Raw genomic sequence first — 564,231 nt, 5'->3', positions numbered from 1 at the left:
TTAAATTTCGTTTCTACTGTTTCCCGTATTTTCTCGAATGTTCTATTAATTTCTGTATCTTTCCAAGTCTGGAAAGTTCCAGCACTTTCTCAAGTTGTATATAAGGAGATGTAACGTTCATTCGTGGTTCTGAATAAAGATCTCGAGTTGAGACTAACGAGTATTCGCTTCATTTGGCTTTCACATTGTCTTCGCGATCTTCATCTACGCGACAATATGAAACTTATTGTTATAAAAGTTTGGTGCCATATAACATTAATAGTAATTGTAATGATAATTTTGAATAAAGGCTTTTCTAAAGCAATACAGTGATATAGAGCCGAACTTCTTACTAGGTAACTTCTTACTTTTACTGAAATATCTACATTTACACTAAAAAGAATGAAATAAAAAAATTTTGAAAAAAAATAGAACCGACTTCAAAATTGCTCTAAAAAGTGAAAAATAATTTTATTCTTTAAACACCATCGATAATGCTTTTAAACATAATTTTTGAAGTTGGCGCAAAAACGATAGATAAAAATCATTCACAGTCATAACTCAACTACAACTATAAATTCAACCAGGCCCAGTTTCTTCACTATCACATAAATTATGCATTGATGACAAACATAGTTGAATAACGATATAAATGTTTCGTTCGTAACTTTGGATGCTTTTCTGAAAAAAATATGAACGAAGCATGGTTACACTGGATTTTACGTTTTGTTTTTGCGCCAACTTCAAAAATTATGTTTAAAAGCATTATCGATGGTGTTTAAAGAATAAAATTATTTTTCACTTTTTAGAGCAATTTTGAAGTCGGTTCTATTTTTTTTCAAAATTTTGTAAATTACGCTTTAATATATTCAAAAATACATCAGCATAGTGCTTTTTGAAGACAGGAGACTTTACCATTTTACTTTCCCATCTACCAAGTCAAAACACAATTTGCCGAATTTTCTTTAAAAAATCTTATTATTAATGTTTTCGAACTTGTATTTTTTCACAGTAACAAAGTTTTTCACTATAAGTTAGAATTTATTAAAATAGTAACCATTCAAGAGTTAGGTTTAATTCATTTTAATTAACTCATACATTTTAATTAACTCATATCATTTTTTTTCACATTCACAATTATTTTATTTAACCTAATCATTTTCTTACCCATTTTATTATTTCCACGCATTTATTAAACTTGTAAACTAATTCACATTAGTACATTCGACATAGTTAGATTTCTTAACGCAAGGGCTTTACAATCTACAAACACAATTTTCCGAATTTTATTTAGAAAATCTTATTTCTAACTTGTATTTTTCACAGTTGCAAAGTTTTCCCCCTCTAATTAGTATTTATTGAAATAGCAACTGTTCAAGAGTTAGGTTTAATTCGATTTAATTCTTATTAATTAATGCATATTATTTCCTTCATATTCACAATTATTTTACTTAGCTTAATCATTTTAATCCATTTTCTTGCCCATTTTAATCATTTTCTTGCCCATTTTATTATTTTCACTCATTTATTAAACTTGTAAACTAATTCACATTAAACATATTCGCCATAGTTATTTTTCTTAGCGCAGGAGACTTTACAATCTACAAACACAATTTACAGAATTTCACTTAGGAAATCTCATAACTAATGTTTTCAAACTTGTATTTTTAATTAATTAATTTATTTATTTATTTATTTTTTCACATCACCAAAGTTTTTTCAATAATGTTAGATTAGGGAAATTGCAGCTTTTCAAGACTTTGATTCAATTCTTTTCAGCCAAATTTACTTTCTCCGTTTTCAATATAATTATTTCATCATTTTCAATGTATCATTTTATTTACACAATTTGACGATTTTAACTTAAAAAATCTTATTATTAGTATTTTCGAACTTGTATTTTTCACAGTAGCAAAGTTTTTTCACTCTAGTTAGGATTTTAACAACTATTCAAAAGTTAGGTTTAATTCGATTTAATTAACTCATATTATTACTTTTTTCATATTCACAATTATTTTATTTAACTTAATCATATACTCACCCATTTTATTATTTTCATACAATTACTGAACTCATAAAATTCATTACGCTTTAATATATTCAAAAATACTTCATCATAGTTCTTTTTTAACACACATATCATTTTCCAGAACACAATTTATCGAATTTCACTTAGAAAATCGTATTATTAATACTTTCAATCTTGTATTTTTTACTTTATTCATTTATTTATTATTCTTTCACAATAGCAAAGATTTTTCCAATCAAGTTTGGCTAGGGAAATTGCAGCTTTTCAAGAGTTTTACTCAATTCGATTTAATTCATTGAATTGACACAGATATTTTTTTCCTTATTCGCAATTATTATTTTTAACTTAATCGTTTTCTTATTCGTTTTACTACTTTCACGCATTTATTGAACTTACAATGTAATTTACACACTGTTATATTCAAAATACTTCATTATTATTATTATTACCAATATTATTTTACCATCTACAGACACCATTAACAGAGTTTTACTACAATATTCAAAAATCTAAGTAAACCTAATGTTTTTCTGAACTCACATTTTTACTTTGTGTATTTTCCACACTACCAAGATTATTCTTTTCAATTATTCGAATCAATTTAACTCATTTAACTAACGCAGATTTTCAAAGCAACTACAGAGATAATTTATGACTTTCAAATCAGAACGAATACTCAGAAACGATATTTTTACGAAACTTAAGTAAGTAATTTCAAATGCTTCCAAAGCGTTTTTAGACTATACTTAAACATAGAAAGTCCTGGCGAAAAGATATTAAAGTTTGTTCAACACAATTTTCAACTTATTACAATTATTATTTCCATAATCACTTTTAAGAATTTTTCAATTGAACATTGAAAATATTTTAATACAACTTTGGCGTGAATCGGTGTCGCATGCGGGAAAAATTATTTCAGTTATGACTGTTGGTTTGATTGAAATAAGGGCTGAATTGAGGTTACAATATTTTGATGTAGTGTATTTGAAACTTACCCCAAGTTTGCTGAAATGATGTTTTTTTTATAAAAGTACTGAAAGAAGTTACAAACTGTGAGTCGTTATCAAATACACTACATCAAAATATTGTAACCTCAATTCAGCCCTTATTTCAATCAAACCAACAGTCATAACTGAAATAATTTTTCCCGCATGCGACACCGATTCAAGCCAAAGTTGTATTAAAATATTTTCAATGTTCAATTGAAAAATTCTTAAAATTGATTATGGAAATAATAATTGTAATAAGTTGAAAATTGTGTTGAACAAACTTTAATATCTTTTCGCCAGGACTTTCTATGTTTAAGTATAGTCTAAAAACGCTTTGGAAGCATTTGAAATTACTTACTTAAGTTTCGTAAAAATATCGTTTCTGAGTATTCGTTCTGATTTGAAAGTCATAAATTATCTCTGTAGTTGCTTTGAAAATCTGCGTTAGTTAAATGAGTTAAATTGATTCGAATAATTGAAAAGAATAATCTTGGTAGTGTGGAAAATACACAAAGTAAAAATGTGAGTTCAGAAAAACATTAGGTTTACTTAGATTTTTGAATATTGTAGTAAAACTCTGTTAATGGTGTCTGTAGATGGTAAAATAATATTGGTAATAATAATAATAATGAAGTATTTTGAATATAACAGTGTGTAAATTACATTGTAAGTTCAATAAATGCGTGAAAGTAGTAAAACGAATAAGAAAACGATTAAGTTAAAAATAATAATTGCGAATAAGGAAAAAAATATCTGTGTCAATTCAATGAATTAAATCGAATTGAGTAAAACTCTTGAAAAGCTGCAATTTCCCTAGCCAAACTTGATTGGAAAAATCTTTGCTATTGTGAAAGAATAATAAATAAATGAATAAAGTAAAAAATACAAGATTGAAAGTATTAATAATACGATTTTCTAAGTGAAATTCGATAAATTGTGTTCTGGAAAATGATATGTGTGTTAAAAAAGAACTATGATGAAGTATTTTTGAATATATTAAAGCGTAATGAATTTTATGAGTTCAGTAATTGTATGAAAATAATAAAATGGGTGAGTATATGATTAAGTTAAATAAAATAATTGTGAATATGAAAAAAGTAATAATATGAGTTAATTAAATCGAATTAAACCTAACTTTTGAATAGTTGTTAAAATCCTAACTAGAGTGAAAAAACTTTGCTACTGTGAAAAATACAAGTTCGAAAATACTAATAATAAGATTTTTTAAGTTAAAATCGTCAAATTGTGTAAATAAAATGATACATTGAAAATGATGAAATAATTATATTGAAAACGGAGAAAGTAAATTTGGCTGAAAAGAATTGAATCAAAGTCTTGAAAAGCTGCAATTTCCCTAATCTAACATTATTGAAAAAACTTTGGTGATGTGAAAAAATAAATAAATAAATTAATTAATTAATTAAAAATACAAGTTTGAAAACATTAGTTATGAGATTTCCTAAGTGAAATTCTGTAAATTGTGTTTGTAGATTGTAAAGTCTCCTGCGCTAAGAAAAATAACTATGGCGAATATGTTTAATGTGAATTAGTTTACAAGTTTAATAAATGAGTGAAAATAATAAAATGGGCAAGAAAATGATTAAAATGGGCAAGAAAATGATTAAAATGATTAAGCTAAGTAAAATAATTGTGAATATGAAGGAAATAATATGCATTAATTAATAAGAATTAAATCGAATTAAACCTAACTCTTGAACAGTTGCTATTTCAATAAATACTAATTAGAGGGGGAAAACTTTGCAACTGTGAAAAATACAAGTTAGAAATAAGATTTTCTAAATAAAATTCGGAAAATTGTGTTTGTAGATTGTAAAGCCCTTGCGTTAAGAAATCTAACTATGTCGAATGTACTAATGTGAATTAGTTTACAAGTTTAATAAATGCGTGGAAATAATAAAATGGGTAAGAAAATGATTAGGTTAAATAAAATAATTGTGAATGTGAAAAAAAATGATATGAGTTAATTAAAATGTATGAGTTAATTAAAATGAATTAAACCTAACTCTTGAATGGTTACTATTTTAATAAATTCTAACTTATAGTGAAAAACTTTGTTACTGTGAAAAAATACAAGTTCGAAAACATTAATAATAAGATTTTTTAAAGAAAATTCGGCAAATTGTGTTTTGACTTGGTAGATGGGAAAGTAAAATGGTAAAGTCTCCTGTCTTCAAAAAGCACTATGCTGATGTATTTTTGAATATATTAAAGCGTAATTTACAAAATTTTGAAAAAAAAATAGAACCGACTTCAAAATTGCTCTAAAAAGTGAAAAATAATTTTATTCTTTAAACACCATCGATAATGCTTTTAAACATAATTTTTGAAGTTGGCGCAAAAACAAAACGTAAAATCCAGTGTAACCATGCTTCGTTCATATTTTTTTCAGAAAAGCATCCAAAGTTACGAACGAAACATTTATATCGTTATTCAACTATGTTTGTCATCAATGCATAATTTATGTGATAGTGAAGAAACTGGGCCTGGTTGAATTTATAGTTGTAGTTGAGTTATGACTGTGAATGATTTTATCTATCGTTTTTGCGCCAACTTCAAAAATTATGTTTAAAAGCATTATCGATGGTGTTTAAAGAATAAAATTATTTTTCACTTTTTAGAGCAATTTTGAAGTCGGTTCTATTTTTTTTTCAAAATTTTTTTATTTCATTCTTTTTAGTGTAAATGTAGATATTTCAGTAAAAGTAAGAAGTTACCTAGTAAGAAGTTCGGCTCTATATCACTGTATTGCTTTAGAAAAGCCTTTATTCAAAATTATCATTACAATTACTATTAATGTTATATGGCACCAAACTTTTATAACAATAAGTTTCATATTGTCGCGTAGATGAAGATCGCGAAGACAATGTGAAAGCCAAATGAAGCGAATACTCGTTAGTCTCAACTCGAGATCTTTATTCAGAACCACGAATGAACGTTACATCTCCTTATATACAACTTGAGAAAGTGCTGGAACTTTCCAGACTTGGAAAGATACAGAAATTAATAGAACATTCGAGAAAATACGGGAAACAGTAGAAACGAAATTTAAGTAAAATTCACTTTGTCCTAATCGGGATTTGAACCCGTGTCGCTTGTGTGGGAGGCGAGAATTCTACCACTGAGCCACCGTTATCCACGGCTGAAAAGTGCGAACTTCGCTACAATATCATTTAATAGGGAATTTGCATAAAATGTACTGTTTTTTGCCCATAACTTTTTTTCTGAAGAACAAATATGGTCAAACAAAGTAATGGGACCTAAGTTGAGCCATCCCCTATCCATTAAACAAAGAATCATCAAAATCGGTACACTAGGTGAGACGCTATGAGTGGACAAACAAAAAAAAAAACATACATACGGTTTGAACTGATAACCGCCTCCTTTTTGAAGTCGGTTAAAAAATGGTTAATTTAGAGAAAACCTGAAAAATGTTTAAAAAAATAAAGAAATAAATAATAATTATTATTAAAAGAAGAACTTTCACGAAAAAAATCTAGTACCCATAGGACAAGGTCGTATAGTCCTGTTGTATCACTCTTTTGTTGCACATTATTTTGTACAACTTATTTTAAATTTTATTGATAATTTTTCTCCTCTTTGGCTCCTGCAAATTTTAGCCGGGTTATGGATGTTGGTGGTTCAAAAACAATTCGCTATACTGTTTTCAAAATTTTCGTGCTTGTAAGTTTTTCTGTTTCGAAGCTTGCAAGTTATTTTTATTCATTTGTATATTTTCTTTAAGTTTACAAAGTTCTAAAAGTTGTACATTTGTAACTGAAAAGTTCAAAATTCATAAGTTTCAAAAATGTTATTAAAAAAAGAATTTTTAGCAAGTGAAGATATGCCAAATTTTTAAGATTTTACGCTAGTAAGCTTACCAGTTAATTTTGTTTCGAAATTTCCAAGTTTTTTTCCACTTGGAAGTTTACAAGTTTATGATTTTTTCTGATTTAATTTTCTACAACTTTAGGTACGTGATGATGTAATAGTGTATGCATGTTTGTATTTTCTAGCGTATTATGGAAGGATAGAAATTATAAAATCTCTACGAATTCATTACTTTATCGTTTGACTAATGTTATTTTTCTCAATTTAGAAAACTTTCGCATGATTTCCCTTGCGTGAAACCGGGAACTAATCAATAAACGTTTCTTTTTAACATTATATGATTCTTTTTTGTTAATTTTCCTAATGTTTTCTGTAAATTTATTGTTCCTAATTTTTGCAAATTAATACTTAAACCTCTTTAGCATTCGTACATTTTAATGACAAAATTAGTGACTGTTTTAATTCAGTGGGTCAGTTTGAAATATTCCCGAATGTTCTCTACATTTCCATAGTGTATGAATAATCAATATAGTAAGCAATTACAATAGCCAGGATATTAAAACAAATAAAAGTTGCACCTATGCGGTAATCTGCGAAAAACTCGTATTTATTGTTCCAATATACAAGTACAAATCTACTGAGATATAAGTAATGAAACAACGTTTAAAAGCACAAATAAAAGATTGGAAAGTTTGAAATGCAAACATATTTCAGAGGCAATAGCCTCCATCCTCAGTGCAAAGCAAGCAAATGGGTAAACAAATGTTTACCAATGTTTGTATTTTTTAACAGATCTATTTGTTGAATATTTTCTATGCATTAAAATTAACGTCCCAATGCGAATTACTATTTATTTTGTTTTAATAATACGTTAAATATCAAAGAGATGGAGATTGCATTCGTTGCAACCCTAAGTTCTTGAAAAGTAAAAAGTTTTTTTAATGATTAAAAGTATCGTTAAAAGTTTTGATGTATCTATAATACTTAAGAACATATGTTTTTTTTTTCTGAATTTAAAAGATTAAGAGTATAAATATGTAGTATAAATATGTATTAGTGAAATGAATAGAAAATACTTACACTTAAAAATGTTAAGTCCGGAAAAAATAAGTGACATAATGTGCTTATTATTATGAAAATAAATTATCTTTAATGTGTACAATCAAGCAATTTATACCTGTTTCTGTGTGTGGGTTTGTGTGTGCGAATGAGTGCCAGTGTGTGTGCTTGCTCCAGTGCGTTTGTATATGCCATTGTGTTTTGTGTGTGCGTGTGTGTAAGTACAAATTATGAGAAATTTATATTTTATGATGGATATATTTTTATTAATGGGTTGAAACTTATTATTGGTTCAAGAATGAGAACACAATTACATTCCCCGATTATGGTGAACGGGCAGAATCAGTTTTAACAACTATGATTATACATGTTGCAAGATACACAGTCTTGAAATACATCGAAGTTTTCTTTGTTGTGTTTTAGTACAACAATATGCCTTCTTGCTAGTAGTATAATATATCATACAGTTATATATAGTATATATATAAAAAAAATTGAAGTAGATCACCTGTTAAAATTTTATACTTTTTTTTTTTTTTGTGAATGTCCAACTCAATTATAGAAAAAGTAGCAGAACAATAAAAACACCTAAAAATATACATGATTTTATTTATTTATTTATTTATTTATTTTTTTTTTTGTTTTGTTACCGTCCATATACTATCAATTTAATATATTCCCCCAAAATAAAACCTAAATTCTAGGGTGTAAATACCTTAAAAGCTATTTTCATCAATAGTATCATTCGGAAGAAAATGTCCCTTAATTTCTTAAAGTTGTATACTCATAGCTAAATTACCGAATCATTTTAATCCAAGTTAAAAAAATATGTTTTCTTTTTACTGAAAAGTCGACTGTTGCTAAAAATTCTAGACATTTGCTTACCTCTTTATACTGATTTATTGTTAAAATGAAATTTTTTTAAGAATACAAAATTTTAATTTCTCTTTAGATAATATAAGTTTAACTTTTTCTTAAAAAAAAAATGATTCCAAAGATCGACTGTAACATGAAACGAGATAAAAGCTTCTTGGTCTAAATTGTATAATTGCTACTAATAATAGCGAATGCTCAAAGATCAGCAGATCAAACCTCGGGATTCGTAAAGTCCTTTTTGATAGAAGTGGGAAAAAGCATATAAATAATGGAATTAAATACATTTGTGTTCCAAAATTAGAGTACCGTACATTCTACTTTATTCCAATTTTTCAAATTAAACTCAAGCATAAAATAATTTGTCAAAACACAATACTTTGTTACATAAAAAATACACGTCTAGTCATGAATATTTTTTTTTTCAACCGCACACTCTACACCCTGACGTCATTAAACTTTGTTTTACAGAAAATACATTCAAGTCTTTCATAAATAACATACATAGCACGAAGTCGCCAGGATTGGTAAAGCGCGCGCCAATCATCTATGGATCCTTTATGTAACCTCAAGGTCCCAGGGTCGAATCGCAACAAAAAAACTCTTTTTTCTTTATTTCAACAAAAATAAATATATATGAATAAATAAAATGAAACATAAGTTACAAAAAAAGTCATAAAAATTCCGATAGATGGCACCACCATCGTTCAACCATCTTTATTTAAAAAAAATTTAATAACTTCAAAATATTTCCACATATTTGTCTTCCTATCATGCAGCGTTCTGCTCATCTCAAAAAATAACATTTCTTTATTGTTCACAGCCTGCAATAGATGGCGCCACTGCTGAAAGTTATCCATTTAAAGCTTTATTATCCTTTCCTACTAACTGCCTAGTCTTGTCTAGTGGTTAGCGCATCCTCGTTCGGAGCGAAAGGTTCCCGGTTCAAATCCCAGGGAGCGCATTTTAGAATAATACCCTCTTAAATATTTCAGGATAATTTTAATAAAATAAATTGGGCGAATTAATTACATAATTAAAAATTAACATTTACATTAATTAATACATTAAAATTAAGACATGAATAAACATGTTAAATGACGTAATACAAGATGGCGGATGATTCAAAAGCGTGACGTCATAGATGACGTCATCATACCTCCTAAAAGATTTCAAGAAATCAGTGACGTCATCCGAAAAATACCCTCGTGAAAGACTACAAGAAATCAGTGACGTCATTCTAAAAATACCCTCGTAAAAGACTACGAGAAATCAGTGACGTCATCCTAAAAATACCCTCGTAGAAGATTACGAGAAAAATCCAAGATGGCGGACGACCACGCCCTCTTCAGGACTGTTGAGTTGTTTTCCTCCTTCTGCCTACTATAGTGGCAGGGCTACTACTAACGTCTTTAAACAGAGCCAAAAATTACTCTTCTAAGACTTCAACTTTTATAAATTTCCGGAGAGTTCCCTTGAGCACCTCCTCCCTAGTATCAGCACAGATAGCTTTAAATTTCATTTTAGAAAATTCCTTGGGAGAATCCCCGAACCTTTTTTCTTCACATGCAACCTAAGAATGACTTCCTGAAAGAGATTTCGGAAGGGAGAGAGGCCAATAGAGTCAAGAGGAGGCAGGGTGTCCTCTTTCCTCTACCTTTCCCAAACTTAAACCTTAAGATACATCTTTAGGACTTCAACTTTGAAAAAATTCCGGAAAAAAGACCTGACATCACTTTCGTGACGTATGGAAATTACATTGACGTAGAAGGCGTACAGTTGAGTTTTTTCGATCTTTAGGGTCAAAAAACTTCTAGAGACAGCCAGTGAGTTTTTTCCATCTCGCAAACGAAACGCTACAATACCAAAGACAGCCTTTTGAAGACTTAGTTGTTAAAATATTTTCATAAAGAGCCTCAAAAATTCCCATTTTCTAAACTTAACCATTCATCGACTAAAATTGCGTCTTTGAGACTTCACTCACAAAACTTTTCCATAGAGGGTCTCTGAACTCTCTTCATTTCCTAAATGTCACTTGTTATAGCCTGAATTGGAGTGTTCAATTTCGAAAGACTTCCGGAAGAGAGCAGCCTAGTAACGTAAATTCACCAGAAGTTGCGTAAAACTCCTTTTTAAAGATTCCAATTTTGAAAAAGTTAATCACCTAAGAATTCCTTTCCTAACGTCCCCAAAAATAGTCTATAATCGTGATTTCCCGAGTCCTACAGGAAAGAACTTTCAGAGAGAGCCCCTGGACCAGGCCCGGATCTACAAGTTTTAGGCCCCCTGCAACAAAATCTCCATGACCCCTCCCCAGAGGCCAGCAGTGCATATTTGCAGTGTTAATAAGTCTTAATGCTAGATTTGTTTTCAATTTTCTTCATCCAATTTCTTAGCTCGTTGGGCCCCTTAAGGACGTCCCCCCCCCCGCATCGCGGGGTCTTGGGTACGTAGATCCGGGTCTGCCCTGAACCATCACAGATAGCATAAAATTACGTTTTTAACCTTTTATTAGTGCAAATTTCTGGAAAGAGCAATCGATTCCCTAATATCGTTGAAGAAAGCTTGAAATTGACTATAGTAAGGGAAAATACTCGGGAAGGAACCTCAACCATATCTCACCTAACTTTACCACTAAAACGTTCCAAAAATTGCGTTTATGACATCAACTTCAAATTTCTACGGGAAGGTCCTAACTCCCTTCACGCATCCACTTTTTTTTATTACTTTTCTCTTAGCAATAGCTGGGGTAATATGTTTATACCCTAGCTTTTATCTTCGTTTTTTCGATAGGGAGCCATATCTTGTTCGCGCACATCTTTATGTCATCCGAATGTATTTTTATCTACCAATAGGATAATCTACTCAACTTTGTAAGAGGTTTTCGCCTGAGCATGGTTTTAGTTACTCCAAACTCATGAGCATAAAGCTAGAGCGAAGCTGCAATCTCTGGATGTTGTAACTGACATTTTCGGTGTTCGCTTGCAATTCGGTCTTAACTCTGGCCATGGGGCGGTAATTTGTAGCTTTATATCCAACTAAGGTGCATATAAGGTTTTCAGATCTTAAAAATTTTCGCGAAATTATTATATTCTTCAGTTAACTATATAAGTTTATTCAAGTAAAAAACAGTATTTAAAGTCCTAAATTTTTCGGGAGCGGGACCCCTCGTAGATAAAATTTCATATTGTTTAAATAAGGGTGTATGTCCCTCTAAGAGCGATGTCCTCCCCCTTCCGAGATTGAGAGTAACCGCAAAAACGACGAAAAAGGCCCTTTAAAACGGTGACTCCCCACTTGGATCGAGGTAACCCCCCCCCCCTCTTGCTCGAGTTCTAGATCCGCCACTGGTTGTAACTACTGTAATTTTTAGAAAAAAAAAATCGGTGATGGTCATTTGACACTTTTCATACCTACCTGTCTGATTTGAAATGGAATGACACAGTTGATAAACAAATTACATGGTGGGACAAATTAAAAGTAGCCCTTGTATAGCAAAGTTTCAGATTGTAAGGAAACAGCAAAGGAAAGGAACTAGTTCGCCAATCCGCTTATAGCATATCGTAGCCTCATAGTAACAGTAAGATATACAGGGTGTTTTAGAACTCTTGGGCAAAACCTTAAAGGGTGATAGTACAGGGTGATTATAATTAAAGTTCCACTTTCAAAACGCTGTAAAAATAAAACCACTGGTCAGAATGACCTCAAATTTCAACGGAATATTATTGAAGAAGGGGAAAAACGTATGACAAAAAGAAAAACAAATAGTTGGAATTTTTAGCAATAGATGGCGCTGCAAGTGTCAGAATATGTAAATCAAAACACCTGTCATGCTCCCGACTCATTGAAGTTGATATAAAAACGCCAAATACACGTTTTTTTCCCTCATTCCGCATCTGAGAAGTTCACCATGACAGTCTCAATGAAAGACCTGGTCGTCCTGATCACCTGATCTTAACCCGTGTGGCTTCTGGATATGGGGCTATCTGAAAGCTGTTGTGCTCAGTGCTCCGATTGCAAACTTTGCTGAGCTGAAGGCATGCATAGCGCAACACATTCTAAACGTGACCCCGGAAAAACTTCAATCAGTTGTGGAACATGCGGTTTCTCGATTTCAACTTGTTACAGAAAACGGGGTACATTATATTGAATATCTTTTACGCCAGTCTCATGAAAATTAAAGACCGATTTCATTTTAACTGATGCTTTTTATGTGGTGTTTGGCATCAGAACAATTAAAAACCGATTTTTCCCATTCGATGTGATATGACCTGTCCGTGTTGGATGGGCTTAACTAACAGTATCACACCAATAGCCTTTTGCACGCTTAGTAGTACGGTGTTTTAACGTATACTTAACACCTTAGGTAATATTTTATGATTTATTTGTCATTTGTAGTTGACCACTATTAAATTATGCTTACAGCGCCATCTATTGCTAAAAACTCCAACTATTTATTTTTCTTCGGTCATCAAGTTCCCCCCCTTCGTCGATAATATTCCGTTGAAGTTTTACGTCATTCTGACCAGTGGTTTTATTTTTACAGCGTTTTGAAAGTGGAACTTTAATTATAATCACCCTGTACATATCAAGACAAACAATATAATGACAAAAATAAGTGTCGCAAACGTCTTCCGAAGGAGATAGGCGTCATTAAAATTTAGGGTCCAAAATTAAAAATGATCATAAAAAGCGGATAAATTGGTCGATTCGTTTGCGGTTTTCGCTTTTTATCTGTATTTTCTTGAAAATAAATTTTGAAGATGTAGTTTAAAAATGCCGATAGAGGGCGTTTTAGACTTTGGAGTAACGAACAACTTTTTTTACCGCTATTTTTGAATCTTATTAGATTTTTTCTAATACTTGGACTTAAACTCAAATTTTCAGCTCAAAATCAGAATCATTGGGCGTGATTAAGTTGCCCAAACTGAACTGTGTTCTGAAGTTAAAATACACTTTGTCACAGAAAAAAAAAACATTAACCCAGAAGGAAACGAGCGATCTTCGCAACGTGAAATGGATGTGGCCTATCACAAGATAAGAAAATTATCGCAAATTCAGAACAAAAGATTGATTTACTAAGCAATTATGACACAATAAAGGTTACGAAACCGTAAGTTGTGTAGCCTCATCTAGCAGCTATAGAAGACAAAACACGGCGTGATATAAAGTGAAATAGGTTTCCTATGACCACTGGGATTAAATCGGGATTCATTGTTGAAGGTAACATTCCTCCTGACTGTCACAACCCAGCTACTTAAGTGCAGCGAAAATCCAATCGACGAAAATACAATCCATCGCAATGGACGCCGGTTCGAGATACCAACGCCTTTCAGTGAACCCAGGATTGTTTTTCTTGATACCATCAGTTTCTTGGGAGGTGTTAAACGGTATGGAACTAGTATTAGCGACCTTGTTGATACGGAAGTGGTCGCTCTTATGATGTGCGATCTTCGCGCTCATTTCTGTTTCTAGAATGCTGAAACCGACAGCAATGGAGTCATTCATTTATTTTTACCTACACTAAGCTACTACTATATCGCTCCGACCGAGGTGGCAGCAGCTATGCGCGTACAACCAATCTGCTTCTCTGAAACCTACTGTACGTCCCTTTAAAAAGTCCAACAATTGTTCGTATACCTCTAAAAGGTCGTCCTAGTCACATAGCGTCTTTACAACTCGACAGTTTCGTTTGAAGTGCCCTTTTGACACAAGCTTTCATACTTTCAATCGTACCTATCTGCGCATCTTGTATGCACATCGCGCTTACTTTTCGTCACTGGCGGCGAAATGTCGCCAAAGTCCTTTGAAGACCGTTCAGTTTTTGTTACTTAATCACGCTTAATAGTTCTGGTTTTGAGCAGGAAATTTAAGTTTAAGTCCAAGCATTATAAAAAATCTAATGAGATTCAAAAATAGGGGTGAAAACAGTTGTTTGGTACTCTAAAGTCTAAAGCGCCCTCTATCAGCATTTTTTAAACTACATCTTCAAAATTTATTTTCATGAAAATACTGATAAAAAGAATAATTTTAGCGAAAATCGCAAACGAATCGACCAATTTTTCCGTTTTTTTATGACCATTTGAAATTTTGAACCCTGAACGTCAATGACGTCTACCTCCTTCGGAAGACGTTTAAGACCCTTATTTTTGCCATTATATTGTTTGTCCTGATATGTACTATCATCTCTTAAAGGTTTCCCCAAGACATCAGAAACATCCTGTATAATCCAAGGAATAAAACTAAGATATCCTACAGTTTCATTGAGAGGACGATATGTTGAAAATGACCACAATTCAGCTCTTGACTGTTTTGGGTCCTGGTAAGCAAGTTTCGGAAGGCGGATCAAAGGAGGGCTGCTGGAATTGCTGCAGTCTCATCGTATATGTTCTGGCTGAAGGTCTTGAAAGAATATGAGGATTGTTGCAATACATCCTAGACTTGAAAGTTAACCACAAAAAGTAATTGCTCACCGACGGATCAGGCGACTTTCGTGGTCAGATAAGGCTGACACTTGACTGACCTGTGCTGACGAACTTTTCCTCAATTCCTGTACTGACCTAGGCAGCCGCCTTGGCTTCTAGTCAATTAATAAATTGGAATGAAAATCTTCGTCATTGGAAACTTCACTCGAATGATATTAACCCCAAACTTCGCATATTTATGCATTGATAAGAGGGTTTCTTTCAATCCTCAAACATGTGCCTGGAAGCTTAAAGCTCTAAGTCCCAGTCTATGAAGTTCAATAGAAGGGGGTCAAACTGTGTTAGAAATATGTTCTTAAAACTTTTCTTTAATATCTCGTAAGTTGTGTCCCACTCTGAGAAAATAAAGTAGCAATCATGCTTTACAACATATTTATTGCTCTTTGTGCTTTCAATTACGCTGCTTTACTCTTTTATCAAGTCAACTATTTTTGTTTGATTGAAGACAACTCAAAGTGTCAAGTGAAATAAATACATTTATTAATCTCTTGCTTCATAAATTAAACTTTATTATTTTTTATTATTTAACTAGAAAATTGCCCGTCAAGGTATGACGGGTGAAATTTGCTTCTACATTTGAACGAAGCAATTGCCTGTTTGGTGATATTTTGATGTTAAAATTTTAATTCTTACTCCAGTGGATTAACCTTAAACTCTAGTAGATAGCGGTCATTGTTGACCATTTTTTCTTTTCTTCACTGTCCTAAAATGACAGTATTACCAGTAAACAGTTAAGTTACCGCATCCAGTTCAGCCTTGTCAAAATAAAGCATTTCCCTGCATGTCAAACATTGCGAGAAAATATTATCAAATCATCACGAAGTGGCGCGAGTGTTATTGTTGATAATGCCAGGAGCGTTACTCGATCAGTGAATTCGCTATTATATTTATGAGGATTAACTTCAGAAAACACAGACATTGTGATCAGGCGTTGGTCTCTTACGTTTAAAGGCTGAGGGTGAAACTTGACTAATGTCATTGGATTTTCAAGAAACAAAATTGACAACGTCCATGGCGTTTGATAAAGTGGCATGCAAAAGATCCCTAGAGCATTCTTTTGGCTTCGAATGCTAATGGCAAAATTAAATTTATAGAGCAGTGAGCAGTTTTGCATTGCAAGAGCTAAGGTTCCCCTTTCTGCTGCAACTGGTAGTCTAACTCTTGCGGTAATAGTTATCCGCCGATAGAGGTAAAAAGCAGATGCCAGCACTAGGTCTGGAGAAACAAACACGCAACATCATTATGCACAACCCCATTATAAACAAACGGAAAAAACATTATTATTATTATCATCATTATTATTATTATTTTAATTTATAAATATTTCTCATTTTTATTAACTTTCCATAGGTTATTTTTCGTGTTTTGTTTGGTATCCGTAGCAGTTAGCGTTACTTTTCTAGTTCAAGATAGCATGAGAAAAGAGACAGTTTACATCAATACAATAAATAAGGATTTCGAGAGCGGAATTTTGGAAGATCCACTGATTCCGCTGTTCCCAAGCGTTACGATATGCAGGAAGCCATCTTACAAGACAGGTAAGCGAGAAATAGTCCAGTTGCATACTTAAGGAAAAAGACACTCCGTGGGAAATTTCGTGAGGAAATTGTGAGACCAATCCTAATACATTCCTTATAGCCTATATAACTATGCCTCACCGGGTGTTTTGCTTGAACTTGTGTTAGATGGCCTGTGTGACGTCATGAATCCAAAATGGCGGCTGCACTAGATATTGATGAAAATTTTCGGTTTTAACTGATTTTTGAGGTATATTATGCCCTTTTTTCAACTTATCTTATATATTTAATGTTTTAATACTATTGTATTTCAAATTTGAAAACTAATTGCCAATTTAAAATAAGTTATTCATTTAAGTTTTTTTTTTTTTTTTTTGTTTAGATGCAGATTTTTAGTAACCAGTAACAGTTCAAAAATATTTTTGAAAGCTTGTACGATAAAATCAAATTTATTATTCCAAAAAACCTGTAAAATAATTTGCATACACGCGTTTTGGGGTTATAAGAGGCATTTTTTTTTAATGCAGAAAAAGATTACAACTTCCGTTACTTAATATTAAATATAATGATAATTTTATTTATGTACTCAAATAATGAATGATTGATTTCATTATCTAAACTCTGATTTTAATTCAAAATATAGATTTAAAGGCAAACAAACAGTTCTTACTTAAATATCTTCATCTGAAGAGTTATCAATTTCGCTTTGCTGTCTATGATTTTCACATAAGTCCTCATCATCTTCACACACAAAGTTCAGTGCATGAAATATTTTGAGATTTGCATTTACATGAAACATACGCAGCTGCATCGAACTAGTTTCAAAATGGACGCAGAAGCACAAAAAATTTTACACATAACTGGAACATAGAAGTTGTCTTTCTCTTGACGGTGATGTTGAATTCGGGTGCTGGTGGTCAGCAAGTCGCCGTTTCAATACCTGACAATGCGCTCTTAAAATGTAACGAAACAAAGATGCTCTTGCAGAGGCAAATTTTCATTTTGAGTCTCCTGCTTGGAAAACATGAACCAAAGAAATTTTCCAATATCAGAAATCTTTGTCAGCGGCACATATACAGAACAAATAAAGCCTTCTTTCAATAACAATTTTATCATTTGTACCGAATTCTTCAGTTGACCCCCAGATGAGTCAGAGCGTCGAGAGTATCTTTGTCAGCCATCTTATAAATTTTCCAAAAAGAAGGTTTTCCCTTCTAAACAAGTGAGCTTGTTATATTACTTCCTGACAGAGCATAGAGTCATAATATCCTTCTTGTTTTATCTAGTCCTAATAATGCGGTCATAATGCAGGTCATTCTTCGGTTGCTACCTACCAGTCAAAAGTGTGCATGGACAGTGACATGATTTTGACCAGAACAATGCTAGCAAAAATACATTGGTGTCAGGCGAATATATATACTGTATAGTACTGGTTGCTCTTTCTCTAGAAGCATGAAAATAGTCCAGTGCTATTTCAACAACCGCCTCTCCATGACAGCTTTGCAGTGCAGTCACATCACCTTTTAATGATGATTTAGCTTCATTTCTCCAGCTAACGATTAGGTTTTCTTCAATGCTGCGTGTGTATATTAACACTTTAGCCGCCATATAAGTTGTTAAGTTATCCTTTGTTTTTACATGAGAAAGTACGGCCTTCATGTGTACGTTTTTAATATTAGTACAATCGGTTATTTTGAACTCAATGTGTGTTAATGTACTTCCTTTTGCCGCATGGCAAATGGGCAGATTTTAGCGAGTTTTCAATATATATGTCAAACACTAAGTGTGTTTCATCATAATTTAAAAGAATTTCCTTGGCAGCAAAATCATTACATGATTTCACTTGCTTTGGTTTCTTCTATGATTGTAGCTGTGCCATTCCATAAAGAACAGCAACACTATGTATTTTCTATTCTACCAATTACTTTTATACTCCTTTTCTCTTGCTCCAAAGCTTCGTCTGACCCTAAAGCACAAAACAGCCCAATTGCCTTCCATGAATTCATTTTGAAGATTTTGTTTCTTTACTTTAAGACGCTTCATATTAGTCAAGTATCATGATATCATACTTGCATAATTTGTTCAAAAATGCAAGTTTGTTAAATTCAAAGCAAAGAAATAGGGAACGAAATCTTCGAATGAAGAAATGTGTAATTCCCAATTTCCTGATTTAACAGACCGTATAAATGTAACATGGTATCCATCATATGCATGATTTAAATGTTAATCTTCCAATTGATTCTGTGTCCTCAAATTTTCATTTTTTCATGTATTTTAGAATCTAGTAATATCTGCATTATATTTGAGGAAAGTTCTTTTGTTTCACCATACTTTTTTTCTTGAATGCAATTAATTTTTGCACTCTATCATCGAATTGAAATTTCATTTCTTCACTTTGTGTATAAAAAGCATCGAGGTAACATTTAAATAGTGCAACCCTTAATGCAGAATGTGCTTCTGTAGCCCGTCTAACATACTTTCCTGCAAGAGTTTTGGACACTACAGATTCACTGTATAACTCAGTCAAATTCTCATCAAGACCTGTACAAATTTTTGTTTGAGAGGGCAAGTTTTAAAACTGGTTTGTATAATCCAATATCCATGATGATTACTGTTGGTAAATTTTCCCCTAAAATATATTTAGTTACATGTACCAGTTTCTGCATGAATGTAAGCTGCGCTGATGAAATGAAACATGCGTTCTAAAAGATGAAGACGTAATTATACAGGTTATAAGAAATTTCTGTTAAACGATTATACAGTCGAACCTCGTTAAAACAAACTCAAATGAACTTTAAAAGTGAATTTGTCTCAACAGTAGCTCGTTTTATTTAAAAAAAAAAAAATAATAAAATAAGTGTTAGTACAGTAGGGCGGAGATCGAAGTAGTTATTTAACAGTAGTAGTATTTAACAGTAATTCGTTATAAGCGTGTCCGAATTACGAGGTTCGACTGTCTTAATGTTTAATGATTTTAGCCTGAAAATTAGTAGTATTTTTAACTGCAAAAACTCACCCGAGGTACTTTTTAAACTAGCTTATTCTGAATACTAAAGTCAAAAATGAAGACTTCAGATTTTTTTTTAAATGAGTTAATAAACAAATAAATTAAGTATTTTACTTTCAACTTATAATAAGAAAAGTAATAGAATATTAATCAAGCAAATTCACCAGAAAATTATCACAAAATAGCCCAAAATTGAGTCATAATTGCAAAAACTTATTACAGCCGCCATCTTGGATTGATGACGTCATACAGGCCGTCTGACACAAATTCAAGCAAAAACACCCGTGTGAGGCATGGTTACACAGGCCACAAGGAACATAATAGAATTGGTCTCACAATTTCCTCACGGGGGGGGGGAAATTTCCCACGGAATGTAGTATGCCCCCCTACTAAAATGCAAGATTTTTTCTTCTTAATTCATATATGAACATATCATGCATAATAGCAGAAAGAAACTGAAAGAACTACGATGCTGCCCTTAATTATGTCACACTTTTTCAAAAAAATTGCCCCCCCCCCCCCCCTTTGTCACAAAGTGTCCCACTTCGCCTTACCCTCCTCTCTTTTCACATGTCATGCAATTTTTCATTAGCATATTGTTATGAAAAATGTGAAGTTGCAATTTTTTGCTACCCGCTCTCTTCCCATTCTCACAAACTAACTTAATTTTACGACCCCCCCCCCTTTCAAACCGTGACATCATTTATGGACGGTCCCTGAACTGTTTTGCCAAAAAACGCTCATTTAATGTCTAGAGTTTTAAAGTAACAACTTAAAATATGAATAAAATTTTACATTTAGGGAGTTAAAAAGTTAGATGATATAAAAACATCAAGTAGATTGAAGTATGAGTGGTCGTAAAAACGAAAAGAGGCGCACTAAAAGAAGAAAGAGAGAGAGACCCCTCCCCCCGGACAATTGGAAGCATATTCAGAGTTCCACAAATGATGACACTTTGAGGGGGGTAAGAGAAATTGTGACAGTTTGTGACAAAAAGGCTGGAGGGGACAACAAAAAGTGTGACAACACATTTTTATAACACTATGCTAATGAAAAATTGTGTGACATGTGACAGTAGAGGGGAGAGATTTAAGGTGAAGTGTGGCACTTTGTTACAAAAGGAAGAGGGGATCAAAAATATTTAAAAAAAAGGCGAGAGATGGTGAATATATGCAAGTAGTGATACAGACAGATGAACGAACAATAAGTATCAAAGTGCAAAGAATGAAGGTGGAAAGATAGCTTATATTAAGAGTAAAAAATTAAATTGCACTTGATCAATTCTCTGAGGTACATTCTCTGGTTTAACCCTGCTAGAATGCTCCTCAGCTTTGCTGGTGCTCAGGGAAAGAATAAAAAAATCTAATGTGAAAGAAATGAGGAGGGAAGTAAATGCGATTGGTAAATCAAGATTCGCTACAATGTGGTTCTTATCGAGGAGTTCGGTGCTAGTTTTCAGGTGAAATTTATTTCTTACTTTAAATGGATAACGGGGTTTAACGAAACAAGTATGTCGCCTTGATTCTCTTGTTTTCAAGTGAACTCGTCCGAGGACGAACACCAACAATGCTGAGGTGGACTATATTTATTTATTTATTTATTACTTCCATATTTATTGCTTGAACTATTCGGCTCAATTAAGAAGAACTCTGACTTTAAAAGGTAGCATTTCTTCCAGGGGAGAAAAATGAGACGGGGAATTGATGCGAGTCGGTAGTTATTTTACGATGTCTTTGCATCAATGTTTTCGACAGGTTAGGCTAATATTATCCATTTTGGCTATTTTTGATCACACTTGGCTAGAAAAATTCAAAAGCATTTGCCCAACCGATCTACATTTCGATTAATATTTACCCTACGTAGCATGATTAATATTAAGAAATATAAAGTTAATGGATCTGAAAAAAAAAGGAAAAGAAATATTAAGTTATTTCAAAATAGAATCAATAAATCTTGCACATAAAAGCACAAGAAATGTTTAATGAGCATTTTAGTAAAGAGCATTTCAAGATAAGTATGGTTGCAATTGAAGATTTCTAATATAATCTAGAAGGGAGAGCGGTTTTTATGCAAGTTGGCTACACTTGCCTAAATTCACGAAGCGGTTGGGTTATTTTCCTAAAGTTTCACCAGACATCCCTGGTTGGTAACGCAACTCAGATCCGCGTCAATAACAATTTTCTCTCTCCCTTCCCAAGAAGAAATGAACTGTCTAAAGGTCAGGCCTCTTCTTACCGAAACCTTACTCATTTCTTTGCATCATCATAGCATCGTTTCCCAACAGATATCAACGAGAGCATGCTGGAGCTCGTAGAATACGCATATCTGGCCCTGGGCTATCCTTTTCCATCTCTGACGCCTCTCGAACGATCTTACCTAGTTCAGATATCGACGGTGCCGAACAGCAAAGCCCTTGCTACCATGTTCCCGAAAGCTGCTGTGTATAAGAAAAGGCTCAAACTTATGAAACAGAAGTATGAAGCATTTAAAAAAGCTCAGGAGCATTTTGAACTGAAAACATTTATTTCATCAAACAGCGTGAAGTAAGGAAGTTTTGCGTACCTAATGCCAAAGGCACCCATATGGGGGAGAAGCTCAAGCCCCCCTTAGGAAATTAGAACTTTCTTGCTTTTAGTACTTTTTCTTTGCAGAAATGTAAAAACATTTCTCCTCCAGCCGTTAATGAATAAGTTATTAAAAACGTCAAATTTTAATTTCTCTAATCTGCACTAATCAGTTTCCATGTGGAAAATATCCTGCTAAACCACGGGGAAAATATCTGATCCACCACTTACAATTTTGCATATGGGCGCCCTTGCCTAAGGCCTAACATTTTATGAGACTATACTGTCTGACCACGGATTGTATGGAAAGGCAAACATCCGGTTTACAGGCGGAAATGAGCGCATCTATTAGTTTTTAGGGTCAGCTAATTGGGTTATGTCAGCTTTTGCAAATGTATGTTAGTCTTAAGCAGAATTTCATTCAAATGAGCGAAACACGCGCATTAAATCCCCCCCCTCATTCAGATAGACTCGTCTTAACTGGACGTTTGCCAATTCCATACAATTCGTGGTTGGACAGTACTTTTTTACTTAATTTTTTTAAACTTTCCTACCAACGACTCAGTTCTATAAACAATGAAATATTCTGATTTTTCAAGATGCAAGGATATCTTCATCGATTGCTTCGTTATGGTGTTTCAACTACCATGTTGTAAAATATTTCACGAAGAACTAACTTCGTCAGGTATTTGCTATGTGATGAAAAGAAACCAACAAGTGGAATACGTGGAACAAAAGCTGAAATCGGGATTTTCTTTCATTTTGGACCTGAAAGCATCACCTTCTGTGAGTAAGTAACATTTTATATTCAAGTATTTTTTTTTTTTGGAAAACTTCATACCTTATTTTGAAAAATTGATTTTCCCTTTTTGCAAGATTTTGCAAAATAAAAGCTATTCATTGCACTTTCTTCCCACGAGTAGTAATTGGTTACTTTTCAAAATCTAATAATCAAATATTTTCATTAAGCATTTTTATGGAAAAAGTTCTATATAGTATATAGTTTTTACGTTCCCTGTGATAAATAAGTTATTCTCAACCACCAATGTCTTGCGCACAGATTAATAACGCACAAGATATACATATTCTCATAATAGATAACATATGATAAGATCCACCATCCACCAACTGACGAATGCCGTCAATTACTGACTGCTGATTCACACGCTGAACTACTAAGTGGTACACTGGCTATTGTCTGCTATTTCGCACTTGAAACTTCCCTGCCAAAGTATTGACATTGGCAATTAACTTTTGGATTTCATAAGAAATTAACTTGTACCACCAGAAATTTGCTGTTTGCCACGGATTACGAAAAAAAAGATGATAATAGCGAACTACGATCTCTTTAATCAATAAAACAAATGGCTCTGTATTAGATCGTAAACATGTAGATTAAATTTGCATTCTCTTATTTATTTATTGAATGTTGTTTAAAATAGAAAAACCACTAGATGTGGGCTATCAGATTTTCCTGTCCGACCCTGAAATTGGATCAGTTCTGGTGACTCCATCAGACGCACTAAATGCTTTATCTGGATTCATTACAGCAGTGAACGTCAAGCTTGTAAAAGTAAGCTGCTTTACCTATTACAATGTGCTTATTTCTATGTTAAAATTCTCTTAAGTTTCAGCCAGTACAGTAACCAGACTTTTTTACTGTGCCATCTTCAAACAATGATGACGCCAACACAATGGTTTCGAAATACTTGGACTGAGGTAAAAATTTCCAACAAACTTCTGTGCATTCAAAACTACAGAAAAACACTTAGTGTATTCAAATCAGCTGAAAATAATTACTGCGTGAAATTGAGTGTTGGGACTTGGTATATAACTAAATTCTCTTCACCCAATCAGCTTATACCGCTATAGCAGAACATCATTGAATTGCTTTATCACAGCCTGGAGGCTCGTCCCGACCTAGTTCGGGTTAGAAAAAAACTATCTGTCTTAAATAAATCTTATAAAGGTACTTTTTAATCTGCAAATTAATAGTAAGCAACATTTTTTTGTTTCGTTTTTATGATATTTGAAACCTCATTTGATTTACCTCATTTCCAGATCGACGACTCTAAATGGTTTGCTGTGTCCACGACGAAAAGAATACCATACATAACACCTTATCCTCTGCAACCTCCCATACATGTTAAAGTTTGACGGTTCTTATGCTGAGCTCGTGAACTTTTTTTCTTTGAGTCGTTTCCATCCCTCAGCGTTCAATTCAAAGAGAACTTTAAACTACTTTGTGAGTGCAAAGGCGGGACAATCGGGGCTTGTGTTTACGTTTATAAGAACAAAACAGTACGAAACATAAACTGGTGGCATTAGTGATGGGCATAATCGAGTTCTCATAATCGAATCACTCGATTATTCAAGATCATTCGAGAACTCGATTACCACGAGTTCTCGATTATCGTATCTCGAGTTCTCGATTATCACTTCTCGAGTTCTCGAGCGATGAACTTCTCGAGTACTCGATTATCACTTTTCGAGTTCTCGAGCGATGAACTTCTCGAGTTCTCGATTATCACTTTCTGAGAACTCGAGCGATCAACTGCTCGAGTTCTCGCTTTGAACTTCTCGAGATGTTGAGTTCTCGAGATGTCAATCACTCGAGCAGTGTTATTCTTCGATCGATTTGATAATCGAATGAACCTCTCAATATAGTTGACTTCTGACAAGGGTGCCCACCTATGGAGGGGGGGGGGGGTGTCATGGCGCAGACTGTGCTATTGACATTTTTAGGGGGGGTGTTTTAAGGGGTATTTTTCTCATTTGTTGGGGGGAGGTCTCTGCGATATTGAGGGGGGGGGGGGCTTGACCTCAGGGCGGGTGAGCACCCTTGCTTCTGAAGTGTTTTAGTTGCAGGGGCGGATCCGTCATTTAGGCGGTCAAAGGGCTGGCTTTGAAAAGTTAATGATTTTACTTATGAATGAGCATTTCTGTCTTCCGAAAAAGTTTGCATTGAAACCTTTTAACCCTTTCCCCAAAAAGACGGGCTGCGCTGAGGAACCCACAGGGGAGGTGGGTCATTGCGCAGACTGAGCCATTGAAATTCCTAATGGACGTTAGACTTTTTTAGGGAGTGTCCTTCTTGAGGGGGAGAGAGGATCACTAATTTTAAAAAGTGTGCCAGCACACTTGAGGAATAGATCCCCTTGCGATCTAAATGGTATTACAATCAAATAATTGCCTTTCGAATGTTTCATTCGAATAGTGTTATAATCGAATGTATACTGTTGAATGCTTGATTATCAAATGATTCTTTGGGGATGCTCGGTAGTCTAATGATATGTTTTGAGCGAAAGGTGTTAATGAATAAACACATGGACGGGTCTGTGGGAGACATGTGTTGTGTCTCCCGGTGGTGGAAGTAAAGGTTGGAGGCGCTTATATAAGGTTCTAATTTGAGAGGCATTAAAATTATAGTTCAGGTAAAAAGGGGGAATACTTAAGTTGAAAACCTGAGGAGACGTCTTCCCCCTTACGTTCACCTTCGACTATACGATTGGGTAATGATACAAGTGTAATAGGCAATAACAAACGTTTTGGAGCCCAAATATACAGATCACTGCAGACACGTGTTTCGGGGTTTCAAGGAACCCTTTTTTCAACGCAAAATAGTGAGATTGTGGATGTAAGGACATTACTGGATGTCTTTACGGACCATTCATTAATTACGTAAGGATCCCGTGGGGGTGGGGGTGGAAAAATGTCTGCATACTTTTGGGGGGGGGGGGGAGAGGGGTTCAAACGCATTCTTAAGCAGTATTTTCCAAGCCGATGTTTCATTTGCATCTGGAAAATAAAAACGTATTAGGATGACTTTTTTATTTGTTTTGCGAAGAATTAATTATGTAAAACATAATAAAAGAATTGCACTGTGTATGGCATGTTTTATTTTAAACTACTATCGCATCATATACAAAAAAATGTCAAAAAAACATTCAGTCTAGATTCCAACTTTTTAGTAAATATTTCTTCACGCAAAAAGGTTTAATTTAATAATAGTGAATTAAATTTCGATTCCAGTAATATTAGATTAGATATTTCATTATTTCTAAAAACGAAATGGAATCTTACGTAAGAATAGGGGGAGGGGTTTGAAAAACCTTATGTACCCTTACATGGGGGGAAAGGGTCAAAAATGACCAAAATCATCCATATGTAACAAAGGAATGGCCCTTTATATGTAAAAGCTTACTATTTTGTTGAAAAAAGGGTACCTTAAAACTCCAAAACACGTTTCTGCAGTACTCTGTATATTTGGGATACAAAACGTTTGTTATTTCATGTTACTTCTCGGCACAAAGGTACTTAGTTATTTCTTAAAATAAAACAAGTGGTTAACTTCTCGTGTAATTCATTCCTATGGGTGCAAATAAGAGGGGAGGGGGGGGGAGTTTTGACGTAAACTGCGGGATTGTAATTTTTAGGGGATTTTGTCTCTTTTGGGGATATTGCTCTTGGGGAAGAGCTTCATAGGTGGTGCTATTTGCTCTTGAAATGGATAGATTTGGAATGATTTTTAAAATCGAATGATTGCTTTTCTCTTGCTTTATTCGAATGGGGTAATAGTTGCATGTTTGGCTTCGAATTTTCGATAATTGAGAGATTCCTTAATAATCGAACGATATTTTTAGAACGAAAATTGTTAATTATCATATGAGCAGATTTATGGAGGGGCATGTGTTGTGCGAGTGGCGGATACAATGGAGGGTCGTGGGGGCCATGACCCCCCCCTGAACTTCGAGAATAGTATCCGTACACATTGTGTTCAAATAATTTATGCATAAAATGCAAACGATGACAGTATCTTATCTTTTCAATACATCAATTATTTTTCAAAGAAAATATTTGAACTACTACTTTGTTTTATTGCTTATGAAATTAATTTTTAACGTTTATCCCCAATTATGTGCCTTATTCCTGACCGATTTGGGACTTTTTATTGACCCCCAAAAAAGTTTCAGAATTTTTTCGTACTTAAAACGGGAATTTCGTTCATGGGGGAGGGCTTTCTTCAGCATGACCCCCACCCCCCTTCAAATGGTTTTCTGTATCCGCCCCTGGTGTGATCCGGTGGTGAAATCTTGAAGCAAAGGATAGAGAAACGCTTTCCATACACTTTTGAACTTGACAGTTATTAAGATTAAATACGTACGTATGTACAATTTTCATTAAAAAGTGAGGGATAATGATAATATGGGCAAGTCGTTGAGCGACACTAGCAGGTTTAAACTTGAGAGTTGTTAAACTTAAAAATATATTAAACCGGCATCAAGGGCTTCTATATAGGGGGGGGGGACAAGTGAGGGCTCAAGCCCCCTCGCCCTTCTTTGAAATTAGGACATCCTTGCTTTTAGTGCTTTTTTTTTTTTTTTTTTTTGCAAAAATGTAAAATCATTTCTTCTCCAGCAATTAATCAATAAGTTATTAAAAATGTCAAATTTTAATAAGTCTAATCTGTACTGAAATCGGTTTCTATGGGGAAAATATCCTATTAAACCATAAGGAAAATATCTGAGCCCCCCCCTTAAAATTTTGCATATGGGCGCCCTTGACCGGTATGGTACAAACCGTGTAATTGAAAATTTAATGTAGTCTTAGCCCTTTTTCGGATTATCGTTTCTTGGGGGGGGGGGGGGGGGGGGGATTGTCATAAAAAGCTCGCACAGGGGACGGACGGACACCCCTGTCATTCTATAAGGTTTTAGAATCAAATAATTGCTTCTCAAATGTGTCACCCCTGTCATTCTATAAAGTTATTGAATCAAATATTTGCTTCTGCTTTTTTTCTAATGGGGTTACTCAGAGAGCACACTTCGTTGAGTAAACGTTTTAAAGCGATTGTTAACGCTGTGACAGCCATGTTAAAACGTTTATGAAATGTTTAAACGCAAGGTTTTTATAATTCAGTGGTGCCCCCCCCCCCATGACGATGACACTCATCCCTCAAATGCGACGTTGAACCCCCTAAAATAAATTAAAGCCCGCTTAAGATACCCTCTCCTCTTCAAAACTACAATGGCGCGGTCTGCGCCATTTACCCCCCTCCCCCGCGCTCTCTCTTGTATAATATATTGTTTGTTGTGGAATGCTCGGTTATCGAGCATCTCGGATGATTTGAAAACCGAATACGTAATTTGTTTTTCAGAGAAACTTGACAATCAATTTTAACCTATTTGAGGACCAGTGCACGGAAAATAAAACGTAGCTACGGAACCTTAAGTTCCGAAATGGACCGTTGCGAGCCTAAGCATTTTCAGCAGTTTTGCCTCAACTTTACAAAAAAAAAAAAAAAAAAAAAACCATAAAATCAGCACATTAATTGACTGAAAATTTTGAAGTTGAGTAAATAATATACTAATCAACATTTACGAAACTATAAGGAATATGACATAAACAGAAGCGAGTAAAACAAGCAAAATACTTAAATTTAACTACCCACGCGAAAATAAATGCTACGCACACAAGAAGTCACAAATATCTTGCGTATGGAATTTCAAAAAAAAAAAAACAATCTGTATAAAATGTAATTTTTATTTAAAAATTGGGCCGAACAGTGGAAGCTAAAATTAATCCCACACGACAAACTTCAATATTTCTTTTTAATGCACTCAGAAACATTTCAACTTCACTCCCAACACTTTTACTGTTATTGCATATCCTAAAGTCGACGAATGAAAAAGAAGATAAAAAAGAGCAGATCAAGAAAGAAAAAAAAATAATCATGAACTTCAATGCACTTCAAGCCACACTTGTACACTTTTCAATGCGTCGAGAATCCCAACCCTCTGGAAAACGCAATCAGAAATATTTTACCCTCCCTCCTCATGTATTAATCAGATAAATATACTCAACTACTCTTAACAAGAACATCAAAAAAAAAAAAAAAAAAAAGCAAAGCTATAAAGGGAAGAATGAGTACTTTTGCGCAGAGCAACTATTCCCCTACTTGTTTACATCAACTTCGTGTTTGAGAGTCCGAAACCATTCGAAATAATCACGTGATAACTGAAAATCATTAGTTTAAATGCATAACCGTTCGAATAAATCACTCAGTCGCCCAAATGCCGAGCTCCTATTTTCTGACAAGCTAACAGGGAATCTAGTCGAACCTGCATCCCCCAAGGATTGCGACCCCCAAAATGAAGACTAAAATCTATCGAATCGACCCCCTAAAACAAGCTTGCATTTCGAACTTTACCGGAGGGTAAGGGGACAAAAGGTGTATCTGCTAATTTTATCGGAAAACAACAAAAAACTAGACCCACTTAAATGTAAAAACTAGAATTTTTCATGGAATTTGGGGGGAGTGGTATTGATTCCCCTTCTAAAAGGGGGGTGTCAATACCCCCCCCCCAACTTAACCTAAAACTTCTAAAAGCCAGGAGGGTTCACCCCTTATTATACCCCTAAATGGTAGGCTAAATGTCATATTCCTATCTCGAGCGCACCCCTGCCAAAACAACTCGGGAATTCAACTGAAGTCAAGGGAGTCCACCTCCCCCCTTTCGCAGAGCGATGGCGCACCCTCTCAAATGTTACGGAGCATCCGTCTAGAAAGAGCTCTCCCCCCCTCCCGAAATGAGGTTTAAAAAAAAAAACTCTAAAAAAACCGCTTTTAAAAATTTCGGTTTCGCAGGCTGCGCCATGGACCCCCTCCCCCTTTCGAAAATGAGATTTAAAAAAAAACCCTCTCAAAAAACCGGCTCTAAAAATTTTAGTTGCACAGGCTGCGCCATGCCCCACCCCCATTTTAGTGGGCACCCCCGTAGCAGTCAACTCAATTTTGGAAAAGCTCAGAAAATGAACTACTCGAGTACTCGATTCAAACGTCTCGAGATCTCGATTTGAAACATCTCGAGATCTCGATTTAAAACATCTCGAGTACTCGATTCGGAAGATCTCGAGAAGTCAATCGCTCGAGTACTCGATTCGGAAGATCTCGAGAAGTCAATCGCTCGAGTTCTCGATTTCAAAAGATCTCGATTATCAATCACTCGAGTGATCGACTTAAAAAGATCTCGATTATCAATCACTCGATTATCAGAAGTACTCGATTCCCGAGACCTCGATTATCAAAAGATCTCGATTATGCCCATCACTAGGTGGCATAGACACACTTTTGGTTTTAAAAAATAGTATAAATACATATATGCATAATTTATAGTTTATGTCACTCAGTAAAAATGCACCTTTCATGTACTGAAAGAATTTTTCAAATAGCTGCAATGGTTCCGGAGATTACTTCGAACGTTTAACGCTTCTGCTAATGACATCACAAACACACAAAAATCCGCTCTCTCTCTTTATAATATTAGTATAGATGTGCAGACCAAATCATCTTGCTATGACTGAGAATGTCAAAAGTATGATAATTGAGATAATTTTTCAAAATAAAAGCAAATAGAAAAAAAAAATTAGTTAGAATATCAAGTTAATTCAGACATACTCTTGGACAGAAACTTTAAGTTGCTAGAGAATTGCAGTAAATTCCATAATTATACATTGTCATGATGCAATACCGCAGCAATCGCTTACAATTATACGTGTTCTGTAGGGCTTAACGATTATTGTTGTATGCGCGCGCCGAATTGAGTCAGAAAAAACCATTGCATGATTTATTGTTCCGTTTAAGCACAGGAGGAGAAAAACGTTATAATTTCCTTTTTTGAGAAAGGAAAGTTTAATAGTTCAAACTGAACTAGTTAATGCTAGTTTTTGAATGAACAAATTGTTCTTTACACGCTAACACGGGTCAGGATATCTTAACGAGAATTGTGTCCAGAACAGGAGTCGGTAACCTTTCTACTGTTTTTTCCCACCGGTGTGTTAAATTATTTAAAAAAGGAGCTAATACTATAACGGGTATCTGCTGCGCGATACATATTTAACGTGAAACCAAAACATTTGATTTTACGCAGTAACATGGCATAACATTCAACCTCTTAAAAAAAAGGGTCAACTATTTTTTCAGTAATTACATAAAGTAAACCTAATTGTAAAAACATAATTTCGGTAGGATATACGAGTATATCTTTGTTCAAAATACAGATTGTGTGAATGTAAAAGGTAATAGAATCTCAAATGTGCAATGGGGTCGTTTCCAAAATTTTTAAAGTATTTTTTTCTGAAAGAGCATGCTTAAAAACATAGAATCTGACCACTTTTTAAATTTCTTTATGTTTAATATTAAAAAAAAAAATACTTAAATCGGTGCTCTTTCATCGTTTAACGCTTCTGCTAATGACATCACAAATGATGAAATGCCATTCACGGTCCAAAATATTTAATTCGCATCTTTACTCACGTATATTGGCAACGATATGGTTGATAGCAAGCGTAGAGGCCGAATTTTTAATTCGCTGATTGATTTTCATAACATGGAAACGCAATGAAGAATGCGCCAAATTGTATCATTTGTGACGTCATAAAAACCACGCCTTGTTTGAAAAATCGGACATTTAAAAAAAATAACTAAAAAATAACTGTTGGGAAAATGAAAGTATTTTCTGGGTCCATGTAATTTTTTGTTACTCATTCAATCAATTTCAGTGACTAAAAGTAGTACTTTTGACTGAAAGAAATAACCCCATTCAGGGCCGGATTTAGCTTTTGAACCACTCCGTGCAAAAGGGAAAAATTGCGCCCCTTGTGAACTACCCATGTATAAAGATCCCCCCCCCCCCCCAACAAATAAAAAACACATGCTCTTTTTTACATTTTTTGGCAAACGCATAAAATGTGTCAAAGTAACTTAGCAATTAATGTAAATTGTAAATATTAATTTTCAAATCGGTTGACATATTTGATTCTGGTGATTTTCAATTCTCCATTCATTGGACAGCGGTCTGAGAGAGAGCGGATCTAACGTCTGGTTTAAGTGGGAGTCCTTACTAGAATATGAGCATACAAATTAGGGGACTTGTGTTATGTATGTGGAATCTGGAATTAGTAGAATTATGCTAATGTGTTACATGCATATCAGTAATACTTTTTCTATGTGTAAATAAATAAATAAAATGATTTCAATTTTGAGATTTTTAAATCAGATTGTATATTTTGCAATCACGAAGTGCGATAGGACCCTACTCGTTGGGTTCTACTAATGACTCTTATCGCAACAAAAATTGGAATTCAAGAATTTAAAGTTCAAATGAATTACAATTACGTATTTTGGACGAAAAATGTATGGGGGATGATACCAGACCCCATCCCGTTCGCGAATTTAGAAACACAACCGCGTACGCAGGTCGCACAGATGGCGCTACGATCGATTGGCGAGGAGAAAAGTTCGGGAAGGGATTCATCGCCAACCTTCGAGTCGCACGCGCAAGTCGCGATTGCCGCAGGAATGTTTGCTGCAGGATAAAAATGGACTTATATTGCCTAATAGTACCAAACTTAATTATATCGATAGGCATGAATCAGCTAAAATTGCTTTAGGTCCCAAATGTCCAGCTCCTATTTTTTTTTCTTGACTTAACTGAAACATCATCTCTGAGATGGAACTTAAAAATGTCATATTAGACAGTGAAGTCAATGAAAGCAGTGACACTCTTGACTATAAAGAAATCAAAAACGAAATACAGGCTCCCTCTATTAGTTCTCAAATTATTAATGCTTCAGCAGAAGATAAGCAGTTATTTGTACACGAATTAAAAAGACTAGTGTCATATGAAAATATTGACAAAACAAAATTAACAAAGTTGGCTATTTGATCAATATCATAACGGGCACATAATTGAATCAAAAATTAAATTTAATAAGTAAAATTTTTTCACCCAGACGGAAAGGTAGAAAAATAAAACTTAAACCGACATCTATTTCAAGAAAGGAATGCCTAAAGGGTCAAACAGAATCCCCGCAGGAGGACCCTTTAAGTGCAAAGCACAATATAAAGCCAAAAGAAATCGTAATCTAACTCAAAAAATAAATTTTAACAGAGGTAATGCAAAAAGCCATAGCTATTTGTATTATTATTATTATTATTTTTAAATAAAAGCATGTAGTAATACAATTATTTGTTTCTCCTTTTTAGTAATTTTGCAAAACTCTAGCTTGTGCACCGAAAAGAACATTTTTCAAACATTTTTTTCCCATTTAGAACTACAGATCATAATAAAAACAAAAATATACATGTGTTATGACTTAAAACGTAAACAAATATATTAGATACAAAAGGCAAGCAATGTAAGAAGAATTTTCTAAATCATAATTAACAATTTCTAAAAGCACTTTTTAATAATCTTGCAAGATATATGCAGCATTTAAATCTTTTATGTGCAATTATTACACGGATTTCAATTAAAAATTCAATGGAATTATAAAATTAGCATAATAAATTAGACAATACATTTCTCCCTCTAATTAAATAATCACTTCATTTTTAATACATTCTAAGACAGTTATTTTTCCTTTCTCTCTTAGAACCTTTTTGTATGAGATAAAAGGAATATTGTTTTAAGTGTAAATTCTACTAGATGTAGGTTTCTAATTGATATCTATTATCTGAGAGTAGATAAGTTAAAAAAAAAAAACTATTTTATGTTAGATGCACAGAAGGAAAGAATGGGATCCTCATATCATAGGATGCAAGAAACAACTTGCTAATTTTGTTCAAGGTTAACTGCTAATGATATTTGTGTGTGTACACCCTCGACTATGATTTCCAAAGACAATGAACACAAAATTAATTTGGTGACCTGTTCTGCTTATGCTAAAATAATAAAATGTTTTGATATTTATGTATTGATGCACCTAAATTAAATTTAGGGTTATAGTACCTGTACCTCTGAGCTAGACTATCGTTAGTCCATTTTCGCTTCTTTTCAAGAGAGAGCGAAAACGTTTGTCTGAGGCATAGAAAGGATGGAACTTGCGCTCTTTAAATGCAGCTAAATATTTGTGAAGGAATATCTTTCATAGAATTAGGATCTCATATGTTGACACAGAATGATATTCTACATTCAATGCAGTAATACAGTGAGGATTCCAAATTTTTGGACTCATGTTAGTCTGGCTCTGAGGTGTAAAGTTACGATACAAGATATACGACATACAAGGTGACCAAAGAATATGGAAAAGCTTTGAAAAGGGTCAGAAGGGCATATATAACAGCATCACAGTCCAGATATGCGATATGAAAGAGGTAGCGGGCGACATTGTGTAGGACAGTTAAAACACGAAGGCTTTTTGTTGGTGGGGATTCATAGAGCATGCTGCACTATAGTATAAACGTCTCATTACTGTTCAATAGAATGCAATATGCATCAGCATAAACAACATGTTCTGCATTTCTTTAGCAGTATTATAGCACTATGTGCTTTATAAAATATCGATGCAGACAGCTTGTCAGTATATTTCTTCGACTACCCAGCAAAGTACCCTCTACAACTTTCAGCCTGACTCAGCACACCACAGAAAAATACAAGGGAGAGGTACATCCCCACTGGTAAATTTTTAATATTCAAAAAAGTTCAAGAAAGTCCTTTTTAGGCTATCTTTGATGCTAACAGGTCAAGATATGTAGTAAAGAATACGTAATGAAATCAATCGCCCCTCCCTTGAAACATTTGTCCTTGCAACATGCTTTTTATTGTGCAGTGTTCTCAGTGCTCGTTTCAAGCGCCCCCTTTTTTCCCTTCACACTTCATTCAAAACTTCGAGATAAAAAAAATATTCGAATCATAAGTTTCGAGTTATCGAGACTATATGATATTCTTACAACCCATTTCTAACTTTGGTGATGATTTTCATTTTATTTACTGTCACTGTGTTTGGTCATTGTCCTATCGAAGTTACTCACAGTAGAGTCTCGATAATTCGCAGAGTTATTACTCGAATACGCCAGGGGTGCCTATCTAGGCGGGGGTGGGGGTAGTCATGGCGCAGAGTGCGACATTAAAATTTTTAGGAGGTGGGGGCTGTTTTGAGGGGTATTTTTAACTTTCTTGGGGGGGGGGGGGGGGGGGGGGGGGGGGGGGGCTCCCCCCTTGCTCTTAGGGGATGGGCACCCCTGAATAAAACCTTCACCTCAAACTTTTCCCTGGGCCCCAAAATCTTGAGAATACTGTAGGAACCTCTTATAACTTGAGCTACCAATAACTCGAAGCTTTCTACCGGTCCCTTGAGACTCTGATTTATCGAGATTTGATTTTACTTAGAAAACGGTAAAAAAAAAAAAAAAAAGCAGTTAAAAATACAACTAAGGGTTTTAATTCAATCATTTGAGGCTGTTGCTGAAATGTATACGATATACATAACCAGTTAAGTACCTTTAAATACTAATGAAGTATGTCTACAAACTAGATTAAGATTTTCTTTCTTTCTTTCTTTTTTTTTTTGTTGACACCTCAATTATACTTCAATTGCTTAAAATTCTACTTTCAGTTGACACTTTAAAAGTTTAAAATCACTACTTTTGATAACCAATCAAGAATTATAAATTAAATTAATGAAATATCTCCAAATAATTATTTATTGCATACATGCAGTTTAAAACGTGGTTTTGAAGAATTAATTTCTAATGTTAAGCAATTTCCAGTTTAAAAACTGAAACATTCCTGATTTTCATCGCAACGGCAATCCAACCCAGAACTTTCCGATGCAAAGAAGAAATTCCCGGAAGAATATTACAATGTCAATAAAGATATGTCCGCAGGTCAAAAAAAAAAAATGTTTGTAGCAAAATAACTCATTTTGACACCACATCCGTTCAAACGTGGTTTTAAAGAATTTTGATTTCTAATGTTTTGTAATTTTCAGTCGAACAAATTGAAACATTCTTAAGTTTCATCTCAACGACAGTCCAACACAGAACTTGCACATGCAAAGAATAAATTCAGAAAAGAATATTTCAGAAATACAATGTCAATAACGTTTTGTTCGTAGGTTAAAAAACAATCAAAGTTTGTAACAAAAAAACCGATTTTGACCACACACCCATTCATATCACATAATCAACGAAATACCAGCAACAAAGGTAAAAAAAACAGACATCACATCATTACGCACGCGCAAGTACCTCAAAAGCGAAATCGCTTTCTTGGCGCATTTACGCGAGGAGTCGAACCGCGCCAAATGAAATGCGCTCGTAGCGCCATCTGTACGACCTGCGTAAGCAGTCGTGTTTCTAAATTCGCATCCCGTTCCCTCACTTCAACAAGTGCTGCCTGCCAACTGAGTGGTGTAATGGTTAGGCGTTGGCATCTTACAGGGGCTGGTTGTGATGTGCTGAATGCTGCGTGCTGGATACTTTTTTTTCGAAAAAAAAAACGATTGTGTACAGTCGAGAAGGTCGTTTATAAATAATTCGATTCTGAGGCATGTGTGGACGTCTGCATTATTGCAGAAAAATAAAATCCAGGAACGGACGTCGTTCAACGGTGAAGTAAAAACAAGGGGTTTGAACCTGTGTCTTCATATGTAAGATGCAAACGCCTAACCATTACAGCACTCAGTTGGCAGGCAACACTTGTTGAAATAAGGGAACGGGATGGGGTCTGGGATCATCCCCCATACATTTTTCGTCCAAAATACGTAATTGTAAGTTATCTTAAGAGAAGGAATTGGATTGGATAATTCTCCATAGTAAATTGTCAGAAGTTTTAATTTCCAAAATCGCAATTTTAGACGATCTTCGGGATGTTAGGATGAGGAGAGTTTAGTGCCTCTCCCCACGGAATTTTCTGAAATTGAAATCGTTTAAACGAAAGTTGATCTTTAACGGTGGAAAGGGAAGGTTCGGAAGAACTTCCGCGAAAAATTTTCAAAATTGATGTTATAACTACGCAAGTTGTAAGCAATCTTTGATGACGTTAGGGGAAGGGGTAAGATTCGAGGAGACTTCCTCGGAAATTTTTCAAAATTAAACTTTTGAAAACTGTAGACAATCAACTGTAGACCAATGATGTTATAGGGATCAGGTTTTAGGGTTCTAGGATTTCCCCTAGCCCTAGGAACTCTTTCGAAATTACAGTCCTAAAAACGCAAACATTAAAATTTTTAATTTTCATCCTTACCTTAACATTTTAACGTGTTTGAATTCAAACGCTTACAGCCCCAGTATAGAATATTTCATTGTTTTGAACGGAGGTGTTTTTATTCATTTATTATTTGATTTTATTTTTGACTTTTGTGTGATAACTATGGTCATTTTTTCTACTATGTTTCATTTGAAATATTGTGCCTCAATCTCCTGCAGAATTCTTGTTTTAACCTTCGTTTTTTCCCGTTTGTCTTCGTCGAACAACTTCCCCAGTAGCACAACAATTTTGGCCAATATCGGTCGAGTATTGGCCAAACCTGGCGTGCGTCGTCGTATGTCGGACGATTTTACCCGATTTTGGCCAATACTGGGCAGTATTGGCATCCCGATACTGAAAAAGTGAAAAGGCTTTATAAAACGTTTCTTAAAAGGAAATTTTGTGTTTAACATAAAAGTAGAACTGTTGTAAGACTTTTTCCAGTAGATTTGGTATTTGAAACTCCTGATTAAAGAAAATGACAGACCTCGCTACTGGCCGATCTAGTCCAATACTGTATAGGCTTGGCCGACTGATACTGGTCAAATTAGAAAAACTTAATCAACGGTTACTTTTCAGAACATTTCGCAATTTCCTCCCAAAAGAATAACATTAATAACAGACATTTTGAGGAAATTTAGCACTGCAAAAATATATTTGGAAATTTACGCTTCCTGTCTAATGTCCAATGCTGTCCGATACTCAGCAACATTGGGCACCTCAATTATTAAACTGCATTCAAAACAGTTTTCTTACAAAGCATTTTGAAATTTAATGCGTGGGTACAATTGGGAGAAGTTATTTTCCAATAACTTCGGAACCTATCATCCACGATAAAGTAATCTACGGTTTTCGCTTCATCCAACATTGGCCGATCTTATCCGATTCTATGCAGTATTGGCATTCTGAATTAAAATATTACTTTTAAAATAGTTTTTTTAGTGAATATTTTGTTCTGTAATGTGTTGATAATACTGGGAAAAATTATACTGAAATAATTTAGGAATCTATTATCTACAAAAACGAAACATATGGAGGTTCGGTTCTGCCGACATTGGCCGATCGCATCCGATGCTGTGCTGTATTGGTATTCTGAATTAGAAAATTACTTTTAAAACAGATTTTTTGCAAGACATTATAAATTTTTATACGTAGGTACAATGAAAAATAGTCATTTTACAATAATTTATCGACCTATAATACACGATATCGAAATGTACAGCGTTTATCTTCTGCCGACATTAGCCGATCGCATCCGATACTGTGCTGTATTGACAGTCTGAATTAGAAAATTACTTTTAAAACATATTTGTTGAAAGGCATTTTGAATTTTAATGTGTAGGTTCAATCAAAAAAAGTCATTTTACAATAATTTATCGACTTATATAATCCACGATACAATGTACGGCGTTCCACTTCTGTCGACATTGGCCGATCGCATCCAATACTATGCTGTATTGACATTCTGAATTAGAAAATTACTTTTAAAACAGGCTTTTTGCAAGACATTTTGAATTTTAATACGTAGGTACGATAAAAAAAAGTCATTTTACAATAATTTATCGATCTATAATACACGATACTGAAATATACGGCGTTTTTATCTTCTGCCGACATTAGCCGATCGCATCCGATACTGTGCTGTATTGGTATTCTGAATTAGAGAATTACATTCAAAATAGTTTTCCTATTGGATGTTTGCTACTTCTAATAAGTGGATAAAATTGAGAAAAATTATTCTGAAATAATTTAGGAATCTATTGTCGCCGATAAAGAAATGTATGGAGTTTCGCTTTTGCCGACATTAGCCGATTCCATTCGATATTGTGCTGTACATCCAGCGCTCTCTGATGACGCATGCGCAGAGCCGGGAGTTACTCGCTCCGCTCCGTCGAAGGACGCCATTGCTGTTATTTGCTTCATTAACTCGCTCTGTGGGTAAGTTTGAAATCGTTTTGTATATTGAATAGAATTACAAATTTCTTTAAACTAGAATTTGAAATGTGTTATACTTTATGCATTCTCTCTTTGTTCAATACACATAGTGTTCTGAATACCCGAAAAACCTTCCACATTTGCTTGTGCTGTGTTTGTGATTGTTTTATGATGTCAATAGCGTGGGGGGAAGCATTTCAATTAAAACTTTTTAGCATGTGCTATCCTTTATTATAAATCGTTCCTTTTCACGGTTTGAGAATCGGGCTATATTAACGTTATCGCTAACACTTAAAAAAAAGAAAACGCCGAACTGTTTAGTTCTATATGTTGCAGCTATTTTGCTTTGTTTTATATTTTCTTATCTTGCAGAGATTTCATATAGCACAGGGAAATTGCATTTTAGCTGTTTTCAGGCATCGAGCAAAATAAAAACATATAAAATATTCTTTTTTCTCCTTTAAATTCTCCCCGCGCTCCTGAAAAAAATAAGTTAGAATATCTTAACAGTAGTTGGCACTTGACATCAGTTTAAGAAAGTAAAGGTATTAAGTTATTAAAGTAAGCATAAATAGTATCTTTATCTCTGCTGTGCTGTGTATTTTCTCTGTATTGCGATTCCAGCGGTTGTATACTAAATTGTTCAAAGTTGTATGTAATATTAAATATTTATTTGCAATTAGATATATATTTGTGATTTGTGCTTATCCAAGTTATTTGAGATAATTGCAATATAATGGCTGGAAGTGAAAAGATACTTAATTCTATAATAATTGCTTAAAATTGTATCTGTAAAAATCTGTAAACCACAAAAGATTACATAATCTAAAAGGTTACTTATTACATCATCCTACTTGCTGGAGTAGTAATTGCTTGTTACTATTTTAAATAAAAAGCATATATACCTTCAAGATTTTGATGCATAGAAAAATGCTCAAATAACTACATAGATTTGAGGAAAAAAAGAAATCTCTTCAACTAACAAAATCCCTATAATAGCATATTATAGTGTATGTTGTTATTATATTTTCTTATTTTCAAGAACAAAATTTGAAATGTTTTAATATTTGCTATTTTATATCTAAATGTGAAAAAGAGTTTAATGTAAACTTGTCATTAATATCTTTCGAAATTTGATTTGTTTGCATCTGTTTAAAAAATTGACTTTTTCGATTACATAATTTTTATTTTTGTCTCAAGAATTATAGTTCAAGGTTAGGAACTTAACTTTAACATAAGTTTAAATAGTTGTACAAGACTTTCAGTTGTATGTTGCCATGGTTTGCTGACATAGATATATCTATATATGATATTTTTCAAATTTATTTTTGGAACTAGGATAGAATGCACTGTAATTTGGTAAAAAATAAAATGCCTACTTGAAACATAATAGTACTGTTTATTATTAAGGTTTGTTTAATTACTGCCTTTTTTTAATATCTATGCCTGCCAGAGGTTCAAGTTGTGCCGCCCGTATGACCTCTTGATCTTTTCAGCAGGGAATCTTCTCTCAGGCTCTAGAGATGAATGATACCTGTTTGTCCACACAACAGAAGATCTTCGACCGTCTGGCTTCGAACCTGCAACCCTTTAGTCCACTTCACTGATCCATGATTTGGTAAGTTTGCTCAATAATAAAGCCAATTATAAAAAGTTTTTGTACCACGATTTTTTTAGTTTTCTGTTGGACCAGTGATAAAAACCTTCCAATTGGGAAAACATAAAATTAGAGCAATGGCTAAAATGTACACATATTGTTAAAAAGTGGACTCTTGTCCAATATTGAGAAAAATGTGTAGTCTTTACTATTTTTTTTTTTTTTTGGTTTTGGATACAATTTCACTTATAGCAGAATCTGTGCTAACATTTTTTTAAAAATTTACTTCTTGGTTGGCAATAATAAATTAAAATAGCTTTCTAGTTTTTTAAAATAGAAAACATGTATCTGTTTTTGGAAATGTTAAAGCATTTCCATGTAACATAGTAAATTTATCTATGTTTAGAAAAATTATTAAGCTGAAACAAATCATCTAAATTGATCATTTCTTTCCTGATACATGATTTGATCGCTGATCAATCATAGATCAAGAATCTTGTATTTGGGTCATTCCAAATTTAATGTAACATTTAATGTCCAAGACTTTTAAGTTGTAGGGTAGTTCTCAAAAGGTGGGAACAAAAACGTTGCTTTTGAGCCATTTTTAAAATTTTGGAATTTGAAATATAGCATGTATACCTAGAACATCATACACAAACATAAAAAGACAGCAGGTATTTATGCAATTTAATAAATAGCAAATTTAAAGATCGGTCTGTAGGTAACAGATTTTGGACATACAGTTGTCCGGTAGGTAACATTTTGGACATCATAATGCAAGTTTCAGTTTTTGAACTTTTCCAATGAAAATTTTATTTATTTTTAAATTCTGCAATGAAAAATAGAAGATTTATGAAGTACATGAGTGACCTTATATACTGGTCTTAAAATAATAAATTTTTGTTATGGCTTTGTAGAATTGGGGAAAAAAAACCCATCCATTTTGCCAGCGCAGGTGATCAAGTCGCCAAAACCGACGCTGTTGGCGAAAACCTGAATTCCTGTCTGGTAACCCTTTGCATATCATACGCTGTGAGTTGTCGCCAATTGGGGTTTGCTTGGCAATTTTTGCCGCCTTTGTTTACTATTCGTTACATTATAACTTGAGTTTCTACTATTATTTATGTAATGTTTAATGCATAACGTATTAATTGTGCAAAATTGCAATGGATTAAAGAAATTAACATTATAATAGCCTTTTTTTTTTATTAAGGTTACAAGACAGGAGTTCATATTATAATATTGAATCAATGGACAGAATTATCGGCATCTAGATCATAACGCAATTTGGACATCTCACATGTATGTTTAAGAAAAGTGATTTTGCTTCAAAGATACTGCATAAAAGCATATGAAAACACTTTAAAATGATTAACAATTGATTTTGAGGATCAAAAAATACCTTTAAAACATATAAATCATATATTTAGTACTCAAATAATAGCATTGTCAAGATTGTAACTTTTGGACATACATGAAACTTCCAACTTCCTTCTTTTTTTAAATTTTTTTTCACAATAAATAATCTGTCTTTAATTTTTTAATTTGTAGAAAATATTATCAAAAAAATATTCTGTTTGAGATTTATACCCTTAATTTTGTTTTGAAACGGTTGGAAATAATTTAAAAAAAAATTTTTTTGATGGTACATTTGCTCAGTTAACATTTGAAAGTCTAAAATTGTGCCTTTTAGCAAAGAAAATATATTTTTAAGGGTATATGAAGAGCATTTTTTCCATAATTTTTAATATATTTAACAATTATTTCCATTCATCATTAATATTCCATAATTTCATTTTTCCATAATTCTTGCCTCTATACAGTATTATAATTTAACTCAAAAATTTTTGAGTCAATTAAAATGAAAGTTATTTTGTGTTGAAGCTTCAAAGTTGAGGTCTGTGTTTGCTCCCACCTTTTGAGAACTGCCATATAACTTTTTCCCAAATTTTACTCCAAAGTTAAATGTAAATATTAAAAATGATAGGTCTGACATATTTTTCATTGATACATTACTAAAATTAAGTATATTTTTTACTTTTTGAATGGAGTTTTTGAAATTGTGTCTCATAAAAAAACCATGTCCCAACAGCACTTTATTTGTAAACCATTTTTTTTTCATGTTATTATTTTTTTAAAAATATGTTTCTTTTTCTTTTCAACTCATTATTAACATATTATACTAACATCATAGGCGGCTCGTGCGGGGGGGCAGGGGGGGCGACCGCCCCTCCACTTTTAAAAGTGGAGGGACCTTGCCCCCTCACTTTTCAAAGATCAAAATTAACGATCGACGGAAAGTGACTTTTTTCATTTTTTTACTTTAGGAAAGCGAAAAACTACATTTGAATAATTTCAGATAAACCAGCTAAACGACCGATATACCATCCTTCTTAGCTTCCTATCCTCTACTTTTGCATTCACAGTCTTAAAATACTTCTATAATTCCAAAAACAATCACGTGAATTAACTTTAACTCGGCGGTTCTCAACTTGTGCAATGCTTTCCTCGAGGGGAGGGGGAAGGGACGTTATTGTGCCGCTTGTTGAAAATCGTCAAATGTGTTCGGATTACAAAGTTTTTTTTTTTCTTTTTGTATGACTTTTCTGTGTAGAAAATGATGCGTACGACAGAGAGAGATTCCAAATGAACAGAGCAAAATAAGATAACGTAATAAAACGAAGTTTTTCATTTTTAGTACAAAGTATTTGACAATTTCTCCAGCCCTTTTAGCTAATGCAATTCAGGTTAGAAAATTTATCAAACTGCACAGATACACGGATTAATCGGAAACCAGCGACATTTTTTTTGATTATTTGTAATCGGCAGATTTTACCCATTAATTGGTTGAAATATCATTTTTTATTTTAAATTAATTAAAGCAAGAAATTATGCTGAATGAGTTTAAAAAACAATTAATACATGTATTTTTCCTTAAATAAGATGATTTGTAGCAATAAATAAATTCATAAAAATAAAAATATACCGAATTTAAAACAAGTTTCTTAGTTTATTTTTTAAAAAATAGTTTACTGAAATATTTTGCATTAAAGAAAATGTGACTGTGATTAGTTCTCCCCCTCTCCGTCCCCCAAGCGATTGATGGAAAACTACAATACAATCTCTCTCCTTTTTTTTTCAGTTATTACATTCAAAGTTTATACATACAATTACAACGTACATTTAACAATTTTCCAATTTAGTACCTTTTTATTCAACCAAAACTTTGTATTATTAAAAAATTTTTGACTTCGTAAAATTTAGTAAATATGCTTTAAGTTTTTTCACAAAAATTAACGGTAAAGACATTTTAATTTATTATATTGATCTGTACATATGTGCATGGAAGGTTGCACACGTCTCTTGTGTTAGTACTTTTCGTCCTATCTAACCTACGGTGTAGATCTTTTTAAGATTGCTTTATAATTTTTACAATAATTAAACGTTTGTTGTTAAATGGCTACTAATAATAAAAGAAATCAATTCTAAATTTAAAATACCTGCCAATCATGGAACACTTCTAAACAAATATGTGAATTTTCTTGTCCAATTAACAGAATGAAATTTTATGAACAATGATAAGAAACATTGCGCACAGTTTGAGTAAAATTTCGAAATATTATTTGCAAAAAAATATGAAAATAATAAAAAATAAACTATCACTCACATGAATGAACTAATAATAACCAATTTTGAAAAGTTGAAATTTCAAAAATAAATAAATGAATATGTGGTGATTGAGTTACTGTACATTTTAATAAATCAACTGTTGTCTATTACCGATAAATCCACAAAAGGTCAGTTTGCATATATCGGTGCCTCCCCACTAAGGAACTTTGTCTAAAATATGACAAATAATACATTTTTTAATAAATTAGTTCCTATTTCCATATTACCTATAATCTAAAATTTTAATTGATTTTTGACATCAATATTACACCTTTATTTCATACTTATTGTGTTTTGTGTCAAGATAGTCCATTGGAAAAAAAACGGGCAGGTCCACCAAGCATCTTTGAAATTCTTATTTGGTCTGAAGTCCCTATCTTCATAAAAACAGGTGAAGCGTTCGGAAATTTTTTTTTAGTCTGGAGTTTGATGTGCCAATGGCGCCACACATTCACTCCTTTCTCATACGGCAATAGCGGTGCTAGCTTTTACGAGGCTCTGTGCATTAGGAGTCAATATAAATGGGAGACCCTTTTCGAATGCGCCGCGTAGTCCCTAGAGGAACTAAGCCCTATGCGATGGACCAGGACCATAGAAAGTAGAAGGGCTGTTTCAATGCTTTGATCTTTTCGCCTGCCGCTGGGTCCCTGCTTCCACTGGTAAAACTAGTTTCTGACGTCACGGTGCTGACAACGCGTCAGCCAGGATGGGGAATGTTGCTTTTTCTTCGTAGGGTCACTACAGTTTTAGTACGTCTAATAACCCGCTCTTGTATTCTCATAAAATTATTGTTTCAAGAATGTCAAGTTGTGCTGTTGCGACCTGTAAGAATCATTACAGGAAAATACCGATAATTTATCATGTTTTTCCAAAAGATCCCGGTATTTTAAGAGAATGGCTGCAGAAATGTAAGAGGAATGATAAAGTTAATGTTCAATGCGCAAGGATCTGCAGTATTCATTTCAAAGAAGATGATTATGAACTGGATCTGAAGAATAAACTCCTGGGATTGCCAGAGAAAAAAATTTTGAAGCTGAACGCAGTGCCAAGTCTTTTGTTACCTTCAAATAAATTTCAAGAGATTAGTACGGATAGAGAAGAACGCAAACGGAAAAGAAATATCCGAAAAAGTGCTGTAGAGCGATGAAACATCACAACTCCCCGCAATTAACGAAGAAGCTGATGAATGCAATTCCTGTTCCAGATTAACAGAAAATAATATAAAGCTTCAGAAAAAGAATGCAATGCTTGAAAATGAATTAAAAGAAATACAGAGACGACATACAAAGAAAAAAAAATAATTTGTCATGTTTTCTTCATTTTTAAGCGAGCTTTTTTACACTTATCTCAACAATGAAGAATTATATATTTATTTTTAAGCGAAGCAAGCTCAATACCTAAATTTTTTTAAGAAGACTGTTCTTCAGAAAGCACTCGTAAGCTTCAATGTTTTTAACAGCTTCACTGCAAAAATTAGTTGCAATTTTTTTTGGAAAGAAACGAAGAAAGTACGCGTTTTCTTTAGAATGCATATGTTTTTAGGTTCATCAGTATAACGCTTACTGATATTTATAAATCGAAAACAAGTAAATAAATTTATAAATTTTATAATACAATGGAAAAAAAAATCAAATTTTTATCACGCTTCAAAAAAAGGAAAAAGAGATGAAGATTTCTCATACCGTTTACTGAGATCAGTAGTTTAACATTGAATGGGGGAAAATGTTTCAGCGTGATGACGTCACGAGCCAATCGGTTGGGTCCCCGCTTTTTCTCCCGCTTGAAACAGCCCTTCTACTTTCTATGGTCCTGGCGATGGACAGTTCTCATTGTGTGTAGCGTTGCCTGAGATATTTGGAGTGTCCGGCCACGACACAAAGAGGAGACATCATGCAAGGTCACCATGTTTATCTTTCAATTTTCTGCGGTGTCACTTGAACGTTTCATTTTCGAATGCGAATTCGAAGCAGGTGCTGCCTTTTTTTTCCCATTTAGAAACTTCATTTGTTTCGTCTCTGTTTTTGCAAAATGTTTCGAAAAGCAAAGCGACTTAAAAACCAACCTACTATTAGTGCATGTTTCCGCAAGATTCCTACTGTGGAAAATGCAGGTGAAAGTCAATCGAAAGACGCGGATTTTTTAAATTTCAATGCAACACTGTCTGATTCCATGCCAACGACGTCAATCAATACAAATACAGAAGACTCGATGGTTAATGAAGAGACGACATCTTGCGACAACCATGATATCAGAAAAAATGAAGTTAATGAAGGCCCGCATCAGCCTTTGGACATTCAATATCCAGTTAATAATGGGAGGAAATTCCAGAAAAACTGGTTCGACCAATTTCCATGGTTGGAATATTATGGAGAACTGAACAAGGCATTTTGTTTTCCATGTCGAATGTGCCAAAATGAACTTCAAGGTTGTGCAGAAAAAACATTCACAGAAATAGGATTTCAAAACTGGAAAAAAGGTGTTGAGAAATTCAAAGCCCACGGAAACAGTGAAGCTCATAAGTCGTCTGCTAAGAGACTCAGAGCATATAAAACTTCATTGAGACAAGGGAGCGTGTGTGTTCAACTAATCTCCCAAAGAGCAACCGAAATTGAGGAAAACAAAAAGTATCTCGAGTCCGTTTGTGAAACTTTGTTGTTTTGTGCCAGATAAGGCATTGCGTTAAGAGGACATGACGAAAAGGAAGAAGCAAGCAACAGAGGAACTTTTTTAGAACTGTTGAATCTCCGTTCAAAGGACAATACTCTAATTAAAAAATTCTTTAAAGGAAAAGAAAAATATTTTTCTTACAGTAGTAAGGAAATTCAAAATGAAATTTTAGAGCTCATGGGCAAGCAGGTCTGTGAATCCATAGCTAGCGAAGCAAATCGGTCGGGTTGTTATGCAATACTTGTTGATTTTATCTGTTATGTTGTTAAAATCTAATGTTACTGCTCAATTATGCGAAGAAGAAAAAAGAAAAGAAGCTTGAAGGGTGTTGTGCCCCGCCCGCGCACTCACATCGCTTTTGCCCCCCCACTTTTTTGAGGCACCAGCCGCCTATGACTAACATGTTTTTAAAATAAAATTTCAAATTTATTTTTATTTTATGGAAGAAAATCTTTTGTCTCCTGATATTTGTCTCCTGTGATACTGCCTCCTTACTTCTTTAATTATTATAATAAGAATGTGTTACTTAAATATTGTCAACGATAGCTATGTACTTCTACACGTTATTAATGTAAAGTAGCCATTTTTTTCACATGTGCTATTTTGAAGAGTTCCAGGTGAAGAAAAAAGAACTTTAGACATAGGTGTCTTTTTTATGTGTCCCCTGTGTTACTATTAAATTATAGAAAGGTTTAATTATTTTATTGTTTATCCCATGTTAAAACTTTCAGGTTGAGTTTAAAGGAAAAAAATCCTATACTTTTGCATTGTTTCCATTAATACAAGGGGAATTTTTAATACCATTTTGTCCCCTGTGTTATCTTGATCTTGGTAACACAGGAGACAACAAAGTAACATAGGGGACTTAATTGTTTCTAAGCTTGCTATGTAGTTAAATTTTAAAAGAAAAAACATATTTAGGTTAAAAGAATATGTAGTATTTTAAATTATATGAAAAATATGTCTGTTTAATATAAATTAAGTTAAGAAATTGCAAATGTTTCTTTGGTTACAACCAAATTTTATCACAGATAGATAAACAAAACAAAGGAGGACTAAAAGGCACATTTTTCTTCTCTTAAATTCTATTTAGATTTCTGTTGTAAGAATTTTTATCTCTTTTGGAGTTATCATTATATAAGTTCAGTTTTGGTACCTGGAAAATATTTTTAATGAAAAAAGAGCACTAGTTTTTTTTTTTTTTTTTTTTTTAATTTCAAGAAGGGTGTAGTGTTTAAAATAAGACACAGGTTTTTACCTTAATGTTACTTTCTTAAAGATCTGCTTAACCTACAAAATGAGATTTTTAGTAAATTTGCCATCTCTTTGTTGAAGAGTGCCAAGTATTTCTTTTTTCAAATCTGCATATTTTATATTATATATATATATATATTTCTAGTTCATATTAATTTTTTTTTCCTGGTTATTATCAATTTTAAATGAGTTTGTAATCGATGCTGATGCATATGGTCACAAGAATTATGAATTAAAAACAATAAATTTTAAATTTAACATATGAATATTTTCCTTTACATTAAAATTACTTTGACAGTCTGAATTTTGTACTGTGTACAAATTATAACTTTCTATGTATTTAAAAAAGTATGTTTATCGATTACTGAACATTTAAATTTGTTTTCTATTTCGAAATTATTTTCTAAATCTGATGACTTTTTCAAAAATGATTTTCCGCATCTATTTATTTCTGCATCTGGCAACTATTTTGAAGGCTTTTATATCATAGATTACTAGAAGTAATTATTTTAATAGCTGAAGTCAGTAGTAGCCCTGAGGAGATTTTGTTTTCATGAAAAATAGTGTTTATAGTAAAACTAGTACCAGATTGTCTTAGTAAATAGTGCACGATTAAGAACTTTTGATTGTGAAGTATCTTTATTTGAATGACAAAGAAAATAGATGACTTGCTTTAATACTCATTGTATTTTGAACTTATTCAAGCCTAGAAATATCTCTTTATATTCAAAGAAAATCATTTATATCCGCAAATCAAGTTATGCGTATTTTTTTATTTTGTAATTTAAAAATACTTGCTACAATAATATGAGGGATAATGTATTTGTATATGAGTTATTTTACAGTGTCTAATAATTGCAAGGGAAAATGAGGGCTACCACTAAAAGCCCACAGTGGTCCACGAGCAATCTTCATGTGATCTGCAAACATTTTAGTTGATGGTAAACAGCATCATTTTTGTAGCTGAAATTAAATTTATCCAAGAAAACTTTTGGAATCATATGATTTCATCACTCATAATTGTTGTAAAAAAAAAATCTCCATTGTATGTGGTGTCATTTATCGGTTTGGGGAAAGGGTACAAGTTCAGAACTTTTCCCTCCCCCCAAGCCAAAAAGAAAGAAAAAAAATGTAGGAATCTGCGAGAAATTTTTTTAAAGTATAAATTTGCCAAAGTAAAGAGTCTTATCAAAGAGATGGTTACATGATTTGGAAAATGTTTCGTTACTGCTATAATCAGCAGTGAAATAATTTTATATTCGTTAATCATCTCCACTGGAGCAGCAAGAATTTTTACCTGAATGGGAGGGAAGGTCTATAGTCTTGATGTGTTTAATTTTATCTAATTGGTAGCAAATTGCTAACTCTACCGTTTCTACAGTAATAGAATTAGCAGTATATGTTGAAGCTAAGAACTCTGGGGAGAGTTTGACCTTCAAACCATTCTTGTTGCACCACTACTTATGTCAGATTAACTACCAATTAATTTGCAATACCCTCATTTTACACGGATTTCATTACACACAGTTTAAGATTTGATCCCGTTATTTCATTATATATGGATGAGTTTTGATTTATGCAAATGCAGCATTAAAATGCATAAAGTTTTTTCAAAATTTTCATATTTAAAACTTCTAAGATTGTAGATAACAAATGAAAACTGCATTTTGGAATGCTTATAAGGGAGCTTGAGCCATTGAAGACATTTTTAGAGCTCTTTTCAGAAGTAATATTATTAAACTCACACAATTCATAGCTCACTTGAACAAAAGCTTTTAGAAGTGACAAATAAGAACAAAACCAACAATACCAACATTGATGATACTCTACCGAAAGCTTCCACATTTAAATTTTGAGCCATATTTTGACAGTGGATCTTTCTGATTTGTGTGTTTGTAAAGGAAGATCGCATCATGAAAATGATGCAAGTGACCATGGATGTGCTCATGCCCCACAAAGAAAAAGCCCTGCATAGAAAAATGACTGCCAAAGGAATATCATAAACAGCTCTTCTTCATATTCCCTAAGTTAATTCATGTTTCCTTCATGCCCATTGTGTATTTGTATTGGAATTAGTACATATTTTTTATCAATGGAACATAACCTAACCTATTTTAACATTACTGTTAAGTCTTCATTTACACAGCATTTCTGTGGAACGTAACCCCTGCAAAAAACGAGAGTCCATTGTATGTAGTTTACAATTTACATGTTGGTTATAAGTAGTAATCCTTACTATGTGTTTGCTTTGCACATTGCAGAGTTTTAAAAAAAAGTGTAATTATATTTTAAGTGACTGCTTTTTTTCTCTTTCTCTTTAGCAAGTGTAAAAATTAAGTGAGATGCTGCGAATACAAATGCTATCAGCCGCAGAATCGGCAGATACTTGCTGGAACTGTAGATTGGGATCATCAGTCTCACAGTATCAAATAAAGGACACTGAATGGTCGAAACGAAGACAAAAAAGCTCATAATATGTAAACACAATATATATGTATGTTTTAATGAAACGTATTTATGTTATAAATAATATGTATGTTTTTTACATATTACCTAGCTGATAATGTAAAAAAATGAATAAAAAAATTTTTCCCAATCAACTTGTAAATATGTAAATTGTTCCAAAATATTAATTTAAGAAAAAAAATAAGGATTTTGATTATATCATTTATATGATCGAATGAACGAACAAAACATTTATGATGGAAATACTGTCAATGGGAAGAACTATCATGCTTAAATCTGATCCTTACTCTTAATAATAATGAATCTTAATGTCCCACAATCTTAACATTTGGCGTAAAAAAAGTAATTTGTGCTCATTAAAAATCATAAAAAATGAAAGATATTACTGTTAGTAATCTAATAAAATAAATGATAAACCGTCAATTTTCCTCTAGTCCAGTTATTGTAGCCGTAAATTATATCGTTTTAAGACAGAAAGGTCGAGGGACCTTTGACCAGTGCGCTAGGAATAAAACACAAACGCACAGTTTTGGGTTTTATACCTCTAGTGCAGTGTCAAAGCTTCATAGCTATGGGTGCCACTTCTTAGTAAAGACGAATTCCGTTTTTTAAAGAAAAAAAATCGTCACACAGATTTCCATCCTTCAATTAAAACGGGTAAAAACCCTGAAACTGAAGGATGGAAGCCTCTATGCCGATTTTTTTTTTAAAGACTGAATTCTGTTTTAGCAGTATTACCCAACACTGGCTAATAGCTACGTATATAATCGGCCAGTGTCACCTGGTCCCATTGGCCAGTACTGGCTCGAGTATCGGCCAATGCGGCAAAAGAGATTGCTACCCGGTATTGGCCAATTTAGTTCTGCCGGTACTGGCCAATGCTGGCATCAAGTATTGCCCAATATTGTTAAAAAGTCAACCATTCGACGCTGGCCAACCCAACTTTAACCGATATTGGCCAAAACTGGCTCCGAGTATCTGCCAATACTGGGGGAAAATTACAGGCCAACATTAGCCAATTTTGATTTGCCAGTATTGGCCAATACTGGCAACGAGTATTGCCCAATATTGTAAAAAAGTTAGCCGTTTTACGCTGGCCGACCCAACTTTACCCGATATTGGCCAATCTACCAAACACCGTGGTTATGACATTGGCCGATACTGCTGTGCTGCTGGGGTTCTGGAGCGACTTTTCATAACAACCGTTTAAATCTCACTTCTCTCTATCACTCTCTACTTTGATTTTTTATCTGTTTGAACCATATTTCAGTGGCACATACATTTTTCAGCATTTAGCTGTGAGATTTTCATAGTAAGAACAAAATTAAAGTAAGAAAAACAGAAACAGAAAAACATCAGCTCTCCAGACGCTATCTTGTTTATTTATAAATTTATACAGTTTTTAGTCTAAAACTTGTCATAAGCTACCAAATTGCACTGAATACTGTAAAAGCACTTTTTTTTTCACGAGGCTTTAATTTTCGCAACCCCGTCATAATCGGAAAATTTTAAACCTCGCAAAAATTCGTTTTACGTCGGATTTTTCAACTTTCGTTTCTGTTTACAAAAAAATCGCGAAATTTTCAGCTCGGGATATCACCGTTATTTTCATTTTCGTGAAAATTACGGCTCGCGAAATTTAGTCCTATTACAGTAGCTTTTTTTTTTTTTTTCTGTTTAAAGATGTTTGAAACGTTCATCTCAGCGGCTCTTAGTTGATTTTTCTTTTTAGTACAGATGTTCGCTGATATATTTCCAAATAAATAAATATATATATATATATATATATATATATATATATATATATATATATATATATATATAATTTGCATTTTGTTCCCACATTTTACAGAAAGAAATTGTCATTTTCATTAATTTTTTCTTTCAAATCTTTAACGCCGCGAATGATTTCATTTATTTGCATAAGTAAAATCAAGTTCGCTGCCCGTTTTCTGAAAAATTGGGGTGTTTACCCCGCTCCCCTCCCCCTCCTGGAGACTATGGACACTCCGATGGAAAGTCATAATTCGGCAAATTTTGCCTGACCCCTACTAGCAAAATTTCTTGCATCAACCTTGACAGATCTTGATATTATACTGACGGCGTCAATATTGACGTGTTTCATACTGCATAAAGCTTGCATAAAGATTAAAAAGCAATATTACTATAACAACACGTATGCAACATTGCATTCATCTTAAAATATCAATATTGATATTACCTTAAAATAACAACATTGCATACATGTTGATGCCGTCAAGATGATATTGATTTCATGCTGTCGCCGTCAAGGTAATTAGTACACAACAGAGCAGGTGGACCTTCGTTGATACTTGCGCATGCGCACAGTTCTTTCTACCCAGCGTCCCTCGCATTGCTGGCACATTGATTCAGTCGGTTCAGAGGAGTTGCACGTGGCTTTGCATTTTTTAGGCTTCGTTAAGTTGGTTGCTTAGTTATTAGTGTGGAATAGTATTGTTTTAGGAATAACTTATGAATAACTGATATTTGCATTTGTTTATTAATATAGTACTAAACAAGTCATATCGCAGACGATGTGCGATCAATGTTAGAAATGGCCGAAAATAACAAAGGACATGAAGTCCAGAATTTCGTATTATCACTTCAATCTCACAAGTAAGATTAATTTTATTCAATGGTTATTATGTTATTCTTTGAGATAAATTCATATGTTTTGTCCGTGGGATATTTTCAATGCTGACATCCATTTGAAAATGTACTTTATTGTATTTATTTATTATTTTGCTACCTTTACTCTTAAATGTGCTATAAAAACTTCCGCAATTATTTCTAAATAGGCATTTTATGTCTTTATAATACAATTAGAAGCAAGAATTTAAAAAATAAGTCAAGTATTACGCAAAACGAAGAAACTTTCATTTTTTTAAATTAAATTGCGAGTACTATTAATATCTTTATATGAATTTCCGATCAGATGTCAACTTTAAGAAAATATTCTCAGACTAGAAAACTATCTTGAAGAATAACAGAAATAATTAAAGAATGAAATTTAATTCTCGAGTTTGAAGTGAAAATAATACAAATAAATAAATGGATAAAACACCTTGCAAACGTGCTGATTTCATACTGTCATGTCAATGTATCCTGATATTTTCCTGTCATACCAATACGTATGCAATATTACAAAAGCAAGATCATCTTGCCTAGACCTTGATTTCATGCTGTCATGACAACATCTTGATATTATCCTGTCATATCAATACGTATGCAAGATTACAAAAGCAAGATCATCTTGCCTAGACATTGATTTCATGCTGTCATGACAACATCTTGATATTATCCTGTCATATCAATACGTATGCAATGTTACAAAAGCAGCCTACCTTGATATTTTCCTGATATTATGCTGCATACACCTTGTCAGTCAATATTGTGGCAGCCTGCTGACAGCATAAAGGGAGTAACATAACAACATTGAGGCAGTATTAATGCAAGATGATTTTTCTTGCATGTCAACCTTTATGCAATACTGAGGCAAGATATTTTGCTTACTGGGACTGTTCTGCAAACGTGGAGACATAACTGAAATGTTTAGATGCCTAAATGTAACTATTTACTAGAGATGTAAGTACATGTGTGCGTATCATAATTTATCATTCTGCAAATTTTCTGTTCGGCAGAGAATTTCTCTCCTCCCAAAAATTTAAATTCGGGGCGCCCCCTGCTGGTGTTGATCCTACCGATGATTCTCCTTCATTTAAAATGATTTTAAAGTCTCTGTAATTAGTAAAAGAACTATCACCTTTTACTTCAAACCTGTGCAGACTATGATGTAAGAATAGATAAAGGGATATCACGATGCGCCCTCTTCATTTGTGAGGCATCACTTCATTTGTGTTGATGGTGCCAGTATTTTTTCCGGACAACTTATTATTTTTTCTTTTTTCGGCTGCTCAGTTGCAAATATTTTTCTCATTTTGATTTGGCATTTTTGCGCCCCACAAAAATTTTTACTCCGTGCCGGGGCACGGACTGACGGAGTATTAGTCCGGCCCTGCCCCATTGAGTCGAGAAGAGAAAAACTTGCCTAATGTGAACCGAAAAGTGACCGAGTTTGCAAATTTCGGGCTATGGGTTTTACAGAGCTGCCAACTTTTGAAAATCTAAATGCGTAGCAGAATTTTGCACGCGGGGGGGGGGGGGTTAAAACGACACTTTTTATAACAAGTGTAACAGACGCAATGAATAAGTTACGTTTAGTAAGATCTAGAGAGTACCCCCCCCCCCCCTATTTTCAAAACCAAACTGATAAATTTAAAGTGGAGGGGGGGGGATAGTTATCGAGATTTTTGGAAAGTTGTTTTTAGTATTAGGTTATTTCTAAGTTTTACGACAATTTTTAAACAACTTGTTTTCTACATGGCGTCAAGCTGGAGTTTGTTCATTTTTAGTGTACGTTCCGAATTTGTTCCTTCCAAATAAGTTCCTTTTGTAGCACATATGAACAAAAAGAAAAGGCGCCCTAGCATGAAAATGGGCCAAGATAAAGTGGAAGAAAAATTAATACCTGGAACTAGTTTTTTTTGTGTGATTTTCAAAAATTTTTAATAATAATTTTATTTGCTTTACTTTTTTTTTAAGAAAAGGTAACCTGCACATGGAGAGGGGAACTAAAATTCTAAAAACGTTCTGACAAGCAGAGCTGAAAATGTTTGGTGTGTATGCATTTGTGTGTGTGTGTGTGTGTGTTTTGAGGGGAGTGGCAAATGAAGAAGATTGGCAAAAATTAAGAGGAATACTGGATTACAGAATGATCTTGCTTTCTGGTAAAAAAAAGGAGGGGGGTATAATCGATAGAATGGTTACTTTAGGGATTTCACGATAAATTTACATTAGGAAAAGTTCCAGTTAATTTTGAAAAAATATTTAATTTTTAATTATTTTATCATTTAATATGATACATTTTTTTTGTTTATTTTAAAGTAAAATTTTGTAACATTAGTTACTACAACAGCATTATTAACTAAATGATTACTAATGTGGACAATGTCTGTATTGATGGAAAAATTTTTTAGGATCATAAAAAAAGAAGAAAATCGTAATTTTTGGACGTGTTTTCGTAGTGTCGTAGTTCAAAGCTGTAGTTCGTAGAAACTACGATTTTTTCGTAGCAGTTGGCAGCTCTGGGTTAAACCAGGAGTCTACAACCTTATTTACTATCAAGGACCACATTGTAAATTTTTGGAATTAAGGCGGGCCAACAATTCAGTAGTATTTCACTTCAAATTTTCTAGAGCTAACCCCTCCCCCTATAACACACTCAGTGGTGATTTTTTGAAAATTTCTGGGCTTAGTTTTCTTTTAAACTGACAAAAAGAAAGATATTATTTAATTGAAAATGATTATTTATTTTTGATAGATTTTTTGACTTATTTCTAAAATTTATAGCTTATTTCCAGCTATTTACAATGAAAAATGATCAAAAACCTTTTTTGATTTTCGAAACTTGTTGCTGGTCCCTAGCACACTTAATTTTTTACCGAAAAATGACAGCTGGAGAAAACATTTCATGTGAAAAAAATTACAGAGCAATTAATCTCTTATTGCTCTAGAAATCTGCAGAAATGTGAGTTTTTGAAAGTGTCCCAATATGCTTTTGGTAATATAATGTACAACGTTCATTAAGCACAAATTAGTAAATACTTGTAAAATTTTTGCAATCAATTGCAAATTTGTGCTTTATGAAAGTTGTATTTCACACTGCGACCTTGTTGCAAAAAGGTATTTATTCAGCTTGCTATATGTTATTATTTAAAACCTGAAAATCGCTTTACATGATTGACATATACTGTCCAACCACGGATTGTGTGGAATTTTCAAACGTCCAGATAAGATGAATCTATCTGAATGAGGGGGAAAAGTAAAAATTTGATGCCGGTATTCCGCTCATTTGAATGAGACTCTGCTTCTGCAAAAGCTAACATCGCTAAAAATAATAAATTCGTCTATTTCCGGCTGTAAAACCGATGTTTGTCTTTCCATACAATCCGTGGTCAGACAGTAGCAAAGAAAAACCATCGCTTCAGTACGTACACTGCAAGTCACAATAACTTGATCAATTAGAGTCAAGTTTCACTAAACTTAATACAGTGGACGCCGGTTAATTGAATCAACCGCTTTAATTAATCAAATTTTCAAAAACAGAATAAAATCCAGCATCATTGAATTAGCTGTTTTATTAAATCCACCGCTTTATGGAATCAAAACTGTTTAGAACAAATGTGATTCATATAAGCGGCAGCCATACTGTAATATAAATGAGCCTTTTTTCACGTCGACACATCCTGTTGAAAAGATATATACATTCTGTTTCAGACTCAAAGGACGAACCTGTACAGATTGTGGCACGGATTGTCGGCAGAATGTCCCACACTTCCAACGGAGTTGAATCCAGATGGGAAGTACAGCGATCGCTTCATAAGAAGAGTCTGTGATAAAAATTTCTATTTGTTAGATCTCCAAAAGCATTGCAATTGCACTTCCGTTTTGGTCACAAGTAAGTCAGCCGTTACTTTTCTTTAGATTGGTTCATATGAATTAGAAAATGCTCAACTGAAGGCCTGTGTATGACACCTACTCAATTTATTCATTAGAAATTTGTACTGATACATTTGAAAAAAGGAAATATACGTTGCACGAGGTATTCCACACCCCGCGCTCCCAAGAGCGATGGCGAACTTCCCAAATACTGCCACCCCCCCCCCAAAAAAGACCCCTCTCCCCCCCACAAAAAAGAAAACCCCCTAAACATTTAGATAGTGCAGTCTGCGCCGTGAAATTTTGCGATTTTAAGCACCACTGTGTTTCCACAGGAACTTTTAGCACAAAACATTGTCCTTTCGATGATGAATCTTGTGCTAAATATGTTGGAGGATTAAATGAAACCTATGACCTGTGCATAGAATTCAGTGTTGAAATATTCAAAATTGAAGACCTTTGAGCAAGAAGGGGTAACCCCACTTAAAAAAAAGTCTAGAATCACAAAAAATTCCTATTGAATTCTATTTTGGTCGAAATTTGAAAAAAAATTAATTAAATTAACAATTACAGAAACATTCTAATTTAATTATTTACTGCATGAGCGTTAATTAAAGACTAACAGTATCGCCGACAAGCTACATGAAAAGTGCGGGAAATGCCGAACTCGTTCCTTTTCAGATAATTGAACATGCAGAAATTAACATCACTTGTTTAAAAAATAATGATCGCAATAGAGCTACAAAAATACAATGTAAAAGTTTATTGATATGAACAGGCCCGAATATATAAAATTCGCACATCGCCCTCCCGCAGAAATATAACAGGGTCCCTAACGAACCCACTGAATTGCTCCCCCCCCGCCCCCCCAAAAAATAACGAGTGATTATTATGGTAATGGGTCAAAACTTCGCCGGACAATACTTCGCGTGGACAAAAATTCGCGTGGTCAAAACTTCACGTGGACAAAACTTCGCATGGACAAAACTTCGCGCGGTCAAGACTTCGTATGGACAAAACTTCGCGCAGTCAAAATTTCGTGCGTACAAAACTTTGCACAAACAAAACTATGTACGTTAGTTATAGAATGTAGTTAGCTATAGAACATTAAATTGTTATTATGAAACCAATTCCTTGTTCTCGAAAAAGTGATAAATAAATATTTATTTAAACTTCAAATCTGTATCAATTTATTTCTTCATTAACTTGCTATATACTTAAATTAATTTAGGATTTACACAATTAACTTGCAATCAAGTAATTCATTATAAAAAATTAAGTTCTTTATATAGAGAGTGTCTAATGTGTTTTTGGAAATCATTAAACAATTCCCCCCCCCCCCCAAAAAAAAGAGATACATTTTTACTTTTTAGCTAAGTTTATATGATACTAGTAGTATTCGCACAGCGATGCCCGTGCTAAAAATTTAATGGAAGTTCGTTGAATAAAAAAAAATTGACGCCCCTTCCCCCTCTGACGTAAAATGATGATTTTTCTTTGTATAAAATGCGTACACATCATTTCAAAAAAAAAAAAAAAACCTATTAAAGTTTCTTTGGAATTTAAAACTTTTCGTCAAATCATTTAATTATATTTACAGTTACTGTAAAACTCTATTTAGCGAGTGAAGCGGTTTTTACTGCAATTTAATATATTTCGCCAAATAAACAAAAAAAAAAAAGGCATCAAATAATATTTTTCAAATGTAAAAATAGTTCCGCAACGCTATTGTTTATCGCCTGCCCATCCAGGTTTTGCGGTTTTTTTTTTTTTGCAAATACTCTTTGCAAGGAAAGAAAATGAAATTTAATAAATTTTATAATCATGTTTACGATTTAGAATGAACAATAATCACATTTATGTACGAAAAAAGTTAGTTTCCGCGATTATTTTAGAAGTGGTCCGTTTTTGCGAATTTCTGTTGTCTGTCGATTTTATTTTGCACTAACATTAATAAAATATGTACAGTGTACAAGTTTTTTATTTTTTGCTTCCTTATGTTCCTTTTTTGCCTTTCTGTTTAAATAGAACTCCATTTCACTTGTAATCATACAAACAATTTGCGAATTAGGAAATTCGGCTTTTCCCGAACTTTTTGAACAGTCGGCCGTTTACTTTAACTAAAGCTTGTAATTGACGGGTAAATAATTGCATCAGAATGCCAGTATTTTTTTTTTTTTTTTTTTTAGTTTCGTTAAAACAGTAGGCTGAAGTCGGGGCGATAAAAAGAAAAGTCGATCGTAAATGCCGCAACGGCAAAAAAGTTACTTACGAAAAATTAACTTTTAAACGAACTTTATTTTTAACGGCTTGTAACTTTTTTCCTTTGGAGATAGAAGATTATTTTTTCGACCATAGGTCGAGATATTTCTGGAGTAAAAAATGTCGCTTTTTTCAACGGTGTCAAAAAGAAAACTGTGGGACGATTCCTTCACTTTTTATTGATAGATTTAATGTAGAAAGTATTGCTAAAATTTCAACTAAGCCTAAAAAAGTTCGAGATATGAACGCAAATTGCTCCCGTCGTAATGACGTTAGAACATTGAAACAAACTGCTTAGAACGAGCAAAATTCTACCCTTTTCAACGATATATAATATTAATATGTGCAAGTAATTTTTCACCCTTTTAATAGCCAATAATAGGCATTTTACGTGAAATTTGGGCCTAAATTTGAATAAAAAAAGAACTAATTATCGGATTTTTTTTCGAATTATAGCCTATGTTACTCAGTAAGAAAGCACCTTTCATATAGTGAATTTTTTTTTCAAATAGGTGCAGTGGTTCCGGAGATTACCTCGAACATATAAACATACAAAAACCCGCCCTCTCTCTTTATGGTTTGGGGTCAAAATGTCGCGGCCAAAATGTCGCCGGTCCAAAATGTCGCTTGTCCAAAATGTCGCCAGGCCAAAATGTCGCCGATCCAAAATGTCGCCGGCCCAAAATGTCGCCGGGCCGAAATGTCGCCGGGCCGAAATGTCGCCGGTCCAAAATGTCGCCGGCCCAAAATGTCGCCGGCCCAAAATGTCGCCGGGCCAAAATGTCGCCGATCCAAAATGTCGCCGGGCCGAAATGTCGCCGGTCCAAAATGTCGCCGGGCCAAAATGTCGCTGGGCCAAAATGTCGCCTGTCCAAAATGTCGCCGGGCCAAAATGTCGCCGGGCCAAAATGTCGCCGGGCCAAAATGTCGCCGGGCCAAAATGTCGTAGAACCAAAATTCGCTCATTCAGTTGGTAAGAAAAATGCAAATGTACAAAAATGCTGTTTAACACCAAATTTGCAGAATAAATGATTACTGCCTTTAATGAATGTCTTCGTTAAAAATGGGACTGAACTAACTGAGTTTCTTGATGAATTCTAAAAAGATTATTCCGTTTTGATTCGGAACTCTCGGCTGTTTTTCAGCAAACAAATAGAATACAAGCGTTACGTTATCTTATTTCTTGTGACTCGCTATCTACCAACTGTAAAACGTTCTGACGGCGTTCAGTTCTGACGTTCGATAAATTTTTTAAAACTTTTCTTCAAGAATAGTGTGCGTTTGTATGTGACCGATTTTTGGGGCCATTCTACGTCAAAACCTGTGGTAAGAATTCGAACGATACCCGCAAGTACCCATATATGATTTAGGGCTGCGTGGTTTTTTTGCGTCAATTCGTTCAAGATAGTGGAGTAACTGAACGTTTTCATCGATATGCGTGACTGTCATTGCTCAAAAAATGATGAACGGAATCAAATAAAATGTTAGGAAGCAGCAGGGGGACAGATTTTGGGGGCAATAACACCTGAGGGTGGAGCAATCGAATGTTTTTTTTTCCTTTCTTTTTTTTTTATCTGTGACTGATATATTTCAAAAAGTAATACAGTAGACCCTCGTTTTCAGCAGGTTTATTTTACGCGGTTTCGATTATACGTGGTTGAAGATTTGACACCTTTATTTTATTTACGCAGATGAGTTTCGGTTTTACGCTGATGCGGCAATGCAAACAGGTAACATTTTCCTCTCTTTCAAAACCCAAGCTCCTATAGATTGCAGATTACTCGTAACTAACTGCATTTTGGCGTGCTAATAATCGAACTTGGGTCCTTGGAGACATTTTATGCGATTGGTTCCAGAGCTTTTTCCATTATAGAAGTAAAGTGATTAAACTCACACAGTTCAGAACTCACTGGAAGAAGAGATTTTAGGAGTGACAAAGGAGGTCAAAATCAACGAGGATACCGACTCCGGTGACACACAACCAAAAACGCTCACATTGAAAATTTTGAACCATTCGTAGACAATAGAAATAATCTTTTTTCTGATTTGTTAGTAAAGGAAGATTTTATCAAAGAAATGACGCAAGTGGTCATGGATGCGTTAATGCTCAGCAAAGAATTAGAGGAAAAATTCTTAATGACTACCAAAAGACTGTCATAGCCAGCTCTTCTTCATAAACAGAACACGAAATTAGTTTGTTTTCTTTATGCATATTATGCATAAAAATCGATATAAGTACACATTAAACTTTTCATACAATTAGTCATCACTAGAATGAAGTATTTTTTTATCTACGGAACCTAATCCCTATTTTGAACCCATTCCCTATTTTTGATATTAGATCTCAATTTACGCGGTTTCGATTTACGCAGCATTTCCGTGGAACATAACACCCGCGTAAAACGAGGGTCTACTGTACAAGGGTTAAGACAAAATTCGGTCTACAGGTATATCTTAAAGGGCGAGTTGCTCATTTATTTTTAGCTTCAGTCATCCCAAAAGGATGGATCACCGAATATTTTTAATCGTTTTATGTGACTGCTATATCTCAAGAAGTAATGCGAGGATTCATACAAAAATGTAGTATGCAAGTGAAATTAAACGAAAACAAGCCTTATTTTCGTTCTAAATTGAGTTTCGTAATCGTTTACGTGAGTCAGTGTAATTAAATAAACAATGAAAAATATACTGAATTTAAATATGAGAGGTTGAGCAAGATATCGATAAAATCTAAATTAGCCGTGTATTCCTCTCATTTTTGTAGCACTTTATCTAGCGTGGGTGTTAAATAAAAACTGAGTTTGCATTTTTATACAATTTGCGTAGTAAAAATTCAATAATTAAAACAGCATTTTTTTCTGAGAGGGGAAAACTTATTTGTTTATTATTATTATTATCAGTACTCTTTTCTTTCTGAATTACCAAGCTATATTGAGCTAGAACTATTACTTTTTGAAACTCATTTTAAAAATAAGTCTAGGTCAAAATTGATCTGAATAATCTCATCGATATCAGTTATTTCACCCTACATTGTGAAATTTTTTCTTTTCTATTTAAAATTGGAAAATGTGATTCAGCTGACAAGCGCTACTTCGCAAGCATGAAAGTATCCTCTTGAAAACCTCTAATAAAATAGCTGTTCTGAAATTGTCCCCCTTGATGTTCTATCGAATATATAAATTTCATGAATGTAGAGAATTGAAAATATTTGTCATCGCGTAGAGTCGTTTTTCAAAAATCTGAGTGAAAGACACCTGTTTTAGCAATTACGGTTTCATTGATTTCAAAAGATTTGACGGTGAAGATTTCGACGTAATTTCAGAATTTTACTCATAAGACAGAGTTTCCACGGCAATAATCTCTCATCTCTGCTAAACATTTGTTTTGCTGTCCCAAAATCCCGGTCGCAAAGGACATACAAATGTCCTCTCAGAGGAAGGTCTCGAGCAGTCTTGTTAAACTTCTTCAGTTTCATTTCCAGAAAAAGTCTCAGAACAGTTTTGATCTTACTTTAACCAACGTATATCTCACTGAAAACGTACAGTTTTTTTTTTTTTTTTTTTTTTTTTTTTTTTACAGTTCTTAGGGTGATGTTAAAAAATCTATGAGAAAATTAAATTTCATTAAGATACCTTTCTACTTGATTTCCACCCTGGCCCGTGATTTCAAATTTTTCTAGTGAAAGGGGAGAGGGAGGATAACGGGCATATAACCAATGCAAATTTCATAGGATTGCTATAAAAAGCACTTCCACTTGTATATATAAAAAAAAAAAAATTCAAAGTCGGGGGCCATTCCGCCTGATCCCCTAAATTACTGACTTGTCGCTAAGGTAATAATATGCTAGAGTGAAGGAGTTATTTGTTTTTACTTCATTACGCCAAAAAATACAAACCGCCTATTCTCTTGCCATATTCACATAGCCCCTCACTATTCTTTCATTCGCCTTTAGAATAGTTTAGTTTTACTTCCATACCAATTTTTTGTCTGAATCCTTGCGTTACATCTTGATCCTTTGCTTTACATCTTGAGTATTATTATTAATCAGATAAAACGAGAAAGAGAAATCCGTTGCAGCAGCCTTTCACATGTTTACGTTCTTAATAGTATACAGAGAAACGTATGTTTTTCTGAAAACTGTTAATTTTCTGGAATTAATCTCATGCTTACGAATTAAGACAGGAGAAAACGTTTGGAATTTTTGAAGGAACTTACTTTGAAAGGCAATTAATATTCTTTCGCAACTTTTATGCTGAAAAGCATCGACATGCATTTAAATTTTTCGTACCAATTGAACTAGCGAATTTTGGACCGGCGACATTTTGAACCGGCGATATTTTGGACTGGCGACATTTTGGGCCGGCGACATTGTGGACTGGCGACATTTTGGACTGGCGACATTTTGGGCCGGCGACATTTTGGGACGGCGACATTTTGGGACGGCGACATTTTGAACCGGCGACATTTTGGACCGGCGACATTTTGGACTGGCGATATTTTGGGACGGCGACATTTTGGGACGGCGACATTTTGGGCCGGCGACATTTTGGAGTGGCGACATTTTGGGACGTCGACATTTTGGCCGCGACATTTTGGCCCGCGACATTTTGGCCGCGACATTTTGGGCGTATACCTCTCTTTATAATATTAGTAAAGATGTTTACTGAAGTTCATTGTTATGAATGCGCGAAGTTCTACCTAGGTGCGAAGTTCTGGATAGCGGATAGGCGAAGTCACGAAGTTATAAATCAGCGAAGTTGACCGCGCGAAGTTTTGTCCACGGGAAATTTTGCCAAAGCGAAGTTTTGTCCACGCGAAGTTTTGGCCGCGAAGTTTTGTCTAGCGAAGTTTTGACCCCAAACCGATTATTATATGTTTCTAATTGCATCAATGTTTATTTAAATTTTGAATTCATTTATTAAAATGTTTTATTTATTATTTTTATTGTTTTAAAGGTTTTTAGCACACTTGTTTAAACGCTTCTGGGTAGGTGTGTTTCTTTATCCTGATTTTTTAAAACTTAATTTATTTATATCAGTAAGGATACAAACTCCTATACTTTTACAATGTCCCCCCCCCCAACCTCTTCAGTAATAGATGTTCTTCAATTTTTCCTCACATTTTTACCAAAGCATTATAAAAATATCTTCAACTGTTAAAACTTGAGAAAAGATTATTAAAAATAATTTTTTTTTAGGTTTCTTAAGCTGTGGGTCCGTTAGAGGCGTGCCCCCCCCCCTACCCCGCAACGTAGGGCCTGCGAGTACGTAGATACGGGCCTAGATTTCAGACTAAAAGTAGTAAACAACAAAAATCGTAATTACAAAAACGTGCCGTTTAGTAAAATTTCGAACGAATGACGATACCCACACAAGAACAGATTTCAGAAGCGGAAAAAAGAAGCATTTTCTTTTGTAATTGTTTATTTCATTTCCTTCTTTTTACAGTGTTTTATTTCCAAGAAAAATTAGGCAAAACATTTCTATTTTTTTTTTGAAATGTATGGGGTAGTCTTCCGCGTACTAATAAAGGTTTCTGCATGAAATATGTAAAATATAATTCAGTTAATATCTGGAATATCTCTACCTCTCACAGCCCTATACTCAAGTTTGAATGACTCTCTGTTAACTAAAGGTTATTCTGCATTACCGAAAATCATTGATGATCAAAACGAAAACCGATTTCGAATGAAAGTAAATGTTCACTGCTCAGTCTCACCCAGTGGCGCAGGCGCACACAGGAATTTTTCAAAGGGGGGGGGGGGGCTATGATCAAACGTCCACCATTGTCATACGTATCACACTCCAACAAGCATCCAAACGTATTCTTTTGACTTTATCAATTGTTGGAAACAAAAACATTTGAAAATAATATATAATTACTTAGTATTCGTTAATAAAATAAATTTATTAATAACAAATACTTAATCAAAATACTAGAAATCACGAGAATGAAAGTATTTAATTTTCTTATACTTAAAAATAAAAACAGCGAAGCAAAATCATCCTTATAGGGCAATTTATGTTCATATAACAGTTCAATTTGTAAGTAAAGAAAGAGAGAAAATAAATTGAATTTTTTAAATTTATTACATAAGTCTGAAATAGTTACCTTTGCTTGGAGTTATTTTACATATGTACTACATAAATAGGATTATAGTCAATTAAAAAAAACTCAAGGAAGGGGTCGGGACCCAAAGCACCCTCCCTTTCTGTGCACCACTGGCTCTCACAAGTATGCTAGGGCCTATATGCACTGGCGAGAATAACATAAATATAGACATTTTGAGGCCGGTTTGTATGGGCTCTAGTTGGTATAGGTTGGGAGGTGCGAGGTGCAAACAAAAAGTCTAGCGTAATTAACTATAACACATTTGAAATTGCATCAAAGATAACATAAATTAACCACGTTATTATCTATGCAAATGGTTTATTTACATTTTATTCTTGCAAATTAATTTCTTCTTGGTATTGATATTTTATTTTCTAACTGTTTCTTGACTTTTCTTAGTAAGAGAAAATTCTGTGTACTTTTGTCCTGATAAAATCATGACAAAAATAGAACTAAACTGTTTTTAAGTACTACGTAGTAATGTTACTAAGCACTAAGGGGTAAGGGGAGTAAGTTAAGTAAAAGTGTTTAGGTACTAAATGCTTTTAAGCACTAAGTAGTAAGTTTTTAAGTAAGTAAGTATGATGTTTCAATATTAATTATGTTTCACTATTTATACATTAAAAAAAGCTGTAAACTGAGTCAAGTCGTGTAAAATTATCTGCCTTTTAGGGCCAACTAACTTAACTACATGTGATCCAGAACAACTTTATGGATGCTCAATTAAGATGGCGCTGCAAGATAACTGTAAGCACCAATAAGCTTTTACTTTAGGATTTTTTGTCGTTACATTTGTGATTATTATTTTCAGTATTTAATCATAACATGATTTTTTGAACATTGAAATGCTCAACTAGCTTATTCTGAAGCCTTGAAAAATTTCCTTTTTCAGCACTAAAGTTCACAGCTAAATTTTATAGTATTATATATGGGTCATTCTCCAGAAAACCTAAGTTTTGAATGCAAATATTTTTCAATTTTGAAACCTTTTGATTTCTTTTTTTTTTTCATTTTTACATGAAAGTGTTACCTACTAGAAGAAACCACAAACAATGGCCCAGCTAAGTTCCAATTATTTTACTGATAAATAAAAAAAAAATTGAAAAATGCTTTGTTCACGGAAATAAAACAAAAGAAAAAAACTTTTAATATTTAAAAATCGAGGCCAATTCAATATCAAAGTTGTAATTTTGCTAATTGTGCAAACAATCAGCTATTTTAATGATTAGTGGGAATATAAGCTCTCTTAATTAAATTACGACTTAGTAGTTTCAAATGTATATTAAAAAATGGTATTTAGTAAATTTGAGGATATACTGGTAATTTATAATTTTGGTAGAATGCCTATTATTGATGTATTTTCCCTCCATCGGTTATACCTACCCTACCTCAGAAATAATGACATTGACAAAGTCTGTCACGGAGGTGAGGATCTTTCCATTAATGTAGGCATAATTAGTGATGTGGATCGGGTAAATACCCAGCGGGTAGGTAAATATTTTTTGGGTATTTTCCCAAGGCATGGGTAAATACCCAAATACTGGGTATTTTACAAAATATGCATAAAGTGAATGGGAATTTTTTTTTTTTAATCTTAATATGAAATAATTGGTAAAACTGATACATACATATATATTACACAGTTCATATTATTTTTTATTGAAAGACTTGATGAAATTATGAAAAAAAAAACATATCATGAACCAAAGAATCTATCCTTTCAATGTCATAATTGGAGAAGCATAAGCAGTTCAATGATGAACTTCAGGATTTTAAAATTACTATCTAGGTTAGTCATATCCAAAATGAAAAAAAAAAAGGAAGCATGAGGGATGTTTGGAAGAATAAACTGAGGAATTATTAAGACTATGGTGTTATTTATTTTATTGCTGTTTAAGTGATAACGTGACAAATATAGAAACAGTTTTCACATCAATAATAAATAAATAAATAAATAAATAAATAAATAAAAATATTGTTTTCTGTTGCCTTGCTCATTTGCATTTGCTCCTCTGTACTTCATGATGAAAATTTATTCAAACTATTTTTATTGACATTTCGTCACATTTTGATGTCATGCAGGGACATATTACTAGGTTATAAAAGACTAGGACCTTAAAAAAATTGATGTTTTTTAAGGTTTTGCTTTTTTTTGTAACCAGTTAAGCTTTTTACTTTTTATAGAATGGCTTTTTATATCTCAAATTTAGCTATCAACATTGAATAGGCATATCCAACACATTTAATGTGAATATCATATTAGATTGCTAAATTGTTTCTAACAATAATTCTTTAATTATGTGATCAAAATACAATTTTTGGGCAAAAATTCATAGGCGGATTTAGGCCGAAATATTTGGGGGTGCAACAGTAACAGGGATATGGGGAGTCTAGGTATTCTTGGAATAACAAGGCAGTCGCGAAATCAGAAAATAATTTTGGGGCGGGACACACTTTTAAGTCTAAAAAACGCTATGTAAACCATATTTAGTAAGATTAGGGGATGAGCAATTCTTAACATTTCAAACTGCAGATAAAGTCTTAAACGAAAAATAATATTAGAAGCAATGGGTGAATCCAGCTACTGGTTTGGAATGGGATTCACGCCCTAGAAAAAATTAGAAGTAGTGGTTTTGAAAACGCAGTTTTACAGCTCTTGGTGGTATTTTAGGGGCAAGAAAGGTACATGTGACTCCAAGGCTATTTTTAAAAATTTTAGTCTTATAAATGTGGTTATAGTCCATATTTATAGTTTGGGTTAGGAATGAGATTCATAGACTGTCTCCAATCGATTTTTTGAAAAGCAGATAGAAATACGTACAATTTTTGATGCTGATGCTCTCCCCTGGAAAATTTTCGAAATTGAAGTCCTAAAAATGAAGTTCTTCTGTAATGCTCTATGGTATTAAATAAAAAGGGATTCTCCCACTTAAGTATTTCGAAACAGTAGTTTTCAAAACCAAAATATTAACACTCTTTGATGATATTAGAGAAAGGGAGTTGGAGGCCCTTGTTCGTGTATTTTCCAAAATTAAAGTCTTAAACACATGAGTGTAAGACCATATTTGGTAACGTTAGGAATACTGCAGTTTTTCAAAACTGAAGCTCCAAAAATGCAATTTTAAACGATTTTCGATGTATTTAGGTGATTAGAAGATCTTCCTTGGAAATTTTGGCAAAGCGAAGCCAAAGAAACGAAATTTGAGGTACTCTGTGATAAATGTGGCTGGAAAAAGGGCTTTGGAGAAGAAAAATTTTGAGGACTAATAGAAAAAATGAAAAAAAAAAAAAAATAGGGAGGGGGAGATATGAAAGAAAGAGGATTGTGCGAGGAAGGGGGGAGAAGGCGCACAATTCGCCGCCAATAATCTGAAGCTGTTGAAAAATTTAAATGTCAATATTTCTTTTTGAAAGAGAAATTAAGATTTTTTCTCAACATTCTTTTTTTTTCCGTAAAATAACTGGGTTTACCAAAATGAAATCTTTTCTTCTCTTCAATAATAAAGAATATTTTTTTTTTAAACATCTACTCAGCATTTTGTGGGGAGGGTCACCAGTCTTGTGCCCCCTCCCCCCTTAATGCACCACTGCAGCAAAATGTCCAGGAATCCTCCTTCAAAAATTTTTGAAAATTTACCTTAAAAACGTTAGTTTTCGGTTGATTTCGGTGTAGGTTTTATTGATAAAGTTTCTTGCGATAGCCATGTTTTTTTTTTTTTTGGACTTTATTAGCCATTGTTGTTTCAAAATAGAAAAATTGGTATTGATATACGAATAAATACCCAATTACAGTACATGCAATTATTTCATACAATAACACAGCACTGAACAATAAATTGTTTGAGAAATTTCTTGATTTGCATGAAATTATTTATTAGGCTTTTTTTTTTTTTTCAAATGGATAAAATTACTTTAATTCTTAATATGAGTAGTTATGTTATTCTTGCACCAGCGACGTGTAGTGATACACTGGATTCAAGTAAATTTACTAGTATAGCAGCTATGAATTTTTTCCCCTACTGCGGTTTCTGAGTGAAGCATACTAAACTATTTTTTTTCAAAATTAGTTTAGTATACTTCCAAGAATACAACCAAGAATTTTGGGGGTGCGGCACACCCCCTGGCACCCCCGTAAATCCGCCTATGCAAAAATTTATTGTTTTGTATATGGTTGGTTGTACAACATAGTGGAATACACACTGAAAAGCATTTTAGTTGAATATAAATTTTTGAAATAAATACCTGGAATAATAAATAAATAAGTATATACTTTTAATTAAACAAGTTATTAAGCAACATAAACAGCCACACAAGGTGTGACATGCCATGGACGGGAGAATTCACATGTTGTGAGTCAAAAATATACTAAAATAAAAATTATTATGAAAAGATTGTTGGCAGGTTTAAACAGATACATTTCTGATAAAATTAAAAATCATTGTTAAATGAATTGTTCCTTAAAGTTTTTACTGCAAAAGGCGTGTGACTGAAAAGTTACACTTTTTGAAGAATGACCCATACATATATATATAAAAGAAAAAGCTTCATAAAGCACTTTATTATTTTCACAATACCCTCATGACTTTAGCTAGTCCTAGAAATTACAGCTTTTAAAAGTTAATTAAAACATATTATCTTTCAGAATATTTAACTAAATTAAAATATTCTTTAATTTTCAGGCATTTTTTAAACAAAAACATAAGTTTGCAGCGGACTTAAATGCTTAAAAAAAAGTTTGTGGAGAAAACTGTGTTTCAAACCTTAATTTAAAAAAATTGGAAAAATAAAATAATTGATCAAATTTAACATTTTTTGTGAAATTTCATACCAAAGTATTTTTTCGACAAATTTCAATTTGATGAAAAGAACAATATTTTTCGACAAGTTTAATTGCTATAAAAATATGTTTTGGAAAAAAAAAAGTATTTGTATTTTGATACAAATACTTATATATAAAATACCTCACAGCCAGAAGGAGCAAGTCCAAAAATTGCGATTTTCTGTTTATCAGTGCATTGTATATAGAAGACGATTCTGCATCAAGCCATGTAAACGTCCTTCTTTAAAAAAAATCCTTCTTAATTTTTTACCAGGGTTAAAAGAGCATGCATCCCATCAATTGCATGGGCCAAAAAAAAAAAAAAAGTTTTTCCTCTGTAGCGTAAAATTAGCATAATGTGACTTACATCCTTCTGGTTCTGAGGTACAGAAATTTTGAAGAAAATGTTGAGGTGATCTAAGAAAGATTGCCCTCTTTCCTAGCATCTCTGAAAATAAAATTTAAAAATTGCCAAACTTGCTTATGTATTGTAACGCTTTTACTCAAAAGATATGTTTGCGTGAAGTTTTGATTTAGTCAAGCGATCTTCGTTTTTTCCAGAGTAGTTACAACGTTGGAATCATAGCATATTATGTGAGTGACAAATTTGACTTTTTCCTATTAGCTACAAGCAAACTACTGCTTAGAGGAACAGACTCCAATAACTCAACTGGTGAAATTTACGATGTGAAAAAAAAAAAAAAAAGAAAAATGAACCAGCATCAGCAGGCTCTAAGCACAGTTAAGCTGGTCCTAATCAATTTTTCACTCTGATCAATCAACCCCCCTGCTTGTTACCAGAAGAAGCTCTAACATGAAAAGCTGTTTAAAGTGCCAACAGTCCAACAGAAGAAATAATTTTCCATCCTTTCCCGGTTAGCTTGAGTTTCGAGCAGCTTAAAACAATTCCTCTAATCCTGTCTTTTGAGCTAATAAATATAAAAGAAATTGCAATATTTGATAGAGATATTAAAAACTCTTCTAATCTTTTTCGCTTAAAACCACTTTGCTTTTTTCATTTACATGATGAAATTTCAAATTTCAACCATCATATTACGAGACTACATATATTTACATGATTTAAATATTCATTTACATATTAAATTGGCAACTTCATTACAGTGACGAGAATGCAAGAAGCATGCTTTGATCCTTGCACTGAGTACACTTACACCACAGAGTCTTCATACATTCATCTTGGAGGATTTAACAATAGGTAAGCAACTATGAATCGTTTTAATTACAAACGGATTTCATTATGGTATGCATATGAATAAGTACGAGTCAAAAGCAGCAACTTGTTTATTGCTTGGTTGAACGGCAGCATATTCTGTAATCTCATTCAAAGAATTAACCAGGTCAGGTGCAGAAGAAGGCAATGTAAATATCAGATGTGAGTTTTACGATTACCTTGCTATAGGCAGTTAATGTCTGTTTAATACAATACGGAACACTAGTTTTGTTGTGTTGTCTTCATATATCATTTGAAATACAAATGTGATGACTAGCAACAGACTCTATGCCCAGTCAGGCTGGTCCTACCTAGTCTATTAATTAGACACCAATGAAGATCAATGGTATTCTTGACAAGGTCACTTCCTACCACATCTACCTCCTCGCTCATTACAGCCTCTTTTGGTGAGCTGTTCCAAGTACCCACAACCTTCAAAAGTAGTAATGTTTTCCTAATTTCCAGTTTAGCAAGAGATTTGAGTAGCATAAAACAATCACACCTTGTCCTGATTCCTGTGCAAAAACTTAACAAATTGACATCTTTAATTTTAATAAATTTAAACAACTAAATCATGTTCCCTCTGACCCTCCTTTACTCCAGGCTAAAAGCCTTTAGTCTAGTATTGTAATCGAAATCTGGAAGTCTCCTTACTAGCCTGAAGCCCTTCTTTAAACCTTTTCCAATCAACCTTCAAATATCCAGGGGCAACGAAAGGTCATGTCAGCCAAGTAGGAAACTAGGGGCATAACATAACACTCCAGGGTACCCCGTTTCAAACACTATGTGGGTTTAAGCGGTTGGATGGGGCCCTGGAAACTGCTTTTTTGAACCGGACCAGGAGTTGAGCAACCCCTGATCCAGGAACCCCAGAGGTATTGATTAGTTTGGAGGACTTTCTGACCATGGACATGTTTAATGTGACCCAGTCACCATTAATGAACACAGAGGGTCTTCGAACGGCTAGCGTCGAACACGGAACCCTCTAGTGACAAGTCTGGCGCTCAACCAATCAAGCCCGGTCCTTGAGGGGGCGTGTCTTAAGGATGGAGGTAGTATAAAGTTTACAAGTTTTATGGTAGAGGGGGGGCCTGCTGACCAAACTGACCAGAGCTAGCCTTTACTTTTGCCGGCCCTGGCAATACCGTTCTTGTAATAAGGAAATCACAATTGAACAGCATACTCTAAATGAAGTCTTACCAAGCTTTTATACAAAGGCAGTAGAACCTTTTTAGATTTGTTTGAAACAGATCTATTGATAAACCCAAGCATCCCATTGGCTTAGTTACTCGCAATGCTGCACTGTTGACTATTCTTGAAGTCCTGATTTATTAAGTTTTTTGATGCACTAGTCACCTATGAGTTTAGTACACAATCCTTTGGAAAACTGATGCAAGTATTCCTTTAACTATCAATCCACTAATAATTTTCAAATTATATAAATAAACCAAGTTTTTCATCCCATAATGAAAAATAAGTTATCCATGTTGCATTGATATTATCGGGAAACAGCTGCTAATTAATACACCAACTTTAGAAACTGCTCTTTATGCCTTTTTGTGGAGTTCATTCTGGGTTCGTCTGGTTGGTAGCAGGTTTGAAATTTATGTCCTTTTCCTTTATGAGCAAAGGACTGCTTTTAAGTACTGTAGTAAAGCTTGCTGTCCATAAAAATCTAACTGGCTGAGGTAAAAAAAAAAACACCATTTTCGAGTTTCATGGACTTTTTGACACAAGTTCAGACTAACAGCTTTTGCATGCAAATATACTAGATTGCTGGGTTGGCGTTTTCAACTTCAATGAGATGGCATCTGCCTCAAGCTCGGTTATTCACTATTACAAACTAAAGAGTCCTAATAAGAACGAAATTGCTATCTCAGGATTTGATAACCGGGCTGTTTGGTATATTGCACGTGGTTCTGCCTTAGCCCTGTCTTGGGCAGTAATTTACTGCTAAATAATAGCTTTTGATTCCATTGCCCGTCTTAATGTTAAAAAATCTATTTAAACAAAATTTCAGTCATGTTTCCGAGAAATACTGCTTGTAGTCAACTCAGCATCAGGACTAGAAAAATCTTAAAAATTTTACATGCTTCACTGCCAGGATGAATGACTAAAAAATAAAATTTGAATTTGTCGCATAGCATTAATCAGACAAAAAATTTAACGGCTTTACATCTGAAACAAGAATTATTTCAATATAAAGCATAAATATAAGTTTAAATAAGTAGTACATAGTAAGTTGCCATTAAAACTACCAATACTCAATTAAAAAATTACAAAAACTGCATGCCCATCCAGACATATACGGGTAAAAGATTCACGCACAATCCAAATTTTTACATGCCCCGGGCATGTCGGGCAGTATAATTTTCGAGCCCTGCTCAGCATGTTAAAAGAAAGAAGTGACATTTATGTTCGTTTATGTAGCAACTTACCCTTATGTTTTTTTTTCCAGTCGAGTGATGATATCTTATGATGCAAAGCAGTTTGTATACAATGAATATCAAAAGACTACATTTTCGAGCTTTCTTAGTAAGTTCCATATAGTTTTTTAACTTTGAATTATTCCAGTAGCAATTACCTATTGTAAATTTGGTTAAAAAAATTACAAGAATAAGATGAATCTTTAGTACAATAAAACAAAATGTGGATACAAAATGTGGTTGTTTAAGAATGCAGTAAAGTTTTTTCAATCACTTCACTTAAAATGATGTTGAAGAAAAATTCTAAGCACAGTTTCAGCAAGTAAGATTTCAGTTCTTATTCATTTTTTATTTGTAATACTCTTTTTTCTAGTTTGACTGTTTAATTAAAGTACTTATTTAGCATCAGTTAATGTGTATAAGTTATTTGCTATTGTATGGTGAAAAAAAAAGGATAATTTGCTTAAAATCAGTTCCCATGAACTTCAGTTTCATCGATGTAAGCACAAAAAAGAAATTTTGGTTTATCGAATATTTTTCATTTCTTGAATGTGTAACAGTTATAATTAACTACTGATTTTCTCTGATGTTGCTCAAGATTCATTCCAAAATTCTATAAATATTTTTAAAAAGAGACACTTAAAATAACAAACAATGTTTCTAAGTGCACTGCAAAATATGTTTTCCTTAATTTTCAAACTAATTTTTTGTGCTCCAAATCATGTCAAAAACATGCAATTTTTAGTTGTTCAAAAACGAAAAAATTCCAATTCACTTTGAATGAATTTGAATATTTCAAGAGATAAATATAATTGCAATGTAAATCATTACTTTCAAAGCAATATTATCACATTTAAATTTTCATCACTTAGATGCACAGATTCATTTAAAAAAGCAAATTAAAAAAAAAACACAGCAGATTTTACATATGGATAGATTTAACAACTCTTCCTTTACATTTGAAGGAACATAATTCAATTATTGAGGCAATTTGTTGCCATGAGAAGACAGAAAATTTTATTTTAGCAGTGAAAAAGAAAGAAAAAATCAAACACAGTAATTATTTGATTTTTATTCCTGCAGTTTTTGTTTAACTATACAGCATATTTTTTAATGAAGAAGAACTTTGGAAAAGTAAAAAAAAATAAAAAAAAAAAATAGTTGTTATAGAGGCTTAATAATCGTAGGATTTTCAAACACATTTATGTCTTCTATTAAGTTAGCAAATCTACATGAAATTTTTACTTAAAATCTTAACAAAAAGGAAAGCAATAGAATTTCAGAAATTCACTATGAGAAACATTTGATTGTACTGTTAACTTGATGTAAACAGTTCTTACATAAAAACTTCATGAAAATCTGCCAATTGGTCTTGGGCAAACCCAAGCTAGAGAGATTAACATGCTTTTGACTCTTATTAGTTAATGTAACAATTAAAGCTAAATAGTCAAACCTTGATATTCATGTTTAACACATAAAAAACATGACAGGTATATTTCTCTAAATGCATTTAATTATCTCTAAATGCATTTTGAGTGAAATTTATTTCAGATTTTAATATTTTCCACAGGCCAGATTGGAGGAGCTTTAGGATTGTATCTTGGAGCAAGCATTATTACAGCAATGGAACTTCTTATTTTTATTGGATCTTGGTGTTGGTATAGATTTATGCCAACTAAAGCAAACAAAGTAGAACAATTGGAGCCAATATTTAATCCTCGCATCAAAAAAAGCATAACTTTCTATGATTAATGTAATGAATTTTATGTCAAGTTAATGAAAGTGATGGCGTGTTAAAATATTAATCAATAATTTAAATTAACTATTTACTGATTTATGATTCACATATCGTCACCTCAGAGCAACAATAAGATATCTTAGTGTTATTTCTGGGAAGGGATTAGATGTCCTACTGTTGCTCTGAGGCGATGATATGCTGAATGGATTTGTTTTAAATTTTATAGAATAATTCAGAATCAAATCTAGCTCAATCCACAAAGTGTAAAAAGTTTTTACTTCCTTTTACAAAAAAGGAAGTATTGTATTCGCGAAAAAAAATTTCACTCAAAAATCAACCTTAATTTTCATTTTACTCACCCCCGAATGAATGTTGAGTTTCCCCCCCCCCCGACTTCATCACATGTGGATAAACACCTAAGAACATATAGACAGGCGAAATATCCATTTTGACAATTCCCAAGCTAATTACAACAAGTTTTCTCGTGACATCTGTATGTAGGTATGTGCGTATGTATGGCGCATAACTCAAGAATGGTATGTCCTAGAAAGTTGAAATTTAGTACGTAGACTCCTAGTGGGGTCTAGTTGTGAACCTCCCCTTTTGGTTGCATTTGGGTGTTTCTAAAGGGATCTTTTGCCCCTTTTTGGGGAAAATTATTGTTAATTTTGATGTAAACTCAAGTGGTGTTATAATTTGACTGACACTTGGCGATATATCGCCAGTATTTTGGTCGCCAAGTTTTTTCGCCAACTTGGCGACAAATTTGGCGATTTTTTTAAAAATCTGTTTTTAATTTGGCCACTGTTGGTATATTTAGAGAGTAAACTATTGAATCACATTTGAAATGCATATAATGGGGAAATGACATTAAAGTGGGGTAAAAGGAAGTCATGCGATGCAAACATCAGCTTGGTTTATTTTATGATTTGATACTTGAAACTTTTTTAAAATTGATTTGTAGCTGGATACTATCATGCTAGAAAGCAACTTAGGGTGTATCCAGCTTAATAATATTAAAAACTGCTGTCAAGAAAAAAAAAAAAAGTTTCTTGGCTTTGAAAAAATTAAAAATATGGATTCAACTGGTTTTGATACTAAAAGCAATGTTTCATTACATTTCATATATAAAGTAACATGTTTTTTAAAAAAAGTAATAATAATTGAATTTTTACAAAATGCATAAATTAATTTACTGAAATGCACACTGATATTAATAAGAAGTCTTAAACTTGAACTAGAATTATTTTTGAAATTTTTAAAATCTAAGTTTTAAGTGTTTACTTTATGAAAAAGTGAGAGCTGAAATAAAGTTATTTGAAGAAAACATATTTGGTACTGTAAATAGAGACATTTAATCCTGTTGTATTGACAACAGTATGCATGATTAAAAAATAGTATTACACACGCATATGTACATGCTTATCTTAGTTCAGAAGGATTTTTTTTTTTTGCCTGTTAATTTTATTTAAATATGGAATAAAAATTTTGTGGGAAAATAAATATGAAAAAAGTCCAGTGTATAAACTTTAATTTGGAGCCACGCCCTATAAAAATTGTAAAGGAAGGTATGTGCCCTGGTATTTCTCCATAGTCTGTATGTATTCATGTTTTTTCTACAGGCAAATACTTTCAAATGCATTTGACAGAATGATGAAAATATTCTTAGTCAAACTAATTGATATGCAGTTCATATAATAAGAGTAGGAATTTTTTGTAAAAATGTTTATTTTGGGTATATTTACAATTTTATTACCAGTCATTATCATCTGAATAAGCAGAACTTCTTAACGAGGACAGAAGAACATCCTGAATTTGTTTCCTTGGATTGCATTCTAGGTCGGTTTTTAAAGCTCCCACTTCAGATAACATCCATTCTAACTCTAGAAAGAGGGAAAATTATACATATCATTGGAGAGATAATTATTTGATTAAAAAGAAATGTCTTAAACGGATATAAGTAAGAATACTGAATTGTGATCAACCGTAATACATGTTTTGAAGGATTTTATTTGCATTTCATTAATATGTAATTATGTATTTTTTCAATATAAATAAAAATAATAAACATATTTCTTTTGAAATACATTGTTGTTTCAACTGAAATTGTATTGAACATTCCCTTTTTTTGCTGTAGAAAAATTTTCTTTATGTTAGCAGATTTGATATTTGTGAAGTTATCCTGGAATGTAATCCTGGAGCACGTTAAAAGATTAATGATCACACATGAAATATCTTTAAAAAATGGAATTTCTTCCTATCAAATTAACATTTTCATAATTAATCGGTATGAACTTGCAAACCCCACTATGAGAAACTTGGACAGATGCAACATAAAAAAACATGAAACTCCCTATTAATAGAAACCATGCAATAATTAATGTTCTCATATGATTCTCCTTGGAGAATTAGTTTCTTTTAAACTGAGGAGTTCCACAGGTAGATACCAGGGGCGGCATTTCACCATTTCATTTGGGGGGTCGAGTTTCTTAAATTATGTATAACCCCAAAGCGAAACCAAACACACATTAGCTAACAAGAAGTTGTCATAAAATCGGTTTAGTATGAATAAAATTAGTGTTTAGAAACAATTAAAATTTTGATTCATTGACTAAAAAGTTATCATACAAAACATCTCGCTACTAAAGTTTTTATACCTTCTGGAAAAGTTATAATGCATGATTTTTGGAATTCGGAATAGCAGGGAATCGTGTTATTAATCTATCAGTGCCCAATGTCGGGCTGTTTTGTCAGTTCAGCTAAATGGAAAAGGTATCCCCCCCCCTTCATACTTCGAAAATATTTAACTAACCTCCTGAGACATAAAAAAATCTTTCTCTACTAGCTAAGCTGATTGTAATAATTAAAAAATAATTGAAGTAACACAAAGTTATGTATGAAAACAGTTTTTATATCTTGCTTTTCAAAATCACCCAGGCAACTTCAAAAACTGTGAGGGGCTTAAACTTTTCATCATTGAATAATCTAGTCATGTTGGCGCTCTCAGCTTCAATGAGATATTATCTGCCTCCAGCTCTGTTATTCACTATTCCAGACTGATGAGTTCGTAACAAGGACGAAACTGCAGTCTCTGGATGTAAAAACCATTCTGTCGGTATATTGCTTGTAATTTTTCTTGCCTCATGCTAAAAATTTTACTCACAGTTGAAACATTTTATTTTTCATTTTCAAAATCCAATCCAAATAACCAAAATCCCAGCCAACCATTCAGAAAAATAATTATCATCAAATCTTGTGTTAATTTCATTTGAAACTGAATCTATTACTTCACACAAAATATTCAAAAATCAATGTTTGACTTCACATCATCATGTGGATTTTTGTCACCTTTTTTTTTTTTTGGGCTTCTTTAAAACTGGCTGGGAGGAAGAATTTTTTTGAAAAAGTTCACGATTGATTGAAATATACATCTTTAAAAAATCTATTTTCAGTTTCAATTGCAGATTGAACTGAGGTAGTATGGTGCACAGATCAATTGTAGACTGAACTGTGGTTTGAAAAGTCTAGTAGCGGATTGAAGATATAGATTTTGATAGAGTAAAGCATTTTTCAAAAACCTTTTCACGATGCAAACAAATTGGATAAAAATTCAAACGAAGTCATACATACTAAAGGGCATGCCCCTTAGCTTTTTCACCATTGAAAGAATCATTTTGCAATAAATCTTCCAGTCGTCAAATCACTGCTTTGAAATTATAGAGAAATGTTTTGATTGTTTTAACTCTTGAAGATTATCTTGTGTCACTTCGCAATTGGATAATTATAGAGCCCCATAAAAGGTATTTGGTTGATATGTCTTTTTTTTATTCAATAATCACATGCATTTTTAAGAAGTTTCTATGAAAGCATTATAATGTATTGAGCAGCTGAAATGTGTTTCTAGCAGAAGAAAGCGATGAATACTCATTAAATAGACACTTAAAAAATGAGTGTAAAAGTGAATGTAAAATATCAAGGAATTTTCTTGTGAAAACCATGCTGCCACACCACTTTACACGAGCCTCTCATTAGGACTCGACCGATGCATCGGCGCCGATGGTTCAACAATTTAGCCATCGGCATCGGCGGCCGATGCCAACTTGCAGGAAACATCGGCCCATCGGCCTTAAAAACATCGAAAAGCCGATGGAATTGGCCGATGTTTTCGCAAAAAAAAGACCTTTGCTGTTTTACTTTTTAATGCAAAGTAAAGGGAGTTATTGTTTTCATATAAAATTGTTTACTTAAACTTCAGTATGAATTTCTATTTTAGTCACCCCTGACTAAATGATTTTTTTCTATTGTAAGTAACTATTTTCATGTAGTTTTATAAAATCAATGAACGAGTTATTTTCATTTTCATCATATTTTTAATAATATGTTATAGAAAAGTTTCAAGGATTTTCTATTAAACAATTTTTTAAATTTCAGCAAATTAAATGAACAATCAAATTGTATGTGTGCAAACATCAGATCAAGTAGTATATGTATTCAGTTATTATTAACTTGGAGTAAATATCGAGTTTGTTTATTGTATCTGCGTTTTAAGAACCCCCACTTTTTATGGCTATTTCTTTTTTCAGAAAAATTTATGTCACTGTTGTAGTTTTTATGAAAAATGCAAATTTTTCTATTCATAAATTTTAAATAAGTATAAAAATATTCCTATTATGATTTAATGTTGTAATTTATCTGTTACCTTTTTTGTTTAATTTCACGACTGAAAAATGTCTACGTGCAATCTTTCCACTTTAATTGCGTAATTTGTTGACGGTTTGATATTTTTATTCTTAAATTTTTTTTGAGTGATTAAACAACATAATTTAAAGTTTTTAAACTATGTATAGTGTACATAATCCATACATTATTACAATATTGCTGAAATCTTAGTTATATGTTCAGTTAAAAAAACAAATCAGTTGGTTATTAAACAGTGCCTTTGTTTTTCTTCATTTTTTTCTTTTTCTTTTTTTGGCTGTTGTTCTTTCTCTATCATCATAGATCAGTCAAAAAAGAGAAGCATAACTACATTCTATATAGATTGTACGTAGTACGATCCAAAATTTCGGGGACAAGCTGTATAAAACTTTACCCACAATAGTTCACATTACTGAAGCACATCCACCTTCAAAGGGTCACCTTGGGGACTATGAAATTCTGTCAGTGTTCATATAACTTTTGGGAATACTCCTGGAAGCCTTTTTCGCAACCTACTATGATGCAGCTTTATCTTCTCCTGATGGAAGAAAGCGGCGTCCATGCCAATGTTTTTTGCTGGGAACAGGTAAGAGTCACACGGAGCTAAGTCCGACGAAACGTTATGTTATTTGTTTGTCATATCAGAGCATTGATCAATCAAATGTGCATCCTCAACATGAAAATCGTCTTCACTTCCCCACGATGAAGTCAAAGCAGCAGCGCAAGAGGCCTTACAGGAGTTTGCGAAAAATGGCTGCCAGGAGTTTTTCTAAAAGTTATACGAACGTTGGCAGAAGTGTATAGTCGTTTAAGGTGATTATTTTGTAGATAGATGTGCTTCGGTAATGTGAACTATTCAGTGCAAGGTTTTATACTGCTTGTCCTTGAACTTTTAGATCATACTACGTACGTATGAATTTTGAACTTACTATTTCATAACGTTTTTGAGTGACGCAAGTTTACGCGTATGAAGACATCACAAGAGAACTTGCAATAATTAACTGAGCAGGTGTTCAAAGTGGATATATTGATCATCTATATGTTCTTTGATATATATGTGTGTACAGATGTGCCGAAAAAACTTGTGAAGTTTAAATTGTGTGATCGTAAAATAGAAATTAGGTCGAAATTTGATTTTTTTTTTTTGATCACAAGTCCTTATTCGTAGAAAGGAAGTAAAGTGAAATGAATAAATGATCTTTTGAATCTCTGACAATCTTATCAATTTATTTCCGTTAGATTTTTTTTCCATCTGCCAACGACATCGGCCATCGGCCATTTGGAGGAAAACAATCGGCAATCGGCCATCGGTCATCTTTGAACAATCGGCATCGGCCCATCGGCCAAAAAATGCCATCGGTCGAGCCCTACCTCTCATATAGGACATACCATCGTTACATTGGGCACACAAGTGTGAAATATTTAGCCTATATGAGGCAATGTCTTCTTTAGTTAAAATTAACCATGGTTCTCGATCAGTTTTCTATGTTCTGAAAAAGTCGAAAATACTTCATGAATTTCTAAGTCATCATCCAAATAATGAAAAACACTTTTTCCAGTCTGAGGATGTGTCGAGTTTCATCAAATAGTTGCTGAGAACCAGCGAGATTTCCTTTAATGAACATTGATTTCTGACTTACATAATTTGAATTCACCCTGACATTCTGCTCAAAAAAATTTGGGGTGCGACCGCTCTTCTTGACCTCCCTATTTGCCGCCCCTGGTAGATACCAAACTATTATATTGGTTATCACACTCAGATGCAAGCAGGGATAAATTATGCAGTTTTATAATGAAAGTTAAAAGATTTAATTATTTTATCTCTCTACACTAAGTTCCAATTTTAAAATTGTATCACTAAGTAGTGTAGTTAACTAGAAATTTCCACTCAGGATAAAGTACTTAACTTCCACCTCAATAGTTTATTGACATTTTTGAGAATCAAAAACTTTAAATATCTCCAAGACTAATTTTTTTTTTTTTTTAGTAGATACTGCCACTGACCTACCCACGGCAGCACCAAACCTCTTGACTTTCTTTAAGAAATCTTTAAAAAATACCACATTACTTCCAACATTTTAAGCTATTATGTAAACTGAAAAACATTACACACAAATTAGAAGACATTTTTTTACCATCACATTTGAAGTTAAGATTTCCAAATGCTTCAGCTCCGATAAATTTCTCCTTAAGTTCACCTTCATAATAAATAAATATGGTTGGTAGATTCTTGTCTGGATAGTTTTGGATACAAGTATCAGAGAGGCTTCTGAGAAACTTTACAGCAGGGAATTTTTTTGATAGTGTGCATAAATAATTGTTGATCATACAACACAAAGGTACCCTAAAAGAAAATAAATTGTTGGTTAAAATTCAGGATATTAAAAAAGTTGACAGCACAGACAGAACAAAGGCATGAAAAATACTATGCTAAAATTCAACACCAATTAATGACAACGTTGCTTAAATTACCTTTTTTCTTTACAAATTTCAACTGTAAAAGTTGATTTAAAAAGTTACACAAACACTAGAACACAAAAATAACGATGAAACATTTCAATTTTTCTTGAAACATTTTATTATATTTAAGAGTACCCATAGGCAAATTTAGGACTGATTTCGTGGGGGGGGGGGCATTTTTTTTAACAACATTTTAAAACAACATTTTTAAATGGCCCCCCCACACACTATGCTTTTGTCTTTTTCCTGTGATGCATTAGGCCATGCTTTACTTTTATTTGTTGTGTTTTATTAATATGTTTTGCATGCTGTACGTTTTGAATTAACCTTAAGAAGGGGACTGGTATCAACAGAGTGATGCAGCGCTCCCTTTTAAGTGAGATTTAGAAAATCTCTCATTTTAAAAGGTCTGAGGAGTGGGGGAAGTTTTGTGAAATGAATATAAAATTTTGCATTTTGAAGCCTTATAAAGGGTAGTTGGATCTAAAAAAATCTTGGGGGAAAATTGGCCAAAAAAAAAAATAAATAAATAAAACTTTTATGCTTTAAATGTGCTTTGTAATGTAAGTTAATGCTTTAAAAGAAATGGTGTACACATTTAGAAAATAGGTAACAAGAGAGTAACATACTGCCCTTTTGAACAATTCATAATTTATACACTTGATAAGAAATAAAATTGAAGCACACTTGAAAAGGAATAGAGGTAGTGTAAACAGGGTTCGTACCTAATTTCAGAAATAAAATGAAGGAGTTTTGAAGGAGTAAAATGAGATTTTGAAAGAGTACTTTTGGGGTTTTCTTTTATATAAATGTTGTCACACTTTTTTACAACAAATTTGACCCCCTTTACCCTTTGTCACACTTCACCTTACTCCTTCCCTTGTCACATGTCATTTTCCATAAACATATTATTATAATAATTGTGTGATGTCACTATTTGTCTCCCTGTTGTGTCAAGGTATGATACGTAGTTGTGGATGACTCTTTTTAGAATGTCAAAACTGGGATTTACTAAACAATGGTATTATATTAAATGATTGCGTTAAAAAGGCATCTACTTATGTACTTTTAAATACTTAAATAATAATTAGAAAAACTGACATTTGTTGCTGAGAGTGTGGTGGAGGGAAAAGCAATAATCATAAAACTTGAAAGAAAAAAAAAAGGCAAGCACCATTTAAGAATGTTTTATTTCACTAATGAAATGTCTTAGTCATCCGATACTAATAATATTTTCACACCTAATAATATAATCACATCTTTATTAAAAAAATATAAACCAAATCACTACATTAAAATTTGTCTTATATGTTTAACCTTGGGAAGAAGTTAAGTTGCCGATCGAAGTATTTTAAATTACTGACATAGAGGATAATTAGGTAGTCTTGATCTAAAAAAGGAGTTAAAACCAAAATGAAGGAGTTAGAAGAGCCCTTTAAAAAAATTTCCTAAATGAAGGAGTACTGGAAGAGTTTTGAAGGAGCGTACAAACCCAATGTAAAAAAAACAAAAAATTCTGAGCTAAACAGATTAACAATATGCAGTAGAACTAAGATAAAAGCAAGCAATACAAAAGAATGTCCAAAATACTGCATTTGGGATTAAATAAATAGCAAAATTTGAAACATGTGAGTGACAAAATTTATTTCAAATAAAATGTTATGGAAACATGAGAACCATGTTTTTGACATTTTTGATGCAGGGTGTAGCAAGAAGCTGAATTTGATATTTTGATATTCCTCTCCCTCCCCCTCTCATTTGTTAGAAATTTTAAAATTTAAGGTTTGTGGCCACACTTTTCCAAATTTTCAAGCACTTGAAAAGGCATATAGTTTTTTCAAACACTTTCTATTTTTTAGGAACAAATCATGCTATTTTTCAAGAGTTGGGGGGCCCACTTCAAAGCAGCGGCCCTAGCTACGGCTTGTACTCATAGGCAAATTCGACCATGTTTGTAATTTTTGTTTCATTTTTTTGTAATTATTACAGAAATTCATTATTTTTCACGGCTTTATAAAGGATTTTTAGGATTCTACCAATCTGTGTTAGGTTTTTGTCAATTTTTATCAAATTTCAGCAAATTTTTCCAAAACTTTTGATGACTGAACTATTTAGATTTCAATAATGACAACAACTGGCTTATTTAGATTAGATGATTATGACTTACCTTACTTTTTCAATAGTATTTAGAAAGTAAGTTAAATGGTAATTTCCCTCTAAGTAAAAAACATTGATTAATCAGAACGCTCAGGTAACTGAAATTTATTCAGTTTGCGAAGTACTTACTCTCTCTCTCTCTCTCAAAAAAAAAAAAAAAAAAACCTAGCCAAAAATTTTCTGAATGCATGAAGTACAGCTCTAACTATTAGTTTCGTTTACATATTTGTGCCCTTTAAAAAACTAGTATGTTGTGGCCATCACGAAACTTTCTTCTATATCTTACTTGTGAATTCTGATCAATCACTATGCTTGAAAAGAATGCAATATTCCCAGCAAAAAAAAAAAAAAAACTTGACGACCGTCCGAATTCCTGAATTCCCGCAAAAGCAAAGCAAAGAACGACTTGAACGTTATTTTAAAAGCCTTGCTTGAATTAATTAGATGTTTTATTTGTTAACAAACATAAAATGGCAACAGTTATTAATTTTAAATCATTGCGATAACATTTCCGATTATCTCCCGAAAATTAAAATCACGTGAAATAAGCAGACGAGAATATTGTAATTTATCTTTCTTATTGTTGCATTTATAAAGCTATTTTTATTAACACAAAAAAAAAAAAAATCAGACCCCCATGGAGCGATTGGCGCCAAAATTGAAACAACGCCTATTTACAAATAGATTCACATTTATTCCAAATTTCATCCAGAACGTAGCATTACTTCTTGAGAAATGGCACTCACAATGAAAAAAAAGAACATTCGATTGCGCCACCCCCTTTTCAGCTTTTGACACCAAAATAAAATCAGCTCTTATACCCACTAAGGTCTACTTGCCGATAAATTTTTCTTTCATTCCGTTCATTATTTCTTGAGATACAGCAGTCACAATTGACGACAAAAAACGTTCTATAGCTCAACCCCCGTTTGAGTTATTGCCACCAAAATTGAATCAGCACCTGTTCCTGTTAATGGCAACATATGGTCTAAATTTTGTTTGATTCCGCCAGTTACTTCCTGAGGAATAGCAAGCACGCGTAACTCAAAAAACGTCCCATTGCTCCACCCCCCTTGGAGGAATTCGCGCCAAAAACCAATGGGCACAAGTTCACATAGGGGCATATATGTGTACCAAATTTCGTTCGATTTCGTGCAGTAGTTTTTGCTGTAGAGCGGCCACAAAAAACTGGTCACACACAGACGTGACACACACACATACACACACACACACATACATACACACACACAGACAGACAGACATTTTCCAAAAATAGTCGAAATGGACTCAGCACACCTCAAAACGTTCGAATCCGTCAAAATTCGAAATTCGAAAATTTGCACGAATCCAATACTTTCTTCTATATATTAGATATAGAAGAAAGTAATAAAGAGAACACAGTTATAAAAACATTTCATCAGGTAATAAAGCGATTTTACAAGAAATGTGCAAAATTTTCATGCCGGAAATACATTTCCTTCACCTTTTCTTTTATTCAGACTTTATCTTAAAAGTATGATTCTGGAAAATCTGTAATTTAGTTTTGAACTGTCAGAGGTTGAGATTCCTATTTTTCCCCCTGAAAAATCAGCGTTGTCAATAGTGCTTCTGGTTTCTGTTTGTGCAATGGTTGGACAATTTTTCCACTTTTTTGTTTCATTGTTACATAAATTCGTTGAGCATGGTGTTAACTGTTAACATTTAATAGTATTTTGCCGTACAAAAACTTTTTAGCACTGCACTTCTTTTGCAATAGCATTCGCTTCAAATTAGCCAATTTCATATGAACATATGTGAAACCAGAAGGTTCTTTAAAATCTTTCTTCTATAACAAGCCAAAATATCTAGCTTTTGGAATCATGCAAATTGAAAATAAACAAAAACATTCTGAAAAGAAAGAAAACAAATCATGCTCTATTGTCGGGGGGGGGGGGGGGAGTATTCCCCCCTTGGTTTTAGGTTTTAATTTGTTAAGATAATTGTCAATTATTTTAAGTATTGCATCTGAATGTATAGCTCATTTAGCCCATATTTTCATTTATGTACTTGCCCAAATGGTTTTCAGGTCAAAATTGTCCATTTAAACACATTTTCAGCAGCCCAGTGACAGCTGTACTATTTGTGTTCAATGTTCGTTTTTTTCCCTCCTATCAGAAGAGCACATTTGCTATTCTCTTAATTTCTCCTTTCAACTATTCAAAAAGGAAAAAATCATTTTTCGGTTTTAAGATTTTGGAAGATGTGTTGTTACTACATAAAGTCCTCCCAAAACAGGGGGGGGGGAGCGGGCATTTCCTTCCTCTGCCCTCTGCCTATGCGAGTACCATTTACTAAATTTACAAGTTATTAACACAGAAGCTTAAGATTGTCGCTTAAAATGCTTGCTTAAACTTTTTCAACTGTAAAAGTTAATTTAAAAATTACACAAATAGTACAACAGCAAAATAACAATAAAACATTTAATTTTTTCTTGAAACATTTCTTTCTATTTAAAAGTACCATTTACTAAATTTACAAATTATTAACCTTGTTAGCTTTAGATGAACAAGGGAACATTATGAAAATGTCTATAGCTGGAATAAAAACAGGTAGAAATTAAAAGGAGTACTAAACAATAATTTAAAATAACTCATTGAATCACCATTTGAAATGAATCACCCACTAGCTATGAAGCAATATAAATACTTTATTAGTAAAAAGATTATTAAGTAAAGTAATCAAGAAACAAAAAAGAGGATCCTCCTATATTTATAATGAACATCACAACTATAAATAGACAAAATTTTGGATTCATACACTGGTTTGTATAGATGCAAAACAACCCATATGCCTGGACCAGCTTTATTAACTTGTTGCACATAATCTGAAGCTGATATGTCTCTTACATCCCCAAAAATCTCTTTGGAGGCAAGTTCTTTCATTTCAGCGAGACGTTTCTTCCTATTTATGAAAAATAGTAAACAAATGAAAACCAAAAGCAGACTGAAATATGTAGTTAAAATTACTAACTGACAAAATTTTCATTATAAGTGCGTGTATCACCTGTACTCCAGTAACACTCTTTCGTCTTCTTCATCTTCAACCAAATCCAAATCATCTAACGATAAATCTTCCAGATTTTTTTGGCTGCTATCTAAATAGAAAATAAATTAAGGGACAGTGAAAAAGTGCATTAAAAACTGAACCAGAACATTTATCTAAATAGTTACTTATTTGTTATCTGAAACCAGTAATAATAACAAAACATAAATGCATTTCTTGAGTGTATTCTAATATATGATACCAGGTCGTCCAGCGGGAGGTGGGTCAAATAGATTTTGAAAACATAATGTAATTATGTATTTCAGAATGCATTTTGATGTTTTGTTCTTTCTAAATATATTGAGTATGTACTCTTTGCCTCCTGCCACCCTCTGCTCTTAAAACTTTGAAATTGAATTTGAACTTTGGGCCGGCTTGTTACCCAACTGCAAGTGCATATGCTACTTCATGCCTCCTTCTCACTTCACCGCCCAATCAACATAAATTAATAAATAAATAAAAAAATTTTGCCAAATGAAAAAGTCATTTTTAATTTTCTCATCTGTACTGGCTGTTAAACTCCAAAAAAAAAAAAGTTAAAATATCACTATAGATTTTCAATCCTATGAAATTGATATCTAAGCATTCTTTTACTTCAAGCATGATAAAAGTAAAAAAGCCACAATTCGTTAAAATACATTTTAAGAACAGCACTGAAAGAAACAAAGCCCCACTGGAAATTTCAAACATGAAATATAAAGTTCAAATTTATACATAATGCTAGTAAAATAAACAATATATTCAGTGAAGCACCATTTATACGTTTTTGAAGGACTGCATGAAAGAAGCGTACAAATAAAAAAACGTATAAGAGGTACACGTTAATACGTATTGGACTCTGCAGTGATCAATTTAAAAAGCGCATAAATGATAAAAATGTATAAAAGAGAAACGTATAAACGGTACTTCACTGTATTTGGAAAAAAATTTCGTCTTAGATTTACACTTTTGTACTTGGTACTAATACTGCTCTCTTTTTCACTTGCTAGAAAACTAGAAGGAATACTAAAGTTACCTAAGATATTGCAGCCAAAACTGTTAATAATGTAACAAATTTTTTCAGTTAATTTAAGTTCTCTTGGAAGATTAATGTTTTTCAAGCTCCAAATTTGCAGCTATTTTCAATGATGATTTTAAGCTTCTGGCAGATCTCTATTGGGCAAAGTGGCTAAGTAATCAATGCAAAACCAAACTGTATGCACTCTGTTCAAAAACTTAAAACGTTTATATTCATATATAGAAGTACATCACATTTATACACTAACTACCAATAAGTATTTGGACACCTATGCAAATGTCGATATCTGCGGTCCTAAGGTACGTCACGGCCTCCACCGACATATATCGTGTAGGAAACAGCATCGGCTTTAGTCGCATGCAAGATGCCTCGCAGTTCGGAGCTCTCTGATTTCGAGAAAGGTATAACTATTGGGTATCACAAATGTGGCCGATCCTTAAGGGACATTACTTGCGATCTGAAATACCCTAAATCAACAGTGGCCTATGTGATTAAGAAGTAGAGGGTGAGCTGTCATTGTCAGAATGTGCCCCGAGTCGGCAGATCAACGAAACTGGGAGATAGAGACCGACGAGTGCTGTCCTGAGAAATTTGGAAGAAACGAAACCCAAACGATGGCCCTCATCTGCGAGAAGTTTCAACAGGCATCCGGGAGTATTGTTTCATATAATACCATCCGTAAGGAAGTAAATCTGCTTGATTTTCATGGTCGTGCTGCTGCCCATAAGCCTTTAATCACAAAGTTTAACCGTGCTGCTCGGTTAATGTGGTGCAAAGCACATCGAAATTGGACCGTAGATCAGTGGAAACAGGTTCTTTGGAGTAACGAATCAAGGTTTACCCTTTACTGTTCGGATGGCTGGGTCTGGCGTCTACCTGGAGAACGTCTCCTGTCAGAATGCATTGTGCCAACAGTCAAGTTCGGCGGAAGTGGAATTATGGTCTGGGGGTGTTTCTCTTGGTATTGGTTGGGCCCCTTGGTCCCCATTCATGGTAAGCTCAACTCCGATGTCTACTGCACTATTTTGGATGACATTGTGCTTCCTACGTTGTGGCAGTTTTACGGGTTGGACCGCTGTTACTTTCAGGACGACAATGCCAGTTGTCATGTTTCGACGTGAACCAAAGCTTGGTATGGTGCCAATGGAGTTGAATGGACTGGCCTGCCCAAAGCCCAGACCTGAACCCTATCGAGAACCTCTGAGACCAGTTGCATCGCCCAATTCAGGGGTGCACTCCCCGTGCAAAATCGGTGAAGGAACTTCTATGTCTTCTCCAAGCTGAGTGGAAGAAAACACCACTAGCTGTCATACAAAGACTTGTGGAAAGTATTCCCCAGAGGGTTCACTCTGTAATTGCCTCTCGTGGAAGCTCTACCAACTATTGATTTTGAATAAAGTTAGTTTTTCTTTTCTATCACAGGTGTCCAAATACTTATTCGTAGTCAGTGTATATATGTATATAAATACAGTAAACTTCCGATTATCAGCTGATTAGGGTGGCACGGTAAGCGAAAATAAGCGAATTTGCAGATGATTAGTAAATTAGATAAAAACAATGCTTGTGTTTGCACATTGTGCTGAAAAAGATCAATAACATTCACATGTATTTAAACTACAGTTTAAACGATAACAATGTACGTAAAAGCTAGAAAAGAATCGTTCATTATCGCACACGGATTATAGACATCCATGATCAAATCATGCAAATAGATTAACTGCAACAGATCAATCTAGGTTACACCAAACACGAAAAGGAGGAAGGGAGAGGAATTTTTTCAAGACTGGTCTGGTCATTCGTTTACGCACCCATAAAGTGCAGATATAAAAATTAGTTTGATGGGTAGGTCAAAAAATATGTAAGTAGTGAAGATGTTCAAGCAGTAAGCAGTCAACAGTGTCGATTTAAAAATCAGGTTTCAACTAGCCAGGTTTCGGTGACCATAAGATTTAATGTCATTGGAAGGGAGGGGGAAGAAAGAAATAGGAATGCCTAAAAATGAATTATCTACTTCTTAACTTAAAATGTGTGCATTTATCTAGATTCAATAAATCATCACCAAATTTTATTTTATTTGAAAAGTGTGAAAGGCTGCAGATAATCCGCCCCACAGAAAATTGGGAGTTTACTGTGTATGCATAAATAGATGAATGTGCGTATGTTTGTGCTCCCTTATACAAATCTAGTTTACGATGGATCTTTGCCAAATTTGGAACAGAGGTCTTTTGATGCTCAGGAAATCCCATAAAGGGGGGGGGGGGGATTTCAAAAAAATCCAAATAGGTTTAAATTTAAATTTTGAGACATAAAGTTGATCTCTTCTACATGTTTACAGGACATTTTCATTTAAGCTTGATTGTTGAACATTTGTCACAAGACATAACTTTTATTTTCAAAGTAGACATTGCAACATAACTAGTATATAATAAAACTAGCGTCATTGGTTCTTGTGGCATGATGCCTGTTTTCATAACTCATTCAGTCAGTGATGGACACATCTCCTTAGTTTTTCTCTCTTTTTTTTCAATTCTATTGGATGCAGAACTTTCATAGCATCAATCTTTAGTACTGTAAGGTTTAACATTTCTACGAATTCATGCATATGAAGTCCCATTCAGTTTTTAATAAAAACCAATATATACATTTAATCTGACAAAAGAAATAGATGACTTTACATCCAAAAGCTCATACATTTCTGCATTAAAAGAGGGATTTGTAGAAAACTTGAAACACATGTCTGCAATTTATGTAAGTGTGAATTTAGAAAGTTGTTTTTTAATTAAGTAAACGTATAAGTTTTTTAATTAAAATGTAGTATTTTCCCAAAAATCAGCTATTGCCAATAATTTAATAATAATTAAAACTGAATTGAAAATGCTTAACATATGTTAAAATGATAAATATAGTGAGTCACTTCAAGGCAGCATATTGTCACCTCAGAGCAACAGTGAGATATCTTAGTATTATTTCTGGGACTAGGCATCTTACTGTTGCTCTGAGGCAATGATATGTTAAAATAACTACTAATTTTTAAAATAGCTAAAACAATTACATGATGCAAAATGATTGAAATCTCACACATGGAATAAAATTTTCAGAAAAATTAGAGTTCAGTGTTTGTATGTTTCCAAAACTTAGGTTTTAACATATGAAAGTCATAAAAAATATAAAGGTGCTCTCAAAATAGGGTATCATTATGAGTTCAGGAAAATTATTCTAATCTTCAAAGTAAATTCAACTTAGAAATAAAAATATTGATAAGTCAATAAGAGAAGTAACTTATTGACATATCGTCACCTCAGAGCAACACTAAAACAACTAATCCCAGGCACCAGACACTAAGACATCCTACTGTTGCTCTGAGGGGACAATATGAATATTCATATGTGAGTAAGATATAAGCGAGTTTGACAGTCATTTACCTTTGAAATTCAATTATCCATTAAAAATTATCCAAAACAGTTTGAGTTAAACTGTGAACCAAACTTAAAAGCTCGATTAAAACCAAATGCTTTCATGCATTTTTCTATCAACACAATACCTTTTACCTCTTAACTTCTCTTGAACAGTATTTTCAACAATATTTACTATTTCATCCTCTGTAAATTCCTTCTCTTTAGGGGGCAAAATACCATGTCGACGCAAGGCATCATTCCATTCAGTATCTGCATTTGGATCCTTGAGGAAGATAAACATTTTATATCTTACTTCCAATTTCAAATTCAAAGAATTGCACTATCTTTTTGCATCTTTATAAAGAGTTATAATTTTCTCTGTCCATTAATTGCTAAAGTGCAGATGAATGTCTTTGAAATTGATTTTCATCAAATTTAATATTTTTAAGTGTTTTTTTATGTAGCACAAATGAAAAAAAATGCTAGAAAACTTATTAAAAAAAATTCTTTTCATTCTATAAAAATGGCATTTTTAATTAATTTGCACGAAAATCCTCTTTAATTATTGAAATATTTAAATTTAAGGGCGGCATTAACATAACTAATTGTTAAGAATCTGGATTAAGTAACAGAGAAATATGAGAATATGCATGAAAGCTTTGTTGTGTCTTTACTTCTTTGTGCCTTTTATCAAATGAAATCAATTTTCAAGCATCTTTCAAACTTCCAAATTTAGGAATTTCCTACATTATTTATGATTACATTAGAACCTTTATCTTCCAAAGTAATTTCAGCTAACCATCACAGTAATGTAAAAGTTGGAGATGATTAAGAATGCTTCAATTTTTAGATTGCTTCTCGGTACATATCGCTGCCTCAGAGTAACAGCAAGACATCGAAACTGAGGAATAACAGTAAGATATACTGTTGCTCTGAGGCGACGATATGCAGACTCATGGTGTGCCAGGTTCACATATAAAAGGGTGAATTTCAAGTTGGGCTTGGGCCCAGTACAGGACCTTTCCCAGTCCAATGTACCAAGCTCACAGAATATTACTGACTATTGGCCCCGAAACCCAGCAATATACAAATACAAAAGTGACGACCAGCAATAGGCTCTGGGCCCAGCTAGATCAATTTACAATCCCCAGTGAAGATCAATGGCCCTCTTAAAACTGTCTACTCCCTTGCTCATTACCACCTCTTCCGGTAAGCTGTTCCAAGGTTCCACTACCCAGCTAAAACAATAATTTTTCCTAATATCCATGTTAGCCTGAGATTTAAATAGCTTAAAACAATGACCCCTTGTTCTGTTTTCAGTGCTAAACTTTAGCCCCGTAACATCTTTCGTTTTAATAAATTTAAACAGCTGAATCATGTCCCCTCGGTCTCTTCTTTCCTCAAGACTGTACATTTTAAGCCTTCTAAGCCTGGAATCATAGTCTAAGTGGGAAAGTCCACTTATCAGCCTTGTAGCCCGCCTTTGAACCCTTTCCAATACACAGCGCCACTAGAGGGCGCCTGTGATGCAGGGAGTGTTATTGCTGCTAATTTGATAAGTGTTTTCTTACTATAATTTTTCATTATTACTGTCTAGTTTTAGGTTTTTTTACTTCACTTTATCATGTAATTTAGTTTTATTGTGTTTTGGGGGCTCATTTTTGCTGTTATTGTATTCTTGAAGTGTTTTTGCATTTTTTGGAGCTAAGCCTAACATGTGGTGATCTCCTGGTTTTTGATCTTGTGTGCTTTATTGGGTGTAGCAACTCTGTTTATTTACTGCTGTTTTTAGTATTTATTCTGTGTTTTTTTGCATTTTTATCTTTCTGTTTTGCCTTTTGGAACATATTCACTGAGTAGAAATGGGTGTTATATGCATTATGAAAGAGGTAAAGAGTGGGAAGGGGGACAGGTGGATCTCTTGTGATTTATGTCATATGTTCTGCCTGTATAAGGGGGAAAATGAGTCTGTTTTTGAGGAGGATTATATTTGCACTAAATGTGCTGAACTCTCAGACTTAAGACTTAAGATGCTAGTTTTGGAAGCCCAGTTAGCATTAGGGTGTAAGCCAGTTGTAGAGGGTATAAATGTTCCAGAGATTCAAGGGGAAGTTTCAAATGAGGAGTTAGATTGGGAAACTAAGGGTGTAATTTTGGGGGACTCTATGGTAAGGGAGGTGGGTAACACAGTTGGGAGAGTAAAGCGTAAGGTGGCTAGGTGTTGTTTACCAGGGGCTCGGGTAAAAGACGTTAATATGGTTGCTGAAAAGAAGGGAGTATTGAATAAGGAGGACATGGTTACTTTGTGGGTGGGAACAAATGATGTAGGCCACAGTAAAAATGAGGAGTTTTCTAGGGAATGGGAATCCCTGTTGGATAAAGCAACCAGCTTTTCGACGAATGTCCAAGTGGTTGGTTTGCTTCCCAGGTATGGAGTGCATAGGAGCTGGCTAAATCAACGTGCGAGGTGTATGAACTTGCTACTGAAGTCAATTTGCGAAAAGCGCAGTATCAGGTTCATTGATGTATGGAGTCATTGTAAACGGGATTGGATTGCTAGGGATGGCCTGCATCTGAGCTCTACAGGGGTCAAAATGGTTAGTGGATTAATTTTAAGGGCTTCGGAGTCAAAAAACTAAGTTGGAATGGGGGGCATGGTTCAAGCATCAGGTATCGAGAGAATGAAATTTTTTTGGGTATTGCTAGAAATGGAAATAAAGTGATGAACAAGAGTAGTAATGTTAACAATTGTAATTTAGGAAATTTCAGGGTGTTAAATAAAAGCAACTTAGGCATGCTTAAAGTTTTCTATACCAATGCTCGCAGTATTAGGAACAAGATGGATGAATTGAAAAGCATAGTTATGGATGAGAAGTTGGATGTTATGGGAATTACTGAGACATGGGCTACCGAATCTGATGCAGAGTTATTACATATTGCTGGGTATAATTTGTTCAGACAGGATAGAGTAGGTAAAAGAGGTGGTGGGGTTTTATTTTATGTTAGAGACAATTTTATTTGCAATGAATTGGTCATAAATGATAAGCCTACTGATATTGATATGGTTTGGCTGGAGTTGATGAGCAGTAAGGGCAAAAAGCTACGGTTTGGAAACATTTATAGGCCACCTAATTCAAACCAGGGACAAGATGAACAGATGTACCGTATTATTAGTGACATGTCCAGTAAGGGATCCGTTATCATAATGGGGGATTTCAATTTTCCGGGTATTGATTGGAATAATTTTTATTCTGGTAATGGCAAAGAAGAGGAATTTTTAAAAGTAATTGGTGACTGTTTCTTAGATCAAGTTGTAACTCAGGGAACTCGAGAGGAGGCAATTTTGGATCTAGTTTTTTGTGACATAGGTAGTGTAGGGGAGCATATTGGAGATAGTGATCATAACAGCATTAGGTTCCGGGTTAAATTTGAAGTGTGCAAAGATGATAATTTTAGGTTTGTGCCCAATTTCAGAAACACTGATTTTGTTGCACTTAGGCAGAGCTTGAAAGAGGTTTTTTCGTCAGGGTTGGAAAATAGTGACGTAGATCAGCAATGGACGGAATTTAAGGATAAACTTGCTAAAACCGTTGGGGACTATGTTCCATTTAGGAGAAAAGGTGTTAGTACCAAAATTTGGCCCATGTGGTTCTCCAGGGAGACTAAAGAAGCTCTTAATTATAAGCAAGCCACTTTTCGTAAGTTTAAAGAAACTGGTCAGAGTGCGGAGAGACTCCAGTATAGTAAGGCAAGGCGAAATTTTAAGTATTTGGTTCGGATTCAGAAAAGGGAATTGGAGCAAAGGCTGGCAGATGACATTGATGGGAATCCTAAGAGGTTTTTTGCTTACGCTAATTCTGGGAAAGCTCGAAACAGTCAAATTGGGCCTTTGGTTGATGAGTATGGAAATTTAATCCAAAACGATAGGGATATTGCAAATGTTCTAAATAACTTTTTTTCCAGTGTGTTTAACGATAACTGTATCTCAACAGTTGACACTAACAAGACACAAGCTATTATACAGCTTGAGGATTTTGTATTTTCCAGGGAGGAGGTTTTATTTCATTTGAAAAAGATTAAAGCAACTAAAGCTCCGGGACCAGATAATATTTATCCTAAAATTTTAGTAGAATGTGCAGAGGAATTAGTGGATGTTATTTTGAATATTTTCAATGCTTCTTACAACTCGGGGACGGTGCCAGAGGACTGGAAGCTGGCTAACATAACGCCACTCTTCAAGAAGGGGTCTAAAGGTATTGCTGGGAATTATAGACCTGTAAGTTTGACTTCGGTGATTTGTAAGATTTTCGAAACTTTGATCAAAATTAAGATCATGATGTTCGTAGAGACTAATAGTCTGTTGACTAGTTTGCAGTATGGTTTCAGGAAAGGTAAATCCTGTACTACTAATTTATTGCATTTCTACGACAAGGTTACCTCAGCTTTAGATAACAAAAAATGTGTGGATGTTGTTTATATTGATTTTCAAAAAGCTTTTGACAAGGTACCGCATGTTGCTCTTCTCAGCAAGTTAGCTGACATTGGAATAGGAGGAAAAACTTTACTTTGGGTAAGAAATTGGCTTACTGGTAGGAAGCAAAGAGTAGTTGTGAGAGGAAATCATTCTAATTGGAGTGATGTTTTAAGTGGGGTTCCTCAGGGATCAGTTTTAGGGCCTCTTTTGTTTATTATATTTATGAATGACATCAATGAAAATATTTCTGGAAGCATGAATTGTTTTGCTGACGATGTAAAAGTTATGGGGATTGTCGAAAATGAAGAACAAGTAAAACAGCTGCAAGAGGATTTAAATCATATTACTAAGTGGGCAGATAAATGGGGTATGGCAGTTAATGTAGGGAAATGTCAAGTGCTACACTTAGGTCATGGAAATAAGCGTATGAGATATCGTTTACAGGGTTCAGTCATAAATCAGGCAGAAAATGTTATGGATCTGGGTGTCTTTATAAATCAGGACTTCAAGTTTAGTCAACAGTGCAGTATTGCTAGTAACAAAGCCAACAAAATGCTTGGGTTCATCAATAGATCTATTTCAAACAAATCTAAGAAAGTTCTTCTGCCTTTATATAGGAGTTTAGTAAGACCTCATTTGGAGTATGCTGTGCAGTTCTGGTCGCCTTATCTGAAGAAAGATATTTTTGTATTGGAAAGGGTTCAAAGAAGGGTAACTAAATTAGTAAGGGGACTCTCAGATTTAGATTATGATACCAGACTTAATAGGCTTAACATGTATAGCCTAGAGTAAAGGAGAGTCAGAGGGGACATGATTCAGTTATTTAAATTTATCAAAATGAAAGATGTAAATGGATTAAATTTTTGCGGGGAAAGCAGGACAAGGGGTCATTGTTTTAAGCTATTTAAATCTCAGGCTAACTTGGAAATCAGGAAAAACTACTACTTTAGCAGGGTCGTGGGCACTTGGAATAGCTTACCGGAAGAGGCGGTAATGAGCAAGGGAGTGGATAGCTTTAAGAGGACCATTGATCTTCATTGGGGACTAATTAATTGACTAGGACCAGCCTAGCTGGGCCCAGAGCCTGTTGCTGGTCGTCACATTTGTATTTGTATTTATTTGTATTAATGTCTTTCTTAAGATAAGGAGACCAAAACTGAACAGCATACTCCAAATGGGGTCTTACCAAACTTCTATATAAGGGCAGAAGAACTTCTTTAGATTTGTTTGAAATAGATCTATTGATAAACCCAAGCATATTAAATTGGCTTTGTTGCTAGCAATGCTGCACTGTTGGCTAAACTTTAAATCCTGACTTATTAAGACCCCCAGAGGGGCCTTAATAAGGATAATCCACGGACCTCTCGTGTGATACATCCTAAACCATATTGATAAAATATGAGTTGAAGTAGAGAAAAGTACAAATGCAATTTCTTTTATGAAAATGTTTTTAAATAAGTTAATCAACGAAAAAAAGGAGAAAATTGAAATACAAAAAGTTTTCATAGTTACTCAAGTTTGAAATGCCTCTTTACATGTAAGAAGTAGTCAAAAGATTTTGCCATTGTGACTGATTTCAGTTTATTAAATTATAAAATTATCAAGGTTTTTTGTACTTGTACTTCGTTTATTTATCTAAGGGCTTTTTTTCTTCTCAGATGAAAATCAAATGGTACAAGCTACAGTCTTGTATAATGTAGATGAGCACAGAAAATTTTTGGCTCTGCAGAATTTTTTTTTTAATCTTCTAATATTAATTTTAAAAAAATAAATAATAATGAAATTTTTAAAAAAATCCCAGATTATTTCTATCAAAGCCTTTTGAAGCACTTGTGAAAAAAAATAATGGTTTTGACAGTTTTCTTCAGTTGGCAAAAAATAAGCACACACTATATGTTATTGTAAAAAAAAAGGATTTAAAGCACTTTTCTTTTTTGTCTCTTCATATATGAATATAAATTTAATTCTTCATTCAAGGGTGAATTAGACAAAATAATTATTTGCAGAAAATTTTCCAGTTAGGATTTGTGTTCGCAGAAAGCTCTTCATTTTATCTAAGTCTGACAAGCTATGGACCAGGAATGTCATTTCAAACTTTTCCAGACATAGGGTGTATACTCAATGCAAATTCCATCAGAGAACAACAAAAACTGCCCCCATTTTTATAAAAAAAACCTTTAACTTTTCAAACCTAGGGGGGGAAGGGGTGCAATCACACCCCTAAATGACGGTCAAGTTCTGGACTTTAGTGAGATCATTGTCACCCAAAGGTATGAATAGGCTTTGAAAGGGAAAATGGATTTTAGTATCATTTTTTTGTAAAAAGAAAAATCAGTTCTACTTTTAACGTGTGAGTTTTCTGCTGTCTACCAAATGGGAAACACAATATTTTGTAGGTAATTTTCTTGGAAATGAAAATAAATCATCTTACCTGCATTGTAATGAAAAGCAAACTTGCTTGACAAGTTGTGGGAGACTAAAAGGTGGAAAAGAAAACTTATTACAAATGTAATGTTTTTCTCTAAACTGAAAATGCAGTGAAAAAAATGTACAAAATATATTGGATCTGTTTATGATTTTTCAAAAAAAATTCTAAATGCTTACGGATTTTTTTTTCTTTTTGCCACGCGAACTAAAATGACAAACAAATGACATTCTATTTTTAATATAGGTAAGCTTTAAATTAGTACTTCTTCTGTTAATAAACATATGAACAAAGAGAAAAGACATTCATTTCAAAATTACGCTGTTTTAAGGAAAAAGAGCCTGCAGAAGTACAACTTTCTGTGTGGTTGTAACTTCCTGTCATGAGTCCATTTCGCACTATTGTAAAATTTAATTTCAATTCAGATAAATACATTGAAAAATAAACAATTAAAAATGAAAATTACAAAGAATCGTGGCTACAGTGATAATATTCAACTTATTTAGAAACTTTATAATTATGGTTGAAAAGTAATTGTATCATGTTTAATCAAAAAGAAAAAAATCACATGTGATGAAACTCAAAACTTTCAAATTATACAAACAAACTTAATACAAGGTGGAAACTTTGAAGAAATGTTTACCACAACTGATAAGAAATTTAATCAAAACTTTGATTTCAAACCGTACTAAGCATATTTGCGTCAATAAAACAAAATTTTTAAATTGTACTCTTTACCTCTATTTTAAGCTTTCAACCAAAACATCAGTAAACCGTAAAAGGAATTTTGTAGTCTGCTCACTTCTCGTGATGGTTATCTTCTTCTAACGATCTATTTTCTAAACACGAGTGACAAAATAAAAGTAATTGAAGCCTTTTGGCACGCTTTCAAATTAAATCACTACACTTTTATTTCATAAAAATTTCAATGAAGAAGCCTAAGATTTTCTCATTAACTTGTTCTGTGTTCTAGGTAAGCTTCTCCGCAAATACATTCCTCCGTGTTGCGAATAAGCACGAACTTGATCACGTGATAATTGGTTTTCATGAAATTTTGCAGTAAAAATCAACATCTATAGTATATTCAGTAAATTACAGCCCATTAGCCAGGGCTAAAGCAAAAATACGTGAAATACACCGCCAGCTCAGTCATTTCCAGCCGAGGACTGCAGTTTCGTGCTTTTGCCTCGCGTTCAATCTTCGAGTTGAACTAGAGTCCCTATATGGGACTCTAAGTTGAACCGAACCACTGCTTCGGTCACTCATCTGGTCCGCTAATTCTATATTAGCTACCAGTTTGTTTCGCACTCTTGGCTTCCTTATTAAGAGGTTTTCCATCTCCAGCTCAGTCACTTTCGTATGCAGGGCTGATAAGTGCTAATAAGCACGAAACTGCAGTCCTCGGCTGGAAATGACTGAGCTGGCGGTGTATTTCACAAACATCTATAGTGGTCTGCTTTCAAAAGAGGTAAAAGGAAACAATCTCTTCCAATTGAAATGTTTCCGCGGATCAGTCATTTCCTTGACACTTGACATCACCTCATCACCAGATATTCTATCTTTCAACGATGCTTCTTTTCTCACGTTCTGTCGTCCCTTCTGGCGAATCGTGTCGTGTCCGAAATCGCATTTTCATGTATAGTGAATGTGCAATGTGCATAGTATAACATCTTTTTTTCCAAACGTCCTCCTGAAATTATTTAATTTGAATATAAAAATGGTATTCATTTGATTCTTTTGCGAAAAAGTTACGTAAAAAGTTCAATGCATGTAAATTGTCAGTTATTCGAACTCCAGAGCTTTGACTCCAGAGCTCGAATTCGCAATTCCAGAGCTCAAATACGCTACCTTGTGGTGATTAACAATGCTAAAGAAAAAGGTAAAACATTCCATTCCATATGTTTTCTTTTGGGTAAATTACAGGTTTCAGACAGTTTGTGGTGTAATGTAATTTCAGAAGAACAGAAAAGAAAGCTTACCACAAACACGATGAATAATTATGTGTTGGGCCGTGGTAGCCCGATTGGTAGAGTGTCGGATTCGGGGCCGGAGAGTCCTGAGTTCGAACCTCGATGGTCGAAGATCCACCGTCGTCATTAAAGGGGACTGGGCGACGTTAAATATGCTCGTGGTTCCAATGTCCTCCAAGTGAAACGATACCTCTGGGGGTGATAGCACCAGGTAGCTATTAGCTCCTGGTCTAGTTCTAAATTCTCATTAACTGTTCGATCCGGTGATGGTGCTGCCATCTATCAGTACAAAAAAATAATGAAGGCAAGGCACTTAGTATGCAGTCCTCGACATAAATACTGTTGTAGTCAGTTGTGACTCGGAATCGAAATCGAAATAATTACTGTTATTCACTAAGTGTCAAAGCAAGGTATAAGTTACGGCATTTGTTTGTTTTACCTTTTTCATCCGTCATTAGACAGTGGCTGCAATACCCCCTATAGTTTATTGGAGTTGCGAATACGCTAATTTGCGGTGATCAACAATACACTGAAAAAGGTAAAACAATCCGTTCCACGTGTTTTCTTTGGGTTAAATTATAGGCTTCAGACAGTTTGTGATGGTTTGCAATTTCAAAGGAATAGAAAAGAAAGCTTCCCATAAACACGACTAAAACTTACTGTCAGTAATTAATCTTCAAAGTAAGTTATAAGTTACGGCATTGGTTTGTTTTACCCCTTTGGTCCGTCATTAGACATAGTCTGCAGTGCCCCCTTTAATTTATTGGAGCTGCGAATATGCAAGGCAAGCTTAATTTGTGCAATATTGGCAGATGTTTCGGATAGCGGGATTAGGTACTGCTGTCGCACAGTATCGGCCAATATAGAATGGGGTAGATTTGGTACATTTTCAAGTAGATGGGGGTTCAGTAGAGATGAGTAATGTCGTTCTTTCCAATGGACACGTTCATCAGAGGATCGTTCATTCTTTTGACCCGTTCACTGAACTTGCTCATTTGAACTTTGTTCATTTAAAAATGTTGCAGGTAAACTCTCGCAACGCAAGGCATGCGTGCTCAAATGAACGCAAGGCATGCGTACATTTGAAATGTGTCATTAGATCAGTAATATTCCTTTAAGGAATAGTATCTTAAATCATCTAAAATAAGGAAAATGTTGCTATAAAACTAATAAAAAAATATTTGATTTAGGCTCAGATGTAGAAAGTTCACATGTATTGCACTTAGCATTTAGAATCAGAGGCGTAGCGTTACCAAACATTTGGGAAGGGGGGGGGGGACACCAGGACTTTCGTCAAGAAAGATGTTCTTCCCCCTCCCCCTGTTTTTCTGAAATCGGGACACGAATTTTGTGATTAAAAAAAAAACTGAAAGGAAACTTTTGCGATCTTTAGAAAATGGAATAGAAATAATAAGTGAACAAATAGAATAAAGGTCTCAAAAAAGGTTTTTTTTTTCTGCGAAATTTTGAAAGCAAATGCAATTTTTGAATATTATTTCGATCCAAGGTTCTGCATCATGATTTACGTAACTGAGGGCCGCTGAAACGATTGTTTCGAACATTCTTTAAATCAAGCTTCAGTCAAATAAGAAAGGAATTGGTGAATAAACATAACTTCATAGGGGCCTCTCACATAATTGAATCGACAGATTTGAAAAGGGTATAAGTCCAAAAATCGAATTTTTGGGAAATTGAAAAAAAAGTGTATAAGTTTTGTAAATTTCATTCAATATCTTCCAGCTTTGTACACGGGTTTGGGAATCTCGGTTAAGTGTAATGTAGTATCGTGAAAAAAATATTGGAACGATTAAAATTTTTTATAGATCTGTTAGAAGTTTTTGGATTTATTTCCTTCTTAAAACTTATGACATTTATCGGGGTAAAAATAACAATCAACTTTTGAAATTAGTAAGAAATTATTACTTTATTTAATTGAAAATTACAAAAGTGAAAAAGTTAAGTTATGAGAAGTAAAAATTAAACTATAAAGAGAAAACATACAATCAATCATACAGGTGATCTTCATCCTGAGTGATGGCTTCATACATCTACGCTGTTGAGATGTAGTAAGCCAAGTCACCATGACGTCGTAAAATGGTTTCTTTTCGTCTGGAATGTAACGAAGAAGTTTTTTAAGATCATACAATTTTTTAGAATTTATTGCAAGTTTAGCGTTGTAAACTGGATCCATGGAGAATTTCATACCAGTTCTTGTTTTTTACAAGAGGAAACTTCTTTTGACAGGGTTATCAGTGAACTCACAAGTATTTACATATCCTGCAGTTGAAGATTCATATATTAAGTGCTTGTATTTCGAAATTGCGAATGTTTCCGTTTTGTCAATATTATGAACACGTCTTTTCCATGGTAGGAATGATTCGCACTTTTGATTCGCACCGTGCGCCCCTATTGAACTTTGCCCCCCCCCCCAAATAAATGGAGATAGTATTTTTACTTTTTTTAACAACCATGCAAAAAATGGCATGCGGTAACTGAATAATTAAATGCAAATATTTATCATAATTTTGACTAAAAATGTTTTGCTTCGAAAAACGATTAAGAGAGGTTTTTAGAGGATTTTACAAAAATTTTTTAAAAATATTTTTTAGACAATATTTTAACTATTCAAACAACAGCTAAAGCGTTACCAAGTTAATATTCATCAGACAGCTAGGTCTGATAAAGCACAAAAATCAGGTGAAGTGCTTAATATATGCAGGAACTCATGAGCAATTATTCTTACGGAAATAGGTTGTTCGAAGATTCTTTCACGGAAAATTTTTTGATTCATTCCATAAACGCAATTTTAGCCGATCTTGGGGTGTGATGTGATTAGGAAACTCCCGAGGAAATGTTTCGAAATTGAAGCATTAAAATGCGATTGTATGCCATATCATTTATGATTGTCAGAGAAATGGATTCAGGTACTTTCACACAGAAATTCTTTGAAATTTGAAGTTTCAAAAATGTAATTTTAGACTTACATTGATGATGTTATTAAAAGGGGGCTCGAAAACTATTCCATGGTACTTTTCGTAGTTGAAGTTCTGAAAGCAAAATTTTAGACGATTCGAAATTTCAATCTGAACAACGAAATTTTTATTGAGAGGACTGTCTCGGAAAAATTCGAAATTGAAGGCCCAAAATGCGTTTGTGGACCACCTTTGACAATGTTAGGTAAAGGAATGAGATTTGGGGATCCATTCTCAGGAAATTTTAGCTCGAAAAACCCAATTTTAGACGATTTTTGCTTATGTCAGTATTATGGGATTGGGGAGCCTCTCTAAGACTTTTTTGGAATAGGAATTACATAAATTTTTTTTTTTTTTTGAGACGTTCTTGATTGACTCCAAGGGCGCATAGAGATAGAAAGGAACCCAGGACCCTCTCAAATTCTTTTTTAAAAATTTAAATAAGGGTAGGTATTGCTATTTGGTTTAAGTTTACTCACAAATAATTTCCATGTTTTTATCTCCAAAAAATAAATAAATCATTATAATAATACGTTAGATGTGGCACCTGGCAGTGGTACGACAACCAGACGGGTAAAGAGAAGAAAAGAACGTATATTTGGAAAACGAAGTTACTTTAATATAAAAAAAAGCAAATAATGTTGTAGGAAAAAGCTTCCATCTTTCAAAAAGAAATCTTTGAACCAAAAACTTTTAACAGGCGCACATTATTGGGTAGCAAATAACAAATAACGCTCCTCTCTCGTTCTTTTATTTCCTCTTTTTTCTGGTTTGTTTCAAAATAAGACTCCAAAACGCTACGCCCTCTAGCTCTCCTCCCCCACAAAAAATTAAAAGGAAAGTTCAATTATTTCTTGTAGTAACAGTGGGAAATTGATATCATAAAAACGTTTAAGGAAATGCGTTTTTAGGAAATTGATTTTGAAAAAATTCCGGGCGAGAGTCCCCGAACCACCCCTATTTTCCTAGTGTTACTACCAAAGATAGTCTGAATTCTGAAATCGCGTCTTTAAGGTTTCAGTTTTGAAAATTTTTGGAAAGAGGTCCTTAACCGCCCCTTACTGCTTAATGCCTCTAAAGATAAATTGAAATTGCGCTTTTGAATTTCGGAAACACTTCAAGCGCGGATCCCCGAACTCTTCCTTCCCATTCCAAAAATAGTCTAAAATTGACTTCAGTTCTGAAAGCACATTTAGGAGGGAACCGCCTCTCTTTCCCCTATCATTAACAAAAATGTCTTGAGTTGCACTTCAGTGTCGAAATATTTCGGGAAAGTCGTCTCCAGTCATCCCAATTCCCTTAACGTCCCTAAAGATAACATAAATAAATTGCTTATTTAGAACAATTTCGGTTAGAGTTCAGTAATGGTTCAGAAGAACCCTGATCCCCTAACGTCATCAAAGGTAGCCTAAAATTAGCTTCAATTTTGAAAAAAGGCTCCGAAGAGAAACCAAACTTCCCCTATTCCCGATATACGGCAAAAGTTAGTATGTTTTACTTAGTGATGTGCCGGATCGTTAAAAAAGTAGATCTGCGGATACGGATACGGATCCGGATCATTAGTGTCAAGATCCGCGGATACGGATACGGATCTCAAATTTTTTTTTTTCCTAATTCAACTATCCAAGTGTAAAATTTGTTACGGAATGTATTCCCGTCAGAGTAATGACAGTTTCTTCAAAAAATGTCAACTGCGGCAAAAATATAATCAAGACTATGATTTACTCTTTAAAGAAATCTTCGTCAAACTTGAGGGAGAGTTGGAAGGAATGGGTTAGCACACATTAATGTTTAGATGGAATGTGAAAAACTATTTCTAGCTTACTCAGTAGATGTAGGATACAGGAACCAGAAAAGTAAAGCTGCTGCTAGACAGGCTAGAAATATTTTTTCCCATTTTATTTCAGCATAAATGCAGCGCTGACCCACTCCACCGAACTTTTCCGACCGACGAAATACAGAGCCGGGAACACCTTTACAAACAGTAAATAGAGAATTACGTCTAACTTTTTTTAAAGGATGCCGAGAAAAACTAAAATGAAGAATAACAGAAACCCCAAATGAATAACAAAAACTAACATTAAATTAAAAATTAAAAAAACAAAAACAAAATATACAGAGAGCCGATCTCATATTAAGATGGTGCGGGTAAATTTTTACTACCATAATTATGAAAAAAGTTAAATCGGTTTTTAATTAATAGGGTCTGGTGGGGTAAAGTGGTCATAAAATCGTAGGTTTTCAACTTAGGTGGATAATAAATGCAACAAATTCTTTAAACACTTCAACTTTTTTTGTTGTTATTTTGCATTGCATTATTAAAGAACACGGTACATTGAATTTAAGGAGAAAAAATATTGATTTTAGTAGTTTTATAGCACTTTCTTTTCTCTATGTTTTTATGACCACTTTACCCCATGGGATGGGGGAAAGAGGTCATAGCATGGGGTAAAGTAGTCATAGTTAAAAATAGATGCAGAACCATCATAAATAACCCGAATACTTGTAGTATATTTTGGTTGTTTTCGTAGTTCCAAGTGTATGCGCGAGTACATGCATGTATACACGAGTATATACGTGTCGTGTTATACATGAGTAAATACGTTCCTATATGAGTAGATACATGTATGGATCAGATATATGCATGCACGTGCCTACTCAAGTATATACTTGTATGCACGAGTATCTAAGCATATAAGCATGTATACGTGATTACCTACAAGCGTTTACAAGTGTCTACACGAGCATATACGTATCACGTGTATATACGTGTCCAGTGCATATACGAGTATATACGCGTATAAACGAACATCATAAGTGTGTATGCACTTGTATCTCGAGTATATACGTGCATATTTCAGTATATACGTGTATAGTAGACGTATATACGCATATATAAGTACATACATATATGACTATACACGAGTTAATTCGCCGATACATCCAGTGCGTGTCTGTACGTTTCTACTCACGTATATATGTATGGAATCACGAGCATTTTCGCATATATACGTGTAAATACTATTATGTATCTGTACAGATGAAAAAACGTACATTTACGTGTATACACCAGTACATTGTATACACTAGTATATACGCTTATGTACAGGTATGCATACAGAGTGGATCCAATCTCTTGGGAAAAAGTCTAAGGGGTGTGAGAGGGCAGGCTAAGAAGCAAAGAATCGTAAGGAACTTATGGTCGCTGACGTACTACATGCGCACAAAGTCAGAAAGTGATGGATGCAAAACAGGTCACAAATTTGTTGCGCAAAAGATGATTTTACCCGACATTTTAAAGAAATATTCAGACCGGTTGTTAAAAGGTACGTCCTGTAGCAGCTGTAATACACGCATCGCAACAAAGGCGCAGCGACTGAAGATAGTTTTTCAAAATTCTCGTTATTGCAACAGAGAGTGCGTTGTAATTGCGACGCATGTGTTACAGCTGCAGGCCGCAAATTTCATCAGTTGCTTTAAAACTTTCTTAAGACCTAAAATGTTATGTAAAATTGTCTGTATGTAATAAAGTTGTGACCTGTTTTGCGTACATCAGTTTCTGGCTTGGCGTGCATGTAGCGCGTCAGCATTGAGTTTGTGACCATATTTTCATTACGTGATTCTTGCTTCTTATCATCCCCAATAACAACTTTTAATAATTTACCCAAGAGTTTAAACTCACCCTGTATACATGTATATCATATGCTTGTATGTAAGTGTCTACTCGAGCACAAATGTGTATATAGGTGTCTACCTGAGTATATAAGTGTTCGTATATACGAATATAAGCGAGTACATACGTGCATAGTCGAATGTAGATCTGTATAGGTAAAAAATGCTTGCAGATACCTATATACGTGTTTATTAATGCATTTAAGTGAATACGTATATATACGTGTCTACACGAGTATATGCGTATGCATACGCATATACTCGTATATTTAACTCCGTTTACTGTAAAAACAATACATATTAAGTGAAATTAATATTTAATTTATATCTGCGTTATACTTAAAGATTAAGTGACTTTAGAAGAACAATGTTCGTTTAAGCCTAATATTATGACCACTTTACCCCATCTTACTTAAATTGCTGTAAAAAATTATCCAAAATAGATTCAGCTAACTGCTAATGAGTAAGCGTTCTTGAGACATGTAAGAAGCTTCCTGTGCAATCAATCTGTTCATAATTCTAACAAACAAAATTTCTCAAGCAAGTTAAAAAAGGTATTCAGATTTTAAAATTTTTCATATTCCACAAAATATTTTTTTTAATCAAATAACATTTTTCTAGTTGCAAAATTTTGTATTCAAAATGTATTTTCTAACCGCCCTACTCTAAAATAAAATTTTCACATTCATTTGAACATTTATTTCCAAGCTATAGCCATTTATTTGACGTGTGACCACTTTATCCCATTGACCACTTTCCCCCACAAGACCCTATCTCTGGTAATTAAAGTTCTACAAAAACGAGGCCAAGCTAAGAACACTTTCGATCAAGTCATCTTTTGAACGAAAAATGAACTATCAAAATCGGTTCATCTGTTTAGGAGCTACGATGCCACAAAAAGACACACTGATACACACTTTTAAAACTTATTTCCCCTGCCTTTTTGCAACGGGGGGTGGGGGATACAAATTGGCTTCTGAAATGATACCTTATAATATAAATAGGGAATAAAACCTAATTTAAACGGAATTTAAGAGTCTTTTATTCAAATATTTCAAAATTTTTAGAATAGAAATGATCCGTTTAAGATCCGTCAAAAAAGTAACGGATACGGATACAGATCTTTATTTTCCTCCAGATATCCGCGGATACGGATACGGATATCCGGAACATCACTAGTTTTACTTCGATTTTGAATATTTCTTCCAGGCAGTCCCGTTCTTCCATACACATATCTTCGTTTTATACCGTGAACGATTGATTAAAAAAGTGTTTTTACAATTTCAATTTCGAAAACTTTCTTGGGGATTTCCGCCGAGACCCTCTATCTCCGTCCTTTCTTCCTCTGACGTAGCCAGAGATAGATTAAAATAGGTGTATCCATTTTACTTCAAATTGATAAGTTGCACTATTACACATGAAGAATTTCTCAGTATTAAACGTATCTTAGTTTTACGAATTCTCCCCTTTTCTACATTTAAAAATAAATAAAGTGAGAGAGAAAACTTAATAAAAAATCATAAATACGACGACAGTATCTAGTTTTGCCCCACCTTAGAAAAACTCAAGATTTGTCACTTGCTTCTACCTCTAAAAAATTCTCATTACGAAAGAAAAGTGGAGAGTGGCGTAAGGCTTTAATCTTGGCCCCTTCTAAAATGAAAACTTAAGATATACGTCACTGTTGAATTGCTCTGGAGAGGTGGGCTCCTCCTCTGGAAAACTGAGGGATTGTGTCCTTATTTGGCAAATTGTGTCTGATGATTTGGCAAAGTCATCATCATTTGGAGAAATCCGGAGTTCCAGTCGGCCAAACATCATTGGGCAAAATTTGGAGTTCCATTCGAAAAAGTTATCACCATTTGGCAAAATTTGAAGTTCTATTCGGCAAATACAAAGATTTTCCACCCTTCCGAAAATTGAAGATCGGGGCGCCCCAGATCATGGGTGCCCATCCCCCCCCCCGCCAATTTTTCCTAACTCTCTTGTTTTCAAATTAGGTTAAACATAACACTCTTTAGAGTCACAAATTTCCAGTTACATCAACATAATTTTCTGAATAAATCAAAATAATATCTGAAAGAAATTTAAGAATTCGAGTTGCGCTTGAGGAAAATAAAGTTACAACAAATGCGAAAACGAACTGCTCACATCTATGACTGCAAATACAAGTATAAGCAATCAATAAATTTAGGGTCTCGCGAAGTTTTGCCATTTGCTTAGAACTTTTTTGAGTGTTGCGGCTACTAGATCCGTTCTATTTTCTGCCTGTCTCAGCGAAATTTTTAAGTTACGTAAAAATCCCAGTAAGATAATGATAATATTAAATTTCTCAGGGTCGTCGTGAGAGCAAAAAAATAAAAGGGAAGGTATGTGTTTAGCAAGTGCTCATCCCACTTTTTCCCCTAAATAGAGTGTCAGAGAGGATTCAGCTTTTGCTTTGGGAGAGAGTCTTTACTCCATCGAGGCGATAAGAACCCTGTCGATAAGTTTTATATAAACTCAGAAACAAATGTTTCTTGGGGTTTTCGCCTCCGGAAAATTTTTGAAATTGTAGTTTCAAACGATCTTCGATAATGTACAGGGTGAGGAGAGGCTTTGTGGCACTCCCGCGGAAATTTTTCGAGATTAAAGCTCTAGAAATTATGTCAAGAAAATTACTTTAAAATAAAAAAAAAACCCGCCTTCAAAAACACCAAGAAACTAAAAAGCAAAAAATAACCGATTACACTTACATACTATTTCCTACCCAAAACTAGAAATGAAATTTATTTTACAATTCCAGTACAAAAATCAACTAAACTAAACACCCAATTACAAAATAAACACTGATTTTAATTACTATACGATGAATTATTTTAAAAACCTAACTAATTATATACGATCTCTTAATTTTTATTAACCTATTGAAGTCGAGGCCTCCTATAACGACTACCTAACGTAACTGACAACCCACCGAATCCTGAATTAAACACTAATTAAACTAAACACGAAATTAGTCTTTAAAACTGAACCTACTCAGTTACGTTGGGTAGTAGGAAAAAAAAAAAAAAAACAAGAAAGAAAAAGAAAAAAGAAAAAAAAAAAACTGTCGCTTTAAAAATGATACAATGCCATGGGAGTAAAATGATATGAAAAATTCTACGCAAGCTCAAACTTGTTTGTAAATAAGATATATTAATCCTGGCCGGCAATGGTTAGAAAATATATTATTTTAAAACTTAATTCTTATTGATTGAATTCTTATTATTATCTGATAATGAATTCTTATTGATTTTTTTTCAGGTTAATGAATAAATGAGAGGCTGGAGCATAACGATCAAGATTCTTATTTAAAAAAAAAAAAATTAAAAAAATATTTTACTTTATTCATTTTTGACCCCCTCTTTTTCGTCGCTGTCACACATGTTCATCGTACAGATCTGTACTAGTTCCAGAAAAATTCATGATAAATTAAAATGAAATTAAACCTTCTGACCATTTTTTGCTACAGATTATTTGACGCCACCATGTCTTCATTGAAAAATCTCTTTTTCAATGGTACGTATTGAATTTTGGAAGGAATGCATCAAAAGAGTACTATTCTTGCATCTTACTATTCCTTATTGAATAAATTTAAATATTTTTGTTTCTTCCAAAATTCGTTAAAAATAAAAAAACACACCCAAAAATTTTGATAGCGCAACTTGCGCCATAATCCCCTCCCCTGTGGGCACCCCTGCCCCTTATCACCTGACGTCTATTGGCGATGACTAGTTCTGGCCTGTAGTAAAATAAAACACCAGACGCTCCAGAAACGTATTTTATTATTTAGTTTTAAACATGCTTATAACATACGAAACAATGTTTCAACAGTCATAGTCTACAGCTTTGTGAAAATGAAGAACCGTTTGCAAGAGATAGAACTACAAGTTTGTCTGGGAAAAAAAGTTCTTCTAAGTACTCGGAAGAAATACGTTTTGATTCTTTTCCCCTCAAAATGTGTGGTAACCGAAGAGGGAGGGAGGGGCGGCCTGCATCACTTTGTGCTTTGTCGACTTCGTTTTTGTTTCGAGTACAAGTCACACTGGCAGAAGCGAGTTTTTTACAGCTTGGTCCCTCTGTGCTGACCAACAAGTATGGCTTCTGTTTCACGTTGAACGAATTTATACACGTTTTGTTTGAAACACAAAGAATAGCAATGTACAGAGGACACATAGATTGGAACATTCAATACAGACATGGAGTATTAATTCCACTTTAAATAAATGAAACAGCGGCTATACATTCAGAAACTTTCCTCTACGCACTGGCAAAAATAGCTGCTTGTTTATACATTTAGTTGTCACTTTAGAAACAATAAACAGACCCTAAAACTAGTTACTTTAAATTATGTATTTTTAACCACTTTTCAGTTTTTACACAGGAATAATTATACACATTTGCAAAGTACCACTATTTCGTATGTCCAGCTTGGTTTAAAAGTTTGTTTTCTTACAATCAAATCTGATTTCACAACATTACATTTTTTAGTTGTATACATTACATTAGGGCACTGCAATAATTTTTTTTTTACCCAATGAAAGCTTTTCCTTTATTTAGTTTACAAATTGAATTCAAACGAAAATTTTAAGAAATGTGTTAAGCATAGGCTTTCATAAAGTTCTTCAAGGAATCAGAGTGTTAGACGAAAGGGGAGGGGGAGGGGGAGAAACCCGCTGAAAAGTGGTTAAATTGCTATATATTTCTAAACACTCATTTAAGTAAGGTTAAATAATACAGTTCAGAGAAATGAAAAGTAACTCAGAGGACTACCAGAAAGTGTGATTGTTAACTGTTGCTAGTAGGTGAATGTATTTTTTAATAAAAGAAGTATAGATATTTTTAGCAATGCAATAATACTTCAGTTTTCGCTAAAAAAATTTAATTAATTACTTCGATAAATCTTAAGTCACATTTCAAAGCACTCACGAGAGTTAATTTTTATTAGGGAAAAAAAGTTAAGTATTTTGACAAAATGTAAAAGTAGATTCAAACGAAAACGTGTTTATAGCCACAAAATATTCAAGTGTAGTAAAAACCTAGTTACATAAGAAATAAAATTAAGATGCCTGCACATGAAATATAAATATTGAATTTTAACAAACAATAATAAACTCTTTGCATAATAAATTTTTTTCTTTTCACCAATTTCAGTCAAATAAAATTTTAATTTTGTCTCATGGAAAAACTCAAAAAAAAAAAAAAAAAAAAAAAAAAAAAAGACCAAATCTAAGATTGGTAAAAAATGCCAACCCACTTCGACATTTGGCACAGGTATCTTCAATGCAGCCGCCATTGGGAGAAACGCACGACAATGTGAATGACAATCGAGTTTGAAGGGAGTGTGACATCTAAACTCACAAGGAAAGAGGAAATGATTTATAAAATTCTCGTTGTTTTCATGTTTCTGGTAAACAGGCACATTAAAGTGTTAACCGTTTTCGTAGACAAAACGACAAGTAACAAACAAACATACACACCTTTAGCTAAAACGCCAAAGACAGAAATGAAGAACATCAAAACGGATTTTCGAACAGAACAATTCGCAAACACCTTTCAGATGCAATTACTTTCATTTCCAAGAGAGCTCACAAACAAGGACATCTGTAGATTCGTGAAACTATCGATTAAATTTATTCTTCCGCCACATTGAGTTTCAGAGCTTGATTTATAAATTTAGAAACCACCATAATGTTTCCCGCAAAGCGTGGTGAGATTCAGAATTTTTTTTTGCAAAGTTTTATTTTTAAACTTGCCAGTTAAATACCCTCCAACACTGGCCAGCCATTCATTCACAGCAACGTCGAATAATAATTTAGTTATCATGCTCTTTACATGGAGCCTTCATTATATAAAAAAAAGAAGAAAAAAGTACTATTTTTTTATTCAACGAATAGGACAAAACTTTCGAATAAGATTGAATACCACAGAATAACATTTTAGTTAAAAGTTAATTTGTGGAAATGCATGTATCTGAGGAAAATGTTTAATTATTTTAACGGACAAGGTCGATGGCAGTGTAAAACGTGATATAATATTAAGATGTTACATATAGATCTCTATGAGTATTAAAATTAATTTATCATACTGTGGTCTTGAATTAAATGTTAAATCATTTGAATCCCACCACCCAAAGTAGGAAACAATTATGACGAAATGTATGCGTATATAATTTTAATGTTATATAGGTCTCGTGTAAAATATAACATGGAAAGAAAAAAAACTATGATTTTGTAAAAAAAGTTTTTACTTGTGTTATAAACAAGGGCGTGCACAGAAATTTTGGGAACCATGACAAATGACTTTTGGCCCACCTTCATATTATTTACCCTTTACGTCCTTACACGTATTATATCCTCATTTTAAAAATGTCAGGCCCCTTCAGGCTTGGGCCCGGGCCAACAGGTGTCCCATCTCCCCCCATGTGCACGCACCTGATATAAGGTTTATCTGAAATCTTCGAGAAATTGCCAATCGTTTACTCAACCTTTAAAAAGAAATCACAGACACCCAACATAAACTTACTCATTGTAAAATCTGCTATAACACAAACTTTTTTTTATAACAGAAATTGCATGACTTGAAAAACATAATAAAAAGCAGAAAATAAGAAAATAGAATGAAAACTCGTTAAAAGTATATTACTGTAGAATTACAATTTTTACACTTTTGCTCATAAATGTACAATACTTCGATAAACTTTATTTACCATTGTTATTTCATTAAAATTACACATTTTGGACTAGTCAGTAAGAAAATCAATCGAACAAACTTTCTTGATAATGAATGTAAAATTATTTGCTGACAAATACTCTTTAGCAAGAGCACTGCAACTTCCACTACATTGAGGTGCACTTGGAACATTACGCTCTATGGTGTTTTGCACTTGTGTGAACATAACTGAACTCGATTTTTGAAAGGCATCCGATATACTGTCTACCTTTGTGTGATTGCTGCTAGAGGGCATATCAGATCACCTTAAAAATGGAAAACAAATACTCTCGTCAGAAAGAACCAAAGAACCGTTGCATCGTATGCACAAGCAGAATGCCGTTTTTAAGTTGTCCATGCGGCTTCGTCTGAATTCTCGTGACTTTTTCGGCCAAATTGTTTCCCGCGATTGCTCTCCGCAATGACCCATTGTATGGATTCTTAAGTTGCGTGCTTGGAAATTGAACATAAGATATTTTTTACAAGCGCAAAAACCATAGAGTTCCATTTACGCGCCATATTTTATAAAATTGCAATTGCGTTCCACATATTTTCATATATACATTTTTAAATATATACTAACAGTAATTTTATGTAATAAAAAATCAACTCTTAAAGATTCAATGGACTCATATTAGCAGATAAAAACAAGCTAGTTTTTTTCTATATATGTAGTAGGCTTTGAAATTCACAGTTTTGCTAAGTATAAAATGCAGTAAATGTATTCTTTACAAAAATGGCAGCTTTGAAACTGAAAGCGTTATCTCGGTAACGACCATTTTCGAAAGTTCACAATGCACTAAATATTGACTTACTTACTTTTCACGGTCTAGAAATCTCACATATAAAAGGATGCTTCTCATCTCTTATCTAATTATTAAAAATATCTAAACGATAGAATACTTCGAAGTGGAAAATTGTGGAGTCAATAATAAAATATTTTCAGAGACAGAAGTACAGTTTTGGTCAATTTTTCATTAGTTAGCATTACAAAACTCCAAATGAAATGATACCATTTTTTTTAGGCTTAAGCACTTTATGTGCGAAATTGTGAATTTCAACAGCGTTTTAACAGAAATGAAAAACATTCTGATACATACGTTTTAAATATGTACAGCTTCTTTTTCCTTTCAACTAAAACTACTTGAGCTTTGAAACGATAGCAATTAAACTTGACACGATGACAAAAACTAAAAACTTTTTTTTTCTTTTTAACCTGGAGCCATCTAAATTCATAGATCCTAACTTTTCAAAAGCTACAATCATAAACTGCCATTTATTCTCATGTACAACACATATAATAATCCATTTATGCCAAAAAAATAAATTTCTTAATAATTGCTCAACACACCACGACAGCTCACTAAATGTTATCAAAAGTGGACTACAATAACCTTTTTCTTTAGTCAGGAGGACAAAGGCAGAAATGTAATAATGTAATCTACAATGCACGTCTGAGAAACACTATAGACCCGACGCACGTTTCCACGACAGGTTGCATTAAATTGCAGTTTATATATCTTATATATGTGAAGAATAACATCTGGAACCCGGTATCTTTATCTTACATGTAAATAGTGCGATATTCATTCAATTTACAAGTTCATACTGACATAAGGAAGCTGGTACAATCACATGTGTAAAAGAGTTACATAGTGTAAGAGATAGAAAACCACTCTTTATTGGCGGTATGTTTTGTCATCTAAGGCGGCGATTTTATGTAGGCACAAGAAAAAAGTACTTTGGATTAACAATGCTTTATAATTTGGATAACGTTTGGATATAACTAGTTACTGGTAACTATTACAACAACGGGCTTGAACTTCTCCGTCCACGGTAGTAAATTTTCAGTGAAATGATTGCAAACCTGCATAGTTTTTTTCTTCTGCTCTCAATGTCCAATTTAAGGATTTGTCCCTTTTAAATTATTAGTTAGTTACCAAGATCCGTTTGATTTTCAAAAAATGGAAACTTTCGGCAAATGTGCCGCATAGCAGGAACTATTTTACACAATGCATTCATACATAAATACAAAAAAAAAAAAAAAAAAAGAGAGAGAGAGAGAGAGAAGAAGGTGATATCCATAGAAATGTCAAACGCATTAGTTACACTTAAAGACGATACGTTACACTTAAAAAAGTGAAAAAGAATTTTGGAAAAATTACGCAAAATATGATGTTTGCCGAAGAAGAATTGCGACTGCATAGATTTTGATGAAAGCTGAGACCAATAAAAAGAATGTCGGTTTAAATCTTAAGTAGTAGTTTCAGCTTTTAACAAATTTAATTTTTTTATGTTCAAAATTTTTTAAATCAAAAATCCAGATGCACTAACATATATTAGATTTCTAAATGCACTAGCATCTTGGATCTATCAAAAGAACTTCGATTTTTCAAATAGATTCATGTTCAATTTACAATTGTGTGTTTATTGACTAAAGCAACAAAAATGAAAAGTTTCAAACTGATGTAGTTTCGTTATTTTAAAATCGCCGCCACAGATTGCTTGGTAGCCTTTTTTTCAGTGAACAACATCATGGCAAGACGATATACACACACATATATAATGTTTTTTTCGCTATCAATTAGCAAAGAAAAATATGAAGTACTCACAGTGAAAAAGAATTTCTTTTCTAATTACACTTAAAAGCAAAAAATTCCAGTGCTCCATAAACTGTTTGACGTTGAGGCATATGAAAAAAAGCACATGAAATTTAAGATAAGTATTGTTGCATTGATAACTCCTCTCTTATTTTCGTATTTTTTTTATTTATCCTCTTTAAAAAACCTATTTAAATCATATGCAGTTACAATTCAAAAGAGACATTTCAATACTAAATGTAAAGGGGGGGGGGGGGAGCAGTTCAAACCGTATACGTTTCTGTTATGCACAAATGCAAAGAATCCACACTCTTTCTCAACTTTTAATCACTTAACTTTTAAAGGAGGGTTTAACTTTGATTTTGAGGATGAAACCCCGATTGTAATATTTTTCGCATTAATTTCATGGCGGTGCGCATATTCCTCAATAATCAACCAATTAAAAATACATTAAAAATTAAAAACAGATGTCTTGAAATTATACATAACTGCAGAGTCAGACTATTAGGTCATAACAAGTTGCTAATACAGTTACTTGACATATTTTACAGGATTTTGCTCCAAAGAAATTCTGGTTGTAATGTCTTTAGCAGCAATTTTAGTGTGGTGTGAAAAATCCCCGAAACAATTAACCTATTAAAAATTGTTTTATTTCATATTAAAAACAAAGCTCTCGAAATCTTACATAACTGTAGAGTCGGACTGTTACATCATGACAAGTAAATGGTAATTGAGTTATTTGAAACATTTTAAAGGATTTTTCTCTAAAGAAATCCCGATTGTAATATTTTTAGCACCAATTTTAGTGTGGTGTGCTTAGTCCTCCAAACATCAAACAATTTAAAAAAAAAGCCTTTTATTACAAATTAGAAACAGAGATCCCAAAATCTTTCACAACTGTATAGAGTCGGACTGTTAGATCATGACAAGTAAATGGTAATAACTTGACAATCAACCAATTGAATAAACATTTTATTGCAAATTAAAAACAGCGATCCCGAAATTATACATAACTGCAGAGTAAGACGGCGCTTTTATGTTTTGTTTCAGCGGCGACGACATGAGGTCAAAATCTATTTATTCTGCTAATTATTTTCAAAAACTCCAAAATTATGTTTCAACCGGCATTTCTAATGTTTGTTTACCTATTTAAATTGTCTACCTTTTCAAACTTCGTCAATAGTTGCATTTCTTAAGCACGTACGAGATAACTCTTGTTCGAAAGGGAAAAATTCTCGCTGTGCCCTTAGTATGACATAAATCTAGCTTGAGCAGAAAAAATGTTTTATTTAACCCATGGTAAAAATATTTGTTTTTTTTTTTAGCAAAATTTACCTTTTTATTTGATGAGTAAGTATTTTAAACTTATGTTAACTTACTGAGATTTGATGTTTTTCATTAAAACATGACCAGAGACAAACTTATTTATTTGAGCTATATAGTAAATTCTCATTTCATTGTATGACTTGCAGGAAAAAAAAAAAGGAATTAAAAATATGTTTAGAGAAAAATATTTTAAATTATTAGAGAACCATTTGTTTTGAGAACCAATGAAATATTTAAACACTTGACATAATCTTTTAAAATAGGTTACGGAAAATAACCAACAAGACTTAAACTTAAATTTCATGTGGTATGAAGGAAGAACTTGCATCTTAAATTACAATTAAAGTGAATATTTATACATTATGTATGTAGTTATATGTAACCACATATATATATGAATATATATACATATTTATGTATATATACATTTATATATATTTATATATTTATGTCCTATATTTGAGTTATTTTATATACATTTATCAAGACAAAGTGAGAAAAGGTATCTGTTTTGGACCATTGGAAACTTTGTTCATTTGGATACCCAAGGAGCAAGGAGTGAAAACATGTAGGAGCAAATGGCGAGGGTTTAAGAAACAGTGAATATTTTACACGTAAATGATGCATCTTATTACACAAAACTTAAAATACAGTTGAAGAAATATATCACTTTTCACATAAAATCAGTTTTTTGAATACAGAAGAAAATAATTTTCGGTATTTGAGTAGCAGGCAATCTACCGCTCCAGTTCGTTAGTTACTTCATAGATGTGCTTCTGAAATCAACTGTTCTTTAAATAGAGTTTAAGAGATGCCATCTATAGTGTAACTAGAGAACTAGAGTAGAGGTGACCAGCTGCACAAACATCGAATTTCCGTTAGCATACAAAATGGTCAAGTATAGCAAATACAGTAGAACAGTTTTTAATGACATGATTGAATGTTTTCCGATGCCAAAAATTTCAATCTTTAATCAGTTTTTGTTTTTATGGTCATTATAGGATAAGGCTATAGTATTAGTTATACTATTAGCATGGAATTTCATAAAGTATTGCAGAATTGACAGTATTAAACTGTAGATTTTGTACATTTTGCTTTACTTTACCACTTAATAAGTTTAAAATGTGCTCATCTTATATCTTTAAACTAGCAATTCTTGTGGGTATGTATATATTTTGTATCTCGGAAATGGCTCTAACGATTTGGATGAAATTTTGGATTTAATTGTAGTTTAGCATTTTAGTTCATCTACATCAGCGTTTTTTCAGTAAAAATGCGATTTTTTACAAAAAAGAGTTTTTTAATATAAAGACTAATTGAGTTGAGCCTTGGAAAAAATGGTGAATTGACGCATAAGGCAGACGATTTGCAACCATAACAATGAAAATTTGTTTCTTCTAGCTGTAAAATTTTAAACTTGCTTAGGGTTGCCAGGCTCGGCTGATATTAGCCACTTTGGCTCATTTCAATCACACTTGGCTAAAAACAAATTCAAACGCACTATGTAAGTGGATGTAAGGCTTTTTTTTTAAATCAAAACTATTGCTTGACCGTCTTATTTTATTTTGGCTTCTTATAGATAAAATGATTATAATGCTGATGAAGTGTTTACATGTATATCTCTCGTTTCTAGGGAGCATCGAGAACCTTAATATTTCGTTAATGTGATGTTTTTCGAGTATATTTGAAAAAGCATCGAACCTCAGAAAAACACGACTTGACAAAGAATAATTCTTTTAAAGCCGAGCAAGGCTCGGTCGTCCAGGTACTTGGTTTAATTTAAGAAAACTGAGTTTGTTTTGATTGCATTAAAAGATTCATTTCAGTGAAGTAAGAAAAAATAATGTGCAAGATAAAATACAAAAAAGAAACACAGCTGCTTGCTTTAAACTTGGCATTTTGCATCCTCTCATATAATTCAAATATTATAAAGTAGCAAATGTTAGCAAGCAACAAGATGATTATACTTTTTATGAGTTATTTCAATTTGTTATAGTTCAGATTGAATATTAGTGACTGAAAAATCTCTAAATGCACAAAAGTTTACTGATTACTATGTTAGTTTAAAATAGTTTTGATACTTAGATTTATAAGTTGGGTATACTTACTTATTCAAAGTAAGTATTTCTTTTCTTTAAAAGTTAATAGACCATATATTCAACAGAGAAAATAAGAAAAAAAAAAGATCAAGATGAAAGTGAATATATATTTTTTAGCATAATTGTATTATTGAAACATAAATACATTTAAGTTTCTTGATATACATGCTCATAGTGCTATAAGATAGGAGATTAATCTGACAGTGTATTATTTCTGTTGTTTGAGTTAGATATGAATGAGTATAAACAATGGTTATTTAAGTACAATAACCTAAAATACATTAATATTATTATGAAACACTCAAAAAAAAAAAAAAAAAAAAAAAAAAACATAAAATTAGAAATTTTAACGACAAAAGTACTTCTCAGAAGAGCAATGAATCTTTGATAAAAATATACGACAGTTTCTTCCATTATATCATTCACTGTTTACAAAGCTCTCGCGAATCTGATGAGTCAAAGTTCAAGAAAGGAGTTCAGTTCGGAATGTTTTCTCTTGTATTTCTACACCTACGTGGGGAAGAAACGCAACGATGTCACAGTTTTATGTATTTTATCACAATTCTCCTAGAGCAATTTAAGCGGGAAAAAGCACCCAGCCAGTCGCTATTTCAGTCTAGAGAGGAAGTTCTACAAACACTCAAATCGAAAACAGAATTGCAGGTCATTGGGAAACATTCATCAAAATGGCGCATGTTCCACTTTACGAGTTTTAAGCCGCATTAATGTTTTATTTGTTTTAAGTTCTTTTTTGTTGGCCTAATACGGTATAATACTTTGAAAATACTGCGATATTTTTTACGTTTTGTAACAGAATGTAGTGTTTTTATTCGTAAAGTTATCTAAGAAGCGAATGCATTTGGATATTAATGCATGTCGTGTTATGTAGATTTGCTAATTTATTTTGTAGATTACTATATTTTAAAAGCCAATCCTTCAAATATAATTTTTACTGCGGATGGCATAACTTAACTGACACGTTACTTACTGTTACCTTTTAAAAATGGCTTTCATTAAATTCCGTTTTAACTAGAGTCATACAGAAACGGATGGCTTTATCTGGTCGAGAATTTTAGGTAGGAAATACCACTCAAAATATGAAGAAAAAAAAGTAATAATGCGAATACAGTTATTAAGATTGCTTAAACTATCAAAAGCTTATAAAATTGCAATTAAGTGCAAAGTCACTAGTTTTTAAAGTAATTTTCTATTCGGGAGTCAGCAATAAAAAGCTTACATCATGACCGAATGATTAGAAAGACTGAGGTATCATTGTAGGACGAAATATGTATCAATGAACTGCTTGGTAATGCAATTTTTTAAAACAATATTTTAAGTTTACCTGCTCGTGGAACTTTCATTTCGAAAGTGAAGATTCCAAAAAATTCCTCTCAAAATGCTATGAACGTGGAGAATTTCCGATGAAATATATTCTTTTACTAAGAAATGAATGCTCTGATTTTACGTAGTGTTTTTCTATTGTAATGAGATGAATTTTTCCCTTTGAATAGCAGTTTCTTTAAAAATTCAATAATAATGAATTAATTTACTTTCGAAAAGTTATAAAAGTTTAATAGAATGGAACAACAGCGGAACAACATCCTGTTCGAGTCTTTATTTTCGACCACAGAAGCAGCAATGGTTTCGTTAGAAGCCTGGACGAAGTAGAAAGACGCACTTCGGTGGGCAGTCATGGTGGTGCACAAGTTGCTAGTATTCCTCGGAATTCTGACCAGCATGGTTAGATGGGCAATTCTGAGAAGATCACACTCGTATGGCTAATACTGGGCTAAAAAGAATCAGGAATAATAATTAAGAATTGGAAGTTATACATCGAATAATTCATTTTCTTTTCACTTTCAAATCTGCAGTTGAACTGAAATTATCGTTTGACAGAGTGATGTAGTGGTTTGACGCTGGTCTCGAACCTAGCGCTAGATCGAATCTGGTTTCAGGCGGCGTCTTTTCAAGACGCAGAAAATCGGCAGCGTCCATGTCATATGATTATGGAGCATATAAAAAATGCCGCAAGTAAAATTGTAATAACTTGTGTTACACAGAGAATTAGTCTTTGCGAAGTTGTCAATTGTAATAAGGCTCTAAAGATGCTTAATGGTTCAAAGAAGTTTTTTCTCTATTTTTCATGTTTTTCTGCATATTTATTAATTAATTACTTGAAACAAAATTACAGCTGTACAGAAAGTTTCAGCAAGTTCCTTCGAAGAAACAAAAGGGACGCAAGTTTAGAACTGAAGAGTATGAAACTTTCATACACATTGAGGAATATTTTTTGAAAGCTCTACTATTCAATTAATATACATAAAAAATGTTTAAAAAAGTCTTTCTGGTTTGATATATCACACTTGAAGCATAGAAGCTTTTTTAAAATGAGCAATGCTTTCATAAAAACATTTGGTTAAATTCTGATTTTCTATTTAATCACTATTATGATTATTACATGCTAATCTCGAGGTAATGGATAAAGTTCGCTCCTGCTCATTTGAATAGGATCAGTTTAATTGTTGAAGAAATTAAGGAAATAAATTTTCAAGTATTTGAAAAATGTTTTATTCATCAAATATTAAATATTTCGCCTCACCAAAATGTTCAGCGTTCAAAAATTACCCGATGTTTAAGTTGAAGGTTTGGGACCATTCCTTAATTACATAAGGATAATTTTGGCAATTTTTGAAGCCCCTCCCTCATGTAAGGGTACGTGAGATTTTTCAAACTTCCGCCCCCTATTCTTGCGTAAGAATCCATTTTGTTTTTCAGAATAATAAACGCCGTTAGAAAAGAATCAGTTACACTAAAACTCCCAGTTTGACGTAAATCGAAGATTTTTATTTTTCAAATATATAATATGATTCGATACTAATTAAAAATAAAACATGCCATAAATAGTTTGATTTTTTAATTATATTTTACACTAATCATTCTTTGTAAAACAAGTAAAAAACGGTTTTTTACCTTCCAGAAGCAAATGAAATATGATCTCTTCCAAACCACTTGCTGCGATTTCTAATACAAAATATCGACCTTAATATTACGTAAGAATGGGTTTGGGTTTGACCTCTCTTCCCCCCAAACCCCTAAAATGAGGGTATGTAGATATTTTTGTAGCCTCCCTCGCCCTTGGGACACTTACGGAATTAATGAATGGTCCCTTTCTTCTACTTTCAAAAACCCTGTTGCTTTCTTTGATATTATAAGCGCTATATAATTGATATTGAGAAATAATTTTATAAGCAAATTAAAATAAAATTCTCATTTTTGGCAATAAGGTATAATGATGGGTTGAGAGAGAGAGTGCTTGTCCATCGAGAGAGATGGCATTTTGGGGATTACCTCAATCCACAAAACATGACTTTAGTTACGCGAATGGGGCACACTTATTTTGATAGAAATCTAATTTAGCAGTCTCGTCGTCGTCGATGTGAGTTCCAAGAAGATTTGCCAACAAATCTAAGTAAGAAAAAACTCAAAGAGCTCAGTATGGCATGTTTTTGAACGTATGAATCGTGTCCCCGTTACCGAAATATCTTAAAATAAGGCAACATTTTAAGAAAACTCGCCAAATTTCACGAGTTTCGGAGAGAAATGGAAGACATCTTTCAGCTACTTCGCAGAAATTGGGCGGGAGCAGGGGAGCGGATGGGGCTTTAAGTCAGCCTTTGAGCAGCGCAGAGCTAAAGCCGACTCTAATTACACAAATGACGAATCTAATTTTAGTATTTAAAGTATGTTAAACTGTTAAAAAGTTAAAAAAAAGGACTAACATTAAACATCAAAATGGTCATGCAGTTAGTGTACACTATGTGGGACGATCTTCCCGTTCGTTTCCCTCCTTCAAACGGTGCTGCAGGAGCCCACTTCTGCTTTCCAAATACATTGCAGTGCTCTCTCTATCCATCATTACACCTCTATGATTTATGTAGTTACTAATCTGCAAACAGTCTAAAAAAATTGAACCTTGTAATCTTCTGCATGAAACCGGACTGAAGTACTGACGCTTTGGCATTTTGCTTTAGGGTTATAGAATGGAGCAAACGGCGCCATGGCAGCCCTGCGGAAGTAATGGATGAGCGGTGATGTTGCCCGTGTAAAGTGCTGGTAGTCTCCAACTCTGACTGCTCACTAGCTGGCACAAAAGATAAAGAGTAAGGGCGTTAAACAAACTAAGAATGCAAAGAACATCAAATTTATATTTTTAAGGACGCTAGGAACATTCTACCACAGTGAAATGCTGATGAGTTTAAGTCAAGGCAAAATTAAATGAACATTTTTGTGGATGTGGGAGGCGATTTAACATCATAGTTAGCTAGTTACTCCATAGATGGAGCCACTTAAACTTTATTTGAAAAACAATCACTTTCGGCGGCACGACCAATTGAGTGACTAGATAACTAGAGCAGTAGATCACTTGAACACTAAAACCAATATTTTTATCAATCAAAATATTTCTTAAAACTTAATCTTAACTTTGAAAGTTAAATTAAAGAAGAATACTATTTTACCTTTCCATTGAAACGAAATAATATGCTTAAAAAAACTGCAGAAATAACATACATTTTACAACATATATTGTTTTCAGTGTAAGTTTATATGTAAGTTTATTGTTATATACTTTGTAACAATAGACATGTACGAACTGAAAGGAAGTTAGCTTACCAACTTCAAATAATCTCTACTATTTGACATACTTTAAAGACACTGTTGAAAAATTAGCAACAAAACCTCAATTAACTAACCCATCCGTTTAGTGTGCAATAATGAACTATAAATTGATGCAAATATGAGGGGCGAGGGAGATATCACATTCCTCCTTAATCTGCGTCAATTTATTCTGCAATTTTGCAAAGTTGTGTTCGAATAAACAGTCTCAATTAAAATTTTAAAGATAAATGAACAGGGGGGGGGATGTTATTTATCTCGTCTTAGACACTGGTTTAATTTTTGAATTCATTCTTTTAAGTTGTGAATTTCAAAGCAATAATTCTGGAGAATATTCTGATCCATACTTAGTAGAGTCAACACGTCAGTGTTTGCTGATTAAAGAATATTCATCTTTGAGGTACAACTGTTGACTTTATTTTATTTTTATTCAAAAACAGAAAGCATATTTCAGCAGAAAAATAATGTTCTGTTAATTTCTCCAATTTTAAAAGATGTATGCTATTTTTTAAGCAATAAACTAAATGTTAGATTTTTCCTTGAACCCCTTTTCCCCCTCCCCCCGCTCAAAAACTAGTAATTAATCTGTGTATAAATTACTATACGGCAGTGTATGCAAAAAGTCACGAAATGCTTTTCTAAACCTTTTTTTTTTCGAGTTAAAATTCCAAGAAGCTCTAGAACTGAATAATAGCATCTAGAAATTTTTTGCACATGATTTAAGATCTGGTTTCTTTGAAAACGATGCAGCTTATTTAAGAACAAAGGTAGGGAGGGTGGCCCAAAACGGGTAGGTTAGCGCAAAACGATCGAAAATTGTAGTTTTTGGCTTTTTATAGAAAAAATGTTGGTTTTATTTACTAACAGGGATCGTGAACTTTAAAAAACAAAAGTGATTCTTGCATTATTTCAAAGCAAATATTTATTTATTATCAAATATTACAAACACTAGAAAAACCCGCTTTGCCCTTCTAGGAGGCTTAAAGTGAGTAAGCCGTTCGGGTAAAGTTGGTATAACGTAATATTTTTGAAAATTAAAAAAAGAAACCTGTCTTTGACTAATCACAAGTTACAAACCTTCATTTTTTTTATAGAAATTTATCATTTTTTTTTAAAGTCGTCTACGCCATACCGCATCACCCGGACGGATTGAAACTCGGGGATTATTCGAGTAAATACGACATACGTATGCATCGCTGTTTGCACTCCATACGGCGGTATACCAGTGCCTACCCGTTTTGAGCCACCCTCCCCTAATCACAAAAGTGATTTTTCATTCTTTTCAGAATTCAAATTAAACTTTACTTTCTACAATTTTCAATAAAATCACTTTAGCTCTAGAATTAATAACTACAATAATACGTTTAAATAAATATTTGTTGTTATGATTAAACTCGCAGTTTGAAACGTTTGTACTATTGTAAACAAGTACCTAAATAATTTTTAAAAAATGCGTTTGTTTTACATAAACATGAAAAACAAAAGAAACGTAGTTTGAACAGATAAATATTTGCCATTAATTTAACTGTTCAAAGCACTCATTCCTAAATTCCTTGCGCAAATGCGAAATAGTAAAAAGCTGTTTTCCTAAATTTCCTCTTCTCGTGCCTTAAAGTGCTTTAGCAGAGAAGCACGATATACAGAAACCGATCTCGTTTAGAAGATATGAAATGATTTAAATGTTTGAAGAACAACCGAACTTCGCAGATGGTTTATTAAACAACAACAACAATAATAACAAAATAATAATAAGAAAATAATAAGATAGCAATATTAATAAAATAATAATTTTAATAATAATTGCATTATTATTATTATTATTATTATTATTATTATTATTATTATTATTATTATTATTATTATTATTATTATTATTATTATTATTATTATTATTATCATCATTACTGTTAAAAAATTCATTGAAAATATTTTAGACACGTAACAAATTATGCTTAAATTCGAAGTTTCAACCATTGAAAGAAATTAATAGTTGGAGTGTTGTAAACTTTATTGAAAAAGAAGCAAGAGTTGAAATAAGGGGTAAGGGGGAGGCGGAAAATCAAGGAATTAAAGTCAAGAGTAAAAGTCAATTTCATTGAGGAAGACGGATAAATTGTGGTAATGATTATTTCCAATAATTACTTCAAACTTAGTGTAGCTTGATTGAAAATATTAAACGAGCATGGGATGATAATGTACATTGTACAGTTATGAAGTCAACCAATGCAACTCGATTGACATCACAAGCTAAGTATTATGCAAGATAAATTTTCGTTTAAATCATTTTACACATGTAATACATTTTTTTTTCTGAAGAGTCACAAATTTCTCGCGTCCGAACCAACAAATTTTTTTTTGGAAAGTTCAATGATAATTACGAATAGGCACTCACGTACCCCTTGTGTAGCTTTCATTTACGTTGGACTTCTTCGTTAGTTGTCTAAAAAACTTCTTCTCCAAGTTGTTGCTCTGAAAATTAAGATAATATGAAATGATTTGAGAGAAAATAAATGGTAGTACCAAGTGTTAAAATTCAAAAAATATGCCTCAGTGTTTCTTAGAACTTCAAGGAATGATTTATTAACCGAAGTATTCACCAGCTGAGATGGACGTCAGATATATATATCAGAACTTCTGATTGAAGGCCTCTCAAAAGTCGAAGAAAGCCTCAATCACAGGGGCGGATCCAGACAGAATTCTCGGAGGGTGCTATTTGAAAAAATACGATGCTTTGGAAAAATTTTGAATTTTACAAAGATCAATATAGTTCACCTTTAACCAGAGCATTTTTTAAGGAATTTTCACTAGGCGACGCAAGTTTAACAAAGAGGCTGTATAACCTTCCCAATAATTTTCCTCTTTTCTCAACAAACGTGTGCATATATCGTGGCCTCAAAGTGGTATTCCTGTAATCACTACTGTGTTCTGAGGTGACTGTATAGGACTTCTAATTTAAGAGGAAGCCGATGTAAACCAACCCTAAATATAATATAAACTCCGAAGTAAAGGGGTACTGGAGGGTTTTGCCCCCAGAAAATTTTCGAATTTGAAGTCTTAAAAACGTATTTTAGACAATCTTTGGTAATGTTATGGGAGAGGGTCTGGTGGCGCTCCCTTGTCTATTTTTCAAAATAATAACTATAAGAATGTAGTTTCAGACGATCTTTGATGATGTTAGAGGGAGGAGAGATTTGAGGGTCGATGTAAGGAAATTTTTCTGGTTTGTAATCTTAGAAATGCATTTCAACTGTCTTTCGTAACATTAAGGGCTCGGGTGCAACCCTCTCCCCCGCCCATTTTTTGAAATTGAAACCTTAAAAACACAAACATTATTTCCAATAGTGTGAAGAAAGGGAGGTTCGGGGTTTCTCTGGCGGATTCCCCCCCCCCCCTTTTTTGCCATTGTAGATCCAAACCCGCAGTTTAATACGATATTTTCGTGATGATACGTGGAGGAGAAATTCGAGGGCTCACACCAAGAAATTTTTCTAATTTGCAGTCTTAAAGTTTCATTCTAATTATCTTTGGTAGTGGTAGGGGAGAAGAGATTTGGAGCGCTCTCCCTGAAATTGCAGCTCTAAAAAGGTTGTTTTAGACGATTTTTGGTGATGTTAATGAGAGGAGAGATTAAGAGGCTCCTCCCAGGAAATTTTGCTAATTTATAGGCTTAAAACGTATTCCAGACTATTTTTGGTAAGTTAGGGGTTGAAGAGATTCTGAGGCTCACTCCAAAATTGTTTTCAAAATTGAACTCTTTAAATTGCAAATGCAGGAATCTATGTTTCATTGGTAACTATAAGAGGACGAGCAATTTTTTGAAAATGAAGCTCCAGAAACGTAACTCCTAAAGACTGTCAATGATGTTAAGGAGGGAAGAGTTCTCACCCGGAAACATTTTGAAACTCAAGTTCTTGAAACAAAATTTAGGCCGATCTTGAACGATATTGGCAAAAATGAGTGGTGGGGGACCCTCCCCTGGAAACTGTTACAAGTTATTTTTTCAAACGTGATTTGTAGACAATCTTTGGTAACATTACCAAGAGGAAGAGGACTACTGGTTTGGAGGGCCCCATATTAAAAAGGGAATGAAGAATAATTACATAGCACTGCCTAAAGCCAGGTCAAAACTTGAATCTAACTTTAATTTAATGCGCAATCATTAAATGTATAACTTTTTATCGGACTCTTACTAATACATATCATTTTTCCTTCCCCCATGGGGGAAGGAAATATTTCAAACAAGACGAACCCATTATACTAAATGAATCCAAATATTTGATATACACTTGATATTTTTGAAATTTTCGTGGGATGGCCATGCCCTCCCTCTGGCATTGTTTCCATTCTTGTTATAGACTTCACATGAATCACAGTAAAGTTTTTTTTTTTTTCAATTTAAGCTAGGAAAGGGGGTTTAAAAAACTATATCTTGAAACTTCTTCAGCGTGGTTTTATGTCTGCCCAGCGTTGTTTTTATATTCTTGTTAGACTTTGAGGAATAATAAGGATTTTTTTTGCATTTAGCTCTAAAAAAGGATTTTGACTATTTTTTAAATTTTTTCAGGGTGGCTATGGCCCTCATCTCATTGCTTTCCTTATTGTTAGACGTCCATGATCGATCAAGTTTTAAATGTTTGGCTAAGGTTCCACTTTGACGGTGAATATGGTTGTGCGTATCACTATTTTGAAATGCTAAAAAGTTATTTATCTGTTTGATTTATTGCATCAAACAGCTAAATAATAGCATTTGGACATGTTTCTTTGCCGTTCTCTTTTGTTTCTGCAGTCTTTGATTCACTCTATTAACGTTAAAATAAATTCATCACTTCCAAAAACGAAAACTAATGATGTAAAATTACTCGTCTAGCGATAATCGATGATGCAGAAAAACAGACCAAAAATACATATATTTCATCCATATGTTGCTTTGGTTAAATTAAGACACACTAAATTGAACACATACATTGGATTTACTTTTAAGCTATAGTCATAAAAAAAACTTTCGATTTTACCGAAAATATTTAAAATTAACTAATGTATGATCATTTCCGAACGAAAAATATTAGGAAGAATTTAAATAAACTGATATTCTGGAAGTTTCATTAAAAACCTTGTTAAAATTGCCATTTTTAAATTCCCTGTCATTTAAACGAAAATCTTCCTTAAGCATTTCGAAATTATAAATTCATAATTTAATCGAATTCAGTTTTTCATTATGCTTAAAAATATGCAGTTATGCATTTATATAATGTTATATTCTTATATAACCTTATATTTTGAATAATATTATGTATTAATAATTGTTATATGTTTAATAAGTTTAAAAGTATGGAGCATTCTCAAAATTTTAGGAGGTCACTACAGTAAAATAGTACGAGAGCTTAAAACAATAGTGTGCTGAAAAATGTTAAAAATATAGCACAAAAGCATGAGTAAAAATTGCATTGCTGAATATGAGTTCAAGTATGTGTATTCATGTCTGTTTGCATAAATATAAGTACATTTTCCAATGCGTGTCCTTTATTCTATGAAAAAATATAATGAGATGGAGAAAATATACTTTTAATGCATTGTTCAACTTCCATTTTTACAACTTCGGTTGAAGCGCTTGTTTTTGATTTATAATTTAGCACAGAACTTTTCTTATCGCTTTACTTTAAACTGGTTTGAAAAGTGAAAAAAACATTTCCTAGCCCACGCAACACGTATTCTAATAGATTAGTTTATCGATTTCTTTCTAAACTTTGAACTTTACTAAACATCATTTTATAAACGTGATGTTTAAAAATAAATATAAAAATACGTATCAATAGAATAGATAGTTTTTCCTCTCATTACTTTGAGTAAAACCTTTTTTGAAAGGCATCACTGAATTTAATACAAAATGGTTTCAAGATGTAATACAATATTCGTTTCAATCAACATAAAAAAAAAATAATAAAACACTTCTGATATTCCCAACATTAAAAAAAATATATATATTATCTATCTAGTATTTAAGATCCCCCTTTAACATTTCCTACTGAAAGTCATCCTAGTTCACATTCAAGTGAAATGTTAATACTTCATGTAGCTTCAGGCTTCAAATCTTCTAATAAATCAAGTCAAAATGTCAAAAAATAATTTTTGTCAGATCCGACAAGCTGCAAATCGGTTATAAAAAACAATGTGTACAAAATATCTTTCAAACCATGATACTATTGATATTAGAAAGATATCGTGTCAATGGAATTAAAATTGACTGTTAGTAAGCTGGGTATTGCATTGAAGGTTACAAACGCGAAAAGTATCAGCAATGATAATTATTTTTATTTGTTGCAAAAAAGCTTTTGTACTTAAAATTACATGTAAATGAATTTAAATAAATGCTTCAATGCGGTAAGTAAAATCCTTTTAGGTTGTTATTTGGTCCAAGAAGATGACGTCAGATAGCACTTCATTTATGTTGCACAGCTTATGGCCAGCGAAAAAAGATATGTGTAATAATATTATCATTTTAACTCTACAAAAAATAAGCTACCTTTTCTGAAATTATAAAGTTGATCATTATTTATTGGATTGACTATTTATAGTGGGAGAATTGTAGGTATGACATATTTATGTTAATTGGAAATTGAGAGAAATAGAGAAGATTTTAGTACCATAACAGCTTCAGATCTGACTGACTATAGATGGAGAACAAAAGAAAAAAAAATCCAAGCTTTATTTTTTAAATAAAAGACAACACATTTCCCACGATATATGACTATCAATTGGTCAGAACCTTAAAATCATTATTTACTCACTTTCTGACGCCTGTCATGATTTCATTATTATCATGATCGTAAAATATAATCTACGAAATGATCTCACCAAGTCTAATAAGATTATCCTGAAAGGTCAGACGTAGTAAAAGGTTGCTCAAACTTGACTTATTGTAGAGCAGATGGTTGAGAAAGAGTTACACAATTTTTTTCAGCAGTTGCTTAAGATGTCACCTATTATGTTGGCTATATTTTTAATATTTTAAATGAAAAATAAATCAAATGCTTTAAAAAAAGCTGCGAACATAGCTTACAATGCATGCAGAGTTTTAGGTTATACTGTTTGCAATAAAACCACAGCCACAGAGTGAATGAGATCTCAGTCCCAAGTCACGCTGTAGCATTTACCAAACATTCTCAAGAAATTTATCTGCCTTCTTGCAACCTTTAGAGTTTTGTATTTCGTGAAACTTAAATAAAATTATTTATCACTATAAAGCAGAATGTTAATGTAAATGCAGTGGAAACTTTACTTTTTTTTCATAGAATACAAAAATAAATAAAATACAAATACATTTTAAAACCCTTGTTTCAGTGAAACATTTATACCGCATACGCTTGTTAATGGGCTGAAACGAAAAGGGAGTGTGACCCTATATTTTGAGACCACAATTCAAAGTCACGTGGTAACATTGAGCTTTGAAGTATTGAAAGAAGCTTATTTCACTATTTTCACACATTCACCATAGTAGACTCACGTGACTCGGGATCTTGGTTTCAACTCTTTCTAACCGAAGTATTGAATTTGCTCTCTAAGAACTAATCCTTGCTCTAAGGGTTAAACACTTCAATGAAATTATTAGAGAATATTCATAACTTGACGTGAACGGCTAGAAATCATTGTTGCAAGTAACATTCGTAGAACACACAACAACAGGGAAGTTAGTTTTTCACTAAAAAATCTTCCATATACGTTTATACAACAGCGATAACAGGGGATGGTTACGAAACAGCAGTGCATGAAGCAGGCAGAAGTACAACATCGAGCATCGGTCAAGCCCAAAAGTACACATTTAAAACATAGAAGAACATTGGTTAACAAAGAGTACAGAAGATAGAAATGCACCACTGCTGCAGCGTGATCAATGTTTCTCAAACATATAAACTATTTTTTCTCAAATGGTTCCTTTAAAAAAAGTTCTCTTGTTTTTTTTCCCAAAAGAGCCTCAGAGGACTGAACTTATTGTGAGCCATTCAACCATTTGAAAAGAGGAAATCTGTTTATAGATCAGCTGAAGCACGTCAGCTGATAGATCAGTCAAATATATGAAAGGGTCAGAACCCTTTATTAGCCATCAATACGTTAGAGAAAAAGAAAATTTGACGTCTCCATAAGTTTGAAAAATCTGATGCGAATATCACTACTTTCTTGTATTCCTGAGACAATCAATAACCGAAGAGAATGAATATGTGTACCCATGTACGTGCATTAGAAATAATTCTTTTAAACTTTTTTTTTTAGACTTTCTTCTATCGATAAAAGTATGGGAACCATATGGAATGGCAGTTTTAAATGTAAAAAAGGCGATGTTTTTATCAGCGTCAGAGATCGGAAATTAAATAAGTAAAAACTATAAGGAACGTGTATAAAGAACAAAACTTTAGAGAGAGAGAGAGCAAAAAAAAAAAGAAAGTTTTCTATTAGCTGCACCCCTTATCTATTGTGAACCGATGAAGAAAGGATTGTTTTACAGGGATTTATTTTAGAAATATCGACAACTGTTGACTATGCAGGAATCTTGCTAACTATCGCCAAACTGACATAGAATTCAGCATCTCCTTTGAGATTCCAACTTGTCAATACATGGAATGTTGGCAGCAAAAGCTTGGCAATGTACCGGCAAGTGTTCGCCTGTATACGACATTATTTCAGTCACACAGTGCCTATACTCAGCGCCACAAAAACGCACTCCTTGAAACACTGGAATGTAACCGAAAGTGAAGGTGCACAACTATACCATACACAGGTTCTATGCTCAAAACTTCAACTTTCTATGGAAAAAGTTTCCTGCGAATACATTACAAGGAAGTAAAAATGTCGAAGGTAACGTCTGGATATATATGGCAACGAATAGATTTGAATTCAAAGTAATTTCAAGAAAAGAAAAAAGACAAAGTTTTGACTTAACTAGTTTTTCTAATATGAAAGATTGTTTAAAAAATAGTTATGAATATATGGTCCCCAACAGATTATTAATTAATACATCAAATAACAGTTATTAGCTCAAAAAAAAAAAAAAAAACATAGTAAATTACAAATCATGAACCCGGAAGAAATAATGATGTCCATTGTCCATTAGATATTTCCAAAAGAAATGAGACCAGAATTTTCCTGGGAGGAGGGATACTGGTCATTAAGTCCTTTCATGTTGCATGTATAAACATAATAGGATTTGCAATACGTCTCAAATCAAGTGTTAACCCCCCAAGCCGCCAACCCCCCCCCTCTCCTATACTGCATTCCTGCTGTCTCTAGATTATCCTGGGGAAATCATAGCCACCAATAGGGTCAGTCTTAGAGAAATCTGAAGAGAGACAGAGGAGTAGGAGACCTTGTTGAGCCACTGAAGACAAGTGCTGAAAAATTTCAGATGGTAGACAACTGTAGCCTTAAAAAAAAAGAAACCTCCTGAAAACAAAGTGGAATATGGAGAAACTGAAGAAGAGAATGTTGCGAAAACACAATCGGCCAGGTGTTCAGTACTAATGTTTAGTCTGAGATTTTCAAAAAAATTTTGCGCATGCACATTTCTGAATGAAAATTATAATTTTCTGCACTTTAAAAGCAGTCCAATGTAATGCGAATACAGTGTTAAGTGTCGCGATAAATCGCAAGGAATCCTGTGTGTAGACTGAAAGCCACGCTGCAGCATTGGTAAGAGAAATTGAGTGAAAGAAAACAAAAGAGAGAAAGAAGAGAGATTATACTTTTATGAGGAAGTTGTCCCGCACTTATGCAGTGTGTTGCTGCTGCATGCACAATGAGAAAGGACAAAACAATTACATCACAATATTCAAGGCAAACACCAATTAATACATATACATTAATGCACAGCAAGCTTTATAATGATATGAATTACCCCGATTTATACTACTTTTCAAATTCATATAATAAAGCATTAAGCATTTGTGTGTACAAAAACACTATCAATTATTTATACAAAAATCGAACTTCAGCTGTCAATTTGTTTCTCAAAAAGCTCATTTACTTGGTAAAACCGACTGTCTGTACTGATTCCGAGGCTTCAGAAGAAAATAGAAAAGTTCATTGTAAGAGTAAATCTGATTTGAATCAAAGTTCATAGGCTTGAAAATTTTCTAAAATACGTTATAAAGGTTTTATTTTAAAAAGCATACACTATATTACATTTAGATGAAATTTTCACATTCAATTTGCTGCGGTGGTATGTCTTTAAAGATATTTCTTTAAACAGGTAGAGACAATCCTTTTGAAGTTCTTTATATTCCGATTTCAAATGACTAACGAAAATGCATTTTAGAAATATTTTCTTATTTTCATTTTAAAAAGGGAGTAAGACTTTTAAATATTATATTCTGGGGTAATTTATATCAACAAGTTTTTTTATAACGTGACACTTTAAATTACATATTTTATGTAAGACATATAATACATTAATACGTACATAAATATAAGAAGCATGCAAAACGATTAAACATTAAATCAACAATCATTTCGTTTGAAATACATAACAGTTTAAATAGTTACACTTAACGATTCTTGCAACATCTAACATAAAAAATATCTCCCCACAAAACTATCATTAGGTAGTGCAGCATGTGAGATTTTATTTCTTTTAATGTAAATATGTAATTAATGATTGTTATACGTAAAGCCGAAGATGTAACTGATCCTACTACACATATCGTCATATTGTGAGTTTAAAAATCTGTTTATCATTATTTATTCGCATTTCATCTGCTAGTATTTTTTCTTTAAAAATATTAAGCAAGACATGCTTGCAAAAAATCATGTTTTTACTGTTATGCAACTGTAACGATATTGTCCAATATCAAAACGCTATTTATTAATGTCATAGCGTTATTCTTGTGGAACTAATATAACTATAGTGGACTCTCTCTACCTAACACCCCCTAATGTGAACACCTTGATATTCTGAACACATTTTAACGGTTTTCTCGGCGAAGTCCCAAGGACTTAACATAGGCTGACCTCTCTGCACTCTGAGCACCTTACAAAATGAACACCCCAGTATTATGAACGCTTTTTTAAAAAAAAAAAACCCTGTGCAATTACTACCTTTTTATATTCTGAACATGTTCACAATCGGTACTCGGAAACTCCTATGAATCAAATTAAAAAGCTTGAAATACATTCACAATTTTATGCGGAATTAAGGGAAAGATGGAGAGAGGAAGAAAAAACGTTATTTTCCTGGATATTACAGCATCACATAAAATCATTTAGAAGAGCAATATGGGCCTGAAGTTCTGCTACTGAACTAATATAGTTCAAGAATACAACCATTGTATTAAGTAGTGTTCAAGACCACTAAAGTACGATTACCTTCAAGCAAAATGCAGCTTTGAATCACCTGGAAGTATTTCCACTTGGATGATTACAAGTTTTTTGCATGAGAATACACAATGAAAAAACACATATTAAAAATTACTCTTTTTTTTCTTTATAGGTATTGTACCAATAGCTGTATTGTAATACTTTATTGTTGAATGTTGTGCAAAACTTAAAATTAAAAAAAAAATGCAAAAGTTCCTACTGAGTTGATTTAGACATAGCAGTTGCACTAGAAATCAATCCAAAAGTCAGCAACTGGTATAGCACACTATGCAAAATACTGAACATAATCTATTAAGGCTGTATAGTACAAATATTGAAGAAAAAAAAACATGTATTTTCCAGAGTCTTCCTCTGTAGTGAACACACTCAAAATCTAAACACTTTCGTTCGATCCCATTAGTTATTATTGTAAAAGAGTCCACTATATAAGCAAATTGAGTGCAATGAAACTTAGGACACAGAACAGTAAAACAACTCTTCTATATTACGGAAAGTATATTTCGATTTTATAAGAATTGAAATGAAAAACAAAATGCTTAAAGTAAGAAGAAAAAAAGTTTTCTTCGTGGTGAAATATTACCAATCAAAAATTTGTTAATGCTGTTTACAGTATCATTAACGTTGATTTTGATTTTTAATAGTTGAAAATGTTTACTTGAAATCCACAATCAGGGCTTTGTTAAAAAAAATACAGAGAGCCCTTCAGAGCCTGTCTTCAGACCCTTTATAGTCTTCAGAGCCTAGTTTCATTAGTAAATCGGCTGAATTTTGCCTACTACATAAAAATTCTCATAAAACTGAAAGGAAAAGGAAAGAAGTTCATGGGTGCTGAGCTCCCATGAATCTCCATGTAAATAAAGCACTGGCCACAATATTTAGAGAAAACAGCGTTATAGGTATAAAATTTTTTTAAAGGCGAACTTGGTCGAAAAGAATATTTTTGTACTGAAAGTTTTAGTGGTTGAATGGGACTCATGTCAAGCAGGATTCTTTCCATTTTAAACGTCAGTGCTTGCATTCTTACAGTTTTCTCTCAATGTACTTATTTCAGTAGAGGTTTAGTAAATAATTCGTTTTATTTTTCTGAAAAGTTTAAAAATCATGTTTTACGCTTTATTTGATATTGGGGAAAAAACATGGTAATTATTAATCGCTAAATATTTCGCAAAGAATAGGGTACAGACCTTCATAGGTACAAATGCTCTCTGACAATTCCTCCATAGGTACATCGACTTTTGAATATTTCTTGTCAAATACATTCTTAACATTCTGGGACCTTGTTTTAACTCGACAGTTAGACAAATGTTTTTATCAATCTGCAAATTTTTATTTTCAGAGTGTTTTGAAACAATAAATAAATAAAGAGCAAACCAATGTTAGTTTTTTTTTTTTTTGCCTTTATAAACTGTAGGTCTACTGTTCGCTGAACAACAAGTTTATTTCCCGGTGGATCTATTAATGGAGCTTTGCTTAATCCTTACTTGCTTGTTTCCTGATGTTTCTTCTAGACTCAAGATTTAGAACCGAAAACAAAAGAAAAAACTTTTCTCCTTTTAGCTTAGGGGAATTAACTTCGGGTATGAAAGGACAGGCTATTCTTTTTTCTCTTTGTAGCGATAGAAATGAAATCCGAAAAGAGTGTTAAATTCCATCTTTTTTCAAACACGGACAGAATTTATACTAAAGTGTTGTATTTTGTTATTTATATTTTCAAGGAAATTTTTACATTTCTTTGTGGCTGTAAGTGTATCCCAAGCTCATGTGAATTATAGAATAAAAAAGAAATAGGGCATTACGTTATTAATATTAATATTTTTAGTTGCACTTTTAGAAAGCAAAAATTTTGCAATGTCTTTACTCGAAGAAACAAGGAAAGGAAATGTAACTTTAAAACAGTGAAAGAGGATAAAAGAAAAACATGAGTGGACCGAAGAGCGATACCTTCCTGATGTCATCTCCATTCTCGAAGTAGAGCGTCTTTTGAGCTGGGTTGTTCAGTCTAGCCATTTTAATGGCTTCTTCGTTGTTGAGGGTGGCGGTGTGACTCGGATACTTTTTGGGGTCGTGGGGATGTAGTTTATACCACCGAGACTGCTCATCGATAACCGAAGTGTCTGAAATAAACGTTTGAGAGAGTGTGACACCAAGCTGCATACAGACAGGGCCCTTATGAAAATGGTCTATAGAATTCTATAAAAAAATCATTAGAAATACCTATGTAGAATCTTATAGAATTATGGCCCAATTTGCTATAGGCCGCTTTCTATAGAATTCTATACTGAAAAACTCTATAGGTTTCTATAAAATTAGTTCTATAGAATTCTATATACTTCTTATAGAATTCTACAGAGTTATTTTTATAGAATCCTATAGAAATGTCCTATAGAAAATTGCACCATAATTCTATAAAACTCTATAGAGGTATTTCTTATAGAGCCTCTATAGATCTTCCTATACAGCCTCTAGATCTTATTAAGAGCCTCATAAAACACAATGACAATTCTTTACATAATCAATATATGCTCGACAAAACCAAATTATGCCTAAAAATATTAGGTGCAGCAATTTATTCCAACGATTACATATTATTGTTAGATAGAGACACTGCATAAAACTGGACAATGGCACCATTTGGGGGTGCTAATTAAATATTAAAACCCCTATCAGTTCAAAAATAAATGTAACCATGTCCAAACTTTTGCTTATTGTTACTCACATATAAATTAATAATGCAATAATCACCAGTAAAGTAATGTCATTACTCAATCATGAGCTTTATTTATTTAAGTAAAATCAAATGCTATTTCCGATGCATAATGAAGTTCATTCTGAACAAAACTCAAGTTTTGTTTTGTAACTACTATTCATACATTTTTTCATTCCCAATTGTTTTAATTTAATCAGCTATAACAAAAACACAAAAATAATACATGCTTTCTAACGAATTCGCCAAATGTTCGGCCATTTTTAGCGCAACGATTTGAGACGATCGCACAGACAAAATTTACGACTCCATTTGGGGCAGAAAAGGGAAATTAGACTGGCGCATGCGCAAAGAGATTGAGAGGAATATTGCCGGCAAGCTTTCGTGACAAAATACGGAGATTGCATCTTGGAATTTCGATTATTTTATTTACTAAACAATGACAAGAAGTTATACGATTTCTCACACACTTAGCATTAATTTTAATTTTTAGAAGTTTTATTATAACTATAAAATAATTTAAGCGCTTTAAATAATAAATAATTTTTACCTTTTATATGATTTTATTTTTTAATTATTTAATTAAGTTTAATTGTTTTCTTCGAACTGTGACAAAATGAAACAGTATTATTATTAACGAACATACTACAATCTTCCCTTGTAATAAAAAATATGACCTTAACAAATAATTAATTGATAAAACAATTATTCTCAAAATTAAATAGATTAATAAGGAATTAAATTATTTCATTTCTGGGATAAAACTTCCTAATTAATTAGGAATTTTTAGTCTTTCCAAACTAGAAAATGAACGAATTCTATTTTTTCCAAAATTCTACAGTAAGGGAAATTTTCTGATCAAATTCTATAGAATTTTATAGAATTTATTATCTATAAAACCTTATGCTCAAATTATATAGCAGTTTCTATAGAACTTTATAGAAGAAATTCTCTACAGAAACTTTCATTTTCAAGTTCTATATGTATATGTATAGAATGATATAGGAATAATTTCTGTAGAAAACTTTCAATAGACTTCTATATAATTTTCTATAGAATTCTATTAAGCTCTATCAACCATTTTTTGTAAGGGGGCGCTCCGAATTTAAATTTTTTTGGTGGATAACAGAGTAGCAAAGCAAGACACATTAAGTTAAAAAACATTTATTGGTTTATGTTACATTCAAAAATAAAATAATGCTCACTGAGCTGATAAATAAATCTAAATTATACATTTGACACGGCCTTGCGTCAATTTGACTAACAAACCATTAAATCAATCGAGCACATTTCCAACTCTAGAGTCCATGCTTATATCCGCCGAAAAACAACTACGCCACCTAGGCACTTTACATATTGTTGCACTTTCAGTTCGAATACTGTCAATTTTTGGGTAAGCGAAAATTCTCAATTTGCAGATTGATAAAATGCGGATATGCACACATAAGTACAGTAAACTCCCGATTATTGGCAGGTCTTTCCACTATTTTTTTTCTTTACGGTCATTAATTGTTTTTTAAACTAATGATTGTTTTACTGTTCGCTTTTAGCTACATTCAATGGCAGTAGATGCAATGTACCAACGTTTTCAGCTATAACTTAAATGTATGTTTGAATGCTATTCATATTTTTATTTCCTTTTACAAAAAAGGAAGTATTGTATTCACAAAAAAAATTTCACTCAAAAATCGACCTTAATTTCCATTTTGCTCACCCCCGAATGAATGTTGAGTTTTTTTTTCGACTCGACCATACGTGGATAAGTGCCTAAAAATGTATAGACACGCGAAATATCCATTTTGACGATTCCCGAGCTTTCTCGTGACGTCTGTATGTACGTATGTGCGTAAGTGCGGATGTGCGTATGTGCATAACTCACAAGAACGGTATGTCCTAGAAAGTTGAAATTTGGTACGTAGACTCCTAGTGGGGTCTAGTTGTGCACCTCCCTTTTTGCTTGCATTCGGCTGTTACTAAAAGGGTCTTTTGCCCCTTTTTTGGGGGAAATCATTGTTAATTTCGACGTAAATTCAAGTGGTGTTACAATTTGGCGGACCCTTGACGATAGATCGCCAATCTTTTGGTCGCCAAGTTTCGTCACCAACTTGGCGACAAGTTTGGCGATTTTTTAAAAAAAAATCTGTTTTCAATTTGGCCACTGGTGGTGATATTTAGAGAGTAAACTATTGAATCACATTAAAATTACCAATAATGGGAAAATGACATTAAAATTGGAGTAAAAGGAAGTCATGTGAGGCACACATCAGCTCGTTTAGTTATTGTATACACTATCATCGTTTTTACCTACTATTTGGATTATCCGCGGTTACCGAGCCAATCTATTCCGCAGATAATCAGGAGTTTACTGTACATCTAATCAAAAGCAACATCTGGGCAGTTAAAAACTGCAGTATTGCAATTATATCCCCGAATTTGCTGAATCGACAGACAAAACTTATGGAACCAGGGAACATTTGGAAGGTCAGAGTGACACCCCAATGAGGCTTTATTGCTTATAGAAGTACAGTCAGGGTTCATACTCTATTTGGATGAAAAAATTCCATGACTTTTCCAAGACTTTTTCATGACTTCAATGAAAATTTTCATGACCTTGTTACACGAAGAGAATAGCACCATTTAATCTCAAACTTGGCAATATTTGGAAATGAGCATTAGCAAAACATCTATATGAATGCCACAGCCTCATTGAAGCACTTACTCGTAATTTAAAAAATATAACACTTAAAAAACTAAACTATTCTTATTTGTCTTCATCATATAAATTTAAGTAAATCAAAAATGCAGCGAAGCGAATATGATGATGCTAAAATGTCTGATATTTTTTTTTAAACAGACAGAATGATATTGAATGGGACAAGGTTGATTGAGTCATCACTAAGTTTCAATAAATTTCCTTCAAAAGTTACCTTTTAGTGTCAACAGTGCCTTTAATCATCCACGTAACTTGACAGTATTTTGGTTCTTTGAAGTAAAGCCACATAGTTTAGTTCTTCATGTTTCTAAACCAGATCTTTTTTGAAAAAACCATTCAGTAATGAATCAATCTTCAGATTCAAAAGTATATTTGTTTTGTTTTCAAATTTGCATACTTTCAAATCCATATAAATTAATAGGTTCAGAAATTCAGGAACACGTTTAATTCCCGACATTGAACATAGCAGTGGGTCGCATGGATTAGTTTTGCGTGCCGTATATTAAGCAATACTGGTTTAGACCATTAGAATTCCTCTTTTTCTGTATTCTATCGCCTGACGTAAGATCTTTATTTTCTAAAACATTTAACAAATTAAGATAAACTCTAATAAATATAATAATAAAGTCCTTACGAGTGATGGAATCGAACTTGCATACAATTGAACTGCTTTTTTTTTGAGTGGTGGCAAAACTAAGAACATAAAATTTTGCTACTACAGAATTTGAAACATAAGAAGTGTTGAAAATAACAGAAAATTCAAAATAAGTGATGTCCAGGCAGGAAAATCACATTGCAAAAAATGGTAAGGGACTGCGACAGAAGTAGATGCAATGAGATTTCAAAATTCAGATTTGATTTTTGGATCGTTCAATTTTCCACTTTTAATAGCTTTTTTGTGCTATACTGTTAAATCACTCAAAATTTCTAATGCTCCTTTAGCTACTGTTCCTTTCTCTTTGTCCAGGAAATTTTTCCATGACTTGAAATAAATTTCCATGACTTTCAATGAAAATTTCAATTTTCCATGACTTTTCCAGGTCTGAAATTTTGCTATTTTTTTCCATGACTTTCCAGGATTTCCATGACCCGTACGAACCCTGTACAGTTGTTTCTGCTCAATGCGATCACTTTGGAGTAAAACGATTTTGATAACAGTGAATCACGAAATTAGATAAATTTACCATTTTTAGCCGCACCATACTGAGTTTCCCACGAAAAACCCGTGATGTGCACCGTCATCCAGCAAATATCATTGTAAATTTCCTGTGAGGATATAAATTAACCTTGCACATTTATTCAGCGTAATATTTCCAATATTTTCTCCTGAGTGAAACTATTTTGTTCTGAAGAAAGGAAAAACATTGTTGTAATATTTTTTGCCAACTTTCCCAGTAAAAGTCAGATAATGAAGAAAAAAGCATGAAAGAGGGGTTAATGTGTTTTAAAACTATCGCGAAAACCAAAAAACTTAAAAATAAATAAAATAATTAAATAAATATTGAAAAATTACAAATTGAAAAGTAGGGTATTCGCAACTCCAGAACTCGAATGCGTTACCTTGCGGTGATTAATAATACTAAAGAAAAAGGTAAAACATTCCATTCCACGTGTTTCCTTTGGGGTAAATTACAGGCTTCAGACAGTTTATGGTGTAATGTAATTTCATAAGAAAGAAAAGAAAGCTTCCCACAAACATGTTGCAAAATTACTTCCATTCACTAAACGTCAAAGCAAGTTATAAGTTACGGCATGCCGTTTGTTTTACCTTTTTCATCCGCCATTAGACAGTGGCTGCAGCACCCCCTGTAATTTATTGGAGTTGCGAATTGAGATGGGGAAAAATGTCTGTATGTCAGTTTTAGTTTTTGTATTCAATGTTTGGCAAAGAAATAAAGAGTTCTTTATGTTTGTACGTAAAAATATGCACAGACGTTTTTTTTTAAACATATTTCTTGAAGTTGACATTTCGTTGTTTTCTTTTTATTTTGAAAGCTCATTCATTCATTTATCAAATTATTTTTCGGCAACAGGGAAAAACAAACGATTTCTTTATTTTTTGATATAATGTATTTATTTTAATGAGTTTTTTTATTTTTCATTTTTTGTTTTTTGAAAGCGATCAAAGATTTTTTTTAATGAAAAAAAAAGTTAGCTGCTCTTTTTGAAAGGTACTACACTTCTTTATTTATTCATTTTTTAAGCATCTATTTCTTCAGATTTGCGAGGCATATTTTATTTCTAGAAGTCAGGTCAAAATGTTAAAAAGTAACGTTTGATATAATTTGCAATTTTAGCTAATATTCAAAGTACTGATTACATACTGGAAAGTCAATATTGGTAAACGGGAAAGTAGACTCGTTTAGCTCTTGACGGAACTTCTTGTTGAATGTTTAAAACTGGACTACGAAGAAACAAACCGGAAGGGAATTTTTTGGAGCGTAGAGCAGAAATCGAAGTATAAATACAATGCATTTTACCTTTCAGATCTAGAATAACTTCTCCTAGGAACTCGGGCGGCCTGTTAACATCATAGTTCCAGACCGAGATTTCGAGGTGTTTTTTCTTCAGTTGGTCTTGTGGCACATCTGGATAGACCATTGTTTGCTTCCACTCCGGATTACTACAGCGGGAAAAGTATCGCGTTCGTCTCTGGTTCTCCACGCTACAAGAAACAAGCAAAAAGCAAAACTTCAGCAGATGAGAAAATAACAAGACTTGAAACATGACATAAATGATACATTGTAAAAAAAAATGTGTAACCTTACTCCCCATTACTCTGGAGTAACTTAACTGATATAAACTGGTGTAAAGTTACACATCGCATGTGGAAGGTTACCCTATAGTAATATAACTATAGCACAACTTTTCGCTCATTTCTGTGTAAGGTTACACCATAACTTTCTGTATGCTTACAGAGAAATTGGGTGAAAGTTTACACATTAACAAAAATTAAGCCTCCATCTGTTTATTTTGAACGATTTATCAAGTTCATGCTTTTTACAACCAATTTTCACCAATTATTTTAATGTACAATATTTATTTATTTTAATATACGAACAAAACATTTTTATTGAACTAAGAGATTTAATGATCTGAGTCAGGTCCGAACTCAGTGCGTTAATTTCAGACTCGCAAAGGAAGAGCTTTTAACGCTCGGCAACCAAGGTCGGTTTACGCTCCGCTAATAAGAGTTTACCTGCTCTGCGTCGATCCTGATCTTTAAGCATGAGCTTTGAATTCTATTGAAACCAAAGAGCAAGGTTCCTCCAACAATTTGAGTTTTCAAAACAATGATGCTACACGCTTCAGAATTGGTGTAACGTTACACCCAATAATACTGGTAACCTTACGCATTTTTTTAGTGTAAATGATAGGAGTAGTTTTATCAATATGCTAAATTTTTCAATATTATGAATTCCAAACATTCTCTGCAGTTCTATCATCATTGCACTCAATATAAAGAAAGACATTTGTAATAAAATATATTAAAAGGTGGTTTTATGATCATAGCACACATTCTATATAAATTATAAGATGTTTAAAGATTCATTAAGATTAAAAAATGCGTATTTTCCATATGCTTTTTAAAAAGTATCTTCAAAGAAGATTATTTAGAAACCCGACATTAAATATGTCGATTTATTTGGGAATCGGCAAAACAACGAAATCGTCTTTAGAAAATAATTGAAAGGTTCAGTTCTCGAAAAACTCTAAAACCAGGGAAAACTATAAAATTACTTCATCGTCTTTGGTACAATTTCAGTCTCTAATATCTTACATTTCTACAACACAAAAAAAGAAAAAAGAAAGAAAGAAACGATGTGATCACTGCACTATTTTTTTAATATTTTTGACTAAGTCTGTGCTACACGTATTTAAAGTATGATCAATTACTGATTATAGATAGAGGCACTTTCAAATTTCATGAAATTTATACTTTTTTTCCAGCGTTTTAGATTTGAAATTTCAACTACACAATCTAAATGGAACTTATAATAGGGCTTTAGAAAGAGCAGATTTTTTTTTTTTTTTTTTAAGTTCTTCCAACCGTAGTAGTCAACTGTTGTTGAAAAGACCGTTTTACAGAGATTTATCTCATACAGATGTCAACAATTTTAACTTAGAGGAATCTCATCAATCCGGCATTTTATTTGGAGTATCACTTTTCTCAACAACTTGGCGAGATATTGCCAGGGTGCGAAAATTTGCCAGAAAAAGCTAAGATCCTTTTTAGAACATCATAATTCAACTTAAAGAAAAAATGGATGACTAGCTTTCATTATGACCTCGCATACGAAATTTCAACATTTTGAGGCGTACCATTCTTTAGTTATGCGAGATAAAAGCATACGTACATACAAACGCAAACAAAAATCGTAATAATTAACTCGGAAATGACCAAAATGAATTTTTTTTTCGGCCTGTACGTCAGCTGGTACCAACATTGCTAAAAAACTCTTGAAATTTTATGGTAAAAGTTATTGACATTCATATTGCCAGTAACTTTTACGCAAAGTTCTATTTTGCTGTAAAATTTTACGATAGAATAAACGAGAGCTAAAAATACAAAATGCGAGCAGCAGATTTCGATCTTGGAAGCTACGAATTGGCAGGCTGCTTTGCTGCTCACCATACTTCGGGACGCATCGAGGGGAGGGGGAACACAGTGTTATGTGCTTTGCACTGTAATTCACGTGTTGTATCAATTGGCGCTGCATGCTTTATTTTTTTTTTTGGGACAATATCCTGTAATTTTTTTAGTACTGTAAACATTCCATTTTACTGTAAAATTTACCACTAGAGAACATACCTAGCGCTGCCTGGGTCAATAATAATACTGAGAAACAATTAATACTTTGCTTTTTTATTTTTAGCCTTGCTCCGCAGTTTTTACCAGCGTTAATACGACAACAGTGCATTAAAGTTCATCACATTATATCTATATATATAAAAATCTTGTGTCACGATGTTTGTTCGGGGTAAACTCCGAAACTACTGAACCAATTTTCATCAAAATTCATACGTATCTGTAATTTGGTCCAACTTAAAAGTTAGGATAGTTTTTATAATTTTTTATTGCAAATAGAATGTTTATTATACATTAATAATATGTATTGAATGTTTGGTTCTGTAAATTCTTACTAGATGTCGCTGTAAGTTCATTCATCCTCAAAAATTTTATTCTTAAGTTAATTAAAATTTACAAATGATACTCTGTTACGGATAAGATATTTATCAAAAATATCGCCGTAGAAAGGAGGAGTATAGAGGCTACATTTTTCAATCTATATGTCAAATTCCACAAATCAAGTTGGAATTGATAAGCAGAGGGTAGTTCCATACTCACCACTGCTTTGAAAAACGTATGAATCTCATATAAATGTCGACTTTTGCAGTTCCATGAAATCCATTTAATACTTAGTCAAATATGTTATTAAAGGTCCTTGTTATATTGCAATTGAAGTAAGAGGTATAGACAAAATTGCCGAAAAAATACAATGAGCGATGAGTGGACATAAAAACAGCAACGAAGCTATCTGGCTACTCTATGTACGAAAGAGATCCTTATGTACAGCATCTTGCAGTACATCTTGAAAACGGTCAACGAGTATATTTTACCGAAGGTATTTTATACGAAGAGCACTTGAACCTCCAAAAACGACCCTGTTTTTTTTCTTTTTTTACATTGTTAAAAACTTTATGTGTACGGCTCGATTCTCAGAAAGAAAATTATTTACCAATGTTCCACGCTATTTTACATGCACTGTAAACAAATCCGAAATGTCACTTTATTTCCATGGAACATGTTGGGATTTCACAGGTCCTCAACAATTTTATTTGGAAATCAAGTATCTGCTTCAAAACGTTTCCTGAATTGCTACAAACGTCATGAATGCAGACTTCTCACTGTTGCGAAAAATATTTTTTATTTCCAGTTTAAAGATTAACTGAGCGTATTTATTAAGTGTATCGGCTTCAGTTCTATTACGTTCAGTCTACATTGACTAAGATCCCCATAAGAGTAAATGAGCTTCTGGATTCCGTAGCTTTGCGGAAGTCGCACGCGAGTTAGAATCACGGTACTTGCTTGAAAATCTGTCTGACCTTTCGCCATGCTTGCAGTAATACTTTTGGAGCTTTCTTGAAAAAGTAGAAAGGTGTTAAGCTTTGTATTCAACTTACCTAAGTTTTCTCTGAAGGGTCCAGTGAAACGACTGGTTTTTAGCCAGAGAGATTACAAAATTCTTCAAAAAGATTCCAGGATAAATTCAGGAAGGTTAATGAATTTTAGTGATGAATTGACTTCACTACTGTTGTCAGTAGCCCATCTATATTGAAGAAACTCCCAATGGGAGCAAGTGAGTCTCTGGATTCAGTAAAATTCCAAGAGTAACAAGCAAGTCGAATTCTTTGTGCATGCTTGAAAGTTTTTCTTAGCATTGGCTATGGTTGCGAAAATGCTTTTGGTATTTTCTTGGTATGTCGAAAAATGTGCCAAGCTATTTCTTTTAAACGAACTTAGGTTCTCTCTGAAAGCTTCAGAGAAGTGGTTGTCTCAAATCGGAGAGGTTTCTGAATTCTTCAGAAAGACTTCAGAATAATTTTAGGAAGGTTATTGATTTTTAGTAGAAAACGTTCCTATTTTTTACAAGATATCTTGATGGCAGAAATTGGGCGTATTAGCAACCCATTATTTTTCAAGAGGATTTTTAATTGTTTTTACAGTGGTGAATAAAATCAGAAAATAATGAAAGCCACGTAAACAGAGAACAAAACATTCGTCAATCTCGGGCATGATTAAAAATTAAAGCCAAGACATTGGGACCAAAACTCCATCCAAAACGAAACTGTGCATCCAAAACAAAGTGAATATTGTTTTTGCATTTGTTTTCAGTAAACATTCCCGGACAGACAGGAATATTTACTGACCGTTAATTGTCGAGTGTTTGATACATATCACGATGCATGTAAAGAATTGTAATTATTGGTCACACACAATCATTCGGAGTTGAAATTTTTTAATGCAGGTTTTATATAACGAGAAACAGTATTCGTCAACTGTTTAAGATAATTTTGATGACATAATATCTAACACAATCATCATTTCTGTGAGGAAATTATATAAATTTTATGCTTGAAAATGTCCATAAAGTTAAGCAAGTGCACCGATATCCAAATCTGGATTTTAAACCAGAGATGTATAATGAAGCATTAGTGTTAATTGAAGATTTATGCATTTCAGTTTCAAATTTGTTGTTTAGTCATTATAATGTGCTGTTACCCGATTGATTGGTCACCGATTTAGTTAACACGGATTTGCAACGAGAAAAAACAGTGGAATGAAGTTGTCTTAGCTACAATTACTGTGCATAATGAGCCATTATTGACAGCTAAAAAAATCATTATCAGATTGTGCTGACTATTGATGCTGAACAAGGCTATACAGTTGTCAATGAAAACAAAGCCTTAAACATTCCAACTGAATTTTTAAATTCTCTGGATATACTAGGAATGCCACAAGACGATTTCCGATTAAAAATTGGTTCAACTATTATTTGTTTTTACAGTTTAAACCCACCTTGATTATGCAACGGTACACGTTTCGTCATTAAAAGTCAACAAGTTTGACGGAAAAGTTTAAAGGAGAAACTTTTATGTCTGCCACGTAATCCATTTATTGCGTCATAATTTTCAAACTCATTTAGAAGGCTTCAATTTCCAATTTATTTAGCTTTTGAAAAGACCATGAAAAAATCTCAAAACAAAACAATGTCTCTTTTCGGTCTGGACTTGAAACATACATGTTTCTCTCATGGGCAACTATCTATCGCCTACTCACAAGTGGGAAAGTTATCATACCTATTCGTGTTAGCATAAGATAGGTTAAGAAAGAATATTGTGCACGTCTTAGTGCTTAGATAATTATCAGTCTTCAAATAATAGAAACAATATATCGAAGTCAATGTTATTTAACGCATTTATCAAATTTAATTTTTATACTAGCTACGTGCCCGGCGTTGCACGGGCTACTTAAAAAATGAAAGAGATGTCCAATTGATGTTTTTGTATTACTCTGACATCAGTTTCTAAAGCGCTAAGGAGTAAATAAATACACGTAATGCAAGGTTTGCAAAACACCAATAGAGCCTATTTTTAGCAAAAATTTCTTTAACGTTAATCATAGTTATCAATGATACAAGTTATCAGCATTTTCAATTAGTACAAAAGATGAAAGTACATGCATTATCAACTTTAATCTGTGCTCACGTTAAAATAAATTACATCTGATAGACTATATCTGAAATATTTATGTACAATTACAATCACCATTTTTAACATAAAATGAGACACACTTTTTGGTTGATTACGTGAAACTAAAGCACCAAGACTAAATAAATACCAATAAGCATTAATTTAATACCAAGTCATCAGATTCCAATTTAGCTTTAGTTAAAATCCTTAAAAACAATCTTTTTTGTTCAACTCTGTTTCACTTAAAGAAATCCAAACAATCTTAATTTAATATGTTCTTTTAACGACACAAACTGTATTTCAAAAATAGAAACAGGAAGGAAAAAGAAAGTTATTACAATTCGAAAACTCACCATGTGACGGGAAAAAGTCCAACAAAGTAAACATAGTTAGTCGCACATCCTAAATGTGCCAAAATATGAGGTCGGTGAATGATAAACTTACACTACAATCAATAAACATAGCTAAAGAAAAAAACTTTCATATGCTGAAAAGAGTTAAGAACGTTGAATGTAAAAAATAAAAAAAGAACAGACGATAAAATAAAAGCTATGTTCGAATAGAGCAACCAATTTTAAACTAATTTAAAATGAAATTCTAGATGGAAACGTTGTTTTAAGATTTGGACAGCAGCCAAAAAACTCTTTTAAAACAATTATTAGAATTTTACTTGCTCACCCATGTGCAAAATGGCAACAGGAAAGAAATAAAAATTCCTGAATAACGTTATGTTAATTAACGTTTTAATTAATATCTCCACTAATTAAAGTCGCACAATTACGAGATTGGTCCTATTGTTTTCTTTGCAAAATTTCGAATTGATCGGTATCTCGTTTGACTCTCGATTCGCAGTGGTTCTCGAGAAGATCGATCTTCAGACAGACAGACGGACGTGAACAGATTTTAATATTATAGTGGATATTTTTTATTTAGTTAATGTATTTTGTAAAGAAGCTCTTGATTGCAAACTATAGATAAATCTGAGATGAATAAAATATAGTGTACATTCTAAAAGCGTATGTTGGTTTATGTTTAATTCGCAACTCCAACGAACTATAGGGGGCACTGCAGTCACTGTCTAATGGCCGACTTAAAAACTAAAACAAACGCATGTGGTAACGAAGAAAATGCTAAAAGTGTTGTGATTTTTGTTCGTATGTATGATATTTTTCGCTTTATTCTTTTTAAATTAATTTTCAAAGTCTTGTGGATATTCTGGCCCACGTAGAAAGAAATGAGAATTCAAGAAGCATTACTAAACGTCAAAGATTAATGCAAACTACGTAGTTCGTAGTTCTAAGCAGCCATTTCCACGATGTTGAATTCGATATTTATCAATTCTTGATAAAACTAAATAATAATTGTGGCCTGACAAGAACAACAATTAATGCTGGAAAATTCAATATGACATTACAAATTGTTATCGAAAGAAGATAATACTTCTTTGCCTTGCTTGGCTAGCGCTTATTGTTTTGCATTTGTTGCTGAGTTATTTCTCTCGAATTCCCGAATCGGTTAATTTAAAAATTTTCTGTTTCGATTTTTCTAATTTCTGAGTTATGATTTAATTGTGTCAAGTTATGCAAATCATCTACAGAATTCTTACGGATATATGGTGGTAGTTTTCTTTTCAGTTGATTGACCATTATTTCTTTTTACTTATCGAATTCTGTAATCTTACTACCATTTTATTCCACTCATGATAAAAATTAAAAATGGTTTAACTAAAAACGCGAAATCTCGCCAAGGCTACTTTGCTCGCACAATACTAAAACTATAACCCTAAACAAATTTGGCGAAACCTTTCAGCTGAGAATAAAAGGAATAAAGTAAATTCTTTCTCGGTGAAACATTTTTCATTTTGTTCTACGATAATATATTCACGAAAATATTTTGCATACCGTCCATTCCAACTAAATGCTGCTGTAAAAGATGGTTAGTTAAATTAATTTAAGATTAAAAAAAACTCATATTCTTACAAATTCATACAAAACAATAAAAATTTTTACCTTGTATAACGTTATCCAAGTTTGTTAATCCAGTTTTCGCTTTCACTATTTTCAATCAACTCATATTTTAGAAGGAAATAAGGAAAACTAACATTATTTTGAGAAGCTCGAGAATACTACTAAGGGACGAATTAATTTCTGTAGCTGAAATCAAACTAAGACTCATCGATTGCGTTAATAAATACTCAGAGCAAACTGCCTGTGTTTACGTCAACAGACACACGTGGAACGCAACGTGGCAATGTTTTAGTTTCATCGGCAGTTTTGCAAATCACCGCAAGGTAGCGTATTCGAGCGCTTGAGTTCCGAATTTCTACGTTCTGATATTTTACAATCAGTTTCGATATTTACTGTCACTTTCAAGATACTTTGCTTTTATTTTTGGCCGAAGTCATACTTGCAAAATTTACTAAGCGTAAGTATAGTGCTTTAACCGTTGAAAATTATTACTAAATTCAATAAGTACGTAATTCAGCCTAACACGCCCATTATCAATCTTATTTGTTTTAAAATTGGCTAGACTATTTTAAGCTTAACTAAAAATATTGATTAGATTTTATCAAAATATTGAGTAAAAGAATATTTTATTCCAACTACTTCGCCACAGCAACGCGTGGCTGGGTCAGCTAGTATATATATATATATATATATATATATATATATATATATATATATATATATATATATATATATATATATATATATATATATATATATATATATATATATATATATATATATATATATATATATATATAGTAAAAAATTACACACCCTTATCCACATCAAGGTTTTTTGTTAAAAAAAATCGAAAAAAAAAATTGAAGACCCTTAATATATGAATCAATTAATTTTTAAATGAGCCGCGTAATGAATGCTGAAAATCTTGCCGCCCGCATCGAAATTCGAACCCGAAGTCGAGTGCTTTACCGACTGATCTGTTCGAGCAATAAAAGTTCGAGCTATTGATGCATAATGATTATTATTGATTTAATTTCAATTTATTGCTGATCCACTCCTATTAGTCATTGTTATATAGCCTATAGCTTTCCTCAATAAATGGACTATTCAACACAAAAGGAATTTTTCAATTCGAACCTGTAGTTCCTGAAATTAGCGTGTTTATACAAACAAATTCTTCAGCTTCATATTATTAGTATAGATAAAAGTTTCCTGAATTTTTAACAGTCTATATGTCACCGATAGCATTCTAAGGTACCTATATACGCACGAATATACCCAAGAAACTAGCCAACATTCATGCGGGATAAGTATGACGGAAATTTAGGCCTAAGTGAAACTTTTTTCGTGATCTTGAAAAAAATGAATTCAATGAATTAAATGAATGAATTTAAACAGAGTATTGTTTCAATTAATAGTTTCCAATTTACCTAAAAAAGTTTTTTTCTTTTCAAAAATCCGTTTTAAATGTTAGTAATGCATACCCCCCCCCCCCCCCCATGAAATAACTTTTTGCCCAAATCATTTTAGAGGGAGAGTTAGGCGATGCTAGAGAATCGAAATTAATGAACAATAAAAAAAAGTTGGTTTGGTTTATACTCAAAATATATGTTTCAGATTTTTTTTTCAACCAGCTTCTTGTTAAATCCTAATCAATATTTAAATAATGTGCATCGTTTGAAAAAATACTAAAAATGTTTCTTTATTTATTTTTCTTTTCTATGCTCAGTTGGTTAATATATATATATATATATATATATATATATATATATATATATATATATATATATATATATATATATATATATATATATATATATATATATACGCACTGTAAGGCTAAAAAATTGTGGTATGAGTCTTTCCGTATTAGACTGTCGTTTGCAGTGCTACATTGTCCGGTTGGCAGTGCTCTTTCGAATCTACATTGTCAGTGTAAAGTAAATGAATTATCAGAAAGTTTGCGATATTAAAAATGATGAAAAGCTTAACTTGCAATGAACTTATGCTTTATTTTTAGGATCAATTTTAAACTTCCGAACAAGTATTTAATGAAATGCGTAAAGTTTTGGCAATCTGACACAGTACCTCTGAATTTCAATATGTTTTTAAAGCTGAAAATAAGTAAGAAATTCACCATCGTTCAGGCAGAAGATAACACTTCACGTACGGGTCTGGCAACCCACTGTTATCCCTAGATGTCACTAAATTCCTTGCTCTCACAATGGTGACGTATAATATGGATGCCTTTGAGTCATAGCATACTTGAAGCTGTAATGAAAACGAAAACGTGTTTATTCTAAATATATAAATTACCCTTTAGAAGCACGAAATTTGATGCAGTTTCAAAGGGGAAAATAATAATAAGTCTCATGCGAAGTAGGTATGATAAACGTTATCATGGGCATCTCGGGGACCATTGATTGTTTTATCTCTTTCATGAGAACTGCGTACTATTCTAGCAATTAAACAGATTAGATGCACCCTTGCGTCTTCTGGTGGCCTCACTCTCTGAAGTACTGCCAATATTCTTTGCAGCAGAATAACCATTGATTGTTGTGTGTCCCCCATTAGAGCTGCGTACTTTTCTAGCAATTAAACAGATTAGATGCACCCTTGCATGTCCTGGTGGCCTGATTCCTGAAATACTGCCAATACTCTTTGAAGTATAATAACTATTAATTTTTCTATAGCCCCAATGAGAGCTGCGTACTATTCTAGCAATTAAACAGATTAGATGCACTCTTGCGTGTTCTGGTGGCTTGACTCTCTGAAGTACTGCCAATATTCTTTGCAGAAGGATAACGTACGACTAGAAGGAAAAGGTTTTAGCTTTCAAGTCTATCACCAGGAGAAGCAAGGCATAAGGAGCAAATTTTAAAACAGTCTTGATCAGTTGCAATCTCCCGTGATACGGTTGTCTAAGTCCTTGAAAGAGGGCCGAAGTAACGTTGCATTATAAGTTCTACAAATGTTCTTCGTTTACATTTTGAAATGGTGGTTTATCAGCTCTGAGCTACAGTTTAATGATACCCGTAATTATTCCATTTTATTTTCATCCAGCGAGCCGGACACTCAGAACATCAACTTGAATTTATCGGCACGTTCTAAGAACCACTGCAGCATAATCCCAGGATTGTAACACGGGTTGATGTACGTAGGTGAAAAGATTTATTTGTAATAGGGAAAACAGAAGTCCAGTAAGAGAGCAAATGATTTGCATAGCTGTTGAAATAGTAGAAACTCTCATGGAGAGTTATAGAACGAACAATAGTTCCTGAGATGCCCATTATAACGTCTCATAAATTGTTGTAACATCTATTCCTGTAATGTGCAACAAGTTTACCAAGAGGACGGTACAGCAGGACACTACTATCAACAAAGTAATGAACCAAGAAATCACATTCGATTCGTTATGGTAACACTGCTCAGTAATCACACGTCGGAATCAGTTGCGTGACCCACTTACAATTTTCCTCTCTCTCTCTTTCTTGGGAGTCGCGTCCTATAAAATGGAAACCACTGATTTTGGCTTTCTTCCCCAAAAGAAACCAATTTTTGACAGTAGTTTTAATACGATTGAGCTGGGTAAGCTTCAAATCACTTTGTAAAATGATAGGATTCCCTTATCAAATTGCGGAAAAAACCTTGTGAAAATTCATAGATTGAGCTGGTTTTAATACTAAACAGCTAAACTAATAGCCATATTCACCAACCAGTCTGAACCTTAGTTCGACACATGACCCCGTTTGAAACCTTATTCAGCCAATCAAAAGGCTTCTATCAGCTGTTCAGGATGCTTGCTGGATGTTGAATCGGTTAGCGAATGCGACAATGTCACATCAAGCGAGCAGACTTGACAGCAGAGAAAATATAGAAAAGTGGATCCAACCTGCCGCAATCTATGTGCCATTTCGAAACGAAAAATAGCTCGACAGAGTTTTACGGACCAATAGTGCAACTTGTTATGAAAATACAATAGAGTTCTTAAAGCGTATCATTCAATACCCGGATCAAATCCAGAACACTCGGTCAATTTCTGGTAGGAGGAAAAAACATCGCTCAAAAAACCTGTTGAACGTGCATTTCCAATAACCTGGAATGTTCACAAACTTGGATACATTTCGGTCCACATTAAGCCTAGTTTTCAGGATTCAACTGTAGCAGGATACATGAAATACACCGCCAGCTCAGTCAATACAACCGAGGACTGAATTTCGTGCTTATTAGCACTCATCAGCCCGGCAAAGGAATTGACTGAGCTGGAGCTGGAAAACCTCTTAAGGAAGCCAAGAGGGCCAAACAAACTGGTAGCTAATATAAAATTAGCACTGACCAGACGAGTGACCGAAGCAATGGTTCGGTACACCCCATTATATAAAAAGCATTTAGACTCTGGTGCATGGTTTTATCATACAATCTTTTGGTGGCAGTAAGTTATTTATTATAAAATGTACAAGAGCTTAGCTTTAACGTCAGTTCTTGTTAATGTCAATTGTACATTTTAGCGCATCTACTGTAAAAAACTTGGATCCGGAACAAATACAGTAGGCACCGCTTAATGTGATCACTTTGGGACAAATACAATTTGATAACAATAACCGACTGACAACAATAACCGAAAAGAATCCAGGAGACACAAAAAAATGATTTTTTTCAATTAAGGTGCATTTATTTTGGCGACCTCAAATTAAAATCACAATGACTCGACTGAACGCAGTTTTAAATTATAAATTAAATTAACAGAATGGAAGCATCTGAATTATAAAATGTTAAATCTAAATTATGCAATTTTTAACCACAAAGTAATAGGTGAAGTAAAATATGACCGCTTTCCCTGACATTCGTAAACCAGTTTCAAATCACATTCAGCTTTTCTGTCTTTTCTAGTATGGGTTTTCTTGTTGTTTAAAGTTTAATTTAACTTCGCTTTGTTTTCAATCTCGACACAATTCTTTAATAGTGTACAAAGTAATGGCAACAATGGAGGTCCAACATCAATGCCGGCAATATGTCCAGTGACTGATTTTTTTTAGGTGGAAAAGAAAGTTTTCTTAGGGGGAGTCTAAGGTCACTGGAGTGAGGGGGGCGAACTTTATGTAGCTTCATTCCTAGAAAAATTTTGAACTGCTATTGAAAATCACCAACTGCTACACAGAAAGTTAGTCTCGTCAGGGTTTGCCTATGTATTTCTGTTAATTAAGGAACAAAAACGGGGAAAAAATTGAAAGTTTATGAAAAAGTGATAACAATAAACGAAGACGCTGATTACAATATCCGACTTTTTTAACGTGTGTTAACATACAAGTGTTCCGGGTCTTCGTGATTCTGATAACATTAAGCGAATGATAACATTAATAGTGATCACATTAAGCGGCGCCTGCAAGCATAATGTTAAATGCAGGATGATCAACATCTAAGCATTTTACATTAGATCAGTTGAAGTTAATGAAGTCAAAGGAAAATTAAATAGAAAATGTTTTTATAAAAGGCATTATTATCCCCAGTAATTTTCCTTTATCCACTGGAAACCTGCCTTTAAAAGAGATATTTCCATTGGAAAAAAGAGAAGTGTCATACTATATGAATATCATTTGTTCAAACATGATATTTTTACGTTTAGTTACGTACCTGTATTTCACCTGATATATCTTCTGCCCTGTACTTTTCCTGGAAGTGAAAAAAGGCATTGAATTATAAAGAATACTTTACATTGATAGTACTGATAAACAAGAAAATTTCCTCCGGAAAGTTCCACAAATTTAAGTAAACCTGATAGCAGGAGTTAGATACACTTCATAAAAAAGTTCAGCTGGGCTTCATTTCTGTGATATCCTCAGTTAAATAACACAAATTACTAGTTTTATTTATTTCTTTCTCTCTTTTAAAGTGTTTTGTTTTTGCAGACAAATGGTTTGAAAGTAAGTGGTAAAATATAGGTAAATGCAGTTAAGATTGTTTTGTCTGGCACTACGCCACTAAGCTAATTGTACCGCCCACTTGAAATAAATGCAAAATTTGTGCAGCATTCGAAAAACTGAAAAAAAAAAAAAAAAAAAAAATCTCTTAAAATGTGTGTTTGAAGCGAATTCGTGGGCACAACTTGCAGAAAAAGTTTACTAAAACTGTTTACACCGAAGTTTTACATCGAATTTCTTTATTTATTTTTTTGCTCTGAAAGGGAGTTGAAAAATGAGTGGTGTTTAACAAAATCAATGCTTGAAAATTTTTTTTTTAAAATTCTAAATAAGATAAAGGGTCATTCTATAGTGACTAACATAACATTCGTAGCTGATTTTCTAACTCTTGTTATTTAAAACCTGAAGTAAAAAGAAATTTTTTGGTTTAATGTGCAGATTTAAAATGCACAAGGTGACTATTTTTCATTTTTACCAAGAATGTAAATCAAAATAACCGTTGACAGGTATTTTTTCAGCAAAAAAGGCATTATGACGGACGTAACATTTTTGCAATCTGAGAAACAATGCTTATGTAACGAGGCAAATTTTCCTGGAAGTAACGCAGGCCTTTAGAATTGACTGATATATTTGTAAAAGGTAAACAGTCTATTTTTTAAAATGAACAACATATTTATTACAGCTGTTTCTTATTTATTTATTTATTTATTTATTTTTTGACCCTTAGTGGTACTTTCACAAAAGAATGTGTTTGACTAACGTAACCATCGAATAATGCGTATCAAAAACTTTTCGCAATTAATCTCTTGACACTTACATTACTTTTACACTTTTTAGGAACTTTTTTTATGTTGCAATGTGGTTCTTACTTTACTTATTTCCATATTAGAGTAATAAATTGAATTTAAGGATTCAATTCAATTAACCCAATTTGAATATGCCAAAAAGAAAAAAAAAACCTGCTTTTACCCACTGAATAACATTTCTTTTGGGCTAATTCAATCCTAAATATCTCTCTTTTAAAAAGTTAACACCATGCAAGTTGATAGTGTCACCAAATTCTAGTATTTTGCCAATACACTAGTTATTTTCATACGAAACTAAGTAGTACTTTTCAAGGGAATACGTTTTATTCTTCTAGGTTTACTGATTAGTCGAACGAATAGATCTTGATTTAAAATGTAATATTGAAAAAACAAATGTTCAAAAATTTTTTCAAAATGCATTTTAATTCCAGATGTCACCGCAAATGTTTTAATTTCTAAATCATCATTTACCTATGCATTTTCTGTAATATGCTACAGCAGGTATGATATAACATCTTCAAATGTTTTCCAACGAGCTGCAATTTCTTCATTTTAATAATTAGCGGAGATATTTTCTAAAAAATGTAAATGTTCTCCATTTTTAAGTAAGATTGTCTTTTTATTTTCTTAATTCTTTAGCTTGGATTCTTGTGTTGAATGCATATTCAGCAGAGTACTCACTTTGCTTTACCCACACTTCTTTTTAAAAAACAATAATTCATCTTTAAATTGGAAGTTTTTCGTTTTGAAGAAGACCTTTAACAAAGCCTTTTTTCAGTAGACAGAAGGTCTATATTGTAATATTTCTGGAGGTATTTTCACCCTAAATATTTTTAAACTATGTAGAATGTCTACTTAATTAAAATGGTTAATGAAAATGTACATTAAATTAAATATGTTTTAAATAATAACAGTCATTTTAAAAATGTTACGTTAGTCACACAAAATATTTTATATCTTCTGTATCTAAAAAAAAATATTTTGCATTTTTTAAGTAGATATGATACAGGTGTAAGAAAATAAAACGTGTTGACTGGTACAATTACCTGGCTTAGTTTTTAAACAGAAAATAGTACATTTTCGTGACTATCGTAACGCAAATATTTTCGATGAAATAACCAAACTAATTGAAATACTTATGATATATCTAAAAAGAACAGTCTATTTTATTGGGCCAACATCTAATCTTTTAGAATAAACATAGTTGTTTTAAAAATTTGAAAAAAAGTTTTATGCTACGCAAAAGAAAACTTTGAGGTATGTTTTTCGCGTATGCTATATACTGTTTGTCTTTCACGAGAAAAGCTCCCGCCGTCAAGTATGAGCCCGTCAACTGCCATAGAAACGGACTTCGTTCATTTTCTGGAAGGGTTAGCAGGAAGGCTTTTTGGCGTCATTTCGCCACTCATCTGCTCGCTTTTGTGCCATCATACGGGTTTTTCCTACACTAAGCTTCCCTTGGAAAAATGAGACGCGCCTCGTTACTATAGCAGTAGACAGGCGCAGACATTTCGGCGGTGGCTTTTCTCGTGATGGTCGGACAGCACAATACTGTAAAATGATGCTTAATTTATAAATTAAAACAAATATACAGTTTTTATTAAGTAAAACTAATGATAGTCAACAGTGTTGGGCATCAACTAAAAAAATCAACTAAATTTGTAATTGATTGATTAGTTGACTAAAGTAATCTGACTCCCATTTAGTTCAGACTAATATTTTAAAAATTTAATTCAATTGCAGACGAAGATTAACGTTAGTTTAAACTAACTCGTTAGTTGCTCAAAAAAACTAATTTAGTTCAGATTGATTTAGTTCAGATTAAATTAATCAGATTGAATTTAGTCAGACTAAAAGTAATCAGATTAAAAGTAATCAAATTGATTTGATTACTTTTTTAATTCAGATTAAATTCGTAAAATATAAATATCACATGAACAGAGGCACATTTGTATTTCTACGTGTATATATATATTTATGCAAGCATACACGAGTTAATGCGTGTACATACGACTACGTGCGGGTATATACGTATATAAACGTGTTATCCCGCGTATGTTCGTGTACGGAGGTATATTTGAAATTTTAAGTAAATATACATATTTATGTGTGCATACACCAGTAAATACGTGTATATACGAGTATGTACGTGTATATAAGAGTATGTACGTGTACACATGAGAATATGCGTCTAGATACGTGTTACCCCGAGTATACTCGTGTAAAAAGGTACATTTGTATTTCTACGTCATATTCCAGCGTGCGTATACGAGAAAGTACGTGTATATACAAGTATGTTCGTGCACACACGAGAATATGCTTATAGATATGTGTTACCCCGAATATACTCGTGTAAAGAGGTACATTTCTATTTAAACGTGTATATACATATTTATGCAGGCATATACGAGAAAATACGTGTATATACGAGTAAGTACGTGCACACACGACAATAGGCTTATAGATACGTGTTTAACCGAGTATACTCGTGTAAGATGGCACATTTGTATTTCTACGTGTATGTGCATATTTATGCGTTTACGAGCGAGTAAATACGTGTATATACGAGTATGTACGTGTACACACGATTATGCGTATAGATACGTGTTACCCCGAGTATACTCGTGTACAGAGGTAAATTTGCTTTTAATTGTGTATATACATATTTATGCGTACACACAAGCTAAGATACGTGTATATACGTGTACACATGAGAATATGCGTATAGATACGTGTTACTCCGAGTATACTCGTGTAAAGAGGTACATTTGTATTTCTACGTTTATATACATATTTAAGCGTGCATATACGAGAAGGTACGTGTATATACAAGTATGTTCATGTACACACGAGAATATACTTATACATACGTGTTACCCCGAGTATACTCGTGTACAGAGGTAAATTTCTATTTAAACGTGTATTTACATATCGATGCATGCATATACGAGAAAATACGTGTAAATACGAGTAAGTACGTGCACACACGACAATAGGCTTATAGATACGTGTTTAACCGAGTATACTCGTGTAAGATGGCACATTTGTATTTCTACGTGTATGTGCATATTTATGCGTTTATGAGCGAGTAAATGCGTGTATATACGAGTATGTACGTGTACACACGATTATGCGTATAGATACGTGTTACCCCGAGTATACTCGTGTACAGAGGTAAATTTGCTTTTAATTGTGTATATACATATTTATGCGTCACACAAGCTAAGATACGTGTATATACGTGTACACATGAGAATATGCGTATAGATACGTGTTACTCCGAGTATACTCGTGTAAAGAGGTACATTTGTATTTCTACGTTTATATACATATTTAAGCGTGCATATACGAGAAAGTACGTGTATATACAAGTATGTTCGAGTACACACGAGAATATGCATATTGATACGTGTTAACCCGAGTATACTCGTGCTCAGAGGTGAATTCGTATTTAATCTAGTACATGCACTTTTATGCGTGCATATAGGAGAAAAGACAAGTATATACGAGTATGTTCATGTACGCACGAGAATATGCGTATAGATACGTGTTTAACCCGAGTATACTCGTGTACAGAGTTACATTTGTACTTGTACGTTAAAATATATGTGTGCACACACGAGTTATACGTGTATATAGAGTAAGTACGTGTATATACGAGTATTTTTGTGCATATACGTGTATATACGTGTTGACTCGACGATATTCGTGTATACAGGAATTTTGTATTTCTACGTGTATATACCTACAAGTACGTGTGAACACAAGTAAATATGTGTATATACGATACATATTTGTAAACACGAGTTTATACGTATAAATACGTGCTATCCCGAGAATATTCGTGCACGGAGATATGTTTAATTTCTAAGTGTATGTACAAATTTATTTGTGCATACACGAGTAAATACATGTATACACGAGTATATACGTGTACACAAAGGAATATACGTATGGATACGTGTTAATCCGAGTATACTCGTGAACAGAGGTAAATTTGTATTTAAACGTATATATACATATTTATGCATGCATATACGAGAAAATACGTGTATATTCGAGTAAGTTCGTGTACAAGTGAGAATAGATTTCTAGGTTCTTTTTTTAGCCCGAGTATACTCGTGTACAATGGTACATTTGTATTTCTAGGTGTATAAGCATATTTGTGCGTTTATACATAAATAAATGCGTGTATAAACGAGTATGTACGTGAACACACGAGAGAATATGTGTATAGATACTTGTTACCCCGAATATACTCGTGTACAGAGAAATTTGCTTTGTATATACATATTTATGCGTACATATAAGAGAATACGAGTATGTACGTATTCACACGAGTATATGCGTATAGATAAATGTTACACCGAGTATACTCGTGTGTAGAGGTACATTTGTATTTAAGATTGCATATACATTTTTATGCGTGCATACATGAGAAAATACAAGTATATACGAGTATGTACGTGCACACACAAGAATATGCGTATAGATACGTGTTTAACCCGAGTATACTCGAGTAGAGAGGTACATTTGTATTTTTGGTTAAAATACATATTTATGCGTGCATACACGAGTTAGTACGTGTATATACGAGTAAGTACGTGTATATACGAGTGTGTACGTGTATATACGGAGCTGTACGTGTTAACCTGAGTATATTCGTGTCTACAGGAATTTTGTATCTCTACGCGCAAACAGAAGTAAATACGTGTATATACGAGTTCGTAAGTGTAAACACGAAATTTTACGTATAAATACGTATTTCCCGAGTCTATTAGTGCACGGATTAATATTCAAACTTCTAAGTGTACACAATGTTTATCAGTACAGCGTTTACAGACTTTCAGGGCAGATAGAGTACACATAGACGGGGGGAAACACATAGCAATGTATGGTCGGAAACACTTTCCTGGCGCGATAGTGACAACACCAATCACCAAAAAGACAAAACACGAATAGGAAAAGAGAACATGTTCAGAATCTTTAGTACAGCTAAAAACTAAGGAAAAAGAAAATTAAGGGGCCAACGATCATCATCAAAGAAGGTGTTCGAAATTACGACCCCGTCTGTAATATCGAAATTTAGCAAAAATACCGGGCGGGTCCCGGACTTCCTGGTGGAACATAAACCACGTGTGCGCATGCACCGTCACCTGATTCTTCGGTTTACGTAGCAACATCTGTTGTATGCACCAGACAAATCTTACCAGAATTTTTGCTGCATTAAAAATAATAAACATGTTTTCTCCTCTTAATCGTTCCCTGTCTTACGCTTTGTGTCGTCACTATCGCGTCTAGGTGGACTGTATCTGCCCTGAAAGTATGTAAACGCTGTACTGATACATCCTGTATACTTATTTATGTGTGAAAGCACGAGTAAATACTTGTATATACGAGTATGTTCGTGTACATACTAGAATTTGTGTATGGATACGTGTTAACCCGACTAAACTCGCGTACAAAGGTAAATTTGTATTTAAACGTTTCTATACATATTTATGCATGCATATACGAGAAAATACGTGTACAAACGAGTAAGTGCGATTCCACACGAGAAAAGACGTAAAGATACGTGTTTAATCTGAGTATACTTGTGTACAATGGTAAATTTGTATTTCTACGCGTTTATGCATATTTATGCATTTTTACACGAATAAATACGTGTATATACGAGTGTGTACTTGTACACACGAGAATATGCGTATAGATACGTGTTACCCCAAGTGTACTCGTGTACAGAGGTAAATTAGCTTTTAAACGTGTATATATATATTCATGCGTGCATATAAAAAAAAAACTTGTATTTTCGAGTATGTACGTGTACAGACGAGAATATGCGTGTAGATACTTGTTTAACCCGAGTATACTCGTGTACAGACGTACATTTGTATTTGTAAGTTAAAATACATATTTATGATGCATACACGAGTTAATGCGTGTATATACGAGTAAGTGCGTGTATATACGAGTATGTGCGTGTATACACGTATGTAAACGTGTTAATCCGAGTATATACGTTTACACACTAATTTTGTATTTGCCACGTGTATGTACATCAAAGTACGTGCAAACACAAGTAAATACGTGTATATACGAGTATATAAGTGTAACTTGTTATCCCGAGTATATTGGTGTACAGATGCATATTTTTATGTCGAAGGGTATGTCAATTGGGGGGGGGGGGGGCATTACTGTAGAACCTCGATAATTTGAATTAATTGGAATCCGACCCAATCCGGAATATCGAAAATCCGGAGAATGAAAAAAACAAAACAAAATAAAACATACTCACTGAAAATCACCTTAAAAGGAAACACATAGAATTACAAATAAACAGTAAACATGTCTACTTTGTTATTACAAGGTCTGTAATCTTCTCCTGTGACAGTTCAATTTTTTCCCTATCGAGTAAAACAAATTGATTCAAAAGTTGCATTGCGAAGAAAAGGGAACTCAATCAACGACATAACACGGTTAAATAAATAATTATTATGGAATTTTGACGATCGCTCTTTAAATGTAAAGGGAAATCCGTCAAATCGATCGAGCCGGATTATCCGGTGATTCAGACTAACGGGGTCCGTGGCGCCGACTTCAAATTTGTAAGGTTTGTTTTTGAAAAATTTTCGTGTTTTAATAGGTTTTTTGAAGGTGGGGGAGCCCCCCAGAATATGAGGGACTTTCTTATTTAAGGAGGGGTATTCCCTTACGTAAGTTACTTTGAAACAGAACAAGCATCGGCCATCTGGATAAAAAAATTCAAGCATTTTATCCGAATAAGATCAGAAGTGGTGTGGCCTACAGGGGGGGGGGGGAATTAGTGGGACGGGTGGAGCAGACTTCAAAATTTTAAGGTTTGTTTTTGGAAAAGTTTCGCGTTTTTAACCACCCCCCATAATTTGAGTGGAGTGAATTTTTTTTTGAGAGGGGGGCATCCCCTCATATAAGTAACTGCAATAGGGAATAGGCATCGGCTATCTGGATATGCCAAAAATCAAGCCTTTATTCCAGTACTAGTGGTACCCGCACGGCTTTGCCCGTAATAGAAAATTAAAAGGTCTTTTGGTCCGCCTGTATATTTACAAATAATGTATGATGAATTTTATCGCCAATTGGCTTATGCCCATGTTATGGTTCCACGTTATGGTAATCTCGTTCATCTTATGATAATTTTGTTCCTAAAATCGGAATAGAAAAATAACCACATCGAATTTTCGAAAAATCGCTTCGAGGTGCACACCCCCATGATAAACTAACTTTGCCAAATTTCATGAAAATCGGCCGAACAGTCTAAGCGCTATGCGCGTCACAGAGATTCAGACATCCAGACATCCTCCAGACAGAGAGACTTTCAGCTTTATTATTAGTAAAGATTATGTGAAAAAGAGCTTAAAATTTTAATAAAAAATTAATAAAATCGAATTTTCGAAAAATCGCTTCGAGGTGCACACATCCATGCTTCAAACTAATTGTGTGTCAAATTTCATGAAAATCGGCTGAACGGTCTAGGCGCTATGCGCTTCACAGAGATCCAAACATCCATACAGAGAGACTTTCAGGTTTGTTATTTAAAAAAAAAAAGAAAAGGAGAAAGATAAAGAAGTAAAGAAAAGAAAGATAATTTTCAGAACAAATTCTTTCCCATTTTATTTAATTTCTGTGAAAAATGGGCTTAAAATCTGAATAGAAAAATAACAAAATCGAATTTTCGAAAAATCGCTTCGAGGTGCACACCACTATGCAACAAACTAACTTTGTGCCAAATTTCATGAAAATCGGCTGAACGGTCTAGGTGCTATGCGCGTCACAGAGATCCAGACATCCAGACACATCCTACAGACGTCCAGACATCCTCCGGACAGAGAGAATTTCAGCTTTATTATTAGTAAAGATTATGTGAAAAAGGCCTTAAAATTTTAATAGAAAATTCATAAAATTGAATTTTTGAAAAATCGCTTCGAGGTGCACACCCCCATGCTACAAACTAACTTTGTGCCAAATTTCATGAAAATCGGCCGAACGGTCTAGGCGCTATGCACGTCACAGAGATCCAGACATCCTACAGACATCCTCCCGACAGAGAGACTTTCAGCTTTATTATTAGTAAAGATAAAGAAGATAAAGATAAGGAAGACCAAAAGCAGTACTGTGTACCAAATGGGGGGGGGGGGGGGTAGTGTGGGTCATGTCGCAAACTGCGTCACTTCAAAGGGGTGTTTTTAAATATTATTGATTTTTTAAGGTCTTAAATCGGTAAGGGGGACAGCCCCCCAACCCCCAATGTCCCCCCCGTAACACATTAGGAGCTACTTAATATTCATTGGGGGGGAGAAGAGAAAGGAACCCCTTAATGAATCCAAACGCAATCTGTAGTTTTAACAGTGTAGATATTTTTCAATCTGATTAGATTTAGTATAAATTTTAATCTGACGAAATTTAATCTGATTACTTTAGTTGACTAAATCAATCTGATTAAATTAGTTTGACTAAATTCAATCTGATTAATTTAATCTGAACTAAATCAATCTGAACTAAATTAGTTTTTTTAGTCAACTAACGAGTTAGTTTCAACTAACGTTAATCTTCGTCTGCAATTGAATTAAATTTTTAAAATATTAGTCTGAACTAAATGGGAGTCAGATTACTTTAGTCGATAGAGGATTTAGTTGATTAATGCCCAACACTGATAGTCAAGAAATAATATTTACGATTTAATGAGACGGGTGAGATTTGGTGTTGAGGTGTCAACAAATACATATTTGGTTCCAATTATAGTTAAAATCAGTTTATACGTCACTTCGTCAAAAATCAATTGTTGTAGCGACGCGACGTCGCATTTAAGTCAAGTGAAACTTGTCACAAATGTGTCACGGCGTGACTTCTCTAAGACGTTACGTTTCCCTCTCTTTGTGATTGTGACTATTATGGCTCGTATGGGCGTGCCTGTAATGTGCTATCAGTTAATCTTCGTTCAATGTTCATTCACTTACATTTATCATCAAAGTTTAGCATTAGAACTTACGTTATCACAGTTAAGTACTACAAGAGAATTATTGCATAAACTGCAGAGGAATCTGAACGTCACGTAACACGTTACAAAGTAGTTTATTAAAAAAAAAATAATTTTAAATGCAAATCATTTAGTTGGATATCAATACTATGCGTTTTGGTATGACACACGATTTTTATTTTTATATTTTATGCCCACTGACGTGTTCAGTAGTTTTTAGCTTGTCGTGTTGTCGAATTTTCTTTCCCTTCAGGATCAAAGAACTTTTATAGTGAGCAACATTTTCTAACTCATTCGTTTGAAGACGTTGCTGAGGATTTCAATAATTAATATAGAAGAATTTCTGCACCAAAAAAAAGCAAAAAACCTTTCGATAAATATCTAATTTTTGGAAAACTGGTAATGCTGGTGACCGGAGAGGTTGATTTCCATCTTTACTGGGCAGGCAGGAAATAACGAGGTGAAAAGCTAAAGGTTGAACTCCAAACTCAAAAGGTCTCAGAAAACTCTCAGAAAAGGTCTCAGACGCATTTATCACATGAATTTTCTCACAGAGCGTTGAAAATATTAGAGTTTCACGTCTTATAGTGATGCATCTCATTCAAAAATTGAAAGCTTCTGATTAAATTAAACGATTAAGCTACTGTCAGTGGCTAAGGACATTCATTGACGGAAATGGAAAAGTTGGTTTTGTTTTCTTTTCTTTTTAGATGAATACTGGTTAGTTTATTTCAAAGGCTACGTTAGAATAAAAGATTTTGATCTACATCCACATGTTAATCTTAAAAAAATTTTGAATTCTTGAAAAAAAAAAAAAAAAAAAACCATTTGTAGAAATAATTCACCTTGACCAAGCTATGAGCAAAAAACTACTGAAAACGTTAGTATGCATGGAAAATGGAAATAAAATTGGCGTGACAGTCCGAAAATAGTGGTATTGCCAACAGGCTAAACACTTGTACTTAAAATTTATAACATTGTTAAATAAAATATTTTACAATAGGCTTTTGGATCACCTTGTGCTTAGCCATGCAAACGTTTTAAGTTTACCTTGTGATGTAATCAGAAGCATATGACATGTTGTCATAAGTAATTTTACCTTGTTGTCCGAGCAATCTCCTTTTCCGACAGGTGATCCTATCTTCTGTTGCCTTGGAGATGAAGACCGATATCCCCTAGGTGGCGTTACAGAACCACATCGCTCCGAACTGTGATAAGAGTCCATGTAATTAGAGTTGTGAACCCCTATTTAAAAAGAAATGTGAGTTCAGGAAATATTAGAGATGGATAATTTAGTAAGTACCCAGTATAATCTCAATTTCGTTTATGTAAAAAAAAATAATAATTTAGTTTCTATTTGAATCATTTTATATGCGATTTGTCTTTTAATCCTGGCTCATGTAGGTGCGGATTTAAGTAAAGTAACATAGAAATGGAGCTATGAAACATATTGATACAAATTTTGTACATAAATGCTTTTTTTTTCTTTCATGTGACCAATTAATTGTACCCTTGCTAAATTTGGCATTTATTCCACTAATTTCCATTCAGAATTACAATATTTTAAAAGTTTTACTTGTATACGAGGGGGGACTCAAAAATAACCGGAATTTTGTTCTAAAACATTTATACATTAGTTTATTCACAAAACTTCTTTTGTCTCCTTCAAAGTGTTCACCCTTAGATGCAATACACTTGTTAATTCTTTTTTTCCACAGTTAGAAGCTCCCCTAGAACTCTTTAACTTTGACCATGTCCATTGCCAGTTGCGAAGCAGTTTTTACAGTCTCAACATCATCAAAACGCTTCGCTTTCAGAATTTTTTTCAACCTCGGGAACAGAAAAAAATCACAGGGGGCTTGGTCTGGCGAATAGGGGGGTCGAGAAACGACTGGCCACCCTTGACAGGTCAAGTAGCGGTTAATAGTGAAGGCTGTGTGTACAGGAGCGTTATCATGGTGAGGGAACCATTCTTCTGATTGCCGGCGCGAGCTCCAAATTATTCTTGTTTCTTCTAAAGTTTCGTCAATCGTAAAACGACGACTCTCGTTGATTTTTTGGCGGATTTTTTCAACGTTTTCATCATTTCGAGATGTTGAAGGGCGTTTAGAGCGAGCATATTCTTCAACATTCATGCTACCATGTTTAAAGCGCCCAAACCCCTCGAAAACTTGTGTACGGCTTTTAGCATCGTTCTTGAAAGCTTGTTGAAGCATTTGGTAAGCTATTCCGTTACCGACTTTTCAAGCAGAAAGCATAATTTCAAGCTTACAGTTCGTTCTTTTAAATCTGCCATGATAATTTCGCCGGCGGAAAGCAACAACACCTGAGAAAACTAACCACTTGCACAGCTGGTTTGTGAAGGTCTCTACTTGAGCAATCTAGTTGGAGAACACTCTACTACTTCTAGAATTGGCATCGCACCATTTGTCCGGTGGCATCGCACCATTAGTCCGGTTTCTTTTCGGTCCTCCTTCGTATAGCTTTCCCTGCCATGCACCAGTTTTAATATGGGCTTGGTGAGGAATTTGGGAAGCATTTAAAAGTTTAGCAATACTTTGAATCAAGCAGATAACTTTAGTAATTTGTTGAAATACCGCGATATTTTCCTTCGAGAATATAAATATGCCCCGATCCTTTAAGTCAGCAGTTAGTTGTCAGTTAGCTTTGATTGAGTTGTTTAGCTCTGATGCCCGTATGCTGGTTGATCAGTGGATTTCTCTCAGTGTTTTATTGCATGGAATTAAAGGCGTGTATTACCGATGTGCTTACGGTACTTGAGGAGATTTTACATTAGCTGCTAGATATAACAGCAGCTGTTGACGACTAACTTGCAAATACGGTAAATCAATCTGCTGTGTTTCTGAAAGAACTGAGTCAATACTTCAAGAATGCCTGAAGTGTAGAAGGTCTCGTAACAATACTTTTTCCCCATAGCTCCATCATCACATAATGAAGGCGAATGTCAGTAGTTTCATTTGAAAGTTAGTCGGAACAAAGTTCGTCACCATTTAGGAATGGTTTACGCATTTAAAAACTATTAACACATAATTTTTCATTTTAGTTTTTAAGACTAGTAATTAGATGTAATAATTCAAACGCATTCTTTACTTATTATTTTTTTACTAGTTGTTATCCATGATTACTTGGCGTAATGCAGTAAATACAATAAACTTATATTTTTAGTCTAAAAAATCTATTGGGTGATTTTCTTTACAGGCAAACCGGATATACTGCCTCCAGAGAAAAGCATTTCATAGTTGAAACTTTTTAAATCAAGTTCGTTAAGATATTGGGCTGTATGTTCATAAGTAGATTTTGTTTGGAAATACTTTCATGATTTCACTCCAATGAGGAGAGCTATGGGTACTACAACAATAGGAAAGAATTGAAAAGAGCCCCGGGAGGGAAACAAAGTGATTAAAACATATTTTTGTTTGCCTATTGGCAAAAATGAGAAAGACCTATGGCACGAATCAACAAGAGGCCCCATAATAATAATGGGCCCCATGGCTTTTGTGCATTTTTTTCTACTTTTATATTGCTAATCAATAGAACAAAGGGTTACATGCAACGATTGTGGTATGTTGTTCTTGTTGATACTAATCCTAGATGGAATAACTTAACTACACCATCTCCATAAAACCAAAAATCTCCAAAAAGTACAGAAAAAAATTGGGTTTCTTAAAATCTCACTAACTGTGAAATTTAAGCACTTAAATATATGACTGGGAAAGGCCTGATAGGCCCTGCACCAATGACACCTCGGAAACTGTTTCTCCCCCTGTTGGAAAGCAAGGGATGTGATACGAGTGTGGTGTACGTTCAGCATATAATCGAACGTTTCTCCCAAGGCGCATGAGGTTTTTTTAGCTTAGTTGTAGCGTAATGGATAACTATACCAAAGTTCCTCAGATCAAAACCCACTGCGACCACAAAGCCGACGCATCCAACACAGCCGTCCACATTCACACGTTGCAAACTTTTTCAGACGGATCTAATGCATAAACTTTCAATATTTCGCAAGAGCCCTGGGGCATTTTAGTAGTTTTCTATCTCGTTTATGGTATTGGACTTCCATTAAATAAAGAGACTTAGATATATAAGCACGTTTGGTTTCTGTGTGTATCTTGAAAAAATGAATACATTCAATTTAAATAAAAATTCAATTTTTTCCTTAAATATTGAAAAAACATCTTTTAAATTCGTTAAACTGACTGTAGAAAGCAAAGTGCGCAACAAAATAGACTAATATCTTTACCTCAAAGCCAGAACAAAGTAAGTCACTTTATGATAAATTTACAGAAGGGACGAAAATCTTTTTTCTGACGCAAGCAAAGGATGAGAAGCGCGCTCTTTTACAACTGTTAAAAAATTGAGAAAGACCTGTTTAAACAATTACGTTCCCATGGTTCGATGCGGAATAGACTGCTACATACAATGCACTAATAAACGGAAAATCGCATAAAAAGTTGATCTTACTGCATGGTGCATGATGTAAGCAAACTGACTCGTCAAGCCGCAAAACGTCTGAATAGGGTTTCCAATCTCGCGCCAAATTCAGTCCCGCGGGATTTCGGGATCGTAAAATGCCAATCCCGCGGGATTGACTTCATTCTTTAAAAAATTAAATTTTTATGACAGAGAAAAAGTTGTGCTTTTTAGGATGGAGTGCTTTTATTATTTGAATTAGTAGTTTTCTTGAATTCCGTACAACAATTGTAAAGCACTATAAAGTCTGATCCTAATTAGCAACTATGGTTTGGTAAGCAAAAGTGTGCCGCTCGTATGGGATGGTAAAGAATTTTTACTCCATAAATAATGCGCTTGATGAAAACACGTGCTGTGGCTCCACTGCAATTGGATTGGCTAAAGTTAAGAAATTGTGGACAGTTAGAAAAAGATCCGCATTAACTTCATCACCTTCTGAAATAAATTTTTCTTTCCTGGGTTTTTGCTCAAGAACTGCAAATTTCGGACAAAAACAATCTCTGTTGGATATGTGTATTTCTGTATCCAATTTAACTTGCATTGACAATACCTTTGTTGCTTCATTAACGTTGTTCACCGTATCAGTAAATTTGATTCATTACAGCAAGGGGTGAATACTGCTTGATTTCACCATTTCACCAAGTTGCAGTCTCAGTAAAAGTGTTTGGCTAACTTCGCCAATTTTACCTCTCACTTTTAAGAGGAATTCAAAAACATGAGCAGATTCAGGGGTGTGCACGGGGGGGGGGGGACACCTGTTGGCCTGGAACCAAGGGCCCGAAGGGGTCTCAATATTTTTAAAATGATGGGTGAACTATTGGAATAAACAATATGAAGGGGGTCCCGTAAAAATTTTTTGTGACGGGCTCCAAAATTTCTGTGCACGCCCCTGAGCAGCTTAACTTACTGCACTGTCATGAGAGTAATCTTGTGTTTCATGCAAGTTTCTGTCACTCCTTTTGAAAACGTGTCGAATACATAAATAATGTCAGATTTTTCATTGATTTCTTCTTTGGAGTGCACTTTTTGTAACTTTTAGGTTTTGAGTGCATTACTGATGCTTACAGAAGTGCTCTAACATTGCATTCAGGCTACTTAGCGGGTTTTAGAATATGGAATACACTTTCTCTATGTCTTAAGCGTAAATTACTGGATTTTAAATTTTAGTGATTTTTTTTTTAATGTTTATAAGTTTTACGCATTTTGTCAATTGATGATGTATGAAAACTGAAACTTCGAATGCGAATACCAATTCATTCTCAGCAAAATATATTCTATTTTTATTTTGTTCTGAAATGGTAAATACATTGTTGGTCGTATGACACACACAGTTCTAGTAGCTCTTCTTACAGATATACGAGGAAGAAGATTCAAACTTCAGATGATGCTTGTGAAAAAAATCGTTTTTTGAGCGGCAAAAGCAGGAAAACACTTGATTAAATTTTTTTTTTTTTGCGGGCTTGGGAATCCCACGGGATTGTGAACGAATTCTATGGGACCAATACCACTAAAAACCCTGCGGTATCCCTCGGGATCGGGATTTTGGGATTGGAAACTCTACGTCTGACGTACTCAACAAACGTAAGACTTGCCACCAACGTTCTTAAAAAAGCTGAACTACACCCTCCTTCAAAACTATGTGTCCCAATACTTGTCACAATATACAGTACAATAGTGGCATGCTCAGGATTGCTATTATTCAACAAGAAGTTCTGTCTAGAACTAGGCGAGCCTACTTTCCCGTATACCCATACTACACTGGTGTCCAAAAGTTAAGCATAATTCATAAAATGCGAGAAAAGTCTGTAAATTTTCATAAAATTACATAAAGTTACTTATGGAGATTCATTGGTTGAAGAAGAAACAATATGTTTATGCAAAATAGTACAGTCGATGGTGTCATGCGTGAATTAGGTGCACGTTTCGGAATGTGGATAAAACAGCTCGCACGCTTTAGAGAGTTCACGCGCGTTTCATGCAATTGCTGTACCAAGAAACATTGCATCTGGTGAAACAGAACTAATAACGGAACCAAGACGCCAATTGGACATGTTTGCGAAAGGAAGAATCGTTGGAATGCTAGAATCTGGACGATCACAAACTGAAGTGTCTCGTATTCTTAATGTGCCTCAGTTTGTAATCTTGAGACTGTGGCAGAGGTTTTCAAATACGGGAGATGTTACCCGCCGACCAGCACCAGATCGACCAAGAGTCACAACCGCAAGCCAAGATAGTTTTCTGGCAATTTCTGCACGACGTCATAGGGACAGCTGTGCCAGAGAACTGGGTTCGGCGCTCAGTGCTGTCACAGGAATAAAAATTTCGAGGCAAACTGTTTACAGGAGACTCAATCATGTCGGTCTGTATGCCAGAAGACCAGCAGTTTGCATTCCTCTCACATCAGCGCATAAACGCGCTCGTTTAAACTGGAGCTTGCAACATCGGCATTGGAGTCTGGAACAGTGGGCTAATGTGATGCTCAGTGATGAGTCCCACTTTACTCTACAGAGTGATTCTCATCAGGTAACAATCTGGAGAGAAAAGGGGACTTGTTTCCAACCGCAAAACATAAGAGAAAGACATCACTTTGCGTCAGCAGGAGTAATGGTGTGGGCGGGCATTATGTTGGATGGCTGCACCGACCTCCATATTTTTGAAACAGGCTCAGTCACTGGTCAAAGATACAGAGACGAGGTTCTTGAGCCTTATGTTCGCTTGTTTTGAGTTGCTGTTGGTCCTCAGTTCATATTCATGGACGATAACGCGCCATGTCGCCGAACAGCTGTGGTCGATGACTTCCTCGAATCAGAAAATATCCAGCGAATGACGTGGCCTGCGAGGTCCTCTGATCTGAACCCTATCGAGCATGTCTGGGATATGCTTGAGAGACAACTTGCAGCCCGTTCGCCCCCGCCGAGCTCCGCTCCGGAGCTAAAAAGAGCTCTCCAGTATGCTTGGAACTGTTCTGTCACCACCTCATAGAAAGTATGAGTAATCGTTGTGCAGCGTGCCTGGCAGTCAGAGGTGGCCATACACACTATTGAACTTCAGCATCATCTTTCAAAGAAAAATTTTTTGTGCAAAGAGTAAACTCCTCATATGCCTAATTTTCATTTTAACTTTTTTTTTGGGATGATAAAAGTAAATATTACCGTTTTTTTTTTTTTTTTTTTGAGTAGTTTCCTTATTTTGTAACCGTGTTGCACTCGCATATCACGTTTCCCCTTATTTCGATGTATATTTCTCACATTACTCACATAAATAACAATTATGCTTAACTTTTGGACACCAGTGTACTTTCTAGTACCTGATCAATAATTTTTTAAATGAATCAATGCACTTACCAAAATAAATAAAAACAATAAAATGTCAACTTAAAGAAATAATTTTCATTATCAAAAAAAAAAAAAAAAAAAAAAATCGTCTGCGCATATCTTTATGTAGAAACATAAATGACTTCGAGTTTATTCGCCGAAAACTGAATACCTAAATTAAAACTTTAGCGTAAAAATAAAAACAAGTCAAATCAACAATAATTATTTCACAGTCAAAACCATAGCTGCAGAGTCGGAGTTGGAGTCAATCTCATTTTGGAGTAAAGGAGTCGGAGTCGAATATCTAAGAATCGGAGTCAGTCATTTGTCCTCCGTGTATAAATTTTTGCCAAAGCTACGAAGTCCGAGTCGAAGTCGGGGAGTCGGAGTCCGATTAATTGTCGGCATAGGAGTCAGAGTCGGAGTCAAGTGCCCCTAAATTCTCGGAGTCGAAGTCTGTAGTTTGGCGTCAAGAGCTATTCCAACAAAATTTGTTTGAAAAAAATCCGCCTTCAAGTACGGAATCTACATTGACTTTTAGTTTCCCCGTAGGCGCTAATGTTAAGGGATTTGAACTGTTTAAAATTGAACGGAAAATTGTTCAAATCAAAAAGATATAAGTTTTTCATCAAAAGCTTTTTCCTACAAAGTTTGTTTGAAGCAAATTCGCCTCACAGTTCGGAATTGCCTTGAATTTCCCCGTAGGCGCTAATGTTAAGTTTTTTTGAACTGTTCAAAATTGAACAAAAAATAGTTCAAATCAAAAAGTGAAATATATGAATGAGGTGTCCTCGCCGAGATCTTTCGAACAAAAAAAGTTTGTTCGAATCGGACTATTCATTCAAAAGTTATTAGGGGGGGGGGGGACAGACAGACCGACAGACATTTTTCCCCATCTCAATACCCTACTTTCCAATTTTTAATTTTTCAGTATTTATTTAATTATTTTATTTATTTTTGACTTTTTTTTTTTTTTTTTTTGCGATATTTTTAAGATGCATTAAGCCTTTTTTCATGCTTTTTTCTTCTTTTGCTGACTTTTGCAGGGAAAGTAGGCTAAAAAGCCAACTTCCAGACAACATTCGTCAGTTAAAGAAACTCAACTTTCACCTTCGTCTGTTGGTGATCTGAGGAAATCTGAGGTGTCGTAGTTCCTGTTGTATCCGTCAACGTCGCCCCTCGACGTTCTGTAGCTCCCGGACTGATGGTAGGAGGTCGAGTTGTTGGATCGCGAGTGCTGTTGCTGATGATCGTGGTGAGCATTGTTCCGCGACAGCCGAGACTGGTGCTGATTCTGCTGCTGATGATGGTCACGATGATGATGCTGATGCGAGGATGATCGAGAACTCAACATGTTGAAGTCGCTGAAAATGAGAAACAGATAAGCTAATATGTAATTGCACATTTCTAAACAAATTATTAAGGAATTAAAAAAAAAAAAAAAAAAACTGCTACAAATAATTTTTTTAAGTAGACACAAAGAAGTTTTTTTTTTTTGAAATAGCCTTTTAAATCTGAACATAGTTTCTCTGACAGATCAATATTGCTTAAGGCAACAAAAGACTACGTCTTTCAATGTTGTGTAAAATCCTTAACTATCTGTGTATAACCTTTTCGAAACGCATCTTCCTTTTTGAATAAAATCATCGCAACTTTGATTTTTTGATTAATATCAAGAATGTTTTAGCAGTTTTATGAATTTAATTATAGTGCATGAGGTATTTATAAGACAAAAACTGTTTGTAATAAATGAATTTAATGTAAACGATTGTTTATTTGACGTCAAAAATTTTGAAAAAATATTTGAATTTTAAGACTTTGAATTCAAATTAAGTTTTCGCAATCACGAATTGCGATTGGATCCTAATCGTTGGGTTTCTTGTTTCTACTAAGGGTTTTTATCGCAATGATAATTTGATTTCAAGACGTTAAAATTCAAATGGATGCAAAGGACTGGATTTTATGTGCTAGATGCTGAGTGTTGTGTGCTGGATACCGTTTTTCGCGTAAATAGGGTTGTGTAAAGTCGAGTTATATGTGATCCGATTTCGAAGGGCATGGACGTCTGCATTATAAGCATAGAAAAATAAAATCAAAGGAAATGACATTATTCAATATTCAAGTGAAAACAATAAGCAATTCGTGATTGCTAAAAAAGGGAAGGAAAGAAAAAAAAAATGCGGAAGAAAATTTTGTTAATGCTTTCACTCATATTTTTTAAAAATAATTTTCAGAAAAAGCTAAGAATGTATAAACGGGAAAAGTATGCTATTCATAGATAATTTTTAAAATGGTTCAAAAAGTGTAAGCGGTAAAAGAAAAAATAGAGAAGAGATAGTGATTAAATCAATTCATAGTAAGTGGCTCAATGAAATTTCTTTACCTGCGAATTACTATTTCGACTTCATCGCTCGAAGATGCGATAATCCGCTGTACATCTTCGTAAGTCTTCCCCGTCAAAGGAACGCCGTTCCATTCCAATACTTGATCTCCTAAATGATTTGAGAGGCAAAGATTCGATTATGCACATACCTACATAATACACAGACACACACACAAAAGGATTTCGAAGCAATATAGTAAAAAAAAAAAAAAAAAACCCATAGACGATTGCAACAAAAACGAACACTTCAAGGAATTCAGAAACAATTCAAGTTTTACATTCAATGCATTGACATCCCGGTTATGACATTCAGTCTGGAGTAGCCAATAACCGAGTTGGAGACAGATGTTCTTTTATTGGAAGCCCTGATTACCAAAGAACTGGTAGTTGAAAGTGATTTAGCACACCAGCAAATGTCCCCAATGCAATGATGAAGTTAAGCTCGTAAAATGAAGGTAAAGGCTTAGGTAATCAGAATTAAGTTACAGCCCGTAAACCAGGGCTAGAGCAAAACTACCTGCAAGATACCATTGGCCGTGGTGACTTGATCGGTAAGGCCGCGGACTCGTAACCAAAATGTCCCAGTTCAATGTCAGCCGGTCGAAGATCCTCTGTGTTCGTTAATGGTGACTGGGGCACGCTAAATGTGCCATGACCCAAAGTTCTCCAAGTCAATCTATACCTCTACGGGCGCTGGACCAGGGAGTGCTCTGCTTCTCGTCTAGACCAACAAAATAGAGCTGGCTTCAGAGCCCCATCCAAACGGTAAAACAACAAACAGTAGTAGGTGCGGGGACTCTCGAGTGTGGTGATGATTCAATGATCAACAGCCCGGTTATGACATCCAGATGCAGTTTCATCCTAGTTATGAACTAATCAGTCTGGAATGGTCAATAACTTAGCTGGAGGTAGATCCTCTTTCATTGAAGCCTTAGATTACCAAGAAATTGGTAGATGAAATTAATTTGTGTGCAACTGTGCAACTCAAGTTTTATTTCCATGTGTTACAAGCTCTATAAATTGCACTTGCCATAATTTTTGTCATAGACTGGAAGGTTAGACTTCTCTGCCTGCAGACTTTAGCTGAGCTAATGCCTGATGGATCCAGAATCTTCCAAGATTGCCTACATTGCCTAGGGAAACAACTTGACCCGGGGCACATTTTCAGTTGTCCGTCCATCGTAGCGGCCCTCTTCAAAATTGATCTGAACTGCACAAAGCGAACGCTCTACGCAGACAAGGCCGTAAAAGTTGCCAAAGTCGTTCTTGAAGCTTTCGGCTCAATTTGACTTTTCTTTTTTTTTGTTTTATTGTATTTAATTTTGTACTTGCCATACGACAACAACAACAACAACAAGTGCTCTATGTGCGAAACCTTGGTCATAGGGCAAATTTGAATTCGATAGTCCATTTCTTGCGACATTCTACCCAATGTGGTACTATCAACGTTCTTGACAACACGTGTTGTAATTGTGTACTATTTCCTGCAGCGGAGTGTAAAAGACAAAAGTTTTCGTGCTCCTTTTCCGCGTATTTTAGCAGAACTGCATGAACGGGTAACGCGTGCGAACAATAACGTTGATAACAAGATGTTGAGTAGGGTGTGGCAGGAGCTGTACTTGTCGCATTGATGTATGCCGTGTTACCAAGGGAGACAACATGTTCTACAGTTGACCGCAGTATATTTTGGGAAATGATACGAACATTCCGTGATATGCTGTATGTAATATCAGGTAAAGTTCTGCAATCACCACGATTTTCAAGATGTTTTAAATGTTTTCAAAGCTAAAAGTCACATGGATCAAGGTTTGATGTTCGGGAAATAATGTATTTCATTAAAAACGTTCCCTGGCGGTGGTCTTTTGAAATTCGTTAAAAAAAAATAATATCCGTTCAAAATGCTGTACAGAGTAAATGCTGTAAAAGACGAAGTTTTCGTGCTTCTTTTCCGCGTAGTTTAGCAGAAGTGCATGAATGGATAACGCCTGCCAACAAAAACGTTGGTAATACCGTGTGACCAAGGGTTCGCAAATAGAACATGTTATGTAAAATATTTAAATATAACTTGATTGTTTTTGTATTCTTCTAAATGTTCTTTTTTTTTTCGGGTGCACGTAATTACCCGGCCCAATTTAAAGTTGTCCAGCAGCGAAACCATTACTCAGAAATAAACGAAATTTCGTGGGCAACATAATGAAGGGATGATAATTAGTTTAAGCATAAAAAGAACCAAAAACAAAAAAAGAGTAGTCCAAAATTTCATCACCAGAGGGCGTATTTTTATGAGTTACACACTAATCATTCCTTTACGACGGTTTTAAATCAATTCATGTTCACTATGACAGCTATCATTTTCGTCTACCTTCTGGAATCGTGAGACAGCATGTTTTACAGTTGACCGCAGTATAGTCTAAGAAATGATTCGAACATTTCGTGATGTGCGGTATGTAAGATCTGGTAAATTTCTACAATTACCATGATTTACGAGATGTTTCAAATATCTCCAAAGCTAAAAGTCACATGGATCAAGGTTTGATGTTCGGGAAGTAATGTAGGGGAAACCCGGCTAAAGTGGATACCCCGGGCAAAGCGAATTTTGCCTGTAACTTCCAAATAATTAGTTGGCTGGCGGTCGCGTTGTCATAGCAACGGTCGTCTGTTGCTGCTCCGTGTGCGGCAAACATGTCGGGACGATTTCGCCTCACACGTTGCCAGTGAGCGAACAAAGTATGTTTTGAGGAAAACAAAATTAGTTTACAGAGGTTAGTGTTTCATTTATAACTTTAATACTATTTGTAACACGTTCTTTGTTATGAGTAAGATTTGATGTACGATTATGTAGCTTTCAACTATCCGTAGACAACGAGTTTAGATGCTCTGTTTTTTTAGCAAATTTTAGTAATCTTAAAAATGTACCTGAAGGGCAAAGCGGATTGGGCAAAGTGAATACCATATTCACTTTGCCCGGTCATGACAAGTCACTTCATCCGCACCTGGAAATCCTTCAATATTAAGATCTCAAGACAATACTACCATTGAAGACCGCCCTTATACTCCCATGGGATCTGAAACAACAGAATAAGTCCAAGGCAATGATGTTCCCGCCGCTTCACCCAATCCTGGATGTTCTACGAACTACTACAGTCCTTTAGTTTTACTACCTATTCCTTAGCCTATTAAACCAATAACAACACCTAAGCAAAACTACAGTGATCTACCCTCCAGACAAGTACTCCAGTAAAGGACAATCATAGACAAAATTTGAAAAATTCAAAAAAGACTGTCATGAGAAACTAGATGATGTTTCGACTAAAGCTTCTCAGAAGACTATTAAAAAGACCAAGTACCAAAAAGACTAATCAAAAATCTATGCTACAAAACATAGGACTGCATAAGAGAATGATAAGAAGAAGGAAGTAAAGAAATTTGATGATGTAAGGTGCATTTTCTGTTATGAAATGTTCATTAAAGAAGATGATCAGCCAATGGAACACAGGATACAATATCGTATTTGTACTCAGTGGTGTCATAAAGAGTGTTCAGCATTCAAAAATGGTAATGATTTTGTTTGTGATAACTGCAATGATTAGTATTGTAGCAGAAAAATGTTTTTTTTTTTTTAATATGCTCCTAAATTTTGGATGTTTACCTTTTTTTTTTAAATTTCTTTGCTTGTTACAATAATTACTACAATAATTAGTATTGTAGAAAAATACTTTTTTATATGAGCCTTTAATTTTCAATGATTATTTTATTCTTAAGTTCATTTTCTTTGTTTGTAATAACAACAATATTTAGCACTGCAGCAAAAAAATGTTTTTAAATATGTTCCTTTTATTTTCGACGTTTATTTTATTTTTAAGTTTAATTTCTTTGTTTGCAATAACTACAATAATTAGCATTATAGCAAAAAATGTTTTTTGCATATGTTCCTTTAATTTTCGATGGTTATTTTATTTTTAATGTTTAGTTTCATGACAAATAATGTTACTGTTCGCTTTGCCCTTGTAACGAGTCCACTTTACCCGGGGTGTTGGGCAAAGTGGATATTCATGCCATTGTTGAAAACTGGTCTTATATCTAATAGTGTAATTAATATTAAGGACAACTGTTATTGCATTACGAAAGTTCATTAAATGATGACTAATTATAAATTTTTGTTTCAATTTCTTAAGTTATAACTAAACGACAATAATCAAGAAAACCTTAAGCTATTCACGTTGCCCGGGTTTCCCCTATTTCATTAAAAACGTCCTCTGGTGGCAACATTTTTAATTATTTTTTTTATTCATTAAAAAAAAATATCCTATTCTTTCAAAATGTTAAACACAAAATTTTTTAAACTTCTGAGCAATTGTTTCGCCCCTAGACAGCTTTAAAACAGGGTCATTTAATTATGGACGCTACATATGGTGTCTGAGAAAGATTTTGACCGCTCTAAACTTGAATAACATAAAGTACTAAGAGTTGAAATGTAGTTTGCAGCAAGGAAAACTATAAAAGTTTTTCTATCATTGATTTTCTGAAAAAGAGAGCGCTAATTGCTAACCAATTGATTTAAGAAAATAAAATTGTGACTGCACATGAGAAAACGCAATGTTGGTCGAGATTAGCGGAAATAAAATCGACCAATAACCGAGCATAGAAATTGCCAACATAGATGAAGAAAGTGTGACAAAATAGCTGGATCTCACTGGCATATTCGGTGGAAATTTCTTTACAAGGTTACATGTGATTTTTTTTTTTTTTTTTTTTTGCTTACCATAGTTAAAACTAGACGCTTTCACCAGTGAAGTGGCCATTTTCTTTTCTGAGCTGCATTGACTAGCAACTAGTGCCTTTTTCTTCAGGCAATTAATACCAGAAAATAATTTTAGAGTTTTTTTATTCTTTTTCAGCGCAATGTATTTGATTTTACTTGTCCGTGTTTTGTTACCGATGTTGTACAGATTTTTCTCGGACAACCTTATAAAAAAAACAAAAAATACAAACATAGCTGTTCGTACGGGTATTAGTGCAGAAAAAGAATAAAAAAAATTTACAAAATAATGTTTACCTTCCCTGACTTCTCCGAGCGTCTCGACGACTCCGCCCGGATAGATCCGGGCGACATACGCTCCGATCATTCCGTTGCTCCCTGGGATTTCCTTGCCTCCGACTACTTTCATTCCCAGACCATTTCCTGTGGGGCAAGAAAAAGAAAAAGTGAATAATGCGTCGAAAAAGTGAAATGGTTCGTGCGGCGATGGACTTTGAAACCTTTTTAATGATATCCGGCATATGGATGTCGTTAATGCAGCCTTTGATCGAACAGAAAACCTGTTTCGACATTTGTCTTAGTTTTGATATGTGTCCTTGTGCCATAAATGGCAGTGCCAAAAGACGTGATGTGTTGCGAATATAACTAAGATGGCCAGTTACAAAATGTTTTGTTAGTTTTAATTATACTTGCTGTGTTGTTAATTGATGGACAAGCTTCTTAACAGTTGACAAAAACAAAAATGTTTAATAGTAATGATGAAGTTAATTGTTAATAAAGTTAATGAATTAATTTCGAGGTGAACCTAGGCAAGCACAGATTAGTGGTTTTTGGGCTTTTCAAACTTTATAAGTGATCTATGTTTTCGAAATTTTCTTCAGTTTAAGTCATTAGTTTAAATGATTTTTTCACCATGTACTTGTTCTGTTTTACCCAGAGTAGAATAGTTACAGTTTGATCACGAATTGTATGGAATTGGCAAACGTTCAGTTAAGACGAGTCTATCTGAATGAGGGGATAAAGTAAAAATTGGGTGCCAGCGTTCCGCTCATTAGAATAAATATGCTTAATTTAGAGGCTAACATACATCTGTAAACCGCTGACATTTCTATAAACTAATAGATTCTACCATTTCCGCCTGTATACTGGATGTTTGCCTTTCCATAGAATCCATGGTCGGACATTTATGTGTTTTCACTTTGCTAATTGAATAAATATTAGTTTCGTGCATAACCAAGATACTTCTGTTGTAGAATGATGGGACATCGAGGGTTTCTAGTAATCAAATGAAAAATTACTGTCCGCCTCTGGCAAGTTGAGTTCCACTGGCCGACCGATGAAAAGATTCCATTTGTTGAAATTGGGGTGAAGAAAATCGGCTGAAGGTCGAATGGCTTAAAGGTAGCCCAACCCTGCGCCTAACAATTCCTCGTCTTACTGATTGCTCTCCCTTGAAAGAAATGAACTTTCTCAAGGCCGTAGCTCAACTTTTCAGAGGCGGATAGTATAGAATAATGATTTAAAATAATTTTATTATCAAATAATGGGTTTCCGAGGCATTTTTTCGGATGTTTTTTTAATTCGACGATCGTATTTTCAGTTAATATTTTTATTGAATAACAGTGGTATGATTAGTTTTAGACAGCGTATGATCAGAATAGAGCGTGATCTTTCATCAGTTTGGAAATTCTATTTATCATCGTGATTCATAACCCATTCAACATTATTTGGGTCAAGAAATTTTCGCTAAAATCTAAAAACCATTAGGGACGAGTTTCCTTCGATAACCAACCGTTCGAGTGGGAAATCATTCGAAAAAGTCAATCCACAAATGATCATTTGATCGAGTTATTCGAGATAAAGCTCTATCAAAATATGAAATCGTTCGGAGGAATCATTCGATTACCAAGGAGTAGATTATAGATTTATTGAAAGACTAAGTATAACGTGATATGCAATAACATTGTAAAAACGATTCAGAAACGTTCCTGGAAAATAATGGGCAGTTGATGTGCCCAATTTCTGCCAGTAACATTTCTTGAGAAAACCAGGAATGTTGTCCACTAAAATTCAGTAACCTTCCTGAAATTATCATAGAAGCCTCCTTAAAAATTCAGAAAGCTTGCGTTTACAGCGTCTCTGTTTTTTTAAAGTAAACTTAGGTAGTTATAATTAAGTAGCTTGGCACCTTCTCGATTTATCAAGAAAGTTCCAAAATCAGCGTTGGCGACATGGCGAAAACTGAGACAGAATTTTGCTCTCCTGCAATTTTTGCATAGCTATGTGATCCATTGACTTATTTTCACCCTTAGGCAGCTTAATCAGCGTGGAGGGACCGTAATCAGCCCGAAGCCGATGCGCTTTATAAATACGCTCCGTTAATCTTTAAACTCGGAGTTAAAACTATTTTTCACAACAATGAAAAGTCTGCATTTGTGCGACTTGTAGCAATTCAGGAAACTTTTTGACAATGATAATTGATTTTTCCAGGAAATGGATAAAAGACATTAAAATCCCGAAACGTTACACGGAAATACTCAGTAACGTTTCAGAATTTTTTTACAGTGAAGTAAGTTCTTGAATGATACTGGATAATCGAATGATTCTACATTGTCACCCGATCATTCACATTGCTAACATAAAATCTCGTTATAACGAACTACAACCGCAAAGTTTTTTCGTTGTAACGGGAATCTTGTTATTCTGAAATTCAAACAGTGTAATAGGAATAAAGTTAAGGTACAATAGATGAAAAAAATGTAAAAAAAAGAAAAAAAAAGAAAGGAAATAAAATTTTTGCAGTTTCTGCCCACGGCAGTACATACTTAATGCTATTTTATCAGGTGACAACTTCGCCAGACATCAACAATGGGGTTGTTTCCGAAATTTTGAAAGTATGTTTTTCTAAAAGAGCATGCTTAAAAACATAGGAGCTGACCATTTTTTTAAATATTTTGACTAAGTTTAATATTTTTAAAAATTATTTTAATCGGTGTTTTTTTTTTAATTGTTTACGCTTCTGCCGATGATATCCCAAATGATGAAATGCCATTCACAGAGCGCAATACTTAATTCGCTTCTTTACTCACATGTATTGCCAACGATATGGTTGGCAGCAAGCGTAGAGCGCAATATTTAATTCGCTTCTTGATTATCATAATGTAGAAACGCGGTAGACAGATGCGCCAAAGTACATCATTTATGACGTCATAAAGACCACGTCTTATTTTCAAAATCGGACATCCTAAAAAATTAACTAAAAATTAAACGTTAGGAAAATGCAAGTTTTTTTTTTTTCTCGCTTCACTTGCTTAGTCTATCGATTTCAGTGCTAAAAGCAGTACTTTTGACTAAAGGAAACAACCCCATTATAAAGTATTTTTGAAAATTCGTTTTCATTCTTATTTGTTTACTAGCGTCACGCGCCACGTTTAATTTAACACACGTAATTTTAGCATACTACAAGCTCTTTAGATGCAGCGCAGAATTATTGGCAAATTAAAATAAAAGGTAAGTTCTAAAGCATTAGGTATAATGTTAAAGCATGACACATAATCTTACCAAATTGCACTATACATTGTACTGGAAATAAAAGAGAATTATTTTCTAACAAATTGAATTTGTGCGATCAAGATCTGGAACTAAATGAAGGTATTTTAGGAAGGCTTACTTCGAAATGGTCTATAAACCTTTCCAACTCCAATAAAAGCAAATTGAAAGAAAAGCAAAACCGGTCCGATAGTTTCCAAGTTCTCCCCCTCCCCCCACATTTGGAGTATCATTTATAATTACAGTAAAACCTGTAAAATTGACCACCCTTGTAAGTTGACCACATGTCTAAGTTGACCGCTATTTTCAGGCATAGAATTAGATCTATGTCATATATTTCAACCTCTATAAGTTGGCCACCTGTTTAAGTTGACCACTAAAGTAGTGCACCGCAAGTGGTTAACTTACACAGGTTGCACTGTATATAAAGATTTCTAGAGCAAATTTAAAAGCTGCCATTTCCTGAAATAAACCAAAAATATATAAGTACTCGACACGACAATGAACTAACTCGACATATCTCCTCGAAAAATATAAGAACTCTACAAATCCGGTGACTCCAAATAACGTCGTAGTAGACAAGAACGCTCAACTATGAAGGGATACAAAGGAAAGAAAAATATAAAGCGAGGTCGTATATCGAAAAAGAAATAAAATAATAGCAAATTATACAGATGACACGAGAAAAAGTAAGCACAGCGATAAAGGAAACGACTCGTCATCTTAGGAAATACGATATTCCATTCAGTACTGTCATAAGACATTACTTACCACTAACTGAACGGTCCTTTGGGTCTCTAGTGAGCAAAATTCTTTTTACAGGAAAGTCGTACTTCTGACTGGTTTTTGAGTTCTGCGGAGAGAAAGATAGTTTTTATTCTATTCAATTTAGCGACAAAACAAGTTCACAAAGTATATACGGAGAAGACGGTAAGTGGTAAAGTATTTTACCTTCGGATCAACTTTTTCAGAAAAAACTTCTGTAATCTTTTGTCAAGTTCTCAAGAAAATACAGGTCAATTTATTTTAAACATATTCTTTCGAAATTTATTACGTATGTTACGTAAGAGCTCAAGGTACGATATTTATACCAAGATAATGTGCCTTCTTTTACATGATCCTCAATTTGTATAAGGGTCATTCCATGAAAAATCAACCTCTTGTCCCGTACGTGACATTCTATATATTTCATTAAAAATTAATGATGTTAAATCGTAATGAAGAATTATTCTGCTTAAGATATCACATAAGTTTGTAATTTGTTAAGCAGAAAAAATTTGTTCATTAATATTTTGAAAGTTATTTTTAATGACATATATGAGGCATCACGTTCGGGACAAAATGACCGTTTTCCGTGGAATGACCTATTACAGGAAATCTTGAAGTTTAGAAAAAAGCATAATCACTTTGTTCCCCTTAATCATACAATTTGACTGCACGAAAAGAGAATTCCAAAAAGTTTTCATACATGAAAATGTAATATTTCCGCAAGCTATAGTTGGAGAAAACTTAACCTGTCAGCATTGGGAAAGCTATCCCCATGAGTCTCCCAACTTGCTACCAATGTTCAGTTTTTTAAACTTTTCATTACTCCTGCCCCTCAGAAGGATGTTAACAGTTAGTATAATACTTCCGTCCCCCCCCCCCAAATAATGGCTATTAAACTCTAAAACTGAAAAAAAAAACAATCTGATTAGCTATCACCAGAAGCTGGTGAGGGGTGAGGGACAACGGCGGCCATAGTAGAATTCAGGAGTCATTTTACATTTTACATAAGAATGAGCAAGTGTCTTTTTCATTTGCCGCGCAGTGTAATTTGAGCACCCTCTTCAAATCAGATGAGGCTATTTCAATTCAACACAAAGGTCCATTATTATAAAAAAAAAATCCTTGCCGGACTTGAAATTCTCAAAATCCAGGATATTTTTGCCACCTCTGACAAAATCAAGGACAACAATAAAAACCCATGACTGTTCGGGCTAATCCCGGACTTATAGTAAGCATAAACTCGTTAGGAGCTCATTTTACAAATCTTTGCTTTTCTTTGCAATACAAATATTCTTATTCGCAACTCCAACAAACTATAGGGGGCACTGCAACCACGTGTAATGGCGAATGAAAAAGGTAAAACAAACGCATATCGTAGCTTATAACTTTCTTTGACGCTAAGTGAATGACAGTAATTTTTCATCGTGTTTGTGGGAAGCTTTCTTTTCTATTCTTCTGAAATTGCATTACACCATAAACTGTCTGAAGCCTGCAGTTTACCCCAATGAAAACACGTGGAATGGAATGTTTTACCTTTTTTAACCGACTTCAAAAAGGAGGCGGTTATCAATTCATACCGTATGTATGTTTTTTTTTTTTTTTTGTTTGTCCACTCATAGCGTCTCACCTAGTGAACCGATTTTGATGATTCTTTTTTTAATGGATAGGGGATGGCTCAACTTAGGTCCCATTACTTTGTTTGATCATATTTGTTCTTTAGAAAAAAAGTTATGGGCAAAAAACAGTAAATTTTATGCAATTTCCCTATTAAATGATTTTGTAGCGAAGTTCGCACTTTTCATCCGTGGACAGCGGTGGCTCAGTGGTAGAATTCTCGCCTCCCACATGAGCAACCCCGGTTCAAATCACAACTAGGACAAAGTGTATTTTACTAAAATTTCGTTTCTATTGTTTCCCGTATTTTTAACCGACTTCAAAAAGGAGGCGGTTATCAATTCATACCGTATGTATGTTTTTTTTGTTTGTCCACTCATAGCGTCTCACCTAGTGAACCGATTTTGATGATTCTTTTTTTAATGGATAGGGGATGGCTCAACTTAGGTCCCATTACTTTGTTTGACCATATTTGTTCTTTAGAAAAAAAGTTATGGGCAAAAAACAGTAAATTTTATGCAATTTCCCTATTAAATGATTTTGTAGCGAAGTTCGCACTTTTCATCCGTGGACAATGGTGGCTCAGTGGTAGAATTCTCGCCTCCCACATGAGCAACCCGGGTTCAAATCCCGACTAGGACAAAGTGTATTTTACTAAAATTTCGTTTCTACTGTTTCCCGTATTTTCTCGAATCTTCTATTAATTTCTGTATCTTTCCAAGTCTGGAAAGTTCCAGCACTTTCTCAAGTTGTATATAAGGAGATGTAAAGGCCATGTCACACGTAGCGAAATTCGTTCAACCTGACGATCAACTTCGGTTCGACTCAACCGCGAGAGCGAATTCCGACCGGAAAATCCCCGTGTGCTATGCTTTCCGAGGTTGAACGTATTCCATTCAACTTTTTATCTTCTCGACAAAAAAGTTGGATCAACCTCAACTTTCAGCCAATCAGGAGGAAGCAATCCTCTGACCTGTGACGTCAAAATACAACATGGCCGCCTGTAACAACATCAACAACGCGTGCAAGGAATGGAATAAACTGCTAGAATAACTTCAGGTGAGTTATTATTACTATATTTTTGTTAAAAACAAATATAAAACGTAATGTATCATAAACCTCCACCTTATTATTGTGTTAAAAGGTCGATTTCTAGTTTAAAGTCGTCGTAAGAATTTCCTTGCCGAATTCGCCAATCTCGTAGTGTGTAATCTTGCCAAATCAATGAATGTTTGTAAATAATCTGAAGTAAGAGCAACGGTAATGGTCAATCCAGTAGAAATCACCCAGGCCATGTTGCTCGGCATTTTTGATTTTCCTAATTTTTTTATTAGTTAATTCTCACTACTAGGTGAATTCAAAAGTGTTGAAAGAAAACTTTTTAGGCTCGTACTTTTTTTTTAACCCGCCATTTTAAGTTCGTTTAGTTGCCGTTTTTTGGACCAAAAACAAGTTTTACGTAAATGCATCTAACTCGGTTAATTTTACAGCTATCGGGACAAAACAAAACCCTACATCACCAGAAGGACACCGTAGATACCATTTGCTTGCAAAATATTATTTAAATGGTGAGAAAGGTGAAGAAAAAAATTAACAATTAGAAACTGAAAATTATCATTAAATACGAGTTTTAGTGCTACAAAATTAGTAAAAGGAGGAGAGTCTCAGCTCTAATTTTTTTCATCGTTTAGATAAAATATAGGACTACTTGTTGTAGAAATTTTAATCTTGAGAACTTCTTCCTTTTTTTTTGCAAACTTTTTCAAAAAAATGGAAAAAATCGAATTTTGGCATAAGTTTAAAGTCAAATATCTCAAAAGGGACTGAGTGAAAAATTATGAAACTGATACAGGTAACACCTTTGACATGAAAATATGATTACAATTTGATGTCTAAGACTGAACTGGTACTAGAGTTATAGGGCATTAAAGTTGGTCAAATATTGCATTTTCGCAAAGTTTAAAGCGAAATATTTCAAGAGGGACCGAGTGGAAAAAAATGAAATTAATACAAGTAGCACCTTTTTATGATATGAACCTGTGATTACAATTTGGTGACTGAGATTCAACTGAGTTACAGTGTTACAGTCAGAGTTACAGTGCATCAAAGTTGATATATTGCATTGCACATACACAAAGTTAAAAATTAATTCATAGATAAGCTTCACTTTCCAAACATTTAACAGCAACAAAAGTTCTCTTTAATAAATCAAATTCATGCAATAGAAATATGCACAAAAAATAAACAAATGAATAAATGAAATAAATGTTTAGCTCCTGTATCCGAAACATTTAAGTATATACACATCATAGATCAATTGTTATTAATAATAACACAATTTTTGTGCTACAATTCATCATCTTTTGCTTAAGTTTGCTTCTGCATGTAAAATACCAAACACCCGGTCATCACATCCAGAGACTGGAGGCAGATGTTATTGTTGAGATGACATCTGCCTCCAGCTCGGTTATTCGCTCTTCCGGACTGATGAGTTCTCATAAGAAAGAAACTGCAGTCTCTGGATATGATAACCGGGCTGTCTGGTAGATTACATGTGGTTCTGACTTAGCTCTGGGTTAGGGGAGGTAACTTACTGCTGATAAATTTTCTTCTGACTTGAAATGTTTACTTAATTTTACTTGATGTTCCTAAGAACAGTAATCAGAGAAGAGACTTTTAGTTGAAATTGGTTGAATAGCTACTTATGCTTGAAACAAAACCTTTAAAAAAGCTTTTCAACTAATGTAATACATCTGCATTAATGCTTGTTCTTTAAAATGTAGCTTTTTTTAAAACTTGAAGTTATTTCTTTATATCGCAGACAGTGTGCTGTTATTGCAGATCTTCTTTAGAATATTACTTTTAATATTAATTTAGTACATACATTTGCCTCCCCTGCCCCTAGAAGAGGTAAACGCATACTGTATGCATATTTCATCAAAATGAATAAATAAAATGAAAAATTGCATTTTGACATATTGAATTCAAATTATGCTTTTCGCAAAGACGAGCTGTGTTAGGACCCTACTCGTTGGGTTTCTTGCTCCTACTACTGGTTCTTGTTCCCGAAATCAACTTTATTTATATCCGACCCTCTCTATTTTACACAATCAACCTCTGCGAGAATGTTCGTCCTCCTGGGCGGTGGCGTAAACTCACATGATCCTGGGTCGGAAAATCAAAATATCCATCAACTACGTTCAAGTGAAGCAATTGGTTGATTGTTTAAAAACAGCACACCTACCATGCCTATACTTTTCGGTAATACATTAATTTCATAAAAGCTAGGGGTACTTTGCTTGTCCTCCTCCCTGTATAATATTCATGTTATATATACTTGTCTAATTTGTTTTCATAATTTTAGATTATGGGAGAAAGAATTTCATGTTATTGTGTACAGATGCAGTTATAGAGGTTGCAGTCAAAAACTTTGTACCAGGCCGAAGTTAATTATTGTTGAACTTTGAAATGTAATTGAAATTATATATTAATACATATGAGTGTATGTAACTTATTGTAAATAAAGTTAATGTATAAATTTTATGTGTCAGTTTCTCTAAAGAATTAAATACTAAGAAAAATGAACTATTTTTTTTTTCCTTTCTTGGTATAGATTATAAAAGATAATGTTTTTTCAGTATGCTCTGTAAACACATCTATGAAGCATTGTTCTTCTCAGAGAACAAAAATAAAACAACTCACAATTTCTTATTTAATTGAATGTACCTGCATTCAATTTAATCAATAGAACCATTTTAAGTCCAATGTTTCAAACTATGAAAAGTAGTACCAACCTGCCTAAATCAGTAGAAAAGTTAGTATTCTTACGTTCTATGTAACTTATAAACTATGCAATAAGTACTTTATACTCTTCACTATTTAAAAATTTAAGTTTTGATTTTTTTTAAGTAATAAATTTCATGTGCATGTGTTGAAAAGATAAAATAGAACGGGTCATGTACAGAGGTTTCATATAAAAACAGTAGCATGTATATATAAAAGTAGAAAATTTTGTCGTTTCACTTTTTGTGCATTGCTAAAAAGATTTCTGTTTTAACAACTACACTTGGTCTACATTCAATAGCAAAATAATAATACTTAGACGAGGTTGAGTTTTTGACATGACATTTGTTACACTGTAAAAGTAGTTATAGATATTAAAACTGTTACATCTTGTTTTCAACGTAGTTTTGTTTTAAACTTTTTAATACCTTAATTTATTTGTATCAATTAGATACAATTAATTTTATCAATCAAAAAGTCTTTCTGGGAAAGGATTTATGAAATGTCTCTTTTCTTTTGAGTAAAAGTGAAACTAAGTTGATCAGCACTCAATAGTTAAGTATATTAATATCTAAGTATTTTGAATGGTGCTATTTACTTCTTTTTATGTTCTTAATTTTTCCTCTAATATAAATATTCTCTGTTTATAGAGGAACTAATAGTTGCTTGATACAACCAAAGACATAAGTGTTAAAAACTTAAATACCAACTTTAATAGCTTTTGTAGCGGTTATCTCTAAATTCAGGATGTCTCAGAAAAAGTATGATGGGAAAGTTTTAGACAAAACAATATACCCCTGTTCAGCATCAATAGAGAGGATATTCTCCAGTTTTTAATTGATTCATTCCAAACTTAGAAATGGACAAGGTGTGCAAAAGGGTTTGAAATTAGTATTTTCACACTGTATGCATTGAGGAGAAAAGATTTAGAGTGGAAATAAATGTAAATGTTGAATAAAGATGCAAATTTTATTAAAGTTTGCAAATTAAACTAGAAAAATGTATGCATTGCCTTGCACTTTCAGTTTTAAGAACTTTAAGGAATAAATAATCATTATTATTGTTACTATTCAATATACTGCTATTTCCAAAACTTTTTATCCTATACTAATAGTAGCTCTTTTATTCATCTCTCTCATTCTACAGATACGCAGCTTGTTGAATCAACATTCAGTTTGTTATTTTTTACTAAACATATATTTTTTTTATCTAAAACAGTCGAAAAGTTTTCTTTGGTGTATGAAATCAAAGTATTTTAAACTGAGAATCATTTGTTGTAGTAATTTTATAGTAAATACAATTTCTTTAGTCAGGTTTTTGGGCAGATAGGTGTTTAAAAGTAATAACTTGGAAATGTCCATTTACTTGATCTATAATTGCTGTTATTAAATTTTTGTCGCATATTTTAAAGTGGTAGACAAGTTTAATGGTTTAAAAATCACAGCTTTTACATTAATAGACAAGTTATTTATAAATATCGACTCTTACTCAGGTCCAGATCTGCATGCCCGCAGGTGGGGGGGGGGGGCAACGACCCAAGAAATTGGAAAACTTTTTAAATAAACGAATAAACTTAACCCTTCAACGTTGCAAACACATTTGGGACATTTCTGTAAATTATCAGGATAATTAAAAAAAGATTTATTTTGGAAAATCAGCAAATGTGAAATAATACGTAGAATTACCTTAACATGAGCCACGAAAATGTCCCTTTCAAATAAAATTATTCAAAAACACCTTTGAATACATTATGAAAAGCAGCAAGACTAATCAAAGTGAAAAAAACGTAATAATCACATAAGAGTTACCTACATTTGCAAAAAAAAAAAAAAAAACCTTGCTATTGGATCCAGAAAGATGAATAAAACATACTCATCTTTCTGCATCTTCACATTTTTTCACATCTTTACATTTTTTAATGTAAATTTTTTTTTTTATAACCTATTGATTTTGTAATGAACTTATACGTAAAATGAGAAAAAGAAAAATCAGGAGTGAAGAATTTCAAACTCCCTCAAAAGCAAAATACGTCAAAAAAAGAAAAAACCTTTGTATGAAAATTAAAATAGCGAGGTAAAACATAAATAAATAATAATATTGAATTTTAAAAAAAGTGAAGAAAAGCTTCCATGTTTTTATTCAATTCTTATCGAAGGAGGGGGGATCAAAATTTATAGATCCAGGCCTGCCTTTACTCATAGTTATTAGGTAAAAGGGCTGCTATCGCTGCATTGAGCTAGTAAAATCAAGATGTTTATAAATCCCTTTTTTATAATTTTGAGAGATTGCAACTTTCAAAACTGTAATTTATTTACAGCTTTGAAATAAATTGAGAAAAAAAACCCCATTAAATCCAAAAAACATTCCTCAGAGTACATTGTGCTAACTCGCCTAAAATGGTAGACAGAAGCCACGTTTAGGATCAACCCTTCGTTTGAGAGCCTGGCAACCCTGTTCAACTTCTCCATGAGAAAGTTGAATGAAAGCTTGAAGTTGAACGGGTATGTTGAGCGAATTTCGTTACGTGTGACATGGCCTTAACGTTCATTCGTGGTTCTGAATAAAGATCTCGAGTTGAGACTAACGAGTATTCGCTTCATTTGGCTTTCACATTGTCTTCGCTTTCTTCATCTACGCGACAATAGGAAACTCATTGTTATAAAACTTTGGTGCCCTATAACATTAATAGTAATTGTAATGATAATTTTGAATGAAGGCTTCTCTGAAGCAAGCATCAAATTTCTTCAAGGGATATTTCGATAATGGGGAATCTGACGCTGTCGTCTCATTTTTGGCGTAAATAATTTTATTTTAGTAACCCTGCTGATTTATAGTAACCCTATGTGAATTATCAAAATCTTCCTTTCTTCAGTGCTATTGCTTCATAGTTGGGGGAAACCTAACCTGGAAGCGAGGTGATGCAGTGATTAGGATCTGCTTAGCCTTCACAATGCAAGCATTAGGTTTGACTCAACTACTCTGTAGTATTTTTATCGTTATCATCTAGGCCGATAACAGATGATCGGGGCTAAGTAAGAAAATACAGAATTGCATCATGAGCAACTTAGATGCTGTGGAATGTAGATTAGTTAGGAAAAACGTAATACTTAAATGGTTATAATTAAATTAACTACGCATGATTTCCAGAGAGGAACAAAGATAAGATTTTAGTGCCAATCGCTTAAAGTTTAACGCGTATCAATAGTTTTTTTTTTTTTTTAGTATGGAGCATTTTTAAGAAAAAATGTGAATTATCGTGATGGTAACTTCTTATTATTTCTGAAATATCTACATTTACACTAAAAAGAATGAAATAAAAAAATTTTGAAAAGAAAATAGAACCGACTTCAAAATTGCTCTAAAAAGTGAAAAATAATTTTATTCTTTAAACACCATCGATAATGCTTTTAAACATAATTTTTGAAGTTGGCGCAAAAACGATAGATAAAATCATTCACAGCCATAACTCAAATACAACTATAAATTTAACCAGGACCAGTTTCTTCACTATCACATACATTATGCATTGATGACAGCATATTTGAATAGCGATATAAATGTTTCGTTCGTCACTTTGGATGCTTTTCTGAAAAAAAATATGAACGAAGCATGGTTACACTGGATTTTACGTTTTGTTTTTGCGCCAACTTCAAAAATTATGTTTAAAAGCATTATCGATGGTGTTTAAAGAATAAAATTATTTTTCACTTTTTAGAGCAATTTTGAAGTCGGTTCTATTTTCTTTTCAAAATTTTTCTTTAGTATTATTAATCACCACAAGGTAGCGTATTCGAGCGCTGGAGTTGCGAATTGAAAATAAATGCTGTGTCAGTTATAATATTTATAAATTTTACTTCACCCATACTTTTCATTTGATTCCATTTCTGAAAGTTACTTGAAGAATTAAAAAGCTTTAACGAACTTTGCTTTACTATACTGGAAAAATCGTAAAACCGGATATGAACGAATTCATCAATTTTAATGTAGTTAAAAGGTTGCCATTTTTTCAATAGAGTGTGTAGAGAAATTGGTCTAAATATGTGCCATGGTCTGAATGCGGGCCACCCGCTGAAAATGAGGAAAGCGGTTGTGTGCAGTCGCAAAATTTGTACCAAAGGAATCAACAGGAAGAGGCAAAAGCGTACTGAGCAAATGAACTCGATAGCTGAAGCACGTGCTTTTTCAGGAACTGTTTTATAAGAAACCCGCACGGCTTTGCCCGTAGTAGAAAATTAAAAGGTCATTTGGTTCGCCTGTATATTTACAAATGATGGATGATGAATTTTTCGCCAATTTGCTATGTTAAATGGCTTGCCCATGTTACGGTTCCACGTTATGATAATTTGGTACTTTATTCGTCCACGTTATGATAACTTGCTCGGTAAAATGTTCTTAAAATTGGAATTGAAAAAGAACAAAATCAAATATCTGAAAAATTGCTTCTAGGGGCACACTCTCATGCTATAAACTAATTCTGTGCCAAATTTCATGAAAATCGGCCGAACGGTCTAGACGCTATGCGCGTCATAGAGATCTCGATACCCAGACAGACTTTCAGCTTTATTATTAGTAAAGATACTCGCTTTTGAAGAACTCAAAACATTTCGAAGCGTGTGAAAGTTAATTTATATCTTTCTAATTTACACAGTGAAGTAAGTGGTTTTTATCTTAAAGTAGATTATATGGGCTTTCTTTCTTGAAATATTTGTTTGTTTAGTAATGTGGTTTGGTACATCATAAACTTAAAGTACTGCGTAGTCAAAAAAGGGCTTAGCCTGTTTTTAGACCACCATTGGTAGACTGTTTTCGATACTTGAAAGTTTTAACTTAATATAATGACTTAAATCAGTCCATATGCTCCGGGTATCACCCGTCCGGGGAGAGGGGGGTGGGTGACACTCAAAGTGGAATTGCAAGTTTTTGGCAAATATAAAGCTAAAATACATTTTTAAGACTACAAATTTGAAAATTTTCCGGACAGCGGCCCCCGGAATCCCATTTTTATTTTTTATACATTAGCCCATTTAAAAATTCGTTCTTTCACAAATGTTGTTGTTTCCTGAAAATTGCACTAATTTCATGTTTTTAAATAAAATTATATATTTTTTTCTTTTGGGTTTGTGGGAGGGGGGGGGGGGTGATACCAAAAAGTATCGCCCCAGGTGTCACCCTTGCTAGGTATGCCACTGCTACATTTGTAACTACTGCATCTAAAAAATGAAATAAATTATTTTTATTTTTCATTAAAATATCTAATATATTGAAGAAAACTTTTGAATTAAAATGTCATGCTTTTTATTTATTTTTTGAGAAATTAAAAGAACATGTTTAAGCAAAGAAAAAAAAGAAAGACTTAAAATTTAAAATTATTTAAGTTTCGACGATGTCTTGACTTTATTGTCTGGTTTACATTCAGCCAAAATATTTAGAAACATAGGTATTAACGAGCATACTTGAACATAGCCAATAACTGCCAGCTAAAAATTGCAGAGAATTAGGTTCTCCGGAACATTACATTTTCTTCTGTCCACTAACATCGCGTTTGTATATCAGACGTAATCATAGCCTCTCACTTAATAAAAACATATTAATCGCCCTTTCACAATATCAAACCCGCATCAGACTTAACTCAATTTTTTGTCGATTAGCTAAAGAAGGTCTCATGTTTCATGCGTTGACTTATACATATATATTATCTATTTTCAATTCTTAATATCGTTTAAGTGTAATTTTTTTTCTTCACTTCAACAAGTTATCGTCTGTAAAGTAACAACTCTCTTGTGTCGTATTATGGTTTATTGTAAAGCTTTAATGCATTGTTTTTGCCTACTTTATTAAATATATTGATGTTAAATTGCCAGAATTTTTGTCAATAGCAAATCAAAATTGTAACTGATAACAATGTCATTTTTTATATATTTAAATAAAGTTCCTCAGAGACCCACTTCGTCAGATTTATCTGAGCATTTAAAACAGCTAAAAATTACACAACACACTGATCACTTATTTTATCTAAGAAAACTATTTGAAAGTTAAACTATAAAATCGCAAAATATCAGAAAGTCAACTAGGTAGATTTCTATTTTATAATAAAAGTTATTGCTGATGCTAGTATTAAAAGAGTATTACTCTGTGAAAATATGTAGAAACACGCATATGCAATTTCATGTACATATGGGTGATTCTCCAAAATTCCAACAATATTATGTCCCAGTAGCCTAACACAAAAATAATTTAACTCAGAAAGCGTTTTCATTTTTTAAATAGTTATAAATAACTTATTTGATGTTATTCTACTCTTATTAAAACAATAACTCATTTAGATTTTTCTACAAAACTTTTTAAATAACCAGAAAGTCACACTTTTGGCGTGTCCCCAGCCTTTTTTCAAATGAACTTCAATTATTTGAAAATTTTATATCAACATTTCACAAATTCAATTTGTAGTACAAAACTAAGTATATTAAAAGGTATAAAATAGTATTATTTAAATAAATTAAATTATTTTAATCATCAACATACAACGTTTTAAACTTTTCCCCCAAGTTTAATGTCATTCTCCTGTCCTAGGAATGAGTTCAATTATTATAGATTTAAAAAGGGAATTTTTGTTTTGCTGTGCTACAACACTGTTTATTATCACCATTTTGTTAGATTCCTTGAGTATTAAGTCCATATGGTTTGTCTACTGTTGTTACTAAAACTTTGAAGTTCAAAAACGGGTAAGAAACATTTTTGCTGTCATTCTCCTGGACAACATTTCTGTGCTAAATAAAAGTAAAATAATAATTCTACTCATATAGTGTGTAGTTGAGTTAAGAGGTTAGAATCGAAAAATATAATTAGTTACCTTAATTATAATCTGGAGCTTACGCAACAGGCAAATTAGAGGAAAATTTCATACTTTTGTCCTAAAAAAAGTGTCATACTCTTGTCCTAAAAAAATCTCTCTCCTAGCATTATTTATCAAGTACTGGTAATGCATCCCGTAGAATTTAAGGATTTATTTAAAATACCATAGTTGGAAAATAAGATTAATTGAAAAAAGGAAGTTAAATTTGGCAAACGATAAATAAAAAATGTATCAGTGGAATAATTCTTATTTATTTAATATTTTTTTTTTTGTTGTTGTTCAGACGAATCGTTCCAAAAGAGATTTATTAAATAGACATTTTTTTTCTAAATGTTATTTGAATAGGTTAGTGAAGTTGCTATAAATTTCGTTGTTGCTTTTAAAATAAAAGTAAAATATGTGTTATTAATATTGCTGATTCCCTTTTTGTTTTATGTTTATATTTCCGGAACTATAAAACAATTTGCAGGTAATGAGAAGTTAAATTTTCTTTTAGTAAATTTTATCATACTGTGTATAGAGCCGCTATATAGATAGGCCGGTGCATCAGTTTTTTAGCCATTTTGGATCGGATTTTTCATTGTTACGGAGCTACGGTTACCAAAGAAAAGTTTCGTGTTTCGCCAAATTTGCCAAAAATAATATTCTATTTTATAAATAATTCATGTGCTGCTAATAATTGTTCCCAGTGAAAACTCAACAAACGCGATAACTTGCCAGAAAAGGCAACCACTCAAACACGCGCTCCAATCCAAAAAGGCTGATCTTAAGCTGATGCGTCGACTCGTATATATATAGGGACCTTAACTGTGTATGGCTAACTTAAAGAAAGTTTTAAATTAACAATCGATTTTTTTTTGTTGAAATGAATGTCCGCTATTCGAAGTGTAAGCTATTTAAAGTCAATAATGTTTAAAAATGTATGTGGGGTTTGTACTCGAAGAAATTGGGGGTGTTCGTTGAGGGAGGTTTTACATAAATTTTGTTTTGTCATTTAATAACCACAATTCTCTGATTTAGGCTTCAGTTATTTCTTTATTACTATAATTACATTTTAGATAACCCATGAGGAAATTTATTTTGTAACTCTCCTGGTGCTCCTAGTCAGACTCTTGCTGTATGAAAGTTTGACCCCTCTTTTGAGGGTGTAACATAGTGAGAGTGATTTCCCTCAATTTTTCTCTTGATAAGTTCCTAGCAAATAGTAAGCATAATTTTTTTCAGCATTGTTATTTTAAAAAAAAAACGTGATCGGAAAGTTTCAGGTTTTTGGAGAATCACCCATATGTGTCCGCTTTAGGTTGTCTTGACCATTTTCATTAAAACACTAATAGCAATCAAAATTTCACTCATATAAATATATCATTCCTAGTTGAGTGATTTCAGGAAATATTTCATATTCTCATTATCATGAAAGATTAACAAAAGTTATGAGTTATGATTACTTGAAATTGCTAGATTAGACAAATAAAGCCATGCTCAATGACACTTTGACAGAGGCGCAAATTTATTAAAAGGCAAATAATGAATAACTGTTTTTAAAAAGGTCAGAATTCATTTATGATGAAACTCAAGTACTGTGATCCATCAATAGTTGAAGTATTTTTTGGCTAACACTGAGTACGCATTTTTATGCGTAATAATAAAAAAAAATTCTAAATTATACTTGTTACCCAACGGAAGTAATGTGAAATTTAAATGCTTCGTTTCCTAAGTAAAAACTTTCCTTCGCTCGTATAGTAATGCACCCGAATCGGGAATTAAAAAATTCCGATCTAAAATCCCGCCTTTCCGATAGTTGCTTTGAGATACATAGGTTATTGAAGCATCAAACCTGTATTGTGTACTGTTTTTCTTTAAATCAAAAAATGGTCCCTCTTCACTGGTTATGGTAAATACACAGTGTGATCTAAAATGTGCAGAACTTTTTAGTGATAGAACAAAATAAGCATGTCAAAAATCTGATATTTATTCAAAATATGATTCATTTAACTCAATATTACGTTTCGACTGATCAACCAATTTATCCATACACTTTCAAAGTAAGTTTGGGAATGAGAAGTGAGCAAAATAAAGTCAGATAGAACAATTGAGTTTTTATGGTGAAATGTTAGTGTTGTTTCTCTTGCCCTTTGTTGGCGGAGAACATAATTTAAAATTTTCACGAATTATGTAATTAAAGTCATCTTTAATAAAAAGTGAAGAGTTTAATTTGTTCCTTGATGTACATAAGTGCATTTATTTGTAAAATTTTCTAATTGAAATGGAAGAAACATAGGCTGACAGCCTAACAATCAGTTAAAATATGGCAAATTCGTGCTTTGTGCTTAAAGCATGCTTTAAGGTGCAGGGAATTCCATTGTGCAAGATTAGTTACATATGATTCCAGTTCAGGCATACAATCCACACTCAACAGTTAGTGAGCCAAGCAAAGCACACAGAATAGAAGCTAAGCAATCTATGAGCATACTAAATCATGTCTACAAGTCCACAGAGAAGTAAAAAAAATATTTGCGTACGTTCTTACTTGAGCTTTTCGTAGATGGCTGGACTGCTGCCTGTCCCCTGATGACTGGGAAGAGGGGGGCTGGCGCCTCATATCCTCCACGGCCCCCCGACCTTCGTAATCATCGTAAGGCTGAGGAGCACCACCTGAAGGATAACCGATGACATAATTATGAATGATTTGAGAACGTCTTTTTTAATTGCTAAGTGTGTATGTCTTCATAGTAACTCGTAATAAATTTCAAACCAATATATATATATATATATATATATATATATATATATATATATATATATATATATATATATATATATATATATATATATATATATATATATATATATATATATATATATATATATATATATATATATATTTGAGTACAAAAACACCAGGAAGCATAGAGCTGTAAGCGTTGAATTAGAGAATTTGGGATAACCAGTACGAATGGTAAAGGAAACTTTCATCTGTTATGGAGCAAATGATGATGCTACTAGCCTTGTTTGGCGTTGCTTTTAGGTATGATTTCAAACGTAATTTCAATGAAAAGCCACCTTGAATTTTCGCGCGTTTATTGACAAATTTTAAAAAAGTCTATTTACATCTTTTAGTTTCTTACTGTCATAGCCATTGTCATTGTTTGGCTGTTGAACAAAAGCGTAAATTACAGACTGTAGCTCAAAGACATGTTATGTGAAAAACTCAAAGGTTTTAGTATCTATTTTAACATAAGGTAGACCGGAGCATGTTTACGAGGATATTTTTCAATGAATTTTCCAATTTTTATGTTTAAGTCAAAATTTGTACTTTCAGTTGTTGCTCAGTTTGTGTTTTTAACCACTAAAAAAATTATTTTTGAGTCCAAATTGGTTGCGTAAACTTTGCCCGGACACAGGGCACGTTTACGCATATTTATTTTGCTACCTAACGTGGTTCTGTTAGTGTTTTAAACATAATGTCTTACCATCGTTAAAATGAAGCAAATTTATTACAGACTGTATATTGTATAAAGTAAAAGCTTAATGAGCGTGAAGACAGCACTACATGGTTGTAACCTATAAGATACGAATTTGTAACTCAATTTAAAACTAAATGATGATTTTTAAAATTAAATTGCCTGAAAATACTAAAAAGTTTTGAGACAGTTCGGAGCGAAAAAAGGTCAGGGCACGTTTAGGCGTAAGACACCGTAAGAACATGCGTAAAAGTGCTCCGACGTCAACGCGTAAACTTGCCCCGTCGCCAAGTTTGGATTTATTTTTAACGTGAAAAAAATTAATAACATTTCAGTTCATACAAGTATAATTCTCAAAAAAGGATACAATTCTACCAAATTTCATATATTTGTTCTTTCTTAACTAAGTATTATTTGTTCCCAATAAGCTTCAAAACGTTCAACACGAAATGTACTCAATTTGGTAAAAAACAGATTTTTATTTCTGCATGCTAGAAAGAAGCTCGACTGATGCTCAAAAACTTATGCGAACATGTGCTAGAGAGCAGCACCAATCTGTTATGACTCTTGTCTCTCCAGTTAAAATTCTTTTTGAAAAAAAGGGCACTGCGTAAACGTGCCCCGTTCTACAATAATCTTTTTTTCCTTTTGAGAAATAATAGCTAAACAGTTTTGATGGTTTTTTTTCTTAATAAGTGATAAAAGAATTTGTTTTGAATTTCAGTTATTATGGTAATTTTGAGCGATATCGTCCACTTTGCGTCATTTTCCATTTTTTAAGTACATTTTATCAAAAAAAAAAAAAAAAAAAAAATAGAATGCCTTGTGCTGTACTCTTCTGGAAAAGTAATGAAATACGTTTTATGCGTTTCATTTTACATATACAAGTTAGAAATGATACATACAGTAAACTGCGTCTCCCTCATTTAATAATTTTATTCTTCCTACTGCAATATTCAACGTAATACTATAAATGATAGAACGTTTCATGATATCTTAATTTTAGACAACTGTACAACATTTCGGGAATTTTTCCCGTTTTATAAAAAAAAATACGATACCAGTACATTAAGAGATTTTATTCCATGTCATAACAAAAAATACAATAACACTATTAAAATATGCGTACTGCAGTTTAAAATAGAGAAATTTTGGCTTAACGTTACCATGAGTGACTGTAATCACACTTTTCACTCCAGGGTTCCCCGTGTCCACCACTGTTTGTGGTTTAACTAGTTAGATACTCTAAAGGCCAAAGACAGATACAAGGAAGGGGCGATGGGTGCGATCGCCCCCTCCTTGAGCCGAGATGCAAGAACTCTCCTTCGGCATATTTTCGGTACTGAAGTTCCAAAAACGTAATTTTAGACGATTTTCAACAATGGTACGAAAAGAAGGCAATCTCCCTCGGAACTTTCCCCGAAATGTATAGTCTTAAAGACGTAATTGGGGCACATCTCTTAACACTTTAGTGATAGGAATCGGAACTTTGTACAGGAAATTTTTCGAAATTCTAAAGCCTCAAATTTTAGACGATCTTAGATGATACTAGATGGGATTCGGGAGACTCTCTTCTAGATAGTTTTTTAAAATTGAAGTCCAAAAAAAAAAAAAAGCAAGTATAGGACACTGTTGACGTTATTCACTCCTTTTGTAAATTTGTAGAAAGAGAAGTCCTCCCCCCCCCCAAAAAAACTTAGTTTAAGACGATTTTTCATGATGTTCGTAGGTAGAGGTTTGCAAATTTGAAAAGGGTAAGTATCTGAAATCAATCGCCCCCTCCTTGAATACTTTCTGCATCCGTCCAGGTTAATGACAGCTCTGATATTTTGATCCAGATCAGAAACCGAGCAATCCCTGGTCCAGCACTCCCAGAGGTATCGTTTCACTCGAAGGACTTTGTGACCACGAATATCTTCAACGTCCTCCAGTAACCGTAAATGAAAGCGGTGGATCTTTGTCTGGCTAGGATCGAACCCGGGATCCCCGGTCACAAGTTCGATGCCTTACTGATAAGGTCACCGTTTCTTGCCTGTAATCACAGTAAGAATTTTGCAAACACTTTCCTTTATGGATTCTTAACTGCTTTTTTTTTTTAAAAGAACTTTTACTCAAGTGAAAAGTAATGAGATGTGCTTAAAATATTTTTATTAAACTCATTGTAATGGGGTTTGTTTCAGACTTTTTTTAAAATTCAGATTATTTGTCACAACAAACTGCCCCTGAAACAATTTACTTATGTTTGCTTAAATTTGATGCTTTAGAAGAAATACTTTCAAGATTATTTCGATGAAATGTTTTGGACATTGAAACAGCTAGAAGCAAAAGTGTGTAAGGTTCAAGATTAAACTATTGTAGATCTAAGTGCGTCATAACTAAGTGCAGTACTGCAAAATTAAATAATTGAAGTCCCAAGGTTGCTTATTAACGGATTTCGTTCTGGCCACATATTTTATACAACAAGGGAAAGAAAACTCGATATCGGTAAACATCCAAAGGAATGAGAGAATAAAAACATCAATGGCAGCAAAGTCAAGCAAAAATATGGAGAAAAAATGAGGCAGACAGGAATCTCCGGAAGAAGGGAAAGGTAAATTTCTCGTACCGGATCTGGAGTGGTGGTATTGCCTGGAGTGCGGGCCTAGGGGCGAGCTGCCCAGATCTTGCAGGAGCTTCCGCGACCGGGTGGGCATGTCCGGCAGCAGGGGCATGGGCGCCAGGTCCGTCTCGGAATCGGTCGCGAGGGGGGAGTAGTCATACACGGGGTCGTACAGGGGGTCCTCCTCCTCAGGGTAGCCATACTCGTACTGCCAGGATGGGTGGGAACGATCATACCTGTAGAGGAAACAATCGTTACTGGAATGAAATAGTGCGGCATGGTTATGGAAATACATACTTTATACATTAGAGAGCAGCAATTTGGTTTTATTACTCGTATGTCCTATTCTTGACTTACATAATGGCCTCTGAGTAAAAAAATAATCTCTGTTTTACTCTATCATGTCAAGATTTTAGGTTAAACAGGGATCAAAGTGACCAATTCACAAATATAGGACATAAAAAAAAATTCGGGCAAAAAATGTGGTTTTTAGGTTAGTAATAATTACATACATTGCATTACACATTACTACTACAACTACATTTTTTTAAACTACTGATGATTAAGGAAGCATTATGCATTTGTTACTGAAAATTCAATATTTTTGCCATCGCAATAAAGTGAATCAATTTATGTCACAAATAACAATAATATTTTGAAATAAAAAAAAATAATTTCAAAAAAGATCTATGTCAGCCAATAGAAAAGTGGTGATAGTAGAAGAAAACTAACTATACAGTCTTGAAAACGGCATGCGTATTTTATTCCAAAACGAATCAAAGATTTCATTCAACAGACATTGGGTAATATACTTTTCCCCAGTGTTATTCAACATTGGCAGTTTCAAATTGTGTGTGTTTCCGACACTATTTTCAATCATTATCATGCACCTGGGAATTTTAAATCAGAACTTTTTGGTGTTTATTCCCTCACAGAGTCCATAGTTTTAAACGTTATTACCAATCTTAGTATGATAATGTATATTTATTTAAGTACTGTTAAAATCAACCACCCCCAGGAGAAAATTCTTACTTCGTATGACTCCCACTCATTCCCGAAGAAAATTCTGACTGAACTAGTGAGTTATCCTTAGTAGTGGCTAGATGTAAATAATTCTCCTTCATAAATCGTGAGACAGCCTATTTGGTGGATTGGGGGCTTTCCGAGTTAAGTCCTTGGTCCATCTCTTGAGCACTTTTGTACAGAAGTGTTTTTGCAATGAATAAGCGAAATATTCAGAGCACTATCAACTCCCATTGAAGTGTGTACTTTTGTTTTTGAGGTAACTGTCTTTGAGTTTAAGCACCTCATAAATGATAAAAGCATCAAGTAATATTGCAACCGATTTCTTTAAAGAAAAAAGGGCAGAACTACTCAAAATTGATTTCGGAGTTTTCTACTTTGTCAATGCCTACTAATTTGTGGAGTAAAAAAAGTTTTATGAATCGCAGCTCGATTATTCGACCATGAAACAACAAAAATATTGAATGCATATTTGTCTCAATCTTTTTTTCTTTATCTTTCTGTATGTTTTTAGTATCTCTTTCTTAGCATATGATTCTAAAACTATTTAAAAATAAGTAAGCAGATCAAGAAAAAACTTCTTTATTTTGGAGAAAAGGAAAATGATTTTCTCTTGGGTTTAGTTCTTCCCCGTGTAAGAAAAGACATTAGAAACTTAAAAATAAATAAATAAATAAATTGTTAATTTCAAAACTCTTACATATAATGGAGTTCGCATGAAAACTTTTCCTTAATGTGTCAGAAATAAACTAAACGATATAAGCTTCCGGAAGCTTACTTATCACTTGTTCAAGATTAAAAGGTTAGTTGCATGAAAATAAATTTGCACTGCACTGAAATTGATTTATGATGAACGATTAATTCTCCATGCGGGATAGCCAATCCCCGAGCGGTAAATCTTTTAGATCCCAACGAATTAAATTTTATGCCTCTACTTTAAGGATTTTGTAATTATATGGAATTGTTAATTTGTTCCTGAGAAATGGCAACATGGCGGTCATTATTTAGACTTACTGGGAGCATTAGTGCGGATGAACTGTCTTGTTATGAATATTTCGCTGAAACTATGCTACTCATAACTAATCCTATACAATAATGAATTAATTTGTTATTTATAAAATAAAAATATCACGAAGTTATTTCAGTTGAAAATATGTTCCACTAATTCAATATCTAGTAACAAGATTAACACACATTTTTTAAAATTAATTTTCCTGATATTTCTTGATTTTGCGTGACTTTTTGAAACTAATTCCGCTGATATTTTAGTACTGCGAGATAGAAACTTAAGCAAAGAAAATGGAAACAATAGGTTCTTTTTAAATTCTATATTTTTGTTTTATTCATAGTATATCTGTTACTTGATTTAAAATCCAAAACGAGGGTATAAAAAGTTCATTGTTTTCTCAGAGTGAAAACTGCTGGAGTAAGGACCAAAAGTTGCTATATTTTTTCCTGAAGGATATGAAATACTTTATTTCATTGATTTTAGTATACATCGTAGTCTTAATAATTAGCACTATTATCTCTTTAACACCTTACAAACAAATATGGAACTTTAACAAATAGTTGAACTTCCAACTCTTTCCTTCACGCATAGGAATTTCTAAACTGAAAATGTTTTTTAGCACATAATCGCTAAAGATTCACATCATCTAAAAAAATCTGATGAGGTTCTGCTCTTATGATAATGATTATAATCATATTCTATTTAACAGAGTTTTAGGAGAAAGTGATTGAAGAGTTGTATACGCCTAATTAATAAAAATTGGTAATGATCTGAAGTTAAGTGTAAAAGTCCGCTGGATGTGTTTTGCAACCCTTTTGACCTTTTGCTACTGTTGATTTTCCGGTATTTTTGAATTTTTGACTCTTCTATGACTTCTTGGATTTTATTTTTTGCTGATTGTTCCTTGTTTTCCATGAGCTTTTACAAAACTTAACTAAAGAATATTCAGTTAGAAAAAAGAAAGGTGGCGATGAATTTGCATCGCTTACAGTTTATATTTATTAAAAAAATTATTTAGAAAAAACATATGTAAGGCTTAAAGCTTCATATAAGTGTTAAATAATAGTCTGAAAACTTATGAATATTTGCTTTTTCTTGTTATCTTGAGATTTTATTTACTAATGTAGAATTGCTTTTTCACTGCTAGAAGGGGTCTTTGGGACTCTGAGACAAAAGTGTCTCATTCACTTTATGAAATTTTAATATACTGTATTTATTCTAATGAGCTTATTATTTTTAATTCTTTTTTTTCTTTTCGAAAGCGAATAAAGATTTTTCTAAATGGAACAAAATATGTTACCTACTTTGTTTAAAAGGTACTACTTTATTTGTTCGTTTATTTATTTTTCAGGCATTTATTTCTTTTGATAAGCGAGGCATATTTTATTTCTAGAAATCAGCTTAAAATGCTACAAATATCAAAATAATTATATGTTTGAAATAATTTGCAGTGTCAGCTAATTTTGAAAATATGACCAGTTAATAGAAAGTTGATATTGATGTGCAGGAAAGTTGACTCTTTTAATTCGGGACGGAACTCCTTGTTTTGTATACTACAGCCGAACTAAGAAAATCTTTTAAAATTAGATCAACTGCTATGTATCCAATGCCAAGTTCTTCATGAATCAATAATTTGGAAAAAAACATTTTTGTTGAAATTGTCCCATCATTTCGCACTTCTCCCTACTTTTAACCAACTTCAAAAAAGGAGGTTCGGACTTCGTCGGAATCTTTTTATATATGTTCCCTGATTACTCTAAGACGCCAGGACCGATTTGAATTTTTTTTTTTAATTAAAAGGCCATATTTTCCAGGTAGTCACATGGTCATCAGGTCCGGATCTGATGAGCGGTCCAGGAGAAATTGAGGGAAAAATTTTACACGTTGTAGCTATATTCACGGCTCCAGGTTAATATTATACTCACGGTAGTGGACGGAGCGTAACGATGCGTCACAGGTCACGTGGTTTATCAGTGGGCGGTAGTTTCACTTCGTATATTTTGTCTTTGTTTTGACGATATTTAATTTTTGCTGGGATAATTAATTTTCACGGCACCGATTGTTAATTTTAACTAAAATAATTGCTAAATATGAATAGCAAAGAATCCTAAAAAATCCCGAATTAAACATTAATTCGGCTAAACACGAAGATAGTCTTTAAAACGAAACCTAGTCCGTAAGTTTGGGTAGAAGATTGTAATAAGCACCCACTTCGGAAGGTGATTAAAAATTAAGAAATCGGATGTAATTATGTACTAAAATAATTTATCATATACGTAGTAATTAAAATCTGACTTTATGTTATTACTGGGTGCTTAGTTTTGTTAGTTTTTGCGCTAGAATTGCAAAATAAGTTTGATTTATAATTTTGGGTAGGAAAACACATGTAAATGTAACGATTTATTTTTTGCTTTTTTATTCTTGGTGGTTTTTTGAAGGCAGTTTTTTTTTAATTTAGAAATAAATTAATTTCAAGTGCTTACTTATTTAGGCCAGATTTTTTTTTTTTTTTTTGGAAAATATTTGTGTAACTATGTTAAATTCCCTGGTATCAACCCTAAAAAAATAAATCTTTTTGACTGCGTTAGGCCAAAACATTAACACTTTCTCCTCAGATAAATTTAACGCATATGCCAATAAACAATCTTTGAGCCATTTTCAAAAATCAATTCATAAAAAACTTTGAAAAAAAAAATTTTTTTTTTTTCTTATTGATAATGGTACCATTTACTTTGATCTAAGAATTTTCATCCTCCAACAAAAGTTTCATATCCTCCAGTGTCGCTATGATATAATGTATCCCGAACACAATTACATTTTCTGATGATGCTCGTAGAAGCTTCCCTGATGTGGAAACTGAGTAAAGGGATTAATAAAAGATGTACCACCATGTAAGCGAGTCACATTTATTCCTGGAACAATGGCAAAAGTCGTGTTCCTTTCTCCTCGCTGCGGTGGCCTCTTGCGAATAAATGATATTCTACCATTGCTGAATCCTTAAGTTGGACGCAGTCAATGATTCGAAATGAAATAAAAGCCGGAGGCGGACTCAGGTTCATTGTTTCTGATCGATGTTAACTTTTGTCAGTACATAGAGCAAGGCTTAAGGCAATCAACTTTTATTTTTCTAAGGCAATTTTATGAGTGTTTTGAGTTTTGAGTTTGTTTCTACAAATATATTTTAAAAATATAATAAAATGCTTTTCCTGAACAAACATTTAAGTTTGAAAAGAAATATTTTTATGGCAGAAGATGAAGTTCTCTTTTTTACAACAAATAAAAAAAAATATGTTCGTTTATGGTGTAACATGCTTTAAGAAAATTATTTAAGCCAACACTAGTATTTCAAATAGGTAAAAGTTGAATGTTAAAAACTATGTAACTTCTTAACTAAAAAAAATGTTTTTTCATAAATCAAATACGCAAGACGAAATTCATTTTCACTCTGAATCTATTAGTCCATCAGTAAATAAAACTTTTTACTCAACTAGTAGAAAATAATTGTGCACACAAATAGCATTTACTGAGCTTAGCTAAAACAAAACATGAGCGATTTCATACTTGAAACAGTTTGTTTCTTAAACGCTGTCATATCATAATATAGAGTTCTAAATTAAGTTTCCGAAAGTAAAATTAATTTAATGCGATAACGCATCACCCTTTCATCACAGATAAACAATAAATTCTGTAGTAAATAAGATAAACAAGTTCATCAGTTCTGTATGTTATTTTCTATATAGTAAAGAAAAAATAGAGTTGATTCAAAAACATCAGAAGCATTCATATTTAGAACACTGCTAAATTATTCTCTACAGAACTGGGGATTCTCAAGATAAGACAAATTTAAGTAAGCAAAATGTCTGGAGTCTACGGAATAAGCTACCACTACTACACACTAGTTGCATATAGGCATCTAGTTGGAGTGACACTAGTTGCATATCGGGCACGAGTTGTGGACAATGGCGGTTTTATTGGTTTGCGGATCCACCGCAATGCATTTTTGGGGCCTGTTACTGTTGAAAGGTTGTGTAAAGCAGAGATTCAGACAGCTGAACACAAACAATAATTAATAACGTTTCATACGAAACATGGGGACACACATACAGCTAGGCGTAGATAAAAGTAGTGAAGTCTGATAAACAAGACTGCGGCTCTATAAATAGAGTAGGGGGTGGATTTTCAGTATCCAATGAAATATTACAAGCAGCAATAAGCTTTCTCCTGAGTCCGATGGTGGATTAAAGAAGAGATTTCGAAGCTACTAAAGTCTCTTCCAATACGGAATATAGGCATAGTTCTTCCTTTTAAACCATTAGAGAAAGCGATTACTTCCAACAGTTAAAAATAAAGAGAACAACGAAACAATTTTTCGCATGCCTTTTTGGATCCTTTTCGGGGTCCCTAGGTCATTTGGGGTCCCTCGCAATTGCGACATGGTAACTGGTTCTGGATCCATGCATCTGTACTTTTAGCCTCCGAAGTGGGCGAAAATTGAAGGTTCTAGTATGATTATTATGCATCTATTCTTGAAATTTCATTATTGGTGATAGAAAAATCAATTATTAGTCTCTAGCTTCTGTTACGAGAGTAGTTACTATCTGTAAAGATGTATAAATCCAAACCATCTTTTACACCGAATGGTTGTACAGTAAGCATGGATTAACACATTGCTAAAAACTTCTAGTACGAGTTATGCGCCGATCCTCCATCAGTATTGGATGAATCTGGTTTCATAAGGAAAGAAATGCTGTATTGTCAAAGTGTTATTACCTGAAGCAAAAGATCCATCCACCGTCGCAAAACAAACAGCTAGTGTCATATATGTTATAGATGGAATATACTTCTCCATCTATTACATACAAGCTATTACCACAAGCTATTATGCAGCTTGAGGATTTTGTGTTTTCCAGGGAGGAAGTTCTATTTCATTTGAAAAAATTAAAGCAACTAAAGCTCGGGGACCAAACAATATTTATCCAAAAATGTTGGTGGAATGTGCAGAGGAATTGGTGGATGTTATTTTTGAAATATTTGCAATGCTTCTCATAACTCAGGGACAGTACCAGAGGACTGGAAACTGGCTAACATAACGCCGCTCTTCAAGAAAGGGTCTAAAGGTAATGCTTGGAATTATAGACCTGTAAGTCTGACTTCAGTGGTTTGTAAGATTTTCGAAACTTTGATCAAAATTAATATTATGAATTTCTTAGAGACTAATTGTCTGTTGACTAGTTTGCAGTATGGGTTCAAGAAAGGTAAATCGTGTGCTACTACTTTATCGCATTTCTACGACAAGGTAACCGCGGCTTTAGATAACAAAAAGTGTGCAGATGTTGTTTATATTGATTTTCAAAAAGCTTTTAATAAGGTACCGCATATTGCTCTTCTTAGCAAATTAGCTGATATAGGAATAGGAGAAATTTTTTTACTTTCGGTTAGAAATTGGCTGACTGGAAGGAAACAAATAGTAGTTGTGAGGGGAAATCATTCTAAATGGAGCGATGTTTTAAGCGGGGTTCAGTTTTAGAGCTTATGGGGATTATAGAAAATGAAGAACAGATAAAACAGCTTCAAGAGGATTTAGATGATATTACTAAGTGGGCGAGTAGGTGGGGTATGGCAGTTAATGTAGGGAAATGTCAAGTGCTGCACTTAGGTCAGCGAGTTATCGTTTACGCGGTTCAATCATTAGTCAGGCAGAAAATGGTATTGATCTGGGTATCTTAATAAATCAGGACTTCAAATTTAGTCAACAGTGCAGCATTGCAAGTAACAAAGCCAACAGAATGCTTGGATTTATCAATAGATCTATTTCAAATAAATCTAAGAAGATTCTTCTGGCTTTATATAGGAGTTTAGTAAGACCCCATTTGGAGTATGTTGTGCTGTTTTGATCGCCTTATCTGAGGAAAGATATTTGTGTATTGGAAAGGGTTCAAAGAAGGAAAACTAGACTAGTAAGGGACTTTCAGATTTAGATTATGATACCAGACTTAACAGGCTTAATATGTATAGCCTGGAGCAAAGGAGGATCAGAGGGGACATCAAAATGAATGATGTTAATGGATTACATTTTTGCACCGAAAGTAGGACAAGGGGTCATTGTTTTAAGCTATTCAAATCTCAGGCTAACCTGGAAATAAGGAAAAACTACTACTTTAGTAGGGTTGTAGGCACTTGGAACAGCTTTCCGGAAGAGGTGGTAACGAGCAAGGGGAAGGATAACTTTAAGAGGGTCAGTAATCTCCATTGGGGACTAATAAACTGACTAGGATCCGCCTAGCTGGGCCAAGACCCTGTTGCTGGTCGTCACATTTGTATTTGTATCTTTTTTTTTCGATAATAATCTGCAAGCTTCAAGGAAATATGTCAGCAATGCAGTGTATATGTCACTTGTAAATATGAGAAAACTAGTGTCATTTTTTATGAGTACAAAGGAGGAAAAAGCACCACAGAAATATCATCTGCGTCCTATTGCAAAAGCCAAGCCTTCTGCTTCAGGAGACTTTTTGTGCCTCATATATTGTGCTTACTCTGAAGGGTTCATTGAATAAAGTGAATGTTGAAAAGTCTGAACGTGGACTGAAGTGCTCAACTACGCGCAAAAAATATGCTAGACATAGCTGCAACTATAACGATTTTAGCGAAGATCTAGGTACCAAAACAGATCTTGATAATGAAGACTTTTTCTTACAAGATTAGAAGAAATCATTTGAAAACTCCAGTTCTGATGGAGAGTTAATCTCAATCTGTTGACGTATTTGAAGCCTGCGTGTATATATATTACGTAAACTAAAAATTTTGATTTTAAATACGGCAAAAGAGCAATGTATAGTATAAGGGTATAAACAGTTCAGCATAATTTTTCTGACCATTTAATCAAATGTGCCACCAGTGACGGGGAGGGGGGGGGAATCTTTAAGTATATTATTTTGTTTTGGGAGTTGAACCATTGTTCTTTTGAGATGAGACCTGATTTAATGCATTTTAAATTTGACTGAAATAATACTTCTATTTGAAATAGAAAGGGGGGGGGGCACTAGGCTATTTTATTTGGGGCGGGAGGTGCTTTAGCTTTGGGAGGAGGTGCGCCATCGCTCTTTGAGAATAGACACACTTGATTTCCAGGTTTAACTTTGCTTGAAATAATTTTTTCACTTGAAATGTTTGGAGGGGGGTTCGAGGATACTGCTTCGTTTTATGGCGAGAGGGGGGATCTGAAGCATTGGTGAGTTGTGTCATCCCTTTTGGGGAGTAAAAACCTTTAACTTAATGCTTTTAAATTGTGTATGACATAATACTCCCGCTCGAAATGCACTCTAAAAAATCCGGAAAAATACCTAAATTAGCAATTTTTAGATGCCCCCCATTCCGAAACCCGACGCACAATACGGTGGGACTTTTTACCTGTTCTTATTGGGAGGATAATAAACAATTTGCAACTGGTTTAAACTTTTTTTTTCTTTTTTTGAATGTTTGAGTCCGACCCCTATTTTCACTGTACTACATGCACGTCGGAAGAACATTTTAAATTATGCTAAAAGTTTGAGAAGGAACTTAATATACATAATTATTTCCTTCTACAAAACGAGAGCTGTCAAATTCTCTGAAAAGAAAGCCAAAAACAGTTTGTATTAAAAATACATCACTTTATTTTATGCATTAACTCTTGCCCATTTAGGCGAATTTTTACAACCCATTGCAAAACTTTCGTTGTAGGTAACGTTCCGCGTTAAGATTTAATGCATAGTTTAGTCGAAAATAAGCTGTTTTAAGTGAACCAACATTTTTGGTATTTCTTACATGTATTAGAGACTCATTCAACTCTAACGGAATTCGATTGAATCGAACACGAGCTGTTATATCTACCAATCACGCAGCAAGAAAATTCCTTTGTCCCACAAAGAAGGAAATTTCCCACTTACTGGTACATAGGGAACCGGGAATAATTGACGCTTCTGAATGTTGACCAAGAAACAGGTGACCCGTTTCGCACACTTAACACCTTCACTCTTCACACCTGCAGATAATTCATCACAATCTCTTGAACAATACTTTTCGGAATGTTTAATGTCTGTGACATTGAAGGAACATTTAACAAGCACCGAAAGCTCATGTTTCTGAGACACTTTCGTCTGTGGTGATTGTTGATGGGGAAGACGTCAGACCAGCGACACCTTACAAAATCGCTTGACATTCGTAAACTGATGAAACCATGACTTTACAGTTACGTTTTGTGATCGTCATATAACGATGACCCTCATATGACAGTCACGCAACTTTCACACAAGGGTCCCATTTTAGTCTCTCTGCCATTAGGGTAGTCGCTATCGATTTCGCAAGACGAAAAAATACTGAAACCATTTGGAAAAAGTGTAAACTGAAATTGGCATTTGCCTTACCTGGAAGCCCTGGTGTGCTGTGGCGATCCGTAGGCGGAGGTATAAGAGGGGTGGTGATTCCGGTAGAGGTCCCTGCTGCGCATGAGATCATCCATGGCCTGCAGGACGGACGAGTCCTGGGGGTCTCGGCTTGACTCCTGGGAAGACCCGCCGCTCTCCAGAGAGATGGGGCTCGTGTACAGGCGCTCTCCATATGCGGGGCTCACATAACCTGCCGAAAAACAGGGTACGATGAAGGAGAACACACTACGAAAAAATCATAACACACAACATACAGGGTGTCCCAAAACGACCTCATGAACTTTTCACTGCTAGATTCCTCGTTGGGGGTACATAAAAACTGTGCAGAGAAGCGTTTCTGTAAGATCCATAGTTTAAGAGAAAAATACGAAAACCAAAGTAGGACGTCACTGCTTATGCAAGGAAAAAACACTTTATTGAACATATAAACAGCAGTATACGTACATCCTGTTATATATAATAGCCGATGATCCAGTAACGCGTGTGTTTCAACAATGAAACTCGCCCCACGACAGGATAATTTGATAATATGTTTTGGCAATGTTTAACATGCTTTATTGTGACAAGGCTGAACTCGATCTGGTAGCTTAACTGTTTAACTGGTGAGACTGTCAATTCAAGGGAAAGAAGAAACGAAAAAATGCTCAACAATGAACGCTACCTAATGGAGTTAGGGTTAATCTACTGGAGTTATAGGGTTACAATTTCAACTATGAAAACAGCACCAAACAGGCAATGGCTTCGTTCAAATGTAGAAGCAATTTTCCCCGCCATACCTTGGCGGGCGATTTTCTAATTACGTATAACAACTAATACGTGTAATGATGTTTTAAACATTATTGTCTGGAAAGATATGCAAATTCTGTTGTTGATATGTCCACAACAAAGGATGTTTCCCTTGCACTGACAGTGACTTCATACTTTGTTTTTCGTATTTTCCTCGTAAAGTATGGATAGTACAGGAACCCTTCTTTTCGGCATTTTTTATGTACTCCCAACGAGGAATCTAGCTGTGCAGAGTTCATAAGGTCGTTTTGGGACACCCTGCATACTCAAGTGTATTTATTGACATTTCATACACGAGACTTGTACCTCGGCAGTAAGAAAACCGTCTGCTTTATTTTCTTTAAACCTATTTACAACAATACATAATAACAAAACTGGTTCGGAAGCTGTCCGATGAAAAAGTGGTAAAAATCATGGAACATTAAAAAACTTTTTTCTTATTAATTTGTCGAAATTCGGGCTTCGAAGTGCACATTGTTGGCTAAAACTACATTTGTATTCCAAAATTCAATTTTTTAGGCCTCATCGTTTTCTCAAAACGCGTGGGGCAAATTAACACCCAACCCTATTCTTTTAATATGCAGTCTACGGGACTCTGCCCTTTGCTCGCTTTGCTAACCAACCTCCGCTATCCAACTGAGGAGGACCAATACCGCCTGCGGCGGGCGACATTTAATAATTTTAATGTTTTTACCCCTGGATGTCCCTCGAACATCCAGGATATCTGGCCCTTTAAGGTTTAAAGGGGTGAAACAGGGCGGTATGACTTGCCCTGGATGCCCTGTATCCAACGATACCAGTATTGACGTGGTAAAAGCTGACAGTCTGGAGGAGAAAGGGTTACAGACGCACACACAGAAGTGCACAGGTTTTAATTTCGATAGAATATTAGGCATATAGTACCACTATCGTTCTAACCCATCTGTATATACTTACGTCATGCTTAAAAAGATTGAATTTTCAAGATTAATAAAAGTCAAAATTCAAAGTGACTTCCTCAAAAAAGGCTAAACAAAAAAAAATAAAAAATAAATAAAAAATAAATAAATAAATAAATAAGTAAATAAATAAATAAATAAAACAATCCAAATGATAACAATAAGTGGAAGGGAGTTCTACCTGTGGCATCCCTGAGTCTTGCCACCTTGTAGAGTTCGTCGTGTAGGCGTGCGTTCTCCTCAATGTGTTGCCTCCGTCGCGCGATCTCGGCCTTAATCTTCGCCTTCTTCTCCTCACGCTCGTCCTCGTCTTCGGACACGTAGGGCGATGGGTGCCAGGAACGGGGCTTCCGGAGGGACCGCCCCTGCGAATAACCGAAAGAGGGCGGTGTCCTGCCGTACGGGTCCAGTCCCAGGCCAAGGGATGACAGACCTGTGTCTGTGTGGCGGCGCAGTCTACGGATTAAAGAAAAGTGATCAACTCCCAATCATTCGAAACTTCCTTACACGAACATTGTTAAAAAAATCTGTAAGGTTTCCAGAGAGAGTAATAGTGGGTGTAACGGTACACGAATTTGGAAGTGTGTAGCATCATTGTTTTAAAAACTCAAATTGTTGGAGGAACCTTGCACTATGGTTCAGTAGAACTCAAAGCGCATGCGTAAAGATCAGAATCGGTTCAGAGCAGGTAAATTCTTATTAGTGAAATGAAAACCGACCTTGGTAGCCGAAAGGTAAAAGCTCTTGCTTTGTGAGTCTGTGAGATTCGCGTTATGAGTTCGGACCCCACACTGATCTTTTTCTCTCTTAGTGAAAGAAAAATGTCTTGTTTTACATTAAAATAAATAAATATTGTATACTAAAATAACTGCAGTATATTGGTTGTTAAAAAGCATGAACTTGATAAATCGTTCAAGAAAGTCAAATGAAAGCTTAATTTAGGTACATACAGAAAGCTCTGGTGTAACCTTACGCAGAAATGACTGAGACGTTACTCTATAGTTTGGTGTAACCTTCCACAAGTGATGTGTAACTTTACACCAGTTATATCAGTTAAGTTACTACAGGAGGCAGCTAAGCTGCCACCGATACTGTAGAGTAAGGGTACAGAATTTTTTTTACAGTGAAGGACAGGAAAATTTCCCAAACTTCTACCTAAATTTACCAGACAACTAGAATTAATTGTAATTAGTTTTTTCGCCAAGACCGTACAGACAATGCTCAATCCGTTTACACAAATGAGAAGTTTCTATGCACATATTTTTATTTCATTTCCGGAACTTTAAGCTTTGGCCTTTGCTTGGGATACATTCGAATAATCCATAATATATTTTTAAGTATAATTTCTAGAGTGTTTATATGAGTACACAAATCCATTAACCATTGTTATTGTTAAAGTTATCATTACATAATTCAAAATGCTTCGGCATTTTCAACGTCCTTTGTTTTTATTGATAAATGCTGACTTAATTTCTGATAACTTTTTTTTTTTTTAAGCGTCCTTTCTTAATAGTAACGAATTTTTAACGAGGTTAATTTTTTTTGCAAAGCTTCATCTCTACTGTTGATGTAAACCCTAAAACAATGCTGTATTTGATTTCATTTAGTTATTTAATTTCATTTTCTTTGGAGAGTTTTCTATCAGATTTTTAGAGAAATTTCAAACAGTTAAAACCATTGTTAGTGTAACTCTCGAATTGCAATGCACGAAAAATAAATTTTCAGTGTGTTAAACATATTAGAACTTTTATACTTTATGCTGAAAAACGTGATTAGAAAAACCTGATAACATATATCTAATTTTTCTATTACTTTCTTTTAATTGATTAAACTAATTACTACAATTAAAGTAAATAAAAAAGCAAACGAATGAAAGTTATGTAAAATTTTTCTTTTAATTGTTATTTTTATCAGTTTTTTCTGAATAAGTCATTAATTAACAAAATCTTTGATTTTGTACTGGAACTGCTAGAAAATTGTCTGAATAGTAAGGAAATTTTGTAAAGTTTAGTTTTGGAAACTAGTTTTCTCATTAGCTGCAATTAGTCTTTATTTTCAAGAAGAGGATCTCGCAAAACTCTAAAGACAGAAAGAAGAGAGGAAAATTTATCTTTGCGTAAGTCTTTCGACTTTGAACAACACCGTAGAAAATCTCCTAACGTTACAGAATAAAAAAGCTAATTGGGACCAGTGTACCGATTCAGCCTCTCTTAAAACGTCAACGCAATTTTTCCTTTTTAAAGACAAACTTTGTTACAGAAGAGAAAATAATGCTATTGTATGCGATTTGTTTAACGGTTGATCACAGGGGTAGTAGATCCATTGCTATCTAGCTTCGGAATCGATTGGAGCAGTCGGAAATAGAATTCTACAACGGGTTAAGCACAAATTGTAGCCAAATGCTTCTTTGATTTTTTTTCCTGGACGAAATCGGATTTTATTGCTTGGTTTGGAAGACGCTTAAAAATTACTGTTTGTATGTTGTAGTTCAGTGTAGACATATTTTCAGCATTTAAATAATACAGAAAACGCTTTAAGGTATCCGACTGCGTTCGAAGATATTTTTTTGAAATATAACTTGGACATTTTTTAAAATATTATTTTTTTTAACTACATTTGTTTCAAAACTATGAACAGTTTTGAAGCTAGTTTCAAAACTAGCTTTGTTTCAAAACTATGGAAAAAATGTAAAAACAAGCTTTCAAAACATTATTTTTTAAAAAAATTGGAGAAATTTGAAGAAAAATAGCGAAAAAACGTATCTTACGCTAACAGTAATGGACAAAATTTGACTCTAATCACGCATAGATCCTTGTAGTAATGCATTTTTATGACACTTATGTGTGTTTTTCTCTAAAAGATTTCTTATTTTTCAAAATAGTTCTGAAGTATAGCTGAGCAAAGTTACTACACAGGTATTTTTTTTATAAACAAATGCTTTTGTTTAAACTTAACTGCATAAAAATATTACTTAATTCTGAAATTCAGCTTAGCTTTTAGAGGAAAACATCAAGCATATTACGGAGAACTATCTCAGAAAATTTCACACCAATTCTGGAATAACTTTTTGAGATATCATTGTTACAGTAGACAGCTTTCTTCAAAAATATCATTCTTCAGAAAACGCATTTAAATGCAGCTTCTGGTCTGGAGCTTCATGTACGACTCTGTAATAATGCAGCTATAACTGCAGTTGTAATTTACATAGAATAAAAATTAAGACAGTTTTGGAAAGCTAATAAATCAGATTACAAAACGGAATCATAAAAAAAATGGTATATTTAATCGAAAATGTCGATTTTACCTTAAACATTTTACTGTAACGAGGAACTATAATAAAATGTTTTTGCCCACTCTTATGAAACTGTTATGAATCACATGATAACGATCTCTAGTTTTCTGAAGAAAGTTTAATGTCTAGTTAAAACTTAATGAGTGATTTTCCATATTATGTTTAAATCGGTGGGACACTTTGCAATTTAAAATGTACCTTGAAACAAAATTTCTATTAAATTAAGTTCACTGCTTCATTTCAAACTAATAAAGAAACATTTACAATGACGTACAAATCGGGTGACTGTTATTTTCTGCACAATGTTTTGGCAACAGTCTCTTGATATTTTTACACACACACACACACACACCAAAAAAAAAAAAAAAATCATTGAAAACTTATGATACATTTTTAGACATTTACATATCTAAAAATATAGACATAAGAGGTTTAACCGTATTTTTGCTCTAAAAAGTCATCTATAATTTGCAGCCGTAGTTCAAATACAGGCGTCCCTCGTATAACACGACACTTGTACAACACGGTTTCGTTATTACATGGTACCAGATTTGTGATTAGTACATTATAACACGGTTTCGATATTACACGGTACGAAACTTGAATTTAATACTTCATGGTTTTGATATAACACGAATGTTATCTTTTAAAAAGATGGAATTTCATTTTTGCTTAATAATTTCTGTTAATGGTTGCTAACTCTAATAAGTTTTTACTTGGTTCTTATGAAACTTGGTATCGATACAACAGGGTACACATCCCTTGATTTACATTATTTCTAAGTCTCGTACAACACGGTTTCAATATAACACGGAACACAGTTTCGATATAACACGATACAGATCGTGTTACACAAAATCTTAGCCAGATTTTTCTCATGCGCATACATAATTAGTATTAAAAATTAGTAAAAATATTATTTTTTAAAAATGTTTCGTATAACACGATTTTGATACTATACGGAACGAATTATCCGTGTTATACGAGAGACAACCTTTATACGTTTTATCTAAATTTATTCAATTACTTCTCGTTCAAACCGTTTTCAAAGTAAAAACTATATAAACTATAATGAGGTTGTTTTATTAAGTCAAAAGTACTACTTTTAGTCACTAAAGTTGATAGAATGATCAAAAAAAAAAAAAAAAAAAAAACATGGACCCAGAAAATACCTCTATTTTTAAAACGTTTAATTTTTAATTAATGTTCTAAAATGTCCGATTTTTTTAAACAAAGCGTGGTCTATATGACGTCACAAATGATGTAATTTGACCTATTTTACTTGCGCGCTGAATGTTTACGCATACTGTCTACCGCATTTGCAGATTATGATAGTTCAGAAGCGAGTTAAATATTGCACTCTACGCTTGCTATCAATCATATCTTTGCCACTACACATGAGTAAAGAAGTGAATTAAATATCACGCTTAGCGCTAATGACACCAGTGAATGGCAGGTAATCATTTGTGATGTCACGCGCAAAAGCGTAAAAAATGAAATTGAGTCTGCGCAACGATTAAAACAATTTTTTAAATATCGTAAACTTTGTCAAATTATTTAAAAAATGGCCAAATCCTATGTTTTTTATCATGCTCATTCATAAAAAAATACTTTTAAAATATTGGAAACGATCCCATTGTACTTTTCTCCAATTTTGTTTTGCTTTTGTACTACACTACTTTTGCAGGGAAAATCCGGGAGCTATGCCGCACTTTTTTTTCAGCTGTATAAAACTCGCATAATGCACTTAAAATAATGTAAATCATGCTGTGCTGTTTAATGATTATTATGCAATTATATTTAATTTTGACTTCCAAATCATGCATGGTTACGTTGTTTTGAAGACTAAAACTATTTTAGCATAAGGAGATAAAAAGCTTTTGCAGGGAAATTACTCACCTTACTCAAAGTAAGGATTGTACAGCTGATGAAAGCAATCATCTAATTGTGGTTAACGCTGTATAGCGGTTAAATATATCTCATTTTGCACCTATACAGAGTGCCTGACTGCTATCTATCAATAATAATTACAAAATATTCGAGAGGTGCGGCATCTATACCGAGTGCGGCGATAAAATTTGATTTGCTCCACTTACATTCAAATTTATTTACCGTTAAATATTTCTTACAAAAGTATTTTTTCGCTTATTTTCTTTTTAATTGTACTACAGGGATCAGAATAATTTAAATCGGTATGATGTTGAATCATTTGATATTAAATATCAAGAAAATACAGTAAACTGGATCAGTGATTCTCAACCGGTGGTCCGGCAGACCGTCGCCGGTCCGCGGAAAAAAAGTGACCGGTCCTTGGAGATTTTTACCTGATCTTGTTAAACTATTCTCGTTCAATTGAAGATGAGCAAGTAAATAAAATAAAAATTAAGTTAATGACATTTGTTTTTTCATATTTTATGGTAATTTTGTGCTTATTTTATACGTATTTTTCGCAACTTTTTTCGAAAACTATAGTAATTATTACGATAATTACTTATATTTGTGTTTAAATGTAATTGTAAGTAAATCATATTAAAAATCTAACAGTTAAGTTTTTTCTTTACTCCCTCTCTCGTTTGTTTGTAAAAAAATAAATAAAAATTACATACCGGTCGCGAAACATTTCATATATTTTTACCGGTCTGCGCGTCCAAAAGGTTGAGAAACGCTGATCTATGTATACATATAGTACACATTTATTCAATTACAATAGGATCCTAAACGTACTAATACGATATGATAATCCATGGCAGTTTTTGTTTTATCTGCAGGTTTAAAAAATAGTAATCACTGAAGAAATAGAAGGTGCCTTCTTGTTGAAAGAGAACATAACATCTGTAGAATATTGTTCCGCAGGGCCTTGCGTGCTGAAAGAGTTTTGCGAAACGAAAGAACACGTCGCGTGTTCTGTTTAACATTCTTCATTTGCATAAATTATATGAGAAAGAATTAGAAAAAATTTGCCTCTAATTTGCCGCTGCCTTTGAATGAGAAAAAATTTTAAGGCTTCGTGTTAAAAATACAGTATAGTTTTATTAGAACAAAACAATTTGTTCTTTTATTATTTTTATGACTTCTGCACACATCGTATTTTTCCATACACATTTTTTGTTACTTAAATAGGAGTTTCTTGATTAAATCCTTTTGTTAATTTGCGTTAATTTCCTTTACGCTAAAAGTATGCGATATTACATACCATACAGTTCTTGTTTTCATTCAAAACATCGTTTTATTTATTTATTTATTTTTGATTACTCGAAGAAGTTTCTCCATAAAATTTGTGATTTTGTTTTTGTAATAAATTTTCTGACAGCACAGCACTGAGATAGCAAAATAGACCTTAAGATTTTTTTTTTTTGAGGTAACCTTGTAGTTGTTATATTTTGCTCTTTTAATTATGTTTCTTACAGTTTATTTTCAAAAATTAACTTCGTTATTTGTGTAAATTTAACATTTTTTTGTTACTTTCGATCTTTTAACCATTAACGCATTTTTGTCGTAGTATCATTGCTTTTATTTTCATGTAAAAAATATCACGGTTAAAGTCAAACTACTATTTTTTTTTTACTTTTCCGACCTAAGAAAATATTTTATCAGTATATAATCATTTAGTAATTACTTTAGACTACAGTTTTCAATTTGTTACTCTTTTCGTGCAGGGATTTTTTTCCAAAATGCATATCAAATGTCAAAACTTGGAGACTATTACAGCGAAAAGAAAATTTGTAGCTCTTTATGATAAATGAGAATTATTTATTTTGTTTCATTTTTTTAATTTCATTCTATTTTATTTTGCTTACTTTATTTTATTTTATTTTAATTTTTATTTTACTTTATTTTACTTATTTACATTTTTATTCATTTTCGATATTTGCTGATCGCGTTGGGAAAACTTTTCGAACTTTCATGAATTTCAATCCACTATAATATTAAAATCTGTTCGCGTCCGTCTGTCTGGCTGTCTGTCTGTCTGAAGATCGATCTTCTCGAGAACCACTGCGAATCGGGAGTCAAACGAGATACCGATCAATTTGAAATTTTCCAAAGAAAACAATAGGACCAATCTCATAATTGTACGACTTTAATTAGCGGAGATATTAATTAAAACGTTAATTAACATAACGCTATTCAGGAATTTTTATTTCTTTCCTGTTGCCATTTTGCATATGGGTGAGCAAATAAAATTCTAATAATTGTGTCAAAAGAGATTTTTTTGGCTGCTGTCCAAATCTTAAAACAACGTTTCCATCTAGAATTTCATTTTTAATTAGTTTAAAATTGGTTGCTCTATTCGGACATTTATCGTCTGTCCTTTCTTATTTTTTCACATTCAACGTTCTTAACTCTTTTCAGCATATGAAAAATGTTTCTTTAGTAATGTTTACTGATTGAAGTGTAAGTTTATCATTCACCGGCCTCATATTTGGGTACATTTAGGATGTGCGACTAATTATGTTTATTTTGTTGAACTTTTTTCCGTCACATGGGTGAGTTTTCGAATTGTAATAAATCTCTTTTTCCTTCCTGTTTCGATTTTTGCAATACAATTTGTATCGTTAAAAGAACACGTTAAATTAAGATTGTTTGGATTTCTTTAAGTGAAACAGAGTTGAACAAAAAAGATTGTTTTTAAGGATTTTAACTAAAGCTTAATTGGAATCTGATGGCTTGATATTAAATTAATGCTTATTGGTATTTAATAAGTCTTGGTGCTTTAGTTTCCGTAATCAACAAAAAAGTGTGTGTCATTTTATGTAAAAAGCTGATTGTAATTGTACATAAATATTTCAGATATATTCTATCAGATTTAATTCAGTTTAAAGTGAGCACATATTATAGTTGAGAATGCATATATTTTCATCTTTTGTGCTAACTGAAATTACTCATAACTTGTATTATTGATAAATATGATTAACGTTAAAGAGGTTTTTGCCAAAAATATGCTCTACTGGTGTTTTGCAAACCTTGCATTACGCGTAATTATTTACTCTTTAGCGCTTTAGAAACTGATGTCAGAACAATACAAAAACATCAATTGAACAGCTCTTTCATTTTTTAAGTAGCCCGTGCAACGCCGGGCACGCAGGCTAGTAAATATAAGAAATCTCGTTACGGAACATTGACTTGTAAACAGAAAAAAACACTCTTTCGTATTTGAGCTTTTATTTAATGTATGTAAAATAATTTGGTCTCGTATTTTCTTGACAGTTTTATATAATAATAAGAATAAAACGTCTGTTGCAATGCGGATATTGTTTTGCGTTCATTCCGCGTTTCGTTTATGCTTCCTGCTGCGAGCTTACATTCTTAAAAATGTTTCTTTTTCTTATAACACACGCTGCTCTCTCACACCCTACGCACGGAAACTTATTACGTTATCCGTAAGATGGCGTTTTAATCCTGGCAAGTTGCCAAACGGAAAGAATGAAATAAACGTCCTTTTCTCAGGGAGGACATAAACTGAGACCTAGAATAAGCGTGAACGCAAGGCTCACGTAGTATAAATGATTTTATAGCTTTTACGTCGGCATTTAGAATAAATAGTTTAAACGTGCAATGAAGCTTGATTTCAACAGAAAATCTTGTCTTGTGTTAAGCCGAAGACAACAATAAATTTTCGTCTTTTTTTTGTTTTTTGAAAATTAAACGAGAATACTTCATCACATTTACCAATATTTTTTGAAACATTTCATTTTGAAAAAAGGTTTTTGAATAAAAATTTATCCCTTAAAATCGGTTATTATTTTCCGTTAGAGATTTCTGCTTCTCTTCCTGCCTTGTGAAAAGAGGAAAATAAATATTTGTTATGAAAATAGACACGTTAATTTTACTTACGGTTGAAATGTAGTTTAGAAGCAGGAGAGATCAAAAACAAGTTGAAGCGAATGTAGTATCTTAGTTCATCATGAACATTCTTAACAGCCGCTGTGAACGACTGAACAACTTCAAACTCCTTTTTCTGAATTAATCTCACATGTCCCGCTTCACTTTTTGAAGAGAAGCATCCTATGCGAGGGCTTTGAAATTTTTATCCACAAACGTTTTATGAGACGGAGTTGTTTTTTAGTTGTTGGAAACAACAATGAAAAATAATTTAAATTACAATGTTATTTTGTTGATGATTTTAACAAATTAAATTCAAGACTTAAATTAAGCAAGCATATAATTCTAGTCAAGTCATCAGTTTAAAGCGAAATCCACATTCTGCCTGAAAGTTAGTTTTTTAACTTTTATTAACAAAAGTAGTCACCTACGGCGACCAACTGGTTCGCCTTTTACGCAATTACCCTTTCTATGCAAGCAGTCGCCTACGCCGGCTGTTTGGCTTACTTGTCATTCATCTTTTTACGCCGATTGCCGCCTTTGGCGGATGTTTAAATAAAGTTGACTGCGGTATTAATCAATCTGTATCTATATTTATCAATATGAATATGAATAAAATACTTTCTATATCTATCTCCAGTTCTGTTTTGGGCCGTTGACCTTTTTACGCTAAGAAAGAAGCCTGCGGCGGCTTCTATCTACTTATACGACTTTTCTCAAAATTTTCTAATCCATCTCTATTTATTTTAACCGAACCGCTGATTCCTTAACAAAAATAAAGATTTAAAAAAAAAAAAAAATCACCCTATGTTCCCCGTAGAGTGCAAAAAGTAGAGTTTGCAAAAGAAAAAAGAATAATCTCTATTTTTATTGAATTAAATGCCCCGTCAGCGCAGGGTACCCGGCTAGTAGTGAACAAATTTCATGCTTGCTCCAGAGAAGCCTTGATTCAAAATTTTCACTATAATAACTATTAATATTGCTGTTGTAAGGCAACGAATTTTTGCAACAATGGGTTTTATATTTAATCAGTTAATGGGGAAATTGCATGGAATTTACTGTTTTGTATCGTAACCTGTTTAAACTAAGTTTCTTAGAAATAAATTCTAGCCTATGTTGCTTCCTGAAAATGTAGCTATCTATGGTGAAAAAATGGTTAAAATCGGTCTTGCAGTTTTGAAGATCACACCGGACATACTTACATACATTACATACAGAACTAGCCGTTTATCTCTACGTAGTATAAAATGAAGTTTCCAAAAAGCGTCTGCGTGTTTAAACTCGCAAAACTCGAGAACTACTCGTCAGATTTTGCTTAAAACTTTCACGATTTAGGCCCAATTTTCACATAAATTCCGGAATATGGGGATAAAAAATTACTTGCACATATGAATATTATATATCGTTGGAAGGGATAGAAATTTCCACCTTCTACGCAATTTGTTTCAATGCTCTAACTTAATTACGGCGAGGGTTATTTACGTTTTTAGCTTGAACTGTTTTAGGCTTAGCTGAAATGTAGGCACTACTTTCTTCATTAAATCAATCAGTAAAAAGTGAAGAATTGTCCCACAGTTTTCCTTTGGACACCATTGGAAAAAGCGACATCTTTTACTCAAGATCTATCCCGACCTATGGTCGAAAAACTAAGCTTCTATCTCCAAAGGGAAAAAAGTTACAAGCGTTTTAAAATCAAGTTCGAAAAATGTCATCTTCATTCAAGTTGATAATCATTTTATTTTCGCGTTTCCACGATTACGCTTTTTGAATCCATTGTTTCTTTCCTTATTTCGCATTTAATTTCTTAATCTTATTTTATTTCGTGTTTCCATGATTACGCTTTTAAAATCCATCTTTCTCCTTCTAATTTCTTTTAAAGTATTTTAATAACTGTCGTCATTGTTTGAAAGATAAATTTTCATGTTTTTTCTTTTCTTTTATTTAAGCCTGATTGTTGAATATACGTCATTTGACACAATATTTATTTTTAAGGTAAACCGGGCTAACCCGGGCAATGCAGCTAGTGTATATAAATTACTTTACCACTGGTACAAGCACTATTTATTTCAAATTGTATAGAAAACGCGGGATGGGGGGAAAAAACATGTCTTAATCGTTGCTTTTTGAGTATAAAAACTTTTAAGCTAAAAGAAAAAAAAACCTTGAATTCATTTCTGTCAAATAAAATTTTTGCAATCAAGAAATTTAGCTAGTTGTTTACTCTCTGTTTTTGAAAATGGTGCATAAATTTCAGTTTACTTTTTTAAACGGTTTATTAATCCAAATATCATTATCTTAATATATAAAAATCTTCTGTGCGGACGTTTGTCACAATAAGGCTTTTGAACGGGTGGACCGATTTTGATCAAATTTTTTGTGTGTAATTAAATTGTGGCAAGCATGGTTTCGAAGCGCGATGGATCGAATCAGAAACGTTTCTGTTAATTAATTAATTTAAATATTGGATGGTTATAGCTCCCAAATGATTAATATTTATTTTAACCTATTGTTGAGCGAAAACTGAAATAAATATTTAACTTGTTGCCAAAGGACAATAAGAAAGCAAGCTCTGCTTTTTGTAATGAAATTTCCTACTGTGATATGTCAATTGAGAATAGACAAAACGTAGAGAGAGAGAGAGTGTGAAAACTTCATTTCTTGAAAGCAACGATTTTAGGTCCCGAGATATACTTTAAAGTAAAGTACTGGAAGGTTCACGCAAAACGTGTGTTTACACCATGTGACCGGATCGGTGCTTTAGGTTTTCCTAACCAAATGATCAGAAAGTACCATACCTAGCAACATTTGTTTCTCGGCTCAAATCCATCTGAGTTTTGGCACCTATGTCAAGAATACTTTAAGGATTATCAAACTAACCAGTACATTATTGAAGGAAAAGATGATGGAATTTAAAGACGAAACAAATTTTATATAAATTACAACAGCGTAGTTCTGTACACAAAAGATCAGTGCAGTGGAAGAGCTTTATCTTTGGTGGAAAGAACAAATTAGGCAATATATGAAGTTTTAAAAGTTTTCGTTCAAAAGATCGGACCGCTAATCGATCAGAGTTCGCTTCGCTCACTGATCGGCTGGATTACAGTAACGTGGTGGCTTGGCGACTTTGGCTATAAACAATAGAGTTGCATGATAATTTGTTTACATTTTAAAGCTACTGTTAATGTAATTTATTGTATTTTTTGTTTATGTGGCAAAATATTTCAAATTGCAAAAAGTTGTTTTTTGTTTTTAAAGAGTGTTTAGACATTTTAGTTGAAGAATGTTTATTTTACATCGGGAGGGGGGGGGGGTATGAGTGATTTTCGCTTATTCAGAGAACTGTTTTTACCTTTATCATTTTTTTAAAACGATATCCTTTCGATTGTTTTATTCTTTTTCATATGGGGGATATTGCAGCGGGATTTCCCGTTTGTTCTAGATGGGTGAATAGTTTTTTACACTTAATATCTGAGGACGCTTTTTATCCTTTGAGTATGCTGAAGGAACAAACCATCAAGTACGGGAGAAAAAATAGTTAATAAAACAACTGCTGATTAGATAAATCAAGTTGTAATAAACATACGCATTCTGACACCAATCAGCTTAAAACACTTTCTTTTTACTTATTTTTTTCAACAAAACGGTTCAAACACTTGATAGTTTATTGAAATTTTTGTATCTTTTCGAGTTTTGAGATCTTGAATTCAAATTATGTTTCTCGCAATCACAAGTGTGTGTCTATGTAGGCGTGTGCGCTTGTGTCTGTGTGTAGGCATGAGTGTGTGGATATATATATATATTTTATTCACTTCACATCAACGTATAAATCGTGACTGCTGTATTGAGCAGTGAAAAAAAAAGTGGAATTTAACTCATACTGAATAATGCAAAATAACAATATAAATAGTTTACAAGCAGTGGGGGAAGTTGATTTAGGTTTAAAAGGATTTAGAAATTTTTCAATAATGAGTGCCCGTGATATGTTTACAGTCCAACGACGGATTGTATGGAATTGTCAAACATCCAATTAAAGCGCTTATCACACGATGCAACTTTTCACCCTATTCCATCCAATACCGGACTAGTCCAATATACCTCAGATGCTTCGGCCAAGTGAGACGTCATCATTTCTATTGTCCGCCTTTAGTCCAAGATTATAGCTTCCGAGCAATAAAGTTGGGTAGAGTTGGTCTTTCGACCAATAGGAAAGCATCTGAGTGCACGGGCAAATCCAACATGGCTGACTGCTTGAATCCGAAGTAGATGACTAAGAAATTTATTAAATAATGGACTTTATTAGCGAGAAAAAATGTCTATGGGATGTTAAAAGTCCCTTGTACTGCATGAATATAGGATATGGTTAATGAGGGAGTATTTTCAAGGAATTGATTAATCAGCGATTGCAGAAAGCATGCATACTCCTTACATACGGTAAAGATATCCTTTTCGATGTTTATTTATTTGCTTGATATAGTGCGTGAAAGAAAAATCTTAAATGCTGTGATACCTTTAGTTTTATTGTTGTTCGTGCTGAAATTTCGCCTGTAAATTTGGCTAATTCTTACATTAATTCGTAGTTTTGGTTAAAGGTACATTGGCGACAGTACCGGTACATATCGACGCCAAATGATTGTTTACATTTTACTGAATCCTTGTCAAATTACTGGAGAAAATAACAATAATCTTAATTTGATTATTTGCCGTATTATTTCTCATAGTGCGTATGTGCGAAATGTAAAACTGTTTACATAAAACAGTATCATATAAAAAGTAGGCTGATGCTTGATACATAATTTTTATATTAAATGTTTGTAAAATAGTTTTTTAGGTGTTCTAGAATAGTGAGAAATTCTTAATTTCATAAGATTCAAAAACAACTTTTCATTTTGCAGTGCTAATAAATCAGTATTAATCCTGCTTGCAAATAATTATCATTTTGTCTTGCTTTTAGTGTTAAAAAAAATTAAAATTAATCTATGTTATTGCTTTATCATGATTTAAAAGTGAGTTTCTGAATCATTTTGTAAGAGAGCTGTACATAATTTTTGCTTCTCAGTTACAAGGATCCCTTTCAGCCATTCATCTGTGCAAATGAATGAAGAAGGATATGAGAAAGACCTTTTAGTGAAATCTTACCATTAAACGCTAGCTGGTTTGTCGATATTGACAGGTTAAATAAATTAAATTATCTGTCATATTGGTTAACTTGCTGGTTAATCTTTTCATCCTTTGAGTTCCGGTGCCAAAGTAATTGAAGAAAACCACAAGTCACTGAGGCATTTACAATTGTAATAGTTCAGTTGGTGATGGCTATGTTTTAATTCAAGAAAAAAAAACCAAGTTTTTCCCATTTGAAGAGAATTCATTGCATTTAACCAAGAAGAAATGAAGATTTGAACCCAAGCATCATTACTTTGAAATACTTCCCTCTACCAATTTTTATTACGATTTCATAGTATTTTTTTATTCTGTTCTTTTATTATAGTTTATGCTATTTTTTTAACGAATAGTTCTTTACCTGAGTAAAGCATGATTGGAACATTTGCTATAGTTTTTATATTTAAAATAAACATTGTTATTCAATTTGGTGTACTTGCTGTTCATATCATTACTTTGCGAATATGTTAACAATGTTGCACCAATTATTTGGGAACTATTCGGTTTCCGGTTATTTTTTTTAACAATCCGGTATCTGATCCAGCCAGCCCACACCGTACGGGATATCTGATAGATTTTTGCAGGATATCCAGTAGTTAATCTGATATTGATATGGGGGTTATCCGGTATATATGTGGGGATTATCCGGTATGAAGTAGGGTTTGATGGAAAAATTTTCAATTAAATGGGATGATGTAATAACTTTTCATGTTTCCTTCATCAAGTTTTGCCTTTAGTAGTTAAGATAATAATTTGCATTTTTTAAGACTCTACCTGAATTTTTTGAACACAGTAAGATTTCTTAAAGTTGATTTTTTAATTATGAGTTTATTAATTTCTTTTTTAAAAAATAAACATTTTTAGCACAACTCTTAATGATGTATTTTAGATGTTAATTTGCATTTTTTATGACTATGTAGGGGAAAAAGGGGCACATTTGAACATGGGTCACATGTGTACATGGCATGTTTTAGTAAGATAACCTCAAGCAAAAAATATTTAAAATTCTCAAAATATGACAGTACCAGTCCTACCTCTTGGTGACATAATCTTTGTTTTAGCGGGTGTTGTATATAATTTTACCAATATGTCCTTTCCTTGTAAAAACATATTTTAAACTAATTATGGAGCTAAACTTAGCTGTTGCAAACCATTATATGAACATGCAAGTGAATTTATGACATAATTTTTTAAATTGAATCAACTTCTTTTGAAAGTCAGCTGTAAGGTAGATAAAATGGATTTACTTGTGAATATAACATCTTCCTGCTTATGTGAACACTTTCCATACCTCTTCCATAATATCTATACCTCAGAGCCAGACTGATGTAAGTCCAAAAATTGTGATTTTCAATTCGTTCATTATTATATTGTACGTAGAATCCTATTCATTCCGCATCGAGCCATGTGAATGCAAGTCTAAAAAAAAATTATATTAATTTGAATTTTTGGCATCTTGAATTCAAATTATGTTTTTCGCAATCACGAGCGTGTGTGTGTATGAATGCGCGTGTGTTTGTGTAGGCGCATGTATGTGGGTGCGTGTATATATGTATGTATGCATGTGTGTGCGTGTTGTGTATGCAGTGCTGTGTGTGTAGGAGTTCGTGTGTGTGTATGTAGGCATTTGTGTCTGTGTTGAGCGCATGTTCAATATTTTGCATGCGGCAGACAAAAGTTTTTCCTCTCGCCTCTAAAGTTACAATTATATGACTTACGTTGTTCTGACCTGAGGTACAGATATTAATATTAGGGTAGTATTAGGGTTGAAAACACTACGTACTGGTGTCAGAGTACAATTAGTTTTGGGATACAGGTGTCAGAGGACCAAAAATGTTTTCAAAAAATTCTGTGTACAAGCATGGAGCAAGAAAATCATTGAATTAGTAATTTAAACTTTTTCATTTTGTAAAATTTTTGACCTGAATAGGGAAAAAATAATCTTTTACTAATAATAAAGATGAAAGTCTGTGTCTGTCTCTGGATCTCTGTACGTCTGTTACGCGCATAGCGCCTAGACCGCTCGGCTGATTTTTATGAAATTTGGCGCAGAATTAGTTTGTAGCATAGGGGTGAGCACCTCGAAGAAATTTTTCAAAAATTCCATTTTGTTCTTTTACTATTCCAATGTTAAGAATATTTTACCAAGGAAATTATCATAACCTGGACAAATAAATTTCCAATTTATCATAACATGGAACCGTAACATTTGAGAGCAAATGAACACAGCAAATTGGCAAGAAATTCATCATCCATTATTTGTAAATATACAGGCAAACCAAACCACCTTTTATTTTTTTACTACTGGCAAAGCCGTGCCAGTACCGGTACTCAATAAAGTAAGACAAAAGGGATGAAAATAAGGAATTTCTGCCACAGCTGGGGAGTCGGATTACGACTAATTGTATGGTACGGGAGTCAGAATTGGTAGCTAGGCATTTCCCTTCAATTCCGCAGCATTAGTAAAACCATTTGCATTTCATATTCCTTTCATTTTGGTTCAGTCATGTTTATCTCTTGTGTCAATATTCAGGTCTACGAGATATGGCATTTCAATTTTAGTGATAGCTTTTTTATCTATTCCTTGATACCAAAAATTGAGAATGTATTCAAAATCTGCACAAATCCCCCCCCCCCTTAATTTTTTTTAGGTGATAAAAAATAATGTTTTCTGTCATTCTGAATGTTAAAAAATTTTCAGTTGTTCAAAAAATACTTTTAAAATAGTTAAATTGACAAATACCTTTTCTATATACATGTTCATCACCAAGAACATTTTCCTACTGTTTGTTTGAAGCAAATTCACCTTTAAGTTAGGGATTTATCTTTGCCTTAAATTTTCCCTTAGAGGCTAATGTTACATTCCTTTAATGCGTAAAAAATGGAACAAAATATATTTCAAATCAAAAAGTAAAATCTGGAAATGAGGTGTGCTCGCTGAAATTTTTCAAACAGAAAGTTTGTTCAAATCTGACTATTCACTTAAAAGTTATGTGTGTGTGGGGGGGAGGGGGGCAGCAGATTTCTAAATGTATTCTGTGGGAAAAAAAGCCTTTTTGTTATTATAAAATTGATATAAAATTAATTTACTTCAGCTGTTAGTCTTTAGTTAATTAAACCTACATTAATAGCACTTTTTTAGGAAAATTTTAAATTCAATAAATTTCTTCTGCATTTCTGCGCACAAACGAGGTGAAAAAAAAATCATGGAACTAAATTATAAAAGCCATTTTTCATAAGGCATTATTTTGAATCTGCATAGGGAAAAATTAATAACCAAACAAATGAAGACAAAAAAGACAATTTTTATGCAGTTAAAATTTAGCACCTTTTTTTACTTGAAAGTGAACAATGACAAGATTTTTATTGAAAAAAGGAAGTAAAAAAATAGCATACGGAACAAAAAAAAAATGTATCAAAATAAAGTCCTTTTTTTCAAACATTATTTACTAAAACTATCGGCGATGAAACAAGTAAAAAAAAGCCCGCATGAAGAGATAAAAACTTATTTTAGCAAACCAAGTATTTGTTTTGAGAGCAGACGATCCGAACTTTTACGGCAACCCACAATAGTAACGATGACGTCATGGTTTAGAAACAAGTCTGAGCTCTGCCAGTGTTGGCTGGTATAGAGGATAGCTCGAACTTCAGCGTTGCTTGGACTTGTCTCATGTTGGATCGTGTGATAAGCGCTTAAGACAAGTCTATCTGAATGAGGGGGAAAAGTCAAAATTCGGCGCTCGTGTTCCGCTCATTTAAATGAGACTCTGCTTAATTTAGAGGCTGTCAGTAATCTAAAAAAGTTGGCATCCCTGAAAACTAATAGGTGCATCCATTTCCGGCTGTAAACAGGATGTTTGCCTTTCCATACAATCCGTGGTCAGATAGTGTAAAAGCTTGAAAATTTATGAGGTATTGGATCGAACAATTGGAAACCATGTACGCACGCGATATGTTTATGAAATAAAAACTTAGTATCTGGCATCTTTACTTGCTCTGAAAATAAAATGGAAGGTTGTTTTTTTTTTCAAAAAGACGTACTGTGAGGTTTGAGAAGTTGAGCTCCAACTCTGACAATATTTGCCTTTGTTTCGGAAAAAAGAAAGGGTAATTGGCGCTAAGTTGAGTTGAGAAACTTTCTTTGTAGTTTTTCAAAAATATTCCAGCTAAAATCCAAGCCAATAACACGTCTTTTTTTTACTAAACTTCCTTAAAACAGGTAAACAGAGTCAAGGTCACAGCTCAACTAACCAGAGCTGCACTATAATTATTTAAGTTCATGCTATTATTCTGAGACTGGCGCTCATAAATTGATCAGGTATACGTTTAGCTATAAACTGTAACATAACTGTTTAATGTTCGACTCGAATTTTATAAGTAGAAGTTTCAGACTTCTCTAACATTAATAGCGCATTTTCTTGTTCCGAAGTTTGGAAGATGGTATTTTCTCCAAAACCTTGAAGCTCTTTACAGAATGTGAAAGTATTTGCGACGAAAAATAGCGCTGAATTTCAGATGAATTTCGACATAAAAACCGAGGTTTTATGATTATTTCGATAGTTTTTAATAAAACTAAAAAGAGTGTTCAATGAAATTAAAAAATCACGTGTCTTTTTTACAGCCGGTTGCAAAGTGATACACCTTCGTAAAAATGAGATCAATAAGCAGTCTCTTGACTGCTTCAGGAAAAAAAACTTGAAATACATAGTACAAAAATATTTCATTTTGTAACTGCTTTTTACGAAGGAAAAAAAAAATCCATATCCGGAAAATTTGATTTCCAATCGAGTAGTTTTATATCAACAAGTTTTATGTTAAAATGATAACGTATTTTGAGAGGAATAAGCATTAAAAAGTGTTTCAAGACAACAGAGTAAAAAACCGAACTGAAAGACCGAATAATGAAACATTTTGCCCCAATTTAGCTATAAATGCTCAATTAGTCACGGCAATTCTATTTACCACAAAAAAAAATCATATAACTTGCTGCAATGGAATTTTGAGACACTTATTGGAAATAATATCGTTTAGCACCAGTGTACGTTCTAACTATTTTCTTTCATTGCTTTTATAGAATTCAACCTATGCCTTCCCTCTTTGAAATGCTTAGCTTGAGAAAGACTTATTTTAAACTATCCTTTGCACCGGTAGGACACTAATTGTGAAAACTTAAGGATAAAAGAAACTTAATTAGTGATATGAAAAACTATGGTAAGTCCCCAATCGCGAATGGAAAAAAATCAGTATAAAATATTACTAATTTACGTCAAAAGTTATGAAAAAGGTTTTTACAAAAACATATTTCCCTAAATCTTTTTAATGTCTGTTTTAACGCTACATGCTTCATTAAAGAACAGCCAATTAAAACTTTTAGGTTTCGACTTATTAATATAGAGCTTTGTAAACTTACAGGTTCTGGGAAAAAATAATCTTTCTTGGTTTATACGCATAAAAAGTGAAATATATTTTTTTTTACAATGAAAAAAAAAACCTGAATTATACAGCATTCAATATCTCTGATATAGAGCATCTCCTTTTAAGGAATATAATAAACTAGAAAATCTCCCGTCAAGGTATGACGGGTGAAATTTGCTTCTTTGAACGAAGCAATTTCCTGTTTGGTGATATTTTGATCGTTGAAATTTTTACCCTAATTCCAGTGGATGTTCCCTCAACTCCAGTAGATAGCCGTCATTGTTTACTACTTTTTCGTTTTTTCCCTTCTCCTAAAAGAACAGTCTTACCAGTAAAAGAGTTCAGTTACCGGATACAGTTCAGCCTTGTCAAAGTAAATGCAGCCAAATCAAAATCTGCATGTCAAACATTACCAAAAAAATATTTTAAAATTATCATGCCGTGGGGCTAATTTCATTCATTGTTGATTACTTCAGAAGTGCTACTCAATCAGTGAATTCGATATTATATGCATGAGGATGATGCTAAGAAATCAATTAAAGAATTTTAAAATAAAATTCTTTTTCCAATTTTAGTGACGAGTACATCAATTCGATTATAGCGTAACATATGAAAAGTATAAACAAGAAAGTTAGTTTCGAAGTAAGTCTAAATATTGCCGTCTGTGGAAAATTAAATTTAATCAAAAATCCCATTTTAGAAGTTTGAGAAATGTTTTTCCACAGTCTGAAATCAAATTTTAACGTGCTGTTCTGAAGCCTGAGTTCTCTCGCAAAGTTGATTACAACATGTCAAGATAAAATTTAAGATGAACTTTGATAGAGACATTTACATTTTCTTTAATTTAATTATGCTATTATAGTTCTCGAAAGGTTTTTTTTTTTTTTTAATCTTTCAAAACAAAAGTAACTTAAATAATTTTAGATTAAAGATAAAACTCTCAACTTGTTTTTTTTTTTCAGTAGCAAAAATTAAATTTTTATCGTTTTAGAAATTATGTTAAAATTCTAGTAAAGTCGTAAATTTCATCACGTAATCGCTTTGTAAGCCAAATGTTGACATTTTCTTAGGGACTATAATCAGAAGTCCTTTTTGATATCGAAAATAACTAGGTAAAAATAACGAAAAAAATCCTCTGTGATTTTAAAAATCGAAATGTCGTAATATTATTATAATAATAGAAAGTTAACTGCGCATGAAAAATCCATTTAAAAACAATCTGACACAAACATAAGACCCAAATGTATATAAAGGACTGTCCCAACCTTCAGGGTTTACTGAAACAAGGAAAAAAAACAGCATTGATTTTGACTGAAAATACGAAAAAAAAAAAAAAAACCACAAGGGAAAAAAAAACAATAAAATATGTTGACGCACTCTTTTTTCATGAGTAGCCCATTAAAAATGATGAATAATAAGAAGATTAAAATAATATAGTATATTTATTGCATGGTTTCGTAAAAACTAATAAATAAATAAGATAAATAACCACAATTTTCTCGAATTAAAATATGCATACTTCCAGTATGTTCATTTTTTTTCCATTTCACAAACATTTTCTGATTAATTCTTTTTACTTCCTTTTACAAAAAAGGAAGTATTGTATTCGCGAAAAAATTTTCACTCAAAAATCGCCCTTAATTTCCATTTTGCTCACCCCCAAATGAATGTTGAGTTTTTTTTTCGATTCGACCACATGCGGAAAAGTGCCTAAGAATGTATAGACACGCGAAATATCCATTTTGACCATCACCGAGGTAATTACAACGACTTTTCTCGTGACGTCTGTATGTATGTGCGTATGTGTGTATGTGCGTATGTGCGTATGTGCGTATGTATCTCGCATAACTCAAAAATGGTATGTCCTAGAAAGTTGAAATTTGGTACATAGACTCGTAGTGGGGTCTAGTTGTGCACCTCCCCTTTTGGTTGCTTTCGGATGTTCCTAAGGGGGTCTTTTGCACCTTTTTTGGGGGAAATCATTGTTAATTTCGATGTAAACTCAAGTGGCGTTATAATTTGTCGGACACTTGGCAATATATCGCCAGTCTTTTGGTCGCCAAGTTTTGTCGCCAACTTGGCGACAAATTTGGCGGAGTTTTTTTTTTTTTTTTGGTTTCAATTTGGCCATTGTTGGTGATATTTAGAGAATAAATATTGAATCACATTAAAATAGCGAATAATGGGGAAATGACATTAAATTGGAGTAAAAGGAAGTCATGTGATGCACACATCAGCTCGTTTAGTTACCAGATAATGCAATGATTGCTCTAATATCCTCATTTGGAAACATAAAAACATGAATCTCTTACGCACTCTTTCAAACAAACAGCCATGACTTAAATTTCGGTTTATCGGTTGAGCGGTAAGGTGACTAGTGCTTTGCATATACAATAAGTTATTTTCATTTGGAAACATAAAATCATGAATCTCCCGTGCATTTCTTCAAACAAACAGCCATGACTAAAATTTTGGCTTATTGGTTGAGCGGTGAGGTGACTAGGGCTTTATATATAGGCAAAGTTTTTTTAGACCGCAGAATATATTTTTGTATATCTATCGTGTGATTTCATCAGAAAAAAAAATCTCGCATTAATTTATATTTTCGTAAGTATACTGGCACTACAAAAAATACCTTAAAAGCTCCTGAACATTTAATATTTTATAAAATAAGCGTCCCCACTTAAGCAGCAATGTATTCAAACACAAAAGTAAATGTTCTCTTTTTATCAGTTATGGAACAAAATGACTGTCGCGACTTGAAGTTCTCATTTAGCGTTTACAAATGGAGGATAAAGGACTTCTAAAAGCTTTCTGAAAGGCTTCGAAAATTAAATATCCTTTCATAATTGACGGCGAGAAAGCTTCTGAGAAAAGTTGATAAAGCATTTTCGATGTCACCATAAATATTTTATTTTTTGAAGAGCGCAGTCTTCTTAATTATCAGTTTGAAAGAACTAGTTTAATATTTTTCTTTTTTGGGGATTTCATTTTAAACGAAGAAGTTCATGCACGTTACGAAGTTTCTTACGCGTTTTATACTTAACTGGTTTAAACGGCTCTAATTGGAAACATTTTATTCATATATCTATGCTAAGATTGTCATTGAATCTTTGTTTTGGTGATGATTTACCGTATATTTTATCTTCGAAACGGAAGTAATCCAATAGCACTTCGTAAGTTTTAGCTGAACTGAAACATTTTTCAAACGTTTGTATAAAACTATATACTCTACACTTATTTTATGATATAACGCAATAAAGCAACATTGGTACATTTAATCAGTTTAATATTTCTTCTCTACAAAGAATATAAAAGGTGTTTTATTTAGAGGTAGAGAACTTTAGGTTCAAATAAAACACAGTTAAATGGTTTCGATTGCCATGAATGTTGCTTTATTCGAAAGATGACTCTTTGCCATTTTTATTTAAATATGATTTCTGGCATATGGTCACCTCGGCTATCGGAGAAAGTCTAATTGGAATGTCCAATTTTCTCATTTTTTGCAGCAATAGAGGCCGTATGTCAGTGATAAGGTGGCGAATGTTCTCTTCAGAGACGTCAATTGTTTGTGGCTTATCGGTGTAGACGAGAGACTTCCCATAGCCCCACAAAAAGTAGTCCAGCGGTGTTAAATCGCATGATCTTGCAGGCCAATAGGCCAACTCATGGGTCCATTACACGAAATTATTCACCGAAAGTTTCTTTCAATAAATCAATTGTGACACAAGGCTGTGTGGCATGTTGCACCGTCTTGTTGTCTATTCATGATGAAATGGCAAATCAAACTGAACAGAAAACAAGTGACAGCTATCAAAATGACACATATATCAAACTGTTTTACAACTTAAAGTTCTATACCTCTAAAAAAAACACCCTTTAGAATAAAAGGAAAAAAAGCATTCAAAAAAGATTTTGGACATTTCCTTTAACGCACTTATTCGTAAGCTCTGGTATATGAATAAGCCATCTGGTCTATGCATAGTCAGAAATCAGATTAATTGTTATTGTTCATACAGAAATAGTTTAAATCTACTCTCATAACACATCGTTTAAGGCACTATACGGCCGTGGGCAGGTAAAGAGAAGTAATTGCAAATTTTGTATTCTTATTTATTTATTTATTTAATTTTTGAATTTTTGACATCTATTGTACGTTCGCTGTGCTGAAAAAGCTTGCCTATTTGATTTCCGTTAAAGAAAAAGGGTGAAAAAACGTCTAATTCCGAAATTTCTCTACTGTTAGTATTGAGTCCAAAGCATGTTTCATCAAATATAAAACAAAATCTCGTTTCTACAGATACATACTACCGTTTACCTGTTCACGGTGGTATAATTTACTCAACCTCTTTTCTTTGTATTTTTTCTTTGAAGATCAGTAAAAAAAAAATTAAAAAAAAAAAAAAAAAACAGATATCGATCCTATTGACGTAGTTTTAAATTAGTTTACATTATTTTGAACTTGAAAAACCCGTAGTAATATAAAGTAGAATGTAACTTTATTTGGTCACGTTGTGGACATTTCACAGGACGAAAAATGTACTGTTACTTATTCAGAGATGTCTATGAGAAGAACTTGGTTCTTGAGGGGTGTGCAAAATAACTTATTACGCCTAAAGGACGTCAGTTTACACTGAGTAAAATTCTTGCATGCAAATCGGACGTTTAATTAACGTATGAGGTCCCAAAACTAATTCATTTTAAACAAAACTTACAGTCTTTTTTTTTTTTTTTTTTACAAACTAAGCCAAGTAAGAATAATGTGGTATTAACCAAAGCAACCCGGTAAAATGATGAATATAAGCAGAATATCGCCGAACAATATTTTCATAGGAAACTATGAACTAAAAATAACGAAATGTATTACAAAAATATAACGAATCATTATTCAAAAATACGCCAAACTAAATACTGTTTGACCACGGATTGCATGTAATTTGGCAATCTGCCAAGTTAAGACGATTTCATCTGATTGAATCTAGCAGGGGAGAAGGGAAAATAGCGATGGGATTTTGATGAACGTGTTTTATAATGTCACTAGTGCGTAATTAATTTATTGCATTTTCCAAGTTGATAAAGAGTGGAATCAGAGTTTCTATGTAAACAACAAAAAGAAAATTTTTTTCATTTCGTCAGAAAATGTAAAAACAAAATCGTAAGTTCAAAATTATGTAATAATTTTTGTAGACTATAGATCGAATATAATTTAAATTCAAAAGAATCGTTGCCGTGAACGAATTGTCATTTGTGCAAAAGTGCGTCTAAATAATTAAGAGGCAAAAGCGACTGTAACGAACAAACTACCACCCCTGTAAACTAATAGATACGTCCATTTCCGCCTATAAACCGGATATTAGCCTTTCTATATAATCGATGTTTAGACAGTAGACTACTTTTTTAAATGGTAAACAAGAATTTTGTAATATTTCTTTATTAAATTAAATTTGTAGAAGCAGTCAATATAACACTCTGAATAATTTCAGTTTTAAAAGACTTTAGTTCTATTAGAAAACCAAACATGGCGAGACGTAGAGGTATTAGAATTTATACATGATATAAATTCAAATATGTAAATCAATATTTTCTATAATAAATAAGTATGCAACGGTGTAGATGTAATATTTTTTTGTACATTTTAACTCTTAGAATGAATTTATATATCTAAATCTTAAAATTCTTGGACACAGTGGCTGTTTTGGTACGGTTAGAAAAGTTAGTCGAAGCTTTTTTTTTTGCAACGAAAAATTCAAAGATGTAATTTAAACCCCTCTGTTTTAATAAAGACAAATAGTAAAACATAATATATTAAAAATAACTAACTACGCTGAAGTATATTTTGAGGTGCTGTATATCGTGTTAAACACAGAGCAGTTCAATGGTTTAGAGAAGTTTGATAATTAATTAATATTATTTGAACTTATTAAAACAGTTTTAGTGAACGATCCTTATTAAAAGTGTCTATTTTTAGATGATTGTTTCAAATAATTTTAAATAAAATACGCTGAGGATTATGGTAATTTAATTCACAGAAATAGTCAAAAACAAAAAAAGAAGAATATGCGTTTATTATGAGTGACATCTTAAATCTAAAGCTAATAAATAGCGTAAAAGAAAATTAAATTGTACTTTTATCACAACTAAGAATAATAATTGTTAACTCTTGCGGAACTTGATTATTTTTCAATCATTCATATTACTTCTCACCTTAATCATAGCTGTAAATCAGGCTTTTTTGTTGAAGCACGCTAAACACAGGGAAAGTAAGATAAAGGGAAGCAGCTTCTCAATTTCGCGTTCGCGCTAGTTTTAGAATACTTGGAATTAGTTCAATTTTATGTTGAAGCCTCGAATTCCTCGATTTGTCTTTTTATGTTTGTGTGTGTGTGTGTGTGAATCTTGTGAAATTTATACTTGTAACTAAGTTATTTATTTCATGTTGCTTAAAAACACATAAAACATTACATAGGTATATTTATATGTATGAAATACGAGCAGTGACAAATGAATAAAGAAAAATTAAATTTCACACTTATCATTAAAAGATTATTAAGTAGTTAGTAAAGAGTTTTAAGAAGAAAATTTGGTTTTATAAGTGAAACAACAAGGTTCATATAAATTTTTCTATAATAAAAAAAAAAAAAAAAGAAAAGAAAAGAAATGCATGTAAAATGTTTTTCAGTATGCATAATAATTTTTCTCCTAACTGCGAATTTATTGACGGAAAATTTTTTCTTTGTCGCAACTATTTACTCTAGCTACCTTCAAACTTCTTTAGTATTCTATTTTAATTATTACTTTATTTGTAACATAAATTGTAACTGCTTTTTTTACTATACATTTTTATAAAATCACACTGAATCGTCGTTCACATGACTGACATTGTAATTCTGGATAAAATACGATGAATAATTCATCGAATGATGCGTTACGTTTTATGATACTACGTCATAATGTCATATAACATACGTAGTGGAAATATCAAAGCGCATTTCCTAAGCACATTGCTTGAAATCCCTAAAATACTATATACAAAAGATAATTTCCTTTGAGTATACAATACAAACACATACCTAATGTAACATATATATAAATTTTTTAACTTCCACAAAGTACAACAAATTTATAGTTTGTACGATTACGTCTTGCTTACGATAAATGAAGCATGAATTTAAGAATAAAATAAATGCATCACAATGGGAAAATTTTATGGTTGATACAAAATAGAAATAGTTGCATTAACCGAAATTTCATCTGCTTTAATAGTATGCAAATAAGCATCAGTACTAAGTTATTGTTCACACATTTAATGCGTATCTTTTTTCAAATAAATAATTAGCATTTCTTATGAAATGATATCATCTTTTGATTCCTTCAGTTTTTTTTTTTTTTTTTGAAGACACACTTTTTTTTTAAAAAACAAAAAAGTAAGAATAATAATAATAAAAGTCAATGCTTACTTACATAAAAAAAGTTACTTTTTATTAAGTTATTACAATTGATATAAATATACATTTCCACATAACAGAACCACAATATTATATCCCATATAAAACTAAAATTAATTTATTGAATTTAATTAATAAATTTATGTTTGAAAAAAGCTTTACTAACATTAAATGTCATCCACTATAAATTAAAAAAAATGTATTTGAACTTGAACGGATACTTAAAAAGTATTTCACTAAAGATTGAAAATTTGAACAAGCTATATAAATATACAAAGGGTAAGTGTCAATTAATAGTAGAAATGGAAAAAAAGTTTGCAGTGACTTTCTGATGCATAAGATTTTGAAAGTAGTACTTCGATAAGTGAAATGTGTTCCCACAGCAAATTCGTTTTCAGAATTGATTTATGCTAAATATGTCTTTTCAGGGAAGAAAAAGAAGAAAACTACACACCTGTGATATTTTTCCTTATTTGCTCTTTACCGCATCTTCCTTAGTGGTATCGAGATGTCGATTGATCGTCTGTTCAACATTCGAGACGAGTACTAAACTGACATTCGACCCAGCACGAGGGAAACTAGCTATTGGCATGTAGCCAAAACTAAGCACAACCGGTCGTTTCAGCACACTGTATCACATTTCAAGGGAAGATGTAAAAATTATATCCTCTCCTTAGATGGTAAGGTTCAATTGGGATTCAATGTCCAGTTATCTGGAACATTTCTCAATATTATTTTGTAAAAAAATGTTTTAGTTTCAAATAAAAAAAAATGTTTTAGTTTTAAATTTATATCTTCTTTCTGATTTTTTTTTTATTTTTAATATCACTTGTTTCAAGTAAAAATTGAAAGTTTCATTAAAAGCGTTTTTTTAAGAAGTCATTTAAAAGGAATAATTTGTTGAAAAACTTAAAAAGGAAATATTGATTGGATTTATAAATTCAGAAAAATTTGTTCTTTTGCATAGAAACCAAAAAAAAGTGGTTTGTAATACATTAATTAATATATATTATGAATTTCCACAATACTTCAAAATACGTTTAGCACATTGATTTCTGGAATTTCTGGGAAAATCAGTTTTGAGGGAGAATTAAGACTTTGCATTACGGTAGGCTAAAGTTTTAAAAGTAATATAAATTCAAAATATTAATAATTTAAGAGTACGAGGATAAAAAAATTTACATGGTGAAAAGAAAAAAAATATCCCACAACCTATTTTTACCCCACATTCTCGTACAAGTTGAAAAAAAAGCAAAGAAAAAGCAGGAAAGGGGGCCTAAAATATCATAAAACGTTGTTTAAAAAAAGTGAAAACTAAATAAAATATTTAAATGGATATTCAATAATTAAATACTTTAAAACGTTAAAAAAAAAAAGAAGTGTGGAGGCAATGAATGAAATGTGTGCCTGTCGACCGGTCAGTCTGTTAAAGTGTTTGGACCATGGTTGATTTCATAGACGTTTTATGCAAGCCTCGTGCATGTAGCTGGAGAGTATTTTATAGTTGAACTATTCAACATTCATAAAAGCATTTTTCTGTCGCAATAAAATTTCTGAAGTTCAATCATTCCAATATTAATTCAAGGATTGACTGATCAGTGAATGGGCATCAAAGTGCAATTTTATTTTCAAAAACTCTTAGCATTATTAACATCTAGCACTGGTTCATGACAGTAAATGCACTTTACTGATATGTGTATTTTTTTTTTCATTGGGAGAATTTTTTCGGTTCTGTCTCAGGATTTTTAGGGTTCTGAAATGGATAAAAACGCATTAACCCAGTGAATGAACTCCCCGATCCAGTTGACTAACACAACATGTTCTAGCAGTTTTCTTTTTGAAAGTGTATGGAAGAACGTTACAGCTGCAAATTCTTCCAAGAAAACTTTTGAAAGCTTAAAAAAAAAAAAAAAAAAAAAAAAAAAACTCATATATCTATCGCGAGTTTAGTTAGAAACACATCAACAAAAGAGAATATAGTCTTTTATTTTTGAGATGTATAACTTGTGAAATATATTTTTACCTATAAAATCTCATTACAAATGTTGATAAGTTTTCAATTTCGTATTCAAAAACGAAAGTTACAAGTGAAGTTATCTTACTTGCACCAATCAAATTATCCCTTTTGTGTACACTTCTTTTAATGCGTTACACCAGTTATTGAACTAACTTACTTTAAAGATGAATCAGTGCCTTTTTGAAAAATAAATAATATTGTTAAATTCCACAAATTGCAGATCACTGCAGACACGTGTTTCGGAGTTACAAGAAACCCCTTTTCAATGCAAAATAAGTATTCTTATGGATGAAAAGACATCTAACTATAAGCTCACTTATTTTGCATTGAAAAAGGGTTTCCTTCTAATCCCGAAATACGTGTCTGCATTAATCTCCACATTGTGCTTTTTAACATTGCTATTTATTTTTTACTTTTTAACTTACTTTGATTTTTCAAACAACTACTTATTTTTGTTAAAGTATTGGAATCCAGAATTATTTTGGACTAAGCTGTCTAAAGATTAATCATATTCTCAAAAGAATCGGGAGAAAAGAAAAAAAAAACATTTAAATTTTGTACCTGGCTAATTCCCTGCTGTATCTTCGCAGGGCTGGATCTTGTGATTTGCCAGCACCACCCAGGCTGTTCACAGATGTCTCTCTGAGCTGCAGACGATCCATGTCGTCTGCACGCAACCTCATATCAGTGAGGGAGGACCTTCTAGGGTAAGTGGAACCACGCCCCATTTGCAGAGAGCTTCGATAAGGAGACGAACCGTAAAGTCCGTCCGCTCGCAGGTGATCATCGATGGACTCGAATTCGAAAGACTTGAATGGCATATTGCTGCTTGGCTGGTACAGCTTGTACCGGAACAGCGGATCGTCCTGGAAAATTATCAATAGCTATCAGATAAGCGTAGAGAAAATGCTTGCAAATGCGAAGTGCAATAATTCTTCGAGAGGAATGAAAAAGTTCAAAGAAAAATCTAATTCTTTTATTTCTAAATTTTGGGGCTCATTTAACTTGATTTCGTTTGATTCGATCAAATTCTATTTACTAGTAGCGTAGCGAGAAATCTTCTTATGGGTGGGGCAAAGGAAATTTCTGTCTATGTATTGTTAGATACAATTGAAGGTATTCGATTCCATTGAATTCTCTTAGAGTTGAATGTGCCCCATTAACTTATTTTTAATTGTTTATAAAGTTCTGAACCATATTTTCTGAAAAAAGAACATGGGGGGGGGGTCTATAAATGATGTCACTTTTTTTTAACACATTTGGCCCCTCCCATATTTTGTCGAAAAGTGTTACACTTTATCCTACACCCCTCCTCGTGTTGCATGTCATAAGTATGACATGCAACATGACATGTAAGTACATAAACGTATTTTTGCAAAAAATGCATTTTTTTCAGCCAGAGTTTGTGATGTCACAAATCTTACTCCTTGAACCCACTCCCATGTCCGAAAATCTCACAAATTCGAGGAGCCCTCTGCCCCCCTTAAAGCGTGACCTCATTTGTCAATTATCCCACTTATAATTTTAACTTTTTTGAGTTTGTAGAGCATTGAATAGAATATGTTCAAGACATCATTTACCCACATTCACTAAAAGTTCACTTAGAGCAACCTGCTCTCAAAGCAGTTTTGTATCATTAAATGAGTAGCTTATACATGGATCAATAAAATAGAATCTCAAAACGTGTGAATTATTCTCAAAGTTTTTTTTTTTTTTGATCAAAATACCTTCTAAAGGGGATTTTTTAATCAAAAATACCTCTCAAGGTTTTTTTTTTTTTTTTTGATCGAAACAGCCCTTTCATATGCATAAAATACTGTATTAGAATTTGCATTTATGTTTAAACCAATGCTTCTGGGGGGGGGGGGTAACCCCCCTGCCTTCGCTGCGTCACTGTCTGTACTATATGTACTTTCATCCAAATTACACTGTAAGGAAAGCAAATAAAGCTTTCCTGCATCTTGTTCCAACCAGAATGAAGAATTGATTTTCAAATATTGAGTGCATCCATGTAGTTATATACAATTTTCATAAGTTTGATGAGCATACCATACAGTAGGAAGGCGAGTTACTAAAAGGACAATTAATAGGCTAAGATGCAATTTGGTGACTCATTCGACTTTTGGATTAAATTCAGAAACAATCATTAAAAATTAAGCACATGAAATGCTTCTCGTTAAAGACGGAGAGTATTACGTTATGAACTTCAAAGTTTTCCCCACATCCTAAGCGAAAATTGGAACATCAATTTTAAATGTTTAAATACGATCAAAAACAAATCTTTTTTTTTTTTGCTAAAATACTCTGCTGAATAATTACAGATAATCTGTGCTAAGATATATTTAAAAAAATAGTTATGAAACTAAATTTTCCAATTAACTAAATAGAATATCAAGGACTTGAAAAGTAAGAAAAAAAGGCGAAAATGTAAATAATTTTTACTGACGTCAGAATTATGAAAAGTTTGGAGAAAAATAAGGCATTTATTTATTTACATCTATAATTTTGATACCTTAACTGTCTCAAAAACAAAAATAAATTCCCATTCATAATCCTTTTACCAAATTTTAAACATTATAAAGGTTGAATTATACAGTCGTAATAAATAGACATTAAAGTTCTCTGATACGCAGATATTATATATGTCAATTTATTACGAGTATAACCCAATTTTGCTGATTTGCTCTAGGATTCTGTAGAGTATTTAAGAGTTTTAAAATAATGCATTCATTGTTTTTGTGCATGCATCACCGCGTTATAGGCATGTCATATCACGCCATTTTGATACAATCAAAAGCAGCTATAATATGCTGTTAAAGATCCAAACAGATTTATCTTTTTCAAACAATGTTACATTCTTTATAGCACAAGCAAGAACAAAGTATGTGGAAATATATTTGGAGGAGAAAGATAAGATGGTTTTTTTTTTTTTCAAAAATAATACATTATTGTGATACAGTAATTTTTTATTAGCAAATAACAGTTTTGAAATTCCACCAAATACATTTTTATTAATACATTCAGACAGGTCGATCTTTTAGAATTACAGTACGGCACCTACACAAAAGAAAGATTCATAAAGAATTGGAAGTGAAGTGAAGAGAAAAAGTGGAAATCTTATTCATCAAAGCGCCCATTCGTCACGATTGATTACTTCCGATTCAGCCCTTAAATTAAAGCATTTCACTGCAGCTAACCCGGTCTTGGAAGGATTTTTCTTTTTTTTCTCCCATCCGAGTGACAGATTGGAATTGCGCTCTCCGGCTATTCTTTAGTTAATGAGACGAGACCGATCTTCGTTCATGGTGTCAAGGGCGATCAGCGGTGGCAGTCATTTACAAGAGCAACAAGCAAGAAGCGAGAAAGTCAAAGTGCATTTGAAGTAAGTGAAAAAAAGAAAAATCGTGCAGGTTTTAAAAAAGAAAAGGAAGGAGCTAATTGCAGAATAAATAGGTTTTCCAGTTTAGGAAATTGTTTCTGTTTAGCATAATGTAATTAACTATTTACTCAGAACTTAGCATTTTAGTAGGTATGTAAGAAAGCAAGTGTGAGTAAAAAAATCTTCCACGACGAAACGACTTAAATGAAAACTAAATATTTTTTCTCTCGGTCTCTTTCATCGCCCAATTTCATAACAAAAATTGTAGTGTTCATTACAGGGTATTAATAAAGTTTTGCACTGCTAAAGAAAATTTAAAAAAAAAAAAATGCAGTTAACATTTATACTATTTTTTTTACTTACAGTCTTATTTCATCATTATTTATAAATCTTATTATCTTTACTAAAATGACTTGGAGGCTTAAAAATTATAAAAAAAGAAAAAAAATCAGGTTTAATACAAGGAACAAATGTTTTTTGTAAAAATAATAAACTGATTCACAATCCCTCTTTTAATTATTTCAGTTTCGTTTTGCATTCTATTTATTTTGTTACAATTTATTTCTTAAGAGCTTTGTAAAAAATAGCGTTGTACTTTGAACAACTTTTTTTCTTTCTTATATAAAGCTTTTTTTTTAAACCCCCCAAAAAATTTTACACACAGCAAAAGAAAGCACTTATAATCAGCAAACCGAATAATTCGTGCCCGAATAATCGGGAGTATACTGCAAATACTTTACTTTGGAAATAACAGGAAAATTAAAAATGAGTTTATGAAGTCTAACAGTCAAATTGTGTATGACAGGCTAAATCATATGTTGAGATTCAAAAATGTTTCTTCCTTCCTACAAAGGCACACATTTTCATTTTTTCCCTTTCTCAAGGAATACGAAAACGAAATAGATGCATCCTCTTTGCAAAAAGAAAGCTATACATAAAATTTCAACGTAACCACGTTTACAAGGTCTTTCGACGCCAGAAAGGTTTATAGGGAAAGAAACTTGAATCCTTTTTTTCGAATGGATGCAAAAGAAGAAGAACTGAAATGTGATTTCTAAATGCATTCAGTTCTTGGTAAGAAAATGGAAAGAAACAAGTTGCGACGCAGGAATATCAGAATGTGACTTGTTTCGTTTAGTAATAGCTATTCATGATATTTTTAAAATACCGAAAAGGGGTTTTTTGGGAATATTTTTACTTTATTTTAATCTTTATACTATGAAAAAAAAAAAAAAACTTTTATCTCAGCATGCATATGAAAATATATTTTGCGCGTTATAGTACATGCAGTTTGAAGAATACAATCATTTTTATAAATTAATTAGGTATTACGATTGAGTTTGGATTGTTAATAGTCAATGATTTTTAATGATGTTCTCTATTTACTCCTGCAAAAACATGAACCAGCTTTTTTTGTTTGTTCTTTATTTGTTACATCATTTGTATTACATTAGAGCATTAAAAGACTAAAATGGTTAAACAAGTGCATCAAAACTAATCGATACATATTAAAAAGCGTTATAGTCTTTTATTGCTATTTTGACATTTTGATAAAGTATTTACAGTTCAGGTTACAGGTGTGATATTATTATTTCGCATTGAACAATCAGAAAAATTTTCAGCTTTTTGTTGCCAGCAGTTTGAAAAAATCTAGATTTTACACAAAACCTAAGCTTTTTAACATTTCATTTTGGCTAATGTTAATAAGTTTAGATTTTTGTGTGGCTAATGTTAATAAGCTTAGTTTTTTTTTTGTGTGGATAGTGTTCTGTGAATTCAGAGACTCACAAAACTGATAAAATAGCTAAGCTTATACTTTTTGACATTCCTGAATAAAGCTTATCTTTTTCAAGTTAGAAAATTTACGTAAAATGAAATTTCGCGCAAATCTAGTTATAAAACTTTGTACTGATCAAAAATAATAAACCCCACTATGTTATTACGCATAAAACTGAGTAATAAAATATCGATAATATGAGCATTGAGTAGGGTAGCTTACGCGACAAAAATGATTTTGTTTAGCTATAATGTGGTTAAATTGTAAAATAAAGTTTAAAGGTTGTACAAGAAATTAATAAAAGTTGAACTCAAATCTTTAGCAGCAGTTAATAAAATAGAAATTGGAGAATAAGTAACGTAAATAGAGTTGGATCATTGAAAAAGGGGTTGACTTAAAAGAAAAATAATTTAAGAAATATATAAAATAAATAATAGTTGAAAAAAGCGTTTTGTCGAAAGAGATGGGAGAAATTTGCTTTCTCTTCAATTTTTTGTTGCCAAAGAAACTTGCTCAAAAAAAAAGTCATTTATTTTCTTTACATTAAACGTTAGCAGAAAAAAAACAATCATCATTGACTATTTTTTGAGAAACATTTTGCCCTGACATAATTTGAGTAAAAGTAAATCATTGCCCTTCCATATCAAAGTGTATCCCATGATAGAAATAATCTCATGCCAGACGATTTTTCAAATATAAAATATCGTCAACTTAACATCGATACTTGGATTTTTTGCAAATTGAGTACGCTTGGGTCTCTAAATTCGACACAGGTCACAAGAATTTTGAATAAAACCCTTAAAACATAACGTTTACAGTAAATACTTGAAAATTATTTTCAGAAAAGTGTGATCATAGGATATTGAGGAGAGCCTTCACGGTGTTTTAAGTAAGTTACCTTAGCCTTTCAGTAAGACTTAGCCCTGGCTATAGGGCGGTAAGATACTGAAAATACCATGCCTTGCCTTCAATTTTAGAGTTGAACTAAACCATTGTTTCGGTCACTCGTCTGGTCAGTGCTAATTCTACATTAGCTACCAGTTTGTTTGGCACTCTTGGCTTCTTTAAGAGGTTTTTCGCCTCCATCACAGTCACTTCCTATCCAGGCTGATGCGTGCTAATAAGCACGAAAACTCAGTCTTCGGATCAAATGACTGAGCTGGCGGTGTATTTCATGTACTTCATGGTATATTTGGATTGAAAAAAACTGATTTCAAACTCTTAATGAAGTTTTAGACTTCGAAGTGAACTTTGTTACTCACCAAGAATTCATCCCTGCCTAGAGACGTGAAAGTGGAAAGCTTAGTGTCAGAGGCGTGTCTCCTGTGGCGGCCACGACGGGCCTGCGGGCCGCCCATCCGACCACCCCCGGACGTCAGGGGCAGAGTGGATGAACCCAGCTTGCGAAGCGGATCGTACGTCGAATCCGCCCACGTTGAATGCGAGAGCAGCCCAGAGAGATCAGGATCGGTGATACGGCGTCTGTTTTTAAGAAAAAGAAAACATTTTCATAATTACTACATCTATGAACTAAAATTCAATTTCTCTATTTATATGTGAGGCAGTGAAAAGCAAAGGGATGTGAGTGAACATTTTCAATTTTTGAGTAAAACGCGTTTAAAGATAACATCCTGGGTAGGCTTTCATTGATTTGTTTTCTAAATCATGCTGTACAGCAGCATTTACCAGGGCTACAAGTACTATATCTTGCCTCAAGACAGAGGAGAGATTGTCTTGTACACCTACCATTTGTACTGGTTATCTCCAAATTTTATCAGTTACATTACTTTGCTTCTCACTGCCTCATATACGTATGTTAAAAAGAGGGAGGTTTTATAACGGAACACACCAAATACCATTCCGGTGCTGCTTTTCTCAAAAAATAAGTTCCCCTTTCACATAAGACTCTTCATAGGTGGCTGGTGTACCGAAAAAGTGGGAGATCAAAAGAGATGTGTAGGATTAGGAGCCCTAAAGCTGATTTTCTTCTTCTTTTTTTGTTAATTTGAGCTGTATTGATTTTTGATCGATTTTTTCGATTTGAAACCTATACGTATACAAATGAAACATACGTAATCTATATTTGTAAGACATCATCAATCTATGCTGTTCAATTTTCCCTTTCCAATGTTATATTAATCTACTGAAATCGTTGCCTTTCTCCTTCTACAGTTCAGATTTCGCTACAACTTCAGAATTATTCCAGTGTTTCAATTCTAGTCTAAAAGCTTGCAAACGATATGCATCGAGAAAATAAAAAAAATTTAAACAGAAGCTCGTGAATTCACGAACGCCGCTCCAAAGAAGTGTTTCAAGAAAATCTTTGTGATTCCGCACGTTCGATTTAAATCTTCCTTTCGTGAGCTTTTAACAAGGATATGAAGCAACACCCAACTGCAGGTTTAGGAATAGTTTTTGGATCCTTTCATGCAAACTTACAACGAATTTAACTCTATAAAGCTTATGAATTTGAGGAATGTATACAGGTTTGGCCATAAAAGTGATCGGATTTAAAACTTCGATGCTTTCAAAAGCATTGCTCACATTAAAATTAAAAAAAAAAAATGATGCACGAAAATTAAAAATATGTATACAAAAGTTTTTTTGTGTATCTTTTTTTTTTTAAAGTCTCAAATGTTCAGTGTGAACATTTTGTATAACCGCAAACATTTAATCTTTAATCCAGTTTTTTCACACTTCGGGAATGTCCATAAAACGTTTTTTGCATCTTCAAGTTGTTAAAGTTCGAGTTAAAACATATCCTTTGCGTGACCCTTTACACCTCTTTTACAGATTTCTGAAAGTGACTGTTTACATTTGGCTGAACAGCATTTAAACGTTTCTGTGAGAGTACTGTCCAGCTCTAAGAATTTGACCTACGGCCTTGAACAAGTCCATTTTTTTTCAAGGGAGAACAATCAGTAAGAAAGAGAAATTGTTAGGCGCAGAAGTTAGGCTACCATTGCAACCCTTTTATTGGCGTGAAAATCCTGTACCTCTTGCTACTTTTTACTCGAATTATATTGTTCGCCAAATGGGCAATAACACTTCAATTTAAATCCGCAAGTACTTAAGACGTTTTTCCTCACCCCTATTTCAACAAATGGAATCGTTTAACCGGTTGGGCAGGGGAGTTCAACTTGCCAGAGGTGAACAGTACGTACATATTACAAGTTTAAAAAAGAACCCTCTATTTTTAAAGCAAAACAAATTTTCTTTTAATAGACTTTACAAACCAGACGCAAAGCCTTGTCAGTTGGAATGATTTTGCATTGTGTAATGTGACGCAAGTAATGTTCTAGACTAGGAATTCTGAATAGTAGCCACTGGCAACCAGAGTCACTAAAAATGGTAGCCACTTTTGACTTTTGCTAGATATCCTTTTTTTCACTATATTCAGCCCAAAAAAATAAATAACCTTAAACGAGTTCACTCCGCATTACGTTACCAAGATAATGTCGCATGTCGCGCTTAACTTCTCAGGATTGGAAGCGTGTTGTGGTAGCACGATACAGTGAAACCTGTGTATAACGATACTGTCTATAACGATAACCTGTCTATAACAATATTTTTTTTTGGCCCCAGCAAAATGTCAGTATGGATAATCAAACTTATAACGATAACTTGTCTATTACGATATTTTTTTTTTAGGTCGCAACAGTATCGTTGTAGACAGGTTTTACTGTATGCAGTATGATTTTTAACAACTAAAAAAACACATCGTCGCCTTTTTTGCCCAATGGAACTTTAATCTTTGGTTGCCATTTCCAATAAAATGATCGCCCGTTGGCAAATGGCGACCGCTAACCTAGAGCTTTAGATGCAAGTATGCTTTCATGGTAGCCTTGACCAGCGCTTCCAATTGGTCAGCGCCATCCAATTTTTAGCGGCATAATCTGTACGCGAAATGCCTTTGCTAAGTAGTCGAATCTTTGAGCATTCAAAATGAAACTGTACCATATTTGACTGCTTATAAGACTCTTGCTATTTCGCTTTTTGCTTCCACTTACAAAAATAAGTGTTTCTGGAATTGTTCGTGCAAAGCCCAGACGATTCTCTTTTATTTGAAGCCATGGAATAAAGTGTTCGTTTAGTCTTAAACAGGGCTCAGTATGTCTCGAAGCTAGTTACGTTTACCTTAGAAATTATATTAGTTAATTATAATAATAATAGTTTCATATTTGCTCTTTTTTCATGGCGTAATGTTTTACACTTTGTAATACCCCCCCCCCCCAAAAAAAAACACCCCTCTGCTTCTCCTTTATATGAAGTGATCAATACTTTTGATGAAATTTATTTCGAACGACCCACGTGTTTATTTTGCAAAGTCAATTTTCTGGAGAACCCCCCCCCCCAAAAAAAAAAGAAACTAAAATTGCTGCACCCTGAATTTGAACGTAGTTACATTTTTGAGAATATTCGAAGTGATAACAATAATCGTTTTAATAACTTTTTTTTTCTAATTTAGTGACTAGTTCTAAAATTTATTAGCATCTCAAGAAAATCCAATTTTTTTTTACTCTCACTTGTTGTTTCAGACGCATTTCATGATGAAAAGTAACTTCTGCTTCGGTTTTTGTTTTTTTATAGCTTAACATGATGACTTAATGCCAGCTCGAACAAATCCAACGTTAATTTTGGTAACAATCATGGATGAACAGCAAATTTTTAAAAGACGTAATAATCAGGGGGTGCCCAACTAGAGGGGATCATGGTGCAAACTGCGCCATTGAAACTTTTAGGGAGGGGGTGTTATGAGGAGTAATTTTCACTTTTGTGGGGCTGGGCTCTTGCTTTTAGGGGGGTCTTCGTGATATTTAGAAGGTGCTCCCTTGCTCTTAGATGGCACCTTTGTAATAATAATAATAATAATAATAATAATAATAATAATAATAATAATAATAATAATAATAATAATAATAATAAAAGACGCTGTGTTTTGTGAAGCTTCTTTTACAATGGCTGATAAATCGGATTTTTGGAGATAGAGCAGTATATCTGTGACTTATTTTCATGTGGGGCTATGTTCACCAGCCGATTGGAATTGTAGTCAGACATCTGCACCGTCGATCGAAGCCTTCCTCACTCGGACCATTGAGTGTTTTTTCTCTTTCTAATAGGGTTGTGTTAGAGGCTTCACCTTTTATAGATCTAGTGAAAGTCTCCAATAGAGCATCATCCTTTGATGTGACCCCAATATCGGCGAATGCCAATACCACGAAAATTTTAACGCACATAAGACGAGAATTTGTACAAAAATCCTGATCCGGACTCATACGGAGTTCATTTCAGTACAATTTCTTTTTAACGGAACACATTATAGGGCGCATTCGGGCAACTGGATCCCCTTTTCTAAATTAAAATGATACGAACAGGTTTTCATTGTTTACTGGGAACTTTTGCCGTATAAGTTCTGGTTATTTTGACATTATCCATTTTTTGTTACAAGCTCTGTTTATTGTTCAATGTTCAAAGTATTTTTTGCCGTCTTATGGTACTCGTTTACAGAAGCATATTTTTATCTCTATTGTGTAGCCATCAGTGAGCTAAAAATATTACACAAGCTTTACAAGAAATTGAATTCACGAAAGAGAATTTATCAATATTTAACCAAATTTATTATATGCATAGCTATTTTAACTAGATAGTAATTGGAAGCCTGACATTGATTAATTTACTCCAAACCGTGAAATTCTAATCCATATATTAAATAAAGCTGCCAGAATGTCAAGAGTCTAATGTTTGTTCACGTTAATAATGTTCACTGTGAGCATTTTGAGTATAATTGGATTCGATTTAGTAGTAATTTGGGATTAAAATTTATCTTCACTCTAGAATAGCAGACAACGTCTTTCGGAAACTAAAAGGTCGTTCAGCACAAGTTTCGAGTGGAATTGTAAACAACAAGAATTGTAAAGCAATTTTCTAATACTGTTTTGCACTTAACCTTCTATCTGATTCAGTTTTCTGCCATATTGTTACCAAAAATTAGCGCATTTGTGTTTTATAATAGGTATAACTATCAGAAACTGCGAAGAAAAAATCGGACAAATCAGGAGATTGTCGTACGAAATTATTATATTGTCAAATAAAAAATTTACCCTTTCTCCTTACTACCCACAAGATGTACCAGCAAAAATTTTCAGTCATTTATAATATCAGAACATGACATAATCAGTATACTTTAGTAACTGTAATTTGTTTTCTGTAACTTTGGCAGGGACTATGTAGACATAAGTCTGTACATGAACCGACACTTGACTAACTAATACACTGTTAAAACTGCAGGTTGCTTTTGCACTTTTTGGGTGAAACATTGCAGCACTAGTGGCACGTCCTTATTTGTGCCATTCGGCTCCCTATGGGACCCCAATGGCACCTTTAAAGGAGCCAATTGGTTCAATAAGTCACTTTGTGACACCTTTATACTAAAAACGATTTAGAAATGTTCCTGGAAAATTATGGGCAGCTAATGTGCCCAATTTCTGCCAGTAACATATATTGAAAAAAAAAAAAAAAAAAAAAAAAAAAAAAACAGGAACGTTATCCGCTAAAATTCAGTAAACTTGCTAAAGTTGTTCTTGAATCTTTCTGAAGAATTTGGATATCTCCCCGGTTAAATCGAGTCCGGAACCTTTAAGGGAAATTAAGTACATTTAATATAATTAATTGATTAGAACCTTCATGATTTATTGAGAAAGCTCCAGGGGCACCGTTGCAACCTCGGCCAAAGTTAAGGCAGAATTTCAAGGAAGAACCAAGCCTTTCCACACCATACGACATTGCTATCTTTAAAAACATCACAGATTAAAAATAAGGTAAGGTCATTTTGGGTAAAATGGTCCTAAAATCCAGACTTTCCATTTTAAGGGGATGATGAATACAAGAATTTCTTTGACAACTTCAAAATTTTGTTGAAATTAGAAGCTACTTTTTAAAATAGCAAATTGCACTGAGTTTTAGGAAGATTAAATTTTGTTTAAGTAGTCTTATGACTTTATGACCTGGGGTGGGGTAAAGTGCTCGTAGTTAAAAAATAGATATGAAGCCGTCATAATTAGTCATAATATTGAAAAAAAAAAGATAGTACTCAATGCAACTGATTCTTTTAAAGAATTTGACTTTATTTAAATGGATTAGAAATTTGTGATGGTCAATTATGGTCAAAGTTGTCATGCCAAGAACTTTAACCATAGTTTTCTTTTCGATTTCATAAATGTCAGCAGGGAAGGCTATATAATTTCCAGTGCTTGCTAGTTACAATTTCGCATTTTCCCCCAGGAATATATTAAAGATAGCATCTGCATAATGTCTAAATTACTTAAATTATATATTTTAAAAATGTTATTTTTAAAGAGAGTTTCTGAAAAAATTAGGAGTTAAGTTATTAAAAGACATGAAAAAACATTTTTGACCAAACTTTAATTAATTCTTCAATGTTTGCAAAATACTTCTGTATTTAAGGTGCTATTTTTATTAAAAATTAGGAGGAATTTTCGAGACATAAAGTATTGTACTCGAATAAATTTAATCTAGATGCAGAAAAATTGCTTAAAATTTAACTAACTTTATGGGAAAACAAATTTGAACGATTTTCAATGTATACTTTGCATTTAAACTGAGCTGCATTTACTGCTGTTTACCTCAAAAACAATGCCTGTGTAGTATATTTATATTTAAATAATTTCTGTTTTATAATATCTGCACTGTACAAACGATTCAGAAACGTACCTGGAAAATAATGGGCAGCTGATGTGCCCAATATCTGCCAGTAACATATCTTGCAAAGTCCAGGAACGTTTTCCACTAAAAGTCAGTCACCTTCCTAATATTATGTTGGAATCTTTCCGAAAAATTCAGAAATCGTCCCGTTAATAGCCAGTCACGTGTTAAGAAAATTTGAGCAAACTTAGGAAAGTATAATATAATAACTTGGCATCTTCCCGATTTATCAAGGAAGTTCCAAGAGCATTACTGTAAACATGGCCAAAGCTAAGCCAGAATTGCAAATAAGTAACGGTAATTTTATTCACCAGCAATTCTTGCAAAACTACGTAGCCCATACCTTTTTGCTCCCTTCGGGAACTTCTTTAGCATGGACGAGCCGTAATTGACCTGAAGACTACTCACTTTATAAATACGCTCAGTTAATATTTAAACTGGGAGCGAAAAATATTTTTCACAACAGTGAAAAGTCTGCAATCGTGCAACTTGTAGCAATTCAGGAAACTTTTTCAATGATGCTTGATTTTTCCAGGAAGTGGAGGAAAACCATTAAATTCCAGAAACGTGACACGGAAATACCCAGCAACGTTTCGGAATTTTTTTACAGTGTGCTTTAAACCTAAGCTACAGCCATTTTATCTCATCTGAATTAAATTTCTCTAAAATGTGAAATAAAGTAACCTCAACTCAACTGTTTATGAGGAAGTGTTCTTTAGACATGTGGAAAGCTTCCTAAGCAGCCAATATGATGAAAATTCTGATAAACGAACTTTCACCGAGAAATTTAAAGATGTGTTCAAAATTTAAAATGTTTCATAAGCAAACAAAAGGACTAGTCACGGAATAAAGTATTAGCTTTAAAACTGTAAATTCAAACTTATTTCCTAGTTGTCAAAATCTATAGAAAATTTTTTTGCACTCATTCTTCCAATCATTTCAAAGACATAGCCTTTTATTTGATGTAAGACCACTTCACATTACGAGATCCTATTTGTTTATTAAAAATATTTTAACGAAAAGGACCGTTTACTGCAGTAGCTTTGCTCAACTTTGTAGGGAAATTTCATCAGATTAACCCTTTCTTTTCATGAATGAATCTTTTGTTAGGAAATTCCAAATTATATGTATATATATATATATATATATATATATATATATATATATATATATATATATATATATATATATAAAATTTTCCCACAGTTTACCGCACAAAAGGAGGAAAAAGAAGTGTTTAAAACAATTTAACTGGTTAAAAATTGAATCTGAATAATTTTTTTAAAAAATGAATACAGTCGAGTCCCGACTTAAGCGAGGGATGCGTTCCAAAAACTCTCGCGTAAGTCGAAATTTCGCGTTGTAGAGAAGAGTATGTATGCGAATTTTTTTTATTAACATAGCCAATTATTTTAGACATTTTTAAACAATCCTCAAGCTGTTTTAGACCACTTCTGAATTATACATTACCGTTTCTTACATAAAAAGCTGTATTTTTACTGTATTTAAAAAAAAAGCATTATTCAACATAAAATATTATTACAATGCACAAAATCAATGACACTTAGACTCTACACTGCGAGCTTTATATTAAAACTAAGGTCTGGACTTATACGGAGTGCCTTTTCTTGACTTTCAATTGTACATATGGAAGATTCACTCATACCTAATTGACGTGCTACCTTTGATTCACTTTTTTTCAAGCGTATCAAAGATCTTTACCTTTTCTTAAATTGCCTAAAGCTTTTGCTTTTTCTATCCATCTTAACAAACTTTAGGCGAAGCATCGTGCCTAGGCGCTACAATATTTCATCACCTTTCATATTTAGAATTAAAAAAAAAAAATAAATGAAAAATATGGAGTTGTTATTATAAATATTTATGGCGCAATAACAATGCAATGTTTAGACTAGTGTGGTATGGGAACTTGCGCAGTCAATGATGCTAAAAGGGTGAAAGTACATTCACGAAACCAATATTTAGCAGTCAATATTGAAGCCGACACTTAAGACCACGATTCCTTTCCAAATATTTTCGTGTTACGAGCCAGGAATTCGTATCAGCTCTAAAATTCGTTGCTATTGAAAAACTCGCGTTATAGCCATTTCGCGTTAGTCGAATCGCGTTGTAGCGGAAGTTGGACTGTAGCCCAATAAACCACTTTTGCATTTAATCATTACTTTGTTTCAACTCTTCCTTTTAAGTCAAACATACAGCGCTCATAATTAACTAAATGAATCAATCAATCCCTTAGCCTATTCTATGTCTCGTTCTAACAGGAAATGTATTTCGATTTTTATCAAAATTATTTTCAATTTAACTTGAAACAAAATTGCATTCAAAACATCTGTAACTCTCCTAATATTTTGTAGGTAAAACGTTTTAATTAGTTTGAATCTTTTTTAGATAAAATGGATCAAATCTGTCCCGTTCAAATCTTTTAAAAAAATGAATGAGCAAAAAATATTCTCTGAGAAACTTTCTCTGGTCGGATCGAATACTCATTACATTACGTTAAAAGCGCTTATCCGGTAAAGTTTATTTGAAGCATATCCTCTTTTTACATTATTATTTCTTTAGGACCTAAATTTACTTATAGAGCTAAAAGTTAAAATTTTAAAAATCTGTTAAAAACTGAACTAAAATTCATTCAAATAAAAAATAAAGCATACGAATTTGAGTTCAGACAAATTTCTTTTTGATAAAGAAAAAAAAAAAGCTCTATTTCGAATTGAAGTTCCCTAAAAAGTAAATGGAGAAGAGGAAGAGGTAACTGAGATGGGGTAGTAAATTTCCAATCTTACAATAGTATTCTCAATGTAAAAAAAAAATTGAATTTTGACCTCTAGAATTCAAATTATGTTTTTCGTAATCACGAGTGTGTGTGTGTGTGTATGTAGGCATGTGTGTTTATGTATATGTGGGGAGTATGTGTGTTTGTGTCTAGGGGGTATGTGTATGTGTGTGTAGGCATGTGTATTTGTGTCTGTGTGCAGGCATTAGTGTGTGGGTAGTTGTGTGTAGGCATGAGTGTGATGAGTGTGCGGGTAGTTGTGTGTAGGTGTGTGTGTAGGTGTAAGTGTCTGTATGTATGCGTGTGTGTATGTATGTGTTTTTGTGTGTGTACATGTTTGTGTATGTGTGTGTGTAGGTATATGTATTTGTGTGTGGGCGTGTGTGTGTAGTTGTGTATGTACGCGCGTGTGTGTAGTTGTGTATGCAAGCGCGTGTGTGTAGCATATGGATGCAACCTGGAGACGTTTTTCGCTATAGGAGCAGCATCGTGAGGAGCCGGTCGACGGTGGTGCTGCAACGGGTGCTGGCGGGAAAATAAAATGATAGCACATCAAAATAGTCAAGTGAGAACAATAAGCAATCGTGATTGCTCAAAAAAAACCCTGAAATTAACCAATTTTACTTTGGAAATTGTTTTCTTAAGAGACAGACATGCGAAAAATTGGACGATTTTTAACCGACTTCAAAAAGGAGGCGGTTGTCAGTTCATTTATATATATATATATATATTTTTTTTTTGTCCACGCACAGCGTCTCACCTAGTGAACCGATTTTAATGATTCTTCTTTTAATGGATAGGGGATGGCTCAACTTAGGTCCCATTACTTTGTTTGACCATATTTGTTCTTTAGAAAAAAAGTTATGGTCAAAAACAGTAAATTTCATGCAATTTCCCTATTAACCCATTCCATGACCAGCCCGAAAACCCTTAACGCGCATGCCGCAGATAACGAAACGGAGTTGCTTTTTGCTACGTTGTAATAACACTTTTCTCCCCATTTTGCTATCGGTATTTTAATGTTGTTTTTGCTGTTCAGCTTGCATTCGAAAATCGCTTCGCTTTATTTGTTTTTAAGCACTGAATTAAATAGTGCAATAAAATACAAGGTTGCTAATATGTGCTGAAATATTCATACATTTACGCAGTACATAACAGGAAAATAAGAAACAATAGAGGATTGGACGAAAAGAAATTATTTTCATAACACTAATTATTTTATTGATTTATTTTTCCTTTTTGCTTTTATCTCAGTATATCTTTTTTTTCCCTTTTACTGTTAAATGTAAGATGATCTATCTTTCAAAAGGCCTCAACAAAACATTCTTCAAACAATTGACTGATCGATCCAACCTGTGACCAAGGAAGTTCAATGGACAAAAACGCTTTAACTGTGGGGATGATTTTCTAAGAGGATAAAAAGTATTCTTCGGTGCCTTTTGATATATGATACACTTCAAAACGACCAATAAACACAGAGACATCCCTTTGATGGCAGGACTATGGTCGACTTTTATCGTAATTCAGGTGACTTTTAAATCCCTTCTGAATGCCCAGATATCAGTTGCTCAGGCGTGGGAAGTATTTTAAAGATAAATGATTACAAAAGATCAAAACTTGCGGCTAATCCCCTATTTCCCTAAAGGATACTTTTGTGCATGCAACTAAAAGCCCCCAGCTGAGAGAGGAATAACTAGACCAACTGGGAGGTCTTTATTCTCCAAGGACCCTCTTTGCAAACATCCGAGCAAGTTAGTTCCATTCAAAGAATGGTCAGAAGGTTTTAGTGTTTTGTGGTCAACCCTTCCACATTATTTTCTTACAACAAAACAGTTTAGCTCAGAAAGGAATTTCAAAGCAAGCTTTTATGCTTATATGACGAAACATGTCTTCAGAAGGAAAAAAAAGGAGATCTTGCTTGAAATCGAGTCGGATTTTAAAACTTTTTTTTAAACATACTTGGATAAATTTTAGTTAGTTTCATATGATTATTTACTAATTATGGCAATTTGATTATTGAAAAGAAACCAAATATTTAATTTATATTTTTAAAATCTCATAAAAGAAGGTACAATTAAAGCATTGGAGCTATTTTAAGACAATAAATAAAATCTGAAAAAGAATGGGAGATAAGGAATGTTTCGTTTCTGATGAGTAAAGCGTACAACAAAAGAACTCAAGATATTATCATTTTATTCGTACTGTCGTATCTATTTTATGTTTTACAAAGTCAACTTTTACGTATAGTTAATGCAGCCGTCATTTTTTTTTTCGTGAAATAAAAAATATTCAAAACCGTATCACTAAAAATCCATCAAATGTTGCCGCGTATATAAAAAGATATAATTTGCGTTTCAAAATATCATGATTTAAAAATAAATAAGTAATAAATAATAATGATAGTATGCAAAAAAATAAAAAGCGTAGTAAACACATTATAATAAAAAAAACATACTCGTACAAAATTAAGATATATGATAATTTTAAAAAAATATATTGCGTAAAATAAATTATAAAATTTGAGGATTATGAACAATTTAGGGAAGGATACTTGCGTAAGAAGGTGGATTTTTGATAACAAGAAAAGCATATTTCTGTTTATTTGCTTTATTCAGGCATAGAAATATTGATAAATATGTAAGGAAATATTTTTACACTTGTTCATCAGGAGTTCAAATGCCAGAATGCAAAGAAACAAAGCTTCCACGAAAAGATAAAAATATAATGCCTGATTATTTGAAGCATTATACGTGTCCCATCAAAGAGTACTTGAAAAGTTAATATCTTAGTAAAATGAAATAAATTACAACAAGTTCCGTGAAATACTATAAGTTACATCCCTTTTGTCTCAGAAAAGAGCTTGATTACCGCCCCCTAAAAGCTCCAGAACCCAACAGAGAAGCGCAATAACAGGGTTCTGCCCCTGGAAGGATCGCCGACACATATTCGGCCGAAGCAAAAACTGCTAGAAACGCCGTGACGACACAGGATCGTCGAGGGCAGTTAGGAACCATTTTCTTGCGACGAGCCTGAATCGGCCTGAGCAGTATTAACACAAACTGCGCGGCCGATCCTGTATCGGCCGGGGCAAGGAATGGGTTAAATGATTAAATATAAAGTCCATTGTTTCCAAAATTTGGTGCCATACAACAATTATAGTAATAGTAATTGTGGTGATGATTTTGAAGGAAGGCTTCTCTGAAGCAAGCATCAAATTTCTTCAGGTGGATATTTCGATAATGGGGAATCTGGCGCTGTCGTCTCATTTTTGGCATAAATAATTTGATTTTGGTAATCCTACTGATTTATAGTAAGCCTATGTGAATTTTCGAAATCTTCCCTTTTTCAGGGCTATTGCGCCATAGTGGGGGTAAACCTAACCTGGAAGCGAGGTGATGCAGTGATTAGGATCTGCTTAGCCTTCACAATGCTACCATTTGGTTTGCCTCAACTACTCAGTAGTATTTTTATCGTTATCATCTACGCCAATAACAGATGATCAGGGGTAAGTAAGAAAATACAGGATTGCATAACAAGCAACTTGTATGCTGTGAAATGGAAACTAGTTAGGGAAAACGTAATACTTAAATGGTTATAATTAAATTAACTATACATGAATTCCAGAGAGGAACAAAGATAAGTTTTTAGTGCCAATCGCCTAAAGTTCAATGTGTGTTTATAGTTTTTTTTTTTTTTTTTTTTTTTTAGTATGGAGCATTTTTATGAAAAAAATAAGGCGAAGTTTCATGATGATAACTTCTTACTATTTCTGAAATACCTACATTTACACTAAAAAGAATGAAATAAAAAAATTTTGAAAAGAAAAATAGAACCGACTTCAAAATTGCTCTAAAAAGTGAAAAATAATTTTATTCTTTGAACACCATCGATAATGCTTTTAAACATAATTTTTGAAGTTGGCGCAAAAACGATAGACAAAATCATTCACAGCCGTAACTCAACTATAATTATAAATTTAACCACGCTCAGTTTCTTCACTATGACATACATTATGCATTGATGACAGCATATTTGAATAACGATATAAATCTTTCATTCGTAACTTTGGATGCTTTTCTGAAACAAATATCAACGAAGCATGGTTACACTGGATTTTACGTTTTGTTTTTGCGCAAACTTCAAAAATTATGTTTAAAAGCATTATCGATGGTGTTCAAAGAATAAAATTATTTTTCACTTTTTAGAGCAATTTTGAAGTCGGTTCTATTTTTTTTTTTTTTTTTTTCAAAATTTTTTTATATCTCTTTTTTTCCCATTAAATCATTTTTTTTAGCTCTTACGGGGAAAGTAAGTTAAAATACATGAAAGCACTTCATATTAATTCAGATTGGGAGTATAATTAGGATTTTAATATTATATATTAGCTGAAGTTCATTTATTTATTCCAATAGATAATGGTTCACAAATGTTCAATAATTAAAATTTCTACCATTAGTTTCACATCCTAGTTAAAGCATTTTTTTGTCACCTAATGTCAAATAATTTATGGTGTCATTCAAACCCAATAACAAACTTCATGTTCGGGTAATTTTTTCAGTGACGTTGAGTTAGTGTTACATAGGAGTTATGGAAATTACCTGATGATTTATTACTGTGATCAGGAAAGATAAGATAATTTGGCAAATGATAAATTACAAGAGATGTCATCAAATCCAGAGCTGAAATGACAAGTACAACTTTTGACAGCGATTTATAATGAAAAGGAATGTTTTGGCTTTTTGCTTCATGAAAATTTCACGTAGTGCAGTTATTTTGCCTCCGCGATATTTTTTTTCTACAATATTCAAAGTTCAAAAGTAAATATAAAGCTCAATTTGAAATTCGTGATGAAATTTTTATACTATAGATGTAGTTTTCAAATTTGTTTATCATTCAAAATAATTGAATATAAGTCCTCACTCAAAAGGTTACGTATTCATCTATAGCAACCTGTTTAAGTGTAGTTTCTTCTTTTTCTGTTCTTTTTCTGTTGGCTTTATTAGGAATTTAAGTTAGTAAAATATGATTGCGTATTTTTATTACTATTTTTAAAGATTTCTCTAAATACTACGTTTCCAAACCTTAAAATTTACTTTTTATATAGTTTTAACTGGGTTATAACGGAGACCTACCTCTACGTGGTTCAGCCTGAGCAACGTCCCTGATGGGAAAGTGGTCCACAATTTTTGTCATGCTGTCGACTAGTCCTAGTATTTCCACTTCTGATGAACCTATTTCTGACACCACTGCAACTTCTTTCGATTTATTGCAATGTCGAACTTATCTTAAACAGCTCAAGAGGAAATAAATATTTGTTACCCTTCATTCCAGCTCACTGTGGTCCCACGAATTGCAATGAACCAGGTGACCTGTTAGCTAAATGAGGATCCCTAATTCTAGTTTCACAGATGATTACAAGCGAGATTTTGTATGAACTGCTAGACGTGCCATTAAACACAATACAATCTACAATTGCTACCAAGATCTTACGTCTTGAAGCTCCCCAAAAAAAGTTGGTTCATTTCAATATTTGTATTGGTCTCGTATGGTATTTAGAACCATTTTATTTTCCCCTACAACAGAAGAATATTGTCTGAGTGATATTAAACACATCACAGTCTACCAGTGCTACCAAGATCTTATGCCTAGAAGCTCCCAAAAATGTTGGTTCGAATCAATGTCTTTATTGGTCTCGTATAGTATTTAGAAACATTTAATTTCCCTCTACAATAAAGGAATATTATCTGATTTATTAACAAGTTATCTTGTGCTTAAAATGTATTGTTCAGAAGAAATGCACTCGGTAGCTTATTTCATGAGTAAGTAATGAACCATGTAGTAAAAACGATCTCCTTTCTAAGGACCCTTAATTTTTCAAATTAATGTGCGTTAATTAATTAAGTCTTTTTGAGGTGTGCGGAAGCCCCAGAATTAATGAGTTAAAGTGATTTTTTAGCGTATTCCAGGGTTGCCAACTTAGGGGTTTTCCCCCTAAATTAAGGGGGAAAATTTTAGAATGAGATTTTTTTAGGGGGATACAATTTTTAGAGGTAAATTTAGGGGTTTAAATTTTAGTGTTTTATTAGGTAAAAATTTTCTTCTTTTAACTATGAAAATGCTATTTTTCGATTATTTCATGCATTTTTTTTTACTAACATAGATTTTTTAAGCCTTTGTAACCATTGGTTTTGATCAGAAATGACATAAAAATGATTTTATTTCACTCAGCAACGAAAAATAGCAATGGTCACGTGATCTTTTAATCCCATGTGTGACGTCACAGTTAAAGGATCACGTGACTTTCTGACGTCATTTAGGGGTTTTTAGGGGTTTTTTGAGTTGAGTTTAGGGGGAAACATTTTTAGGAGTTGGCAACTCCTGAAACTCTAACAAACAACTGCACTGTCGAGCGAAGTCATCTTCAGTCAGTTAGGAGCCTTCATTGGGAGATTGTATTGTCTGGCTGAGGTTTAACACCCCTGGTGGATATGGCTCAGCCATATTCACTAGCCAAAAACAATACCTTCTTCTCGCGTTTTCTTCAACCGATGAAAGATTTCAATCGGAGATTAAGACTGAGGTTCAACTCGGCTGGTGAATATGACTGCTTCTCTAGAAGTTAAGGTGTCTGGTCGAAGTTCAACTCGACTGGTAAATATGACTGTTATGAGTTGCCTTATTCACTAGCCGAATTGAACCTCGGTCCCACGCCTTCATCGACCAAAAAACGTTCAATACAGCTGGTAAATTAGACGGTTGACCGGAAATAGGTCCATAAAAACTGAGATGGGTGCTTATTCAATGGTAATTGACTTCAAGATCCACGTAAAACTTCAGGACCAGAGTTCCTCTTTGCCTATATTTCTGTTCTGAAGATCCCCAAAACATGGTTATACTGGTCATTTACAATACTGATAATAAAAAGACACTACAAGTGTAGTATGGCTCTGATAACAAGACACTCGGCTTAGAGCGAGTTCATTTATTATTGAGCTGAAAGAGGAGCAATTCTTATACTGGCACAGCGTTACTAAAAAAGCAAACGGGTTTTCCTCATTTATATTGTAACAAATGGAATCGTTTAATCCTTCGCGTATTCTTATCAGAGCCAGACTGTATTCTTATTTGCAGCAAACACCATAGGAAATGAAGAGCTACCTTTGATCAGTGACCGATCTAAGTTCCTCCCGCAGTTGCTGCTTTAGGGTCGACATGTAGGTGGGAAGCTTTGATCCAAGGTCCGAAGTGGCGGAAGGGTGGTCCAGGAGGTAGGAGGCGGAAGTGGATGGCACAACGCCCATCCCGCTGCTGCGCAGGTACGACGAGAGGCTGTGGGGGGCGCTCAAGTCGCGACGGCCCAGCATGCTCGGGCCCAGGAGGCTGCTTGACTGGAAAACAACAGCTAATATAAGAAATCACTAGCGATTGTGATAGTGGATCAAAAATACATTTCTGGTGTTTGACCTTGCATAAAACCGTAAACCGTTGTTACTGTAATACCATTATTAGAAGCTTCCTCATTACTATTAAAATAAATAAATAATATATATTCTTCTCAATGCCATCTTTCGAAATTTCGTACAAAACTATGAAATGTAAAAACTATGAAATAAATATACACATAAAACTATAAAATAAAGAAGTAATTTGTCATCAAATATTAATAACAAGACCAATGTAATAATAATAACTTGTAATATCAAGAACAAAAAATAAAGGTAGAAACAAACTTTAAAATAACAAATTTAAAATAAATAATTTTAAAACATTAAAAATTTTTTTAACGAATCAGAGATTCCGGAAGAGGTTCCAGCATAGCTGAAGGGAGTAAACAGATATTACCTTCACAAAGGTAGCCAAATTAAACATTAGCGCGCCAATGTGTTAACCAAAAATGTTGCCGTTCCACCTCGTGAAGTTAAGCTAAATGTTTGGGTAAAATGCAGTAAGTAAGGACCAAATAATTCGCTGCGGTATCCAGATTGCTGTGTGAAGATAATCTTTTCTTATAAGAGAAGTATACTATCTTCAGCAACGCCACGGCTACTCCAGACTGATTTACTAGAGTAAAAAAATATTGTCTACAACTTTTTAAACGTAACAGCAAAGTGGCGAAAAGTAAAAAAATCAAACATAAATACTTATTATATGGTAATTAGAAATCCATATTTTATTTAATACCTTTTATTAAAATTGCTAGATTTTAAATATTACTGGTAATTATTTCTCATTTTTATGATTAGAACTCCCAGTAATACCTTATACTCTACTATTACCCTATAAACCTTTGTAATTTAGGTTGAATTTATAAAATATGCAATCTTAACAGGTCATTGGACATTACAAATATAGATATTTATTGCATGCAATATACCGACAGCCCGGTTATGTCATCCAGAGACTGCAGTTTCTTCCTTGTTTTGGACTCATCAGTCTGAAACAGATTACCACTGAAATTACCAGCAAACTGGTAGCTAGAATTAATTTACTACACTAGCGAGAGTCAACAAGCAATGGCGCGATTCAACCACTAAATAAAAGGTAATAAATGCTTAGGTCATGAGCAGTAAGATACTGCCCTTAAGACAGGGCTAAGGCAGAACTACACGCATTTACCAACACCCCGGTTGTGACATCCAGAGTTTTTAAATGAGAAGGATAGGATGCTTATTTTCCCAAAATTATGGTTTGTGCTCTTCAATATTTAATGTATTTTTCTAGAGGAATTTAAAGATTTTTTAAATAAACAGTTCTAAATTAATAAATAAACCGCTAATTTTCACTGTTGCAATGCATATTTTTGTGATTTATTTAATAACATTAATTGTGAAGTTCCTAAGCAGAGAAAGTCATTGATTACTGAATTGTATTTATAAACTTGGCTACTTTTGACAGGGTATGCAATGTTTTAAAATTGTGATTTAAAAAAAACCATTGTATCTTTTATTCAATTTCAAAGATTAACTAAAAATTTTAGAACAAGACCAATTAAGTTTCTTTAAACAAGAAATCTTTGCATGTATAATGCTGTAAAATTATATTTTGAAGATCATCTTGTTTCATTTAAGCATGAAATAAGAAGGAAAAACTGTAAAAGAAATTTACATAATCTTTAAGCTTTTGATAAATTCGGCATATGAAATTTAATCGCATAATAAATTTTGAAAGCTTAGTGAAATCCGCTTAATAATTTGCAATTTCTACAACGATTAATTTCTTCAATCGATTGTTCGTTCTTTTAAAGAACTCTGAAGTCTTCTTTCGATTTTTAGGCAAATCTTAACATTGCCGTAAATTTTAAAACTGATGGAAAATATATTTAAAATGAATTTATTGTTCATTAAGTATTGATCCATTCTTCGGCTGTTCTCACAGCATAAAAATGACTTTTTTTCAAAATAAAATGATGCGCTTTTTTCCCGTTTTGTACATTAATACATTTGAATGACAGAAACTTATGCTTTAAGTGCTTTCAATCAAGCTGTAAAACGCTTTTTTAAGCATATTTACAAAGTATTAGATGTATAAAAAATTAAAATTTTATTATTGCATAATGTATAAGAAATAGCATACAACCAATGAATTTACAAATTGATTTAACAAGGATTTTCTGACATTTCAATGCGAATAATTTTAACTCATAATGAAGATTTATAATAGTTTATATGACCTGAGCCAAACTTAGCTAAACGCATTAAAAATATAGCAAATTAGACTTTTAACACAATAAATATTTATTATTGATTCATCTCTTGTCTTTTATATGATGAGAGCCGACTTAGATGCCCAAAGACCAACTTAAAGGTTCCCGTACCCCCATTTCCCCTGAAAAAAAATATATATACTGTGAAAGACGAACTAAGGTTTCTAAAAGCAGTGCTTTAAAAAAAAAAAAGACTTATATAGAAATATTAACTTTTAGTATTATTTCAATTACTGATGACGGGGAAAAACACTGATCTATGTCAAATTAACTTATTGCTCTGCTATTTGAAATAAATATTAATGCAAATAAGTAGATAATAAAATGCTGTTGAGTTTTTTTTTTTTTCATAGAAAGCAAAATTGCCACCCTTTTGGTAGTTCTCTACTCTTCCTTATTGAAAAATCGGATCTGTGTATGGCATGTTGCGCGTAAAAAATATATTATAATTCAAATAAAAAATGATCCCCTAGAGCAGGGCTGCCCAACTGCAAGGAGCACACGGGCCAGAATTCCGGTCACTGATCACCTGGCGGGCCGCAGTTTGAAAAATTTGAACAATAACTTCTTACCTCTTATACAACAACAATTAATAGTTGAATTCCTGGTTATAAAACAATGAAACAGAAGGTTTATCAAACAAGTTGCAAGCTTATCCGAGAACCTAACATTCTTGCAACCAGTCAGATCAATATCATCAACGGAAAAGAGCGGAGAGTTGATGAGATCAGGCTCTCAATTTCTTTTTCGACCGCAACAAAGGCCGTAGAGTCAGTTAGGGGCGGGTCTTTATTTTTAAATAATTGCAGACAGGTTTTGCTTATCTGAAATGTTTTTCTCTTCCCTCCCTGTCTCCCACCGTCAACGGGAAGCAATACTATTTCTAGGAGTTCGTTTGAACACCAGCGTGCAGGGTAGGACTGCTTGACCTTGACCTTCAGATGTCCTGTACCTTTTTCTCCCAATACAATAGAAGGAGTTAAAGAGCGATCAAGAGGAACTTTCGGGGACACCGGCTTGACCAAGAATGGTAGTCTCGGATGCTTCTTGGTACCATAAAATGTCGGAAAAAGAAATATGCTGAATAAGAGGTTGGCGGGCCGCGAAATATGTGTTGGCGGGCCGCCAGTTGGACAGCCCTGCCCTAGAGATAGTTCTTCCATTAGACGAAGTTATAAACAACTTTTTCTTAAGGAAGGAGTGGGGGCTCTAGACAATTTTTTCCCCAGGAGCTGTTAAGTCTTAGGACTGTCTCGGTAAAAAAGATGTCCCTAAAATCAGAAATTGAAGTTTGTCATAAAGGCAGATAGATGGGAAACAATCCTCATACATAAAAAAGCCAAAATCGGTGATCAAGTAACCTGACGTCACCAACAATGAAACTCGTGCTATAGCATGCGTGAAGGCATTATTTCATTGTTGAAGCACCAAAAATTCAGTAAGTTATTTATAACTTAATAATATTTTTGGCAATATTTGACATGCAGGGAAATGCTTTCTCTTGACAAGACTGAATCAATCTGACTGACCACTGCATGATAATTTGATAATATGTTTTGCTAATGTTTAACGTCCGGGGAAAGGCTTTACATGGTCCGGTAACTTAATTGTTTTACTGGTAAGACTAATTTTTGGAGAATGAAGAAACGAAAAAGTGGTCAACAATTTAATGTTATCCACTGGAGTTTAGGGTTAATCCATTGCAGTTAGGGTTAAAATTTCAACTATCAAAATATCACGAAACAGGCAATTGCTTTGTTCAAATGTAGAAGAAATTTTCCCCCGTTATACCTTGACGGGAGATTTTCTAGTCCAATAATAATTGTCATGGATTATCAGCATTTTTCCTCTGAGGTGGAAGATTACAGAGCCCATAAATGCGAAAATCTTACCACAATAGGATTAAAAATATGGCTTAAAATCAAGGATTTGGGGTGGTTACACTCCCTCCCTCCCCCCTTCCAAGATCCCTCTAGCTGCATCTCTGTGTCATTGTAGTGCTGTTTTTTCCCTCCAACAAATTCCTGCATTAACTTTCGATTTCTTAACTCTTTGATATTGGTATGATTTATAACGGAGGAGAAAATGAAATATGCATTATTAATTGAATACATGAAGTATAACGATAGAGGCTCACTTTAGGGTGACCTGTTATGTAATCACTCAGATCGGTAATATGTATCATAAATCAGGATTCTTTCATTTTTCCAACAGTCATAGTTTTTGAAATTACTGGAATAGTAAATCGTAACTATGCTAGACATCATTGATCAACTCACCGACAAACCTAGAGTGGACGTAATCCCAGCCAATACAGAAGAGGTGGTGGTGGTAGTGGTAGTTGGTGTGGGACCCAAGAGCCCCCCAAAATCTTTGGAGGTTAACAGCTGGAGGTAGGTGTCTGTATTTGACGTTAAGCCGATGTAGTCCAAGATGGAACTGCTTGTTGTCACGGCCGTTGTCAAAGACATACCATCGTCCAAAGAAGTTGTCCTGAAATTCAAGCAGGGAAGCAATGTCTTTATTAATGTACAAAACATCAATTGCAGATGACATTACCAAAGATTAAAATAATTGGCCTTGCGAATTTAAAATTATAGTTTTTAAAGCCAAGTTGCTTTCTACCTATTGCGTCTTAGCTTATACATCACACTCTATGAAACGTGTTTCGTATTTTAGGCAAGTTTTTCACCAAAACTAGCAGAACCTGAGCAGCAGAGCGGCGTTCCTATTCTTTGAAATTAAAGAAATATATGCATCATGTAACACACATTAATTTCATGCCGTAGGATAGCTCAAAGAATTATTTTCAGAAAAACCCAAATCCAAGGCTTACCTTAATCCAAGCCATTCTAATCGAATGAACTCGAGAATAAATTCAAAAAAGAAAATGCATGGAGTTCATTTTCGCAGCTTCAATTAACATTTTGTTTCGTTGTCGTAGTTTTTCCTACGTTTTTTAGTGCCTCTTTGCTGGTTTCTTTCTCTTTTTTTATTCAATTTAAAAAAATTTCGAAAAGTTTTTTTTTTCTTTTTTTTAAGAGAGATCACCAACTTTTTTATGTGTAATTTCCTTTAGTTCCATGGCATTTCATAAAAATGACAACATTTATGAAAATATTTGATTTTGCTAATTTTATTGGAAAATTTTTAAAAATTATATCACTCATTATATTTTATTCAGTATTTTTACATAAGTCAGTTTTTTTCTTTTTTCTTTTTCTCTCCCTTTTTTTTTTTTTTGCAGTTAAAGTATACACACTTTTATCGCAATGTGAATGAACTCTTGTCATTCCATCCCGCAACACATAAACTTTAGTTATTTTAATTCAGTTCGTAAAGAATTACTCAAACGTACAGTTTTGTATCATTAGTTCCGTCTCTTAAAGGTGTTCATTAAATATAAGAAAAAATTTACATAATTCACAGAAAATATGTCTTGTACCAAGAAGTCGAAATGCTTGGTTGGTGAAAACGTCAATCCGTCACGAAACAAAAAAAATAGCGTAATAACTGAAAAATAAAACGATAAAAGATATTTTTGTTTTTCTCTCATTTTAACTGCTAACGATGAAAATGCAAAGAAAATAATGTCAGTTTTAATGAAAATAATATCACTGTAATCTCTAAACATTTTTGCATCTAAAATGTCACTCCGTCACACATAGAATCGTCATCCAAAGAAATTGAAGGCACAGGCCGTTGCCATTCAGCAAAAAAAAAAAATTATCTATTTATTTATTTATTTATTTATTTTTTGCTCCACAATTAAGCGTTTGTACATATATTTTCTTTTTTGTGATTGCACATTTATCCCAAAAACTTTGCTTTCGTACACCCAGGGTTGCGCACAGAAGGGGGAGAAGAGATACCTGTTGGCCCGGGCCCGACCCTGAAGGGGGCCCATTATTTTTAAAACTAGGGGTGAAATATGGGAGTAAACGATATGGAGGGTGGCCGGAAAAGTCATTTGTGACGGGCACCAAAATTTCTGTGCACACCCCTGCGCACACCACCGTAGAAAGGATGAACAATTTTTACTCCAAATGAGTTTATAAACAGTTTTGTTACTCTGTTTTTTGCAAAAGTATCATAAAACACCTTCATTTAACCTCACCATGTAAATAAAATAAAATGAAACTATCGATCGACAATTAACTTACCTGAGCGGCATTTTCCTATCCCATGTCCTGTCTGAGGCCGACAACGGCATGGCTCCCATGGACAGGGTCCTAGCTCTGTCTTTCGTTCTACGCAGGGGTACTGAGGTCGGTTCCTGATCTAAGGGCACAGGGGGAAGGCGGCGACGAATCTTCCGGCCACCAGAAGTATCCGTATCCGCCAGGAGGTCTGAATCCTATAAAAAGACAGTGTCACAATTTTTACTTGGTTTAAGAGTTTTTAAATCAAAATGAATAACTTGTTGAAATAGTTAAACCAATATCATAGAAAATAATTAGGATATCTTCATATAATAATAGCCAGTGATCGAGTAACGCTCCTGATTTCATGAACAATGAAACTCGCATCACGACATGATAATTTGATAATATGATTTGTTAATGTTTAACATGCAGGGGCTGAACTGGATCCGGTAACTTGACTTGTCTTAGTGGTAAGACTGTGTCATTCCAGGGGAATGAATATACGAAAAAGTGGTTAACAATGAACGCTATCTACTGGAGTTTAGGGTTAATTCATTGGAGTTAGGGTTAAAATTTCAACTATCAAAATATCACGAAACAGGCAATGGCTTCGTTCAAATGTAAAAGCAATTTTCACCCGTCATATCTTGACTGGCGATTTTCTAGAAAGTAGGTACATAAGATCTTTAAAACAGGGGCGAAATTTAGAGATACTTTTCACGCTTTTTTTTAATGAAAATTTTTCTCTTTGCGAATCAGAAACTAAGCATATAAATCTTTGAGCTAATTTTATTATATTTTTTCATTTCAAAACCAATTATAACAGGAAAGTTGTGTAGAGCAAAAGAATCCTACTTTCCCACACTGTCAAAACTACAGGTTGCATTTGGAACCTTTCAAGGGTGAAAAGCTTGTTCACCACCAGCACCTTATACGGTGCTGAAATTGCACCCTAACCACGGGTGAAAAACTGGTACCCTTAACCCAGCCTGCACCGCGGTGAAAAATGGAACCCGATGGCAGAACATTAGCACCCTTTCTGTTTCCTTTTGCTGACCCCCACCCCCCCCGTGTTGTGTGCATTTTTGGATACAATTGTGTACATTATTATTTATTGTTTTGAGTTATAAAAAACTAAGTCTTGGTACATTTTCCACATTGAATAGTTCTAAAAATAATTAAAACTTGTTTTTAAGGCATTTGATCACTTTTCAACTGAATTAAATGTTGCTTATCCAGAGCTGATAACTATTTTTAGGTAAAATTTATGCATGATGGAAATAGCAAATGTACATAATGGCAAACTGAAGAATCGAAGTTCCTTGAAACACTTTTAAATATGTTCGGAAGCCTTCCAAGCTACACTATAATCAAATGCATGTACTTGAGCAAAATTTTGAAGAGTAAATTGCAGAAACCTTTAGTTTTAATCCAATTTCGTAGTTTATTCGACGTGGAAGTGCATCTATGTTGTTACTTCTTTCGTCCGCCATTGATCGTGGTCAGAGCGCATGCGCTAACGTGTCCCCCTTGTGTTTAGGAGGTCCGTCTTCACATTTATTTAGTGTCATTCACCTTGGTCACAATTCCTAGTCTACATTGCACCCGGAGGCACCGTGTTTTCATCCCTAAGGAGATAAATAGCTTTCCAGAGGCAACCGTCGTTCTGAGAGTGCATATATCTACAGATTTTCTAACAGCCAGAAATTTATCTCACCCTCTCTTTCTCTTTTTCTCAACTGTCTTATTTTCCAAATTAGTGCGAATACATATTTTTATGAGATTAAAAATTGAAAGAGTATAGCCTTAGGTCAAAAGAAAATAATCGAGTTAATAAAAAACGATATCAAACTCATTCTCATAAACTGTTAGTTATCATCATTCAGATTACAACTAACCCTTGTTTTAAAATTTTAAATGTGTAACAAGGAGAAATGAAAGTGCTAAAGTAATATATTAATAATTTCGCTTTTGCAAATGTGCTACAAAAAGCTTATAATAAATTATGATACTGTTTTATTTGGTTAGTATCACCCATACGACAATAATACTATTGAATCGCTTCTGATTATGTTAGATACAGGGACCGATTTACACACCTGGGTGCCCCGGGCACTGACAAATATGGTGCCCCCCCCCCTCCATACAAAAAATATGCTGGTAAGTTTTGGATATTATTTTGATAGAAAGAAAACTTTAAAATGTCGGTTTCATACGAAAAAAGTTAATAATTAAGATGGTTTGCAAAGAAATCATTTAATATAAATATAACATAAATTTATGGTTTTCATGTTAGAAATTTTTTTACAGTCGCAGATGGAAAAGCTATGATACAAATGGTAAAGGTAAATCATAATGTGCTTTCTGCGCATCAATGATTCTTTATATATTTTACCCTTTGTTTTCTTGTAGTAAATTCATCTATAATGTCCTCCCAATCAACTTTTAGGTCAAACTTTCTTCTATTGATAATAGAGCTAATGAAGATAATTTACCATCAGAAATGAGAGTAAAAGGACACTTAGCGAACTTCTTCAATAGTGAAAATGATCGTTCTCCACAACAATTGGCTAATATGCTTTCATTTAATAAAAAAATTGTCAAATGACAAAAAGGTTTTGTTTCCTTTAGTTAGAGGCCCTGAACACTGGTCCTTAAAAAGGAAATTTGATGACAGAAATTTGGTGCCCCGTTTCCTTTGGTGCCCCGGGCCCTCGCCCCGAATGCCCTGCCATAAATCAGTCCCTGGTTAGATAGACGTTTTGTATAGATCTGTTATGAAAAAAAAATATTTTAATTTACATTTATGCATGTGTCACAATGAAAAGCAACAGCGTAGGCATTGAATGTAACATGTACCAGCCCTATACGTTTTTAATTTTCTTCGACCCCCAATTTTACTAAACTCATCAAGTGCCAGAAGGCACCAAGAATTCAAAGGTTTAATCAAATTCTTTAAACACAATAAACATTAAAAAGTTTGGAAGCGTATTTATCTATGCTGCATAGGTTACTTACGAGCATTTTATAAAAACAATAAAAATTATTTGCTCCTAACACATTATTTATATCGCTAGGCACTCATATCTTTTAAAGGGTTTGCTTCTACTGAAATATTCCTTATGTTTATAACAGTCCAAAACCGCATCTGAATTTTTCTCTTAGTTCTGTTTGACGAAAGAGTGAATAAACGAAATAAACAAAATCAGAGAAAGAACTGCTACTTCCACTTTCAACTCAGAAAAGCAATAGCAATTTGGATAATGGTCGGCCATTCTCTTTTGTTTCGAGTTCACTTTCTCTTTTTTCAGCGTAGCATCGGTTCGCGGTAAGTGTAGTTGAAAAGGCGTTGCTTTGGGTAAGTACTGAATAAATCAAGGATGAAGTAGTGATTTTTAGCTGTTTAAGGAAAAGAGGAATTGGGGCGTGTGACAGCAGTAACCAGTAAAAGTTCGGATTTCTATGGCTCTAGTCTGAAAAAAAAAAAACTTTCTCTTAAGTTGTGCTTGCGAGTATCGGAAGTTTTAGATACTTAAATTCCGTAAGCGAAAATTAAATATTGGTTTTGAGTCCTGTGTTTGGCAAGAAATCGATAAAATGTAAATTTCTCTTAAAGAGATTTCAATATGCGTTCTTTCAACTTTAAGTAGTCAAATTGTGGTTTTCGTTACTAAATTTTCGGTATTACTATCTACTTCAATAGAATATTTCCTGCGAAGTGGTTTTTCGTGATTAGAATGATAATATTGGTATTTTTTAATGCAAATGTTATGCTTTATTCTTTAATTTCATTTATTTACTTTTTGCTTTGTTTCTTTCAATGCCAGGCTTGTAAAACATTTCTATTTTTCTTACCCTGAGGCGAAGGTAATAGGTTTTTTGAAATGAGTAAATAAATCATAATAAAAGGTTTATCACAGTATAATCTGACCACCTACCGTGGAAAGGCAAACATCAGGTTTACAGGCGGAAATGGACGCATCTTTTACTTTACAGGGATAGTAGTTTGCCCGTTACAGATGTACGCTTTTGCATCTTAATTATTCAGAGGCAAAATTGTAAAAATGACAGTTTATTCACTCCAATATTCATTTAAATGTAAACTGTATTCAATCTATATTCTCACTACAAAATTGATTTTATTTTTAACATAATTTTGAACTCACCATTTCGCTGTTATATTTTCTGACAAAATGAGAGCGTTTTATAAATATTATTATTATTTTGTTTCCTTAGAACTCTTTGTTTCTTCTTACTTTAAACTTAGGAAATGCAATAATGGCATTATAAAATGCGTGCATCAAAATCCCATCATTATTTTCTGTTCTCCCCTGCTAGATTCATTCAGACAGAATCGTCTTAAGTTGACCGCTTTGGCAAGTTCTACGTCTTTCGTGGTTATACTGGACTCGAGTTCTGCAAATATTTAGCCAGAAAATTACATCATAAGTAATTCACACCATGAGTGTGTGCTTCAACTTTTATTCTTATGTTATACATAATTATATGCTTTGATCGGTCTTGTGAAAATTTTGTTGACAGGCACTGTAAAAAAATTGTGTAACTTTACGGTGGCAGCATTCTGCACTTTGTGTAACCTTATTCCGGAGGATAGCTTCCTCCATAGCATTGGAGTAACTTAACTGATAAAACTGATGTAACGTTATGAGCGATGTGTAACGTTGCACCAGTTTTATCAGTTAACTTATGTCATTGCTATGGATGAAGCTAAATGCCACCGCCTTTACGGAGCAAAGTTACACAAATTTTTTATAGTGTGTAACCTGTTTTTGATCAACGTACGTTCCAAGAAATCATTATTTTATATTGCATATGGGGAAAGTCGGATTATATTAAGAAATCAAACTTCTTAATTATTCCTAAATGGTTTCAGTGGATCTCAGCATCTTCCTAGTGGCGAAAAAAATCATCCGAACCTCAAAATCGCGCGACCAGTCAGTTGGTAGTTTATTTTCGTGAACAGGTTTGATTTCTTTTTGCACTCTTTTTATCCAGCAAAGTGTTAAGTTTAGTTCAGAATTACAGATAATTTTCATTTTTATTTTAAGTTTACGAATAGAAACGGTTTTTCATAGTCTTCTACACGGTTTTTTATTTCTTTTTTTCTTTTTCTTTTCAAGATTGCTATATTTTCATTGCTTTTGCTTAATCTAATACCTTTCTGTCTCCACGCTCCACATTTCAAACATATTCAATAATGTTACAGATGTTTATGTCATACTCTATTCTAGTGTCATTTTTTAAGGAATATTTTCAAATCAAACGTTAAAGTTAAATATTAATTGCATTTTCTGAAACAGAAAAAAAAAGTTAGAGTATAAAGCTCTTAGTGCATGAACGCTATCGCCCGACTTTCCCACCGATTCTAGAGGAAAACTAACGCCATAGAAATTTAAAACATTGCCGACATAACAAACACACTATTTTTTTTTTTTGAAATTTAAATATATAAACCAGACTTCAAATATTTGTAGCATGAAGAATATAATAAATTTGCTCAAATTTCCTGAGGGGTACCGAAAACATCTCTGGAATAAAAACTGGAGAATTTCTTACTTTTCTAAAGAAATATGGGAAAAGTAAAACTTTTTTTCAGTCTTGCTCCTTTGGGATCAAACTTTTTAAACTGATCCTTTGTGATCGTGGCAGACAATTTCTTTCGGCAAGCGAATTTGTCTTCGACGGTTTTTATTGTTGTCCTAGTTTTTTAGGTTTTTTATTTTAAAACTTTTTGGGAGAGCTAAAAAATCTCACGAAAAAGCGAGATAGTACATGGATGATCTTCAAACTGCTCAAGATCTGAGATTGTGTAAATCAGAATGTAGTTTATGGACATATTTTCAAAATAACCCTTAGAAATGCGTTCCAGAAAAATTCTTCTCCAATGCGTTAAGGAGAATGTTTATAAAAATAGCCATCACGAGATTTGACTAGGAGTCATAAATTACTAAACGTATGGGCAAGAAAAATCGACGGAAAATATTTTATCTAAGAACATAACGTATTTAAATATAATGCACTAAAAGATTTTCCATGGTGACTGACATTACAATATGACTATATTTTTAACTTTCAAATTCAGTAGGGGAGAGTGTTGTACCTTGGGACACTGCTAAGTTTTAAGAATCTATTTTTAGCAGCCATGTTTTTGTAATCTCTAATAGTAAACTACACTACTAAATGGAGCCATAGTAAAAATCAGTATCAAATGAGTAAAAATTGACGATTTTGTGAGAGAAAGAAAATTTCAAGGCTTCAAAGTAAATAATTTCTTCATTTTTATTTCATTTTCTGTCTTTGTATTTGTAAATTTAATCAACCGAATTTCATTTTGTCGTAAAAGAGAAGCACTTTAAATACTTGCTCATGAGAAAATAATGATTGTGCATCTAGGTTGACCAACATTTTAGTTTTTCTTAAACCACATGGTGATTGTACCTAGTCTGTAATTAATTCTTATAAAATTCATGTAAAATATCATGATGTGGTACATTAATGTCCACATACTTGTTTTCAGACTTGAGGAATTTTTTTTATATGAAACTGATAATAATAAAGCTGAAAGTCTGTATTTCTGGATATCTGTATCTCAGGATCTCTGTATGCCTGTTACGCGCATAGAAAATAGACCGTGCGGCCGATTTACATGAAATTTGGCACAGAATTAGTTCGTAGCATAGGTTTGAGCACCTCGAAGCAATATTTCAAAAATTCGGTTTTGCATTTTTCTGTCCAATTTTAAGAACATATTCCCGAGCAAAATTATCATAAGATGGACGAGTAAATTACCAAGTTATCATAACGTGGAACCGTAACATATGCGAGCAAATGAACATAGCATATTGGCAAGAAATTCATCATCCATTATTTGTAAAGCTACAGGCAAACCAAATGACCTTTTAATTTGTTACTACGGGCAAAGCCGTGCGGGTACCGCTAGTGTGAAATAAAAGGGAAAAAGAAAAAGTGACTGATGTTACACTCGTGTAACATCAGTGTTTACTCCCCTTTATTTCAAACAAAAAAAAAAAAAAAAAAATCATTAAATCTGAAAACAAGTGTGTGGGACATGTACCATATCATGCCGTACCATGTTATGTACTTTGACCAAAAAATACTCAACAGTTACAGGACATTTCATAGAATAAACAGAGATAATAAAGAACACGCAAATTTTAAAAGTTTTTACAAATTTAAAAAAAAAACAGAGATAACAACTTTTGAATTACTTACGAGGACGGGTCCCATTTTACTACCTTTACGTGATTAATGTCTTTAATTTTTACGTAATTTCACTACGTTTTAAGACTAAAAAAATTTTGTAAACGTCATTTAAAATTTAAGAGAAAGAAAACTGAAAGAAAAGAAGGATAAAATTTCAGTCGATGCTTTGAAGACACAGGAATCCAATTCACCAGCTGAGACAAATGTGGTTAAAAGTTTCAATTTAGGGATATTTTTCAAATCATTTATCTAAATATTTTTTCCAGCAATAAACATTTCCTTATAATTCATAGTTTATTAAAGATTTTGTTTAAAAATTTTGGTAAAATAGCAAAGTTTTTTATTTTTTAAACGAAGATTAATAGCTAGTTTTTTTTAAAAAACCAATCATTGAGAGTAAAACAAACTTGATATTGTCACGAATGTAGGGAATTTCAAAAGTCCTAGGTACACTTTGTGATTCATTTTAGTTCATTTTCACAGAACAAGAACAGGAAAACATTTTTTTTTTTGTTCCGAAACTGCAAAACTTTAAATTATCTTCTGCTTTTCAACTAGTATCTCATCCCTGCCAACTTTGGAAACATTCTCTACTCAACTGCAAACACAGAGACAGATTTTCCTTTTTAATTCCTCAAAACTTGACCAACCGTTCGATTGGCTCCTCCGTTTTGGTAAATATTGCGGCTAAGATAAATTCACCCTTATTTATAACTTGAATTGTAATCCTCTTTGTTGAACTGTTGATTTTCGTGTTTTTTTTTTTTTTTTTTTTTGTACGTAACTTTCTTCAATGTTACTCCGCTTTTTTTATTTTTCTGTGTCTAGTTCTTATTTTTCTTAATATCCTTCTTTGTGTACTCTTCTTTCTGTTCATCCGTGGATAGGATGAGGAATGGTGATGAATGGCCGATGAAATCTTCTATGGATTAAATTACTTCCTGTTGCAAGTTCTCCTTTTTCAATCTCTTCTACCGCGGTTAAAACCATTGGTAGAAACCGGTTAAAACCGGCATGGCAAAAACTCACAAAATGACAAAAATTAATTGTTTACACACAGTAGAAAATACTTGGAAAAAAATTAATTATTGACTAAAGCAGTGCTTCTCAACCTTTTTTACTTTGCGGCACACTTAAGAAATTTCTAGATCAACGGGGCACACTGAACTTAATTTCGCAATGGTAATTATAGAAGTATTTTTATCATTCACTGGTAAAAAAAGGGGGGGGAGGACTTTTTTCATTAAAACAGTTATAACTAACGTAGTGCATTAAAATTTTAGAAAGTAGAAATATTTTGAATGTATTGAGGTTGATAATGAACAACAAAACTACTTATATCAGACTTAATAGAAAATTATACTTGATATGTTTCAAAGTATTTCAGTCAAACATGTCATTAAAGTGCACACTGCAGTTAAACGATTTATCAAAAAATGTTTCAAGAAAGCAAGTAAGAAAATAAAACCAAGCACCTAACTTCCGTTTGACACTAATGAAATACTTGAGCCTACCTTGAGGAGCAAAGACTTTTGATGTTCGATTCTATGCTGGATAGAGCTACACGAAGTTCTTGTTCCAGGCTCTTTAGAGATAATCTCTTGCTGTTTTTTATAAGTGTGTGGGCTGAGAAGCTGAGTTCGCAAAGATATGTAGTTGAAAATAGTATTATAAACACATCAATAGCAAGACAAGAGATGGTGGGATACTCATTTTCAACCAGCAACCAAAATTCATCCAGAGGCACTTCGCTCAACTTAAATTTAAGAGTACGGTCACTCTTGAGGTCCATAAATTCTTCTCGCGCCTTCAAAGAAAGGTCTTTAACTGATGCATACGCAGATGAAGAAAATGGATCGCGAATCCAGTCATACTGTTCTGTGTTAGTATTCTTGAAATAGTGCTTAAACTTGTCCTAAAGTATGACTAAATGTTCTGCACCACATTCAGCAGCTTTTCTTCCATTCTATTTCCTTCACATACCATGTTGACGGTCCATTTGACCATGTCCAATGAGCCACGCTGTACTTCTTCTTTCCACAGCTGAATTTTTGACTTGAATCCGTTCAGCTTGTCCATACATGTAACAAAATTCTCTCCTTGTCCTTGCATTTTCCGATTCAATTCGTTAAGGTGTTTGAAAATGTCAACCATGTACGTTACTTTTACCAGCCAATATTTGTCTTGCAACAAACTGGCGTACTGCATTTCGTTTTATAAAATCAAACTCTCGTACTTCGTCCCTGAATTCAAAAATTCTGGATATTAACTTATCACGTGAAAGCCGACGAATCTCCGTATTAAGAAGTAAGGAGTGGTGATCTGCGCCCATTTCTTCACAAAGTACGGAGAAAAGGCAAGAATTAAGCGGCCTCGATTTTATCTAATTCACGATTTTCACGACTTCAGCCAAAGCTGACTTCAGCTCATCTGGTAAGTTCTTTGCAATGAGAGTTTCACGATGGAGGAAACAGTGTATGGTTTGAACACTTGGGTTACGATTTTTCATATTCGACAGGAACCCTATGATAGGTCCAGTCATTGCAGCAGCTCCGTCGGTGCAAACACTTGTGCAATTTTGCCACTGGATCCCGTTACTTTTCAGACATTCATCTGTAACACGGAATATCTCATCACCGGTTGCACGTTGAGGAAGTTCTTTGCAGAAAAGATAATGGTCTTTAATGCGTCCGTCATCAACAAAGGGCACAATGGCTATGAGCTGTGCACAGCTTGCGATGTCGGTAGATTCATCAACTTGAAATGCAAATTTTCCAGCTACTCGTAATTTCTTTACCAATGTTGCTTCTATGTCACCCGACATGTCATCAATTCGTCTCTTGATAGTGTCGTCAGAAAGTGGCACTCGGACCACCTCCTTCTCTGCTACGAGTCCTAGCATTCAACGTACAATTTCTCTGCACCCTGGTAAAATAAGCGTTTCACCGATAGTGTGTGGATTTTTCGTTTTGGCAATTAACCGTGCAACATTATAGCTAACCTCTTGAGCCCTTTCAGAAACTTTTGCGCTGGCTTTCATGAAGGAACTTTGCTTCGAGTTCTCTTTCTGCAATCGCTTGAAGTAACTGATGCCTTTGCCTAGGTAGAAAGGATGTTTAGTAGACAGGTAAAGTTTTAATTTGCTAGGGACCATCGCTTCATTTGAAAGTTTCTCCCCGCAAATGAAACGCTCAGGTCTTGGTGATTTTACATCTCCGATCCACGAAAAACCGAAAGCCAGGTATCCTTCCTTGTACTGCTTACTCAGCGACTTAGCCTTTTTACTTGGAGGTTCATCTGTATCAGTACATGCAATCGCAGACTTACCAGCCGATGAGCCTTCTCTAACCAAGAATTTTTCCTTATCACATTCGTAATTAAAGCGGATGTTTTGCTCCAATCCGAATAACACACTGAGCTTATGAAGACAAGTCACTGCTGGTGAATTGAGCGTGAATAATTAGTGTCTAAAATAAGCCGGATAAATAATAATAATAATAAAGCCAATAGCGAACATGAGTTTGAAAAAAATATAATTTTTTTCTTTTTTGCTGATTTGCTTTTTATAGATCAACAAAAAAATCTTCAAAAGCATTGTATGTCCGATCGTTGGCGCCAACGTATGCAACAGATAAAACAATATTCATTCGTCCTAGATTTTATTTTTTCAGTTCAATTTTTTTTTCTTTTATTTTTTATTTTGCTAAAAGTCTCAGAACCGATCTTAGAGAAAATACGATAAAATGAAGTTAGTATCGGAACTGGAAAATAGGAAAACAAAAGATAAAGCTGGGGATGAATTTCTGGGCGGGAGGGCACGATCTCTGCCTGGGAGAGTGGGCGATACTCCCGTTTGCGCATAATTCAGAAAAATTCTGATTAATTAGGTGACTTCGTGGAAATTAGAATCTGTTTTCAAAAAGTGAAAGTAATAGGATTACAAGAAGTTTAAAAGAGGTGGGGCAGCAAATCCCGCCTCTCCCCTTGTTAGGTATGTCTTATTGCACATGATTGACAGGGTGAACTGAGAAGTTACAGAACGATACAAACGCTATTCGGTCTCGTTTTATCTTTATCTTTATTCTTTACTAATAATAAAGCTGAAAGTCTCTCGGGCCGGGGGATATCTGGATCTCTGTGACGCGCATAGCGCCTAGACCGTTCTGCCGATTTTCATGAAATTTGGCACAAAGTTAGTTTGTAGCATGGGGGCGTGCACCTCGAAACCATTTTTTGAAAATTCAATGTGGTTCTTTTTCTATTCCAATTTTAAGAACAAAATTATCATAAGATGGACAAGTAAATTGCGAAATTATTAAAACGTGGAACCGTAACATGGGCACAAGCCAATTGGCGAGATACGAAATTATCAAAAGGTGGAACGGTAACATGGGTACAAGCCAATTGGCGAGAAAAATCATCATACATTATTTGTAAATATACAGGTGAACCAAAAGACCTTTTAATTTTTCTATTACGGGCAAAGCCGTGCGGGTACCACTAGTATAAAATAAAATACATCAAGGCTCTTTCTTTTTATATAATTACGAAAATACCGCGGCACACCGGATTACTTGTCGTGGCGCACCAGTGTGCCGCGGCACACCGGTTGCGGAGCCCCTGCGGACTAAAGCAATCAATTGTTACATTGCAACAAATGTTACATTGTTTGGACCCAGCAGTTGCCTCTTCTAAAAGGTCGTTTCAAAAATATAAACAGTTTCTCAATTGAATGTGCACAAATGAGGAACTTAAGAATATTCTTGCAACAGAAGAGCTAGCAGGCAATGCATCAAGGAACGAGCAATATTCGTAAAACTTTCATCTATTGTATGTTTTTTCGAACTGGTCCACCATGTAGTAACTGGGAAAGTGGTAAAAATTTGACTAGAAAAATTAGTTTCGGGAAATGGGGCCAATTTGTTTTGCATAGTTGGGACATTAGGTACATACAAAATCTAGGTTAATATTGGCAAGTAAAATTCTGGCACTTTCTTCTTGAAGCACGTGATAATTTCAATCACAAGCAATTTAGATGAAGCATATAAGCAAGCAAATTACAATCAATAATGCCTGTTTAATTCTGTATGTCACTCCGCTTTCCTAAGAATCCATATGATTTTTGTCCTTTGTTAGATTATTACAAATATTACGAGCTTCTGCAATGGGGTGGTTTCCTTCAGTCAAAAGTACTACCGTGAAACCTGTGTAAGTTGACCACCTGCGGTGCACTACATTAATGGTCAACTTAAACAGGTGGTCAACTTACAGAGGTTGATTTATATGATAAGGGCTAATTCCATTCGTGAAAAAAGCGGTCAACTTAGACAGGTGGCAAACTTACAAGAGTGGTCAACTTCACAGGTTTTACTGTACTTTTAGTCATTGAAATGAATAGAATGAGTAAAAAAAATAGCATGGACCCAGAAAATACTTAATTTTCCCAACAGTTTTTTTTAATTAATTTTTTTAAATGTCCGATTTTTCAAACAAGGCGTGGTCTTTATGACGTCACAAATGATGCAATTTGGCGCATCTTTCTGTTACGTTTCCACGTTATGATAATCAAGAAGCGAAATAAAATTGCGCTTGCTATCAACCATATCGTTGCCAATACACGTGAGTAAAGATGTGAATTAAATATTTTATTCTGTGAATGGCAAGATTGAATGGCATTTCATCATTTGTGATGTCACACGACAGAAGTGTAAACAATGAAAGCGCACCGATTTAAGTAATTTTTTAAAAATATTAAACTTAAATAAATTATTTAAAAAATGATCAGATCCTATGTTTTTAAGCATGCTCTTTCAGAAAAAAATACTTTTAAAATTTTGGAAACGACCCCATTGAAAAGTTCCTTTTCTAAACTAAATCAATATAACTAATATAGAATTTCATTTTTTACAATGATGAAATGAAGTTTGATAACTCAGTTTATTTAACCGAATATCATTTAGTAATTACTTTAAAAGTTAAGTTAAAGTTATTAAAGACGCTTTTAAGTTTTTGCCAGTTTCTGCCGGTTGTTACCGGTTATAACCAGTTTCTGCCACTGGCACGGCAAAAACTAGTTTCTGCCGGCAGAAAGTCAACCCTGCTTCTACCGCAATGAAAGTTCAGTCTTTAGTTTGTTCCTCGAAACCACAATACACGTGTATGCTTTCAAATATTGTGTACTTATAACTTTTTGTTTTTGAAATCGTCTTGTTAAAAACAGTTATGGTTCTACATTTTAATTTGAAATCTCAGTTTATCCGATGCGAATGCTTTTGGATTGCGTGAATAAAAGTCAATAATAATAATAATAATAATAATAATAAATAAATAAATAAATAAATAAATGAAAGAAAAAAAGGCAGTCATGGGGCTGTGGACAGAAGTGAAAACTTAAAACTACAAAATAAATTTGGTGTGTGTGTGTGCGAGCACGCGCGCGTGTGTGTGGTGTGTATTTAATTCTCATTTAAAATTATACTTTCAAAAATTAAAATTTCATAATTTGTAAAATCAAAATATCAGCTACAGTGTAGTTTATACGTTTATCAGCAATCCAAGCATCCACTATATACATTTTGGTATGGTATATTTCACTTTGTTTATTAAGTAAATAATTATACAAATGGAGGAAATATTTGAAAATAAATTCCTAGTTTATGTTATTCAGTTTTCCATGCAGAAAAATAATAAAAAGTACGCATATTGAGCTTTCCACGTAATAAATTTACTGTTTTACCCCTCTTCAATCGACATGCCGTATAGATTCACCAGCATGCCAGAAAAGTCAAATTTTCAGGTATGCCAGATAATTTGGTGTTCATTTGGGGAAAAATTTTTAAAAATCCAATTTTTTTTTCAAAAATATCATGATTTTTTACGCTCTGATCATCACTATTATTATCATCACATTCCAAAACTGATACAATAGGTATATAGTAAAAAACACTTTGATTAGAATTTATTTAAATATCTTGTAAAGACTACATCAATAAAAGTTTTAAATCTAGTTTTGCAAAAATTGCAGTCATTTGACATTGTTAAGTTAAATTCTCTATTTAAGAATTCAGTTAATGGTAGATTTTTATCATCTGCAAAGTTGATGTTGAAATCCCCACTCAAAATCATTGGCAAATCCTAAAAGCTCTTCCCAATTTTGTTTTGAAGTAATGCAGAAGTGTCTTTAGAAGAAAAAAAAAATTCATTCTAATATTCTTGTGTTCTTGTTGTTCTTCTGCAGCCATTTCAACTATCTGTCCATTTGCAAAATGGCAACGACAAACATGTATCACCGATATCAGAAACATTATTGGTTTTCCCATTTCAAAAAATGCACAAAGCGTCAAAAGAAGTTTTCACTTCAAAAATATTATACACTGTCAAAAATGAAACGCTCAATTTTAACGATTCGGCAATCCTCGAGCACTATTTCGTTATTTTCGACGATCCTTTCGTCACCGAATCACGTGATATTTGACGAAACCAGAAATCTCAAATTTTTCACGAAATTATTTCGTCTCGATTTCGTCACATTGCAGTGCATTCTGGGAGTTTTCGTTTCAATCTTGTACTTGCTCGTTAAGTCATATTTATTCTCAAGGATTCATAAAAAAGGTTAGTATTTATTGAAATTTGTATGTGCAATGTGCCTTCTTTTATGTATTGTTACGTTTTTGTTTAGTGTTCTGTTTATAGTTGAATTTAAAACACATTAAAATTGAAAACGAACGGTTCGATTAGGTTTAGAATTCTGTGTGTGTTAACTCTGAGTCACCTCCACGTTAGGCTTAGCTAGCGTTGTTTTTTTTATTTGTAAAAGAAAATGTTCCTTTTGACTATGTTTCCACGCGCTTTGACGTTGACTTGCTAAAAGCGTTTTGACGCTTTTATAAAAGGCATAGAACTTTGAAGCTTTTAATTTCAACATGGAATATATTACATGGTTATGTGTTTTCATTCTTTTCCATGAATTTTACAAAAATAATTCTGTTAAACGAAGTGTATTTTTTAGTTCAATAGTTCAAATTTGTTTCATTCTGCATTTTTATTTTCTTAAACAAATACTATATACCAATCCCCCAATATGCTTACCAGCTTACCCCACGTTGTTTATATAATCTCTTTCCCTGCGGCAGATGTTTCTAGCAATAAGTGCTTTTGTTCATTATTTGTGCAGCCTTTTTTTTACTTGCATAAAACATGAAGTAAAGTAAATATAAATTTGATAAAATCATTTTAAGATAGAGAAAATATTAATTTCCATAAAGAACTCTGTCTTTGTGCTTGATATTTCAGCAGAATATTTTCAATGATTTTTCAATTTTTCCGCAAATTAAAATAAATTATTGAAGTGAAGTTTTAATGTTTAACCTCGATTTAAAAAGAAAAAAAGAAAAGATAGTATAGCATGTTTGAAAGTTGTAATAACAATAATAAGCATTTTTAACCGACTTCAAAAAGAAGGCGGTTATCAGTTCATACCGTATGTATGTTTTTTTTTTTTTTTTTTTTGTCCACTCACAGCGTCTCACCTAGTGAACCGATTTTGATGATTATTTTTTTAATGGATAGGGGATGGCTCAACTTAGGTCCCATCACTTTGTTTGACCATATTTGTCCTTTAGAAAAAAAGTTATGGGCAAAAAACAATAAATTTCATGCAATTTCTCTATTAGATTAAATATGAAACCCATTGTTATGAAAGTTTGGTGCCATACAACAGTAACATTAATAGTAATTGTAATGATAATTTTGAATGAAGGCTTCTCTGAAGCAAGCATCAAATTTCTTCAAGGGATATTTCGATAATGGAAAATCTGGCGCTGTCGTCTCATTTTTGGCATAAATAATTTTATTTTAGTAACCCTGCTGATTTATAGTAACCCTATGGGAATTATCAAAATCTTCCTTTCTTCAGTGCTATTGCTCCATAGTAGGGGTAAACCTAACCTGGAAGCGAGGTGATACAGTGATTAGGATCTGCTTAGCCTTCACAATGCTATCATTAGGTTTGCCTCAACTACTCTGTAGTATTTTTATCGTTATCATCTATGCCGATAAGAGATGATCGGGGCTAAGTAAGAAAATACAGGATTGCATCATGAGCAACTTAGATGCTGTGAAATGTAAATTAGTTAGGAAAAACGCAATACTTAAATGGTTATAATTAAATTAACTACACATGATTTCCAGAGAGGAACAAAGATAAGTTTTTAGTGCCAATCGCTTAAAGTTTAACGCGTGTCAATAGTTTTTTTTTTTTTTTTTTAGTATGGAGCATTTTTAAGAAAAAAATGTGAAGTTTCGTGATGGTAACTTCTTACTATTTCTGAAATACCTACATTTACACTAAAAAGAATGAAATAAAAAAATTTTGGAAAAAAAAAAAAAAAAAAAACAGAACCGACTTCAAAATTGCTCTAAAAAGTGAAAAATAATTTTATTCTTTAAACACCATCGATAATGCTTTTAAACATAATTTTTGAAGTTGGCGCAAAAACGAAGGATAAAATCATTCACAGCCATAACTCAAATACAACTATAAATTTAACCAGGCCCAGTTTCCTCACTATCACATACATTATGCATTGATGACAGCATATTTGAATAACGATATAAATGTTTCGTTCGTAACTTTGGATGCTTTTCTGAAAAAAAATATGAACTAAGTATGGATACACTGGATTTTACGTTTTGTTTTTGCGCCAACTTCAAAAATTATGTTTAAAAGCATTATCGATGGTGTTTAAAGAATAAAATTATTTTTCACTTTTTAGAGCAATTTTGAAGTCGGTTCTATTTTTTTTTAAATTTTTTTGTTGTTTATTTTCCCACTTCATGCACTAAATTTATAAGTTTTTCTATGTCAATTTGTGTTACATGATTTGTCATAATTATGAATTTTTCCATTATACATAGTTTCTACAGCTAAAATAAATGCAGCATTAATTTTATTGCCATATTTGCCGCCTCAAGATATTGTCAACAAAAAGTGAGAAATCCAGGTCTACATTAAATTAGACTAAGAAGCATTTTATAGATGAACTTCCAATAAGTCCAAATCTTTTAGTTGGAGTTGTGATTTTGCTGGATATAAAGTAAAATGTCTGAAAATTTAACCGATCTTCAATTGAAAAATTGAAAGGATAATGAAAATATATGAAAAATTAAAAGGATAATGAAAATATATGATGAGCTTTATATATGTAACAAGCTTTGCTCACCACACTAGTCCCTATTTTCATTATATACCTTTGAAAAAAAAATCCATTGATATCAGTCAATTAGTTCTCAAGACACAAACAAGAAAATGCACTTTGTTATTGGGTTTCCCCTATCTTTGGCAGCTCTTCTCCCTTGGCGTTTTTTATTTACTGCGTGAAAATTGCATATTTTAAAAATCAAATATGCTTAGTTAAAAGGTGATACTCCTTTCGTCTCCGTCGCAAGCTAGTAAGTAGAGCTACGTTTGAATATTTTTGTACTAGTGATTGATTCTGATTATTTTATGATTTTGTTCTAATATTTTTTAAAGATTTCAAGATACTATACTATCAATTAACAACTTTACTGGGCAAGCATTCCCTCTTAAAATCATTACCAGCTGAGTTAAAAAAATCCGAAGTACACACGCCCTTAAGCTACGCCCCATTTTGTAAGTACTCTACCCCCAGTATAGCAGAAAAATCAATTTTTTTTTCTACTAAATCCCTATCCATCAACTAGAAGGTAGCTTTATATAATTACTAGTTAACTTATGAAATGGAGCGTGGCTTCGAGTGTTGGAGCCCTGAGTTTTTGACTCTAATTTGATAGTGGTTTAAGGAGGTAAAGCTCGGTAAGTAAATGTTGTTTATTGATAACATAGCACAATAAAATCTCTGAAAAATGTGCAAATAAAATCATAATCACCAGTTTCAGTACTGCTTAATTCATAAGTACTTTATTGGAGCTAATTTGGGTAGGGGGGAGAGTACTTCAGAAAACATTCGTGAAGAAAACGGAACACGAAAATCTGAAAAAAAAAAAAAAAAAAAAACTGTGTATTTTGGCTATCGGTTAAAATAAAAAATAAATTTAAAAAAAAATCAGAGATCAACAGTTTTCGCACTTTTGATTTTTTTATAGCTCAAAAAAATGAAAATTCACGACTTGATGTGCAAAAGAATTAACTCGTTTAATGGTTAAATAATGCTGATTCTCGATAAATTGAAGAAACTCTAATTCTAGAATATTATTCAGAAATTAATTTCAGAAACTGAGAGTCTAGCTGCCTAAATAAAAATTTTGTTCATCCGCTGTAAAAATAACTCATTCTTGCAATCTGCTTGAAAAAAAAGCTGTCAGCATTGAAATAATCGTATTTTGAAAAATACGAAAACTAAATCAGATGCTTTTCAAAGTCACAAGCGAATCGTAGCTTTGTAACTTAAGAAAAAAAAAAACTCAGATTTTGAAAGAAATCGTGAAAACATGTTTTATTTCAGAAATAAACTGCTGAATTTAATCGTAAAACTTTCCTCGAAATAGAAAAAAAAATCCATGTGTATGATGGCATACACCCATGGACTTAAACCTTTACTTATTATGTATATATTCTCTTTTTAAAACTTTTTTAGGATGGATCCAACATCACGGAGATAATCGGAACAAGGACAGACGAAGACCTTTTCATAATTATAACAATATTCTAAATGTTCGTATATTATACATTGATTTCATGTTACACATGTTTGGAGATAAAAATAAAAACTTAAGGGTAAAAAGCAAAGGTATATTTTTATAATTATTTAACAAACATTACACTAAATTAATTTTACCAAAAGATTTATTTCACATCTGCATTTGTTTAAGATTTATATTTGCAAATACCTTGTACAATTTCGGCAGAGAATTGTTTTCAAAGTATGAAGTATGAAATGCATGCAATAATAAAGTTCCTGTATTAAACATAAATTTGGCCAAATAAACATTCTACATACAAGCAAAATTAATAAAACAAATAATTAATTGGAAAAAGAAAAAGGTAAGCTTTTTCTTAAGATTATCTAATTTTATTTTCTGTATCTAATTTTAGAACAAATATGTATTAACTTAAAGTTGTCCATTTTATTGTACTTTTTCTTTGAAATTTTTGGTATAAGTTGGATAAAAATTGGATTGGTATAAGTTGGATTTTTTTTTTCTGGAATTTTTTCATGCGATGCAATGAAGAAGAAACTTCTCAGCAATATTCTCCCAAGCATATGTCGATCTAACTGTGCATAAAAGTGGCACATGATTTATTTTTCCAGAACCCAATGTCTGCTGAGGAAGTAGCACTTTTATATTTCCAGTAGGGGCAGGGCGATGTAGGAATTTCTACATCGTGATGCATCGCCATCCTTACATAGCGATGTAGGTCAAACAGTTTGAAATATTCTTTCCGCTTTAGGGGCACCCCCCTCCCCAATTAGGGGAGTTTTCCTTACAAAAATCCAGGGTTTTGTCAGATCTTTTTCTAATTTGGCACATAGGTTCTTTAATCACATGGGGTAGTACCCCATATGAATACTACCCCATGGGAAACTATCCTATGTAGATTTCTAGCATCAAAGGATATCTGTGCCGAATCTGGAAAAGATCCGACGAAAACTGGATTTTTATAAGGAAAACTCCTATGGGGTTTGCCACACATAGCGGGACGAAAACTACACGATGAGAATTCCGAAACATCAAAAGACAAATGTACCAAATTTGGAACAGATCAGACAAAAACTGGGTTCTTTTAAGACCCCCCCTCCCACACATACGTGGTTTCCCACTCCATAGCGGGACGAAAACGGGAATTTCCGAGCGTCAAATGACATCTGTGACAATTTTGGAAAAGACATGATAAAACTGTTTTTTTTTTTTTTTGTAAGAAAACCCCTCATTTGGTGGTTGTCCCCCATAGCGGGGCAAAAACTACCCTATGAGAATTCCTGCGCATCAATGAACGAACCTCTATGCCAAATTTTGAAAAGATCCGACAAAAAATGAATTTTTTTCAAGGAAAACCCCCATCGGGCCCCCCCCCCCATACCCATACATTGACAAAAGCTAACCTCCTTGAATTCCTGAGAATCAAAGAACCTCTATGGCAAATTTAGTAAAGATCGGACAAAAACTTTTTTTATATAAGGAGAACCCCCAATGCGGGGTTGCTCCCCCCCCCCGCCCATCATGGAGGGTTGAAAACTACCATGTGTGAATTCCTGAGCATCAGAGGACCTCTGTTCCAAATTTGGAAAAGATATGATAAAAACTGTTTTTTTCATAAGAACCCCTCCCGTATGGGGGTTGCCCCCCATAGCGGAAAGAAAACCACCCTATGAGAATTCCTGAGCATCAAATAACGAAACTCTGCCAAATTCTTAAAGACCCAACAAAAACTGGATTTTTTGTAGGAAAACTACCATAGGGGTTGCCCTCCCCCCCCCCATAAAAGGCCGAAAAATACCCTGCGTGAATCCCCGTGCATCAAAGAGCCTATGTGTAAAATTTTGGAAAGATCCGACAAAAATTGGATTTTTTCAAGGAACCCCCCCCCCCCCCTCTCCCTTTATAAAGTGATGAAAACTACCCTGCGTGATTCTTGAGCATCTAAGAACATCTGTGGCAAATTTAAAAAAGATCGGACAAAAAATTTTTTTAATACGGAGAACCCTCAATGCGGGGTTGTCTGTCCCCCCCCCCCCCACACAGAGGGACATAAACGACCTTGTGTGAATTCCCGAGCCTCCAATAAAGAACCTCTGTGCCAAATTTGGAAAATATCCGACAAAAATTAGATTTTTTGAAGGAAAATCCCCATTATGGGGGATTTAATTAGATACCGTGGGGAGTTTATTCTGCAATGATTTGTTTTACCTTTTTTAAGAAGTTGTTTGTTTGTATTTTTACATAAATAAAAATTTGCTTGACATATTTTATGTGCCTCTTTTTTTAACAAGTACTTGTCTTTTTTTGATGGGGGGAGGGGGGCTGCAGGCCCGTTGTTTCATTTTTTTCCCAAATATGACAAAGAGTCTGTACTCAATAAAAATGTTACAGAAAACGAACTAAAACAACGGCCAGTCATGTGTAAAAACATGAATGTTCAAAAATCAAGACGGGAGGGGGGGGTCAATTGACCCCCTGACCCCGCAAATGACGGGCCTGTTAAAGTGACTATACGCAATAAAGTGGGAAACTACGGTGGTAAGATTCTGAAGTTAGAATATGATCACACGCACACAAATCTTATACAATACAGTCGAACCTCGTTATAACGAACTTAAAGGGACCATTAAAATTGATTATTATAAAACGTGGTTCGCTTTTTCCAAAAACCAATAAACAATAAGACAATCATTGCAAAAAAGTTCATTTCAGCAGTTATTTGTTTTAAGCGTGTTCGAACTAACGAGGTTCGACTGTATTCTCAAAAATAAAAAAAAAACTAATGTGCTCAAAGAAAAAAAAAATAAATAAATTTTCTTAAAAATTTACGAAATTAAAGTCCTCATATATGACGAAATTAATTTGACGAAACTAATGCTCTCAAAACTACGAAAAGAAATATTTCGTTACATTTGATGAAATTCGCATCCTCAAACCACTAACAAATGCAGTTTCTTCAATTTGACGAAATGTTCGCTCGGAGCATATCCCTGGAAGTGGTTTCGTCAAAAACGAAGAAAATTTCGTCAAATTTGAAAGTCCATTTCTGAGAGTGTATGAGCTTAAAAATGTTTTTTTTTTTTTTTTTTTTTTTTTCTGGAGAAAAACGCACTGACCCGGGTGAGAATCGAACTCACGCTCACTCAGGAATCGGATTATGAGACACATGCGTGGCATAACACCGCTATTGAAGTGCACAGTTCCAACGGAAAGCAACATAGTAAAGGAACTACGAGAAACCGCGCACACGATGTATTCCAACTCTCAGTGAGGTGAGGTGACTGTGCGCGAAATGCGATGGTTTTTCCTCACCTAATGCTCAACGCGCCTAAAGAAGTTTTCGCTTCAAAAAGTATTAATTCACAATGTTGAAAAACTTGGACATGAACTAGAAACACTATGTGAGAACTTCAAACACCCCAGAGAAACATGGAAAAATGAATGTTAGGGTTAACCCGAAGAGAGAAAATGAAACATATGGGTTAGAAAGCAAGCCCAAGTTACGGAAGACTTCTATACAGGGTATTCATTATGTTTTACATTGATAAAGAAAATTCATGAAAAAAAAAAAACCTACTTTAGATTTATAGAAAATGAGAAATGTTTGAAGTGGATAGTTTCTATTTTAAATCTGTTACTTAGAAAAAAGATAGTTTCAAATGATGAGTTATAAAGTAATTAAAACTGTGTCTTTAATTAGTTTGAATAGGTAATTTTAGGTATTAAACTACTAAAAGAAGAGAGAAAAGACTGAAGCAAGAAATATCATTCGTATTATTTCAATCTTATTTTTTAAATATCCGTTTTGGAGATCATGTTTATAAATTACTAGTGGTACCTGCACGGCTTTGCCCGTAGTTGAAAATTAAAAGGTCATTCGGTTCGCCTGTATATTTACAAATGATGGATGACGAATTTCTCGCTAATTGGCTATGTTCATTCGCTCTCTCATTCCACGTCATGATAATTTCGTAATTTGCTCGTCCATCTTATGATAATTTTGCTCCGGAAAATGTTCTTAAAATTGAAATAGAAAAAGAATAAAATCGAATTTTCGAAAAATCGCTTTAAGGTGCACACACCCATGCTACAAACTAACTTTTTGCCAAATTTCATGAAAATTGGCCGAACGGTCTAGGCGCTATGCGCGTCACAGACATCCTGCAGACATCCAGACAGAGAGACTTTCTGCTTTATTATTAGTAAAGATTATCTAAGTTGATAACGAAAGTCAGTTGATTAAATTTTTGTTTGTAGAAAATGTATTTTGAAGAACAATACACATTATTTAAGTTTTTTTTTTTTTCATTAAAACGATATCTATTTCTTTATTATGATTTTTCTGACATTTTCTTGCCTTTTTGGAACAATTGCATAAAGAAAAACCCTTTTCTTCTTAAGTCTATTATTTTATTCCGACTCCTTATGAATATTTCTATATAATTATAACAAAAATGACGCAATAAAGTATAGCATTCAAGATGAGAAAAAGAGTAAATAAATTCACCTTTTTTATCAATTTGTTTTTATTCAGTAGTATTTTTAATGAAATAAAAAACTTTATTTCTCATAGTTCATTCATTCAACTCAAATGAAGAGAAACTTTAAAAGAAGTCATTAAATTTTTAATTTCAAGGTACGTTTTCGTAGGAAAAATTATCTCTGTTAATGTTTCTTAAACTCATCAATCGTGAAGGTTTGTTTACAAAACTTGCTACGATCACTTTTTCGACTTAATGTATTTTTTTAATGAATGCAATAATAAAATACTCTAGACAGCAATAGTCTAGGACGTTCAATTTTCCTAATTACTCCTGAAAACAATACATGACGCAAACACCGTACGAAAATGATAATGGGGTCGTTTCCAAAATTTTAAAAGTATTTTTTTCTGAAAGAGCTAAAAAAATAGGATTTGACCATTTTTTTTAATAATTTGATTAAGTTTAATATTTAAAAAAAAAATACTTAAATCGGTGCACTTTTATTGTTTAACGCTTCTGCGATGACATCACAAATGGTGAAATGCCATTCACTGTTGCCATTCAGAAGAGCACAATATTTAATTCGCATCTTTACTCACGTGTACTGGCAACGATATGGTTGATAGCAAGCGTGGAGGAAATTTTTAATTCGCTGCTTGATTATCATAACGTGGAATGAAAAATGCACCATAGGACATCATTTGTGACGTCATAAAAGACCACGCCTTGTTTGAAAAAATTGGACATCTTAAAAAATTAATTAAAAAATAACTGTTTTGACTGTATTTTCTGGGTCCATGTTTTTTTTTTTTGCTTATTCTATTAATTTTTTGTGACTAAAAGTGGTACTTTTGACTGGAGGAAACAACCCCTTGATAAAATAAAAGAGAAAGGCCACGAACGAATGCATTAAATGGTCATTCCACAGTCACGTACAGAACAAAAGACGCATGAATTTCATTCACATTTTGTCATATCTCTTAATATTTTAATTAAACAGGAGTGAGTATTTTTTTTTAAAAATCTTTACATTTAATACAAAACGAGCTGATGTGTGCATCACATGACTTCCTTTTACACCAATTTAATGCTATTTCCCTATTATTGCAATTTTAATGGGATTCTCTCTCTAACTCTTTAAATATCACTAGCAATGGCCACATTGAAAGCAGATTTAAAAAAAAAATAAAAAAAAAGGCCAAATTTTTCGCAAAGTTGGCGACAAAACTTGGCAACCAAAAAACTGGCGATATATCGCCAAGTGACCGCCAAATTATAACACCACTTGAGTTTGCATCGAAATTAACAATGATTTCCCCCCAAAAAGGTGCAAAAGACCCCTTTAGAAACACCCGAATGCAACCAAAATAGGAGGTGCACAACTAGACCCCACTACGAGTCTATGTACCAAATTTCAACTTTCTAGGACATACCATTTTTGAGTTATGCGAGATACATACGCACATACGCACATACGCACATACACACATACATACAGACGTCACGAGAAAAGTCGTTGTAATTACCTCGGTGATGGTCAAAATGGATATTTCGCGTGTCTATACATTCTTAGGCACTTTTCCGCATGTGGTCGAATCGAAAAAAAAACTCAACATTCATTTGGGGGTGAGCAAAATGGAAATTAAGGGCGATTTTTGAGTCAAAATTTTTTCGCGAATACAATACTTCCTTTTTTGTAAAAGGAAGTAAAAATACTCCTGACACACTTATATTTTGGTTAAACAACTTTGTTACTTAAATTTTAATTTATTTGCTTGCGTGTCGTGCAGGACATCCAAAGTCAGCTTCTTGAAACTTGCTTATGAATTAGTTGATATTTTTGCTCTATTAATATAATAATGTAAAAATAAATTGCAGATTTTGAGAGCAAAGGTTCCAATGTAAAGGAAACATAAACCATTTGTTGAAAAACAATTGTTTAAACCATTAAAAAAAATATGTATTGAACATTCCACGAAAAAGTGGTCACTTTTTCCCGCATATGACGACTCATATATTTCATTAAAAATTTAAAAATTAAAGACGAAATCTTTTGTTTTCGGAATCACACATTTGTTTGTAATTTGTTAAACAATACGATTCGAATAATAACCCTTTTAAGTTATTATTTTTATTGAAATATATGATGCGTCACGTACGGAACAAAATTATCGTTTTCCATGGAATGTCCCTGAAATAGAATTCAAGTACTCGTATTAACGACTGTGAATATTGTCACGGCACGGCGGCGGCGGCGTTTTGAATATTTACTTTAACAAAGTATAATGCTCCACGTATGTTTTACGGTTTTTTTTTTTTTTTGAACTTAATTTCAAACTTTTTAAAGTAAGCTAAACCTACTTTCTATAGCTAGATTACTTTATCAGTACTGTTCTAAAAATCATTGCTTCTCTAAACTTAATTAATTGACTCATTGCAACAATTGTGTAATATTTATTTTTGACCTCTGTTTGTTCTAAGCGATATTTTTACTTCCTTTTACAAAAAAGGAAGTATTGTATTCGCGAAAAAAATTTCACTCAAAAATCGACCTTAATTTCCATTTTGCTCACTCCCGAATAAATGTTGAGTTTTTTTTTTTTTTTCGACTCGACCACACAGAGATAAGTGCCTAAGAACGTTTAGACTTGCGAAGTATCAATTTTGACGATTCCCGAGTTAGTTACAACGAGTTTTCTCGTGACGTCTGTATAAACGTATGTATGTATGTGCGAATGTGCGTATGTGTGTATGTGCATATGTATGTCACATAACTCAAGAACGGTATGTCCTAGAAAGATGAAATTCGGTACGTAGACTCCTAGTGAGGTCTCGTTGTGCACCTCCCCCTTTATTTGAATTCAGGGGTTTCTAAGGGGGTCTTTTAGCCCTTTTTGGGGAAAAAATCATGTTTAATTTCGATGTAAACTCAAGTAGGTGTTATAATTTGGCGGACACTTGGCGACATATTAAAAATCTTTTGGTCGCCAACTTATCGACAAATTTGGCGATTTTTTTTTTTTAAATTCTGGTTTCAATTTGGCCACTGTTGGTGATATTTAGAACGTAAATTCATGAATCACATTAAAATTACCCAGTGGTTGGAAGTAGCGCGCTACATGTAGCGACGCTACTGTAGTAGCTACATTTTTTAGTACTTTGGAGTGTAGTGCACTACTTTTTAAAAAAAGTGGTGTAGTGAGTAGTTAACTACAAAAAAAATAGTAGTTTGTAGCGATTTCTGGAAACTACTTTTAAATAAACTGAAAAAAAAAAAAAAATCAAGGTTCAAACGAATTTCATTGGCGCAAATTTTACACAAGTACATCAGCGGATGCAATGAGAAATGAGACTCATAAAACTACGAGCTGACCTCAGGCATTTCATTTTGACACCATACGTTCTATCTGTTTGACGCCATTAGTTTGTTTACCATCGTAATTTTCATATTTCACCAATATTTATATTGAAAAAAGCACTTATTTTCGCGAAAATGAAGATATCGATGATTTCGCAAGTTGAAAATTTTGTGAATTTTATATGAACAGGCCGAAGATTGAAAAACAAAAATATTTTAGCGCGGCTTAATTTTTCGACAGTATTCACCAAATAAAAAGAAGCTACTGAAAATGTTATAGAAAAGGAAAAAAATTGAACTGTTCTGGATGACTTATAAATACGAGCATTACAGTGTATGAGAGTATAATAACGGACATTTTCCTTAGTGTCTTCTGATGAGCTAATTTAACAATCTTTTTTTGTTCAATCCTCTTAGGGTGTGTGTGTGTATTAGGATGTCCCCCCCCCCCCCGAAAAAAAATCGAATGTTGATTTTTCAAGTCGCACACTCTTTATATTTTTTCTTTTACGTCAAAAAAAAAAAAAAAAAAAAAAAAAATCATATAGTTTGAACAACGGCAACAAGTGCCGATTACGTCTGAAAGTGTGAACCAGCACTTGTAATGCTAGACCAAATTAAAATATAATGTTTTTTTTTTAGAAACTGAAAATTTATGTTGATAAAATGTTGCTCTTATACCCCACATATGCATCACAAAAACATTTATTAAAATTAAAAGCCATTTAGATATCCCGCACGTGGTCTAACATTTATAATTTTCATCCGAAAATTAAGTTTTTGATGTATGTTTTCAGAAATATAAGATTTTACGAAATTATCAAGCTGAAAAAATAAACAGTAAAATAGAAAAGTAGATAATTAGCGTTAAATAGAAATTTTTGTTTTCCCGCAATTTTTAAGTCCCACAAAGAACACAAACATATGGATTTTTTCCAGGTTGCGTTAATTTTTTCATTTAAAATATATTATTTTTTTTGTTATTCGTTTGTAATTGTTGATCTGTAAATATGTTCGCAAATAATTTTTGAACTTGGTATTCTATTTAAATTTATATGTAATTTTTTAAAAGATAACTCAAAAAAAATCAAGTTTTTAAATAAAATTTTAATTTTAGGTCAAGTTTGGCATATCTAAATGTTTTTTAATTTAAATAAATGTTCTTGTGGTACGAGGGGTTGGGTACAGGAGAAACGTTTTATCAACAGAAATTTCGAGTTTCTTGAAAAAGTTTTTTTTTTTCGATTTGACCTAGCATACAAGGTTACTGTTTTACACTTTCAGGTGCAAGTCGGCACGAGTTGCCGTTGTGCAAATTATATGAAATTTTTTTTTCACCGTTGTTTTGGCAGAAGAGGGAAAATACAAGAGGGTATGCGACTTGAAAAATTGATTTTCATTTTTTGAGGGATAACCTACTGTGTATGCTTTTTATTTACTTATATTTTGGAAAGTAGCGAAGTAGCGACTACATTTCAATAGTAGTTTGTAGTTGCTACATTTTGAAAATGTAGTAGTAGTTGTAGTTAACTACATTTGTAACAAAGTAGTTGTAGTTGTAGTTCGCGGCAAAAAAAATGTAGTTTTTCCCCAACCACTGAAATTACCAATAATGGGAAAATGACATTAAGTTGGAGTAAAAGGAAGTCATGTGAGGCACACATCAGCTTGTTTTCGATACATCATGCACTCTATCATATTTTGACTTTTCTTTTTTTTTTACTTTCACGGGTAAGTATGCTAAAATTTACAATTTCCAAAAGCTTTACAGATGCTATTATTTTAATCATAAAATTGGTGGAAAAAATGTGCATTTTCAGTTTTCCTATTGCAATAGTTATCAGAAATAATGTTATAAAATACTATAAAAGTTTAAGCAGTGGCGAAGAAAAGTTCACATCTGCATCATAAAAGGAAACGAAAAATAAGACTTTAAAAATAGAATATTTGATATTTCAAATATTGTGAAAGTTACAGAATGGAATAAAACGGAGATAAACGAAATCGTCGTTTCCATGCCAACAAAGACTTTGAGGTTTAATCTCGTTCGTTTTAAATACTCTTACAAACGAGTTATTGCTATATTTTAAGGTAGTATTTTCAAATAGCGCATTTATTTTATAAATATGTTGTGAATTTCGGAGTGAAGATTTTTTTTTCTTTAAAAAATACCAGTACTAATGCATATAACGCATAGAAGTCGCATACGCAGAAAGTCATTATAAGCATCAAAAACCATTCAACGTTACGATCGGGAAATAATATTACATAATACCAATAGGGTTGTTTCCTTCAGTTAAAAGTACTACTTTTAGTCACTGAAATTGATTGAATAAGCAAAAAGAATAACATGGACCCAGAAAATACTTTTATTTTCTCAACATTTAATTAAAATTTTTTTTAAATGTCTGATTTTAAAACCAAAATATTCCAACGTGTGACGTCACAAGTGATGAAAGCCATCCCTAATCGGAGCGCGTGGTTGTCTTTTCCGGTAAGATATCGCCTTTTAATGATTTTTTTTCACCGCAATTTATTAGCGGAACAAGAATTGTTAGTGAAATAAAATAGTATACTAATTTAGTTAAGTTTGGTAGTGTCCTGAAACTTTATTCTGGTTTACTTACTTGTAACGTCAGCTGCAAAAATGAAAGCAAAGAGTGAATGTCACATAAGATTATATTTTAAGAGAGAAACAAGTCAAAACTTTGAAGAACCCCAATGTTTTTGACCATGCACTTCAAGAAAAAAATATTTTTAAAAATAGGACACAATCCAATTGTAGTTTTGAAAAATCAGCATGATGAGTCTACAGTGCAAGTCAGGAAATTTAGTTCGATAATTCATTTTAAAGTTGAGTGCAATAGTAATTTTTATCGCGATTTATTTTGTAAAACTCAATTATTCATTCTCGTTACATAACTAGTTCAGTAATACCTAGATTATCATTAAAGAAAAATGGAAGTTAAACTTTCCATCGAAATTGATTGGACAGTTTTTCTTTTCAAAACAACTTCACACATAAATAAACTTATAACGTAGTGATAAAAAAAATAAAAAAACTTTGCGTCCGTCACGGCAGAACTACGCAAAAAAGTTAACTGATGACAGAACATGAACACAGAAAATATTAAGCAAAAATTCCAATCGACAATTTGAACAAAAAATGCTGTAAATAACGAAACAACCTTAACATAAGTATTATGTCACTTTTTTTTTAACACGACCAACGAATTTAATCGCTCTAAACGGTTGCCAAACTCGCTTTATAGAAAATCAATACTCTCTGAATGCATAGGGCCAATTGAGACAAATTTTAAAATACTTCCAAGGGGTTGAGGATACGGTGAGAAAAATACCCTTTGAAAATAAAAGGATATAACCAGAATGGATTGAACTTCGATTATAGCTATTTTTCTTTTATTTGTCGCAATTGTGTGAGAAACTTGAATCTGTTCTTATATGTAAATACTGCTATATATTTGGTATAAATTTTTATTAAATTTAAATTCTTACTGAACGTTTTCCAAAGTTAACAAATTTCAACAGCAGTCCTTCTCATTTAAAAAAAAAACTTCAAATATTTATACTGAAATGAGCGCTTGTTATTACATTTTTTGTATTTGAATTGTAATCAACGTTGGTACATCCAAAAAAGTTTCAAATGCTAAATAAAAGACGTGTGCTTAACAAAAAAGCATCCAAGAAACGTAGTAATTTTTCTTTTTTCTTCTTTTTTGTGCTTTACAATTTGAACAGAGAAATAACTATGTGCTAAGAAATTTAATTCAAAACTGAAGGAAGTTTTATGCATTTTTGCAACATTCAGAAAAGATAAAATGGAGGGAGTAAAGACTTTCATTCGTGAATCAAAGACCCCAAGTCAAGTGATAGGTTTTAAAACAAAGCATTGGAAGGAATCAGGTTTCTTTTCCCAGTTTTACGCAAAACGAGTCAACGGTTTGTCGTTATTCAGTCACGTGACTTGAAGTCTTGGCCTCAGTTTTTGCTAAGCCAATGATTGAACTTGGTCCCTTATTTTCTAATTCCTGCTCTAATGTTTATAATAAAGCTTTTAAGAGTTATCATAATGTAACTAAATGTTTTGCTCAACAAAGGTGTTTTTAAAAAAAACACAGAAAAATTAAGTATATACTTAACTACTTGAAAAGGCTCTCAAAAACAATGTGATTTTAAAGTAATAAATGCAATAAAAATTTCAGTTAACAGGGTCCAACAAAATTGGAAAAAACCCAACACATCCATTTTGCAGGAAAAAAGTTATTATTTACTGCCTGAAATTGCAATCGGTTTCTTGTGAAAGACACAAAATTGTAAGAACAAAAAGTTTGCGAGAATGTTTGTTTATAACATTCATATTACCCCAAAGATAACTTCAATTTGCTCTAAAACTATTAGGAACGTTATCTGAAATGAAAAAAGGATTCTGAAATAAGTACATTAATGCTGAAAATAAACTCGAGGAGTTGGAGTTAATGTAATCATAAGTCCCCTCTGCGATTTCTGCCCAAATTTTATCTGACTAAAAATAGGCTTTGTAACAATAGCTTTGGGCAAAATCCTACTCCATAAGAGCAGGTAAAACTATTCTGATCCGCGACCAGAAAGCGACGTCTGTAACCATGACGACAAGTTATCAGAAAGTGTTGCCGTTTTTGCTGATATTTATGACTTTTCTTTCATCTATTTCTTTGGGTGGAAATATCACATGGAATGTGTTTATTTATTTAAGTGCAGTGACAGGAAGAGAAAAGCAGCAAGAGACGTTTTGAAAGGTTTTTGTTCTGGAAGTGATTTTGTTTGTGACAGAATGAAAGGAATGGATCGCGTGATATTGAAGTCCAAAGTTGCATGACGTTTAACACAGTATTTGACGTAAATCTGCGGGCTAGAAAATGTGCGTGAAAAGTGTGAAGGTGACATTAATGAATATGAAGGCATACACGACGGTGATAATCGGTCCTATTTGCAATAAATATGTAATTAAAAATCTGTTCTTGTGTCCGAACTACATGATATTTGCGTTTAACTTTACGCTACTACTAGCAAAAGTAAATTCAATTCTGCTTAATATTTAGTCAAGAAATCCGCTTCCAAAAAGCGACTACTATACGATATATTGACATTTGAAAGAAAAACAATGATATGTAATTGAAAATTGTATATTCTGATCTTGACTGCTTGCTAGAAAGTCCTTTTAAGATCATGCTATTTTTTCTGGATGCCTTTCTTTTCTTAAGTCATTTTATTTTCTTTGAAGTAAACTTCTGGGGATGTGCGAAAGATTTTTAAAGCATTGATTGCATTAAGCTGCAAATATACCATCTTTAAATATCGCTCATAACGCAAATGATAAAATTACTTTTATTGTCTCAAATGAGTAATGAAATATTTTCGCAAAACGCAGCTATCTTTCAGACATGAATGTGTTTAAAGATCTTTCTTTGCTTTTAGTAAGGTACTTTTTGGGGAAATATGAAGGTTTACTTTAAAACACACTTTTTAAACTTGAGCATTTTAAAACATGTATTTCCCTTTCACCTTCGTCCATTTTTTAAAACTCGATACAGTCATAAATGCACTAGACATAACTATATGAGTTCAAATAACAGAAGCATCAGATGGAAGGATTTAAAATGCGTTATCACTAAACGTGTTGTAACTAAACATTTAATAACTTTCTTACTGTCAAACATTTATGTTTTGAGACGCATTTCCTTGTGTTGGAAATTGGGATGGTAAATGCCGATGAATAACCTTCCACTAAAAATGACCCTTTCCGCCTAAAATAGAACAATTATTTCAAAAATTGAGTGCTATGCTATAGATTAATCACAATTCGCTATTTTTTCGGGGAAATTTAACATCCCACAAAATATCACATACGCTAGAACTTTGAATTACTCTTTAATTGGTCTTTTCCAAGTATCGATTACTTCCGGCGAAAAGACAGTTTTTAGAAGAGATAATTGGACGTTATTTTTCCCAATTATTAACTTGTCTTTTTTAAAAGGTTTTAGAATGAATTCACTAATCATATCAAATCCGCAATATTGAATTCATTAAAAAAAATTATTACCTGCACTTTTCTTTTATTTATTATATTTCATTTTAGACTTTTAGCTGTTACTTTAGTCATTTAACTTTTCACATTTTGTTCTAATTCATAGAAAACCGTTTTTTATAATGCATTCATGTTATGAATTGTTATCAAATTTTAGTTGAGGAACATACGAAATGTTCGAAAAGTTCTTGATACATTTTAAATATTCATAGAAAAGCAGGAAATTGTCGTATGAATATGCGGTTTGCGCCATCATACTTCACAGGTTCAATCATTTTTTTTAATGTCGATTTTTAAAAATTTGTAAAAGAAAAATCAAAAGGTATAAAAGAAAAAGAGAAAAAAATTTTTTAATCATAAGTAATCGCTGTATCGTCCCCCAGTAAGAAAAACCATGTGATGCGCTTGATCATTTTATTAAACAGCAAGCAATACCTTTTATTACCAGACTCAGTGTGTGTACCATTTATGGGTATGGGATGAACTTAGGTACCGTTTAAATGAGGTTAGATCAACACGCGTTGCACACATTGAACTCTAACAATAAAAGGTATTGCTTTCTGTTTAATAAATTCATCAAACACCCTAGATAACCTTTTTTTTACTTACTGTGATGATACAGCGATTTACTCTTTTCTTTTTCTTTTCCTTTTTCATTTTCTTTACGTTGTCATAAAAAATTCATGAACCTATGAAGTATTATGGTGCAAACCGCATATTCATACGACAATTTTTTGCGTTTCTATGAATTTTCAAAATGTATTCAAGATTTTTCGGGCATTCTGTATATTTATAAAAAAATTTAAGGCTGAACTCAAAAATACTTTAATTAAAAAAATAAAAATAATTATTAGCTTTAGCTAGAAAGCTATTCTTTTTTAGTATTATAAAAATAAAAATTTAACTGGCTCAACGAAAATGGGAAAGAGTACATTTTTCTCCATGGAGGGTGCTTAACCCTTCATATTAAGGTGAAATTCGGGACCTAAAACACATATAAGATTTAAATATATTTAAATTTTTTCTTAGAAAACACGATAAAATACGGAAAAGGAATGATAATCACAGCTACTTGTTTTGCTAGTCATAAAAAAAGAATTAAGAAAGAAAATTGAAAAAAGCTTTTAAGAGCCCTGCTTATGTGCTAAATCGAAAATAGAAACAAATTAAAATTTGAAATTTTATTTAGAACTTTCTCCGATCGTTTGCCGACAGTGATCAATTACCAATTGCGTGAAAAGCTTTAGATTTTTATTCGAAATTTCATGCTAAAAAAAGGTTGAAATTCCAGTTCTGCAGGACTTAGAAGTTTGAAACAAATTTCATTATACGCAGAAGAATTCGTTTTTTCGATTGGTACCGATATTTTGGATGTGCGAGTAAGTATTAACTATCAAAATGGCGGAAAAATGCTAATCCGGTTTTTAATTAATGTTCCCAGTAACTAAAGTCAAACACAGATGAGCCCTAAGAACATTCTCAATGAAGCCTCCCTTCAAAAAAAAAAAAAAAAATAGCATCAAAATTGATTTAGCTGTTTAAGAGCTACGATGCTACAGACAGAGAAATAGACACGTCAAACCTAAACTCCACTTTTTACATTGGAGATTATAAATGAACAAAGAACCTGCTGGAAATTCAAATCATTCGTTAAATGAGACATAAAACATGGATGGCAGTCAAAACAGCTATTCTAAACACAAATTCCTCATAAAAGAAGTGTCAGCCACTAATTCTTTCACCGTAAGCTACGGAAAAAAGAAGTAACTGATAAAATTTTCTTGACTATTTAAGACTCTTTCATTTAAATGATAATATCTTTCGGGCTCCATTTCGCTCCTTAATAGCATTAAGAAACAAGGGAAAGTGAGATAATATGCTTCTTTCAAACTTTATCCCTTATTTAATCATTTTCCCAGACATTCATTGCATCTCAACTCTTGGTAATTAGTGATTAAAATCTCAGCAAAACAGCACGTTTATGTACATTATGCAAATGGTTATGCGAATCTTAATTCTTAACGTTGCGATATTGCTAGTTTAGTTTAAGAAGGAGTTATTGTACGAAAAAAAGTCAAAGGTTTCTCTTTTTGTTTCTTGGAGTATGAGCTGTGAGTTGCGGTATTTGTTTGTTTTACCTTTTTCATCCGCCATTAGACAGTGGCTGCAGCGTCCCCTATAGTTTATTGGAGTAGCGAATAGCCCGTATTATGCAATATTTTAGTAATTTACTAAACATCCGCTATAATATTAAAATCTGTTCGCGTCCGTCTGTCTGTTTGTCTGTCTGTCTGAAGATCGATCTTCTCGTGAACCGCCGCGAATCGAGAGCCAAATGAGATACCGATCGATTCGAAATTTTCCAAAGAAAACAATAGGTCCAATCTCATAATTGTGCGACTTCAATTAGTTGAGATATTAATTAAAACGTTAATTAACATAACGTTATTCAGGAATTTTTATTTCTTTCCTGTTGCCATTTTGCATATGGGTGAGCAAGTAAAATTCTAATAATTGTTTTAAAAGAGATTTTTTGGCTGCTGTCTAAATCTTAAAACAACGTTTCCATCTAGAATTTCATTTTAAATTAGTTTAAAAATTGGTTGCTCTATTCGAAAATAGCCTTTATTTTATCGTCTGTCCTTTTTTTATTTTTTACATTCAACGTTCTTAACTCTTTTCAGCATATGAAAGTTGTTTCTTTAGCTATGTTTATTGATTGTAGTGTAAGTTTATCATTCACCGGCCTCATATTTTGGTAGATTTACACTGTAAAAACTATTCAGAAACGTTCCTGGGAAATAATAGGCAGCTGATGTGCCTAATTTCTTCCAGTAACAAACCTTGGAAAAACCAGGAACGTTTTCTGCTAAAAGTCAGTAACCTTTCTGAAATTAACCTTGAAACTTTCTGAAGAAGTGCGAAATCTTCCCTTTTAAAGCCAGTCATGTCTCTAGAACCTTCTAGAAAAATTAAGTAGGTTTAGTGTAATTGATTAGAACCATAAAAATCGGAACGACCACGGCCAAAGCTATACAAGAGTATAGATTACATGGTTACCAATAAGTCATGGAACTATGTGTAAAAGTAGTTTTCATTAAAGGAGAAAAATGCCAATGAGTAAACGATTTACGGCACTACGATGTTGGGATTAAACTGCGCAGAACCAATTGCTTGTGATGGAAAATTTGTGACAATTTTTTTATTCTCTAAGCATGCACAAATTTTATGAATATTAGATGTGGGAAAACGAAACAATAAAGTTTTAAGCCATTGTTGTCAAACATTCCTTCACTTGATTGCGGCAAAAAGCACAAAAAAATATCACAATGGGGTCGTTTCCAAAATTTTAAAAGTATTTTTTTCTGAAAGAGCATGATTAAAAACATTGAATCTGACCATTTTTTAAATAATATCTTTAAGTTTAATATTTTTGAAAAGTTACTTAAATCGGTTCTCTTTCATTGTTTAATGCTTCTGCCGATGACATCACAAATAATGAAACGCCATTCAGTATTGCCTTTCACGGTCCAAAATATTTAATTCGTATCTTTACTCACGTGTATTGGCAACGATATGGTTGATAGCAAGCGTAGAGCGCAATTGTAATTCGCTTCTGGGTTATCATAACGTGGAAATGCAGTAGAAAGATGCGCCATAGTGCATCATTTGTGACGTCATAAAGACCACGCCTTGTTTGAAGAATCGGACATTTTAAAAAAAAATAATTAAAAAATAACTGTTGGGAAAATGTAAGTATTTTCTGAGTCCATGTTATATATATATATATATATATATATATATATATATATATATATATATATATATATATATATATATATATATATATATATATATATATATATATATATATATATATATATATATATATATATATATATATATATATATATATATATATATATATATATATATATATATATATATATTGCTTATTCTATCAATTTTAGTGACAAAAAGTACTTATTTTAACTGTAAAAAGTACTACTTTTGACTGAAGGAAACAACCCCATTATAATTTAATTTTATAAATAGTTGTTGATAGTAAAATATAGTTAGCAGAGTTTATTAACTCATATTTAAAAGCAACGTTTTATATTCTTTTTCAAAAGCCATTTTAAAGTATTTTAGGATCATGGAAACGATTTTGCATTTCATTACAACGTAATAGTGGCTTTTATTTTCGCAAGTGCTTTTAATTTATGTTGTTAACGGAACATGATGGAATAAAAAAACTGACTTAAGTAAGGAAGTGAAGCCACAGAATATTATTTTAAAAGATAATATCCATTTCGGATAGCAATGCGATTTCACTTTAAAGCAGGTCAAAGCTTCTTTTTTCAGCATTTAAATTCTGCATTTGAGTCACTATTTAAGCAAATGCTGTTACCAAATATTGTTATTATGGCTGAAAAATATCGATATATCGACAAAGGAATTACTCTACAGATGGCAGTTTATCTTTTTTTTTACTTCCATTAAGCTCACGTGCTTTTACGATGGATTAGAAGCATGGTTGCCTTGATTTTAATAATTTTGATGATATTTAAAAAATAAATTTAAACACCACGGTTTGATATACAAACGTCTTCAGAAACCGGTTGGTTTGCCCAGAACATAAATTGCCCTCAACATAGTCTTTGTTACTTTTTGTGGCAAAAATATACATATTTTAAAGAAAAAATGTTAAAATAGAGTCAAGTACTCTATTGAGTATCTTTTTAACAAATTATCCAAAGCTTTATTGGACAAAAACTAAACCAAATATGTTAACAATACATGGATGCCTCAATTGCAAAATCGATTAACTCCACTTTTTAAAAGTTAACTCCACTTTTTAAAAAAAACCTCATTTCCGCTTTAATAATGCTTTATCAGTGCTTAACATGTGAATTTGCAATAAAGTTTTGGTTCAGTACATTTCTGGCCATGTGATGGCAGAAAACGTAACACGAGAGTCTATTCACTCATATGGATAACACTACCTATATTCTTCATAACTTTTCTCGACTTTTTGTTTTATGGAGTCAACTGGTTTGGCAAGTGAAGCATCCATATAATAAACTAATGACTGAATTATTAATCAACTTCATCAAATAACTGCAATTAATTTTAAAAAGTTGTCTACAAAACGAAATAAAAGAGTATGTTAAAATAAAAAACATTTTTTCATCGTTTTATAAATTTAAATGCCAGAAAATCAAGCAAGAGTTACGTGAAAATTTTGAGAAGAAGAAACAGTTTGCAGAAATGCGTGGATAAAAACAATATCAAACACATTTTCTACTTTTCAAAAATAAATGTTACATTTTTTTTAAATGTTTCGAAAACGTTTGGCTCAGAGATAAAAGAAAAAATAAACCTCGCCTTAATGCTGCCTTACAAAGAAGGAAAAAAAATCGGGGCCGTGAAATCAAGTGTAAAATATTATACGTTAAAATTAAGCTATGAAATCAAAAAGGTAGCAAAGTGAAAATGAACTTAATTCATAAAGGGTATTACCATTACTTCTAAAACAGTTTCATGTTAATGCATTATTAACTCTTAATAACACAAAAGAAAATAACTCTTAACATCACTTTAAAGTCTAAAGTAAGAACAAAAAAAGGAAATACAAAGAAAGCTAAGAAAATAATCACCACAGAAATTCGTTTAAAGAAAAGGAACACATACAAGTGAGTCAGCGAGCGACGAAAGAGAGGTCGGTTCTCTTAGTTTTAGAGGGCTGACGAAAATATTAAGATTAACATCAAAAAGTTTTTGACCGTCTTTGCTTAAACAAGAGAGTTTTTTCCACAATATGGAGAAATGTTTAAATTATTACGTTAAATATTTCATAAACTTACAAAAAAAGTTTTTTTTTTAGCTTCTTCAGTTTTTCAAAAAAGTAACGATTTTGCAAAATTCTCAAAATGTTGTAACTGAATTAAAAAGCTTGCAGCAGTCACATTGACTGCTGCTTAAATACCAAGTAGCTCAAAACATTTCCAGGCTGAAAAAATTATCTTCCGAAACCCTGAAACACGTAAACGAAGTATTTTTTTAATTATTAATGTATGCTTCGAAAACGTTAAGTCACTCATTAGATGCTTAGTCCCAAAGGTTTTCTTTTATGGAGTTCAACGTTGTCCTGTTGTTGTCGTTGTATTCAAATTCTATCATTTAAAGGGCAATTCTCGAAAAAATGTCCCGTGCGTAACGTTAAGTTTTTTATTTTTTCCAACTAACCAAAGACTTCAGAAAATAATGCTGTTGGAGAATAATTCACGTTTTAATATACTACCAAACCATAACAGTTAATCCCATATTTAATTAATAAAATAAAAAACTTTTTTCGTTTAAACATTTTTTCGAGAATTGCCCTAAAGCAAGATTTTTATTATTCAAGTAGCCCTACGATGATAGGATGGATATTATGAGTGGAATCCACCTCAAATCGCACAAATCTGCCGTGGATACGGCAATAGCAGTATCTACAAAAGTGTGTTTTGGAGCTAATTGAAGAAACATGTTTTTTGATTTCCTACAACATCAATTACCTATTGAAATTTGAAAGTTAAAAAAATGCCTTTTTCTGCGTAAATCAACTTTGCATAGTTGTAAAAAAAAACTTATGATGACAAAAGTACATAAAGAAAGAAGAAAAAGAAACATGGAAAAAAAAACTTTACATACTGACATTTACGAGCCAAGGGTAGAAATCCTCTTTCTTTATTTTTAGTCCTCGCTCTGACAGAGACTTTTGGAACAAAACCATCTTTTGTTATGCAAATCTTTTGTTCTACTCATTCACTTTGGTGTCATTCGTGCAAACTGCAATTTTTTATGACTACTTGTTAGTTTTCTTTCTTGTAAAAAGAAAGGAAGTTTCGTGTTTCTCAAAAAGTGTTCCACGCATTTTCCAACGCAAATATTTTCATTTCGATTACTTCTGGAAACAGTTGACTCGTTTTTCATTGACTATACTGGGGGCAACAAAATTTGTTTCAACCATCCTTGAATCATTTTCGTTGCTGACAGTTGTTGATGAATATTCTGTACAAAAATATCTTATGTAGTTAAAACGTCACTTAGCAATAAAATGCTGAAATTTTGGGTTTTGTGCCTTATTCATGGTCTACTTCTGTTCGTCCAAACTTCTGTATGTTTTGTACTCATTTATGTATGCATCTCTCGTTCCAGCATATCTCAAGAATGGTTAGACGTTAGTTGGTTAATGGTAAAGCTTGACCACGAAGAGAAGGCTCCTGAACTCGAAGTGGAAACGGTATACTTGAAATGATAACTAGACTCGAAGTGAAAATGGTAACTTCATTTTGTAATAGGTAGGATGATGGAAAACGCGAGACTTTACTGCCTGCACATTCTCGCTGATTCTTCCTATTACAAAATGAAGTGGTCCGTTTTCGCTTCCAATTCGTTCGTGGCCATCTCTTCGTGTTCAAGCTTTAAATGATGGTAAGCATGGTTCAGTTTAGCAATGTAATCGCCTTGGCTTGATGTAGGGATAAGGAAGAAAAATAATTTTGAATAGTGGTAGAACGTTGAATTTCTGATTTTAAGCCTTGCATAACAATAGTTCTACATTGCCTTTCTTGACTGCAATTAGCTGTTAAAAAGAAAAGCGCTTTAATTGTTTTCGGTAAACTGTATCTCGTATCGCGTTATTTTTTTCACAAGGCAATATTCAATCCATTTGGATCGAAATGAATAATCGTGTTTCGAACAATTTTAGGGGTTTTTTTCGGCATAACCCGACTATTAACTTTTTATTACTTTATTTTATGCATTTAGAGTTATGTGTTCGCAATAGATATCGGTTTTTAAATGTTAACAGAAATTTTCCTTTAGTTGGAGTTTATCCATAAATGATGCCCTGCTGTGAGGGAGGGGGGTCATAAAACCGTGGAAGTTTGACAAAAGAGAAAAAGGGTGTTAGAAAAAGTGACATATTCATTTTAATGAGAATTTGCTTAAGAAAAAAAAGCATGACGTGTGACAAATACAGGAGGGATAACGTGAAGTGGGACATTTTGAGACAGGGCAAGGGGGGGGGGGGGGCAAAATGTTGAAAAAGTTTGACATCATTTACGAACTGCCCCTTCTTGGGAAATACATATTTCTTTGTAATAGGCAGACAAAAAAGTCGAGTGACGCTCGTATTCGTTTTTAGTGAAATTTTGTAGCTTATAAAAAAACTTTCCGCAACCTTTTCCCAACATTTTCTAAAATTCACATTCTTCAAAAAATGCAAATGAAATCAGTCAGGGAGCTTCACCAAAGGAAGAAAGGATAAATGCACTGCGAAAGTGCTTTAATGGATACCGAGATAGACTAGGGAAGAGACCACAGTGTTGTTTGAGAAGCTTTAGGAGACAAATGGAGAAGAATTGGCAAAAAATAGAGCAGTATAGTAACATTTGGGAGAGGTCTTTATCCAGTTGTTGGATGATAAAGACGGACAATTATAATAATCTTAATGATTATTATGTTTATTCGGAACTTTTTGAAGAAATCTTTCGACGCAAGCCTTAAGATTTTTCAAAAATCAAAAATAAGTTTAGTTGTAAAACATTCCGCATAATATCTGAAAGTACCAAGTTCATTTACTTACGTCTGCTATAACTCCAAACGTAATTTTTCCCCTTCAAAGTTGAGGCTCTTTTATTACATTACAGCTTATTAGTAAACGGATACAAACCAAATAAAGGAGCAAGCGATAAAAATCTCGTCAATTGCTTTCTATTTAATTATAACGATGGTTTCTTACTCTCTTTACGCAGTCCCTAAAATAAACACTTATCACAAGAAAGGGCAAAACCTTTACAACGCTCTCTTCAGTTTATGAAAACTTGGAGAAAAAAAGAGAAGAGAAAGAGGAGGAAGTTACTAGTTCTGAATAATAATGAAGTCGAAGTTGCAGATCTAGTCCGATTTGTTTGTTCAACATGCAAATTTCGCTCTCGAAGAATTTCCTGACGGTAGTTTCTCGCAGTCGAGATTATTGCGAAAAAGTACGAAGCAATGTTCAGATTGTTTGTGCAGCGTCGCTGTTTTAAAAGTCTTCGCCAGCTGAATAATAATTTACAACGTCTTCAAAACTTGAAGGAAAGAAACAAAACCGTTGCATATAAGTTGGAAATAAGTACTGTATACATGCATATTTGCGATGTTTTAAACATTTTTAAAAGCTTTATCTTTAAACATTAAAAAACGGGGCTTCTTTCTCTCTAAAAATCAATGTTTTAAGCTCGTCTAGTTCTAGACAGAACTTCTTGTCTTGTTTGATGTTAATGTGTTTTTTAGCCTACTTTCCCAGTAAAAGTCAGAAAAAGAAGAAAAAAGCATGAAAGAAGGTTTAATGCATCTTAAAAATATCGCGAAAAACAAAAAAAGTCAAAAATAAATAAAATAATTAAATAAATATTGAAAAATTAAAAATTGGAAAGTAGGGTATTGAGATGGGGAAAAATGTCTGTCGGTCCGTCGGTCTGTCGGTCTGCCCCCCCCCCCCTAATAACTTTTGAATGAATAGTCCGATTCGAACAAACTTTTTTTGTTCGAAAGATCTCGGCGAGGACACCTCATTCATATATTTCACTTTTTGATTTGAACTATTTTTTGTTCAATTTTGAACAGTTCAAAAAAACTTAACATTAGTGCCTACGGGGAAATTCAAGGCAATTCCGAACTGTGAGGCGAATTTGCTTCAAACAAACTTTGTAGGAAAAAGCTTTTGATGAAAAACTTGTATATAAAATATATTTTTGATATGAACAATTTTCTGTTCAATTTTGAACAGTTCAAATCCCTTAACATTAGCGCCTACGGGGAAACTGAAAGTCAATGTAGATTCCGTACTTGAAGGCGGATTTACTTCAAACGAATTTTGTTGGAAATAGCTCTTGACGCCAAACTCCAGACTCCGACTCCGAGAATTTAGGGACACCTGACTCCGAATCCGATTTCTGTGACCGACAATTAATCGGACTCCGACTCCTCGACTTCGACTATGACTTCGTAGCTTTGGCAAAAATTTATACACGGAGGACAAATGACTGACTCAGATTCTTAGATATTCGTCTGCGACTCCTTTATCAAAAAATGAGATTGACTCCGACTCGGACGCTATGGTTTTAATTGTGAAATAACTATTGTGATGTGATTTGTTTTCATTTTAACGCTAAAGTTTTTATTTAGGTATTCAGTTTTCGGTGAATAAACTCGAAGTCATTTATGTTTCTACATAAAGATATGCGCAGACGATTTTTTTTTTTTTTTTTGACAATGAAAAGTATTTCTTTACGTTGACATTTTTTTGTTTTTATTTATCTTGATAAGTGCATTAATTCATTTAAAAAATTATTTTTGGCAACAGGGGAAAAAGAAACGATTTTTTTTTTAAATATGATGTAGTTTTTTAATGAGCTTATTAATTTTAATTTTTTTTTTCGTTTTGAAAGCTGTTGAAGAATTTTTTTTAAATGGAAAAAATTGTATTAGCTGCTTTGTTTAAAAGGTGCTGCTATTTTATTTGTTCGTTTTTTTCTTTTTTTTTTTCTTTTTTTACGCATCTATTTTTTTTTTTTTGTTTTTTTTTTTTTTTTTTTGATGAGTGAGGAATATTTTATTCCTAGAAAATAGCTTAAAATGTTGGAAAAATATGTTTGAAACAATTTGCGATTTTAGCTATTTTTGAGAACATTGATCAGGTACTAGAAAAAAGTATGGGTATACGGGAAAGTAGGCTCGTCTAGTTCTAGACAGAACTTTTTGTTAAAACTGACAAGTTACTAAAATTAAAAATGTAAAAAAAAAAAAAAAACCGACTGGGTCACAAATGAAAAGTTACAATGAAGGGAAAATTGAAAACGCTTTTAAAAGCCTCGTACCGTTAAACATCAATTGTAAGTGTTTTATTTGTTGACAAATAGAAACTAGCAGCAGATAAAAATGTTCAATCATTGCGTTTAATTTCATTGTCGGCCAAATGAATCGGCAATGAATTCGGTTACCAATCGCGAGAATAAAAGCTTAGCCTCATTTAAAATCTGCTTTAAAAAATTGTTATAATTTGAATTCTATATAACATGGAAGTTCTAAACTCATTCTATCAGAAGCAGAAAAAAAAAACTCTTGATTTTGGTTCTAAATTTTTAAATTTTAAACATGTTTCAACTGCAAAAATCGTGAAAAACCTTTTAGCGGTTTTTAATTAATATCTTCATCAATTAATGTTTTTCAAAGATGCAACCTAGCTAAGAACACTCTGGAACAACCCTCCTTTCGAACAAAAAAAAAAGTTTTTTTCAAAATCTTTCCATTCATTTTGGCACTAAAGTGACACAGACAGATACACAGATATACAGATACATAGATATACAGACACGACAAACTTATAATCCCCTTCCTTTATGTGTGTCGGGGGTTGAAACAAACTTTTACTTATTTTAGCAACGCGATACCCCTTTTACTCTCTCTCTCCATTGAAAATGTTTATAAACCACTCATATATTTTTTTTAATTTCAAAACTGTACTTGAATCATTTTTACACGCTGAATTCAGAAGGGGTCCAAGTAAGCATCCTATCAGAGATTATTGCAGTCAGGATTTCAATGAAACATGTAGCGAAACGAAGAAAATGGTTATGGCCCTGTTTTCTCGGTTATTCCGTATTTGGACCCACTTTGTCCCTGCATTCCAAAAATCACAGTTCAGACAACAAATTTGTTGTTTCAAGAAATGCGGATATTAACAAAGTTCTTACCTTTCGGGGTGTTGGGCTAATAGAACTGGTAGAGGTGAGGGTCTGGGAAGATAATCCGATTGTGGGCTGCTGTTGCACACTGAGAAAGCTGGATGAGGAATCAAAGAGGGAAGTCGAGGAAGTGAGCTGGCCAGTGGAGGAGGTAACCATTTGCTGCCTGGTGCCGCCACCGGGGGCCATCATGGGCGAGACGGGTCTTTGGAAAGGGGAAGGGGCTGCGACTCCGATGCTCGGGGTCCTGGGGGGTTGTTGGGACTTGCTCCTGGGCGTCTGTGCAGCTATGGCGACCGCCGCTTGCATCTGGTCCATAGTAGGCTGAGGCAGACGCCTGTGAACCTAAAGAAAGATGGAAACGAAGATTGTTAAGCTGCCATGCATACTACAGACCGTACATTTCAAAAGCATATTGAAGATGTGGCTTCTAAACTACGTGTATCACCTTAGAGCATCAGTTAAGGGTCGTATGATTAAATTTATTCTAAACATATTTTATGAATTCGCAAGTAAATAGAATTAGGTTAGTCTATAACTGATTTCATCCCTTTATTCACCAAATTCGACCCCTTTCCCCTTCGCCACACTTCATCTTACCGCTCCTACTCTTGTCATTATGTCACCCTGTTTTTCATAGCATTTTCTCGCATTTCTTGCTTCTCCCTCCCTCTTCCTTGTCACAAACAGTCCGAGTTTTATCAGACCAACACCCTCAATTGCTGACATCTTTTGCAGACGAAACCTTAACAAGCTGACCGTTGTTTGAATATAAGACACTTGTATTACATTTGCTGAATGCGCCATGTAAAACGAGCGTTCTTGTTTTAGGCTTTGTACCGTAATAGTACGTACAAAGACACAGCGAATCCACAAGCATTTATTTTTTGTGTAAAAAATACCAAACAAAGAGTTTTTTTACTATAAACTTTCCAAGAATTACTAAAAAAAGACGACTATCTTCACAAATCTCTCTTAAAATTAGAACAAGAGTTCCCTACCTTTAGTCCTGCAAACTAAAGGCAGGGCTCAAATAATGACAACACTCTTTAAAATCATTAGTAAACTAATAAGTCTAATAATGTTAAACAGTCCCTTTCAAAATTCCTATTAGAATAAGGAAAAAGTTCCGGAATAAGAATGATCGTCTCTTATTGCGGGGTAGTATTATGATTCCCCTCCGCCGAGTATACCTTATTTTATGTCAAAATTATTTTATCCCTGTTTTCATTATTTCAGAGGTATAAAGCAGAATTGTTTTTAATGCAAAATAAAAGGAATCTTTGAGTAATGTAAAATTTTAACAGGTGGCAGAAGACTTCCCCGGCCATATTTACGACACTTGCTGTGGAGTGAGCGGAGCAAAAAGCTAACCAGCACATGTTGATATTAAATTCAATGCCAATTTTTACTGGAATTCTTAAAATACTTATCGCGATATAGCGGCAATGACGGAAGAAAACGATACATGTGTGCGCATTTGTAATACAATGTGTGTCTATAAACTTTAAAGAAACGAGCATATATAGTACAACTTGCTTTGCGAAGTAGCAACTGATTTTGGGACTCATACTAACCTTCCGCTGGGATTGGGTCTGCTGTTGCATCGGAGTTCCGCCCATGACTACCCCTGGTTGCTGCTGCGATAGGGGTGTCGCAATTACTTGTTGCTGCTGCAGATCTTGAATCATAACTTGTTGTTGCTGACTCTGCAACTGCTGCTGCTGTTGTATTTGCTGCTGAAGGTGCACTTGTTGCTGAAGCTGTTGTTGCTGTTGCTGTATTACTTGCTGTTGCTGCTGTATCATAAGCTGCTGCTGCTGAAGCTGGAACTGCTGTTGCACGAGATTCTGGTTCTGGTCCATCTCCGTGCCACCTTTCCAAGAAGAGAAAATGTTATAAAAAAATGTGCTCTCACTTTCTTTCAGATTGTTTAGCCTAAATGTCATTTTGTGTATCTAATCAATTTTACAAATTTTAACACTATAAGAAATTTTATAACTACCTTTGTGATTAATTATTTACATGAGCTGAAAAATAGTCGGATATGTATATCTAGGAGGAAGTGAGGCAGATTAATGCACGAAAACGCATTTGATTATTTTTATAGTAAAAACTACTAATTTTTCAGATTTTTGGCTTAGTTATGGTATAACTTTCTAAAAATATGATAATGTCACAAATTCTGTAAATAGTAATTATTTTTGTGATTAGTTTGCTGTAATCTGGCTAAATTTGGCATTTATTCCATTTTTTTTCATCTAAAATTATTAGTAACTTAACCTGTAAATATTTTCTTGTAACGAATATTCAACCCCCTTACATTCGAATGAAATATATGGTCTCTCCATTTCTGAATGATAAGATTTGTGAATGGCATAAAAAGAAATATGAGAAATTGGTAGAACGTTTTAGAATTTTCTGGATATTTCTCTGCTAGGTATAAAACGCCGGGAGTCTTGTGAATGCGAGGAGAAGCAGTTTTGCTTTCTAACTGTTTTCTCGTTTTTAACTGCTGTCTGTGAATGTATTAGCGCTTGCGATGTGATTTTCGAGCTTGTTGTTTTCACGTATTTTGGATTTAAATGCGTGGTGCACTGTGTAATGTACATGTTTAACGATATTCGATCAATTGCTGGATGTTTGCAATTATTACCTGCTCCATTGTTAATATTTGTAAATAAATTCATTGTGTTTTTATCAAGATTGGAATCGTCATTTCGAAGAAAGTTTGAAGTTGCATCGAATTCGTAACAATACTAATGAAAAAAACCAAAATAAGTTGACCATTAAAAAAATTCGTGATTTCATTAAAAAAGACGATTTGTATAAATCTGTCCCACCTACGGGGAACATTGCTGCTGCTTGTAGATGGGGAGGGGAAGTTTTGACAGTGATAGAATACCATTTGATATAAAAGAATATATTCCATTTCAGAACTATTTATTAATGCTTAAATCTTAAACGATCAAAGAATTTGTCTCTTAGTTGGTTGCTATCATAAATTTCACTTTTTTCAGAACTTTGGATATTTTCATTTCGATATAAATAGTAGAAAACTGGTATGTTAAGATTAAAACTTGGTGAAATGTCAATCCAAAGTGCATTTTACTTTATTTTAATAAATAATCTGTGAAAAAGGCGTCTTGGTTGTAAAAATTTATAAAGTTGTTTATTAGGAGCTGTGTATGATGAAAATGATAAAGTATCATATTCTTCTTTAGTTTTTCATGACTTCTCAACGTGGTGCTCTAATGCCGAAAAATAATTGCTAAACTGAAATGCTGTCTTTCTAATGGTGTCTTTTTTCGATACAACTTATAAAATTTAAGAACGAAATAGTTATCAATGTAGACATTCCATCCGGATAACATACTCTGGAGCCTATTGCAGAATACATCGGTAATATTCCACTTTGAATTAACGTCTAACTCCTTCCTCGAACCATCTTCATTAGCGGAATTTCTATGCACAGGCGGTTGGTTTGAGGGAAACAGAAGTTACGACGTCAATCAGAAACGAAATGATTTCATGCAGGAGCCTGAATTTCAATCTAGGTTCTACTACCTTAACCCCTTTTCTTATTTCTGGTTTTCCAATGAAAGACGTAAACTCCCTCAAGGTTAGGTCTCGTCTTATCAGAATCAGATCTTAAGGCACATACAGTTTCGTGCATTTGCATGTTTTACCTGTTGTAACCGTGGTCGTGACGGTTCCGCCGCTGCCAACCGCGCCACTAGCCAACTGCTGCTGCTGCTGCTGGGGCGGAACCGTGGCCAGGCTCCGCCCCTCCTCCATGGTGGGCGTGGCGGCCAAGCCCAGCGCCTTGTTGAAGTCGGCCAACATGCCCGATATGGTGCCTGAGGTGGCCCTGGGGATCCCGAGCCTGAGCGAGTCCCCCGCCTCCTGGCACTTCTCCATCAGTTCTTGCTCCGCAGCCTCCAGCGACGGGGACACGTCCATGATCGGGGACAGATCGGTCACGGGGCTCCACTCCCCCTGCTGGGGCTGCTCACCCATCTTCTGACCCTTCTGGCCCTTCTGCTGCTGTTGCAGCTTCTGCTGTTGCTGTTGAAGCTGCTGCTGCTGGGTCATCATCCCGGGCACCAAATCCATCGGTTTCGACTTGAGCTGTTGCTGCTTCTGCTGAGCGGACATTTGTAAGGACATTTGCGGTTGACCACTCTGGAGGTTCGTTTGCTGCTGCATTTGCTGAAAGAGGAAACAAGCTTTCAGTTTTCCGATATTGGCCACTTTAAATTTCCGGCACTACGACTAACTAGACATTTAATGATCAGCAGTACTTGGCACAATGAGTCATTCTCATACATTATTAATGCTTTCATCTACAGTTTCATCAAGAAAAATTACTGTATCCATCCAACAGAACTAAAACCACCTAGTGTACTACAACCTGTCCTTTCAAATCAAGAAACATTCTTGTATTAACAGACTTCAAAAGTAAGATAATTTAAGGTACTATTTTAATAACATATTCGGTAATTTATCAGGGGTAACTATTTGGAATGCTTCTTGGATGACACATAGGTATCAGACCGAGAACGTCTTCAAATACCTGTCTGCCTCCTTATTTTGTTTCAGAAAATTTCCTTTTCGATTTGAGCATAGTTCTAAAAGTGAAAATAGAGTTTTTTACTGAATACTTTAAGTTCAGTCATAGTTACAGTTCTCAAAAACAGATAAAACAATTCTTAGTTCGCAATGGTCGAATGAAATGCAGCGAAAAAAAAAACATTTAACCCATAGTTGAATTTTTTTTTTTGCTAATCAAAAATTTAAGTACGACAAATTTGTGATTCAGCTTTAAAAGTACACTTTGATTAATTACTATGAACTGTTCCAAAATTTTTACTTTCAGTTACTCGTACGGACTCCGATGATCGATGAATTTTTTATTCCATAGTAGAAATATGAATATCAAGAATACTAATCAACAATATCACGCATGACATTATTTATTAGATTGGACTACAGTTGCCTGACAGTCTATTGAAGTGAAGATGAATGATATTCTTAGCGTAAACGTATATTTCTGGGGGGGGGGGGGTTCTAAGTGGATTTCATAACTCTCAAAAATATGATCATTTGATTATTCATGTTTCAAAACATTCTTAAATGTCAAAATTTAAAAAAATGAAATTCTTCACACAACAATATTTTTTAATTGCGTAAAAGAAGTCTTACCCTTTTTTTCGTTTAGAAATTTCTTGAACAGTACCTACCATTTCAGTTAATAACCAGTAGTAACGATAATTGAAAAAAAAAAACAAAAAACATAGTAAATAAAAGTACTATCGTCCCAACTTTCTCTGATTAAATCACAGAACCGCAATGTATCTCGGCCGATTAGTAAATTTTTGGAAACGACTAACTAGCCAAAAACAATATAGAGATAAAACAAGCATCTATTACCGAAATATCAAGAATTATAAAGAGAAAGCTGAAAACTCAATATGAAAAGAAAACAATTTAGTAAATTCGTGAAAGAGCTGCATTACATATTCTTCCAGCACCAAGAAGAAAACATGTTCGGGTCACAAGTAGCCATTGTTTAACTCTCTAAGCGTCTTTACAGATTTATTTTCCTTGATGGCCTGATGCATTATTTCTATTGAGCTAGTTGGCTTAGATCAGCAGCACCTACTACCGTACTTTCTGGAAACTGTTACTAGCAGGTACTGAGAAGCCAGACATCTGGTGAGAACAAATGGACATCAGCCAACCTAGTTCTTACTTTGTAGTTAACTTTTATTGCACTCCTATGTTCCTATATAAAATGTGTCTTAATATTGTTCGCGCACGGTGGAAGAGTCAAAGACATCGAACTCGTAGAAAATTTGAAAGGCATTAAACGTAATCGACAAATAAAATCCTCCACAATGGGCTCCTTATTAAGGTGTTATTCACCAGTCTTCAATCGCAGTTATTTTCTTTTAACTTATTGTTATTATTATTATTAATTTTTTTTTGAACAAATAACGACGTTTCACCTAAAAGAAAACGTGTTTCACTAATGCTTGATTTAAGCAACCCATACATATCTTGTCCACCGGTTATGAGGTGAACTCGTCCAAAGTCAAGAGCCGTCAGTTCTGAACTGAACTACACCATTCGTTTTTGTTCATTTTCTCTTGTTGTGTTTTGACGATAAAAATTGCCCACGGAGAGATGGTGGATGACTTTGATGCAAAAACATCATTTGAAATAGGTTGTTTGTTATTATTTTACAATAAATAGGATCAGCAAGAACGTGCCTCTTACTACTCGGCGCTTTCGTGCTGATTCAACCTTTCGCTTCAAGGTAATCCACCTTCTTTCCGTAGTTAAGCTTTACATAACAAACTACTGCTTTAACTTAAGAAACTTTTACAATAGCTCAAACGTGAGTGATACAGAATATCTCATCATCGCTTACCGCTTGCTGTAAATTCCATTGCGGCTGCTGTTGTTGCTGGGGCTGCGAATTGGGCCACTGCTGCTGCTGTTGCAGCGTCTGGGACAATGTCGCCAGGGGCACTGTCCTAGGAATGGTGGCTCCCGCGCCCCGGCCCATAGGCGCGCTCGGTATTAGCGAACCCGACACGAATCCGCCTCCGCCGCCGCCCGCCGAAACCGATGTGCCAATCAGGGACACGGATTGCTGGGTGGACTGGATGGGCTGATGGGCAAGCATCGGCTGCTGGACTTGCTGCTGCTGCTGTTGTTGCTGATGGTTCTGGAATGGCTGGCCCATGCCTGCGATGGACGAATAGATAGAATTTGTCTTAGCTTTGCATTGACTTGGTTATGATATTAAACACAACGTCATATACAATGATACAGATAAATTATGAACAGTTACATAGAAACTTGCACGTGAAAATATGCATGTAACTAACAACATGAAAGCATGGGGGAAAATAGAAAGAAATGTAACGGAAAACCTAACGAAATAAGTAATTGCATTGCTATCTGCATCAGTGTGGTATCAACTTTTTTTTCACATTTTACTGCACTTAATTATTTTGTACGCATGAAATTTTGGGTCTTATTTATTTACTTGAAAATCGTCTAACAAGATAAGACGAGTGAAAATTGCCTTTTACATTTGAACGAATCAATTGCCTGATTGGTGATATTTTGACAGTTGAAATTTTAACCCTAACTCCAGTGGATGAACCTTAAACTCCAGTAGATAGCGTTCATTTTTTACCCCTTTTTGGTTTCTTCATTCCCCTGAAATGACTGTCTTACCAGTAAAACAGTTAAGTTGCCGGATCATTTAAAACCTTTCCCCACATGTTAAACATTATCAAAACATGTTATCAAATTAATCATACAGTGGCGCGAGTTTCATTGTTGATGACGTTAGGAGCGTTACTCGATCATTGGCTATTATATATATGAGGATTTATTCTTTTAGTTTAGCGGTAAGTAGCCAATAATAAGTTTAATGAGGTTGCATAGCCTTATCAAAAACACTGCTCAGTAAATTCACTAACCATGAATATTTTAATTTCACATTTGCATTGCGGCTGGTATGGCAGCATTGAACTAGTTGATACATAAATATTATGTTAGAAAACGTTTTTTAATTGTCCAAAAGAAAATGTAAATTTGCGTTTTTATTGGCATGTTAATTTTTTTCTTTCTAAGTTGTAATCAATTTTTACGGAAATTTTATATTAAAGATTCAAGTTGAAATTTTCTGACGTAAATTAAAAATATATGTATAAACATGGAAAACACGTTAAATTTCTCACATTAAACGTTAAATAAAATACTTGAAGTAGAAATCAAATAATTTATTTAAACTCCTTCTCAAAAATACATTAAGCAATAAATGCAAGCTTTCGAACCAAATGTTGTTCGCAATTACTTTGCAAACGCAAGAACTTTCGAGGTAACTACAAATGTAAAAATAAATCTTTGGGTATTTATTTAAAGTGAGAATAAAACCAAGCGAATGGTCCCGTTTGCAAGAAACAATTCGAGAGAGAAAAGTAGATTATAGTTCTTTGACCTTAGCGTTCCTGTTCAATAAACTTGAGAAGATCATAAAACTTTTTCGGAGTCTTCTTTTAAAGTCCAGAAAGAATAAATGCTGGCAAAGTTCGAAAATCTACATTCCCTTTATTTCATGTTTCAGGCTTCCTCATAATGCAAACTATGATGATTAATTCATATGGAATATCCTTTTAATATTTATATAAAAAGAAATTTCTGTTAATGTATCATAATACAAATGTAGCGTAATGCTTGGAAAAAATATATAATATTTCACCATTCATGTCATATAATGAAGTACAGTCGATCCTCGATAAATCGATGCCTTATAACTCTAATATTCCTTTATCTCAAAGTTTTCGTTAGGCCCTGAAATAATTTAGTGCCTTCAATGCAAAGTTGTATTTATATCTCAAATGAACTCCTTTTAAGTTGAAGTTTCTGCGAAAGTTTCGATTTCATTTCATGCATAAAAATGCAGCTAAAATCAGCTTGCGTGAGGGGGAAACTTTATTTACGACAGTGCTCCTTAAGGCACACAGTGTTGATAGATTACGTGAGAAGTATCCGATTGGTTTACTTTTCTTTTTTTGTCGTGGCTGACGACCTAAAATTTCATTGTTGGCTAATTTTTGAGAATTTTAAAATTTTGGAAAAATGAAAAAAAATTTTTTATTTAATTTGAATTCTGAAAGTTTAAATTCAAATTATGTTTTTCGCAATCACGAGTTGAGACAGGACCCTACTCATTGGAGTTATTGTTTCTAGAAACGGCTCCTGTCCCCCCAAGCCTGCCCCTCCTGCTGCGCGGTTACGTGTGTACAGTTGTATGTGTGTGTGTGTAGGCGCACGTTGGTGTAGGCGCGCGTGCGTGTTGTGTAGGCTCGTATGTGTGCGTAGACCTGTGTGTATGCACGTAGGCGAGTGAGTATGTGTGTAAAACCGTGCTTGTATGAGTGTGTAAGTGCGTAAAGGCGTGCTTGTGTGAGTGTGTATGTGTGTAAGCGTGCGTGTGTGTAGGACATAGACGTCACCTCTCAGAAGAAGCAGATTCCGGGGACATTGCGCTTGCAGAGGCCGATGGGTGGTGGTGCTGCTGCAGAGGCCCCTTGTCCATGTTGAAAAAAGAACCAAACATCAAAGACGGTCAAGTGAGAACAATAAGCAATCGTGATTGCTCAAAAAAAAATCTTGCAAACATTTTGGAAAAATGAAAAAAAAAAAGTAGCCTTTATTCTCTGGAAAACTTATGTAATCTGCTTTTCGGACAAAAAGATGTTTAAACGCAATATAAACTGAAATCAATAAAAAATAAATTGGGTTGCGACGTACAAACTTAATGACGTTTTAGGATACAATAAAAAATGAAAGCAGTCAAAAATAACTTCTTTCCGAAGTATCTTCATAAAATTTACTCTATGCAAATATATTTTTGCATAGTACTAATAATTAATTTTACTTAAAATTTTGCCTAGTCTATGCACTATGCACTATTTCTCAAAAAGAAGCAAAAAATTATTCTTCAGGAGGCTGGCAAGGAACTTCCAATAACTCGAATTACAGATTACTTACAGAAGGTTTTAGCCGGTCCCTTTGGACTTCGAGTTATCAAAAGTTGACTGTATTAAAAAATATTCTTAAGTTGTTCTCTATTTGAACGAGGGGGGCGGGGAGGGTGATTGCGAACGTAATAGGTGAAGCAATGAAATTCTACAACATTTTAAATAACCACCAATTTGGATCAAGAAGCTTAGTTCACTTCACAGTTTGTTGAAAACTCGAACCCTCAGGATTACAATGGTTTTCATGGAGACCCCTCCCACCGTTTGAAAAATAAATAGTTTAATATTTCAAATTCAACCAAATAGTTATACAGCCACTCTATTTTGCATTAATTAGGCAATTAAACATAGTATCGTATTTTTTATTGAACAATTTAACTTAAAATTGAAATCAAACAACATTACTTCAAATGTCATCCACCATTTTTTTACGTTTAATGATTGGAAATTGATGATCTTTTTCGCAAACTGTTGAAACGTTAAAAAGCACTCGAGAGTTGTGCATTATAAGTTTATCTAGTAAAAAATTTTGCTTTCACTTCTTTTTATAAGCATTAGTTCGACAATAGTCACCTAGATGATTGCTTTAAAATTTCTCTTCCCCCTTTTTTTTGCCACGTAACTCTTAGAACTGCACCACGGATTCTAATGTTTCACATGATGTAAAGAGAACAATTAAAAGTCGTAAAAATAAGTGAACTGAAGCAAATTATCATAATACTGATATACATAGTTCTTTTCTGTTTAAAATATTGTTATGGATGTATTGAATTTCTTTCTATGTTATAATTTGTAAGGTTGGCTTTAGATGCAACTATCTTTATTGCTATATTTTCAGAACTCCATCTTTAGCAGATTATAGCAGTATATTTTTCAAAAGTAGTATACATAACGTTTAAGTACAACTACTGAACTAGTACTAACAATTTAGCAATCTAAATTTAACTGAAACATTTTGCAGTTAAAGTTGCAGCTCTAAATGTAAGAAGGAGATGTTAACCACGTTTTTTCTCACTTTAAGTATGAAGCTAATTAGGATTGCAAAAAAAATATCATTATGGTCGCTTTCAACAAATTGCCCGTGAAATAGTCTAAAACGTTATTAATACAAAAAAAAAGCAGAAATTCCTCCAATTAAACGTAAAAGCTATAAACTTTGAAACAACTTTCTTGTGTTAAAATTCTCAGAGAAATTTCAAATGGTTTAGAACCGAAAAGTTTTTAATACGAATGGCACAAAATTTATTGATTTGAAGCATTATAAAACCCAATAAAACAGAAATCCGATCTTAATTAGAGGAAAATATTAACCAGAAACAATGAAAAAAGTTTAGATTTGAAACCAGAAAAAATACACATGAAAATAAAGCACTAAGCTGCAAAACCAAAACTAATTAGAGCAGCAGAAAGAAAACGAAACGTGAAGAAATAATTGCAGACACTTGTTTCTGAGTAAAAAAGAAAATTGCAGAAAAAATGTAGAAAAGTGCAGTTCTGAGTTGCAAAAATATGCAAGGTTTTCTCACTACGGCTACACTGAGCTATTCTTGCTTCATGCCTTTGAGAAAGCGTACTTTCTTAACATGGGCTGTTTCGATTGTTTTCTAGTTTTCTCATTAATTGTTTGGTTAATTCCCCGTTGTTAGTACCAGTGCACTGTTTCTTGCTATTGATCATCGCTTTTATCAGATTACTTAACATTCATAAGTTCAAATCTTTTAGCATTGAAAATCGGGTTCTTAGCAATCCAGAAATAATTTGTGCTTTTCTAGCATCTAAAATCCGTTGGGGTAATTTGGGTAGTCGGGGAAATTTGGGTATAAGTTATATTTTATTGAATAAAATGAAAACTATTCATTTGATACACCTACAAATATTCAGTTATAAACATCAAGCTTACCTATAAATATATGCTGAAAAAAAATGTTGCCGAAATGCTTTTTGAAATTGATAAAAATGAATTCAACTTTTTGGAGATGTCAATGCAATGCAAATCAACTACTTCCAAATAGTACTACTATTTAAAAGTTTGAAAAAATTGAGTAAGATTGTTATTAAAACCATGCTTTGCTTTTTAACTATTACTATACCCAACTTTCTCCCATCCACGGGATAATTTGGGTATAGTGAAACTTATGTTTGCCATTTATATCCAAAAGAGTCTATTGACATGTAATTTTTAGAAAACTATTCTAGAAAGTCATAATGCTAGTTGAAATAAGAAAAAGAAAAAATATGCATTATATAAATTTATTAGAAGACAGAAAAGTTCAAAGTAGGTAATTTTTATACACAAATTACCCTAACAGACCTATTTTATATTTACTACAACAATATAATTTTCAATTAAGTCTAATTCCTTTTGCGGAAGTTGAACCTTTTTTAATCAATGCTTGGATTGTCAGAAAGCTATAAAACTCAAAAAGACTAGAAATAAAAAAAAATATATAACCTAAAATTTATGCGAACGTTAAACAATTTCTTTTCTGTTTCCTAAACGTAGATTGAAAGAAAACAAAACATTTAAATTAAAGGAACTAGTTACGAGAAAAGAAAAAATTCCATTACAATCAACCCACGTTTCATGCTACGTAAATCTGCGTAATGTTTCTCCACCTACATCTGTAGGGGATCCAAATAGGTTAGTCAATTTTATTTCCACTGGAGATAAGGTAACGAAGCATAATCTTTTGGTTTCTATGGTAACTCTGAGGAAAGGGGAAAAAAAAATGGCACGAAGAATTGTGAGAAAGTGAACATCTTTTCCGTCTCTGAGGTGTTCATTCCCAATATTTTCCAACTGTCAGCGAAACGAGATTACCGAGTGAAAAAAAAAGAGCATTTAAGCCTTAACGGGTGATGTAGGTCTTTCGATCAAAAAGTAGGATCTTTCTGTAATATGTTGGCTGAACGTGTGTTGTGTTAACTCTGAAGAGCTGAAGAATTGTTTTTACTGTAGAGATGTGATAAAAATAAGAGATACGATGAGTTGTTTTTATTTTTATACTACTAGCAAACATATGACCGTGATAAATAAAGTATGACGTGCTTGAGATTTTATGATACACTTACCAAAAACATGTTCAATCAGTGTGTCTCGGATGATAAAATGATCAAGTTTTATTATAAAGAGTGTTACCTCTTATTTATTGCTAACGATATTTTTCTCTCTCCATAATTAGTGTTTTTTTTTATTAAATATCGCAAATGATCTACTCTAGACAAAATTTAGTTAAAAAAATCTAAAAATAAAAAATGAAGATTTTTACAAATATTCAGTGTTGACATAAAAAATAAATTAAATACATTTTTTTGTTGAAAAATTATTCTTTTTTTTTTTTTTTTTTTTTTTGAATTTGCAAGTTATAGATATAAAAACTAAAGAATGATGAAATCTCTAAACGTAATATTATAAGTAGTGTATTAGTAAGAAATAAGTAAGTTGTTGTCAATTATTCAGTTTTAAATCCCAACTGTAACCATCTTAAACAAATGAATTTTTGATAGACCATTTATTAGGAAGCGAGCATAAAATTTGTCTGAACTTAAATCTGCATTCTAATTCGAGGTGGATATCAAGAAAATGTATTCAAGGAGCAATTACAGTAGCTAGTATGAATTATATAAGTTCAACAAAAAAAAAAAAGGAAAAGTGGATAATTTTTAGTTAGATTTTTACAAAGAAAATTTAATTGAAAGTGGTTTGACTTGGTTACTTTCTGCTCTCAAACAAATCTGGTGGTAGCATTTTAAACGACATCAACTACAATAATGATAATAATCACAAACAATAATATTGGTGATGATTATAAAACTTTAATGATTGTGTTAACAAAAATAATAACATAAATAATCAATAGTTCGAGCGATTGAAAAACGTATTAAAGAATCTATACATAGAATGCTATTGACACAACTTCTACACAGATTGAAGTACAAAGCTTTTCCGAAGTACTAAGAAATCAATCACATTCCTACTGCACTTGGTAACTTTTCATAGTTTAAATCATGCCATTTAACATTGAAAAACAACAAATTTAACCATATGCATTTAATAGCAGTTCGTTTTGTTAAGAGCTTATAATGCCTTACTTAACTGTATCGAGTACTTGAAATCGCTTATTAAATATTTTAGGAAGTAATATAAGATCTCATGTAAAATAAACATCAGTATTAGGGTGGGTCGATTTTGACTTTTTTTTGAAATCGAAAACGCCTGTGGTGGGAAAAGTTGTGTATTGGTATCAAATGCTCGTATAAAAATTTTTTTGGAAATCAAAATATATTTAGATTCCCCGCCAGCTCCTTAAAGTTTGGCCAAATATGTAAAAATTGACATTTTTTAAATTTTTTAAAAAAAATCTTATGTATAATATTTTTAATCGCCTGTGGTGGGAAAAGTTTTGTATTGACATCTAATGCTCATATACATTTTTTTTTTTGGTAACCAAAATATATTTAGATCCCTCACTAGTTTCTTGAAATTTCACCAAATATGGAAAAATTGACATTTATTTGTTATTTTTTTAATTTCTCATGTTTGATTTTTTTAATCACCCGTAGTGAAAATGATTGCCAGTAAGATTCTCCACTCATAAGTAATAATAATAATAATAATAATCAAGCTCCACTCAACCGGTGAAATTTGGAATATTTTCAAAGTTTTTAAAATCTTGCCGTTTTAAAGCAAATATTTTATCTAACACCTTTTTTTTTTAAAATTTAAGCATTTTTTATACTTTATTTTTCTATAATAACACTATAGAATTCTTTAGGATTAAAACATAGGTATAAAAGATTAAAGTACCTGAAGTCCGTCGTCGCAGCTCTACAGCAGCTCTTCACTCATTTTCCCGAAATATTAGGGGAAAATGATTAAGAATTCACCTCGAAGTTTTTTGTAATAAAGAAGTTTTACACCTTATACATTGCTTTGTTCTCAAATTTTGGCATTAATTTTCGGGAAGCCAATGTTGTACGTATAAAGCCATCATGGCGTGTTGCTCCACAAACAGATAAAGATGCTTCTGTCACCAACCTATTTGCTCTTTCTACCGCTTGTGTATGACATGTTAAGTTCCACAACTCACTTTCAATAACGTCACCCGTTTCAGCTACTTTCTCAAGTTCCACATTGGGTATTTGTTTGGTGAGTGGGGGGTCTGTAAGGACACAATTTTGCCAATTTATCAATTGTGTATAGTCTTTTGCTTCAAAAATTAGAGTTGGAATGACAAAATCACGAACAGTTTCATTAGTAAGAGTTCGGGCCTTCAGAATTTTTCGGTAGCCTAATTTCCTTACTGAGGATCGTGTGTCGTTGATCATGGCTATCAGCAGGTTTTCTGGATAACCAAAAAAACCATTTCTTTATATAACAGGGTCAACTACTGGTTTCAAATCATCGTTAAGATATCTTGAGGTGTGGATAAGTTCCCATAGATGCTGTGCACCGGCTGTGCATGAAGGCTCAGTTTTAATCGAAAACCAAACTTTTGCATACACTTTTATAATGTATTCTACAAGAGTCCCTATTTCCAGCGATGGCTCTTTTGTACCAACATACAAACGAAGTACTCTATTCGCTGTTGTAAGCCACCTAGCATGAGATAGCTTTCCTGGTGATTTGGTGGACAGTGATGATGAACAATTTCCTGAACATATTGCTTGACATATGTGATACAAATATTTTTGGTCAGTGCTAAGTCCGTCTGTATCAACTGTTGGCAAATCAAAAGCGATTTTTTTAAAGTTGACAATTGGAAGCTGCTCACATGTGCCAAGAAGCTTCCCTACAGGACCATTATATGTAAAAGGACCTGTAGTGCTTCCATCAAGATGCCGTAACAGATAGCGTAAAGGTAGCTCATTGGCGTGCAATTGACATATGAGCCGCTGCAATGGCCTTTTTAAGTGCAGCTCAAAAAGTCTTATTACACCACCTTTCACACCAGTATTGACTGCTGTTCCATCTGATCCTACTGCAATTAAATCCACAGTAGATACTTGGGTTGTTTTTAAATAGTCTAATATGCTTGATAACACTTCATTTGCTGTTCCAATTCTTCTGCCCTGAGTTTTTCGTTACGATTTCTATTTGGTTCATATATGCTTGGCTAAGTGCCAAGAACAGGCCGATTTGTCAGCTTGGGGTGGGTGATTTAAATAGTTTCATTATATCACAGAGAAGAAGAAAAATAAACATTCGGAGGAATCACACCATCTGTCTCTTAACAGTTAAAACTAAGCAGAAGGAGCAAAGAAAAAAGGCAAAACGCGCAATTTCAGATTCCCGGCAGGGGTGATGTATGTAATATGATATGATAATTATTTTGTTCACAAACAAATGGACTTACTATTTACTATTTACATCGCAAGTAATTAAAAAATATACATAAGAAATGAACAAAAAGTTTTGAAAAAATCAATTTTTACATATTTAGCGAAACTTCAGGGACCTAGCAGAAGATATAAATATATTTTAACTACCAAAAATTTTTTTAAATGAACATTAGATGTCAATACACAACTTTTCCCATCACAGGCGATTAAAAATATTATGCATAAGTTTTTTTTTTTTAATTTAAAAAATGTCAATTTTTACAGATTTGGCCAAACTTTAAGGGGCTGGCAGGGGATCTAAATATATTTTGATTTCCGAAATTTTTTTTACGCGAGTATTTGATGCCAATGCACAACTTTGCCCACCACAGGCGTTTTCGATTTCAAAAAAAAGTCAAAATCGACCCACCCGATTAAAGATACAATGAAATCCACCTTCAGTTATTCTTAAGTTATTGAATGTAGACGAAAAAAATGAAAATCAAAGAAATCCCTAATTTCTGAAGTTACAAAAACGCTAATTTGAATACTGGAAATGCATTCAATTTACACAAATTTCAGAAGAGATTTATTGCGACAACAGATACAAAGGCTTAATATACTAGTAAAGCATTAGAAAAGTACTGTTAAAATTAAGTATTTGTACGTTTTTAATTTTTCGATAAACATTTATTTTAAGTTAGCAGTCGAAAAGAAGTTTAGCTCTAAACATCAAAAGGAAAACACTTAAAGACCTTAGATCTTACTGATAAAGTGATTTTCTTATATTGTAGGTAACAAATAAAAATCAAGTTTTTTAATTTCAAGTTTTCTAGATGAGTGGCTTCAACTTGAGCGATATTTAACTAATTTACCAATAAAAGTCTCTTAAGTTTGTAAATTACAAAAAAATAAACAAAGCCAATCAACTGAGATGGCTTGATCATCAATGCAGAAAAATCTGGTAAAGGAAATAACCATTTAAAATTTAGAGGAAAAGAGAAGAAGAAATAGGCCGTTTTATGACATGGATGGATGGGTGGTTGAGGAGCATAGGTGTCGATAAATAAAGGACGTCAACATTGAAAGCTTTCCATTTCTTCTTTGGTACTAAAATTTAAAGGAGATTCAGTGCCGTGCCTCAGATGTGCACCAAAAAAAGGGGGGGGGGAGCATACAATTGACTTTATTCTTTTTACTCCAATTTTCAAATAAGTTTTCTGTTTGGGGTCTAAAACTCTCTGCACACTCTTCAGTTTTCTACCAATCGAACGGTTCGATTTCTTTTACGTAGTAGGATCTGCATTCGATTATTCGAACATAAGTCAACAAGAACGTCTGCAATTAGTATTTTAAGAAAGTGGTACTCTTTTGTTTCTTGATTCAATAATTAAACCGTTTGTTTTCCCCAACCTTGAATGAAACAGGCTGTTTTTGTTCAATTGTACAGTTTTTTTTTTTGGGGGGGGGGGAGAGGAAAATGGTTTCTTTGACTGTTTCCATCATTAGAGTGAAGAAATTTGACACAACATGCATTAGGGCCATTCGGTTGAGCCCTTCATAGTGACTTTTTTTAATTTTTTAATTCGATTTTGTTTTACTTGTATATTTCATTTTTAAGCGAAATTTTCACTGAAATTCCTTCTTTTGTAAAAAAAAACAACTCTCATGTCTTTAATTTTTACATTGATCAAAGTACAGTTTTAAAAGTAAAAATATTTATTTTTGGCTAAAACTAAATAAAATATGTTTTTGCTACGCCTCCAAGAAAAATGCGATCTGGTTGAATTATAATGTAGAACATTAACAAAAAGAATGAAACATAACTCGACGAATATCGAACGTCAATACCACGGACTTCAGGCTTAATTTTGGTTAAAAAAGAAATAAATACAAAGCATTAAATATTTAATAAACCTGAAAATTACCACCCTAAATACAAACTATTTAGTATTTTAGAAAAAAAAAATTTTTTTTCGCTTTAAATGGCTTATTTTTAGAAATCGTTCCAAAGTAGCACTAAAAATACATACTGCTTTCAAAACAGTATTTCTTAATCGTTTTTTCAAGTCAAAATCAGTACTAAAGAAGTTAAAAGGAAATAATTTCTAATGAAAATAAAGGAATTAAAAATTTCGGGAAATTTTTTATTCAAAAGTATTTTACGCTAGTTTTTAATTTTTTTAATTGTTTGGGACGAAATGCTTTCAAAGTAAATTAATGAAGCTTAACTATCTCAAAAATTAACTCAAACGGTGGTTGAGAAAAAACCTTCTTAACTAAAACAGCTAGTGAAAGTCTGCGTAAACTATTTTTCAAAACAAAAAAGAACTTATAAAATATTTCTAGTAGAAAAAACTGTTTAGTTTGAAAGTTAGAAAACGAAAAGTACCTATCACATTTTTTCCGTCGTTGCGGAGATAATTGTTATTATCCTTTTACTTTAAAGCGATTCATTATCTATCAAATATTTGGAATCATTCTTAAACAAAGAAAAGAAATATTTGAATGTGTCCAATTATCATTAGAATAAATAAACATTTTTTCTCAATAGCATTAGCAAAGAAACCTTTTTTTTTTTTTTTTTTTTCTTTTTTTTTTGCAGCAGTGTAAGATCATTGCGATCTAAAAATAGAATAAACTTAGCAATTATTTACTTAAACTTTTGTGTGAGACATAATGTTTTTTCTATTTGAGTAGAGAAGAGTATTTTATTCAGCATGCATATTAAGAGCATAACTTTGCCTTAAATAAACTTAGACATTTTAGATATCTATTCCGGAAATACACATATTGTATTGCAAATGGCTTGAGACTAATAACCATTACTTTTACCATTCCTTCTTTAACCCATATTATCAAATAAAGAAATAACTATTTTGTGCTTTCACAACACGCATGTTTTACAGAAAAAATTGATATCCAGAAGCTTTTCAGAATTTTGAAATTAATCAAATTAGACGAGATCGCATCGCTTTCAAGTTTATAATTTCTTTCAAAACTCTTTAAATGTACTGTGCTACAAGTCGCAGAGTTACACAATGGTTTTAATATAATAATACACATATCAGAAAATAATATGAATCATTTTGTGCAAGAATTTGAATTCTCAAAACTGGTTAGTTAAATAAAAAAAACCGTAAAGAATAATGTATTAAGAAAATCTAACTTGGAAAAAAAATACATAAATTTCTCAGTATTAAAAAAAGAAACAAATTTCATATCGCTGCTCCAAAGTGTCTAAAAAACTCATTTCAGAAAAATGCACACAACTTTTCTCTTGCTTTCTAAAAAAACGCATGCACACATAATTTTCATTTCATCACAATAACTCAGTTGCAGTGGTGCTGCATCAGATGTTGAAAGCAAAAAGATAGCATGTGATTTCGCATTTTTTCATTTCTTTTTGTTACGTCTATTTTCTTCAATCCGTGTATGTAAAGATATGTATTCAATCGTTGGAAACGACAAAAGAAAAAAAAACTTATATGGACATAACACATAAGTACAATATCTTATCAAGCATTTTCATTGATATATTTTTGCCAATAGTCTGCCAAAGTCATGATTACAGGACAAAATAATTAGGTGTGTCTGGAATGCAAATCAGTCATCAACTGCTCGGTAGATCTCTTTGGGGGAGGGGGGGGGGGGGGGTAGCATCAAAATATTCATTTTTTTTTACGATTTTTTTTAATGGTTTGATCAAATTTATTTAAAACTTTTGTGCACTATCATGCATGGTTTTAAGAACATTCCAAATATTTTTGAGCAAAAAAATATCCACAGACAAGCCGGTGACAGAGCTTTTTTCAGAGCTCGTTTGGAAAAAGATGATTTGCCGTGTTCACTGTATCTCAGCTGATATTTATCTGAAATCCATTTGAATTTAGTCAAAGTATTAATACTCCTCTCCCCCCCCCCCCCCCAACCTTTTCAGATCTTTTTTTTTCTTATTTTTAAAATTTTTGTTGGCCATTTGAAGTAAAAAGTGTTATTTTTCACGAAAAATTGCGTTATTTTGTTAGTGAAAAATCCATTAAAAAAATTAAAAAAAAAACACATACTCAACGTAGAAGGAGGGATTTCATATGCTGAAAGTGTGAACGAAATTTAAAAGGAGCTACAGTTTGAAGGAGCGGAGACTGAATACTTTATAACTTTGAGAATTTAGCTCAAACTGACTCGAAATTTTGGGAATGTATTATTTTTGAAATGTTTAACTACAAGACGAAACAAAAAAGAAAAATATCAATTTTTTGAAACTACCTCCCTTCCCCCTTAAAAAAAGGTGTTCCCCTGACGACATAGACACTTATCTATAAATGCTAGAGCAAAAATTGTGGATGAAGCAATTGCTATAAAGTATTCTCATATCGTCAGCAGCATTCGTTGTGAGACAAAAGAAATAAATCTATGAAATTTAACGTTTTTTAGCCAACTTTCCCAGTAAAAGTCAGAAAAAGAAGAAAAAAAGCATGAAAGAAGGTTTAATGCATCTTAAAAATATCGCGAAAAACAAAAAAAAACAAAAAAGACAAGAATAGATAAAATTAAATAACAATCGAAAAATTAAAAATTGGAAAGTAGGGTATTGAGATTTGAAAAAATGTCTGTCGGTCTGTCTGTCTGTCCCCCCCCCTAATAACTTTTGAGTGAATAGTCCGATTAGAAAATTTTTTTTTTAATTCGAAAGATCTCGGCGCGCATACCTCATTCCTATATTTCATTTTTTGATTTGAACTATTTTTTGTTTAATTTTGAACAGTTAAAAAACCTAACATTAGCGCCTACGGAGAAATTCAAGGCAATTCCGAACTGTGAGGCGAATTTGCTTCGAACAAACATTGCAGGGAAAAGCTTTTAATGAAAAACTTGTATATAAAATGTGTTTTTGATTTGAACAAATTTCCTTTCGATTTTGAACAGTTCAATTCCTTTAACATTAGCGCCTACGGGGAAACTGAAAGTCAATGTAGATTCCGTACTTAAAGGCGGATTTACTTCAAACAAATTTTGTTAGAAATGGCTCTTGACGACAAACTCCAGACTCCGACTCCTAAAATTTAGGGGCACCTGAACCTAAACTGGCTTTTTTTTGACTTCGACTCCTGTGCCCGACAATTAATCGGACTCCGATTCCCCGACTTCGACTCTGACTTCGTAGCTTTGGCAAAAATTTATACACGGAGGACAAATGACTGACTCCGATTCTTTGATATTCAACTCCGACTCCTTTATCTGAAAATGAGATTGACTCCAACTCCGACTCCGCAGCTATGGTTTTAACTGTGAAATAGTGAAATAATTATTGTTGATATGACTTGTTTTTATTTTCACGCTAAAGTTTTAATTTATGTATTCTGTTTTCAACGGATAAACTCGAAGTCATTTATGTTTCTACATAAAGATATGCGCAGACGATTTTTTTTTTTTTTTTTTTTTTGACAATGAAAATTATTTCTTTAATTTGACATTTTATTGTTTTTATTTGTTTTGGCAAGTGCATTAATTCATTTAACAAAATATTTTTGGCAGCAGGGGAAAAAGAAACGATTTTTTTTTTTTGATATAATGTATTTATTTTAATGAGCTTATTAATTTTGACTATTATTCTTTCGTACTGAAAGCTTTTAAAAAAAATTTAATGGAAAAAAATAGCTGCTTTGTTTGAAAGGTGCTGCTATTTTTTTTACGCATCTAATTTTTTAGACGACTGAGGAATATTGTATTCCTAGAAATCAGCTTAAAATATTTAAAAAATATGTTTGAAACAATTTGCGATTTTAGCTATTTTTGAGGATATTGATCAGGTACTAGAAAGTAGTATGGGTATACGGGAAAGTAGGCTCGTTTAGTTCTAGACAGAACTTCTTATTTAACAACTAAGAAGGTTGCTCCTGATATCACTTCTAGCTAGCGTGACGTTAAAATTTTGTGCGATTGCTATTGCCTTTGCGATTGGTCAGACCAGTTACACGACCCTTCTTAGTTTCGTTGAATAACTAATGCTCGCAACCAAATTCTGTCAAGAACTTCAAAAAAATTAAGTACACCATACGCCATTATAGTAAAGGTATAATTTCGACTGTAATATATTTTTACCCTAAAACCATCAACGAATACATAATAATTTTAATACAGAGTATTTAAGACATATAAAAAATCTGAAGAAATAAACTGAAGTTTACGCAAACTTACAACTTTAACACAAAGTAAAAACCTAGCTGAAATTCGTGATTGCAAAAGGTTTAATTTCACAAACGAAATCGAGGTTTTTTCGGTTTTTTGTTTTTTCCCTCTTTTTTCTGCTGATTTTTTTCTTCGTTGTCATAATTAAAAATTTTCTGGTGAGATATAATCAAAATTTATATATTTAGTGTTTTTTTTTTTTCGTACAACGTAATGGGACAAAAGCTAAGACGATGCTTCTCTGAAATCCAGCAAACAATGAAATTGGGCAATATTGTACTCTAAACGTTGTTCAGACCCTGTGAGCAATAATTTCCACTTTTTACCGAATTAACTATTTATACTGCTTAGTTACATTCATCCTTTTGAGTTCATTGATACACTTTATTAACTAGAACATCTTATATACGTATATAGAGAGTAATAAAACGGGTTTGTATATTTGTGTAACTTTTATTTTGATGGCGATGACAATTTGCTTTATCTGAATTTTTTTTCATGTGGCATTGTTTTAGGCATAAAATAAGCCTGTTGAATGTATATTTCGAAATAACTTCAGTTTCAATTTTAGAGATGATTTGTTTAATAATTTAAATGTTTGATTTCTGTTTTTTTTTTCTTTCTTAAATTTTTCTTTTTTGCATTTACATTACATTTATAAAACTTCCAGATTGCGTTAATTCACTTTGAAGAGAAGAAGCAGGTTAATAATTGATATATTTGAAAAAGCTGATTTTTTTACATTGCAAACAGCTTTGATTCATGGTATTTTTTAATCAAAATGATTACAAGTTTTCAGTGAATCTCATTTGGGACGCCGCTTTCTGGATTTGATGTAGACCTTCCTGCATCAAACAGACTATTAACATCACAAGCTTTCATATAAGTGGTAATTTATAATGCAGCTAGTAACTTTCATAAACGTTTTAATTAAAAACTACTGGACATGGTGCCAAATATTTTTATTTTTATCTTTTTCTGTCTTATCTGACTTTGCCTGAAGTAATAGCTGAAATAAAATACAGTAAACTTCCGATTATCGGCGGTCGGATCATCTGCGGTTCACATTATCCACGGGTATTTTTCCTTTTTAGCCTACTTTCCCAGTAAAAATCAGAGAAAGAAGAAAAAAGCATGAAAGAAGGCTTAGTACATCTTAAAAATATCCCGAAAAACAAAAAAAAGTCAAAAATAAATAAAATAGTTAGATAAATATTGAAAAATTAAAAATTGGAAAGTAGGGTATTGAGATGGGGGAAAATGTCTGTCGGTCTGTCTGTCTGTCGGTCTGTCTGTCTGTCCCCCCCCCCCTAATAACTTTTGAATGAATAGTCCGATTCGAACAAATTTTTTTTTCGTTAGAAAGATCTCGGCGAGGACATCTCATTCCCATAATTCATTTTTTGATTTGAACAATTTTTCGTTCAATTTTGAACAGTTCAAAAAAACTTAACATTAGCGCCTACGGGGAAATTCAAATCAAAAATAAATCTTGAACTTAGAAGCGAAGTGACTTCAAACAAACTTTGTAGGGAAAAACTTTAAATAAAAAACATGTATCGAAAATATCTTTTTGATTTGAACAAGTTTTCATTCAATTTTGAACAGTTCATATCTCTTAACATTAGCGCCTAAGGGGAAACTGAAAGTCAATATAGATTCCGAACTTAAAGGCGGATTTACTTCAAACAAACTTTGTTGGAAATAGCTCTTGACGACCTACTCCAGACTCCGACTCCGAGAATTTAGGGGCACCTGACACCGACTCTGACTCCTGTTCCCGACAATTAATCGGACTCCGACTCCCCGACTTCGACTCTGACTTCGTAGCTTTGGCAAAAATTTATACACGGAGGACAAATGACTGACTCCGATTCTTGGATATTCGACTCCGACTCTTTTATCCCAAAATGAGATTGACTCCGACTCCGCTGCTGTGGTTTTAACTGTGAAATAATTATTGTTGATATGATTTTTTTTATTTTCACGCTAAAGTTTCAATTTAGGTATTTAGTTTTCGGTGAATAAACTCGAAAAATATGCGCAGACGAATATTATTTTTTTTTTGACAATGAAAATTATTTCTTTAAGTTGACATTTTATTGTTTTTTTTTTATTTTGGTAAGTGCATTAATTCGTTTAAAAAATTATTTTTGGCAACAGGGGAAAAAGAAACGATTTTTTTTATATGATGTATTTATTTTAATGAACTTATTATTATTATTTTTTCGTTTTGGAAGCTGTTAAAAATTTTTTTTAATGGAAAGAAGTGTATTAGCTGCTTTGTTTAAAAGGTGCTGCTATTTCATTTGTTCGTTTTTTTTTTGAAGAAAAGTAAGGAATATTTTATTCCTAGAAATCAGCTTAAAATATTTAAAAAAATATGTTTGAAAAAATTTGCGATTTTAGCTATTTTTGAGAATATTGATCAGGTACTAGAAAGTAGTATGGGTATACGGGAAAGTAGGCTCGTCTAGTTCTAGACGGAACTTCTTGTTTTTTTTAGCAGTGATGACTCACGACAAGTGACGGCGATTCGGGGGGGGGGCAAGGGGGGCTGCCCTCATTCCAATTTTTTCATCATCAAAGATTACCTCATCGTTAAGATTTCAATTTCAGAACATTTTGGGTGAAATTATCCAAACATTAACATCAACAAATATTGTTTAAAATTTCAATTTTAAAACCTCAATTTTGAAAAATTTCTGGGAGAAAATCCCCGAGCGGACTCCATGTTTCTTTTATATTCAAAGATGACCTAAATTTACTTTATAAAGACTCCTGTTTGAATTAAAAAATGCAGGAAGAAAATTCCCCTAGATTGTGCAAAACTGCGTTTTCAAGACTCCTATTTGCAAAAAAAAAAAAAAAAATAAATAAATAAATAAATAAAAACAAAAGCCGGAGATATTTTTCTGAAATCCCCAAAGGAAGTTCAAGATTGAGTTCTTAGGATTTCATAAGTTCAAAAGAAAATACTGGGAGAATCTCCGAACCCTTTCGTTCCTCCTTAAGTTAATAAAAGAGAAGTCTGAAATAACGTTTTAAAAGACGTTTAAAAATGTTTTAAACTTCGCAAATTTCTGTGAGAGAACTCATAACCCCTTGCTCTAAGTTTGCTGAAGAGCTCTTTAATTTGCGTCTTTACGACATCATTTTAAGAATTTTTCCTTCAAGATCCTTCCTCACCCTTACATTACCAAAACAGTTCAAACTTCTTCGTTTTTATTATTATTCTTAATAAGACTTTATTTAAAAAAAAAATACGGGGTCATCCTTGGAAACTAATCTCTATTAACCAAGCGTTGACAAAACTCTACTAAAACGGCGTTTTTAAAACTTTAATTCCAAAACATTTAAGCGAGAAAACATCAGGGGCCCTCCCCCCTCCCCCCGCCAGTCACTCAAGATAGGCTTAAATAGTCTTCAACTTCCTAACAAAAATTTGCCCCTTCACTTATAAGTCCCACTCGCCGCCTCTGATCACGACTAACTGATATATTAAAAAAAAATTAAGATATGTACTAATATTACAGTCAATACATGTTTTTTAAACTTAAGATTGTGTCATTGTTCGTTTTATACATTTGCACATATTTTTTTCATTCAATGGTATCGTTTTTAGCTATAATTTAAATGTATGTGCGAGTATTATTCATATTTTTTAACTTTTATTTCCATTAGTATCGTTTCTTATTTATTATTCGGATTATCCACGTTTTTCCTTATACGCGGCTATTGCAAAGATATTTCATACGATCTATATTCTTTGGCCATTGTACCACCCTAATCCGTGGATAATAGGAAGTTTACTGTATGAACCAATGCATAAACACAACATTAATGATAAATAAATAAACTACAAATGTCTATTTCAAATGAAAGAAATTTTGCCCATGTTTCTCAAAATATTATTTATTTTTATTTAATTATTTATTTACTTTTTTCTTTAATCTTTCCTATAACAGTTTGGGTGTTTTTTATTTTACTTAGCGAACAGAAAAATCATTTTTGAATTTAAAAAAAAAACTTACACTCTTCTAAAGGTTGCCGTACGTACTTACGACGCAGCGGGATAGTTCCTTCGAGAACTCTTAACATACGAATGAGTTTTATTGAAAAATGTGTTTTCAGCCGTTGAATAAGAATGCGCTGTAGAATGTTTCCCCCGTGTGAAATTAAATATGCGATTCAGTTACGACTCACAGCTTCTTCAGTCTTGAATGAATTTTTTCTACGTTTAATTTTTACTACTAATTTTTAGAAATTTGGCACCGAAAAAACAGTAATCGATAAGATTAAAAATTCCCTCGCTCTTTCAATAAACATTGAACTTGGATATTTTTTTAAAAATTACTTGATATGATTTTTTTTTTCAAATGCTCCCCTTATATCTGAACATAACCAGGAGGGGGAACAAATAATAAAGGAAATCATTTTTTTTTTGCAAAAGTATATTGTACGTAATGTTTTATGAAATGACCAAAGAAGAAACGCATAAAATATGTTATTTATTTGAATTCAAAATTGATTTTTGCTCTATTGTTGACTATATTTTATATTTACTAATCTATAACTTAATATTCAAACACATAAATAAATAAATAAAAATAAAAAACTTGATTTTTTAATGTGCAAACAAAGTAAACCGTGATGAACTATTTTGTTATTTAGTGGTAGAAAACAATCACAGCAAGATATTACTGCTTAACAATGTTTTATAACAAACTTAAAGATTAAAACAAATAGAGAAGTGTTAAACGCTCCACTCTTGTTAATATATTAGGGATTGAAGTTCTTTTCTCTTACAAAGAAGAAGTATAGTATAATGTAATAATATCTTATTTAAAAAGGGTGGGGGAGACGACTTCTAACACCTACTGCGTTCATCAGCTTGTTTGAGACAAAACCATTCGTTTGACAAAAAAAAAAAAATATCATTAATATACAGGAGCCCGATAAAGTCGGTTGTTATCCCACCGTTATCCCAGCCATTTTAAGGAGCAATTCAGATGTTTCCGTTGTCCTATACACGCTGTAATCTCAGTTAAATGAAAAGATTCATTCTTTCTTTATTTATTTATTTTTTTGGTAGATAAAAGTTTGATATTAGGTACACTTTTGTGAATATTTTTCTTAAACTGAGCTCAGAATTTATTTATTGTGTATGAGTTTTCTTTTTTAAAACGAATTCAGGCGATAATTGGAGGATTCAACGGGGGACATGCAACCCACGGGGCACAGATTAAATATTGTTGAGACTTCGAGTTATAGTGAGTTAATTGTATGTATGTTTCCCTATACAGATTAAAAGTTTGCGTCGGATCTCGATCAAATTTCGCAGGGAGATGCTTCAGCTCCCGAGAAGTAACATAGAGATTAGGGGTTTGAAACGTCAAAAAAGTGATGAACCGTTCGTATTCCAAGACTAAAAATGCCATTAAATGGCTCTTTCTATCCGAAATAATTATACGATTATCTTAATTTCGGTCTCAATCGAAAGCCCGCAAAAAAATACTCTTGAAGTAGATTTACTTCCATTGGATTTCAAAACCACCAAGTTGGAATTTACAAGGAAATCTGCAGCGAACTCAGTTTGAATCATCGTGAAGAAAATCATTGAGAAGAAAGATCTGTTGCCATTTTTTTGTCAGCTGTGTCTAGCTTTTGTTTTGAGGCTATTCTTGTAATCGAAAGATTTAAAAAAATTCCGTTAGGTTACTTTTCCGCGATCTGTCGAGAAATTTCACAGATTTTTTGAGCAATCACGATTGCTAATTATTTTTATTTGAACGTCCTTGATGTCCGGTTCCTTTTTCAACCCCACCGTCCTCTGCAGGCGTGACTCCTCCCGGTAGCCGCTGCTCCTGGTCGCTGGCGTCCATGTACTACATACGCACACGCTCATACATACTCACACACATACACACACGCCAACGTGCATACACTCAGGTCTACGCACACACACAAACCTACACATACACAACTATTCACACGTAACCACCCAAGAGCAGGGACAGGAACCGTTTCTAGAAACAAGTGAATGGGGTAGTAACCAATGAGTAGGGTCCTGTCGCAACTCGTGATTGCGAAAAATATAATTTGAATTAAAAAATTATGAGTTAAAATTAATTTTTCTTTTCTTTTTTTTTTGTTCAAGCCTGATTGTTCAACACGCGTCACTCGACATGACATTTATTTTTGAGGAAGACCGTGCAAAACCGGGTGACGCAGCTAGTTCAGAAATAAATAGGAAATATCCATTTGCTGAGGCAAAAAAACTGACTCTGAGGCAAAAAAAAAAAAAAAAAGCTCACTGCGAGTAAAAGAAAACATTACTTCATTCGCTAACAAACAGCCATTAGGTTAAATTTTCATATACAATTCCTCTCAGAGAGTTTAGTCTTAGACACAAAGCGCAAAATTGTATGTTTCAGTTCATAAAAGAAATTGAAGCGTCTAAAGCTGAAACATTGAAATTTTATTTCACTCCACCCCAAAAAAAGTTATTGAACAGAGCACTCATTCGAAAAGTATGTTTTGATTCAAAAAAATATACTACTCAGTAAAAAATTGTTACTACAAAAGAATCTTTAAAAACTATACAAGTTTGATCGAAAACAAATTACCCAGGTTTCGATGAAGATTAACCTTTTTTTTTATATAGAAAAACAAGAGATGGTTGGGGTGGAGATAATTTGAAGGAGTTAGACCTTAAGTAAAAAGCATTTATTAACGCGATTAAGATCAAATTCACGTTCAACAAGAAAACAATGAAAAGACTAACAGAGAATGACTACCAAAGATTTCACTTATATTTCACTAAAACGATTATTTGATATACAGGTCAAAATCTAAGGAAAGCAACCGCATGAAAAAATTAAATAGAAACGAAAATGGATATAATAAAATTCTCTGCAGTTTGGTTTGCTCTATTTTGTGCAAAACGGATTTCCTTTAATCTATGTATAAACTGAAACAATTGGTCGCGTATAGCACCAAAGAAATGGTGATTTGGCGACTGCAAAGGAATGGTGCTGAATTTTTCTATAACTTAGAGCCACTTTCTAGCAAATGCACAGCATTTTTTAACGCAACATATTACCAAAAGTTTTAATGCAGTTCAAACAAACATTACGTTGGATGCGTCTTAAAACAAATTAAGGTTTTAGAGCATTCTATTTCCCACTCAAAAGTTATGAAAGATATTTTGTTCTTCCTAGTCTCAAACTTTTATTTCGGAGTGGAGTATTTCCACCATTTTAGTGCAGGAAAATTTTACTACTACCGAAATCTTCTCCGCTGCGTTCTTACGCTAGACCCAGTTGTAGTGACGTCACGTAGTCATGGCAACGAAACGTAATCAATTAGCCGAGAGGTCGTTCGTTTTATGAAAAAAAAAAATGATGAATAAAATTTCTCAAAATCAGTCTTCAACAGTGAATGAGGTCAGAGGTGGCCAGTTGGGATAGAATTAGATTTTTGTGGACAACGAAATTGTTATCATTCAAAATTTCTTTAATATGCAATTTTCCCTCTTATAAAGATGGTTGTTTTTAAAGAATATACATATATTATAGCAGAAATTTTAATTGAGAAATTTATTCACTTTTATATATTGCTATTACGTAAAAAATCATTGTTTTAAAAATGTGCATCTGTGTTTATGTTTCCAAGAACTTCAATCACAGTAATATTTTTGCATTGAAATAAGAAAAGAAAACATTTTTTTTGCATGGTATTATTATTATTATGAACAATCGCAAATTGCTTATTATCCACACTTGACCAAGGCTGATGTTGCTCTGATTTTTTAGACCGATATGACGACGAGAATAAGATAACTCGTTCTTTAAAGAGAACAAATATTAAGAGGACAAATTTTCGTTGCCATGATTACAAACCGCTTGAGTTCATTCAAGGCTTAACTTAAGCAGATTTTACTCTTAAAAAAGAGGGGGTATGGTGTACAGGAAACACATCAACATAGTTGAACTAAAAAAAACAGAACTTCATCTAAATGCAAAATTTCGAGAGTACTAATTCCCATCATTTGGTATTGATAAGAAATAAAAATACATAACGTTGTAAGCTGTAAATGATCTTTATAAGGGTACTTGTGGATATCAGCCATAAAATCTTTATCTTTATATTACCGCATCCTAATCACCATTTCTATTTTTATGGATATGCTTCGTATTACCTATTCGAGAAAATCGCCAGTCATAATATTACGGATGCAAATTTCTTTGCCATTTCCATTCTACTCTATTAGTAGAAACAAGAAACTCAACGAGTAGTGCTCTATCGCTGTTCGTGATTACGAAAGAGATTTTTCAATTCAAGACGTCAAAATCCAAATGAATACTGGGTGCTGGATACTTTTTTTTAATCCATTTTTTTTAAATCTGTATTCTCACTACAAAGTTGATTTTTTTTTTTTTTTTTTTTACAGCATAATTTTGAGTTTACCATTTTGCTTGTACATTTTCGGACGAAATGAAAACATTTTAATTTCTTATTGATTATTGTATAAAGACTCTTTCATTTTCAACTTAGAGAATGCAATAAATTTATAAAGCCCTAGGACATTATAAAACGCGTACATGAAAATCCCATCGTTATTTTCTCTTTTCTCCTGCTAGATTAATTCAGGTGGAATCGTCCTAACTTGTCTGCTTGCCAGATTCCACGTCTTCCATGGCTAGACTGTACTTGAGTTTTGCAAATGCTTAGCCATAAAATTACATCATATCGTCGGCGTCGTCTTAAAGCAACAGTGGGATATCTTAGTGTTATTCCTGGGTTTATCTGTTCATGGCCCCTATTAAATACGTTTACGGGCCTTGACAATTTTTGACTTTTCTGTGTTAAATCGATGCAGCTCAGGCATCCACCAATGAATAACAACGTTTCAATGCGGCTCATGTATCCACCAATCATAATCAATGTTTCCAAGTTTGTTTATATTTTTGATTGGACGTCTTCCATTTTGACCGCAAGAGGCGCCACTGGGAACCACTGCATCCACCAATCAATGACAAAGTAATGGAAACATTAAGGCCCTGTTTATGCACACTCCGGCTTCACACCGGGTTGAAGCGGAAGGTGGATAAAAGGGGGATTGCAGCCGGATTGATGAGAAGACCCGTTTTTGTCACATCGTGGATTCTCCTTTACATTCCCATCAGTCCATGTGCGAATATCCTTTTTTTTTTGTGTGTGTGTCTTTTTTATAGTTAAATTGAGCAATGATAAGTAATTAACTGATTATGCCCCAAAATAATTTGGGGCATAATCAGTTAATTACTTATCACAACTACACTGTGTGTCAATATATATATATATTATATTTCAATATGAATCCTATTATTTCATTCTTTTAATTACTTGAATTTCATAAATTTAACCAAAAATAGCTTGTGACAAATGCAACCGCTTTTACTAATTTCGACTGAGGATCAGCATTGTGAGAACTAGCATTAATCAGTCAATCGTGTAAAAATATGTCTGGATCTTCTAAATCCATTTCTAAATTAAAATTTTTGCCTTTTTGTGATTGTCAATATCATGGCCGTACTTAAGGGGTGAGTTTTTAGGGTTCCAACATCCTCCAAAATTTTCACAACTGTTCCGAAATATGCTTTTAATATACTTTTTTTCTGAAAAAATTGTTTCAAATTGATTTATTTTTTATTAATTTATTTTATTTTGGTTTTCAATTTCATTTAAAAATATAATTTTTATTGACGAAACACATGTACAGAACTTTATTACCTGGAATTACTTTTAATTGTACTTCTTGTGGGAAAAATCCGCCAATAATCCTTCAATGTAGGTAGAGGGAATTCGCTCCTGCATTGAACGCGGCTTGAAGCCGGGTTGGATGCATAAAACAGCCTTATTTCGCGAAGCCGGGTTGACGCCGGGATGAATCTAGCTGCATAAACAAGGCCTAACTGTCGTGCCCTCTTTGTTGCCATGGGTTTCAGCGATTGCCAAAGCCCGTAAGTATTCAGTGGGGCCATGATCTGTCTTACTATTGCTCTTATGCGAAGATATAGTAATTTGGGGGAGTTGGCTTCGGGTGGGGGAGGCTGTCTTAAAACTCTATAAAACTACAGGAGTAAGGCTTAATTTTAGTTTTCACTGCCATATGCCATTGCGAAAAATAAAGAAACAGTTTACATTGTGGCTGTTTTTTGAAACATTACTGTTGGATTACCGCGGTCAAGCGTTAATGCTTCGCACGGGTGAACTAATCTTTCTTAACTTCAAGAAATAACTTCGACAAAAACAATCATACAGCTTTGATTTATATATGAGGCAGTGAATGGCAATGGGATGTAAGTAGCAAAATTAAAAATTGGGAATAACCAGTACACATGGTAGTTGAACCTCTCCTCTGTCTTGGGGCAAGAGATGGTACTAGTAGCCCTGGTAGTTGCTGCTATACAGCATGATTTAGAAAAGAATTTCAATGAAAGCCTACCGAGGAGCTAATCTTTAAACGCGTTTTACTCGAAACTTAAAAATGTCCCCTTGCATCCTTTTGCTTCTCACTGCCTCATATTACATCGGAAATCCATCCCTTTTTCCGACACAAAAAGTTAAAAATTTTGTCAATAGCTTTAGGGCTTTCGAAAAGGTAACCGTTTTCAAATTGAAATTACGCCTGAATCTCGCACGGCATTCAGGCGTACTTTTCCACCAATAATATCTTTTCACCACTTTAACATCAAAAAATGCATAAGAGCTCTTCAAATCTCCAAAATGTTCATCTATCAATCCATTCACGTTTTAAGGAAATAATTAAATTTGCTCTGTAAGTATTTTTATGTTTTGGATTTTTTTACAAATACGCCATTTTTTTTCTGCCGCAGCCAAAAATATTGCATTTCTTCATGAATTGGAAGGGAAATTGACGAACAAGTGAAATGCAACTCTCTGCTTTAGTTCTTTCATGAAGCCAAACGTTGAAAGATGTAGAAATACTTTTTTGGAGAAAGTACAAAGAAAGTATCTTCCTTTATTTTGGACTTCTGCATCTTTTACTGAGCACAAATAATGAGCAAAGTTGCAGATATCACACAAGTGATTGTGTATGCAGGGAAATACCGAGAGTTTATGCGGATAAAAATGAGGTCTAAAATGCATTTTCAAAGAATATATATAAGTAAAACAAAGAATTCATATGTATATATCGTCGCCTCAGAGCAACATTTAGACATCTAATCCCAGGAATTATCACTAAGATATTCTACTGTTGCTCTGAGGCGACGATATGTATGTATGCTTGTTCCCTGTAGAAATTTCCGTTGGATCTCGACCAAAAAAGTACCAAATCGTTCGAATTTTAATTTTTGGACCCGCAGATGGACTTAAATTTCTCTTTTTACCCAAAATAGTTATCCGATTGTCTTAATTTCAGTCTCATTCGAAAGCTCATGAAAAAACACCTCTGGGGTGTATTTTTTCCCCTCCAAAGTTGTAAAATCACCAACAGAAAAGTTATAGGTATTTAAGTAAAAGGACATCAATGTTAAATCGGAATTGTTGTATGTTGTATCGTTTGCCACGAGATCAGTTCTAATTAGCGTGAATAAAATGATTGATAAGAAATAAAATTCTTGCGTTTATTTTTGAGGATTTTCCTGTAGTCGGGGGCGGGGTGTAATTTTTTTCCTTTTTTGTAATTCCTCCACGATTTGTTGGGAAATTTTAAATTTATTTTCATTTGTTTAAGTCTGATTTTTGATTTTCCGTCACTTGACAAGTTGACATAACTTTTATTTTTGAGGTAGACCATGTAAAGACGGGTGACACAATTAGTACTTAATAAACTGTAATGGTGTATATTTACAATGCAAGTCTGATAAAAATTCTCTTCTAGTTTATCAAATTTCAACAAACACACAGACGACAAGATTAAAAGAAATCAGTCAATTTGAAGGCAACGTATATTTAGAGAAAAACGAAAATACTTATAGATAAACATGAGAAAAGAATTCAGACTATTTCTTCGAGTTATGTACCACTTTGACTGATGAGGAATTTCTAGAATGTCACGCTGTGTAATTGATGCAAATCATCAGTAACCCTGACATCAAATAACTCAAATCGATAAATGTCAGAAGAAACCTTTTCTTCAACCTTGTTCGTTTAAACGTACTTAGATGGTTCAATTAACGATGCATTTATTCGCAGTAGAACAATCGATTTGACAATTGTTCTCTTTTAATATGTTTTATTAGAAGAAATCAATAGTTCGTTAAATAAATATTCCACGGTTTCGCTCAAATGTTACTTTTCCGTTTGTTCTTTGTTCACTTAACAAGTTAATTGCTCTGAAATTCATTTGCAGAATTACGAAACAATCTGCGATTTTTTATTATTAGTTTTTTTTTTTTTTTTTTTGTTTATTTAGTTACGAGTTCTAAAAATTTTTAATAAACTACCGGTCTGAACACAGAACTTGGAATTTAAAACCGTTTACTTTTGACACAAAAAAGGAAAAAAATAATCATTTTGAGCTTAAATAGGTTCGAAGTGGCAACACATGTAATCCCTAGTACAAATCCCTGCATTACAGACGATGCTGTGAGAAATATGGGAACTGCTACTGCATTACGTGTATGTAGTTAAAAAAACTAGCTAAGGTTCTTTAAAAAGACAAAAACTATATATACATGAAAAATTGTCTAATGGGTATTGCACTGCACAATTAAAGTAAAAATGGGCTTGATATTCTACAAATAAATACTACACAGAATATCACTAGATCTTCACTATTATCTGAAATAGTAATAACTATGAATTACTCATGTTACAAAACAAAAATAATTTTTGATGTACGCATCCCACAGTATCATATTATCAGTACTAAATTTTGAAAATGGCTTATTTATTATAAATTTTGATCTTCAGAAGTAACTTTGACTTGAATCAACAACATGTTTAATAACATAATCAAAATATTGCCAGATAGGTGGCGCTCAATCGGGGTAAAATATTTTACCATTTCACTCCCCCCCTCCTCCTTCACTTCTTCCACGTTTCTAAACTTTAATGAAAACTCTAAAATATATTTTTTCATCACTTCAAACTTTATGCCTTGCATCTGCACTTTTTCGGGAATTACACATGAAAATGCAGCTATTCCCTAAAGCTTTGCCTAGATGCAAAGTTTCACCAACTTTAAACAGTTTTCATTGAAAAACTCATGAGTTTTTTTTTTTTTTTTTTTTTTTACCGAGATTAAAAATTGAATCGATAGCACTTTTCTAAAAAAAATAATCATGTATTATTTTCGTTGTTTCTTTGAAAGAGAAAATAAAATTTTTACTTCAGTCGCAGAAAAAAAAAAAAATTACGAACATGTTCAATCAGAAAAAACAGTTGCGTTTACAAAGATAAGAGAAAGAAATAGCAAGATGATAAATAGATCGGTCGGAACAATTAATCCATAAATACATTTAGCCATGCAATGCTACGGTTACTTATGTGCTACTGTTGCGGGGAAAAAAAAGTCTCTTATAGCAGTCAACAAGCAGCAACTAAATTGATCATTCTTTTGAATAAATATTGCTGCATATCACAATTATTTTAATCGCGTTTGAAACAAACACTTATTGCAACATATTTTGAATAATACCGCAAAGACAGCTCTTGCAAATTTGTTCTAATTGGTTAAAATGAATAAATTGGTCATTAATTAACATTCTCTGACACGAAAATCGTAGTGTATATTTATATCCACCCCATGCATAAACCTTTTGTGAATTATTGTCGTTTATAATCCCACCAAGTTTTAAATGCGATCAGTTTAGATAAGCATACTAAACATCTGCCTCCATTGGCCAATTAATTGGATTAAACGTTCAATTATGCATTTACGATAAATGGAATCTTTAGTTACTCAGTGTAACAATAAAGTTAGAAGAATTCTTGATGAGGAATAAAATCACTAAAAAGGTTAAAAAAAACAAAGACAGGGAAATTCCTCAAGCTTTCATTAACAGCGGAAATGATGATGGAAAAGATTCAGATTTTAACTGACAGCTTTTTTTCCTTTTCTTAATCAGACATGGGCACAGTGTTTCTATGATTAATGTTATGGTTCCTTTAATGGAACCTACGCCTGGGACATGTAAATGATAATTGATCATTCAGACATTATAATATTAGACTTTACTATTCTAATTACTACATTAACTATATACATAATAATATACACAAGACAGAGTGTGTCGCCAATGTGCACATCTCCGGAGTCCGTTTCGATCTGCTCTGTTCTGAGAGAATGTTTTCCCCAGTGACGTCAGTGGTTCTGACGTCATTACAATTACGATAGCGGAGTTCGATAGGTTCGATACACCACAATTAGAACACAATTCTGTGTGAAAAAGAGGCATGTTTCCTTCTCGGTTATACATTTTACTTGCTGAGATATCGGACGTTCCCTCACTTTTATGTTTAGTTAACAAACTTTACTTACAAGCCTTTTTATTAAGTATTCAGGTTAACGCCTTTTTATTTGTTGAAGAATGCTTTAAACAGCGGATGAGCTGATGGAGGTTCGAATAGGCTGCTGAATACGACGATCGAACAGTGGCTATTTCATTGCGTAAATTAAAAGCAATGTACCGATATATATTTCCGGTTCAATTATCTCATGATGTATTTTTTTTTAACTTCAAACTTTTATATTATAATATTTTTTTGGTTTTTTTCGTCTACTTAAGCCTTATACTAGCTGGAGTAGTTTAAGCTTTGTGCAAAATGCTTTACTTAAATGCCTGTACGTGTTTTGTCAGACGCTAAAAATAAGTTTTGATGCATTTCTCTCTCACACACGAGCACTTAGCATGAAGTCTTAGTGATTAGTATACTTTTCCTCATGGCGTAAGTAGACGGGCTAAAGTAGTTATGGTGGTCTCTGTCCAGTTTCTTCCCTTTTAGAATGAAAGACTCAGGACTATAGATTACATTTTAGCATGTAACGGAAAATGCGTGAAATACTTCCCATTCCAGGAATGAATATAAATTCGTCTGCGCGAAAGGCAACAGTCTAAAAACCGCTACGGCTCCGAGTTCAGGTCCAGGGACTCAAATTGCAAAAACTAAAGGGAAAGAATATTTTACATTCACCTTTAGAATCGAAAATAAAAAAGTTGTTTGATGTGTTGACACTAGAGCAGGATTAAGAAAAACATGGCGCTTCTAAACAAATTGTTCATCTTGTTGCTCTGATGGGGAATGTACGCCGTGCAAAACGCAAGTCGGCATGGTATTGAAAGACATATTTGTCTCAATGCGTTTAAATGAACGCAAAGAATTTACACTTTCTAAATTGTTGCATTTCTCAAACTACATGAGCACCAATTTCCGCGCCGCTTTTGACAGATTCGTGAGAAACTGAAAAACTGTGTCTTTAAACTCAGTTTCAGACTATGGAATAAATGAGTTAAGGTTTTTTCTGTTTTTGAAATATCATGTACAAAGTAACTTTCGCTTTCTTCTAAATTCAATTGTGTAACTTTTACTGAAAATCGGATTATAACTCATTATTTATACAGGATGTCCCCCAATGCTGGGTAAAAAATTGTAGTGGAAGTAGAGAACACGATGATCATCAATAATTATACCGGAACAAATGGCCGTAAGCGCAATGCTTACGCGCTACATACACACGAAGCCGGAAACAGACGGATGCGAAACAGGTTACAAATTTATCACACAAAGACGATTTCACACAACATTTTCTTTTTTCTTAATAAAGGTATTGAGCCGTTGTTATAAAATTTTCGGCCAGCAACTATATTGCATACACAAGTGCATTTTAGCTACAGGCCGCAAATTTTAACAACGGCTTTAAACATTTCCTAACGAAAACGTTGAGTAAAATCGTTTTTGTATAGTAAATTTGTAACCTGTTTCGCATCCATCAGTTTTTGGCTTTACATGTAGCGTGTAATCATTGCTTTTGCGGCCATATGTTCCTGTATAATGCTTGCTTGTTCGCTGCCTCCCCAATGGGGCCATTGAGGACACCCAGTATAGAAATGTAGTTTTATCAATACAGGTTTTCAAACTCAAAGGATGTAGTAATACACGACATTTGCCTTTAATCTGTAACCATTAGAAATTAAAATGAACTGATAGCATATTTAGAATAACTGTTGAAACTATCTTTCCCAAAGTAAATCACTCATTTTTTATTGCTTTTCTCAACTACCTAAATTATGTATTTTAATTCTAAAACACTATAAGTGTTTGGAATTATTCGTAACACTTATAGTACTTTTGTTTAAAAATTTCGTCACATTAACTATTGAAACTATCTTTCCAAAATTAAATCACGCACTTTTGATTGCTTTTCTCAACTACCTAAATTATGTATTTTCAATTTAAAACGCTATAAGTGTTGCGAATTATTAGTAAGATTGCTTTTGTTTAAAAATTTCGTCATATTGACTAAATAACACCCGTCCTCACTAATTAAATTCATGCATATCTAAAGAAAATGGTGGAAAATTTGAGAATGTTTACTTGGCATTTCAGTGTTAATTATTTAAGTGTGAACCGCCCAGAGTGCATTCCTTTATTCAATTGTACTGCTTTGCAGCCTTTGACGTTCAGTAGGTTGTAAAGGAAGTGCTATAAAACGGGCTGATTTTAACTTGCTCACACAAAGCTTGGATTCCGTAACACTATGTTATTATTGCGTATTTAGTTCTGCTATCGCTCTAAGAAGCTGGTAAGACTTTTCTGATGATTGAGCAATTAGTTTTAATATTTATAAAGAAAATAGCATTAGAGCATTTAAAACTTTCCAAATAACAAGATAAAATACGATACGTAACGAAAGAATGAAACGATAGATATGCGTCGGATTAAATGCTGCACTATTTTAATGAGTTAAAAAAATAGAAACTTTACTTTGCACAGAAAGCTATGTAAGAAAGTTTATGAATTGGATTGGCTTCAAGTTGAGCTAAATATTTATTGTCAACCTAAAGAAAGAAAATTTGGAAGAATTCCTGATAAGACTATGCGAATTAATGTGAAACAAGGATTATTAACCTGCTTGGAAAGGTTACTCTACCAGTTGTGCACAAAGTAGTAAACAAAATAATAAAAGCATTACACTTTCAGAGACCTAATGAGTAAATTTACGTTTGAAAATACGTGCGTACGCTCACCTTCAAATAAAATGTTCTAGAGTTTAATAATAAAACAATTGCAAGCTAATAACGTGAAGACACTTAAAATTTCCTTCCAACGATGACTATATCCTTTCTAGTGCTTACATCGATGTTTGCTATATGTTGCTACCAATCGCAAGTTTTTAATTCTATTCTGCTTACTTGTGTGTGAGATATTGCTCGGCATGCGTCGTTACCCTACTTTCGTCTTAAAGTTAAATCTACATAAATAAAATAGAAAATATATATGTATGTATGTTCCTTATATGAATCCACAGTTTACGTCGGATCTCAACCAAATTTGGCAAGACTTGGACACCCCACCCATGAAGGACCGTGGGGGAGTATTCGACTGCCAAAAAAGTACAGAACAGTTCTAATTTTAATTTTAGGATCCGAAAATGACATTAAATGTCTTATCCTACCCGAAATAATTATCCGATTGTCTAGATTCATTCGAAAACCAATGAAAAATATTGGGGGGGGGGGGGGGGGCGAGATATCTGTCAGGAAATGTTACTTTTCTTTTTTTGTTTTTTTTCCAAGCCTGATTGTTGAACGCGCGTCACTTGACACATCTTTTTATTTTCGAGGTTGATTGTGGGCGACGCAGTTAATATGCTATGAAAGATGTAATTTAAACTCCAAATTCGTTGGGAAACATACTGAAATAATGTCATGCGTCCCACATTGTATTTTCGTATAAATTGGGAACAGATTGAAACAAAAATCATTGCCATTAGGAGAAGACGGAATCAGTCGTGACTACATAAAAGGAATTCGGTTCGTCGCCACAAGCCACTTCTCTAATCCACCACAAAGAATCTTCAGAATGGCACGTTGCAATTTGATTAGCGTCTAAACATATTGACTAAATACTGGAAACTCCTATGGTCTTCAGGCTCCTAATCAAACTACTGTTTACATTTCTGTACATTGAATTTATATAACAATTTAGCATCTTTTTAAAAGATGGGGTATCTCTACTTTTAATATAGTGTAACGAATACTACACAATAACTAAATTATTATTATGTAACGTACTGCTGTAGTATGTTGTACCGTTTTGGTCCCTCTCGCCCTATCAAACATTGCATAATATAAATAACAGTGCGTATAAATATTTAATAATGGTTTTTAAAAACAAACAAAGCGTTACATTGATATTGACAAGTGAAACGTTAATCAAACTTCATTTTAAGCCGTAGAAAACATAAAAGTTACTCAATAAAGTTTCAGTAATGATCGGGGTTCGCTTAATTTCATTACAAGTTCTTCGAAGTTTAACGTTAAAATGCACTAGATCTTTAAGTTGCAAACTTTAATTTTTTTCTTTCTTCTTTTTTTTTTTGTAATTGTGCATTTATACTCACTCTGAAAAGTTATCGATAATTCATCAATAACGCTTGAAAACTCCTCATATCAAATAAGAGCGTTTTTACCGCTAAAAAGAAAAACTTTGCTCTGCGCTTGCAGTTTCATCTTGTGCATGTGCATATAGGGGAGGGTGGCCCAAAGCGAGTAGGCCTTCGTATGACCCCCCATGGTGTGTAAGCGGCGATGCATACGTATGTCGTGTTTACATGAACACCCCCGAGTTTTTATCAGTCCTTACAAAGCAACAGTGAAGCGGCACGGCTAGACCATGCTTAAAATAAAAAAATGATACATTTCTGAAAAATAAATGAAGTTTTGTAACTTGTGATTAGTCGAAGACCAGCTTATTTTTTTGATTGTCAATAATAATACGTTATTCTGACACCATCCAACTACAAACTACGATAGTCATTTCGTTTGTTTCTTTTTTTAAATTTAAGGTTCTAAGTATTGAAATAAAAAACGTGCCTTTGGGCAAAGCGGGTATAGGATTTAATCATATATTTATTTATAATTTCTTGACTCGTGTGCTGACTTAGATTTTCTATTTCAATAGGATAAGTATAACTTTAAAAAGTTATTTTTTAGAATGCCAATTAACTAGACTATTAATTTAATCAGTTGTTTCCTTATGTTTTATAAACAAATGTGCTGATTTTAAATTGGATAGGTACAACTGTTTTATATTTTTTATACACTGCTCAAAAACATTAAAGGATATAGAGGTTTTGGATTGATTTTGAACCTGGAGAACTTTTTGGATGATGAATACATTATCGACATGCGTTAGTAAACTATTTGAGACAAAAATTACATTCGTATGACAGGAAAAAATACTTTTTTTCAACTTTTGGGCACAAAAGGGGAAAAAACGCACTTTGTATGTATGAAAAGCGATAAAAAATTGGGGTTTTCTTAAAAGAAAATCGCTTTTAGTAGGGGATATGGTAATCCCGGACGGCCAGCAATGTAAAACTCTGAGGCATGGAATTAATGAGGCTATTAATGAGGGGCTGGGGTATTCTGACCCATTCCTCCTGAAGCGCTCTTTATGGTTCTTGGAGAGTTCGAAGAGGTGGTAGGCGTCCAAAAACTCGTTGACTAGAATGTCCCAAACATGTTCTATTGGATTCATATCTCGAGAACATGCTGGCCATTCCATTCGTATGATTCCGCCAAAAGAAAATCATTTATCATGAAAGAACGATGTGGTCTGCAATTTTCGTCCATTAACATGAAGTCACCTCCAATTGCTGCAGGGTAAGGGACTACAATAGGTGTGAGGATTTCATCCCTACTTTGACGGCCAGTCAGAGTTCCATTCGGAATGACATGCAGCTCGGTGATCCCATCAATGGAGGTGCCAGCATGCACCATCACACCACCACCACCAAATCTGACACTTTCGGACGCGAACGCTGGATTGTTTCTAATGCCAAGCTCCCTCCAGATGAAAATACGCCATTAAATGGATAAAGACAAGAACGAGACTCGTCAGAGAAAAAAATATTGCTCCATTCATTTCTTCTCCAATTCACATGCTCTGTTACCCACTCCCTGTATCGCGACGGTTTCTCGCAGCTAATGTGACACAGATCATTGGTCGACGAGCATACAGACTTAGAGCGTGAAGGCGATTTCGGACAGTTTGTGTCAAAATTGAGGAGTCAGTACCCGTGCGAAGGTGTCTGTGTAGTGGGGTGGCATTCATACTTCGGTGCTTCAGAGCCCTAAATAACGGTCTTCGTTGAGCGTCGTTGACCGTCTGCGACCTTGCCCTGATCTTCGGTCAGCATTTCCAGTCTCTAAAAACCGTTTCGATCTCGTAGAAATCATGCTTTGCAAAACTCCAATAGCTTTTGCTCCCTTGGCTTGTGTTTGGCTTCCGTCTAGCCTGCCAACCACTTTAGAAGCTTCTGATTCCGTTAAATGAGTTCGTTGAGACATCGCGTTCATCGAAACAACTCGCTTACCGAATGTCGATCATCATTTTCTGCTTTGTCTTACAACAAGTTAAGAGTGAAATCTCATTCCCCGCCACTGAGACGTCGTCTTCGACGTCAAACTCAAAATTTGCATACTGCGACTCTTGAAATTAAGAAGAATTTGCATTTGTAACTCTTTTCTTCTATTCTATGCAAAAAAAAAATTTGCTAATACCTTTTTTTCACAAAAATTTACAATATTCTTTAATTGTTTTGAGCAGTGTATAATGGCAGGTAGCTAGTCAACTATTTTAATCATTTATAACTTCACATTTCATTGGCAAATGTACCAAACCTCAATTAGTTAAGCTTACCCGCTTTGGGCTCCCAGGTAAGGCAAAGCGGGTTTTTCAAATGTTTGTAAAAATTGATAATAAATAAATGTTGGGTTTAAAATAATTCAAAAATCATTTTTTATTTTGTTGCTGTAAAAAATACTGTTGCTGTTTAATTGTTGCTATAAAAATCCAAAAACTACAATTTTCAAGCGTTCTTCGAAAACCTACCCACTTTGGGCCACCCTCCCCTACATTCAGAGCCAAAATTATTTTGTTTTAACTCTAAAGGTAACAACTTGTTAACTCATTCTTAGTTTACGTTATACAAATAATTTACACATATACAACATAAATTGGACGAAAATGTATATTGTTTTAATATACATTTTTGCATTTGAGTTCAATTCAAGTGAAAAATATTTTTCTTTGTTTGATAACATTTGTTCGAAGTGTATAATTGTTGAAGACATACGTTTAGGTAAAAAAGGGGTTTTAGGAGATACAATTTTAACAGAAACTAACTAGTATATGTAAAAGGAAATAACTAAAAATGCCTTAGGGAGAAGATAAAACATTTTCAATACTTACTGTCTTAGTTTGTTGTGAGATGATGGGGGATCGAGTTTCACAGGGACTGACGATACAAGTGTTGACAATGCTTAACATAGACTTCTGTGGGAATCTTGCCAAACTGTCTCTGAACTTGAAATTTTTGGCGCATAAACTATCCCCAAATCACTACTAACCTATGCTATCATAAGACTTCAGTTTGGATTTACTTTCATTATTTTCGTTTTATGCTAAACTTTTACTTTCCTCCCGCCTTAATAAATGGTATATTTTCAAAAATTACTCTCTTTAAAGTATGGAAACTGAAATTGTTCGTGATTATAAATTTTCTTTAACTGAGTACAATTAAGTTGTAAACTAATATTAGAAAACTAGAAAGTATGTCTCCCGTTAGCGTGAGACACTAACTACAAGGGTATGGATTGAGGTATGGATTAATCACCTTGGAAGCTATCTTGATAAGGAAAAGAACAAGAAATCAATGTGCCACGAAAGACGAGTAGAGGCTCTTTTGAAATATACGACTATCACCAAAGAGTGAGCGTGGCACAACTAAACACTGTACAAGTTCTACGTGCGAAAATTCAACTTTCTACGACAAACTGGTTTTGGTCATGCGATACACGTACATACGCACACACGAATGTACAAAAGTAAAAACTCACCAAAATGAACTCGAGTACGGTCTAAATGGATTTTTTAGCTCTCATGTAATTTCACGTACATTAAGACGTACAAACGTCACAAAAAAAAAATCATTTAAGGTTGATTAAAATAGAAATTCAGGTTGAAGTTGGAGTTGAATTTTATTTTTTACGAAAAAAAAAAAAAAGAGGAATAAGATCAGATTGCATGTTACTATTTAAACGTCTGATAATTTGGCATTTATATTTTTCGATTTATATATTATGCGAATTATTGAATAATTATGTATTTTGAACAAGTCACAATGCTCTTAATAATCATAGAGCATCTTTTTTTTTTCTTTTGTGATACCACACTCCTGATGCTGATGCAATAACAACACCAATACACCGAAGAAACAAGTAGGAAATTTGAAAAGTAAACAGAATGCAGAGAGGAAAGGTGAAGAACGAGAAATGTTTGGTTCTAAATGACGTTCTGAAGTTGCTTAAAATCGATGTTTTGTTGCATATTTTATAGCTTTAAGAGCTAGTTTATATTACTTATAACGTATTGATACTGTATTTGCCTGCTCAAAAAAGATCTAACTAGACATGTCAATTGGGAAAAACCAAAAAACTAATAAAATCTTCGTTAAAATGTGTTTTCTAGGTGCTTTTATCACAAATTATTCCATTTTATAGAGTATTAATAGAACCTCTTAAAAAAGAAATTTTATTCTAAGCAAAATCATTATTTAATTGATTGGAACTTTTTTTCTTTTTTTTTGACCGGGAACCTACATAGAGACACCCAGCTGTCAATCGTCATCATCATTGTCTTTATAATTATAATAATTATTATTATTATTGTTAGTAGTAGTATTGTTATTCCTATTATTATTATTATTATAATTATTATTGTTGTTGTTATCTTTGTCATCATTGTTGTTGCTGTTGATATTATTATTATTATTTTCATTATTACTATTGCTAGTATCACTGCTATCATTGATGTTATTATCAAAATTGTCATTGTTGTTTTTATAGTTGTGGTCATTGTTGATGTAGTTTTTGCTATTAATATTGTTATTAGTATTATTGTTGTTATCGTTGTCGTCATTGTTGATGCTGTTGTTGTTATTATTTTCCTTATTATTATTGTTATTGTGGCCATTGCTGTTGTTATTAGTATTATTATTATTACTTTTATCGTTGTCGCCATTGTTGTTGTAGTTATTATCATTATTATTATTACTATTATTATTGTTACTGTTCCTGTAGTTTAGATTACTATTACTTTCCTTTTTAGATTTTTTTTTTGTTAAATTACACAAGGAAGTAGTTAGTTTTAATAGTGGCAAACTGGAATCTATCTATGAGAATTGAAAAAAAAGGGTGTAGTAACAGCATTCTTTGCTTCCGGCTTTTGATAACGTCTTGTAGCAACAAAAACGATCTAAAACCAAACTCTCGCTCATGAAAGAAATAAGGAGAAAAAAGTGAGAGGCGTTAACTGAAGAAGGAACACCAAATAGAGGAACATAGAACGTAGAATCAGGCAAAGTAACGGTTAAAAATGCAATCACAACATCAACCCCTACGAGGGTACACATCGAACATCAGCCGAGCAGATTCATTCCGAAGAACAGTTTGGTAGAGTAAACAGAAGAAATGTAATACAGAAAAAGAGAGAGATGCATTCAATGAATTGCTGGTGCACAGGCGTTGCCCCCACAACTCAACATCGACCAACCATACACATTCGGGGGGATGATTCTTGGGGGGGAGGGTATTGCGGGTGTCCACCTATATGTTTGGTTGGAGGGTTGTGCTATACCTCTCCAGCGAAGCAGTGAAGACGCAGTGTCCGGGTTGAATTCTCCGTCCCACCCGGATATGGGCGAGGCAATGTCCTCCTCCTCCTCAGGGATGGTGTACACCTCCCCGGGACTCCTGTCGTAAAAGGGGAGGGCGGAGGAGGACGAGCCTCCCCCTCCCTCGTCCTCGCTGTCCTCCTCTTCCTCTTCTTCGTCCTCCTCCTCCGCCTCCTCGAGCATGCGCCGGATGCTGGAGGTGCGATCGCTGAAGCCGTCACCTAAATCCCCCCGCCTCGGGGAGGACGCGATGTCCTCCTCCCCCCAGTCGTCCTCGTCGTTCTCTATGATGATGTAGTAATTGTTCTGTCCTGCAGAGACTGAAACTACGTCATCTACGGAGGCTGGGTGGAGGTACTCACGTGACATGGTCTCGTCCTTCCGGCTTGGGTCTCCCACGATCTGCAACAGAGAAAACAGAACGCAAAAAAGAAGGGTTACCAGTAGAGTGAGAGTTGCTAAACACGCTGAAAAAAGCGTTTTACATTAATCAGTACAAGTCATTTCTCCACCATACACAATAAAACTGTAAGAAATTACCCATAGTCTTTTTCCCACCATACACAATAAAATGTCACCATTTATTAGTCATGATCCACCATACACAATAAATTACACGGTGAGCACCGACGATGGAACCAATTTCAAAAATAATGCTTCCGAAACCACTGCACAGATAAAAATAAATGATTATCTCTTTCCAAATTAAGGGGTCTCACGAAAAATCTTAACTCCACACGAAAAATATCTATTATTTAAAAGCTTATAACTGAATTTCAATGCAAGCTGTGATGAAAATTTTAGTTTTAAATGAAAGCTGAAAATTTGTGAAAAAAAATACATGATGTAACATATATTTGAACAACTTAATTCTACAACTGGAAAAAAATGTGACAAAGTTTACTTTTTTCAAGTTCGAAAAATAGCATCAGCGTGCACTCTCTCTTACTGTAAATTGCATGCATAACTCAGGAATTATTTTTAAAGAATGGCCATATATTTTCCTCAAGACCTAAACCTCAGTTAATTTTACTTTTTCTTTTTGAAATTTTAAAATTAAGCATCACAATCTACCAAACTTTTAGAGAAAATGTTTTTTTCTTTTAAAAATTAACTATGGTTTTTAACTAAAGTTGAGGTCCAGGACATAAAAATAGGACAGACAAACATGCATGTAAAGTTTTATGAAACTATGTGAAAGCTTTTGAGATATCATGCGCGCAAAACGAGAAATAGACTTCAGAGAAAAAGTATTTTAAACAGCTGCTGCCGACAGAATTTCAATGAGAAGAGTTTACGTTAGCTTAGATAACTCGAAAAGTTTTTTGCGCATAATAATAAATAAGGAAAAAAAAAATTGTGCAGAATTAAATTTTGAACTATTACATACAAACGTACCGTTTCACAAATACATATTTTTATTACATTACAAAAATGTATTTTTTTTTCTTCAGAATTTCGAAGGGTCTTGAGATTCCATAGAGGGAATAATGGCACTCAATGAATTAGTAGTTGAGTAGTGATTCCACGTTATCCTGAAAAGAATACCCTCTACGCTTCGACGATTAACAACCACATGCTTCACTGCATAATTTAAAACCAAGCTATGCATTTTTGAGAAAACATTTAAAACTAGAGTTTAAAAGTTAACATTGATTAAGATATACACTACTGGCCATTAAAATTGCTACACCAGGAAGAAAAGCAGATAACAGAGTGATATTTATTGGACACATATATTATGTTGGAAATAACAAATGATTAAATTTTCAAGAAATTTGGGTGAATAGATTCTGACTACTTAGTACCTAGAACTACCACCTCTGGCAGCAATAACAGCGCTTATACGAAAGGGCATTGAGTCATAAAGAGATTGGAGGACATGTACGGGGACAGACATCCATGCAGCTTCAACACGATGCCACAGTTCATCGACCGTAAAGGCTGGGGTTTGCTTACGAGCCAGTTATTCAGCAACCATTGACCAGACGCTTTCTATTGGTAAGAGATCTGGGGAACGTGCTGGCCAGGGCATCAGTTGAACATTTTCTGTGTCAAGGAAAGTCTGCACAATACCAGCCACATGCGGTCGTGCATTATCCTGCTGAAACGCAGAGTTTCACAGGGCTCGAATAAAGGGTAGTTCCACGGGTAGTAACACATCAGAAATGTAACGCCAACTGTCCATAGTGCCGTCTATGCAAACAAGAGGTGACTGAGATGTGTATCCAATGGCACCCCATACTATCACGCCAGGCGATGGGCCAGTATGACGATGGTGAATGCACGCTGCCAGTGTGCGTTCTCCACGATGCCGCCAAACACGAATGCGACAATCATGATGTTGTAAGCAGAACCTGAATTCATCAGAAAAACGACGTCTCACCATTGGTACACCCAGGTTCGTCGCTGATCACACCATTGAAGGCGCTCCTGTCTGTGATACAGCGTCAATGGTAGCCGCAGCCATGGTCTCCGAGCTGAGAGTCTATGCTGCTGTAAACGTCACCGAACTGTTCGTGCAGATACTTGTTGTCTTACAAATGACCCCATTTCTTGACTCAGAGTTCACGATGTGGTTGTACGATCCATTAAAGCCATGCGGATAACATGCCTATCCTCTCGGCTGCTAGTGATTACTGGCCGTTGAGCACCAGCACAGCGATCTGTATTACCATCCTGAATCCCTCGAATCCATGTCTTGCTAACTGTCATTGGATTTCGATCGACGCGAGCAGCAATACTGCGATAGGATAAACAGCAATCCCGTTGGGCTACAATGCGACCTCTATCAAAGGCAGAAACGTGCTGGTACGCATTTGTACTTCTTACACGAGGCATCAAAATAATTTTCCACCACGCAGCAGCGTTAAAATTGAATTTGCACGTGATAAATTGGCCGTATAATATCTTCATTTAAACACATTGTAGGTGTCGCTGAGGGCGCCTGCGTTGTCTGAATGCGCTGAAAAACTAATCATTTGCATATCACATCATCTTCTTCCTGTCGTTTAAATTTCATGTTCTTATCATGTCGCTTTCTTGGTGTAGCATTTTTAATGGCCAGTAGTGTATTAGATCCAATTCCATTTTGTAAAAAGAAGTATTGCCAATGAATTAATAATTTCTTGATTGTAATGTGCATTTGATGCATTGAAAGTGAGAAGTACGAGTCAAAATTTTAGCCAAGCATATTTTCACGTCTTGTATTTCAAATAAAAAAATTGACATCACAGAAAAAAAAAGCAGTTGGGATTGCATGCTTTATTTTTACAATTTATTTAATCTTTATTTCTCATTTTCATTTATTCATTTATTTTGAGAAACAAAAGGTCAAACATACTACTTGTTAAGAAAATATGACACATATTTAATTTAGTTAATGCACATCTCTTCTTTTCCTGACATCTTCCATTTCAATTTTAAAAAGTTTTATGTGGAATTAACCACTATCATAATACACTTTCTCATTCACTTTTTTTTTTTTTTTTTTTTTTTTTTTGGAAATGTGGTTTCTAAAAAATGAACTCACTCCTTAAAAAATGTTCAAGGAGTATTTTCACGCCATGAAAATCTCCTTTAGATAACTTCTGTTTACAGCAAAGTCAATTTTTTAACATTGTTACCAAATAAGAAATATTCCAAAGAAATAAATGTGATACAATGTGTTCAAAATACAATGAATGCAGAATAATATGAAAACAACTAATACATAAATAAATAAATAAATTTTAAAAAACCAGGTAAGAAAAACATTGAATCAATAACATTGCAGCACTGATTATCACATGATGTCTCAAGTTAATAGTAGAAAAGAGAAAAAAAAAACCGTTTAACAATTTATTTTGGAATTTTCAGAACATCTTTTGAAACATTATGAATTGTTTTTAAGAATTTCTAAATTATTTCTGATAATTTTTAAAACTTTTAATTAAAAACATCAATGAAAGTGAAAGTGTTTAACAATACCAATCAACTTTTTACGCCTTTAAAACTTTTTACCGTTATCTTTTTTTAAGGGAAAAATTTCGAAACAATAATCTTCGAGAAATTTCTAAATTAGTAACACTAATATTAGCTCTATTTTAACAGGACTTGCCTGAACACACATTTCTACTAAATAAGAACAAGAAGGAAAAAAGGACAAACAATCAATTCAATTAGTCACTTAGTTTAAACTTTTCTAATCAGTTAGTTGTAACTTCTTATCAAAATATTAAAACAATGCCACTAAATAAACAATAAGACATCATCCAATAAGCCTAAAATCGTTTTCAAAATATTTGCATACGAATCAATTTTAATACGTATTTAGATTGAAGCATGTACAGACATAATAGAAAAGGTTTTGGTATTGATTAAAGATTAATTAAGTCGTTTCACGGAATGTTGTTATTTAACTAATTCCAGATGACTTGTTTGAATATGCGCATGATTTAAGCCGTACATTCAACGTCTTGGTTCACATCATGCATTGAAATATAAATAATTCAATTTGTAAACTACTAGAAAATCTACCAAATGGATTTATTCAGAAAGTGCACGCTCATCTGTATAAGAATGGATAAACAAGATTATGTTGAATAATACAGATTTGATTTAAATATACAAAGTTAGAACCAAAAGATAAGGTAGGGAGAACAGTAAGGTCGGTATTAAACTTTACATTGAATTCTGCCTTTGTGCAGCGTTATTAATACTATCTTTAAGTTTTGCCCAGTGATCCAGAGACAATGGTATTTTCAATATCATTTTTTGTAGTTGAAGCGATAACGAATCTCTATTTATTACACTTGTCTAAAGAGGATAAAACAGTTTTTTTTTTTCTCATTTGCTCTGCAAAGTTTTTGTTAGACATTCCTTAAGCCTGCTGTTATGAATCAAAGAAGAAGATTGTTCATCATTTTTGTATCGTGAAACTTTTTCATTTGAAAATTTTCGAGGATGCATTTTCTGAAGTTTTTGAGTAAAAATACGTTACTAGTTCATTTCGTTAAAAACGAGTAGTAGATGCATTATTATCTATTAAATACAATTTCTAGTACATGTTGAATATGAGATTATTTCTATGAATAATTAAGTTATTAGTTATAGATTAAATTCTAAACATCATTCGCAAAAAATCGAGTACAAGTTAGTTTCTCTTCAAGTGAGAGTCATTTTATTTTATATACGAAAGAAAGCATATTCAAAACTACTTTGAGTCTGCATTTTTCCGAATGCATCGAGGAATGAAAAAGAAATCACATTTAATTATCTTTTCTTAAATGGAATACGTAATTGATCGTCAAATTACGATTTACTGCTCAAGTTTAACGATTGACTACTTTAGGTATGTCGACAGCTTAGTGTAACAGCTTAGGAATGTCAGGTACATACATTCTTCAAATGCATCGAAAGAGTCTATTGTTCCACAAGCTGTTACAGCTTCCCTTGAAATACGTAGTTTAAGATGTTGAGCTGTTGCTAAACCTTGGAATCTTTCGAAATAAGCAATTAAAATGTGGAGGATTTTGAGCAGAAATAAATTGAATAAGACTGAAATGAGAGTACTAGAGAAAATAAAATTGGAAACTATAACGTTAGGCATTTTTCCTAAACACTTTACAAAATGAAATCAGTTTCCTGATTTCTTGGGAACCTGCCTTGGATTCAGGTTTTTCTAACTTACAGTATTCGACAAAATTGAGCATGCATCCGTACTGTAAAAAGCACCATAACGAAATGTATGTACGCTATTTACAGACATTTTGGTACTTCATTTGGCTGTTTTTATATTACCGTCGAGCTATCATTAAATCTGTTTATAATCGATCAATCAGACAGACACTTGGTAATAAGTTAACTACAGCTTGAATTTGTAAACTGTATTGTGTAAAAACGAATTTTTAAAAATTCTGCTTTCGTTACAGATTAGTCCCAACATTTTACTCTAGAAAGACAGAAGAGACCTGTGTGGCGACTTGCATAAATTGTGTTTCAATTAATCAAATAATAAATAACAGAAAAGAGTGGAACTTTTTAACTTTTCATAAAATAACCTACTGATTGCTTACTTAATCATTTATTCATTTGTTTCGCAGAAGTTAAGATATTGAACCTTATACCTAGAATGACGGAAGGGGTCACGGTTTCCCCTGAGGTACTTTGCAATACAAAGAGAGAAAATTGTCGTTTCTCTTACTCACAGTGGCATGAAAAAGTGTAATTCACACTTTATCTTTCCGTTTTTGCGGTTGGATTGAATTTCAAATGCGAAATTTATCCGACTGTCCACCAGCCATACTGCAGGAATTGCTCTTCAGAGGAGAAACTAGCATTTTATATTTTGCTGTGTGGAGACAACATCACAGAAATTAATATGTATTCAGTACTTATTTAGTTACTAGACGCCTGCGGCGACCAGCCGGTTCGCTTTCTTACGCCATTCGCCTTTCTATGCAAGCAGCCACCTACGGCGGCTGTTTGGCTAACTTGTCATTTAAATTTTTACTTCAAGTTTACCGCCTTCGGCGGCTGTTTAAATAAATTTGGCAGCAGTATTAATCAATATATCTCTATCTTTTGTTGTGCCATCCACATTTTTACGCCAGTATTGCCGCCTTCGGCGGCTATCTACCTTTACGATCTATCTCTAGATTTTCTTATCCATTTCTATTTATTTTAACCTCCCCGCCCATTGCCTAATAAGGAAAAAGATCACCCAAAAAAAAATCAAATTTTTTTTAATTTAAGTAAAGAAAAAAAAAGTTACCTTCAAAATTCCCCATAGTGTGCAAAAAGTAGCGTTTGACAAAGAAAAAAAAATCCTTGTTTTTATTGAATTAAATGAGCACAACTATGAAATGTAACGTAATAGAGATGCAGCAAAACGTTCCAGCTTGGGGGGGGAGGGTGGAAAAAGAAATAAATGCAATCCCTAAATTAAACAAAAAAAGGAAAGAAAAAAAGCAAGCTCTGCCGGAAAACACGTGGTCATCACGTCATAAAATGTAGAAGTAAGCTGTATAGTAAAAACAAAAGACAAACATTGTTTGCGATTAAGATTCCATCGTAAATACCGAATCGAAATCCAAGTAGTGACGTCAGAGGCATAAAAGATTGAAGAACGCTTTTTTCGACCGATGCGTGGAAAGACATAATGTGTTCAGCATTGAAAAATTGTTTAAAAAAAACTATTGCGTATTTTTAAGAACTTTTTTCTTCTGAAGGGGGCGAAATGGTTTTACTATTACCAACTTAAATTTTAGAAATGAGGCTTTGATACTTCTCGCAGGATGATATTTAAAAAAAAACAAAACCCAGGAAAAATGCAAATTAAAGGTTTTTTGAAAAATTCATAAAAAATACAAAAATTGCACTATCTTCAAATTTTTTTATTTCATCATTTTTAAAATTAAATTCCCTACACACAAAATATATCTGTGTGGTGTGATTGGTTCGGGGTCTGTGAGGTAAAAAGTGCAAAAAAAACACATAAAGAATTAAATTACTTTTTTTCTAATTAAAATATCAAAAATCGAAGCCCGAGGTGCACATCTTCAGCAAAAACTGCATCTGTACACCAAATTTCATCTTTCTAGGTCTTGCCGATTTCCCAGAATGCGCGCCACACACAAACACACACAAACATCTTATTTTATTATATGTATAGATATGTATAGATTAGAGGAGATGTTTGATATAGGCTTATTCAGGAAGAAATTTACAAAGAATTTACTTTAAAGTCATTATGGGGCCATTTAGACTCCTTCAACATCAATTTTTCTAGTGTTAATTACTCTTGCACTGATTTATTGATAAGTAGGATTTTAAGAACATGTTTGATATTCCTTAGAGACTTTAGGATACTATGTTATTAATAAAAAGCATTTATTGGATAAGAATTCCCTCTTTTCAAAATTAATCATCTTTATTCACTAACATCAACCAATAATAAAATTAGTTTCAAAAACCCAGAGTTCACACACTCTTAAGCCACATTCTACTTTTTAGACATTTTACCACCCCTGTACCAGAAAGATCTGTTTTTTTTTCTAATGTGGTCACGATTCGTGAACTAGAAGATAATGTGATTACTGGTGGAAGAGCCCCAACAAAATAGAGCATACCCTGGAGTTTTGAAACTAATCTGCTATTGTTTTAAGGAGAGAAAGGGGAATGACTGCAAGTAAATACGATTTATTGATAGAATAGCACCTAAAATTTATGTTTAAATGACATCATGAAACCATCAGTTTCAATTTTCTCAGTACAAATGTATTCAAATATAGAAACTAGTTTGTGACAAAACTTTCGACCTGAATGTGGCGATTAGTTTGGGACAGAGGTAGTATTTTCACAATTTCTTTCTAAATCACTTCCTTATAACAGTTAAATATGTAATATGAGAAAACATGTCGATAATTCATTGATTATATAACTAACTGTGGTGTTTGAACACTAAAGAGCTTTGGAAGAAACTTGCCTTTTGTCCCGCAGTCGTGTACGTGATGGTATCCTGCTGTCCTGATGCCATTGCTGCACTGAGTTGTTTTCTCCGATTCGAGCAGGTGTTGCACACCCACACGGATCGCTGCAAAAAGAGAAAAAAGCTTATATTCTCTTCACAATGCTCTAAGATATATTTGACACAATGGTGAGAGCAAACTACTTTGTCATATATATATTTTTTGAAACTAACATCGCATCATCGACATTGTACATTTTGAATATTCATTAGGTATTTACTTTTAACCTTTTTCAATTGGGGCAGTTTGAAGCAAAGTAATGTGAGTGGACAATTTCAAGTTTTTAGTAAAACGCGTATGAAGATAACGTCCTAGGCTTTCATAGTTTTTTTTTATTAATCATGTTGTACAGCAGCACCTACCACGGCTACTGGTACTATCTCTTTCCCCAAGACAGAGGAGAGGTTCCCCCACTATTTGTACTGGTTATCTCTATTTTTTTAATTTTTCCATTTACATTCCTTTGCTTCTCACTGCCTCAATCGTCCCACTCGACCTGGCTCTTTAAACTGTTTTCCTTCTCTAGGCAAATCAAAATTAATACACTATTTTCTATATTAGTTGCACCAAGAAGTGAAAGAATCAACATTCATACAGTCCACCCACGGATGATATGGAATAAATTGTCAAACGCCCAGTTAAGACGAACGAGGGGAAAAAGTAAAAATTTGATGCGCGTGCTTACTACCAAGAAGTGAAAGAAGAAACATTCATACAGTCCACCCACGGATGATATGGAATAAATTGTCAAACGCCCTGTTAAGACGAACGAGGGGAAAAAGTAAAAATTTGATGCGCGTGCTTACTACCAAGAAGTGAAAGAAGAAACATTCATACAGTCCTCCCACGGATGATATGGAATAAATTGTCAAACGCCCAGTTAAGACGAACGAGGGGAAAAAGTAAAAATTTGATGCGCGTGCTTACTACCAAGAAGTGAAAGAAGAAACATTCATACAGTCCACCCACGGATGATATGGAATAAATTGTCAAACGCCCAGTTAAGACGAACGAGGGGAAAAAGTAAAAATTTGATGCGCGTGCTTACTACCAAGAAGTGAAAGAAGAAACATTCATACAGTCCATCCACGGATGATATGGAATAAATTTTCCAACGCCCAGTTAAGACGCACGAGGGAGAAAATTAAAAATCTGATGCGCGTGCTTACTACCAAGAAGTGAAAGAAGAAACATTCATACAGTCCACCCACGGATGATATGGAATAAATTGTCAAACGCCCAGTTAAGACGAACGAGGGGGAAAAGTAAAAACTTGAAGCGCGTGCTTCGTCAATTTCAACGTGGCTCTGCTTAATTTAGAGGCTAACTTGCATCCACAAAAGCTGGCAAATCTGAAAAATAATAGATGCGCCCAATTCCACCTGTAAACCGGGTGTTTGGAGTCTCCGAGGTTCTGTGGTATAAGCTTCGCCTTTTAGGCCGGAGGTCGCGAGTTCGATTCCCGCCGGTGTCCTGGATGTTACTTTCTTCTCTTTTGTTGTAATCTTTTATGTGTGTGGGTCTGAAGACAGGGCGGTACGCAGTTCTCTGTATATGTGAAGCATTAGCTCCTCCATAAATAAATAAACCGGATGTTTTTCATTCCAACTCATTGCTGGTCAGACTCTAACTGTATTTCCATTAAAGAAACGCAACAATGAGATGCTATCAGAGAGAATATTTGATGCACAGTAATCTAATCATATATTTTTTACTTCACAACTTTTCATGTGTGTGTATGTATTTAAGTGTATGAGCGCTTAGATATGTATCAGAAGTGCATTCCCAATTGTTTCAGTACCTGAATGCAACAAGGAAGTAGCTTAGTTTTAATATGGGGTCAAACAAATAGGAAGTAATATCCTGGCAGAAGCTATGGTTTTAAGCCATTTTTCTTTTCCTAATGTGATAATTTATCTGAATGTAAGCACTGAAACTATCTAAACCCCATCCGAGGAATGGTCAGATGGACCACTGTTTGAAAATCGCTGTATGAAGTTTTAATTAAGAAGTATTTATTTTGACACCTAATACGTATATTTATTTCGACCATTTATTTTGACCATTACGCTTATTTATTTTGACCTAACGTGGTTCTGTTCATGTTTTGAACATGAAGTCTTACCATCGTTAAGATAAAGCAAATATACTACGGACTGAATATAAAAGCTGAGATTGTGAGCTATAAGATACGAATTTGAAACTAAAATAAAAAAATAAATGGTGATTTCCATAACTAAACAGCTTGAAAATATTAAAAAGTTTTGCGACAGCTCGGAGCGAAAAAATTTTTTGGGCACGTTTAGAAGGAAGACACAGTAGGAACGTGCGTAAAGGTGCTCAGACGTCAAAGCGTAAACTTGTCCCGTCGTCAAGTTTGGATTTATATTTAACGTGCAAAAAAATTTAATAATTTTCCAGTTCATACAAGTACAATTCTCAAAACAGGATAAAATTCTGCTAATTTTTATATATTTGTTCTTTTTTAACTAAGTAATATTTATTCAAAATAAGCTTCAAAACGTTCAACTTAAAATTTACTCGACTTGGTAGAAAACAGATTATTCTTTCTGCATGCTAGACCAAAGCACGACTGATGCTCAAAAACTTGTGAGGATATTTGCTAGGGAGAAGCATCAATATGTTACTACTGTTGGCTCTCCAGTTATATTTAGTTTTGAAAAAAAGGCACTGCGTAAATGTGCCCCATGCGCAAAAGTGCCCCGGGAGGTCATTCTAAGCTTTTTTGCTTTCGACTTCGACATTTCTCGTCACGTGATCGGCTCTGACGTAAATATCTCGCAATCTGCTATTCCAAAGTCCCATCTCCCAGCTGTCGGCGAACGGGCGAGTTTAAGAGAAAAGACGCGAAGGGGGGAGAGGATTTTTCGCCGGTTACGGGTAGCATGAGAGGCGCGCTGAGGCACGTGACTTCTTCCAACCAATGTTCTTTCAGCGCACGTAGTTTTTGTTTCGCTTCATCCGTGTACGATAAGGCGCGAACTTTGAAGAATCACTGAAAGGCCTGCAAGTGGCTGCTTCAAAGTACACATTTTGTGTGACGAAGAATCACATTTAAATCATCTTAGATTTTCTTTAAGAAAATCCAAGCGTCCATAAGAATAAATTCTCATAGGAATTCACGAAAGAGGATAAAAAGAAAAAATGGGCCGAACTCGTCCATCTGTTAAACCCCGAGGGCTCCGGTGCTCAAAGCATTCTCAAATGGCAAAAGGTAAGTCATGTTTTATGCATATTTCAACATTACAGTGTCTAAAACAATTATAGAAGAGGGGGAGGGGGGAGCCAATACATAAATAAGTTGAAAATTAAACGTAAAACATGTTGATTTACAATATAACACCACGATATTAGTAACTTTAATCAATAGTAATAATAATAACCTTAAAAAATAATCATGATATTAAAAAAAAAATATTTACTATCATAAATGCAGACGAAGAAATATAAATTGTCCGTAATTGTGGATTGAATATATGTTGTTATTATTGTTGTCGTGTTTAATGAAGTGCAGAGTGCGAAAGGTTTAGATGCACCTGAAAGTCTTCATGAAAAAATCTGCCATTCAAATTGAATATATAAAAGATTAAAATGCAGGGGTGTGCGCACCGAGGAGGGGGATTAAGTCATTTCGTTGACTGCACCATTGAAATTTTTAGGGGTGTTTTTTCATTTTGGGGGCTCTTGCTTTTGGAGAGGGGAGTCTTCGCGATATTTGGGGGGCCCTTGCTCTTAGGGGGGGCACCCCATATAAAATGTAAAAGGCTTGTTGGGCAAATTAAGCTTTTTGGGGATGAGAGCAAACCATAACAGAGTATATAATCTTCCATATTATGATTGGTTATGTAAAAACCAAGGGCTGTTGGGGATACCCTCCCTTCCCCCCTGTCAGTTGTAATTATAACAACAATCTCAGTTTCGAAGACATATTTCAGAGTTTTTTCTCTCTTATCTTTAAAAGTTATAATTTAATAAGTATATGCTAAATAAAAAATTTTATTTCTTCATTATTCCTGTTTTCAAGATCCCATTTCTTCTAAGTACTGTTTTTCAATTGTTCTTCAAAAAAGTACTTTTCTAGATTTCTTTTTTTAAAACACATTTGTACATATGATTACACAATTCCATCTTTATTTTCAAGATTAAAAAGTTAAACCAGCAATCTTGGTTACAAGAGCAGTTTAAAATAAATAAAAACTTCGCTTCTGTAAATATATTGAAAAATATTGGCAAAGCAAATAATTTTTTTAATCATAGTTTCACTTCAGCTGATAAAGAACTTTAAAGTAAGTTCAATCAAAGGGAAAGATTCTAAATTGAAGAAGAAATGAAAAGGAGCGTTTTTTGATGTATTCTCTTTTCTTTCAAATGCATCATATTATACAGCAGCCAATTTACAAATGCTTACAGTATAATCAAATACAGTATTTGTACAATATTGCTAATTTTGATGTCAGCGAAATGGAAAATCAAATTTTGGAATCAATTCTCCAGAATTACTAGCCTCGGTACTGTTTTGTAATTAGTTAATCATTATCAAATTTCAATGAAGAAAAATAAATTTTCTTACAAATTGAATTCAATTGAAATCTTATGAAAGAACTCTACACCCTCTTTTGAAATAACAGTGGATATTTTAAAGAATTTAGGGGAAAAAGGGGGAGGGTATTTTACAACAAAAGAACGCAGAAAAAAAACCTTCGTCAGTGGCGTACCTAGCATGGGTCACATCTAGGGGGGGGGCAGTAATTTGTGGTGTCACCCTTTCCCCCCTAAAAACGCAAAAACAGGGGATTGTAATATTCTGTGTAAACATGAAATTCATACAATTTTCAGAGACAATTACTAGTAATTTTGTGTTATAACTAAATTTTAAGTGGGATAATGTATAGAAAACAAATAAAAATTATGAACGCTTTTTATATAATTTGCCCTAGACGCATTTGTGCTGGCCGTCGAGCTGTCAAAAAAAAAAAAAAAGAAGGCGTAGGAAATTTATAGCCCCTTAATTTTTTCAAATGCATTATCTCTTGAAAATAGGGGGCCCCCGATCCCTCCCCCCCCCATCTTATTTCCTAAGTGATGGATTTGGTTAAAAGAAAATAAAATCAATGGAAATAATCAACCTTAGCCGAGAATGCATTTTTATTCATAAACTCACATCTTTTACATTGTAAAAGGAGCTCTTAATATCTCCGAAACACGTGTCTGCCATTTAATTCGGATGTTTGTGCATTATAATGTTGTTATTAGTTGGTTTAAGCCTTTTAAGCTTTGAGAACTTGTTGTTAAGCGAGAAATGTTGCATATATACCTATTTTATGTTTGCAGTTATAACTCCCCCCCCCCCCCTCTGCATCCTGCACCATTTTTAGGGTTAGCCACATCCTAATTCGATTTCCTCGTGTCAATACCTTTCAAAAAAACTAACTCCCGTTAAATGTTGCATATATACCTATTTTATGTTTGCATTATATCTCTCCCCCCCTCTCTACCCCTTGCACCATTTTTGGGGTTGGCCACAACCTAATTCGTTTTCTTCGTACCAATACCTTTTAGAAAAACCAACTCCCGTAGTTTTATTACGAAAATTTCACCGAAAACCACTTTGCCCCCCCCCTTCTTCCCTGCAAAATGTTCGGGGTTCGCTACATTCTAATTTGTCCGCTTGCCAACACCTTTTAGAAAAACTAACTTCCGTTTTAGTGTCACAAAAATTGAACGGAAAACCACTTGCCCCTCAGTGCAGTTATGACCGCCCCTCCCTTTCCCTGCAACATTTTCAGGGTTGGCAATATCCTAATTCGTTTTCCTCGTGTCAATACCTTTCAGAAAAACCAACTCCCGTAATTTTATCAAAAAAATTCCGCTAAAAACCATTTGCCCCCCCCCCCCCCACACCATATTCGGTGTTCGCAACATTCAAATTAGTTTTTCTGAAATGTATTGGCAAGCGGAAAACTAACTCCCTTTTTTGCGTCACGAAAATGGAACAGAAAACCGCTTCCCCCCCCTGTACAGTTATGACCTCCCCCTTGCCCCCTGCACCATTTTCGGCGTCGGCAAAATCCTTATTCCTAATTTGTTATCCTCCTGCCAATAAATACCTGTCAGAAAGCTTACTCCCGCAACTGTATCACAAATTGAATAGAAAACCACTTGCCCCCCCCCCGGTGCAGTTTTAACCCCCCCCCCCTCGCTTCCTAAATCCTTTCCAAGATTGGCATCATCCAAATTCGTTTTCCTCGATCCAATACCTTTCAGAAAAAAACTCCCATAATTGTATCACAAAAATCGCATAATCTCACCTGCTTCGGGGCAGTCGAGATTTCGCTCGCAAGTAAAGGCGCGAAAAGTCACTTTTTCCCCTTCTTTTGGAGCTTAGAATACGAACTTGCGAGATTTATACTGCGAGACTGCGATTTTCCCTAAAGCGCCATCTAGTGAGACGATCAGAACTAATCTCGCAAGGTGAATTTCGAGCTTGGAATAAGCACCCCGGTCTACCCTATAATAATTTTCCGAAAATAACAGTAATTTGTTTCATTAAAAATACAAGAGTAACGTTCTTTAACATATAAAAATTTGAAAGTAAAGTATTGAAAAATGCTACGTATTACTCTTGAAATATAGCCCTTTCAACAATTTGCAGGAAACGCTACTATGCTCATAAAGTCAACAGTGGCTACAAGTTCAAAGTGACGTTATTCAATAATGACGAATATTAAGATTTAATCATTCTAAGATAATCTCCTGTATCTTGTATCAACGCTTTAAGCGAATCCTTTACAACGTAATTCTCTCACCTCTTTGCAAAGAAAAACAACGTCTTCTGCCAAACTTGATTTAAAACGCTTTCAGCTAATTAGAGACCTTCTTAATGGCGTCCCTCTGACACTTCATTTTAAAATTCTATACCCGATGCAAAATATGGTATTAATGCTCTTAAGGGTAAAATGATAGTCTTCGTTGAAATATATCCGTCGCTTTTGACATCTGTGACGTTATCCATCGTAGAACATTAATTTTCCCTTCACAAATACCGAGGTTACGACGTAGTAATAAAAGGGGTAACGGAATTCACGGACGCAATTATAATTGGTGTTTGAGTTGCATATTAAAAAGAAAATCCTTTATGGAAACCTACTTTGGGAGAATGACTAATGACGACAGCGGCTCCTGGCGGCCTCTTTAAAAGTTATCGATCCTCTCAACATGTCTTTTCTCGGAGGTCACGTGATTTCAGAACACCAGGTGGCGATTAGAACATTTTTTTGTCATTTTCTGTTTTGAAATTTTTTTTTCTATGAATTCCTTCGAAAAAATATCATTAAGCTTCTAAAACTTCTTTCACCATGTACGCGGAAAATATCATGTCGTAATTAAAGCATGCGTTAAATTAACCACGTTGTATTTTAGAAAATTATTTTTTGGCTAATTAAGTTGTTCCAGCTGAGATACCCACGAGAATAAGCACTACCTAATTAGACGAAACTAGTTTTCTGAAAAAATAAGACATTTTCTTATTAGAAATTTAAACTATTTTCAGTTTTTTTATCTTCTGAGTTGAATTTCCATGCTGAAGAAATATATTTATTTTCTTTTTGTTGAAGTTTAATTTTTTTCCGGGTGTAATTTCAGTTTGTTGAGTTCCTTAGCTCTAATTTCCTTCAAAGAAACTTCTTTTTCCTGTTAGTTTAAAACATATTTAACGTTTTTACTGCTTTTTTAACTTCTTCATATTTATAGCTGTTAAGTAAACTAAATTTGGAAGGTGAAATGCATACAATGGGGTTGTTTCCAAAATTTAAAAAAGTATTTTTTTTTTTTTTTGAAAGAACATGCTTAAAAACATAGAATCTGACCATTTTTTAAATAATTTCTTTAAGTTTAATATTTTTAAAAAATTACTTAAATCGGTGCTCTTTCATCGTTTAACACTTCTGCGGGTGACATCACAAATGATGAAATGCCATTCAGTGTTGCTATTCAAGGACCAAAATATTTAATTCGCATCTTTACTCACGTGTATTGGCAACGATATGGTTGATAGCAAGCGTAAACCGCAATTGTAATTCTCTTCTTGATTATTATAACGTGGAAATGCGGTAGAAAGATGCGCCATAGTGCAATATTTGTGACGTCATAAAGGACCACGCCTTGTTTGAAGAATTGGACATTTTAAAAAATTAATTAAAAATAACTGTTGCAAAAATGAAAGTATTTTCTGAGTCCATGTTATATTTTTTGCTTATTCTATCAATTTCAGTGACAAAAAGTACTACTTTTGACTGAAGGAAACAACTCCATTCAAACAAAAAAAAAAAAACATTTTTCTCATTGAACAGTATAAACATATTTTTAAGACAATATGATTGAACAATCAAGTTCTTTACAAGGTTTTTTTTTTAATAAACTTTCTTTCGCTTTCTTCTCTGTGATAATTACATTGATAAAAAGCAATGCTGTAGACTATTGGGAAAATATAACATTTTAGAACTACAGAATAACTATAATCAATGAAGAAATTGCAACGATAAATATGTGGACGAAATTCCTTTTTTTGACCAGAAGAAGTAAATTTTGAAATCATAAAGTTCTTAGTTTGTGAAAATGTAATTTAAATGATTTTTAGTAAAAAGGTTTAAAACAAGTTTGCCTACATTTAAAAGACCGTACCAGAAAACCAACATTGATTTTCTTCGGACAACTACTCTTTCTCAATTGTTACGACCAACAAACTATTTCAAATATATCATTCAATATTAAATTCCTTTGTAAGCAAAATATATCTGTTTTATGTAAAAAGAAAACCATAAATGAATGCAAAAAAACTTTCAAACAGATAACAGACCTTTTGAATAGATTCTAATAAATAATTTAATAACTATTATACTGAGAATATTTTATATGAAAGCATATTTTCTTTTAACATTTGAGCTATATAGGTAGAAGAGATACCTTACTGACTGCATTGTAACGAAAAGTGAACTCAATATAAAATTGTGATTCGCAATGAGTAAAAAAAATAATCAATAAGTGAAGAAATGAAGCATGAGCTTTTTCTGCGATGGGCTCTAAAAAGCACTAAATTCTTAACTAAGCAGAAGAGAATGTTTTCCATTCACTCGCTGTTAAGCTTTGACTTTCTTTTTCTTTTGAAATTTAGAGTGAAAAATTAAAGCTCTATAAACCATTTAGACGAAAATAATTTTTTTCTAACGCTTTTGTTCGGAGGAAAATTTAATGATCCAATCGCTCCTTCGTCGCTCTTAGGTCTACAAGAAATGTGGAAATGTGTTTGGAAATAAAACTTCTCTTTCGTGAAGGAAAAAAATTAATTTGTGCAACCTTTCTGATATTCTTCGGTCTAAATAATTACATGTACAAACATACGAGCTGACCTGAGCGAAGTATCTGCCCTTGACAGAAGTAATTCAAAAACCCATATTACTAAGTTTTTTTTTAATTCTTTTTAATGCTATCAAAAATGTGATTTGTTGGTTTATTTTCGCTGATAGCGATAAAAAAAACTTTAATTGTCAAGTCATATTAGACATTAAAACCACAAATTGCGATGTAGTTCTGATTTTTTCAATACGTTGTTTGGGTCAGTTAGGGTAGTGAAAATCTAAATTTGCAGTTTTCCAAAACCTGTGCTCACTGCGTAATTCGCGAAAAACAGCGAAATTTTCGGACTTTTTTTTTTTTAGTTTTTCCTTTATAACTCCTAAAATATCTAACTTTTGATACAAAATGTGAATACCCGTTTTAAAGCAACAATTAACAATTGAAGCTCAAGTGGAAGCACGACGAACAGGTTAGGAGATATCGTACTTCAAAAATTGGTCATTTTTGGCAAAAAAATAACAAAAAAAGCTTTGATCACATTCTACACCAAATATGGACATGAAATCCCACTCTAATTGAAAAAACTGGACATACTGTTACAGTGCACTTAATAGACTTTCAATTTAACCAAAAACGAAGTCTGTAGGTTCAATAGTTCTTTTACAAAGGCAAAACAAACAAATTATCGGAAAATTCGTTTTTTGAAGAAATGAGACAAAACATCTTACAAGACAATATGGAACATATTATTCTAAAAAAGGGGGCAAAGAATGATATAATAAGACTCTAATATGTGTTTACATAAGTTATGTGTGCTCGCAAAGCAGGGCGGTTATAATAAAATTAAATAGGCCAATAGTTGGCAGTCCTACGCACAGGTAACGCAAACATTCCTTCCCCCACTTATCTATGCCTTTCATATTGATGAATTTTTGGCCGTATTTCGTTTTTCGTCTGGAAAGTTATCTACCAAGCTTGATTTTGAAAAGATAATATTTTTGAACCAAAGATTTTCGGTACAAAACACTTTCCATTAGAATAATGGACAAAAAAAAAAAAAAAAAAAAAAAAAAAAACAGAAGGATTTTAAGAGGGCGATTACATGCTAGTTTTATCATTAAAATGTATCTTAAAAAGTTACTACACTTAGTGTCTTGATTATAGGGTGTCTTTGATGGGTGCGATTGTACTCCAGAACTGAATAAAAGAAGGATAGATCGATTTCTTTTTTCATTTTATTATTTTTCCTTTTTTTTCATTTGTATCGATTTGAATGGCAAAGATGTCGTGGGCAGTCTTTTCAAATGGCAGATTACACAAAACTGAGCAGCTAAGATCAGTTCTGCAACAACAGATTACTCCCCATCTATTCCTTCTTACACTAAATAAGAAAAAAATGAAAAGGACGGATGAGGTTGGATCGTTTAATGTAGTGATTGGTGACGAACCAATCTCAAAATTTATGTTGGTCTTCAACCAACTCCGCTCTGAGGCATCCTTCTCCTCTGCAAACCATTTGTTTACTTGTCGGTACCTGAGATACGAATGGAATGAAGCTACTCTTGTAGTTGAAGACTAACAAAGACAGTTCACAGTTGCATTACATGCTGCTTTGAGGAACATTTGGAACTGAATACTGTCGCAGAAGATAGGAGGATCCCTCATTTCCATACAGAGCAACCAGCTCCATCTCTACAGCTTCGGATAAAGCTTCGAGATTCACTTCAGGAAAAAGCTATGGTGACCTGGTCAACTTTATACCAGTTCGTTTGAAAAACACCGCGCAGTTTTGCTTTTCTTAGACGGACATAAGGAGATGTGGTATCACATTTACTAACTGCGTGAAGAAAAAGTACGAATCTAAGAATTATTCCATTTTTACTCGGTTAAAATCGGCTCTCTAAAAAAAAGAATAAAACTAAATACAAATTAACTGAACTTTGGCACTTGTCTAGAAGGAAATATGTTAAATATTTGAGATGAAAACAGCCAAAAAAATTTTTTACGTTTGATATGATGAATCTGGACAGTTCCATTGGCTTTTGCAAAAAGAATGAGTTCTGCATTCAAAATAAAACTCGGTGGGTAATTTTCCAGTTGAAAAATGAAATACGGTCAAAAATTCATCAATGTTGCTTGCGTTACTTGTATAAGGCTGTCAATTATTGACCTATTGAAGTTTTCTGTAACCGCCGTGTTTTGCCAGCAAACACGCTTATAAAAACGCTCATTAGAGTCCTATTACATCATTCTTTGGCCCCTTTTTTAGAATAGGATATTCCACATTGTCTTGAAAGGTGTTTTGTCTCATTTCTTCAAAAATCGAATTTTCCGATTATTTGTTTCTTTGTAAAAGAACTATTGAACCTACAGACTTCGTTTTTGATTTAAATGAAAACCAGTTAAATGTACTGTAACAGTATATCCAGTTTTTTTTTTTTTTTTTTTTTTTTCAATTAGAGTGGGAATTCATGTTCATATTTGGCGTGGAATGTGATCGAACCATAATTTTTTTATTTTTTGCCAAAAATGTCCAATTTTTTGAAGTACGATATCTCCTAACCTATTGGTCGTAAAGAACGCCACGTTAGCTTCGATTGTTTAATATTTAATGTGTTTTAAAACTTGTATTATCTTCACGTTTAGTATCAAATGTCAGATAGTTTAGGAGTTATAAAAGAAAAACTAAAAAAAGTCCGAAAATTTCGCAGTTTTTTGCGAATTACGCAGCGAGCACAGATTTTTGATAACTGCAAACTTAGATTTGCACTACCCTAACTGACCCAAACAACATATTAAAAAATCAGAACTACATCGCACTTTGCGATTTCAGCCCTTTTTTTTTTTTTTTTTTTTGTATAATTTGACTGGACTACTGACCTTTTTTTTTTCTTTTTGGAAACTTTAATTTTGCACTCGGTTACCCAGAAAGTTCCAATCCATTTTAAAACGCTTCATAAACCACTTATGTACAAACCACTGAAACTTAAATTATTGGGGGTGAATTGGTTAATTTTTAAAGTACCGGAATGCCGACGAGAAACACTAATTGAATTCAGAGTCATGATCAGTTTAAATGTGAACGGATAATTTATTTTTCCGGAATAGCAGCACAGGAACGGCGTTGTTTTCCGGCAGCAGTTCAACCACTGATAGGGAATAAAAGGTGGAGAGAATGAAGTCTTTCATTCTTTAAGCAAAGATCTTATGTCAAGCGACATATTTAAAAGTAAAGTATTGAAAGAAATCATGTTTCTTCCACTTGTTTCACGTAAAACGTGTCTCCCATTAGTCGAAGCTGAACCATGTGACTTGAGATCTTTGCCTCAGCATTACCTAATCCAATGATTGGACTTGCTCCCTCCAGTTACTAATTCCTGCTCTGAGAATTGATCCCTGTTTATTATACACAAATAAATGGGCAATTAATGAAACAAAATACGAGTAGGTGGACGATATTAAAATTAAAAAAATAAAATTCGAAAGTGTCTTACGATTTGTGCTATTTTTGCGAGAGTGACTTTTTTCCAGTTAAAACCTGATTTATTGAAATGTTGTCACTTTCACTGTTTAATTTGTCAAGTTGTCGTCGTACGTCTGTAAGTGTAAAACACTCAATTATTTTTCTCTTTCAAATAAAATTTCTTCCAAAAAAGAGTTACCTTAATACCATTATTTGCATGGTGTATACGCTTTTAAACCTCACCTTTCTGAAGATTAAATCGAAGAAAAAGAAACTGCTCATTTTTTTGAGGTAAAATATAAAAAAAGAAATCTTTACCCTTTTCATTAGCTTTTTTGTCAAATCAAAACGACATCCACTTTATACGGTTTAAACCATTAAATGCGTATAGATACCTCTTTATTGTTTTTAAGTGCCTCGTTTAGAGTCGCAACGAAAACACCTTCTCTGAAGAGAGAGAGAGTTATTTCTTTTTCCTCCAACTTGGCAGTTTTTAGTATCCCTTTATAATTTGCCGCTGCTCAATTATTCAAGTTTGGTACGTGCTCTGCAGGGGAGGACAGCTCCGGAATCGATAACAGAATCTAATGGAACTGCTTTACAGGCCCGTTAATTATCCCGAAAACAATTTCGTCGTTGCTTTGCGTGCTACTTTTATGGAGATGACTCGGCAATTATCCGCACGCTCAGATTTACGTTGTACTCTGCGCAAGGAATGAATCTTCAGGAATAGCCTGTCTGGCTGGGGATGCCTTGTTGTGGTGACTTTATATGGGATTTACATTGCCCTAGAATTAGAAGATCTGAAATGATACATGAGGTCAGAACTTCGTCTTGATAGACCTATATTGAAGATTTACTGCGAAAGCTCTCGTATAAAGTGTGTCTCTGCCTATTAATGTCCAAGGATTTGGTAAATTGGTTGTGAATTGTTTGGAGCAATCTGGTTTTGATTTTCCCTATTGTTGTTGTCTTTTATGAGCCCAACAAATTTCATTTTTTAGCCTGTAAATGACATGAACTTTATTTACTTGTTTTGATATGTTTTATTGGAAACACGTCAATTTTAACTTCTCGGCAATTATCCACACGCTCAGATTTAAGTTGTGATTTACGCAAGGATTGAATCATCAGGAATACCTGTCTGGATGGGGATGCCTTGTTGTGGTGACTTTATATGGGATTTACATTGTCCTAGAATGAGAAGATCTGAAATGATACATGAGGTCAGAACTTCGTTTTGATAGACCTATATTGAAGATTTACTGCGAAAGCTCTCGTATAAAGTGTGTCTCTGCCTATTAATGTCCAAGGATTTGGTAAATTGTTTGTGAATTGTTTGGAGCTATCTGGTTTTGATTTCCACTATTGTTGTTTTCTTTGATAAGAACAACAAGTTTCATTTTTTAGCTATTAAACAGCATGAAATATATATAATTTACCTGTTTTGATATATTTTATTGGTAACACGGCCGTTTTAATTTGAACCAGAGTGTGCTTTTACGTAGAATTTTAATAATTTTAATTTCTCCTTTTTATATGAAATTGATGTCTGCTTGCCTCGAATCAATACAACAGCAATAATTGTCTTGCCGGTTTCATTTTAAATAACATTTATTCAGTAAGAAGTACGAGAAATTTTTTCGCTCTAATGCAGAATATATTTAAAAACACAAATTTTAGGACCATATAAGGTCTTTTACATTTATTGTTTTCTAATCTATATGTATAAAAATGAATGTTTGTCTGTATGTCATCCATGAACTCAAAAACTACCCGGCAGATTTGGCTGAAACTTTCACCGTTTGTTATTTTTGGTATTGGGAATGTTTATAGACCAGTTCGAAAAAAATCTGATCGATAGTTCCTTTTTTATTCCAATTTAAGTCACAATCCATTGGATAAATACGAATAAAATTATCGGCTGCGGAAATTAATTCGCGTGAAAGATCTCATTGATAAGAAGTTAGCTGTTGCCATTTTTCTTGAGTTTGAACAAATAAATTCTTTCTTTATTGTTTTATGGCTTTTCATACAACGGGGGGATTTAAAACTTTTTCTATTTGATATTTTTAGCGATCTTGCAAACTGCGTGAGTACAAAATTTGAGTATAGTCACGGCTTCACTTGATACCTGGACCGATTATTATGCAAATTGCTATATATATGTATTTTTACAGAGAAGGTGCATAATATGCTCATTGAAGCCACTCGCCACCAGGTGGCACTGCAGAGTAGCAACTTCTGCCCCGTTCAACCGATTGTCATGAAAATCAGTATAATGATGTATTTTTTTGTTGGCGTAGCGACGCGCGTCGGGTACAGCTAGTACAATGATAAAACAAGCATTTGGTGAAACTATTTTTAAAAACACTTTTAAACAGATTAGTAGAAACAAGGAAAGTCTCAGAGACTTGTATTCTTTTCGAAAAGTTTCAAAAGTCGAAAGTTCACTAGCCTGTGTTTGCTTAAGTTCAGCCTTGAAATTAATTCGTTAACTTTATTGATATTTAACTGCTACATACATTGAAAATTTCCGAAACGTTTCTGAGTATCTCCGTGTAGCGTTTCGAGATATCAAAGGTTTTTATTAATTTCCTGAAAGAATTAAATATCATTGTCAAAAAGGTTCCTGAATTGCTACAAGTTGCACGAATGTAGATTTCTCACTGTTGTGAAAAATATTTTTAGCTCCCAGTTTAAGGATTAACTGAACGTATTTATGAAGTGTGTCTGTCGGCTTCAGTGCGATTGAGGCAAATCCATACAGTTTAAGCTCACAAAGCGAACGAATAAGTATAGACTACGTTGCTTTGCAAGAATTGCAAGCGAGTAATTTTTGATGCTTACTTGCAATTCTGGCTTAGCTTCGGCCATGTTTGCAATGCTGATTATGAAAATTTCTTAATAAATCAGGAAGGTGCGAAGTTATTCTATTATACCTACTTACGTTTACTCTGGGACACGACTGGCTTCAAACGGGAATATTTTTCAAGAGGCTTCCGGGATACTTTTTTGGAAGGTTACTGAATTTTAGTGGAAAACGTTCCTGGTTTTTACACGGTATATTACTGGCAGAAATTGGGCACATTAGCTGCCCATTATTTTCCAGGAACGTTTCTGAATCGTTTTTACAGTGTATGTACTGCTATTCGCAGTTCTAGAACACGGATACGCATTGCGATGATTTAGAAATTACCCAAAAAGGTGAAACATTGCAACTTGGACGCAGACAAAATAGATGTGTGATTGCACAAGTGTAAGTAGATGGGTTTTTGTTTTACCTCTTTCAGCTGCCATTGACCAGAGGTTTCAGTGCCTCTTATAGTTTACTTGAATTGGGAATTCATTTTTGTTTTTTGCAACGATTAAAAAGCGTGGTTGACCAACCCACGACAAACCAAACTTAATAAAAGCTGATAACGAAGAACAGAAGTTTAATCCTGTTCTTCACAAATGCTTATATAACCACTATCAACCGGTGAGAGCTAAATGTAGCACCTACCCTCGGTTGATACACAAAAGCGATCTCTACATTCCGCCTTTCCTTTTCAGAATTGCTGGATATTACCTTAAATTTGTCCACTTACTGGTTAAAGCAGTTCCTTGTCTTTTTTTTTTTTTTTTTTTTCGTTTTTTTATTGGAGGCTGCCGCCTCCTGCTCTCTATTGCTCATCAATCCTTGGGAATGGTAAGCATTTCCATTCTGATAGTTTTGCTTTCCCAACTGGATGTGCTCGTTCAACACATCATTAATAAAGTCTTCTGAATGCATATTCAGTAGTATGCTCATAACAAAATTATATTCTAGCTATTTTTTTAAATCACTAATGTTGGTAGAATTGCTCAAAATTTGGCAATTGTGCAAAAATCTCAAGCATCAAAATATTTCTTATTATCGATCGCCAATTCTAATTTCAAATGCACTTGTAAAACAAATGCAAAAATTTTGTGCAACAAATTTTTGTAACCGTGCAATTGCACTGATAGACAAATCCAGTCTGACTCCATTCTTATTTTAATCTATTTCAAACTATTGAATTAGGCTCATTTAGTTCTTTATTTGAAATTTTACGCATCGATAACAATATTTAGCCCCATTTTTTGAAGTCATCAGTTCTTAACGATTTTATTGGTTGCTACGACACCATCATTAGATTTCTATAATTTAGTTACATACTAGCTGCGTTGCACGGCTTTGCCCGGTCTACTCTGAAAATAAAAATTGTATCAAGTGACGTAAATTCAACAATAAGGCTTAAATAAAAGAAAAAAAAAACCATCGTGCAAAATTTCCCCTCCAAACAGTGATGAGAGATACTGAAATACTTTTAAGAAATTTAAATGAGAAACATGAATTTAAAAAGCGTAACCATGAAAACACAAAGTAAAATAAGTTGACGAATTGAAAATGAGAAAGATGGAAATAAACAATGGTTTCAAAAAGCATTACCGTGGAAACGGAAAATAAAATGGTTAAAAACTTTTAAGCTTCATTTAATTCGCTTGTAACTTTTTTCTAATGGAGATAGAGGGTTAAACTTTTGATCTGGAGTAAAAAAAAACAGCTCTTTTCAATGGTGTCAAAAGGAAAACCGTGGGGCAATCCCTTCACTTTTTTTGATAGATTTAATGAAGAAAGTAGTGCCTACATTTCAGCTAAGCCTAAACAAATTCGAGCTAAAAACGCAAATAACTCCCGTCGTAATTAAGTTATATCATTCAAACTAATTGCGTAGAATGCGAAGAATTCTACTCTTTTCAACGATTTATAATATTAATATATGCAAGTAATTTTTCACCCCTATCATCAGGAATTTATGAGAAAATTGGGCCTAAATTGGAATAAAAAAAATAACTATTCATCGAATTGTTTTCGAACTGGTTTGCAAACCTTTTCAGGACTTAACGAAACAAACTGTGAAAATTTCTCCGAAATCGGCCGGGTAGTTCTCGAGTTTTGCGAGTTCAAACCTACAGACACTTTTTGGGGACTTCATTTCATACTATGTAGAGAAGAGATATTAAATTTAAAGTAAAAATGAACAAATCAAGTACTTGTGCAAATTACTTTTCTATTCTTTTTGCACGTACATCATCAAGGCGTTTTATAAAAAATAAATAAATAAATAAAACTAGAGTAATTGGAAATAAATAATGAAAGAAAGAAATAAAACAGGAAAGAAATAAACTTTTTTTTATTTTGCTATCAATATGTTATTAAATGCACAAAAATGAAATTTCATTTCATAAATAAAGGGAAAAATAGCTAAATGCCAACAAGGCTATGTTGTTAATAGAATAACCTAAGCAAAAACTACTATTTAGTATTTCATAAACCCATTTACTGTGATGGAAAAATTTGGCAACGCAGCAGACTGGAAACGAAATAAACCATAAAAATTTCCGTCAGTAATGATAGAAACTATGCTATAAAAAGAGCTGAACATAATCTTATTTTTCTTTAAAAGCTACAAAAAGGCTTTTGAACTAAAGAATATTTGAAAAGCGATAAATGAAAAAGAAAGAGCGCTAAAAACGCCAAAAAATTGTAAAAGCCGTTTTACTAGCTTTTAGTTTTTATGGATTTCAATAAAAATGGTGCTTAATAATATACTTTGCAAATGCATTTAACGTTTCTTCGAATTTATGAAAAACATAAATTTTTCAAAAGGTCATTTTTTAAAGTTAAATTTCAAATATTGTTACATTTTATCTTTTAAAAGTCTAAATGGAACGATTTTTCTTATTATTGTTGGCATTAAAGTCAGCTTTTTTTTAGAGAAAAATAGTTCCAAAATAAGATTCTAAACATTACTATTGGAAATTCTCTGAAGTGCTAGATAAAAGAATAGAATTGGAACATCAGTATGATTGTGTCTGTAGCTGTTACCGTACTAATGCCTTTCTAACGTAATTTAAAAATATTTTACCAGAAAACTGTCACAGAATTGAATCAACGCCTTGAATATGCTTTGCACTTCAATAAGTTTTTGTAAAACTACTCAAGATTGAATTTTAGTGATGTTTTATACAGAATATTGGGCAATTTTCCGTACAGGTTTGTGATTTGTTTCGACTTATTTATTGAAAGTTAGAAGTAAAAACTCCTTTCGAATGGAATGGTCTAAGTCATGGAGTTTCAACTTCTTCCGTCCCAATTAGACCTTTATGTGAGGTCATGACCCCCCCCCCCCCTGACATGTGGTAAATTCAAGTAGTACAATAGGAGTTTGAAGCTGTTACTGATTAGACTGCTAAAGCTACTTATTAAATAAAAATATATCAACGTTTTTTTCTTAAAATCTAACATTAATACACATAGCATTTTTAAACATATTATTCGAAAACTGGTAATAAAAGAATCAAAGAACTAAATACACAAATTATTTTAAGGTAATCTAGGATACAGGAGAGATGGGCATGTAATTCTGGTCAGTTTCCCAACATGAATAAGAGGGCGGTCAATATTTTTTCCTGGCAAGTTTTTTGAATGATAGGTTAGCCATTACAAAGCGCACCTTAGATTATTTTCAGTGCCTTACTCCATATTATGCCTACTTGACGTATACTAATACTGAAAACCAAAATTCACAAGGATAAGGGGATGAGAACTGCTTCAAAAATACTTTTTTTAAAAAAGGTGACAATGTCGGAGGCATTAACACGTGATCACAAAATCAAGCAAATTATAGGGGAGACCGGGGCAGGTTTTCACGCTGGGCACGTTTTCGATTTGACTTTAACTCGTTAGCGAACCGGTAGAGCGAAGCACCGACATGACTATTTGAAAGGCAGCGCCACTATTTCACACACTTACATACCAATGTAAGTTACCACACTTCCTTTACCGCTTGAATTTTCGGTCTGTTTGAGTTTTATTAACGTAGACTTTTGATTTAAAATTCTCAATTTGGTCACACGACGTAGCTGGCCAGTTCTAGCCACAATTGCGAGAAAGGATTTTGAATGTAGAGAAGACTGAAATAAAAATTGTTTCCAACGATCACACCACATGTATTAACTAGATAGTGCATGGAAGTTCTGAATCAGTTTTTTTACCCCATGAAAGATATAAAAAAATTTTGCCACATTTCAGTTGCTGACCCGGTACAAAAAGAGGACAGCTCCATTTAATGCTTTCAAGTATAACAAAAAAAGTTCAGAAAATTTATTTTTTAAAATGTTATCATTTTAGATATTTAATGTTATATTCGAATTTCCCTAAGTCAAACTAATTTCAATGACATTCTAAAAAATATAATGTAATCTGTGAGAAACCAATTGCTATGTATTGCAGCTTTCCTGTTTCTGATCCAAAAACACATATTGCTCCAAATACATTTTTGGTTTTTACTAATAGTCTAAATAATGTTTGATTCTAATTTAAAAAGCAATGCGAGTCTTGCAACAACTGCAAAAATTTAAAAGTATTGTTACTATTTAAAAGTCATTATAAACAATATAATAAATGAGTGAATTTTTTTAAAGTTATAATTTTTTCAGTCAGGAAGTGATATTTAGTCCTTTTCTTTGTTGTAACATTTAAGTTTAACCATATTTACTCTTGTCATGAGAATACTTCAACTCGGTGGTTCTATTAGGTTTAATAGCACAAGAGCACTTACAGGGTCTGAGCAAATGTTTTAATTAGAATCTGCAGCTGATATTTTTCAAATTGTATGAGTAACATTTGAACATTCTGTTTAGGTAATTTTCTGATTCCTACACGCAAAGTATTTAAAAGATTATAATTTTTAAACAATGTTTTGTAACTGATAAAGTAAGAAGAAAAACAAAATCAAAGGCTTTGTGTATATGCTTGTTTTTTTTTTTTTTTTTTTTTTTTTTTCCCAAAATAGTCGTGGCATAAGGTCAAGCTCCCGTCTCATCCCTCAGAAAAAAAGAGAAGTAAAAAAAATCATTAAAAAACCATTAATTGTTGACTTTAAAAATGTAAACATGAGCCAGAAATAAAGACAAAAGTGTTCAACAAAAAATTTCAAAATAAAGCCTTTCTTGACAAGATGTTGATGCAGAAAAAAAATTTTTTACAAGTCACTCCAAAATGAGCAGTTTTAAGATAAGATGTTTCACGGAGTGGAAAAAAAACATGAAGAAAACTTTTTCAACAAGTTATGGTAAAACGAGACTTTACTAGATACAATTTTGTAACTAAAAAAAGAGAAGAAATATTTTAGCATGTAAAATTCGTTCTAAAGCATTAAATTTCAAGATAAAATATTTTGAAAAAAAAAGTAACAAAAAGAAATGCCAATCTAATCATCGATTTCTAGGCCTTTAAAAATATTTCATATTTTAAAATGCCACAATGACGAAAAAAATGCGAAATAAGTTGAGGCCAGTGGTTGAAAAAACTGCATTTTTTTTAGCGAATTAGAACTACACGTTAGTTCAAATGTAATTAACTACAACTACTTTTTAATTACAACTTCTACTACAGCGACTACAAGCTACTTTTGAAATGTAGACGCTACTTCGCTACTTTTCACAAAATAAATAAATAAGTAGCATACACACAAACACACACACACACACACACACAAACACACCATTTGAGGATTAAACGAAAATATTCGAAAAGTTGCCCAGATTAATAAATAAGCTTATTTAAACAAAGAATATTACTTAGAACTATCATTTCTTTCTTTTTTACGAATATTTGCTGCAAGAAAAGATTAAAAAATTGAAAGATTCAATTTTTTACAATTCGGCTATTTGATAAATGTAAATAGAAGCAATCGTAATTTGATTCGAATTTTACATTGGCATACATATACATAAAATTGATTATATGAGGAAAGCATATTTTAAACGGAGGAAAAAAACTTTTAATTTTCTATATTGGAATTAATTTTATAGGAATTTATATTTTGTAGGATCTAATAAATTACTTTTGAGCTTCAAACTAGGGATCTGGATCTGAACACAATCCCCTTTCTTATACTCCTGATAAAATGTTTTTTTTTTTTTAAACCTTATTTAAAAGCAGTTTCGGTTGAGTACGTTAAAAACTACTAGTGTTCTGTATCAAACTACTCGCTACTCTACTTTTTTTTAAAAGTAGTGCGCTATACTACAAATTACTAAAAAATGTAGCTATATTACAGTAAAGGCACTACTTGTAGCGCGCTACTTCCGACCACTGGTTGAGACTATGCCATGGTACATAATAACATTAAGTAAAAACCACTTTATAAAAAAGAAATAGAAAAATCAATTCCGGAATGTTTTCAATTTTAAAAAATCAACGAAGAGATATGAGGATTCCTCAAGATCAAAACAAGAAAGAAAAAATGCATAAACTTGAGCAAATCCTAAAAATATCCATCTCGAAAACATAATTTTCTCAAAATATATTCCTGAACCTAGTAGTTCTAAAATAAATATTTTGAAAATGAAACAGTTATTAAAGAATAAAAATCAAAACCTTATACAACAGCTTTTAAGGGGAAACTTTTACTAGCCTAACCATAGAGGAAAAGCAAACAGCGCTTTAGAATATTCAAGTAACCGAACTAAAAAATAACTTTCTTAGTAATTTTTTAGGGACCAGCTGTTCAAAGAATGGAATGAATCACGTAAAATATATTTTAAATCTTTGGATTTCTTTGTAACACATTTACAGCTTTAATTTCTGGGAAAAGAATTCTAAATATTTTTTAAGCTTTAGTTCTGAAATTCTTTTAAATTGTTCATTTAAATTGTTCTGAAATTCTTTTAAATAGCTCTTTTGTCTATTTGCCATGTTCGTCTTATTTTACTAAAATTGCTTTCAATTGAATAGGAACTCAATCTTTAATTTCTCATTTATTCTCTTTTACTTAATTTAGTTTTCGTTCGCCAGGGGAAAAAATAATCATTCTGCATCAAAGTATTCTGAGAATGTTGCTCGAGGTCTTGTCGATATTAAACAAGTAATACAAATTCCTCTCTTTATACTCCTTTTCATTCTTTTGATTTGTTTAACTTTTTATTAGCTTCTACTATGAGTATATTAAATATATTTTTAGAAAAAGAAGCATTTATCTTATTTTGGAGGAAAATACTTTGATTCCTATTTAAACCAAACTGGCTAGACATGTTTCTTTCTCTTTTGAAACTGAACAAGAAATAAGTTAACTGAACAAGATCATAATATTAATTGACAGTAGAAAGATAAAAAGTAAGGCTGTGTGTACTTTCATGTTCGTAGTCAATTTCTTTGTTTGCCTCGCATTTTTTACCCAAAAAGTACAATAACTTTTTTATTGATTTTCTCATAACGTGTGAACGCTTTCAACCGGTGCCTCAATAAATCTTGAAATTGTACCGTTTAAAGACTAAAAAATGACGTAATTTTTTAAAGTGTTATAACACGTTTTCATGGAAACATTAAGGATGAGAGCTTTTAATGTAACATGCAACTTTCTGCATAATTTATCAAATCGGACTTTAGAGTGAAACCTTGAAAGAATTTTAAAATCAGCATGCATTTTCGCACTAGATACGTTGTTGCAAGTGGTTTTAATCTTATCCGCTACACTTAAGATTCGATATTTTTTCCTACTTTAAAATCATTATATATTAGATGAAAGAAAATGCAAATTAGAATTTAGTGGAAAAAAAATCTTTCTTTTTATCCTCAAAATCTAATAATGGCTAAAAATTGTATTTTTCACTGTGTAAGAAAAGTATCATATTTCAAAACTTTTAGAATACAATTTGCAGGTGCACTGTTTACTAACTTTTGAATATCCCAAAAGAAAACAGATGCTAAATTACGGATTATTTAATTTTGCTAATCTTTCTTTTTTTTACCTTTGCCATATATTTTCTTATGTTTGCAAAATTTTGCTCACAATCGCAAAATTTTCCAGCTTACAATACGAGTTCAATTTGCCGCAATCCCAAGATAGTCGTAAACTTTACAAGAGTCTTATGGTCGTACTACGTAGCACGAAAAACAAGTGATCATTGTCAGTCCTCACACTTCTCGAGCATTGCAAACAAACCTATAAATATTTTCTGATAATATTAAAATACAGGGTGGTTCAAAAAGAGTGCTGTGGTTTCATAAGACTACTAATTAGGGAATATTGGACCTACAGCTCTCTGGCGGAGCTAGAATAAAAAGGAGTTGTAAAGTTTCAATTAGTTACAACTAGATGTCCCTGTGTGTCATCGTATGTTTTCCACGTGTTATTTATATTATTCAGTTAGTCAAAATGGCGATCAAGGGACAAGTAATTTAGCACTTTATAACTGCCTCCTAGGTCACCAGATCTAACAGCTTGGTATTTTTATCTTTTGGGGGATATGTAAAGGATGCTGTACTTGTACTCCTCTTACTTGCTAATCTCGAGGAACTGAAAATTGGATTACTACAACAGTTGCTTCTGTGTCTGCGTACATGCTATAACGTGTATGGCTGGGATTTGGACATAAGTGTGATATCGTTCAAGCGTCAGGAAGAGGACACATATCAGTACCTCAGAACTAGACTGACTTAAGGCCAAAAACATGCGATTTTTTGTTTATTAGTGCATTGTATGTTGAATCCTATTCCGTATCGAGCCATGTGAACGCTAGTTCTATTTTTAAAAAATAATCTTTTTAATTACAAGCTTTGTAAAACCAGCGTTAAAAGAGCGCGCGTCCTATCTTTTGAATGTGTTAGACAACCTTTTTTCCTCTCTCTTGTAAAATCACGATTGTGTGACTTATGTTGTTCTGACTCTGAAGTACAGATATACATCTTTAAAAAGATTTATGCGTGTAAGACAATTTCGTTTTTGTACCACTTTTTACTCTTAATAGCACGCACTTTTGAAACCCCACCATTCTTTTTGTCTCACACGGTATTTCATACCCACCAAATAATATTAACTCAGCTTTTGGCTACAATTGGATATTAGAAGATATATTTAATCATGAGCTATAAACTATGTTACAGTAGGCTTCCTCCTCCCGAACGTTACGATACTTTGGTACAATAATGGACATGCAAAATGCATTCCAAAAATTGTGAAATTCAGTACAAGTTTATTTAAGATTAAAAAAATATATATTTTATTCTCGATTTGATTTTGAGTGTAGAAATATCCCAATGCAGAGATGTCTCCAGAAAATTCCTATTAAATTTGAGGCAGCTATTTGGTGTCCTTCAAGTAGATGTCAACCGTGCGATAACTTTAAGAGACTAAGTATAAACCGTCAGTGTGATTTTCCTTCTGAGTTTCCCCAGGGCCTCGTGCTGCGTATGTGCTCCCATATAAAGCATAGATTATATCTAATTAGTCTTACCATTCCGTAGATATCATAGCCTTCGGCTCATTTTAGAATGCTCGTTCCGTTCCTGTGTCAGTTTCTCCACTATACCCTTAAGTTTTGCAGAACACTTTAAGATAATGCGGCATAATATCCTTATTTTCTTTATTTTCGTAGGTTGAGAGTATAAGACTTCAACAAAAGGTTAGTGTGAGGTAATGCACAACACTTTAAGATAATGCGGCATAATATCCTTATTTTCTTTCTTTTCGCAGGTTGAGAGCATAAGACTTCAACAAAAGGTTAGTGTGAGAGTAGAAGCTAGAGAATGCTCTTTGTTTAGCACATGAAAGTTTTGATTAACCCTTAAATGTATGATTTTTTAAAAACACTTCAAAATATGTTCTTTCGATTTCAACTTCTGTTCAAATCATGAGAAAAATACTTTAAAAATCATAGCTTAGTTTAGGTACGATTTATGATTAAACAATCATTTAGCAACATCGGGCTTTAACTGAAAAAACGACTACTAATTTACGAGTAAATGTCCCAAAACACTGATATACATTGTAGAAATACCTTACTATTTAACTAGTAATAAAATTTTCTTCGTCATAGATTTAAAAGACGTAGATATTTGCAAGCGCACTAAACTAAAAAAATAATAATAATAAGTTTAAGAAATTAAAAAAACACGCTTTAGTAGCAAAATGAACTAAGAAGTTAAAAATAATCTTTGGATGACAAGTATATAAAGTAATTGAACAAACACTTAATTTTACTGTAATAAAAAAAAGCGTGCGGGGGGCGGCCTATTTTTTGCATGGATAACAAGTGGAAGAAATTTAAGACAACTGATAAGAAGCCACACCACGCTTTTTTTTTATTACAGTAAAATTAAGCGTTTGGTCAATTACTTTATATACTTGTCATCCAAAGATTATTTTTAACTTTTTACTTCACTTTGGTACTAAAGCGTGTTTTTTTAGTTTTTTAAACTATTATTTTATTCTTTACTTTTTAATTTATTTTTCTGAAAAGCGTGTTTTTTTAGTTTTTTAATCTATTATTTTGTACGAATTATCATTATGATTCACGAGGGACGAGGAGGGGATTACACAGAATACGCTATAGACATTTTTACGAGAGAGGGTATTTTAAAGCAGTCTTTTTTGGATGATTCCATTTCGGGGGGGGGGGGGCGGCTTTTAGAGGGATGGACACCTCCAAGATTGTGATTTACAATTTTACTTTTTGTACTTAATAATCGAAAATTATTTGCTTGTATTTTTTATTTCTAAAAAATATAAAATCCTTATTACAGTTTTTTTTTTTTTTTTTCAAATAAGATTTAGGTATTAACTATTGCTAACACTTGTAACTCTTAAATGAAATGTTTGTGCGTGTGTTCGGTTTTTATAATGAAATGTATCTCAGTATTTGCACTCATTATTTGCATCATACATTTTGAATGCTTTCTGGTGAATTCATGCGCAAACATTGCTGCACTTCGCAGCTCTGATTTGTACGTTGTAAGTAATTCCAATAAGCCACTGGCTATTTGTCCAAAGGAAAATTGGACCCACAAACATACAAGTTAAGCTAATAAAATCGTGTTAATTAGAATAAACTAATAATTTATCATTAATAAATTAATTTGATTATAAAATATTGCATTGTCATCGGGTCTGAGGTTGCATTCCAAATTTTAAAAGAATCCGATCAGGAATAGTGGGCGAAAATTGAGTTGCAAGATTACAAATTTAATTTCGGTGCAGACGGGAACTGAACGCAAGGCCAATGATTCCCGGTCGCGGACGTACGCGAAGACCCACGCCTTAGACCGCTCGGCCACGAACACTCATAAAGTGGTGGAATGTACTAACAGTAATAAGCCACTAGCTTTTAGTCCAAAGGAGAGTTACTCACAAACATACGAGTGAAGCTAATAAAAGCGTGTTAAAAAAAGTCCGACATTTGCAAAAGCCCAAAAAATAAACCTATTTTTGTTCTCCATCTGATTGGTTCACTTACAAGTTTAAAATTTATTTAATGGCATCTTCAGTAAGTATTTTATTGGTTATTAGACACTACAGAGTTTCAATTTGTTCTTATATTATTTTAGAAGACTAAATTGGGTATGTTACAAAATGACAACACGATGCATTTAAGGGTTGTTATTTGGAATCCCTTACGTTCATGGTTACATCATAGTTTTTGTTTTATTTTTTACTGTGTCTACCTTGAAAGTGGTTGTAGAACTGAAAATGCCCCATTTTTCTTCTTGATTTTAGTCTCACTCCCAGTTCAAGGAAACTTCTTTTTAAAAAAACCTCAATCTTCACTGGGCTATGCCTGTCTCACGAATTTTCATATTTACCATCGGCCCTCATTTTATGCAATCATTCCACATCCTATGATCAGAGAATATTCCCACTTTGGTGATTCATATGTTGGCGTTTTGTTCTTGGCGCGACCCCCCACCCCCTCCATTCATTTACACATGGGCTTCTCTGCGTTTTAAACGTACAACGTTTTAATTTGCAATTCCTCCAAGATAGTGTGACCTTTATTAGATTACATTTTCTCCTACTCATTCGACAGGGTTTCATGGTTTTACATGGATTTTTTTTTTTTTTTTTTTTTGGTGGCAATACGCGATGAGAAATTATTTGAAGAAGTGAAAACGGGAAAACCTTTTATTGTGCTGAGTCTCGCATGGTAAGTAGCCATGTTCGGAAATTTTGGATTTTTCTCATTTTATCGAGAATTCGAATTGAAGCTATAGTGAAAAAAATTATCGAGAAAAATCAAATAAAAAAAATCAAATGAATTTAATTCTGTATCAAAATTGTGTAATTTTGATTTCGAGGAGTGGAAAAATTACCGTAATGTTAGATAATAAAATGTACGGTAAAATCACCTGCTCAGAATTTAAAAACATGTGAAATATTTATTTATTTATCTATCTGTTTTATTATTTATTATATTGATCCATAAATACTATGTATAGTTTTACGTATATATTTATGTACCTTTTGTGCCAGGTTGAAAAAAAAACTTAATAAACCTTTTGTCTCACTTCCTTCAAACTAGATTTAATAAACTTTATTCCCATACTTTAACAATTCTACCGAATTTTGTAGTTCTAGTTCATGGAAAAACTAATTCTAACGGTGACTTTGAAATGGGACTCTTATAGCTATGACAATTACATCAGTTTTCAATGATGATTTACAATATAGTTTGAATTAGATAATAATGTACTGGTTTGACCATTTATGGTCCCACTCGCTTAGTTATGGGATACTAAAAACAAGAAATTATCATGCTAGCTGAAATTGAATTAGTTTCTGGAAATGCACAAGAAAAGAATTCAGAAATATTAAAACACTTGCTTGTCTGACAATAAAGCTAATCAGATACCTAATGCATTTGGAAATTCAATTACTTTCTACACAAAAGTATAAGTTTGTATTTTAAATTATACAACACTTTTAAAATTAACCTATTCCAAGTTGAAATTTCTCGCAAAAAAAAGCCAGTTCTTGAACAACTTATTCACCGCGGCACATTTTAAAAGTGTTAATGTTTACTACCAAAATGAGAAATTCTTTAATTAATTTCGCTCTAGTCAAATTTACGAAACCGGTGTTTTTTTGTAAAAATGCGATGCCGCGTCCGAACGAAATTGCATACTTCAGGTATTACATGCGCTGCAAGTGTTTTTAAAAGAATGTTTCGCGCTTTTGTGAACCCGTTTCAATCCTAATCTTAAGTTTTGTATATTAAGTTAAGTTTTTCATGAAAAATGTCTAAGTGTCGTTTCTTAAAGTGATACTATTGCAAATTTTTACGAACTATTTCTCAAGATTCTTATGCTCAACGGATTTTGTCTCATGATAAATGTCAGAAATGCTTTCTTCAGAAATGAATAAAAAATAATAATATACTGAATACAATTTATTTTGAAATGCTACATATAAAGTTAAAATCTAAATAAACTTGTACCTGGGAGCCAACTTTAATCTCCTACTTTTCTAAAGCTAAATGTCCCTATTTATGTCTGTACCCCAGAACCTATTAAAAGAGCCAACCATGGTTGATTCTCAAAATGGCCGCGTTCACTAACAGATATGAACTTTAATTGGTAACAGAACCGTGATTTGCAGCTATTTCCGACCAATCAGAAAGCTTCAATTGACGGTTCGCATGACAAAAGTTCCGAATCAACTGGAGAATGCAAGCATCAGCCAAGTTCACAAGCCACTAAAATATTCGTAGTTAACCTTCAACGCGTTAAGTAATTAATAAAAGTAGCAGAAAGAAGTAGAGAAATTAGTTGGAAATCGAAAATACTCACCCTTCCTTCCTCAGACACACAAGTTCCACATTTTTGGCAGAAACTCGTGATCAATTCTCAAGATGATTGTATTCGCCAACTGATTTGAACCTTAGCCACCCTAACCGCATTTCCAACTCTTGCTCTTTCCAACCAATCAAAAACCTTCAACTGGGGCCTCAGTGGCCGAGTGGTCTAAGCGATTACTTCACACACTTGAGGTGGTGGGTTCGACTCCCACCCTCGCTCTGGATGTAACTTCCCCTCTTTGTGATGTAAACTCTTTCATGTGCTGTTTATATGCATTCTGTACTGTAATAAAAATATATCATGCGCAGGGGAGGCAAAACACTCAGATTGTAGTCCCTATCAAAATAAACCTGTGCAATAAGCACTAAAAAGAAAGAAAGAAAGAAAAACCTTCAATGGGCAGATGTCTGACGAAGTTCCGAATCGGCTGGTGAATACGAGCATCACCCAAGTGCCCAAAATACAAATTGCTTCGCATTTAGCAGTAATCAATGAACGTAAAAGAAATAGGTAGAGGAACCAGCTCTAAGTGAAGAGTACTCACCCTTCCTTCCCCAGGCACAAAGGTGCCACACTTCTGGCAGAAATTTTTCCCGCAATCGCCGCACATTTTGTTCGTTTGAGTAGCAAGGTCCACCGACTGGCACAGAGGACACAGCAACTGCGGTCGCTGCTCCACCGCATCGTCCTTTGCCCTAGATAAGATGGAAAAGGTACTGCATTAATTATTATTAAAACTCATATGCACACAAACTTGCAATACACACAAATTTCTTAATCCATGATTAAAAACAAGGGCCCCCAACCCTGTGCCCGCTGGCACCACAGTTCCCACCAAGAGTTTCACGTGTTCCTGCCTCGTGGTATAAGGATATAAAAAAAAATAATAATAAAATAACAAGTAAAAGTTTTTTTTTTTTTTTTTTTTTTTTCGTTTTCAACAAATAGCCAAAAAAGTTATAAATTTCTTACAACGCAAAAAGCCCACATTACAGTTCTTAATTCTATAAGAACAGAAGAACTGGAAGTATAGAAATTTTGTATATTCAGGGGGACATTGTCCTAAAATCCATTATATGAAATGAGAATTTCTAAAAAAATATATATAGTTGGCTCTCTGTTTAACGACTTTCAAGGGACCACAAAAAAATTGTCCTTAAGTAGAAATCATCCTTAAATAGAATGCTTTTAACACTACAGTGAACCATCTGGGAAAGTGAAAAGCCGTCGTTAAATAGAGTGTCGATAAACAGAGAGCCAACTGTATATTTATAATAAACTTTATATATCATGGGCGACATTTTCCAAAAGTTCCTTTTATGAAATGAGTGTTTCTAGAAAATACGCAATTAAGAGAAACATATTCGAAATTTAAAACGTTTTCCGATTTCTTGCACTTGTGACAACCATAATTTTCGAGGGTTAAATATCACGTAAAATCAAAGTGCATATACTAAGGCTTGCACTACCTGGTTAAGTGTAATATCTACAATTTTTTCATTCTTTCTTTTTTTGCAGTTTTGTCATCTTTTGCACTGTGCAATCACTTTTGTTTGTTCTCAACTGAACATTAAAAACGGGGAAAAACGATAAATTCAAACATTTCCCTGTTGTTAGTATGGAATACAAAACGTGTTTCTTTTCAAATACCTCAAAACCGCATTGCTGCAGATACTGCGCCTTACTTTCATACGGAAGTGTACATGAGCATTTTGACTATTATTGCCTGTAAAATTAAGTTACTCGACTAAATACAAAACAATGACCAATAAAAGGTACTTTCGAAAATCACGTTGACTTTAAACTTAATACATTTTGTGTTTCGGACTTTGTATAGTTTGCTTTCATTATTTAGTATTTAGATATTTTATGTGCAAGAGATTTTTAAAATATTTTTAAAAAATACCTAAAACTTACTTTTTTTAATACATTGTGTATATGCATTATTAGCTACATCCACCTCTTTAGTAACAGCAAAAAAAAAAACTAATGGGGCCCGCCATGAGACCAGTATTCTAGAATTCGCACTTAGATACAAAACGGTTGGGGATTACTGATTAAAAATATTGAGCGAAGTTCAGTCATGTGGAACTTTAATAAGGGGACTATTGCTATTGCAGATATTTCAAGAAAATCAAGCATACTTTAGAAGACTGTTTCTTGCCTAAAATAGTTTCTTGAGTAAAATTATTTTTAGCCCCGTCAAGTAGTTTGGACCATGGTCCCACTAAATTTCACTTACGCTTTATAGGCATTGACAATCGCTGATACTCATGGCAACAAAGAGGGCGCTACAGGAAACCCCTGTTTTCCATTCGTTGCCATTGGCTAGTGGCTGCAAGGGCTCCGTTCAGCGCCTCTTGCGGTCAAACTGGGCGACGTCCCATCAAAAAAAAAAATTGAAACTTGTCATTGATTGGTGGATGCACAGAGCAGGTCATAGTTGCATCGGTTTAACACAGAAACGTCATAACTTGTCAAGAGGCCCGAAAGTGTCAACGCCATCTAGTAGGGTCATGTCTGGACTGATACTTAATGTCACGTGATGTTAAGAATTGATAACATACAGATTTTCATAAAAATCAGCCGAGTTTCAGAGGGGTGTTTTAGCTTATAAATAAGTCTGTCTTGTCATTCCGTGGGAAAACAATGGGGTTGTTTTCAAAATTAAAATAAAAAAAATTCTAAAAGAGCATGCTTAAAAACATAGGATCTGACTATTTTTTAATTATTTTGTTTATGTTTAATATTAAAAAAAACTTGAATCGGTGCGCTTTCATTGTTAACGCTTCTGCCGATGACATCACAAATGATGAAATGATATTCACTGTTGCTATTCACAGAGAAAAATATTTAATAAGCTTCTTGATTATCATTACGTAGAAACGCAGTAGAAAAATGCTCCAAAGTACATCATTTTTGACGTCATAAAGACCATGCCTTGTTTGAAAAATCGGACATTTAAAAAATTAATTGAAATATAACTGTTAGGAAAACGAAACAACCCCATTATGGACGCAAGGGGAAAAAATGTCATGTACTTTGTCATTCTTGTTAAAGAAATGTATCACAGCAAATTTGGTTAAAAAATTACATGAAGGAATTATAATTTCACAAGTAAAATAATATCACTGAAAAGGAAAGATGAAAAAAGAGAAACAGTTTAGTTTTGACATATGTTCTTTCATCTATAAGCTCACGTTTACACTAAAAATCGTCTGAGGCTCCTTGCAACTCGAAAACAAATGGCGGCAATTCCAATTACTGTTTTCTCACTTTCAAAACGATGTTATTATGTTCATACGATGTTATTATGTCAGAAAAAGGGAAATATTTTATTGGACATAGCAATGTATTGCACGAAAAGGAGACAAAACATAGGGTAATTGACCAGTTATGATTATCTAACCAGTAATGGGCAGGTTTCTCTTACATTGTCAATATCAAGTTTGCATATTGGCAAGAGCAAAATCCATTTATATATTTTTGTTGTAGTTATTCAGACAAATCTTTCAGAAGCGATTTTTCAATTACCCATTTATTAACTTTATGTTGCTTGATTTGGTAAGTCATGATACTTTAAATTTGGTTATATTGTCAGAAAAAAATAATGTTTTAGTTTTTCTGAACTTTTGCTTTGTGTATTTTCATAAAATTCAGTTCAGCTAGTATGATCTTTACCAGTTTTTAGAATGACCGTAACTAAGTGAGTGGAACCATAACTGGCCAAACCAATATATTACTATTTATTTCATATTATATATATAGATCCTTAGTGAAAATATCAGTTATAAAAGTGAAACTCTTAAGTTTTAACACCGTTAGAATTATTTTTTGCATGAACTGGAACTACAATATTTATATTCAAAATTAAAAAAACACCCTTAATTATACTCCTAACTAGTGATTTCACCAATGCATATCAACAACGCCACAAGTATTTAAGGGATATAAAAAAATTGTAAAACTTTTTCCTTCTATGATATCAGAAAAAGAATACAGTTTTTTGTTTTTTTTTAATTTTCATAACATTTACTAAAATTTTAAATTTTTACAATTTGAGTATTTACCTCTTTTCAATTAAATAACCATAATATGTTTACATTTTAACAATGCTCAAAAATAGTGAATCTAACTTCCGGCTAATACGGGACTGGCTCAAGGTTAGCTGTTTTAATCGATATATCTTGTAAATCAAACAGAGTTTTAGTTTCCAGTACGTACAAAACTTGTAATAATCACGAGAAAAATTACGCGTCGTCAAGGAAACATAAAATTGTTTATTATTATCCGCACTTTACATCTTAAGTAAAGATCAGTTTATTTTTAGGAAATAAAATATAGTTATTTATTTTCAATAAATAATCATTTCGTAAAACTTGATTTCTGTAGATCTTCCTGAAAGGTGATTGATATTGAGCTACGCAACCCCACGGCGAAAATGCAAAGTTTAATATATAAGTTTTGTACAGTCTGAATATCAGTTTGATTTTTGGGAGTTTATTTGTTTGGTGAATACTCAGAGAAATTATTACACTTTGGGAGATTAAAACAAGATCTGATGTTGTGTGATTAAATCACACAACATCTTTGCCATTCTAACTGAGAAAAATGAATAAAAGAAAAATAATAAAATAAAATAAATCGACATATCCTTCTTTTTTCCAGTTTCGGAGTACGATCGTACCCATCAAAGACACCGTACAATCAAGACATTAAGCGTAATTAATTTTAAGATACGTTTTAATGATAAAACCAACATGTAAATAGTTTCACCCTTTTGAAATAATTCTGCTTTTTTTTTTCTTTTGTCCATATCTCTCTTATTCTAATGGAAAGTGTTTTGTACTGAAAATCTTTTGTTCAAAAATAGTATCTATTCAAAACCAAGCTCTGTAGATAACTTTCCAGTCGAAAAACGAAATACGGCCGAAAATTCATCAATGTGAATGGCATGGATAAGTAGGGGACGGAATGTTTGCGTTACCTGCATAGGACTGTCAACTACTGGTCTATTTAATTTTTTCATAACCGCCCTGTTTTGCCAGCACACATAACTTATATAAATACACATTAGAGTCGTATTATATCATTATTTGCCCCTCTTTTTTTAGAATAGGATCTTCCATATTGTATTGAAAAGTGTTTGGTTTCATTTCTTCAAAAATCCAATTTTCCAATTATTTGTTTGTTTTGCGATTGTAAAGGAACTATTGAATCTACAGACTTCGTTTTTGGCTTAAATGATAGCAAATTAAATGTACTATAACAGTATATCCAAGGTTGTTCGATTAAAGTGGGAATTCATGTCCATATTTGGCATGGAATGTGATGTGATCAAAGCATAATTTTTTTCATTTTTTGCCAAAAATGGCCAGTTTTTGAAGTACGATATCTCCTAAACTATTAGTCGTAAAGAACCTCACTTGAGCTTAAATTGTTCAAAAACGGGATTGCTTTAAAACGGGTAGTATCTTCACACTTGGTATCAAAAGTTGGATAGTTTAGGAGTTATAGAGGAAAAACTAAAAAAGTCCAAAAATTTTGCAGTTTTTCGCGAATCATGCAGCGAGCACAGGTTTTTGAAAACTGCAAACTTAGATTTACGCTACTCTAACTGAGCTCAAACACCATATTAAAAAATCAGAACTACTTCGTGTTTTGCGATTTTAATGTCTAATATGACTGGACTACCACTACATGAACCACCTTTTAAACACTTTGCTTTAAAGGTGGAACAAAAACTACAATTTTTAAACTATTATAAAAATCGTTAATTTTTTTCACAAAAAAAATTGTACTTGATATGTGTTATTGATAAGTGTAAAAGTCAATCTTAAAAAAAAAACTCAGCTGAATATATATGTAAGCAGAAAATTATGAAAAATCATGAAAACAACTATGACCACTTTTGGCTTGTTTAATTTTATTGCTTAGCCGAATATATGCTACCGGAAAATTATGAAAAATCATGAAAGCTTGACTATGGCCACCTTGGGCTCATTTAAGGTCTTGTTCAGCCGAATATATATAACCAGAAAGTGATGAAAAATAATGAAAGTTTAAATATGACCACCTTTGGCTTATTTAATTTTATTGCTCAGTCGAATATATGCAACCAGAAAATTATGAAAAATTATGAACGCTTAAATAAGGCCTCTTTTGGCTCATTTAAGTTATTGTTCAACACTTTGTGTTTAAAAAATATATTTTAATGAATTTTAGGAACTAATAAACTTAGAATGTAATAAGCGTTTTCTCCAACCAGATTCTTCTGCCACTTTTCTTGAATCATTGATTTACCGTCATCAAGCTAAAATAGGCGTTTTGTCTTCCCCTTTACTTTCACTGCTACTGCTGAAAGCATTAGTTTTTAGAAAAGCTTAAACAATAGAGCGCTTTTTAATATGGCTTCCTTGATCACATTTGACTTTGGTTAGGAGAGAGGTATTAATTAACACTTCGTAGTGGTAACACCTGATGTTTCGTCAATTTACCTGACAAGAAGATTTAGTTCTACTTCATGCTTGTCAGCTTTTTCGACGCACGCTATCATCAAACAGTCACATTAAAATGTCGTCAGCAATGTATCATAATTTACTGAGAACGTCAGTATTAATTCAATATTTAAATTTTTCGTTGGAAAAAGTTGTGTGGCCTTCTTTAAGAATAAGAACTTTCTTTCGCACTGACAATAAACTAAAACGAATGGGGTTGTTTCCATCAGTGAAAAGTGCGTACTACTTTTAGTAACTAAAGTTGATAGAATGAGCAAAAAAAAAAAAAAAAGATAACATGGAGCGAGAAAAAACTTTTATTTTCAAAACGTTTAATTTTTAATTTATTTTTTAAAACGTCCGATTTTTCAAACAAGGCGTGGTCTTTATGACGTCACAAATAATAAACTTTGGCGATCTACTCCACTGGCGCGCTGAATACTTACACTTGTTGTCTACCGCGTGAACAGATTACGATAAATAAGAAGCTAATTAAATAATGAGCTATACGCTTGCTATCAACCCTATCGTTGCCACTTTCTGTGAGTAAAAAAGCGAATTAAATATTGCGCTCTGTGCTAATGGCATCAGTGAATGGCAATTCATCACTTGTGATGTCATGTGCAGAAGCGTAAAAAATGAAATTGAATCTGCGTACCGATTAAAATAACTGTTAAAAAATAGTAAATTTCGTTAAATTATTTTTTGAATGGTCAAATCCTATGTTTTTTAACATGCTCTTTCAGAAACAAATACTTTTAAAATTTTGAAAATGACCCCTTTGTATAAAATATTGATTCAATAAAATAAATTAAAAACCACTAAGACCACTGCTTTTTTCCCCTGTTTTTGGATTAAACGACATTTAAAAGCTACTGCTTCCTTTGCCATAGCACGTTAACCATTAAAATACAATGCCCTAAATATCAATTTTTAAATAAATACTGTTGTCATTCTAAAAACCAATAAATGAAATAAAACACCTAACCTAGAGTTAGCATATCACAAAGAAACACTTATAGATATAAACCTTTTATTTCAGTTGGTTTTACCTTATAACTCTAATAACGGAATAAATTAATATTTCATTCCATTGCGTATCTAAAAGAATTTTTGAAATAGTTACTGTAAAAAATATTTAAAACGCATCGAAATATAACTATTTAAAGTGACAAACGGCATACTTTGCCGCCACGTTCTTTGCACAAAAATTCTGTAAAAGGTTTTTCTCTGCCACAGTAGTATCAATGCAAGGAAAGTGCCTGACTTCATAATAACGTCGAGAAAATACGAAGTTCATAATAGTCCAGTCAATGAACGATTTTTGAACACACACAAAAAAAAAAAAAAAAACATTAAGTTTTAAAAATTGGCACAGACGTACAGGAAGGGTTCTTGATGAATATACTAAAAGTCCCCGGAATGCGGCAGGAACTTGTGCGACCATCTTGGACTTTAAGTGCATTTTTTTTTCATTTTTTGATTTGTATTAAAAAAACCGACTTAGTTGCGAGCAAAATCGGCAACAACAATTTAAATAGTAAAACTATCTTAAAACATCTTTTTTTTGTGTTTTTGTTTTTAGCAAGGCATTTAATTTCAAATATAATCAAAAAGATAGTTAATTCATTCTTACTGATTGCAATGACGCAACTTTTTTTTTCATACTTGTTTACATGTATGAGAAATGATTACACAATTTGAATAAAATTAATAGGCAGAAGAAGAACAAAAATCATTTTTCTCTAAGAGAAAACTGATTGTTAAACCGAAGAGGAATGAAAATACTAAAATTTAGCATGTTAGAAAAAATGATATGAGAAATACATCAACAAAACAAAGCGATTGCTTTTACTAAATAAAATATTGAGAGCAATAAATTTCAAATTTAATTCCTAGTTCTTATAAACTGATATAAAAATTCCATATTTAGTCCATAATTTATTTCAAAGCTATTCTCAAGAGGTAAAGCAAGACCGTTCACTTTTGAAGGACATGGCTTGTCCAATGAGAAATCTGCTTTGTCTGCACAAAACTGAAATATTTCACCACTTGTGCTAGTTACATCAATCGCCGCAAGGTGTCGTATTCCAGCTCTAAAACTGCAAATAGCCTTTTATTTGATTTCTGACACGTTTACCCCACCTGACTCTAGCCATTTCCTTTTTCTAGTAAGAAAAACACCGGTAATCAAGTTTAATTAAGCTCTAAGTTTAGTGTATTGCCAGATTTAGATAACTTCCGAGTCCATTATTGAGATGTTCTAGATTTTGAGAAATGTTCCTTCTAGTTCGCTTGACATTCCTTAAAGCTGAGTTGTTTCTCTACGGCTACTAAATAAATTTACAATTGAATGAAGATGCTTTAGATGCTGAGATAAATGATTTCCTGGCAAAGCTCATTACCTGAAAAGCAGAGGCGTGGTAGTCTCTGTTTAACTAGAGCTTTGCGAGTTAAAATATAACGATCAGGAAAGTAATTTCTTAACAAATTGTTTAAAACAATAACATTAACGAATATTTTTGTGGTTTTAATTTAATGAATTGCGCTGAGTGTTAATATGCTTTTGGAAATTTCACTCCTAACGACTTTTGAGTAAACAGTAGGGTGGTACAAAATTTTGAAGGTGAAAATGTTTCGAATCTTACCCTCCCATTTGGTTCCAATACGATAGAAAATAAGTGGAGTAAAATTGTATAACATTTGAATAATATTTAGCGGTAGCTCAAAGCTGATGAAGTTTGCTTCATTGGCGAATGTAAGTGCATTGACAAAGGATCAAACTAATCACAAATAAGATTGCTTTATCCATTAATAGAAATTATTAACATTGTAAAATTGCTATTTTTATGTACACAGTTTCAATGTTACATTAGCCATGAAATATATTCTGAAAACATGCAATGTTTCTTGTGAGATGTTGCAGCAAATTCAATGTGGTTGTTTCCTTCAGTCAAAAGTACAACTTTTATTCACTGAAATTGATAGAATGAGTAAAAAAAATAACATGTACCCAGAAAATACTTTCATTTCCCAACTGTTATTTTTTAATTAATTTTTTTTAATGTCCGATTTTGAAAACAAGGCGTGGTCTTTATGACGTCACAAATGATGCAATTTGGCACATTTTTCATTGCGTTTCCACGTTATGATAATCAAGCAGCGAATTAAAAATTACCTCTACGCTTGCTATCAACCATATCGTTGCCAATACACGTGAGTAAAGATGCGAATTACATATTTTGAACCGTGAATGGCAACACTGAATGGCATTTCATCATTTGTGATGTCATCAGCAGAAGCGTTAAACGATGAAAGAGCACCGATTTAAGTATTTTTTTTTAAATATTAAACTTAAAAAAATTATTTAAAAAATGGTCAGATTCTATGTTTTTAAGCATGCTCTTTCAGAAAAAAAATACTTTTAAAATTTTGGAAACGACCTCATTCTACCCAATTTTTTGTAAGTTGACAAAGTGTTGCGCTTTGACCGAAGAAACACCAATACTGGCAAAAGCAATAGCACCTGTTGTGCTGGAGTAAAATAATTAAGAAACACTTAATTCTGGAATGTCAACACCTCATTATAGAATTGATAATTGGTGCCATTTTAATAAATGCAGTTTCTGTGCTTCCGTACCAAAAGTACTTCTCTGCAACAGATTCTAGGCCTGCTAACAGTTCATTGATAAGGATAACTGCATTTTAATTCATAATAAGGAGAAGGACTATAGAATATACAATGTGTTAAAAAATTGCTGTATGGCTCAAGATATAATTAACGAGAATTTATTGAGCTCATTTTAATAGTTCAGCATAAAACCCCTTCTCCTGTAACCAGCATTAATGTACCTGGAGCAACTTAAGTGTTTAACACTAGTTCATCATCACTTCAGTAGAAAATATTGGATTTCAAAAGAATGGGGTTGTTTCCTTCAGTCAAAAGTAGTACTTTTTGTCACTGAAATTGATAGAATAAGCAAAAAAATAAGATGAACCCAGAATATACTTTCATTTCCCAATAGTTAATTTTTAATTATTTTTTTTTTAAATGTCCGATTTTTGAAACAAGGCGTGGTCTTGATGACGGCACAAATGATGCACTATGGCGCATCTTTCTACCGCATTTCCACGTTATGATAAGCAAGAAGCGAATTAAAATTGCGCTCTACGCTTGCTATCAACCATATCGTTGCCAATACACGTGAGTAAAGATGCAAATTAAATACTTTGCTCTGTGAATGGCAACACAGAATGGCATTTCATCATTTGTGATGTCGTCGGACAGAAGCATAAACAATAAAAGCGCACCGATTTAAGTTTTTTTTTTATATTAAACTTAAACAAATTATTTAAAAAAAGGTCAGATCCTATGTTTTTAAGCATGCTCTTTCAGATAAAAATATTTTTAAAATTTTGGAAACGACCCCATTGGTACATTTGCGGAATGTGTTTATTTAAAACCTTGGGTGAGAGTCACTATACTTCAGAATGCACAATGTAATGATTTTAATTTAATGAAATATAAATTTCATAATTGCAATATAAAAATATAGATGAAGAAATAAATAAAATTGCATGGCTCTTTTTGACAATCAAGTGGCACACTCGAATGTAAGACAAATGATAACGTTATTAAAGAAGTGAATGAAGAAAAAAAAATGCTGCTAAGAACCTGATATTATGCCCAAAAATATTAAGAGGACTTCCGAACTTATGATCAGCCTCCTTTAACTAAAAAAATGAGTTTAACTCATGATACATTTTCTCAAGACCAATTTTTGTTTTATTAATTTGAGTTAAGATAAGAGAACAATTTCAAAATCGTAAGAAAATTGCTTGCTATGTACTTAAAGTTATCGCACCTATTAAAGTCAGAGAAAAGTTCAGTGAGGACGTGAAAGAGAATCTTTACTAATATCACCACTTGTCGCAACGTCTATTAAATGTAAGAAACCAGAGGCCTCAACAAGATTTTTTTTTCTTTTTCGACAAAACTATTGATTTGTAGTTATTGTTAGCAAATGCTTTTTTTATTAAAACGTAAATGTAATACGTAAAATCTAACATCTGTTGATAGGAACTATAAGAGTACCAATATTCCTTAATTTGAAAGTACATGATAATATGCTACAAGAATAACACGATATAACCAGATATTTTAGAATAGAGAACAAAAATATGCATCTCGAATTGTAAAGACATTTGATGTTTTTGCTAGATATTGATGGTTTTGCTGATATTGCACCAACCAAAACCAAACGGAATGCGTAAAATAAGAAAAAATATAAACTCTAAAAGATGACATTAGAATGGTGAGAAATATTTCTAACACTCTCACCGCATTTTTTATTTCATGCCGATACAGGAAAAAAAAGTTTTATAGAGATTGTGGATATAAATCTCGTCAACTGTTGTACATGTGAAGCTACTAGAACTTAGCTAAACAACACTAAGCTGATGCTACATTTTGCGATTTGACGCTTCTTTTTTTAGGTTAATTTTTTCTCCAACTAAGAGATACACCTCCAAAGTTTTGACAACTTGTCTCAAGTTTGAAACATATATTTTGTTTGTATCCCGTTTCATTACTTCGATCCTTTATGCCAAAATTTCGCCTTCATCACACAGATGAAATATAACTTCAAAATATTTTTCATCAGATATTTAGCTGCACCCCTCCAAACGTCTTATTTCTATTCCTAACTTTTTCTACTTCTTGGAACAAAAAATTAGGAATACGTACTTTATCTCTGCAGTTGTTTCAGTTTTGCATTCCAAAAATGCATTTCTGCATGCTGTTTCTTTTTTTTTTTTTTTTTTAAACAGAAAAGCTTACGCTTTGTTTGTGGCCGTTCAGATAATTATTTCAAAAAAGCTTAAAAATCACTACTAAAATGCTCAAGCAAAAAAAAAAGGTTTTATGCGCATATCCTTTGCAAAAATAAAGCATACTGTTTGACCATGGATTGCATGTAATTTGGCATTCTGCCAAATAAAGACTATTCCATCTGAATGAATCTAGCAGGGGAGAAGGGAAAATAATGATGGGATTTTGATGCACGCGTTTTATGCGTTTTATAATGTCACTAATGCCTTATTCATTTATTGCATTCTCAAAAATAAAATAAGGGGAAACAAAAATAGTTACCATGGAAACAACAAAAAGAAAAAAAAATTCATTTCGTTTAGGAGCGTAGAAACAAGATGATAAACTCTAAACTTTGTTGTGACTAAATAAATCAGTTAATTTTTGCCGTGAGAATATTAATCGAATACATTTTAGATTTTAAAAATGTTGCTATGAGCAAATTTTCATTTTTACAAAACTATTGCTGAATAATAAAGAGGCAAAAGTGCACTTATAACACAAACCCACTAACATCCCTATAAACTAATAGATACGTCCATTTCCACCTATAAATCGGATATTAGCCTTTCCATGTAATCGATGGTCAGACAGTATGTATGTATTTCTGACTGACTTTGCTTGAAGCAAGCATGTCAGTTGCATTTGGAGTAATTGATGATCTAATTTTCCCCATTGAGAAAGTGAACAGTTTTAATAAGCTTATAAAAACTATTTCAGGAGCTTTAAGGAAAATTATTCGTAAGACAGGGATATTTTCGTGAACTTCTTTCAAACAAAAAAGAAGTGTTTCAAGCGGATTTAAGCCCTTTAAAGTTATTGTGAGAGAGACAGATCGATAGATATACATTTCTCTAATCTCATGAGCTTACTGTCATTTTTTATCTTTAATAAATGTTGCATTTTTCTATGTACATTTATTTATTGGTTTTATCTTTGCATTTAGTATTATATTTCCGGAATGCATCAAATCTTCCTCAAAGCTTTTAGTAATTTTATTTACTTTTTTTCTATCTTTCAAAAACTGTAAGCATACTAGTACGCTATGTAATATAAATATCACTTTGAAAACTATTTCTTTTTTGGGATAAGCAACTATTTTTGACGAAATAGGGACAAAAAAAATGTTGCAACATTACTACCCAATTCTGTAAAATGTCCTACTTTTTGGGCCAAATGTTTTCAGACATGTTAGAAGTTAACCGTTCTTTTGCCGAATAATGATAAAAGAAAAATATCAACTTATTAAAATGGAAGATAAAGAAAATAATTTTAAGGAATTTGAAACTCAATTATGGTTTTAAAAAAAATTTATTCCGTTGGGATCAGTTTCAAACCTATTATTCAGAAAAAAAAAAGAAAATAAAAAAGGATACATTACAATCTACTACTTTGTGAGGGAAGAAAAAGAAATGACAAAGCCGGAACTATAAATTCTTCGAAAAAGAGTTAGTTCTACGTCTTTTATTGAGTTTATAAAAAGTAGAATCAAAGCTCAGTGACAATAAGAACAACAAAATGAAACTCACACGTGGTGGGAAGCAAAGAGAATTCCAGCGGAGCCAAGTATTTCAACAGTAGGCATCAAAATACTCCAAGATGTTTTACGGAAAAAGAAAATGGGAAATGCTCCAAGGAAAGAGACTGGGATAAAATATAAAAATTGGGACTGAGAACGCCTCAGGGATACGTTTTTACAATAACAGACATGTCCTAAATATTACATGTAATGGGGCAGACAAGTGGAACCTAGTGGAAGCTATATAAATTGTTCTAGATAGGAGTTTTTCACGAAATTTTTTTTCTCTTTGTCGTTTGAATTAAAAAAGCAACTTTTAGTCGTATTTTTTTATCATTGCATTATTTTAATAGTGTTTTATTGCACCAATATTGGGGCTATTAATAGTATTAATATCGGTTTTATATCATATATGATTTTTTTTTTTTTTTTGTGAAAAATTTGTTAAAACTTTGTTGATATTAAAGAAATAAATATATTTCTCCTGGTGAGACATAATAAGTTTTTTGGAGGTATATAGAAAAAACCATGCTTCACAAAAATTGTAAAAAAGCAGTCGAAAACTGTACTATGGAATGAGTAAAACGACACAACGTGTATAAAATACAAATAAAGTATTAAAATAGAGTTAAACTCAGCAAACAGCTGCTTGGAAAGGTTTTCATTTGTGGATTGGTCTACATTGTGCGGGCTTTTCGTTCTTTTTTTAAGCACTGATGAAGGTGTTTGCATTTGACAGCCCCGAAACAACTGTTTGCTGAGTTTTTAACTCTATTTTAATACTTTATTTGTATTTTTTTTATACACGTTGTGTTGTTTTACTCCTTCACAAAAAATGTTTGATTCCGGTTTTTTCGAAAAGAAAATTCTGTATCAATGATACATCAAAAAAATCAACTTCCGTAGAATGTACACAATGAGAAATCCTTGATTTCTGGAAAATTAATTACTTGTTACAAAAGAGTGTGAAAACACAGTTATGCGATGTAAAAATACATAAATATAGGCTTGTTGGTCTTCCGGTGTTTGTATATGTCGGCTTGTCTGTCAAGCTCACAGCAATAACTTTTAAGGTAACATTCAGACTCAAACAGGACTTCTTTTTTCCTTCTTTTTTATTCAAAAGATGACGGACTTGTGTCGAATTTTTCGATACAAGGAACTTTTTTCTCAATTCTCAAGGCTACAAAAAATCGTAGCACTAAGCTTTAGGGCAAAAGTTTAATCCTGTATAACTATTGATCAAACAAAAGCGGGTTGCTTTGCCCAAAGTTATCAGAAAGCACTTACAGTATAAAGCATGAGCTTAGAAAAATTCCTTGATTTGATTATTCTAATAATACTTCTTGAACACTTGAAAATTATTTTACTTTAAGGTAAAAATCAAACTTTTTTTTATATAAAAAAGACCATAGACCCCAATCCCAATTTTTTTTTTTTCAGTAAAAATTCAAAACGTTTCAGACAATTAAAAGATATGAGATTTGCCCATGAAATAGAAAACATATCATGCAAAATGAGTTGATAATTAAATAAAATTCTTCGCAGATTTAACACTGACGGAAGATTGCAGATTCAATTTACTGATTGCCGCAGTATAGCCAATTTAGGCTCTTGTGCCGAAAAAATCAACAGAACTAACTAACCTATTTACTAACTAATTACTGCGCAATTTGCAATTTGTTGATGAAATTACATGAGCTGTAAGAAATAAATTTAACTGATAATGGTTTTTAATAGTGATGTACAATTAATTCCATGAACCACTTCCTATTAAGATAAAATACTCCTTGTTGCGTACACTAAGAGAGCACATAACCCATCTTTGCTCCCGAGCCTTGAGGTCCTTTTGGCTTAGAGATGGAATAGGTTAACATCACAAAGGTCCGTGGATCAAAACCCCACCACGGAAGCATCGTTACCCACATCCGTGCGCCACATGTTAGAGCCCTAGATGTGATCCACTCCAAATTAGTTCCTAACATTTGAATACTCTTGTACGGTTTATTGATACAAATAGAGCAAGAGCCCATGAGCGTCAGACCCACGTCATGGTATAAAGGCAAAAAGTTTTTCTGCGTAAGCGCACCACAGCAGGAAAGAAAGGTTCGCGATTATTTGAGCTGAGTCGCGCTGGTTTTGGCAAGAAACAGGTAGCAAAAGTTGGGTCAAAAAACTGAGTCATTACATGTCAAGTAAACCCGACGTTTAAACCCGACCATCTCCGGTTTGAACGAAATTTTATAGATTTTATAGAGGTAAAGACATGCTTTTCAAACTCATCTATACAAACTTTCAGCTTCCAAGACCCAAATTCTGAGAATCTAGGATCGATTTAAAAAAAAAAGGGGGGGGGGGTCCCCAAAATAGAAAGTCAGTTTTGTGAAACGAATTGTTATGTTTAGCACGGTTCCTCCATTAGAGGCCATTTTGGAACCCACTTTTTGTTTTTCTTTTTGAGGTATCCTAGATCCTCATTATATGGGTCTTGGAAACTGAAAATTTGCATAGGTTAGTTTCAAAGGCATGCCCGCGCTTCAATAGGACGTCAAATCAGAGATGGTTGGATGGGGATTACCAGGTCACGTGACATATTTAGAATGAAGCTATGATGTTTAGCTTTTGCAGCAATTTTACGCACCTTTGCTATCTGTTTCCTGCCAAAGTCAGCGTGACTCAGCTTTAATAATAACGAGCCTTTTTCTTATCTGCTGTGATGTCCTTACGCAGGAAAAATTTGGGCCTTTATACTCTTACGTAGGTCAAGTACTCATGGGCATTTTGGACTGTAATTGCTTTGCGATTTTGCACTTCAAATAGATTTCAGAGGCTTCTATGCGTTCACTTAACTATACATTTACTTAACAAACATTTCCTCCTTCAATCCTTAAATCAATACCAAATTAATTTAACTCTTAAGCTTTGCCTCATTTTGTACAGATTTTCCTTAAATATATCAGAATATTTTTTTTTAATGAATTCACGATTTAGTAACTAAAAGAGAGTTTTAAGTGATTACTGGTCGTAGGGTCTTCTCAAAATGGGTCGTGGCTTGATAGCCTACCCCAAAAAAACACCATTTCGAATTTTTCTCCACCACAACACATGGCGATGCTTAACGCGCCATGCCGTTGCTACTACTGAAAATTAAACATATATACAGCTATCTGTCGATACCACTTCCACCACCATATCCCCCGACAACACACAAAGTGCTCTCTCCAAATACGAAAGGTTAAAATGCCGAAATCTGCATTCCGAATTTTTAGGAATATATACTTAAATTCCTTAGTTTCTAACAGGGTGATTCGCCAGTAGTTGACCATTTAGTGGAAATTTCTACAAGTTCTATTTAATTTCATAGGAAAAAAAATGGAAAAAAATTGTAAATTTTTTTATGCGTCTATAAAACTCAGGATCAACGGTTACTAACCATTTTTCTGCTTTACATACTATTTTTCAAGTTATTTTGAATAGAAGTTAAAAAGGGAGATCTCGCCAGTCGTTGACCACTCACTTCCAGTAGTTGACCAGCGTCTGCCAGTAGTTGATCACATTTTAAACATTGTAAAATCTTAAATCTACACTATTTAAATCGGACCGGATGCATGCCTGTATGTACTTATGTTCCCTTAAAGATCGCCTCTGATTGGTTGTTGGGTGATGACATCATCACAGATGTCACGTGACTTTGATGATGGTTACACGACAGTGATGACTAATAGGTTAAAATGTCGTGAAAACTTTGTCACATTTGGCACCAAAACTAAGTCACTAAAAAATGGTGCCAACTTTATAGTATATCTTTAATTTCTTACCAAGCTTATAGACTACAAGCGCATACGACGTCATTGATATATAAGACGCCGAAGGCACCTCACGCGGAGAATCTAGCCACATTAGACCGCTCGTATGATACTTAAATATTAAAACATTACTACTAAAAATAATGCATTCATATTATGGGTGATCACTGTAAGTACAGTAAATTCTCAATTATCTGCAGAATAGGGTGTCATGGTAACCGCGGATAGGTGAATTTCGGGGATAATCCGCAAAATAAATTAAAAGCGATAACTAAAAAAATCAACACTAGCACATACTTTTAAACTCTGCCAGCGGTGACCTATTAAATTTTTAAAAAAGGCGCCAAATTTGGCGCCATTTAGCAATATCTCGCCAAATGTGCCGCCAAAAATAAGTTGCCAAAAATGATGCCAATTTAGCGACATCTGTTTAATTTCTCGCTTAGTCCATAGCAGACACTCCAAGCACATATATGAAATCACCATCATGTAAGTCGCCGCAGGACCCGAACATTACCGTCGACCCGAATCTAGTCAGCATAGCTGCCAGAATAATGCCTAAATATTATATCATTACTGTTAAAAAACCCTTACATGAAAAATGTTTAATAGTTCATACGGGGTGTCCAAAAATAAATTTCCCTATATACGGAGTCCTAGCGGCCTATTCGCCGAACCTATCGATCCAAAATTTCAGATACGGTTATTTGAAGGAATGAGCTTGAGACTGATGGTTCTAAACAACGCAGTGATCTCATGGCTGCGATTACAGTGATATAATCTCAAAATTTTCAAATGACAACAACCACTTTTTCCTTGCGCAAGTTGATCAGTGTATTGATGAGCAAGAAATGGCGTTGGATCGATCGACGTGTGACGAAAATTATTTGTTCGAAAATTTAAGCACCGGGGCTGAACAAACACACTTTCCACTCTCCATTTCAAAAATTATTTCTTCAAGCTTTGCACATGGTTTTTAGTGGTTGGTGCTTCTACTACTGTCTTACCCTGTGAATTATGCAAAATGCTTCTCTTTCATATAGTCACTAAGATAAACAATTTTCATCTTTGCAGTTTTTGTCACACGCCACTCGTTACAACGCAATTTGAGGCTTTTCAATACGCGGATCAATTTGCGCAAGAAAAATGTGAGTGAAATGTGAAATGCGGAACGTGTGGGTTTCCGAAATTAGTTTACTATAACAGAATTTGTGTTAGTACTACGTTGTTTAAAATTTTCGCGATTAGGGGAACATCTGTTCAACTAACCGTATCACAAATTTTGGTTCTATTGGTTCAGCGGACAGGCGGCTAGTCAATAACTTGCAAAAATACTTTTTTTTTAAACAAAAGTAGTATTGCATTTTATCTTAAGCTAAAAAATGTTTGTAATCACTTTTGTTCGAGAAAAAAGTTTTAAAACCAACATAAGTTTATTACTTGAGCGTTCTGGTTAACTACTGGTATTAATTGCATTTTAGACATCCGGTAGTTGACCACCCCTTAATCCCAGCATAAATGATTAGTTAATTAAGATAATTTTTTATTTACTTTGTATAAACATTGATGATCAGCAGATATCAGTAAATGAACCTGAAGAATAGTATTTAACGTCAAGGAATACGATTCAACATTTTATCTCATGACAATTCTCACTAGTAAGAAAAGTTACTTTCTTGAAATTTTTTACATGTCTTTGTAATTGTACCGTCCTAACCTCAATTTAAAACTTTAGTTACAACTATAAATTATTAGAAAACACTTCATGGGATGCTATAAATTAGTTCCAGCAATCAGATTAAAAATATCTACTTATTTATTCTTATTTTTACATATTAGTGCTCGTGTGGTCAGCCACTGGCAGGTGTGAACCATTGGCGAATCACCCTATTATAATACAAAAAATATTAAAAGTTTATCCAAAAGTATTCACCGTCCAAATTGCTAACTATGATTTGTTAAATGATATAATTATCAAACTTTTGCAGTTCAATATTATTCCCGAAAAGCATTAAAAGAAAAGACGAGTTAAAAGTACAATGACCGAAACATTGCTTCTTTTTGCCGTCCCTTTCCGATTTCACCAAAAAGCTTTCATTCCGGCAGAAAATGTCTTTATCTGCAGCATTGTTAAACACCGATATTGTCCTGCATATGGGAATGCATAAATCGATGATCGGATGGAACATATTTAAAGATATTTCTGCTACTCTTTTTTTTTTTTGGTCTGAGAATGTCTTCCGCTATGTTATTTCTATTTCTATGATAAAAGCAATAAAACCTTTGCTAGAATAAGCGAGCTTGCAAAATGATGAAATAAGTCGGTATGGAATCATAAAAGATAATATTGTTTCAAATTTCTCATGTGTATAAGACAATTACTAGAAGAAACTTTTATATACAATTCTGTAAAACGTATCTATTTTAATGTTATATGCAGAAGGAAAAGAAATTTCCAGCTATTTTGAGGGAAGCAGTTTTTATCACTCTTTTTTGCATATAAATGAAATCTTTTGACGAAGTTAAAATGCTTCTTAAAGTTTTTATATAGCATAGCAAAAGTTAAAAAGTTGTAGATTCAGTTGGGCTAAAAGGAAACAGAATTTCAGTGTTTCAACTTTAGATTCTTACTCTTTTTTTTTTTTTTTTTTTTGTGGATAAATTGAGATTCGAAATGTGGTGCATTGTGTCCAAGACTAAACTCTCTGAGAGCAACAGTGTATGAAAAATATTTACTTTATGACTGTTTATTAATGAAAAAATTGATGTTTACATTTACCCTAGTGTGTTTCCATCTACCCCAGAGACCAAGAGGGCAGATGAAAACATTGATTTATTTATCTTTTGGGTGGATGTAGCTCCGATCACATTTCTCACAATCGGTTTAGAAGCCTAAAACCTAGATAAAATTATGAACTCATGGGTAAAATGTCCTAAATTACAGTAAATGCTTGCTAGAATAATTCCATTTAAAGCCATAGCATGAATCTTTAAAGTTAGGGGAAGTTAATTGCTTAATTTTCAAACATAAATTGAAACCAATAAAAATTTGAGTCAAAAATAAAAATGCTTATAAAAAAAAAATCTAAATTTGGAATTTTCTCCCAACAAATGCGGTGTTTTTTCTCCCTTTTACTTCTTTCTTTTTTTGTTTTTTCTTTCTTTTTTTTCTTTTGGCTGTGAAATAAAAAAAAATAATTAATCTCCTCATTAGATATTATTACTTTATTTGCTTACAAATTATTTTAAATGATAAAATACGATTTCATGCAATGAATCTAGTAACTTTAATCTTTCGATACAAATGTCATTCAACAAACCCTAAAACAGGGGAACAAAAGTTCATCTAAACCTTCGATGGTAGTAAAGCTTGACCACAGAGAGATGGCGGTTGACCTTGAAGTGGAAACATCATTTGTTATAGGTTGTTTGTTATTATTTCGCGATAGATAGGATCAAAGAGAACGTATCTCTTACTATTTGGCGCTTTCACGCTGATTCTACGTATTACAAATGATACAAATGATTATTTCGCTTCAAGGTTATCCGTCATCTTTCCATGATCAAGCTTTACTCGGGTTGTTGAATAAGGGAGAGTGTTGTACCTTCAGACACTTTTCATATTTTAATTTTTAACGTCAATTATTTGAATGAAATTCAAAATCTAATAGTCACATTAAAATATCCCAACGTACTTCTATGCATTTTTTTTTTCAGAGAGTTTGAAAATAAAATGTTTCCAGCGATTTAAAGTAAAAGTTCTAAGCTGTTCCAAGGTACAACATCCTATTGTACCTTGGGTCACATTCTGTTTTACTCTAGGAAATCCACGAAAAAGCCAAAAACTTGAACCAATTTTGCACCAGAAAACAAAAAAAAAAATTCATGGCTACACTGTAAAAAAATTCCGAAACGTTACTGGTTATTTCCGTGGAACGTCTCGGGATTTCACACGTTTTCACCTATTTCCCTGTAAAAACAAGTATCATCACAAAAAAGTTTCCTGAATCGCTACAAGTTGCACGCGTGCAGACTTTTCACTGTTGTGGAAAATATTTTTAGCAACCAGTTTAAAGATTGAATGAGCGTGTTTATTAAGTGTATCGGCCTAAGGATGCTGACGGTCTGTCCAGATTGACTAAGCTCCCAACGAGAGCGAAAATGCCAATGGATAGCTACAGCTTTGCAAGGCAGGAATTGCAGGCAAAAGATATGCTTGGCTCCCTCTTGCATAGCTTTGGACGTGGTCGCTCTGATTTCTGTGGAGCCTTCTTAGTAAATTAGGAAGGTTCTAATCAATTGCACTAAATCTACTTAATTTTTCTAGAACGTTCTAGAGATGTGACTGACTTTAACAGGGCAGGTGAAGTACGTCTTCAGAAAGTTTCAAGGTTAATTTCAGAAAGGTTACTGACTTTTAGCGGAAAGCGTTCCTGATTTTTCCAAGATATGTTACTGGAAAAAATTGGGCACATCAGCTGCCCATTATTTTCCAGGAACGTTTCTGAATCGTTTTTACAGTGTAATTAAATCATGAACAATTAATAATGACTTATGAATAATGAACTATGAATTATTATGTAACATCAAATGTGTTTAAAAGACTACATAAGATTAGAACATTGTTCCATGTTCTTAAACATGTCTTAATTATTAGGAACCATGCATATATTGTACCTTGGAATGTGTACTAAGACCCAAAGTGTTTGACTGTCTCAAGGAACAATCACCACGTGGTTTAAGAAAAACTAAAATGGCGGTCAATCTAGATGCACTATCATTATTTTCTCATAAGCTAATTATTTAAAGTACTTCTCTTTTATAACAAAATAAAATTTAGTAGAGAAAATTTACAAATACAAAGACAGAAAATTAAATAAAAATGGAGAAACTATTTACTTTTGAGTCATGAAATTTTCTCTCCCTCACAAAATCGTCAATTTTACTCACTTGATGCTGATTTTTACTATGGCACCATTTGATGGTGAAGGTTACTATTAGAGATTACAAAAACATGGCTGCTAAAAATAGATTCTTAGAAATTAGCAGTTTCCCAAGGTACAACACTCTCCCCTACTTGTGACGGTCCTACAGCTCACTTTTAAAGTCTAACCTTCTGCTAAAAGATGCTCCGGTATTTGACACTGCTTTGAATGAATCATCTATTTTCTGTTTTATTCTCGAATGCCGACCACTACCTCCCTCCCCTGTCTCCCCTACCCCCCAGAAAGAAATGGATCCTTCAGCACTGTTTTACGTTTTTTGGAACATTTAACTATAATAGAAATTTGCAATCGGATCTTTTTGACATCTAAGAACGTATAACGAATAACGCACTGTAAAAAAATATGTAAGGTTACCAGTATTAATGGGTGTAACGTTACATGAATTCTAAAGTGAGTAGCATCTTTGTTTGAAATACTCAAATCGTTGGAGGAACCTTGCACTGTGGTTTCAGTAGAGTTCAAAGCGCATGCGTTTAGATCAGAATCGGCAGAGCAGGTAAACTCGTATGAGCGAAACGAAAACCAGCGGTAAAACGCTCTTGCTTTGCGACTCATCTAGTCTGTGAGATTGCAGTTCTGGGATCAAGCACCACTAAGGTTATTTCCTCTTTAAGTGCAATAAAAATGTCTAAAGAAATAAAGATTGTGTACTAAAATAATTGGCGTATGTTTGTTTCGAAAAATTAAAAAACAATTTTTCAAGAAAGTCAGATGAAAGCTCTTTTTTTTTTATTTCAAGCAACATCTCTGTATGCATACAGAAATTTCTGGTGTAACCTTACCCAGAAATGAGTGAAACTTAACGCTATAGTTACATTACCATGGTGTAACCTTCCACAAACGAAGTGTAACTTTACACCAGTTATGTCAGTTAAGTTACTCCGTAGTAGTGGAGGCAGCTAAGCCGCCACCGAACTTATGGAGTAAGATTACACAAAAAATTTTGCGGTGCGTATAAATACCTTTGGGCTTGAAAATTGAACGAATGAATTAACAACGTTTTAATGCACAATAATTGCAAATTACTGCCGACACGAGTTTCGGGATTACAAGGAACCCCTTTTTTAATGCAAAAAAATGTGAGCTTTTGGATGAAAAGTCATCCGAGGAAAGTCTGGATTAGCCAAGGAATAGACTACAATATACTTAATATACATAAGTGGATTATCCATGGACATCCGAGGATGACTTTTCATCCAAAAGCTCACACTTCTTTGCATTGAAAAAGGGGTTCCTTGTAATCCTAAAACACGTGTCTGCAGTAATTTTCAGTTTTTTTTTCATTAAAACGCTGATAATTTGTTCATTTAATCTAAGAACGTAGTTTTGTTCATTGAACTGTATGAGTGAAATTCAGAAAATTCAACATCGTTTGAATTTGATTTTAAAGAGAGCAGTAACTTAAAACTAAACAAGAAAATGAATAGATAAACAACAGGAATCTTAAAGACTGAAATCATTGTGGATATCAAATCAGACAGCAAAAAAGTTTCCATTGAACAATTAAATGAGAAAAGGGTTACGTGTGGGAAAATGAAGTTCAGATAGAAACTAGCAGTTTAATAAATTTTTTGCTTTAAGTTGCATTTCATCGCTTGAAAAAACATTTTAAAAGAAGTAACAGTATCTAATGACCATATTGTTTTTTATTATTATTATTTTCCTACCAAAAAACCGTTTATTGGAAGAAAATCTGAAATTTAGAATTTCATGAAAACGAATTTTTATTTTGGATTCATATTTTTATTGTTTGTAATTTATTTTGAAAAACAAAGCAACTAACAATCGCAAATGACAATATTGGTTAGTGATATTGCTTTAAACTGACTTATTCGAGCAAGATTTTACAGTAATTCATGGTTTTTTTCCTCTGGATTTATAACTTTGTCCAGGCTTCACGGAATGATAAAAGATTGAAGTTAGATTTTTTTGTAATTAAATTAACTGTTTGATTTAATTTCTAAGCAAGGCTAAATTTAGGAATATTTTTCAGTTGTTCATCTTTATTTTAACAATGTATAACTAAATTGAGTTAAGCTATGATAAAACCAACTTATAAAAAATTGAGTCAAATTTCAATTCGTAGTAATTGCCAAATGCGAACGATTTTGAACATGTTCTCGTTGAACATTTGAGAGATAAGCTGTTGCAAAATAGTGACGTTTAAAGTTTTTCTCCTAGCAATGATGGAGGTTCTGAATGGAATATTGCATGGGGATAAAATATTTTCTCAAGAGATCTAAAATAAATGGAATTATTCTGCCGTGGGCAGGTTCAGTAACTGCAAATTTTTCATTTTTTATTTTGTTTATTTATTTATTTTTTTGTCAGCTAATGTACATTAGCTTTGTTGTACAAACTTGGTTATTTGGTTTCCGCTGAAAAAAGCACGAAAAAAAACATCTTATTCCCACATTTTCCAACGCGTTTCTGCAAATATTTCAAAAACTAATTTCTACAGATATTGCCGTTTACTCTGCCCATTGCAGTACTATAAAGGTTTCATACTGCAGTGGGTAAAATCAGTATTTGAAATTTTTAATCAAATTCAACTGAATATTTAACCTTGTGAATGAAAATGCTCCATTTTTTTTTCTCCTTTTCTAGTTCGGAGAAAACTTTCCTTTCAGTGTGACGTAAAACAAAAAGAAGGTTTCTTCGAAAACTAAGCAGTCTAAATTATCAGCAATTTCTCCGATCATTCTTGTTCAAAAATCCATTTTACATGATTATACTACAAAGAAGTTTCTATCATATAAACAGGGGTAAATGCATAACACGTTACTCAAGTATTCAATACTTGAAACTTGTTTATCTAAGGAACGTAGTCAAAATTGGTACATGAGGGCTTAAAATTTAGTGTGAGAACAATACAATTCATAACGATAAAGGGAGTTTTAGATGAATTAGAGGCGGTCCATATATGGATGGTATCACACATATTTTCAATATTTTGATACCCTTTTCCCCTTCCCCTCTGTCACACATCAACTGACATCCTTGTCACATTCACATGTTTTAAAAAACGTGTGATGTCATACTTCTTCTTACTCCCCCTCACCCCCCCCCCCCCCACGTCCCAAATTGTCAGTTTTTCGAACCCCTCTTCTTTAAAGCTTAACATCATTTGTAGACGACCCTTTACCTCAGTTTTTTGCCATGCTTCAACTAAAAAATTACTAAAGCCAAGAAAACTTTCTATTTCGTTTTTAAATATATCATCCAAAATTTTACTACAGCTTTTAAGTTCAACATCATATTTTAACGTACTTCTTGGGGCTTATTCAATTTTCATGATTAATACCACTTTGGGTAGCGGGAGGGAGGGGGGGCGGGGTTTTCATTTTGTACTAAATGCGGTGCTTCCTTTCTCTTCTTTTAAAATTTATTTCCTGCCAAATTTGATTATTAGTTTATTCGTTTTTTTAAAGGGTGTGCTCGCATTTTAGTTATTTTACTTTAACGGGGGAAAGGGAGAGAGTAATTTTCATTTAGTCAAGAGACTTCCTTTAAATGTTTAGCACGAGCATCGCCGTGAGGTTACAACTAGTTATTAATTAAACGTCGGTTTGTCTTGTAGTCTATTTGAAGTTATTAATTTATGTTCAGACAGATGAAACAATATTCTGGTGCTGGTTTATCATCGATTGCAATTGCTCACATAACGCTCATATATGGCACACATAATTGTTTACGCATAAATTCTAAGAAATTTAACAGGATACTTCAAATCAATTCAATCCAACCTCTTCAAACCAATTTCACCATTTATTTTCTATTAACATTATGACATCAACTCTTAACAAATAATCACGTATTTTTATTAGCTCATTGGAACTAGTTCATTGGTGTTCCATTACATATTAACATCTTGACTCATCAACTTTTGTTACACATGGATTTTGCTATTGCTATGTAATGAAACTCTTTGGAGTTTCATTACATAGCAAAAATTTCACTCATTAACTTCTCATGATTTAATTCAATGTCAAAAAGTCACAACAACCGTATTAATGTTTTTTTTTTCTTTTTCGTCATTAATTATACAGGCTGAACAGAGAGACTAATTCAACGTTAGTCAAGAACAACGACAGATGATAAATGATAAGCACGAAGTGTAATTTATAAAATTTAATTCAAGCGCAGAAAATTCCTCGTTATTTATCAAGAAAATAAATTACATCAATTCTTACGAATGCTAATGGTTTTCCGATACAAAAATATCAAACCCATGGTTTGGATGGATTAAAATGTATAAGCAAGACAAGCAATGAAGTACCGTAATTTTTTATTCTCAATAAAGTAGATTTTTCTGTGTTCAGTTGTTTGATGTCTGCACGATTAGTGTGATTGATGATTGGTTAAGACAAAAAACGACAATTTTTGCTTCTTAAAGGTTTTGATGTATAAAACTTGAAGTCGACAACAGTTCAGTAAGATTTTAAGCGCTCCAAAAAATTTACAAAAGTTCAAGTTCAGTATTGAACAATTAGTTTTAAACTTACATGACAGAACTCAATTTAACTACCAACTAACTTAGTAGGAAGTAAATAAAATCTCAATCTTTAAGCTAATATTTATCAGGTTAATTAATGACTCCTGTTTTGACAAAAAGTAAACTTTTTTTTTTATTTATCACATTAATTATTACACTTTTGTTAGTTTCTTAATAAAAATTTATTTTAAATGGTTTGAACAGTGAAAGTACTTTCTTCCAACTGCGTGAAAACTTATGAAATAAAATCTAAAATTTTTTTTAACCAACGTGCATCATCATATAAAGAATAGCCGATGATCGAATAACCCGCGTGTTTCAACAATGAAACTCGCGCCATGGAATGATAATTTGATAATATTTTTTGATAATGTTTAAACAAGGCTTCACCTGATACGTATCCAATGAAGCCTTGGTTTAACATGCAGGGAAAGGTTCAATTGTGACAAGGCTGAACTCGATCCGGTAACTTAACTGTCTTACTGGTAAGATTGTGTCATTTCAGGGAAATGAAGAAATGAAAGAATGGTCAACAATGAACTCTACATACTGGAGTTTAGGGTTAGTCTACTGGAGTTAGGGTTACAATTTCAAGTATCAAAATATCACCAAACAGGCATTGGCTTCGTTCAAATAAAGAAGCAATTTTCATCCATCATACTTTGAAAGGTGATTTTCTAGTTTTACAAAGAATAAGCATTGCGTGCAAAATAAGCAAAATACAGCTTTCGAAAAGTTAAAAATTTTGTGGAAAAATCTCCAGTAAAGGCTTTCCATAAATGATTTCAACCTTCTTTTTTTTTCATATTTGACCCCTTACCTCAGTCTGTCACAAAGTGTCATACTTCACCTTACCCCCTCCCTTCTCCTTGTCTTACATCACGCTATTTTAAGCAAACATATTGTTTTTAAAAAAATTAAACCAAAATGGACTTTGTACACTGTAATCCCCTCCCTCCTCCATAACTTTCACAATGTGATAACCCCTCCTCTTCCCTCGTCCTTAAAGCGTAACATCATTTATAGGCGACCTTCTATTGATTTAAAATAATTTTAAGAAATGCTTTGAAATGAAATGTGGTTTACTAATTTTCCAAAGAGCGTACAGGTTGTCAATTGAATGCATTATTAGTCTTACTGATGCCAAAGCGATAGGTAATCCTATAAGCTATAACTGAAGATATAAAAAGAAATGAAGGTAGGAAAAGATACGCTGAAACAGATGAAAAAATGGAAATTAAAATTTCTTTTATTTTGAAATAAATTGTTGGAAAAAAATATACAAATGAATTTAGTTTTAAACCAAGTAAGAAAATATCCCGATATACAATTTTGAGAAACATATGAATTTACATAACGGAAAACAAAGACGAACCAAAATGGCAGTAAAAAGACTCGATTTCAGAAAACCAGTCTTCCTAAAAAGGTGCCCAAAGAATGACGAAGGCGTAAGCGAATCACGAACTTCTTCAGGGTCATGAAATTAAAAAGGAAAATCATAAACGAATATGCTTAAACATTCGAAAATATACAGCGTTAAGCTCCGAGCTACTCTAAAATAAAAATCAGTTTCTGATTAATACTATAAAACCAACTCTAAATACAAAGAATAACTGAAGTATTTAGAATCTAACCAGTTCAATCCCTAATTTTTCTTTTTTCTTTGTTTTTCTTTTTTTTTTTAAAAATAATTTTTATTTACACTGTCACTCCATAAAGCGATTTGAAATGAATCCCTCTCAATCAGGTAAAAACCCTTCCCAAAAAGTCGTTTTATCAGGCTGTGGTTATGTTCAAATAGAGCCACTGGTTAACCGGTGACTAACCAGGTACATTCTAATAGAGCTAACGGTTAGCCGATTGTATGTAAAAACAACCGTTTAACCGGTTGCTCTATTCGAACATACCTAGATCAATCTATGGCGATCAACATAAATAAATTGAAGGACTCCGGGCAGAAATATGACAAGCCGCAAAGAGTGACTTTTCAATCTAAATTTTTGTTGCTTATAATTAAAATTGAAATAAACATGACATGTCATTTGGAGAATAATGTTGCAAATTTAGATCTGCAATTTAGTATTGCAGAATATAGATTGTATAATACCTTTGAAAAATTCTACAAATATTTTTTATTAGTTGGAAAATAGCCTACTGAAAAATTCCATCATGTGGCATCTTACATTCTTACCCTGAGCCTTTCAATTACTTAATCAAATCACATTTTTGATTGCACATTTTAGTAAATGGCATAATAGTGAGAAAGCACCTTAGTTTATTTGGAGTTAGAAAATAAAGTCGATTTGCTGCAAAATCAGCATAATACGAATTATTTATGTGCAAATAATTAGAAAATACTGCTACTTTAAAAAAGGAAACAAAAGTGAAGTCCTGCGCCGAATATGTTTCATTAAACGAAAAAAAGAAGAGAAACAAGAGGGTAAAAAATGAAGTGTTTTCTCTCTCTCTTCCCAGTAAAATTTTTAAAAAGGGATGGAGCTGATTTTGACACAAAACGCTTCAATTGATTGGTATGTAATAGGTTTTAAACAGTACAGTAATTTTAATTTGCTACATTAATGCTTTAAAAGTTTTAGAAATTTAAAAAAAAAATGTGGACTGCATAAGTCGATTTTAATTTAATTCCGATACCTAGAACAAATTAAAGTGTTCATATTTCAAATTCCTATTCATTCCGGCGTTTTTATTTAAAGGCAATGCACCTCTGTTTATGCTTCCTCTATCATGTAATCTCATCGAGAATTTATGGGATAATTTAGATGAATGTATCTAATAATACGAGATTTCCAATAAAAAGGAATAAAACAACCTTAAACGAAGAAGTATTGGTTTTCGTATTACAGGTCCTTTGATCTAATTTTGAAGATAAAAAAAGAACTCTTAAATTCAATCAACAAGGAATTGGAACTCAAGAATAGAAAATTTTAATGTTTTTACTGTCATACTATCATGCTGATGAGAGATATTCTTCTAAGTTGCTCCGCTGCGTATAAAGTATAGAAAAAATAAGAAATTGATTTTCCAGTTTAATGGTTCAAATAAAGTTCATAGACACGCACCATATTACGCAACTGAAAGTCATATAAATTTCTTGGCTGTTTTTGATGAAGAAAAGACGATAATGTAATGTGTGGAAGCTAATGTAATGTAATAATGGTCTCTGGGACAATAAAGCAATAATTTCAAAGGCTGTTGCTGAAAAATAGCTCACACATTTGGATATTTCAAAGACGTCTGGCTATCTTCCAATATAAACTTATTTATTTGTTTAAGCAAACAAGACGAAAACCTTTACTCCAAGCAATTGCAAATCTCGCCATATTCATCGTAGGATTTTTTATCTGCAAGAAGTGACCTTCCCCTCCCCCCTCCGTGAATGAACAGTTCTTAATTTGTTTTAAAAAATGAAATTTCAAAAGATTTTTTCATTGATGGATTGACAACAGCAACTTCCTTCTATACAGTAACAAAAAAAAGGGGACACAGAAGTTTTGTTTCCACTGGTTAAAGGCTGTTCATATGCAGGGTTGGTGCTTTTTTTTTCACTTAAACCCTTCAAAAAAAGTAAGCAAGATCATAAAAGTTCTCTGTTTTTTGTTAATGTACTACACGTAGGCTGTGTTAATGACCCTGTAGAAGATTATTTTCGGCCCAGTTTGAAAATGTGTTTCGTCACTTGAAAATAATGTGGCAGTATAGTACAGGCACATACAGACACAAAAATGCAATTCTTGGACTTCAATATTGTGGCCATCACAAAACTTCCTTCTGTATCTTATGAAGTCTTGGGTATGACAATTTCCTTATTTTAATTACAAACATTTTATTTGTTAACAAATAGAAGATGGCAACATATAAATATGTTAAAACAGTGAGATATTTCCATTTCACCAAATATTTACCCTTTTCCCGATCAGACGATTTAAATGTGATTCATTTTTCACGTTGTTTTATTAATTAAGCTGTTTTTGTTCGCCCAAAAAATAGTAACAAGCAGCCCCCCCCCCCCCTCTAGGATCAATTGGAGCCAAAATTGAATTCTGACCTGTTTCGGTGTAGGTTCACATTTATTTCAAACTTCATCTAAAACGTATAGCATTACTTCTTGAGACATAGCACTCGCAATAAACTAAAAAGGATTTCCCCATCCCCTTTTGAGTTATTAGCGCCAGAATCGAATCAGCTTTATGCATTCTTAGCACTCATCAAATCATAGTTTTCTTATTATAACTACCTATCTTATTATTTTACCGCCAAGCTTAGCGGGGATATTATCGCTAGCATTTCAACATCATACACAGAGAAAAATCAACGACAGTATTTTTAATGGTACGTCATTATATTAATAACTAAAATATTTTGCTCGGTGAAAACAGGATGAGCCCTTTTTGTCCTAGATGGAAATTTTCAATTTTCTCACTTTTTGCATCAGTAATCAGCCTTTGGTTTGAAAGACTACTTCGATGCAAATATCATGAGTAAATTAATCATAATAAACGTCAGATCCGAAGAGAATAATAATGAAAAATAAAGATTTTCATTTCAAGCGCAAAGTCATGTTCACGAATTTTTATTCTTTAAAAATTAAACTATCTTTTTTTTTCTTTTTAGGAAGAAAAAAATAACTATTCCTTTAGAATGGGGGTTCAACTAAATTTACTGCTGCAAAATAACTGAAAAAAAGTCCAAAAACACAAATATTTCATTTTGTTGTTCACGAAAAACGTAACTTACATCGCATTTTTTCTTTTAAACGTAGGTCTGATACGGTACCATAAAACATATTTATTTTTGTAGTTTCGATATGATTTGTAATCAATTTGCTGATTTTCTTTAATTTTTCTGTAATCAAAAAAGATTGATTCAGAACTTAATGTTATTGAATTACGTCATTTTAATTAAATACAAAAGTATAAGATAAATATAATGGAAGATGGTATTTTTAAAATACTTTTTCCAAAATAAAGAATTAGTTGTGAAAGGAATTCGCTCCAAATCATAGCAATCTTTTACATTCTTATTGTAATGAAAAAAAAAGATACGTATTTTATTACCGCGGATATTTTCTTTTCTTTCTTTCTTTATTATTTTTTTGTCTAAATTGAATTAAAACGCACTCTTTTCTTCATCTTCCTCGACAAATTAAGCTTCCCTCAAATATTGTTGGGACCAAAAAGAAAGAAACTCAATTGTTTTACATTGCATATTTTAACAGATACAATGTAGCACAATTATATGATGAATATAAATCCTCTGGTAACTTTAGCAACCCAAAGTTCAAAAACCACAAGTGTTTTAACGAAAATATTGGATAAAATTCGTGTACTAAATAAACATTTAGCAATAACAGCTGAAAGTAGTCCCTTGGGCGCAATCCATTTTCCGTGACAGAACCTATTACTGTTAATAATATTACCAGCAATTTCACACTGACATTTTTCAATTACCTCTTTTTTTTACCTAATTCAATTCGCTTTGAGTAAAAAATTATATAAAAAATAGAAATAGCATGTAAAACAAAAAACTACACGTCGGCTTTTTTTTCTTTCCCAAATTATTTTGATAAACTATATTAAATTAAACATTCTCAATTGAGTTGCTGCAGAAAAACCTTTTTTTTTAGAGATAGATCGTAAATGACTAATAATAGACGTTTTAAACCTTCAAAGATATAGATTAAAGCATTAATGGTATTAATGCATCGAATAAAAAACATCTAACTTGTTCATATTTTTTTAAAATTATTTTTATTTATTTATTTATTTATTTATTTATTTATTTTTTGCTAAAAGATAACCGTAACATTTCATGTAACCGTTATGTTACATAATGTTAATAATACACTATGTTAACCGTAGCATTTATAGCAGTAGTGGATGAATTTGGAAAATTAACAGCTTTTGAAGAGTCAAAATAAGGAGAAAACAGGACACGAAAAGCTTGAAAATGATTCATTTTTAACCTACTTCCCATTTGAAATTTAGAAGAGAAGAAAGCATGAAAGCAGGTTTAAGGCACTATAAAAATACGGCTAAAAACAATAAAAGGTCAAAAATAAATGGTTAATAAAATAGTGTTTATTGAAAAATAAAAATTTCAAAGTAGGGCTTTGAGATTGGGAAATGTGTGTCTGTCGTCAATTAGAACAAATTGAAAATCCTTGCTTCCCTTAAAGGAAAAAAAATCAATGGAAACATGTCATAAAATCCCCCCTCCCTTTTCAAGGAAGAAAACATCTTTCTCCAGGTGAATATCACTTTATGTGTTACTTGAAAACCGTACATATATTCCAACTAAAAATAATCACGGCATTAAATTAACTATATTACTCAAGAAGAAAGGCATTTTCACTGTTACTTCAATTTCGATGAAGTTCAATTCCACGAAAATGATACTTTTACGATTTTTTTTTCTTTAATTTTATTAGAATAGTTTTATAAACAACTATATGCGTCGATGCCCCGTTTTAGAGCGTCCCGCAAAATGTTGCTTATAATCTCCTTAAAAAACGTTTTTTGGGAAATTTAGTTGACTTAAGTTCTCTGACCCTAAAAAATTACTTGAAGCCTAAATATATGGAAAATCAATCACTGTGATGAAATGTGACAAAATCAATGAAAGAAACGTAAAAAAGTGGTATTCGTGTCTCAGCTTTTTGTTGGGGGGAGGGGGTGACTCACTTAACCAATGGGTTTACTTACCCCAACCAACACTAATTTATTTAAAAGTAAAAGAGAGATTTCTTCAAACGTTATGAGTTATTTTATTGGTAGATTTCTAAAGAAAAAAAATTCTATGCAATTTTCTTTTCAATACGTCAAATGAAACAAAGTAAGAAAACTTTTAATTAAGGCTCATAAATCTCTTTAGAAATTCGACTTCACTTAGTTGAAAACTGTTGACTCAAATTATTAAGCTTCTTACAGTTGCAATGCATTTCAAAAAGTTTCAAAACATATCTTATAATCCTTAATCATAAACCGTCACCTTAAAAATACAGTATTATGATCCAACTCTCTGGTGAATGAAGTTCGCAGAATTCAAGTGTGGAATTGTAACGAAATTCATGGCGGTTTGTTCGATTCACTAATTAAATCTGGCAACGCACATTAATGATATCTCGCTGGGAGCGAGAGTTCGCAATCAATTTAATGCACAAGAGATAAATATTTCTCCATCCGTGAGAAAATTGTTCACCGTTTCGATTTTCCGGAGCAGGGATGATGTGAATTAACGCCATCAAATTTTGAGGGTATCAGAGTGAATTAACTGTGGTAATCAGTGCAAGGTTGCTGGTTGAAACTGCTTTCAAAAAATAATTCAGGTACATTTCTTTTTAAAAAAATATATTGTAGATTATTTATTTACTTTTGCATTAACGCATCAATCTATGTATATTAGGGTGGTCCTTATTTTTGAAGTTGCAGATATTTTACGCGACGCCCCCTCAATTTGTTCCATTATACAAATAAATGATCCCTGCAAAATTTTGAGACAATCCATGAATATTAACACGTGCCCTTAGGGCCCCCTTTTTTGAGTTTTGAAGAAAAAATTGCGGATTTTCTCATTTTCATGTAAAAATAATTCTAACGTTTTATATTTAAAGTAATTTTGAACCTCAATAGGTGTTGCTACTTCCAGACCGACCATTCTCTCACCTTCATTTTGTAAAATTTAACATGTTACAGAGGGTACATGTACACCAATGGCCTTGGGTCGAGCGTACTGCTCTTCTGCGCTTGTTCCAACCAAGCAGCAGGGGAACGTTTCTTCCCACCAAGATGGACACAAGGGATTCTATACGCCATTAAAGAATGGCCTAGACCATCAATGAATGATCTTTGACAGCAACAAATTGCCTCCTACAGGCTTTGGGGGTGTTGATTTACAAAATTCCCTGTGTATGTAATAGGTGTGGCAAATAGAGTCGTACGGTTTAAATGCTACAAATATAAGTAATTGCAATTATATTTTAATTCGCTGTTCTTTAGTTATAAACATACCTAAATGCTTTCGCAATTTTTAATTTTTAAAATATAAATTTCGAAAAATCCTCGATTACTCCTAACATAAAAATGTACTTTATTTTCCATAGCTAAAATATAAATTTAAAAAAATATCCAGATCAGAACAATGTAGAAATCCATACTTTAAATTAATTTTCTTCTACTTCAGTACATAGTCCTTTATTATCATCAAATTATTGCGATTCATAAGATTTAGAAACCGAAATGGATATCAATCCTAAACTGTTGAACTTTTGTTTTCTACAACTGGTTTATCTCAATGCAAAAAAGCTTGACAACTATTGATATCTGCTCGCCTATCATCACTGTTAGACAAATGTTATTAGGAATCAAGATGTTGTTCATTTATTTACTGCCTATGTAGATGCAGTAAATTTTAATCCAAATGACCTAGTGATCAATCGTACATTCCTTAAGAGAGCAAAAGAAAATCTTCGAGAGGTAAAATTTAATTTCATGAATTTAAATTTAGATTTTGTAGTTATTCACTGGGATACAAAGCTACATCAGATGAAACTGGAAAAAGAACGCCGACAGGATTATCGTGATAGCTTCAGGTCCTAAGACTGAACAGCTACTCGGAATTCTTTAGATATTTCTTCAGTTGTATACAGGGTTGGCAAGTTTCTGCCGAGGTGGTTAAAACCACTGGTAGAAACCGGTTAAAAGCGGCATGGCAAGAACCCCTTTCTGCCACATTTGTGGCAGAAACTGGAAAAAACTCAAAAAATAACATAAAAGAAATCTTTGATATCCAATAGGAATTTAGCACAGAAAAATAATGAAATGTTAGCCAAAGCACAATTTAATTACAGTATCATTAAAAATCAAAAATTATGTTTTTTGCCTTCTGCAGCTGTCTGTAAGAAAAGGTGAATTGAAAATATAAATGATTTCTTAATTTAATATGAATAGAGGAGAAATAACAATACTATAGCAAAAGAAGAACTAGATGGCAATGCCATCAAGGATACAGCAAAGATTCATGAAACTTTCATAAATTGTATATATTTTTTAAATAAAATGATCTACTATGTAGTAACTGGGGTGGTTTTAAAATTTGACTGGAAAAATAAGTTTTGGGAAATAGGGTCAATTTGTTTTGTAAAGCTGTGATATTAGGTATAAAATCTAGGTTACTATCGGCAAGTAAAATTCTGGCATTTTCTTCTTGAGCAAATGATAATTTTAATCCCAAGCATTTTAGATGACACGTATAAGCTAGCAAATAACAAGCAGTAACTGCCTGTTTAAATCTGTATGTCACTTCTTTTTCTTAAGTGCCCTTAAGATTCTCGTCCTTTAGATTAATACAAATGTTACGAGCATCTGCAGTTAAACAGTTCTCTTTCTGATAAAACTAAATCAAGGGCAATGAGTTTTATTTTTTATAATGATGAAATAGAATTACATTTTTTAGTTTACTTAAATATCATTTTGTAATTACTTGAATTAATAAAGATGCTTTTTAGTTTTTGCCAGTTTCTGCCGGTTTTTACCGGTTATAACCAGTTTCTGCCATCGGCAGGGCAGAAACCAGTTTCTGCCGGCAGAAAGCCAACCTTGGATGTATATGATATCTTAGAGGATAGCTCTTTATTGCTAACTGTTCTAGCTGTAGTGTCTAAAAGACGAAGTGGATGACATATTATGGTTCGTAAAAAGCGGAATTGAGAAATATTACAGAGAATTCTCATAACTTGCAATAATATTTCATGGTGAATTTCCTCCTGCAGGGACATGTTTTCGGCAACCTGGAGCTTATCCCTGAGCCACATGGGTGGCAAAAGGAATTTTTGCTTGAAAATTTTTATATTTAGGAAACAATTTAAATTGACCTTACATGAAAAGAAAGCCCTTCAATGCCGTTTTACAAAGCTGTTTTACAATTAAATGCTGTATTAAGATATAGTTTTTCGCAGCAACCCAATCGAGGCTCCTTTGAATAATATACCTGAAAAACTAGCAGCGTACAAAATGACGACAAACATGCAGCAGAAGCAGTGACTAGAAAATTCATTAATCACTTATGGTATTTAGGGGATAAACTAGTAGCTTTGTCCGTATTGGATGAAGGAATTAACTTTGAAGATTGGAAAAGACTAGTCCAAAATATGCATGTGATAAGGAAGACGTGTCTGATGACTGTTTAACAAATTTCAGATAACAGTAAAGGTGATATAGAATACTTTCTTAGTAAAGATCTTCCTCTTTATAGAATCAATTACGAGTCAATAAAATTGTTTTATAAGTTGCAAATACTAAAAGATTTTTTCCTATTTGACCCTGATTCACGGCAAAATGTTTAAGATATTTAAAGGGAAGATTGTTAAAATACTGAAAGTTGTGAATGATATAACTAAAAGAGGAGAATTAATCGAAGAAATTCACAACTAATTTACCAGATATGAGTCACAAAGCAATTTATTTTACAGACCGTCCTAGACTATCGGGAAAAAATACACACTATCGAAATACATTGAGAAAAGCTTACGATTAAGGAAATTTTCTAAAGCATTATTTCATTCTTATTCAAAGTAAAATCTTTAGATGATATAAAGTAATTAAAAAAGTTAATTTTAGTGCTACCTCACTGTAAAAATATTTTGAAAACCTAAGAGAAACGACGTACTGGGTCTGAAGTAAAAACTCGGAAGATTTGTGGGAAAATTATCAAAAGTGTTAAAGTTCAACGGCCTAGGGGCACGTGTTATTATTGACCGATCGAGTTCAAATTTTGCACACGTTACTTTTTATTATAGTGTCACAAAACTAGGGGGCGTCACTTGTTGAAATCCGAATTTTTTTTTTCCCCCATATAAATAAGGACCACCCTAATGTATATATATTTTAACTTCAAAATAAATACGGAAAATGAAAAACTTTTGACACAATGACCGTTCCAAAACACAATACATTTTTCTAAAATAAAGAAAGAAGGGCGCCATGAGTGATGTTACACATGCTTTCAACCTGCAGAATACGTGAAAACCCACATCCTGCTTCGGTTTTCGGAAGCACATCGTACCTGCAGCAGAGTTATACTATTGGTTACCATGGCATATGATACATAGTCACACCTAATATTAATCCACAACACCATGACAACCTAGCGGAATAATTGTGCTATGCTTCCGTCATGTGTGTTGGCACTCATGATAGGGCTCCCCGGTGTACTTTTTTAACAGCTCGAACACAAAAACACTTAAAAATTCAGAAAAATTTTACGGTAAATATTACTGTAGAAACAGAGTGTTTAAAGTACAAAAAAAAATTACAGTAAATTGTATCGACAAAAAACAAACGATTGTAGCGCCAATTGACGCAACACGTGACTTTCAGTGCGCACCGTTTTTCCCATCACCCGATTTATCCCAACTCGTATGGTGGGCACCAAAATCGCCTGCCAATCCGAAGTTCGCGAGATCAAACCTGCAGTCCACATTTTGCATTTTTAACTCTTGCTTATTCTACCGTAACATCTTACAGAAAAAAAATGGATTTTACGGTAAAAGTTACTGGCAACGTGGATGCCAATAACATTTACCGAAAATTTTCAGGATTTTTTTTAACAGTGTAGAAAGGGTATCAGAGGACTTCCTTTTCCACACCATCACCTTTTCTGGCCTGCTTGATCCCCTGCTTTGTCACAGATCGAGCAAATCTGGTACCACTTTGGGCGGTAAGTTGGACGGCCTACGATTCTGACCGAATTAGTGGTGCGTTAACAGTAAACGTGTAACGAGAAAACGTAAGATATCGTGCGAGATTCATGCTCAACTCTGCCGCTTTGTTCATTCACGCTAGACGAGGCTCAACAGGGTACTAAAAACCTCTATTCACTTGGAGTTTTTCCAGTAACAAATGATTACATTTTGCTTTCATTTTAAACCTCCGACACACAAAGGAAAGGGGGTTATAAGTTTGACGTGTCTGTGTATCTGTGTATCTATATATCCATGTGTCTGTGTATCTGTCTGTGGCACTCTAGCGCCTAAACGATGAACCGATTTAAAAAAAAAAAAATTGTTCGAAAGGAAGGTTGATCGAGAGTCTTCTTAGCTAGGTTGTGTCTTCGGATAACATCAATTAGCGAAGATATTTTAAAGCTTGTAAAAGGTTTTTCGCAATTTTTGCAGTGAAAACATATTTAACATTTAAAAAATTTGATACCAAAATAAAGAGTAATTTTTTCTACGTCTGATAGAATTTGTTTGGAACGTTATATACTATAATGTTATATACTAGAATTCGAATTATAACGGTTTTCAAAGCAGATTTTAAATACGGATAGGTCTTTATTCACACGATTTCGTAGCCGATTTCGTAGTTTGTCGACAAGGAAAGAAAACACAATGGTTTAAAAGTTTTATCTGTTGCCAGTTTGTATAAAATAAAATACTCGTAATTGATTTTTAATAGTATAGGACTTTTAATGGGATTTTCAATTTTCGCTCTTGATTCGACATTTGCGACTCAGTCAGGGGTTTTTAAAAATTTATTTTTAGCTACACGTGTAATCACTTTCTTATATCAATGCTGTCCTAACTTAAGTAAAATTTCATTTAATTCTGACGACTCCTTCTATGTGCCTTGATTTTTTTTTTTTTTTGTTATAGAGTGTATTTTTGGTTCAGCAAATACATATTCACATCAAAGTTAAATGCTAGTTTTGGAGAACGTGATTATACTTTTATCACGATCACTCAAATATTTATTGCAGAAAGCCTGGATATGTTTTAAATCAAATTTTAAACAGCTAATCCAAAATATATTTCGTAATTTAAAGCAAACGAAAACCTTGTAAATGACGTATTTTTAATTAGTAACGCAAATACTTATCTTTGCACAAAGAACAATAACAATTTCAACATCACTTAAGCAAACATTGAGCGCACATCTCATTCATCTCATTGTTCGTCGGATTGAACTCTCTTCACTTTACTTCACAATTATATTCTTAATCTCCTTGCTCGCCTTCTATCAAGAAATAGGAATAGTAGCTAACTGTTGTTACAATTTCTTTTAAACAGTCAGAAAAAATTCACCTTAAGCATAATGTCGAATTATGAAAACGAAATCAATATCAGTTATAAATAAAATATGCATTTTTTTTTTTTTTTTTTTTCAATATTTTCGAATTTTTCTGAACGGCTAAATTTCAGGCACTCAAATAATGAATCCACTGCTTTGAAGTATTATTTAAATTTTACAGCATTTTAAAATGAATATTTTTGCCTTATCTTGAGTATTTTGCTTTATAAAACAATCTTTTCTTTTGCTTCTTGAGCTTAATAAGAGAATGGAATTTCATTGTTAAGCCAGGCCATTTTCTTCAAAGATGCCTGCTCTATTTATGGCAACGAGGTCTTAAATTTATGTCTAGACGGAAAGCTTTGGCATAGTATCAACAGACATCAAAGAAACTATCATCAAATCTTAATGGGGCGATATTATTGTCGAAAGCAACGAATGTATTTTATTTTGAAAGCAAAATAGTAATTGTTCTCAATTTTGCTCATACAATTCTAAACATTAGGTTAATGAGCTCTTGCTGTCGTACAAATGCATCCGTTTGGTGAAGTTTTATTTTTGTTCATAGCAAGAATAAACTGGGATTAAGAAACAATTTGCTAATCATTTTAAGAACTAATTCATTTATATACGGAAATAACGGAATTGTTTCAATCAATTACGGTAGTAGGGTTATTCTCACTCACATTTTGCAACGAATAATAGCTTATTCACTCATAATTTTCTTGAAAAAATGGAAAAGTGGAAAAATGCAATACGTAAGAAAACGTAGAGTTCAAATAGATAGATACACGAATTCTGCACTCAGTGTCAATTTTACTCAGCTGCGAAGATAGAGGAAGCTGCTGTACCCAAGAACGGTTATACGGACGTTGGTCAAGAAATTCCGGGTATCTCGAGAGAGATCAGACGGGGAGGGGGTTCAACGAGCGTGTCAAAGCTCTCTCCAGTACCCCCAAGAAGTTTCAACGCCATCAAACGAACATGTTTCTATCACATTTTTTCGGTTTTAGTAGGATCTCAGTAAAAAAACAATGAACATTTTTTTTTTTTTTTTTTTTTTTTTTGTGCGTCGTGGATGGTATTATTCAATTTTGTTGCAGGTATCATGTTTCCCTATGTTTTGAAGGTTTTTTTCTGATTTTTACTGTCGTGAAAGTGGTCCTGTCGATGTGACTGGCTTGCAAAACCAAAATGGCGTACCTTAGTACCCAAGGACAACTATGTGTACCCACAGACGGCAATTTTTAGTCTCCTTGGTTCACACCTGAGTCTTCTTACAATGTGAGATACCTCAAAATGGTGCCTTGTTATTTATCAACGTCCGGAATTGACTTTTAACAATGACGATGAATTTGAAGTAGGGCTTAAAAATATAATGTTGAAGTAACCTCCACCTGTTGCAAGGATCTGCGGACCGCCAATCCTCACTGTCTTCATTTGAAATCGACTTTTCTGGATTTTTGTTGGTTTATTCCAAACAGAGTTTATTTGTAATGGGTTAACTTTGTTAACGGTTTCAATTTGCGTATAAATTGAATTAATTATATAGGTCCGTAGAGAGCCACACTAGTTATGAATCTACTTAATTTTCTGTTTAAAAACATATTAATTATTCATATCATCATTAACTCTCTTAAGAGTAATAATTTTTTTAAAGAGTTCACTCATGTTAAAATTTAAGAAAAATTCAAAAAAAAGGCAAAAAATCCTTCAGTTAATTTTCAAAGTTTGATTTCTGTTGGATTTTTTGTTTAGTGTTATTTTCAACGGATGTTTGAAGTATTTTAATATAAAATGGCTTATGAAACTGTACCGTATTACCCCGCATTATCCGGCATGCCGAAAAATTCGTGGGTCACAAGATTTTCAATAACACTTGTCTGGTCCTTTCCGGCATGCCGGAAAAATCAATGTTAGGAAAAAAATTAAAACCATAAAAAAAATATATGTTCAGCTTAAAAATGAATATAAGTTCTATACATATCTTATTAGTAATTATGAACAGGTTAATTTTGTAAAAATTAAATTAAGAAGCAAACATTTAACAAGTAAGTTAAAGCCCCTAAACCACTGCTAAAGAATTCATCATAGCTATTCAATAAATAAAAATTAAATTATCTATAAAAAAAAACCTCTCTAAAAGGAACGTAAAATAATTTATTGAAAAAAATTTATGAACAAATCGCAGTAAAACGATGATTGCTTCTGAATTGATTACTTTATTGGTATGTAATTAAATCCATTAATAATGAACTACTACAAATAAAAAGCACACATCATTTATGCAATACATTTTTTTTTTTTTTTTTTGAGAAAAGAATACTTTCGGAATTTATTTTTTTTCCTTACAGTTGTTTGCTTTCTGATTGGAACTGAATTTACTTTATTTTTGTTGCAAAATAAACTTCGAATTATCCAGCATGCCGGAAAATTCGAATTTTCCGACATGCTATTCAACCTCGCTTTTTTCCGGCATAATGCGGGGTAATACGGTATTAAGTATAATTGATTTCCTCAGACCTATTTGTATATTGTTTTTTTTATATGTCCATGGGTACAAAGGCACCTGTATGAGGGGTAAACGGGGTGCTGTACCCTCGGACAAAAAAAATGGTTTTTAAGAAAAAAAAATTTGCAGTTGAAAGCTTTGAGATTTTCACCTGAAAAAAATTTCCAAATTAGATGATAAGTTGTAGATCCTACCAAAAAATGTTAGCGATCGATTATCTACTAACAGAGAACAGCAAAAATTGAAAAGCAAATTCTGTCCTTGGGAGCTTTGTAGCCATACCATTTAGAAGATATCGACATCTAAAAGTAGTCCTCACTCTTTTCATAACACCAGGGCCTAATAATGATTTCCTACATGCCTTAGTATAAAGCTTTTTAGCAGTAAGTTTGCACTTATTATGTACCAACAATTTTCAATTCAGGACAATTCCCAGATCAATCCAAAACTTAAATGCCATATTTTTTCCTGTAGGACTTCACCTGAAATCGGGAAAATAAAGACAATTACTTTTCCAATATCATTACTGCTGTGATGATGAAAACTTGAAAATAAGGCCACAAAATCACTCACGAATAGGTTGCTTGTACGTATCGATTTCCCTAAAAGACATGGAACATTCGGCGGGATATGTTTGACTCTGTTGAAAAATGAAGCTTCCTGCACTTTTTGAATGATCCTAAACAGCTGGATTTAAACACTTCCCCAAAATTTGGGCATGAGCGAATGGATTCACTGTTGCAGTTGTTAATTTCAAGCGTCCAACCTCTTTACTTAATCATTTGAAAAGAATCGGAAATAAAATTTTCAAAAATAGTACTATTTAATCTGTCATACAGCGAAATTAGTACGTACAATCGAACATATTAATGAAAGATTTTGTTTCCTCATTAACAAGCCTTTACCTCCAAAACATTGCGGATATTTATAAGTAATTTTGCCCTAAATTCCTCTCTTCTGGTGCAGTGCTGCACGAAAAAATCTGAATTTAAAGTTTTTGGATTGGAATGGAAATGGTCATGGATGAAAAATGCTGGCATGTAATGTGTACAAAGTTGCTACTAAGAAACCAGCTACTAAGACAAAACTGCAGGAAATCATTTTTAGGTTCTGTTTCCATGAAATGAGCCAAGAATACATTCAGAAGTTGATATATTCTGAGTGGGACTGTTTCAAAGCTCTGCTCGCACCACGTAGAGAAAATATTAAATATAAAAGTGTTTCTCATGGGAGTATACACTTCCAAGTAGGTTGAATTTGGGATGGCTACCGCACCCGGGATAAATGCCGCACCATTTGTATTCCCTGTAATTATGTATAAAAATCACTCAGAAGCTCAATGTAGGTCGGTGCAGAATGACATTTATGTTAGAACGCCTCTTTGTCTTTTATAATTAATACTTCTATGTTTGGAGTACTCAAGAAATTACAAGCTACATACATAGATTTTAATTTTATAGAAAAACTCTTGCTTTTATCAAAAAAGATACAGGACACAAAAGATACAAGTAAATTTTTGGTTTGTGCATTAGGTTATGTACTAATGTAGTAGTTTTGGCGCTAAAAAAAACGTTAAAGTTTGCAAAAATTAAAGGATAGCAAAAACGTGATTGACAGATAGATTACATTTCATATTTTCACAACTTATTCAGGTAGAGAAATGCTAGGTAGAGAGTTACTGTAAGACCTAATAGTTCACCGAAATTCTTTAAAATAGAACACACTTATGAAACTGAATAAAAGCGATGCGTTATTTCGCAGGACGTTAGTCATTTCGCAGGACGAGGGTTTGCTCACCGGTCAAAATGTCTTATAGGGTCACCCGAGAAATATTTATGAGATATTTTTTTGTGCCATAGTAAATAGTACCGGGACGACCGAGCCTCACTCGACTTTAAAAGTTTTTTCTTTTTTTTTTTTTTTTTGTCAACTCGTGTTTTTCTGAGGTTCGATACTTTTTCAAACATACTTGAAAAGCATCACGTTAACGAAATATTAAGGTTCTCGCCAGTCGTTGGATATGCTTCCGAAAAACGAGAGATATACATGTAATCACTTCATCAGCATTATAATCATTTCAGCTATAAAAAGTCTACTACTGAATATAGGCCTCCTCTCCTCCACAGTCATCCACATAGGGAAGCTCTGAGCAAGTTTCGTATACATATTTAACGCACGGTATTTCCAAATCTAAGACCAAATATTGCGATAATAAATATGAAAAAAATGCTAGAATTGAAAATGCGCGGCGACCATCTTATAACACTAAAACCCAAACAAAGATTCTGAATGCAATTAAGTCAACATTTCGATTTAAACTATCTGTAACACTTTTGTTTCCACCATACAATTTTTCTGTCACTAATTAAGATTTTGAACTTGGAGCCAATTTTACTATGGTGAAATCGGTTTTAGCCCAATACTTCCTTCCACATTATGTTGCGATTCACGACTTTATCCCAATCGAGATTTTCACTTGGAATAAGTACTTTTAGTGTAGTTAGTCACTTTAGGCCAGAAAATGCTACATACAGCATGCTATCCATAAAAACTGATGATCCACAAACCACACCAACAAATTATAACAACAACAATTTAACAAAATATAAACAGTTTCAAGACATTGTTTTTTCGAAATAAAATTTAGATGCATGATTTAAAAAACACATAAAATTATTTGAAATGTTTAAAATAAGATAAATGAATAAAATAAAATAAGACGGTCAAACAATAGTTTTGCTTAAAAAAAAAAGTTTACATCAACTTACATAATGCTTTTGAATTTGTTTTTAGCCAAGTGCGATTGAAATTAGCCAAAGTGGCTAATATCAGCCAAACCTGGCAACCCTAAGCAAGTTTAAAATTTTAAAGCGAGAAGGGACAAATTTTCATTGTTATGGTTGCAAATCGTCTGCTTTATGTGTCAATCCACAATTTTTTTCAGGGCTGAACTCAATTTGATTTTATATTAAAAAACTCTTTTTTGTAAAAAAATCACGTTTTTACAGAAAAAACGCTGATTTAAATGAACTTAGAATGCTAAACTAAAATTAAATCCAAAATTTCATCCAAATCGTTAGAGCCGTTTCCGAGATACGAGAGATAAATATATATACATACCCACAAAAATTGCTCGTTTAAAGACATAAGATATAACTATGAAAGGCTAAAAATGCGGTTACCTAAACGGAAATATTCTTATTAATTCTATTTTTCTCATTGAAAAATACAGTTAATGAAGATGTTTCAAACAGAAAAAGCTTTTCTTCTATCACCGTCTAAAATAACATTTAAGAAGTTTTTTTTTTTTTTTTTTTTGAATTTTGATTCAGTATTAAATTTAATAGCAAATGCTGAAAAACATAAATTAGACATTACAGAAAGCTGTATTTTGTATTCGTAATTTTTGTGATAGTGAAAATAATATAGGGGAAGACAATACTCGTAAGTGATTTAAGATAAAATAATTTTGTGAATTTAAGTTTTTATGATTATTTCACTAATGTGGCTTTATTATTGCCCAGTTAAACTTCCTTGTTAAATGGTGTATTGCATAAAAAGATTTTTCCTTCGCTACCTTATTTTCCGGTCGTAGAAAATATTCTTTTAAAGAAATTAAGATGCACTAAAATTTTATAAAAAATAGTTTGTACCGGTTTGAGAACCTGTTGGTTACTAAAATGTTGATATATGGTCATAAAATAAAAACACATGGTTTTGGGTTATAGCTTAAAAATTCAATAACACTTTTCTTACCTATATTTTGAGTTGTTTAATGAAAAGATTTTTTCGGAAGAACAACTTTTTTTTTTTTTTGCAAAAAAATAATACAGATTTGTTTAAGACACAAAACTTTTGTTTTTGTGCAGTAATAATAACCGAAAAGTAATAAAAACAACGATATAAAAGCCCAACATTTAAAAAAGATGCAGAAATGTATTTTTGAATTTAAGAAACCATTTAGCGATTCATTAATTGACATTCGAGCAAAAAAACATTTCTAGAGGCTTTTTTTTTACTTTCGTTTTTAATTTTATCGGTGTTTTTGTTTTCTGTTTTAGCAGTCCTTCAAATACGCATATTCATTCATATTTTTTCCTTTAAAGAGGTGTCGTTATTATTATTAATCTAAGGTACTTTAAATAGTAAGAATTGAATAAATATTTCTGTGCTTGAAAAGCAAAATAACACGTAATAACGTTATGTCGCTTAAAATCCGTTTTTCAGTGCAGCAAAGTGTATGAGCTTTAAGATGAAAAGTCATCCGAGAAAAGCTTGGGTTTTTCTGCAGTAATCTGCAAATTTCATGCGATAAAACACTTTTATATCTTCTTTTACCTCAAATAGTGTTTTGGGTTTTTCGTTAACCAACCACATCACTGTGCAATGTATTCAAGATTAGTATGAAAGTAAGAAATTTTTTCCATACTAATGAGGCGAACGACGCGACGTAGACATTGAAACATTTATTTACGCATCTGTAAACGCTTCAAAAAAATAAATTTGAATTTTGATATCTGGAATTCAAATTATGTTTTAGGCAATCACGAGTGTGTGTGTGTATGTAGGCTTGTGTGTTTGTGTCTGTGGACAGGCATGAGTGTGTGTGTATGTGTGTGTGTGTGCAGGTGTGTGTATGTAGGCGTGTGTGTATGTTGAATATAGACGCGACCTGGAAACTTTGCTCGCTAGAGGGGCAGCATCGGGAGGGGCCGGTCGACAGTGGTGCTGCAGAGGAAGGCGGGGGGGGGGGGGGGAATAAAATCATAACACATCAAAACTGCCAAATGAGAACAATAAGCAATGTAATTGCTACAAAAAATCTGACTCTGAGGATAGTTTGACATTTCTTCTTTGATTTAATTTGAATAATTGTGAATGTTAATTTAATACCAAACTCGCAAAAAATTTCGGAGATGATGAATTAAAATGAAGAATCAAACTTTCCAATGAATTTCACGAAAACAGTAACGATGTAACCATCCACACAACCATGTCACTCATATCGATTTCCCATTTGTAATCTTAATGACTTATTCCGAGTTTTCTCCTTTTCAGTTAAGGTTCAGAATGTTAGTCTAGCGAAAAGTTAAATTTTGTTTGATACCAAACTGATTATATAAATCAAGCTACAAATGCATTTCAAACCCAGCGCGGACAAATATGTTTTTTGTTTCTAAACAAATACATTATCTCCGAAGATATGAGAGACGTATTTTAAACTTAATTGTAACGCAAAAGTTAAGGAAGCATGAAAGGGAGACAACAAATTTCATAATCTAATCAGATGTCTAGTTGAGATAAGGTATTTGACATTTAAAATTCAATTCGCTGAAAATTTTTAAGAAATCTTTCCCATGTTGAAAGAAACGAATGAGCTCGCAGAACAAGTTTATTCGATGCCGCATTTAAAACTGCTTCAATAATTTACAAATGAAAATTTATGTAATACATTTATCTTCACACAAAATTTTTGCTTACAACATTGCTCTTATTTTGAAATTTTAGCAAAAGGAATTGCTTTATAAAAACACAGTAGCTTGTTATCTAGGCTTGCACGTCAATTTTTCCTAATATTTTCCGCGCATGTGCTGTCATAGGTTAAGTTTAAACATTTTTACACGCTCCTTGAACTTTAGACATTCATACATAAACATAAATACCTGGGTGAAATGTGCTAACTTAAGCGGAACATGGTAAAGCCCAGATCTATACATTTTGGGCGCCCCTGCAACAAAATCTGTAGGGCCCCTTCCCAGAGGACAGCAGTATATATTTGCAACGTTAATAGGCCTTAGTGCTAGTTTTTTCAATTTTGTTCAGCAATTTTTTGGGCTGTTGGATCCCTTAAAGACATGCCCCCCTCCCCACACACACACTGCAGGGTAAGCGAGTACGTAGATCCAGGCCTGAAAATGGTTAAGGAAGCTCGACTGGTAGCCCAGCATTAGTACACCTGACTTTGAGCCATAATGTCTCAGTCTCGGTTCCTGTCTTTCTTTAGCAACATTGAGAAACAAGCTAACATTGAGCAACATTTTTTGGCTAGTAAGCCGATACGAACAAGACGAACAAATAAACACTTAAGAGAAAGAAAATAGATAAAAATACACATTCTAAGTTAATAGGAAATAATGCGAATACCTAACTAGATAAGTAGGTAAAAGAGCGTGACGACTATGCAAAAGGAATTAGAAGACTGTTATTAAAGCACGATAATGTAGGACAAGTGAAATAGTTAAGATAACTTATTTTTCAAAAGGAAATTGGAAGTTTGTTTTCAAAATTACAGTTAAAGAAAGAATAATATTTTTTTTATAAATTTTGGCAATAAATTTGTATACTTTTTTTATGTACAAAGCAAAATGAAAGATAAACTATTTGATTACGATTTTTTTTTGTCAAATTAATGAACAAGTAAACAAAAGAATGAATAAATGAATAAAATACATTTGACATCAGTAGATCTCAATTATCTTAGAAATTTTAATTACAAAATTTTTATAATTTTACAAGAGGACCCGACAGACGTTGCTCTGTTAAAACTTTGTAAATTTGAAATGTTGAAAAAAAAATAAGTGAAAAAAAGTGTTTTATGCTGCTTAGTGTCAGAGTGCGTATATTTATCACAACTTGATTTATCTAATGCCCACTGAGCAGTTCTTTTATCAAATATTTTTTCTCGCGTACTTGAAAGATTTTCATAGATTGTATGGTTTGCTTATGATTTGAATAGCCATAATAAAAGGATAAAAATCATTCTCAGATATTAAGTATAAAAACTAACTACCCATCTAGAACAAACGGAAAATCCCGCTGCAACGTACCCCATATGAAAAAGAAAAAACAATCGAAAAGGTATTGTTTAAAAAAATGATAAAAGTAGAAACAGTTCCCTGAATAAGCGAAAATCACTCCCACCTCCTCTTCCGATGTAAAATGAACACGCTCTTCTACTAAAATGACAAACCAAAAATAATTCTTTGCAATTCAAAATATTTTGCCAAATAAACAAAAAGTACAATAATTTATATTAACAGTAGCTTTAAAATATAAACAAATAATAACTTAACTCTATTGTTTATGGCCAAAGTCGCCAGGCCACCACGTTCCTTTAATTCAGCTGATCATTGAGCGAAATGAACTCTGCCCGATTAGCGGTCCGATCTTTTGAGCGAAAACTTTTAAAACTTCATATATTGCCTGATTTGTTCTTTCCACCAGAGATAAAAGTCTTCCACTGCACTGATCTTGTGTGTACAGAACTACCCTATTGTAATTTATCTGGACGAAAATAAAAAATTTTTATTCTTTAAATTCCATTATCTTTTTCTTTAATAATGTACTGATTAGTTTGATCATCCTTAAAGTATTCTTGCCATTGATGCCAAAACTCAGATGGGTTTGAGCCGAGAAATATATGTTGCTAGGTTCGGTACTTTCTGATCATTTGATTAGGAAGACCTACGCAGCGATCCGGTCACGTGGTTCAACAACGACGACAGAACACACGTTTTGCGTGAACCTTCCAGTACTTTACTTTAAAATATATCTCGAGACCTAAAATCGTTGCTTTCAAGAAATGAGGGCTTCATTCTCTCTCTCTACGTTTTATCTATTCTCAATTGACATTTATCACAGAAGGAAATTTCATTACAAAAAGCAGAACTGGCTTTCTTATTGTTCTCTGGCAACGGTTTAAACATTTATTTCAGTTCTCCCTCAACAATAGATTGAAATAAGTATCAATCATTTGGGAGATATAACCATCCAATGTTTAAATTAATTAATTAATTAAGAAAAACGTTTCCAATTCGATCCATCGCGGCGCTTTTATATATAAACCATGCTTGACACAACTTAATTACACACAAAAATTTGATGAAAATCGTTCCAGCTGCTTAAAAGCCTTATGGTGACAAACGTCCGCACAGAAGATTTTTATATATTAAGATAATAGCAAAAAATATTTTTGATAGACCATAAAAAAAAATATGGGCATTAAATTTTTGAAACTGACTTGCATATTTATTTATACATACTTTTATCTTAAGAGGTTTTTTTTTTTTTTTTTTTTTTTGACAGGAGGCAATTATATGTTTGAGAACGTAATTGAAATATCACTCGAAAGATGGTGCTGAAAACCGAGAATCATTTAGCATTTCACTTTACCACCACATTCCACTACGTCTCTTCTCTACTTATTTAAAATAGGCAATTGCAGGACAATGAAACTATTTTTTTTTACAGCTTACTCCTACCTTTCTTCTGTCTTTATTAACTAACAGTTAAATTGCCATGCACTAGACATGCTTTTTTTCTGTAAAGAATCATATGTAATTAATTTAATTATTCTTTTACTAAGGTAGACAAATAGCAAATCAAAAGCACATACAAGTAGGCCAACTATGGTATCAAGGTGCTGCAATTTCCCTCTTCATTGGAGATCAGCAGTCTCGAATAGCCATATACGAGATGGAGACAAACGTTTTTTTTACATTAGCTGAGGTTCAATGATCATAAGATGTATGAAGTTATTAATGGAGATCATAAAAATGGCCGAAGGAGATACTCAAAGCAGCAGCTAAATACATCGTCACACGACTCACGTCTGCGCATGAATGGCTGGTACTCTTAGCTAGCTAATGCGACTCCTAGTTTCTTTTGTGTGGCATGCATAACTAAAACTTGTATTTTGACAAAAGTGTTTCTGAGTGGCCTGAAAATACACACAAGATTATTTCGTGTTGTGCCAGAAATCTCACTGCCTTTACAATCTTAATGATGTTCTCTACTACTTGCTCGAAGTAAAGCAGCACCAGGGTCCGTCCTAGCCCGACTGAGAAGTGGACACACTCGAGCACAACGACATGTGGCTGGTATTAAGGTTTTCCCCTTGTGCCCAAAAAGCAATTTGACTCAGACTGCTACCGCCCATATTCTCTCTTGCATCGGCTGTGATCTGAATCAGCTGCATTCCGACCCTTCTGCTGTTTTGGAGGGACATTGTTCGCACGGCTTCATGGACTTGGTATGATGTTTCTGTCTGCCAAGTGGGACAAGCAACAACAACACAATCTTAATATAAATATTTCTGCCAAAGAAATCTATAGAACTGGGGAGGAAGTGTACTGCAATGGAACAAAAGATATAGTATTGAACATAAATAAACTTCAAGACTGTATCGCAGTAAGATATATTTCCTTAAAGATGTTTTCATAAAAGCATGAAATTTTCTGTCCACAAATTGCTAGGGACCTCCATATTACGTCCAAAATACAAATAATTATTTCTTTTCTAACATTCAATGCAATTAAAATAGCACGCACATAATGCATAAACGTTTCGAATTCAAACTTCGAATTGATTTTCGCTTAAACACATCAATTTGATGATTTGCATTCGAATTTTGGGAAATTATTCAACTCTTGCTATTACCACAATCATATTTGACAACTTGAATGTATGATTCGGTTTGTAAAGTTTGTACTAGAGGTTTAACCGCGTAATGTATAAATTGATTTCGGTGAATGTTATTGCATTTGCCCTAGTTTGACGCGTCGAGAAAACTTCTATTTGATTCTTAGTAGGTTATAATAATAAATGTCTGATACTTTCCACGACAAAAGTAGTTGGGAGAAAAATTCAATCAATACATAATTCCGCTTTCATTTTTTCTCTTATTTGTTTTGCACAAATTGATTGCGGGGAATAATTAATACTGCTTTTGCTCTGGTTTGGCGTGTCGAGAAAACTTCCCTTTAGTTCTTAAAGCGTTATAATAGTAGTTTTCTGACGCCTCCCACGACAGAACTAACTACGAGAAAAAATTCAATCAATACGTAATTCCACTATTCATTTTTTCTTTTATTTATTTTTCACAAATTGATTGCGGGAAATAATATTGTTTTTGTCCTAGTTTAGCGTGTCGAGAAAACTTCCCTTTAGTTCTTAAAGCGTTATAATAATAATTGTCTGACGTCCCCCCACGACAGAAGCAATTGGCAGAAAAAAATTCAACCAAGACATAATTCCGCGATTCATTTTTCTTTTTTGTCTGATAGCCCTATTTAAATTTTACTAACTTCTTAAAAACTTATAAAATCAGTATTCCGAAATCGCTGTAATAACTAAAATGCCGAACATAGATTGTTTACTGTAATCAAGTAAAATCGACTTCATTTTTTTAAGGTGAAAAAATAAACATAGATATAATTAACACCTTTATCGAGTACGTTTTGTAACACTCTTGAAAATACTTGTAGATGCTGATATTTAATGCTCAAACCTGAAAAACAATTTTGAAAAAAAGATGCAATAAATGTCAAAATATACTTCTCGTTGATATAAATCATCAAATTTTAATAAAAACTTGGTGTACTATTTGGCAACTAGAAATAAATCCAAAATGGAGCAAAATGCACTTCATCTATCAACAAGCTGGGTGCAAATTAATGGCCGTTGAACCCTGACTTTTTCGACCATGCGTCGGGGACCAAATGTCTAGAAGCGAACCACTCGCTGTGACTAAAATGGTTTTTTAGCTGGTAAAGAAGCATACTTCGTCAAAGAACTGTATTTTTTGATGTTGTTTTGTTAAAGAAATAATCCCCCATGAAAATCAAAATCGCTCTTTATTTTTGTGAGTAAGTAATTAGTATTAGGTAGTAATAGTTAAACGTTAGAGGGATCGTGTTGTATAAGAATATTGTCAAAAGTAATTATCGAATCACTATTAGGCATTGAAATCCAAGCTTTCTTTTGGGGATTTTTTTTTTTTTAGATTGGGTTGTAAGGTGAAAACTTTGTAATTATAAGTTAACTTGCTTTAACTAATTCTTACGCCATTTTTCAGGAATCAGGACTGATCTTATCTTGGTATTGACCTAAATAACTGACTTTAGTCCCCATGACAAATAAGAGAGCTTTTTTCTAAGTGACATTTAACTATTTGCAAGAAAAGAACCAACATTAACCTTAATATGATTGCTTTAACGATAAAAGATGCCTGTAACTTTTCGACATAAAAACATTGCTGATATAAATTTCTTGTTTTGAATAATTTCATGAATTAAAAATCAAAATTTAAGCAATCAAAAAGGTAATAATACTGAGCTTTAAATAACTGAACAGCAATAAAAACTTTGGAAACTGAAACCTGATTCTTACAAATTGGAAATAATTGAAAATTGCGTAAAAGAAGTATTCTTCAGTTCACTTTCATGCTCGCAAATTTTATGAGCACGTACTCCGTGAATACTCGTTAGGAATTTGGTGGCATCAGGCTCCGTACCTGGAACCCCCCGACTCCGAGTAGTCTATTCAACAAGGCTAGCCACAGCTTTATCAATGCAGGTGGACATAATTTCATAAATTTGTGACCACTTGGTGATATATGGCCAAGTTTTTGGTTGCCAATAAATTTTCTTTTCCGCCGATTTGTCGAAATATTGCTAAGTGGGCAACAAAAATGAAATGCTAAATCCAGTGTCAGTTTTGGGATATTCAGTTAAATGCCCGTACTATAAACGTTATAAATGTAAGGGGCTAATTACTATAATTATTTGGAATAAATACTACCAGAATTTTTATGTTTATAAGAAAATATTATTATAGTGCGCCACAAATCCTCTTATTAAGAAACCCCATGTACTGTACATGTTTTATAGAATTTAAATAACTTAACAAAATTACGTTGTTTTTCGAAATGTTATACGAAAAAAATGTACAGCCTTGTTTTTTTTTCAAAACAAAATGGACAGTTTTTTGTTTTGGTACCAAGAAATCACACAAATCACAAAATGACCAACCAACCTAGCACAAATTCGCTGAAATAGTATTGACACTTATGCTGCCCTTGTTTTTTTTTTTTTTTTTTTTTTTTTTACTTGAATTTTGACCATACACTGTAAAAAAAATCCGAAACGTTACTGGGTATTTCCGTGTTACGTTTCGGGATTTTAATGGTTTTTATCCATTTCCTGGAAAAATGAAGTATCCTTGTCAAAAAGTTTCCTGAATTGCTACAAGTCGCACGAATGCAGACTTTTCACTGTTATGAAATATATTTTTAGCTCCCAGTTTAAAGATTAACTGAACGTATTTATAAAGTGCATCGGCTTCAGTTTGTTTATGCCCGTCCATGCTAATTAAACTCCCAAAGGGAGCGAATATGTGTGGACTGCTTACCAAGCTATTATACCTTCCTACGTTTGCACTAATTTTCAAGAGAGACGACTGGCTTTTAAAAGAAAGACTTCTGAATTTTTCTGGAACCTTCCAGGATAACTTTAGGAAGGTTACTGAATTTTAGCTGAAAATATTACTGGATTTTGCAAGATATTTTACTGGCAGAAATTGGGCACATCAGCTGCCCAATATTTTCCAGAAACGTTTCTGAATCGTTTTTGCAGTGTATGGTTGTCAGTTTTTTAGCATCAAAATTAAACTGAATGGGGGTCAATAACTGCGCCTCCTATATGCCCATCCTTATTTGATAAGAATGTATATATGTGTGTGTTTGTGAGTTTTCTCTCTCAAAATTTAAATTTATTTCTGTAAAGTACAAGAAATAATAAGAAGTTTTCTACTTAACTCGTTAAAATTAAAAAACACTTTATGCCTTCTGTAAAACGTTCTTTACTGCTGTAAGACTCTTGATGTGGAAAAACTTCAAGCAGAACTCGAGGTTGTGATATTTTTAAATAACAGCGCTAATTGTAATAAAATGTTACACAAGAAAGAACAAGCATTTTACAAAATATCAACTACTTTTACTCTTAATAAAAAAAAAAACAGATTATTCATTTCAAAATCAGCTATTGGGATGTCATAAAATGGGTTTTTAAAAAAACTTGGGTTTTAGGGGAGGGGGCGATGATGCTGTAAAACTTTTAAACCGTAATAGAGGTTTATGTTAAATGTCATTTCAAATATTTAAAAAAAAAAATTCATACTTTGAAGTCTTAATGTTTGCTCGTTTTCCACATCAAGGATTTTAAAGAGCAAACTAGCACGTTTTAAAAAATTCTACAAAACCATAAAAAGGTTTTTTTTTTTTGTCTCTCTCTATTTTACTTTTGGATTAAGAGCTTATAGAAAATCATTTTATGCGTATGCGTATATTTCGGATGCATACATCTTTATATATGATGCAGTGAGAAGCAAAAGGATGGAAGTGGTAAAATTAAAAATTTTGAGATCATCAGTGCAGATGGTAAGTGAACCCCTACTCTGTCTTGGGGCAAGAGATGGTACTAGTAGCCCTGGTAGTTGCTGCTATACGCATGATTTAGAAAAAAATTTCTACCTAGGATGTTATCTTTAAAAGCATTTTACTCAAAACTTGATTATGTCCACTTACAGCCCTTTGCTTCTCACTGCCTCATATGGTCACTATGCAGTAAACAAATTTACCGATAAGTATAGAAATATTTCTTCTCTGAAAAAGTACAATTTTGTCCTTGGAGAAAACTGTTACATCAATCTGTGACATTGAATTCAAATTACTCCAAAAGCAATTCATAAAGAAAAAGCGGAAAAATACATTTTATGCTTCGAAATCAAAAATAGGTTGTTAATTTTTTTTTCTTTAAACATTTTGAAGTTATTTTATGCAATTATTTTTTTAAACTGATACTTATTACATCTATTTTTGCAATTTAGAGTAACATGAAATATTTTGTTTTTAATTAAATTTATATCAGATTGATAAATGGTTATAAACTGTCATATTTGAGAAAAATGACGGTGCGGTAATGAAAAAGAGTAAAAACGGTACATATCTAATCTATTACGTTATTAATGGCTTAAACTTTCGCAAAACTATTTTTATCGCTCATCTAACTGCATGTTGTGAATATAACTAAAAAGGAATAACTATAATTAAAAGAGTAGGTTTTTATTTTGACTTTACATTTCGTCCTCACTGTGTCTCTTCGTTTGATACTTCATTTTATTTTTCAAAACAAAACCCAGGGCTTGTAAAAATAAATTTATTCATTTATAATTTTTCATTGAAGGTAAGCAAATTTAATTTTCCAAACAGCAAGAAAAATTTGAGCAATGAAAAAATACGAGCAACGCTTAAATAATATTACATTTGAATATAACTTTGATTTTTTAGCAACATGTGAAAATGAAACGATGTATGAAATTATACCTAACAATTCACAAAATTTTGTAAAATTAAATTAGTGAAGCTTTTATTCTGCAAATGCTTGAAAAAGCAAATACGCAATGAATTATTATCAAATGGATTTAAAATGGCAAAGTATAAGAAATTGTAGTTCAATTTTATGATCATAATTTTACTGAGACTTTTTTAAACAATTCAAGCTCCACTCAGAGAAGCTTCTGTGAAGTTTACTTTGCTTTAAATGGTCCAAATAAATGTATGGTTAAGATTCATAATTCGTTCGGAAACTATTACTGGGATTTGTTTGTAACACAATACTTAGAATATATGGGTGAGTCTCAAACTAGCAGTTTTTTTCAAAAAAAATTAAATCTTAAAATACCAATGTTAGTAAAATTTTTGAAAAACAAATGATTTGTTGAAAGAGTGTGCGGTATACTACCGTGTGCAGGTAAAGGGCAGTAACTGCAAATTTTTCATTTTTCATTTTCTTGCATTTTTGTCATCTATTGTATGTTATCTTTATTGTACAAGCTCGCTTATTTGGTTCCCGCTGAAACAAAGACGCAAAACAAACGTCTAATTCCAACATTTTCCTATTGCTAGTATTGAATCCACCACATATTTCTTCAGATACCTCGAAAACTCATTTCTGCAGATACTACCGTTTACCTTCACACGACAGTATACTTCATCTTTTGTCAGCAGAGCAAAATATTGAAAATTACACTTTTTCAAAAAGTTAATTTTCCATGAGCCATTTGTCATTGTCACGGACCGAAAAATCCATGCTAATGACTAGGGACGTGTACGGGGGGGAGGAGAGGAACGCCTGTTGACCCGGGCCTGAGCATGAAGGGGGCACAATATTCTTAAAACTAGGGGTGAAATATAGGGGTAAACAATATGAATGGGGGCCCGGAAAAGTCATTTGTGACGTGCCCCAAAATTTTTGTGCACGCTTCTGGTAATGACACTAGTATTTGCTCATGCAATGATAAATTTGAACTTTTAGATTATAAACCATACAACTCACTTTTCCTTTCTGTACCTTTTAAACATATCAAATTTATATGCAATTCAGTAGGATAAAAGCTTTTAATTAAAATTTTATTATGAAAATTACTATCCCTTCTAATTATATAGAACTGACGTAGTCATCTACTAAAGTTTCGTTCCAAAAATACCGAAAATGCTTTGTACACTAATCTAAAACGGCTACCTATTACTGGCATTCCCTTTTTTTTTTAAACTGTTTATTGATTGTAAAAATGAAATACGGATTAATAACTAGCCGTTAAATTATATAAGGTCCGTTGGTGTAAGAGTACACATGGGGTAGAGGTAAACAAACTCTATTACCACACTGATGGTGATTTTTGAAACTAAACAGTTGGTGATCGAAGACTAGGTAACATATCGAAGATATTCTGATAGTTCCGCGCATTTCAACACAAATTTAGTTGTGCATTTCACCTTCTCAGTTATTTTTGACGCGCATTTTAGGTGTTTCTATCCACCTCATAAATCCTGTACCCTGGGGTAAATGGAAATAGCTGAGTTTCTGACTCTTCCAATTTTTTTTAAGATTAAATTATGATGTCAATTACACCTTTGAGTATATTTTACACATCTCAGCACAAAATTCAGCTGGTCAGATTCGACTTACGAAACAGTATTGTTGGTGCAGAACCTCTTAAGTTTCTAAAATAATTATGTTTAGCACTATTATCTACCAACATCAACCTTATGGATAAATGAATGGGGAGTTTCCACTTATCCTATACTTTCTGGGGCAATAGGAAAGATGATTTCATTAACCAACAAACAGCCATTAGTTCAAACTTTTTATATCCAGTTACTCTCCTAGAGTTGTCTTGGACACAATGCACAATTTGTTTTGTCTCAGTTTATTTAAAAGAAAGGTTAGAATCTAAAGTTGGAACATTGAAGTTATCTTTCCTTTAACCTCAACTGACCCCACTTGCTTTAAAAATAAAATAATAAAGGAAAAACTTTCATTCCTACACCAAATATGAAGTACAATCTTTACATTTGATTTTCGAAACATAAAGGACAAATTTAATTTCCAAACTAAGCAAAATAATTCATTTAAAAAAAAAAGTTTGTTGGATAAAATAATCTGTTTGCATTCATTTAATCAAACAATGGCACTTTTGCGGTCTTAAATTTGATTCTAATGCCTCAAAAATGCAGACATCATGCAAGGCATAGCTACTGCGGATATTCATGCTAATGACATTTCATACTTTTATTCTGTTGTTTTAAAGTGTTTTTAATTGAATACTAAGTTTTTTTTTCTTCCAAAAATAATAATAATACTAATAATAATAGCAAGTCAAACAAATTTCAAGTTTAAAATATTGCAGAAAACCTGCCAAATTGTTTTCAATGTTTAAGGACAAAAAATTTCCCCTATTTTAGAGATAACTTTTATGAAGATTTTCACAAAAAATTATGCATCTTTCATATTAGTGGCACTTTCTTTAACTGTCTCACTCTCACGGCATTTTTATTTACTTTTGGAGAAAGGTTCCTGAACTTTTTTTCCTTTTGTTTTCCTGTGAACTTTGAGAAATTCGCTCTGTTATCCGGCAAATGGCATAAAGACGAAGGTGTATCATTTTCAGTTATAATATTTTTAAAGCATTTTCTTAATATATAATTATTTTGGATAACTAAGAAAAGTGAATCATGTTAACGAAAATTCCAGCTAATGTTCCCCATCCTTACACTACGGCTTCTCAAATTCGATTAAGATGTCAAATAACGGGCTTTTCAGCAAGTCGCATATAAACCGGAATAAGAAAAAGATTAACAAAATCCATCCCATGCAATTCCATTTTATATGCATTGAAACTGGAGAAGTCGATCAATGCAGGTACAGTTAGCGTGATGTACGCCATTTATCTCACCGAAAACCGTTTGTTGAGGTTACCCGAAATGAAGTTTTTCCTTTCCTTCCGTTTTTATCTTCTCTGTATAAAGTTCCAATATTTTACATAAGAAATGCAACTCAGAATCAATTTAAGAAGAAAAATTTCATTGTGCATGTGTAGATGCTGAAAACGCAATGATTTCTTTAAACTGAAAATGGCAAATGACGGTTTTAGCTTTTATAACTATGAAAATAAAAGGATAAAAATGAATTAAATCAATTTTCTTTAATTAAACTCGTTTTTACATGCGATTCAATTATTTCCTTACTAATCATGTGAAATATATTTTAATCTGCTCTCATTAGACTGCGATTAATAGAGTCATAAACTATATATTCTTTTTTTTTAGTCGAAGTGTATTTTTCAGTGTTATTGAGACGTAATATTCTTCTTAATTATTTCTGTTTTCTGAATTGGTGCTGAAAATCGTCAGTTCAACTATAATGCTGTTGATTATATTTCATATTTTTGGCAAAAAACTGTTGTTCTATTGGACAATTCTTGGACTTAAAACAGAGTAAGTCGGGGTATCACGCACTTGCGAGGTGAAACGCTCCAGTAACAGTGTTTCACGATTTCAACAACAGAGTGTGCCTGTGTCGATTTGTTTTCAAGAGCATTTGAGTATAAAGAAGTTTTACGCATACACTGCAGCCATTTTCAGCGAATTTTTAGAGATAATTCCAACTTTATAGCCAAGTGAAAGGTTAGAGTGACACTTTTTAACGCAGTTTAAAATCTTTTACATGTTTATTTTCCTAGATTTTTATTTTGATAAAATAAAATTGATTTAGATCTTTCATCTCATTGCTCATAAAATTATTTGTATTGATTCGCAATAGTTTAGTTTATTTTTAATAATTTTTACTCATTATAACAAGATTGGTGAGGCTACAACAAACGGGACAATCAACCTGATGGAGTGGTAGCGACTAGCCTGACTGTAAAGATATTATGCCCCAAAACTGCATTTTTTTTTATTTTTATTTATTTATTTATTTTATTTTATTTTTTTATTTTTTTTTTGCAATTAAAAAAAAATCAATTTGCAGATTTTGGTCATGATAGATTTTAAAAGGCATCTGGACCTACATTAAGAGATGCAGGGTGTATATATTTTATTTTTCGTTATCATTTTTTTTTTTTTTTCAGCTTAGATTCGGCGTGATACCATGATTTTCTCGGGTCTCAAATCGAGATAATTTAACGCATACTAACCATAGTATGCGACACTACAATTCATGACAAGAGACGTGAATTTCAATTTAAAGTTAACTAGTTCTTTATAACTAAGTCCTTCATGATTTTTCTTCATGCTTAAGTACAAAGGTTTTTATTTATTGCCTCCTAAGCTATTAGAATCAAAAGAATTTGCAATAAAATCCCAGTCTCTAACCAAGAAATTGGTTTGCTTAGAAATAGGCACGTTTAAAATAAATTTCCAATTAATCTCGTCATTTTGTTTTTCAGGTATCGCCTTTAGTGAACATTTTGTTTCTCTGTAACCGTTCAACTATTCAAGGCTATGATATAACCGCAAGAAACCACGCACATAGATTGTGATTATGGATGCATCACTTGACGCTGTTCTTACGGATGACACGGCTTGTTTTAGGATACTATTTTAATTGGATTCCAATTTTTTTGATCATGTTTATGGTTTTTTCAATACGACTGAATTGTGTTTAGTTGAAATACTAACAGCTCAGACATATATGTGCCAGTGGACAAGATGAATCAAAAATATTTTCATATACCAGGGTGAATAAATAGTTTTGTGTGAGTGGTAGAGGATAATCAATAAAAAATCCAATATTTTGCTTTGCTTACCACACAATCCCATCGAGTTCTGATTCGAAGCATGTGAAATGGACGTGTTGAAGAAGAGCAGTCTAACTAAACCAATTAGCGAACTTTTGCTTCATGGGTTCGAGTCTGGCCATAACGGAGCAGAGACAAAATGAAACATCGGCCGTACTAATGGTGAAGACTCTGTGGATCACAGCAATGAAATAAGCAATTACAGCGTTCTTACTCATTATTATGATGGATCTGATTGTCATCATAATAATCATATGAAAATACTATTACCGCAGTGCCATCGAAGACTAGTCTGAAAGCTGGCTTATTACGTTAGAATATGATGGCCTGTTATTCGAATAGTAGGTTTTAGTTAACAATATGTTACTAAACAAATCAAGTAATTTATTTTAAAACCTTTGACTCACAAATATACAACCGTACAAAAGCAGAAATAAATAACAGAGATGATCATCGTCAATTTGGAGCTTATTTCAAGAATAGAGGGAATATTCTACTCGCTCACAGATAAATAGCTCAAGGACTGAATTTGAACATTAATGTAATGTACATCACTAACTGACATTATTATGATGGATATGATTATCATCATAATAATGATATTATCATCGCATTGCTTTCGAAGAACTAGCTGAAAGATGGCGTATTACGGTAAAACATGATGGCCTGTACTTGGAATGGTATTTTTAGTAAACAATGTGTTACTAAACAAATAAAGTAAATTATTGAAAAACTTTTAACTCACTTAATGCACAGAATGTGCAACAGTACATAGGCAGAAATATAAACAACAGAGATAGTCATCCTCAATCTCGGTCATACCTCAAGAATGGATGGGATATTCTACTCGCGCTCATAGAGATATAGAACAAGGCCAATTAGAGACTGAACCAATGTCAGGATAGCTTGTACCATTAACGGATAAATTGAAGGCAATAAATTATTACTACACAGCCAGCGATAAATTTAACAACCCGGAAAAAGGAGGAAAATCAAAGGTTAACCAATCTGTTTAATGCTGGTAGACTTTACCGTTGAAAAATGATTGCATCACTCATAGTAAAGCAATCATGACCCATCTATATTTCAGAAAATCAATCTTATTATTGATGTGTGAAAAACTATACATCGCGTTAACCTATTTGCAAAGAAGAATACATGCATTGCTTTACGTTAAAAAAATTCCGTAGTTTTTACAATTTATGCTGTTTGTTTTCAGAATTCTGTTTCTATAAAAAAAATTTCTTGGATTTGAGTTGAAAAAAGGTAGTTCATTTTACTATGGCAAATTTAAGAGGACATTGATGACTGGTGGGAAAAGAATACTTCAGAAGTAGCTAACAGCTCAATTCATTCACGCAAAGATAACTTTGAAAAAAAGATATTTATTACACAATGTATCACAAAAACTCTTGATGATAAAAGCAGAAGATTTTTTCCCATTTATTTTAAACACTTAACTTTTGTTTGTGATACCAATAAAAGATAATATCAATGTTCGCATGACTGTTCATTGATTCAGTTATTTTTTGCCCTTACTACTTGCCCTTTAAAACATTAATTAGCAGGTTTTTGAAAATCTCACTATTTCTTCGCGACAAAATGATGTTTCTAGACATAGATCTAACTTGTTAAACGGAAAACGCGGTTATTTCCGTTTAATGCTACCCGGATGTCCGTAGCATACCCCGTTGTCTTTTGTCATAAGACAACGAACTTTGGTTGTCGTTACTGAATCGATTCTTGTTTCCGAAACTATAACTTCGTCTTCGGCATAATATTCTAATTTTTGATACTTAATAGCCAAGCAGCCTCAAAATGTAAAGCTCTTCAGTTTATGTTTTAAATATAGTGTAATTTAAACGATATTTTACAAATTTTCATAATATTGAACTGCCCTTGCCAAATTGCTAAATACGGCTGCCTATTCTGTCATTGATTGCTTTTTCAATTTTTTTTTAACTTACGATGTGAAAACTTATCTTCTTTAACAACCGGTATCCACTTTTCTATTTAGTATTTTCCTTTCAAATTTAAGCATGTAATTTTAATTATATGGCCCTTTCGTACATTTTCACTGAAAAATTTTCGTATTATGAGAAAAAATGCATAAAAATAATTGAACTTTTCAGAAAACTGTTTAAAAAGGAACTAATGCGATATACTTAGGAGCATGTTGAACCGGTCTCATTTACTTTAATGATATTTACATTTTTTATTTTAATTTATGAATAACAAATTGCACTTATTGCCGTATAAAGTCAAAAATAAAGCCACATGGTACAACAGAAGTTTCCAACTTTATTTTTTTTAAACAGCTTTCATCAACATTGAAACATTTAGTACAGTTCCTAGAGTTAGTTCTTTTAACTCATAATCTCTTTTTTTTTAATTTTTTGTAATAAAAAAGAACTATGATAACGTTTTTTCAGACCAAGAGCTCGAGGTACGTTGATCAACTTTCAGAAGACCAAAAATCAAAAATTTTTAGAAGAATTAAAAGAAAAAAAAAACTTTAGGAAAAGCAGCAGTAAAGTTGGAGAAGACCCATATTGTGCTCTTGCGAAAATGTAGATGGCTCTAGCATAAATAGCGACGTAGTAAAAGTTTGTTGATTTAGTATTTGTTTTAAGTCAATATGCTACATTGATCTTTCAGATGTATGTTTTTCATTCAAAGCACAAAAGAAAACAAAGCAGTAACAAAATATTGCATAATATTTATCATTAAAATTGTAACAGTAGTTGTTTGCGTAAAGAGGCCTAACCTACCGTGGTCATTGGGCACATTGGTCCACTTTACAAGGTTCTATTAAAAGTTGATCTTAAAAAGTTAATGAATTGGACGCTTTAAAAAACATTATCTGGGATCATGGGAAATATTTAATTATAGTAGAAAAAAAGGGTGCTCGTTTATTGTTTTTCATGAGATGTAACTTGAAAAGTAGAAAAGCGGACCAACGTGCCGAGACTCCCCCTACGTATTTCAATTACAGTGTATTAGCTTAAATTCAATCATATCACAAGCATACATTTATTACTTTTAAGCTTAAGTTCTGTGCGTCTAGGAATATTTTAAGATGCTCCCTGCAAACATTTCTAAAATTAAATTTATGAAAGAAAAATTGTCGATTACGTTAGACTTATTAATCGGGATAAAATTATTTTGTCAAATATTTATCTAATAATAATTCAGAACTTTAAAGTTAATTTTTGTAAAACAATTTAAAAAAAATATTTTAATAAAATTAAAATAAAGTATCCAAATTCATAGCATGAATTAACGTAATGAGGAACAATTTCGTCCTAATTGCATTACTTCACTGAATGTTTCAATTTCACAAAATCAATAATTTCAATTCATGTGATTATTTTCCCGATTGTTATTCGCTCGGGAAATCATAATCACCCCCAATTTATATGATATACCCTCCCCCCTATTTTATATAGTAGTTGAAAACAATAAAGATTTGAAGTTCATGATAATCGTAAGATTTCAAATCATGATGTTTTAATGAAGCTGTGATTCTTGTAAGACGTTGTAGCGGCCGATATGAGTTGGAAGAAAAAAGACATAAAGGTCATTCTCCAGAAAACGTAACTTTTGAACGCAAATATTTTTCGATTTCGAAATCTTTTGGGGTTTTTTTTTTTTTTCATTCTTACATGAAAGTATTACCTACTAGAAGTAACCATAAACAATGGCCCAGCTAAGTTCCAATTATCTTACTCATAAACAAAAAAATGCCTTGTTCACGGAAATAAAAAAAAATATCTTTTAATATCTTAAAAATCGAGGCCAAGCTGTCTTAATTACAGTACGACTTAATTAGTAGTTTCAAATATATGTTTAAAAACGTATTTAGTAAGATGGAGAATATACTTGCAATTTATAATTTTGGTAAAATGCCTATTATCTATGTATTTCCCCCTCCATCAGTTATCTTCACCTCAGAAATAATGACACTGATAAGGTCTGTCACGGAGGTGAGATTCACGGAGGTGAGGATCTTTCCATCAATATAGGCCTAATAGATGCATTTTTCCTGGATTTTTTTTTTCTTCGTTGCTACTATCTGCACATGTTAAGCATATGAAAATATGTTCAATTCTTGTTTTACATTAATTTACATCCCTGAAGTTTAAGTTCACGGAGGTGAGAAGTCACAATAACCACACTTGATTTTTAAAACAAAATCTATTTTCTTGTTTTTCGACAAAATTCTCACAACTTCGTTATGGCTGAAAATAAACAAGGTCATGAAGTCACAATTAACCTTGTATCATAGAAAATAAAATATTTGTCATTACTGCCACGTGTTAATGAGAAATGACATTTTTGTGTTTAGGGTAACGGAGATCAGAATTTATTGTGTGATGTGATTCCTTATCCTACTAAAACGAACTAAAGCACAATTTAAATAAATAAATAAATATACTTAAACAATTAGTATTTGAGGCACTTGTGATAGGAATTATAAATAAATTAGTATATGCTTTTAATTAAACAAGTTATTAAGCAACATAAACAGTCACGTGATATCCCACTTCGGTGAGTTCACATGTTGTGAACCAGAAATACATTAAAATAAAAATTATTATTAAAAAAAATTTGGCAGGTTTAAATAGATATATTCTTGATGAAATTAAAAAACATTTTAAAACCAATTGTTCCTTAAAGTTTTTTCTGTAAAAGGCATGTTACAGAAAAGTTACACTTTTTGAAGAATGACAAATAAAAGACAATGGTTGTAGTCCATTGGTTGAGTGAGTTCAGTTCTCAAAATTTGTTTTTTATACGCATTTAATGTGTTTTTACTTTTAAGCTCTTTTGAATTTATTCATAGTTATTCATATCAATTATGTTGTTATTTTAGACTATATGCTTTTTTTTTTTGGTTTTTTTGGTTGTTTGTTTAGGTATGCTGTATGATTGTGTCGGTTATTATGAATAATTTTGATAAATTTAACTGTTGATTGGATTCAAATTCAAACTTCACTGGATTTCAGTACATGCCTTCAGCATTAGAAACTTATGTCATTCAATAATCCTAAGTTAAAGCATAGCTTAGATCGGCCAGTGTGACTGACATTTTTCCTTCTTTTTTTATTAAAATTTTAGTCGTTGTTAAAAATCGTAGCTTAGATGAGAATTACTAATCGAGTTAAAATAATGTCGTCAAATATTTATTTACTACATAAAGAATATTAATAATAATAAAACACTTTAAATTAGAAGCTGCATAATTCATCTACACAAAATGTTAACCATATAAAACGAGGTAATTAATGCACATATTGCAAGAAGTTACGGACTTAGTTGTTACTTCTTGAAATATTTGCGCGTTAATTTACGTTGCTTTTTATGGTTACTTTGTAACACAAAACTTTTTGTTCGTCGCTTACACAAATTGTTGACAGTTGAATGAAAAACGTTTTGTTTTTTTGTTTTCAATCAATACAATTTTCCAAAATTTGTTTTCCGATAGTTAAGTGTTATCAAACAGAGATGTCTAACTTTAAAAGTGTAACTAAGTTTTTTTTTAATAATTTCAACCTACTAATGACCTTTAAAAATATTACAACAGCTAATCATCAAAGATTTCAATTTAAAGTTATGTTAATCAATTGAATATTGCTCATTTTAAAATAATTAGTTTATTTAAAAAGTCTAATTTATTAATAAATTCATATAAAAGAAATAAATGATTAGCTTCTTACATTTTTGAGTTGATGCAAAAATCTTACTGAAAACTGAAATTGCACTTTAAAGGAAAAATATTTTGATGCATAAAACATTGCTTAACTACTACATTATTGATTGCAGTGACTCAAAGAAGCTTAAATAAAGTTCTAAATGCGTTATATAATGCGCTAAATTTCTTCTGCCAGGTGTATTTATGAAGACCTAATTAGTATGCCCTTATTAAAAAGTAATTTAAAGTTTAAGAGAAACTGTTCGATAGTTTCTTTTCTATTTTAGGTCACATAGTATGGAGGAAAAGTATTTAAATAACTATTTAGATTGCAAATAAACGCAAACTGAGTGTAGGATATTGCGTGGTTTTACGCAATTGTGTATTGTGATTGATTTTGAATATGATACTACCTAAAACAATAATTTAGTCAATTTTCAATTTCCAGCATTTGGAACTAGAGCACACACCCAGAGATTCTTCTTATTATTCCATTTCGCTTATACATTGTTGTGTGTAGTTTCGGCAAGGTTTTGGATTTTCTTTTTTAATCTCTTTCTCTCTTTTTTGAAAAAATAGTCGTAGCATATAAAGTATGTTTACTCATATTACGTTGCTTTATTCCAGGTAGTATTCTTGAAAATAAATGTTGAAAAAATGAAAGAAAACGATTAAAGCAAAACTGAAACATGGTAAAATCTAAAAATAGTAGGCAAACTTTTTAAAAAGTTTTCAACAACATAAAAGTATAAATTTACAGTTTTAAACGTCGAGTGTAAAATGATGCATTTGCGGCATTACTTCAATAAATTTTCTTCTTCATAGATATTTTTATAACTAACTCAAGACAAAATATCTGAATTTGCAAATGAAGGTGTGATAAAACTAACATGAGTAGTTAAGAGAAGGACACACATTAAACTGAAACAATTTCAAGAAAACAATAAGAACAATTTTGTCCAGATGCATTTGGGGTGTGGTGCATATTGGATACAGATTGCATCCACGGGTATTTGTGGGGATGAGCAAGATATGAAGCGGAGAGGCCTTACCTCTTATGTCTTTCATAATCTTCATCCAAATCTTGGGCTCGAGCCATAACAGAAAGAATCTTCGCCTTCTCTTCTTCGGAGAGATTGCTGAGGTCCACTCCGATATCCTCTTCCACCATCATTGCTTGCTGCTGTTGTTTCGCTTGCTGCTGCTGTTGCTGTTGTTGCTGCTGCAACTGCTGTTGCTGTATCGAGGGCCGAATTGGAGCGGGAGCGGCCTGCCGGATGCCCTGCTGGGCCGGGCCCGGGCCCCGCAAGTGCGGGGGCTGCTGGACCGGAGGTTCCGCCCACGGCTGTACTCCCACTTGAACTGGTTGCCTGGGAGCGCCGCCGACCGGAAAGGCTGCCCTAGGGGGAGGCCCTGGGCCCCCGGGCCTAATCATGGGGCGGCCCGTGGGAGCCACCTGCCGCATGCCTGGGGGCGGCTGTGGGGCCCCACCGAAGCGGGGCCCTCCATAGGGTCCGGCCGGGGCGCCTGGCTGTTGGGGCTGCCCGGGAACCCCCTGTTGGCTCTCCTCGTTCCCCATGTCAGACGATATTGGCCCGGGTTCCCCTCCATGGCTTCAGGGCGCCCGGGCGCCGGCGGAAAGGGGTCCACATAGTGGCCCTGAGATCTGAGTTCCAGTGGTCGCTCGTTTCAGTATTTCTCAGCTAGTTTCGGTTGTAGTCGGAGGAACCTCGAACAAGAGACACGCAGACACAAACACACACACTTTCTCCAGAAGCCTACCTTCGACCGCCGTCGGGTGGAGCTGGGGACTCTCCCGCGATCTCTACGCCCTGCGCCGGCGCGGCATCATGGCGGACACCGGAATGACTCATTGGGAAAAGAGGGGTGCTCGGCGGAAAAGCGGCGTTCCAGAGCGCAGGCGTCGGAATTTTCCGAGCGCACCGGGGACCGTTGTGGCAGTGCTGAAATTCAGGCATTAGTTCCCAATTTAAGAGGAAACTCATGCTAAAAATCACGATTTTTTTTTCACCAGTGTTTCTGTGCATTGAATTAAAAAGTCACTATGGAGTAACAAGTTTTATTTCGTTTATCATCTCTATTCTCATTTTAAATGCTTTCTATATATTTCTTTTATTTTTATAAACATTAGAAATATATTTTCTATCTAAAATTGAATTTAGATGTTCATTAACTGTATTCCTTTTTTCCCTATCCTATACTTTTTTTCTCTGCAGTTTTTGCATAGTGAAGCCTTTTTAAGTCGGACTGGAATAAAAGCTAATATAATAGCATACACGACTTTAAAAAGAATCAATGTTAGATATGAATGATATTTGTCTGTTTGAATGCTTCATGCCAATGCTTTAACAATAAAATATTAGCAAAATTACATTTTTTATTAGTGTCAGAATTTTATGAAGACACGCTAAACCCTGGTTTCATACTAACAGTTTCTTTTTTTTTTTTTCAAACGAAATTCGAATTTTACAAAATATAAATAATTATTACTAAATTGCGCTAATGCTCTAATCCTCCTCGAATTCTTAGCTAAACACATAATTTATATCCAACTCCTAATGACTGAATAAACTTGAAAACCAATATGTTGTTTTATTTTAAGGAAAAGACGTTTTGCCTATCCTCCCCCCCCCCCTGTGTGTCTATGTGTGTATACGAGGAGTGTATGTGTGTTTTTTTTTTTTTTTTTTTTTTTTTTTGTGTGTGTGTGTGCTCATAAATACTTTACTGGAGTTTTGATATGCATAATGGTTTTAATGAATGCTTCAATCTTCTGTAAAAAAATTTCCGCTACATTTTTTCGTTTATGGATAAAATGAGTTATTGCAACCTATCCTCATATATATACTAGGCAACGATCGAGTAACGCTGCTGACGTCATCAACAACAAAACTCGCGCCACGTCATGATAATATGTTTTTGTAATATTTTAAATGCAGGGTAATGCTTTATTTTGACGAGACTGAACTGGATCTGGTAACTTAACTGTTATACTGGTTAGACTGTGGCATTTCAGGGGAATGAAGAAACGAAAAAATGATCAACAATGAACGCTATCTACTGGAGTTTAGGGTGCATTCACTGGAGTTAGAGTTAACATTTCAACTAACAAAATATCACCAAACATTTATATGGATTAATATCTTCCTGAATAAAGCCATTTGTAACAACATATGAGGCAGTGAGAAGCAAAGGGACGTAAGAGGCAAAATTAAAAAATTGAAGATAACCAGTACAAATGGTAGGTGAACCTCTCCTCTGTCTTTGGGTAAGAGATGGTGCTACTAGCCCTGGTAGTTGCTGCTATACAGCATGATTTAGAGAAACATTTCAATGAAAGCCTACCTAGGTTTTTATCTTCAAACCCGTTTTACTCAAAATTCGAAAATGTCCACTTGTATCCCTTTGCTTCTCACTGCCTCATATCACCAAACGGGCAATTGCTTCGTTGCAATGTAGAAACAATTTTCCCTCGTCATATTTTGACGGGCGATTTTCTAATTTTTATTCATTAAAAAAGCCTTTTAACTTGATTATGAAAGAAGACACATGTATGATTTATCGAGAATATATAAAAAGAATGAGTTAACTTTAATGTCTTCGAATCCAAACTTTTGCACGGATTCTATTAATTCACCATTTGCAGAATGTTTTCTCTAGTACAGGAGAAAACGTTGCGAGATTTTCATACCGCAATACATCAAATCAAAATACTCATACTGATATCGATTTTCTCCTGCCTAGTCCACAAGAAATAATTTAATCCTTTTTTTCTGCTACATCGGATTAAAACCATATTCATTTTGTTGGGAGCACATCAAGGTAACGTAATCGATGAGATACAAATGTGATAGTTGACTTTTGTTTTACAATTAACGAACTTTAAATGTAAAACAAAAAATATTTTAAAAATATCTAATTAATCTAGCTTGAATGGAAGGTATAATTGCACTTTTAAACGTAAAACCTTCAAAGCACAGAAAAAATGCTTTTAATAGAGTTCAAACACAATAGCTGGAAAGAATTTTGTAATTAATAATTAGCCAAAAACAAGGCTTGCTCGGCAGAAAATTTGTTGCACTTTGTTTCAATATATAAAAAAATATTACAAGTCATTCAGAAAACAGCAATTATTGTGTTTTCCTGTTTTCTTATTGTGTTTTCTTTTCTTGTTCTTTGTGTTTTAAATTTAAAAAAAAAAGAGGAACTACTAGAGTGTTTTTTTTTTTTTTTTTTGAGACTCTGATGGTGCAATTTTTGAACAAAACTATAATCATAACTCATCAATGAGTCTGAAATAAAGCACTTGATGGCACGTTTCCAAACATCTTTCCAAAGTCTTAAAGATTTTCAAAATATAAATGCAAAATGTAGTTCCATTATCCAAAACGAAAAAATGATGCACATGATCAACGAATCTCTGCACAATAGAAGTAGAAAATTCTTGAGTTTTTCTGGCATGAATAACAGATAAAATCTCATCGTATCAAGATCGGACACGATTGAGATACACTTCTTTAAGAAAATTAAATTTTCGAACAATCAAACAGATCGAAGGAGAAAAATTGAGTAATAATTACTGTCCAGTATAAATTTCCAGCAATGATGCCTTAGTTTCGATGACTGCAGGAACGAAGTTCCTCTGTTTGCGCTAGCGGTGACTGGTACACTTCAACTTGGTTGTGCGCTCACAAATTCCCCTTTATTCTTGTTCCAAATCAATACCTCAGACGGTTCTAGATGAGGGGTTGCTCGTCGTCTCGTCTGGGTCAAAAATCAGAGCTATCTTCAGGACCCCCTTCTTCTAGTTAAACCACGTTGGAGTGCGATACGAAAATACAAGCTAGATGATAGTACGACAATAATACGACAGTAGAAAGTAGTACGTACGAAAAGCTAGATAATGTATATTGTACTGCAGTTCACTCCACGGTCCAAATGGAGTGAAGAACTGTACAATATCTAGCTTGTATTTTTTATGATTACAATAGTAGGGTAGACCGGGGCACGTTTACGTGGATTTTTTTCGAGGAATTTTCTCAGTTTTATTTTGTAACTTAGGTGAGTTTAGGCATTTCGTTTTTATAAAGCAGTTATTGGAGTCAAAATTGGTATTTATTCGGTTTTTGCTCAGTTTGAGGGTTAAAACCGTTAAAAAAATTATTTTTGTGACCAAGTCGATTGCGTAAACGTGCCCCGGACACGGGGAACGTTTACGCATATTTATTTTGACACCTAACGTGGTTCTTTTAGTGATTTGAACATAATGTCTTACCATCGTTAAAATAAAGCAAATTTATTACAGACTGAATCTTTATTGATAATAAAGATCGAAGTATCCCTGTTTGGATATCGGGATCTCTCTCTGTCTGGATGTCTGGATCTCTGGACACGCACAGTGCCTAAACCGTGCGGCCAATTTTCATGAAATTTGAAACAAAACTAGTTTGTAGCATGGGGCTGTGCACCTCGAAGTGATTTTTTCGAAAATTTGATTTTGTTATCTTCATATTCTAGTTTTAAGAATATTTTACTGAGCAAATTTTCACAACGTGGACGAGTAAATTGCCAAATTATCATTACGTGGAACCGTAACATGGGCGAGCAAATAGCCATAGCAAATTGGCGAGAAATTCATCATCCATTATTTGAAAATATACAAGCGAATCAAATGACCTCTAATTTTCCACTACGGGCAAAACCGTGCGGGTACCACTAGCAGTGTACAAAGTAAAAGCTGAACGGGCATTGAATACAGCACTACATGATTGTAAGCTATAAGATACGAATTTGTAACTCAGTTAAAAATTGAATGGTGGTTTTCAAAACTAAATAGCCTGAAAATGCTAAAAGGTTTTGAGACAGCACGGAACAAAAAAAAAACATCAGGTCACGTTTAGAAGTAAGACACAGTAAGATCGCGCGTATAAAGGTGCGTAGACGTCAACGCGTAAACTTGCACCGTCTCCAAGTTTAGATATATTTTTAACGTGCAAAAATATTTAATAATATTTGAGTTCATACAAATACAATTAACAAACGAGCTGATGTGTGCTTCACATGACTTCCTTTTACTCCAATTTAACGTCATTTCCCCATTATTGGCAATTTTAATGTGACTCAACAGTTTACTCTCTAAATATCACCAACAGTGGCCAACTTGAAACTAAATTTAAAAAAAAAAAAACGCCAAATTTGTCGCCAAGTTGGCGACAAAACTTGGCGATCAAAAGACTGGCGATATGTCGCCAAATGTCCGACAAATTATAACACCACTTGAGTTTACACCGAAATTAACAATGATTTTCCCATAAAAAGGGGAAAAAGACCCCTTTAGAAACACCCGAATGCAATCATAAGGAGAGATGCAGAAGTCTACGTACCAAGTTTCAACTTTCTAGGACATACCGTTCTTGAGTTATGCGACATACATACGCACATACGCACAAACGTACATATAGACGTCACGAGAAAACTCGTTATAATTAATTAACTCGGGAATCGTCAAAATGGATATTTCGCGTGTGTATACGTTCTTAGCCACTTATCCACGTGTGGTCGAGTCAAAAAAAAAAAAACTCAACATTCATTCGGGGGTGAGTAAAATGGAAATTAAGGGCGATTTTTGAGTGAAAATTTTTTTGCGAATACATGCCGAAAGAAATTAATTTAAAAAGTATTTTTTTTTTAATATTTTAAAAGAACATATTCTATTATAAAGGACAAAATGTTAATGATAGCAAAACCGTCACTGCTTTATCCTTCTTCATAAGAAACTATTTTTTTTCCTTTTTTTAAGTTAGAAAATAATTACTGTAACTTCAATACCTAACTTTTCAATAAGAGTGAGTAATTAATCATGAGATAATTTTGAGCATCAAAAGAATTCACGTTTTTCTTAAGCAAGAGTACCTATCATCAACTCATGCATAAAAAACTTTTTTGGCATAAAAATAAAAGAATGGTGTGCCTCAAAAATGTCCAAACATTTCAATCCGCTTAGAAATCTACTTAGAAACGGCTTAAGTGCTCTAGTTTAGATGAAAAGAAAGATGAAAATATTTTTCTCAAAACATAAAAAGAGTCTTCTTTTTTATTTAATTAAATTAGAAACTGTAAAAAAAAATAACTTAATTTAAAGTGTTTCTATCGTATTTAATGATGATTTGGTTTTTGACATTCAAAATGTAAATGTGCCTACTTTTTTAATCGACAATACCTTACAATTTGTGATGGAGTTGATTTAGACAGTTAGCTTATGCAAAACAATGCATTTAGGGATTTGTTGTTCTTTATTTTTTTAATCAGTTTTTAAATTTAACATATTAATAACATAGGCGTATGTATTTTATCCTCGAGTAAGAGCCGAACAAAGTTTTTTTTTTTCTTTTCTTTTAGTGTTACTTTTAGAAAGAAGATGCGAATGGTATTCGAACTATATTTTTTTGTTCGTTGTTGTCTTGTTTTAATCTATTCTGTTTGTTGCCAAAACGACTCTAATTGAACAAAATTTAAGCTTGAGGTAAGGGAATTGTGCTAGTTAAAAACAACTAACGTCAATATTCTTCCAATACAGATTTACTCTCAGATCAGTATATACAAAGTCGTGAGAACAGGAGTAGAGCCCAATAAGAGTTTTAAAAAAAAATTTAAATTATTTTTCACTTTTTATTGAAGTTAAGTAAGTAGACATTAAAAATTCAAATGTTGTATAACCTCTTTTCGTATGAACTGTTCTAGGTCAGACACAAAAAAAGATGGCGACTACAACATAATATATCCGATGAAATGCGTTGTAAAACGACATTATTGCCAGGAAGCAATTCTTAATGTAGTCTGAGTAACGCATCAAAGCTCAAACTAAAGTAAATTTCTGTTTTGATCAAAGATTACTTACCATTTATAAAATAATCGCATTGGAACAGCGAGGAATCAAATAAAAGCCATGAAATAACAGCTCATTTAACGTAAAGTACCTGGACGACCGAGCCTCGCTCGGCTTTAAAAGAATTATTTTTTGTCAAATCGTGTTTTTTTAAGGTTCAATACTTTTCCAAATATACTTGAAAAGCTTCGCGTTAACGAAATATTATGTACTCGACCTTCTTCTAACACTAAAGTACCAAACAAAGAATATTCTGAATGTAATTAAATCAACATTTTGCTTTAAACTATCTGTTACGTTTGTTTCCACTATACAAATTTCTTGTCAGTAATTAAAATATTTTGACCTTAGTTTTGCTATGGTGAAATCGATTTTTAACCGAATACTTCCTTTCATACTATGATACGTTTCACAATTTTATCCCAATCGAGATTTTCTTTTTAAATAAGTACTTTTAGTTTTTACGCCAGAAAATGCTACATACAGCATGATATTCATCAAAACTGTTGATCCACAAACCATTCCAACAAATGATAACAACTGTCTTAACAAAACATAAAGAATCTCAAGACATACACTTCTTCGAAATAAAATTTAGATGCGTGATTTTAAAAACATGTTAAACTATTTGAAGTGTAAAAAGAAAATAAATAAATAAAATAAAATAAAATAGGATGGTCAAGCAACAGTTTCACTTAAAAAAGAAAAAAAAAGCCTTACATCGACTTACAGAATGCTTTTGAATTTGTTTTCAGTCAAGTGTGTTTGAAATTGGCCGAAGTGGCCAATTTCAGCCAAGCCTGGCAACCCTAAGCAAGTATAAAATTTTAAAGCGAGAAGAGACAAATTTTCATTGTTATGGTTGCAAATCGTCTGCCTTATGTGTCAATTCACAATTTTTTTCAGGGCTGAACGCAATTAGACTTTATATTAAAAAACTCGTTTTTGTAAAAAAAAATAGCGTTTTTACAGAAAAAACGCTGATGTAAACGAACTTAGAATGCTAAACTACAATTAAATCCAAAATTTCATCCAAATCGTTAGAGCCGTTTCCGAGATACGATATGTGGATATATACATACCCACAAGAATTGCTCGTTTAAAGATATAAGATTATTATTGCACTAACTTATTAAGCTCTTGACTGAAACTTAACTTATGCCGCTCCATTCTCTAAACGATAGTAATCAAAAATAACTCTAAAATTCCCTCATTCTTACTGCTACTTTATGGAAGCCCTATCATGCTAAAACCACAAATAGTGTCGTAGCGGTAACTGAGTATCTTGGTAAATTTGGGCACGACTTAATCCGAAAAAAAAATCCTATACACTGCCCGTTCAAGTGGCCAAGGCCTGAGGTACTGCCCTATTAAATCGTCATCACAGCGCCGCACCGTCCTATATATATATAATAGGTATCAAGTCAGTCCTGTGCTGCATTTATCTGTACAGCCTAACGTTAACCGCAGTCCAGGGCCTGATTACTGAAATGGCTTGTTTAAGGTGAAGCTTTAACTCAGAATTTTCCCGAAGGGGGGGGGGAGGTAATAACTCAAATGTGTGGTTAAAAATTTTAGGTTCTATTTCCAAATGCATTTACAGAAGTTTTTTTTTTCTCAGTAAGGTTTCCAACCAACATACGAGTAAAATACAGTTTTAGTAACTTTCTGTATTTAAACTGGAAAATCTCAAAGTTTTGCTCTAGCTGGAAATAACTCAAGTAGAACTGGAACTCAACTATTCATAATAGAATAGTCATAGGATATTTGGCAGTGGGGGGGGGGTCAATTTCATCTAAATTTTCCTAGGCCTATTTGTAAAATAATATTTATAGCATTAGTGAGCGTACGGTTAAGAAAGAATACCCTAATAAAAAAAAAGACCTCGAGATGGAACCGAGCTTCCTCAAAATTCAGAAGTAAATCGGGCTCTACTACAGTTTGCACTTGAATATTATGTAAAGTGGATATATTTGCTAGATTTAGGTTCCTGTTTGAATTAAACATATGAATATCGAGCATACAATTCAGAAAACTTCACTAATGATGTGTGATGACATGTGGCCAGATCTATGAATGAGGCAATAGCCGGAGAAAGTCCTCATCCGCGTTTAACCCTCATAGACCAAGAGCTGAGCCCCCAAAATGCGATTTATCTCTTTTATGGCTTGTAGCCGGTTAAAATAATAAAAAAATGCAATTAAAAACTTAGGCTCGAATCCCGCCCACTAATTTTGGGTCACACGGTTGCGTGGGTGGATGAAAGGTCAAAAAAAAGAAAAATATTGAAGTGATGAGTTAAATAGCTAAAAATTATATAATAACATTAAATTAATAAGAAAAAACACGTAGCGAATTTCTCCCCCAGCTATGTTGGGGCAAACGTGGTGGCCCCCAGGGGGAGGGAAAAAAAGGGGAGTAAAGGGGAATAAAGAGGAAAAAATTTTTTTTCCTCTTTATTTGGTCCACGTCGAGTATTATTCGAACTTACGCATGACTGTTTAAATTGCAAACCCCCCCCCCCCCCCAAAGTTTGAACGTTTATTCAATAAAAAAACTCGTAGCAATCCCCCCTCCACACCTATGGAGGGGGTTGCTACGCGGTGCGCGGTTTTACAATGTGGTGCCCCCCCCCCCCCAGGGGTGAATTATCGATTGATAAAATTAAAAATAAATGATCACTATCGTGGAAGGAAATTTTACAGAGCATACATTTAATTGTTTTAATTGCAAAAAAAAAATCTCCCCCCCTCCCCCTCCCCCCCAATAACTATAGATCAATTTGTCAAAAAAAAAAATTTTTTTTTTTTTTTTGTTCCTTTTTATTTAATCCGAGTCGAGTACTATTCGCACTTTAGCATGACCACTTAAATTGCAAAAAACAAAGTTTGAATGTTTATTCGTTAAAAAAACTCGTAGCAAATTCCCCCCATCTATTTGGGGGAAGGGGGGTTGCTACGCGGTGTGCGGTTTTACAATGTGGTGCCCCCCAGAGGGGAACTATCGATTGATTAAATAAAAAAACAAATAACTGTCGTGAGGGAATTTTACAGAGTATACATTTAATTTCAAAAAAAAAAAAAAAAATCTCCCCCTACTCCAGTAATTATGAGTTTATTTCACAAACAAAAGTGATTTTATGTTAAAATTGCAACAACGATTTTTTTTTTACTTGTAAATGTTAATGCGTTAATCCGATGTGTTAAATGAATATTTGAAACAATAATTTGGAAATTCATAGAAATTTATTTACCTTCGGCATATTGGTTGTGATAGTGTCTATCTAGTTTGATAAAAATGTTCCTGCAATCCCGATGATATAAATCTACATCTGTTAAGAACTCGGAAAAATCTAAATCACGGAATTTCAGTTTTCAGTGTTTCCGAATCTTTGAAACTTTTATTTCTTCAAATAAAGTTTCTGTCAAAACATTATCTTTTATCTGGTGGCTGGCTACACTTAAAATTACACTTTAAAACACTTATAATATAAAAACATCAAAATATATTTTTGAAAAAAGGATTTTTTTACGCTTTCAGTTTAAGGATGCGGCACAGCGTGCTCCAAAAAGAAAAATCAACAGCAATAACGACTTCACTGTATTGGCTACAGTTGATCACTGACGAAACTGCCCTCGAAACAGCAAGAAGAAATCATCACAGGCGTATACTTTCCCCTTCCTTCTTTTCATACTGAGCACACAATGGTAGAAGCAGATGTACGGACGCTGAATTGCTTCCTTTCATTTTGAAAAATATTTCAAAATTTCTAATTTAAATTAGAAACATTTTTTTTTTGGGGGGGGAAGGATTTTTTTTTCCTGCTACAATCAAATGTAAACTCTGAGAAAATCCCCCCTCTCTACGAAAGTAATCTTTTTTTTTATTTAATCAATCAATAATTCACTCCTGGGGGGCAGCAAGTTCGCCCTAACATAGCTGGGGGGGGATTTCTACGTGTTTTTTTTACTGAATAAATAATTGCAATTGTTTTTTTCAATTTAAGAGGCCATGGGAAAGTTCGAATAGTACTCGACTCGGACCAAATAAAGAGAAAAAAAACTTTTCTTTTTGACAAATTGACCCATAGTTACTGAGGGGGGGGGGAGAGATTTTTTGGAAATCAAAATAATGAAACAAATACCCTGTAAAGTTCCCCATCCCCAACCCCACGAAAGTGATCTTTTTTTTTAATTTTAACAATCGATATTCACTTCTTGCGGGGGGGGGGGGCTCCCACATTCGCCCCAACATAGCTGGAGGGGGGATTTGCTACGTAGTTTTTTTATTAATTTAATGTTATTATATAATTTTTAGCCATTTCACTTATGTTAATATTTTTCTTTTATTTTGACCTTTCATCCACCAATGCAGAGTGTGACCCAAAAATAGTGGGCGGAAGGGGGGGGGGATTAGAGCCAAAATTTTTAATTACATTTTTTTATTATTTTAACCGGCCACCCGCCATAAAACAGCTAAACCGTGTTTTGGAGGCTCAGCTCTTGGTCTACAGGGACGACGGGTTCGAATTGAAAAATTCATTTTGTGTTGAATAGTCCATTTATTGAGAAGGCTATATGCTATATAACATTGCGCTTTGACTAATAGGAGTGGAGCAGCAATAAGAAATGTAAAGAAAACGGGAAAATTTATATAATTGTATAAAATGCTTGGAACGCCGAATACACGTACATTTTTGAGGTAGACCGTGCAACGCTTGGCAATGCAGCTAGTAGACTCATAATTGCTGGGGAGGAGATATTTTGTTTTGCAATTAAAACAATTAAATGTATGCTCTGAAAAATTCATTCCACGAAAGTGATCATTTATTTTTAATTTAATCAATCGATAATTCACCCCCGTGGGTGGCACCACGTTGTAAAACCGCGCACCGCGTAGCAACCCCCTCCATAGGTGTGGAGGTAGGATTGCTACGAGTTTTTTTTTATTGAATAAACGTTCAAACTGGGGGGGGGGGGGTTGCAATTTAAACAGTCATGCGTAAGTTCGAATAATACTCGACGTGGACCAAATAAAGAGGAACAAAAAAAATTTTTTTTTTTTTTTTTTTTGACAAATTGACCCATAGTTACTGGGGGCGATTTTTTTTTTGGCAATCAAAATAATGAAACTAATAACCTGTAAAATTCCCCCCCACAAAAGTGATCTTTTTTTTTTTTTTTTGAAGTTTTATAATCGATACTTTACCCCTGGGGGCCATCACGTTCGCCCCAACATAGCTGGGGGAGAAATTCGCTACGTGTTTTTTCTTATTAATTTAATGTTATTATATAATTTTTAGCCATTTAACTCATCACTTTAATATTTTTCTTTTTTTTTTGACCTTTCATCCACCCACGCTGCCGTGTGACCCAAAATCAGTGGGGGGGATTTGAGCCCAAGTTTTTAATTGCATTTTTTTATTATTTTAACCGGTCACAAGTCATAAAAGAGATAAATCGCGTTTTGGGGGCTCAGCTCTTGGTCTATCAGAGCAGGAATTAAAATGGAGGGAGCACGTTCAATCTTTGGCTAAGCAAGGGCTTGGGCAAAGAGCTCAAGTCACGTAACTCAACAACGACGAATGGTTGACACGTTTTGTGTGAAACTAGCGGAAGAAACTTCATTTCTTCCAATGTAGTCCGGTCAATTTAGACGTTGAAAATAACTAAAATTTCGAGAGAGCCAAATTTTTGTAGACACCATGGGTTTACCATCACAAATAAAGTGCCAAAAGTCCCCATTGATCCCATGTGAGCTAAAACAGTTATTCGGGGACAAAGGTCCAAATTTTAGATTTTTCGCATTTTTCTCAAAAACGGTAAGTTTTATCAAAAAGTACTTCAGACCAAAGTTGTAGATCTCAAAATTCTGTATAAAAATGGTTCTTATGATTTTTTTCTTTAAGACGAAACCATTTCCAAGATATTGCGTACTCTAAAAAGACAGCCTTCACTTACAAAATCCCCTCTACTCGCATGACCTTGAATAACATCTGGCTATTCTAATCCGTGTGGCGTCGTTAACGTACACAGGGGTGCCCGCTCCCCTAAGGGCAAGGGCGCAATCACCTCAATATCGCGGAGATCCCCCAAAAGCAAGCTGCCCCCCAAAAATGAAAAAAAATCCCCCCAAAAGTCTTCCTAAAAACTTCGATGGCGCAGCCTGGGCCATGACCCCTCCTAGGTGGCCACCCCTGACGCACCTGCTTCTTTTAAAGTTAAACGTGCAGTTCGAGTGAATAAACAAATTTATTACAAGCGTCTGATTTTGTTTGTGCTGATCAATATTTAAGAAAAATGTCCCAATTTTGCTTTATTTGCAAAAAAATTTTGAAAGAAGATGAAACTGTTGTGCTGCGCAGTCGTGGAATGCCAACTTTAATCGACGCAAGTGTCGGGAGAACTGATGAGTTTGATCAGTATTTAAGAAGTCAAAGGTCCGTTACAATGCACATAGATTACAGAAAATCATACACCCGGAAAAGTTCAATCTCTACAGCAACGTGAAGGTAAACAGACCAGTACTTCAAAAGTAAGTCCACCTCGTACTGAAACGCAATTAAGTGAATCTGAATCCAGCTTTTGTTTTAAAAAACACTGCTTATTTTGTGGCGATGAAGCGGATGAGGAGACTGAGAAGAAGAAAATGCAGAATTATCGCAGAAAAATTCATAAAGCAGCGACTAAATCATACTCAAAATTAAAACGTGCAAGGGCAGCTTTCGCATCTCAGAACAATCTTTAGCTAATTTTGAAAGGGATTCTTTGAATGTATGGAAAGAAAATTTATGAATTTTTCTGCGATAATTCTGCGCTTTTTTCTTCTCAGCCTCTTCATCCACTTCATCGCCACAAAATAAGCAATGTTTTTTAAAACAAAAGCTAGATTCAGATTCACTTAATCACGCTCCATTAAGTACTTTTGAAGTATTGGCCTGTTCGTCCTCAAGTTGCTGTAATCCACGAGCATTGTAACGGACCTTTGACTTCTTAAATAATCAGCAAACTCATCACTTCCGCCGATTGAAGTCGGCATTCCACGACTGCCCAGTACAACAGTTTCACCTTCAGTCAAAAGTTTTTTGCAAATAAAGCAAAATTGGGACATTTTTCTTAAATATTGATCAGTACAAACAACAGCAGAAACTTGTAATAAATTCGTTTATTCACTCGAACTGCATGTTTAACTTTAAAAGAAGCTGGTATGTCAGGGGTGGCCACCTAGGAGGGGTCATGGCCCAGACTTCGCCATCGAAATTTTTAAGGGGGTTGTTTTGAGGGGTACTTCTTTCATTTTTGGGGGGGGGGGCTTTTTTTTGAGGGTATCTCCGAGATATTGACGGGGTTGCGCCCTTGCTCTTAGGGAGGCGGGCACCCCTGGGTACGTCAACGATGCTACACGGACTAGAATCACCAGATGTTATTCAAGACCATGCGAGTAGAGGGGATTCTGTAAGTGACTGGCTGTCTTTTGAGAGTACGCAATATCTGGGAAATGGTTTGGTCTTAGAGAAAAAATCATAAGGATCATTTTTATAGAGAGTTTTGAGATCTACAACTTTGGTCTTAAGTTCTTTTCGATAAAACTTACCGTTTTTGAGAAAAATGCGAAAAACCTAAAATTTTGACCTTTGACCCCGAATAACTTTTTTAGCTCACATAGGATCAATGGGGACTTTCGGCACTTTATTTATGATGGTAAACCCAAGTTCTCTTCAAAAATTTGGCTCTGTCGGAATTTTTGTTATTTGATCACTATTTTTATGTCTAAGTTGACCGGAATAATGCTTTTCTTTAAAATTTGTCATGCTACTTGGGGTCTTTTCTTCACGAATGAGTCTTTACTCCCCCCGTTTTATCTCTGCTGAATGGTTCAAACGATACTCTGTGGGAGTAGACAGGCTGCATTTGCTATGTGTCCCAGTAATGATCAAAAACAAGTACGTTGTTTGTGTGGTGATACGAGTAATGATTTCGAATTAAAGAATGATTTGTACACTGGGTGACAAAAATCAACTTTTCCATTTCATAGATAGTTGTCAACGTTCCTAGTTCATGACACGTTTCATAAAAGAATTCGTTTTACACACTTTTTTGATAAAACATTATGTTAAAAAATTTATTTATTTATTTATGAAAAATTCTAACCAAACGTTATCCCATTCTGTGCATTTCAAGGACATCGGTACAGTTTGCTAGTAATTTAAAATACTCTGAACCTACCGATTATATAAAAGGTCTCAAATTAGTAAAATATTTCAGGTAAAGACATTTAATAATTCCAAGTTATTTAATAGGAAAAATATTCGAAATATATTTGTGATCAGTTTCAGTGTTGTACGTGTAATTATCTTTTATGTTGTAAATCGCAACCATAGTGCTATTTTCTGGTAGAAAATCGATCTAAATATAAGTTTATTTAACTTCGCCGACGCTGTCTAGTTGCAACATCTTCGCGAATAAGACCCACTTATGATCATGAATGACAAAGAAATTCCCATTCAGAACTTTTGGCAAGCTTCCCAAAGGCCATTGAAGCATTTTCAGCCGGAAGAAATGAAGATTGGATCAATTTTTAAGAGATATTGTGACCCTATAGCAACTTTCACTTGAAGAAGTGACATAATCGACATCAAGTAATTAATTAAGTCTTATATTTACCCTCCAATAACAAATATTAATATTGCACTGCTATGTTTACTTAAATATCTTTATTAAATATATCAGACGCAAGATTGTAATCCTCATATAAGTAATAGCCGATGATCGAGTAACCCGCGTGTTTCAACAATGAAAGTCGTGCCACGGCATAGCAATTCGATAATATGTTTTGGTAATATTTAACATGCAGGGAAAGGCTTTATTGTGACAAGGCTGAACTCGATCCGGTAATTTAGCTGTTTCACTGGTAAGAGAGTCATTCTAAGGGAATGACGAATCAAAAACGTGGTTAAATTAACGATATACACTGGAGTTTATAGGGTTAATCCACTGGAATTGGGTTTACCATTTCAACTATGAAAATATCACCAAACAGGCCATGGCTTTGTTCAAATGTAGTTAAAATTTTCACCCGTCATACCTTGACGGGCGACTTTCTAGTTAATTATATTTTTACAAAAAAAATTTAAAGAATATTACTAATTTGATGAAAATAGCTATAATCTCATTCTAAGCAGATTTATCTACGTATCAATTTAGTCATCAATTCTTTTTGACAATTTACATTTTATTAAGAAATTTAAATTTTTCTTATAAAAAAATCGATTTACAATATCATTGTTTTTTTTTTTTTTTTAATGGAAGAAGATTTCAACTGACATATGACCAGTAAAATACTTCATTTAGGGGGATGTTTCCAGATTTTACAGTAAAATATCCAAATGCATAGCTGATAATAAAAAAGGCTTTAAGTGGTTTTAAAGCTATTCTTTATTTGAAGTGAAACACAAAACGTCTTCTTCGTGCTTGTTTATTAATTCTGTCACGTCTGCAAATTTCCTCTCATTCTTACACGCGTGACAATGGCGTTATTTCAGCACTGCTAATTTATTGCAAGTTTGAGGATATTACCAAGTTTCCTAACCCCTTAAAGCATGAATTTGTTTTCTGATAAACTCAAAGAAAAGCAGCGATCTTTATTATTATTATTATTATTATTATTATTATTATTATTATTATTATTACAGAAAATGAATATATAGGTTTAGTGTACAATATTTTTTGTTATTTCAGTTGAGAGGAGATGTATGGGAAGTGGTGGGGGGGGTGAACGACGCATAGAATTATTACACAAGCAAAATATAAATGACTCAATTGTATGATTTGTTTTGAATTCCAAGATTTTTAAATTAAATGTCACTTAGAATCAGAGGTTAACTACAAATGAATTTATCATGGAATCATCAGAAAAGATTTTTTTACTTTCGCTTTACGTGGTTTAATTCACCTTTTTTATGAGGTAAAAATGTCTGTAAAGTAAATAAACAGCAAGTTGAAAACTCTTAGATCATTGAATAAATGTAAAATGAAAAGCATCCCTTTCGAAGCAGAACTCCGGATGGGGCACATTGAGACAGTCCTGCCCAACTACAACTGTCCAACTGTGTACCCCACTTCACCTTTTTTTTATCTAATTTAACATTTTAAGGAGTTCGTTTCAAGCCTATCCTAAATGTTCCGAACGATAAATAGCTACATTGGTAGAACAATGAAATTGATCAAAGAGATTACGGGACGCGGGAGCGTCCCGCCCCGCCAAGGAAACCAAACGTCAGCACCCAACAGAAGCAAATCCACCGCCAAAGACGAAAGGAAATAAAAGCGACCAAGACCAAGATTACACGACAGAACAAGTTGGGGTTTTTTGGGTTTTTCACCCCTCTGTATCTCAGCCCCATGAAGACCCCTGGAGTTGATTTTTGGTAAACTCAATCTCTAGTGGCCCCTGACGCCGTAAACCAAAATACAATCCCCTGGACTATCAGGGGGAGGAGGTATTAAAGTTAAAAAATCGCTGTTCATAAAAGTTTTCGCTTTCTTTGACAGGGCTACAGGCCAGACGAAAAAAGGAATCAAGCTGAAATTTCGCACACACATTCCTTGTGCCCTACTGATGTGCCGTTTGACCCCCCTCCCCTTCCCCCCTCGTTTTTACCCCCCAAATTGTACCTTCCCGGGGTTCTATCACAGCCCCCCGGGCGGCTACGGTAATGATTTTTTGTATGCATATTCTTGGGGGGCCATTGAGTACATATACAAAAATTCAACCCACAGGGACATCATGGGCCGGAGTAACTGAAGTTTGAAAATCACTCATTTTCTCTAAACTATTATGTACTTACTCTCAGCTCATAGGGTTTGTTTATCTCGGACTGCAATTGCAAGGTTAGAACAGGTCTAACAGTTATTCCAAAGTTGTCTGAGGAAATGAAATTTAATCAAGACTAAAACATATCCAACAGTTGCAACTAGACGTTAAATCGCGGATATCACAAATTTTCCACAGCGACTGCGCATGCGCGCAGACTTAGCTGATTGGGCTTTCTGTTTTCAGATTATATGTTGTTTGTTTATACTTAAGCAGAGAAACAAATTAATGAATGAGATTAGAATGCTGTCCCCCCCCCCTCCCCCAAAGTTTTGCCGATACGAAATTTAATTCCTCCTGTTTTTCAGTTTTTATATATTTATGGAGGGAAGAAATTTTAAATGTCGGCGTGAAACCGGGGTTAAACCATTACAATATTTTACGTGACAAATTATATGAAACTGTACGCATAAGAATACGGCACATATAACTTTTTAATTGAAAGCGAAAAATAGCACTTTTTTATTGATTTGCTTATTTTATAAATTAATGGATTTTTCACAAACAACACATAATAAATTGAAAATATATGAAATACGTGTGTGGATATCCGTGCTTTGCAGTAATTTGTTGGCTGAAAAAATTTTTGCAATTAATTTAAGCAAGACTTTTAATGAGTTTAGTCCGCGCGCAACATGCGCATTCGCTATGGCAAATTTGGGATATCCGCGATTTGACATCGAGTAAAGTTGTATAGATGTTCTGACACATTCAAATTTAAAATATTTAATGGCTTAGTTTTTTTTTTTTTTTTTTTTTTTTTTTTTTTTTTTTTTTTTTTTTGCTTGGTGATAACATGCGTTATTTCTTTTTTTAAATGAACTTTTAAACAAAACCGGGTATTAAACAAGACAAAGACTTCTATCAAGAAAAAGATAAATCACCAAACTATTAAAATTATCCCATAAAACGTAAAATAATCCACGATTTATGAAAAATTGTAATTAAACAAAAAGTGAAAAGCTAGATTAAAATAGCCCTCAAGCTGTAACACATTTAAAGAAACCTTCATGAAAATGTTGAATAATATGTCAAATAAAGAAACTGTAGCAGAATTTATTGCGAAGTTGTAAAATACTCGAAAACAATATAATTTAAAATATAGTATTTTATTATCCAAGAAGTTTTCTTTGCAACAGAGAGGATACAAGAATTGCAATAAAATTTAAACCGTCCTATTCTCGCAAAATGAACATAGAATCTTAATAGTCAGAAAATAACTTGACGTAAAATTAGGCTAGCCATTATTGTTCCTTAAAAACACAAAACAGCGTTGTTTCAATTGAAAATTTTCTGACTTGAAGTTCTCAATTCTAAAAATACAGACAAAGTAATAATATCAATGCAAAAAGATGTGATATCTCATCAAAAACAACCCTGTTGTAAAAATTTCCCGCCAAGAAAACCTTTTCCGCACAAAAAAGAAAACCTGCTTCCTAAAATCAAAAACCCTCAGCCATAAAAAGTTATGATATCTAGTTTGCCCGCCAAGTAACTGCCAAACTATCATCCTCCCTCTTCTCCTTTTTCATCACAGCTACTTCCATTAGAACCTCCTCCCACCTTCAACTCCTCAGAAATATGGATAGATCTTTTAAATTGTTTATCTTGTTTGGCGGGGAGCTTTTTGCTCACCAAGCAACCACTTCACTTTGAAAAGATTCCCGCCAAACAAGATAAACAATTTGAAAGATCTATCCATATTTCTGAGAAGTTGAAGGTGGGAGGAGGTTCTAATGGAAGTAGCTGTGATGAAAAAGGAGAAGAGGGAGGATGATAGTTTGGCAGTTACTTGGCGGGCAAACTAGATATCATAACTTTTTATGGCTGAGGGTTTTTGGGTTTAGGATGCAGGTTTTCTTTTTTGTGCGGAAAAGGTTTTCTTGGCGGGGACATTTTCACAACAGGGTTGTTTTTGATGAGATAATCTTTACTAATAGTTACTAATAATAACTCTGAAAGTCTCTCTGTCTTTATGTCCGAAGGATGTCTGGATGTCTGGATCTCTGTGACGCGCATAGCGCCTAGACCGTCGGCCTATTTTCATGAAATTTGGCACAAAGTTAGTTTGTAGCATGGGGGTGTGCACCTCAAAGCGATTTCTTTCGAAAATTTGATGTTGTTCCTTTTCTATTCCAATTTTAAGAATAAAATTATCATAAGATGGACGAGTAAACTACGAAATTATCATAACGTGGAACCGCAACATGCGCACAAGCCAATTGGCGAGATACGAAATTATCATAACGTGGAACTGTAACATGGGTACAAGCCAATTGGCGAGAAAATGCACCATACATTATTTGTAAATATACAGGCGAACCAAAAGACCTTTTAATTTTTCTATTACGGGTAAAGCTGTGCGGGTACCACTAGTTTTTATTCATAAAAGAAAATGTTATACATCGACGCCAACGAGAGTCAAAAAAAAAGCATTGGGGTCATTCCATAGTGACTAACGTAACATTCGCAGCTGATTTTCAAACTCTTTTTACTTACACCGGGAGTAAAAATAAATGTGTTTTGGTTTAATATGCAGATTTAAAATGTACAAGGTGACTATTTTTCATTTCTACCAAGAATTTGAAGCAAAATAAGCGCTGGCAGGTGTTTTTTCACCAAAAACGGCATCGTGACTAACGTAACATTTTTGCAACCCTGTGAAACAATGCTTATGTTACGAGCTATTTTTTTCTGAAACTTACGCAGACATTTAAAGTTGGCCGATATATTTGTAAAGGGTAAACAATCTATTTTTAAAATCTTACTACAGATTTGTTACAGACGAATCTTTTTTGACCCTAAATGGTACTTTTCCGAAAAACTGTGTGTGACTAACGTAACGTGACTAACGTAACCATCGAATAACAAGCAATGAATGCATATAAAAAACTTTTTATAATTAATTTCTTGCTCTTATATTATTTTTACACTTTTTAGGAACCTTCTTTGTGTTGTATTATGGTTTTTTCTTTATTTTTTTTTCTATATTAGTGTAAGAAATCGAATGGAAGGATTCAGTTCAATTAACTCAATTTGAATGTGCGAAAAAAAAATAAATAAAAAACTGCTTTTATAAACTGAATAACATCATTCTTGGCCTAATTAAATCCTAAATATCTTTCTTTTAAAAAATTAACTTTTTGCAAGTTGGTAGTTTCACTGAATTCTAGTATTCTGCTGATATACTAGTTATCGTTATAAGAAACTCCGTAGTACTTTTCAATGGCATATTATTTTTTAAGGTTTGCTGATTCATCGAACGAATAGTGTTGTGCATCCTTTTAAATTCAAATGTAATATTGAAAAAAAAAATATTCGAACGTTTTATCAGAATGCATTTTAATTCCAGATATCACCGCAAATGTTTGAATTTCTAAATGATCATTCTTGAATTTTCTAAAATATATGACAGCAGCGCTTATTGTCACTGTATCATGTAACATCTTCAAATGTTTTCCAACGAGCAGCCGTTAATTTATTTTAATAATAGGTGGAGATGTATTTTCTAAAAAATAGAGACGTTCTTCTTTGTTAAGACTTGATTTCTAGTGTCTTAATTCTTAAGCTTGGATTCTTGCGTTGAATGCACATTCAGTAGAGTACTCATTTTGCTTTACTCACCTTTTTTCTTTGTTAATAATTCTTTAAATTTGGAAGTATCTTTATAAAGACCTTTAAAAAAGTATTTTTCTAAGTAAACAGAATGTCTAAAATGTAATATTACTGGTATTTTTCACCCTTTATATTTTTAATCAATATAGAATGCCTCCATATTCAAAATTGTTTATGAAAATGTACATTAAATTAAATAAGTTTTAAATATTAGCAGTCATTTTTAAAATGTTTCGTTAGTCACATGCAAACTGTTACGTTAGTCACAGCTCAAATGTTACGTTAGTCACACTAATTATTTTATATCTACTGATACTAAAATAAATATTTTGCACTTTTTAAGTAGATATGACACAGATGTAAGAAAATAAAAAATGCTGTTTGGTTCAATCATCTGGTTTAGTTTCTAAGCAGAAAATAGTACATTTTCGTGACTAACGTAACGTAAATATTTTCAGTGAAATAACCAAATTAATTAAAATACTTATCTTATAATGTATGCAAAAAGAACAGTCAATTTTATTGGGCCAACATCTAATCATTTAGAATAAACATAGTTATTTTAAAAATTTGCAAAACTTTTTACATTGCACAAGAAAACGTAGACGCATGTTTTTTGCACATGTTAAGCCTTTTCTACAACCTTGCACGTTTAGAGCCAGAAGAAAAACACCGAATGAAATTTTTGCAAACTGTTACTGGATTTATGTACTAGAAAGTATGATGAATGAAATGATAGGTCACAATTAGGGCTTTGTGGTAAAAAAATTTCTGAGGTTGAGGTTGACATTTCTATGGAATGACCCATTGCTTGCCTGAAATCAGAAAAATAATGATCATTTGGTAGAAAACAAAAGCAGCAACTTCATATCCCAGAATCCGGGCTAATAGCTACAGATTCATGGGTACCCTAGCACCATTTACCGATTCAAATTAAAAAATCAAAAAGGTATCTTTGTCTCACTGCGCTCCGTTTTTCCCTATTTAGCCATTTTACTGCATAATAGTGATCATATTACATCAGAAAAAGATTCTGAGTTTATCTAAGAGTGTCAAACTACACTGTAAGCATAAAATTGAAATTTGTTTTTTCCCATTTGAGAGGCATCTAGTCCCCTGAAACTGTCACGCGCCGTAAAGTATTGACAAAATTTCAAAAATCGAAATTACGAATAGAGCTCATTTTTCTCTCGTTCAACAAACCAGAAATCTTTATTTTGGTAATTCATTAAGCAAGATTTAACATTAATATAAAGTCTAAAGGTTATCGTGCCCGCAGTAATATTAATCTTAACCGTTATTATAGTAAAAAATGTAGTTCTAGAAAAGAATTTAAATTTTCTTCTTTTAGTTAATAAAAACCATCTAAGAATTTCAAATTGGAATTTTTCGGACTATTTATTTTAACCAAATGAATATGCTTGGTGATCTTTTACTTCATCTTAAACAGCAATTTTCATTTGCATTTCAAAATGCTTTTTATTTTCCCCTTATCTCAAAAGAAAAGTAAGCACTCTAATGAGGGTTATTATCAAACGTTAATTATTCTTTCGTAAATGAAAAACAAAACCCAGACTACAGAAATAAGAATGAGTTATACTCAATTTATTTAAATCTTACTGTAATTATCTTCGTCTTATTTCTTTTAAATATAGTTTAATGAAATAAATTGAAGAAAACTTAATTATTTATCGTCTTTATTGCAAATAATTGATTTATGAAGAAATAATTCCCCCCTTTTTTGAAGAGCAATTAACTGCATTATCATTTCTTTGTACTAAATGAAAAAAAATTAATTGTTTAAATAAATTGTCACAAAAAATGAAGTATAAATGATTCTTCTAAATATGTCATGCTCTCTGTTTTAAAACATCTCTTAGTAAAATAAGCAAACGAATTAAAATGTACATTAGAGCAATTTATATAAGGACAGAATCTTATGTAATTAAAAACTGAGCGTATGTATCTATGTATGTATATTTGTATCTATGTGCAAGTTACTTCTCCCGAACGACAGTGAACTGACCATCGAACCAGGTATCGATGGATTCGCAATCTTCACGTCCTTATGTTTGGCTATTTAATATAATCCTCCGATAATAATTAGCGGAGATTTCAATTAAAAACTTTTAATTATGACACTTAGATTTCTACATAAAATTCATATTTTTCAACGTCTTTCCTCTAGTCAAATTATTATTCAGTGCTTCAACTCAACTTTCCGTAACAATGATGTTATTAAAATTTGTAGCGTGAAGAAAATCATTGAGAAGAAAGGATCTGTTGCCAATTTTTTCTCGAATATGAATAAATAAAATTCTAACTTTAGTTTTAAAGACTTTTCCTGTAATCGGGGGATTTAAAATGTTTCCTTTTTGGTTATTTTTCTTCTTTTTTTGTTCAAACCTTATTGTTGAGCACTCGTCACTTCACATAACTTTGATTTCCATGGTTGACGCAGCTAGTATGTTATTAAATGTTTTGCGCTAACCGTATTTTTTTTACGATTCGCTAAATCTACAATTTCGGCAATTAGAAGCAAAGGGATTTAAGTGCCATAATTAAAAGTTTGGAGATAACCAGTGTAAGTAATAGAAGAACCTCTCCTTTGCTTAGATAGTGTCAGTAGCACTGGTAAATTATGCAATAAAGGTGGATTTAGAAAAAACAATTTCAATGTAAGACTACCTAGGATCTGAACTTCGAACGCATTTTACTTAAAACTGTAAAACGTTCACTTACATCCATTTTCTTCTCACTGCTTCACATGAAGGTGAACATCAATAAAAAAAATTTTTTTTTTAATAGAGCAGACTTCAAAACTGCAGCTGAAAATTGCTCTAAAAAGTAGGAAAAAAATTCATTCTTTAAACAGAATCTATACTACTTTTAAACATAATTGGGTGATTTTCAAAACCATTGACAATTGGGTGTCCTGACTTTTTCCGTTCAGTTTAATGTTGATAAAATAATTATTATTATTATTATTTTGCATTGCACATAAATATGTAGTGAGACATTGTTTTAAATTAAATTAATTGCATTCAGTGCCTTTTTTCATGGTTGAAAATCAATAAACCTTTTCGATTACTTTAGTTAACTAGTAATGGAAATTTCTTTGTCCTAAATTGTAAGTTCGCATAAACTTTATCTTGTTTTTTGTACGTTTTCAAGAAGCTTCTTTATTTTTTGTGCATTAAAAGGATACGGGTCGACTTGAGAACCTCCTATCTGGAGGGTGACACCTAAATTGAACTCAGTTTTTTTTTAATGTAAATATACTTAAATTTTAAACTTTTTCCCCAATATTTTTTAATCATATTTAACTATCAAATTTCAATTGAAAAAAAGTACAATGTTTGGGGAGGGGATGGGTACATATGCGTCTAGTAAAAGTTTTTCCCAAAAAAAAAAAAAACAGTCGCAACTTAAACTTGTCTCTTAATTTAGGCTTTTATTATCCCACAAAAACAAATATTAGTTGTTTCTGAAAATGGTATAAACTTCATGTTTATACATTTTTTTTTCGGAAGGGAGGGAGATTTCACCACAATTTACTACGAGCATCACTGCCTTATGAACAATCAAATTACCTTTAAAAATAAATTTTTATTTTAACATCCTGAAAACAGACAATATTATGATAGTTGAGAAATTCGGTCGTCAAATTTTGGGCAATATTCCTTTCAATTTGGCAGTTAAAAATTTAAGCGTTTAGACTATGGCATTTAGGGGGAAAGGCAGCAGATGAAAACAATAAAAAAAAGTCTCTGTTGTAGTTGTGCTACTGAGCGAAGGCTAATGAACAGAAAAAAGAAACAGCTAGCTAGACGTAGCTATAACTAGCTACGTCGCCCGGCTTTGCACGCTCCACCTCAAAAATAAAAGTTACGTCAAGTGACGCGTGTTCAACAATCAGGCTTGAACAAAAAAAATCAGTAAAATTTTATGGCAGATTTCGGAAAAATAACCAAAAAGTAAACATTTTAAATCTTCCGATTACAGGAGAAGCCTTTAAAACAAAATCCAGAATTTTATTTGCTCATATTCGAGACAAAAATAGCAACAGATCTTTGATCTCAATGATTTTCTTCACGCTATAAATTTTAATAAAAGCATTGTTGCGGAAAGTTGAGATGAAGCACTGAATAATAATTTGAATGGAGGAAAGCCTTCAAAAAATAGGGATTTTATGCCGAAATCTAAGTGTCATAATTAATAGTGTTTAATTGATATCTCCGCTAATTATTATTGGAAGATTATGTTAAACTAGTGGCACCCGCACGGCTTCGCCCGTAATAGAAAAATTAAAGGTCTTTTGGTTCGCGTGTATATTTACAAATAATGTATGGTGAATTTTCTCGCCAATTGGCTTGTACCGACGTTACAGTTCCACGTTATGATAATTTCGTATCTCGCCAATTGGCTTGTGCTCATGTTACGGTTCCACGTTATGATAATTTCGTAATTTATTATAGTTTTTTTCTTAAAATTGGAATAAAAAAAGAACCACATCGAATTTTCGAAAAATCGCTTCGAGGTGCACACCCCCATGCTACATACTACCTTTGTGCCAAATTTCATGAAAATCGGCAAAACGGTTTAGGCGCTATGCGTGTCACAGACATCCAGACATCCTACAGACATCCAGATATCCTCCGAACACAGAGACTTTTTCTGCTTTATTATTAGTAAAGATAGCCAAACATAAAGACGGGAACATTACGAATCCATCGATGCCTGGTTCGATTGTCAGTTCTCTGTCGTTCGGGTTAATAAAACTTGGACACAGATACATAGGTACATACATACAGTGGCTCCCAAAAGTGTTCGTACACCTTGAAATTTTGTAGTAAAACCAAAATAACGCAAAACTGAATTTGAATATGAAGTCCAATTTTTTTTTCACACCATTCTTATGCCATTCTGAATAAAACCCAGTAGTTATTTTCAAAATATTGCCAGATTTTATTTTTGAAATTTGTCAAAAAATGAAGAGACGGAGAAATAATACGCCGCAAAAGTCATCGTACGCTCAAATTTTTTCGAAAAAATTCATGATTAAAACTATTATATGTCATTTTTTTATTATTTTTGCATTGTGTTGACCCTTAAAAGTCATTTGGCTTTAATTTTTTGTTTATTTATTCCTTAATATTGTGCTTATTACTTTAAAATAACTGGTATTTGAAAAACACCACAAACACCATTCGAAATTTGAATTGTTTCCTCACAGTAGCGGTAAATTCGTTTGAAATGTCTCTAAATTAGGTAATTTATATCATTCTATAGTGAAGTGCTTGATAAAATGCTTTAAAGACAAGAATCGGATCGAAAACACGGTAAGAAAAGGTCAACTAGCAAAGTTAACAATGCGTGATCGGAGGTTTACAGTTAAAAAAATTATGAAAAGTACACATTTGAGTAATGAAAAAATTTCTGAAGAATTGAATGAAACATTTTACGTTTAATTTTCACCTAAAATTGTTCGCCAAGTTCTCTGATTAGCCGAATTAAATGGGACCTCGTCCTGCAGAAATTTTCTTGTTCGTGCGAATAACAGTAAGCTTACGCTTTCCGTAGCAAAATCAATGATAAATAAGCTCAAAACGCTTTGGAACAACGTCTTACTTATAGATGAAAATAAATTCAACATTTTGGGTTAAATTGTTGTATAATTGTAAATAGAAGAAAAAATGAGGAATTTAATCTGAAGAACTTAGTTCGATCAGTTAATCAGGACGGTGAAGGTGTTTTAGTGTGAGGGTGCATTACAGCATCCGGACTTGTAAATTTGAAATTTTTTGATTAAATAATGAATCATGCTGTTCATTTAAATATTTTAAAAAGCAATTTTAAACTATTAGCCCAAAATTTGGTAATCGGAAACAACTTTGTTTTATATCGAGATAACGATAAGAAGCACACGTTTGCGTTTGGTGCCTCAAAAATTGTCCTTAAGCTTAGAAATACCCCCTCAATCTCCAGATTTGAACTTAATGTAACATATTTAGAGATATCTGGGGGCTAGATTACGAAAATACAGCTTTGAAACGAAAATAGAGCTAGAAACAGTAAGACTCAAACTGTGGTTGAACACTTACTCAGAAATTACGCGAAAAAAGAAAGAAAAAACAATGAAATCTATTCCCAGACGTTTAAAAGCTCTTGTTGATACTGCATGATGTTCTACTAAATAATAATTTTGTAAAAAGTTAGATTATTTACTAATTTTTTGACATTTTTTCAAAGTGTACGAAGACTTTTGTGAGATAAAATTTCCGGCAATTTTTGGTTTTTGATTTTTTAAAAATTATGTTTTAATGTTTTATTAAAAATTTTCATGTAGTTTTGTTAAATATAGATCATAGATCTTATAATAAAATACCTATTCTGAAATATTAATTCTAACCAATGGATAATGGCCTATTTCATTGAAAATCGTAGGTGTACGAACACTTTTGGGAGCCACTGTAGGTACATACATAGATACATACGCTCAGTTTTTAGTTATATAAGATTGGTAGCGAGAACGCAAAAACAGTTAAATTTTTACTGCTCGCACGTTCTCGCTGATCCTACTTACTACAAATGAAGTATTCGGTTTCCACTTCCAATTCATCTGCCATGTCTCCGTTGCACAACTATAGCAAAATCCTTTTGAAATAAATTTTAAATACTTAGTTATCTAAAAATGGTGCTGGATATGGAAATTACCTGGGGATTTTTGTTTCTTTTATCAAGTGCATAATAACTAAATGTAAAAAGTTTAAAACACCTTCTAAATCATAGTGTAAAGGCATTATTTAAAATGCTTTTTCATTCAAATATGAAATTAAGATTTAAAACATTGTAGTTAATTTTGCAAATCATAACACAATGTGCAGTTATTAACCCCTTTTAGACACACATTTTCAACAAACAAAAGAAATTCCAAAGATTTTTTTATACTTCATCACAAGAATATTGTTAAATGATAAAAACTAATGTCTCTCAGGCCCCAAAAGAAACTTCTTAAATTGATCTCCATGTTGGGGAAGAACTTTCTAGATATTTTCAAAAACACAAAACACTTACCCAGACACTTTTTTCTCATTCTTTTAAACCTCAATCAATTACTTGTAAAAATTCAGGCGCTAAATAAAACTCTAGAAGAAGCACCAACAGAGCATCCCATCATTTAAAACATCTTTAGAACAGTTAATTCCCTTTTCTTACCGTTGCCATATTTTTTTAGCTTCAGCTTAATTTTAATCAAAAATGATTGCTTTAAAATAAATTTATGTTTTAATCAATTGTCGTCTGATTTATTTTATTTCTATCAAAAATAAGTTTTCATAGAAATAAAGAAATAATTTTCATGCTTTGGGTGCTTTGAGCGAGCAAAATGGTTCATTACCACATTATTGTCATTACGTGTAATATTTTAAGCAAATATTGTTTATTGTATTAAACACATATAATGCACATCATGGAAAAATGAATACATAGATCAGTTGCATAATTTTTAGCAGTGTCTTAAAATAATTTTACTTGTTAATTAAAATGTCTACCCATGGAAATCTAATTCGCAACTCCAACAAACTATAGGGGGCACTGTAGCCACTTTCTAATGGGGGACGAAAAAGGTAAAACAAATGCACGTGGTAACAAAGAAAATGCTAATAAGCCTAGTAAGTTTTGTTCGTATGTATGATTTTTTTCGCTTTATTCTTTTTAAATTAAGTTTCAAATTCTTGTTGATATTCTGGCCCACGTAGAAAGAAATGAGAATTCAAGAAGCATTACTAAACGTTAGAAATTAATGCAAATTTCGCAGTTCGTAGTTCTAAGCAGCCATTTCCACGATGTTGAATTCGATATTTATCAATTCTTGATAAAAGTAAATAATAATTGCGGCCTGACAAGAATAACAGTGAATGCTAGAAAATTTTATATGACATTACGAATTATTTTCAAAAGAAGATGATATTTCTTTGCCTTGCTTGGTTAGCGCTTATTGTTTTTCATTTGTAGCTGAGTTATTTTTCTCAAATTCCCGAATCGGTGAGTTAAAAATTTTTCTGTTTCGAATGTTTCTAATTTCTGATTTATGATTTAATTATGTCATGCTGTGCAAATCATCAACAAAATTCTCACGGATATATGGTGGTAGTTTTCTTTTCAATTGATCTACCATTATTTATTTTTACTTATCGAATTCTGCAATCTTTCTACCATTTTATTCCACTCATGATAAAAAATAAAAATGGTTTAACTAACATGGGCGGAATCTCGCCAAGGATACTTAGCTCGCACAATACTAAAACTACAACCCTAAACAAATTTGGCGAAACCTTTCAGCTGAAAATAAAAGCAATAAAATAAATTCTTTCTCGGTTAAACATTTTTCATTTCGTTCTACGATAATATATTCAGGAAAATATTTTGCATACTGTCCATTCCAACTAAATGCTGCTGTAAAATATGGTTAGTTAAATTAATTTAAGATTTAAAATAAAAACCTATATTCTTACAAATTCACACAAAACAATAAAAAAAATTACCTGGTATAACGTTGTCCAAGTTTGTTAATCCAGAGTTTGTGTTTACACGCTTTCACCATTTCTCAACCAACTCACTTTTTAGAAGGAAATAAGGAAAACTAACATTATTTAGAGAAACTCGAGAATACTATTAAGGGACGAAACAATTTCTGTAGCTGAAAATCAATCTAAGACACATCGATTGCGTTACTAAATACTCAGAACAAACTGCCTGTGTTTACGTCAACAGACACACATGGAACGCAATGTGGCAATGTTTTAGTTTTTTCGGCAGTTTTGTAAATCACCGCAAGGTAGCGTATTCGAGCGCTGGAGTTGCGAATAACCATCTTCAGAAGATTTTGATAACTGAAACTTGGTGATTTTTCTATTTTTTAACTGCCCCCAAAAAGTAGGCAACAGAGTTTTAACTTCGTCAATGAGCACCCTTTGTCAATGTTGCCAGAATTGACCAATTTATCTATAGTTTTTTAAAAAATGTCAACAGTTATCAACCTTTTTCTGTTACTCTTTTCATTCTAAACTACATTTAGGTCATTTAGAAATTGAAACTGATACAGAAATATGCTTTTTAAAGATAAAAGCACTTTCTTAGAGTTTTCCTTTATCACATTATTGAAAAACATAGAACATTAACCTTTGACAAACATTAACTCAGAAACAAAAAATAATTAACGTAATGCAATACTTAGCTAAGCTTATTCGTATACCCAATTCGCAACTGTAGAGCTCGAATGTGCTACATTGCGGTGATTAACACTACTACCGAAAAAAGGTAAAACATTTCATTCCACGTGCTTCCTTTGGGGTAAATTACAGACTTCAGACAGTTTGTGGTGTAATGTAATTTCAGAAGAATAGAAAAGAAAGCTTCCCACAAACACGATGAAAAATTACTGTTATTTACTAAGCGTCAAAGCAAGCTGTAAGATATGGCATTGTTTGTTTTATCTCTTTCTTCCGCCATTAGACAGCAGCTCCAGCGCCCCCTATAGTTTATTGGAGTTGCGAATTTACGCCATCTCAGGAAGCGCTTCATAACAAATAGTATCTTCCAATTCCTTCATACTTTTTTACAGAGATCTATTCTCTAAATAATGCACTGTCAGTCTGTATTAAAAATTAGAGCTTGCGCCAGTTAATAATGATTTTGGAAAGAAGTTTATGGACAGCATAAAATAACATGCCATACAGAACGAACATAAACAAACATTTTTCTATCATTTCGCTTGCACCAGGTTTTAAAACTAAAGCAAAAATACTTGCTACAATCCCAATATATGTCTTCAAAAAAATTAACTAAATGTCTTTAAAAAACAGAAAATGTGTTTTTCAAAATAGCCTTATTTTATCCCCATATATCTACTCCCCCCCCCTCCCCCCCACCCTTCCTCCAACTCTATTCTTAAGCTTTGAAATTGATTGTATGTATCGCGATTACCTGCTTATACTAACCTCATAGAAATGAATCCAATATTTTTCAGAATAAACGGCAACAAGGATTTTCTTCGCTTACAAAAAAGCATAAAGTAAAAGCTTTCTTACACAGTTACTCTCAAAGAGGCTAGAAAGGAATTCCACAATTTTGTATCTCAGTTTATTCAAAAGAAAGGGAAAAGTTTAAAGACATTGAAAGTCTGTTTCCAATCGCCCCAAATGAGCCTATCTCTTTTCACACTGACACTCATGTCAATGCTTGCATCGTTTTTTACTGATAAACGGTTTGCTTGCTGTCCTAAAACAAGAGTATGAAAATTGTTTTGCTAATATGTCACACCCATGCTTCTCCGTCTTTTTGTTGCTTCCATGCATTTTATTATTATTAAAAGATTTTAAAACGTAGCTGAGATGTACTTTTAAATGAAAATTAAGAACGAGAAATTTATTTTCAAACATTGCGCAACTTCTTAAAGTTCAAAGCTCCGTCTTTTTATTGCGTCCATACATTTTATTATTAAAAGATTTTAAAACGTAGCTGAGATGTACTTTTAAATGAAAATTAAGAACGAGAAATTTATTTTCAAACATTGCGCAACTTCTTAAAGCTCAAAGCTCCGTCTTTTTCTTGCGTCCATACATTTTATAATTAAAAGATTTTAAAACGTAGCTGAGATGTACTTTTAAATGAAAATTAAGAACGAGAAATTTATTTTCAAACATTGCGCAACTTCTTAAAGTTCAAAGCTCCGTCTTTTTGCTGCGTCCATACATTTTATTATTAAAAGACTTTAAAACGTAGCTGAGATGTTCTTTTAAATGCAAATTAAGAACGAGAAATTTATTTTCAAATCTTGCGCAACTTCTTAAAGTTCAAAGCTCCGTCTTTTTGCTGCGTCCATACATTTTATTATTAAAAGACTTTAAAACGTAGCTGAGATGTTCTTTTAAATGCAAATTAAGAACGAGAAATTTATTTTCAAACATTGCGCAACTTCTTAAAGTCCAAAGCATTCTTTATTTGAGCATCGTATTCTATTAACGATAAACTTATGACAGACAATGTAAGAAATGAAAGCACATAAAAGTAAATAAAATGATTTCAGCGGTATATTTTACAGAAAAACTCTTTTCTTTACTAATAATAAAGCTGAAAGTCTGTCTGGATCTCTGTCAGGATCTCTGTGACGCGCACAGCGCTTCGACAGTTCGGCCGATTTTCATGAAATTTGGTACAAAATTAGCTTGTAGCATGGGGGTGTGCACCTCGAAGCAATTTTTCAAAATTTCGATTTTGTTCTTTTTATATTCCAATTTTAAGAAAATTTTACCAAGCAAATTATCACAACGTGGACGAATAAATTACGGAATTATCATAACGTGGAACCGTAACATGGGCAAGCAAATGAATATAGCAAATTGGCGAGAAATTTGTCATCCATTTTTTTATAAATATACAGGCGAACCAAATGACCTTTTAATTTTCTACTACGGACAAAGCCGTGCGGGTACCACTAGTTTAAAATAATCAGCACAATGCCTAAGTATCATTTTTTCAAACATGGCAATATTTTCCAATAATTATCGCCTCTAGATACGGCAAAAATTTACATAGCAGAATATTTTTCTTCAAATGTCAAACCTAACTAAGTTGCAGAGAAACTGGATTTTAATAACGTCAAACCCTTACCAAAATATTATGTGCGCACCTTGGTTTCAATGAATTTTTTTTTTCAAAATGAAAGGTCAAAATTTATTAACGTTAATATTATTATAACCCATGCTTGTTTACTTTCATATGTATTGCTAAAAAGCTTTTATTCTTTTTACAAACACCTTATGATATTTAATGAATGTACCATTACTAAAGATAGCACCACTCATTGAGTTTAAATTATGCTTTGTCTCCCCTCCCCCCCCCCCCCCCCCTCCAAATGCTTAAAGAATATCTAGGAAGTGACAAAATTCTTTTCATCAACTATAAGTGAATTCAATTCAGAAAACAGAGCTTTAAATTCATTATTTCTAATTTCGTTTTTTATAATGCTCTCATATCCAAACTATAAACGATTTACGTCACCAGCAGCTGAAATAATAAATTATTGACGTTCAGATTTGAATCAACAATAAATCATTTTTACTGCATTGAATATTGAATGGTAATTATTGAAATTTTTGGCGTCGTTTTTCCTTTTCACTATTTTCTCGTTTTTTTTTTTTTTTTTAAATGTATACATAAATACTGAATAACAACAAAAATAATAATAATAATAATAATAATAATAATAATAATAATAATAATAATAATAATAATAATAATAATAATAATAATAATAATAATAATAATAATAATAATAATAATAATAATAATAATAATAATAATGCAGACTTAGGGCAGACTTTCATTTTCTCTGTAAAACGCTCTTTTCTGCTGTAAGGCTGTTGATGTGGAAAAACTGCCAACATTACTGAGGTTTTAGCATTTGAAAAATTAATTTGTACTCTCTTTGAAGAACCACATTTTTAACCAACATTCCCGTAAAAGTAAAAAAACAAAGAAAGAAGAAAAAGGTATGAATAAAAGCTCTTTTAATTTACTGACAAAAAAGACAAAGAAAAGTTTATTGATTAAAGAAAAATCAAAATATAAGAAATTTGAAAGGATATTCAGATGGGGAAATTTATGTCTATCGGCCTGGTGTTCTATCCTTCTATCTGGTCCACCCCCATCCCCCGCCTTCTCCAAATAACTTATGTTGGAATACAGTGCGACGCAAAAGTTTAAACACAATGCGAATTTGTGAATAAAAAGAAAATTATTGAACAGAATGCTTTCAAATTTCTACAGTAGGTGGCTACTATAATCCTAAATATGTGTGTGAAATTTTGAAAAATATAACCGTTTCGAAAATCAGAAAATACATTTTTTTGGCTGTCGCAAAAGTTTATGCACAAATCAGATTTTATGCAAATAACTCTTGAAACGTGATGCGTGAAGGACCAGTGCGGTTCTTTTCAATAAATTATAAAGTGTAGTGATGACTTAAACGTGTTATCAAGATGCTGAAGTCTATGCAGTTCTCACCTGAAGAAGTTGCGAAACTCTGGATAAGAGCTAAAGATAAATCCGTCATAGAAATTTTAGTGATTTTAAATCGGTCTAAACGTGGTATTTATAATGTTCTAAAACGTGGAAAACAATTTAAACATACTTGTCGCCCAGGAAGGCCGAGAAGAACTGCTTTTCGTCAGAATAGAAGCATTAAAAGAATGGCTTTCTGGAAATTTGTCTCTTAGTCAGATAAAAACTCAACTTGGATCACAAATATGTAACACCATACACAGACGAATAACCGAATCAGGACTTATCAAGAAACAAAAGTTAGCTCGTAAACCTTTTCTGAATTAGTGTCACATACAAGCAGGACTGCAGTGGACAAAACATCACATGCATAATAGTGGCCCATGGATAGTGTTATATTCTTACGACCAAACGGCACGACCTTGAGGGTCACGGATTTTGACAAAATTCTTGCTATAGGTCCATTTCTACTAGGTATGAGCGCAGGTAAAGCGGTTTGACTGCATAGGCCCTAGTTTGACTGCAACGAGGGCCCAAAGTTGCTAGTTTGGCCCTAGAAATGCAATGGCGTTTCCATTGGAATTTCAGACTTCGACACTATGTTCGATCTCCCAACACCTTTTGTCATCTTTTGTTAGTAAATTGAGTATAAGGGAGAACACGTATTTATTTATGGGCACTATCTAAGTTATTTGAAAAGTCGAAACGATTTGTGTGTGTGTGTGTGTGTGTGTGTGTGTGTGTGTGTGTGTGTGTGTGTGTGTACCATGTGCAATAAATCAGAGCTTTTTTTTCTCTCCCATTTTTGCTTATCAATGTGGGGTATCTTTGATAGCAGACGATAAATATCCCGTTAAAGTAAATGTTTTTATTAGCAAACGATAAATACTTTTTACTAGCACACGATTAATTCAAAATGAAAATAATTAGTTTCATTTGCAAACGATAAATATCCTGTAACTATGTTATTTTGGCATTCAAGTTATTGAAATTAAAAGTAGTAACCAATTTAAATTTGAGAACCGCTCATAAAATACTAGTATCCAACATAATTAATCCGAGGGTAAGCATACAAATGGCTCATACTGCAGTACAGTAACAGAAAAATGGATAAAAATGGTAATTTAAAAGGAAACTCCGTTGCATCCTGGGTCCAAATTATCAACTTCTGACCTCTGTTGCAGCCGAACTAGGGCCTATGCAGTCAAACCGCCTTACCTGCGCTCATACCTAGTGGGAATTGACCTATATCTAGAATTTTGTCTAAATCCGTGACCCTCAAGTTCGTTCCGTTTGGTAGTTAGATGAAAAAATTTGGAATTTATGCTGTCCATACTATTGGCGTGACTTGAGGGAAGATCCGAAGTCCATATTCAGTAGGCAACAAGGTAGTGACTCGCTCACTGTATGGGGCGTCTTTTACTTCAACAAACTTCTCTTAGGTTTCTGAATGCCAGACAAAAATCAGAAGTGTATCAAAATATTTTAAGAGAGCATTTGTTACCGTTTGGGCAAGTCCTAGGTGGTCCTAATTGGACTTTTCAGCAAGACAACGCTGCCGGAAGTACAAAAGAATAGCCTCTGTCTCGAAATATCTGTGTACAGTGAAACCTGTGTAGGTTGACCACTTGCGGTGCAGTACTTTAGTGGTCAACTTAGACAGGTGGTCAAGTTACAAAGTGCTTGCTACAAGATTATCATCCAAATTTGATGCAAATTGGTGGTCAAGATAGACAGGTGATCAACTTACAAGGGTGGTCGACTTTACAGGTTTAACTGTAATGAACTGGCCAACAATCATCTCAGATCTCAATTCTATAGAGCACATCTGGGGAGTTCTCTCACGTGACGTATACCAAAATGGGAAGCAGTATTGCTCTGTACAAAGCTCAAATCAGCAGCCGAGGAAACCTGGTACAGACTCACTCCCGAAACCTTCCGTAATCTCGTACTATTGATGAAAAATGGCGTATTCGAGTTCATCAGATGCAATGGTAACACCAATGACCACTAAAAGACTTTTATGCTTTTTTAAATGTAGATAGTTCGTGTTTGTGGTCTCAACTTTTGCCTCAGCAAGCCTTTGCAATTTGTATTTTTTAGCTAGTGGTATTCGCATGGCTTTGCCCGTAATAGAAAAATTAAAAGATCTTTTGGTTCGCCTGTATATTAACAAATAATGTGTGATAAATTTTCTCACCAATTGGATTGAACCCATGTTACGGTTCCAAGTTAGGATAATTTCGTATCTCGCCAATTGGCTTGTGCCCATATTACGGTTTTACATTATGATAATTTCGGAATTTACTCGTGCATGATAATTTTGTTCTTAAAATTGGAATAGAAAAGGAACCGCATTGCATTTTTGAAAAATCGCTTTGAGGTGCACACCCCCATGCTATAAACTAACTTTGTGCCAAATTTCATGAAAATCGGCCGAACGGTCCAGGCGCTATACGCGTCACAGACATCCAGACAGATAGACTTTCAGCTTTCTTATTAGTAGAGATGATACATTATTTTAATTTCTATGAATTGTTTCCAAATTCGAAACATGAACTTGTAAGCTGGTTGTTTAAGTACAGTAAAAATTTAAAAGCTATTCGGTGTAAACTTTTATTTTTATCAAAAGATTTCGGTTGTGCTTAAACCTATGCGCCACACTGTAATCCGATTCGAACAGACCATTTTTTATCTGAAAGATCTAGGCTAAGACAACTCGCTCACACGCTTCATTTTTTGATTTGAAATTGCTTCTGATGAACTTTGAGCAGTTCTAAAAAAAAATAATAATAATAACACGAGGCAATTTTAGGCATGCATAAATGTCGAACTGTCGGATGAAAATGCATCAAACAAAAACTATGGGGTCAATCAAAACATTTTCATAGAATAACTGTGTTTGACCATTTTAATTTATTTTGGTACTCGTATTCCTTACAGTCACATACGAAGTATTGTTAATACAATTTGTCGCATAGTAATGAACACACAGGTTTTTCTCTGCTGATGACGTTTGGGGTTATTGATGTAGTCAAAAGGTATTTCCATCAAAGGAATTATTAGACCCTTACATGTTAGTCCAATTACATTCATGGCTGCTAATTTTATATTTCTGTTTTAGAGAACAGAAGATATTGATGTTATTTGCTATTTTATATTGCTGCAACTTAATAGTCAAAATAAAGACTACAGATTAAAGTTCAAGTTCAAATGCCAAATTTTGCTCATTTTTGTGGTTGATTTGGTTTTACTAATTTCTGGTTTTGCCCAACAGAGAAAACAATGAAATGAATTATCACAAAAAATATTCACTGCATGATTAGACTAATGTAAAAGTCTAATTGTAACTGCTTAGTTATTACACTCAAACTATTAGAAAAATAATCACCTTAAACCAAAAGGGGATGGACATTAAAACAACATTTCTTTTTCGATGTACTCTTATTCATTTCAAATATCATGTATGTGTTCTAAAATCAATTATGGTCATAGACACAATAAATCGCGCACATGAACTACCCTTTAATGATACTGCAATCCATTGCTTGGAGAACATTAGTCTCCAGAAATATCATTATCCTGATTTTGATCAAAGTTTAAAAAATTTCAAGCCACTAAATTTAGATAACTAAATTTAGATATGGCAAATAACTGCAGCCACATTTCGCAAATGTATCACACAAAGGTTGGATAAATATTTCTTATAAAACAATATATCATCTTTATGCAAAAAAAAACTTTATGTGTCCTAGTCCTGCATCTTAATAGACAAATTTATCCCAGAAATTCATCTTTTAATATAAAGTCATATTTTACTTAATATAATACGCACACATTTGCATAATCTAGGAGGGGTAAGGAATGGCTACACCGGTCTCAATAACTTTAAGACCATTAATATTTTTTGAATTAATGACCAATTATTACCACAAATAGTCCTACAAACCCTATGACGAAATCATATAGTACAATTATAATGAACAAATTTTGTTTCGGAAAAAAATGTTAATTTTTTTTCGCAGTGCTGAGTAACTTTTATAGGATCGCGACGTTATTTTTTTAATGGTTTTCATGAGGAATGAAGTAATAAATTGAACTCGTCTCCCAAATCAAGTTCTTTTAGTTCATACAAGTATTTCCAGCTTCTCTTTTTTTTTTTTTTTTTTCGTAATGAAAAAAAAAACTGACAGCATTTTTTTCAAACCGAAAACCCGAGGTAGGTTGGTCTACTTTAGAATACTGGAAGAGCAAAAAAAAGCATTTAGAACTAGAAAAGCAATATTTTATTCATTACAACAGGAAAGTTGATGAAAACCCAATGTGTGCTGATTCTTGAGAAAAAGTAGATATTTCTGGCATAAATAGCGTAAAAGTAAAAGTTGGTTAATTTAATATTTGGTTTAGTTTAATATATTACATTGATCTCTCAACTTTTTTTTTTCAATCTAAGCACAAACCACATATACATAACTATAGTAAATTACAAGATATTAGATAATATTCATGAGTAAGATTGTTACAAAAGTTGTATTTGTAATGAGGACCAACCTACCCCAGGCCTGGGGCACGTTGATTCATTTCACGAAGATCTGTTAAAAAATTAATATAAAAAATGTTAATGAATTAAACATTTTCAAAACTAAATGGGTTGATGAGAAACATTTAATGAAACTCAAGCTAGAAAAACAAACTGCTCATTTAATGTATCAAAATATAAGATAAAAAATGAAAAATAGAAAAGCGGACCAACGAGCCCCGACTGCCCCTATGCCATGTATTGTGACGACGCTTAAAATACTGCAATCTTCAAAGAACGATAAATAGCAAACACGGCCCTTATGTCGCCGAACGGTTTAATTTCTTAGTTATTTAAGTGGGCTTTTACATTCCACCCAAACGGATACTCTTCGTGCTACGCATTCCCGGCGCTGACATTTATCAAAGCATTCGAGGAATTGTCCGGCTGTGTTTATTTTGCAGGAAATGAAGGCAGCGTGATGTCGTCGATCTCGTCAAGTCACGTTAGGTTAGAAATGACGTAAAGTCTGGTTAATATAATCTGCCATTTTTGATCCTTGAAGGATTTTGCATTCAAAAGAATCGCAATAATTTTCAGGTTATAACGCCATTCGCAACTCCAGAGCTCGAATACGCTACCTTGCGGTGATTCATAATATTAAAGAAAAAGGTAAAACATTCCATTCCACGTGTTTTCTTTGGGGTAAATTACAGACTTCAGACAGTTTATAGTATAATGTAATTTCAGAAGAATAGAAAAGAAATTTTCTCACAAACACGATGAAAAATTACTGTCAGTTACTAAGCGTCGAAGCAAGTTATAAGTTACGGTAATTGTTTGCTTTACCTTTTTCATCCGCCATTAGACAGTGACTGCAACGCCGCCTATAGTTTATTGTAGTTGCAAATTAATAGACATCAACATTGCTATGCTAATCTAGTAATTTGTTAAAGTTCCTAGTAATTCAGATAACTTTGTCAGGCACATGCTTTTAATACAAAGACATATGAATAGATGTTATTAATTTAACTTAAAAATTTTGTATAGGATTCAAAAATATGTGAATGTACTGTGTAGCGAAAAAAAAGATACACTGTAAAAAAAACTCCGAAACATTACTGAGTATTTCCATGTAACGTTTCAGGATTTCAATGGTTTTATCCACTTTCTGAAAAATCAGGAATCATTGTTAAAATGTTTCTTGAATTGCTACAAGTTGCACGAATGCATACTTCTCACTGTTGTAAAAATATTTTTAGCTCCCAGTTTAAAGATTAACCAAGCGTATTTATAAAGTGTGTCAGTTTCTGTTTGATTAAGGCCCGTCCATACTGATTAAGCTCCCAAAAGGAACGAATAAGTACGGACTACGCTGCTTTAAAAGAATTGCAGGCGAGTAATATTCTTGATACTTACTTGCAATTCTGGCTTGGCTTTGGCCATGTTTGCAATACTGATTATGAAACTTTCTTAATAAATTAGGAAGGTGCCAAAGCATTATATTATATTTACTTAACTTTACTCTAAAGTTCCAGAGACACAACTGGCTATAAACGAGAAGATTTCTGAATTTTTTAGGAAGTTTCCGGAATAATTTCTGGAAGGTTACTGAATTTTAGCGGAAAACATTCCTGGTTTTTACCGGGGCCGCCGCGAAAGTAACGGAGAGCAGCCCTGCTGCTTCTTCGGGCCCGGTACTGAGGAATGATGACTCATGCTAAGCGATGGAAGAAACGAAAATATTGACTATCTCGAGATGTGTAGCGTTTTCGCGTCAGGTGGAAAATGCTATTTGAAATAAAAATTCATCAAGAGCACAAATTGAGTGATGACATTAATTCATTTGGATCAAAAACCCTTTGCCTATCGACTAAATAAAAGCTTGTGTAATTGTGTAACTTTAAAAACAAATAACCACAAAATCTTCTTTCTGGTGTGATGATAAGCTAATATTGGATTTTATTTTATTTATTTTTTTTAAGTTAGGATTTATCAGAGATTTAAAAAATATCAAAATTTTTGTCGGTGCTAAAACATGAAGCATTATTTGAGTCAATAAACGCGACAGTTATTTTAAAATCAGATTTATTGGCATGTACATAAAAAATTTACAAGTTCATAACAAACTTTTTTAAAATTAAAGCTAAAAATTTACACATCAGACGCACTAAATAATCTAGTTACCTTTTCATACCCTTTAAGGATACAAAACCATGTCATATGTATTGAAGAATAGATCAAGAAATCTGAGAATAGACTTCACACACCAATCAAATTCAAAAAAATGGCAAACCTTTCATTCCTGTGCACTATATAAATATCAAAATCTTCTGTCACTTTTAAAATCTAACTTTCACAAAATTGACTTAATTTTAGCAGAATAGAAAACAGCTTGATACACTTCATTTCAAATAATAATAACAATAAAAATAAAGTATTAAATTGAACAGCAGAAAGTTGTTTATAGATCTACAATAGAAATTTCAGCGTGTCTCTATCAAATACACAACAATTTTACAAGTATTAAATCTTTTTTTGATGCATAGCAAATAAAAATTCAAATAAGTATTCAATGTAAAACAACTCATCTTTAGCTCTATTTAAAAGGTAATTAGTTAGTTTTGATTAATCAAAATAAAGCAGTTACAAATTTAATTATATTAGACTTACAGTAGGTGTTATATCATGAAAAACTAGGCAAAAAATAACAACTTGCATCAAATGAGCTGCATCAAATGAGTTAATGTCTTCAGCTGCCTGCGAATCTAGTGCACTCGAAATTAAGAGAAATAAGACTTTAATCACATAATTTTCATCACATACTTTCAAACACAGCTTTAACAATCGCCGATGTAAACACCGCTTGTCTATCGCTTAGCGACACGGAACGCTAAAGCTCCCTCTAGTGTAGTATCGGACCCTAAAAAGCAGCAGAGCTACTCTCCGTTACTTTCGCGGCGGCCCCGTTTTTACAAGGTATATTACTCAGTGGCGCAACCAGAAAATTTTCCTGAGAGGGGTTTTCAAAATCAAAAATTGTTGTTTTCTTTCCCATTCATTTTCAAAGCGTAATCAAGGGCGCCCATATAGGGGGTAGGGGGGCTCAAGCCCCCCCCCCTCCCCTTAGAAATGAGAACTTCCTTGCTTTTAGTGCTTTTTTCTTTGCAAAAATGTATAAAAATTTCTTTTCCAGCCATTAATGAATAAGTTATAAAAAATGTCAAATTTTAACATCTTTAATCTGTACTAAAATCGGTTTCCATGGGGAAAATATTCTGCTAAACCGTGGGGAAAACTTTTGAGCCCCCTCCCCCCCTCCCCCCTTAAAATTTTGCATATGGGTGCCCTTGTGCGTAATTATTCAATATCAAAGAATTTCTACAGATTAGAAATTATTCATTCTAAGTAACTTCTTAAAAACAATTAATAATTCGTATTGATGTCACTATGAAACTAAGAAAGTGGGAAAAGCGCAGAATATTTATTATTAGTTTTACTTTAATCTTATATTCATTTTTTGCGTCTTTTTCGCGAGATCACTTAAAAGCTCCTCCTAAAATACATTCATGTATTTTTGAATGTCAAATGCTAGCTAATAACGGTTTTGATCTTTCGATGAGAATTGGTTAAGAGCCTCAGAAAATCGAGTGCGGTAGGCTTCCTCTCTCTAGATGTCCCTAAAAAGGAGTTGTGCAGAGATGGAGGTGCTGAGGGAACATGATACTCTGTAGAGCTTTATTGACACCATTTTAGCTATCTTATACCAGGGGGGACGTGGGGTGCTTATCATGAAATACAACTTTTATATTTAAGAATTGAAAAGTAATTTCTGACTGCTTCCCGATTATTAAAGACAGTAAAATATTTTGTTGAAACCTATTCCGCTTGGAAAAGCTCAAATACTTTGCTTTTTCCTTTGATCTTAATTTTAGGAAATGAATGTGCTTGTGTTTTCTGGTAGGGGTTTTAACCCCAAAACTCCTCCCGTTGCTGCGCCACTGTATATTACTGGCAGAAATTGAGCACATCAGCTGCCCATTATTTTCCAGGAACGTTTCTGAATCGTTTTTACAGTGAGGAGATATTAAGTGCAAGCAGAAAGCGCTCATCCTTAATCCATCACCCTTTTTTTAAATGGAACCCACCCCGAATGCTGGCCTTTTGCTTTCAAGAACGGACTCTGTGAACAGTATATTTCTGTTTGATATTAAAACACAAAAATGAAAGATTTCTTTATTTATTTTGCTTCAAGCAAATCACAACGTCAGATAATTTGAGCTTACAACTAATATTTTAACTGCACAGGGGTACCCTCGATAAATAAAATGAGATATGAATTCATTGATATATCCGTAGCGAGTGATGAAGATCCGCGATTCTTTACAACATAAAAAGCGAATTTGAACAAGATCCAAAGTGAAAACAAAATGGCTGGCATTCCTAGAACACAGATATTTTACATTAAGTTATTCCAGCATATTTAAATGCAGCGCAAGTTTCTTTCTAGAATTAGCACTCTGAAATTTCATTTGCATGTCAAATTACTAGTTATGTAAAGTTAAATGCAAAAGAGCTATTAAAAAAGACTTCTGGAATTTCCATCATTTTTCAGACTGCAAATTCAACGTCTTGCCTTCGCTAAAAATTGAAAAAATAGCAGAAATAACTACTATAGAAACTTTTCTGACACAGCATCAGAATTAGAAGGTGAAAGTGAAAATAACCAAAAGAAAACGAGTGCGTTTTTCAACACCAGTGGCGTAGTTTAGTTGTTGACAAAAAATATCTTACTTGATAAAAATACTGTATTGTGCTCCAGTCTAGCTGCAAACGGATTTAGTAGTCTAATACTCTCACAGTCAGTATTTAGAGAGTTAATGTAAGTAGTGCTAATCTATGGCCTTAAAAACCAATTAAAATGAAATTACATCTTCTTACATATAATAAAACAAGATGTTTGTGTGTGTGTGTGTGTGTGTGTTTGTGGCGCGCATCCTGTTAAATCGGTAAGGCCTAGAAAGATGAAATTTGGTACACAGGTGCAGTTTTTGCCGAAAATATGCACCTCGGGCTTTGATTTTTGATATTTTAATTAGAAAAATGTTATTTAATGTTTTATGTGTTTTTTTTTTTCTTTTTGCACTTTTTAGTACTTTTTACTTCACAGACCCGAACCAATCGCACTACACAAATATTTTTTGTACTATAGTGTAGGAAATTTAATTTTAAATATGATGAATGAAACAATTTTGAGGATAGAGCAATTTTTGTATTTTTATAGATTTTTGAAAAAACCTTTATTTTACTTTTTTTTCTGGGTTTAGTTTTTTTCGAAACCTATCCTGCGAGAAGTATTGAACCCTCAATTCTAAAATTTTAGTTGGTAATAGTAAAAACATTTCTCCCCCTTCAGAAGAAAAAAGTTTTTAAAAATACGCAATAGTTTTTTTTTTTTTTTTACATTTTTTTTAATGCAGAATACAACGCGAGCTGTTCGCTTGCCGGCTGAGTTCCGAACTTACCTCATCACGTGATCTAACTGAAATCGTTTGCCTTCTCTTCACCTTTTTTTTTTTTTTTTTAAGTTTTTTATTTTTTTTGCAAGCGCTACTTTTTGCACACTACGGGGGAACATAGAGCCTTTATTTTAATTAAATAAATAAAGCCCGCGGTTTTTTGCATGATCTTTGTTTCTGTTACGGATTGGCGGTTAGGTTAGGTAGATACAGAAATAGATAGAGATTGAGTGGACAAAAAATGTTTTTTTTCGAATTAATACTTATATAAATTTTAAAAAAATGTTAATTACTGTCAGAAGTAGACATGCATAGATCGTATAGATAGATGGATGGTCAAATATAGAGGTCGATATAGTAGATGGACAGCAAAAAAGATACATGCCCGTCATTTAAGGAACTTCAACGGGGTGTCAATGCCCCCCCCCCCCCCCACATACCATGACTTTGAAAAAACAGTGCTTTCACATAAAAGTGGAAGTGCTTTTTGTTATTTTTCGACAAAATTTGCATAAAGAGTACGTCGTTTGTGTCTCCCCTCCCCCTCCTATAAAAACAGTCCAAACGACGAAACTGGAGATAGATCTAGAAGATATTTTATTCAAATTACTAATGATATAGAAAGATATAGATTGATTGATACCGCAACAAAATTTATTGAAGCAGACGCCGAAGGCGGCAACATTGGCGTAAAAAGGCGAATGATAATATTGACATATAGAGAAAAACATTGATTAATACCGTCGCTAAATTGTCTAAGCAGCCGCCGAAGGCGGCAACCCTGACGCAAAAAGGCGAATGACGTAAAAAGGCGGACCAGCTGGTCGCCGTAGGCGGCTAGTCAGCAATAAAACTAAAATAATTTTATATAAAACTTTGATAAGACCTGTTCTTCTGTATGGGAATGAATGTTGGGCAATCAACAGAGCAGAAGACCATTTATTGATTTTTGAGAGAAAAATTTTAGAAAAACCTTTTGGTCCTAAAAACAAGACAACTGCTAGAGCAGGTCTTCGCAACCGGTGTGCCGCGGCACATTGGTGCGCCGCGACAAGGAACCCGGTGTGCCGCGGTATTTTCGTAGTTATAATAAAAAGAACGAGTCTTGATGTATTTTATTTTAAAGTTACGACCGAATAACGTTTGATCGTTCTCTAACTTCTCAATTCACCCTGTCGATCTTGTGCAATAAGACATACCCATGAAGGGGAGAGGAGGGATTTACTGCCCCACCTCTTTTAAACCCTTAGTGATGCTATTACTTTCAGTTTTTGAAAACGGATTCTAATTTCCACGAAATCAACTAATTATTCAGAATCTTTTCTAAATCTTTCGCAAACGGGATTATCGCCCCCTCCCCCAGGCAGGGATCGTGCCCTCCCGATCAGAATTTTAGCCATAGCTTAAACTTTTGTTTTCCTTTTTTCCGGTTCCGGTACTAATTTCATTTTATCGTAGTTTCTCAAAGCTCGGTTCTGAGACTTAGCAAACTGGAAATTAAAACCATATACTGTTCCCACCATTGTGAAGCTCTCATGGCAAAGATCTTACAAGATGAGCTGAAATCAGCTTTGGCTGAAGTCGTGAAAATCGTGAATTTCATAAAATCGAGGCCGCTTAATTCTCGCCTTTTCTCCGTATACTTTGTGAAGAACTGGGGGCAGATCACCACTCTCTACTTCTTCATACAAAGATTCGCTGGCTTTCATGTGGTAAGGTACAATCAATAATTTTCGAATTGAGGGATGAGGTACGACAGTTTTTGATTTTAAAAAACGAAATGCAGTACGCCAGTTTGTGGCAAGTCAAATCTTGCCTGGGAAAACTAGCGTACATGGCTGACATTTTTGAACACCTTAACGAATTGAATCGGAAAATGCAAGAACAAGGAGAGAATTTGGTTGCATGTATGGGCAAACTAAACGGGTTCAAATAAAAAATTCAGCCTTGGAGAGAAGAAGTAGATCGTGGTTCATTGGATATGTTCAAAAGGACCGTCAACATGGTATGTGAAGGAAATGGCATGGAAGAAAAGCTGCTGAATGTGGTGGCAGAACATTTAGTCATACTTCAGGACAAGTTTAAGCACTATTTCAAGACTAACATAGAACAGTATGACTGGATTCACGATCCATTCTCTTCATCTGCGAATGCATCAGTCAAAGACCTTTCTTCTGCGCGAGAGGAATTTATAGACCTCAAGAGCGACCGTGCTCTTAAACGGGTTCAGCGAAGTGTCTCTGGACGAATTTTGGTTGCTGGTTAAGAATGAGTATCCCACCATCTTTTGTCTTGCTATTGATGTGTTGCTACAGTTTTCAACTACATATCTTTGCGAACTCTGCTTCTTAGCCCTCACACTTATTAAAAAAACAGCAAGAGATCACCTCTAAAGAGCCTGGTTGAAGAACTTCGTGTAGCTTTTTCCAGCATAGAGCCGAACATTAAACGTCTTTGCTTCTCAAGGTAGGCTCAAGCGTTGTATCATTAGTGTCAAACGGAAGTTAGGTGCTTGATTTTAATTTCTTGCTTCCTTCTTTCTTGAAACATTATTTGATAAATCGTTTAACTGCACTGTGCACTTGAATGACATGTTTGACCAGTGGCGGATCCAGCCGATTGTTTTGAGAGGGGCCATCCGAAATTTTTGAAAAAACTTCCCAGGGCCGAATTTAGCGTCATGCCGCAAATTTGAAATCTGCCGTCCCCCCTCCTCCCCTAAAAGAAGTAAAATATTCTTGACTCAAAAAAACGTAAAAAAGTGTTCTCCAGATTCAAACTGTCAAACTTATAAAGAAATGATGGCGTTTCACATTCTGAGGCGCCCCGATGAAATGATCACAGTGATCTCCCCAAAAAAAATTTATCTGGCAAATTTTGCTGACGATTCGGCAAATACCATGGTTGAAAAACATTTGAATTTCATAAGATAGGTGAAAGTAATCATTATTAAATTACAAGAAAAAATTGTCTCTGGAAAATGAAAGAATGCTAATATTTTACTTTCAAGAATAACAATTTAATTCAAAAAATGTGTTTTATAATAGCAAATTTGCCGCCCTGGAAAGTTTGCCGCCTTATTCAGCTGTCTACTCTGCCTGTTGAGAAATTGGGCCCTGATAACTCCCCAGAAATTTTATTAAAATGAAGTTTTAAAAACTCAATTTCCGGGGTATCGAGACATTAGGTGAAGGGGTGGATTTAGGAATCTCCCTCGAAAATGTTTCAAAATTTAAATTTCCGAGTAATTTTTGAAAATTATTAAACTAAAAACGCATTTTGTCTATTTTTGATGATGTACGGAGAAAGGTCAGGTTTCGGGCACTGGCCCTAAAATACTTTTTTTTAAATAAAGTTTAGAAACCAAAATGTTCTGTCATTATACATTGAGCAGTTAGAAGAGGAGGGGTGCACTTCTAACTCTTCAGCCTAAGTTGCTTCCTAAGTTACCTAAAGTTGCTTCCTAAAAATGCAACTTTAGGTAATGTTTGTTTATATTAAAAAAAGTGTGAAGGTGCTTAGAATCCTTCCTTTCTGGAAATAGTTTGCCTTTGAGGCTCTAAAAATTCGATTTTTAACTATATTTATACATATTTTAGAAAGGGATGGAAGATTCGTGAGCTCCTCCAAAAAACCTCCTTTTAAAGCTATCACCACGATATAAAATAGGGAGGGAGGGGGTCCTATCAAAACTCGTTTGTAATTGAAGTCCCCAAAAAATTCATTTAAGTTGCTTTTGAGACAGTTAAGGGATAAGGACTGGATAAGCTAGTTTCCGTTGACATTTTTTCCAAATAAAAGACTTAAAATGCAATTTTTTGCTACATATCAAGGCATTTGTGAAAGGGCATGGGAAAAGGGGGTTCTCTTCATAGTTTCGAAATTAAAGCCGTAGAAACGAAAATTTAGGTTCTCTTTGGTCTTGTGAACAATAGGTAACCTCTGAGAACCGCAGCATTTAGAAATCGTCCAAGTGTATGCAGTTGGAATCAAGAAATTATGTAGAAGATGGAGAAAAATTTTGGAAATAAAAGTTTTGTTTTGAGGATAGGGATAAAATTTATTTCCCAATTAAGGTTTTGTTATCTTCTCATAATATTTTTTTCTTTTTTTTTCCTTAAAAAAATTCCTACAATCACAAGGCTTTGGGAGGGGCCATGGCCCCCATGGCGCCCCTCTAGATCCGCCCCTGTGTTTGACAGAAATGCTCTTAAACATATGAAGCATAATTTTCTGTTAAGTCTGATGTAGATAGTTTTGTTGTTCGTTATCAACCTCAATTCATTCGAAATATTTCTACTTTCTAAATAAATTTAAATACACTACGTTAGTTATATTTGTTTTATTCCATATGAAAAATCCCCCCCCCCCCGTCTTTTTATCTGTGATTGATAAAAACCTTTCTATATTACCATTGCGAAATTAAGTTCAGTGTGCCCCGTTGATCTAGAAATTTTTTAAGTGTGCCGCAAAGTAAAAAAGGTTGAGAAGCACTGTGCTAGAGAATAGCTTATAGCAATGAAATGTACAGAAAGTGTGGTGAATCTAACATCTTAAAGGTTATAAAGGATCTCGTATTAGGTGGTTGGGCCACATATTTCAATATGAAGATGCCGCCACAAAAAGAGTCACCTTCTCCAACATTGAAGGAAAACGCAGAAGAGGATACCTCCTGTCAGATGGCTGGATAGGGTAGAAAAGGACAACCGATGGGGGGCCATTTCACGGGGTAGGGGGGGAAAAACTTGGCGAGACGGTCTTGGCCAGCAACAGGCTGTAGTACCTAGAGTCCCGAGGCTACCGCGAAAGTAACGGAGAGCAGCTCTGCTGCTTCTTCGAGCCCGGTACTACTAGAGGGCGCTTTAGCTTTCCGTGTCGCTTTAAGCGATGGACAACGTGATGTTTACATCGGCGATTGTTAACGCTGTATAGGAAAGTAATTGATGAAAATTATGTGATTGAAGTCTTATTTCTCCTAATTTCGAGTGCACTAGAATCGCAGACAGCTGAAGACATTAACTCATTTGATGCAGATTTGTTGTTATTATATTACATCTATATTTATATTAATTCCAATGATAGGCTTAAGTTTTGTTGCCAATAGTGGATTGTCGATTAATTATTCTCCAATTTCGTTTCTAATAAAATAGTGTCGAATTAAGACAAGCTTAACATTCGTTATACATTTTTGTGAAAAATGTCTAGGACCAATTCATTCTAGTAGTCGGAAGTGTTTAAGTTATGTTTTTCGCTGTTAAATATTAAATAGTGTGTGAAATCGGTCAGTCGATCTCTACGGGTTCTAAAAGAACTTTAATAACTAAGATCTAGCTAGAGTACTTGGTTGACAGTTGAGTGTAATTAATACAATAACTTAATGTAACATTAACTTAATGTAATATTAAATATTACATTAAGTTAAACTAGAACTGGTTAAGAGTTTTTTATTTTGATTTCGACCTAAAGTGAACCGACAACCCATAATTTCGACCATATATACTTTTTATGTTAAATACGTAACTGCAATGACTCTCCCCCCCCCCAAAAAAAAACGTAACGATTCCTTTTCCATACTCTTTATTGGTTTCACAAACTTAATTAAAATACAATGCTTCGAGTTATACCAGAACAGGTCTAAAAATTAGTCTTTTTTTTTCACAGCTAGTTATTAAATAATATTAATGTTTGTAGTGCAATAGAGTACAAGGTTTGCTATTGTAATAATATTTTATTTGTTTATCAAGTTTGTTCCCGTATTAATACATTTGATCCCGTTTCTATTGAATTCGTGCATAACAAATTTAAGGCTATAACGTAACAGCTTCAATACTTCTTCACGCTTTCCTGTAACTTTTTATTATGAAATTACGGCTATAGCGAATTTTGTATTCGATTCTTCGACTCCGCTATAAACGTACTGTATTTCTTAAACGACTTAGTGATAAAATTACTTTTTATTCTTTTATTTATATCTATTTATTTGTTTATCTATAAAGGGGAAAGGATGTTTATGGTTTTATATTGGTTTCTGTAAATATCAAAATTGTTCCAACGAGTGTTGCTCGTGAACTATTCTGTTCCCCCCAGTCGCCACATCCGATTAAACCCTCACCGGGGTTAGTACGGTAATGATTGGTGGGGTTTAAATAAATAAATAAATAAAAGGGGATAGGAAAAGAAAAAGCGACATTCTATTATCTAGCGTGTTTGAATTGTAAATTTAGTTTTTACTTCATAGAATGTTTTGTTATGCATTTTTTAGTTTCCTGGTATGTGAAGAAGCATGATTGCTGTATAACTTATGTATTTATAGTTGCAAAAAAGCCATTTTCTAAATATTTTTCGCCTAGTGTTTCATGATTTAACACCTACTGTAAATCTAATATAATTCAATCTGTGACTGCTGTAATTTGATCTACCAAAATTAATTAATTACCTTTCCCATAGAGCTGTTTTACATTGGATAATTACTTGACTTTTTTTTTTTTTTTATGAATCAAAAAAATATTTAATACTTGTAAAACTGTTGTGTATTTGATAGGGATAAGCTGATGTTTCTTTTGTAGATCTCTAAACAACTTTCTGCTGTTCATTTTAATACTTTATTCTTATTGTTATTATTATTGGAATGAAGTGCATGAAACTATTTTCTATTCTCCTAAAATTAAGTCAATTTTGATAAAGTTAAATTTTAAAAGTGACAAAAAAAGTCCTAATTTTATGACATGCTGAAATGGGTCCTGCAATTTTTGGAGTAGAAAACATATCTTACCGTTCGGCAACTGAGAAATGTTTTACAAAATCAACTATAATTGCTTTGTACGATTAAACTAGACAGTTGTTTTGATTCCGTTTTCATCGGCAATTTTTTTTTTTTAGATAATTTTAGTTATTTGTCCTTCAAGAATATTACTAATCTGATGAAAGATATCGAATGTACGTGAGTATGTCGCGCAGAGAGATCACCTGCAATTTTTTTAAATGAACGAAGTCGTTCAAATGAACGAGTTAAATGAACGGGTCAAAAGAATGAACGGTTCTCTGATGAACGGATCGTTTAAAGGAACGACATTGCCCACCTCTAGTATGAAGCTATTTTCTATTCTGCTAAAATTAAGTCAATTTTGTGGAAGTTAGATTTTAAAAGCGACAGAAGATTCTGATATTTATATAGTGCACAGGAACAAAAGTTTGCTATTGTATGGAATTTGATTGGTGTGTGAAGTCTATTCTCAGATTTCTTGATCTTTACTTCAATACATATGACATGGTTTTGTATCCTTAAATGATATGAAAAGGTAACTTGATTATTTTAGTGCATCTGAAGTGTAAGTTTTTAGTTTTAATTTTAAAAAAGTTTGCTATGAATTTGTACATTTTCTAAGTACATGCCAATAAACCTGATTTTAATATAACTGTCATGTTTATTGACTGAAATGATGTTTCATGTTTTACCACCTACAAAAAGTTTGAAATTATCTAAACCTCTGTGTTACTTTGATTAATCAAAAAAAAAAAAAAACAATATTAGCTTATCATACCAGAAAGAAGATTTTTTGTTATTTGTTTTTTAAATTACACAATTGCTTTTATTTAGTCGATAGGCAAAGGGTTTTTGATCCAAAGGAGTTAATGTCATCAGTAAATTTGTGCTCTTGATGAATTTCTATTTCAAATAGCATTTTCTTCCTGACGCGAAAACGCTGTACATCTCGAGATCGTCAATATTTTCGTTTCTTCCATCGCTTAGCATGAGTCATCATTTCTAAATACCGGACCCGAAGAAGCAGCAGAGCTGTTCTCCGTTATTTTCGTGACGGCACCGGTGGTACCAGTGAAGAAGAAGTGTAAGAATTGTCGACGATTCGATGGCAAGGGTAAATAAACTGTACTTTTCAAGAAGAATATTTCGTAAATCAGAAAAGAAGTTGAATTACATAAAAGCGGATTATCACAGGACATTCATTCTTAATGCACTTCAAAGTTAGCTGAATGAATGTGATGCACGGAAGAACTTCATAATGGTCGCATATGACACAACCGTGGAGGCTCTGTGGTAGAAGTTTTGTAAGGCGGAGGCAACGAATTCGATTCCCACCGGTGTCCTGGGTGTTATTTCCTTCTCTTTGTGTTGTAAATCTTTCTTGTGTTGTCTTGTATGTAGACAAAATAAAATCCTGCATTAATATCTGAAAATACAACTGTAGACTTTTGTCCACCTCACCTCGACGATTGATGGATATGCCCTAGCGCGGTGAAAAGTTACATAAGCAAAGCAGTTCTCCTCCGGAATTTCTTAGTAATTGAAGTCCCAAAAACGTATTTTAGGCATTGTTTGATAACGATGGGACTAAGAGCGGGCGGGGGTTCAGTGTGCCCTCACGAACTGTTTTTTTAGAAACTGAAGTCAATTTCAGTCTAGTTTTGGCAGGAAGGGTTCTGTGGTTCCACGGAACCGTCTAAAAACGAAATTTTGAGGTATAGTGATTGCATTGGAGAAAAGGGGAATCCGGTGTCCTTTCTAGAAAGTTCTTGAAACTAATGTCTGAAAAACGCAATTTTAGTTTGTTTTTCAATAAATTAAGTGAGAGGGGGTGGGATTAAAGACTTCTCTAATGACGCTAATTGAGACTGTCTTTGGTAGTAATCGCGAAAAGTCCGTTGCAGAAATTTCGGAAAAAGAAATCCGAAAAATGTCATTAAGCAATTTTTGATGACATTAGGAAAGGCTGTCCTCTAAAAACACATTTTAGATTTCGGAGCCAACATTAGGCTATGTTTAATTAAGTTAAGGTGGAAGAGGTGAATCAGAGACTTAATTGGGTCCTTAAGATCAGTGGTTCAACCAGTGAGATGTTCCGAAATTAAAGTCCTTTAAACGCAATTTTAAGCCTTCTTTAGTCTCGTCAAGGAGGTCATGGCATCCTTTTGGATCTTCGTTTAAATTTACTACCCGGGGCAAGAGCCCCGTTCTCCTACCTGGTCTGAAATCGGGTAGTTCATTCGGGATTTTGATTAGAAAAAATAGCCGTAAAGGGGGAAAATTACAAAATTTTAGTTCGTCATTCAAATATGTTTGGCTCTCAAAGGAGTCGCAATTTTCCACTTTCTTCCCACGCATCCACGATTATTGAACACAGAATTTGTTGTTTGAAATGCTTATGATGAGAGTATCTAATCAGTATAGCTTTTTTTTTAATTTAAATAGAAAATATCTTCATTGTTTAGATCTATAAAAGCTTGGGGGTTAAACATTAGTGGCCGTCCTCGGTGCTCCTTCTAAAAGGTACCCTTTCATGCTTCCTTACAGCAGGAATTAAAATGGAGGGAGCAAGTCCAATCATTGGCTTAGCAAAAGCTGACCCAAAGACCCCAAGTCACGAGACTCAACAACGACGAATGGTTGGCACGTTTTGCGTGAAACAAGCGAAAGAAACATGATTTCTTTCAATGCTTTGCTTTAAAATCTGTCACGTGACTTGGGATCTTGGTTTCATAAATCAAAGTCTTCACTCCCTCCATTTTATCTCTTCTCAATGCATGCTTCAGGAGGTGACTATTTCCCTCATATCCCCTCCCCTGTTTCCATGCCTGATTACCGGTTCTGTCACAAATTTTGCAACTAAATGAAGCATGTGTGTAAAGAGTATTAATGGACAATAAACCAACACAATGTTCCCAAACATTCTATTTCTCTTAAATTATGCTATATGCTGTCGGGAAATCGACACTTACTTTCATAATTGAACATTTAAAATTATAAGTTATTTTGTGAGAAATTCTGGAGGAATTTTTCATGATTATAAGAACTACATGATGCGGCCTGCGGCCGCCCCTTGCTTTGGCCGTCCTTGTGCGGTGCACACTCTGCACACCTGCTAGGATCGGCCCTGCTGGGGGTTCGATTCCCACCTCGCCTTGGGTGTTCATTCATTCTCATGTATTCACGGCCGATCCTTGCAGGTGTGCAGCACGTGCACCGCACAAGGGCGGCCAAAGCAAGAGGCGGCGCAGGCCGCATACAGTTCTAATTAAACAAAATTTCTCACAACATAAGTGGCACAAATGCGCTGAATTTCAAATTTTTATTGAAAAATCAAAGTAACTCTCGATGTTTCGATAGCATAGTTAAGTTTACAAAAAAGTAAAATGTTAGAGGATAGGTGTGTTAATCCATTGTCCGTTAATATCTACTCTTTACACGCATACTTCGATTGCAAAATTTGTTGCAGTGCTGGAAATTGGGCATGAAATCAAGGGAAGAGCAATGAAGGCAATAGCAATCCCCCCCCCCCCTCCCGTAACTTTTATAGACCCTAAACAATGAAGACATATTCTAGTAAAAAAAAAGAAACTATTCTGATAAGATACATTCGCAAGCACTCCAAACAATAGATTCTGTGTTCAACTAGCGGGGATATAGGGGAAGACAAGAGACAGTTGTGACTCCCCTGAAAGTCAAATACGTATGAATAACGAACTAACATTTTGTAATTGTCCCGCTTCCCAGTAATTTTTCTTCAGATAGTTAAAATCACGAATGAACTGCCAGTTTCAGATCAGATGGGAGGACAGAGCACGTACCTCGGGTAGCAAAGTTAAGTGTGGCTCCAAAATGTAGATTTTAAAGGAGACCGTGACACCGCCTCCCGCCCCGCCCTAAAGGGACAAAATGAAGCCTAAGTTTGCATTTTTAGGATTTAAATTTCGGAAAATTTCGCTGGTTGAATCTTTTTTTTTTTTTTTTTTTTTTTTGCGACTTTAATTTCCGACGATTTACTTTCTTCTATGTCTGAAGTCTCTAAAGAGGGCTCTTAATTTCAAAAATGCATTTTCTGGGGACAGCTTCCAAACCCTGATCTTTCTCCTAACATCATCAAAGATTGTTTAAAAGTATATTTAAGACTTCAATTTCGAATATTTCGCAGAGGGCCCTGGAATTCATTCTCTAACATTACTATCAATAATGATTGTCTGAATTAGTCTCTTTTGCTAGCGAGAGGTTTCTAATCCCCGCTCACCTAACGTCTTCAAAAGTAGCAGAAAAATTCCGGTTTTCGAACATCAGTTTCGAAGAACTTTCGGGGAAGGGTCTCCGGATCAGTCCCTCTCTCCAACAAAATCAATGATAACTTAAGATTTCGTTTTTAGACGATCCTATGGAACCACCAAACCCTTCCTTCACAAAACTGGTCTGAAATTGACTTCAGTTTCAAAAAACAATTCGTGAAGTTACACCGAACCCCCACCTGCGCTTTGCCTTATCGTCATCAAACAATGCTAAGATACGATTTTGGGACTTGAATTTCTAAAAATTTCCAGAGGAGAACTGCCTGGCTTGTGCAACTGTTCTCGACGCTAGGGAAATCCCTTAACATCACTAAAAATAGTCTATAATTGTATTTTTCAGATACTAATGTTGAAAAATATCCAGAACTAGCTGTACCCGACGCGCGTTGCTACGCCAACAAAAAAATACATCATTCTACTGATTTTCATGGCAATCGGTTGAACGGGGCAGAAGTTGCTACTCTGCAGTGCCACCTGTTGGCGAGTGGCTTCAATGAGCATATTATGCACCTTCTCCGTGGAAAAAAAAAAAAAAAAAATATATATATATATATATATATATATATATATATATATATATATATATATATATATATATATATATATATATATATATATATATATATATATATATATATATATATATATATATATATATATATATATAGCAATTTTCATAATAATCGGTCCAGGTATCAAGTGAAGCCGTGACTATACTCAAATTTTGTACTCACGCAGTTTGCAAGATCAATCAATTGCTAAAAATATCAAATAGAAAAAGTTTTAAATCCCCCCGTTGCATGAAAAGCCATAAAACAATAAAGAATTTATTTGTTCAAACTCAAGAAAAATGGCAACAGCTAACTTTTTATCAATGAGATCTTTCACGCGAATTAATTTCTGCAGCCGATAATTTTATTCGTATTTATCCAATGGATTGTGACTTAAATTGGAATAAAAAAAGAACTATCGATCGGATTTTTTTCGAACTGGTCTATAAACACTCCCAGTACCAAAAATAACAAACGATGAAAGTTTCAGCCAAATTTGCCGGGTAGTTTTTGAGTTCATGGATGACATACAGACAAACATTTATTTTTATATATATAGAAGATCCACCGACGCTTCCCAGTTTCCTTAACGCCGCCAAAGATAGTATGAAATTATGCTTTTAGAAATATTTGCCTGGAAGAGACTACGAACGCTCTCTTCCCAAAAATTAGCTAAAATTGGTTGCAAAAAATATTTTGATTGGAATTTTCCTCAAGCCTTTCCTCTCGTCCTTATCAAATATAGCCAAAAAAAATAATAAAAAGGTTTTGAAACTAGTGCCAAGAAATTCCTGGAGGAAAGCAGCCGGATCCCTTACTATCGCCAAAGACAGCCAAAATTTGCGTTTTAGACTTCAATTTCGAAAACTTTCGTTAGGAGACGACCGAACCTGCCTTTCTCCAGTAACGTTAACAAAGATAACCCAAAACTGCATGTGTAAAACGTCAGTTTTGAAACATTTTCGGGATGAGTCATGATCATTTCTAACACAAAAAATAGCTTCAAATTGACTTCAAGTTTGAAAGAATTTCAGGATAGAACCCCAACATTACTTTCCTCAAAAGTTTCTAAAAAGTTCCTAAAATTGAGATTTTTGACGTCAATTTTGAAAACTTCTCCTTGGACCTTGAATATCTTCGACTCTTTTCTCCTTGCACAACCAAACATTGACTACAAATATTGTTCATACGACAATTTCAAAAATTTTCTGGGGGAGACTACTAATTTTTGGTATTTGTTACTTTCTTCAAAGATAGAAATTGTGCCTAAGGAATTTCCTAGTACTAAACTTTTCTTACTTTTCGTAAATTCATCCATCATCTTTTTTTTTTCTTTTTTTCCAATTAGAACTTGATACAAAAATTTGAAGATATATGCATAAGGACAATAAGTATTGGTCAAAATATGCAAATTACTCTTGAGGGGCGGCACATTAGGTCTTTGCAAGTGGGTGGCGGATACCCTAGGATCGGCCCTGCATGTATTATAAATCTTTCACATATACTGTCCAGAAAATTAAATTTGGAATAACGTAGTGGATTATTGGAGGTTTAAGCTTCTGTACTAGGAGTAGCAAAAGACCTCAATTTGTGTCATCAAATCAAATTAAGGAAGTCCAATTTCTCGAGACTAGGGAACCCATCTCCCTTAGTGTTTAATAAGGACAAATAAACAACAAGATGAATTAACAGAAGTGAATATTGGAAGAATGTGCGGGTTTGTTCAAACTTTAAAAACTTAAATGTCACAAGAAGATTTGATCAGCCGCGGTACATTAGTTGCCAGCATCATATTCTTGATGGAATCGTAATGCACTTGTTAGATTGCTTTAGTCCAATTTCTTCAACAAAGGCAACATCCAATTATGAATTTGGGTACGAATTGCCAGCAGTGACAAGCAAAGGGATGTAAGTGCAAAAATTAAAAAATTGGAGACAACCAGTACAAATGGTAGATGAACCTCTCTAATGTCTTGGGGCAAGAGATAAAAAAGGGTGTTAGTAGGGGAGATAGCGACCGAAATTTTACGACAATATATATAAGGCCCGAATTTTTTTAAATATTAGATTAGTTTACTTAAAAGAAGAAAACGCGAGTCTACCAAAAAGTTATCGTTGCAATAATTAATAAAAAATTTTGCAACATGTTGCAAAAACTTGTGAAATTGTCTTATATATGTAAGGCTGAAACTCGGTAATATTATTGATTACGTATAAACATAACGAAAAATATATGTCTACCGCGTCCGAAGCGTTGCCGTGCCGTGTCTACCACCCACGCAAGGTGCGAAAAAATCGGTCAATTTTGACTTAAATATATAAGCCTAAAATTTTTTTTAGTAACTGTTTACAATGTATAAAATATAAAAACAAAAGTCTACCAGTTGTGTTATGTTGCAAAGGCATGATAGACGTCATGGAATGTCGACCTCGTACCTCTATGTACCGTTTATCGGGCCGCTAGCGCTCGCTCGAAAAAGTTTGCTTGTCGTCGCGAAATTTCAATAAATAAAGCTGATTTATTTTTTAATAAATACTTTAAATCCTGTTTTTATTAAAATTTTTAGTCTACCGTGACTAAGAGGTTGCTTAGTCTTTAGTAGACGTTGCTTAAATTATAAAGTAGTTGGAAAAGTATGATTATTTTATCTTTTCATTCTTTATAAATGGAAATTTTTCAATTATTATTTTTTTTCATGATTACAATTTTCTATCATATTTAAATTGATATTCATACTTTTGTTACATTATTCATATATATATATATATATATATATATATACATATATATATATATATATATATATATATATATATATATATATATATATATATATATATATATATATATATATATATATATATATATATATATATATATATATTAACTTCTTCAAAAATATTTTGAATCACCACCTTTTCAATACATTTCGTAAATGGGGAAGTAAAGCTGTTTATTCATCTACTGCGAAGAAAGGAGAAGGGAAGGACACGCCTTTAATAACCTTGGGTCTGGGGCCTGGGCCTGAGTAAGGCCCCTATAGTGGAGGAGCCGACGCATCCGCCATTTTGGAGCAAACTTGATCCAGTGCTTCGCGGCGATAGCATTGCTGCTGATGTTTATATTTCTTTAGCATATGTTAAATTGGGTCAACAGATAATAGCCATCTGCAGAACTGAAAAATCTGTCTTACTGCATTTACTGGAAAATAACAGATCTTTTAAAAAATAATAAGCACTGTTCATAATGCACTCAAAAGTACAAAATAACTTTTCTGGGTCAGAAAGGACAATTTAAGAATTCCTGTAGTTTTCAAAAATTTCCAAGAAAATGACACCACAAACGAAGAAAAGTGCGGTTCTAGTCATGTAGAGAATGTTTTACCATTATCTAGCTTTCAATCATAATTTTGAGTGTTGAAACACGCATTTTTTTTTTTCCTTAATGGGAAAGTTTGGTTTAAAATGACTTGAGCGCACTTCTCTTCGTTTGTGAAATCTTTTTCTTCAAAGAATTAAAAACTACAGGAACACTTAAATTGTCCTTTCTGACTCAGAAAAGTTATTTTGTCCTTTTGAGTGCATTATGAAAAGTGCTTGTTATTTTTTTTTTTAAATCTGTTATTTTAAAGTTTTTCGTTTTCAAACAAAATTTTACTTTAGAATTCGATTTTTTAGCGTTACGTTGTACCTTAAGGTTAAACAAATCATTTAATAAAATTCTGAAGTCTGTAAGTGGTCTAGTTGCTGAGTATACGCAAAAGAATGGTTCACAACATATAAGTAACTTGGGATAAAGATCCTAATACGCGTTTTTACTTAGCCCCGTTATCGATTATTGGCATAGATGCATAGATGAGGATAAAAACTCTAAGAAAGCAACGTCAGTGAATAAATTTCATTCTTGCTCCAGAGAGGACTTGATTCAAAATTTTCATTATGATTACTATTAACATTACATTTGCAAGGCAACAAAATTTGCAACAATGAATTTTATATTTAAACATTTAATGGGACAATTACATCAAATTTGCTATTTTCCATCCTAACCGAAATAATGATGTTACTTCAGAATTTTAAATTTTCAGCCTTAAGTTGTACCTTAAGATTAAGCAAATCATTTAGTAAAATCCAGAAGTCTCTTAGTGATCTAGTTGCTGAAATATGAGCAAAAGTACGCCTCAGATTACTCCATGACAATCAGGCCAAGTGTAATAAAAGTGCTTAAAAAACATCAATTCTGAACAACCAAAATTTCTCATCTATGATGGATTCTTTTTATTAAATCTAATGAAAGAAATTCCATCATCTAATGATATTGAGAAAATTATTAAGTATGTTCAGCACTATTCGTAGTAATTGTTTTCGACACGTACCCCGTTTCCTTCCATAAAAGATAACGAACATATCGTCGCCTCAGAGCAACAGTAAGATATCTAATCCCAGAAATAACATTAAGATATCTTACTGTTGTTCTGTGGCGACGATATATTAAGCGGAACTCACAGAGGTCAAAAAATTCAGATAGGAGACTCTGCAACACGTCCCTCTGACTTTTTGAATCAATTAAAAAATATTACTTTTAAAGAAGATTTGCTAGAATATTTACTAACAAACTGGGAACGAGATAACAAAGCGATTTATTTTGAAGATAAATTTGTGTATATTAACTACAAACTGTGTTATAGATTTGAAACCATCAGCAGAAAAGTTGTAAAAATAGTCAATCATACTCAATCGTGCCCCAAACCGCGAAAAATTCGACACAAAAATGATTTACCATCTTTGTAATTTTTGAAGAGCTGCAGCCTCCATATGACGTCCACCTACGATGTTCAGATACTGATGTATTAGTTATAATATTGGCTAACATGAAGTTTTTGAATTCTTAAATAAAGGTCTGGATGGAAGTTGGCGATGGAAAATCATTAAGAGGTATCAATGTCTCTGAACTTTACAAGAATTTAGGAGAAACCGTTTGTTCCGCCTTGGTTGCTTTACACGCAATGACTGGTTGCGATCAAAATCCGGCTTTTTTCCGAAAAGGAAAAGTTCGAATTTACGTTCTATTTACAAAGTCGGAAGAATACACAGGAGCGTTAACAAATTTGAGTAAGCCATCGAACAATATAAAATGCATGTCGCAAATTCGAATACAACTCGAAATTTCGGAAGAGTTGTGCGCCGAATGTACAGACAAAATGAAATGGAAAGAATTAATGATGCAAGAACCATGACGTTTTTAGAAGAGTATAAAAATTTTGAAAAAAGATAAAGTAATTCTCGAAAACGTGAAGAGTTTTGATCCGTCATCCTTAACCCTATGTTAGTCTGAACTTCGTGAACATTTCCTCAGAACAGCTTGCATTTCGCAAATTTGGACAAATTTTCATTTAAAAAATCTGACAAGCTTATCACCTCTTGGTTGTGGGGTGGAAAATTGAGGACAACTGAAAAGTTTTTAAATGGTTTACTGAAAACAATTACCACAAGCAATAAAAGATGTTATATTTGAAGCATAGCCTTCTGCCTCACCACGTCGAATTTTCGAAACATCGCTTCGAGGTGCACTCTCCCATGCTACGAACTAACTTTGTGCCAAATTTCATGAAAATCGGCCGAACGGTCTAGGCACTATGCGCGCCACAGAGATCCAGACATCCTACAGACATCCTCCGGACATCCAGACAAAGAGACTTTCAGCTTTATTATTAGTAAAGATTAATTAATATGTAAAGAACTGTTTATTTGGTTATTTTTAATTATTTATTGTTATGTAAGATCGATGCGAAAAATCTTATTTCATAAGTACTTGATCATAAAAAATAAATAAATAAAAGAGGCATAATTTAAAAGGTCAAGACATTATTAATGAAAAATGAACTTCACTATAATTTTCTACATAATTTTAATTTTAATAAAATATTTTTTAATTTCGTTTCAATGTTAAAATTATTTTTTTTAATATGCTTAAATCATTCATACTTTTCCAACTATACTTTATAATTTAAGCAACGTCTACCAAAGACTAAGCAACCTCTTAGTCACGGTAGACTAAAAATTTTAATAAAAACAGGATTTAAACTATTAATTAAAAAATAAATCAGCTTTATTTATTGAAATTTCGCGACGACAAGCAAACTTTTTCGAGCGAGCGCTAGCGGCCCGATAAACGGTACATAGAGGTACGAGGTCGACATTCCATGACGTCTATCATGCCTTTGCAACATAACACAACTGGTAGACTTTTGTTTTTATATTTTATACATTGTAAACAGTTACTAAAAAACATTTTAGGCTTATATATTTAAGTCAAAATTGACCGATTTTTTCGCACCTTGCGTGGGTGGTAGACACGGCACGGCAACGCTTCGGACGCGGTAGACATATATTTTTCGTTATGTTTATACGTAATCAATAATATTTCCGAGTTTCAGCCTTATATATATAAGACAATTTCACAAGTTTTTGCAACATATTGCAAAATTTTTTATTAATTATTGCAACGATAACTTTTTGGTAGACTCGCGTTTTCTTCTTTTAAGTAAACTAATCTAATATTTAAAAAAATTCTGGCCTTACATAAATAATGTATTAAAAACTGTCGCTATCTCCCCTACTATGTTTTTTTAGAGGTATAGAACTTTAAGCCGGGAACAATGTTTGATCTATGGGCCATTTTGATAGTTGTCACTTGTTTTGTGTTTAGTTTGGTTTGCCATTTCATCATGAATAGACAACAAGACGGTGCAACACGCCACACAGATCGTGTCAAAATTGATTTATTGAAAGAAACTTTCAGTGAACGAATAATCTCGCTTAATGGACCCGTGAATTGGCCTGCGAGATCATGTGATTTAACTACGCTGAACTATTTTTTGTGGGGCTGTGTGAAGTCTCAGATCTAAACCGATAAGCCACAGACGATTGACGCCTTGGACAAGAACATTCGCCACATATCACTCACATACGGCCCCCATTGCTGCAAAAAGTGATAGAAAATTGGACTTTCCGATTAGCCGTTCTCCAAGCCAGTCGAAGTGGCCATATACCAGAAATCACATTTAAATAAAAATGGCAAAGAATCATCTTTCGAATAAAGTCAAATTCATGGCGATTTATATCATTTAACGGTGTTTTATTTGAGATTTTTAGTTCTATACCTCTAAAAAAAAAAAACACCCTTTACTAGCATCCCTTGGAAGGTGCTGCTATACAACATGATTTAGAAAAACCTTTCAATGAAAGCCTACCTAGGACCGAAACTTTAATTGGACATTTTCAAGTTTTTTACACAAAACTTGAAAATGTCCACTTTGTCCCTTTGCTTCTCATTGCCTCAAATAATGAAGCCTTGAAGTAGTCCCTCAAATTAAAAAGTGAACTGATAATTGCTCTAAGTTCGGTTTGGAGAGATGAATTTAGATTTATACGCGAGTTATGTCGCCTTAAAAAAACTGGTAAGTACTTCGTATTTAAATGAAGAACATTACCTCCCTCCATAATGCCACATAGGATTCTTGTGCTGTACAAATGCTCTCAATTCGCCGTCCCTAATTCCTACACGGAGAACATCACTGGAATTTTCTTGCGCTTTCATCAAATATATGTCAGAAACGCTGGTTTCCAAACTAAATTTTCAACATAAAGCTTCAACAGAAACTAATGGACGAAATTTCAAAATTAAATTCCTCTGCAACGACTGAGTGCTTTATAACTCAATGGAATGCTGAAAGATGCATTTTAGGGTTCCCAAAGACGGATATTTGAATCGAACGATACACGTTATTGAAAGGAAGAATTGTACTATGTATGTATGTAGAGAGAGATAGTTGCAAAACAGATAATAATTCAGTTAAAATATTCCGCCTGTGCTGAATCGCTGAATGTTGCTTAATAATTTTACATTTCATTGGGATGAGACATTTTTCTTTACTTCCGTTCAAAAACAAAATTATTTTTGCTGATTCTAGTAGTTGACACTGGTGGTCCACCCATTATTGTCACTTCATAATTAATCAGAGAACTTTTTCCGCTTTTCCTTTTTCGAGATAAATAAAGAGTGAATAATTTATTAATCCTAACAATATCGGGTTGAGATTAATCTTTCAACTGTATTGTATCGAAACAACACTGTATAAAACATTCACATGAAAATCATTATTAATTTAATAACTTTTAACTTTTCAGTCATGCCTTTTTTTTTTTTTTTTTTTGGCCACAGACACATAGAAAAACATCAAACTTATTACATTCTTCCTTGTTGCGTCGGGGGTTAAAAACTGACTTCGGAAATGATACCTTGTCTTCATATATATAATAGCGAATTCACTGATCGACATACTGACGTCATCAACAACGATACTCGCGCCATAGCATGATAATTTGATGCTATTTTTTGGTAATGTTTGATATGCAGGGAAGCGCTTTATTTTAACAAGGCTTAACTGGATCCGGTAACTTAACTGTTTTACTGGTAAGATTGAATTTTAGGATAGTTAAAAAACGAAAAAGTGGTCAACAATGCTATCTATTGGAGTTTAAGGTCAATCCAGTAGTGTTGTAAATTTCAACTATCAAACGTACCAAGCAGGAAATTGCTTCATTCAAATGTAGAAGCAATTTTCATCCATCATACCTTGCTGGACGATTTTCTAGTAATTTAAATGAGGAATAAAACCTAATTTAAACTAAATTTTAAAACTTAAAAGATCCGTCAAAAATATAACGGATACAGATACGGATCTATATTTTTCCTCAGATATCCGCGGATACAGATATGGATATCCGGTACATCACTAGTAAGCATAAATGCACAAAACAAGTTTTCAACCTGCTCTGTAAAAACAATCCGAAGCGTCACTGATTACTTCCGGGTAACGTTTCGGGATTTCAAGGTACACCAGTTTCCTTAAAATTAAAAACAAGTTTTCTTGCTAAAAAGTTTCCTGGATCGGAACAGTTTTCATTTATGCCAATTTTACACTGTGATGAAAAATAGTTTAAGCTACCAGTGTAAAAATATATTAGGCCTCTTTATTAGGTGCTTCTCTTTCAGCTTAGGCACGGCCTCTCTGGATTGACTGAGCCTCAATCAAAGGCGAAATGCAGTCTCCGGATATTTTTGCTTTGGAGGAATTGCTTGCATTTCCATCTTAGCTTGGGCCATATTTAGCTTCGGCTTACGGAGCTTTCCTGTAAATGCAGGGAGGAGCTAAGCTATTACTAAATACATTACCTACGCAAGTTTTCACTGAAGTTCCTGAGTTAGTTTAAAAACATGACTGGCTGATCGACACGTTTTCTAAATATTTCAGAAAGAATTCAGGCTAATTTCAGGAAGGTTACCAACTTTTAGTGCGAAGCTTTCCTGTTTTTTGCAAGGTATATGTTACTTTTCTCCGCACGCACCCCACCTCTTAGCCGTGGGCCTTAGGTTCCATCTCACGGGGGTCCGCGTAGCGGGCCCCCCGCGGGACTGAGTGCGGCGGTCGATAGTCATCTGTGCTACGGACGGGCTTGGTGTTTATTGCGCCGGGGAAGGTCACCATACTGAGCTTCCGCTCAGCTGGGTGTTTACCCCTTTATGTGTGGGTCTTGCTCACCGTGAGATACGGTATATCTCCCCGTACCTCGTTAGTGTGCCATGACCCCAAGGTATATGTTACTGGCAGAAATTGTGATATATGTTACTGGCAGTTTTTACAGTGTGTTACTATCTGTATTTATTTACCTTTATTGTTCTTTTCGCCGCCGGTCATTTTTCTTGTTTTGCTTTGTGAATTCGACGGATTCGTTCCTGTTTTCTCTTCAAAAGTTTTTTTTTTTTTTTTTAATGCAATATTTCATTTTGTACATTGCACAAATGAAAAATTTTGATTGAGGAAGAGCATAACAAACAAAGAATAGAATGAATTTCTGTTTCGACCTCTGCGTCTGAATGTAAGTCATTAACCAAAAATTTTCTGTTTAGAATGGGTGAATGTATTATTTAAATTAAAATATTTATCTTTTTAGTGTAATTTACATTTCTTTTCTGAAAAGAAGTAACCTTAAATCCATGTAAATGTGTGTGCAAAATGATTAAAAAATCTTTTTTTTTTATTTGTTTTCTATTCCATTTTATTTATTCATTTATTTTTTATTTTATTTATTTATTTTTTTATTTTATTTCATTTATTTATTTTATTTTATTTTATTTTATTTCATTTATTCATTTATTTATTTAATTTTTATTGGTTACTATCCCAATCTTGCAAAAAATTTGCTTTGACTCAGTCAAAAACAAATTCAAGCTCATTTTTATTTTTATTTATCTTTTTTTTAATCTTGAACAGATCAACAATTCAATTTTAAAATAACTGCTATAATCTATCTTATCCATAACATGCTAAAACACTTGATAATTTATTGCATTTTATTACAAGCTCCCTCGATTTTTTTATGCGTGAAAAAACTTCTTGAAAGAAAAATTCACCAGAATCATCAAGAAGATTAAGTCACCTTATTAGAAAAAGAAATTGAGCGGAAGCTTTTACCAGAATAATTTCCTAAGCAATAATATGTTGCGAAAGTTAGCAAAAAAGAAAACATTCAAGACTGTAAAACTATTTTTACGGGGGAAATGCAGAGCGACTTGATTGTTTATAGTCGACTTCCAAAGTCAGCTGATGCTGATGCATAAAAACCGAATTTCATTTTTGTCATGCGTAAGAAAGTTAATTTGCAAAATGTGGAAATGTTGGAAAGTCAAGTCCAGAAAAAAATGGATGTAGCACTCAATTATTTTTTCTGCTATCGTATTCTTTTTAGAGTAGTTGAATATTTTTTTTACAAAACGAAATTCCAAAACTTATTGCAATTTTTGAGCTTTGGGGTGAAATCCCTCATTTTATAAATTGCATGATTCATATGTCCCCAAAATGCGTCGTAAGCAGTATTTTTTTCGAAAACGTACCTTCATGTGATTGTTTTTATTAATTATTTTTTAGTGTTATACTGCACAGAAGTGAAAGTATATATTTATAGATATAAAAATTAAGTATTAAATACCAGGTAGATATATAACTTTAAATGTTTTCAGTGTTAGTTATTTCAAAATATTTACGCTTTTTTTTTCTTTTAAATTTTTGTCAATTACAATATTTTACTATTCGCAAATCCAGAGCTCGAATACGCTACCTTGCGGTGATTAACAATACTAAAGAAAAAGGTAAAACATTCCATTCCACGTGTTTTCTTTGGGGTAAATTACAGGCTTCAGACGGTTTATGATGTAATGTAATTTCAGAAGAATAGAAAAGAAAGCTTCTCACAAACACGATGAAAAATTACAGTCATTCACTAAGCGTCAAAACAAGTTATAAGTTACGGCCTTTGTTTGTTTTACCTTTTTCATCCGCCGTTAGACAGTGGCTGCACAGCGCCCACTATAGTTTATTGGAGTTGCGAATACTACTGTGTTTGGAGTTTCACATTTATAAATAGACAATAGAATTTAATCATTATATTGTATCAGCGATATTTTTACTTCTTTTTTTTTTGCTATAACAAGCATCTAAACTTTACAAAGCCACCACGGAAGCCCCTAATCTAAGATCTCTCTCTTATTCCAACAGCAACAAGAACTTGGCAACCTGGGGCCTCCGTGGCTCTGTGATAGAAGCTTCGTCTTCTAAGCCGGAGGTCGTGGGTTCGATTCCCGCCGGTGCCTTGGGTGTTATTTCCCCCTCATGTGTTGTAAATCTTTCCTGTGTGTGTGTGGAGGCATGGCGTTGGCACGCAGTCCTTTATGTTTGTGAAGTTGTTTTGCTTCTAAATAAATAAATAAACTTTGGAATCTATTGTGAAGTGCTGAGAAGTTAAGCTCCGACTCTGACAATGTTTACCCCTGTTTCGGAAAATAGGGAGCGGTAATTGGCGTTGAGTTGAGAAACTTTCTTAGTAGTTTTTCAAAAACATTCCAACGAAAATCCGAGTCTATTTTTCACTAAACTTCCCTAAAACAGGTAAACATAGTCAAGGTCACAGCTCAACTAACCAGAGCTGCACTATACACCAAGCGTTGTTCTAGCCATGTCTTAGCATGCTGTAAAAGCACCCATTTTCGCGAGGCATTAATTTTCGCAATTTTCACGAGTCCGTCGAAATTGCGAAAATTAAAGCCAAGCGAAATATTTCAACTGCGTACGGATACTCACATTTCCGTTCGGTTCAAACAAAAAAAAAAATCGCAAAATCGCCGATATCTTTATTTTTGCGAAAATAAATACTTTTACAGAAACAAAAGTTAAGGCAACTTATTTTAAAACACCATGTGTTGAATTTATTAAGAAAACTAGAAAATAGGGTGTCCTATAATTACAGATATTTTAACTTATGAATTATATTCAAGGTTGAGAAACAGTTAGTTACAAATGTAAATATGAAATTGTTCTTCCATTACCTCTAGTTACTTCAGACACATGGTTTTCCATCGTAAGTATCAAGTTGTTCCTGTGTCGAAAAATATTGGCTTCCAGTTTCATATAACTTTGGTGCCTGATGTTGCCACATGTTTTACAATAGATTGAAGTTTGGACTAACCGATGGTCATTCAATGACAGTGATATTACTCATGTTGAATTACAAATTTGTTGAATTGGATGAATCAGTAGGAGCTTTTTCTTGCTGAAATACAGTTTGATCCGCCTAGCAAATTCTGTATTGGAATAAGATGGTCCTTTAAGACTGACTAATAGTCGAGAAAACACATTTTCTTGTTACAAATCACCAAAAACGTTAGTCAATTAAATCCAATACCACAACAAACCTTACATTTAAACTGGGCAAAGAAAATGACGTCCTATGGGTGCAAATCGCTGTCAACAATATTTAGTAATGAGAAAAAGTGTAAATAGGATGGACCCGATGAATAAAAATTTTACTGGCATAATTCAAGACGCGAACAAAAAAGTCTTTTTTTTTTTTTTTTTTTTTTTTTTTGTAGACATGTAAGGTGGAGGATCATGTAATGACTTTTAGATGCTTTTGAATTCAATAGACAAGCATTTCTGGCATGAACTCCGTGACTATCAGCTAATATTAGAGGGCCATTTTATTCTGATGCAGGATTAGCTGGGATTACCACTCTCCGTATTTCAGACAGACAAAGCACCTACTCATGCGCCTAACACAACAAATATGTAGTGTGAATGTCATGGAAGGCCTATAACTTAGTCCAGGCAAAAATTCAATGGAAAATGTGTGGGAACATCTAGCAAGAAAATTATATGAAAATAGAAGCTAATATTTTCTGATTAAGGACCTTAAAGGAGCAATAGACCAAGCATGAAATCAAAATGAACCCCCCTCCCCGTAAGTAATGCAAAACTTAATACTTTTGATGGAAAACCATGTGTTTGAAGTTATTAAGGGTAACAGAATCACAAGTTCATATTAACATTTGTAACTGTGTTTCTCAATCTTAAATATTATGAAATCAAAAAGCACCCGTACGGGAGAACAAGAAAGGCAACCGCCCCCTCACATCCAAAAGTAAAGGATTCTTTCCCTCCCCCCCCCCTTACTTTTCAGAGCAAAAAATTAGCAATCAATTGAAAAGTGTTTTTTTACCGAATGAATTGATTTTTTCCCCACAGAATAAAGATTAAACAGAACAAATAAATGGACGTTTCTTACGCTAGTTGATAGGAATGCATCAAGTTTAAATTGGAAGTTAGAAGAGTTTACGATTTCCATCCGCCCTTATTTTTGAGGCTACGTTTCATACTTTTAGAGGCATTTTAATCAGTAAAGTAACGCTAACATCTAAAATATAGCCTAAGTTTATATATATAAAAAAATCAGCTTCATGGGTGCCACCCCATAACACTCATCACTTCTGACCCCTCATTTTTTTGGCCCACCACTTGCCTACGCTAAAAGTGTCAAAATTATGGGATACCCTATTTTCTGTTTTTCTGAATAAATTCAACAAGTGTTCATTTCAACAAACAATTCTTACCTTGTACTTTGGGCAAAAACAGAAAAATGTTTCAAAGAATGTATCCAAAACAAAGGGGGGGGGGGGGAGAATAGGTTTTCTATAAACTTAAATCGTCTCAATCCAATAAAAGAATAGCAAAGATTTTTATTTAAAAAAAAAAAAAAAAACAGACTACCAGATTGGCGAAATTGGTCTGCTATATTTGCAATTTATTGCTTTTTCTTTTTTAATTTATCAGAAATGAAAAAAAAAAATGACGAGGAATATTATTTTAAAACTTTGGTAAGTTTGCTAAAAAAACCAAATTTCGTGTTTTTTTTTTTTTTTTTTTTTTTTTTTTTTTTTTTTTTTTTTTTTTTTTGTGGGAGATAAAAAGAAAAAACCAAAAAGTCAGTTTTTTGAATTTTTCGCTTGATTTTGAGGTTTTGTAAAAAAAAGTGCAAATACAAATACTTTTTATTACCCCAACAACTTTAATAATTACGTTTTTTCGATAGGACTCATAGTTTTGCCTGAAGTCGTGATAAACCGTTTTCCCCCCTCAACCCCCCCCCCCCTTTCTGAACTCAGCTCACCCGTAAATTACTTTTCCTATTAATTCTATCATATTTTCTTACTTTTCCTATGGGTTTCACCCTGTTCTAATTTTTTTTGTTCTCAAACATTATTGGCACCGGCCTATTTAAGCGCCTAAAGTTTCAGGCTTCCAGTGTAATAAAGTTTTCTGTAAACTTAGTCTAAATATGGCAATTTGGCACGAAAAGCTGATCCGCCATTTTGGATCACAATTTTCGGAGATCCTACATCGTCAGGATTTGGCTCTAGGAAGATGAAAATTTGTATAGGTTAGTTTCAAAAGCATTTTTACACCTCTAAAAAATTTCATCGAAATCGGAGATGGTCGAGTGGGGACGATATGAAATATTACGTCAGTTGCGTGACGTGGAATGACTCAGCAGTTAATTTCCTACCAGCTGGAAACCCAGAAAATTATAATTACATATTTGCGCCTTTAATTTGTCGGAAATTATTATTTGGAACATATATAAAAGCATAAAATTAAAGAAGGGTTTTTGCATTCGTCATTCCCTCACATGTGTGTTTATAGAAAAATAAAATAAAATAATGCATGAAAACTGCATGCTCATAAGTTGCTTCCTGTTTTGAGAATATTTGTATGGGAATAAAATGAAATATCAGTTAGTCATAACAACTAGAATCAAGTTAGTTATTCACTCACTACTGAGAGAATGATGCTTAAGTGAGTTTATAATGCTGAGGGTTTTATGCTATACAAAAAGTATTTTTGTTTAACAGGACCAATACTTTTTTCATGAAGCCCTTACATGTTGCTTGCTTGGAAGAAGAGTGCCACGATACAAAAGTTTTAATTTTCATTTTTTTCGCTTAAAGACCTTCAAAGGATGTTATCTTCTTTGGAGGGAGGGGAACCTTCTAGTAAGGAGATTTTTGTTTGAATATTAACATAGATTAAAGAAATTACATAGAGAGGCCCCGCTTTACTAAGAAATTGAAGCCGGAAGTTTCACAGCTATATCCCAAGATCCTTAGCTTCTTGAGATACATCTTGATTCAAAACACTCCATTACTGAATCTCAATTGGTTGTTAATTTAATCTTGGATATTGTTGCAAGTTTATGAAGCACGTTTTCGAAATTGCATTAAAACATGAAGTAAATGCAAACCAATCCGCCAGCTACTTTATACGGTCCCTTTGCAAGATTGGTAAAAACTAAGGCCCCTATATATACGAGCCGACGCATCAGTTTAAAGATCAGCCATTTTGGATCGGAGCGCGTGTTTGAGTGGTTGTCTTTGCTGGCGAGTTATCGCTTTGGTGATTGTTCACTGTGAGCAATTATTAGCCAGCAAGTGAGTTATTAAATAAAATATTATTTTCGTTACATTTGGCAAAATCCGAAACTTTGATGTGGTAACCCTAGCAGCGCAACAATGAAAAATTCGATCCAAAATGGCTAAACTTAAGCTGATGCGCCGGCCTCTTTATATAGAGGCTGTAGTAAAAACTATTCTCACGAAGCGATCATGTTAACATAACCGCCCATCATTGCACCGCTGTATCCCATAATTCCGGCCTCAATTTCATTTCCTTTTGGCCATAGACGGGGCCTCTCTATGTATATTTCTTTACTCTATGAATATTAACCACTGGAAAGCACAGCAAACTTATATTTCTTAATGCAAATTTCCTGAAGAGTTCAACTTCAAACGATTCTACTGTAAAATTTCATTTCTTCGTATTGTGGCACTCTTATTCCAAATGGGCGATATATCGATGTCAATAAAAAGGTTTCATCTGATTCCCCTCACTTTAATTTTTCTGACTAAATAAGCTCAAAATGACTTCTTAGGAGAATGACCCATTTATCTTATACAAAAAAAATAAGATTATTCAAAAGAATGAAAAGAAGGGCAATCAAGGAAACAAGCTACTACTCATTCAATTGTAAATTGCACAAAAATAAATATTTCATTCTTTACTTAAACGACATTGATACTATTTTTGAACATAATTTTTGCAAAATTATAAACAGAAGATAATTAATGTTAAGTTTATATGCTGCCAGCAATGTAATAATTAGAGACGTACCGAGTACTCGGTAACTACTCGGTACTCGGCCAATTTGCAGAGTACTCGGTACTCGGCCAAATTCTGATCAGATACTCGGCCAATACCGAGTAGTTGCAAAAAATTGAATATTGTCCAAAGCAGTACTAAAATTTATAAAAAAAAAAAAGAGCAAGCATTATATTCTGCAATCATTTACAATTCAAATTTATAAGTCAAATTTAAATTTTGAGAATAATGAAGTTTGTAATGCTTCAATCTTTATTTTAATGTCCCCAAAGTTAATAAAACTTATTTATTAAAAATTATGCAAAAAAGGTAAGTATAGAAAATATGGAGTTTTTATATTAAAAATGGATTTTTGCTACAAACAAAAATTAGTTATAAAAAATATAAAATTACATTTGCTTAAAAAATAAAACAACGTTAAAAGTACAGTGCAGGAACACTTCAGACACTGTTTTGGCATTACAAGGAATTATTTTTCAATTCACAAAATGGGAGCTCGTGGATTTAAAGGCATCCGACAACAGTCGGCTTTTTTTGTCGAATGTCTTTACATTCTTTAGCTCACATGTTATGCACTGAAAAAGAAGTTCCTTGTAACGGGGGGGGGGGGGGGCAGAAACACGTGTCTGCAGTGTTCCTGCACATTTGTTGTATTAAAAAGATTATTTATGTTTGGCGGACAAAAACTATAATTGGTATACATTGAAACCCCTCCTAACGGACACCCCTCTTATGCGGACAATTTTTAATTTCCCCAGTTCCAATGCTATGCAAATAACATTATTAAACCCCTATCCTGAGAACACCTCTCTATTGCGGACAAAAAAAAAATCCTGTTAATGTCCGCATTAGAGGGATTTTACTGTAATTTGTTTTAATTCCAACTTGATTAATCATACCTTTTATTTATTTATTTTTAATTTTAAAAAATTTTTGTAAAATTTTTGACACAAACAAAATTGTTTATATAACGCATAATTGAATTTCAGCAGGAATTTAGTTTTAAAAACTATTATATGGACAAGGAGGTCTATAATACTATTCCAATAAGTTCAAAATTCATCACATGTGTGTTGGTGGTTCTCCTTAAAACACAATTGGTATTTGATAACTCGGCCGAGTGCTACTCGGTACGTCTATAGTAATAATGTATGTGAATGTTGTTTGACAGAAGAATGAACTGCAGTAAACTCTAGATCAGGGGCCGTATACAATAGGGAGGGGGTTCTTAGGGTTCACCCCCCCCTCCGAAAAAATTTGGTTTGACATTTAAATGTTCGATTATATTTTAAGAATTTCAAAATTATTGTTTGAAAACTCAAATGTCTTTCATTTATATATTTATTGCATAAAACGCTTTCATAATAGATAACCCAATGACTTGAACATTAGCACAAATAGTCCAAAGCTCTGCATGAAAGTTTTTAAACCCTCCCCGAAATTATTTTCTGGTTACGGCCCTACTCTAGGTCCTGCATATGCAATAAAAAACACCAAGATTTTTTCTGATGTTTGTTCTATTGATTTTCAAAAAGCTTTTGACAAGGTACCGCATGTTGCTCTTCTCAGCAAATTAGCTGACATAGAAATAGGAGGAAAAACTTTACTTTGGGTTAGAAATTGACTCACTGGTCGGAAGCAAAGAGTAGTTGTGAGAGGAAATCATTCTAAATGGAGTGATGTTTTAAGCAGGGTTCCTCAGGGATCAGTTTTAGGGCCTCTTTTATTATCTTTATGAATGACATCAATGAAAATATTTCTGAAAGCATGAACAGTTTTGCTGATGATGTAAAAGTTATGGGGATTGTCGAAAATGAAGAACAAATAAAACAGCTTCAAGAGGATTTAGATCATATTACTAAGTGGGCAGATAAATGGGGTATGGCAGTTAATGTAGGGAAATGTCAAGTGCTACACTAAGGTCATGGAAATAAGCATACGAGATATCTTTTACAGGGTTCAGTCATTAATCAGGCAAAAAATGTTATGGATCTGGTTATCTTAACAAATCAGGCCTTCAAGTTTAGTAAACAGTGCAGCATTGCTAACCAACAAAATGCTTGGGTTTATCAATAGATCTATTTCAAACAAACCTAAGAAGGTTCTTCTGCCTTTATATAGGAGTTTAGTAAGACCTCATTTGGAGTACACTGTTCAGCTTTGGTTGCCTTATCTGAAGAAAGATATTTTTGTATTGGAAAGGGTTCAAAGAAGGGTAGCTAGATTAGTAAGGGGACTTTCAGATTTAGATTATGATACCAGACGTAATAGGCTTAACATGTATAGCTTGGAGCAAAGAAGAGTCAGAGGGGACATGATTCAGTTATTTAAATTTATCAAAATGAAAGATGTAAATGGATTAAATTTTTGTGGGGAAAGCAGGACGAGGGGTCATTGTTTTAAGCTATTTAAATCTCAGGCTAACATGGAAATTCGGAAAAACTACTACTTTAGTAGGGTCGTCGGCACTTGGAATAGCTTACCAGAAGTGGCGGTGATGAGCAAGGGAGTGGATAGCTTTAAGAGGGCGATTGATCTTCATTGAGGAATAATTAATTGACTAGGACCAGCCTAGCTGGGCCCAGAGCCTGTTGCTGGTCATCACATTTGTATTGTATTTGTATTTTTCTGCACATTGCCGCAAAATGTTACCTTTTTTTTAATTCAAGCCTGATTGTTAAACACGAGTCAATGGACATAACATTAATTTTCGAGGCAGACCGTGAAAAGCCGGGCGAGGCAGCTAGTTAAACATAAATTATAAAAGATAGACCCAATAATGTAGAAAAATTCCTTTCTATTTATTCAAAACTGAGACATATTTACAAAACAAGATGAATAGTTTTTCCAATACAAAAATGGAACAACAGCTATAATTACAAATTACATAAAATAAATTAAATGTTTAAGGCAAACATTTGGCCAATTTAAGCATATTTTAAATGCAGTTTTATGTGACATTATCATTGTTACTATTCAAAAAATAATAAGACTGAAAGTAGTGTGTTGTTTACACAACTAGTACTGCAAAGCAAGGTTAACATAAGAAAAAAATAATTCTGAGAGATTAATAGATCCAAACATGCTTTTTTAAATGAAAAATCTATTAAGTAAAAATAAAATCTAGATAATATACGTTCAGGTCAGATAAATATTAACTCTAATACAATTTTGCACTAAACTCAATCATTTTGAAATGCTGCAAACTTTTAATGAAAACAACACTAACAAAATATTTGTGATTGTGACATTATACACATGAAATATGCATTTAATACTTTTTGCACTCTTTATGGAAGATTTTTCAAAATATATATATATATTATATATATTATATATATATATATATATATATATATAATAAGCAAACAAAATTTCAATTTTGTTTGCTTATTTTATATATACTTGGCTTTTTAGTTTCGCTGTGTTGCGCATCTAGGGGTTTTTGGTGTGGTCTTTTAATATTTTTCACTTTTATTATCTTAATATATAAAAATCAATGTCCTGAGATAACACATATATATATATCAACACACAGGCAATACCGCTGAAGCCTCGGGCTTGAAATTTCGAAGGCATATCCACATGATTACGAAAGTATCCACTAAGAAAGGATTTTTCGAAATATCAATTAGTTCAGGAGAAATTAATTAAAACCCATTAATTTCTGTGAAATTAAAACCTGTGATTGAAATTTAAATCCCTTATTTTCGAAGGCTTTCTTCCATTTAAATCATTATTCAGTACTTCATCTCAACTTTTGGTCAATAGCAAATTTTAAATTTGATATTGTTTTTGCTTCTCACGTGATTCTTCGAGGCTTTTCTCAAGTCAAATAATAATGTTTCTGTCTGTTGCTTTCATTTTTTTAAAAACTCGAAACGAAGTTTTTAGGAACATCATCACAGGTGGACTATTCTTTTGAATTTAGAAGAGTGCAGTATCCTATAAAAGTTTGCTTTGAAATAACCGTTAATAAGTCACAAGGACAGACATTAAAAGTAGAAGGGATCGTTTTAAGAGAAGACTTTTTTCACCCGGCTAATTTTATGTAGCTTGCTCAAAAGTCAGTCCATCAAGCAGCTTAATAATTTTAGTACCAAAAAAAAAACTAAAAATGTTGTATACAAAGAAGTTCTTGCTTAAACATAGGTAATACAATAAAATTTTGATGGCCTGTGTTTGCAAAGATAATCAATACTTTAAAAGGATCGTTAATAACAGTTAAAGATCGGATAAGGACAAGGGCCTATATATAAGGAGTCCAGGGGCCCGAGATCCTCCCAAAATTAGAAAAATTTATAGGTAATAAGTATATTATAGGGGATTTTCGAAACTAGGTGCACCAAGCACTATTAACCCCTACGAATTCCATTACCCAAGCAAATGCCAGGTATGGGAATGCTACATATATATATATATATATATATATATATATATCTTTCCAAAACCAAGTTCTGCATTTAATTAACAAAACCATACAATTCATTTACTCCAAAATTTAATTTTTATTATAAGAAAAATTTCCAATCAATCATCAAAGATCCAGCTACCAAAGTTCAGTGTAACACTGAGGTGTTTCAAAAGGCTTTAGTCCATTTTTTTTTAGAAATCCATTTTTCTAATTGTTTATAAATTCAACAATAATAAATATGGAAACTTTAGGTACAATGACAGTAATTTTGAGCGATGAGATACCTTAAAATTATCTATTTTCTTCAAAGGAAGGTGATATAACATAAATCAGTTTAAATACCTTGATTAATTTTTGTAGTCTTATACTACAAAATTTGTTAAAATAAATACAGAAGAAAATAAATACCAGGAGACCACTAAAAAATTAAGATTTTGTAATATTAACAAAATTAAAATTTTTATTCAATCTCATAACAGATTCCTTATTAGAACGATTTTTAATATCATAGCACTTTTAAACAAAAACTTTTTGCATTCATATTTTGAATTTTATGTTATAACTTGATATAAAGTCAGATTTACATTAGGATTTTTTGTCACTTTGTACTTTGACATAGATAAAAATACCTTACACACATTTACTTTAAGAAACTAATGAACACAAACTGCTAAGCAGTAACAGGTATTTAAGTTCCATGCAATGTTACATCAAACTAAATTATTTAAAAATAGAAATCAGGCTTAAACACTGGAAATAAATATTTTTGTAAAAATTAGAAATGAAATCTTAAAAACATATAGCATAAAAAGATGATAATTACTCAAAAGTTTAACTTTGAGTTTATTTTATTGAATAATTAAATTGGTAAGAAATATTTTACTTTTATAAAATAGAAAACAAAAATTTCCATCAGACAGCTTTGCAACAATAAAATCTTACGATAGAAAAGTGTTAAAATGCTTCTATTGACTCAAGTTCTATTTTTACATCGTATAAAGAATATTTACAAACAGACAGTTAATCATGTGGTATAAAATTACAACAATAAAATAAGAAAATCTATCACTAACTACATTATGAAGAAAAACAATCAACTGATTTATGCAATTTATATGATAAAACAATATTTGTACACATCAGTTAATCATGAGATCCCTGACTGTGTCTGTACTTTTCAATTTCTTTGTGATGCATCTTGCGAGACAGCAATGTGATCAATATATCTTCAGTGCCATCTGGGTGACGTTCAGCTTCTAGACTAACATTACCTACATTGGCCTAGAAAAACAGCAACAAGAAAGGTAATTGAAATAAAATAGTTAAGACACTATTGAAAATAAATGATATTTTTTATGAGTCAACAGGAATGCAAATAACTTAAAAATTTTCAAGTTGAATGAAAGTGGCAAAATTAGAAGTCTACAAGTTCTCAACTACACAATTAGACATATAAGGAGGGATAAAAAATAATGCTAAATACATAATTATAAATGTTCAAACGGTAGAATAACATTGTGAAGAAAAACGAGCGAGTATTGTAAAGGCAGATGCAATTGAATTTCAAAATGAGTGAAAAATCGGAACTGAAGGTTAAAAGGGTAAGAAATGGCTAAGATGCATAAATTTTGCACCAAATCTGTACAATTTGATAAATATGCATGTTCTTATTCTAACTAAAAATCCATGTTTTAAAACATGCAAAAAATAAAAATTGCACCAATAAAATCATTCATATTCTGTTTGCATTACCTGAAGGTATTTCTGAAAAAAAAATACATTTGAATAGAGGAATTACAATTTCCTTTTCAAATTTTTAATCCAAACAATACCTCTAATCTAATTTTTCCATTTAGAAATTAATTTGCTTTAAAATATCAGAAGATATTTTCCAGTTTGCAATTTTTCAATTTTTCGGAAATTTGTTCTTTGTTTATTTTTTAGATACAAAAATTAATTATTAATGCCTTTTAGTGCAATCTGAATGCAACCATGGGCTCCTTTAGACTTCATGAGCCTATCTATCTCTAAACTGTTCAAATGCACAATAGATTCTGAGCACTAAAATAACCTAGGTATGTGCCCCCTTTGTTTCTAAGTGGCTGTCCTTTATCAACCCCACAATGACAGAGGCACACCTGAATTGTAGCTAGATGTAGCGTGCGTCACCTCTGATCCCCAAGGACACATAAAACTATGCCCTCCTTTTTGTAATTTTCAGAATCTAAACAGAGGGGGCACAAGCTACGAAAGAAATTCATTTGAAACCCACCAGAAGAATAAAATTTACCACCTTATTCTAATTTCTTTCCACTTTCATAAGCAAGAGTAGACTGATTTGTGAAAATTTCATCCTTATGCTAATTTTGGTTTTCTCTTAACTGAAAATTCCTTCATTTGTTGATGCTGAGTTTCATGAATTTGCCGGCCATTGTGAGAGGTTTCAATGGTCTTTCTTAGAGGATTTTTAACATCTAGTAGATACAAAAGAAAATTGGCACCTTAGAAAATTTGTCCCAAATGGAGGTGGTCACTATAGAGAGGTGGAAGCTCATAGAGAGGTGGAAGTTTCACTGTGTGGTCCAACAACAATTGTAGGGTTGCGTCCAAGGTCAAGATTAAAGGTTTTAAAAATCGAACACATGTATCAATATTTTGAAACTCATGACATGTTAAACTCATATGTAAAATTGTGTTAAAGTATTGTACAATTTTTAAAAAAGGAAACATATGCAGAGTAACCTCGATTAAACGATCGTAAAGGGACTGGAAAAACTTATTGTTAAATCAAGGAGCATAGATATTTAATACAGTCAAACCTGGACCAGTGAAATGTATCGTTAAATTGAGGAAATCGTTAAATCGGGTATCGTTAAATCTAGCTCCGTGAGGTGACCAGAACAGAATAGTCCCAACGTTTGTCCATGCGTGTCGTAAGAGGCGACTAAAATGGATACCCAATCTAAGGTGTGAGGCACCGTGCTGATTGGATGGATGGCATCTGGGTTGTATGATGTCTAAACGATCCCCTCGAGGAACTGGGCGAAACCTCGTTGTAATTTGCCTTACACTTGTACAGGGTGGATGTGCGGGTGTTGACCTTTTACCACTGTCCAGTTCCCAGCTCCTGTGGAGCTGGATACTGGCTTGAAGGAGAGAACCAGCAACCTTGCTGCTGGAGGAGGTGAAGGGTGCAGGTCTGCAACCCACCAACTGGTGAGGGGCGTATCTACAACCCACCAATACTGCAGTAGGGAGGCAGGGGGAACTCATTTATGCACAAAAATGCAACAGGTGCAGGCAGGTGAGGGGAGGCTGTTACAGAAGTCGAAAGCCACTGAGCCAGTCATTCCTGAGAAGATAAGAGAAACCCAACATCTTCGATGGGAGGTTTCAACTCCTTCCACTGAACAAACTACTGCATCTTAAATAGTACGGACTGGTCAACCACAGTCCTATGCTCAAGCAGTGTGTATGTTTAAAATGGCTGTTGTGAGAGAAACCTTCCTGTCAGAGAGGTTATCTTGCAATGACATTGAACATATTCAGCTTGTCTTTCTAAGGAGGACATATCTGATTCTCTCTGAGGATCACATGCCAGAAGTGCAATAAGACTTCTTAACAAAAATAGTATTAGGAAAACTTTCGTTCTTACTGGCTTTTACACTTTAAAGCGGCACCTTTCTATAGAGGGTATTAGTAATGATTCAATTTAAAGAGGTTACCGCTTTAAGGAGGAAACTATTACTCACACCCTGTGTGATTGTGAAGTGTTTTCTGCCTATTGGTTTGAATACCTTGGTCATCATTTGCTTGAACCATGCGAGATTCATGATATTCCTATTAGGTGTTTGCTGAATTCTGCTTCGGCTACTGGTCTGTTTTAAGACTTCTGTTTGGGGACTAGTACAATAGACCTCTGGTCGCAGTGCTTGGTTCGGTTGAGCCCCCCTTTCATTCATTTCATTGTTAAATTGAAGTTATACTGTACCAATATTTTGAAACCAATTGCATATTAAGCTACTAGAATCAATGTCTAATATCTCATTGCAGAGTTCCCACTCTTCCAGCAGATTAAAAAATAGGGCCTTTATACCACACATTTTTAAACTTTTTAGGACCACTTCACGCCGATGTCACACACCAATTGCTTTGCTGTCTTAAGTTCATTTATATGTTTTTTTTTTAATCTAACATTTATAATTGATAAGAAACTTTGAAATGTGTTGAAAAGCACTTCTTTTTTAATTGGCAGCAGTGTTTTAAAACGTTATAACAAAAGTTCTATGGGAGCTATAGAGTTGTATGATAGCTCATTTTAAAGACAATTAGATGCACATCAATTTAATATGTTTATGTAAATTGAACAATTGCTGAGAATTTTTTCCATAAAATGATAAGTACAAAAACTTTAAAGATAGTGTCTTTTAAAATTTTAGGAAAAAACACAAGATTTTTACTGTACTTTAATGAATACAGAAAAGTTCAGAGCGGGACCATAAAAGGATCATAAGTTACAGCAAACAATAAAGGACACATTACTGCAATTTGTGCTAAAACCTTTCAGTAACTACTGAACCTTTTATGGTCCCACTAAAGTTTTTTGGACATTTTTATAAATAGGTATTGAAAATCAAACAGCATTTTTAAAAAAAATTAAAGGACATCAGAAATTTTTTGAATTTTTATATTTTAAAATTTTGTGGAAAATATTTTTTCTTGAAAATTATTCAAGTTACATACTAACGTGAATGTAATTATCTTGAAAATGAGCAATTATAAAACTCTATATTTTTCATAAAGCATGAGCTATAACATTTGAAAGTGAAATTTATAAAAAATTTCCCACATTGTTTGCCATAACTGTTAAGTCACTCACAGTCCCACTCTGAAAATATTGGATGTATTCATTAAAATACATCTAGGATCATATTTTTTTTTCAAAAATTTTAAAGGACATTATTTCAAATTTTGTGAAAAAGGTTTTCTTGAAAATTTCACACATTCAAAAAAAAAAATTTTCTTTTGGCAATGATTAACTGAACAAGGATTTGCCAGCTGAAACCCACTTTTGGAGCAATCTCAGGCACAGGAAAATAGTGACTTTGGAGCAGCTTGGCTCAGGAAAATTGTGACTTTGGAGCAGCTTGGATCAGGAAAATTGTGACTTTGGAGTAGCTTGGTTCAGGAAAATACTGACTTTGGAGCAGTTTGGCTCACCAAAAAGTTTGTTTTGTAGAAACTTGGAGCAAGAAAATAGTGTAATTGGCGAGGCAAAAAGTATAAAAAAATACATATGGAAAAAATGCCTGAATTTGAGAAACTTGAAATTTCTGCATATTCATTACCAGAGCATTAGAATTCCCAGATTTTTGCTACCTGAAGTGTCTCTAACCAGAACCAGAAATCAATTTTCTGCCCTAAAATCTTAAGAAACTTAAGATTAAAAACTGAAGAACAATTAATTTTAACAGATGGCATTCGCTTCAATCAATTTGGCTGCAACTGGATTGACATTTTCGAGTGGGGGGTGGCCAGAAGACGAATTTACAAATCCTCATATACTGAAAACAAAAGATAACAAAGGTTGAAAATAATGATCAGTACAAAATTTTTCTAATCAAAAGAACAGAATCGCATAAAAAATTAAAACGATCAAGTTTTTTAAAAGCGGATGCAATCGGATTTTGAAATGCGCAAAAAATCGGCACTAAGCCAAAAAATCGTAAAAACAATCTCTAAATGCATAAACTTAATAATACTCTGCCAACACTGCAAAATATGCAAAAGGAACTGCAACATTAAATGCAAAATTGCAGTTTTGGAGCGAGTTTGTTCTATTTTCATGCAGAAAAGTCCATTTTGCAGTCTTTTGGAGCAGTTTGCCGTAGGATCGGCGATTGGCACAGCTGGCACATTCCTGACTGAATGTAGATAAATGAACACATATTACCTTAAACCTGTTTCTAGAGACCCCTATTTTGTTCTTCCCCTTCCCTTCCAATGGCATCAAACCTTTCATGGTCCTAGAAACCTAACTACTTGAAATCTTTTTTGATCTACACGTGTTACTGCTTTAAATCTAAACTATACTGATTTTTAGATCTATACGACTTACCTGGGTAATCGAATGACCCCACCAATCTTGTTCAAAAAACTTCCCTCCTTTCCCCTATGCATTTTTAGTGTAACCTAGCTTGATAGGTTTCAATTAATCTGTATTGCACCATTTGCTCGCACATGAGTGAAATCAATTTGCTATTATAATGAGCGATCTTTTTTTTAGCTTTTACATAAATTTTTTATGCAATGTTATCATTTTAGTTAGGATGCAAATATTAGTGATCTATATTTAGCTTATTGCATGGACTATTATAGTCTTCTTACACTGTGGGTTATCCAAATTTGAGTATCTGCAGTTACCGCCCCATCATATTCCACCAATAACCGAGAGTTTACTGTATAAAATTAAAGTGCATGTAAATAACTTTAAAATCAGTTATTATACAAATCTGTTGCTCTGATAGAACTTGAATTAAACACTTTAAAACACTGCTGGCAAGTAAAAAAAAATGCTGTTTAAAAAATTCCAAAAATTAATCGTACATCAGTTATGAATGATAGATTTTTAAAATATAGTCTCTTTAGAACAAGCTCCCATTACTGCGACCCTTCCGTTAGAGTGATTGTTGAATGAAGACCTGTTTGAGGTTCCATACATACAATGTTATTTTAACATCCATTAGAATGCCCACAAGCTAAATTGTTCACTCCAATATAATTTGCAAAATTTTTTACAACTTATTTCTATTCTCAAAATTATCTATTCAAAAACAAATTCTTAAAAATTTTACATTTTTGAAGTAAAACTTTTTCATTGAAAGGAGTTATTTGATTATAAAAGTCTCATTGATGAGAGTCATTATAATAGACCAGATAGACATTATGGTTTTTTTTAGTTTTTTTTTTTTTTAGAAAAAGTTGAAAGAGCGGAAAGCTTTTAACAATATCTAAATAAGGGAGGTAACTAATAATTTGTAAAACAACCTAAAACAGAGCAAAATCAAACCATGACACCTCTATATGAAATATAACAAATGACTGTCAGTTGATTTCAGTGTCTTGTTTCATTAAATGTATTCTTTCAAGTCATGCATAATTTTTGAGAAGTACCTACTTATTATTTTAAAACAGACAATCATTTTTTTAAACCCTCTGAATATAGTAGTTATTCCAGTATTTTTAAATAGGACAGGAAAATATGCAATATGTTCTATACTTGCGTTATAGCAACTCATCAATATAGTGATCTACTTTGTTTTTAGATGACAGGGGTCATTTTGTATACATCGACTGTATACATAAATTTAAAACATCAGAGAGTAAGGTTTCTGAAAGTTTCATGAAAATCGGAAAAGTCAAGTTGAGAAATTTTTTTCGTTGATTTGACACAGAATGACACAAATCCTAAAAAAATAGGCCTTTGATTAATTTTTAGGGTTTTTGACTGCAAAATATGGCCTTTAGAGGGGCGCCTACAAACAATACTTGAAAATAGGGCCTTTATAGGGACTTTTGAGGGCCCATGGGAACCCTGCATTGATATTGTTAATGCAAAATGTCATATGAGAAAATAAAGCAACTTACAAGAGGAAGAAGAGCCAGGAAATACCGATGAACTTCCCACTTTAACTTTCCTTTAACTATATCTTTAAAAATCTTTGTTTGTTTTCTGTCAGTGTCTTCAAATGAATTTAGTATATCTGATCCATATTGGCCGATATTAAATTCTGGTTTACGACTCTGAAAGTAAAAGTAAAAAATCAATAGAAGTCATCTCAGAATTTGGGTACAGTTATTTAAGTCAATAGCCTTTCAGATTATGCAGCAAGAACAATATTTCAACTGAAATCATACCCTTTTATTACATCTGTAACAAATGATTATTGATTAGAGGGATTCAGGTTAAGAACAAGATAGAGTAGGACTTTGATTAACGTCGCTTTTAAAGATATTCTCTGAAGAACAAAAATGAAACAATCAAAAGACTAATTCACGATTATCATGAAATGGTTGAAGAAAACTAAAATAACTGTTTCTGAAGTCTACTACACAATTGCTGTCCCCCTCCCCCCCCCCTCCCTTTTGATGCACACTGCACAAAAAATCTCATGCATTAGTGAACTGAGTCAACAAGAATTGCATAAGTTCTTAATTTGACTTATTTTCTCTCATATAAAAAATAATCTTAAACAACATTCAGCAGTTCCCCTAATAAATTGCTTGCGGTGAAAAATCATTAAAAGGCAATATCTTGCTCAAAAAGACAAACCACAGGCTTTCGCACATCAGTGTTTAAAAAAGAAAAAAAAAAGCTGCCGCGGGTTAATTTTGAACAATTGTCACTGGCCAAAAAAATGCCATAGGTTGAGCCTTAAAAATGAATCTATCTACAGTTTAATTACTAGAGCAGCTTTTACAATATTATATTTTGATACAGTGGAAACATAGAATTGCAGACCAAAATAAAACCCAATAGATTATTTCTGAGAAAACAAATAGTGAATGCCACAAAAAATATCATTTAAAAAAAGAGGAAAGTTCTTACCTGTTCAGCTAAAAATGGCGTTATTCTTTCTTCCCAAGCCTGAATTTTAGCAGTCAAATCAGATTTTACATCATACTCAGCAGAACTTTTTTTATAATCTTCAAAACACTCTTTCATAAGCTCCATAGTATCAAAAGAGGCAGAATCTCCTTCAGCCGGTTCTGCCATGCAATCTTCAATAATAGGATGCTCTGTAAGATAAGAACACAAAACTTTCATTCATTGATAAGAAATACCCATTTGTTTATCGATTGTCAGTTTGTTAATTGTCAGTACCACACATTTCAATTTGTCTACCAAAAATGCAGTACAGTCGATTTCCGACTAACGCAAAGGATGCATTCCAAGAACCCTCGCGTAAGTCAAAATTTTGCGTTGTGGAAAAAGGTAGAAACAAAAACTTTTATAAACGTACCAAATTATTTCAGACACTAATAAACACCGCCTCAAACAGCTTGAAACCATTCCTTAATTATATATTACCGTTTCTTACATCACTGACTTAATTTTTATTTGCATTTTTATTTTTTTAAAGCTGTTTTATTCAACATAAAATACTGTTATGATGCCCAAAATCAATGATCAATGGAAAAGAGAGACATAAATAAACCAGTATGGTAAGTACAGTATGTAGTAATAATAAAATAATGTGCTATAATTGAACTGCTACAGTAGATCCAGTAATAATATTTGTAACTCAAAAAAATGAAGGTGATGATGGTTTATGCTCTGTGATCAAACTATTATTCTAATACATTTTTAAATACAGTTGCTTTGCTAGTTCTTTTAAAGCATTTCCATATGGTAACACCCTCTTCCTGGTTTCTTTAACTCACAACACAAGAGCAGCTTCCATTTTCATAATTTTTGCACTTTGCTTAGACACTGGTCCAGGGTTCATACTCATTTTTAAAGGTGAAAATTAAGGACTTTTTAAGGAGTCTCAAAAAATTTTAAGGAATCATCGAAAATGATTAGATAGCTTTAGGTTCAAAGTGTTCCAGGGGGGAGGGGGCAAAGTACTTGATACATATTATATATACACATACACAAATGAATGACATTGTTTCCGAAATGCAGGGAGAAACTCAATTGACAGGGTTCATACTCATTTTTAAAAGTAAAGATTAAGGACTTTTTAAGGACTCTAAAAAGAAAAAAGGACTTAACGGGGAAATGATTAGATAGCTTTACGTATAACATTTAAAAGTTTTCCAGGGGGGGGGGGGAAGTACATGATACATATTATATATATATATACATGCACAAATGCATCAGTTTCCAAAAAAGCAGGGAGAGGCGTAATCGACTGGGATGTCCTATTATCAGTGAATAAAATTTTGAAATTTCACATCATAGGGATGAGAGTGATCAAAGAGCAAAAAGGAGCCCCCCCCCCCACACACAAAAAAAAAAGAGTTCTTAAAATCAAGCAGAAAAGAGATGAAATCAAAATAGCCCTTTGAGTCCATGACATTCCAAAATTCAACAAAAAATGGCGAATTAACCAGTTTCAAACATAATGCGAAAGTTTTTTCCCTATTAATTATGCTTGAAATGACTGGGTAGTAATTAATACAATAGATGGCACATTTTGTTCTTATAACATAGCATTTAATTCTCATATTTCAGTCATAAAAAAAGATTAGGAAAATGGAGATAGCTGTAGAAAAATAGTTGTATATTAAAGCATTATTTTTTAGCATACATGATTGGAGTGAGAGGCAAATTGGAGAAAAATAACTAAAATCTCTTTTCTTCAAGATGTTTCAACTAGTGTTTTGTTATTATTGCTTTTGATCTGTTATTATTGCTTTTGATCTGTTATTGTTACTAAAATCCTATTTTGAACAAATTTGCAATATCGTTAGTTAATTTATTTCTATATAAAGTTAAATTTTGAAAGAGAGAAAGCAATTTCTAACTCCTGAGTCCTTGAATAAAGGGGTTGATGGAGCCAGAGTTCAATCTTGGCTGTATCACTCACTAATATCAATATTTTTCATATATATATTTTTTTTTTTGGGGGGGGGGGGGCGGGAAAAAAAATATATATATATATAATTGATTATCCCTTTTCCTTGCATTGGAACTCATAATTTGGCTTAAAAAACTTCATATTATTTCAGGATTTTTAAAAAAAAAAACTGAAGTTGCTTCATTTAATCCTGAAATTCCAAAAAATTTTACAGGCTGTAAAGCCTAACCAAAACCATTAGAGATTCACCATAAATATATTGAAAGCTTTTTTAAAGACATAAAAATAGTAACCATGACAAGTTTAAATACAATCAGAGACTGGGAGAAGAACCACATTTCTTCGATAGTCTTTTGCATTTTTTCTAAAATAAATTTAAGAAATAAAAATATTATTGAAATAATGAAAAAAATAAACAGATATAAAGTAGCATATGGTAAAAAAACATTCCAACATTTAAAAAGATTGAAATATTTGCAGGATGCAAAAAGATTGCAATCTCAAACAAGCCAAGCAATTTTCGGCGAAGCACGTGTTTAACGTGGTTGGCATGTCTCCAAAACATACGTTTTCTGCAGATATCGCGGAGGATAAAGATTTGAAGGGGTAAAAAAAGGGAAAAAAGAAGAAAAAGGGAATCAAACTTGATAGTGTTTAAAATATTAAGGAAATTTTCAGAAAATTAAGGACTTTTTAAGGGTTTTTTAGGGACCTTAATTTTGCTTGATGAAATTAAGGGTTTCTTAAGGGTTTTTTAAGGAAGTACGAACCCTGTGGTCGGCGAACTTTCACGAATTTCCTTTTCTTGACTTTTAATTGTGCGTATGGAAGATTCACCTATTTCATCACAAACTTTAGATGAAACAGCACTCTTAGGGCTCCTTATATTTCAATAACATTGTCACTTAAAATGAAAAAATAAATAAATGGAAAATGAGGAGTACTTATTTGTATGCACTAATAAAGTGGTGTCCATGTGGGAACTTCTGCTGACAGTGATGCTAATTGAATGAAGGTCCATTTACAAAAAGAAAAACTTTTTACTAGCCAATAACAAAGCCCATACTTACAAACCTGAGATTCCTTTCCAAAAAATTTTGTGTTGTGAGAGAGGAATACGCGTTAGGTACATAATTATTTATTGGCAAAAGAATCTCGTTATAGCCATTTGGCATAGGTCAAATCCCGTTGTAGCAGAGTCGACCAAAGAGGTATACCAAATACCAATCGAAAATTCAGTGCATCTGTAAAATTTAACTTTAAAAAGTCATAATCATTGGTGCAAGAAAAATCTAGTATGTTGTGGCATCACGAAACTTTCTTCTATATTTTTCTTTTTTTTTCTGATCCCTTCCCCATGCTTGACGAGGAAGCAATATTCCCAACAAAAACCAAATTACACATGCAAAAACTTTATGACCACCCAATGTCTGAATTACTGCAAAAGCAAAGCAAAGAGCGGAAATTGAAAGTTATTTTAAAAGCCTTGCTTGAATTACAAATATTTTATTTGTTAACAAACATAAAATGGCAACAGTTAAAATTTTTAAATCCTTGAGATAATATTTCCGATCATTTCCATACAATCAAAATCACGAGAAACATGCAGACGACAATCTATTATGATTTATCTTTCTTATTGTTGCATTAATAAAGCTATTTTTATTCGTAAAAAAAATCAACAAAACTTGGAGCGATTGGCGTCAAAATTGAACCAAAGAATGTTTACTTATGGATTCACATGTATTCCAAATTTCAACCAGAACTTAGCATTACTTCTTGAGATAGGGCACTCATAATGGAAAAAAAGAACGGGCGATTGCGCTACCCCCTTTTTAGCTGTTGACACCAAAATAAAATCAGCTCTTATATCCACTAAGGGCTGCTTGCCAATAAATTTTTCTTTCATTCCGTTCATTATTTCTTGAGATACAACAGTCACAACTGACAACAAAAAACGTTCTATAGCTCAACCCCCATTTGAGTTATTGACACCAAAATTGAATCAGCACATGTTCCTGTTAATGGCAACATATGGACCAAATTTTGTTTGATCCCGCCAGTTACTTCCTGAGGAATAGCAAGCACGCGTAACTCAAAAAAAGTTCCACTGCTCCAACCATCTTGGAGGAATTCGCGCCAAAAACCAATGGGCACAAGTTCACATAGGGGCACATATGTGTACCAAATTTCATTCGATTTCATGCGGTAGTTTTTGCTGTAGAGTGGCCACAAAAAACTGGTCACCCACACACAGACAGACAGACATTTTCCAAAAATAGTCAAAATGGACTCAACACATTTCAAAACGTTCGAATCCGTCAAAATTCGAAAGTCGAAAATTTGCACGAATCCAATACTTCTATATGTTAGATATAGAAGAAAGTAAAAAAAGGGTCATAAAAATTAAAAATGAACAATAAAAAAATTCAACTTATTACTGCTCGAAGATCACAACTTACCATCAGCAGACATGTCTGGATTATTATCAATTTCAA

General features: G+C 33.2%; 3 protein-coding genes and 1 long non-coding RNA gene across 6 annotated transcripts in view; 1 reads left to right on the top strand and 3 right to left on the bottom strand.

The window, feature by feature from the left end:
* The first annotated feature begins 39,283 nt into the window (after positions 1–39,283).
* On the top strand, positions 39,284–50,986 carry LOC129225685 (uncharacterized). Its single transcript, XR_008580746.1, has 3 exons — positions 39,284–39,321; positions 40,815–40,936; positions 50,827–50,986. It is a non-coding gene; the product is annotated as an uncharacterized LOC129225685 (long non-coding RNA).
* A 26,814-nt stretch (positions 50,987–77,800) lies between these two features.
* On the bottom strand, positions 77,801–100,625 carry LOC129225737 (phosducin-like protein 3). Of its 3 annotated transcripts, none has more exons than XM_054860235.1 (7): positions 100,524–100,625; positions 99,792–99,836; positions 93,040–93,169; positions 88,435–88,525; positions 88,189–88,332; positions 82,911–83,119; positions 77,801–77,960 (listed from the first exon to the last, which is right to left on the bottom strand). In XM_054860235.1, the coding sequence occupies exons 2-7, from the start codon at positions 99,795–99,797 to the stop codon at positions 77,830–77,832; spliced, it is 711 nt and encodes a 236-aa protein (XP_054716210.1). In that variant the 5' UTR covers positions 99,798–99,836; positions 100,524–100,625; the 3' UTR covers positions 77,801–77,829. The 3 variants fall into 3 exon arrangements, with proteins under 3 accessions (XP_054716210.1, XP_054716211.1, XP_054716209.1); XM_054860236.1 differs by lacking the exon at positions 100,524–100,625 and adding an exon at positions 100,429–100,450; XM_054860234.1 differs by lacking the exon at positions 100,524–100,625 and adding an exon at positions 99,965–100,043.
* Positions 100,626–122,849: 22,224 nt separating this feature from the next.
* LOC129226627 (uncharacterized) lies at positions 122,850–474,588 on the bottom strand. Its single transcript, XM_054861257.1, has 29 exons — positions 474,062–474,588; positions 406,152–406,302; positions 376,088–376,195; positions 367,584–368,022; positions 328,058–328,377; positions 325,311–325,833; positions 323,199–323,497; positions 321,631–321,966; positions 277,009–277,202; positions 275,125–275,338; positions 270,301–270,530; positions 253,889–254,108; positions 248,032–248,336; positions 218,506–218,780; positions 216,580–216,790; positions 206,152–206,381; positions 202,613–202,737; positions 187,839–187,920; positions 183,816–183,941; positions 178,760–178,868; positions 177,487–177,740; positions 169,671–169,816; positions 158,466–158,504; positions 154,972–155,105; positions 145,089–145,273; positions 139,133–139,305; positions 128,227–128,299; positions 125,129–125,297; positions 122,850–122,945 (listed from the first exon to the last, which is right to left on the bottom strand). The coding sequence occupies exons 1-29, from the start codon at positions 474,586–474,588 to the stop codon at positions 122,921–122,923; spliced, it is 6,222 nt and encodes a 2,073-aa protein (XP_054717232.1). The 3' UTR covers positions 122,850–122,920.
* Positions 474,589–551,245: 76,657 nt separating this feature from the next.
* Positions 551,246–564,231, bottom strand: part of LOC129226884 (uncharacterized) — a 14,113-nt gene continuing 1,127 nt past the window's right edge. The window contains exons 2-5 of the mRNA XM_054861512.1: positions 564,196–564,231; positions 559,756–559,946; positions 558,795–558,950; positions 551,246–552,428 (exon numbers count right to left, since the gene is read on the bottom strand). The exon at positions 564,196–564,231 is cut by the window's right edge and continues 54 nt beyond it. Of these exons, the coding sequence (XP_054717487.1) occupies positions 552,291–552,428; positions 558,795–558,950; positions 559,756–559,946; positions 564,196–564,231 (521 nt within the window). The 3' untranslated portion in view covers positions 551,246–552,290. The remainder of the gene's footprint in view (positions 552,429–558,794; positions 558,951–559,755; positions 559,947–564,195) is intronic.

The sequence above is a fragment of the Uloborus diversus genome, chromosome 7, assembly GCF_026930045.1.
Source record: "Uloborus diversus isolate 005 chromosome 7, Udiv.v.3.1, whole genome shotgun sequence".
Taxonomy (NCBI): Eukaryota; Metazoa; Arthropoda; class Arachnida; order Araneae; family Uloboridae; genus Uloborus; species Uloborus diversus.
Note: the sequence above shows the minus strand (reverse complement) of the source record. Positions and strands in the feature narration are given on the sequence as shown.

Excerpts from the sequence above, each read along its gene's own strand:
- LOC129225737 (XM_054860234.1), bottom strand. The coding sequence starts at position 100,015 with ATGTCATTTGTTTGTCATTTTAGTTCGCGTGGCAAAAAGAAAAAAAAA. Across the intron at positions 88,333-88,434 it reads AGAGTGTTACTGGAGTACAG|GAAGAAACGTCTCGCTGAAA; the intron begins GTGATACACGCA and ends TTTCATAAATAG. Across the intron at positions 83,120-88,188 it reads TTGCATCTATACAAACCAGT|GGTACCTTTGTGTTGTATGA; the intron begins GTATGAATCCAA and ends ATTTTCTTTTAG.
- LOC129226627 (XM_054861257.1), bottom strand. The coding sequence starts at position 474,588 with ATGGGGAACGAGGAGAGCCAACAGGGGGTTCCCGGGCAGCCCCAACAG. Across the intron at positions 328,378-367,583 it reads TTCACTGCTTCGCTGGAGAG|GCATGGGCCAGCCATTCCAG; the intron begins GTATAGCACAAC and ends CGTCCATCGCAG. Across the intron at positions 122,946-125,128 it reads TTCATGCAGAAGATTACAAG|CCCAGTATTAGCCATACGAG; the intron begins GTTCAATTTTTT and ends GATTCTTTTTAG.